At 38.6% G+C, this 556309-nt stretch overlaps 9 protein-coding genes across 26 annotated transcripts; 3 read left to right on the forward strand and 6 right to left on the reverse strand.

Annotated features, from left to right (window-relative positions):
- Positions 1 to 10056: 10056 nt before the first annotated feature.
- soga1 (suppressor of glucose, autophagy associated 1) lies at positions 10057 to 113051 on the reverse strand. The gene is made up of 14 exons (XM_015607622.3): positions 112001 to 113051; positions 106873 to 107097; positions 89758 to 89916; positions 51906 to 51968; positions 44530 to 45795; positions 40987 to 41118; positions 36693 to 36830; positions 34880 to 35110; positions 31160 to 31306; positions 30869 to 31039; positions 22930 to 23184; positions 21257 to 21330; positions 19641 to 21135; positions 10057 to 18630 (listed from the first exon to the last, which is right to left on the reverse strand). The coding sequence occupies exons 1-14, from the start codon at positions 112802 to 112804 to the stop codon at positions 18478 to 18480; spliced, it is 5313 nt and encodes a 1770-aa protein (XP_015463108.3). The 5' UTR covers positions 112805 to 113051; the 3' UTR covers positions 10057 to 18477.
- A 15023-nt stretch (positions 113052 to 128074) lies between these two features.
- Positions 128075 to 165516, forward strand: osbpl2b (oxysterol binding protein-like 2b). Its single transcript, XM_007256333.4, has 14 exons — positions 128075 to 128203; positions 144755 to 144887; positions 149576 to 149699; positions 149993 to 150068; positions 150192 to 150326; positions 151952 to 152049; positions 153771 to 153953; positions 154222 to 154329; positions 155025 to 155114; positions 156414 to 156540; positions 159268 to 159393; positions 160735 to 160858; positions 160995 to 161085; positions 163059 to 165516. Exons 1-14 carry the CDS (start codon positions 128093 to 128095, stop codon positions 163159 to 163161), a joined length of 1629 nt encoding a protein of 542 aa, XP_007256395.2. The 5' UTR covers positions 128075 to 128092; the 3' UTR covers positions 163162 to 165516.
- A 2011-nt stretch (positions 165517 to 167527) lies between these two features.
- On the forward strand, positions 167528 to 177534 carry adrm1 (ADRM1 26S proteasome ubiquitin receptor). 4 transcript variants are annotated; one of them, XM_007256334.4, is made up of 10 exons: positions 167528 to 167683; positions 169852 to 170080; positions 170299 to 170415; positions 171467 to 171590; positions 171817 to 171903; positions 172003 to 172084; positions 172814 to 173073; positions 175123 to 175280; positions 175400 to 175502; positions 177295 to 177534. In XM_007256334.4, the coding sequence occupies exons 2-10, from the start codon at positions 169871 to 169873 to the stop codon at positions 177399 to 177401; spliced, it is 1248 nt and encodes a 415-aa protein (XP_007256396.3). In that variant the 5' UTR covers positions 167528 to 167683; positions 169852 to 169870; the 3' UTR covers positions 177402 to 177534. The 4 variants fall into 4 exon arrangements, with proteins under 4 accessions (XP_007256396.3, XP_007256398.3, XP_007256397.3 ...); XM_007256336.4 differs by having other exon boundaries at positions 172024 to 172084; XM_007256335.4 differs by having other exon boundaries at positions 171820 to 171903.
- Positions 177535 to 177589: 55 nt separating this feature from the next.
- lama5 (laminin, alpha 5) lies at positions 177590 to 313050 on the reverse strand. Of its 3 annotated transcripts, none has more exons than XM_022677607.2 (80): positions 312577 to 313050; positions 307598 to 307750; positions 267433 to 267550; positions 263527 to 263645; positions 262289 to 262459; positions 261990 to 262087; positions 253092 to 253207; positions 247810 to 247928; positions 246876 to 246966; positions 246593 to 246727; positions 246160 to 246219; positions 245872 to 246012; positions 244607 to 244744; positions 244357 to 244491; positions 244082 to 244216; positions 243004 to 243141; positions 242333 to 242385; positions 242093 to 242192; positions 240801 to 240853; positions 240559 to 240664; positions 240356 to 240455; positions 238786 to 238942; positions 236442 to 236580; positions 234292 to 234434; positions 233171 to 233274; positions 230499 to 230652; positions 230163 to 230326; positions 229303 to 229411; positions 228383 to 228480; positions 226629 to 226827; positions 226397 to 226523; positions 224842 to 224981; positions 224621 to 224736; positions 223536 to 223747; positions 221766 to 221967; positions 219681 to 219825; positions 219176 to 219316; positions 218029 to 218190; positions 215719 to 215826; positions 215497 to 215580; positions 214786 to 215016; positions 213507 to 213620; positions 212246 to 212376; positions 212018 to 212098; positions 210558 to 210772; positions 210295 to 210395; positions 210014 to 210197; positions 209726 to 209866; positions 209483 to 209634; positions 209222 to 209332; positions 208635 to 208746; positions 208043 to 208213; positions 206298 to 206494; positions 206070 to 206186; positions 204149 to 204303; positions 203895 to 204036; positions 202633 to 202735; positions 202354 to 202467; positions 201229 to 201414; positions 200846 to 200985; positions 198515 to 198691; positions 197648 to 197784; positions 197387 to 197534; positions 196774 to 196907; positions 194697 to 194859; positions 194374 to 194511; positions 193388 to 193530; positions 191306 to 191438; positions 190940 to 191080; positions 189464 to 189594; positions 189186 to 189353; positions 188278 to 188404; positions 187886 to 188043; positions 186462 to 186651; positions 185471 to 185620; positions 184885 to 185029; positions 183103 to 183233; positions 182892 to 182985; positions 180705 to 180824; positions 177590 to 179200 (listed from the first exon to the last, which is right to left on the reverse strand). In XM_022677607.2, the coding sequence occupies exons 1-80, from the start codon at positions 312847 to 312849 to the stop codon at positions 179052 to 179054; spliced, it is 11031 nt and encodes a 3676-aa protein (XP_022533328.2). In that variant the 5' UTR covers positions 312850 to 313050; the 3' UTR covers positions 177590 to 179051. The 3 variants fall into 3 exon arrangements, with proteins under 3 accessions (XP_022533328.2, XP_022533330.2, XP_022533327.2); XM_022677609.2 differs by lacking the exon at positions 236442 to 236580 and adding an exon at positions 235907 to 236036 and having other exon boundaries at positions 246160 to 246222; XM_022677606.2 differs by having other exon boundaries at positions 246160 to 246222.
- A 30072-nt stretch (positions 313051 to 343122) lies between these two features.
- On the reverse strand, positions 343123 to 356050 carry mapre1b (microtubule-associated protein, RP/EB family, member 1b). 6 transcript variants are annotated; one of them, XM_049463093.1, is made up of 9 exons: positions 355952 to 356050; positions 352996 to 353119; positions 351320 to 351465; positions 349652 to 349850; positions 349440 to 349487; positions 347410 to 347516; positions 347127 to 347279; positions 346038 to 346124; positions 343123 to 344481 (listed from the first exon to the last, which is right to left on the reverse strand). In XM_049463093.1, exons 2-9 carry the CDS (start codon positions 353114 to 353116, stop codon positions 344431 to 344433), a joined length of 912 nt encoding a protein of 303 aa, XP_049319050.1. In that variant the 5' UTR covers positions 353117 to 353119; positions 355952 to 356050; the 3' UTR covers positions 343123 to 344430. The 6 variants fall into 6 exon arrangements, with proteins under 6 accessions (XP_049319050.1, XP_049319051.1, XP_049319052.1 ...); XM_049463094.1 differs by lacking the exon at positions 355952 to 356050 and adding an exon at positions 355907 to 355923; XM_049463095.1 differs by lacking the exon at positions 355952 to 356050 and adding an exon at positions 355841 to 355862.
- A 3429-nt stretch (positions 356051 to 359479) lies between these two features.
- prkcbp1l (protein kinase C binding protein 1, like) lies at positions 359480 to 406901 on the reverse strand. Of its 7 annotated transcripts, none has more exons than XM_022677596.2 (21): positions 404113 to 404177; positions 403641 to 403916; positions 395968 to 396029; positions 394183 to 394343; positions 385847 to 385990; positions 382831 to 382944; positions 377297 to 377389; positions 377119 to 377206; positions 376978 to 377033; positions 376352 to 376429; positions 375841 to 375956; positions 373655 to 374133; positions 371877 to 371984; positions 371476 to 371625; positions 368910 to 369434; positions 365646 to 366155; positions 363010 to 363107; positions 362611 to 362691; positions 362058 to 362136; positions 361708 to 361947; positions 359480 to 360456 (listed from the first exon to the last, which is right to left on the reverse strand). In XM_022677596.2, the coding sequence occupies exons 2-21, from the start codon at positions 403754 to 403756 to the stop codon at positions 360281 to 360283; spliced, it is 3474 nt and encodes a 1157-aa protein (XP_022533317.2). In that variant the 5' UTR covers positions 403757 to 403916; positions 404113 to 404177; the 3' UTR covers positions 359480 to 360280. The 7 variants fall into 7 exon arrangements, with proteins under 7 accessions (XP_022533317.2, XP_022533316.2, XP_022533315.2 ...); XM_022677595.2 differs by having other exon boundaries at positions 365655 to 366155; positions 385847 to 386068; XM_022677594.2 differs by having other exon boundaries at positions 385847 to 386068.
- A 163-nt stretch (positions 406902 to 407064) lies between these two features.
- slc16a7 (solute carrier family 16 member 7) lies at positions 407065 to 420064 on the forward strand. Of its 2 annotated transcripts, none has more exons than XM_022677602.2 (5): positions 407065 to 407180; positions 412124 to 412347; positions 414719 to 414862; positions 416827 to 417693; positions 417970 to 420064. In XM_022677602.2, the coding sequence occupies exons 2-5, from the start codon at positions 412131 to 412133 to the stop codon at positions 418233 to 418235; spliced, it is 1494 nt and encodes a 497-aa protein (XP_022533323.2). In that variant the 5' UTR covers positions 407065 to 407180; positions 412124 to 412130; the 3' UTR covers positions 418236 to 420064. The 2 variants fall into 2 exon arrangements, with proteins under 2 accessions (XP_022533323.2, XP_022533322.2); XM_022677601.2 differs by lacking the exon at positions 407065 to 407180 and adding an exon at positions 410895 to 410997.
- si:ch211-220i18.4 (SRSF protein kinase 3) lies at positions 419931 to 432542 on the reverse strand. The gene is made up of 12 exons (XM_007256338.3): positions 432462 to 432542; positions 427178 to 427281; positions 426921 to 427029; positions 425407 to 425494; positions 425221 to 425308; positions 423976 to 424082; positions 422989 to 423121; positions 422836 to 422882; positions 422605 to 422712; positions 421600 to 421669; positions 421431 to 421523; positions 419931 to 421315 (listed from the first exon to the last, which is right to left on the reverse strand). Exons 1-12 carry the CDS (start codon positions 432479 to 432481, stop codon positions 421131 to 421133), a joined length of 1152 nt encoding a protein of 383 aa, XP_007256400.3. The 5' UTR covers positions 432482 to 432542; the 3' UTR covers positions 419931 to 421130.
- Positions 432543 to 436924: 4382 nt separating this feature from the next.
- On the reverse strand, positions 436925 to 551810 carry plxnb1a (plexin b1a). Its single transcript, XM_049486397.1, has 38 exons — positions 551428 to 551810; positions 491700 to 491768; positions 489356 to 490466; positions 484165 to 484347; positions 479355 to 479483; positions 477733 to 477833; positions 477500 to 477632; positions 476315 to 476471; positions 475769 to 475877; positions 472406 to 472514; positions 469874 to 470554; positions 467481 to 467618; positions 465646 to 465768; positions 464728 to 464821; positions 463177 to 463343; positions 461855 to 462006; positions 461663 to 461768; positions 459860 to 459996; positions 459418 to 459594; positions 458493 to 458721; positions 456762 to 457004; positions 455444 to 455620; positions 454847 to 454995; positions 453778 to 453878; positions 453011 to 453228; positions 452710 to 452888; positions 451119 to 451185; positions 450809 to 450955; positions 449979 to 450144; positions 448204 to 448307; positions 448031 to 448115; positions 447718 to 447890; positions 446270 to 446430; positions 445378 to 445525; positions 444104 to 444168; positions 443936 to 444011; positions 442565 to 442639; positions 436925 to 442472 (listed from the first exon to the last, which is right to left on the reverse strand). Exons 3-38 carry the CDS (start codon positions 490442 to 490444, stop codon positions 442368 to 442370), a joined length of 6453 nt encoding a protein of 2150 aa, XP_049342354.1. The 5' UTR covers positions 490445 to 490466; positions 491700 to 491768; positions 551428 to 551810; the 3' UTR covers positions 436925 to 442367.
- Positions 551811 to 556309: the final 4499 nt, after the last annotated feature.

The following is a 556309-nucleotide window of genomic DNA, read 5'->3' on the forward strand; positions in this document are numbered from 1 at the left end:
CCACTCCCTCTGCAGCTGAAAGTAATCCCCTTTAGTTTTTTGTGTTTAACCCAATGTGCCCAGGGTTTAAAAGTTGTAAAAAGCACTCTAGTCTTTTCTAACTTGCTGCCTATCAATCATTTTCAAATCTTCCCACTTTCTTTTTTTTAACCAATAACTTAAAAACGTAAGTTGAATGAACTTATGCAAATTTGAATAACTCACAGGAAGTTAAGACAGTATGTTATTTTAGTTATTTTTATTTAAAACAAAGGAACTGGAGTTTAATATCCTAAACTTGTCATTGCAATTGGAATTGAAAAGAACTCATGAGTTCACATAAATTAATGTGGCTGTAATGTTTTACAGTGTATAAGTGATGTGAAATATGTTGTTGAAATAGTAATGGGACTTTAATTTGGACTACAGTTTAGAATATTTTGGTCTCTCCCCTTTCAAACAGATAAGAGACTGGTCCTGTCTGAGTGAATATAACTGGCTATCTGTTGTAAAGATGGTCACAGAGTGAACTGACTTAAATAAAAGACCGCAAGACAGCTTTTAACAACACTTCAAAAAATCATCTCTCAGATAATGAACTGTAACATGAGTTTTGTTTGACGCATACTGTCCATTTGCCCCCCTCCCTCCTCCCTCCACTACACAGAATTAAGAGAAGTGTCCATTTTAAATGTGGCTGGTATGAGGTCATATCCTGTCTTCGTCATGTGCTTAGATTCAAATATAAACACGTGTCTCTTAAAAGAACGAAAAAAAAAGAAAAGAATGCAAAGGAAAATTGTCTCATCGGAGAATCCCAGATGTTCCCAGGAAGTGAACCCACAGCCGCACGCTCCTCCACTCCACACACACACACACAAACAGTACAAACACCATACATTCCTTCCAAGGCATAAATACAGAGTCACACACACATAAACACAACCATTTAATTCGTCTAACTGCAGATTCCTCACCCCAGTTAACCCGCGGTGTGATGTCAGTGTGTGAGTGATGTGGAGAAAAAGGAACGCATAGCCTGGAGTCAGACTCTGACCACAACTGGACTGGACACAGTGTCCCTACAAGAGGCTATAGACTAAAGTATTGTTTCCACATCGAAATAGTGACTCAAATAGACCAAAATATAGCATACTGTAGGAGTACTGTAAAGCATGACACATGACATGTGCGCAAGCTTTTAATTTAATAAAACCTGATTAAAATATGGGTTAGGACAGTATTGAAAATTGAAAAAAAAAAATACAATTGTCTTTTCATGTCTTTTGACACTTTCTTTGCAGAGAGCATGAAGTAAATTGTAAATTGAACTACACTGTAAATGAATGCTTAAGTCATCCGGACTATGGAGGAACACATAAGAAATCTTGTTGTAACTTAAAAGTGTTAAACAAACCAAAATACCCTGTGAAGCATTTAGGTGCTCTTACTGGGGTTCAGTTAACTTGCGGTTTCTGAGGCTGGTAACTCTGATAAACTTACCCTGTGCAACAGTGGAAACTCTTGCTCTTACTTTTCTGTGGTGGTTTTGATGAGTGCCAGTTTCATCATAATATTTGATGGTATTTCATTCTGCACTTGAGGATCCTTTCAAAGTTCTTTAAATTCTTAGGCTTGGCTGACCTACATTTTTTTAAGTCTTTTTTTTCTTTACTTATTGTATTTTTCGCACTATAATTTACACTGGATTATAAGGCTCACTTATTAAACGTCTATTTTCTGCTCTGGTTTAATACATAAGGCGCACCAGATTATTAGACTCATTTTTGCGACATTGGTAAGGAACAGGAGTGTAGCCATGTTTTCATTCTAATTCAGCAGGTCTGTTAAGCTAAGCTAAGTTAAGTAAACAAAACTGTTATTCTTAAAAAAACATTTCAGACTAGTCAAACGAGTGCTGGATGTTAACTTACACAGCTTTCTCTCCTGAAAACTTGGGTGAGTAAAGCACTTTCGTTTATTTATAGTAAGCTTAGATTTCCAAATTTCCACTAAAGCAGGAGAATTAGCATGTGCAGCTAACTGCTAGCGCTTAGCGCAGTTAGCGTGAAAAGCTAAAGCTAACTTAGTATGGTTAGTGGCTAATGGAAACTAACCTAAAACTCCTGTATAACCCTGTGATTCAGCGGAGTGAATATAAGGTGCACCAGATTAGAAGGCGTTCTGACGATTTTTGAGAACATTAAAGAATTTTTATTAAAGTGCACCTTATAGTGCAAAAAATACGGTAGTTAAGTAGTTCTTGCTATATAATATGGTTTAGAACATTACTCAAATAGGGCTATTCACTGTATACCAACTCTACCTCTTTACAACTTTACACTGATGCTCATAAACACATTAAGAGGACAAAAAAATTAAAGTAATTAACTCTGTTTTAATTGATAGGTTCAGCATAGCTGTTAACTGAAAGCTAATCATTTCGGGTGATTCCCTACCTTGAAGAATTTAAAATATAAAAACACTTTTTTGTTAACACTAAAATAAATAAATTCCATATATTTTTTCTTCATAGTTTGGATTACATCAGAACATGCAGAACATAAAAAAAATAACTTTTGACTTTTGTTTGCTCAACTTTTTTTCATTTGTTAAAACATCTATTCCAAAAAAGTTAGGACATTTTTTATGGAATATTGCCATTCCTCCTTACAAGGAGGACACAAAACAATTAAATGTTTCAGGTTATATTTGTTCCCATTCTTCCTGCAAACACATATTTAAATGTGTGCACTGCATGCCAGTCCAGTACCCATATACATACCCAGTACCCAGGTTGACCCAGTTTGTGGTCATGATTAACATAAGGCTTTTCCCAAATTCCTTTTCCATGTGGTTTTATAAGCTGTTTTTAAATAACAGTTCTGATAGATGTTCAGCTTAGACTTGCACCCTTGCCTTTAGCACACAAAAAATATTCCTAGTTCCAAGAATGGTTTAAGGTCTTCTGCCAATGTTGATGTAATTTTGCCTTAGAAAGTATAATACCACTAATTTTAATTGACACAAACTTAGCCATTAAAAATGCACAACATGAAAGAAGATGAGCATGCAATAAATGTCAAATTAAAATGTAAATTTTTAAAATCCCATACTGAGCCCCTGAATGGACGTGAGTTTTTTTTTTTTTTACGTAAAAAGTGGTGAGCACCACATACTATGTGGAGAGCGCAACATACTAAGTGGTGAGCACCAGATAGTAAGTGAACTACTAAAAAAAAAAATACACCACGTCCCTTTAGTGGCTTCGTAATCCCAAGAATAAAAATAATTACAAAATCTAAATTTAAGATTATTGTACATTTTTGTATCTTGAACATTACATAGTTTTTGAGTAAAAGTACATTTTAAACTTCGATACACTTCTCACATCCTCAAATCTGGTTCTTTTAGACATTCACCCACTACTTTTGCATGCTGTTTCTTTTCCTTCTGCTCCTTTCTCTTCTTCCAAAGGTCCCCTTTCTCTTGTTTCTCCCACTCTCGTCTTTGTCTGAGTGTATTGCACAGCATTTCATCATGTCTGCCTGCAGCCGGTCAGAGGGGCCACTAGAGTGAGAGTTGAGTCTCAGGAACATACAGAGGAGCAGGAGTAGTAAGTTTGTGTGTTATAAATTAGAATATCATTAAAAAGTTATTTTATTTCAGTAATTTAATTCAAAATATGAAACTCATAATACATAGATGTATTACACGCATTGTATTACATTGTATTGTATTACATTGTTGATGATTATGCCTTACAGCTAATGAAAACCAGTGTCTCAGAAAATTTGAATATTATATAAGACCAATTGATTTTTTTTTTTTACGCATATTTTTTATTATTTTTGAAGATGGTACAACATTCATTCAACATGTTTTTTTTTTTTTTTTCATGTTCTTTTACATCTTTTAAATCTTTTAGTTTTTAAACAACTCCCCTCCCTCCACCCACCCCCAAACATGGAGCCATCAGTTACAAGAAAACAGAAATACAATGATACTTAAATTAAATAAAATTAAATAATATTAAGCATGAAAAAACAGTAAGCACATCCCATCTGGAAAAGTGTAAAAGTAAACATGTAAATAATGAAATAAATTACAACAAATTATAAGGCACAATCTTATTTGGTGTGTGTTAAATTCTAGGAGTTGGTAGATCAGGTCTTGTTTCTAGAAAAATAATAAATGAGTCCCAAATGCTATGAAAAATATGACTTTTTTGTTTAATTGTATACGTAAGTCTTTCAGTCGCTAAGCAGGAAGAGAGTTCGTTAATCCACATGTTCAGAGAGGGACAATTAACACTTTTCCAGTGTCTGGCAATAAGACGTTTCGCATGTAACAAACAAAGGTTGAGCAGATTCCTCTCATGTGTTCTCAGAGCCAATGTTTCTGGTATCAGTCCGAGAATGCAGATTTCTGGACATACAGGGATTTTTTTTGTGGATTATGGTAGAAACTGTGTCCGTTATTTTTTTCCAAAATTCTTGCACATGTTCACACTTCCACATACAGTGAAACAGGGTTCCCTTCTCTGTTCTGCATTTAACACAACTATCAGGGATATTATAATTAAATTTATTAAGTTTTTCAGGAGTTATATATGTTCTCATAAGCCAATTATATTGGATCAGTTTTAATCTACTATTAATAGATAGTGTTTGTGCTTGATAACAAGCTTTTTCCCATTCATCTTCAGTAACTTTACATTGAAGATCCTCTGCCCGTGCCCTTCTTTTATCGTCTGAGGATTCTGAAGATGCCTCTACTAGTTTCTCGTATATTGTTGAAATCTTGCCTTTAGGATAAGGGTCTGATGTTGCTAGCTCTTCAACAGTGCTAAGGGGGGGACATTTATATGAATGTAACCTGGAGTGAATAAAACTCCGTATTTGCAAATACTTAAACATATGAGTAGGAGGGATCCCAAAATTTTCTTTAAGATATTCAAAGGACATTAGAGTATTATCTAGATAAAGATTTGAAATCTTTTGTAGACCCAATTGAGCCCAAAGTCTGAATCCCTGATCAGATTTGCCAGGGAAAAATAATGAATTACCCCAAATAGGTGTAAATGGTGATAGCCCATCCAGCCTTTTAAACATTTCCTGTGATTCCTGCCAGGCTATTATTGTGGTTTTAACAAATGGATTTGCTGTTTTCTGCTTCAGTCTTTTAAGAGAATCAGAATATAGATAAGAATCCAGAGCTAGTCCCTTAGTGTTTCTTTGTTCTATCTGGATCCATGGTAAATTGGAAGGATTAGAAAACCAAAAAAAAGCCGATCTAAGTTGAGCTGCTCGAAAATACCATAAAAGATTTGGTAGTTGAAGCCCCCCTCTTTCATAAGGAAGATATAGTAATGTTAAGCGAAGTCTTGATCGTCTATTGTTCCACAAAAAAATTATGAACACTTTCCTCATATTAGAAAAAAATGTTGGTGGGGGTGTAAGGGGAATCGATTGAAATAAATATAAACATTTGGGGAGAACATTCATTTTAATAACATTGATTCTGCCAATTATAGTAAGAGGGAGGGTCATCCATCTATCTAAATTGGCGTTTACCTGAGCAACAATGGGATCATAATTGTATGGGATCATATTTTTAATTTGCGGTGTAATATTAATTCCTAAATATTTGAACCCATCTCTAGCTACTGTAAATGGATGTTGAATTGTTGGGCTAATTCTTTCTTGTTCATTGAGAAAAAGTATTGACGATTTTGCCTGATTAACCTTGTATCCTGAAAATTTTCCGAATTGATTGATCAAATTAAGCAAGACCGGTATTGTGTTTTTTAGGTCTGAAAGATATAATAATATGTCGTCTGCAAATAAAGAGATCTGATGTTCTATTTCTGAAATATAAATTCCCTTTATCTCTGAGTGATCTCTAATTGCTATTGCCAGGGGTTCTAGGGTCAACACAAACAGCAGAGGGGAGAGAGGGCAGCCCTGACGAGTACCTCTTGACAGACCAAAGGGTTTTGAAGTAAAATTATTCGTAATCACTTCAGCTGATGGTTCACGATAAAGTATACTGATCCATTGACAAAATTTCGGACCGCATCCGAACCGCCGGAGTACATCAAATAAATAAGGCCATTCGACTCTGTCAAATGCCTTTTCTGCATCTTTCTTTTCATAAATGATATTTAATACTTGCCTAATATTATGAAATGCCTGTCTGTTCTTCACAAATCCATTTTGATCGTTATGAACAATAGATGGTAGGTAAGCTTCTAGTCTTAATGCTAGTATTTTTGCCAAAATTTTAGCATCTGTATTAATTAAGGACACCGGTCTATATGATTCACATTTCGTATGTGGTTTATCTGGCTTTGGTATAAGTGTAATAAGTGCTTCTCTTAGTGTTGGGGGAAGAATGCTGGATTCCATAGATTCCTCATACATGTTCATAAGGGGGTGTACTACTTTTCCTTTGAAAGCTTTATATATATCAATAGGGAGGCCATCAGGTCCAGCTGTTTTTCCACTTTTCATTGTAGCTATTGCTTTCAATAATTCTTCTAGAGAAATTGGGGAATCTAGATGTTGTTTAGCTTCTTCTGAAATCTGAGGGATGTGTAGGCCATCTAGAAATATTGTTTGCTCACTGCTAACCCCCATAGAGTCTGCTTTATATAATGAGTTGTAGAACTTGACAAAAGTTTTATTAATTTCCGATGGGTCTGATGTTAAATTCCCTGATGGTGTTAAAATATTATTAATGGCCTTGCTAGATTGTAGTTTTTTAATTTGCCAGGTCAATAGTTTGCCAGATTTTTCTCCCTGTTCATAGAATGTTTGTTTTAAACGAATTAAATTGTTTTCTGCTTTTGCAAGTGATAGTTCATTATATTGTGCTCTTAGGAGAAGTAGCTCCTGCTGGCAGAGTTCTGTGTTTGTTTTATTTTCATACATTTCTTCCTCTAGCTTCCTTATTCTGTCGATGAGAGCTTGTAATCTTAAATTAACCGTGTTAGTAATAGAGCTTGTATAGCTAATCATTTGTCCTCTTAGATAAGCTTTAAAAGCCTCCCATCTAACTGATGCAGTCGTTTCATTGGTATTTGTTTTAAAATATTCATCAATACTGGTGTCAATGAATTTCATGAATTTTCTGTCTTGTAACCATTTTGGATGTAGCCTCCATCTGTAAGGACCTCTAATGGATTTGGATATGTTGTAAATTAATTTAACGGGGCCATGATCTGAAATAACAATAGATTCATAAAGGACATTATGTATCTGTGAGAATAGATTATTTGAAATCAAAAAATAATCTATACGTGAATATGAATTGGTTGATGAGGAAAAACATGAAAATTCTGTTTTATTTGGGTATTTTCTCCGCCATGGATCACACAAATCTAGATCTTGTATAAAATTGTGCAATATTTTCCTACTTTGTGTGTGAGTATTATCTATGCCCTTTAGTCTGTCAAGATTTGTCGCAAGGGTCGTGTTAAAGTCCCCCCCAATCAGGAAATGGCCGGACATTTGGGATAGAAGTAAAAATAGCTCCTCAAAAAATTTAGGATTATCAGAGTTTGGTCCATACAAATTTACAAGATTTATGGTTGCTTCAAAAAGTTTGCCTTGAAGTATTAAATATCTGCCTGCCCTATCAGGTGTAACCTTTAATACTTTAAATGGGACAGATTTGTGAATTAATATCAACACCCCTCTTGCGTTAGAAGCAAATGATGCAGCATAAACCTGACCTGGCCATCTTCTTCGTATTTTCATTAGGTCATTGTTCAGTAGATGGGTTTCTTGAAGAAACACAATAGATGATTTAAGTTGCTTAATTCTATGCATGACCTGTTTTAGTTTCAAAATTTTGCCTAACCCCCTTACATTCCATGAAATTAATATTATCTGTGAATCATTCATGTGCTACCATCAAACATAAGATAATTCCAAACATGCCTTAACAAAAATATATTTTCAAACTGAGACTCCTGGACGCCGTTACCCCGAACTTCACGGCGTACAACCCCCCTACCCCCTAACGTAAAGATTCCAACCATGAGCGCGACTGATCCTACCACTAGGAGCATGTCCTTGCGAGCCTTTCTAACCTAACACCTAACACCGCTCTCCTCATTGCAAAGCCCTTTAGAATAATATTGGAACTAATTTCCTCAATAATCCTTTTCCCATATCACTGCAAAGTATTTAGACCCAAACCTGAACGTATCTGTGAGAACATAAAATAAAATAAACATCACTTTATGCTGTAGGTAAGACACTGTCTTCGTCTTTCTGGCAGCCCCCATTACTCTTTGCCAATCACGAAAGTTCAGAAACTTCATGATCAGCACGCGAGGGTATCTCTGCTCCGCCGCCGGTCTGCCTATTCGGTGCGCACGTTCAATTATCACTGGATTTGGCAGCGCTGTTCCAAATACCTCACGTAGCCACTCTTCCAAAAATGTCACGGCATCTGTCCCTTCTGCTTTTTCAGGGAGGTTGACCAGTCGTAAGTTGTTTCTCCTATGGCGGTTTTCGAGGTCTTCTAGTCTGGCACTGAGCTGTTCTATCTGGCCCTTTTGCATTTGCACTGTTTTCTGCATTGTATCCACGTTGTCTTCTGCTGTGCTTATGCGTTGTTCAGCTTCCGATAGTCTTCCTCCAAAGTCATGAATATCTTTCTTGATGTCTTGGATAGCAGACAAAACTCTGTCGAATTTAGACGAGAAGACATTTTTCATGTCTGAAATCGCTTTCATCACCTCGTCTCCTCCGCCATTAGCACCAGTATCCACCGTATCTACTAGCTGTAGCATGCTAGTTTCTCCAAACTTCTCTCCCCGTCCATCTGGCAATTTTTTCGTCGTCGTCTTTCGGCTAGCCATTTCTTGTTTACTTGTTTGTGCCCTTCTCACTGTCGCTTGGTTTCTGTACATTTTTTGATAAGTTTTGTGTGAAAGTATGAGTAGTAAATAACAGGATCTTGGCTATTGCTGAGAGAGCTCCCTCTAACACGTCCTATCTGCTCGCCGCCATGTTGGATCCCCCGACCAATTGGTATTTTTGGCAGTGTGCAAATAAAATCCGCATCTCCATAAAAGTTGTCAGCAGAGGGAAGAATGAAGTGCTGTAAGATTTTCCAGGAAAACACTGATAGAACACAGTGTATCAAAACCAGCAGATGACATGTCTCTCCAAACCATCACTGATCATCAGTAAATTTTGCATTTCATGTGGAAATCAAGGGACCAGAGTCTGGAGGAAGAGTGGAGAGACACACAGTCCAAGCTGCTTGAGGTTAAGTGTGAAGTTTCCACAATCAGTGATGGTTTAGAGATACATGTCATCTGTGCTAAAAAAAAATGATTTTTGTCCGCTGTAGTAACATGTAAGGGAATTGAGGTCTGTAGATAAATATATTGTTTAAAATGTTGTGGAAATAACCAGATAACAGATTTTGTTTTAAATGTCTGCATTTTTAAAATGTTGTATACAGCTATGGAAAAAAATAAGAGACCAGGAAGATGGATGATCACAAGCCATCAAACCAAGGTGAACTGCTTAAATCTTTTCACCAGGAGTGGCATAAAGTTATCCAAAAGCAGTGTGTAAGACTGGTGGAGGAGAACATGCCAAGATGCATGAAAACTGTGAAAATGTTCATTTTACAGTTTGAAGTGATCTCTATTTTCTTTTCCAGAGCTGTATATGTATAGGTAGTTGTGTTTCTGGTGTATATCTGTTGATAAGACAATGTTAAATTCTATTTATTATGCTGCAAAACCTGTTTCTCTTCCATTTTCAGTCATTTCAGAAGAATGAGCAGTAATACACGGTTGAGACACGTACTCTAACTTTCCCAGAGATTCATCTTTTTCTCAAGCAAATATGTTACTTTTGTATTGCTTATATCTATTAACATGCTATACTTATTTTAATTTTAAATATGTTGTTATTATGATTACTATTATAATGATGATTTTTTAAGAGCCTGATTTTATGGAGCCTTTTGTGGACTCTGATCCATGTGGGCGGAGCCCTGGCATTGAATGGAGTAAAATGTCATGAACACACCAGAGACATAATCTTTTGTCAACAAACATTTATTTGTGAATTATGACAAACAGGAAAGTTATACAGTATTTGAGGCAACAACCATTCCAACCCCCTCCCCACACCCAATAACGATGCGATGAATTATTATTATTACAGCATTTCTATTCCCCAAAATGGAGCTATTTACAAACACGCACACAAATAAAAGAGAAATTCGCAAGTTCTTCTGGGAGGGGAGGAGGTGGGCTACAAGAGGTCAAGCTCAAATTCAGAGAACATTCAAGAGATTTCCTGCAGGAGGATAGAAATAGTATAAATCGTATATTTATGTACAGGATATTTGTTTTCAAGTTACAATATTAAGAGGTGTGTATGTGTGTGTGTGTTTTCACTTTTCATTATCGTCTCATTTAATAAAAGTTTTTTTTTTTATAAAGAAGGAGAAAACAAAATATACAAGCATTCTCAATAACTTAGCAAATGGTATTAAGCTACTAGGTCATTTACATATTGCTAGGCAGTGTGAGTGGATGACGGGACATGATGAGAAGGGAAAAAGGGTTTGAGGACTTTGATGGTTGAACAAAAAAGGGGCTTATCAGACAAATCAGCTCTTTTCATCTTGTGAGCCGAGACCCCGCATGTACGCTGGTTAACCGAGAAGACTGAGACTGTGATTAGTGTAATTGTTTGGAGGTAATTCTTCTGAAATCAGGAGAACTGCTTCATCTGAAAGGTTTGGTTTTGAAGTCCGTCTCACGATAAGGACTTAAAGAACTTGGCTGGAGTTCAGATTTGTCATTTTTGTCTCGGAAACTGATCTCTAAGCATCGGTCCTTCCCCCTTGGCAGTGTGTGTTTTTTTTTTTTTAAAGGGATCATTTGGACCCATACTCAGGAACATACACAATACACAAAACACACTTGAAGGTTTAAGAGCCACTTGAAGAGACAATTACACTAAAGGTCAGGTATGAATTTAGGTTTTTTTTTACAGTGAAAAAAAAAAGCAAAAGTCCCAGAAAGACTTCAAAAAGGCTAGAAATGTCTTACCAAGGTCAGAATTACGACTTCAACGATAATCAAACTAACATGGTATCAGTAGTGGAGTGTACTTTTAGTTGTGCTCCTTTGGTCTCATTTGGATGCTACCACATTTTTGAATTTCCACCATGTGAGAAAAGCCTATTTTGAATCATTTATCTGATGTTTAAGATTTTCAGAATGCATTGCACTTTACAAACAAAGAAGTCCAAAAATTTTATTTCTTCATAAATCAGTAGTTGGAAAAATCTACGACACAAATACACTGGCATGCCAAAAGTTACTGGACAGCAGTATAAACAGAATTATTGGAATTTGTGGTTCCTTAATCCACTGTGTCACATGTGCACCATAAATAAATCATAGAGAGCATTACCACCCACAGTGGACAGCACAGTGGGTGCTAATGATCGAGACTGGCAGCTTCTGGCATGAACTGTCCATGCAGACAGACAACTCACTCCCACATTAAACGTAGGAGGCATCACACACACATCCTGCAAAACAGCATTAAGTGTAGTGTTGTTTTATGAGCTTTTATGGGACATTACAATACCAATTCCTATTTTATGACTTTTGGCATCTCAGTGTGCATATTGTTGCTAATAGTAAAATATTGGTAAATCCAATAAAAAAAGGTTTTGATTGTGAGATATTTTTCTGTATAATTGGAAATGTATATTTTTTGGGGGTAAAAAAATGGTTTTCATAAACAATTCATGCAATATCTGTTTGTGATGTTTCTTAAAGAGACATTTGTCTCTTTGGAGGTTTGCTAGGGATGCACTGAAACTAGGTTTTGGACAAAATTTAAACCAAACAAAATGAAACCAATTTAATAACTTTTTTTTTTTACAATTGCATACATTAAATAACCAACCATCTTGTATTTCATGGAAAATTTTCCATTGTTCAGTATAAAATATTGTGTCCTCATGAAGTGCAAAATAATAAAAATAAAATCTGTTTTGGTAGCACAACACAAAGTACACCCAACTAAAGCTGACAGCATAGATAAAAAACTGGCCTGTGGTCTCCTAGCAGGCAGTTCCTCTAAGACTAAACGAGACATCTTGTTTGATTTCTTCGGAAACAAAGAAAGGCACTCTTGTGACCTTCTGAACGAAAAGAGAGCGAATCAGGAGCAGCGCTGGACTCGGTGCGGAGAGGAGGAGGAGGAGGTAGCAGCAGCGAGAGGTATGGCTGTGGGCTTTCGGCACTCGTACAGGAGGCGCCGGTGGGCGGACGGAATAATGCAGAGTGCGCTGGTGTCCTGGCCGCCTGTCAATGATTGACAATTAGAGCAGACGCCGTGGACAGTTTCGCAGGGGAATGGGGGAATAAATGTGTCTCACCAGTAATGCCCTATTTATAAAAGAGCTGAGTCAGCAAGTGGCTGCGGCGAGAGAGAGAGAGAAAGAGAGACACATACAAAAGAGCCTGACCGCCATTACTTGGCAGCTAGAGAAGCAGTGTGTATGTGTGTGTGTGTCTATGAGAGCAATAGAGAGCACCTGAGAGGCAGCAGGAGAGAGGGAAAGAGTGTGTGGGTGTGAAAAGCAGTGCGAACCCAGTGATAGCAGCTGTATTTGAGTGTGTGTGTGTGTGTGTTTAAGTGCCATCATGATTTTCTTGCCTTTACAGTTCACAGATTACTGCTGACTGATAGGGCTGCCACATCTACACTGAAAACCATGATGCACTGAATTAATTTTAATTTAATTTAAAGTAGGGTTGCAAACAGGTTTATACTGTAAGATCAATTTTTAAGAAAATTTCACAGTATCATAACTAGGATTTAATTTCTGGAAACAAGTTGTTTTCTGAGCTGGATTTCTCATTTATATTTGAGGGCAAACTGTTTTTTTGACCCTGCATTAATTTTGCCGGGTATCCAGAGTAATCTCACACTGCTGATTATAATATTATTTTTAGAGGAATGGTCAAATCAGCTTTTCTTTGTCTTTTTCTTCGCTGTGTTTGTTTGTGTCAACAGTTACTAAAGCCCAATCCGGATGGGATTAGGATTAGTTTCTCAGGGGGACATCTGTGAATTTTTTTTCACACTTCTACTCAGTGACTGCAGTTGAGAAAACAGGAGGACCAGTGAGTTTTCAGGCTTTCTCTGTAACATGACATCGCGTTCAGTAGCTCCTCCATTTCCACTTGCTGTTGTGTTTACGTCGATCTCCGTGGAAACGCTTGCCCATAGTGTAATTACGGTGCATGGCAGATAGCAATTTTATAAAAAGCGAGGTGATGAAACTCAGAGATCAGAGTTCAGCAAAAACCTCAGGACCCCCTGAGAAACTAATCCTGTCTGGATAGGGCTTAAGACTGCAGGGTGGTTAAAATCATGTTTTACCAATAATGGTAACCAGCAAACATCAGTGTATGATAACCATAACCATTTTCATACCATGGTGTACCATAACACCAGTTACCGCTGCAACCCTAATTTAAACCTATGCATCATTTCCACATGAATAAAACACTATATGCTACATCAACAAAAACCGTGCCAACATTAATCAAAATAGTGTTGATGTTGCCTATTTTAATCACATAGAAATGATACAAATCCAAGGCATCACTATTCCCAGTGTTCTACAGTCACTGTGATGAATTACCCGCTCCCCTCATCATTCTATAGAGGTTCAGCTAAAAAAGACAGTCATGACCTGTCCGTCTCCAGCTGCATAAAAGCACTTAAATCAGGAGAAAGCTTTTCAGTATTACAGCACCATTCCATCCCAAACAGCTAGAAGCACACATAGCTTAAGGTGGAAAAAGGTCCAGCTATCCAGCACTCACTATCCAAAACTCTGATTTGAGAGCAGTGTCTCTGATTTAAAGGCAAGCAGAAATGACAGTAACTGCATAGCTACTTTCTTATCTAACTCTTTCCATGGCTTACATCTCAGAATTCACTCCAAAACAAGATCATTCTGGAATGAAAATCACTATGTTCACAAAATTCATCATTAAATCCATTCAACTCTATTAACTCTCACAGACTCAAGCGATGGAGGGAATGTGTTTTTGCATCCTAAATCTTGAGATAAAATGAAACTAATGATTAGTTGGCCTGTGTGTAATCTATATCACCTTTGTCACACAAAAACCTTGTATCTCCAAAATGGCATTTTTTACAAGAGAAGGAAGAAACCTTTTTATGACTCAATTTTTAAGTCAATGCCAAAGAACAGAAGTAGTCAAACTATCATAATCATATCAGCAAATAGTAATATATATATTTGAATTATATTATACTATATAGTATTAAATTATCAAAAAGTGAAAATTTAATTGTCGCTGTCATGGGGTGAAAAATGGTAACTTTACATACTGCAAAAAGTCTATTTGAAATTTAATTGAGAGGTATATGCTTATATTAAAAGCTTATATTAAACATTAATCTGCCAATGGGATAAGCAAATTTTAAATAGTAAGATTTCTTAAAATAAGCATATCAACGTCTCAAAATAAGTTTAAAAATAAGTAAAACTTAAATCAAGCAAATCAAGAACTTTTTGTGCTAATTTTGAGTTAAAATGACCTAAAATAAGGTGGAAAATCTAACTGAGACTGCTTAAGATCAATTATTCCTACTCACAATGCTTACTAAGACAAATAAATTTTAGAAAAAATATGATTTATTGCCTTGAAATTAGATCATTAATTCATTTGGAAAAAATAAATTTTTTAAAACATCTGCCAGATTCAAATAAGGTTCAAAAGTAAAAGACAACAAAAAAGTTAGATACAATGTTTTTGAGTGACAAAGACAATATGGAGGATGTGACTAGCTTTAATTGGTTAAGACCATGCCTCTGTTTCAGTACTGTTTATGCACTTTTATGCCCTCTGCTAGAATCACCTCACAACTATGGAATCATAAACATAACTTAAGTACTGGACTCAGTTACAGCGGTTGTAAAATAAAGCAAAAACATACAACTTTTTAGCCTGTCTAAACTCATGTAGTTAAGTAAACAAAGCAGTGTCAGCTTCAGAGAGCAAGCTAGCTAAGCTAGCTAGTTAGCAAACTTTGAGATGCTAACTCTTTTTGAGCAGCCTTAAAAAAAGGCTTCTAAGTAGTTTAGAGTTTGTTACAATAATTTTACACTCTTCAGTTAAGCTTTAGTTCTGAAACAAGTAACTTATGGTACTTAATCACCTGTTTTTATTTTGCTGTTGTTGTTAGCTGCATAACCTGTAGCTTACAAACTAACAAGCTAGCGGAGTAGAGAGAGAACTGTGCCCTGCCTATTCAGCTCTGCACTTTTACACAGTTACACATTTTCTAAACAGGAAAGTTAACATTTAGAGATGGCATCCTGTTTACTAGTCATTTAATGCCAAGTGAGAACATGAAACAAAGCTGGAATGTTATATACAGGAGGTATATGCCTCTAAATACTAAAAAAAACTTTGGGTGTGAATGGGACTGCTTAGCAGTTGTAACAGAAGTACTAGCCCATTCAGGATAAATAATCCAATGTTATTGGTTTGAAATATGACCTATTTAATGACCATATTTTTTGGACTATAAAGTGCACCGTATTATAAGGTGCACTATCAATGATTTGTCTTTTTCTGGTCTATTTTCATACATAAGGCGCACCAGATTATAAGGCGTATTTTAGGTGAAAGTAGTAAGAAACAAGGGTGTCGCACAGTAATCTACATCTTCTCTTGAAAACTGTATATTTGGGTGAGTGAAGCTCTTCTGTTTATTTACAGTAAGCTTAGATTTCCAATATTTTCAACAGCAGGGGTTAGCAGCAGCACTAGCCACGGTTAGCAGCTCTTAGCACTAGTAAATGCTGCCCGACAGCATTTAGGGACCCTGAATGTTTTGTTAAGTCAGGGCTCTTTCAGCTTGCGGTTCGTTTCACATAACATGATAAACAAGCAGACTCTGAATGGCGAAAAAGCTAGCGCTGTGGTTAGCAGCTAATGCTAATACTTCTCCAACCTCTGCGCTGGAGAAATGTCACTGAAACTCCTTTATAACGCTGCATTTCAGAGTGGCTTTACTGTTCCTAGTACTGTAACCTTAGTACTAACTGCTATCCCTGGTAACGTTAGCTAGCTCGCTTTAGCTAGCTAAAGTTAGCATGTTAGCTAGCTTGCCACTAAAGTTAATATGTTAGCTAACTCACCACTAATGTTAGCTGGCTCTCTGCTACCCTTAGTTCTCTCCTCGGATTAGATGTTTATGATGGGCCACTGTGATTTCCCATTGGCATTAAATGCACCATTTGAAAATGTAATACATACAGCAAATTAACAGTAAATTTAAGACAATTTAAGACCTTAATTACCCAGATTTTAATTTAAGACATTTTAAGAGTTTTTAGGGACCTGCGGGAACCCTGCGAAAAATACAGTATTCTTTCTTAGACTTATTATCCTGGTCTTTTTTCAGATTGCAGATATTTTCTGATATTTTCAGGGCAAATTCTGCTTCCAAAAGTCTATATTTATGTCGGTTCATTTCCTACAAGCATTCAGCTAACTTAATTTGAGCTAACGCAATAATGGTGTGGGCTCTAAGAATTCATCAGGGATTCCCATGAGAGGAACTAGCAAGGGCAAGTTGACAAGGGCATTAAACAGTATTGAAATGAAGAGGAAACGAGGCAGGATAGAGGGAGCTGGTTCATGTTGTTACACTCTCGCTTTAGTTTCTTTCTAAATTGCAGAGAACAGCCTCTACACCAGGTGTGCTCTGCATACATATGATGGATTAAGAGAGGCAGAATGTGCGGGGAGAGGCTTTTAAAAAAATTACCTTATGCTATGACATTCTGAGGTGCACATAATGAGGAGATTATGCATGCACACACACACAGCTTTCCACTGGTTCCACTGGATCAAGGAGGCAATTCCATTTGTATTTTTTTTCTTTTCTTCCAAAAGTCATTTAGAAAATCTTCTATAGAAATAGGCAAAGTTTTTTAGTGCTCTCTCTAATGATCTCACGCATACAGTACAATCTTAAAAAGATCCTATACTACAGCCAACATGCTCATGTGGGTTTTAGGGCAGCCTAAGTGGGTTCTGAGTGGGTTTATTACATTGTATTGTTTCTAGGACCCAGTTGGCTCCAGTTCCAAATGGGCTCCATTGTATCACATATGGGGCATTACATGGGCCATACCTAGGCTCTATATCTGTGTTATATACAACCCAGATGGGGATCATGTTTTTCCCCATAGTGTACCCTATACTACCCACATGGGCATGCTATCTGGGACACTACAGCTACCAACATGTGCTTTCAGCTGACATCTTCAGTCTATCAAACACATCATCATCATTATCATCATCATTATCATTTTTATCTTGCAGCAACACAGCAGTAATAGGAATATTCAGGTATTCAAAGTCAAAATCAAGGTTTAAATCCGCCACAAGATAACAGGACTATACATCTCATTCTGCAAACTCTAGAAAAGTGGGCATGGACAGTTTAGGCAGTTCGTTTCAAGCAGAAGATCATCATTGGACTTTTGATTTTAAGATGACAAGTGGTCCCAAAAATCTGCTCTTTTTGTAGACTGGTCATGGTAAGCAAATTTAAAAGTTGTAGGCATGTTTAGGAGATCACGACTGGGAGGTCCAACTGGGTTTCATGCAGATAGATCCACAGACAATGCTTGATCTTAGGAGGAATCTAGACATGGTTTTGTTTCTAGTGGGCAATGCTGACTGCACAATGCACTGCAATGAAGCGCACTGTGGATCACGTTGTATCCTCTGATTACTGGTTACTGTGAGGGTGTGAATACAGCAACAGATATTACCAGTAGTTTTTCTTCAGTCAGATTAACCAAGAAGTTGCATTGAGTTTTTCCTTTTTTAATTTTCTTTAAACTGCACCTGGATTTTTTATGTAAAGCTGTGTATGCTTAGGACCATAAAAGCCAAAAATCCCTCACCACTCATCCTCTGAGACGGCTGATTCCCCTGAACTCAGTAGGTCCTAGTGACATCTTGTGTATATTGAGTTGTTTGGCTGTCCACAGTCCAGTTGAGTTGTTTAAGACGGCAGAGCTGAGCTGTCCTGCTGGCTGGATAAGGAATAGTGACCTTATAAGGAAGGTCTTGCTGGTAGGGTGGTGTTGATGATGCTGCTGGAACGGAGGAGATAAAGAGGAAGACTGTCTGCTTCCTCTTCCCTTGGCATTACAAATGTGCTGGTTATGATGATCTCTGGGTCTTGAACTTTCTAGATAGGACTTCCATCGTGCCTTGTGTGATTCCAGATATAACGTGTAGTTCTGTGTGTTTGTGTATATGCACGAGTGTGTGTGTGGCAGTGCATTTGTGGCAGTGTGTCTGTCTGTCTGTGAGTGCGTGCTGTTATGTACTGAGAGGAAACCACACTCCATCCCCTATCATTCATTACTGGCATCCAGTTTCTCCTCAGATGTCGGGGCTGATTCCTGTAGGCGGTGCCTGCACTGGCTGTGGGTATGGCGAACGGTGGAGCGGGAGGAGCGAGCAAAGCAGGTAGTGAGGGACTGTGAGGTGCAGTCACAGGATGAGTCCTAGGAGAAAAACAACATATAAAAGAATGTTTAGCTTCAAAATGCTAACTACATAAAATAGTTACCCTATGATGTGTTTTGCAATGCACTTCTGTACTCATTTCCTTTGGCATTTAATGATCTCTTAGAATGTATGGGAAGCCACTAGTTAGGCATGTCATGATAACTGCGTAATAAAAAATAAAAAGAAATAAAAAAAAGTAATAATAATACAAAAAAATATTTTATATATGAAGAACTTTAACACTACTAACCGAATAACCCTATCTATAGTTCATTGCTGTGCCCATACAGTGAGTAGCTATTAGCACAGCAATACATCAAGGCCAACAAACACCAGTTTTCACAAAAACACACAAAAAAAAAAAAAAACAACAACAACAAATAGTTTGAAACCCAATTTAACTACATTTAAAATAATATAGTATTTAGTGCTGGATAAGCAGACCTTTTTGCTTGTGTTTTCAGTACATGAATACAGAGTAAATAACAGAAGCCCTGCACAGTTACAATATGTATTACCAAGTTTGCCTGGAAAAGGTAAATTAGCATCTATCCCTGCCCTCTGTCAGTATCTGTGATTGGCTCTGACTGGCCCATCTCTAATAATTGATTTTATTGTTATTTTAAGCCACGTATATGATAATTATATCATTGTTTCTTAATACATATCCATGCTCATTTGGCCTAAAGCCAAAATAGTCCTTGACCACAGCTGTAAAATAAAAAAGTTTGAAATATTGGTGACTTTTTTCATTTGTACGTAAAAAAACTTACAAGTAAAATATAAGTCCAAATATTGTACATTTAATCCATAAACATGACAGACCTAGAATTGTATGGTAATGTCTACTAAATGAAACAGCAACTAAAGTCAGTGTTTCAGTTCCCCTACATACCATTCTCCCTCACAAAACTATATGTCTCTATATGTAGTGACAATTACATTTATTTAAATATACGTACAAAATGAAATATGCATACAAATGCATGTGTATAGTTATCCTCACCTCCAGGCTACTGGTACTGGTGTTAACAGTGCTGGAGTCCTTTCCACTGCTGACCACTATATCGTCCCGTTGCGTCTGTCTCATAAATCTCTTGTTTACAATCTTCGTGACGCTATCAGTGCCGATCAGAGCACCCGACAGACACTCAGGCTTTGGCTCGTCTATGGTTCCATTCCTCTCTCCAGGCCCTGCTGGTCCTGTCCTCCCGCATACATTGCGTAGGAACTCCTGGACGATTCCATATTTCTGCGCTCCAGTGTCACCGATGCTGATGCCAACACTAGGGCAGGAGGGCTTACCTGCCGCTTGCTTTCCTGGGCATGTGTCACCCTTCCACAAGGATTCCATACTTGAAGAGTGCTCCACCACACTAAAGAGGCTCGACAGGCCATCGTTCAGGCCGCTGAGTACTGGGCTGTCACGAGTGGTGGTGGATCGAGCCCATGCTGAACCATTCTGTGACCCACTACGGTTGGGCAAGTTCCAAACGCTTCGGTCCCTGGATGACGTAGAGGAGGTCTCTAGTTTGGAGGATGATGTGGAGACCCTTCGCGTGAGCTTGGGCGACCCGTATTTCGGAGAGCAGCACGGCCGGTCGATGCGACTGTGCACCTTCTCCAGTGACGAAGAGATCTGCCGTGACCTCGCTGAGGCAAGAGAAGAGGAGGGGCGAGGAGACCACACCTTCCCGTGAAGTCCCGCTCCTCTCGTGGTTGAAGAGGTAGGGCCGTCTGTCTGCAGCCCCACGCTAACAAACTGGGCTGTTTGCGTTCCTGTGCTGGTGACTCCCACCGTCTGGCTTCCAGCGTCCTTGCTGCACTTCCGCTCCAGAGAGCTGGAACGGATGGCCTGTCGTACACAGTTGGTCATCTCCTTCATGTCATCGCTGAGGTTGCCGGAAATCTCCAGGCCATGGAATGGCGCAGACACACCTGCCCTGCCCTCCAGCAGGTCTCTGTGTTGCTGGGAGAGTGAGCTCAGCCACTGCTCATATGAAGACGATGAGGGCGAAGAGGAAGCTGAAGATGCCACTGCCGAAGACATCAAAGTCGGATCGCAGACACCAGCTCCCCGAGACGTAAGCCCTGACTTGGCGTCCTCTGGATTGTGTTCTTTGGCTCTCCTTTCCATCCTCCTCACAGCGGGGGGACTGTAGTAGATCCGGATCCCTGTTTTGTCTGGAGCAGTGTAACTCCTCTGCACATGCTCCACACTCAGCTCCAGCTCTGGGAAGCTGGTGCTAGAGCTAGTGCTAGGACAGTCCCAGGTCTTGAAGGGTTCAGCTGTTTCTAGACAGGCCCACTCATTATTCAGGTACTTCCAGTTCTTCTGGTTGAGATCGGTAAGGTCTGTGCCGGTAAGAAGGACGGTGTGGTCACCAAAATGGTGTTTCCCCGCTTTTCCTCCTGCAAGTCCATTGACCTCATGACCCGGAAGGAAAGGAGTGGCGTCTAGCAGACTCTCAAGCTCTGACAAGGAGGAAATTGATTTGGTCCTGCAAAACAGGAGATCGGTAAAGTCATTTAAAGTCACTCCCTAAAAATTAGCTGAAGTATTATGGAGCAATGAAAAAGAATGGTACATTATAGACATAGCACCACTGTAAATGAATTTACCTCTGCAAGGCTGTTCCGTTTGTTCCATTTGTCGTTGCTTCTGTGGAAACTTCCTTCTCTTTGTCGTTCAGAGACTGAAAAAGAGAAAATTGCAGAGTTTTAGCATACTTTTTTAAACAGTATTAACATCCAATAGTAGGCAGATAAAGCTTTAATCATGTCTCAAACAAGAGAAACTCTGAAGTGCTGACTCAATATTTCCACAGGACCAGTTCATTTCCTAGTTCTATGGAACAAGGGGGGAATGAGTGTACTATGTTTATCATGTGAAACAACTTGTTTTTGCCTAACTCATATTGACAGCTCAGAGGATGCGAGCCCATGAAACCAGAGTGACTCCACAGAGCTTAGGCCAGACAAAAATAGACTAAATGTTGGAATTTAAAAAAAGTTGAATGAATGAATAAAACGCCAGATTTAGTGTTTATTTCTTTTTTTCTTTTCTTTTGGGCAGACTCACTGACCACAGTATGTAAGGCAGTATTTCTGTCTGACCACTAGCTGGGAGACAGCCCTCATACTCATAGATAATTGATGCAGCAGCACAGCAGTCTGTGTGTAATCTTTGGAAGAGCTGAAGGGTAATGTCATATCCGTCCATTCTGAGGCCGGGAAACCGAGCCAAGAGAGGAAATGTGTGAACAAAGAAGGGCAAGAGATGCAGCCAACACAGCATGAGACACCATAACAAATAACAAACCAAAACAAAAACTGTAACACCTTTCAAACCCTTTTAAACACCCTTTAACAGCCTTTAAAAAGACTCAACCATATTATACATTTTACTTTTAATCTGTAGCTCATTAAACAAGCTTTGTGGTTTGATTAGACACTGGGTCGTGCCACAAGGCAATGTAATGTTCTTTTCCTTCCGGCCTTTAAAAAGGGTCTCAGGGACTACTTTGGGTAGTCTACCTCTTGATGAAAGATCGATGACTGCTAGATATGCCTTTAAAACACATCAAAGACGTTTTGCTCAGTTAAAAGACTTTGAGAGGGAGCATATTAATGGACTGAGAGAAATAGAATAGTCATTTAGACAAATTGCTTGCCATCAAGGCCAGCCACCGTCACCTTCGATTGCAATTATATCACAAAAGAAAAACCTAGACTGGTATGAACTGGAACCCTATAATCTTTAACAATGAATGCATTTCCTTGGCCAGCTAGGCCATAGGTTTGGCAACCTATGAGTTTGCAGAATCTACAGGCCCAGCTGTAACATATGTGGGTAAATGTGCTGCAGAACGCAATACAGAACATGTATACCTCCAATTCCAACAGTATACAGGCTAGAGGTATCCCAACAATGTATTAGAGCCTCCTTTCAATTTCATAGTTTTCCTGATAACCGTATCATTTTGCTTCAATATTGTAATGGCTTACATATATCATCATTAAATTCACACATGAAGTTTCATTAAAATCCAACCAAACTCCACCTTGATGTGTTATTTTTTGGTCAGTAAATGCAGTTATGTAATTACATTTGAATCATTCTGCAAAGTTGAATTAATAACTTGACTTCTAAGAGTTACATGAAATAAAACAGGACTGAGGAATGAGGACAAGTCGACTTTGATCATTAGTGAGATCCTAATGAGACTATATTGCTTATAACTTATATGGTCACTGGCTTGTCTACTGAGCCACATGTCACAGACTCCACTGACCTGTGTGCCCTTGCTCTGGACATCACGGAGCCGCAGTTCCCACTGGTTCCTCTCCTGGTTGAAGCGCTCCAGGAGCTCCAGCTTCTCACGGCCCCAGTTTCGCTCACTAATCTGCAGCTGCTTGGTCAGGTCCATCACCGCAGCGTACGAATCTGCAAGCAAGTGCTGATGCTCTTCACGCTCCCTCTTCAGCGCTCCTTTCAGGTCTGGATGGTCTTTTTCAGCCACAGAGACCTTGGTTGCCTTCCCCTCCAGCTGGAAAAAAAGACAAAGATGGAATCATTTGTACTGTCATATTGGTTATACAAGTGTATGGGTAATTACAGGGATTAGGAGGGTACAAATAATTGTTGAAAATGCTAACTAGCCTTTTTCTTTATTTGCTGACAGAATGATTATACACTGAATCCATGGACAACCTTCTTTTTTTAAACATTTTAGTAGCAGCTGTACCAAAAGGATACTCACGATTAATCATAATTAATTTTACATAATCATATATTCAGATAACGGTTAATGATCTGTACATAAAAGCTTTTGCACATCTGTTCATTATAAGCACAACCTCATGTGAGCTGGATACAAAATTAAGCATATCCTTCAGTGGTTGTAAATGATATTCCCTTTACTGACACCCCCATATTAACAAGTGCAAACACCACCAGGGTCTATTAAGGTATTGGGGTTGTCTCAGAGCACTTCTGTGATGGCAGCATTAATGCAGAAATATACATTGAAATCTTAAAGCAACATGTTCTCTGGATTCAAGCAGACAACATCTTTTCCAGGGACAGACATTCATGCAAAGACATGGCTGAGTAAGAAGAGGGCATGAGTACTAGTCTGGCCTGCCTGCAGTCTCCAATACCAAATACTGTACCACAGATGTCTCAAGTCTCCCGTAAGTCGAGGGAGTTTACTGCATATCAATAACGGCTCCCTGATGCCCGCAGATCAAATAAAATCTTGGGTCCAAGTACAGGTCTTGGTGTACCTCCCTGAAATTTATTTTTGCTACTTGGGTGGTCTGGTACCATGACCCCATACCATTACACACCTTAAGACACAGGGTGTTCCAGGGTGTCACCTGAAACACCTGGTATCTTGATGCCTTGATGTTTTAATTGTTAGGAGAAGAAATGGCAAGAGTTTGTTTGTAATTTGTTTTAGGGCTGGAATAAAGGAATACATGTGTATTAATAATTTAAATGAAGTTGACAAGATAAAAGGTGGAATATCTTGGGTTTAATAAAAGAAAAGAAAAAGAAAAATCCTGTTTCACCCATTGGCCCTACCACTTAGCCATACCCCTCTTTTTGCAAGTTCACGTCTAGATGTAGGATTCTTGTTAGGATGGAGGGGGATGTGTTAGGGCACTGAGATTTTTCAGAGGCACACTTCGCCAGATGGAGTGCTGTGAGAATCACTAGCAAGATGGTGGCACAAGCAACCAAAAAATCCCAAACATTTTTTTTTTTACTTTTTATTTCCAATTTTTATCTTATTTTCTCCCCAATATACATAACCAATTACCCAACCTACTCATTAGGACTAGTAATGCCCCAACATCAGGAATGTAAAGACTAGCACATGCCTCCTCCGACACATGTGAAGTCCGCCACCGCCTCTTTTTATACTGCTGCTGATGTATCATTGCTGAGTAGCATTACAGTGCACTTGGAGGAAAGCACAGTGACTCACTTCTGATACATCAGCTCACAGATGCCTTGTGGTGAGCGACATTAACCTTTGGAGTGATTTGGGGAGAGAATGCCATCTACCCACCCAGAGAGAGCAAGATCAATTGTGCTTGAAGGGTTGTTCCAATTCTGAGGGTGAGGGTTACACAAAAACACATAAGAGAAATAGAGATTGGGCCACAGTAATTGTAAGGAATACTGTAATTTTTTAAATTGCAGTTTTTTTCATACTGTCCCACAGTTTTCCGATTTGGGGTTGTATGAAAATGCAGCATTTTTTTAAAGCAACAGATGATTAGAAAGTCTAATACTTTCTCATTTTCTCCTTTCTCAAAGTTTCTCCATTAAAACGCATCAAGCCACTTTCAAAGCAACAGCAGTTACTCAGGATTTTATGAGCCTATGCGGGTAATGTTGTTAAATCTGCGGGCTTTCTGGGAGGCCCATCAGTCACATGCATGCACCAGCATGTCTCCACCATATAAGGCTCTAATAGAACAATCTGGCAACCCATCAGATGATCGTGTGATTAGACTCTGTCGGTATTTGTGTGTTTGGCATTTAACCCCCCCCTTTTTTCATTTCACAGAATGACAAACGAAGCCTAATGAGCAATATTGTGGACGGCGTGATGAGGTTAATAGCGTTCTGTGGAGAAGGAGAATCTCGACCCCTCCCCTCTGAAACCTGCATTTCACTAAGGACACGAAAATACCAGACACTAAGCAGAGCAACAGAGCAGCTGGTGATGTGATGCCACGTTGCCAGTGCACCCTGCTGAGGTGCTTGGCACTGCCTCATGTAGTGCAGCTCGTCACAAAAAATGCCAGATGTGCCAGGCAGACCTCGGCAGAGTAATGCTGGAACCGTGCTTAAGGATTTGGAGGTGTGTGGAAGATGGGTTGGTGGCAAGTCAGACGTGTCCTTTTTGACATATTCATTACTTAGAGGCCAGGCTTCTGTCAGAGGTGATGAATTGCTTCTTATTTGTAATGTCAGGTGGCACTTTACAATAAGGAGACATTAATTAACAGTATCTACAACAGAATGTCTCAACTAACTATTAACTGACGCTAGTTAAGAAGTTATTAGTCATTACAAATTATTTAACTAATGTGTCAGTACATTATTATTTACATTTACATTATTAATAATATCTGTACTAGTGTTAATTACTGTATTTTTCGCACTATAAGGCACACCGGATTATAAGGCACACTATCAGTAAATGTCTATTTTTATAAGCCGCATTTTATGCGACACTAGTAACTAATAGTAGTAGTTACTAGTTTTTCTTCTTATTCAGCAGGTCTTGCTAAGCTAAGCTAAGTAAACCAAAGTGTAATTCTTAAAAAAATGCTAGTAGTCTGTCACAGTAGCTAGGTAGCTAGCTAACTTTTCCATTCCACCCTAAATTGTGCAACAGATAGCAGAAGCTGCAGCATTTAGGGTGCAATAGAAATGAAATAAAAATGTATAAAAGCCCTATAAAGCCCTAAATTTAACTAGTTAACCAGCAGCTAGGTTGCTGAACTTTAGTGCTCCACTGTTATAGCTATATCTGTATCGGGTGCTTGAAGGGTTGTTCCAATTCTGAGGGTGAGGTTGCACTCAAAAACATTATAAGGCACACTATCAGTAAACATCTATTTTTATAAGCCGCATTTTATGCGAAACTAGTAACTAATAGTAGTAGTTACTAGTTTTTCTTCTTATTCAGCAGGTCTTGCTAAGCTAAGCTAAGTAAACCAAAGTGTAATTCTTTAAAAAAAAAACATTTCAGCTGAGTTAAACAAGTCAAACGAGACCTGGATGTAAATCTACACAGACTACAGTCTAATAATACTCTTCTCTGAACAGCAAAAGAGCTAGCGCTGTGGTTAGCAGCTAACGCTAATGCAGCTTCAGCGGTGCTAGCTGGGTATAGCATCAGGCTACAGGCCAATACTCACCTCTGGATGGCCAAAGAGATAGTGATTCGCGTAGTTAGCAGGTAATGCTAATACTGCTGGAGGACTAAACTGAAACTGCTCCTTACAACATTAAATGTAAAGGATTTTTACTAGGAATTAACCAAATATTTGGCAACCAAAAATATTTTGTGAAAATGACAAAACACAGTGAACAAGTAAAGAAAAATTAAGGTAAAAAAAATACATTATAAGTGATACTGCACTGTTTCCTCAAGGATTTCTTTCAGCAGCCAAAACTGCACAAAACTGATCCAAACTGAAAAGATCAGGGGCTCTATCGCACACACTGTAGAAGGCACATTACGGTGCTTATTGCTATTTTACACCCTGCAAACAGTCTATTTTCACGCATTACTAATTTGCCAAAGTCAGAGTGAACCTGGCTCTTAAACGGAAAGGTAAGTGACAACCTGGTTTATTGCACTTTATGCTCAAAGATAATTAGTACATGTCTTTTCCACGTTTAAAAGGGATACTTTTCCTGTCGTTATGACAGCAAGGACACACAGACATACCCTAAATCAAGCTGTGCCATGTGTGGTTGATGGCTCTTCTATACATTGCTAAAATAAGGCCCAGGGACCCTGTCACCAACTCAGTCAGTAATCTAGCTCCCCAAAAAAGTTAGCATTGTTAACTAGCATTGCAGCTAAACTGCTCCAGTTAGCATTAGCATACACTGTGTCAGTTAGCACTGCGTTTGACCTGGCAGTTAGTAATCACGGCTAAACCGCTCCAGCCTAGCTGAATAAAACTGCTGTGTCTGTTCATTACTGCATCACGGTTAATCTGACTGTTAGCAATTGTGGCTAAACTGCTCCAGCTCATGTCTGCATCCCTTGATTCAAATTAAAAGTCCTTTGCAGGGTTTGTAACTGCAATTTCATACATCGCGTTTTATACCATTTTAAAGCAGCTGCATTAATAATAATAAAATATGTAGTAGAAACACTACATTGTGCTTTGTTGGTTTGTATAATTACTCCTTATAATGAAAAACAGCTGATTTAATGCTTTTTAGCATTAGATGTGCAAAAAAAAGTGTTAGAAAATATTTATGTTCACATGTTCATTATTTTGTATTTAGATGTTATATTTTGTTCAGTTTCAGTCAAGAATTCTTATTTCAGTGCATCTGCATTACTTAATATTACAGCAATGAATGTATTTTAATTTCTTTTCCTTTTCCTAACTCTGCAGTATCGCTGCTGCAGAGCATCATGAGTTGCCTTTGCTGGACAATTTAGAGCCGTAAAGTCAGACTGAAGGCTTATCTTGTCATCTGTATTGTCTGGATTGGTTGTAAACACACCACCGCTTTGAAATAACAGAACAAAAGGACAAAAGAAGTGTGCTGAGTAAAAAGTTTAAATTAACCCCAGAGCTCGCTTAAATCAGGAATTATTTATGGACTGAAGAAAAGGCCTGAGGAGTGAGAAGGCCTATCTAAACCTTGCTGCTACATCGCTTTAAATTTAATGGCTTATGTAAGATAAAACAAATGACATTTCAGTTTCACTGAATTACGTTTATTATGAACCCAACCAGTTGTTTGTAACCTTTAAAAATCTTTTTTTTTAAAGTCTTTCTTTGCTGTAATTTCTTCTTTCCGCGCTCTGTAGCATTTTCTTTTGTTCCTCCTCACTAGCTCTCGCCCCACACCCCGGATTCTTCTGTGTGCCTCATAAAGCATGCGGCTGCCTCTCCCCTCTCCGTCTCCTCCGGCTCGTTAATTAAGTCATTAAGGAGGCTGCAGTTACCAAAGCGTCTCGAAGCTCGGATATATAAAACTCATATCTCAACATCACACCTAGAACCAAGCTCATAAGCACCCTAACACGTTTACACACTGACACTTACACACACACACACACACACACATGCTACGCTAAGCTAGGCTGCTGGAGACAGACAGAAGATCAATCGCGTGACAGAAAATAAATCAAACCACTGCAGACTTCCAGAGCTCCCGCCCGGACAAACGCTGCAATACTAAATGAACAATATCAGGAGATTAAATTCCATCTGACATTCAACAGCAACCTTCCCAGTCTTGAGGGAGAGCACTTCACATGTGAAAATTGATCTGACTTGAGAGTTTAAGTGGTCCGTCGTGAGCACCTCACATGCTGAGTAGGGGTTACTTTAATATTACGACGCACAATCAATCAGCGGCTGGAGAAGATGGAGAAGAACGTTCTGTACCTCCTCAGTTCCTTCCCCAGATCGAGGTTGAAGTACTCTTCTTTTGTTTGCAGTGAGAGGCAAAGATAAAAAGGTCTGCAGATTTCAAGAAATATCACATTTCCCCTCCATGATTTAAGTCTTACTGCATGAACTCCAGGTAGTGGAGCTAGCAGGTGTTTTCCCAATTATGTTAAATGGGTCAGTTATTTTAATTCTAAGAAACTTAGGGACCGGGATAGCACTACAATCCCCAAGAAATCTCAGTGCAGTATTGCACCTTTTATAATGCCACTACCTTCATGAAATTCACAGGAAAATAATTATTACTTATCTAATAACACCTGAAAAAATGAAACACACTGCTGACATATATGTAAAATTTCCCAGTCAGGAATTACCGTATTTTTCGGACTATAAGGCGCACTTAAAAACTTTTATTTTTCACAAAAATTGACAGTGCGTCTTATAATACGGTGCGCCTTTTGTATGGATTTTACTCGTCAGGTTGTAAGGAGCAGTAAACACACACTCCGTGCATGATGCTAACCGCTAAGCTAGCTAGCTTATTCACTGAGATCAGTATTATCTAAATTTTACTCGTCAGGTTGTAAGGAGCAGTAAACACACACTCCGTGCAGCGTTATACAGAGTTTCAGTGCTATACAGAGTCCAGAGCCGTGCAGCTCCGAGGCTGGAGCAGCAAATAGCATTAGCTAGCTTATTCACTGTTCAGAGATCAGTATTATCTAAATTTTACCCGTCGGGTGTAAGGAGCAGTAAACACACACTCCGTGCAGAGCCGTGCCGCTCCGAGGCTGGAGCAGCAATAGCATTAGCTAGATGCTAACCGCTTAGCTAGCTAGCTTTTTCACTGTTCAGAGATCAGTATTTTCTAAATTTAGCACTTTTAATACTGCTGGAGCAGTATTATTAGAGTTAGATGCTAATCGCTAAGCGTTCACCGTTCAGAGGTGAGTTATCGGCCTGTAAGTCTGTGCTGCTTTGCCTGGCTAGCATTAGCTAGATGCTAAGCGCTAACTCTCTCAGAGGTGAGTTTTATCAGCCTGTAATCTGCTTGTTTACCGTGTTAAAACAAGCTACGGGGGACGAATCGCTAGCTAATATCTCACTGTCTTACCAGAACACGCAGGATTACTCAGTGTAACGCTGTCGTTTAAGTTTGGGTTAACTTTACTAGTTTAGGTGACTAGCTAGCGTGCTAGCGGATAGCTATGCTAACGCTGGTGCAGCAAGCCTTAGTGGACATCTGGAAATCTAAGCTTACTGTAAATAAACTGAAGCACGTTACTCACCCAAATAAACAGTTTTCAGGAGAGGAATCTGTGTAGATTAATATCCAGCACTCGTTTGATAGGCACCCTTTCTAGTGTCACTTAACGCGCCTTATAATGCGATGCGCCCTATGTATGGAAAAATAGCAGAAAATAGGCGTTCTTTGATAGTGCGTCTTATAATACGGTGCGCCTTATAGTCCGAAAAATACGGTAATCTCTTGGATTATATTTTCCTTTCAGTGGAAAATCTCCATTCAAAATGCTCTGCCACTATGATCGAGAGATTACTGGTTCGACTCCCAGTCATACACCTTGGTCTTGCCATCAGAGCCTTGAGAGAGCACTTGAGAGAGCACAATTGTCCTTGCTCTCTCTCTCTTTGGGTGGGTAGATGGTGCTCTTTCCCATCATCACTCTTAGGGTGATGCTGATCAGCACAGGGCATCTGTGAGCTGATGTATCAGAATCGAGTCGCTGCGCTTTCCTCCGAGCACACTGTTTTTAAATGCTGAATTGTAGTTAGAAAGGTCAGTTTTAATGCTCTACTTACTAAAATTTGTTTAGTTTAAATCATGCACTGGTTTTCTATTTAAAATTCTATTTCTATTAAAATTCTATTTCTATTTAAAAAAGACTTAAAATAAAACTGCATTAGAGCTATTCCCTAGCTTAACACACTACTGATGTTCTACCACCCAGTGTTTCACTAAGCAAAGCCACAAACCACAAATGTGGACTCTTTGAGACAGGACATTTATCTAAATGAGAGAGAGGTGCATCTCACCTGAGTGATGAGGCTTTTGAGCTCAGTCCGCTCCACCTCCCAGGAGGCCTTGGCTCGGGCAAACTGCTGCGTGAGCTCCTGGGAGCTTTGCCTCTCTTCTCGTAGTTCAGCGTTCAGGTCCTGCAGGGCCACCTTTAGGTCCGACAAAGTGCTGCTCAAACCACTGGACTGCTGGTGGGGTCAAAGAGTGAGGTTTGATTAGTGTAAAATTGTGTTTCTAGTGATTAAGACATATTTTATCACGTTTCGCCTGTGATGACTAGAAACTCAAAGCTGCCCAGATTAGTTTACCTGGAAGTGGATCTTCTCTGGAAGGCCGTGTTCTTTGGTTGTAGGGCTTGTCGGTTGTTCCTCAGCTGCTGCCATCTTGTTGTCTCCATGGTGAGGGGAGAGGCCCTCATCCTCCAGAAGCAGATGGAGGTCCTTAACACTGTTAATCTGAAATAGTAACATACGTTTGTTGCATTTATTGTATTATGAATTTCATTTGTCCATTTTAATATTTAGCAGTATGTTTTACATGGTCAGAAATCAAAAATAATTCAAATTTCAAAAATATTTACCTACTTATTTATTTTGAGATAATTTACCAACTTACAAATACTTTTGGGCTGTACAGTGATAAATATATATATGTAAGCTACATTAGCCACACAGAGTTGTGCTTGGAAGTTTGTGAACCCACAAATTCTTCTGAATTTCTGCATATAGTTGACTAAACGCTGTTATAATCCTCTTTACAAAACAACTTAAATTATGTTATGTTGATGTGATTCCTCCTATACACTGCTTATGAAATTTATAATGGAGTAAATATAGGAATTAATTATTCTTCTTTAACATTTCTTTTGTAGAATGACTTTTATGCTAAGGGTCATTGTCTTTCTGCATGACCCAAGTTCTCTTAGGAATGAGCTCAGGGACAGTTCTCCTTGCAGCTCTGCCATGCACTTCATTGGTGTTCAGTGTTTTCCTGATTGTGGACTCATGAACATTAACATGAGCCAATGTGGGAAATGCTTTTAGTTGCTTAGAAGTTACTTCATGTGGTTTAGAAGTATGGCTGGCCCGAATAGCGTTTTTTGAGCTCCGGATATTCGGCACTGATTCGAAGCGAATATTCGAATATTCGTTTTTAAAAAAAGAGGTAAAAAAAAAAATAATAAAAAAAAAGCAAATCACGGCCCCTTTAATCCACTGAACAATGTTCACCCCGGAGTTTTGGTGTTTTTATCCCGGATTTTTGTGTTTTCACCCCATATTTTTTCTGTGTTTTTAGCCCAGATTTCTTTGTGTTTTCATCCCGGAATTTCTGCCAGCCCAGTAAATTGCTGTTTGTGTTTTCACACTTAGGCTATTTGCTTAAAAAAAAAACAAAAAAAAAAAACGTTTGTTCAGGAAGTATTTTATATTCTTAAACATTGTTAATTATATTAGAGGACAGTCATTGTAAACTGTACTTGGTCTATTTCGGTTAAAGGATTGTGCAGGGCATATTACTGATTTTGTATTTTTGCACTTGGGCTATAAGCTCAATATTAAATATTTCGTTTGTTTAGAAATTATTTTTTATTTTTAAACCATGTTAAATTATATTAGAGTAGAGGAAAGTCATTGTTAATGACGTTATTGTACTTGGTCTATTTCGGTTTAAGCATTGTGCAGGGCATAGCCGTATTACTGATTTTGTATTTTTGCACTTGGGCTATAAGCTCAATATTAAATATTTCGTTTGCTTAGAAATTATTTTATATTTTTAAACCATTTAAAATTATATTAGAGTAGAGGAAATTCGTTCAGACATCATTTTTGTAGGCCAGGCTTTTGTAACCGATTTAGCCCCTACTGTTGCCACATTACCCCTTACGTTTTATTATATAAATCAGTTTCGAAGAGCCTGCATTTTTTTATCATGTATAATAGAGGTCTGCGCGAGACTGATTTTTAAACCCACTCTTCCACGCTCCCGCGTTTCTGTCTCGTTACCGCTCCGCAAAAAAATTGCTTCTTTTAATCCCGCGCCCGCCCGCCACATACACATTTCTGCCGCTCCCGCCCCACGTTCCTAATATAAATTCAATAAACTACATTTAATGCTTCAAATTTACTTATATATTTATTAAAACAGCAGCGCTGAATAGTGCGGTCCCGTTCCTTACCCCAGTCCAAACACCATCGGTGTGTGCGTGTGTGTGTCGGTCCATCCTGCGCGTTGAGAGTTTTCTTTAGGTTTTTTTTTTTTACAATTATTACAGTTTTCTTAACTATTTATTAATTTGCTCCCGCATCGTCTGGATTAAACTCCCGCTCCAACCAATAACAGTTCAGTTCTGTCCCGCGCGCAAGATATTCTGACGGGACCCGCGAGAACAGAAGTGGTTAGAGTGAGGTGGAACTCTGGAAAGGAGAAAAAAAACGAATATCCGAATACCAAAATTAAAAACCGAATACCTACTCAACGAACGAATATCCGAATACCTGAATATTCGGGTCCAGCCCTATTTAGAAGTAACCTTAGGTTCTTTGTGACCTTACACACTATTTACACTATTTCTTGGGCTTGGCTTTACTTTACTTGGGCATGATCCTTACTGGTCAACCACTCCTGGGGAGGGTAATACTGGTCTTAAATTTCCTGTTGAGAAATATCCTTTGCTTGTGCCATTATACAGCTCTGGAAAAAAATAAGAGACCACTAGTTTCTGAATCAGTTTCTCTGACTTTGCTATTTATAGGTACAGGGGTTGGAATTTGAAACTGAAACACCTGGTTTTAGACCACAATAATTTATTGTCCCAACGGACAGTTCTGGTGGAAACAGGAGAGTTGAGGTGCACATTGTTTCACATGTCTTTTGGATACAATCCGGGTTAGCACCCGAACATCCCTTTCAGACAGCTTCCACTTGCGTCCACAGTTAATCCTGTTGGATGTGGTTGGTCCTTCTTGGTGGTATGCTGACATTACCCTGCATACCATGGCTCTTAATACATCACAAAGACTTGCTGTCTTGGTCACAGATGTGCCAGCAAGATGTGAACCAACAATTTGTTCTCTTTTGAACTGGTATGTTACCCATAATGTTGTGTGTATTGCAATATTTTGAGCAAAACTGTGCTCTTACTCTGCTAATTGAACCTTCACACTCTGCTCTTACTGGTGCAATAATGTGCAATTAATGAAGATTGGCCACCATGTTGGTTCAATTTAGCCATGAAACCTAAAATGACAGGTGTTTCAGTTTCATTGTCCAACCCTGTATATATTTGAGTAAAAAAGGGCATTGTTGTTTTATTCTATAATATACAGAATATATTTATCTACAAACAGACGAATATATTTATCTACAAACAGACAAATAAAGTTATTGTCATTTAGAGCATTTATTTGCAGAAAATGAGAAACAGCTGAAATAACAAATAATGCAAAGAAAACAAGTTCATATCTTGGCATGTTCTCCTCCACCAGTCTTACACACTGCTTTTGGATAACTTTATTCCACTCCTGCTGCAAATTTAAGCAGTTCAACTTGGTTGGATGGCTTGTGATCATCCATCTTCCTCTTGATTGTATTCCAGAGATTTTCAATTTGGTAAAATCAAAGAAACTTATCATTTTTAAGAGGTTTCTTATTTATTTTCAGAGCTGTACATAAATACTGTTATATACCCAAATATTTATCTTAAATAAATAAATGACCCAGTCTCATATTTTTGTTTCATTTGGTTCACCTATCTACTTTTAGTACTGAAATCTGGACTTTTAGGTCAAATTTCTGCTGAAATACCACTTTAGCTCAAAATTGTAAAAGCAAACTCTTTGGCAAAATGTTTTGGCTGACTGCCAAATATAACAGTTTTATGGTAATATGTGTAAATACAGTCAGAATGTTTTCCAAACTATCACTTAAAGCTGGAATGCCGGCTTAGAGACTCAACAACTTTGCTATGGACTTTCCACATGTTGCCTCCCTCCCTCAGTCCTACAACATCAATTATTATGTCCTTATACCTCCAGGACGTCCTTGCCCTCCGTGTCCAGCTTCTTGCCGAGCCTCCACTGTTTGAGAAGCCAGCGCAGCTTGAGGCTGACCAGCAGCAGGCTCTGCTTCAGCTGTTGTGACTCCTGCACCAGCAGGTTCCTCTCCTGGCTCCAGAACTTCTGCTGCAGTCGCGTCTGCAGACTCACACTCTGCAGTTGGAAGTCCCGCCGCACCAGTGCCTTCTGGTGCTCCTCCTGCAGCTGACGAGACACAAGGAGGAGAAAAGGAGGAAGTTGAGTAAAAAAGGAAAAGAAAAGGGAGTCAAAGAAGGAAAAGATGAGTTAATATACCTGTTAAATCTGCTGGGCTAGCAAGCCCCATGAGGATGAAAATGATGATGTTAGATCTTCTGCTAAGAGGACGTGTTGTGTAAAATGTGATGGGTCTGCATTTTTTATTATGTTATAATATACATACTGTGCAGTGAGCATTTTTGGGGCTGGCTGTATGAACCTTTGGAACAGCTGTTATTTTCCCTACGTATGCTCATTTTTTAACAACATGCTAAAAGCTAACAGCAGTCATGTTTTCGTAATGGGTGCACCTGCTCTGTTATGTAATCATTTGTTTAGAGGGTGATATTAGTGGCTTTTGATTAACAAAGCAGGAAAAAGTACTGCACAAAATTTAAGCTTGGGAATGACTGCTACTAATGAGTCTTATTTCCGATATCATCTTCTAAGAACTTTCGTTTTTAGGTTGCAGAATTGTTCACACCTCTGCTCTTACTACAGAGTACCCTTTTTTATTTGTAAATTGACCAAATCCCAGATAAGAAATAATTGGTGAACGTCAGAATTGTAATAAGTACTGCACACAGTATTTCTTGGATATGTACTCTACAAAAAGAACACCAAAGTCTTCATGTTCTTCTGTAAAAACTGCACAATAAGTCCAGTCTAACCAATTATATGTGTTTTTACCTTTTATTAAGCAATTAGATACCATTGTACCATATGTGTTAGCATTTTGTCATTCGCAACGCAGAAAAAATTGACTGTTGGCAGTGTGCAAGATAGGGACCATGCTGTACATATGTGTGTATTTGTGTAAAGAAAATGTAGCTAATAAAAAAGTGTAACATGTACAATATAAAATATTAATTATCTAAAGTATTATTATGAAAAAAAACTGCAATATAACCTTCATGTTTTATATATAAAATCTAATGTTTTTTACACTTTCTGTTTATAAAATAATTCCACATGTTCATGTATAGTTTTAATGTCTTCAAAAAGTAAATTTACAAAGTAAACAAATCATAAAAAGAGAAAGAGATATTGGCATTGACCTATTTTAGTGCAGTGCAGCTTGATTTAGTGCGTGTCAGTGTGTCTTTGCTATCGTAACGACAGGAAAAGTATGCCAAGTGCGGTTTGAAACATGCAAAAGGCATAAACTAATTCTATTTTAATTCTCTTCTAAGCTGTTTAAACAGTGCAGGCACAAGGCATGAAAGCAGACTGTTCACAGGGTGTAAGATAGCAATGCCCATGGCAATGCATCTTATGTAGGGTGTGTGCAAACTTTTGACTAGTACTGTATGTTGCTATTCTACTACATAAATGTATTAAATAACATAGTGTGGCCCAATCAGTGCAATCAGCTCTCCTTCCTACCCTGCCTCTAAACCCATACATCACTCAGTGCCCATCAAACACTACCCCTCCCATTTATTTTTTTTTTTTTTTAGCATTTTTCAAATTTAACCTGAGTGTGAAGTCAGTCTGTGCTGAGCAAAGTGCAACTTTGACTTTGTTCCAAACTATTTCCACAACATACCTGAGAGAGTTTCTGTGAGCAGCTGTGGGTGTGGTCACGGAAAGCCTGTCTCTCCAGCAGAAGCTCCTCCTGTGCTTTCTCAGCCTTCTCCTTCATCACACCCAGCTGCTCCTGCAGCTCCCAGACCTGCTTCAGCAGCTGCAGAGGGACACAGAATAGAGTTAGCGTCACAGTCATTTAGCCTTTTAGCATACATGAGCTATACTGATGCAATTAACTGATTCTCATATGTGTTGCGCTATCAAAGCAAACAGCTCATAATAATGAAGACAGCACTGAGCCCGCCACCATAACACACTACAAACCACACCACCCGAGACACGGCTGGCTGCGTTCAATCTGCTGGAGACGAGCTTCAGCCTTTTCCATTTCCTCCTCTAATGACCCTCAGGCCTCAGACACTGCAGACTGCACTCAGCCTTCATGTAATTCAGAGCACAAGTCTAGCGATTACGACCCCAAGACTATAATTATCTCTACAAACTAAAAAAAAAAAAATGTTATTTGCCAGCCAATTAAACGGTGGCCGTGAAATCGAGTGGGATGGTGATTGAGATGTGTGTGGACCGGAGGGACGAGTGTGTCTTTGAATTCGCTGGAATGCTCACTTTTTAGTCTATTTGGCTTCAAGCGTTTTAAAAAAAAACTGAGCAAAAATGAGCCCAGCTAATTTTCTTATGGTGAAAAGACTGAAACTTTGACTGAGAACTGCTGTAAAGTGCTGCAGTGATGTTTAGGTGAGTCCCAGTGAGCTCCCACTAAACTTTGTATCAGACTCCCACTGAGACGCTGCATCTATTACTGATGATTAATCTTCAAGACATACAGTAGAACACTATGCTCCCTATTTCTCAATCCTCCCCCCGCATGTCTCAAGACTCACATTGTGGTATCGCAATATTCAGAATATTTTGCTATATACTGTATTTACCTGCAAATTTTCTAAAAAAGGGGATACAATAATACAAATCATACTACAGTTAGTTCCAACCCTGCAATGTGATTGGCTGAGAAGTGTTTTATGAGTGCCATTATCAGCCAGTAATGCACCGTAACCCAAGTTATGTATGTACAGGTATGTACATATGTACATACAGGTAACCTAGCAACCTAGCAAGCCAAACAGCGCAGCTACAAACAGAGCAGCAATGGAACTATTTTAACCAAACAGATCATATCTTCTTGTCCTTTTTTTACTCTTTAACTTTGAATAAACAGTGATAATGGAACTGTGGAATAATCGCAATAATACGCTCAAGGTTTGTGCTTTATCATGTAATATTACAAGTTATAGCACTCCCACTTGTGTATTATTGCTGAAATAAATACCAGGATTGATTTATTGGTGTCAGTTTCACATAATTTGACAACTAAACATTCTTCACTACAGGTTTACTCTATTAATTGAATTATTGCCACCATGTGAATTAATAAAGCAGTAACTTTAGTATTTCAACTTAAGGGCCAGTATTATAAAGTAAAAAAAAAAAAAGATATTTTCCGCCATATATCAATTAAGTATCGCAAACGAAAACCATATATCAAAATATTGATATTTTGTACCGCACCTATTAGGATTATTACATATATTAATAAATGAGGTATATATAATATTACTGTATTTTTGGCATCATAAGGCGCACTTAAAATCCTTTAATTTTCCCAAAAATGGTCAGTTAGCCTTATGTATGAATTTTACCAGTCAGGTTGTAAGAAGCAGTAAAGCCTCTCTGCTGAAGTACAGCTTTATACAGGAGTTTCAGTTTAGTTATTCAGCACAGAGACCCAAAGCTGGAGCAGCATTAGCATTAGCTGCTAACCACACCAACTGTGCTAACCGCTGGCTCTTTTGCTGCTCAGAGCTGAGTATTATCGACCTGTAGCCTGCTGCTAGCCCCGGCTAGCACTGCTGGAGAAGCTTTAGCATTAGCATTACCCGCTAATCGCACTAGCTCTTTCGCCATTCAGAGGTGAGTATATCGGCTGTAGTTTGCACGTTTACCGTGTTAAAACAAGCTACGTGGGACGAATCGCTATCTTATATCACTTTGGCTTACTGACATACTCAGGGTTCCTCAGTGTAGTGCTGTCGGGCAGCATTAGTCGCTAACTGTGGCTAACCTTAGTGGAAATCTAAGCTTACTGTAAATAAACAAAAGAGCTTTACTCACCCAAATAAACAGTATTCAGGAGAGAAATCTGTGTAAATTAACATCCAGTGCTTGTTAATTTTTTCCCCTAAGAATTCCAGTTGAATTACAGACCTGCTGAATTTAAAAGACGCTTTTGACGCTATATTCAGCTTCAACCAGAGAAGTACAGCTTCTCCATCTGAAACTTGGTTCCTCTGAAGGTTTCTTGCCACTGTTGCCACTGGTTTTCTCACTTAAGCCTCGGACACAGATCTCTGCACAGATGCTGTTGTGACATGCGTCTAACCCTGCAGCCTCACATTTCCACTCAGAACGTGGGAAGATTTATAGAGCAGAGATCAGAGAATATTGAGAATATGTGAGATTTCCTGCGTTTTTTGTCAAAAAATGCATACTGATTACACTGAGGCATTTTAACAGGATATTTCCATTTTTTTTGTTTACAGTATAAAGGTTTGCCCTTTTATATAGTGCTTCTTGCTCCCTACACTCAGTCATCTCTCTTTCTCTCTTTCTCTTAAACACACACACACACCATGTATCAAAAGCAAATGAGAGCTGGAGACCCTTCTTATACAATTTAAGGAGGTCATGTCATTTAAAAGGGTACTGTGATTCATGCAGCATGGCAAGCAAGCAAAACCACATCTAGGCCTGTTTATCTGTGTGTGTTTTTTTTCCAGCATTTGAGCTTCTATACTCCACTGATCTTTCTCCAGAGTTGAAAAATATGTAACTGTCAGTATGACTTATAATTACATCAATAAACACTTGTTTAAGAGCATTAAGGTCATTGTTTATTTTCAATTATTCCATCCCCACAACCCACTGATCAATAAAGGCAGTCTGTTTAAAACAGCAAGTGGCAAAACGATTGTCTTTTGTTAATTGTATATAAAATACATATGATGAGTGCTTTAATCATGTAATGTTTATTGATCCTCACTGACATGCCACATTTCATGGGACAGGAACTATGCCCCATTAGAGAACACTGCATTAACATGTGGGACCTCATGAATTTAGTGTACATTTGATTGCTGACAGTAACTTGTCTGTTCACATGGACAACTCTAGCCAGATGCAGCCGATCACAATCACTACCACCCACTCCCCTCATGTCCCTTCCATCTGCCACTCACCACCAGTCCTTCAATTATTCAAGCTACCTTGCCATCAGCAAGGTGAAAAGTGTGAAAACTGTATGAAAAGTGTCTACTCAGTTTTTGTTGGAGTAACTGACACTATCCAATGAATGAAGTAATATACTAGTAATATATATGTAGGCACAGTGAGCTACACTAGTAAGGACGCCTACAAAGAAGTCAGTGTCGCCATGTTTCCCTTCTAATGGGGAATCGCCTAAGTAAATGAAACTGTAATTCTTAAAAAAACTGCTGGATGTAAATCTACACAGATTTTGGGTGAGTAAAGTGCTTCTGTTTATTTACAGTAAGCTTAGATTCCAATATTTTGTGTAAGGGTGAGTTTTCAGTGAAGTTTCTCCAGCACTGAAGAAGGCTGGGTGCTGCAGCCTTAGCATTAGCCGCTAATGGCGCCTGATATTGCTAGACTCAGAAACCCTGAGTGTTCCGGTAAGCCAGGGCACTATCAATTAGCGGTTTGTCCTACGTGGCTTGATTTAACATGGCAAACATGCAGACTACAGTCTGATATACTCGCCTCTGAACGGAGAAAGAGTTAGCGCTGTGGTTAATGGCTAATGCTAATGCTTATAACATCGTACTGCTCCTTAATACCTGACTGGTAGAATTCATACATGAAGTGCACAGTCGATTTTTGGGACAATTAAAGCATTTTAAAGGATTTTAATTTTTCCTACTAAATTTTGGAGCATTGATGTAAGAATTTGATTGCATTCAGTGACAAGAGCGAGCCTTATACCACTCCAGCTCATGCCATTCTTTTTATTGGCAGTAAGTACTTACATACATGGTAGTGTACAGTATGTCATTGTAAACTCTATTTGGTGCTGAGCATAGTTAGTTTTTAAGCCGTTAATTAATGGTAACTTTTATGAAGCATCATTTCTCTTTTATTTATATGTGCTTACATTTCCAAATGTATTAAACTGTCCTAAAACACAATACATGTGTGTAGGTGTGTTTCTGAGCACCCACCAGTGCAGGGTTGGTCTCTGTCAGGTCCGTCGTCTGCTCCTTGTTGCTGTCTTTATGGCTGTTGCTCTCCTCCTCGGCTTTGCACAGGTACGCTCCGGCACTTTTGACGTCCAGTTGCTCCCTAATGTGGGGCTGTTGCATGCATGCATGGGCAAGTTAATGAAGGAAACAAAAGCAACCGAAACCAAACAATAAAGGAGGTAATGGAACACAGGAAGAAGTCAGGGGGTGAACGATTAGGTCGTAGGGACAGGAACAGGGTAAGTAGTGGAATGTGAATGGTCAAACAGAGGACAGGAAGACAGACAGAACAAGACGAGGGACGAAGAAGGATAGCGAAAAAAGCAAAACGCCAGAAATCACCAAACGGAACATAACCAAACCAAAACGTAGACTCCATAGAAAAAAAATGCTCCCAAGACACATTTGAGACGAAAACAGAAAAAAACCCTCACAAGACGATGAAAAGAATGTAAAGGAAAAACAGCTTGGTCATTGTGGTGGAAGACAGAGTGGCGAACAGAACCAAAATGGCCATGAGGAGAGCCAACACCGGCTGTGGTGGACAGGAGCATGATGAAGACGGAAACCAGTAAATCCAAAAAAAGAAAAAAAAAGAGAGAAAGAAAGAGAGGAGAGAAAGAGAAAAAAGGAAGATATGGAGAGCATAGACCACAGGTCATGGTGCCCATGCAGGGAGAATGGAGGAGAGAGGGAGGGAGGAGAGAGCGGTCTGGATTGGGATTTTAAGTTTTGGACCTCTAATGGAGTCTATTCTTAAACACAGTGCTACCTAATGAAACCTGTGACCTGTTTCAGTTTACAGAGGAATGTTCCTTCAAATACCTTTAATATACAGTCCACTGTCCATCTTACCAGCTCCACTGACCATATACAGCTCTGGCAACCATTTTTAAGACCACTTAAAAATGATTAGTTTCTTTGATTTTACCAAATTGAAAACCTCTGGAATATAATCAAGAGGAAGACGGATGATCACAAGCCATCAAACCAAGCTAAACTGCTTACATTTTTGCACCAGGAGTTGTATAAAGCAGTGTGTAAGACTGGTGGAGGAGAACATGCCAAGGTGCATGAAAACTGTGATCAAAAAACAGGGTTATTCCACCAAATATTGATTTCTGAACTCTTAAAACTTAAATGAATAAAATGAATATGAACTTGTTTTCTTTGCATTATTTGAGATCTGAAAGCTCTGCATCTTTTTTGTATTTTAGCCATTTCTCATTTTCTGCAAATAAATGCTCTATATTACAATATTTTAATTTGGAATTTGGAAGAAATGTTGTTCTTAATTTATAGATTTATAGAATAAATCAACAATGTACATTTTACTCAAACATTTACCTATAAATAGGAAAATCAGAGAAACTGATTCAGACACAGCGGTGCTGCTTAAGTTCTTAAACAGTGTTTACTCGCTGTCCATTCTATTAGATGCCTATATTAACTGACAGCAGTTGGTCCTTCTTGTAGATGTAAAGCCAGAGAAAGAAGCTCATCTGTTGCTGACCAATCATCAGTGGAGCCCATGCTTGTATATTGCAGGTTGGTGGACTATTCCCAGAACAGATGTGAGACTGAGGTGTTCAAAAACTCCAGCAGCACTGCTGTGTCTGATACACTCGTACCAGCACAACACACAGTGCTGAAAATGACCAGCCACCCAAATAATACCTTTGCTCTATGGTGGTCCTTTGGTGTCCTAACTATAAATATAAAATAATAAAATATGCAGAGAAGCAGAAGAACTCCTAGTGCTCCTATATGGTCAGTGGAGCTGATAAGATGGACAATGAGCGTAGAAACAAATACATGATCATAATATGATTATATAATGTGACTTTATTGTGTATTTGTTTATTGAGTTCTACACAGGCGACAAAGCTAATGAAATGAAAGCTAACATGCAATGCTCAGCCATCGTCTTATCTTTACAGTATGATTATAGAGGGCACTGGGTCAAACACGTTTGAAGTAATGGAGAATCAGTCAGAGAATGCAACTTCAGTTGCACACGGGTCATCTTCAGACAAATCCAACACACTGGTGGATTTAAGGGTAATCATTTTACTAGTACTCAAGTGCAGTAAATACTATAATGCTGTACAAAAGTCTGAGGCCACCTTTCATTAATTTCATTTCAGGTAGAAATTCAGTACCATATTTTTCGCACTATAAGGCACACTTAAAATTCTTTAATTTCTCAAAAATCTACAGTGAGCTTTGGTGAAGTTTCTCTAGAACCAAAACTGAAGCAGTATTAGCATTAGCCGCAAACCGCGCTAAACACTAGCTCTTTCGCCGTTCAGAAGTATATATATCGGACTGTAGTGATAAAATATAAATTTAAACCCTTTTTCAAGCCCTTTTCTGACTTTTGATGAAAAACACTTATCTCTATTTTTGTGGATTTTTAGTTTACTACATAAATTGAACACACAAAAAGTCCTTTACACTGTGCCAAAATTTCTTGATGAACGGACCAATAGAAACTCTTCAAAATTACCTTAAATAAACTCTTTTTACATACAAAGTTTACAAGGTTTTTCTCTCTCCTGTAAAGATGCTGTTTTGGACATAAGTGTTTTGTATTGGACAGCAATGATATATTATATTAACATTACATACACTGTTATTGTGCTATTAAATAATGATAACAGAAAAATAAAAATAAGTCTGAGGTTAATTCTTTATGTAAACTCTAAAATGTACTTTTAATAATCGTAGGTTCTGTGTTCCTTACATAAATACTTTGGAAATGTAATCTCTAATGGAATTTTCATCAATCTGGCCGCTTATACAGGTGTGGGCATTCCCAAACGTCCCCACTTAATAATAACACTTAATAATCACATAAACACTTACATAATGCTATCCCATGACTTTTGGCATATCTGTGTATAGAGATATCTATATAATTATAGATATATATAATCACCTCATACAGTATATAACTGAAACTTAATGTACCTAATGTCCATACAGACTGAACATTCCATAAATGAATGGTGGGCTCTAGCTTTTTGCACTGTATCATAAAACACAGATTTCTCTTCAGTTCTACTATTTCATGATTTGCATTTCATTTATGTTTAGACTGAACTTCATAATTGAGTCTAAACATATGATGACACATTAATTGGCAGGGTCATCCAGCCCCATTTGTATCTAGCCGTGTGTTAGCCGTGGCTAATTAGCAAGTACAATCCTTCAAACACTTCAAACAGATATTTGACCCAAGACTGGTGGTGTTACACTAATGACGACTAAGATACTCCATTAGAGGCCAAAGTTCTATCCTCTAAAAGGTCTTCAAATGTAATAAAAGCATGCATATTAGTTGGCAAGTTGGCAAGCTTTATTAAACCAATGTGTTAGTAAAAAACTCAGCAATGACTTAAAAGCAAAGCAAACAAGGAATAAGCTTGCTGCCAAAGTAATGCAAATGAGATAAAAGAAACGAAAAACAAATAAAAGAGATAAAAGGAGGGACTGAAACTGCAGTAGATAAGTTCTCACCTTAAGATGAGCCGTGATCTGGTTGACCTGAGTGTCTGCGGTGTCTGCAGTTTGAGCCAGTAAGGGTATAGGAGACGCCTCCTTGTCCGGGGATTCCTCTAAAGCATCGAGTCGCTGACTGAGCATCTGCAGCTGGGTTTGCAGGGCCTGAAGTCTGGTCTGAAGGGCCTCCATCAGTGGCAGATTTGAGCCCTGCACCTGGTTCTTCTCCATGAGTCCCGCATCAGCAGGTTCTCCACCCGCTATTTTGCGGTAGATTGAGTCCGAGTCGGCTGACGTGAGGAGCTGGATGGCTGAGGTAACAAGCTGGGCCTGGTCACGGATGGCCAGGAGGTCTTTTATGCTGAGGCACTGTGAGACGTTGGCATGGATGCTTCCTGACACCTTTTCCACACCTTTTTCTTCCAGAGGGTGGCTTCCCTCACCTCCCACCGGACCCTCGCGGTGTTCCGGGCTGGGTACGCACTCGGCCGAATCGCCGGCCTCCGCGTCTGTCTCCATGGCAGGCCGGCCACCGATGTTAGTGGAGGCCAGATCGCAGCGCTGGAGGTTGGAAAGCAAGACGCGGTTCTCGTACTGGAGCTTCTTTACCTTTCCGCTCAGATCGCCGATTTGCAGCCTGGCTGCCAGCAACTCCTCCTGAGACGCCTCGTTGAGCGGCACTTCTTCGGAAGGCATTTCTGAGGGAATGATGACGGGAGGAAGGATGGTGGTGGGCGACATCTCGATCTCGGCGTCAGGAGGAAATTCCGACTTGTAGCGGTTAAGCTCGTTCATCAGGAGCTTGTTCTGCTCCTCCATCTCCATCAGTGACCTCCTTAGCAAGTCCGCCTCCTCCTCCACAAACTGCAGGTGCCTCTGAAGCTCCATCACGTTCTCAGCCGAGGCCGAAAGTAGCAGCTGTCCAGTGCTCCCGGTCACCGCCAAGCCTCCAGGCGTCTCCTGGATCTTCATGTCATCCATTTCTGCCCGGAGACCGCGGTTCTCCACCTCCAGTTCCACAATCCTGCGGCTCAGGAGGTTAGCCTCCTCCTCCACCAGCTTCAAGTGGACCCTTACTTCGGCCTCACGGGTATGAGGCGAGTCGGCCACGTCCTCCACGGTCAGGGAGGCGTCCACATCACCGTAGAGCGAGCGGTACTTGGCCAGCTCCTCCTTCATGGTCTCATTGTCCTTCACCATCTTGGTCAGCTTCTTGCACATCAGCGCTGACTCCTCCTTGGCAAAGTGGAGCTGACACTTCAGGTCCGAGCTGTCCTCTGGAGGCTGGAGGTAGGAGCAGACAGATAGAGACAGATACATTACAAAGACTTGCACTCACAAACTGCATTAGAGGTGTGAGTGAAAGATACACAGCAGTAGGTCTAACAGAATGATAAATATCTTTTGAATACACACTTCTATTTTTTTCTTATAAAAAGTGCATATTTTAAGCCACCCTGGATGTGAAGCCCAACAATGCACATGCAGGAATCTAAATCAAGTCATAGGCCCCTTTCTTACACCCTGGGCAAGGTGTGTCACAATGCTCATTGCTATCTTACACCCTGCCAACAGTTTATTGTCACACCTTGTGCCTGTGATGATTACATAGCAGTGGTGCTTGTAAATATATATACTAGGGCTGCAACTAATGATTGTTTTGGTAGTCGACTAAGTTGATGATTATTTTTTTGATTAGTCGATTAGTAAACAATTATTTCTGCCATGGCCTCATCTCTAAAAATGATAGAAACAGCTGAACATGAGATTTAAAAGGCAATTAATGTCTAAATGTTGTTTAAACATGGAAATACTAAAATTTAGTGAGTAAATATGTAATCTGAGACACAGACTAAGCTGAGTGTAAACTGTGAGTGAGTGGTCCATTTAAACATCTCCCATTGCACTTTCTCCCTCCAGCACTTTGTGTAATGCAATACTGTTACAAATTAACGATTAGTCGACAATGAAATCGACTAATCGTTGTAACCCTAATATATACGCAAATGGACACGATGGTCTCGAAAGGAGGTGTGTTCAGGTAAATTTCTGGTGTACTGCTATCTTGGCAATGGAAAACACAGGCGCGCCAATGACTAAATACAACCTAGACAGCCCACAGATCCCCAAAATAGGGCTCATAGAGTCAGCAAACAGCGAATGAGTCAGTCTGATTCAGAGAAAAGACAACTATGGATGTCTGGATCTGAATTAAAGCAGCTTTCTCAACATCAAGTCAAGTTTAAACTAGCCATTGATTTGTGCGAAGCATTCAGTCCCCGCCCTTCTTGTGAACCCTAGGGACTATCTGAGGACCTATATACTAGGGGTGTGCCTTATTGTATAGTATGCAATAATACTGCAGAAAATAATAATGTTATATTGTGATATTCCTGAAAGCAGCCTATTTTTGTTTGTTTTGCTATTTACTACACTTAATTTTAATTGTTCATTTGCAAATTATATGCTTGCACTAAATATGCTGCATTTTAATTTTGTTTACATTACTTTATTTTACACTAAATCAAGGTCTTGGTAAGTTACTGTTTAGTAGACATATATTTATACTGAACGTATACAACTGTTATATTTATACCAAATAAAAATTCCATGTTTTTCATATGGGTAAGACACAAACATCTCTTGGTGACACAGGTTTTCTTTAAAAGTACTCTTTCCTGCTTCACACATTTAATACAATACATTTAATAATCTTATCTGACACATATATTCTGTGTTCATTGCAGAAACCTGATTATGAAGATAAAGGTTTAAAATTACAATTTAATCATACAGCCCACCATGAAGACCATACGAATATGTGCCAAATATCCTAAATCATTAATTCCAAATCCAATTAACAGGGAGCTCAAAGACCATCCACATTACGCATTCCAGCACTGCAGTACCAGATGCTCAGTTTTTGAATGGACCTTGTGGGGCTCCCTGTTGACAGGGCTGGGAAACACTGGCCTAGATTGCCTTGTACTGCATGGCAATTTCATGGCATTTCAGCTTTTGATAAATATAATCGTATACAACATACACTTTATTATTAATATTATTATTTTTTATTTGTGGTTAGTTTTTTTATTTCAGCACATGAGTAGCTCAAACATTGATATAGACGTGTATTAAAAAGAAAAAAAAACAGTAATTATTTGTCATAAACAAACAAACACTAAGTAAATAAATATATTCCATCATTGGTTTTACCTTAATGAAGACATTGAAGGGTTAAGGGTTGAGTTAAATCTTTGGTAGAATCAACAAGGAGGTCACTCAATTGTGCTTTAAAGGGGCACTAAACTCTCTGATCTGATTTAGCTTATTCCACCCTCAGTTCAAATTTAAAAAAGGCCCCATAATAGGATGGGAACTGGGTGATGTATGGGTTTAGAGGAAGGGCAGGAGGGAGAACTGATTAACTGATCTGCATCATGCCTATAGCATATATGCCTATAGTTGAACCAGAAAGGGCACTGCAGAGGCAGTAATTACCACAGTTAAAGCGTTTTTAAAGGTTTATTAAAAAATTTAAGCAGAACTGGTATGTTGCATTACTTCAAAGGAACACATTTTTAACTATTAAAGGGAAAAAAAATTATGGATTTAATAGGGTTTAGTGGCTCTTTAATTTGGCACTGTAGGACTGGAGCAAGACACTATGCCTGAACATTTCCATGAAAATCGACTGCAATGTTCATTATTAGTAATGCTGTAATCTAGATGTGCATTTATTTGTGTCCAAGAAATCGTCACACCATCTGAACATAACATCTCCTGTATTTTAACCTAAAAACATCTCCTATACTGAAAGCTTCTGCCTTCCACCTTCTTCAGCCGTCTCTCCTCAGACAAACAACCCACAGACAGCAGATTCACTACACCCACAACAGATTTAACGCAGCCATCAAAGAGCGAGGACAAATCGATGTGCAATGCTTAACTGTAAACGCCTACAGTGCTTAAACTCTGCAATGAATTGAATCAATAACAACACTAAAATGCCTTCTCACAATTAAATATCCAGGAACATGAGGATGCAAAGCCATCTGTCAGTTTTTTTTCCCCCATAATGTATTTATTATTGCTTACTGAGGTTTTTACAGGCTACATACAGTTCACTAATCATTATATTCAGCATGCCATTATGACCACCTCCTTGTTTCTACATGTTTCATATATTTTGTTCAGTACTTAATAGCTTTAGAATTACAGACCGTAGTCCTATATAGAGTTGTCACGATACCAAAATTTTGACTTCGATACCGATACCAACTGTAGTATCACGATTCTCGATACCAAAACTATACTTGGAAGAAAAAAAAAAAACAATAAAAATATCTAAACATAAAATGTTTATTTTTGACTGAACTGGATTGAACACTGAACAATCGGTGCAAACGTTTTTATTCTAAAATGAAACATTTGAACAAAAAAACAAGTTTCGTTATTATAACCTTAACTATAACATAATTATCTACTTCCTAAAAACTAAAACTAAAACCAGAGGTAATGGTAGCCTGACTATGTGAACCTGACGGGCGGGCAGAAGTTAAGTTCTGAATAAGGAAAATAAAGAGACAGAAGAACATTACAATGTTATGTTCATTTTAACACTCACTGCTCCGTTTTATTAATCAACCGTTTACCGTTTTTAATAAGCCCATGTTCAGTAACGATCAAGCAGGCTACGTGCCTGACCACAGATTTGCGATGGAAACGCGAAAACGTGAACATCTTGAGTTCATGTTTCACAGCCAATGGGATAATGGAGAAATAGAGAAAACCACGGTTCCAAAACAAAACTCCTGCACACTCCTCTCCGTGTTAACGTGATTTACTAGCAGTCGCTAGTAAATCTTAGTAAAGCTACAGACAGAGTGTATCTTGACTAACTCCACTAACCTGTCGACTTCTCAGCTCTTTGTAGAGATCAGGGTGCTTGTCTGCTAAATGAATGAGCGAAATATGATCAGAATTATGTTAAATAACACTGAAACATAGAAGCATAGAACTATTATTTAATTAAAATGATTTTTAAGAACAGCTAAACACAGTGCTGCAGGTCAAACGCGGAGGCGTTCACGTGCGAGAGAGACAGAGAGAGAGACAGAGAGAGACAGAGAGAGAGAGAGAGAGAGAGAGAGAGACAGACAGAGAAAGAGACACAGCGAGAGTGAGAGAGAGAGATTTGCGTGTTCTGATGTGAGCTACTCACAGGTAAAGGTTCTCTTTTATCTCCTCGTGCTCATATTCTAGTCCCACACATAAGTCTGCAGCTCCCTCAGTGTTTTCTGTCGTATTTTGCGGCTAGCGCGAGCGCTTACAACTAACACCGCGGAGCGCGAGGTGCTGCCGCGCTTGTGCCGAATCCGCTACTGAATCCGACTCCCGCTTCGCGGACAGAATCGGCACAACACCCCCCGCTGTACAACTGCGGGAGTGAAAACAGCGCTAATAAATAAAGTAGTTTAGTTTCACTTTCAGTTTTCGTTATTTTCGTTATTTTATTTAAAAATAAAAATATAAATAAAAAACAGATGCCTACATCTCAGACTATTTTCCCACACTTCACTCCTCGCGCCCGTTTTGTCCACAAGTCGCGGACGAGAGACATCTGTTATTTTAGCCGTCGCCATTCTACACTCGCTGCTGCTCTGCTGGCTTGCGCGTGAATCGATTCATTTGTTCAGAACACTAAGTTTATCTGAATCCTGCCACACCGACTGCTGCGGTGTGAATCAGTTTTCTTATGAACTGAATCAAATCGCGCCTACTAATTTGACTCATTTGAAGCTAGTGACTGGGCTATACAGTATCGAAAGCATCGAACGCTAAAGAACCGAATCGTTTGTGATGACGTAGTATCGAAAAAGAATCGAACCTTCGGTACACCGTGCAACTCTAGTCCTATATTTGTTTCTCTGCGTACTTTATTATTATCCTGCTTTTACCCTGTTCTTTAATGGTCAGGACCCCACAGGATAGACCACCACAGAGCAGCTTTATTATTTGAATATTATGGTGGATCATTCTCAGCACTACAGTGACCCTGAGCACATGGTGGTGGTGTGTTAGGGCATTTTTTCACACCAGCACTATTTGGTTTGTTTTTACTCTTGGTGCAGTTATTTTTAGCAGGTTTAAAATCAGTAATAAGTAAATTAGTTTATAATCATAATGTTATGCTTGATTGGTGTATGTTCCAAGCCCACTTCACTAATAATCAGGAATTATATTATATAAGAAGCACTGGATTATAAGGTGCATTATTAATAAACATCTATTTTCTGATCTATTTTCATACATTAGGGACACCGGATTTCAAGGCACATTTTAAACAACACTAGATAGAAACAGAGGCATCGCCATGTTTTCCTTCTAATTCAGCAGTTCTCACTGCTGGGAGGAGAGACCTGTAAAGCTAAGCTAAATTACGTAAACAAAACTAATCATATATGAAACAAAAAAAAATCTTTTAAAGTCAAACGAGCGCTGGATGTTAATCTACACAGATGTTTCTTCTGAAAACGGTTTATTTGGGTGAGTAAAGCTCTTCTGTTTATTTACAGTAAACTCATATTTCCACTGAGGCTAGCCACAGTTAGCGCTAGTAAATACCGCCGGCAGAGCTACACTTAGGAACCCTGAGTGTAACCCAAGGTAAGCCAGGGTGATATTAGCTAGCGGTTTGTCCCACTTAGCTAGTTTTAACACGGTAAACACGCAGAATACATTCTGAAATACTTGCCTTTGAGCAGCAAAAGAGCTAACAAGCGCTTAGCGTGGTTAGCGGGTAATGCTAATGCTGCTCGAGCAGTGCCAGGCAAGGTTAGCAGCAGACTACAGGCCGATAACACTCACCTCTGAACAGTGAAAGGAGCTAGAGCTTAGCACAGTTAGCAGATAATGCTAATACTGCTTCAGTCTCGAGTCTCGGTGCTAAAAAACTAAACTGAAACTCCTGTAAACGCTGTACTTCAGCGTTGAGTGGCTTTACTGCTCCTTATAACCTGGTAAAATTCATACATAAGGCATACCGGATTAAAAGGCATACTGATAATTTTTGGGAAAATTAAATGATTTAAAGTGCACTTTATAGTGCAAGAAATACGGTACCCTGTAGGGAAGTGGCCTCTATTTCCGGCCATTTCAGTCAAAATATTAGAAATCTAAGCTTACTGTAAACAAATAAGAGCACCTTACCTACCCAAATAAAAAGAAGTTTTTAAGACCGTCCAAACATCCAGTGCTTGTTTGATTGAAAATGTTTTTAATTTTTTTTTTTTTATTAAGAGTTTTGTTTAATATGGGGCAGTCGAAAATAGGGGACCACACGTTAATTGCGATATCAGATGTGATTGTGATTGTGTGTGTGTGTACTCTACCTGAGGTGACGCCTTCTTGTCGGGTTTGTTGTTTGGCCGAGCTCCTCGTTTCTTTAGGGAGTTCTACAGAAAGGACACACAAAAGCAGGGGAAATTAATTAAAAGCTGTTAAAAACGTGCAATATAAAAACTGCTAAAAGCCCCCCGCCCCCTCCTCCGTCCACACCACCCCGAGCACTTGTCACCACAGCGCCGGTGATAGTGGAGCAGATGTACAGTTGGCCGAGCTTAAGAAATGTAAACAAAGAGACGGAGAGAGGAAGGGGTGTGAATTATGGGTGAAAGAAAATTGCCCTAGGAGCGCCAAAAACATGTTTTAAACAAAATCAGCCTGCAATTATCCTTTAATTTCTCTTCAGCGCTTTCAGAATTACAGTAATTCAGTGCATTCAGTGATTTGAAAAGCATAAAGGGCACATATTCACAAATATGTATTTTATTTAGATACTGCTGCACACTCTAATACACTTTATTTAACATTTTTTTCTTAGTTTTTAATATGTTTTCTAAGCTTGTAAGCTTTGTGTTACAGATTAATTATTATTTTTTTTATTTTGGAGTTGTAGTAGTACTGTAATGCATTTGTATTATAAATGCATATAACCACGCTCCCTCAAAAAAAAAAAAAAACTTCTCTGTGTTTTATATTTTTTTATTAATTTTTTTATACATAATGTGCATCTGGCAGATGATTTTATTTATTAAGAGTCAGTATTTGAATTTTATGATACATGTTCACAGTCATTTTTACACACTCTTATTTATTTGTTGTTTTCTTTTCATCCCTCATTATTTAAATTTTCTCCCATTCACATCTTCACCCATGGTACACTAAAGGGTTAAGGATTTATAAAAAATTATGTAAAATAATAATTTTACAATGCTTTTGCTTTCTGTCCCTCATTGTGTGCATTGTGATGATATCCAAATCATATTTGGGATGAGAGTCACACTTGAGCTTACTGCAGTGTAAAGGCTAGGTCTGCAGTTTCCATAGAAACTAAGCCTGCTACACTGCAGAAAGACAGACAGAGAGAGAGAGAGAGAGAGAGAGGGAGGGAGGGAGAGAAAGAGGGAGATATAGTACACACTGTTGTTGTATTACAACTCAGTCCAGACAAAAACAAATAAGATTTTCTGGCCACTGTGGTATCGCTAACAGCTAACGCTAACCGGTTGGACTTCCTTTACTCTGCTGTTCATTATCTTTAATGTAAAGGACAAACCGAGTGAAATATCTGGGTGGGATTTGAATTGGATTTGAAGCGGTGGGCTCAGAGGCTGAACTGAAGCATCAAATCCAATTCCCACCCCAATTTCTATTTCCTGACAGTGTAGATAGAGTTTAGCTGCTAGCAAAGCGAGTGTAAACGGCTCTTAACCATTCTTGGTGCTGTGGGTGTGTAGCATCTGCAGAGTATATGGTAAAGAGGCTTAGGGCTAACAAGATTACAGGGCCAAATATTAAATACAGAACACAGTTTTTCGCAGGTACATAGATGTACCTTGTCATTGCGATTTGAATCATACCTGTACAGTAGTAGTGCTGTTCTAATCATAGATGTATCACATAAAAGCTATTTTAATCATAGATGTACCTTTGTAGTGCTATTCCAATCATAGATTTATCTCAGTAAAGCTTTTCTAATCATAAATGTACCTCGGTAGTGCTATTCTAAATCATAGATCTACCTCAGTAATGCTCTTCTAATCATAAATGTACCTCAGTAGTGCTATTTTAATCATAGGTGTACCTCAGTAATGCCATTCTAATCATACATGAACCTCAGTAGTGCTATTCTAATCTCAATGTGCCTCAGTAATTTGAGTCTAATCAAAGATGTACCTCGTCATTGCGATTTTAATCTCTATGTACCTCAGTAATGTGAGTCTAATTAAAGACGTACCTTGTCATTGCCATTTTAATCATACATGTACAGTAGTAGTGCTGTTCTAATCATAAGTGTACCTCAGTAGTGCTATTCTCATCATAAACGTACCTCCGAAATGCTATTCTAATTATACATGTACTGGGATTTGAATTGGATACAAAGCAGTGGGCTCAGAGGATGAACTGAAGCATCAAATCCAATTCCCACCCCAATTTCTGTTTGCTGACAGTGTGGATAGAGTTGAGCTGCTAGCAAAGCGAGTGTAAACGGCTGTAAACCTCACTATTAAAATCAATAGGGCTTCACATGACAGTAACAGCAGTATCGACCTGGCGGGCTGTGTATCTTCGTGCTGTGGGTGTGTAGCGTCTGCAGAGTATCTACGGTAAAGAGGCTTGGGGCTAATGAGATTACAGGCGGCTAACGTCATTAGCCACACCGCTAAACTCCCATAGGCCTCTTATACGCACATGTTGCACGAGGAAAAGAGCTTGCAAATGCTGCACTCATCCACTTTTTCACTTTCACTCTCTCTCCCGCTTGTGTTTCCCCGCTCCATTAGCCTTAAGATTTAATGCCATGCCTTCTGCCACTGGCTACTGGCTAGTTCTAGAACCCCCTGCACCAGGTCACGTACACACACTCACACACTTACAAGAGAGTTATTCACACATAATAGCTGTTTGTGTCAGCACACACAGTAATTGGGAGTTACTTGTCCATTACCAACAACACGTACTAATGACGGAATCGACCAGTGTACTGAGCTGAGCCTCTGTTGAATGGGGAGCCCCATTAGCTACAATAATTAAAGCTGAAGTTCAGCCTTTAAAATAAATGTACACATTTTTGGTCACTTGAAAATTTATATCAAATGCAGTCAATTAAACAAAGAATGCCTGTTTTTTATATCTATGAGGACTATAACAAATATACTGATAAACTATCCATATTATCTACTTCTTCTATTCATTTTTCTGCAAGATTTCCCACAGATCTCATATTTTTTGAGATATCAATGCCATTTTTGATTAGATTGGTTTATATTGTTTGTTCCAATTTGTTCCATATAAACCTGGCTAAATTTAGTCTTTTATTTACATGAACAATGAATGGGGAGCTAGGGGTGTGCCATATATTGTACACAAAAGTATCGCCAACATTTTTGAATATCGAGAACAATATTATACCCTGAAATATCGTGTGCCATATCACCCACCCCTAATTATCACATCAGGGTAGTACTGTTTTGTTGGTTTTAGCAAAAGAAAAATTCACACTGTTCTTATTTCCCATTTTATATCTACTAAAGACAGATTATATCTGTCCAGTATCATTTATTTTACTTCAATCTTGGATATATGGAGATATTTAAAGAGCATAATTAGTATCATGACATTCTGGATCATTGACTTCTGTTACAAATCTGATAAAACATTTGTATCTTATTTATCATATCGTATGCAATAATACAATTAAATTCTCATTTTGCTGCAGTAGTGTATTCTTGAAATATATATATATATATATATATATATTTTTATTCAGTGTTTTGTCATATCAGCAGGAGTATTGTTATCGCAAAAATACCATGAAATATTGTGAAACTATTTTAGTTCCATATCTCCTTATAAAAGTGCACTACTATCTATTGTACTCTGCAAAGAGAACACATTCACCTAAATTCTTCGCGAACTCAAACTTTTTTATTTGTTATTTTCTATTCATCCCTCATTTTTTTATGTTCTCCCATTCGTCTTTACTCATATAGACTCCAAACTGCAGCTTTTTGTTATTTTGTGGGCAAGTCATCAACGTCTAATTCACAGCAATCTATTTGTAATTTTTTCATCCCTCGTTTCTCACACAAAAACACACTTCTGGCTTCAAGTGTAAAAAAACACTATGTGCTGAACACTGCTATATATTATTCAAATTACTGTAGGCACACATACAGCATTTGTTTGTGTTGTATACTCACTACATAAATCAAGCTTGACCTTGCTTTGTTCCTATACCCTCGTGTTGGTCCCTGTCGCAGCCTATGCATTTTGCTTTGTCATCCGATTCCCACACTGCTGCCCATCCTCTGTCCGGGTTTCATCACCATGAAATTTAATGAGTGTGCCGAAACCTGAGACAATCGGCGCACACACTGAGAGGAACATGAGTGGGAGCGCACACTGGCATCTATTTGTTTGGCTCTACCCTGTGCTTGCACTTGCATCAATGGGCTGATGAAATGAGGCTGTCTATGCTGGAAAGAGGCGTTTGAAATCATCAGAAATAAAGGGCTTATATAGAACAAATCATATTTTTGAGATTTCCAAAATCTCAAAAATGCTATTCTAAATCATAAAAGTACCTCTGTAATGCTATTCTAATCATAAATGTACCTCAGAAGTGCTATTCTAATTCATGTCCTTCAGTATTGCAGATTTTATCATACGTGAATCTCAGTAGTAGATCCTAAATCTCAATACTGCTTCTCTAATCAGAAATGTACATCAGTAGTGCTTTTCCAGTTACAAATGTGCCTCCTAATGCTATTCTAACCATAAATGTACTTTGTTGTGCTACTGTGATCATAACTGTAGTTCAGTAGTGCCATTCCAGTCATATAAATACCTCAGTAGTGCTATTCGAATCATAAATGTGCCCTAGCAGTGCTATTGTAATCTCAAGTGTGACATCCGAAACAAAAGGGCTTATATAGAACAAATTATATTCTGCTCCAAAATACAGCACTGAAGAAGTATAGCCAGCTCTACCATTAGTCAGGAAAACTGGATGTGTTACGCTGTCTTTCATTCTGTCGCAGCTTCTCCTCCTCGCTCTAGTCCTGTTACCTGATCATTTGAATGAATTATGAAATAACCAAGTTGACAGCGTGTGTGTGTGTTTGTGTGTGTGTGTGTGTGTGGGTGAGAGAGAGAGAGTGAGCATGAGAGGCAGCGTTTTTGCCTCATGCTCCAATGAACACACTCAGTCACAAAGAACAAAAGGAATGAGTGCAGTAATGATCCATGGCTGTTGCATAAGCAGGGCTTGGCCAGCACAATAGACACCGCATGTCCATTCTGGTTCTTCTTCAGAACAGCACAGTTGCACTGACAGGCCGTGTTATCAGAACGCGCATACAAACCCAGCACAAGGAATGAGTAAGCTTGGTTGTGCAACGCTTACTCCGTCTAAACGCTCTTTGGAGCTAACTAGCACTTCAGATTTTGACTTCTGAGAGTTTCATTTCAGTCACGTTTCAGTAAAAATAAAAAATATAGCTATTAGAGATGAACAATTTCTTAGAGAAGGTCAAATATTTAATACAGAATCCATTTTTGTGGGTTTTTTGTAACTTTGCTATTAGTCTCAATGCATTTTTGTGCTATTCTAATCATACATTTACAGCAGTAAGCAGTGCTATACCTCATACCTCAGCAGTGCTATACCTCATAGATGTATCTCGGCATTGCGATTTTAATCATACACGTACAGTAGTTAGTGCTGTTCAAATCAAACCTGTAGTGCTATTCTTATCATTAAATGTACCTCAGTTTTGCGATTTTAATCATATATGTACCCCACTAGTGCTATTCTAATTATGAATGTACCTCAGCAGTACTAATCTAATCATACATGTGCCTTAGTATTACAATTTTAATCATAAATGTACTTAAGTATTCTGATTTTAATCACACATGTATCTCAATGGTGCGATTCTAATCTCAATTTCATAAACCTCAATAATGCTATTCTAATCATAAATGTACCTCAGTAGTGCTATTTTAATTCAAAATGTACTGCAGTATTGCGATTTTAATCATACATGTATCTCAGTAGTGATTCTAATTCTAGAATAGCTATTCTAATCCTAAATCTCAATACAGCTATTCTAATCATATATGTACCCCACTAGTGTTATTTTAATGATAAATGTAAATGTTCTAATCATGGATGTGCCTCAGTATTACAATTTTAATCATACATGTACTTCAGTATTCTGATTATTCTGACACATAATAGTGCAATTCTAATCTCAACGCCATAAATCTCAATAATACTATTCTAATCATAAAAGTACCTCTGTAATGCTATTCTAATCACACATGTACCTCAGTAGTGCTATTCTAATTCAAAATGAACTGCAGTATTGCGATTTTAATCATACATGTATCTCAGTAGTGATTCTAATTCTAGAATCACTAGAATAGCTATTCTAATCCTAAATCTCAATACTGCTATTCTAATCAGAAATGTACCTCAGTAGTGCTATTCCAGTTATAAATGTGCCTCATTAATGCTATTCTCACCATAAATGTACTTTGTTGTGCTGCTATAATCATAACATTAGCTCAATGGTGCTATAGTGCTATGCACCTCAGTAGTACTACTGTAATCATAAATGTAGCTCACCAGTGCTTTTCCAATCATAAATGTACCTCAGTGGTGCTTTTTTTGCCATTTTCTGCAGGATCATTTTGGTTGCAAGGCATCTGGTGCATCCCTAGGAGCTATCCATCAATTACCCCTGCGGTGTAATCTGCAGTAGTCCAGGAGCTACTCTAATAGAGTTCTGGCATTATCTGGCATTATTGGGTATAAGAATGAACTAAACTCATGAGAATAATATACAAAGTAGCTAAGATTTTTAGGTTTGACCATTTTTCCTGATTTTAAGACATCAACTACAAGAACTGACTGTTCACTTGCTGCAGTAATAAATGTTTTATTGTAGCAGCCAATGTTGTGCCGACCAAAATTTCAGGTTTATCTGATGTGTGCCATCATCTGCCCAGTTATATGAAGCTTTCCAGACTCTGCGCTGTAATAAATACAGAAGTCAGAACTAAAGATAGGAACTACTCTCTTTTGCAGTATGATGAGCAGATATTTCAGTCTTTCCCCACAGAAACTAATAAAAACAATGTCTCTTTGTCTGATTTTGTTTACAGGGCGGAACAATGGCTGCAGTTCTCGCAGATACAGTGTGTTCATCTCACATGCTGCTGCTTCTCGTCTGGCTGACAGCAGCAGGGAGAGGCAGAGGAGGACTAGCATGCTTATTAGACTAGCCTGTCTGTTTACGTTCGAGTGTGTGTGTGTGTGTGTGTGAGGGTTTCCTAAGAAAAAGAGACAGCGGGTAAAGGGAGGCGTGCGAGCCAAAATAAACAACAACATTCATTCTGTTTGCATTAATTAATTTATAAGACACTAATAAAAGCAGGTAGTGGAGTGTGAAAACTGTTTGTGAGTATACAGGAAGTGTGTGTATGATTTTGTACATTTCCAGGCTTCAGTCTCTTGAGAAAAAATAGATGCACGTGCTCCAAAGGGTTTAGCAGGCTAAGCGCTGTCACTATGATTATTAGATCACTGGTTCGAATCCAGTTCATGTGGCTTGCCATCAGCTGCCGGAGCCCCGAGCGAGCACAATTGATCTTGCTCTCTCTGGGTAGGTAGATGTTGCTCTTTCCCCTCATCACTCCAAAGAGTGATGTCGATCAGCACAAGGTGTCCTTGAACTGATGTATTACAACATTCAGGTAATTTTACACTATTTTAACTTTTCAACATTTTCAAAAACAGACTTTAGAGTTTACCCCCCAACTGCTTTCAATAAAAAACTAAAAAAAAGCTGCACCTTTCAATAAAATACAATACAAGCCCTATAGGATTGGACAATCAACCCATAGCATGACATAATAAACTGTCTAATATACAGCGCTGCAAAAAATGAAGAGACCACTTTAGTTTCTGAATTAGTTTCTCTGATTGTACTATTTATAGGTATATATTTGAGTAAAATGAACACTGTTGTTTTATTAAACTACGGACAATATTTCTTCCAAATTACTTTCTTTATTATTGTCATTTAGATCATTTTTTTGGTGGATTAACCCTGGTTTTTAATCACAGTTTTCATGCATCTTGGCATGTTCTCCTCCACCAGTCTTACACAGCTTTTGGATAACTTTATGCCACTCCTGGTGCAAAAATTCAGGCAGTTCAGCTTGGTTTGATGGCTTGTGATCATCCATATTTCTATTAATTATATTCCAGAGGTTTTCAATTTGATAAAATCAAGGAAAAACATCTCTATTTAGTGGTCTCTTATTTCTTATTTCCACAGCTGTATGTGTGTATGGTCTTTTTTAGCCACCACCGCGATTTGTATGGATTTTTGCGAAGGTTTTTAGCTGCCCATGCCAGATCTGTAGATATGACATCCTTAGGCAGACCCCTCTTTCTCTCCTTCTCTTTCCCTCTCTCTTTCTCTCGGTCTATCTTTCTCTCTGTGTTGGCAGTAGCATTGTAATCTCACCCTCTCAGTGAGTGAAGAGCGAGCCTGCAGAGTCACAGCCCGAGAAAGACCTGAGGCCGCCCTGACAGTTCGAGGCCAATCTACCGGCTTTAGTGGGAGCAGGATCTGCAGCCGGGGAAAAGAACTGGGAGCAAAGTGTTTTTTCACACAATGGCAAACCGAACAAAGCTCAGCAGACGGGCTGCAGGCGAGGAACCATTTTTTTTGAAGCTGTGTGAATTTTTGATTTCTCACACTCGACACGGACATGAGCGAGCGCGACAGACCATAATAAGTTCCCATGGCGACGGCACAAGCACCCGGCCATCCGGTAGAGGCAGACGGAACAAATTGATGAATGACGAGGGTGGGCTGAGGGGAAAACAACAGGAAATGGCAACCCTTGAAATCCTCTTGACGCGAGGCAGTTCTTCTAGCAGCGAACGAACGGACAAATCTGCTATAGACAATTGCCTCTCTCATTTATACACACGACTTTTAATCATTTGCATACAGGCACTATAAAGTACACCAGTCAAGCACAACATTGTTGTTTCATTAACTCACTATGCATTTTTTCTCAGCTTCACTGATCATATACAGTGGCTTTAAAAAGTTTTTTACATTTGTCACCTTATAACCACAAACCAGCTTTCCTGTCCCTGCTAAAGAAAAGCATCCCCACAGCATGATGCTGCCACCACCATGTTTCACAGTAAGGATGGTGTATTCAGGGTGATGAGCAGAGTTACTTTTTCACCACACATACCACTTTGCATTTAGGCCAGATTTGTAGAGTGCACAACTTATAATTCTCCCACCTGAACAGTAGATTTCTGCAGCTCCTCCAGAGTGACCATGGGCCTCTTGGCTGCTTCTCTGATTAGTGCTCTCCACTTGTACCAGCACAATATGCACTATCATTGTGCCAGTATCACTGCAGTGATGAGAATTACCCACCACCCAAAAAATACCTGCCCTGGGGTCCTGTGGAGTCCTGACCATTGAAGAATAGGGTAATTTTTTGCACCAGGAGTGGAGGCATAAAGTTATCCAAAAGCAGCGTGTAAGACTGGTGGAGGAGAACATGCCAAGATGCATAAAAACTGTGATTAAAAACCAGGGTTGTTCCACCAAATATTGATTTCTAAACTCTTGTTATTTCAGCCATTTCACATTTTCTGCAAATATATGCTCTAAAGGACAATATTTTTATTTGTATTTTGGGAGAAGTTTTGTCCACAGTTTATAGAATAAAACAACAATGTTCAATTTATTTAAACATATATCTATAAATAGCAAAATCAGAGAAACAGATTCAGTAACTGAATAAGTCTCTATAATTTTTTAAAGAGCTATATATATATATCATTAGAAGTTATAGTGACAGGCCTATTTGCATATCTTTTTCCGGACCCATTTGAATACTGACTGCAAAAGGAAGCTGCAGGTGCGGCGTTTTAAAGCCAGCTAAAGTGGTGTTTGGACAGAGTGGCCAACCACTGAAATAGGGAACTACAAAAGCGGAAAGTGATTTATAGATATTTTGTACACAAACTGTTAATAGCCTGTATGCTTTCTTCCCTACAGCTTACATTTCCATTGTATGTGGTGTATGAGATGCTTACTGGTCAGCTTGACTGTTTGTCTGGATTTGCTAACAGCTTATTGGCCAGATAGCAGCTTATCTGCTCCTTTATCCCTCCCCTCCCCCTCCTTCATAAGCCATATGATGACACCTGAGATGGAGCCCTAGGGAGGGCCCATATGCTGACAATAAAACACATGCACACACACATTATCCACACACATTATCCACACACACACACACACACAGAATTTCGCACTCTGTCCCTGGCACCAGTTTCCATACTCTGCTCAAACCATCTGCAAAACACTGTGTAGTAGCAGAAATTATGCCCATTAACACACACGCATACACAGACCAGCCCAAACCATGCTACTCTTCTCGCCAACAGCGTCACGTGCTTGTGTCCACTCGTGAATGTGACCGCTCTTTCACAAGGTTACTGGACCTCACTCTTAATTAGAGCTGTGAAAAGCAAAGCTCTCTAATTGCAGCTAAGCCCCTCCCTACAGGCCCGGAGAGGCACACTCTGAGGTGCACGTGAGGTTTACACACACGCGGAGCAGGTGAGGACTGACGAGGATGAAGTGAGGAGAGTGAAAAGCAATTAGAAAGATACAGAGAAATCCTGCTTTGTGCACGAGTTACACACGAGAGGTAGACTCGTTAAATAAAGCTAATCTCTGTGTGCAGCATTTGTAGCACCCAGTCTGTGATTACCAGTGACGGCACTAGAGATTTAAATCACACTTTAAAAAGCCACAAGACTGTCCTAAAACAGGTTGTTTCGTTAGTAATAAGAAAATGAAAGCAGCTGATCTGAGATCAGAATGTTTTGTCCCTAAATGTTTCTAAATGAGAGTTAAAAAATCTAATTTCTGTTCTTAGAAATGAGATCAGAATTTTGTGGAAAAAATGACACACGGCAACACTGACACACTTTAAAAGAGATGCAAAGCATTGTAACTGTTTAAAAAAATGTATTCTTAAAAATAATGTTATCATTAATTGCGTATTTTATAATTTTATTTTGCTCATAATTTGTTTGTGATCCTTTGTAACTTAAGTAAAGTGCCTGAATGCCCAGCAGATGTCACTGTGGTGGGAGATGATTCAAACGTCTCACAAGATTTAATAATTCCCAAATCAATTGGTTAATTTGATGTAATCTCCCATATTAGCGGTTAGCCTTCTAGCTGTTAACCTTCTTGCGCTCAGCCTGTTAATGCTTAGCCTGTTAGCCTTCTAAACTTTAACCTTCTATCGTTTAGCCTTTTAACTCTTAGCTTGTTATCGGTTAACATGTTAGTGGATAGCCTTCTAGCAGTTAGCCTTCCTGTGGTTAGCATGTTAAGAATTTAGCCTTCTAGTTGTTAGCCTTTTAGTGCTTAGCTTGTTCACGGTTAGCCTTCCTGTGGTTAGCATGTTAAGAGGTTAGGCTTCTAGTTGTTAGCCTGTTAGCTAATGTTTACAAACTAGGACTCCAATCTCTTACAAAACAATTTTTTATCCTCAGAACTCAGGTCAGTTAGTCAAAAACAGCTGTACTGAGCTGTCTGTGTATCTTTACTGGAGGTTAGCTTAGCAAGTGAGCTTCTGTGTTCTGTCTGTACAGTCACTCTATCATTCTTATCTAAACATTTATAAGTGGAGTTTCGGTGTCTGACGTTCAGTTAGTCTGTAAATAAACTAAATGTTGTATTTGATTATGTTTCAGTTTAAACTCAGATTGTGATGCTGTTGTAGCCACATAAACACAGGACTTGGGCAGTTTACCCAAATCCCAGCTGCCAGCAATGCTGTATACCACGGTAATGTTTTGACACATCATGGCGGTATAAAAAAATGGATACGACTTTTAGATGCTACAATAACAAAGCATTAAATTGTACTGAATAACATCAGAGTGCATTATATTGCATGTCCACATACTGCATACATGTATTATATTATAAACCACATGATGTAAGCATGTTATGATAAAAGCATGTTAGTTTGTTGCTACTGTAAGGGTTTGTATAGGGCTTCTTTACAATTTCACAGAATATGTTTTTAAAAATGGATTTCTCTGGAAGTATTAGCACAGAGAAGACTTCTGAAGATGGAGAAACATGAGATGGAAAATGGGCTGTTTTGTCATTGAAACCTATGAGGGATGGAAGGAACTACATACTGTATCATGCTGACTTTGCACTCTGCATGTTTTCTGCGGCCATTGGTTTGTTTGTACTAAAGCTATGTTATGAGCCATCATGCTGTCTCTTCTTTTCTATGTAGGCTATGTCCAAAAATCCTGTAAATATACTGTACATGCTCATTAGACTGAGAAACGTTTGAGTGTTGCTTTAAGATGCAGCAGATCCATGAGGTGTAACTTAAGCCTCTGGCATTTTCACCATTCAATCAACCTCCACCAGTAACCCTCCTGGGAAGAACACAGAGGTCGACTAAAGGTCGCACTGAGAACAGTGGGTGAGTGAGGGAGTGAGTGGTGGGTGGGTGGGTTTGATGTCCTTTTCCCCTTTCATGCCGTCCCTCCATTGCTGCACCTCGCCTCCCTCACATGTGTGATGAATGTAGACGTGGTTGGTGAAAAGCACTGCACTGTGTCTCGTTGCTCATTATAAGCTGGGACAATAGGCTGGCAATAAGGGTTAATCCGTGTGCATCTGCTACATGGTCAGTGTGTGTGGGTTCAAAAATTACACAGCTGAGGACACCTCCCGCTTTCATCTGTCCATCTGATGCACCATAGAATGCAGCCTATACGCCGTCACCTCAGCATCCGTGTAAATGTCAAGGACTGACATTCGTGTGACGGGATGAAACATTCATTACAAGCAAGGTATTCAGTTAGTAGAGCTGACACGCTGCAGCCTTTTCACTGTAATCCTCCAATCACATTTCTCAGACAGCGCATTGTTTGACTGAGGCTAACCTTTGATTGGGATTGCCTTTGTAGGAAAAAGGAGAAAAAGGAAAAAGCTGCATCTGAATGTATATTCATTATTATAGTTTCTAGAGTCATTTTGAATAATGATTAGATCCACAATTGCATCCACATTTACAGTAAATTAACACCCATCAATCAGCCGTACCATTAAAACCATCAGCTTATACTTTGTAGGTCCCCTATCACGCTGCAACAACTTTTCTAATCCCTCAAGACATTAACTCCACAAGGCAAGACATAACCAGCATTAGCATTTTTAGCAGTAAAACATCAAGCTAGAGGATGAGGTACCCAAGCAGGGTTTCCCGCAGTGCTAGGGCGGCCCGCCTTGACAACAAATCCCTTTAGCCTTGACAATTTCCCCCCTTGCATGATGAGGCTGAATAGCGAGCGGCATCTGTTGTCTAAATATGTTACTTCTCCACCTGGAAGCAGCTAATTATCTGGCAAATCTTTTAAAATTAGACACTAGTGATGGAAAGAGAGATCAGATGAGAAAAAAAGATGGAAAACGGGCTGTTTTTTCATTAAAACAAAACAGTCTTCAGTCTGTCATCAACTCAGCAAATAATCCAGCTCAGAAAAACAGTTAGCTAGCATAACATCTAAACCCAGCCAAGGCATGCAGCATTACAAACTGCTGTGTGTTGCATTCTGTGTTTTAAATTATACTATACATAGTATAAACACAGCCCTCTACTTGTCCGCTAGGATGTTCAAAATGTTATAGTAGTTTTGTATGTACTCACATATTCTTTTGAGCTCACACACAGTGATATTGTGGAGTGTTTTACAGCCAATGCTCCAGCACTTGTGGAGCAGTAAGAGTTAAGGGACTTGTTCCAGGGCCCAGCAGTGGCAGCTTAAGGAACCTGAGTTTCGAACCCACAACCAGGTCATTAATAATCTGATACTCTAATTACTGAGCCAACACTGCCCAAACAGATCACTCCCAATTTGGGGACATGAACCCACGACCCTCACATTAAGCATTTAATTCCCTACCAATGGCTATGAAGCCTATACATAGTATATAAATAGCTGAATGTTTTAAGTGAGTCCAGAGTCTCAAGAGCCAAGGTAGGAATAATGTCAATTTTATCTTGGCATGTCAATATAAAATATCCGTAACACAAATTCTGCTCTGTATAATAGAACTCTGTTTGGTTTTCCTATTATTTCAATCAGGGCAAGATTGATTGTTGGATCTTTCCAAACTCAGCAACACAGAAATTACGTATCCAGGCATCAGGGACACCAGCAGCGACGACATGCTAATAGCTCACAGGTGTTGCCCAATCAAATCTAATATCAGCAGCATGTTCCTCATTAACCTCACCAAGCACAGGCAATCAAAAGCAGTAGTGGCTCCAGGCCCCTAAGCACAGGGAATTGTAGTGCTTCATTGTCCGTACATAAACAGAGGAAAGGATGTGTGTCAAAACTGATTCGTCCAGGGTTTCCCAAAAGCTCTGAGGCAAGAACAAACCGGCGCAATGCAGTGAGGCCTAAAATTAAGACAATGAACTCCAAATCACCTGTCTGCTTTAGTATAATTATATTTTTGCCAACAAAAGTAATTACCAGAGCTGGAATCAGGTGCATTCCCCAATCTGCTCTACACTAATCCTTTCACATAAGCCTCAATCCTCCAGGGCGGTTTCTAAGTCTCTGTGCTCTTAATGGGCAGCATTTAGCGCACTGCTAGCAGTTGCACAGACAGAGTTGTTATCAGAACAAGAACAGTTCTCCTACCCAATCACAACAAGTGCAGTAATTAATTATTGGAGGGAAAAGGGAGAAAACTGAACATCTAAATCTTTGGCGTAATTCCATCCAATGTTTTGCATATGTCTTGGACTATTACGAAATTTAGACAGAAAAAATGCTTAATAAGTCACGATTGTTGTTTCCATCCACTACACTTCAGATGGCATTAGCTTCTGTAATTAGGAGCAGCATCCAAGACAAGGCCAAGACAGAGGGTTAACTATGCCTGTGCATTTAGCAGAATCATCTTTACATCCAGGACAAATAGCATAGCACATAATTAATCCATAACAATCCACCATACTGTATATCTTGGAGTACAAATACACATTAGACGGTTCAGACATAGCAAAGACATGCAAACCCATATGATTCAATGAGCCGTTTGGATAGCGGTGTATAGAACCACCCTGACACCACTTCCACTCTCACTAGATCAGTTGAAGAAACACCATTTTGGTCATTTTGGTTGAGATCCTAAAACAGTACACAGCAGAATTAGCCAACAGACTTCTGAAGGAGGCATCTGTACCTACTAAACCTAAGTTTTGTGTTTCTATCGAAAAGTTAAGCATGAACTAGCTTGTTCTTGTTTCGCGACATAGCACAAGCTACACTAACATGTGGTAATCACAGGTTCTGCATAAAAGGGACAGCCCTTAAACGGCTCATTTTGAAAGGGACTAAAACTGGGGAGAATGGAGCTAATGAGATTGCTTAATGTGATAGTGATTTTGTGCAAAGAAGCAAAGAGCTTGAAAAATAAACATGTTTTTTTTTTTGTATAGCAGATAGACCTATTCTTACTTGTGTAAAAAGAGGTATAATATGTCCCTTTTAAAGTTTTTTTCTGTTATAAATGTTGCTTTATTTCTTATATTTCTTTTTTTGCACAAATAAATCTCTGTGTAACAGAGAATCCGGGTGTGGCGACACATCTATAACCAAGAGTTTCTTTGCACTTTATTGTCATATTTTTTTGTTTACTAAGAACTAGAGGTGCGCAATATGGAGAAAAAGGCATTGCCATCAGCAGCTGGAGTCCGAGAGAAAGCAGAAATTGCTTTAATTTGCCAATTGGCTATTTAGCTAGGTGATGCTCTCTCCCCACATCAATCCTAGGCTTCTGTTAGCTGATGTTTTAGAGCTGGGTTGCTGCACTTTCCTCTATGCATTTTGGCTACCTAGTAATACTGCACTTGCAGCAATTTAATAAGAAGTCGGCTGTTAATTATCTGATATCAGAGAAAGCATTTGCTAGACTTCACCCATTCCGGTGTAAGGGACATTGGTAGTGATAGAAGGGAGTTCATGTGAACAGCGTTCAGGTAATTGGCCTTTCAAACTGTGTAGAAAATGGGGTAAAAACAGTGTAAGGCCTGTATTTTGCTAAATGTCATTTCCAGTACTAGTGGAGATCCATCTGCCCCAGTTTTCTTTCTAGGAGGATTCTTCTAATTTCTCAGAAGGAAGCCCCCTCTCCTCCACTTACACTTGGCCTACTTATGTTGTGTACTCTTGCCCATGACACAGGCACCTCCCCAGCTTTATAGGCCATAAGACTCTGTGGATTCTGACAGGAATGGAGTATATAGGAGAGATTCTAAAGGCAGTGAAGCTCCCCGCTGCTCAATAAAGCTGCTTTTGTGTCTTTCCCCTCCTCTTTTCAGGAAAATTCAATCAGCGAAGGCATGCGCCGCTTACGACGACGACAAGCACTTGATGCTTATTAAGGTGTTGGGCTGCAGGCTCTGACAGAATTCCTCTCATGCTTTTTCCTCAGCCATTCATTCATATTAATAACAAAAAACACTGGGATTCAGCTAAAGAGAGCTGGACGTGGAATCTGGACAGGTCTGGAAGAGGTCCAATAGAAAAGAATGAGCAGTAGGAATGGAAGTAGGTCAAATTCCTTGATGCGAACCCAAATACCTCACAAAAGATAATACGATGCAAGATCGCAGACTGTCTGGATTAAAAAGACACAACAAGCACCGTCTCCACCCTGACCAGAAATCCTGCAGAGGTATTCAGCTTGGTAAATCTGATACACACACTCCTATAATCTAATTTTCTTCACTTTTATCCAGCTGAAGGAGCCAGAAAAAGCTATCATGTCTTGGGAGACGAGACAGAGGATGAGAGAGAGAGAGATGAGAAAGACCAGTTATGTACGCTGCAGTGCCCCTATCATATCTGAGGAGATGGGAGTGTTATTATTCTATGTTTCTATAGCCATCCTCCCTCATGTGGGGGAATGTGTGTGTGTGTGTGTGTGTGCGTGTGTGTGTGTGTAAAAGTGTGTGTGTGTGTGTGTGAGTGTGTGACAGGCCTTCGCTAACTTCTCACTCCATCACCAAGCGAGAGCAGAGCACTGAGGCAGAAACCTCACTTACCATCAGCACATCGCACACAAGGAGAGAAAGAAAGAGGAATAGACAGAGAAAGACAGAGAGGGAGGCAGCCATATATGATAAGAGTTCATGTAGTCTCAGACTCTGCATACAAAAAAAATATATAAAAATAATCTTACAGAATGACTAGAAATGGAACAAAATAAAGATTTTTGGCCAAAACATTTAGTATTTCCAAAATGGTGCTATTTTAGTTATACATACAACAGGGCTACTTTAATCATAAATTTACCTCAACAGTACTATTTTAGTCATGAATTTACCTCAGCGGGACTGTTTTAGTCATACATTTACCTCAGCAGTACAATTTTAATTAAATATTTACATCAACAGTGCTGTTTTAGTCATACAACTACCTAAATAGTGCTATTGTATTGCTATTTTATTTATAAATGTACCTCAACAGTGCTATTTTAGTTATGAATTCACATCAGCAGTACTGTTTTAGTCATACATTAACCTCAACAGTGCTGTTTTGGTCATTCATTTACCTCAACAGTACTATGTTAGTCATGAATTTACCTCAGCGGTACTGTTTTAGTCATACATTTACCTCAGCAGCACAATTTTAATTAAATATTAAAATCAACAGGGCTATTTTAGTCATAAATTTACCTCAACAGTTCTATTTTAGTCATACATTTACCTCAACATTGCGATTTTATCCATAAATGTACCTCAACATTGCTATTTTGCTCATGAATTTACACCAGCAGTACTGTTTTAGTCATACATTAACCTCAACAGTGCTATTTTAGTCATACATCTACCTCAACAGTGCTATTTTAGTCATGAATTTACCTCAGCAGTACTGCTTTAGTCATACATTAACCTCAACAGTGCTACTTTAGTCATAAATGTACCTAAACAGGGCTATTTTAGTCATAAGTAAACCTCAACAGTACTGTTTTAGTCATACATTTACCTCAACAGTGCATTTTAATCATACATTTACCTCAGCAGTGTCATTTTACTTAAATATTTTAATCAACAGCGCTGTTTTAGTTATACTACTACCTTAACAGTGCCATTTTAGTCATATATTTACCTCAGCAGTGCAGTTTAGTCACACATTTACCTCAACAGTGCAATTGTAATCAAGTATTTACATCAAGAGTGCTGTTTTAGTCATACAATTACCTCAACTGTACTATTTTAGTCACAGATTTTGCTATTTTAGTCATGAATTCACTTCAACAGTACTATTTTAGTCATGAAATTACCTCAACAGTGCTAGTCGCGTGAGTGAAATTTACACAGAAAAAGGCACAGTTTTAGGTAAACTAACAAATGCTTAGGCTAAGTAGGCCAGCTAACTACCTCAGCTAGCTAAAATACTATTCTATCCACGTACAGCTCATATGTTTTAGAAGACAAACAGTATGTTTATAAAGATGTAGGGAGCTGATACCCCCCTGCCCTGGCATGACCTGTGCAGTAGGCTTTAGAAACTATTTTACATCCTCATCTTTAAAGCTCTATCTATACAGCAGTGTGTACAGATCTGAAGCTTCTGATTAGGACATTGTCAGTGGCATTTAGAGCTGTAGATCTAAACCCCTGGGGTAGGCGTAAAACTCCCGTTTAGGTCTGACCATCAGTGGTTTCATTCGATTCGCAGGGCCTGCTGGCATTTTAATGGCTTGTTAATCAATCCCTTTTATCTATTAATGAACACATCAGTGTCCTGCCAGCTTTAAGCCCCATGAAGGGCCGATTTATCACAGCGCAGGACGTCTGGAATGATCGGGTAAACGCTGGGTTAGATGGGGATTTACTTGACTCGAGTGACTGGTAAATTGCTTTTACAACAGTGGAAGTGCTACTTCAACAAGGTGTGAAATTCATTTGCTGATGCTTTAAAGGAAGAACATTTGACCCATCGGAGCAGAACCTGATAATCTCACTGTACCAGGGTTCTTGCGCCACTTCAAAAGTCAAATGTAATAAATTTCAATTTAACCTTTTTAAGACCTCAATAAATATAATTTAAGACCTAAAAAAGGTGGTCATAACACTCATCCCCGCTAACGTTAGTTAACTTGCTGCTAAAGTTAGCATGTTAGCAAGCTCACCACTAATGTAAGCTATCTCTCTGCTAACCTTAGTTCTTTCACCGGTAACCTTAGCTAACTCGCCGCTAAAATTAGCATGTTAGCTAGCTCTCCGCTAACCTTAGTTCTTTCCCCGGTAATGTAAGTTAACTCATACATTTACTTCAGCAGTGCTATTTTAGTCATACATCTACCTCAACAGTACCGGTTTAGTCATGCTATTACCTCAACAGTACCATTTTAGTCATACATTTACATCACTGTTTTAGTCATACATTTACCTCAGCAGTGCAATTTTAGTCATTAATTTACCTTAGCAGTGCTACTTTAGTCATACATTTCCTTCAGCAGTGCTATTTTAGTCATATAACTACCTCAACAGTACCGTTTTAGTCATACATTAACCTCAACAGTGCTATTTTATTTATACATTTACCTCAGAAGTATAATTGTAACTAAATATTTACATCAACAGCGCTGTTTTAGTCATACAACTACCTCCCATGTGTTTTAACATGTCAGTAAATAGACGTTGGAGTGAATTAAGCATTTTGGCACTTTAAAATTTATTAACCCTCACTTTTTAAAATAGTGAATATTTCTTTATTAATTAGTTTTATATGTTCTTAAAATATATATATTTTTTTTAAAAAAAAGGTCCTTAAATATCAGCCATGTTTTTATTTTTTTATTTTTTTTTGTTAAACAGAAAAATACTTTAGAAGTCTATCAGTACAGAATCTAAACTCACTGTAACTTAAGACATCAAGAGCTTGGTTTCATGTGTTTAAAAATTTAAGCTCTGGAAGCTCTGGAGTTCCAGTAGCCTCTCCAGTATAGACCACTGTATCAGCAGTTGTTTTATCTCTTTCTTTCTCTCGCTCCCTCTCTCCCTCAGAGGGCTGAAAGGTAATTCTTATCTGATTGAGTGATCAGTCTCACTCTGTTCAACACTGACTTCTATTATCCAGTACAGTAGCTCTCAAATGCGTTCATCTTTCAGAGGCTATCTATGATCAAAGACCCATCCGAAGGCCATCCTGCTCATCTCTAAACGCTTCACTGTCCAGCTTTCAGTCTGTATTTCACTGAAAGAGCACAAAGCTCAGAAGAGTTCAGTCCTGAAATGCTAATGCAGTGCTTTTCACAGTGCAAATCGCTTCATAACGATTAGGTTCAATTACATTCTCAGGGAAATGAGTCTCGACTCGTAAATTACAGCATGACTGAATTCAATAAAACCAATAAAACTCAATAAAACCAATATATTTCATTCGTAATGCACAAAATGAGTGTTTTATAAATCTATGTTCCATTCTAGGAGTTTTTTTAAGGTGGTGCAGCAGACCATGAATAAGTGATATTAAATCATGTTTATTTATATGTGCAGAGTCTATAAATAGATACATAATTTTTTTAACATACAAAATATACAACAACTAGTGGGAGATACTAGTTTTAACACAATAAACTATAATTTTTACCTAACTTGTGAATCATAAATAATAATTTATTTGCAATATTCTGACACGTCTAAAACATATTAATGCATTGTCACTTTATTATATAAAATATGAGTAGTATGTGACACATAAAAATCACATATAAAAACACACACACACTAACCAATTTTGAATATGAAATATTAAATTTTGAATTATGAAATATATGAGATTTCCAAAAAAACTAATGTAAAAGCATATGTAATACCGTAATAAGGTTTTTTATGGTTTAAATATGCCAGTATTTTACTGTAAACTGTACAGGTATGTTCTTACAAAATTCTTACAAAATCACAACTACAAAAAAAGTACAACAGTTACAAAAAAAAAACTATGTCCAGCTGACTAAGGTGCTGCCACTATGATCAGGAAATTGCAGGTTCGAATCCCAGTCATGCAGCTTGCCATCAGCTGCCGGAGCCCAGAGAAAGCACAATTGGCCTTGCCCAGTATATAAAACGATAACAAAAAGTTATTGTGACACGCCTAATGGAAGTTATAATTAATGAATAAAGGCTTTATTAATTGATAAATAATTCATTTTGGCCCCACAAACTGTAACTGAAACCAAGCATTCAATATCTACAATCTGTATTTACAGAATTACATTATACACTGTATATGAGTTAGAAAAACTAAAACATGTGCACACACATTTTTACGTGCTGTGTGTTTGTGTGTGTGTGTGTGTGTGCATCAAAGTGATGGAGCTGCTAGTTGAGACAGATCAGGTCTAGGACAAGCGGAGCAGGATGAAATCTTCAGAGGCTTAATGAATGAAGACAGATCTTACATAAGCTTACAAAACAGATAAAGACCTGATTACTGAGAGAAAGGGAGTGAAATAGAGACAGAGGGAGAGAGAGAGAGAGAGAGTAAAAGAGAGAGAGAGAGACTATGGGCAAGTTTTGACAGTGGGAGAACTGGAGCGTACTCTTCACCCCATTTGTCTAATCTGTGTAGGACAGTTAAATACATTGACACTGAAATTGTGTAAGTGTGTACATGTGACTTTCAGTAAAAGTGGCCTATATATGTGTGTGTGTGTCAGCCATTAGAGAGCTGGATCAATGCTGGTCATGCTAGTGGAACATAATTCCTGCCACTTGGCTCAGTGGTACTGAAAATGAACAGGCCCAGATGAATTGAGCCCCTGTCTGGAAATGCCAGCCAATAGCCAATAGAGGCGAACTAATGAAGAAAGCTTCAAACTGGATCAATACAAACTCCCAGAGTGCACCACCAGACCCTGGCCCAAACCAAGCCACCTCAGACTTCATTACGCACTGCATTCTAAAAGCAACTAAAGTGAAGTACACTATGTGTCCAAATGTTTGTCCCCATTGCTGACACAGCAGTGCAAATTTACACACACACACACACACATATATATATACACACAGCTTGTGTACTCTGAAACAGAGAAACATGAACCTTGGAACCTTGGCAAAATGCTTTTTGAGAGCTTTCCCGTTCGGTTTGGTTTGTTTTCACACAATCAAAAACTTAAACGCAGCAAAATGCGTCCCAACAAGTCATGTGAACACATTTTCTCCTCTGATTGGTCAGAGCTGTTTGGCGTGGGAGCAAGAAAGTATATATAGGTAGAGGGTCTTGTGTTCCAGACCAGAGTGTATATTTCTTCAGTGTGTGTCACGTCTGGTGCTGTTAGCTCCTCTGTCCCTTCCACACCCAGCTCTAACGGAGGTTCTCAGGTCAACAACTACATTACCCAGAATGCACCACCCGCTGACATCACGCACTCACCTGATCACGTGACACCTCACCTGCTTCCTCCAGGAAGTCCTGAATACTGATTACTGGCACTATAAAAGAGCACTCCACACAAACACCCACGCCGCGTATTGTAGGTTCTCCTCTTTACAAAGCGTTACTTTATCTCTTGTCTTAGTTTATCTTGTGTATGACCTTGCTTTTGTTTTCTCGATGCCGATTATTGCCTTTGCCTCTGATATTGGATTGCTTGTGTATTACCTGGACTGTGTTTTCACTACTGCCTCTTGGATTACCTCTGACATTGGATATCTCGTGTATGAACTCTGGACTGTCTCTCGTTTATGGTATGGTTTTGTCTACATTGCTCTGGTTTCTGGTGATTACCCATTTTCTGTATCAACCACGTCTTACATCTGTTTATTTTTATAATAAACACATTGTTTTATCAGTATCTGCACGTGTCTGCAATTCTGTGCTCACCATGACAGTGTGAAGCTGCTTTTACACTGCAGATAGCAACAGAGATGGCATTAGTTCATGGATGTAGTAATAATGTGGGTAATAAATCAGGTTTAACTGCAGCTGAAAAGCCTCTTAAACCAGACAACACTCTGAATCAGTCTGAAGTTCGTTTGGGACCGAGCTGAGACAACCATATGGAGTGAATTTTGTAACAAAAGTTTTACACAAAAAATATAATCTGTACTTAATATTTTGAGAATCAAAAATAAATATTGTATGTTGCAAATTCAAAAGAGAAAAAATATATAGCAAATATATATTTTTAAATATACTTTGTTACTTTATTATACTTTGCAGTTGTTTAAAAATTATTACTAAATTATTATTATTAATAATATACATTTTGCCAGTCTTTGCTTTTATTTTTGTGTTTTTTGTGAATTGTCTGTGGATTTTTTTGGATTTTTCTGTTAGACTTTTCCTTCTGGAATCCCTTGTTCGCTTCTGCTTCAGTTTTTTGCTTCTGAGTTTTGGCACAGTTTTTTATGGGTGGGCAGGGCTTAGAAGAAGGCGTTCTCCTTGAATCACCATTGGTCAGCTGGTTTTGGACTGACGGGTTCCCTGAACCCTCGTCTGAGACTGACCACGCCCACCTCGCCAGTAGCGTTCTTCCAAACTCAGAAACAAACAGCTTCCAGTGCACAACAGCAGCAGCAGATACTTTTTCCCAATTGATTTTCACACAAATGTTACGTTTAATGTTATATTTATTCTCTAAGCAAGTATAAAAGTAACCAATTGTTTTGGTCCACTCCCAAGTGCAATTGCTGTTTTTTCACTTGCCGACACAAACTGCACCAAGGGTACGAACAATCCAGAGAGTGTTTTAACCAGATTAAACAGTGCTTAAATTTACCAAAGTCAATAATCTTTGGTCTAAAAAAATGACACAGATTAAGCTTAGACCTCGTTTCAAGATTGGTTACGGGTAGGTTTGTCTTTGTATCACACTTGATAACAGGTTATCATACTCATAACACTTATAATACTGCAGCACTACTGTATTATATTATGTCAGTATTGTGCTGTTCACCACTACAGCTGTTTAATCACAAGGAAAGCTTTAAGTGGTGGTCTTGTGACGTCAATCAGTCACTCTTCTCTGCAGAGCCATTCGGCCGGATCAGTTTCCATGGCCCCAGTCGTCTCAGAGGCAGCGGCATGCTGTTGATTTCACACACTGTATCTTAGAGACGGGCCAATTACAGCAACATTCAGGCCAGGAATAGAGCAGGCAGATGCCCTGAATGAGGTGCCACATGTGGGAGAGCCTATGTGCATTAGGGATGTGTGTGTGTGTGTGTGTGCGTGTGTTTTACAAATGACCTTTGAGGGTGACATTATTGTCACTAGCAAATCTAATAATCTCTGGCATCAGTGTCACACAGACTCTGAGCTCATGTTAGTGTATTGCCTTGTACTGTACAACACACACAACGTGGACAAAAGTGTTGGGACACCTGCTCATTCATTGTTTCTCCTAAATACCAGGCTGTTAAAGCGGCAGTCTATGTTATTGTGTTTCTAAACTAAAAGCAGAAGCATTTCTGAGTGGAGAAGAGACAAAATATTGTGTTTAATGGTACCAGTGTGCTGAAATATATTCATTCAAAAAACTGGGGTGTCGGGTCGCTTTTCACAGGAGTGCTTCTGGTCACGTCACGTGTCTTTATGTACTTATGTCACATGTACAGCCTCTAAAAGAGGATCCGGCTCAGTTTTACTGAACGCGAGCGGCTGGTGGAGCAATGGAGACTTCAGAAGGGGAAACGAAGGAGTGAAGTTTCTGACTGAGCATGCACTCTCTCTCTCTCTCTGACTGAACATAACCTGGATTCAGATTCATCCGCTCTGAAAGGTGACTGCATCAAACCCGCCAAGTTTAAAATGATTTTTCCGCATGCTCTGTGCAATTACACATTCTCACCAGAGAGGGCCCTAAATCCCAAAACTTACGGACATCAGTTTAAAGTTTATTCTGGTGGAGGTTGAGCGAGTTTCTGTCTCTACTATCCAAGAAAGATGCACTGCTAGATTGTGGAGCATTGCTGTGAGGATTTGATTGAATTCAGCAACAAGAGACTTACAGTATGTGTCTACTAGCTCTTTTCTTCAATGCATTTCATCTTGCCAGGATCTCTCGGCTTGAAGTGTGGGCATGTCTGTGATGTTTTTTTATTAGAAGCAAATGAAGCAACACAAGTAGGAAATCATACATTCAAGATGTTCCAAGATTTTAATCAACCTCATTGTAATCTATAGTTCTATAAATTTCATATTCTGCCATTTTCAGCTTCTTATAAAGCTCTGGGAAAAAATAAGAGAAAACTTATTTTCAACCAAATTGAAAACCTCTGGAATATAATCAAGAGGAAGATGGATGATCACAAGTCATCAAACCAAGCTGAACTGCTTGAATTTTTGCACCAGGAGTGGCATAAAGTTATCCAAAAGCAGTGTGTAAGACTGGTGGAGGAGAACATGCCAAGATGTATGAAAACTGTGATTAAACACAAGGGTTACTCAACGAAATATTAATTCAGAACTTTTCTTTAAACATTATGAATATGAACTTGTTTTCTTTGCATTATTTGAGGTCTAAAAGCTCTGCATCGTTTTTGTTATATTAGCTATTTCTCATTTTCTGCAAATAAATGCTGTAAATGATGATATTTTTATTTGGAATTCGGGAGAAACGTTGTCCGTATAGAATAAAACAATGTTAATTTTACTCAAACATATACCTAAAAATAGCAAAATCAGAGAAACTGATTCAGAAACTGAAGTGGTTTGTTTTACATGTTCTACATCACAATTGTTCATAAATCTGTAATGATTGACAGAACAAAAACTCGTCATTTCAGCCTGAAGTGTTTTGCCTTAAGACAAGAATACGAACGTGTGTATACGCCTGTTTCTCCTGAAACATGTGGGCAAGGCACCATCAATCACACACAGACAGCCCAGACAGTTCTGGCCTTTCTTATCACATCAGAAGGCCTGAAGGCTTCCATCAGGTCTACGAAGAAAAAGAACAGGGCTGTGGGGGGTTCGCTCATTCAGAATCACCCACCGTCTGGTGGCACACTGAACCATTTATCCCAGAGTGCTGTGGAGCTACAGCTGACATGTGCATGTATAATTAATCTGTAATGGTCATATGTATGTCTCTCTCTCTCTTTTTCTCTCTGTTGTGCTCTGTCTCTCTTTATTTACTCAAAAACACCATTTTTGGCAACCAAAAAAAAGTGAAAAGAAGAAGAACCCATCAGAACAGGGATTGACGAAGAAAGCTGGCAGCCAGAACAATAACCAAACGGCCAATTTAAGTTTATTTTTAGGGTTTACTTACATAAATTAAACAAAATATTATGTTCAGCATCATTAGTATAAGTATTTACTACCTCTATACTTTTCTAGCTGAAAGAGCTAGCTAGCTAAGGTAACTTAGCTTTAGCATTTGTTTGTTCAGTGTAGTTTTTACTGAAAAGAAATTTGAGTGGCACTACTGAGGTATTGTTTCGATTAAAACTGCATTGCTTTAGTAAATTTATTAGCATTTTAGAACAGCACTACTGAGGTAAATCTATGACTAAAATTGGAGCGCTGAGGTAGCTAGTAAGCTAGCTTGCTGAAAGTGTGACTAGGGTAGCACTACGTTTACAGTACGTTTACAGTACGACCACAAGATTTATGACTAAAATAGCACTGCTGAGGCAGCTAGCTCTGAAGGTACAGTAAATGTGCCTTGAAAAGCACTGCTGAAATAAATTAATGATTAGAATAGCCCTGCTGATGGAAATGCATTGTTGAGCATTGTTGGTATGTCTGCTGGGATACTAAAAAGCGTTAAATAAATATATAACCTAATATATCACTATACAATATACACACAAATACAAAAAAAATGGACAGAGAAGGAGTCGTTGATAAGTAGGTGTGGATCCACACTACTAAACACTCATCTCTTAAGTACACACACACACACTCCCCCCTCCTTCCCTTGAAGCACTCAACTCTGCAACCCCAGACAACAATGGCTCCCAACAGACTCCAGAAGCCTGTCCGAGTGAATGTAACCCCTGGTCCTTTTAGAAACCCTCTCACCCGCACCGCTGCATCCCACTGGATCTGGCAACCCGACACTTCAAAAACACCACTCATCCAGTCAGTGCCTCTCTGCAGGGAGGGGTGGGGAAACAAAGAAGGAGTAATAAAAACAGCCAGGGGTGTGTGTGTGTGTGTTTGAAGGTGGGCACTGAGGAGCTACACACACAGACAGACAGACAGACAGACAGATAGACAGAGAGACTAAGAGATTAAAAGGAAGATTTTCTTCTTCTCTGACGTTTTCAAACTTGTCAATGCTCCAGGGCTCAGTGCCTGCAGTGTAAAAATCTAAATAATAAAACAATTAAAGGTGAAAGAAATTACTTTTATGTGTTTAGTAACACATTGGATATTTCTATTTCTAAATGCTCTTTTAGCCATTCTTTTGGTGTAACAGAAACGAGGACTCAACACACCATCAATCCATACACTGTTCTTTCTAGAGCGGGGCGATATGAGATGTAAGAAAGTCACATCTCTATTGTTGCAACTCTGGGCTCGGAATGCTGTTAACTGCACTATTTCAGCTTTAATTACCCTGCTTAAAAGAACTGTGTAACACTGCAAAACTCTATTCATGAAACTGTATTACTACCACATCCTCCCATATGCTTCTTTTACTTTCAGCGATGGCTTTGTGTCGCTCAGCTTGTCCAGAAATGCATGTGTAAAACCTGTTCTTTAGGAGTGACTCAAAACATAAATTCCACTTCCTGATTTCCTGACTCTTTGGGGGTCTCTTTTTTTTCTAACCACATTAGCCTTCTAGCTAGGGATGTGCCATATTATATCATATACAATTATAAAATTAAATTTTGTTGCAGTAGTGTTTTCTTGAATTATTTTTTTTGTGTTTTATCATATATAGAGTATCGTTATCGTGAAAATACCCTGAAATATCGTGATATTATTTTAGGGCCATATCACCAACCCCTACCTCTAGCTTAAGTGAAAAACTACGTTTTACTGTCATTTTAAGGATATTCTCCTTTTCCAGTGGTGTAATTTCAGGTCTAGGCATTTTTGTGAACTGTGCAGTTTGCCATTAAGCCTCATGCCCTGTTCACATATTTTATGTGTACTTTACTGGAGCATGAAATTACTTTTTGTGCTAAAGAAGATCATATCTGTATCTGTATGTGTTCATATCTCTACCTGAGGCATTGATTATTTGATGGGCCATGCTGTTTTACAGCGAGATAAACTGGTGTGAATGGAAAAGGCTGTCTCGAATGGGTTAATTTTGAAGGGGATTGGAAAATAGATGGAGTAACCCTGACCTACCTTTGTGTGAGTGTCTCCATCCCTCTCTCTCTCTCTCTCTCTCTATCTATCTCTCATTTCTTCGGCCTCTACAGTAAATACTGCTGCTCTCAGAACCTCAGATTAATTAATCAAACTGACCCACAAAAACATAACACAATAGATCCTCTGCTACTCAGTGGACGGCTTTGAGCAAGAATGGAGGTTTGGCACTAGAACCTAAAAAAACAACAGAATAGAATAGGCTTGTGTAACCGTATTGTAAATAGGACAGAGTGCAGTGGCTAATTAGAGGGCTTAACCCAGAGTGTTTTCGGTGTACAGCCCACTTCTGTGTAGGTTTAGTAGAAAATACTGTGACTTGTTTTTGTAATGTAGGTCTCAGTGGGCCCGGACTGTGGATTTGGACTTAACTGCAATGGGGGAAACAGTGATTCAGCATTTATGAGATTAATCTCGAGCCAGGAAAAAGCAGTAGGTGTGTATGCAGCCTTCAAACTCACTTTGAAACAAAATTTTTTCAGACTTTTCTGAGAGGCTTTTGGTTATCTGGTCTTCTTTTGTTTTGGTCCAAAACTAGGGTGGATTTCTACTTGCAGAGGACTCAGCTAGATATGAAGGATTATGCTGTACCTTTGAGTGAACATTTGCAGTACAGTTTGTACTTCGGTGAAAAAAAATGTACCTATATATATAGTACCTTTTACAGACAGTGTAGGTGACTTTTAAAACTTGCTTAATAAAATACCTGAAATTCAGATCTACAAAAATGCTTACATACTGCAGATCTGCAAATTTAGTAGAACAGCTTTAAAGCTATGTTTTTTAGATCAGATCCTGGAGGCCAAGTATCTGGAACAGTTTTGTGATTTCTCAACTCAAGCAATCTTCTAAAACAGGTAATTATGTACGATATTGGAAAAAAATTACATTGCAATGTTTTTTTACGACAACAGGTTAGACAATGAAACTGGTTTTAGACCACAATAATTTATTGTCCCGACGGACAGTTCTGGTGTAAAAAGGAGAGTTAATGTGCACATTGAATTCTGACGTGATTTGGGCAGCCGTGGTTTTATGTTTTTTGGATACAATCCAAGTTAGCACCTGAACATCCCTTTCAGACAGCTTTCTCTTACAGTGTCCACAGTTAATCCTGTTGGATGTTGTTTGTCCTTCTTGGTGGTATGCTGACATTACCCTGGATACCGTGGCTCTTGATGCATCACAATGACTCTTTTGAACTCTGGTATGTCACCCATAATGTTGTGTGCATTGCAATATTTTGAGCAAAACTGTGCTCTTACCCTGCTAATTGAACCTTCACACTCTGCTCTTACTGGTGCAATAATGTGCAATTAATAAAGATTTGCCACCAGGCTGCTCCAATTTAGCCATGAAACCTCCCACACTAAAATGACAGGTGTTTCAAATTCATTGTCAAACCCCTGTATATTGCAATGTTAAACAATGCTGGACCCGTGACGCCACCAGTCCTGCCCCCACTCATCAGAGATCCTGACGAACCGTGAGGTGAAACAGCAAAACATTAATAATGAGGGCTTTAAATGGCCTTTTAAATAGTAAATTAAGTGTGTTTTTCTGTGATTAAAAGCGTGATTTCTGCTGTAACTGGAAATAATTGCGCAAAACTGTGCCGGACTGAGGTGCACAGCATTCGACAGACAGTCAGCGCTGTGTTTACAAGCATGTGCCCTCTAACATCATCCCACTGTACAGATTAACTCCACTGCACAGACAACTGTGTGGATAGTCAAATATACAGGAGCTCATAGGCCCCTAAACATTGTGGCCAGCTTAAGTTAATACATGTACAGCTCTGGAGAAAATAAATAAACTACTCTAGTTTCAATTTTCTGAATCAGTTTCTCTGGTTTTGCTATTTATATGTATATGTTTGAGTAAAATGAACTTTGTGGTTTTATACTAAAAACTACACAAAAACTAAACATTTCTACCAAATTTCAAATCAAAATATGTTATTTAGAGCATTTAATTGCAGAAAATGAGAAATGTCTGAAATAACAAAAAAAAACATGCAGAGCTTTCAGACCTCAAATAATGCAAAGAAAACAAGTTCATATTCATAACGTTTTAAAAGTTCAGAAACCAATATTTGGTGGAATAACCCTGGTTTTTAATCACAGTTTTTATGCATCTTGGCATCTTTCATGTTCTCCTCCTCCAGTCCTACACACTGCTTTTGGATAACTCTATGCAACTCCAGAGGTTTTCAATTTGGTAAAATTGGTCAAAAAAAATCATCATTTTAAGTGGTCTCTTTTTTTCCAGAGCTGTATGTGGGTAGATTGTCTATGGCTGAGACTGGGTGTGGCCTGACAGCTGAATCCCAGGTTAAGCTCCTAAATATACTGTATACCTGGTTAATATTTACTTTGGTGGATGAGTGTGTGGATGTGTGTTATAGAGTTTGGAATGCAGGTACTCATTCTGTGTCATCTCCCAGGCTTTTGTCTGAACTGGTCATTTTGGCCAGTGTTTCCTACAAAGCTATGCTTTAAAAAACTGCAATCCAGCAGTCAGAGTGTGACCAGTTCAGTCTGGTTCTTTCCTGGACTTCATTTCTGGAAGTTCCCAACAAACTTTGCAATTCCTGTTACTTCACTGTTGTTACTAATCACAAGAAAAAAAATCCCTGGAAAATCTCTGTTCATCTCCAACACGGCCATAACTCAATACAGCCATTCGTTCCAGATGTTTGACCATCCGACTGCTGATCACTGTCCATCAACCCCACTGACCCTGGCCTCCTTCTCGGACAGTGGGTCAGCGGGCTTCCCCTGGCGACTACACGCATAAACAAAAGACTGCAGTTTCCTGGAGGTTATAAATAAAGATGGCGTCAGCGTGAGAGCAGTTTCCTCTCGCAGAGCTGATTAAATGTGTGAAGTGTGCAGCCGAGAGGGAGGGGGAGGGGTGTGCAGAGCCGTTTCACATGGTTAAAAGTCCAACGTAAACAAACATTCCCCTGAAATCCCAGCAAATTATTAATGATTATTCGGTTGGTAAGAGCACATTAACACGCCAGTGCTTGGGTGTACATAGGGATATTAATTACCATATATTAATCAAGGATTCTAGCGATTATTTGCACAAATATTAATGTAATCCAAATGAAGCTTTGTCTCCAAAGGGAGGTGCAACTAAGGGAGAATTTGTTTGCTATAAAGCATTGGTACACAAAGCCTGCTATGTGTTTTAAAATTAGTGAATTAGTATATTCTAGGAATATCCTGATGAATTTTTTCACACAACCTGATCCAAGTATTGTAATGCTAAATGCAGTCTCATACCAGTCAGCTATAATCTTTGTGTTTCTATAATGAATAGAAAATGTACGAAAAATTTAAGTGCACCAAAACCACCTGACAATGTCCTCTCTTATTGGTCTGAGCAGTCTATGACAGAGCAAGAAAGTAAATACAGAAAGAAGGATCTGCATTCAAACTACTGTATTTTCTGCACTATAAGTTGCAATTAAAATTCTTTAATTTTCCCAAAAATGATCAATGTGTCTTCTAATCCACTGCTGGAGCAGCATTAGCATTAGCCGCTAATTGCATTAAGAGCTGTCTCTTTCGCCATTCAGAGGTGAGTATTATTGGCCTGTAGACTGCTGCTAACCTTGGCTATCACTGTTGGAGCAGCATTAGCATTAGCCGCTAACTGTGCTAAGCGCTAGCTCTTTCGCTGCTCAGAGGTGAGAATATATCGGACTGTAGTCTGAGTGTTTTATCATGTTAAAACAAGCTACATGGGACGAACCGCTAGCTAATATCGCCCTGGCTTACTGGAACACTCAGGGTTCCTCAGTGTAGCGCTGTCCATGTGGCACTAGCTAATGCTAATGTTTAGCTAAGCTTACTGTCCATAAACCAAAGCAAAGCAAGAAAACTGTGTAGGTTAACCCCCCATATGAAGTATAGCTGAATACCCAAGAGAAAGTAGCCCTGGTATGTAAAAGTTAGAGGTGGGAAGACACAATTTATGCAAATAAATGATGTCAGGGGCGGATAGGAAAGATGTATGGTGTAAAAAAATTGTGTAACATACTAAGAAATGTTAGCTATTTTAGTCGGTCTTAGCTAAAATTTAGCAAAATTTACTCAAAGTAAGGGGTAAACTTTACCCAAACAAAGTGAGAGCAGACACATTGTTGCTTTAAATGTACTGAGTACATTCTATATGTTACATTTTACATTATTTAATTGGGTAAAATGTAGGAAGCTTCTGCATGTGGTAGATTTGATGTGTTTTGCCTGGTGTTTAGTTTCACAACAAAGCAGTAAATTCCTGGAAAAAAAAAACCTAAATATAACCACGTTTTTCCATTAAATGTTACTGCTAGCTACCCAGGAGCATTGTCTTCCACAGTTTTAAACAGTGATTTAATGTATAAATTTACTGTCAAAAATACAGGAATTTGTTACAGTGAATATACTGTGCATCCCTAGTAAACAATAATCATTTTTTAAATCAAACAATTAAGGTTATTGTTGCATGTCTAAATTGATGTGTCTTCAACTGACAGATAGGGGGAAATGGGGGGCGGGTCAGACAGGCACAATGAACAGCACATTAACCTTGTTTTTTTGACTGAAGTGTTCCACATTAACAGTTCATTCTTCTCCCCCTCACACCTCTAAACAGCCAGCCCCCGAGATAGACCCACCACAGAGCCATAGATACCAGTCTCAGAACATCTCACACACACACACACACACACACTTACACACCTAGCACATCCCCCCACCCTGCTACCAGTCTCTGCCTAATCACCCCTGAAGCTCCGCAACAGCTGGAAGATCGATGTGTATGAAATGAAGAAGGGAGGGAAAAAGGAGGGAGGAAAAAGAGAAGGACCCAAGGGAGGGGAGAAACAAGAGTGTGAGGATGGGGGTTTAAGGATGGGGCTCTTATATGCATGCCTGTACAGATAGATGTCTGTGAGTGTCTGTGTGTGTATGTGGGTTAAGAGAGACAGAAAGAGTGACAGAGAGAAAGAGAGAGAGATAGATAGAGAGAAAGAGAGAAAATGGATTGATATGACAAAATGTGATTCTAGTTGGCCATGTTTGATGAAAGACAGAGAAAAAGAGAGAGAGAGAGAGAGAAAAAGAGAGAGACAGAGAGAGAGGGGAAGTCAATCAGTTGTCACTTCGCTAATGGAAAAAGCGACTCCGGGTGGATTACTGGGTGTCAGCATAATGAAAACTCACAGGCCAGTTTCTAGCCTCCATCCTCCACATCCACTCTGTGGCACTGCATAAAAATCTGGCAACTTTTGCCACAATAAAGCCAAGTATCAAAACTAACCAGGGTCTATAGGCTAGACAAAACATGTTCATGAAGTTCTTTGAACAAAATCAAACTCACATAAAGAAATCTTACCAGCTCTATTCTTCCCAGTTTCAGTCCCTTTCAGAATGAGCCGTTTAAGGGCTCTGTCACTTTTATGCAAAGGATTTAGTGTTGACTTGTACTTAAAGGCAAAACACAAACACAAACAAGTTCAAAAAAGCAGAAAAAGAAGCACTTCAAAAAAGAAGCACAAAACAATTCCAGGTACAGATCCCTACTTCAGACAAAGTCTACTGTCTAATCCTGCTGTACTGTCTGAATTTCTCAACCAAAAATGGCGTTTCTTTAACTGATCTAGTGGGTGGTTCCCTTTAACACATATGTCTCTTAAAACACAAGCATATGGGTAAAATAATCCCCAAATAGTGTTTAAATTGTTATATAACTAAATTCATATTAAATAATTTACTGTATAAATAATTATACTGTATAAAAGCTTGTCTAAGTTCTACGATTAGACTCCATGGTACGTCATGCCAACTGGCATTTTCAGCAGGATAATGTTTACCCACACACAGCAAGCTTTTTCCCCGGAATGTGTCAACCATATGCATTCACCAGACCTTTTTGTGAATGTTTTTGGGGTAGTCTTAATATTTAGACCAATTGACCATGGACCAAATGACTGATAACCCTGCAAAATATATTGTTTTACTATTGTCATTGCAATATATACAATCAAAATAATCACGTTGTGGGATACGCAATGTTTTGTACAATGTTAAATTACATTTTCAAAACTTTTTTGCTGCTTGATATTTTACATGACTATATATACCTATTTACAGATGTTTTATACCCAATATAATTTTAATTACTCCAATCACTGATGCACAGATTGCATTTTTAATATCATGATTGTCTGTATTATCACAGGGCAACAAACCCAGTATTGTGACAGAGAAGTTGTGGTTGTGATTATTAATGTCTGTAACTCACCTCTCAGTCATGCATTACTCTGTGTAAGTGTGTGTATGTGTGACTGATGGTCACAATATTTACAAGGAAAAACAGGAAGTCTTCTGGCTAGCTGCTTGTACTAATATACAGGATTAACTAAACATCATCACCATGTGATATTCCACACCTCCTGTGGTGTTGTATTACTGTTGCTTAATATTTCATCACATTCTGATTGTCAGAGCCAGGCAGGAATGAGACAATAAAAACGGATACAGTAAAAGGGCTTTGTTAAATAAGGTTAACGCAAAATTATAGTAAAAAACAGGCAAGGTCAAAACCACAAAACAATAAAAAAAAATACATGGGAAGACAAGACTCACAGTATAAGGCAAGAGTTTCAGTTTAGTGTCTCCAGCAATATTAGCATATTAGCCGCTGGTAGTGCTAGTTCTTTTGCCATTCAGGGATGACTATTATGGGCCTGTAGCTGGCTGCTAACCCCAGCTAGCACTGCTGGAGCAGTTTTATCTATAGTTGCTAACCACACTAAGCGCTAACTCTTTCAATGTTCAGAGGTGAATATTATCAGACTGTAGTCTGCATGTTTATCGTCTTAACAACAAGCTACTTGGGTCGAACTGCTAGCTAATATCACCCTGGCTTACCAGAACACTCAGGGTTCCTTAGGGTTTAGCGCTGTCGGATGGCTAGTGCTAGCGGTTAGCTGTTAATGTTAATGCAGCCTTAGTGCAAATCTGTAAATCTAAGCTTACTGTAAATAAACGGAAGCTCTTTACTCACCCAAATAAACAGTTTTCAGGAGAGAAATCTGTGTAGATTTAGCTTTACTTTTGCTTTTACTTTGCTTTTAGCTGAACTGAAGAAAAACATGACGACACCCCTGTTTCTAACTAATGTTGCACAATGCACCTTATAATCCAAAAAATATGGTAAATACTGTAAATGCAAACATTCAAATATAGACCATAAAAGACCATAGGTACACACACACAGGTCCTGTACCATGACATATCAGCTATCACAACAGTTCCATCCTCATCAACAAACAGTAGCAAAAGCTCTGCCAAGGGCATTCAGCCAATCACAGCCTTCTCCAAGTCTGCGTGCCAACCCACACCAAGCTCTATAGCCAACCAGCAGCTGACTGTGCAGTACAAAGCAAAACAGACACAGAAATGCCTTTTCAAACCGGGAACTATGTCCACACAGCAATACACAACAGCCCACTTTATCCAGAGTACAAACGCCTCCTTCTACAACAGACAGTGCTGAAAGATTCATAATACATATATACATATATAATACAGCCATTAGTGCAACTAAGTATATTCAGCCATACACTACTCCATCACAATCATCTGCGTATATACTCTATAGAGAAACACACACACACACAAATATGGCTGTTAAAAAAATATATCACAGTAACCGCTGGGCAGTATCACCAAAAATGTATTTCATAGTATTTTTCATGATTATGGCGGTTTCACAGTGTATTAAGGTTTTTTATTATTTTATTTTATATTATATATATGTATATTATTTAGCTTGACAGGGCTGTAATATAGACTTGTAACTTGGAGTACATATAATATAAAACAAAAAGGCTCTAAATAAATGCTTTGATTACTATATATATATATGAACAATATATGAAAAAATCAGACTTTATTATCAGAAAACCAGCTGAAGAATGTAAACAACAGACCTTAAAAAAGATACGCTTAACAACTTCCTTTACAAAACTAGATATTTTAAATAGTTCCATAAACACTATAAATGAACCTAAAATACTCAAAATATAAGCATTCAAAAAGATATTTCTCAAAAACTATATTGCACAAGTAAGACACAAGTTTAATATCAATTCACAGTATGTTATTATTGAAGCCATTAGAGGCATTACAGTATTAAAATCAGCCACAACATTCTTTTTTTCTCCACTTAACAAATAAATTCAGTTCCGTATGCATTAAAATGATCCTTTAAGCTACAGTAATAACATATTTAATCAGGGGTATAGTTACTGCTCTTTAAGTTTTTTTGCACCTCGTATCCAGAGTTTTAGGGTTTTATCACATGTGCTAAATTAATGATTCTGTACCCAAGGCTGATTCTGGGCTCATCTGGGAGACGAGAGGAACTTTTCTCTGAGCTTGATTGATTGTGCAATTCTATTAATCTCTTTTTTTAAGTAAATAATTAATGTTTACTGTTGGTTTTCTATTTTGCTCAGATAAAAACACTCATACAGTGAGAAACAGCAGCAGCAGCTCCTCAGATAAAATGCTGTTCTCATTTGTGACTAGCTTGTTATGCTAACTGGTTGCTAGTGTCAGCTAGTGAGCTGTATCTGCTTCTCTGGCTGCTCTGTTCTACACGGTGCTCCGCGGCGCCTCTAGTGGTGTGTGAAAAACGTCCTGTGCCATAAAAAATCACTTATCACACCATTACCAAACAGATCCAGACAGAAAGAATCATTACACCCTCATCTATCACATTCCTTAATGTCTCACAGGAGCAAAATGAACCATTAAAGTCAATTTATGTGTCTACCATTACAGCCATTTAATGTGTTTTTCCTCTCGTGACATTTACACTGGAAAAGTCAACAGTCAGGAACACACTGCAGGCAGAATAAGCCGTAAACGAGCCCCCCGCTCCAGCCAAGCTAAACCCACCACACAGAGAGCTCAGCTCCACAAAGAATGTAAAAATGGACCTTAAATCTTAAATCTCTATTGAAACACATATACTTAACGTCAACACGGAGGTTCAGTCACCAGCCGTGGCTGACCGAGTAAAAGCTAAAAATTCACAGCAATTTCCTTTTATGGACTGTTTCAACCTGACCGCTTCCAGTATAATGCTTATTATGGGCTGTAAAATCATCAGCTGTGTGCTTCACTCCATTCCACCTGAAATCAGTAGTATATTTCGGACTATAAGGCGCACTTAAAATCCTTTTTTTTGTCGCAAAAATCTGATGCTCCTTTTGTATAAATTCTGTCTCACGACACTCACCCTACTGTCCCGCGGAGTTTTTTAACTGTCTTGCAGAGTTTATCTACTGTCCTGCGGAGCTTGTTAACAGTTAAAGAGCTCCGCAGGACAGTAGCTGAGCTCCGCGGTACAGTTAAAAACTCCGCGGTACAGTCAAAAAGCTCCGCGGTACAGTTAAAAAGCTCCGCGAGACAGTTAAAACCTTGGCTCGACAGTAGATGAGCTCCGCGGTACAGTTAAAAAGCTCCGCAAGACAGTTAAAAAGACACTAGCTGCACCCGCAAAAAAAAAAGATTTTTTGAAAATGAGAATTAATTCTGAATCGTTCAATGTTAGAAACTCGATTCGGGCTCGAATCGATTTTTTCCTGCACCACTAGTATAAACAGCTTGTGAAGTTTTTTAACTTCCCCCTACCTCTCTACTCTTCTCCAGCTCGGCCTGCAGGACCTGCTTGGCCACCTCCAGGTCCTGAAGCTTCACCTGCATCTCTTCGTTCTCCTGCTCCAGGCGGCTCCTCTTCTTCTCCACCGTCTCCAGCTCACTGTGCAGACGAATGGACACGTCCTTGGCCACCTGGAAACAGAAAGACGATGAGTAGGGTAAACGGGAAAAGAGCTAACTAGATCTTTCTAGATCTTTAAACTTAAGCACGGGTCAATTTGACCCGTAACATAATAGCAGGGTTAAAATTACAATAATATAGTCTATTGCGATCAATTCTGAAACAAATATCGTACACAAAAAACTGGTATTGTGACAGGTCTAGTGCCAACCATCACAGACTCAGCCAGACCGATAATCAGGACTAAAATCAGAGATAAGACAGCAGCCATATTGTAATACAAGTATTTGCTAATCACAGTGCAGGGAAGCAAGAAGTACATAATTTTTCACTAAATTAGCAGCCCTGCCTCAACTTAACCACTAACTAATTGCCAAGCACCTCATACATCAGTCAGAACAGGGGAAGAAAATACACTAATATGCAGAGCCTGTAGTCCTGAGGACTGGAATTGGGAACCACCATTGTAATTACTTCATTCTGTGTCAATTTAAATAGTCATTATCTTGACCAAGTAGTGCAGACTGAGGTTAAATGAAGCATTGCAGAACAATTTGCTGAGCTGGCTCTGTCCCCACAGTTTTAGTAAACTGTAAACAGAATAACATTAGTTTTTTTAGAAGCAACAGGCACAATGCAATAGCTTCCAAACCCTCAGTTTATATATTCCACTGAAATGGAAACTGTCTGCGTTTCACATTATATAACCATGCAATTAATTTTGTGGTTAAGTATACATTACTATCCCTATAGGGATGCACTGAATATGCAGAAACACTCAATAATTTATACTGAACAATTGCTAATTTATTTCTTCTAAGATTAGTATAGAAAGTTTTTAGAAAGCATTGAGCCTCTTTTATCATGATTTGTATCCGTTTACTAGCACTTAACAAACCGGCAGCTTTCCAACTGGCAGATATGAGCTGTACAGGGCTAGAATAGTAACGTTAGCTGAGCTGACTTAACCTTAGCATTTGTTTGTTTATCAAAAAGACAATTACTGCCTTTCGCTATGTAAATTTTACTCATGTATCATATTTTTCGCACTATATGGTACACTGCATCAATAAACAACTATTTTCTGGTCTATTTTCATCCATAAGGCTCACCGGATTATAAGGCACACTATGCTAAACTAAGTCGAACGAGTGCTGGATGTTAATTTACATAGGTTTCTCTTTGGCAAACAGTTTATTTGAGTAAAGAGCTTCCGTTTATTGACAGTAATCTTAGATTTCCAGATTTGCACTGACATCCGACATCGCTACACTAAAGAGACCCTGAGTGTTCCTGTAAGCCAGGGCAATATTAGCTAGCGGTTCATCCCATGTAGCTTGTTTTAACATGGTAAACGTGCAGGCTACATTCCGATATACTTGCTTTTAAATGGCGAAAGAGCTAGCGCTTAGCGCGGTTAGAGACTAATGCTAATGCTGCATCCAGTAGTGCTAGCCAGGGTTAACAGCAGGCTACAGGCTGATAAAACTCACCTCTGAATGGTGAAAGAGCTAAAACTTAGCACAGTTAGCACCTAATGCTAGTACTGCTCCAGCCTCGGTGCTGGAGAACTAAACTGAAACTCCTGTATAATGCTGTGATTATTTAGTGGAGTGGCTTTACTGCTTTTTACACAACAGATTAAAAGGCAAAATGTAAATTTTTGGGATAATTTTTGTGTGCCTTATATTTATTACTAAAACTGAACCACTGAGGCAAGTTAATGGTTAGAGTAGCACTGCTGAAGTAAATGAATAATTCGAATAGCAATACTAGTGGTAAATGTGTTGTGCTCTGTCGGTATGTCTGGAGTGTTTGGAAAAGCAAGATTAAAAATAGGCTATGTGAAATTTGCTGCATTAACGAAAACCTGGAAAAAAAATTGTGCCTGGTATTCAGCCTTAGGTCAATGTTTCATTTTTCATCCCATCCAATAGATAAGAGTCTACTTCTAGAGTCCATTTCTACTGAATTGGAATTGGAAACAGCTAAAAAATTAGATTGTGGTTGTAAGAATTAAAGAAAGAATCTTTTTTAAAATGCATGAAATGACTAGCAATTCTAGGATCATTTTATCGTATCATTTCCACTGTGCTTGGTTGAGGAGTGCAGCAGTAGAAGGTTAAGACGTGCTGAAGAAGGGCAGTTTATGAGTTTTACAATTCACACCTCAGGGTGCACTGAGCTCATTAAAAACCTTTCATCATTAAGTCATTAATAAAATGTTAAGAGGGCTGTTACTGATATTAGTCAAACAGAGATACCAAGGTGAACACACCTGCCTCTCCCTCTCTCACACTAACACACACATGCACACATAATACACACAGAGCAAAGCTCAAATCATATGTGATCTACAGAGAATTGTAAACACTAACCAGGCCCTGGTGTCCTTAAATATGTTTTAATGCAGTGCAAAGTGGCACCAAGTGTGATGCTAATGTATATAACATATTTCAAACATATCTGTCAGTTAACATGACATTAGTGCTGAGCAGTATACCAATTCGCAGTGTAGAACAGCACCGCCAAAGAAGTTTGGTGGAATGGAATCTATTAGACAGCTGATGAGAGGTGATCTTAGATCAGCATGTTTCCTCCGAGATGCTTGAGATAAATGAGGCATCTGAGCTCATGCTGTGATTTCCAGTACAAAATAATGCCTGTTTTAAATGCAGTGAGAGCAGCCTGAGGGCCTGAAGATCACCAACATCCAGTATCGACCATCTGCCTTGTCTAACTGGCCACTGGTCAGTGCATATATGTGTTTCAGAGTTGGGCTACACTAGGCCTGGACAATAATTCGGTATCGGTATTTATCGCGATAAGAAATGTTTCAATAACGGTGATATCATTTTTGTGGTATATCGATATGTATTATTTACACGGACAGACATTTTTTACTATTGTAAGCTCGCCCCAGAGCTGAACACAATCAACCTCCGTAGCTGGGCTATGTCTGTGCGTGATGGCGTAATCACACAGGCACGTAGCCAGATAGGCTAGGCTAGCCTAGTTTAGATTTGGCTAGGCTAGGCTAGGCTCGGTTCCGCACCGTATCGACCGAAATTATATCGTATCGACCGAAATTAAGGATTATATCGTGATATAAATTTTGACGACAGCTGGTGAATGTAAGAGACCTTACGCTACTCCACCTTTCGTTTGAGGATGCCCCACAGATGCTCAATAGGGTTTAGGTCTGGAGACATGCTTTTATTTCCAGCAGTTTAGACACAGAATCAAAGTGCCATTTCTTTAGTGTTGTCCCATGAAAATATTTGTGAGATACTGTATTTTGGTGCAGTCATATTTCAGATAATGGTAACATTGTTTTAATACTTATCCCAATACAGTTGTTTATTAAATAAATGAATCAGTGATCATTGGTCATTACCAGTCACAGTGATGGCACTGTGATGGTGATGGACTGAGAGCTGTGTAAAGCAGGAGCACAGTGATCATTTGTGAGTGTAACTACACAGACCATTCTCTCCTTTCTCTCTTATCCACCCTTTACCACTCTCTCTTTCTCCTTCTCTTTTTCTTTCTCTCTGATTCAGTGCCAGGGGGCAGCTGAGTACCCACAATACCCCTCTGTATCCATACCACGCTCTAATTCATATCAGATCCCTCCTTCTATCCCTGCTTCCCTCTCTCTCTCTCTCTCTTTCTCACTCTCTCCCTTTATATTTCCATTCCATCCCTCATTTCATCAGAATAAACCATCTCTCTGTTCATTCTACTCTCACTCCATTCCATCTGTTCAGTTCTCTCCCTCCCTCAGCATCTCTCTCTCTCTCTCTCATTCTCTATTATACAGTCGGGTAAAGTATGTTCCTAACCCATGTGCTGGAGCTCAACAGTGACTGGGTTCCTGCAACCCCAAAACAAGTGCCGTTTATTAATGGGCCTCTGTGAGTGGCTGTTCAGGCTTGACTCATTTGCATTCTTTTCTCCGCCTTCCTGTCTTCTGAAGCCACCTGCTTCTGTCTGTCAGAGTAATTTAAAGTGGTAGTAACAAAGGGTGCTACCTCAATTATTGATAATGTTAAAAATCTAATTATATAATTTCGGTTTTAAAGTTCTGAAGAGTCTGGTAGTCTTAGGAAATGTACTTTTCTATTTATTGTTTTTTTTTTTTGCTGTCAGTTTTTTGTATTATTCAATTGCTGTACTGTCAGATAAACAAAAAAAAAATAAAAAATGTAATTTTGTCTCTTAAATCAACATTACTATCTATAAAACACAAATCAGGGACCAGTGGATAAGGGACCATAAAATTTAAGGTTTCATTCCATCGTTTTTTGAATTTATTTTAAAATGTCTAGTTGTGGTCCCAGGTATAAATGAATGTGAGCTGTTTTTTGTGAAAAAAAAGTGCTTGGGTGATCAGTTATACCACTGCTTTAGTCCGGTGGAGGAGTGGAGGGAGAAATGACAGGACTTCGGTTCTTGCTCATGAATCTTCACACATGCAAACATATCGCCTCTGATTGGCTAACAGCAGTGCGACACCAGGGAGATGGACAACAGTTTTAGAAACGTTTTAAAATAAAGACATTTTTACACTGGCTGAGCTGCAGCAGAACCGCCCAAGGCAGTGGGAACAAAACCTCTAGGTGGATTATTACTTTTAACTGGTGTAAACAGAACTGTTTTAAAAATACACCTACCTATCTCAATTGTGCTTCGTTGGTGGCATTCCATAAACAAATTCTAACCATTTGTTTCTTAGCTCTGATTTACTGGGCAAAGCATATAACACTAATATGTTATTTACACAAATAACAAAGGAACGAACAGCCATGCTCCTGTTCCTAGCACTGTTAGCTCCTGTCTGACGAGACAGTGTCCCTGCTTGGCTTAGCTCTGCCTGTAAATGGTCGCGAGCCAAGGTGGGCTTCAACCCAGAACCTAAATCTAACCTATACCCTCGTCTTAAACCTACATCTGACCCTAATCATAACTATAAACCTGGTCTTTAAACCTTTACCCAGACCTTAAACTTAACCCTTACACCGGTTCTACATCTAGCCCTGACACAGCTCAACTAATTGTCATGTGTTTACAATGTCTGTTAGCAATCAGAACATCTGCAGGTAATCTTTAGGGGCTGTAAGTGTTTACAGTGTAGATAAGCTCTAGATAAACTCAGACCATCTGCTTACTGTCATCAGTCAGGAAAGGAGAAATAAAACACAGGAAAAATGAAGGATATGGGCCTTTTAACAACTCAACACAGTGATGTAATGACATGCGCACAGATTGAATGATGCTAATTGCTAAGCTATAAAATTTCATGACTTGTTAGTTACATTTGTCTCGTAGCTCCAGGGTAAAATTTAAGATGAAAACGTTGCAGACGTATGTCTTGTTTTTTGAGTAAGTCTTGGCTGAAGGAGAAAAAACATGTAAATGTCATTTTTCACTGAGTCAAACTCTGGCAGAACCAATCAGAATAATCCTTATACTCAGCAAATATTTTAACTAGGATGTAAAACTAATGTTACACTTATTCACTTGGTCACAGTTTGTGTTCCACATTGTGTGGAAATTAATAAATGTCAAGATCTAATGTTCCCAGCGCTGGCACTAAGTTTAACCTTCTATGAATGCAAAATGCTACAATACTTTCATGATATCATATCAGTTGATATTTATTTCATTAACAGTATGGAAAGGGTTGTTCAAGGATTTAAAACTGTCATTATATAACAGTTTGATTTACTGGTCTGATAGGACTTGAAAATCTGGTTTATGCAAAACTGAATAATCATTTTTCCTCGGTTTGACTTCCCTTTAACTCAAAGTGATACAGTAATAGCACTTTTATGAGTGATAGTATAAAAGGTGTTCCTCATGGATTTAATGGTGTCATTTGATAATCGTTTGATTTGCTGATTTTATAGGACTTTAAATTCTGGTTTATGCAAATTATTTCCAAAGTTTGACTTCCAATTAATCCAAATTGCTACACTAACATCACTTGAAACATATACCTGTACACACGGCTACCATAAAACACAGCTTTTTCTCAAGCAAACATGTTTCTTTTGTATTGTTTATGTCTATTAACATGCTTTACATATTTTTATTTTAAATATGTTGTTATGATTACTACTATTTAGTGCTGGACGATATGGCCAAAATTCATATCACGATATATTCCTTAATTTCGGTCGATACGATATAATTCCGATATCGATATAAATACTTAGAAGGCCTCAGAAAACTGCTAAGAATCCCTGCAATGGAAATACGTACCTACTAGGGGTGGGCGATATGGCCCTAAAATAATATCACAATATTTCATGGTATTATCGCGATAACGATACTCTTGGCGATATGACAAAAAAACAAAAAACTTTTTTATTATTGTATACGATATGATATTGCACACCTTTAAGATATTAAAAAAAAAACAATAATTTTAGCAGATTTATAACAGAAGTCAATAATTGAGAATTACATGATACTAATAATAATAATGCACTCCAAATATCTCCATATATCCAGTATTAAAGTAAAATAAATGACACTTTACAGATATAATCTGTCTCTAGTAGATATTTAATAGGAAATTAGAAATGTGTGAGTTTTTCTTTTGCTTAAAACAGCAAAAAAATTAGTACCCAGATGTGATAATTAGGGGTGAGTGATGTGGCACGATATTTCAGAGTATAATATCGTGATATATGATATGGCACACCCCTAGTACCTACTACTGTCTACTTAATTTAAGTCTTTGAAACCTCCTTTCACGAAAACATTATAATACTTAAGAAATAAACAATAGTCAAGATAAATCAATGCTCAATTTTATTTGCATATAGCAAAATAAAAACATGACATCCCTGTCAAACATAAGCCAATATAACTATTACCAATAAAAAATAACTTAAAATTAGGATAGAAGCAGAGCTTCTTAGTCTTTTGTAAACAAATTTAACAGATCAAAACAAAAGTGTTCCAACTAGGATAAAGAACACAAGAAGCCTTTATACACATAAAAGCAACAAGATTTTCCCGTCAAATAAACAAACCTATAGGCTTTATCAACTATAAATAACTTAGTTACAATATAAGCTACAAAAGTGCTTCAGCCAAAATACAACTCTTTAACATACAACATAAAAGGAACATGATATCCCCGTCAAATAAACAAACCTAAAGGATTCATAAACTTTAAATAACTTAAATAACTTACAACATAAGCTATAAAAGTGATTCAGCCAGCATAAGGAAAACATTGTATGTAGTGGAACTGATTGAGGTGGTGGAACAGATTAGATGTTTTAACGTTACCGCTGCTGGTCGGCTCCACTCTCCGGCACAATTAGCAGCAAACTGAAGTTTAGCAGACCTTCGAGAGTTGAACCAAATCCTCACCACTGAATTAGACCTCCATACTTCAATTAATCACTTGTGGAAGCGGCAGGGGCATTCATTTTGCATCAAAAATGTCCCGCGCTGGGAGCCAAGAGGACCCGCTGATGACAAAGAGGACCCGCAACTGACCGCTGACCGAGCGGACCCGTGGGCGGACCGAGCGAACCAGAGGCGGACCGAGCGGACCCGTGGGCGGACCCGAGGCTAGGCTAGGCTCGGTTCCGTTCCGTTCCACTCCAGCGCGGAACATTTCAGATGCAAACCGAGCCTACCTTAACCTTGGATCCGCTCGTGCCGGCTCCGTTTGGCTCCAGCGCGAGGCATTTTAGATGCGTAGCGGACCCGAGCCTAGCCTAGCCAAATCTAGCCTAGCCTAGCCTATCTGGCTACGTGCCTATGTGATTACGTCATCACGCACAGAGATAGTCCAGCTACGGAAGCTGATTGTGTTCAGCTGTGCGGCGAGCTGACGCCAGTAAAACGCATGTCCGTGACAGATTCTGTAAATAATACATATCGATATACCACAAAAATGATATCACCGTTATATCGCGATAAATACCGATATCGAATTATTGTCCAGGCCTACTACTATTATGATGATTTTTCACTAGCCTGATTTTTTATTTTTTTGTGCCCACCCTGGTACTTACTACCCTACATGCAGTGCATGATACGATGGAGTGCCAGCACCAAATGTTCTGCAGGGATGTTAGCTAGCACAGTTAGATCACTGTTAGTGTTTTTCCAGCAAAAGAACTCTGGTTCTTGAATCAATTCTGTCTGTTTCCACCAGATTTAATGACATCATATGTCATCAACAGAGGGCGTTGCACAGCAGCGGTAAACAGCTGCGAACGAACATTCCTTGTTACGAAACCTAAGTTTGTTGGTTTAAAATTAGATTCGCAAACCAGCATGTTGTCAGTTCCACGTTAGTGATAAAGCGCTGTGTGTGAATCATTCTTTGTCACTAAGTCACTGTTGCACTAGCAGCACACGTTATAGATCTCTCGCTGCACTTGCACTAAGTTCACAATGTTCACAATATTCAAGGAATATTCTGATTGGTTCTGCCAGAATTTGACTCAGTGTAAAATGACATTAAGCACACTTTAGTCAAAATCAAATTTTGCTATTGATACTTTTTTCAAAAAAATAGCACACAGTGTCCAGCAGCTCCCTCCACCTCTATTCTAAATGGTGTAAAACCTCTGATAGACGGTTTAAGAGGAAGATACCTGAAGGCTGGGAGGAACAGAGGAGACTAGAGATGTATGCTTTTGGTGTAGAAGTGAGAACATCATGGTTCTGTTGTTTTAAGGTGTTTAAAGGTGTTTAGAGTCGTCTGGAGTCCTGCTGTTCCCGCTCAACCACCACCTCTGCTGCAGACGACACAACTACCCAACCCCCTCTACTGCAGTCAGGCCTAATCTGTTGTGTCTGTATGCCATATCAACGACAACGGGAATCAAAGGAGGACAATTAGCCATCAAAGTAGCCCTTTTATGTGTTTGTGTGTGTGTGTGTGTGTGTGTGTGTGTGTGTATGTGTGTGTTTGCATCTGCCGCACCGCCTTGATCCTGCTTGTCAGCATCGGCCCAGCTGCCCACTCACCAAACAGTCGTTTCTAACGACTTCCCCACTGATCCTATCTATACAGGTCTGTTTGAGGACAGCCCTCACTCTCTCTCTTTCTCTCTCTTTCTTTCTCTCTCTGTCTCTCTCTCTATCTTTCTTTCACTCTCTTACTAAACGCAACCCAAACCAGCTTAGCAAAGCTCGGCTGCCCTTCGGTTAACCCCAGCTTATTCCACTTAGCCGCATAATACAGACGATTCAAGAGCGCTAAAAAGAAGTATTCACAGTATTTAATTGCCCTACATTTTCCCTAAAGCAATGTCTGGATACTGAGCCCTTAGTTTGGGCCAAAGTATTGGGACACTGGCTCGTTCAGAGTGTATCCTGCTTTTGTTTAAGTAAATGTCTCGCTGTCCAGGGAAAGCTTTCTACTAAAGTTTTGTAGAGTGCTGTGAAAACCTGATTGCTTTCAACAACAAAAACAGCAGCAGCAATAAGGTCAGGATGTTGGATGAATGATCACCACCCCAACTTATTGCAACTCCCCAAGCAAAAGTATCCAAAAGTACTGGATAGAACATCCATCCATCATTCCAGAGAACACAGTTTTACTGTTTCAAAGCTCAATGATAAGGGGATTTATACCCCTCTAGACCCTGCCTGACAGTAAGCCTTTAGGTTCATGCTTGTTTGTAAGAGACCCCTAAAAACGATGAGTTTCTTAGATTTGACCAAATTCAAAACCTCTGGACTATAATCAAGAGGAAGACGGACGATCACAAGCCATCAAACCAAGCTGAACTGCTTAAACGTTTGTGCCAGGAGTGGCATAAAGTTATCCAAAAGCAGTGTGTAAGAGGAGGTGGAGTCTGGTGGAGGAGAACATGCCAAGATGCGTGAAAACTGTGATTAAAAACGAGGGTTATTCCACCAAATATTAATTTTTGAAATTTTAATAACTTGTTTTTTTCATTTTCTGCAAATAAATGCTCGAAATTATTAATTATTAGGAATTTGGGAGAAATGTTATCTGTAGTTCATATAATAAAAGAACAATGTCCATTTTACTCAAACGTATACCTATAAATAGCAAAAGTAGAGAAACTGATTTAGAATCTGAAGTGCTCTCTTTATTTTTCCAGAGCTGTATGTCTGCTCTGTTTTACAAAGATTAGACAAGCTGGGTGTGTGCATTTGCATACATTTGTCAGCAATGAACAACCCGTAAAAACACTGCAAGACCTAGTAAAACTGGCCAAAGGTTTGAAATAACAAAAAGATGCAGAGCTTTCAGACCTTAAATAATGCAAAGAAAAGTAAAGTTTTAAGAGTTCAGAAATCAATATTTAGTGTAAAAACACAGGTTTTTAATCACAGTTTTCATGCATCTTGGCATGTTCTCCTCCACCAGTCTTTCACACTGCTTTTGGATATCTTTAAGCCACTCCTGGTGCAAAAAATTAAGCAGTTCAGCTTGGTTTGATGGCTTGTGATCATCCATCTTCCTCTTGATTATATTCCAGAGTTTTTTAATTTGGTAGAATCAAAGAAACCCATTGTTTTTAAGTGGTCTCTTATTTTTTTCCAGAGCTGTTTTTTACATATTTCTTTAACCTGGAAGATGCTAATTATCCATCAACAAAGGCACCACCTTGACTAACTGATTTTCTGAGGAAAATCAGAGTTCTTCAATACACAGGGTTTTTTTATTATGTAAACCCATATAGTGAGATTTACTTCAGAATCAGCGGCTTTGTTAGAATCCTCAGAACCCTTGCTTGGTTGTAGCATTTTTGATTCAGCACATATCTTCTTCATATCACTATTTCAAAGAATACACATTAAAATCTATACTGCAAATGCTTGCTGCACTTCTACAAAGAATTCTTGTACAAAATTTGCTTTCGTCTGCTAATCTCAGCCTGTGTTGGATTTCAGGCGACTGAGACACATGGGGTGTGTTGTTTAGTGTGCCGGGGGCCTCTTGTCACCCATCACTTGGGGCAGGTTGTGGGCCTAAAGCAGGGCTTTGTCCTGCCAGCCTGCTGGATGTTTTGGACCTGTGTGACATGTGAATGTAGCACATGGGCGATTATGCATGCGACCCTCATCGCCGTGTGTGGAATTTTGAAGGGAAAAGGGGGAGGGAGGTGCTTTTCCTGGAATTGTTTGAGGCTGAGGTGTAAGGAAGGTAGCCCTGTTACATTTCTCCTCTCTGTTTTCTCTCTCTCGCTCTCTCTCTGCATTTCGTTCTCTGGGCTCCCCTCACACTCGCCATGCCTTTATCTCCAGGATGCTGCAGCTTAAGCTGTTATCTGTGTAAACACAGAGGCAACACTGACCAAACAACATGCCTTCTCCTTTATCAAGCCCTCGCTTTATTATTCCCTCTGTTTGTGTGCATCAGGTCTGCTCCTCAGCTGTTGCTATGCAGGGACACATGGTGCCGACTGCAGATGGCTAATGAGACCTAAGATATGCAGGCGGTAGAGCTGTGCAATATGTATGAAATTAGGGTTGTCACAGTTACTTAAATTGGCTGCAATACTTCATCAAGAAACTGTCCATAGGGGCATATTCTGATGGGATCAGACTCTGATGAAGGTTTTGCCAGAAGGTGTTGTTGTATGGCAATTTTTTCTGGATACTGTTTCTCTACTGTACTGTTCAGTTACCGAATTTTTCCCACTATAAACCTTTCATTTTTCCAAAAATCATTTTTGATATTAAGGAGCAGTAAAGCCACTCCACTGAAGTACAGTGTTATGGTTTAGTTATGTAGTTTAGTTCTCCAGCACAGAGACTCGAGCAGTATTAGCATTGGCTGCTAACCATGCTAAGCGCTAGTTAGCTCTTTCACCACTCAGAGGCGATCATATCGGACTGTAGCTTGCTGCTAACCCCGGCTAGCACTACCAGAGCAGGATTAGCATTACCCGCTAACTGCACTAAGCGCAAGTTAGCTCTTTCGTTGTTCAGAGGCGAGTATATCGGACTGTAGCTTGCTGCTAACCCCTGGCAAGCACTGCTGGAGCAGCATTAGCATTACCTGCTAACAGTGCTAAGCGCTAGTCAGCTCTTTCGCCGTTCAGAGGTGAGTATATCAGAATGTAGTCTTCTGTTTATTGTGTTAAAACAAGCTATGTGAGACGAATCGCTAGCTAATACCGCCCTGGTTCACCAGAACACTCAGAGTTCCTCAGTGTAGCGCTGTCTAGCTAGCCTTAGTGGAAATCTGGAAATCTAAGCTTACTGTAAATAAATGAAAGCACTTTACTCACCCAAATAAACAGCTTTTAGGAGAAAAAACTGTGTAGAATAACATTCATCGCTCGTTTGACTTGAAAGTAATGTGCTTTATAATCCGGTGCACCATATAGTGCGCGAAATATGGTATAAATGACAGTGAAGGCACAGAATACATTTCTTTACTTTACAGTGACCATTAAGTGAACATATAATCAAGCTAGGGATGGCAAAAATGCCACAATTCAGCCAAAAAAAAGCAAATAACTGGCTGAACAAATGTATAACAATGTCTAGTGACATGCTTTTATATCTCAGTGGGTAATCCAGCTCAGGAAACAGTTAGCATTACAGGTAACCTGCTCACATGTTGTTAATTCTGTCTGTTAGCATCACGACCAACCCACTCATATACCAGTGAGACTGACTGCTGTGTCTGTTAGCATCATAGCTCCAACTCAGGCAAGCCTGTTTTCTTAGCATCTCTGCAAACCTGCTACGTTAGGCTTCCTAATTCAGGTTCAACCCTATCTAACCAGTGCAGTGCTCTTTAAGGATCGGCGATTAATCCAGCTCAGAAAAATGGCTAAAATCCACTTGTTTTATAATGAAAGTAAGTAAAAAAAATAATAATAATCAGCTTTCGACCAAATGTTTAATTTTGTTCAATTTCGGCCCTTAAGATCATGCTACATATGTAACATGAGGTCCAACTGGTTGAAGAAACGCTGGCACTTACGTTAGTTTAGGCTAAGATTAGATTTAATCTATTTTTTTTGCTATTTAAAATATGTTTCTTAGTCTTTAGCCTATCCTCAGTTAATCCCTTCAACCAGGATAAAATGATGCAATATCTTTTTTCACATCTTTTCTCACAAGTCACTCCCTGTTTCTCCCACAGTCGCACCTCCCAAAACAGCACCGAGCCCAGCTGTTCCTCTCGTCAGTGTGAGAAATAGGTCGGGGTCGGAGCATCTGAGAGCAGGAAACGGTGCTGGGCTCTTACTAACGTCCGACTCTCTCATCAGCTCTCTCAGCCCCCACTGTCCCCTTTCACTCATGACCAAGATACTGTATCATGATATCATCTGCTACTCCTCCATGGCGGAGGAGGGCGTGGGAACCGCTGTGAAACGTTGAGTTAAAAGTAAATAAAACATTAGTGTTACACTGACCCAGAGCAAGACCATGACTGGGCCATGAATGGGGTCCATTCATTTGGAGCGTACCAAATGACCACAGCTGGAGGGGTGATATTCGGTTAAGCTTTCAAGGCTACAAATGCGCTACAAATAATGACATTTGCACCCTGCATGTTACGATATTTACAAATCTAACCTCACTTAATGATTTAGCTCTGGATACACATGTTTTTTAAGTTCAAATCAAAAGATTAAAAACTTCTCAGTCCAAAACCACAGTAGCATTTTGTTAAATGCTAAATGTAAAGACTTTAGATCTATTTTCCCTTGAAGCACTTCTGGCACAAGACACAGAATGAGTGTTTTTTCTTTTTTTTCTGATGGCAGCGGCAGTCACGCTACAGCATCCAAACAAAGCTTAAAGAGCGAGTTCTCCACAGGCCGGTGTAATTTGACCTAGCAGTGGCTGGTAGCACCATCACACAATCAGCCCAGTGTTAGGACACTCCTGCTAGCGGTTAAAGAATTCAACAGACACAGTGAGTGAGTGTGAGTGTTTTCCTTCAAATCTTTTTTTTCTTTAACTCCTCTTTCCTGTGTTTAGTCTGCTCTGATAGGCCTTTCCAACTCACAAGCCCTGCCAGCTGTTCCCCGATTGGCCGAGCTGGATTTAAAATAAATGCGTGGTTAAGATCTCTTGTTTAGAAAAGACTTGGGTCCAATCCCATTTCTCATTTGTGCCCTTACTTCTTGTTTCACACTTCCTTTTCGAACTTAGAAGGAGTTGCAAGGGGAATAAGCTGAAAGTATCCACCCAACAAATGGGATTCCCCCTTAAAGAGCCACTAAACCTTAAACCATATTTCCATTTTTTCCATTATTAGCTGAAATGTGTTCATTTGAAGTAATAAAACATGCCAGTGCTGCTTAAAATTTTTATAAACATTTCCTTTTAAAAAACGCTGTTATTGTGGTAAATTCTCCCTATGGAGCGCCATGTGCTACATGTGTGGATGATGTATCACAATATGCAGATCAGTCAATCAATAATACCGCCCCCCCTTTATGTATGTGTGACCGTACACATATACATATATGCTAATTTAAACAAAATAGGGAATAGGTAAACTGTATTTTTGTGACTGTATTATTTAGTATTTTTCTAGTACAAATATTTGGGGGAAAAAAGTAGGGCAGTAATTTTTTTCAAGGTGCTAAAATGTGTAATACTGGCACTGCTTACACTTTATAGCATGAACCTCGAGTGTATTATTGCGATTATACCACAGTTCCATTATCGCTGTTTTTTAAAAGATTTCAAGTTAAATCCGATCTGTTTGGTTATAAATACTTCGCGAGTTAAAAACGTTCCATTGCTGCTCTGTTTGTAGCTGAACTGTTTGGCTGGTAAGCGCTGCATTGTTGCTAGGTTACCTGTATATGGTGGAGTAATACATGGAGAGCTTTGGTTTTAGTGCATTACCGGCTGATAATTGCACTCGTATAGCGTCTCTCAGCCAATTACACTGCAGGGTCGGAACTAACAGTGGTATAATCCACCTCTAATTCCTCAGTGATAGAGGGCTAAAATTAGCCATTTGCTAGCAAACAGCTAGCTTCTGCTCCCTTTTACAGAGAAATTATGTTTATTTGAAATGATACAATGCACTAAATGTAACTAAAATACAGTAGCATATACTAAGATATTATTTTAGGGCCATATCACCCCTAGTAGCAAGTTAAGCATTACTAAGCATTACTGCTCCTCTGCTATCAGTGCTAACAGACCAGCAGGGTTTCCTATAGAGCACTGCTAGCAGTTTGGTAAAGAATCAGTGTTCTTTATTTATTTATTTTCACGACATCTCAGGTTCTTGAAGGGCTGTCCCAATTCTTAAGGGAGCATTTATATCTTATTACTTCCCCTTTTAACTTGGTTTCAAGGGTAAATGTGACACTTGAAAACAAATGGTAGGGGTACAAATGAGAAATGGGATTTGGCCCTGCTCTCAACGAGACTTGGAAGTCACCCAGTATTAGCTTTGCAGACGAAAGGACGTATCTTCTGCCACTCGTCGGTGTAACTCTACACAACTTGGCCACATCGAATGAGGAACAGCAGCAGAAGGACTCGGCTTAAAAGGATGACATCACCGGCTAAGTTTTCCTTGCTGTCTCGAGAAAGGAAGCATTGTGTTCCTCTCGGCCACGAGACAGTAGCCTAAATATCTCGACTTGCAAAGAGGAGCACTACAATGCAGGCTCTTAAAAAGCTTTGGCAGGAATTCTGCTTCTGGCTGGATGCAGAATGTCAATCGCAGGTCATTTCACAGAATGAAACACAAGTTAAACGGCCTGAGGTGCTTTCTGTTTAAGAAAGTAAACAATTAAGTCATAGTTTCATTCAAAGGAGTGAACACACGGGGTGTCTGGTGGAAGTTTGTCACCATCAGAGAAGAATAAAGGCACATGATAATCATTCAGACTGAGGGATAGATAATACAGTCTCAGCTCTCAGCTGTGCTACTCAAATCACATGAGAAAGTAATTTACACAGAGAGAAAGGCAGCTAGACCATTGGTAAACAAACAAATGCTAAAGCTAAGTTAGCTCATCTAATGCTACTATACAGGCCCTGTAAAGCTTCTGCCTTTCAGACAATCAGACATTGTTTTCTGACCCACTAATACTCAGCAACTAATAATAATATTAATAAAAACTAATAAGACTGAGGGGTAATACCTAAAACACGGAAAATGGAATTTATTTGATAGTTAATTTTGCCTGTATAAGGAGATGAGAGCCCCTCCTAATCAGAAAATCTCAGAAAGAAAAAGAGAAAATATGTCAGTGACATAATCATAGCACAGCCTCTATGCACGCTCCCATTTGGAATCAAGAAAACAACCAAATCATTGTTTCGTTTTTTTGCTTCACTCCAAGAGAAAATGGAAAATAAGGCATTTAAAAGCTGGAAGACATTGAAATATCTAAATCTGCTTATATTTTGTGATTTATTACGTGATTTGCGTGGTGTTTGGACGCTCTGAGGAACCTAAGGAACGATAGGTTGTGTATAGAGTTGACTCATTGAGTGAATCGGTTCACGAATCAAGTTCAAATTTGAATCAATGATTCAAAATATTGTTAAAACATTGTTTGCACAGCCTCGGGGAAACTCGCTCTCACACAGGATTATACTTTAAACACAAAACGTGTGTTTTTGACAAAAAAATAAGAAACACAGCAGTTAACAAGTCACAGAAAGTTATTTTGAAATAAATTTTGAAAGAGAGCTTTTTATTGAATGTTTTCCACAATGGATTAATCCCGGATCCTCACCGGGGAGCGATAAAGCTAAAATCTTTACAAAGAGTAGGATTTATTTCTAGCTCTTCATAGTCTTATATGTTTTGGTTTATGTTTATGCTGATGTGCTAAGGCATTCTTGAGTTATTAAGATGAGAATATTACATGGTGCAAATTTTCAGTCAATTTTAGCGCATGGTGCCAAATAATAAATGGTGTATTGTATCTTTTTAATGACAAAGTATTGAGATTTTTTTCTAGTATTTGTATTCAGTGCAACACTTCCCGCTATCTCACCTTAACGTCCTGCTCCAGTGTGCGGATGAGCTCCCCGTCCACTTGACCTGTCTGGGCGACACGCAGGCTGCGTCTCTCCGCTTTGCGGAGGCGGTACTGCAGGATGCGGCAGGTCTTGTTGGCCTGGTCCAGCTGCTGTCGGAGCTCCTGCAGCTGGTACACGTCCTCCTCCATGTACATGTCCCTCATCTCCAGCATCTCGGAGCGCAGCTCATCCATCTCATCCTAAAACACAGATAGAGACAAACAGAGTGAGATTCTGACCAGAACAGACATCTATAATTTGTGATAGTTCCAAGCTCCTATGACGCTAGATGCTAAAAAATTACGCTACATGTTTTGTTCTGTGTTGCATTAATTGTGGGGGAAAACACTGCAAAGCATCTCTTAGTATAACTTAGTGTTCCTGTAAACTCCTACACCAGACCTCTAACAATATCATTCTTAACCCTGCAACTCCTAAATGCTATAACTGCATGGTTGATCATTAAATTTAACCTGAAAATGACAATATGACAATATAAACAACAGTTGCCAAAATATGTTTCCTATATGTTATATGAATAAAACTGTGTTACTTTTTATGATTTTTGAGTAATAGAACAATAAATAAATGTTGTAAACTGTTTTGAAACCAGATGCGCTCCATTATGAATAAGAGGGATATATATTTTGCTCTGGAAAAAAAATAATAGACTTCCATCCAACTTCCATGAAGCAGTGTGTGAGACTGGTGGAGGAGAACATGCCAAGATGCATAAAAACTGTGATTAGAAACCAAGGTTATTCCACCAAATATTGATTTCTGAACTCTTAAAACTTTATTAATATGAACTTGTTTTCTTTGCATTATTTGAATTCTGAAATCTTTTTTGTTTTTCTTATTTTTTGCAAATAAATGCTCTAAATTACAATATTTATATTTAGAATTTGGGGGAAATGTTGTCCGCAGTTTATAGAATAAAACAACAATGTTCATTTTACTCAAACATATAACAATAAATACCAAAATCAGAGGAACTGATTCAGAAACTGAAGTGGTCTCTTATTTTTTTCCAGAGCTGTAGATACAGTATCTCAGAAAAGTGTCACTATTATGAGTGGCCACCATTATTTTTCAGCACTGCCTTAACTCTCTTGGGCATGGAGTTCACTATAGCTTCACAGGATGCCACTGGAGTCCTCTACCACTCCTCCATGACAACATCATTAAGCTGGTGAATGTTAGAGACCTTGCGCTCTTCAACCTTATGGTTGAGGATGCCCCACAGATGCTCAATAGGGTTTAGACCAGGAGACATGCTTGGCCAGTCCTTTTCCCTTTTAGTTTCTTTATCAAGATAGGGATTGTCTTGGAAGATCGTGTGGGGTTGTTATCATGTTGGATCATGCCATGCTTTAGTATGTCACAGTGCATGTTGATCATTGACATAAACTTCAAGCTGTTATACTGTAGCTGTACATTGACTATTTTACATTGTGTCGGAGTGCCATAAAGGGGTTGGACAATGAAACTGAAACACCTGGTTTTAGACCACAATAATTTATTGTCCTGAAGGTCAGTTCTGGTGGAAACAGGAGAGTTGAGGTGCACATTGAATTCTGCCGTGATTTGGGCAGCCGTGGTTTTAAGTTTTTTTAATACAATCCGGGTTAGCACCCGAACATCCCTTTCAGACAGCTTCCTCTTGCGTCCACAGTTAATCCAGTTGGATGTGGTTCGTCCTTCTTTGTGGTATGCTGACATTACCCTGGATACCGTGGCCCTTGATATATCACAAAGACTTGCTGTCTTGGTCACAGATGCGCCAGCAAGACGTGCACCAACAATTTGTCCTCTTTTGAACTCTGGTATGTCACCCATAATGTTGTGTGCATTGCAATATTTTGAGCAAAACTGTGCTCTTACCCTGCTACCTGAACCTTCACACTCTGCTCTTACTGGTGCAATGTGCAATTAATGAAGATTGGCCACCAGGCTGCTCCAATTTAGCCATGAAACCTCCCACACTAAAATGACAGGTGTTTCAGTTTCATTGTCCAACACCTGTATATTCAGTGTTGACACATGAAGAGTTATAATAAAATATTTACAAAAAAAGTTCATTGGTAAGATGGATTACTATGACACTGAATCTGTTCTTGAGTCATGGGTGTGCAATTGTATAAAGATTTCTTCAAGTAAGGCCCAGTAAACAACTTAGGACATCCAAGTTGTGCCATAGGCTGGGCCCTTGCGAAGTTCACTGGTGAGCTGCACTAAGAAATCAGATCTATTAGTTACTCATGAGAGCCCAATTGTGCCACGAGCCTCAGTGTAATTGTGAATTGTTAAACGACTGGTCCCATCTCAATAAGGAAAAGACAGAACTTGTAGTCTAGGCGTCACATCTAGTACCTCTAGTATTCCTACTCTATATCTATACTCCTGTACTCCTTTACACTCATCCTTACGTAATAAAGCAACGTTGGAATAGCATCCCTTTCAAATCCGGCTAATCCCCTGAACCCAGCCGTTGTAATAAGGCAGCTAAAGTATTTATAAGAGTGAGTAGTGTAGTAAACAGGAGGCTGTTAATTGGCTGCTGCCGAGATGCTGTGGGCACAGGATGCCGTTCATTGGTTCCCGAGATGCGGTGGGACGCAGCGTGCGGTCACACAAGTTCTTCACTATGTAGGTCACTCACTGCAGCGAGAGTCACGTGCTGCAAGCGCGCATAAACACTGGAGTGAAAGAAAGGTGGGTGCGAGTGAACTGCAGCAGCAGCTGTATCAGCTGCAGCAGATGTGCAGCATTTGAGACACCTCACAGCTGTACAGTAAAAGAGTGTGGTAAAATAAATAAATAAATACATATAAAATACCACAGCGAAGGGTGGAAAACTAATGTCAATCAATGTATCACCTTGTTTAAGTATTTTTTATTGAGCAATATGGATTAATCAGCCAATAAGCTATCAATTACTCACAACAAGAGATCTCATCCTAATTAAGAATTAAACCCACCCAAAAATGCGCTCCCCTGATGTGCCAGTTCTGTTGGTCAATACCTGGACAGGACCACCAGCCCACCTGGATTCAGCAAAATATTAAATATGATTGTAATCTAGCTGCTCGAAGACTGTACCAGTTCTAATGATAAAGGTCTGTTTACTGCCCGCCATCAGAGCATGCTAAAAGGGCAGCTCATATATAATGCAGCGAATGCACACCTCTCTTATGATCAAATAGATCAAAATCAGTGAAGTGTTAAAGCTTCTAAATCTTGGCAATATATTAACCATCACTTGTGCAAATGCTAAATGTTCTTCAGACAGACTAAACATAGCAATAAATCTGTAATAAACCATAATAAGCACTAAAATGTTGACAGATGGTGGCAGTTGCCTGCTGAAAACACAGCTTAAGCTGGTTTCAGAAGATCTGGGCTGGTCTTTGATGGTCAAGGTGGTTGAAAAGCAGGTCATTCAAAAATACCCTCAAATAATGCAAAAAAAAATATTCATACAGTTTTAAGAGTCACAGTTGTGTAAGTAATCACAGTTTTCATGCATCTTGGCATATTTTCCTCCATCAGTCTTTCACACTGCTTTTGGATAACTTTATGCCACTCCTGGTGCAAAAAAATCAAGCAGTTCAGCTTGGTTTGATGGTTTGATCATTCATCTTCCTCTTGATTCAATTTGATAAAATTAAATAAACTCATCATTTTAAGGGGTATTCTATTTTTTTTCCAGAGCTGTATATGATGCATTTGATGTTGTTCATGCTTAACCATGCTTGGCGACCATAGTTGTTTTGCTGGCCATTTTGATTGACCTGCTCTGCTTAAAAAAGGTTCAGCTGGTCATCCAGAGAAAACATACCTTACAACCCAGCATAGGGTATTTTTTCTCCAGTTGACCAGGTGGTCTTGAGCTGAATTTCTTAGCAGGGTGGTCATTTGGCTTGGTTATGCTGGTCAGACTAATCAACCAGCTTGGCCTAACTGGTTATGCTTGTTAAACTAGGCCACGTTTGAAGGTTGATCATGCTTGTAGACCAGATAAAACATCAAACTCAAATGAAAACATACACTATACTGGTCAAAATATAAGCTGGTCACCTTCACTGGCCTGACCAACTGGCCATGCTGTTTTTATGAGCAAATTATATGGCTATGGTAGTAAAACAAAAGTGGCTAGGTTGTTAAATAAAAAGACTAGCAGGCTACTAGGCATCCACACATCAATAACAATAACAGCAGGTTAACGTTTAAATTTCAGTTGTAATATATAACAGTGAGCTAATAATGATACAAATAGGCTACTATTTAGTGTAACATTTTTTAATAAGTATAAAAGTGAGTTTCCATTTATCCTATTTTTTAAACTACCTATATCGCTCACATTTGACTTGTTTTTATCTCTTTAGCAATACTGTATGTTTGCATTTGTCTTATTTTTATATGTTTACCATAATTCTGCCTTCAAATGCAGCTTGTTTTTTGGTTTAATTAGCAAAAAGTTGAGTTTCCATTTAACCCCTTTTTATCTATTTAGCATAATATCGTGTAATTAGCATAATATCGTGTAATGGTGCCTTCACATGTAAACATATTTTTTATCTTTTTATCAGAACTATGTGTTTAATTAACCTATTGTTGTATCTATTTAGCATAAAGGTCATTTTCCATTTAACCTATATTTATCTATTCCGCAAAACTGTAACGTTTGTTAACTACGTTCGCATTTAGCGTATTTATAGCGTGTTTATGACATAATGCTGCATTCAAATGCAGTTTATTTTGTTTACTCTATTTAGGTTAGCATAAATGTGAGTTTCCATTTAACCCATTGTATCTATTTAGCATAACTACGTTTGCATTTAGCTTATGTTTTCTGTTTAACATAACGTAGCCATTTTTTTATCTATTTAACATAAAGGTGAGCTTACATTTTACCCATTTTTGTCTATTTAGCATAACCGTAGGTTTGTATTTAGCTTATTTATAGCGTGTTTAACATAATGGTGCGTTCACATGTAGCATATTTTTATCTATTTAACATAACTATGTGTTTTGATAAGCAGGTAACCTATGTTTATCAAGGTGTTTAGTTAGCAGGAAGGTGCTGAACTTTCTCCTGACCTTCAGATAGTCGTTTTCTGAGCGCAGCTCCTCGATTTCTCTCAGATACTCCTCATGAACCCCGTCTGTGAGCTCCTCGGTCAGGTCAGAGAAGGCGAGCGAGGTGCTGGCAGCCACGCGGCTCTCCAGGGAGGCGAGTGAGCGCTCGTCCGCGGGCGACACGCTCTCCTCTCCGGCTTCCACGCCCGAGGAGAGCCGCTCCCCTCCGTCGCTCCTGAGTCGCCGCTCTCCGGCCGCTCCTCCGCGGCTGCTGGTCTCCGTGTCGCTGCTCAGAGCGTCTGCGCTGACCCGGTGCTCCTCGGAGGCGCAGTCCGACAACTCCGAGCTGCTGTCCGTGGCCGACAGTTTGCCCGGCGCGCAGCCGGAGTCTTTGCTGAGCTCGTCGGATGCGGCGCTGGCGTCCGACGTCTTCCTCCGGTTCAGCTTGGCGCTGCTTCTCGCCGCCGCTACCGAGGAGGGCTGCCCGCCTCTTCCCGCCGCCTTCCCCTTCTCCCCCTTGGGCTCCCTGCCCGCGCCGGGGCTGCGGCGAGACACGCGGGAGCCGATGTGGATGGCGCCCGGCTTCACGCTGAGCGCCGGAGCGCCGATGCCCCCGCGGATCTTGGTCAGCGACCAGCCGGGCACGTCCCGCGGTCTGGCGGGAGACGGGGCGCGGTGCAGCTTCTTCTTCTCGCCGGCGGGAGGCTGAGCGCCGCCTTCACCGCCTCCGCTGCGGGTCCCGCTTTCCATGGTGCTGCTCCTCTTTCCCTGGGGCGAGGAGGCGCAGTGGGTGGGAGAACCGGGGTCAGCCTTTGTCTTGGTCATTCATTCCGCTTTGGAGCTACGGTTCAAAGAGAAATCAGACCCCCACAAGAAGTTTAACACGAAGTTATCTAAAGAAACAGCGAGATGAATCGGTTCCAAATCCGTGTTGTTGTCCAAAACTGATTAAAAACCGGTTTAAATCCAAAGCGAGCTTTGTTTCTCCAGTTCTTTCAGTTCCTCAGCTCACCCGTCCACACAACCCACCCTCTCTCCGCTTCTCTACAATACTGAGTGAGCGGAGACTGAGCTGGAGGGAGATGTTTCTTCTCCCCGCCCAGATAGAATAGCGGCTCTGAGGAGGAGGAGGAGGACTCCCAAAACCCAGCTCCATCCACAGCTCGCTGCTGCCACCACCGGCTTCAGGAGAGCAGCAAAGCTAGCAGGAGTCTGGAATTCAGACTCAGTAGACTCACTAGATAATTTCACTGTGATTTATGTGCCTAAATGAATGGTTATGTGAAAATATAATTAGTTCACACAGATTTTATTTATGCTGCAAAATGTGGTGTGAATTTTTTATGCTATGCTAAGTTATGAGGCTAAATTTTGTTAGCAAGCTAAAAACACTACCCTGCTAAAACAGTATCACTTTAGGGTGGTCAAGCTGATTAAGATTGTTGACCTGTTTATCTTTTGAACAGCATAGGGTATGTTTTTGTTGCACTTGATGGTTTAGATCCCTAGAACCTTATCGTGCTTGTCATGTCGGTATTGGTTGATTTGAATTTGTTTTATGATTAAAAATTACATTATGTACAATAAACAACAGGCATTACACAAACCAGTCACTAAGCACTAAGGCTTATTTCCATTGTGCTACTCTAAGTATATGATGGTTGTCCAGATTGGTCTTGCTGGCCATGGCTGGTTGGCTAGCATGGTATTTTTTGGTCTAATGCTGGATTGCCATGGTCAAGCTTGGTCATATTAGCTGTTTACCTTAGTTGTTTAGATTAGCTCAACTAATCTATAGTTGTCAACCAGTTTAACCATCTTGAGCTGACAAAACTGTTGTTTTTCTGTTGTCTTGGCCAGCAAAGCAAAGCTGATTGACCAACATGACAAAAAATAAGAATGACCAAGCATGACAACTAGAATGACCAAGCATGACCAAATCAAATGCAACCAATGCTATACTAGTCAATTGCTGGTTAACCAGCTTGTTTAACAGTGTAGCTTTTTTTTTAACCACCTCACCCACTAAAATCCAAAACCCAGATCACTATATAGAGAAATATTATTAGAGACAAAAATGAAACGACAATTCAGCCTCTATGAAGAAAAAGGGTGTAAGCAATATTATCTTTGATTAATACACTGCTTGGCCAAAAACAAAAAGTTGCCATTTGTATTTAACTAAGCATAAGATCTGGGGTTGCTGCAATTAGTCAGGTCTAGGTTCAGCAACAGTATGTGCTCAAAGAATGAGGTCAGCTGACTGCCTCAATATACTGAATATAGACCAGGTTATTCCATCAATGTTTTTTTTCCTTCCTGATGGCACGCACATATTGATGGCAAAATGACAATGCCAGATTTCATGGGACTGGAATTGTGAAAGAGTGGTTTACGGAGCATGAGATCATCATTTTGACACATGGATTGTTCACCAGAAAGTCCAGACCTCAACCCCATGTGCTGGAGAAGGCTTTGTGCAGCAGTCAGACTCTACCATCATCAATGCAAGATCTTGCTGAAACATTAATGCAAAGCTAAATTGAAATAAATCTTATGACATTGCAGAAGCTTATCAAAACAATAACACAGTGAATGTGTGCTGCAATCAAAGCTAAAGGCGGAAATATTAGAGTGTGTGACCTTTTTTTGGTCAGGCACTGTATGTAAGCCTTACTCTTATTATTTATGCAAGGCATTATTTTAGTTGTGTGCATGGACTGACAGATCAGTGGCCTTGCATGCTTTCCAAGCTCACAATGGTTGGGCTATTTCTCTAAACATGCTGCATTCTTTCTTCTGCCATCTCTACAGTAGGCTACATATCCTTGCAAAAACCTTGAGTTGGCATCTGTTCCACATCAGGATCAATATGCATTCATAAGGCAGTCTATGCAGTAAATGTTTAGAAGCTTGTTGCGGCAGGGAAACATTTAGAAAGTAGGCCAAAAAAAGGCATCCCACGACTTTATCATTTTCCCAGGCTCCGTAATTAGCTTTTAATGGCTGCTTAATTCAAAAGCTTAGGCTCATACTTAAGCCCTGGCAGTGCTACTGTGCAGCTCTGCAGGGATCCTCATGCAGGAAGAGCCCTAGAGCGTAACTAAAGCATATCGGTAATGAGATCATACACCATAACAGCTCAATTCATTGCAGGAACAATGACTGCTGTCTCGGTTTGAGCTATTCTGTGTTTCATGTTTTACTGTCTGAAGGTTTTTTTGTACAGTTCTTTAGGAGCTTTGGACAAGAAAATAATTAAAAGATAGCCTATTTTATCCATCAACCAATCCAGGTATCCAACCATCTACACATTTACCCAATTATCTATCTACCTGCGAAGGCAATCTGGGTATCTCTGGGTATCTGACGGGGATGTCGAGTCTGTTTCTCAGTATATTCTTATTCATTTACTAGGTGTTTCTTCAGGTTTTTGATGGCTTTATGCTATTGAACACTGTGGACACTGCCTATTATTAGTGAAATGGGAGCAAGCCTAGCCCCTTAAATTATAATAAAGCGTGTGCTTGTGGGAATAATTTAGTATTAAGTATTATTTTAAAGATAGAAGATCCTATGTATTGTACATGAACATACAATACTGTGCAAAAATCAGAGAATGCTTGTTTATTTATGTTAGTATGTCTACTTTATCTTGTTTTAAAAATCAACATCCTTCGGTTCTTCTAGGCAGCTACTTAACACTCAGCATTAAAAGGCGCCATGTCAGACTGCCATTGGCTGCATAGAATCATCATATCTTAGACTATTTGCAATGATAACAGCATAGCATTTAGCCTGCTGCTAATGGTGCAGAAGTGATGCTGGACAAGGCCAGAGGTCAGCACACTGATAATGTTCCTGTTGTTATAGATTTTCACATATATCAAGGAATAAGCTAGCGTAAAGGGTGCCATAACTATGGAAGCACATTCCCACTACCTAAAATAAAACATTAAACGCAGAATATATTTTTCCTCTTTATTAAGTGAATAGTTTTCTCATATTTTGAAATATTCTCTCATTATTTTGAGATATTATCTAATTATTATGAGATGCTATCATTATTTTGAGATACTACATCATTATTTTGAGATTTTATCTCATTATTTTGAGATTCCATCTCATTATTATCAGATGCTATAATTATTTTGAGATACTAAGGCATTACTTTGAGATACTATCTCACTATTTTGGGACACTAAGTAATTATTTTGAAATGCTATCTCATTATTTTGAGGAACTAAGTAATTATTTTGAAATACTACTTCATTATTCTGAGATACTATGTCATTATTTTGACATACTCTCTTATTATTTTGAGATACTTTGTCATTATTTTGAGATGCTATCTCGTTATTTTGAGATACTACATCATTATTTTAAGATGCTATCTCATTATTTTGAGATGCTATCTTATTATTTTGAGATGCTCTGTCAATTATTTTGAGATATAATGTCATTATTTTGAGCTATTATCTTATGATTTTGAGATACTATGTCATTATTTTGAGAAAGTAAGGCATTATTTTGAGATACTATGTAATTATTTTGAGATATAACATCACTATTTTGAGATGCCATCTTATTATTTTGAGATACTATGTAATTATTTTGAGTTATTATCTCATTATTCTGAGATACTATGTAATTAGTTTGAGCTATTATATCTTTATTTTGAGATGCTATGTCATTATTTTGAGATACTAAGTGGTTATTTAAAGATGTTTTTTGCTAATCTGCTAGTATCTCAAAACAGTAACATTGTATCTCAAAATAATAATACTAATGCAATATACTTAATAATAAGAAAATTATTTTAGGAATGGGTTTCCATACATAACTGCCAGGCCATTTGAAATTGCCTCTTCTGGGCCATAACTGATGCCCAGAAATCAGGAGACGGACATAGGAACTGGAGACCTGAGCTCTTTCCTCAGGCTATAATCTAATAAAGATATGACACTGAACAGAAATGAAGGTCAAGTCGAAGAGTACATTCTCATTGGATTCCTAGAAAGGCATTCCTAAGGAGCAATTTGACTGCATATGACCTTCAGGAAAATTGCAATAAGAAATATTTTAAAGTGGTTTACAAAATGGGGTTACAAATCTCACTTTTTTTCTTTTATCAGAAGGTATCTGCAATGAGTCCACCTGCTCTCCAAAAACATTTAGGCTACGTATACATTACCAGGCTAAAGTGACTCAAATCAGATTTTTTGCTCAGTGTGGCTCAGATCAGATTTTTTTCATGGTGTGAACGTGCTAAATCTTCTTTAAATCAGATATGAGTCACTTTCTTATGTGGTCCTAAATCGGATACACAACCGATTCATGGACATGTGACATGAATGTGAACGGCCAAATCGGAATTCATGTGTTTTTACGGATGCGCTACATGCTTCTCTCTCGTACCCACACATCTCTTGGTGCAGCTGTTTAGCTATAGCTGTGAAAACAGCAAAAGCAAACCACCTGGCATTTTTTCTCCTCCTCGACCTGAGCATGTACTTCAGACCAGCTGTTTACTCTCCACTCCAGCAAAAGATGCTCCACATATGAGCTGCTAACGCATCAATTTCCCTTTATGAAGCTACGAGTCGTCTCTCAAATATGTTTCAGGGACATATTTATTCACATTACACACAGATATAGGTAACTTACATATGTGAATGTGAGCCGTCAAGATAGCCAAATCTGATCTGAGCAAAAAAAACGAATTTAAGCTATGTGGCTTGTAATCTGAACGTAGCCTTAGTCACAAAAGTGGAATCGTAACATAACTATACATTCAAAACAGGTTATTTTTAAAGATTAGGGTGTTTTCATCAATATTGTTAATTAGGTCTAGTTTAAATCAGTAAAAGCATTTGTAAATTTAGAGAATTTACTTTTTGGTTTGGTTTGTTTTCACACAGTCATGCACAGTCATGATGGCTGCCCACTGCTCTGGGCATGTGTGCTCACTGTAAGTTTGTGCTTACTGTTTGTATGTGTGTGCTTACTGCACAGATGGAATAAAGGCAGAGGTCAAATGATATATGAGCTTCCAGTTACATAGACATAGTTAATATATGTCTTATATTGTTCTGTAATGTGTGATAACACTTCAAATCAACCTATATTGTACCCACATTACATCAGTTATCCAACAGAGAACTAAAGGACATAATTCTGTAGTTATGTAACTAGATGTTGAGGGAAGGTTATTTTCTAATATGGAGTAAGCTAGGACATGGGTATGGGTTTTACTGTATGTAGTAGCACAAGTTCAAGCAGAATAGGCTTTCGTCCTTTTCTTTATTCCCACAGCAGACAGGAACATTTTTCAGGAACATTTTACTGCAGGGTACCATTCAAAAAGTGTCAGATTCAATAAAGGCTGCTTTTGTCAAAGGCAATGTCAAGTTGACACTAAACATTTTCAACAAGTGACACAGATTTCCTCTGACAATAGACTGTCATGAAATGATGCAGCCCGTTATGACAATACGATTTGTAGCTCATTTTGTTCCTGGTATGTAAGTGAAATAACTGATTATGTGACAATTTTTCAAACGAGGCTGCAAAATGAAACAACCTAAGCATTAATAACGTGTCAACTCTGTGGTATATCACGATCACTATAACCGTTATTGCTCTTTAATGATAGATATATTTACAGTATATTTTCCCTAGCCTAGCCATAATGTTCGCAGGTCAGGTTCACTCATGTTTAGCCATGTTTTACCTACACAAATATAGTTAACCGCTTAATATCTGCTTAGTATCTCACAAAAGGGAGTTCACCCCTCACATTTTTGTAAATATTGTATTATATATTTCATGGGACAAAACTGAAGGCATGACACTTTGATGCAATGTAAAGTAGTCAGTGTACAGCTACAGTATAACAATGTAAATTTGCGTGGCTCTGAGTGGTCCAGCGGGCTAAGCGCTGCCACTATGATCAGGAGATTGCCTGTTTAAATCCTGTTCATGTAGCTTGCCATTGGCTACTGGAGCCCTAAGAGAGCACAATTGGCCTTGCTTTCTCTTTGGGTGAGTAGATGGTGCTCTTTCCCCTCATCAATCCAAAGGGTGATGTCTGCAGCACAAGGCGTCTGTGAGCTGATGTATCAGAACCGAGTGGCTGCGCTTTCCTCCGAGCACACTGGCTACAAAAACCCTGAGCAGTTCAAAAACCCTATCACTAGTGATAGGTGGAGTCGTAAATTGTAAATTGGGGAGAAAATGGCAAAAAAATTCTAAATTTGTTGTGCCCTCAAAATAACTCCAAATAAAAAAGAAAGATACACGACTAAATCAAAATCTCTCGTCTCAGATGTGAAGGGGGAACAGGGCTGTTACATTGGTGTTTTGGGTTTATTTATTCTCTCATACTAGCCACTTCCCTACTAGCCCACCGCGCTCGGCAAAACCAGCGAGCTGTTTGGCGGTTTCACCTGAAAGGCAGAACTTTATCCATGAACTGGCTCTGTGATTGGCGTTAGGAGATTTTCCATTCACACACGGCCAGTGGCCTGTCTCCTTATTAATAATAATATAGCTGAGCTGAGCGAAACGATTCGGTGCTGGTGGAAAATTATTCGGGGCTAAAGCCCCGGAAGCCCAGGCCAGGCGACGCCCCTGGTAATTGGCCATGTAAATAAAAAGAAACTGGAATAAAAATTAGAAATATATATATTTTTTAAATATTCAATCAATCAATCAACCTTTATTTTACTCGAAAGTACATTGAGGGGAAACCCTCATTTTCAATGCAGTCGAGCTTTTACAAATACAGGGATTGACATGACAGAACATAATGACTACATTTGAACATTTTAATGGAACAGTCAATAAAAGATAAAAATAGATTTAAAAAAATAAAAAATAAATAAATAAAATAAAATAATAATAATAATAAAAAAGTTGGTTTAATTGATAAGAAAATCGAATCAAAAGAAGATAAGGTTAATGCAACAAAAAAGAAAACTACATTTTACATAGTACAATAAAAATAATAATAATAAAATAATAATAATAGTAATTTATGAAAGTAATCAAAATAGGTTGAAAGCAATAATACACAAATATAAAAAAAAATAATGAAAGACGTAAAAAGGAAATATAGAACTAAGAGACAAACTAAAATAAAAAAATAAAAGTAAGCTAAAAGCAGATTTTCCCAGTTCACTAAAAACTCTTGGAACCTGACAGCTGATCCAATCACTACAAATAGTCTGATAATAACACTTCGGGCACAATTATGCTATTTTCACGTAGGTCTGTACCATAGATATCTTATACGTACATGTATGTATATGATGTCTATGGGTCTGTACTCACTTTTGTTGCCAGCAGTTTAGACATTAATGGCTGCGCGTTAAAATTGCAGAAATTGCAAAAACTAGTGTTTTTGATAAAGCACTTTCCCTCCACCTAGTGGCTGTTTGAGGAAAGTACACACTTCACAGCTAAATTCCCACACAGGCATCAACTACAGTTCAGAGGTGGCTAGAGCTGCATTATGATGATAGTTAGTCGTCCTTAACTAAAATGTATTTTTTTTTTTTATAGCCATCAATGAATGCTACACCACTGCTGAGATTTAAAAGTATCTTCTGTTTTTGGTCAGAATTACAGACTAAGCCAGGGTTTCCTGTGAGGCAGTGTGTGAGTGTCAGTAGGGAAAGGGCAGAGCGGGATCTTGCCTGTGAAGAGGGACAAAGCCATGCTGTGGAGAGGCAGTGGGTGTAATTGGCGTGTTTAATGCCGGATGAAAGACTCTCTTCTCTTTGCCCTGTGTTCCTCAAGCTCCGGCTCTTTCCACGGCCATAAACTTCTGGAGCGCTGCCTCGCTGACCACAGCGATTATTAATTATGAACTAATGGCGTGCTGAATAGCAGGAGAGTTTTGTGAGTTTTTTTTTCTCTCTGTAAATAATGTACCACTGGACTTGTAATCAGACCATTCTGTTCTGAAGAACTGATTAGAGACTCTGTATTGTAGTGTCACTGGGGCAGAGTATCGAAGCATTCCCTTGTGAAAAGGAAGTATACTTAAAAGCATTAAAAGTATGTTCAGATTAGGTAAAGAATACTAAAAGTAAAAAAGTGTCATTTTAATATACATATACTTATGATAGCACACATTAAATGTACTTTCTCTGTATATTTCCTTTTTTTTTATATAATTTTATTTCAAATTTTTCCCATTTTCTACCCAATTTACATGGCCAATTACCCAACCCACTCATTAGGACCCCCCCCCCCCCCCCCCCCCCCCCCAATCACTAGTAATGCCCCAACACACCAGGAGGGTGAAGACTAACACATGCTTCCTCCGATACATGTGAAGTCAGACACCGCTTCTGTTCGAGCTGCTGCTGATGCAGCATTGCTGAGCAGCATCACAGTGCACATGGAGGAAAGCGCGGCGACTCGGTTCTGGTACATCAGCTCACAGACGCCCTGTGCTGTGGACATCACCCTAGGAGTGATGTGGGGAGAGAGCGCCATCTACCCACCCAGAGGGAGCAGGGCCAATTTTGCTCCCTCTGAGCGCCAGCAGCTTGATTGCAAAGCTGCATGAGCGGGGGTTCGAACCTGCGACCTCCTGCTCATAGTGGAAGCGCTATAGACTGCTGGACCACTCGGTGTTCTCTGTATATTTCTTTATTTCCATAAAAGGTACTTTTAAGAAATATACATTTTTTTCACATATTTTTGTGTTGTTCCAATAAAAACCAAGGAAATAAACAAGTGTATAAAATAATGTGTAATTGCAATAATTTTCTGGGAGAAAGAAGAATTTCAGAGGTGACAACACTTTCAGCCATAACTGTACTTTGCATAAAAGCACATTTTTGCAAGTTTAATAGTGAAATAAAACATATGGTAACATATAAAATCAGACTTTCAGTTTAGAGTACTTCGTAGAGTACTTTTTTCCATTCAAACAGATAGGCGGCTGGTCTTTTCTGAGTGAGTGGATAAAACTGCACAGTTTCCAACTGGCTTTGCAAAGATGGCTGCCGAGTGAACTGACTTGCCTATAAACTTGACTTTGGAGCAACTTGTCACATGTCAGTGTGAACGCAGGGTTAGAGCAGTGGTCTAATGTATAAAATTAAGTTTATATAAATTGTATGCTATCGATTTAAGATGCGAGAATGCTCTAGCCAATTTTCCCAATCTTTGGACGAAGAATTGCAGAACTTTGATCCCAGATCTCAGAACCCCATTTCATTCCTACCCTTGTAAAAAGGAAATTTACTTAAGAGCATTAAAGTATGTTTAAATTAGATAAAGAATACTAAAATACACATTAAATATACTGTTTCTGTATTTCCATAAAATGTATTTTTAAAGCAATATGCTTTAAATTATGTATAAATATGTATGTAAATATATATAGTGGCGTTAAATACTGCTAAAAGTGCACTTTAGTGTATTTTTTCCCAGTGTAATTAAGGTGTACACAATATGTGCATCAATACGCAAAGTAGAACATTTACAATATACAGGGGTTGGACAATGAAACTGAAACACCTGGTTTTAGACCACAATAATTTATTGTCTCAATGGACAGTTCTGTTGGAAACAGGAGAGTTGAGGTGCACATTGAATTCTGCCGTGATTTGGGAGCCGTGGTTTTATGTTTTTTGGATACAATCCGGGTTAGCACCCGGACATCCCTTTTCAGACAGCTTCCTCTTACGTCCACAGTTAATCCTGTTGGATGTGGTTGGTCCTTCTTGGTGGTATGCTGACATTACCCTGGATACCGTGGCTCTTGATACATCACAAAGACTTGCTGTCTTGGTCACAGATGCGCCAGCAAGACGCGCACCAACAATTTGTCCTCTTTTGAACTCTGGTGTGTCACCCATAATGTTGTGTGCATTGCAATATTTTGAGCATATTTTGTGCTCTTACCCTGCTAATTGAACCTTCACACTCTGCTATTACTGGTGCAATAATGTGCAATTAATAAAGATTGGCCACCAGGCTGCTCCAATTTAGCCAAGAAACCTCCCACACTAAAATGACAGGTGTTTCAGTTTCATTGTCGAACACCTGTACAATATACTTAAAGTGTATTAAAAAGGTGTTTAAAAACACATACTTAAACCTACTTCAAAAGTTCACAAAAAACACCCCAATCTAATGCTTTTCTGTTATGTTTAAATATAGTTTAATTACAACTGAAATATTATAGAAGTTGCAATAAATTGTTCCAAAATAGTACATTTAGTATGTATTTAAGTACATATTTTAATTTGGAAAAGTATGTAACTTTTATGAGTAAAATATACTGTTAAAAATGTACTTAATATACTCTTTTTACAAGCTTAGTCACAACAATGTGGTTCTAAACATGGAACTGAGGCTCAGAATCTCAAAATTCTTCTTTTCTTGTCTTGTAAGATGCATTTGTACAAATGTAAAGTGATGTACTGGCAAAAAATTAAGGGCGGAAATAAGCAGATACCAGATAGCCAATACAGGCCCATATGCATCATCTCAAGCTGCTTCGATCAGAAGCCAACAAAAGCCAACTTGGGGCGACGGGAGAGACCTACCGCCTGCCAGCGTGAACTCAGGGTAACCCAGCACCAACAGAGTGAATAATAGTCCACCAGTGGAACCACCACAGCTACTGAACATCCTATTTCAGACGTTGTTGACCTCTTACATCACTTATCTCTCTCTCTCTCTCTCTCTCTCTCTCTCTCTCTCTCGCGCTCTCTCTTACTTTCCCCCTCTCTCATTTTCTGGCCCGAACACTCATGCATGTCTTCCTATTAGCCCTGAGGTCAGCAGAGTACACTGCGGCCATGCTGGCGTTGGAGTTGCTCTGAGAACAGAGGGTGCTATCAGTGACGCCTGCCTCCATTATTGATGAGGGATCGTACACACAGGACAAACGTATCTGCCATTAATAATTCAACACAAATTCATTACTTTCAACCAGTTTGATGTTTCTTTTATAAAGTTCAAACGACTGAAATGAGACATCATATTCTTCTGAAAGTCGGACGACTGCAAACGTAGGCCTGGCAGGAGCTTGCAGTGAAGCGTTACCCCTTACATGCTTTTGTTCAGGCCTCTGACATGCACATAATGAGGGATCGATCACTGAAATGATTCAGAAAACAAAGCACATTCATTTAGCCCTTCAGAACTCAGACAAAACTCTCTGAAACTCTGAGGGACGTCATGGACCAAAGGCACGTTATCTGCAAGGTGGAAACAAGGATTGTCTGATTGTGGAATCCAGCTGTGCCATATGTTGCCAGGGGATGGGGGTCTGAAAGGCCTTTTCTGGTTGCCAGGTGTGTGCTGCTCTTTATTCATCCTTAATCATGGCTCTACTGTAAGTACAGGGGTTGGACAATAAACCTGAAACACCTGGTGTTCACTTAATTTATAAGTCCTGTTCGGACAGTTCTGGTGGAAACAGGAGAGTTGGATACAATCCGGGTTAGCACCCGAACATCCCTTTTAGACAGCTTCCTCTTACAGCATCCACAGTTAATCCTGTTGGATGTGGTTCGTCCTTCTTGGTGGTATGCTGACATTACCCTGGATACCATGGCTCTTGATACATCATAAAGACTTGCTGTCTTGGTCACAGATCCACCAGCAAGACGTGCACCAACAATTTGTCCTCTTTTGAACTCTGGTATGTCACCCATAATGCAATATTTTGAGAAAAACTGTGCTCTTACTCTGCTAATTGAAACTTCACACTCTGCTCTTACTGCTGCAATGTGCAATTAATGAATATTGGCCACCAGGCTGCTCCAATTTAGCCATGACACCTCCCACACTAAAATGACAGGTGTTTCAGTTTCATTGTCCAACCCCCGTAGATGATACTGGAAGTAGATGTCTAGCTGACCTGATCCCTTGCTGTCCATGTTGTCTCAAAAGGCAGGATAGTGATGAAGGTCTCTACTGCTGAATCACAAAGGGAACAATACAGTATGTTCTATAGTAGCCAAGGTATCAACAGTTCATTGCTAGTTTTGATGGCTAGAAAGTCCGGACCAGAATCTGCAATAAGCTTCATGTTTTTGTTACCTTCTTCTTTACATTATACATTTCACATTGTAGATAAGTAGCAAAAGCGCACTATAGAATTTTGCTACATCCTTTCAACTTCACCCACAAAGCTTCATCTCTGTTCTTCACACTGACTGGTTTGTAGAATGTTCAGTAAGTTCAGCAACTTGTCTTTTCAGGTGTCATACCGAATTCTGCCTTCTGGCAGAATTTATCTCACCTTGGTGGGCTCAAACACTTTTAATTCTATTTAGAAATAAGGGTTAATCTACAGTCACAGTAGATACAGGAGTCACAGGTGTTCAGTTAGTGTTTGCATCCATACTACTGCGGCACCCACAAGCACATAAGTCATACAGCTCTGGAAAAAAGAGACCACTTAAAAATGACAAATTTCTTTATTTTACCAAATTGAAAACCTTTGGAATATAATGAAGAGGAAGATGGATGATCACAAGCCATGAGACCAAGCTGAACTGCTTAAATGTTGCACCAGGAGTGACATAAAGTTATCCAAAATCAGTGTGTAAGACTGGTGGAGGAGAACATGCCAAAATGCACAAAAACTGGAATTAAAAAACAGGTTTAATCTATCAACTATTGATTTCTGAACTCTTAACTTTATGAATATGAACTTGTTTTCTTTGCATTATTTGAGGTCTGAAAGCTCTGCATCTTTTTTGTTATTTCAGCCATTTCTCATTTTCTGCAAATAAATGCTCTAAATGACAATATTTTTATTTGAAATTTGGGAGAAATGTTGTCCGTAGTTTACAGAATAAAAAACAATGTTCAAACATATACCTATAAATGGCAAAATCAGAAAAACTGATTCAGAAACTGAAGTGGTCTCTTATTTTAAATGGTGATGATATCCTGTCAGAGATTCCTGTAATTGATCCAAAAATTCTGAACCACCCATGTGCTTTCACACTGCAGATGAACTACCCATGGCAATTTTCAGTTGATCCGGACTGAGAACATCTCTTTTGATCTTACCAATTTGGTCCTTCAAATAGGACTGCAAGGTCCAGACCAAACATTGTACTGTAGGTGTGAAAGCAACCTAAACTTTGATTGAGACATGTTGGGTCACATTTTATTTTCCAGCAGGACTTTGCTAAAAGTACCAATTGGTCTTATACAGTATTCTTATTATCCAAGACACTGATTTGGGTGTTTTTATTGGCTGGAAGCCATAATCGACAACAATAAAATAAATAAATGCTTAAAATAGATCACTCTGTGTGTAATACATCTATATAATATGAGTTTCACATTTTGACCTGAATTACTAAAATAAAGTAACTTTTCAAAAATATTCAATTTTTTAGATGTACTAGTACATACATAGATAGATTGATGTGTTGTTTTGTTGCACATAACATTATTTAAGAGGGCTGTTGTCCATCAGAATAGACCATGAACCAACTAATGAACAAGTTTCTAAAACAATGAAACTAACAGATTTAGAACATTTTTAATCATGTTTTTTTACTGTTTAGTTGTGGTTTATGAAATAAAAAGGTCAATATGAAATATAGAATATTTTATTTACTCATAGGCTTTCAATACAATATATATATAAAAAAAAGATTAAATATTTTAGTTAAAGCTGATGTCCGTAAGTTTTGGGATTTCTGGTGAGAATGGGTAATTGCCAGAGGTGGAAAAAGTACTGAAAAATGGTAATTAAGTAAAAGTACCTTTACTTTGCTAAAATTCTACTCAAGTAAAAGTAAAAGTACCCATCTAAAAATCTACATAAAACATTTTCAAGAACAAGTAGAATAGGTTTCTATGATAATTTTTTTTCTTTACTGTTAAAAAGTTAAAAAGTTATGGCCATATATGTGACTATAAACCATGTTTTTATAGTTTTACAGTTCATTATTATTTTTTAACTTGCCATTGCTATGCTTTAACTGCTATTTACATGTTTTTTTAACATCCAAGCAGATGTTCCTAATAAAAACTTAAGGACTTATCATTACAAACATGAAAACATACAAAAAATGTTGGTCTGCGCAGGCGCAGTGCCGTAAAGAAGCACATATCGATGGGTAGCATAACTCGACAGAACACCGGTTCCCCCGAGCTGTGCGCACAGACTCCAGGATGCACAGCTGATTTACACAGCGTCTCTCCCGCTAACCGTAATAAACAATGCTGGGAAAAGTTCAGCTGCGCTGCCATGGAGAACAAAACTCTTTTTTTTTTTTTAGACAATTTGGTCTTTTTTCCCCAGCATTTTATTTTTTACTTAGTAATGGGGAATTTTCCAATGTAGCGAAGTAAATTACTTGTGTCAAAATGTGAGTAAATGTAATTAGTTACTTTCCACCTCTGGTAATTGCACCGAGAACCGATTAATCCGATTCCAGGTTATGTTCAATCAGAGAGAGAGAGAGAGAGAGAGAGCGTGCTCAGTCAGAAACTTCAAAAGTCAAAAGACACGTAAACTACCGCGAAAAGCGACCCGACCCCAGTTTTTAGAATGAATATATTAGACTTAGACTTAGTCGTTTCAGCACATTGGTAACATTAAACACAATATTTTGTCACTTCTCCACTCAGAAATTATTCTGCTTTCAGTTTGGAAACAAATTTGTATTGAATTTGAATTGATTTAGTGTATTGATTTTATAGTAGCATATTAGAGTCTTCTTTTCTGTGCATTACAGACAGAAAACAGCATTCTTACTTTTTTTTCCATCACTGGAGATAATTCCGTTCTGAAAGGGTTAAGGCAACACTATTTGTTAAAATACAATAAAAGAACACACAGTAAATACAGATGATATACATAGAGTATAAATACTTTGGCAGCAGATGGTGCAATCTAACAGTAAACAATCCACAGAGGAAAACTGTAAGACTCTAAATAACAGAGGAGATAAGATAAAAAGAGTGAATTGATCTAGATCGGCTTCGTGTTAGAGAGTTAGAACCCGGGTTCTCACTTCATTCCGATGCAAATTGTTTCGCCGACGTCCTCTGAAATGATGTCAGGCGACGGGATCCCGCCGAGCCGATTGGTCGAGGCGCCCGTTCATGAATCCGCCCCCGTCCGGCTCTTCCGCCGCTGTGTCAGCTCCGCTCCCCTGCGTCCCGTCAGCCGAGTCAGTCGTCAGAGTGCGGGACTCGCTGCAGCGCTACGGGCAGGTAAGGAGCTGTGTGAACCGCGGGAACTCGGGTTAGCTTTAGCGCGCTGTTGTTTACCCTGCGGGTCTGTTAGTGAGCGCTGTGGTTGTGTTGTTAGGTTAGCTGATGTGCTAAAGAGCCGCTAAACTGAACGGGAACATCATTAGCGTCCACAGAGATGCGGGTGTTGTGTCGAGTTATGCTACCCATCTATATGTGCTTTTTTACGACACTGCGCATGCGCCAAACAACTTCTTTTTTTGGGGGTAATGTTTTCTTGTTTTTCGTGATAATTCCTTGAGTTTTCATTGGGAACATTAAACAACCTGCTTGGATGTTAAATAAAATGTAAATGGCAGTTAAAAAACAATGGCAGGTTAAAATAAAAATAATAAATTATAATAAAAAAATACGCTTTCTAGTTAACGTTAATAATGTATATGATTTATAACCTTTTTTAAACTTTACACTGATACAGTGATTTCGTCTATTCACATATCCTGCTTAGGCCTCTGCTGGGAGTATTTTTTTAATATGGTGCTTTTTTTAGCTTTTAAAAATAAATAAATGCTACTAGGGTAGCACGGTTTGACAAGGTAGCACAATTCGACAGAACGCGGGCAAAAGCATCACCCAGAGGAGGACTGAGCTGCTCCTCAGCAGCCAGTACTGTGTTTTTAACTGTGTTTTGCTGTGCTTGGGTAACAGTTAGGGGTGTAAATACGTAAATGAATGTGTTTTAAGGAAATGAAACGTTTACATTTGCTTATAATAGGCACAGGTTTGTTTACTGGCTGGAGGGGACTCGGCCGCGGTGCTCAGTTAGCGTTAACTAGCGGTTAGCTAACTGGTTAGCACGGTAGCTGCTGGCTGAATAACTAGTTAACGTTAACTGTTAAAACTACGCTGCCCTCTTGTTAGCTAAGATATCTATTTAACTAAGTTGCCTACAGGATTAGGAACAAGTAGTTAAGGCCAGCCTATATTATGCTAACATGTTCTAAAGGTGAATGTTTGGTTAGCTAGTTACCTGGCTATCAGTGCTGGCAAATCCAGGTCCAGAATGCAAAATCTGCTCCAGGGTTTTGCTCCAGCTGCGCGGGTGACCGCTTGTACTTCCCGGCTGCAGCAGAGCCACCCATGCAGGTAAAGCAAAATCCTGGGGTGGATTTTTTTGTGTTCTGGATGAGGATTCGCTTCTTTTGGTTGTAGTTGTCAGGGGCGATTCTAGGATCACAGTTCAGAGGAGAAAAAAATACTTTCATTCTAAACATCTTTTTTTTTTAACAGATAAGGAGATTTTATTTAAATGTAATTTAAATTGCTAAAACAAAAAAACTAATAACAACTCAGTGTACTAGTTCATATAAAAATAAAAATAAATTACAAATGTGAAACTCATATGATATAAATGTATTACACACAGAGTGATCTATTTTAAGCGTTTATTTCTTTTATTGTTGATGATTATCACAGACAATGAAAACCCAAAAATCAGTGCCTCAGGAAACTAGAATATTATATTCTAAGACCAATTGGTACCTTTGGCAGTGTGCCAAGTCCTGCTGGAAAATGAAATCTGCATCTCCATAAAAGTTGTCAGCAGAGGGAAGCATAAAGTGCTGTAAGATTTTCCAGAAAAAAAAACTGAACTGACTTTGGACTTGATTTAACACAGTGGGCAAACACCAGCAGATGACATGACTCTCCAAACAATCACTGATCATCAGTTCATTTTGTAAAAAAAAAAAAATAATTAAGAGATCAGAGTCTGATAGAGTGTAGATACACAGCTTCCAAGCTGCTTGATGTTTCTACAATCAGTGATGGTTTGGAGAGACATGTCATCTGCTGGTGTTGATCCACTGTGTTCTATCTAGTCAAAAGTCTAAATTTTCCCAGAAAATCTTACAGCACTTCATGCTTCCCTCTGCTGACAACTTTTATGGAGAAGCGGATTTCATTTCATTTTCCAGCAGGACTTGGCACACTACCCACACTGCTAGACAGCACTAGTTTGGCCCCGCAATATATACACACAAACTGACTAACAGCACCACTGTGAGCCTCCCTATCTCCAATTTAATCAGCATCTGATTATCAGCCTGCATCATTAGCTTAATTAATGAAAAATGCGTCAAGCCACAACATCATAAAGAGTTCTGTTTAATTTTGCATGCCTGTGTGCATGCATGCACCCAGTGCTAGGCAGCATGGAGAGATAGAGAGAGAGAGGGAGCTGCATTTTCCTTCTTAAAGTTTTATTAATGATCTACTTTCTTAAATTTTAACATTTTTTAACTTATCAGAGAAACAATTCCGCCAAATGAAATAGTAACAAGTAACTAGGCTATTTTTTAATGTCTGTTTTTTATTTTACAGATAATTGTGTGAAAATGTAAGAAGTAAAAGTAAAAAGTCGTACTTAGTTACTTGCCACCTCTGGTAATGTCAGTTTGTCAGGGTTTATTGATCCCTTTATAACCCATGTTTTATAATTTAAAAAAATGCTATGTTTTTGTATAAAGTCTTTAAGCAGAGAAATTGAGAATTTCATTTCTTATCCAAACCCACATGTGAAGTAGTCATGTGTTTCTTAGTTGTGTTTGTAATGTAGACTACAGTAAAATGATAGCAAAGTTTTCTGTTGTGTCTTTCAACACCCAAGCAAGTCTTTCAAGAAAGTTATATAACGTGCCTTGTATGATCTAGTTAACCATACTGTGACATTTCACATCATAGCATGTGAATGTTGTGCATGCACACATTGCAGTTTCAGTTATAAAAATATATATTGTGCAACACTAATTTCACACCAAACCGCTTACGATTACTTTTAGATCTTCTTAATAATTTAATTGTAAAGTAGAGTTGCCCATCTTTCAAAACATATATTAATAAACGTTTAATTAGAGATAGGCCAGTCAGTATTTTGGGTTCAATACAAATCTTTTAGAACAAATTGGGTTATCAGCAATACTGATAAAGGACTGATCAAGGGCTTGACGGCGCATTTACCTTTTCAGGCAAACTTGGTAATGCATCATCATGCAGGGATTCTGTAACATTCTAGATAGATAGTGTTTCAATATGAACAGGGTTCCCACAGGGTCTTAAAAGACTTAAAATATTTATTAAAGTTTTTAAAAGGCTTAAACAAGGCTACTAGTGGTGGTACTTTGGTGGTTAAACTATAAATCCCATGATATCCCCAGGCAGGAAACTGCCCTGTTTGCCCACTACCTGCACACCAAATACACCTGTGGAGATCTACTGCCTCAACCACCAAAGTACTGTCTCTGGAGGTAATTCAGCTGCTTGTTGTTGAAGTTATGGGTAATGTTTTTTCCAATAAGACTGCTTAAAAACTGAGATTTTTCGCAGTTTATTGCAAGTGGTCCCTAGTAATTGATATATATCTCACTGCAAACTCTCAAGAAGTCCATGCAGTTAGGAACCTTGAGTTTGAAGGAGCTAGAGTCTCGTGCCAAAGCAGAGTCAGTGGATTCTTGTGCAGAACTCCACTGTGGACTTTAGACTGCAGTTAGCTGTGTAAGCTCTGATACTTGCTGTACTACGCTAAGTAACACACTTTTAAGAGGGGTATCTGGTTAGTGGCATTAACTCTTTACTCTGCATCCTTTACAAGTTGCATTAGTTCTACACATATGATAGAGTTTGAGTAGATATGTTAAAAACATTTAGCAGTAAAGCCAACTTCTGAATGGGATTAAATGAGGTTCTGCCACCGTCTGTGTGAAGTTTATATTACAGGTGCTGGTCAACGAATTAGAATAATTTGAAATAGTGCAATCATGAAATTCTTTGAATGCATTTTTTGTGCAGAAAGCAAATCAGGTGTTCACCGCACCTGTCCTACTCGTTAGACTAATCACAGAACTCGTTACCTGGAAAAAAATTTGCTCAGCTGAGCTGTCCAAAAGGCCCATTTAGGCCATTTAACTGTGACACTTGTTTTATTGAATTAGAATAATGGAGAAACCGTTTCATTGAATTAGAATAAATGCTCGAATTTTTGTTTTCTGTGAAGAGTGTTCACTGTGCAGTATAAAGTCAGGGTTGAGTAGAATTTCTAAGTTGTAAAATCAATCATGGGTAAGCAGCGCGACCTCTCAACCGGAATAGTGGCTCAAATTCAAGCCATTCGCCAACAAGGCTTGACCCAAACTAAAATTGCTGAGCAGCTCGGCATCAGCCAGTCTTCCGTCTGCAAAGCTCTCAAGAAAAACTGCAGCAAGCGCACCAACTGTTCCGGCGTCCGAAAAACTTCTGCTCGCCACAACAAGCAGCTGAGAAAGATTGCAGTCAGCAACCGGTTCAAGTCCACTTCCGGGCTCACCGACTTGTGGAACAAGCAGACCGGCGCTGACGTCTCCAGATCAACCACTTACCGTCGTCTGCGCGAACTCTGCTTCAAATCTCGCGTTCCAGCAGTAAAACCGATGCTGAACAAGAAACAAATGGAGAAACGGCTGAAGTGGGCCAAAGAACACGGCGAGTGGACTGCTGAAGACTGGCAGAAAGTGGTCTTCAGTGACGAATCACGCTTCTGCATCTCCTTCGGTGACCAAGGTCCTCGTGTCTGGCGTTGTGGTGGCGAAACCTACAACCACGAGTGCGTGAAAAGATCTGTCAAGTTTCCCCAGAGCGTTATGGTCTGGGGATGCATGTCCGCTCGGGGTGTAGGGAAACTCTGCTTCCTCAAGAAGACTGTCAATGCTGCCGTATATCAAGATGTTCTGGAAACGTTCCTGATTCCGACTGTTGAGGAACAGTTCGGCGAAGAAGACTTCATATTTCAACAGGATCTTGCACCGGCTCATGCGGCAAAGTCGACCAAAGATTGGTTTCACTAAAAAACAGCTTGAAGTTTTGGCATGGCCGGCCAACTCGCCTGACCTCAATGTCATTGAAAACCTTTGGGCCATCGTCAAGCGGAAAATTCGCGACAGAAAGCCTACTACGCTGGACCAACTGAAGCAGAACATCGCCACTGCCTGGGAAGCTGTGAGTGCGGAAACTTGCGACAAGCTGGTCAAATCGATGCCGCGGAGACTTCAGGCAGCCACAAAATACTGAGAAAGTGATGATTGTAATTATAATAAAAATTATTCTAATTCAATGATACGGTTTCTCCATTATTCTAATTCAATAAAACAACAGTGTCACAGTTAAATGGCCTAAATGGGCCTTTTGGAAAGCTCAGCTGAGCAAATTTTTTTCCAGGTAACGAGTTCTGTGATTAGTCTAACGAGTAGGACAGGTGCGGTGAACACCTGATTTGCTTTCTGCACAAAAAATGCATTCAAAGAATTTCATGATTGCACTATTTCAAATTATTCTAATTCGTTGACCAGCACCTGTATATCCTATTATATTTGAACACGGAACTGCAGGGTCCTGTGGTCTTGTGCAACACTGCAGCCACTGGTGAAATATAGATCATATGACCTCAGCATATCCGCTAAACAACTGGCTGTTCGTGTATTAAGGCTAAAGTGCTAAACTTACTATACTGGTAAGGATTTATAGACACTAGATTTTTCAATCTCTATTTTTATTTTTTAATGATGGAATTTCCATTTAATATAACGGTCATCCCTAATGGCTAAAAAAACGATTTGTGTAGAAGCCCAGATTTTTTAAGCTCCTGATATTGTTGCATCATTGGAATGTCTGTCTATTTATTGCTCCTGATCTTTGATTTGACACGTATGCTCATCAGTTGGCAACATAATGTTTTAGAGTGATGGGAATTAACTGTTCTGTAGTATTGAGCAAGTGTTTTTTTTCTTTCATCAACTTTAATTGCAGCTCTTGTTAAAGGTCTAATTCCATTGTTTTTTTCATTAATAAAAAAAAAATGTCTAGTTGTGGTCTCTAGTATGAATAAATGCTCTGGGAGCTGTTTTTTGTGAAAAAAGTGGTTCGGTGATCCGGTAAAAGGCAGCTTTAGTCTGGTGGAGGAATGGGAGGGGAGAAATTATAGGATTTTGGCTCTTGCTCATGAATATTCATACATGTAAACATAGACGGTGAATAGTTAGTTAACGTTTTAAAAATAAAGCCATTTTTACACTAATAAGTCTTTGAAATGTTTGTGTTACTTTACAACATGTGTGATGCCCTGCTAAGTGCAGTTCAGCCACTGACCTACTCTTAGAATCTTTGTAAAGCACGAAATCCACCTAGGAGATCCTATGTAAACCTATAGTTACTTACACAGAGGGTGGATTTTTTTTTTACTTTTAACTAGTGTAAACAGAACTGTTCTAAACATGCACCATGCACAAATTTTAGCCATTTGTTACTAAGCTTTGAGTTACTAGGCAAAGCATATAATACTGATGTGCTACTGCACACAAGGGTTGAGGTTGAGGAAGAGTTTATATGCAGCATGCGAATTCAACTTGGAGAGACCTATAGTATTTTACCAAGAACAAGAAAAAGTAGATTTTAGCGGAAGGGTACCTTTTAAACGTGCAAACCCGAGGAACTGTTTTGTTTAGATTAGGCCTGTCACAATAACTGCATTATTGACTTGTCGTTCAATTAATGTACACGACCTCAATCATTTTTATAATTGTGATTTCACCCTTTGTGTTTCACTTACAAAATGGTGACTGCAGTAACTAGGTAGTGCGGAAGCAGAGTTACAAAGACGCAGGGAGTGAATTAACTCAAAACGTACCTTTGTTAGGAACAATGCCCTCTACCAACACCCAAAACAATCTTAAAGAAACATAGTAACGGCCCAGTGCGGCTGTAGTTGCTTAACTTTAGTGTCTCTTGGGTTTGTGTTGCCTCAGGCTGAGGCAGGGGCTTTATGCTGGTTCAACGTGCACCAGCTGGGACAGACCGGGGCTGCAAGTCATGGTGTGGGGCAAACCCACAGTTCCTCTGCATCCACATTTTGCAGTGTGTCACACTGGAGAACCTATTATAACCTACTTTGGTTCAAGCTGGAACTTTTCAGGTTCCAAAATTAGATGCATAAAAATGTATTGTTTTCAAAGAGTTAATTCCTTTGTTACGATACTATATTATCAATTTTTTAGTGCCAAATTAGTGGTCTAATAAATAAATGGCAACAATATAGTTTATCGCAGTAATTCTGGGACAAAATATTGTTTGCAAATTTTTGGCCTAGTTGAGATGGAAGCAGCTTTAGGGAGGCAAGTATCGACACACATTCCTAAGAGGAGTAATGGTGTGTCACTCGCACGCGTACATATACGCCCTCATCTACACTACTGTGGTGCGCTCACATTTTTGTCGATGCTTTGACATCTTAAGCCCTAATATGGTCAATTGCTGATTCACGCTGTACGCCTCGTCAGGTGTGCACACCTTCCTTAAGCTTGATGTACGCAGCGTCACACTTTTGTGTGTGTGTGTGTGTGTGTGTGTGTGTGTGTGTGTGTGTGTGTGTGTGAGATCTTCTCTAAGAGTTAGTATCAGTGTATTGATGAAGTGTGTATTTATCTGTGTGAGATCTGTAGTGAACATTTGACCCTTGTTCCTATGCCGGCGTCTCTATTGTGACCTGTTGCCTACTTGCTTGACTTACTGTACATGGTTCAAGCACACACTCCAGCAGCCAGAAGCCTTTCTTTATGTTATTAATTGCCTGGAATGTGTGCTCTGTAAGGCAGCTGACATTTAAAACGTGGGCCTAGACACATTTGAGTCTTTGGGTTTGTTTTAAAGGCACTAAAACAAGTTGGACTGTCACTCACATTTTGCCTCACCGTGTTGATTTGTTTGAATGTCATCAAGTAAGGTAAAAGCAAGCAAAAAGCACTGTATAGTCACTGATCACAAGTGCTTTCTTTGTTATACTATGTCCTTGAAAAGTTACTTTATTTCAGTAATTCAGTTCAAAATGTAAAACTCATATTATATAGATGTATTACAAACAAACAGGAAGATCTATTTTAAGCGTTTATTTATTTTATTATGGCTTACATCCAATGAAAACCCAAAAATCTGTGTATAAGACCAATTGGTACTCTTGGCAGTGTGGGCAGTGTATTAAGTCCTGCTGGAAAATGAAATCCACATCTCCATTAAAAGTTGTCAGGGCAGAGGGAAGCATGAAGTGCTGTAAGATTTTGTGGGAAAACACTGCACTGACTTTAGACTTGATGTAACACAGTGGATCAACACCAGCAGATGACATGTCTCTCCAAACCATCACTGATTGTAGAAACTTCACACTAGACCTCAAGCAGCTTAGACTGTGTGTCTCTCCACTCTTCCTCCAGACTCTGCTCCCTTGATTTTCAAATAAAAAGCAAAATTAACTGAGGCCGAATGAAGTGTTGTAAAAAGTTATTTATGTATATTTGTTGCACCACAGCAGTCCAGTTTTCAGAAAGTGGACATTTAACACGTTTTTTCATTTTCTTCAACTATATTAAAGAATACAGTATACTTTAAACTGCTGGTTTGAGCCAGGCCTTGCACATGGAATTTACTGCCAGTCAGAGCTGGGTTTCCATAAAGCATCTTGGAGCATCATGAAGGTGATTTATAAATGGATGAGCAAGCATCTCACTGAACACTACATTACCTAAACAGTGCTATTCTAATTTGAAACTTACCTCAGTAGTTCCATGTTTATTATATTTGTTTGTTGGTCGAGGTCAAGTTAGCTTAACTAATGTTACTATTCTAGCTCTTTCAGCTGAACAGCCAGTTTGTGAAGAGTTAGAAAATTACCTTGTATATAGCATTTGTCACCTGTTAACCAGCTCCTTGCTGCTATTGTGTACAGGTGAAAGTGTGGGCTTGCTGCAACTGCTAAAAGAAATCCTAATGTTGTAGGAAATGTATTGACAACCAAGATATTTCAGCCATATTTTATGCCCAAAAAATTTTTTTAGTGTTTGGGTGAATAATTCCATCCATCAAATATATGTTGCATCGCTAATAGTATTAATATTATTATTAGCTTTGTGTCTAAAAGTCCATTAATAGAAGCCATTTAAGAGCAGTTGATATCAGGGCTACATTGCGGCTGTGCGTTTTGGTGCGTGTCTGATTATCCGTATCTAATCCATTGTCATTGTGCGTGGTTCATCACTCGAAGCCACCTGTCCTGCCAAGCAAGCCCCTATTCAGCACGATGCTGCCTGCTGCTTGTTTAGAGACCCCACAGACAATACAGCACCTGCGCACTGCTGCAGCCGGGTTTATTTACCAGTCTGGATCCAGTGTGCACGGCTGTCATTTTCCAAAGTGTTTAGACTCGCTCGGTCATCTCTGACTGAGCTCTGCTTGACCACAACAAGCTTGAACTGCTGTCAGTAGTTCATATGGTTATAACTCTGTATAATGAGGGATTCTCTGAATGTAGAACAACCAACACTAAAAAAAAAAAAAAGAATATTTATACAGACCAGGTTAGGGGTGGGCGATATGGCTCTAAAATAATATCACGATATTTCAGGGTATTTTTGCGATAACAATATACTTGGCGATATAGGAAAACGGAAAAATTATTAATTCATGTCAGGACTGTAGTATAGTAGTATAACAGTATAATCATAATGTGGCAAAATAAATAATATAGCATAAAATAATATAATGAAGCAAAAAATATTGCAGAATATTTTCATGCATATAAACTGCAAATTAAAACAATTATACAATAAATACACCTAAAGCTTCACAGTAAATAATAGACTACTTTTAAGACAGAACAGCCCTATTATCACAATATGGATTTTAAATATCATGATATTTCTGTGTCACGATATATTGTATACGATATAATATTGCCCACCCCTAGACCAGATACATTTTCTTTAAAATGACAAATATACTTATATACAGCTCTTGAAAAAAAAAATAAGAGGCCACTTAAAAATTATGAGTTTCCTTCATTTTACCAAATTGAAAACCTCTGGAATATAATCAAGAGGAAGATGGATGATCACAAGCCATCAGACCAAGCTGAACTGCTTGAATATTTGTACCAGGAGCAGCATAAAGTTATCCAAAAGCAGTGTGTAAGACTGGTGGAGGAGAACATGCCAAGATGCATGAAAACTGATTAAAAACCAGTGGTCTCTTTAATTTTTTTATCCTTACAACCTGACTGTATTTAGTTTTACCAGTCAGGTTGTAAGGAGCAGTAAATTCACTCCGCTGAAGTACAGTGTTAGACAGGAGTTTCAGTTTAGTTCTCCAGCACCGGAGCCAGAGAATTATTAGCATTAGCCGCTAACCACAGCACTAGCTCTTTCACCATTTAGAGGTGAGTATATCGTTATGTTGTGTGTGCGTTTACTATGTAAAAACAAGCTACATGGAATGAACCACTAGCTGATAGCACCCTGGCTTACTGGAATACTTAGGGTTCCTCATTGTAATGCTATCGTCCAGCATTTACTAGTGCTAAGCACTGCTAACCATGGCTAACGCAGCTGCTAGCCACGCTAAAATACTGGAAATCTAAGCTTACTGTAAATAAACGGAAGCACTTTACGCACCCAAACAGTTTTCAGGAGAGAAATCAGTGTATATTAACATCCAGCGCTCGTGGCACTCCTTACACTCATCACTCTAAAGGGTGATGTCGTCCAGCACAAGGCATCTGTGAGCTCTGAGTGCACTGTGATGCTACTCGGAAATGCTACATCAGCAGCAGTTGGAAAATGGGTGGTGGCTGACTCCACATGTATTGAAGGAGGCATGTGCTAGTCTTCACCCTTCTGGTGTTGGGGCATCACTAATAATAGGGGGAGTTCTAATAAATGGGTTGGGTAATTGGCAGTGTAAATTAAGAAGATGGGTAAAAATGTGAAATAAAATTATTGTGTATAATCAACATATTTCTTTTTAGATACTTTAGAATAAAATAGGAGTAACCTAGTCCTTTCTCCTGTCCGGAAACTGAGCTGTGTTACGTGTTTAGTGAAAGTTCACTTTCAGTAATGTATCGGAGCGGAGAAGGTCAAGCTTCACAGGGCTATCTTCTTCCCCTGTGGTCAGACTCAGGCTCTGTTGTCATTGTATCCTCTTTCGTGTGTGTTGAAGATAACGCGCTGACCTGTGTTCAGCTTGCCAGTAAGTGACACAACCAAGCAGTGCAAGCAGCAGCACTAGCAGTGTGGAACAGACTGCAGGAACGGCTCTTCTGTGGGGCAACTTCCTGTAGAGCAGCGGCTATAGTGATTTATCTGTGTGGGTTGAGCGCGTGACCCTGCAGTTTCCCCTTTAGACCTGTAAATTAGGAAGACCTACAGTAGAAACATCACATGATCAGACTAATCAGAAGCCAGTTAGGCTGTGTGGAGTCTGTAGGGTCAGTGAGGTTGCATGGGTTAAAGTATGGGTCTCATGAATGAATGACCTCATGTTTTTAATGTGCTTTAACCCACCCACGGCTTTCTTACTTAGCTAAAGTTAATGTGCAGCGTTGTGCTTTAATTGCTTGTTTAACAGCCTAGGCTTTGATCTTGTGATGCTGACTGTAATGAATATGCTGTTGTCCCTTTGGGCTACTATCGAGACCCTTTCACATTTTTAGCTTTTTTTTTTTTTAAAATATAATTTAATTAAAAGTTTTTCCACCATTTCCCCCCCCCCCAATTTACACAACCAATTATCCAACCCACTCATTAGGACTCCCCCTATCGCTAAGACTAACACATGCCTCCTCCGATACATGTGAAGTCATCCACCGCCTCTTTTCAAACTGCTGCTGATGCAGTATTGCTGAGTAGCATCACAGCGCACTCGGAGGAAAGCACAGCAACTCTGTTCCAATACATCAGCTCACAGATGCCTTGTGCTGCAAACATCACCCTTTAGTGATGTAAGTGGAGACAGCGCTATCTACCCACCCAGAGAGAGAGCAAGGCGAATTGTGCTCCTGCAGGGCTTGAACAGGATTCAAACCGGCAATCTCCTGATCATAGTGGCAGCGCTTAGCCTGCTGGACCACTCTGATCCCACATTTCAGCATATTTATTGTCTTTTTTTTTTACTGCACAATCAATTTTTTTGGATAGATTACATGGGAACTTTTAAGTTTTGGCTCACAACAAAGGCCCAGTGTAACATTCTGTCTAGGGGCATTCTAATCAAGGTCTGGTTGGTTTTGGTTTTGCTCTGCAGTTTATGAAGCGAACAAAATCATTTTTCAGACTTCCTTTAGTCTTTACCTTTGTAGGCTGCGTCTTTGTATTTATGACACTGATTGATTGGTTTGTAGATTACTGTTTTTTTGTGCATAAGCGTAACCCTCTGATTCTTTTTTGGTTCTCTTTATAAATAGTTTAATCTACAGGTACAGTAGAGATAGGAATCTTAAGTAATCCGTTGCACCCATACTGCTACATGAGGTGTGCCTCTGTTTCTTTTTTAGTTGTTTAATGGGTACGAGTAGCCTGCCCTATTTTAGCATAAATATTAAATATTTTAGGTGAGCCATCAACTGTGCAGCTTGATTTAAGGCGTGTCAGTGTGTCTTTACTATCGTCACTTGTGAGCCAGTTGTGCTTTGATGGTGGATTTTGGTGGATTGGTATTTTAACCAAGTGCTTCTTCGACAGTTAAGCTGGACAGCTAGCTTACATGTTTAAAAAAAAAAAAAAACTTGGTATTAATAAGGTTCTTATTACCACCAGACCAGAAAAATGAGCAAAAATGAGATTACAACAAAGTTCTGTTGGAATGTCCACTTCTCTGGCAGGCTGTGAAATCCTGCTTTGTGAATATCTGATACAGTTAGTTAGCTAATGATCAGAACTTCATAAGTTAAAGTAGGTGTGTAGGCCAGCGGAAAACCTACCCTAGGTGCAGCTGTTGGGATTTTGCCAGTTCCAATTTTCCATTTTCGTTTGTGATCTATAAAGCTGAAAAATATATCAATATTTTATTGTATTGTGATAAATTTTCATATATTGAAAAGTAAGGGTTTTAAAAGGATGATGTTCAGCAAAAAGTAAAAAGGAATCACTGTAGTATTTTTACCATATTGCCTGGCTCTATCATCCGTGCTTGATTATGTACACCGAGGGTGTTGGCTGTTCATATCTATATTAAAATTGTATCATACTGAACAAAATATGTTCAGTGTTTTGCCGTATTGTTCAGCACTAGATTGATACATGCCATCAAGTATTAATATTTTTGTTGGAGTCTAGCTGCCCACACAGCCTTGTATATTAATCAGTAATAGTTAGGGGTGTCACGATTCTCTAAATCCTCGATTCGATTTTATTTCTGATTTTAGGGTCACGATTCGATTTGAGAGGCCTATGCCAGTTTAAATTAGTCTATGGTCAGTCATTAGTTTAATTTATCCAATTTACAATATCTTATTTCAAAAGGTGGACTTGATATAAGTGATGCAAAGTGATACAAGTGATCTGTAATACACCACATTAGGCACTAATGGTCAAATTCTAAATAATTTAATTAAGATATACATGTAAAGCCATCTAGTGGCTTTTTTGGTAGCAGCAGTGTGCACTATTAAAACAGCAATGTGCAACATAACAAAATAAATAATAAAAAAATACATGTACAAAATAATAGAACAATTAGAGCCTTAACAAACTGAACTCTATCCTACTTTAACAGTTAAACATGAAAAATAAGACTCTGTCCCTGAGAATGACAAGTTTTATTCTTTAATAAAGATATATTATTAACTTTATCTGAGAGAAAGATGCTCCTTAAGGTACCAAAACTATTAATATATTTGAGGCAAGACAAAACAACTGTTATTTATATATTTTCAAGTTTTTCTTAAAGAAGATGAGAATGTCCACATTCTTTGGAGAAAGGGCTGCTGTTTGAGCTACAGTGTGCTGCACCATTTGCGGGAGGGATCGTCGATCCTCTTTTGACTTCGATGCTCGAGACCATGACATAATTTCGATCGATTTCAATTAAATATCAAAATCGTGACACCCCTAGTAATAGTACTGTGCGTTTTTTTTTTTTTTTTTTTAAATGATTAATTTGGTTAATTCAAATTAGTTTTAATGTAATTTTCAAAATGGAGTTACCACAATTTTACATTTTTACATACAGACATTTTATCTTTTTACTCTTAAATATCCAAAATCCAAAAAAATACTCATTGCATTAAGTGTTCATCTGTCTTACCTTGGTCACCTGTGTATTCTCTAAACACTCCTTTGAGGACTTGGCTTGTCCCGAAAAAAATATATATTTAGCCCGAAATAAATCCTACCTTTTTTAATAACTGCAGCGTCATTGCTCTTCATTGAGGATCCGTAATTATTTTTTTTCACAAACTCGTGTTCTGCAGGTTTTTTTTATTTATTTTTTTTTTTTTTTTTTATACAGGTAAACCTAGTTTTGAACCATTTCTTTATCTGTAGTTTGACTTTTATTAGGGGGGAGATCGATTAAAATTGAATCGAAGATTTGTTTATTTTTTTAGCAATATATGAATAGAATATGGTAAAGATCTTACTCAGAGCGACAGAAGACTCTTATGTTTTACTCTATATCCAACCTAATACTACATACTGTATTTCCCCTTTGGTTTTTAAATGCTTCATTGCTCTTTCATTGTAAACAAGGCATATAAATGTGACCTTGGTCTCAGTTGACTTGCCTGTTGTATAAATACATCAGTGAATTTTGATTTTTTTAATGACCATGCCAAACAATTCTGTTCTATTTTTAGTGCTTTGTTAATATTAGCTAACCAATAAGAATGAATAATCTAATATGTGCTAAATGAACCGTGTCCCCCCGGTAGCTTGTTTGCGTGAGCAGCAGCCCTGCAGGCTGTGATTACAGGGAGTCTGGCCTGTGTGCTGCTGGCTGGCTTCTCTGCTCATGTTAACTTATCTCTCCATCAGCTGCAGACACACTGGCTGTTCAGTACTGGGCGGTAATAGAGTCCGAAGTCCATTTCTGTATTGAACGTGTTCTTGCATATCTGTCTGAGGGAGGAGACTAATGCAGGCTTCTGTGTTCTCTGTGTTCACCATTTACTAAATAAAGGTGGTGAATTGCCTCAGTACTGATGGCAGGGAGGTTTAAACCCCATGAACTGTGCAAGCCTAAGGGAATAGGCCTTCATCCATTTCCATGTCGCTACTGGGATACTGTTGTCAAAATTTACAAAGTGTGAAGGTTCAGTGATGTTTACTGATGTTTAAGGAAGTTGAAGCGGACTTATAATTTTGTATGTCTTTAAATGTCTTTATTTTAAATTTCTTAAGTGTCCTTTTTTAAATTTCAGACAGTATGAACTCTGTTCATATTATTTTCATTTTTTAATAAACATCGATTTCTCCATTTCAGACCTGCAGCACATTTTAAAACAGTTGGACAGGGGACAGTTTAGTTGGTAGTATGATGTAATGATGATATATGATGTAATATTAAATATTAAACAATCTTCTCACAAGTTGATTCGAGGTTTTGGATATACAATTCAATTTTCTCCCAATATTTGATAAAAATAAGGAGACTTTTATTCTTCTTTTTATTTCTTAAGTGTATAAACAATGACATGCACCTTGCACATGATAAATTCAGGCAATCTAGTGTGAAAGTATTATTTTCTAAGCAGACAGTAACAAAGTAATTATTCATTACTCTATTTAAATAGGTTTTTGTGTGTCTTTCCTAAAGTATTTTCATTTATATGTATGTATATATATATATATATATATATATATATATATATATATGTTTTACTTTAATTGGGTGCATTTAAAATTCAAACATCTTACTTTTCACTTCACTACATTATTGGAAATCTGTTCCTGTTTGCTTGTGAGGGTCATAAGAGGCATTACAGTATTAAAATCAGCCATAAATCCCTTCTTTTTTTAGTTAAATAAATTCAGTTCAGTGTGCATTAAAATCATCCTTCAAGCTACAATATTTAATTGAAATATTTTGTTTAAAATATTTAAAAGGGCTATAGTTACTGCTCTTGAAGTTTATTTGTACCTCATATCCAGAGTTTTAGGGAGTTTTATCTCTTGTGCTGAATAAATGATTCTGTACGCAGAACCGATTCTGGTCTCATCTTGGGGATGAGAGGAATATTTATAAGAGCTGTGGATTGATTGCACAATTCCATTCGTCCCTTTTCAGAGTGAATAATTGCTGTTTGCTGTTGTTTTTCTATTTTACTCAGATGAAAACTCTCCTACAGTAAGGAACAGCAGCAGGAGCTCCTCTGATAAAGTGCTGTTGTAATTTTTCTCCAGGCAGGATGGAGAGGTGGACTCCACAGAGCTGAGCTACCATTACTCCAGTGTATTAGCTTGTTATATTAACTGGGTAGCGAGCTGTATCTGCTTCTTTGGTAGTGCTGTTCTAAATGGTGCTCCGCAGAGTCTCTAGTGGTATGCACACCATTTTTAATTTCCTCTTTAGTATACCGGTTCATCCAGCACTATTTCATACTGTCTGTAATTGAATAAAAGCAAATATGTGTGTATATATAAGAAACTAAGCTTTTTCCTGATTTGTATTAGTACCTGTATTTCTATAAATTTACATGTCTCCTATTTGTGTTATTTGTGTGTTCAGGTGCATCTGCAGTTGGATCAGTGCCGTCGTAACTGTCAGTCAAGATTTGTGAGGGACCATGTTCTAGTGGCTCATGCTGGCTGCCCACGCTCTACAATGAACAATGAGGATGAGTTCTATGATGCCGTCACAGGTGAGCAAAAGACAGGCGGAGACTCCTGGTCCTGGTGCGTGATCCCCAATCCCCAATCATGGGTGATTAAAGGCGGGGACTGGGGATAAAGGTGCTGATTGACGTCATGTTTTTATTACAGCTGATAAAAAGCTTAATGATGAGAAAGTTAAGGCATTGATATACAGCTCTGGAAAAAATTAAGAGATCAGTTCAGTTTTCTGAAACAGTTTCTCTGATTTTGCTATTTATAGGTATATGTTTGAGTAAAATAAACATTTTTGTTTTATTCTATAAACTACGGACAACATTTCTCCCAAATTCCAAAAAAGAATATTGCCATTTAGAGCATTTATTTGCAGAAATTAGAAATGGCTAAAATAACAAAAAAAGATGCAGAGCTTTCAGACCTCAAATAATGCAAATAGAACAATTTCATATTCATAAAGTTCATAAGGTTGGTGGAATAATCCTGGTTTTTAATCACAGATTTCATGCATCTTGGCATGTTCTTCTCCACCAGTCTTACACACTGCTTTTGGAAAACTTTTGCCACTCCAGCTGCAAAAATTCAAGCAGTTCAGCTTGGTTTGATGGCTTGAGATCATCCACCTTCCTCCTGATTATATTCCAGAGGTTTTCAATTTGGTGAAATCGAAGAAACGTATTATTGTTAAGTGGTATCTTATTTGTGTACCATAAATGGTTTAGTTAGGTTTAGTCATGGATGTTACTCCTCCTTCAAGGACGTTGCTTGTAATTGCATGGATGGTGTGTTTCTACCTACTACGCAGGTGGAATTAGACCTTTTTAGCTTTGGTTTAATCAGTAACTGAGGCATTAGTAGGTACAACAGTATAATCCCAGAGATTTTCCTGGAAAAAATCCCCAAAATTATTACTGCCACTCAAGCAAGATGAGCTAAAAAAAAACCTAGGAAAAAACACATTAGACAAATTGCTGCTGGCCACAAACACCACTTCTAACAATGCCAAAGGTGGATTGCCTCATTTGTCGCCCAACACCAGCGCTGTTGTTCATTTTGACTCGACCCATCAGGCGCTCTTTTTGTTGCGGCAGGCTACCGGAGGACAATGGCCGGGGCCGCTCTGTATCATCTTACCCTTCCTCTGCCCACGGCTTCAATAATGCAGCGGCAGCAACCAGACCGGCCGAAAGCTCCTGTCAATGCTGTATACACTGCGAGGAAGCCAGATGAAAAGATGATGGATGGATGAATAAATAAAAGGGCGGATCAGGCGGCCGAGGCCGAGCCTTAGAAAGCTGACGAGCTTTTATTGTGGCTGTAAAGTGATGCTTGATTGCAAAAGACTGGCAAAAGTTTGCGTTGACCTCACAAATATTACCCTGCTTGGAGTCACCCCCTCTGCCACAAAGCTTGTCTGCGTGGAGGTTCCAGCGTAGTGGCTATTGATTTGAAAAAGAAGAAGAAGAAGAAAAGATAGAGAGATTTAAGCTGGAGGTTTTGGAGGCTGAAGTTGGGTTGCTGAGATACGCGTGACGCTAGCAGGTGCCAATTAGGGCATTCTTCCTTTAGAAGCAAGGAGAGGGGAGGGGCTTGACTTGAGGTCTATGACTATGATGTTTTAAAAGGGCTTGTCGTTATTGATGGGTTTCCTATGGGAACTCCTTCAGATGACAAGAGTGGACACCTTGGTGTTGTGAGAATAGGCTAGGAATAGGTATTTTGGCCTGTCCGTATTTTTTTGTACTAATTTTTGAAAACAGAAATAACTGATGAACAATATATTGTAATTTTAAGACACTTGTCATTTAAGCCACTGATATAATGATTAGACTCCAGTAAGGAGTTGTGGGAGTTGAATGAAACTCTATACACCCCAATTAAAAAGTTTGGTGGTTGGTGATGTAACAGTTATTTTAGGGTCTTTCTTTACAGCATATCAAGCATCTTGTAGGTAAGGACTGTTCTAAGATTATCTCTCATCAGCTGTCTAATAATACAATTCAGCTAATTTTAACTGATCCTGGATAAAAATGTTTAGTTTGTCATAGAGCTGGGCGATTAATCGATTTAATCGATTAATTCGAATTTACAGTTAAGGACGATGTGTTTTTATGAAAATCATTTTTCTCTGAGTTTTAATTTTCACCACCGACGCTCCCCTGTGGGCTCCTGTACTTCAGAGTGAGTTTTTTGGGCCATATTGCCCAGCTCTAGTTTGTCATCAACAACAGTTTTTTTCCCCCATAGTCTATCTGTTCTACATCTGTTACTTAGTACGCCAGTGGCGACTTTCTTCTTCAGGACATTTCAAACCGTGTGAAATGTCCCCTACTGGCTAGGGGTTTTGAATATCGTAAACGATATTATACCCTGAAATAGGGGTGCCATCTCACCCACCCCCAATTATCACATCAATTATCACATGTTTTTAACAAAAGAAAAATTCACACTGTTTTCATTTCACATTGTATATCTACTAGAGACAGATTATATCTGTTTAGTGTCATTTATTTTAATCCTGGATATATGGAGATATTTGAAGGTAGTAACATGACATTCTGTTACAAATCTGATAAAAATTCTTGTATTTTTTTTATTTCTCAGTTAGAGGTGTGCCTAATCATATCATATGCAATAAAACATTTTTATTTTTTATTTTGTTGCAGTAGTTAATTCTTTTTTTTTTATTCAGTGAATTGTCACATCGCCAAGAGTATCGCTATCGCAAAAATACTATGAATTATCGTGATATTATTTTAGAGCAATATCACCCAGTCCTAGTACTGACTATGGCCAACATTTGTGCAAAGGCTCGGATTGATTTTTCATCTTCTCTCATGTTCACAATCAGGCAAATTGGGGATCACTCAGCGCTTGAAATGTTGTGAAATGCTGAGAGACGTTCAACGAGCTGTCACTGACTGATCTCCGACCGGTTGGAGACACCCGGCAAATATTTGGCATGCTTAATATCTGACCCAGTCAGCGACTGGGAGTCAGGAGCAGCAGCTACATACAGCCAATGGTATAACAGAAAGAGAGAACCACTGTCCGAACAGCTGTTTATGGAGAATCAAACCACTTTCTGTTTCTCTGTTATATCAGTAAATTACTGTTAAATGCTAAAGGGAGTTCTCGAGTGAGTCCTCTATGAATGGGGTGAATATAACTAAAAGCTAAAAATAGTAATAAAAAATAGTGACTAAATACTATTGAGTATTTCTTTCTAGTTTTCTAATCACTTAGTTTAAAAAGCTTACAAAGTTTAAAAACTTAAAAAAATTATGTCTGTGCTGCTGAAACATTTGATATAGTTCTGTGTTGGAGACACAAGTACATAGTTCAGTATAAAAAGAGTCAGACAAAAAAAAACTTGCTTCATATGAACCCATTCTCTTCAAGTGCGTATTCACCTCTATAGAGATTCTCTGGCATGGCATCACTCACTAGTTTTCGTGTGCATTTAGTTCTGTTTAGGTTTCTTGTTTACGATACCACTGCAAACAAGGGCAAGAGTGGCTAGCTGACAGACAACTTTGATTGTTGGCAAAACACAAAAAACACACTGTTTCCTCGGTAGGTTATGTTTGTATGTTGTATAATAAGGTGGTAATGTAATTATCATAACAGGTGTATTGGTACTTAGCTGTGCACAGCAATATTCATGGTATTACATGTTTATGTTCCTATTCAGTGAAGGTGCCTGTCCTTTGGAAGCATGCATGTCTGATTTATCTGTGTAATCGATAGTGACTGACATGCGGTATTAACTATGTGCATTTTTGCTAGGAATGCCTGTCTCTCTATCTGTGTTATGATCTGTCCTTGATGTTTTTTTTTGTTGTTTTTTTAACATGTGGTTCAGTGTTTATGTACCATATTTTTCACAATATAAGGCGCACTATCAATAAACGCCTATTTTCTGGCGTTTTTTTTTTTTCTTCTCAAACATAAGGCGCATTTTTAAGCAGCACTTGTTAGGGACAGGATTCAGCAGGTTTCACCGCTGTAAAACTAAGTAAAGTAAACAAAACTGTAATTCTGAAAAATTAGTCAAACGAGTCAAATGAGTGCTGCATGTTAATCTACACAGATTTCTCTCCTTAAAACTGTTTATTTGGGTGAGTAAAGCGCTTCCATTTATTTGCAGTAAGTATTAGCATTAGCAGCTAACCGCAAATGCTGTCTAACTGCTGCCCTACAGCACTATATTACTGAGGAACCCTGAGTGTTCTGGTAAAACAGGGTAATATTAGCTAGCGGTCTTTCCCACGTAGCTTGTTTTAACACGACAAACATGCAGACTACAGCCCAATATATATACTTACCTCTAAACGGCCAAATGCTAATACTGCTTCAGTAGTGCTAGCTGAGGTTAGCAGCAGGTTACAGGCTGATAATACTCACCTCTGAATGGCCAAATGGCTAGAGCGTAGTGGGTAATGCTAATACTGCTGGAAAACTAAACTGAAACTCATGTAGGAGTGGCTTTACTACTCCTCACAAGCTGACTGGTAAAATTCATACGGAAGGTGCACCAAATTAAAAGGCGCAATGACTATTTTTGGGAAAATTACAGTATTTTAAGTGCGCCTTATAGTGCGAAAAATACGGTATATGAGGTAATTAATCTCGTGTATCTCATGAGAGCATTTATGTCAATATGAAAAATTATACTAAAGCCAATATTTGTGTGTCTGTGTGTGTGTGTTTGAGACAGGCTTGGATTCAGATGAGTCGTGTGAGGGCACTTCAGAGGCCAGTTTTAAAGATGCTATAGTGGATCACGGTGCTGAGAAGAACAATGGCACCATTCCACAGGAGAACGGAATCAAGAAACGCAGGTACAGTGAGATTCCTAGTCTGGAGTGGCCTTTCTCTTTATCTCTCTCTCTCTCTCTCCCTCTCTCTTCCTCTCTCTTCATTTCTACCTCTCACACCCCTCCTCAAGCTCTACGTTTTAAAAAGCAAAACAGGGGACACATTTTTTGGCTATCAAATTGTACTATCAGTGTGAAAGATGCTGGGTGTTAGTGACAGAAACTGTACTCTGGGTTATCTGCAGTACAAGTGTGTGTGTGTGTGTGTGTGGGGGTGGGTGTGTGTGAGCTAACTAAGGTGTGTCTCTGCCTCTCAGGTCAGGCCTTCCTGCCCCCATGTTCTCACGTAATAACTTCAGTGTATGGAGCATCCTCAAGAAATGTATTGGACTGGTAAGAACTCTGTAAATATAACTTTGGAGTGAAATGGGTTTTGGTCTGGTGTGTTTTGTTCACGCTGCTGTTGGTTGTGACCCAGTCTGTTCTGTTCTATTGTGTTCTGTCCTTGTGGAACAGGAACTGTCCAAGATCACCATGCCCATCGTCTTCAACGAGCCTCTCAGCTTCTTGCAGAGGATCACGGAGTATATGGAGCACACATACCTCATCCACAAAGCCTGCACACTGTCAGACTCCATAGACAGGATGCAGGTGGGTAAAGTATACACACATACACACACCTCAGACACAACTCCAACATCGTTTTATAGCAGATTAATTCATGTTTAGTATATGTATATGTATTAATATTAGAGATCCAGGCTTGAATAAAAGTACAAGTGCTCCAACATGAAAGTGCTCCCTGCTATACATCTGACCAGAGATGTATAGTATTGAAGTAGAACTACTTTACTACTGTACTTGGGTACTAAGGAGGTTCAGTTTAATTCTCCAGCATCGAGACTGGAGTAGTATTAGCATTAGCAGTTCATATTTAGCCATTCAGAGGTATTATAGGGCTGCAACGATTAGTCAATATAATCGACAATGTTGATTATTTAAATTTGTCAACTAAAAATTTCATTGTCGACTAATCATTAATTTGTAACAGTACCACATTACAAAAAGTGCTGGGTACAGAAGTGCAGTGGGAGAGTGGGGGGTAAATGGCTCAGTCACACAGTTTATGTCTCAACTTAGTGTCTCCAAAAGTACCCAAACTCAACAGACTACACATTTACTCACTAAATATCCGTAATATCCATGTTTCAACAACATCCAGACATTTAAATGTCTTTTTAACTGTATATTCAGCTGTTTCTATCGTTTTTAAAGATGGAGGACATGACAGAAATAATCGTTGACTAATCGAATAATCATCAGATTAGTCGACTACCAAAATAATCATTAGCAGCCCTAGAGTATTATCAGACTGTAGTCTGCTCCTTACCCCGGCTAGCACTGCTGGAGCAGCATTAGCATTAGCTGCTAACCATGCTAAGCGCTAACTCTTTTACCATTCAGAGGTGAGTATATCGGCTGGATATACTGGCTTACTGGAACACTCATGGTTTCTCAGAGTAGTACTGCTGGGCGGCATTACCCGCTAATGCTAATGCTCCAGCCTTAGTGCTGGAGAAATTTGGGAATGCAAACTTACTGTAAATAAATGGAAGTGCTTACTATCCCAAATAAACAGTTTTCAGGAGAGAAATCTGTGTAAATTGACATCCAGCGCTCGTTTGACTTTTTTTTTTTTTTACAGTTTTGTTTATGTAGCTTAGCTTTACTTGCCTTAGTTAGCTACCCTCCACTACCACCACCCAGCGGTGGGACCTTCTAAATTAGAAGTTCCTTATATTGTCTCCTAAAGGCACCTTATAATAGTGTGAAAAATGCGGTATAATTTTACTTTGAGTACTTGAGTAGAAAATTATTTTGTACTTAAGTGTGTTGCTTGGAGAATACTTTAACGTCTACTCGAATCATTTTTTGAAGGAGCACTTGAAATTTTTACTCAAGTCCGGGTCTCATTATTAAAGTCCGGGTTTAATTATTAAAAAGTTAAAAACTGGATGCTGGATAATTTTGCTATTTTAGTTTTAGGGATTAGATTCAGTGCAGTTTGTTACTTTCACTGCTGTATTTGAACAAAATGGCTACAGCTGTGGATCTTGGGTAAAAATGAGTGGTGTTATTAATGTGTGGGGTTTCATATATACATATATAATAATTAACAGCATTTCTCTGCCGACGCCATAGCTAGTCACACCTTGGGTGTTAGTTTGACGCAGCTTTTTCTTTCCTTTTCTTCCTCCCCTGACCCCACCCCTCAGGCAGTAGCTGCTTTTGCTGTGTCCGCTGTGGCCTCTCAGTGGGACAGAACTGGAAAGCCGTTCAACCCTCTTTTAGGAGAGACCTATGAGCTCACACGGTAAACACTGAACACAGTACCCGGCAGATTTGTTTAAAACAAACTAATACGCCCACAGATGGGCGAGTTCCCTCCCAGTAGTTCTGTATGGATATACGTTTTAATGCACTTTTATTGTTTTCACTGAATCTGGTCTGTGAGTGAAATGAAGTGGCCTCAACACTGTAGTCTCCTGAGTTCTGAAAGGCTCTTGCTTTCTTTTAGGGATGCCACAAATTGAAAATAATTGGCCAAAACTGAAGAAAATGAAACATTTGTTTGTATATTTGTCAAACAGAAAGCAATTGCAAAAGTACAATAAAATAAATATTAAGTGTATTTACCAACAAATCACAATATTTACCGTAGCAGTGCTATTGTATTCATGATTTACTTTAGCAGAGCTACTCTGGTCACACTTTTACCTCAGCGGTGCCCTTTTCAATCAAGTCAAGAGAACATAACAATAAATGCAGTAACTACAGCAGACATTAGACTGTTTAACTGGCAGGACAGTGATTTACCAAAACAGTAGAGTTAAGTGTGTACAGTGAGGATAAGGTGCGGAGTTATCTAACTCGCTATAACATATAGGTGTATGGGATGTTAAAATTAAATACATATTTTAAAATGGTACTGTTGAGGTAAATTTACAACTTAGTCATAAATTCACTTTAGCTGGGCTATTGTAATCATGAGTTTATTTTAGCAGTGCTATTCTAATCATGAAGTAACTTCAACTCTGATATTTTAATCACACGTTTATTTCAGCAGTGCTATTCTACTCATTTAATTAACTTTTGCTCTGCTATTCTAATTATAAATTTACCTCAGCTCTGATATTCTAATCGTGCATGTATTTTAGCAGTGGTATTCTAATCATAAATTTACCTCTGCTCTGCTATTCTAATCATGAATTTATGTCAGCAGCGCTATTATAATCCTGAATTAACTTCAGCTCTGCTATTGTAATTGTGAGTTTTTCAGCAGTTCTATTCTAATCATGAATTTACCTCAGCTCTGCTGTTTTAATCATGAATTTGCTTTAGCTCTGCTATTCTAATCATAAGTTTACCTCAGCTCTGCTATTCTAATAATTAATCTACCTCAGCTCTGCTATACTAATTGTCAGTGTATTTCAGCAGTGCTATTCTAATCATAAATTTACCTCAGTTATGCAATTTTTGTCATAGTTTTTACCTCCGCCCTGCTTTTTGAATCATGTATTCACCTCAGCAGTGCAAGTATAATCATAAATTTAACTCTGTACTACTTTTTAATCATATATTTGCCCCAGCAGTGCTATTCTAATCATTGATTCATTTCAGCACATTTAGCTAATAAGCTTTAGTCATAAATCTGATGGGTGTTAAACCAAGGGCTAGGTAAGGAGTGGGGTGGAGGGTTGCCCTGCTGACACTGATTCTAACATTTAAAGAAATCACTACACTATGACTTGAAATAAATTTGGTATGAATTATATATTTTTGTTTTTCCCCACTTGTACGTCTGAGCACAATTTTCAACTAAATGTATTCGGTTGCCAAATATTTGGTGCATCCCTACTTCCTTTTAATTTAGACCACGTTCCTGTAGCACGTGTTTATTCCGTGTGTTCTTTAGAGGTTTTGAGGCCTAGTTGCTGCTGGTTTAGATGACTGTTAGTTTGTGATGCTGATGCAACGTCTTTTCCTTCCCTTTTCTTGTTTTTGTTCTCTTTCTGTCTCTCGCTTCTTTCTCAGAGAGGATCAAGGCTTTAGGTTGATTTCAGAACAAGTTAGTCACCACCCACCAATCAGTGCGTTCCATGCAGAGGGTCTGTCCCAGGACTTCCTTTTTCACGGCTCTATATACCCCAAACTCAAGTTCTGGGGCAAGAGTGTGGAGGCGGAGCCTAAAGGAACCATTACGTTAGAACTCCTCAAGTGAGTAACACTGTGTGTGACTTATAGTTATTAGTTGTAGTAGTTTTTTTCTACCATAACTAATGTTTAATGTCTAACTACACTAGACTAGAATGAAATAGAATAGACTAGATTAGTGTGAGATTTTTTTATGTATATTTCCTGAGTGGGTATTTTCCTGGATGAGGCAGGAAACCAAACTTTCAGACCAAAGAGCTCTGGGGTTGCTGGGTAACTGGCTGGTCACATGCTGACGTGTGAATTGTGTGTGTGTGTTTGTTCCTTACAGGCATAAAGAGGCATACACATGGTCAAACCCTTTCTGCTGTGTACACAATGTGATTGTGGGCAAACTGTGGATTGAGCAATATGGCACTGTAGAGATTGTCAACCACAGGTAAGTCATGGGTTCTTATTAGTTCATCAAATGAATTTGCTAATTTAAAGGAAGCATATGTGCTAAAAGGCAATATACATATGCAGTATAATACATCGGAAAGAATCTGCCCCTCTTGCTAGACGTAAAGCTCACATGGGTTGCCAGGTTGTGAACACTGAACTTACATGATGAGTTTAAGACTATTCTCAAATGCTTGTTGAATGCAGACCACTAAATACAAATGTGTAAAAAAAAGATGTTGTAAATGCCCACCCTTTATAGTGGTTATGATAAAATACCCAAGCTAAACTAACCGTAGCTGAAGCTCAGTTTTTACCCATTTAGGAGACAATTACTCAGCTCTGCATCCATCTTGTAGTCCTTCTGGGCTCTAAACTGTCTACATGCATCAAACAAATTGCCAATTTTTCTGTGGTCATGGACGGAGAATGGTCAGTGGGTGGGATCAGATTTCCAAAGACATTTTGAAAGAACATACTGTCCAAAGCCCTGCTGTCAAGAGTTGCCAATGCTTAAACTTAGCATTTTACTTTCATTTTATGAGTTAGTACAGGGAATAAAATAAATGTTGATCTGATCATTTTATTATGGTAAATGTAGTAATTGCATGGAAAAATCCGAAAACCAATAATAAGTGAGAGGTCTGTACTGTAATGTAAATCTTCTATTTTTGTATTGTTTCATTTGGGCAGTACTGGAGACAAGTGTGTGCTCAACTTCAAGCCCTGTGGGATGTTCGGCAAAGAGCTGCACAGAGTGGAAGGCTACATCCAGGACAAAAGGTGAGATCAGCCACACAGGCGTGATTGTAGGATCAGAGTTTTAGGGGTGCTGAACACCCAAATGAACACCCCCCCCCCCCCCCCCCCCCCCCAATTATCTCCATACAATTTAGTTTAATGATAAGATGGGTTTTATAACAAATACATATATGATAATGTTTGATATTCTATCACATATGTGGCTAATGACTACAGCAGATCTGAATATAACAGCCTAACTAAAAGAATAGAGCCTGAAGGTAACATAGACACGGAGGCACTCTGAAACTACACAATCAGCCACATTTAACCCAAACATGAAGACCTAACACCTAACATTTAGTATAGTTTATTACTTTCTCTGTAAAAACAGTTTATCACAGTTCTGTGCTCTTATCAAACTACAATCTTGGGTTTGATGACTGAACATCCTGTACATCCTGTACATTTCATACGTTTGTCATGGTGCCAAAGAGGGGACTTGCACACAGTGCTGCTTGCTAGTAGAGCTGGGCGATATGGCCCAAAAAAAAAAATCTTCGAAGTTGCTAATGACGTCATCGCCTAATTTGCATAATACATGTTTTTGAAGCTGTAAAGAATTAACATTGTGAGAAAGAAAAAAGTGAGTAAACACTCTAAATATGTTAAAAATGGTACAAATAAACTCCAACAAATGAACAACTTCTGTTGCTTTTTAAATAGGCAGTCACGTCTCAAAATAACTTTATTTTTACGTAAATTACATAAATCAGTTTTTTTGCTGTGTTGTTAAATGTTATTATTAGAGCAGGGTTTTTTATTTATTTTTTTTATTTTATAATTTTTTTTTTTTTTTAGCTTTCTTAAGTTTTCTTTATTTTTAAACCTATTATAGACAAATTGTTGAATAGCTTTTTACAAAGAGGGAGGCACTGTGGAGGAGGTGAGTGACAGGCTGCGTGGTGAATGAGGCGAGTGACTGACTGAGACTGTGTGAGTTAAATTCAGTGAGTTTTTTTTTTTTGTGTCACACTGAAGACTATATTTATATTTCTGCTCTGTAAATAGGAGGCGGGATCAGTCAGCGGTGGCTTTGGGTGCGCGCAGGAGAGAGGGGCGGGGCTAAGCTCAGGGGTGCGCCGGTGTTGAAAATTAAAACTCAGAGAAAATTGATTTTCATAAAAATACATCGTCCTCAACTGTAAATTCGAATTAATCGATAAAATCGATTAATCGCCCAGCTCTAATTACTAGCCACAAATTGTGTGTATTGAGTGTTTATTTTTTTGCCTTTTGTCTCACAATAATCTTTTGTCTGTGTCTTCATCTGTTGTACAGTAAGAAGAAGCGTTGTGTAATCTACGGGAAGTGGACAGAATGCATGTGGAGTGTGGACCCGCAGGTGTACGAGTCCCATCGCAAAAACGATAAGAAAGGGACAACAGACACCAAGAAACAGAAACCTGTGAGTAAATTCAGCAAGAACCCCAAATAAATATGAATGTAACTCTGTTCGTGGAAAACAAGTCAAAAAGTGCAGCTCTAACTGCCTTAAAGGAGAACTCTGGTGTGAAATTGACTTTGGGTGTAGTAAAACACGGTAAAGAGTACTAACTTTTGTTGAATAGCCCACCTCAGTTCTTCCTCAGCTTTCCGAGATCCAGCAATTTTGTGCAGTTTGTCCAAACAGGCTAGAAAGGGTTTTAATGGGGCATATTTTGCCCCTGCAGATAAATCACTTTTTACATTGTTATTCAGGCTCAAAGTAGCTTTACACCTCATTGATAGAATCCAGAGAGCCCTGACATTTAAAACGAGGCATTAAGAATTTTAAAACTGCACAAGAAACTGTTTACAACCCGTAGCTGCCATCTTAAAGTAAAGTCATGATCAGTACAGTCACAGGCATGTAATGTTAATGGAAGTACACGCTGTATACATGAAAAAGGCGTGGCTTGAATGTGTGCTGTTTTTTGACTGCAGCTTCAGCCAGCAAAGGGAAAAGAAGACAGAATGGTTTGCGTTTGAGCCTTTCCAGGCTGCAACATTATGTGCTCATCACTCTACTGATCATGACTTTACTTCAGGGTGGTGGTATTCGGAGATTAGGCTATGCTATGGGTTGTAAACAGTGCATTTTTTTAAGAAGCTTCTTGTGCACTTTTAAAGTTCTTAATGCCTCCTTTTAAATGTTAGGGCTCTCCGGATTTTACCAATGAGGAATGGAGCTGCTTTGAGCCTGGATAACAGTGCAAAAAGCAAATTATCTACAGGGGCAAAATATGCCCTATTAGAACCCATTCTAGCCTGTTTGGATGAACAGAATAATATTGCTGGATCTCAGAAAGCTGAGGGAGAACACAGTTGTGCTATTCAACAAAGGTTAGTACTGTATCATGTTTTACTACACCAAAAGTAAATTTTACACCAGAGTTCTCCTTTAAAGGGATATGTTGCATTTATAATGTCAGCAACACATACTGCACAGCTCTAGGTTGTTCCTAAGCCTCAGCTTCACTGAGCATATAGGAACATCTTGTAGTTTTATAATTGCAGATTGTAGTTTCTTTGCATTAAAAAGCTTTTAACCCTGTTCTTCAATGGTTAGAACCCTACTTGATAGGCCACCACAAAGCAAGTATTATTTGGGTGGTGGATCATTCTCAGCACTGCAGTGTAGTGACACTGAAAACATGATGGTGGGGTGTATCAGATCAGACACAGCAGTGCTGCTGGAGGTTTTAAACACTGTGTTCACTCACTGTGCCTACTATTTGACACCCCTACCTAGCTGCTTCACATTGCTGATGTAAAGTCAGAGACAATAGCTCTGATTCTGTTGCTGCACAATTTTTGTTGGTCAGTTTTTTTTATCAGTGCTCACAGAATGCTGTTGCCTAGATATTGCTGTTTTCAGTCCAGCAGTGTTTAAAAACTCCAGCAGCACTGCTGGGTGTGATCCCCTCATCCCTTCACAACATATACTTACATTGCCACCGTATCAGGGTGTCAGAATGGTCCACCACTCAAACATTACCTGCTCTGTGGTGATCCTAAAAAATGCATTTTAATAAAACATAGAAATGGCTTACTAATAACTTTTCATACACGGATATTCAGTAGATGGGTACATATTGCATAGATATTTTCTTTATTAAAAACTTTTTCTAAAATAATATTAAAACTTACAATCAGTTTAAAAGTCCATCACCTCCTATGGTTCACTGAAAATGTCTTCTACCAACAGTGATTAAGGAAAAAAAGGCAGTCTTTGAGTCAGTGACTGTTTAAGTAGTGAGTAATGTTAGAGGTACTCAGGGTGTTAAAAGGTCAGTGACCTGTAAATGGAAACTGGTCATACCAGGGTAGAATAGCAGGGGCATGTGTCACTGAGCCTGTGTAAACAGGAGTGGCTTTGATGGTGTGTGTGCATAAGAAAGCTACATGGTCATTTTTTGTTCTTGTGTTCACACGTTTCTGTTTTGTGTTAGCATTTAGATGTTTTTGTTTAGCGTGGCTTCTGCTTTCAGTTATTGCATGTGACATGATGTTCCTCAACACTCCCTGAAACACTTAAATGCCACAGGTTTATATATATATATTTTATATATATATATATATATATATATATAATATATTTGATTTGATTTAGGTCATTATCACAACACAACAAAATGATTATATATATATATATAGACAGAGAGAGAAAAGAAACACAATAATATTAAAAATATTATTAATTTTATGTATCTAGAAAAAACAAGATTGGAAGAAAACTTGTTCCATGCACATAGGTTGATAAATAGCAAACAAATATTAAATAAGTTGAGATATTGCACAAAGTGGTGTGACTATAAAGAGTCTGTTAATATAGAAGTTTTGAATCTGCTGTTTAAAAAAATACTTTCCTTTAGATTCGTTTTTTTTTTCTTTATATTTACAAGTCTGCATTGACTGTTATTTTTTTTAATTAATTTGTCTGAATGAAGTTTGCTGTAAGATGTGTGTAAGATGTGTGTGAGATGTGTGTGAGATGTGTGTGAGATGTGTGTGAGATGTGTGTGAGATGTGTGTGAGATGTGTGTGAGATGTGTGTGAGATGTGTGTGAGATGTGTGTGAGATGTGTGTGAGATGTGTGTGAGATGTAAGATATGACTGTCTTTATATTAAATGTATTGAATGTGTGTTTAGGAGGAGGCAGAAGTGGCTGAAAACGAGGATGCAGATGACATGCCCGAGGTTCAGGAGACTGTAGCTGTGATTCCTGGTAGCACTTTGCTGTGGAGAGTATCACCTAGACCACCTAATTCAGCAGAGGTACACACACACACATAGCCAAAGACATGAACTGCTGAATTATTTGCATATTTTCAACCAACCCCCTCCCTTAAACATATTTCTAAAAGCCATAATGACCATGTTGTATTAAAATGTTAATGTTGGAAAAACAGGCTTCCTTTTTTAGTTGCATATATGCACATTGAAAATGAATGCATTTTACTACAATGCAAATATATTAGTATATAAGTTATCATCTACATACTATGCTACATGTGTCTGATATGCCCTTGCTGAAGTTTGTCATGACATGCAGGTGCAATGGATTGCGTATAAACCAATAGGGTTTATGTGTGGTATGTTTATATTGTATTTTTTGCACTATAAGGCATACTAATTTAATTTTCCCAGTAATCGTCAGTGCGCCTTTTAATCCGGCGCCTTATGTAGGAATTCTACCAGTCATAGTGTAAGGAGCAGTAAAGCAACTCTGCTGAAGTACAGCGTCATACAGAAGTTTCAGTAAAGTTTCTCCAGCACCAAGGCTGGAGCAGTATTAGCATTAGCTGCTAACCACAGCGCTAGCTCTTTCACTGTACAGAGGCGAGTATATTGGACTGTGGTCTGCATTTTACCATGTTAAAACAAGCTACGTGGGATTAACCGCTAGCTAATATCGGCCTGGGTTACCGGAACACTTAGGATTTCTCATTGTAGCGCGGTTCTGCGGCGTTTACTAGCAGTAAGCTTAGCTGCTAACTGCGCTAAATTATTGGAATTCTAAGCTTATTGTAAATAAACAGAAGCGCTTTACTCGCCAAAATAAACAGTTTTTAGGAGAGAAACCTGTGTAGATTAACATCCAGCACTCGTTTGACTTTAAAAGAATTTTACGTTTTTTGGTTTACTTAGGCACCACCTTTGTTCCTTACTTTTGTCGCTTAAAATGCGCTTTAAAATCTGGTGCACCTTACGTATGAAAAATAGACCAGAATAATGGAGTTCATTGATGGTGCGCCTTGTATTATGGTGCACCTTTATAGTTCTTAAAAATACCATACTTCTCATCCAACCACAATCAAATTTACTCCAGCCGTATGGAGAGATTTATCTGAATAGGGTTTTTTTTTATGATGATAAACTGAAAAGAAATAGAAGTACTGAGGCTATTTTTAAAATGTAAGAAGTAGAATGTACAGATAATTGTGTAAAAATGTGAGGAGTAAAAGTAAAATTAAATAAATGAAATTTAAATAACCGAATTTCCACCTATATAATGTAAAAAAAGTCATTTTGCTTAATAATTTGCACCTCTTGTCAGAGAATTAATCCCATTCCTTTTTAACTTTGTTAAACGTATACGTCTGTGTCGCTGTGCAGATGTACAACTTCACTAACTTCACCATCACATTGAATGAGTTGGAGCCGGGCATGGAGGGAGTTTTGGCCCCGACAGACTGCCGCCTACGGCCTGACATCAGAGCCATGGAGAACGGTGACATGGGTAATGAAACCTTTGTTTTGCTCAGTATCATTTATGAGTGATAGTACAGCGCCCTCTGGTGTTCTCTACTCAAAATGCAGCTCCTGAACTGTTGAATTCTGTTTATGGTAATGTGTGTAAATATATTTGTTTCTAGATGAAGCCAGCAGAGAGAAGGAGAGGCTGGAGGAGAAGCAGAGAGCAGCTCGTAAAGAGAGGGCCAAGGACAGTGAGGAGTGGTCCACCAGGTAAGCCATGTAGCCTATTTCTGTTTGTGCATTTATTTTCTTCTTAGTCTAAATGGCTTAGTTTGATCAAAATCCTAGTCCATTACCATCTTACAAATCCAGGTGAATTTCTTCAGCTATTAGGAAGAAATACAGGGAAAATTACTATTTGGATGTTTAACTTGAATAATTAAAATTGATCATTCTCAGGCAGTCTTTAAGCTTGTCCAGCAGATTTATTTATAGGATTATATAGGATGGTTGCAACTCCAATGTAACACTGATGATACATTTTCTTATTTAACTGGCAGAAACATGATAACGAATTTCAAATAAGCCACCTCCATTCATCCCCAGCATTCTAAAATATAGTGCTTCTTTTTTATTGTTATTTTTATTTGTTTATTTTTTAATTATTTATTTTTTCTACAGCCGATGCTCCCAACAGACTTACAGCGCTAGCGATTGGGTCATAGCATTTCCCATGCACAGAAATCACTATTCCTGCACCAGTAAGAAGCTGAAATTATCTCCACACTTCATTGGTAGAATTCTGAAAACCCTCAGATTTAAAATGAGGTATTAAGAGCTTTGAAATTTGTATTTAAAACACTATATATGTATATATATGTATCCACACAGTACCTTCAGATAGTCCCGATTGCAAAATTAGTCCTGTAGAAATGCATAAATATTATAGAGATATTTTCAGCAACAGCTGGAGTTCATGCATTTCCTCATTTGCACAAGTTCTTAGTGCCTCATTTTAAATGTCAGGAACCTCTGAATTCTACCAATGAACTGTGGAGCTAGCCTTGTAAGCCTGTTGGGAGAATCAGCTTAAAGTGCTGTATTTCAGAATGATGGGGTGAATGGATATGGGCCATGTTTCACTACAGCCCAAGTCCATTTTTCACTAGATTTCCCATTTAATGAGCTTCTACAGTTGTGAATGAGGCCTGTATTGCCATATAGTGTTAGAATGAGAAGTTAGTGTTAGAATGAGAAGCAATGCTACAGAGACTCTCAAAATATTAATTATATAATTTGACTATCTAAGGATTGGCTAAATTATCAAGCCAATGACATATTTGGAATAAAACTTGTCTAATACTCAGATTTACAGCCCTGGAAAAGAAATAAGAGACCAAATAAAAAAAATATGTTTTTCCTTGATTTTACCTAATTAACAACCTCTGGAATATAATCAAGAGGAAGCTGGATGATCACAAGCCATCAAACCAAACTGATCTGCTTGAATCTGAAATTGCACCAGGAGAGGCATAAAGTTATCCAAAAGCAGTGTGTAAGACTGGTGGAGGAGAACACGCCAATATGCGTGATGATTATGAACTTGTTTTCTTTGCACTATTTGAGGTCTGAAAGCTCTACATCTTTTTTTTTTTTGTTAATTCATCCATTTCTCATTTTCTGTATATAAATATAATATGAATATAATGTGAGTGTAAAACATTTATATCTTGATACATCTTCACATTACACTCTATTTTTTTTATAAGCTTTGCTTCTATAGATCAAAGATCAGCATCCAGTGGGCAACATTCTATGACTATTGATGAAAGACTAGAGCATGGCCAACACAAACTGTGCAGCAACTGATGAGCCTCTGTCTCTGACTAAAGAAGCCTCTAACAGAATGGGGAGTAAATTGACCATGTATAAAAACTCCAGCAGCACTGCTGTGTCTGATCCACTTGGTTAAGAGAATAAATCACCACTGAAATAATACTTGCTCTGTGGTGGCCCTTTAAATAACAGGGTGAAAAGAGGATATTGATAAAGTGAGCAGAGAAACAGAGAAAGTACAGGACTACAGACTGCAATTCTAGAACTAAAATGTGAAACACTGGACATTGAGTGTAGAAACCAGGGGGTGGTCATAATATTCTGGATATAACTGGAGTGTGTAATAATGATTGTTACTTATTATGGATTTTTTATTAATATATTTGACCCGCTTGTTGCTCCTGCAGATGGTTCGAGTTAGCCACGAACCCGTACACGGGATCACAGGACTGGCTTTACACTGGAGGTTACTTCGATAGGAAATACACAGACTGTCCTGATATCTACTGACGAGGGACCTGCCTTCTGGAGCGCACTCATTCTTCATTCTTCACTCTTCCCGCCCTGCCTCACACCACAGCATCCCTCTAACCAAGCATCATACTGTTCATCTGGAACTGATGTAGCAACGCTAGCTGTTCCTTAATTACTGTTCACTTCATCATGCACTTCAATCACACAAACATCTGTTGCTCCCAGCACTTAGTGAAACATCCTTTAGTAATTTGGTCCATAGCTACTGAAGAAATCAGGGATTTGAGTCCTCAATCCAGTAATAAATCCTGTATATTTTTGCTGTTGGTGGGAAAACCGACAGGAGAGGATCACAACACAACTTCATTTAGGAGTTCAAACCAGAGGATTCGTGTCGTTCACGACACAAGGAGGAAAGTACAGAAGAAGAGGAGAGACTGAGTCTCAGAGAATTGCATTTTTTCTCTGCCTTCGAACTCTTTAGATCCACGTTTTACTAAATATAACAAATCTCTTTAATTCTCTCTCTGCCTAATTTCAGTTCCTCTGACTAGACATGTAGCTCTCAGATACTGTCTCAGTGTTCAGCAGCATCCTCAGATAACGAACTGAAACGAGTCCACAAACGTCTTCAACCAATTTACAGATCTTTTAATCCCACAATGAATAACACTGAGCTGCTTCTTCAAACATGACTGCTCAATGTTGGGTAGACCAGAGTCAAAAAAAATCTATGTTGGTAAATAATAGTAATAATAATAATAATAATAATAGTAATAATATAATGTATCGTACTGGTGAACTTATTAGCTGAATTATGATCTGAATTGAGCTTTAGAGCTTTACAATTCACATATTAGAAAATTCAAACTTGGAAGAAAAAAAACGAGTAGCTTGTTAATTGATCAATTGCATTTTTTTTTCCTGTTCTGCACACAGCTCTCACAGTTTACTTCACGATTTCTATTCACACAGTATGGTCAGTTTATCACACTTACACTTAGGTGTGATTCTTGTTCATCCCCTGCCCTCGCATTTTTTTAATTCAGAATGGCTCACAACTCACTCTAGCTATTCATTGATTTATTGATTAATTCTTGTAATAGTTCACTATTCACAATACCTTCACGTTACATTCATTCTACCCATATTTTCAACGACACACACACTGTGCACTTGTTAAAACAGTCAGAACTATGCAAACCCTGTTAAAAAATAGCTTAAATCCAAGCATATATTAACCCATACCCGTGTAATAAGTAGGCAGTCTGAATATACAGTGGATGTGAAATAATATAGTTTAGTCATAATGAAGAATGAGAATCCAGTGTTTATTAGAAAGGCAGTTGATGTGACTCTAAAGCTCCAGCAATCTCCCATCTAGCTAATATCATTCCTCTTCAGTGCCCACATTGATTGATCTGTATTTATAATAATGTTGATAGGTCCCTTATGTGTAAATGTATTGTGCTTTAATTTAGGCCACAGGAGAAAAAAACGTAAAAGCATATGTTGTGATTTGTCTTAATCACATGGTTCTATCTAGCTATGATTTGTGCAACGGATAGTTGTCGAAATTGTCCAATACGCAGTGATGCTAGATTCTTTAATTTCCTTTTTTTTTTTTTTTTTTTTTTTTTTTAAGATTCCAGTCGTTTTTCTTTTCCCTCAGTGCCTGAATTAAAATGTGTAACAAAAAGTCACTAATATTTGACCATTTTATTCAGTTAGTCTTTCACTTTCACTCAGTCATGTCAATGTTTGTTTAAAATCAGTTTCTGTCATGTCAGCTAACCAAATTTCACTTCCGCCTTTTTTTTTTTGTAATAATTTGAGAGGACAATAATGTCGACGTCAGCAAGAATGTCAGCACATTTTCACAAGCTGTTTGATGTACACATGCACACTTCATTACACTACTTGATTGCATACATTTAATATAGTTGCTCATTCATTTAAATGTACATTTGATTATTTGAAGACTAGCCATATAAAACTAATATACAACATTAAAATCTAGATTTTATTTGGCTTTGTGTGGATTTATTTTGTAAGTTCAGTGTTTTTAATCACTCACACTTCACTGTACATCTGTCTGTATGTTCCTGTGTACAAAAACAAATGCCTCTTTTTGTTGTTGTTCTCAGATGTTGCACATGTTTAGTAATCACAAACACATAGCTTATTATTTTGAGCAATGGTTTATTTTTATAGTATTTAAATACTTTTTTTTGGTGAGAAATAACATTTTTATTTTTCATTTGGGGATTAATTTTTGGACTTAATTTCCATTAAAAGTTGAACGGATGCCATTCTGGTGTGATTGAATGCTACTAATAGATATTATACTTTAAATTTGTTTCTTTTGAAATAAAATGTACGTTGAGGAGATCCCGTCCCTGAGTCGTTTACAAAAATTGTTAGCCAGAGTTCTTTCACTGTTTGTGTATTTGCTTCATCTTTAAGACTAACTAATGGTTAATGGTAAGTATGAATATTAATGTACACACAGTTTTCTGTTCATACTATCTGTTTATTTAATTCATATTTGTGCATTAGGGGTGTCGAAATTATGTCATGGTCTCGTGCCTCGAAGTCAAAAACAGCGCGGTACGCTGTGGACATTCTCATCTTCTTAAAGAAAAAACTTGAAAATATATAAATAACAGTTGTTTTGTCAAGCCTCAAATATGTTAATAGTTTTGGTACCTTAAGGAGCATCTTTCTCTCAGATAAAGTTAATAATATATCTTTGTTAAAGAGCAAAACTTGTCATTCTCAGGGACTGAAAAAAGTCTTAATCTTATTTGTTATGTTTAACTGTTGGATAGTAGGATAGAGTTCAGTTTGATAAGGCTCTAATTGTTCTATTATTCTGTACACATTTATTATTTATTTATTTTATGTTGCACATTGCTGTTTTAATAGTGCACACTGCTGCTACCAAAAAAATCCAATAGATGGCATTACATATATATCTTAATTACATTATATAAATTTGACCATTAGTGCCTAATGTGGTGTATTACAGATCACTTGTATCGCTTTATATCACTTATATCAAGCCCACCTTTTGAAATCAGATACTGTAAATTTGATGAATCAATCAAACCAATGACTGACCATAGACTAATCTAAAACTGGCATAGGCCTCTCTGCTGTGAAAAAAAAGAAAATTGAGAATCGAGTCGTGACCCTAAAATCGGAAATAAAATCGAATCAATGATTTAGAGAATCGTGACACCCCTAATGTGCATATTCTCTGAAAACAAAATGGAGCAGTTTTATTGAAACTATGGGGCAGCGTAGCCAATAGATGAACTGAAACACTATGGCTACATTCACATTACAAGCCACTTTGCTCAAATCAGATTTTTTTGCTCAGATCGGGTTTAGATATCTTGGCAGTTCACATTTACAAATGTAAGTGTTCTGTATCTGTGTGTAATGTGAACGTATCAGTCCCTAAACGCCTTGATACACATTGATACGTGTATAAATGTCTCCTTCTTCACCAACAACAACAAAAACTTCATATTTGAGAGGCGACTCGTAGCTTTATAAAGGGAAATGGATGTGTTAGCAGCTCATATGTGGAGCATCTTTTGCTGGAGTGGAGAAACAGTAAACAGCTGGTCTGACGTACATGCTCAGGTCGAGGAGGTAAAAAAAATTCAGGCGGTTTGCTTTTGCTGTTTTTGCAGCTATAGCTGCACAGCTGCACTAAGAGATGTGTGGGTAGGAGAGAGAAGCACATAACGCATGCATAAAAACAAAAAGACATGAATTTAGATTTGACCGTTTACATTTGTATGTCCGTGGAACGGATATGTATCTGATTTAAGAACACATGTAAATGACTCAATTCTGGTTTGTAAAAAAAATCAGATTTGGCTCGTTCACACAGTCATGGAAAAAAACTGATTTTAGTTACTTCAGCCAGGTAATATGAATATAGCATAAGTGGCAGAAAATGTTTTTAAAATAGTGTTTTAGCTAGTATGGGAGGTAAACCCTGCCAAAAATAAAACTGAAATTAAATTAATTTTTTTTTACAATTAGCTTTTTCAATTTAGATCTGACTGTAAAATATCCGTATAGTAATAAAAATAAAATAGCAAAAATCATTTTTTATTTTATTTATTTTTGTTACATATAACCTGTGCTCAAGTGAAAAATTAAATTGCAAATGAAGTGATTTTATTTTGTTATTAATTTTGTCATAATATTTTCACACGTTTGGCAAAAGAAAGCGCAAAACGGCATTTGCCTTTTTTATTGCAGTGTTTTCATTTCAGTTTCAAATAATAATATATCTAATAAACAAGAAATTCAGATTCAGAAAAGTGTTAACCCCGCTCACCGTCCCGTCGCTCTTTTGGCCAGTATTTTGATGGACAGGTTGTTAGCCAGTCACAGGGAGCTCAGAGAACACCAGCAAGCCAATCAGAATGGGACAGAATTTTTTTTTCTTGTAGCGAACTGAACTGTGTCAGACTGACCGGTTTTAGCTGAGCATCTCCGGACTTCTGAAACCCGAACAGCAGCAGAACTGAAGGTATGAGCGTTTATCTACAGCCGACTGAGGATGAATTATCCTCTCTGCTCTCCTCACAGACGCTCTGAGTTAACTAACAAAGCTAAAATAAATAAAATAAATAGTTTTAAACCGCTCGCGCTGCTCGTTAGCGGCGGAGTAAGTGCTAGCAGTTGTTTAGCTTTAGCTGCGGTTAATTTATACAGCTGGGGTTGTTTGTTAGTTATAATTTAACAACTGGAGCTGTTGGCGGGGCTCTCTGTGCCTTTAAATATTTTTTCTAAGCATATTTAGTCTCCATGCGCTTTAATGTTAGCTAGCATATTTCCCTTTTTAGCCAGCTAACGTTAGCTAAAGCTATCATAGCTGCTTCTAAATCTTGCTGAGTAACCCTAGGCTAGGCTAGGCTAGGCTAGTTAGCGATAGCATTAGCTTTAGCTGCTGTTTCACACTGCGTGGCCTCAGACTGCTGCTGTCTTCACCTCTCTGCATTTGTTTTTCAGCCTCTAACCACAGTAACCCACTTACCCTGCTCTAACTACGCCGTTTACCTCCTTTAAAATGCTATCAATAAGGTGTATCTCCTTTTTCCACCGTTTTACACTATTTGGACAAATGTATGTGGACTTCCTTAGATTATGTCACTGGATTTAAGTGTTTGGTTCAGTCTCATGGCCACAGGTGTATGAAATTAAGCACCTAGCCATGTAGGTTACCTTGTCCGTTTTTTTTACAAACATTTGTAAAAGAGTATTAATACAAAAAAAAACAGAATTTTCATTAATATAGTTCACTTGTAAGTGGCAGCTAATTTTTAAAAAGTTAAGGAGTTTAGGAACTAGATTAACTACATGGCTTTAACTCAAAAGTATTTCAGCCACAATGACACCAGTAATGACACTAATACATGTTCTAACTCTGATACAAATTTAAATCACCAGTATAAAAAAGGAGTGTAGGAAAAATGTTGATATTGCCTAAGTTATACACTGCCTGGTCAAAAAAAGTGGCAACCTGGATTTAACAAAGCAAATGATGTGGGGTTGCTGCAGTTGGTCAGGTCTAGGTTCAGCAACAGCATCATCAATGCAAGATCTTGAGGAAAAATAAATGCAACACTGGATTAAAATAAATATTGCAGAAGCTTATTGAACAATGCCAGAGTGAATGCGTGCTGTGATCAAAGCTAAAGGTGGTTCAACGAAATATTACAGTGTGCGACCTCTTTTATCACCAAGCACAATGACTAGTATCAGATGGAGTGTAAACTACACTGCCACTTGAAAATGGAGCAGTGTCCTGAATAGGGGTGGGCTTTATGGCCCTAAAATAATATCACAATATTTCACAGTATTTTTGCGATAACAATACTCTTGGCGATATGACAAAACATTGGATTTAAAGAAACATTTTAAGAGTACACTACTGCAACAAAATGAAAATATTTTTTTTATATTACATATTATATATATGGCACATCCCTAATTGAGATATTAAAAAAATACAAGAATTTTATAAGGTTTGTAACAGAAGTCAATGTTCCAGAATGTCATGACGCTAATAATGCACTTTAAATATATCCAGGATTAAAGTAAAATAAATGATACTGGACAGATATAATCTCTCTCAAGTAGATTTATAATGGGCAATAAGAACAGTGTGAATTTTTCTTTGCTAAAAACAGCAAAAACCCTTATGTGATAATTAGGGGTGGGTGATATGGCACGAAATTTCAGGGTGTAATATATTGTTGACGATATTCAAAATGTTGCTGATATTTTTGTATACATATGGCACACCCCTAGTCCTGAACCATGTTCTCTGGAGTTTCCTGGTTTTGGTGGAGGAGGGATAATGGTATGAGGTTGCGTGTTATAATAAGTTGGTTCCAGCGAAAGGAAATCTTAATGCTTAAGCACAAGAGGATATTTTTGGACAGCTGTTTTCTTCCAACTTAGTCTAAGAGTTTTAGGAAGACTGTTTTTTTTTTAATCCAGTCTGCAGCAAGGTCAAATTAGGCACAAGTTAAACCTGATAGAACGCCTTTGGGATAAATTACAACAAAGGTTGAAACTCAGTTTGACCTTACAAATGCACATCTGGATAATTGGTCAAAAATTCCAACTGAAAAATAAGTTGTCACTTGTTTTTATTGATTTCAGTGCATTTTCCCTTGTTTTGTTTTTCAGGTGTCTGTAGGACAGCAGAATGTCATCAGGAGCACTCTTTCCCAGTCTGGTGTCGGGCTCACGTAGCTCGTCCAGCAAGTACTTGGTGGAGTTTCGTGCTGGTAAAATGACGCTGAAGGGCAGTACTGTTACACCAGACAAGCGCAAAGGCACTGTCTACATCCAGCAGACCGACGACTCTCTCATCCATTTCTGCTGGAAGGACAGAACCACTGCAAATGTGGACGATGTAGGTTTCTTTTTCTAAACTAGAAAATGAATACATTAATAAAACATATGTTAAATCTTGACATTGTTGCACAGTTATGAGCATTTCTCGAATTTAATTGTTTCATCAAGAAAAATTGTGCAGTACTCTAAAACTTTGGAGCCAGGTTTACTTACTCTAGGACTTAATTGTTTTATAATTACTTGTTTTTAATTATATATTGCTGCTTTTGTTTTCAGGATCTTATTATTTTCCCTGATGACTGTGAGTTTAAGAGAGTGAACCAGTGCACCACTGGACGTGTTTATGTGCTAAAGTTCAAGGCAGGCTCCAAAAGGCTGTTCTTCTGGATGCAGGTGAGCCAAAAACAATTTTTTTTCCATTGAACATTCTTGCATGAGCATGCTAGCCATGTATAAGGGGTTATAGTCCCTCATAAAGACAGACCTCAATGTCAATATCACAAAGCTTGGGGGAAAAAAAGCGGTTAATCCCTAATTACACTACTTTCTACTTTGTAGTGTAAGTCACAAAATGACGGATTCTAAATCTAAACAGAGCGATATCTATTTGCAGTGGCAATCTAGGATTTTTGCCAGTAATGGCCCACCAAGGGGCCACGGTATTCATGGAGGAACCAAATTATTTTACCAGTCACACTTAAATTATACTTATAAAAGCTTACACTGTAAAAAGTGGTACACCAAAAAAAAGAAATCTTCAAAGATTTTTTGGAAAGATGTTGGAAAATTCAAAACTGAAAAATTATGTATATTTTGAATACACTTTGGAAATGTATTGTTTCTTGCAGTTATTTAACAATTATTTCTGTTTGGGTGTTGCCAGTCTTTGCTTTCATTTTTATGTTTTTGTAGAGTTTGTGGTTTTATTTGTTTGCTATTTTTTGCTTTTGTATCCATATTATATAATCTACAGATTTTGATAGCAGTTTCTTTGTGCAAAATTAAAATTGCCTTAGCAAGTTCACATGCATTTTATCAGCAAGTAGACAAAATACTCTGTCACACAGCATGTGAAAATCCAACTTTTATTTATATATTTTAATAACCCTTTTACTTTTTCACAAATACTGGCAGTTCAAACATCTCTCCTACATAATCTTTAATTAAGCTGCGCATTCCCATTTGGCTCATTAGCACCACTACTGTTTAGACATGGAATTGCATCTACTTGTAATTTGATCATTGCTCTCTTGGGAAAACACCAGTGTGTAATTGTTATTAAATATTAAATATTTTTCTGTTTTTAATTCAATAATCTCTACCATGGTAAGCATTTACAAATGGCTCTATTTACATTAGACAACAACTCCATTTTTGGCTGAATGGGAGATCAAGAATAGGCCTAACATCAATTACATAAACTCTGCTCTGCCCTTTGTTTTAGGAGCCTAAGACCGACAAGGATGAAGAGTATTGTCGTAAAGTGAATGAGTATCTGAATAACCCGCCCATGCCGGGAGCTCTGGGCAGTGGAGGAAGTGGTGGGCATGAACTGTCTGCTCTAGGAGGTGAGAGATCTGTTCTTTATAAGACTTGTAAAAAGCCAATTATGATCATTATGATAAAGTGACAGCATTTTGCTATATTTATTAATTAAAAAGTCTTTTTAGTAATGTAATTTTATTTATATTGTGGGAAAGCTAATGGAGAAACACTGATTTAGTGTACAGTATTAAAAAAAAAAAAAAAAAAAAAATCTCGCTCTGGGATTTAGACTTTTGTTTTTTTGCCTAGGAGAAGGTGGTCTGCAAAACCTTTTGGGGAACATAAGCCATAATCAACTCCTGCAGCTGATTGGCCCAACAGGACTTGGTGGGCTTGGTGAGTGAAATGGGACTGTTTACAGCCAGCAAAACAACACCCTATATGTATAAATACGTTTCTGTGACATGGATGGTTTGATATGTATGTGGGTTACAGGTGGACTTGGTGCTCTTGCAGGTCCAGGACTGGCCAGTCTGTTGGGGAGTGGTGGTCCAGCAAGTAGCAGTTCAACTTCTAGGTTTGTATATCCAACTAACACTTGATAGTAATTGTCTGTATCATGAGACCTGATGGTGTGAGGTTTGGGTTAAAGATGGTTAAAGATGATAGTTTGACTCTGCTTCCTAATCACAAAGATCAATTAATCACACTTGTTCTTAAGACACAAGTTTTTATAGTGGATACTGAAATGTAAAGTAGGACTTTTAAAAAGGTTGTGTATTTTTTTAAATGCAATAAAACACCAATTTCCCAGAATTATTTTCTTGCACCATTTTTGCACCATTTATCTGTCAGTTTCCTGTTTGGTGCGACCAACGGAATGAGTGTAGGCACGATTGCTATTTTATTAGTAATAAATAAGTAAGTTTGGGTCGAACTTGGTGGCGTAATTAATTTTGCTAAAAAAATAATGCTTTACTGTTTCTAAATTAACCACATAAAGCGCTAATGTTTTAATATTGACAGCCCTATTTATTTTTATTTTTTTGCATTTGTAGATAATATTTAATCTAAAACACCCAATAACTTCAAAATGCTTTTCTTGACAGAGCTACCTGTACAGAATAGAAATAAAAACAAACTCCTAGTGCACAGTGGTGATGCTGTTTTATCACCATTATACATTTATTTCATCAATATTGCTGAAATCTTGCTGAAACTGCAAAAAAAACAATAGCACAGTATACCGGTGTACACAGTGTGCATCACGACCACTTAACAATAATTTCTATCTTGTCTTCTGAAGCTCCCGCAGTCAGTCGGCAGCTGCCACGCCTTCCTCAGGATCTGCCGCTCGTTTAAGCTCCACCCAGGCCCCCACTACCCCGGTGACGCCTGCTGCAACCTCCACGGGGTCTCCAACCATGACCCCCACAACCCCAGCAGCCCAGACCCCGTCCCTGGCTGCCGGAGTGGGAAGCCCCACACAGCCCATTCAGCTGAGTGACCTCCAGAGCATCCTCGCCACCATGAACGTTCCTGCCATGGCTGCAGAGGGCCAGGGAGGTGAGAGCCACACACACACAGAGACACACACACACATACTCTTGCTTTACACACTTGTATTCGTACAGCACAGACCAAAAGTTTGGACACTCCTTCTCTTTTTCAATGCGTTTTCTTTATTTTCATGACTATTTATATTGTAGATTCTCACTGAAAGCATCAAAACTATGAAAGAACATAGGTAGAGTTTTGTACTTAACAAAAAAAAACTAAAAACAAAACAAAAAAAAAACAGCCACCCTTTGCTCTGATTACTGCTTTGCACACTCTTGGCATTCTCTTAATGAGCTTCAACAGTGTTGAAGGAGTTCCCAGAGGTGTTTAGCACTTGTTGCCCCTTTGCCTTCACTCTGTGGTCCAGCTCACCCCAAACCGTCTGGATTGGGTTTAGGTCCGGAGACTTTGGAGGCCAGGTCATTTTTTGTTAAGTACATAAAACTCCACATGTGTTCATTCATAGTTTTGATGCCTTCAGTGAGAATCTACAATTTAAATAGTCATGAAAATAAAGAAAATGCATTGACTGAGAAGGTGTGTCCAAACTTTTGGCCTGTACTGTAAGTCCTGTGCATCTATAGGTTGAAAGCTGGATCTGCCTGTGAGCAAGTCGGGGCAGAAACATTCCTGCTGCTGAAATTCCTTGTGGTTGTTTTGATCGTTCTGTGAATTCCTGATTCCTGCGCATGATGTCACGCTGTGGTATTCTGTTTACTCACGTTGTACCTTACGGAAGTATAGTGCACATTTCTGAAGACCTGCACTACAGCATTCAGCATTCCCTTGCTTATGCCTCTGTCCTAGCTGTGTTTTATGTTTTAGCTTTAGAATCATTGTGTTGTTACACTGACTTCTAATAGAGAAAACTGCACCTTTATTGTTGCTACGCCAGGCTCGGCATGCTGGGAACATCATTATTTAACTCTCTAGTGAACTTTAAAATGACTCAAAACTAACGTTCTACAAATCAAATAATGTTAAGTATAGAGAGGCGCAGCCCATGTAGCTGATAACTGAAGTGTGTTATAAACTAACCGGACCAGATATACACAATGTAACATGGAGCGTTTTCACACCACCACTATCTGGTCCGGTCAAAATGGACTCTGGTTTGTTTGTACCCTTTTAGTGCGGTTCAATTTAGCAGGTGTAAAAATGGGCAGCCTTTTTAATTAAGCTAAAGTGCTGATGAGGCACAGTTAAATCTAATATATTAGCCAAATAACACTGATTACCACCTGTATGAACACACACTGTCTCTGTTTCATGCACGCATGGTCTGTGCTATGTTCAAAACCTTCAGCCATGCGACTAAGTTTACTGCATCTGTGCTGCACGTCCCATTAAAAACAGTGTTTGAAATCTCTGTGTTAAAGCAGCTTCACACTGCACAGATATACATGCTGGAACACAAGAACCTTCTTGCTATATTTACTTATATTTTTTCTGTGCTAGAATGATGTGACCAATTAGAGGAGATGGCGTGCTTGCGTGGTTTATTGGTGCGCATTTTGGTGCGTTTAGGTTTGTGCCTGTGTGAAACCAAACCAAACAGAGGGAGAATAATGATGTTAAACATTATTAACAATAATGTGAAAACTGCGTCCTTGAGTTCTTGCATTAAAGATATGTGAGAATTTACCTAGATTTATATTTGAGCACAAAGTTGGGTGAAGTCTCTGCACATTTATTAATGTGCTAAAATAATTAGTGTAGTATTTATTTAACTAACTTTTTTATTGCCTTTTTTCAGCTAAAACTTGTTTGTTGTATTTTTCATACTTCATACTAGAAATCATAGGGTCTAAGACAATTACATGTAATCTATTTAGGTGTGAAATACAACTGCATACTAATACATAAATACAAAAAACAAGGCTAGTTTTTATAAATAACTTTCTGGTTATAAATAAGGAGTTGGATTTTGATAGGAACCAAATACATTACAGGGTTGAACTGTACTTGAATAAGATGAAGTTTGAGATGTAGAACCTGTATAATTTAGTGTTTTAAAGCACTAATGCACTCTGTATTTTCTGTCTGTCTCTGTAGTGGATTTGGCGAGTGTGCTGACTCCGGAAATAATGGCTCCAATTCTGGCTAATCCTGAGGTGCAGCAGAGGCTACTGCCTTACCTCCCCTCCGGAGAATCCTTACCACAAAGCGCCGAGGAGATCCAGAACACACTCACCTCCCCACAGTTTCAGCAGGTAACACACACACACACACACACACACACAGAGCAACCACAGCTTACCACAATTTAATCAAACATCACCTATAGCCTTCCACGTAAATAAACCGTATGTGTGTGTTTGTGTGCGCACAGGCGATGAGCATGTTCAGCAGTGCTCTGGCATCAGGGCAGCTTGGTCCGCTCATGAACCAGTTTGGCCTCCCTTCTGAAGCAGTGGACGCCGCTAACAAAGGAGGTAACACTCACTCGACCTCATGACAAGTGCCAAATGCTAAAATGCTTCTTTGACTTGTAAGAGTGGTGCCGTTTTGTATGCTGCCCTTTTTTGTGAAAACGCGTTGATGCACAGAACTGAAATTTTTAACCTCTCGAGAGCCTGGTCCTCATATGAAATTTACATTTCTGCTTCTGTGCACCATAATACTAACATCACACCACAATGTAATACTTAATCACACCTTTTTTTTGTTGTTGTTTTTTTTTTAGCAAAAATACATCTGTGTCTCAGAAGGTTAAGGCTGCAAATTTCTAATGTAATTCTAATTTAATTAAGAAAAAACAAGTTGGCTGATAGATTCAGCTGACTTCAACAGGCTCTGATAAATATATCAATCAGAAATAATTTTTCTATGGTAGTTATTATGGAATAAGATATGTTTGTCTACACAAAAAATGGGAAAAGTTTTGCAGAACAGATTTCTAGCAGATTCAGATTTAGCTTTAAAGTGCCAGATATTTCTGGCATTAAGTGTAAAATGGAAGTTTAATATGTAATCCATGTTTTACAAATCAAAGATTTCTTATGTTTAATTAACTGGTAAATTAACACAAATTACATTTTTAAAGGGTAACTAAACCCCCTGATTTTAGCTGACTCCACCCTCAGATCAAATTTGAAAAATGCTAAAAAAAAAAAAAAAAATGGGAGGGGTAGTTTGGGAGGAGAACTGGGTGATGTATGGGTTTAGGGGTGTGGGCAGGAGGGAGAGCTGATTGGCCTGAGCAGTGTGCTTCTGATAGTGTTGAGAGGCAGATAGTTGACTGATTTGCACCTAAGTACATGAAAACATCCTCACCTATAGCACAGTTGAACCTGAAAGGGTGGAAATAAAAACATTTTTTAAAAGTTAGGAAGTTTATAAATGTTTTGTTTCATTACTTCAAATAAACACATTTTGGCTTTTAATAAATAAATATGGTTTAGGGTTTAGTGGCTCTTTAATTCCATTTGCAGAGGAGCTTCCTGCATTTTAAAGATCTGTAGAGCAGCCAGCAGGGGGCATTGTGGTGTCTATAAAATGTTTGAACCACTGACTATTAAAGACTGAACAGCACGACCTCTCTCAAAAAAGAAGCCACCACATGTCTTATCACTTCTGCTGGCTTGCAGGTTGCTGTATGATGTTTAGCTCCGCCCATCGTCATATGATTAAATTATAAATCCAACAGTACTGACTGACCTCCACCATGAGACTGAAGCTCATTCAGCTTTTTTTGTGTTTTTATTATTTTAATATTCGCAAATATTTTAATAAAGATTTTTTTTAATTTTATTCTGCTTTGTCATAGAAAGGCAGATTTACACTTAAAGGGCTCATAAATTTTTTTTTTATTAATTAATAAAAAAAAAATTCTAGTTGTCTAGTATGAATGTAAGCACTGCAGCAGAGAACGCATGTATGTACAACTCGGAGAGACCCCATAGTATTTCACAAAGATCAAGAAAAAGTGGATTTTAGCAGAAGGAGACCTATAAGACTTAAATGATTGACAGCCTGCCTTTGCTTCTGTGCCCTGAGCTTAATAGAGGTGGTCTAAAAAAACAAAAACACTGAATCGAGGGGAAAGGAGCAGGTCCACCAATTTCATTTGAACTGTAGGCAATGAAACCACAGCATCAATGTCTTTTTACAACTGCTAGAACCATGTAAGAGTTTATTAACTTTAATAAAGTGTCTGTATGGCAGTGTTTTTTTTTTGTTTTTTTTTTTTACTGAAGTCTAATATGGTTTTTGTTTTGTTTACAGATGTGGAAGCGTTTGCCAAGGCTATGGAGGGCAGCAATGGAAAGACGGAGGATTCTGGAGACGCCAAAGACAAGAAGGATGATGACGAGGACATGAGCTTGGATTAGTAACGTGTTTCCTGTATCAGCTTCTCGATCCAGACAGCGCTCTATATTGTTAGTGATCAGTGTCGCTCTATAAAACTTGCCTGTATGTTTTGTAAGGCTGATGTTATGAAATTAAACTCTTGACTCCCTCTGATATCATGGTGTAATCATGTGTCTGCATGTTTAATTAAAGACAGAAGAAGCTTCAGTTTGTATCAAAGAATTTTATTACCTCCAATAAAAATACAGCTATACTATATAGGGAATTTGGTGTGCGAGTGAGTTTTAAACTCCAGTGAATCACTCAAAATAATACAGAAAGAGGCCCAGTTTTTACAAAAAGAAGTGAGATCTGGGCAACTCTTTCAGCTTTCTGACCAACATTTTGAATTTACATCAGTTAAACATTAGAAAAGCAGACCCAAAATAGAGCTTTTAGAAATGAATGGTCCCATAATGTTCCAGTGAGGATTACTGAGTTACAGGAATAACGGTGAGTGTGCTTACAAGCAATTTTTAAATCCCAAGTACAGAAGAACATCAGAGTTTTCTTAGAAATCTGGTTAATGTATTTATGTGAACTTGGTTAATAAGATCATTAGAAAACGTAAGTGTTTAGATTAGCCAGGCAGAAATTGGATATTTGCTTTGCAACCAGCCAATAAATTCACAGAAAAAAACAAACGTTTTTTTATACATTTCAGAAATTAGAATACAGCTCTGTAAAAAAATATTAAGAGACCACTTCAGTTTCTGAATCAGTTTCTCTGATTTTGCTATTTATAGGAAGATGTTTGAGTAAAATGAACACTGTTGTTTTATTCTATAAACTACACACTACATTTCTCCCAAATTCCAATAAAAATATCGTCATTTAGAGCATTTATTTGCAGAAAATAAGAAATGGCTGAAATAACAAAAAAGCAGAGCTTTCAGACATCAAATAATGCAAGAAAACAAGTTCATATTCATAAAGTTTTAAGAGTTCAGAAATCAATATTTGATGGAATAACCCTGGTTTTTAATCACAGTTTTCATGCATCTTGACATGTTCTCCTCCACTAGTCTTACATACTGCTTTTGGATAACTTAATGCCACTCCTGGTGCAAAGATTCAAGCAGTTCAGCTTGATTTCCTCTTGATTATATTCCAGAGGTTTTCAATTTGGTAAAATCATAAACTCAGAAGAAACTCATAATTTTTAAGTGCTCTCTTATTTTTTTTCCAGAGCTGTTTGCTTTTTTTTCGTGACTCAGTAATTCAATAACCAACATAAACATGTAAACACCCTCACCGACTCTCTAGTACCAATATTGTATTGCGTTCCTGAACCCAATAAACAGAGTGACTGACCACTCAACTTATTCCATGAACTCAGTAATCCTGTCTCAGTTTGAACCTGCGCTTGTGGACAGAGCTTACAGTGCTGGTACACTTTCAATAACGCTCCTTTAACAGTGGCTTTACACTCAGTGCCTTTACAACAAATACAACTCCACACTGACGCCTTAAAAAATATACACTTTCTTATTTTAACCAAACTATAAATATCTGTTTAATTTAGCTATGATATAGAGAATCCCACCACCTGCTGATTTGATCATACTGGTGTGCTGGATGTGTAGGGCGGGGGTAAAGGGGTACGCTGGGTAGTGTAGTGGATAACCGGACTACGCAGCGGGGCATCCCTGAGTGCCCACGGCTCCGGAGACCGAGAACGGTTTGGACAGCATGGCCGACCTTCCGTTCAGCACCGCCTTCCGCACACATCCGTGAAAAGCAGGGAGAGACGCCGGGAGACCAGGAACCTCCACTGTATCTAAAAACACAAACACACATCCTGTTTATTCCTGCACGCTATTTCACATCATAGCTTTTATTCTTTTAACAGTTTAGCCATTAATTAAATCTACCATTAAGTTTAAAATAAGCTGATCATTGGGATTTTACTCAACCCATAAGAGCCCAGACCCATTTCTGAATGATAAAATGAAAAATTTGAATAAATTCAGTAAGTAACTCATTCATGTTTTTGTCTGATTGTGAGCATATAACTATAAATAAATATTTTAAGATAAAAATTCTGATGTAACAAATAACTATTTCTGTTATTTTAACGTCATACTCTAGAAATCAGGTCATGTAAAAATGTAAAGCATTCAGATTGTTTAAATGGTTGGAACAGAGCTGCAGAATCTAAAAATACAATTTTAAAAGGAGCTAGTTTAGTTTTTATCTCCAGCATTAACCTCTGAACTCCTCTACATTCTGTAAACAAGATGAGATGAATGAACACATATTCACACTGTCCAGTGATCCTCTCAGGATGTTCAGTATGTGTCACTTAGAGGCATGATGATAAGTTTTCCGAGGCGGCCACAACCAACGCTCGTGAGAACTGCGACCTGCTTTCCGACCTTTAGTTCTAACAGTTCTACAAACACTACTGGTTCATTCTTTACAAACTTACATACAGACACTGGAAAGAGACCAAATATGTCTGTGAAAGCCAGAAAACGAGAAAGAGAAACTAATCCGGCTGAAACATTTATTACACTCTACAACTGTAGGGGGGGCCCACAAGCACAAAATCTCAATCCTACCTAGTGGAGCTTTAAAGCATAAAAAGCTTCAAACAGCCTAAAGAAATGAATTTACAGTTCAATTAGTAACAGTAGAGGTACCAAATATCAAGATACATGTGTACAGATTATTTCATTTTTTGGCAGTGTGGGCAGTGTGCCAAGTCCTGCTGGAAAATGAAATCTCCATAAAGGTTGTCAGCAGAGCACGAAGCATGAAGTGCTGTAAGATTTTGTTCTTGATATAAAACACAGTGGATCAACACCAGCAGATGACATGTCTCTCCAAACCATCACTGATTGTGGAAACTTCACACTAGACCTCAAGCAGCTTAGAACTGTGAGTCTCACCACTCTTCCTCTCCAGACTCTGATTTCTTGATTTACTAATAAAATGTAAAATTTACTGATGATCAGTGATGGTTTGGAGAGACATGTCATCTGCTGGTGTTGATCCACTGTGTTACATCAGGTTTCCCGCAAAATCTTAAGCACTTCATGCTTTCCTCTGCTCACAACTTTTATAGAGATGCAGATTTCATTTTCCAGCAGGACTTGGCACACTGCCAAAAGTACCAATTGGGTTTTTGTAATATTCAAATTTACTGAGACACTGAATTTTGGGTTTTCATTGTCTGTTAGCCCAATTCATTAGAGAATTAAAGAACATAAAGTAACTTTTCAATGTTTATATTTAATTATTTGAGGTGAACCTGTACAGTAGAACAGAAAGCTCCTCACCTGGTTTGTTGCCGAGATGGACGCTCTCTCCGGCTCCGTTAGATCTGCTCTGTTTGGGGCCCACGCCGTGTTCACTCGCTGCATCCACACGCAGCTGAATCACATTATTCTTCCTCTCAACTGCAAACACACACAGCGCAGTATTTAATCATCTACGGCTTTTACTTTATACATCATATAAACACTCTATACTGCCACAAGCATCCGCTCGCCAGCCTGCAACGCGTTTGGTGATGGTGGGCTTGGATGGAGCTGCTTAGACATAAAAAACCTCTCTATTCCATGAAGCTCTCTAGACTCTACTGTTCTTGATCTGATCTGAAGACCACATGAAGTTTGGAGGTCTGAGAAAGTAAGGCCCAATCCCATTTCACCTCTTGGCCCTACCACTAACCCCTACCCCTTGTTTTTGAGTGTAACTTCTCCCCTTGGAACATAGTTGGAACAAAGGGAAGGGGTGAAATCTTTCCACTAAGAATTGGAACAACCCTTCAAGCACCCGATACGTCACCAGGAGCATGATAACTAGTTAACTTTAGGGCTTTATTATATGTCTTCCAAAAGAGGGGAGATGGTGTAGAAATAATTATTATTGTCCATTCCTTAATGTGTTAGGAGCTAAAATTAGCTTTGATTGATGCTGCAGCCCCTGCCGTCTGTTGCACCATTGCCACAGAAGGGGAAAGGAAGGGGAAGGGGAAAGTTAGCTAGTTTCCTAGCTACTAAAAACAAACTACTAGCAATCTTTTTTTCTTACGCTTGTTATGAAGAATTGGGTCATAAAACATTGAAACTCCACATGAAAATATGATAATGTAGTGCTAATTGTCACTTTTAACAAGAAAAAAAAAACTTCTGCTTCTTCATTTGTGGGTTTATTTTGATCTTACCAGTGATACTCATACCCCTCAGTTTGAAGTTTATAGCTGAAAAATCTTCCTATTCCTTTATTCTACTCCTCCAACCAAACAAGAATTGGGACACCCCCACCCCTTGGTGCACATGCAAAACAGAGGGGTAGGGGGTAAGGGGTAGGGCCAAGGACTGAAATGGGATTGGGCCTTAGTGCTTGACACTGCAGACGTTGACAGAGTGAGTTGCTTTTGTTTCCAGTTGCTTCCACTTTGTTATAATATCACTGACAGTTGGCTGTGGAATGTTTAGTAGAGAGTAGTGAAATTTCACGCCTAGACTTGTTGCACAGGGGCTGCATCCTATCACAGTATAACTGGAACCAGAGTTCAATGATTTGCATGAGTGAATATTTTTGGCAATAAAATTTATCTCAACACAATCATCAGAAAAGTTAATATATATATATATATATATATATATATTTAGGCCCAATCCCATTTCACACCCTTCTCTTTAAACTTAGTCCTAATTCCCCAGATTCAAGTTTAATCAGAGGCACACACTAAACTTAGAGCTATCAGAAATCACTTTCAAGATGACCAAACAAATAATCAAATAAATGTATTTTCTTTACAAAAAAAATATAGAATTGCAGGTTACCGTATTTTAATGTGTAGTATTAGTGCATTATGTTTACATTCCACCTTAAGTATGCATCAGCAGCTAGATTCTGACACCTGTGTTGCTGCATAATTTAAGGTGGAATGTAAACATTTTAAAAAGATGTTAGCGGATAGCTAACTTTATCTCCCTATTACAGCGGAATTAGGGGGGGGGAAATTAAAAGCACGTTTTTTTGCTTTAAGTATGCAAATTACTACTAGTCGACTACTTTTTTTAAGAACTAGTAGACTAGTAAAAAACACTAGTCATGCAACCCCTACTGTGGTTAGCGGCTATTGCTAATACTGCACCAGCCTCAGTGCTGGAGAAACTTCACTGAAACTCCTGTAGTATAAAGCTGTACTTTAGCAGAGTGTCTTTACTGCTCCTTACAACCTGACTGATAAAATTCATACAGAAGATGCACTGGATTAAAAGGTGCACTGTTATTTTTTGGGGGAAAATTAAAGAATTTTAGGGGTGCCTTATAGTATGAAAAATGAAGCAATGAAGCAGCGTTCTTTTAGTTATTTATAAAAAGAACCGCTAAAGGAACAAATGAGAAAAAAGTAAACAGGATTGGGCCGGAGTTATATACAGTCATGCACAGTTCAAACCCCCACAATAAAGGCAGCACAAGAGTGTATGTGTGATGGATGCATGACTTACTGAAGATGCTGTGCCAGTGTCCGTCACACAGTGAGTCCTCTGGTGTGAGAGAGACTGAGAACTCTCCGCTGCCGCTGTTCACTAACACAGTGACCTGCACACAGAACCAAGCCGCGTTACATTCAGTTAATTTAGCCCAGCATCTGAGATACCACAACTCAAACAACCACACACAGAAGCTCCTTCAGAACAGCACTGCTCTCAGTCTCACCTCTCCCTGGTTGAGGTAGACACTGAGCTGCTGGCTCTTCTTGGTTCCTGCGTGGAGCAGAAGTCCAGAATCCGACACGGGCCGGACCTCCAGCTCCAGCTCCAGATCCCGACCCAACACCAGAGACTCATCTGCCACAGCAAACACACAGACAAGATATTAATGCATATGATAGTTTAGTTAATGATTAAATGTAGTGCTGGGCGGTATGACCAAAAATATATATACATAGGTATTTTTCTAAATTCTGACTGTTTCACTGTATATCAAGTTTTTTTGTTAATATTTAATTTTATTTTGTTTTACTTTTTTGCCAGGCTGGGCTTTAATATAGGTCTGTGAGTTACTGTACTGTTAAGAGTACATATAATAAAAAGGCTTTAAATTAAGGCTTTGATTATTACTGAGTTCACTTTGTCCCACAAAAACAAATACACAATATATAAAAAAAGACATAAGATTTTAGTAGCAGAAAAAATAGCTGAAGAATGTAAACAATAGACCATAAACTTAAACATAGTTTCCTTTAATAACTAAATATTTAAGTAGTTCCATAAACACTATAAATGGACCTTAAATACTCAATATTTAGAGATATTTAGAGATATTTCTCAAAAGCTCTATTGGACAAGTAAGATACATGTTTAATATCAATTCACAGTATGTTATTATTGAAGACATTATTATTAGAGACATTACAGTTCTAAAATCAGCCACTATTCCCTTCTTTCTTCAACTAACAAATTCATTTAGATCAGTGTGCAAAAAAAGTATTCTTCAAGCTACAGTATTAATATATTTAAACAGGTCTATAGTTACTGATCTTGAAGTTTTTTTGCACCTCGTATCCAGAGTTTTACGGAGTTTTATCATGTGCTAAATTAATGATTCTGTACCCAAGGCTGATTTTGGGCATGTTTGGAAGATGAGAAGAACTTTTCTTCAAGCTGTGGATTTATTGCGCAATTCTATTTGTCTCTTTTCTGAGTGAATAATTACTGTTTGCTGTTGTTTTTCTATTTTACTCAGATAAAAACACTCATACAGTGAGGAACAGCAGCAGGAGCTCCTTAGATAAAGTGCTGTTCTTATTTTTCTTCAGGCAGGATGGAACATTTGACTCCACAGAGATGAGCTACCGTCACTTCAGTGTGTTAGTTTGTTATGTTAACTGGCTAGTGCTAGCTAGCGAGCTGTATCTGCTTCATTGGTGGTGCTGTTCTACCCAATGCTCCACAGTGCCTCTAGCAGTATGGCGGTATGTAGATGCATATACATTTTAATATTGGATATGAACCGGTATACTGCCCAGCAATATTTTAATGAAAGTTTATCACAGGATTCCATAGGAAATAAGACAAACACTAAACATGGCAGAGCTGCTTTCAGCTACTGTCCTTTACTTAGACAGAGAGAACAAAAGAAGAGCCCTGACACTATTATTATTATTTTTAGAACATGTTTGACAGACTGCTGAGAGGCTACCCTGTACCATTTACTAACTCTGCTAAATTAATCTGACGAACCCAGTATTGAAAATGTTTTAAATAATAAAAATATAAGCTACTGTTGTTCAGTGTTCTCTTGATGTTGGACTCAAGAACATTAACATTGGCCATTAACATTAACATTAACAGAGGCCTTCAGTTGCTTAGAAGTTACCCTATCCTTTGGGACCTCACTGAATATTACACTCTGGGTAAATTAATGCTAATACTCTCATCACTGAATGCAATAAAAAAGGTGTCGAAAGTTTTGTAAGTAAGAAGGGGTGAAGCTTACCGACAGAGATGTGTCCTCCACTAGCGGAGAAGTAAACGCCAGGATGGAGGGGCTGCTGGTAACAGGGCACCACTCCCACACTGTGAGACAAGACCAGCGGCTCCTCATTCAGCTTCACGTCCCTGATACAACCCACAAAACCTGGCTGTAGAGAGAGAGAGAGACAGAGAGAGAGAGAGACAAAGGGATACAGACAGAGATAGAGAGAGAGAGAGTGAGAGAGAGAGAGAAACATAGAAAGAGAAAGATAGAGACAGATTGACAGAGAGAGGCATGGAAAGAGAAAGAGAGAGAGAGATGTTAGCATACATGTGGTCTGTTATTCTTTAATTCTCTGGACTACAGATAATGACTGAGATGATGATGGTGATGATGAAGATGATGATGATGATGATGATGAAGATGATGATGATGATGATAAGGAAGATGATGAAAATGATGATAATGATAATGAAGATGATGAAAATGATGATGGTGATGATAATAATGATGATACTAATGATGATGATACTAATGATAATGATGATAATGATAATAATGATAATGATGATGAAGATGATGAAGATGATGAAAATGGTGTATTTACCTCTGCTGATTTGTGGTCAGAGGGAAGGCCGCCGATGTAAACAGGGCCACTCAATGCATTTTTCCCTCCAGAGAAGGAAAACTTCTTGTTCAGAACATTGATTCCGTCCATCGTGAGAGTAGCCTTGTCTCTTTCTATCCTCACAAACACCTGAGAAAGAAACAGACCCATCAGAAAGACTTCAGTACCGCTGACCCCCAGTGTTTCATACAGGCTGAGGATACACCAACTGTTTTACAGGAGCTGCTGAGATCTTATTTACTGCTTTTTTAACTTTTTCTTCACCTTTTGTTTGATACCAAATTGCATGTGTGTTCCTTCATAGTTTTTAAGTCTTCAATATTAATCTAAAATGTAGTAAATAATGCAAATCAAGAACAAATATTCATAAGATTGTGTGACTAAACATCTGACGGTAATATACATTCTTCTATTACTACAGATAATGGTTGTCTTTCTCTGAACATTTACTTTTTTGGTTTTTAGTTTCTTTTTAGAGGAAACAGGAAAAGAAAGGGAGAAATGTAAGAAGGAGGAAGATGGGGAGGAGGTGGGTGCGAGGTTGTTCAACACGCAGGTAGAGAGGAAGTGACGATTTATATAGGGAGGAGAGTGGGAGGAGTAAGGGTGTGGATCAATCTCCCAAAACTAAGTTATATACATAACTCCACTTACGGTGCGTGGCAGTGGACAAATAGCTATTTTATTAAACACTAGATGATGAAACTCTAAAATTTACTAAAATTACCGGAGGGCCACAGAGTTAAAACAGTGGGTAATTTAGCCTATAATTTTCTCAGAGGACGTTTGAGAAAAACACTTACATGGTCGTTCTGGACAGGAATAAAATCACAGAGAACCCCCATTAATAAGAAAATTTAGAACCCCCTGAGAAACTACTCCCGTCCAGATAGGGCTTATTACTCCTAGACAGCCTCTAAAGTATGACAACTTCAGACACCCAGACTCGAACAGTGTAACACACACTCACCGTGTGCCAGAGGCCATCATCATATTTCCCCTTGGTCATGACGCTTGTCTTTCTCCTCCCTCCGTTCACCAGCAGAATCAGGCGTCCCTCAGACACAGAAAGCGTCATGGTGGTCTTGCTCCTCTCTGCTGCTGCGTAGAAGATCAGGCCGCTGGACGAGTTCACGCGCACTTCCATCGCCACATGTGGCCTGAAAGATCCACAGAAAGAAATGTCACACTTTAAGCAGAGGTCTCATACACTGAGTTTCTTTAATACAAGGTCAGACCACCATGATGACTAATTTTATCCCATTTTCTTCTCAGTTTGGAAGGCCAATTATAACTAGTAATGTTCTTAACACTAGGAAGATGAAGAAAAGCACAGGCCGCTACCTATATGAGTGAATTTCAAGTCCAATTGCAGCTGATGTAGCATTACTGGGTAGCCAGCACATTCGGAGGAAAGCTCAGCGACTCGGCTCTGATACATCAGCTAACAGAAGCCTGTGCTGATCTACTGTATTTTTCGTACTATAAGGTGCACTTAAAATCCCTTTAATTTTCCCAAAAATCAACAGTTTGACTTATAATCAAGTGTGCCTTATGTATGAATTTTACCAGTCAGGTTGTAAGGAAGCAGTAAAGCCACTCTGCTGAATTACAGCTTTATACAGGAGTTTCAGTATAGAGCTTAGTTCTCCAGCACAGAGACTCGAGACTGGAGCAGTATCAGCATTAGCTGCTAACTATGCTAAGTGCAAGCCCTTTCGCCGTTCAGAGGTAAGTATTATCAGCCTGCAGTCTGCTGCTAACTCTGGCTAGCACTGCTGGAGCAGAATTAGCATTACCTACTAACAGCGCTAAACCCTAGCTCTTTGACTGTTCAGAGGAGAGTATATCGGACTTTACTCTGCGTGGTTACCATGTTAATACAAGCTACATGGGACGAACCACAAGCTAATATCACCCTGGCTTACTGGAATATTCAGGGTTCCTCAGTGTAGCGCTGCCGGGTTGCATTATTAAACATAAACGAAAGCTCTTTACTCAGACAAATAAACAGTTTTCAGGAAAAAAATCTGGGTACTTAACTTAGCTCTTAACTTAAATTTCCAGTTCTATATTAGAAGGAAAACATGGCGAAACCCCTGTTCCTTACTAATGTCGCTTAATGCGCCTTATAATTCGTGTGTATAAAAAATAGATCAGAAATTAGATGTTCATTGATAGTGAACCTTATAATCCGGTGTGCCTTATAGTCTGAAAAATATGGTACATCATCCTGAGAACGATTTACCCACGCAGAGAGAGAATTGTGCTCTCTCAGACTCCGGCTGCTGATGCTAAAGAAGCATGATCCGAGATTTTAATTTGTTTGTACCAATGGTACAGAGATGGTTAAACTAAGATAATGTAAGATGTGAGCATGATTAAAATACGCACGTTTTACTGAAAGCTGGTGGAACTGAATCGAAGCGCATGTGGCTGTGGGAGGAGCCACTGAAGTAGAAGGCGTTGGGCTCTTGGATGGACTGCTCCGCCTGGCAGGACTCACGGGCAGGGTGGTTTACGGGTGCGCTGGGAAGTTTCCTAAGCTTTCCCTAAACACGCAAACATGCAAGAACATGGTTAGAATAAATACACAGACAGACTGAAGAACATTACTCCAGCTGAAGACCATAAAAAAATTATTATTTTTCATATTTCATCCGGTATAGATGGGTACAGATTTTTGCAAAACAAAGAAAAACAGACAAACAGAGAATACAGATATTCACAGTCTAACTCAGAAGATCCTGCCTTTATTCACACATATCCGTTTGCTCTTACTGTACCTTGGGGCTCTTTGGGCGAGGGGGTGAGGCCAGGATCTGCTGTGGTGTCTTAGCAGCAGGACACTCCAGAGGAACACGGACAATTTTACTGGCAGACAGCATATCCACCACTCCCTCAAATGAAGGCCTGGAAAGAGAAATGATTTTGTAGATTTTAAATACTTATTTGTCATAATATTTTTATCAGTCATTTTGTATCAAATGGTTTTTGGTTTTTGAATTATTTAAAGTGAATGAAGTTTGAAGAAATTTGTCGCTGAAGACGCTGGTGATAAAGTTATTAGATGGTTAAATTTACCACCTTTATTGCTGAAACTGTCTACTTCTATAGGGGGTGCCAACATCAAATATTTATATATAGCTCTGGAAAAAAAATGAAATTATGAGTTTCTTTGATTTTATAAAATTGAAAACCTCTGGAATATAATCAAGAGGAAGACGGATGATCACAAGCCATCAAACCAAACTAAACTGCTTGATGTTTTGCACCAGGAGTGACACAAAGTTATCCAAAAGCAGTGTGTAAGACTGGTGGAGGAGAACATGCCGAGATGCATGAAAACTGTGATTAAAAACCAGGGTTATTCCACCAAATATTGATTTATGAACTCTTAATGAAAACTTTATGAATATGAACTTGTTTTCTTTGCATTATTTGAGGTCTGAAAGCTCTGCATCTTTTTTGTTATGTCATCCATTTCTCATTTTCTGTAAATGCTCTAAATGACAATATTTTATTTGGAATTTGGGAGAAATGTTTTCTGTAGTTTATTGAATAAAACAACAATGTTAATTTTACTTAAACATCTACCTATAAATAGCAAAATCAGAGAAACTGATTCAGAAACTGAAATGGTCTCCTGATTTTACAGAGCTGTATATATAACACACAAACACACAAATCTCACCTGTTGATGAATAGGTTACTAAGGCAGCCAGTGAGGTTGGAGACTCCGTTAGTTTGAGGTAAACCACCGAGGTAAACCTCCATGTCTTTCAGATCCGCAATGGAGCCGCTCTCTCCCACATCAGTGTTAGCACTGGTCTCCAGAACATCATCCACATACACACGCAGTCTAAACACACACACAATAAAGTGTTACTCACTGTACAAGCATACACTACCGTACCCTGTGAGTTTACTTCTCTTTAAAATGGTATATACTGTGCTAATCGTGCTGTTTACCCTTTATCATTGCTATAGAAGGACACATAGTGACTGTTGTCATCGTTGTAGGTCTTCTGAGATCGAACCTCTTTATTTCCGGCTCTCACCACCACATTTCCTTTGTCCAGAGACACCTGACACACACCAGACTGAAGAGAGAGAAAAACACCAGCACACACACTGATTAACACACACCTTTACATTGTACTGACCATTGACAAAACTAGTAACTTACAAAAAGTTTTTCTTACTTGTTGCTAAGTGATTGCTAAGGTGTGCTATGGTGTCCGTGGTGGTTGCTATGGTGTTGCTAAGTAGTTGCTAGGTGGTTGCTAAAGCATGGCTATGGTGTCGGTGGTTGTTGCTATGTAGTTTCTAAGTGGTTGATAGGTGGCTGCTCAGTGGTTGCTGAGGTGAGGCCCAGTAGTTGCTAAGGTGGAATAGTGTTGCTAAGTGGTTGCTAGGTGGTTGCTAAGGCATTGCTATGGTGTCGATGGTTGTTGCTAAGGTGTTGCTAAGCGGTAGCTAGGTGGTTGCTAGGCAGTTGCTAAGGTGTTGCTATGGTGTCGATGGGTTTGCTAGGCGGTTGCTAAGGTATGTGGTGGCTGCTATGGTGTTGCTAAGTGGTTGCTAGGTGGTTGCTATGGTATCCGTGTTGGTTGCAATATAGTTTCTAAGTGGTTGCTAGGTGGTTGCTAAAGTGTTGCTAGGTGGTTGCTAAGGTGTTACTATGGTATCCGTGTTGGTTGTTGTGGTGTTGCTAAATGATTGCTAGGTGGTTGCTATGAGATCTGTGTACTTTAAGTGGTTGCTAAGGTGTTGCTATGGTATTTGTGATGGTTGCTTTGTGGTTTCTAAGTGGGCGATAGGTGGTTGCTAAGGTGTTGCTATGGTATCTATGGTGGTTGCTATTTTGTTGCTAGGTGGTTGTTAAGGTGTTGCTATGGTCTCCATGATGGTTGCAATGGTGTTGCTAGGTGGTTGCTTAGGAGCTGCTATGGTATCCATGGTGGCTGCTCTGTTGTTGAGAGGGTGTTGCTAGGTGGTTGCTGAGGTGTTGCTACGGTATCCATGGTGGTTGCAATGGTGTTGCTAGGTGGTTGCTTAGGAGCTGCTATGGTATCCATGGTGGCTGCTCTGTTGTTGAGAGGGTGTTGCTAGGTGGTTGCTAAGGTGTTGCTATGGTATCCATGGTGGCTGCTATGTTGTTGCTAGGGTGTTGCTAGGTGGTTGCTAAGATGTTGCTATGGTATCCATGGCGGCTGCTATGTTGTTGCTAAGGTGTTGCTATGGTGTCTGTGGTGGTAGCTATGTTATTGCTAGGGTGTTGCTAAGGTGCTGCTATGGTATCCATGGTGGCTGCTATGTTGTTGCTAGGGTGTTGCTAAGGTGTTGCTATGGTATCGTTGGTAGGAAGTGAAGAGGCTTGTCAACATAATTTTTTATAAATGAAAAACTCAGGTAAGGGGAGTCAGGCTGAAAGGAAAGGGATACCTGGACTTGGTGGTGGAGTAAGAGTCCGTTCTCCTGATCCGTCCTGAAGCCAAGTCCCGCGTAGAAGTTAGTGATGTTTGGCAGGATCCCAAGATTAAAGTCTAGATAACTCTGTCCTGTAAAATGGGCTTCACGAGCCACCTGGTAGTTTCAAGACAAAGGAGACGGGACAGTGAGATACAAAATACCACAGTAAATTACTTTACTTTCTTACATGCAGTATAGACAGAAATTCCTGTGTTTATATCAAATCTGTTTTTGATGTTGGGGGCGTTAACATGAAGATGTTTGATAGTATCAGTGTGTGTTAGTAGTTGTATATGTGTATTGGCTGCTGATGTGTGGTGTGCTCGTGGAGAAACCCACCAGGAGGTCACCGGGGCAGCCGAAGCTGACCCCTGAGGTCTTCATGTTTTTCATATCAACATGGCTGCCCATGGCTTTCAGGTTCCTGAAGCATGCCTTTACAGAGCCCTGTTTAGGGAATAATGGCTTCAACCTGCAAACACACACACACAAAATATATATTTAAATATAGTGCGACTAAAGAAATATAATCCAATATTCAATTTAATTTAAATGACATGTTTAGTTGATAAGTCAAAATATTTAAACACAGCAGAACAAAGGTATGAAAGTTATAGAATGTTATACATATAACGTATTTTTTCAGATTATAAGGTGCATTTTAAGCGACACTATAAGGAACATTATACAACAGTTTGTTCCAACCTCACAATCTGATTGGTTGAGAAGTGTTCTAGCCGTGATGATAACATCACGACCTTCTCACACTAAACTTGTATCACTCCGCCGACGCGTTGCCGAGTAACGGCGTATATACACAGTACAGTTTTGAATCATCGCCTCCACCGGCACCAGCAGCAGCGTTAGCTTAGCACAGGCTAGTGCTCAGCCGCGGCACACTTGCCCGCAGCCCACAGCGCTGACTCGTGGAAAAAAGGCAAGGGAAACCGCTCGGCTAATGCCGTCTGACCGCCAGAACGATAACTTAACCAGCCAGGCTAGGCTAATGCTGAGCTTAAGCAAGCTACGCTGACTGGGAATTTCCGAAAAGCGGATATCTTGACTCCGCTCACCTACCCACAGTCCAGCCACACCGGCAAGCTAACCAACACCACCCAGCAAAACAAACAGAAATGCTCAAAAAATGTGCAGCGTTCACCTGAAGACGACTCCACAGAGCAGGAGAGGAGAGTATTAGCGTTATTTCACTCTTCTAACGTTACCATCTTCGCTTATTCCCAATTTTGCTTTCAAGCTAACTTTCGTGGTGTTAGTCTGTATGAACCATACACTGTATGTAGTTAAGTTGTGGTGGAACTACTTTTTGGCAGAAGGCACAGTCCATATTAAAGCATATTCAAACTGAATTTCTTAAAGTTCTTTTATTTATTTTCTTTATTCATTTTGTAAAAATAAACTGTTGTATAAAAGCAATAGAACACTCGAGGTTGTGTGTTATCACGAATAACATCACGGGTGTGATCCGTTCGCAGGCACGAGCTGAAGGCAAATGATGTTATTTGTGATAACACACTCCCTCTCATGTTCTATTGCTTAAATAAGGAACAGACAAGGGTGTCGCCATGTTTTCCTTCTAATTCAGCAGGTCTCGCCGCTGAGTGGTGGTGGTGGAACAAAACTGTAATAAAATCTGCTTTTTAAAGTCAAACAAGCTCTGTTTATTTGGGTAAGTAAAGCGTTTCTGTTTATTTACAGTAAGCCTTGGCTCTCAAATTTCTCCAGCGCTAAGGCTGGAGCTTTAGCATTAGCAGCTAACCACTAGCACAGGGGTGTCCAAACTTCGGCCCGCGGGCCATTTGCCCGCTGTTCAGCAGGTTTTTAATAATGTGAGATTCAAAGTTTGAACGCTAGGTGTCAGAAACGGGTCAAAGAGTCTAAAAGCGGAGAGAGAAAAGTTCTAGCACAGAAAAATGGGTCAAAGAGTCTAAAAGCGGAGAGAGAAAAGTTCTAGAGAGAGTGCGCATTTCTAGTGCAAAAAAAATAGTTTTTTTTTTTGCTCAATCAATCTGGAGCGTTAGATTGCTGTTGATCTTAGGCGGCTGATGTTGGGATACACATTCCTGCGATATTGATATATATAAATATAAAAATTATGGTGTCTTACAAATTATTACACATAACTTATATCTCTCCTGAAAAGCGTTTATTTAGGTCAGTAACACTTTTCTGTTTATTTATTATCCGCTTAAATTACCAGTGTTTGCTTAGGCGTGGATGTAATTAGGGGAATCTGTACCAGGCTTGTCTGGCACCTGTGTGGCATTAATGTGGCATTTGGCCCCGCCCAAGATCAGTATCGGCGATCGGTCGATCGAGATGAAAGACGATCTGCGATCGAAATCGGCCCCAAATACACTGATCGGTCCATCTCTAGTAAGCTGTGTTTGTGTCTGTGTTCACCTCTCAGGCATTTGGTCCTCAGGAACTCCACCCATGAAGAACGTCCCGGTGAAACAGGGCAGGTCCGGAGCCATAACACTGAACAAAATTAATCTGTCTATTCTCACCAGGAACTCAGTCTTGGAGCGGAAAACCACGCTCACCTTTACAAAGAGAGAGAACACAAGCCCTTGAATATGTCGTTAAGTGATTTAAAATAACAGTTTAAAAGAATAAAAAAATAATAAAAGTTTGAGAACATGTTCCTTAAACTACTTTTCTACATTAAACACAATGATGCACAGATGATGATAACAATATCATTTAGAACTTTTGATTTCACCAAGTTCAAAAAAGGTTTTGCAGCATAAAGTTATACAAAAGCAGTGTGCAAGACTGGTGGAGGAGAACATGCCAAGATGGATGAAAGCTGTTATTAAAAAACAGGGTTATTCCACCAAATATTGATTTCTGAACTCTTAAAACTTTCCTTTGCATTATTTGAGGTCTGAAAGCTCTGTATCTATTTTATTATTGTAAATAAATGCTTTAAATGACAATAGTTTTATTTGGAATTTTGTTGTTGTTGTCTGTAGTTTATAGAATAAAACAACAATGTTCATTTTACTCAAACATAAACCTATAAAAAGCAAAATCAGAGAAACTAAGTCAGAAACTGAATTGGCCTCTTTATTTTTTCCAGAGCTCTATAAGTCGCTTTTTAAACAATCGCATCTGCCAAACGTAATGTAATGCTGTCCTGTACAGTTCATATCTTTCGGCTGGATTACAGCAGAATCAATGCTTGTTTGACTTTTGCTGTTTGTGGGGGTTGGAGGGGTTAATTTTGGGCCTGTCACCACTGCTGATAAACCACTGGACTGGACTGGTAATGTACAACCAATTTACATAAAACACAAGGACTGTATGAAAATATACTGTATTGTCCAATATATAAATAAAGAGTGTTCGCACAAAATAATAATAATAATATGAGCTGGTCTCACCTCTTTGGAAACGGCATCAGCAAGGCGTAACTTTTCCTCGTTCACGCCTGCTTGCACCGCAGGCTCCACAAACTGCCCTTTTAGGTCATAGAAAACCTTAATTTTGCCTTCGACCGCAGTAACAGCAATGTACTCGCTCTGCGGAGGAGAGAGGATTGGTCACATGTTGCTTTCACTGTCCAGCTTTCGTGACATCTGATGGTTTTGCTGGGCAAGATTTTATTTTGTGATAATTAATTATAAAAGAAAAAGATTAAATAATAGTTTTGTACATAATAATGTAGCTGCTGCTAATTAATTAATAATACATGCTGCTGTCTGACCTGGTTTTGGAGCAAGAGAAAAATTCCATCCTGAGAGACGAGTCTGATGTCCAGATCAAAGCGCATTTTGGCACATAAGTCCTTAGGGACGATTTCAGAATAGCCTGTACCGTCAAAATATGCTGCATCACCCACCCACTGCAGAGATGGGTCTGGCTTTGCCCTGCATAAACACAACACACACACACACACACACACACACACACACACACAATTAGAAAAGTTACAAAACTCACTCCTAAAAAAAATCTACTAATGCCTATAACACAGAATTACACTTACACTCATCTACTACTCATAAACTGAGACATAAACTCTATTACACATGCAGACAGAGTAGAGACGCTATTATTACCGTATTTTTCGCAATATAAAGTGCACTGGATTATAAGCCGCATTTTAAGAAACACTATAAAAAACTTTAGAAGGTCTCGCTGCTTAGTGGTGGTGGTGGTGGTTAAGTAAAGCTAAGCTAAGGAAACAAAACTGTAATAAAAATAAAAAAAGTCTTTCTTGTAAATTTAAAGGAGTGCCGGATGTTAATCTATACAGATATCTCTCCTGAAAACTGTTTATTTGGGTGAGAAAAGCACTTCCATTTATTTACAGTAAGCTTAGATTATCAAACTTCTCCAGCACTAAAGCTGGAGCATTAGCATTAGCGGCTAACTGCTAGCGGTTAGCGGCTAATGCCACCAAACAGTGCTACACTGACAAACCCTTACCTTGCGCTCACACTGGAAAGCTACAAAGCGACAGGCTTTGTTGCCGCAACTCGCGAGAGCCGACAAGCGACACAGAGTTTAAATTCTCAAATTTAACCCGATTGGCTTCTAGCTTTTCTTTGGAACTATCACATACAAGGCAGCCCGAGGTCCTCCAGCTTCTGCTCTCTGAACTTTTGGTTCCTTTCGCATTTCCTTCCTACCAAGAGTCTTTAAAGCTCGGGAGTCATAGCTTATTAAAATAAATTTATTTTTAACCATTTTAGTGATCTTAAATTAACTTAAAAAAAAACATATTTAATACAAACACATATTTATTAAATTTTTTTTTTAGGGCCGTTGAAGCAATACAGTTTTTTTGTGCAATATGAGCCGAGCAGAACTCTCAGATCATCAGGAACTCGTCAGTTAGTGCCGCCTAAAGTAAAAACTAAACACAGAGACGAGACGTTAAGCTACTATGCTGCTCTTAAATGGAACCAATTGACTGAAGCATTAGAAGAGCACCAACACTAAACACGTTTAAATCCAGACTGAAAACCTATATGTTTGATCAGACCTTCAGCTTAGTTTAAAACACTGCAGCTCCACACACTTTTATTTTAATTAATTCTGTTAATTTTATTTTAAATATATCTTTTAAATATATATATATATATATTCAATCATGTTATTCTCATTCTTATTTTATTTTTATTTCCAATTCATTGTTGTTCTTTTAAATTTAAATTTGACTTCTCTTTGTTTTAATCATGTTCGAATCATTCATGCTTTTTTCTAATTTTTATATTTATTTCCATTTTATTGTTATTCTTTTAAATTTGTAATTTGCTATTTGACTTCTTTTTTGTATTTTCTTATTTGTAAAGCACTTTGAATGACCGTTGTGTATGAACAGTGCTATATCAATAAACTTGCCTTGAATGACGAAAGAGCTAGCACGGTTAGCGGCTAATGCTAATGCTGCTCCAGCTGTGCTAGCCAGGGGTTAGCAGCAGGCTACAGGCTGATAATACTCACCATTGAACAGGGAATTAGCGCATAGCAGCTAATGCTAATGCTACTCCAGTCCGGTGCTGGAGAACTACACAGAAACTCTTTTATTACGCTGTTCTTCAGCCGAGTGTCTTGCTCCTTTACAACCTGACTGGTAAAATTTATACTGAAGGTACACTGGATTAAAAGGCACACTGATGATTTTTGGAAAAATGAAAGGATTTTAGGTGTGCCTTATAGTGCGAAAAATACAGTACACATAAGACAGTAGACAGAATAGAGACTATTGTTACATGTATAGACAGAATAGCGACTCTATTACTACTAAAGGAATTAAGACTCTATGCTAATCTTACCGTGAGCAGGGCATATCTGTGGTGGTATTAACATCGAAGGTCTGCTCGAAGTTATAAAGACTGATCACCTCCTCATTCAGACTCTCCAACTCGATGCAGCCCACAAAGTTGGGCAGCTGCATAGCAGAAGGAGGCTGTGGAAAGAGTGAGGTGTTATACATTAAACAGCAAAAGCAAGAAAAGGTCGTTATTAGTAATAAAACACTTTTTTTATCATTTTGTTTCAATTTTCCCATTTTCTCCCCAATTTACACAGCCAATTACCCAACCCACTCAATAGGATTCCCCCTATCACTAGTAATGCCCCAACACACCAGGAGGGTGAAGACTAACACATTCTTCCTCCGATACATGTGAAGTCAGCCACCGCCTCTTTTCGAGCTCCTGCTGATGCAGCATTGCCGAGCAGCCAGCGTGCTTGGAGGAAAGCACAGCGACTCAAATTCAAAATCTAAAAGTTCAAATACATCAGCACACAGATGCCCTGTGCTGCAGACATCACCGTAGGAGTGATGTGGGGAGAGAGCGCCATCTACCCTCACAGAGGAAGCAGGGCCAATTGTGCTCCCTCTGAGTGGCGTTACTAATTTGGATACAAATATCAAACACTTACCGTGAAGCTTTCGGGGTAGCCACCGACATAAAAGACTGTATCCTCTGTGGCGAGGTTCAGGAGGCCGCTGTCACCTTCTCCATTCACGTTCTTCTTATATAAGGTCTTTTCGTCTGAGCTCATCGTCATCTGACCATTCTGCAGAATCCTACACACACAAAAAAAAACACACACACATACAAACAGTAATGATGCAGCCGCTTATAATAATTGTGGTGGTGATGAACATGATGATGGTGATGATGATAATGACTGTCTGACCTCTCCAGGAAGAAGCTGCTGAAGGTGGTGTCAGAGATGTCCTGCGTCATGGTGCCCTGAGCAGTCTGATCACCAACATTAAAGAGCCAGCGGAGTCGCTTACCATCCAGAACCATGCCCATGAACTCTTTACTGGACTGCAACACACACACACACACAAACAAACCAATTTATATGTGCCGCACAGTGATTTCATGTTCAGCAATCCAAACAAAAGTGAAAAAGTGAAAAAAAGTGTTTGCCCCTTCATGATTTCTTATTTTTTGCATGTTTGTCTATCCAAAAAGTTTCAGATCATCAAACAAATTTAAATCTTAGTCGAAGACAACACAAGTAAACACAAAATACAGTTTTAAATGAAGGTTTTTATTATCAAGGGCTAAAATAAATTAAAACCTACATGGCCCTGTGTGAAAAAGAGTTTTTAAAACATACAGGGGTTGGACAATTAAACTGAAACCCCTGATTTTAGTTCTGGTGGAAACAGGAGAGTTGAGGTGCACAGCTAACCAGATGACTGGGGCGCTGAATTCGGCCACAGCATCGCACCAGTGCAACCCTGGCTCTCTGACTCCGTCCACATCAGCCAATAGTGATGTGACTTTTTGACGGTTCCACTATAACTGGTGGAAACGTGGGCCGGTTCGCTGAAAAGCACCACGGTTCTTATAAGTCCGAACGGAACTTTTGGTTCTTTTGGTGGAAAAGCACTAACAGTGAGCAGCGCAGTGGATGGTAATAATCGTGACCGGTGGTGTCTAGCTAGATTTATCCAAGTGAACAGACAAGTAACGTCGCGTCCATATGGAATGCAATTGTCCCATGACTTTTGGCATGTCAGGGTTCTTCACAAAAAAGCTGACTTACGTTCTTGTTTCCCAGGTACAAGACGAACTGCTGGTTGTCGGCTTGCCTGCGTCTGCGGGCGGGGCGGGGAAGTCTGATGTGGAACTTGAGGGTGGTGTAAGCAGCCAGGTCAGCCAGGTTACTGGGAGTCCTCACCTGCACTCCGGACGTGCCGTTAAACTTCACTGATACTCTTACCTGAGAAACAGACAGAGACGAAAGAGAGAGATATAGACTTTATATTGAAAGAAAATGTACGCTTTTTTTTTCATAACAATATACAACAATACACATAGTTCTCAAGGCACTGTTCGGCCTGAACTTGTATAATTTCGTACAGAATAAAGTATGAATCATTAAAAAAAATATATATGTATATATATATATATATATATATATATATATATATACTATGACCGATTTCCTAAAATTCTATATCAATCGCAATATATCAGATAGTTTCAGTTTTCAGTTTTGCAGTGTATTGACATCAGTGATGGGAATAACAGCGTTGAAATACTTTTTTCAGTAACAAGTAATCTAACTAATTACTCTGACTCTCACGCTGTTACCATTTCCGACACCCCGTTACTGCATGTAACTTTAGCTGCTCAATTAACTTTTTTTTTTTTTCCCAACTTCGCACATACAGACAAAGGCGCAAGTATGTGTGTGTGTGCATTGTGTGTGTGAGTCACAAGGGAGGGGAGGATGAGAGATAACCGCCTGAGCAATGATTGGCTGAGGTATAGTAAGATTTCGTCTTCAGCCAATCAGAGAAAATAGGTGGGTGGGTGTTTAGAGTGCATGCATAGGGACGGGTGTTTACAGCGCATAGCCAACACTATTTTAAACTCACTGAGGTCAAAGGTAAAAATGCGCTCGTCGAGTGCACATTATGTCCCCGAACTAAAAATTTGTCATGAACAAACCCTCTATACAGGTACTTGTCTTTGCTGTCGTGCACTCTATTCATCTGGCTTATAAAACACTCTCTGAGAAGGTGGGGGTCGGAGGGTGGGGGTTACGGGGGCGAGTAAAAGTAATGCAATAGTTACTTTTATAGTGGAGTAACTCAGTTAGTAACTCAGTTACTTTTTTGGAGAAGTAACTAGTTACTATAACTAATTACTTTTTTCAAATTAATGATCCCAACACTGATTGACATACAAATTAAAAGAGAGCACTTCAGTTTCTGAATCAGTTTCTCTGATTTTGCTATTTATAGGTATATGACTGAGTAAAATGAGCATTGTTGTTTTATTCTATAAACTACAGACAACATTTCTTCAAAATTCCAAATAAAAATATTGTTATTTAGGGTGCTTTCACACCTGCCTCGTTTGGTCCGGACTTTCGGACTTTTCAGTTTGGTTTGAACCAAAGTAGCAGGTGTGAAAGGGGCCGGGAACCACGGTCTGGACCAAAGGACCAGATTTTGGTCCGACCAAGAGAGTTGGTCTGGTTCTTCTGAACTATGGTCCGGTTCGCCTGCAGTGTGAAAGCGCTTTTCTGGATGTTCCGAACTTTCGGACCAATTGCAGGAAGCTGAACAGGCTTTCCTCAACAACGGCAGCAGAAGAAGAAAAATAACCATCTACTACTGACTGCAGCCTGCGGGAAGGCAGAGTTGGACGTCCAGCGCGTCCAGTCCCACCCACTTTGTCTCAGGTTTGTAGTGTATACACAGTATTTAAGCCGGACGATGCGGCACATTATATTTAAAGTCTGCTAACTGCCCTGTACATTGTTTACTTCCGTTCAGAGGCGGATGCTGACAAAGTAGGTGGGACTGGACGGCATGATGCTAACAAAGTGGGCGGAGCTTGACAGTCAGTACCCTCTCAAAAGTACCCTCTCAAAATAACCTGAAAAGCAGGACAAATGAGCCGTGGATACAGCAGCTTCAGGACGAGCACGTTCGTTTGGCGAATTTGAACTAACCTAGAGTACTGCGCCTGAAGTTACTGCTGCTGCTGCTGGTATAAAAACCACAATAGCAGCACTACTATGGAGACGAAATGAATCTGTTAATTCATTTTATCCTGATCCTGGAAAGGCTTTTCACCGAATGAACCACCCGCTGAATTGTCAACACGCCAAAGTCAGACGCATTTCCTTCTAAAACCAATCAGCTTAAAGTTAAGGAAAACGCATGGATACGTAAGTGATGATGAAAGGATGTAGGAGTATCACACAAAGGTCTTTGGTGCGCTCCCTAAACTGCAGTGTGAAAACAAAAATAAGTGGACCAAATATATACAATGTAGCAAACACATGAACCTTGGTTCAGACCACAGTCCGGACTTTCAGGTGTGAAAGCACCCTTAGAGCAAAATGAAGTTAAGTTACCCGGCTGGCTGCCTTTCGCGCCTCAGCAATGAGCTCCCGGATTCTCAGGATGCTCTCCGAGATGTTGTTCGTCGGGACTGAGGTACTCAACTTGTTCAACTTCACCATCAACGTACGGATTTTGTCATCGATGGCACCCACTTTGGAAAACACAGACACACACACAGTGAGGAGAGATTTGTCAAAAACATGTAGTGATATGGTAATGCTTTCATAGACTCTTTGATATGCTTTAAATGCTTTCTAGCTTCCTGATCTAATCACTGCAGGCACACTGTTTTAGCTAGATGGTTGCAATGTTGTTGCAGGTGTAGATTTTAAGGCAGGAAAAAAAACCCATTGCATTAAAGGATTAAAAATACACTGAAAACTCTCACACTGACCTGACTTGTTGGCCTCACTGAGCGCTTTATTGATCTCGTCGTTTGTCATGTTGGAGGATCCGTACTGTTCCTGCCACTCATCCAGCTTCTTCTTCATTGGGTCCAGCGTATCCAGCACATCTGCTGCAGTGCTATTAGCCTTCTCCGCTGCACTCTTAGCTGCCTGGATCTCACCGGATGTGTTTCCTTTACACAGATACACAAACACACACACATTAGATTGTACCTGGCTCAGAATTTTGTGACACAGTTCAGATCATTTGTTTCTGTCTCCCCCTCCCAAAAAATACAGAGAAATGCAGATCATCTAAAGAAATTAGAATATCATTGGAAACTCATATATAGGTGTATTGATGATTAAGCCTACAGCCAATGAAAACCCAAAAATCAGTCTCACAAGATCAATTGGTACTTTTGAGCAGTGTGCACAGTGTGCCAAGTCCTGCTGGAAAATGAAATCTGCTTCTCCATAAAATGTATCAGCAAAGGGAAGCATAAAATGCTGTAAGATTTTGTGGGAAAACAAAACTGCACTCAAGACTTTGGTCTTGATAAAACACAGTGGATCAACACCAGCAGATGACATGTCTCTCCAAACCTTCACTGATCATCAGTAAATTTTACATTTCATTTAGAAAAAATCAAGGGACCAGATCCAAGCTGATGGAGGTCTAGTGTGAAGTTTCCACAATCAGTGATGGTTTGGAGAGACATGTCATCTGCTGGTGTTGATCCACTGTGTTATATCAAGTCTAAACTCAGTGCAGTTTTGTTTTCCCACAAAATCTTACAGCACTTCCTGCTTCCCTCTGCTGACTTAACTTTTATAGAGATGCGGATTTCATTTTCCAGCAGGACTTATCACCCTGCCCACACTGCAAAATCTTACATTCAATGTTTTATTTTCATACAAATATCCACAGTTACATGGTTAAGTTTTAAGTACAGAAAAGTCTGATGTTGTGATAAAATGTTTTTTTTTATCGATTGACATGGACTTTATTTCAGTTAATGTTCTCAGGAATGCATCTACCAATGTTATATGTCTCGACACCAATCACCAAACTACCTGTACTCCAAGGCAAAGTAAAAGGCTACAAAAGTAAAGCCCTTAAAAATCCTCACCTTGACTTGTGTTGAGGTAATTCTGCACCTTCTGCAGATCCATCATCAGGTCGCTCTTTTTGGTCGTAGCATTTTGCAGCCGATTCTTGATGTCCTGCAGCTGAGGCTTCAGTTCTGTCCAATTCAAGACACATTTAGGCTCATTTTAATTTCATGTTCAACAAAGTAAGTGCATATAGTTTAAAATCTGGACACTCAAAGGTTTACTTTTCTTAAGGTTTAAAATTTATCCTACTTTAAATGTAAATATAATCATTAATTTGATCATTTTAAATGTACCTTTATCAAGTTCCTCCTGTAGAGCTTTCGCTTTATTCTCGAGGTCAGCACTCTGGTTCCTCAGAGCGTTGACCTGCTGCGGGAGGTCCTGGCCCTTCACCTTCTGTACCCAAAGCAAAGAAATCCTAATTTAGTGCATTATCTGATTACAGCAGAATTCCATAGTTTGTCTGATAGTAATCCGGTTAACATGTTTAAAGAAACTTGGGTCAGCAGATTTTTCCTTTGCAATGAGCCAATAAACTCATATAATAAGACTTCATGGCACAGTTTTTTTTATTTAAACACATTAACACAAGCAACTATTTTAATATGCGTCACTGGTAGACCATGTATGTAAGTTAGCTTACACTTCAGATCTTTACAGTTTCATAGGCCCTACAATTGAACCCTGCAGCACTCCATGATTCACAATAGTGGATAGCTTCAGCAGGTGGTACGTTTTCAATGTTTTGGTTTGGTCACAGGTGGTACATTGCTTTAAACGTTTAGGAAACCTCTGAGCTAGAAGACAAAGGGCCCTATAGTACTCCCAGGTTAGCAGACACGGTCAGCTGCAGTTAGCAGCCGCAGTTAGCAGAGCTTAGCGCTAGTAAATGCTGCTCAAAACACTACACTAAGGAACTCTGAGTGTTCTGGTAAGCCCAGATATCTGTTTGTCCCACATAGCTGGTTTTAACACGATAAACAGGCAGACTAATGCTAATACTGGTATTACTGCTCCAGCCTTAGTGCTGGAGAAACTTCACTGAAACTCCTGTATAACTCTGTACTTCAGTGGAGTGGCTTTACTGCTCCTCACAACCTGACTGGTAAAATTCATATATAGGGCACACTCTCTTAGGGGCACTGACTATTTTTGGTCAAATTAATTCATTTTAAAATACGGTGCACAGTTGTTGCTTTACAACAACGAATTGAAAAACTGTTCTGTTTTCATAGGAAGCAAAACATGAAATTTTCAATGCTTTGGCCCAGATGGAAATGGTGCTTTTTCTGTATTCTATTAGCTTTAACTTGCACCGAATGTCAAGCTGTGTTCACAAACAGGTTTTTCTGACCCCATGCAGTGATTCCCATTACAGAATTATGCTTTTTTATGTTTTTAATGGAGTGAAAGCCATCTGAGGGCCTAAAGGTCACCAGCATTAAATATATACCTTACATTATATACTGTACATGGTGGAATATCTAAAGTCTTCGCAATTTTAAATTGAGAATTTTTTTTTTAATTGTTCCCCAATTCTAGATTTTATTTTTACCTCCAGGGCCTCCGTAGCTGATTTATTAGCTTCCTTAGCTAAGTTATCAGCCTCATTCACACTGTTGATGATGTTGTTGTAAGCCCGGGAAGCGTTCAGTGCTCTCTGGATGAAGCCGTCTTGGTTAGTGTCGGAAATGACACTGTTCAGACACAGGGTAACAGGATACAATGGTGAAGACAAAGAAATTTAATGTGTATTATTGTTTCATTAAGCTACTGATATTTCAAAAACTAAATAAAAGGAATAAGCACCTGGAGAGGTTCTTGGCGAGCTGATCGAGAAGCTCGGCGTGTTTCTCAGCTTCCTCCACCAGGGGGCTTTTAGCACCAGAGGTAGAAAAGTTCTGCACCTTCTCAGCAAGAGGCTGCCGAGCTCCATCCAGCTGAGCAGCCAGACGCTCATATTCCTACAGAGAAAGAGAGATATAATATTTTACTGTTCAGTTTACGAATAAAAAAAATTACTATAAATTATAAGGTGCATTAAGCGACATCAGTAAGAATGCCTACATCAAAGTGAACAAGGGTGTCGCCATGTTTCCATTCAAATTCAAAAGGTTTCAAAGTAAACAAAACCTGAAACGAGTGCTGGATATTAATCTACACAGGTTTCTCTCCTGAAAACCGTTCCTTTGGATGAGTAAAGCCCTTCTGTTTATTTACAGTAAACTTAGAATTCCACTTTTTAGTTTTTTACTGTGTGCTAACTATAGTGCTAAGTGTGGTTAGCGGGTAATGCTAATGCTCCTCCTAGCTGGGGCTAGCAGCAAGCTACAGTTAGATAATAGTCACCTCTGAGTGGTGAAAGAGCAACACTAGAGCCTAGCACGATTAGTGGCTAATGCTAACGCTGCTCCAGGAGTGCTAGCCAGGGTTAGCAGCAAGCTATAGGTTAAAAAATACTTACCTCTTACCGGCAAAAGAGCTAGCGCTTAGCGAGGTTAGCAGCTAATGCTAATACTGCTCCAGTCTCAGTGCTGGACAACTTAACTATATAACTGAACTATTATGCTGTACTTCAGTGGAGTAGTTATACTGCACCCTACAACCTGACTTATAGAGTTCATACATAAGGCGCACTGTCGATTTTTGGTAAAATTAAAGAATTTTAAATGCGCCTATTAGTCTGAAAAAAAAATGGCACTTGGAAAAGGTCAAAATAAGGCAACAAAACAGTAGCATCACATGTAGAAAACCATTAAACACTGGGTCCACTGACGTCTAAAATTTTACCATTGAACAAAATGAACAGTTTAAAAAAGGACAGGAGGAAAAGTGGTAATGCTTTACTTGAAGTGTACCAACAGGGCATTTATAACACATTCATACGCAATAATTATTGTATTTATAATGTAATACCTGAATATTTATGAATAAAAATGACAGCTAGCCCTTTTCAGTTCTGTTCAGAGGTGAGTATATCAGACTGTAGTCTGCGTGTGTTTTTTTTTTTTTTTTCATGTTAAACCAAGCTACGTGGGACGAACAGCTAGCCAATATCTCCCTGGCTTACCAGAACACTCAGGGATCAAGGTTCCAGTTAGCAGGTAATGCTAATTCTGCTGCACCCTGTTTTAGTGAAATCTGGAAATCTTAGCTTACTGTAAATAAACATAAGCGCTTTACTCACCCAAATAAACAGTTTTAGGAGAGAAATCTGTTTGACTTTAAAAGAAAATTGTTTTTTTTTTAAAGAATTATAGTTTTGTTTACTTAGCTCAGCTTAGCTTTACTGCTGAATTAGAAGTTAAACATGGTAACGCCTCTGTTCCTTACTTGTGTCGCTTCAAATACGCTTTACCAGAAAATAAATGTTCATTGATAGTGTGGCTTATAATCCAGTGCGCCTTATAGTGCGATAAATGTAATATGTATTTTGATTGTATACCTTAAAGCAATAAATAAAACAATAAAAAAAGAAAGGACAGGAGGAAAAGTTGTAATGCTTTACTTAAAAGGTAGCAACATAAGGCCTTTATTACAACACATTGAAAAGCGTTGATTATTGTATTTATAATGTAATACCTCAATATATATATATATATATATATATATATATATATATATATATATATATATATATATATATATATATATATATATATATATATATCAGGTGATTGTTGAAGTATATCAGGTGGTTGCTGAGGTGTTTGCTAAAGTGGATTCTGACCTCTTTGGAATCCTGTAGCATAGCCAGCATGTCGTTGACTTGAGCAACATCGTCTTCAGCCATCTGCATCGTATCCGTCACCTCTTTCTGCTTTTTCTTCAGATCATTCACTTTTTGCTAAAAAACAAATATGTAAAGATTAGGGTGATATTCTGTGAGAATGAAATAATGTTTAATATTGTATAATATTCAGCTAGCATAGTGTGTTTTGGGGGGTGGTAGGTTTACCTGGTTCTCGTCCAGCTGTTTCTGGTTGGCGTTGTTCTTCTCCGAAGCGAGGGCGGTGTTGTTGGCGGCTTCGTTCAGGGCGTCTCTTAGGCTTGTGAGCTCCTGGTGGAACTTGTTGAGTTTGTTTTTGATCTCCTCTACAGTAGCCTCATTAGCAGCCGTGCGGTCAGCCATCTCACTCTTCACACGATCCAACACTACAGAAGATACTATTACGTTATAATTCAGCTCATTTCACACAAAGCTACTGCAAGACTTACAAATGATGATTGAACATTACTACTGCTAAAGTGTGAAAGTGTTACTAAGGGGATGCCATGTGGTTTCTATGGTGTTCCAAAAAGTAATTTTTAATGGATGCTTTAGTCAACCAAAAGGTAGCTTTGTATGGTTTGCTAGAGTATGTGGTTGCATGTGGTTGCTGAGGTGTTCCAGGTGGCAGCTATGGAAGCTACAAAGGAATAGCAAAGATAGTTTGCTAGAGTGGTACTACACCGTTCCTAGGTGGTTGATAGGGTGTTGCAAGGTGCTTGCTACAATGGTGGTTGCTAGAGTGTTGCTAGGGTGAATTCAAGTGGTTGCTACAGTATTCCAGGTGGTATCTTTGGCAGTTACAAAGGTGTTCCAGGAGGTTACTATAAGTCTGCTAGGTGGGTGCGGTAAAGTTTTGCTACAGAGTTACTTGGTCGTTGCTAGAGTGTTGCTATGGTGCTGCTAAGGATAGTTTTGAATGTTGCTAGGTGTTTGCTAGTTTGCAAGAGTGTTGTTATGGTGTTGCTAATGTAGTTGCTATAGTGTTGTTAGGTGGTTGCTATGGAGTTGCTTGATGGTTGCCATGGTGTTGATAAGTAGTTGCTAGCTAAAGAACTAACAACAAACCAAAAAACAAATAGAAAAACTAAATAAATAAAGGTTTTTAGCGAAAAGCAGAAAAGCATTAACATTATCATAAACGTTAAAGGAAACCTGATTCATAAAAAATATTACTATCAATAAAGTAGCAACAAGTGTTGTAACAAGTAAAGTTGAGTTTTTCTGTTAACATTTTTTACAATTCAGAATATTGTTATGGTATTTTATTTAATAATGGTAATTGTATAATTTTTGTAAATACTTATTTATATAAAGCACCTATTTTTAATCTCCATATACAGAGTTTAATAATAATCCACATAACAATTTCCAATCAAAAGCAAGATGGAAGAGTGTGATGGCAAAAAGCGTTTACTTCATCAGGGCCATGGTACACCCTTGCAACCACCCGTTACCAAAACTGAACCCTGAGTATGAGAATAACCTTGTAAAATAATAATAATAATAATGTTTTTTTTTATTATTATTCCCAACTATCCCATTATCTCTATTCAGCTGTTAGACAGCTGTATATGATAGATAGATAGATAGATAGATAGATAGATAGATAGATAGATAGATACTTTATTGATCCCGAAGGAAATTTAGCAATATATATCTCCCCCTATCACTAATGATGCCTTAACACCAGGAGGGTGAAGACTAGCACATGCCTCATCCGACTCGGTTCCGATACATAAGCTAACAGACACCTCGCGCTGCTTGACATCACGCTTTGGAGTGATGAGGGAAAGCACCAATTCGAACCAGCAATCTCCCAATCATAGTGGCAGCACTTTAGACCTCTTGATCACTCTGCGCACTTGTATTAAAATGTTAAATTCTGACAGCTCCCTTATGTTTCGATTATAATCAAATCTCCTTTCACTTACGTTGGTTAGCCTGACTGAGCTCATAGTCTGCTTGCTTCCCCTGAGGTGTGGTGCTTCTGAAACGCATGTCTCTCAACATGGCCGCCACCTCCGCCAGCTTCCGCTTCAGCTCCTCCTCATCCATCGTCTGAGAGCCGTTTTGTGCTGCTTTCTTCATCTGATCCAAAAGAGCTGCCACACACAGACCATATGATATAATATGAAGAAATATTACTGATATAAAATGAAAGAAGTAACTATAGCGAGTACATTATTAATATTATTATTATTATCATTATTAGAATATATGATTGTGCACTCATGCAAAAAAAAAAAAAAATAAGGATTTAAAATGCACCTTATAGTACAAACAATATGGTATCCTGTAACCCACTATCAGACCTTGCTCAAAAAAAAAAAAAAAAAAAAACGAAGCACCTCACAACTCCCAAGCAATTTCATGATAAACAAACCATTAGAAAGGCTCCAAAATAACAACTTTTATTCAAAGTTAAAAGTTTTTTTCTTTCTCCTGTAAATACAGGACGTTTTTGTGCACAACAGTGATGGTGTTAATAATGGCATCATGCTATTAATATTATGAGACTCTAACCTTCTATGTCTTTCATGTAGTTCTTAACAGTGTCCAGAAGGTTCTGAGCTCTCTCCTTGGTGGCGATGGTGTTGTTTTCCAGTGTCTCTCCCTTTCTTGATGACAGTGATGCCTGAAAGATGAAGATACATACAGAAAATCACAACAGTCATAAAGATAATTATCAACATTATGCTAATGCTGCTCCAGAAGTGCCAGCCGGGGTTAGTATCAGGGCTAGAGCTTTGCTCAGTTACCAGCTAATGCTAATACTGCTGGAGAACTAAACTGAAACTCCTATATACCACTATATTTCAGTGGAGTGGCTTTACAACCTGGCTTATAAAATTCATACTTAAGACACAATGGATTATAAGGTGCACTGATGATTTTTGAGAATATTAAAGGATTTTAAGTGCGCCTTATAGTGCAAAAAATACAGTAAGTATATCGTAATTTTATATATAAATATGGCAAAGCAAACGGAAGGGAAATTCAATGTATTTTAATGGATATGAAATTCTGTATACCCTATTTCATGCGTTTTTATACATTTATTGATGCATTAAAAAAAACATGGAAGTGTAAATAAGTGTATTTCTCCATACCTTTTCCTGAAGCTCAAACAGGTCTGAGTCGATGGTCTGCAGCTCCTTCTCCAGCGTGTTGGCCTTGTCTCTGCTGCCATCCAGACTGCTGTTGTAGTTGTTTATGGATTTCTGGGAAACAGAAAGTAAGTTCTGGGTTCAGGTCGTTATTGTCATTTAAACACTGCAGAACACAACATCTGCCTTATTATGAGGGTATTTCAGCTGGTTTCAACTGTTATTTTTATGTGATTTTTTTTTCTGTGTGTCTAACAGACTTACAGACACGTTCTCTATAGACTTGTTAAGGTTGTGGAATTGAGCCCAGGCGAAGGCAGTGGTGCTGATGTTCTTCAGCTGATGCTCCGCAGAAAGGTACGTGCCGTTCACCTTGTCCAAATCCCGCAGAAGCTCCACCACACAGCTGTCACATCCTAAACGACATACACAAACAAAAAGCACTGAAACACATCTCCACAGTGTATGGATGTGCAATATATTGGCTGGTAATTTGACATTTTTTACGTTCACAGTGGACGTCCGCTCCTCTAGTGACCGGTACACTGTATTTCTCAGCACAGCGATCACACTGCTTTCCAGTCAGGCCTGCTGGACAGTGACACTCTCCAGTACGAGGATCACAGCGACCGCCCTTACAGTCACACTCTGCACAGCATAAGAAAGAAACAGATACACATAAATATATATAAATGTGATAAAAGCTATACACACTATACAGTTCTAGGAAAAAAATGAGAGACCACTTGAGGTTAGTGCTATAACGTAAAAGAGACAGAGAGAAAGAGGACTCACTCTTGCAGCCAGTAGGGCTGTAGTCCCAGTATCCAGGAGCACACTGGCGGCAGTTCGGACCATTCACTCCTGGCTGACACTTGCACGACCCGGTGACGGGGTCACATGACTTCTCTAGAGCGGCTGCTGCTGTACATTCACAGTGGTGACAACCACTGCAGGAATTGAACCCGAACATCCCGTTCTAAACAGACAAACGATAAACAACATTACAGCAATAAGAACCAGTTTATACACTGAATATAAGCAGCCTATTAGAAAAAAGAGGAGAGAAGCCGTACCTCACAGTGATCACAGTGAACACCAGAAACACCAGGTTTACACTGACACTGACCAGTGTGTGGGTCACAGGACGCTGTGCCACATGGAGAACAGTTGCATCCTGGAAAATTACAGTACATTATTTATCATTTAATAGGTTATAAGTGACTTTATGTTGAATTTAAATGCCATGTGTAGTTTCTTTTTATTTCTAGTTTTTTTGTGCAACAGTGACAGCTGATTCCTGTGCATTGGCAGTATATCTCCTGTCAGAGTCACTTACTGGTGCAGTTCTTGGCAGTGATGGCGTCTCCATAGTAACCCGGGGCGCAGAGTTCACAGTGGGGTCCAGCAGTGTCGAACATGCAGCTCTGGCACTCGCCGGTGATTGGATGGCAGTCGCTGAACAGCATGTTGGGGTCGGAGTTGTCGTTGCAGTTGCACGGCTGGCACGTGCTGCCAATCACCATGGGGTTGCCATAAAATCCTGGGGCACACCTGTAGCAGAGAGGGAATGCTTGGAATTAAGTTACCAACAATTATTATCTACTCTTAATTAAAAAAAAAACTGGACATTGTGTAAAATGTACATAAATGTAAATACAAATCTTATAGAACCACGATTTAGCAATTAATTAACGAAAACATATGAACTAATGTAGAGCTTGATTGGATAAGAAATATGGCATTTTAAAATGCTCTCTAAATCATTATTTTATACACACTATTAGAGCCGGAAAATATACCGATATTTTATCGTATCGTAATAAATTTTCTTATCATATGGACAACACGCATATCAAGCATATCCTCACTGCATTTTGAGACGTTGTGTACATGTAGCAATTTACTTTTAAATATTTAATTTAATTTAAACTACGCAGAGTCCGGAATTGGATAGTTATCATTTTTAAATTACGTTCCTTATCCAATTTCAAAGGCTTTCGAAGGCAATTACATCATATCAACCAAAATAAAGAAATATAATAACATGCTGGGCAGTATGACCGAAAATGTATAGAACAAAATTTTTTCAAGATTCTGATGCTTTTATTAATTAATTTATTGAATTTTGCATGACTGCTTAGGGAGTTTTATCACTTGTGCTGAATAAATGATTCTGTTCCCAGTACTGATTATGGGCTCGTCTAGGGGATGAGAGGAACTTTTCTCCGAGCTGAGGATCGATTGCACAATTCCTTTTGTCTCTTTTCTGAGTGAATAATTGCTGTTTGCTGTTGTATTTTTGTATTTTACTTGGATGAAACAGTCATACAGTGAGGAACAGCAGCAGGAGCTCCTCAAATAAAGTGCTGATCTTAGTATTCTTCAGGCAAGCGAGCGGAGCGAGACAAGCATTTGCCTCCATAGAGCTGAGCTACTATTATTCCAAGTGTATTTATTAGCTTGTTATGCTAACTGGCTAGCATTAGCTAGCAAGCTGCATCTGCTTCTTTGATGGTGATGTTCTGCATGGAGCTCTGCTGCAGATAAACCATTATACCGCCTAGCACTAACTGGTACAACTGACATTTTCAGCCTTTTGCTGCCCTGTTATAACTAGTACCCTAATTTTTTGAACTACTCTGCTACTCAGTCTCACTAATAAACTAATCAGTAACTTTAGCCTGGTGGAGATGCCCCTGAATGACTTATTATAGTAAATAGTTGATATTTTTAAATGGCCACTATAGGAATGTTCAATAAATCTTCAATATTTAATGAAGTAGCTTAAGATCTTACCTCTCACACTTGGGTCCAGCGTAGCCGGGCATGCAGAGACACTGCATTTGGTTGGGTTTCTCTACACAGCGAATGGCAAAACTGAAAAAACAAAAAAGACAAAGCTCAGTGAGTCTGCAAGCTGCTGAATTTAGTATATAGACAATTGCTATTATAATAAAAAAAATAATTTAATCAAACAAAAGTATATTTGGTAGTAAAGAGGGAAGTGTGTGTAAGGGCACCGACTTGTTAGAGGCCACCTGCATCGGGCAGGGACAGCTGGTGCAGGACACGGCATGGCCATCCACCGAGTTGTTGCCACGGAAACCACCCTGACACTTTTCGCAGTGGTCTCCAGCTGTGTTGTGCCGACAGTCCTGCAAGCGATTGCCCAAAGTACTGATTAACATCATGCATTTATACAGCTCTGGAGCAAATAAGAGAGCACTTAAAAATTATAAGTTTCTTTGATTTTACCAAACTGAAAAACCTCTGGAATATAATCAAGAGGAAGATGGATGATCACAAGCCATCAAACCAAACTGAACTGCTTTAATTTTTGCACCAGAAGGCGCATAAAGTTATCCAAAAGCAGTGTGTAAGACTGGTGGAGGAGAACATTTCAAGATGCATGAAAACTGTGAATTTATATTTTGTGAAATCTTACAGGGTTCTATTTGAGGGTCCACTTGTGCTGATTATGAGAATACATACACTAAAGGTCAAAAGTTTTGGAACAACGCTATTTTTGAGCTGTCGAGTAGCAGTGCCAAGCTGAACTTAGCAGTCAGTGACTTTATCACTGCACTTTACCTGTCAGATATCTAATTCATATCTTCATCGCTAAAACTGAGACTTAGTTAATGTTAAACTGAGCTAAAGGCTAAATCTGTTGCCATGTGGGTCATCCTGTACCAGTTTCCAAGAGTTTTTTGAAGGTGTAGGAAACAGTACTCACTGCACTCTGACTTCATCTGTAATTTCTTTAAAGAAAAGACCTCTACTTTTAATAGATACAGAGATTTCTGTGTTATGTGTTAAATTTTTAGTTATTATAATGAAAGTGTGAATGTGCTGTGTGTAAGTGTGTAAATGCTGCTGTAAAGAGTAACAGCAGTAACACAATCTGTTCCAGCACTGCTTTACTACAGACTATAAAGGCTTTGTAAATTCTCATTTTTTAAAAACCACTTCCAAAGCTCAGTTTATTTCCACTGCTAATTACCAGCTGTTAGCTGTTAACCAATTAATTGTTTTATTATCCTGATCATAGTGGCAGCGCTTAGCCCGCTGGACCACTCGGAGCCCTACTGTTTGCTTTTTTTACAATACAAACATTTTTTTAGTTTAGTTTTTTTTTTAGTTCATTTGTTTTCCTGAAAGGTTCTGGCAGTTTACAGCATTTTTTTTTAAATAAAACTTTTGACCAATAGTGCATAAAAGCAATTGTGGGAGTAAAGAAGTAAAGGGTGGGTTATATGTACAAGGTTTAGTGGAAAGGACTCACCACACACACGCCAGTTCCATCCAGACACTGATCAGAATGGCCATTACAGTTGCAGGGGACACACTTGCCCAGGAACAGACCCTTAGTGTCTCTGTAGTAGCCTGGAGCGCATTGCTAATTACAAAGAGAGAGAGAGAGACAGAAACGGAGAGTTGAGGTAATCAGTGTTCCAGCAAAAAAGAACTAAGTATGGATCAGGGTTCATACACTTTTTAACCAATACATTTCCATGATTTATTCATAACTTTTCCATGCCTTCAAAGGACATTTTTATGACCTTTCATGATTCTTAAAATATCAGTGCAGACATGAACATTAAAACCAAATATCAATTAAACTACAATCAAAATGTATTATAGGAGGCTTAAAATGTTAAAATGATAAAATGTTGACACACAATCTCTCAAATTGAATAATAAAATGTGTGTCAGATCCTGAGAGCTCCATTGTGTTGGGCTAAATTACTGAATTGATATATTGCAGATGTATTTCTTAGCTCAAAATAGATTTTCTCCGTCGGTAAACGGAATCAGAAAGATTTGTAGACCAAATTTCCATGAGTCTCAAATGAGCTTCACAACTTCTTTCTGGGTACTTCATGAATTACTGTGGATTTGGGACTTAATATACAGGGGTTGGACAATGAAACTGAAACACCTGGTTTTAGACCACAATAATTTATTTTCCCGATGGACAGTTCTGGTGGAAACAGGAGAGTTGAGGTGCACATTGAATTCTGCCGTGATTTGAGCAGCCGTGGTTTTAGGATTTTTGGATACAATCCGGGTTTGCGTCCACAGTTAATCCTGTTGGATGTGGTTGGTCCTTCTTAGTGGTATGCTGACATTACCCTGGATACCGTGGCTCTTGATACATCACAAAGACTTGCTGTCTGGGTCACAGATGCGCCAGCAAGACGGGCACCAACAATTTGTCCTCTTTTGAACTCTGGTATGTCACCCATAATGTTGTGTGCATTGCAATATTTTGAGCCAAACTGTGCTCCTACTCTGCTAATTGAACCTTCACACTCTGCTCTTACTGGTGCAATAATGTGCAATTAATGAAGATTGGCCAACAGGCTGCTCCAATTTAGCCATGAAACCTCCCACACTAAAACGACAGGTGTTTCAGTTTCATTGTCCAACCCCTGTATATCATTGGGTATTGAGAGATGAAGTTGCCTGATCAGCACGATACCAATACCAGTATCGATATTCATGCATTTCTAAAACAGTGGAATCTGAAAGTCATGATTAAGCTGTGTCAGCAGGGTTACCTGGCAGGAGTCTCCCTGGTAGCTGGCAGGACAGAGGCAGATCTCCACGTTGTTGGCGTGGCGTCCAGTGGGCAGGTGCTCGGCGCCCTCCAGCACTGCCGCCTGCAGGGAGACGGCCTGAGCGGACTGGGCGTGTAGAGCACGAATCTGCAGAGACTCCAGAGCCACCAACACCATCATCAGCTCCTCCCGAGATACTACATTACCCGTTTGAGCGTGACGGAAACTCCCCTAAAAAAGAGGAAGAGACAAAAGTCTTGGGAACGCATTCTATGGAGATCTCTACTGACCACATGAAGTTTGGAGGGCTGTAGTGACTGACTCTGCAGAAAGGTGGTGAACTCTTTACACTATGCACTTTAGAATCCCCTAGACCCCAGACCTCAAGAAAACAGAAAAGCTGTGGAGTGAGCTGAAGGGGAGAGTTCATAGGAGAAGACCCCGGCTCTGGATGATAGGAGAAGACCCCGGCTCTGAATGATTTAGAGAGGTTGCGCAAAAAGGAATGGTCTAAGATCCCTCTTTCTGTATCCACCCATCTTGGAAAGAGTTATAGGATAAAATAAAGTGCTGGTTTTTTAGGTCTTGTTGGCAAAAGGAGTGCCAGTAATTGTGATACACATGATTCCATTTAAAATATTTATTTCTTAATGTGTGATCCCCCCCCCCCCCCCCAACAAATAAAGTGCTCTGTTATGCTGCTCCTCTTACCTCCACTAGATGGACTACTCCTTCATGAGGCTGCTCAGGAGAAGAATACTCTCTCTCCATGTAGACCAGCGTCATCTGGTTACCCTACAAACAAGAAAACAAAAACGTTCAGTAAGAATACAGTAAATGAAGTGCATAAATCAATCAGCTTCTGATTCACAGTTGTAAATCTTGCTGTAGTCACCTACACTGTTACGGTTTTAAGATTAAATGTAAATGCACCTTGAGAATGACGTCAGGACGAGAGACTTCAGAAGGCAAATAGAGAGCGTCTCCCCGCATCGTCTGTGTGCGTAACTGATAGCGTAGATAGCCACTGTATGATGACACCTAAAGAGACAGAGAGAGATACAGAACAAAGAAAAGACAATTCCTTTAGGATGATTTATTGGCAACCAAAGTGAAATAAGTGAAAACAAACTTCAACCCCTCCTCCTCAGCATTGTGTTTTAGAGCACCGCTATTAACAATGCTAATGGCAGATTCAAGTTCAATTGTCCGCTTTACTCACAAAATTGAGTGAAATAAAGTGTTCCACTTTACTTACTGAACCTGGTCTCAAATGTGATTGAGTAGCACTCCTAATACAATTTATGGTTAGAACAGCGCTACTGAGGTAAATTCCTAATTAGAATAGCTCTACTAAGAAACTTTAATGATTACAATAGCAGTGATGAGATAAAATTTTGACCAGAATTACACAGTACATTTATGATTAAAATAGCTTTACTGAGGACCTTTAATGATTAAAATTGCAGTGTTGAGGTAAAAACATATGACCAAAATTACACTGCATAGGTACATTTATGATTAGAATAGTGCTACTGAGGAAAAATCTTGATTAGAGTAGCTCCACTGAGGGAATTTAATGTTTAGAATAGCAGTGCTGAGGTGAAATTATGACCAAAATTACACTGCACACTGGTACATTTACGATTAAAATAGTGCTACTGAGGTAAATTCTTGATTAGAGTAGCTCCACTGAGAAAATTTAACATTTCGAATAGCAGTGCGAAGGTAAAATTAAAACCAAAATTACACTATTACGGAACTTTGATGATTAGAATAACAGTACTGAGATAAATTCTTGATTAGAATAGCTCTACTGAGGAACTTCAATGATTACAATAGCAGTTCTGAAGTAAAATTATGACCAAAACTACACTGCTTAGGTACATTTACAATTAGAATAGCACTACTGAGGAATATTCTTCATTAGAGTAGCTCCACTTAGGATATTTAATGATTAGAACATATACACTGCTGAGGTGCATTCATGAATAGAATAGCACAACTGAGGCAAAGTCGTGATTAGAATAGCTCTACTAATGAAATTTTAATTATCAGAATAGCAGTGCGGAGGTACATTTATGACTGGAATAGCATTGCTGAAGTACATGTATGACTGTAATAACACTACTGAGGTAAATTCTTGATTAGAATAGCTCTACTGAGGAACTCCAATGATTACAATAGCACTGCTAAAGTAAAAATATGACCAAAATTTCATTTATGAATAGAATAGCACAACTGAGGGAAATTCTTGATTGGAATAGCTCTACTGAGGTACTTTTAATAATTAGAATAGCAGTGCTGAGGTACATTTATGACTGGAATTGCAGTGCTGAGGTAAGATTATGACCCAAACTACACTGCTGAGGTAGATTCATGATTAGAATAGCACTTCTGAGAAACTTGAATGAATAGAATAGAACTGCTGAGATAAAATTATGACCAAAATTACACTGCTGAGGTATATTTATGATTAGAATAGCACTACGGAGGTGAAATGTGACTAGAATACAGTCATAATAAAGAGAATTCAACAGTAGAATACAAAATGTGGCTTTCTAATCTATTCAATGGTTGGAAAATTAATAGACCTGTGATTTTTTATTTTATTTTGGATGCATTCCTCTCTCAGTCACTATTCCCTTTCGCAGTATTTGTAATTTTTTACACGCTGGTCTACAGACTCAATAATGCCAAACTCGCCTTATCTAATATGTACATTCTTCTTACTCTTTCAAGCTCCAGCTGTGACCTTAACAAACTTTAATGCACTAATCTGATTGAGTCTACAGACTAATCTGGCACCTTCCTGTCTGAAACAGAGTAAAATCCAGCGCTGTTCTTTTAGATGGCAGATAAGGAACAAAGTTGTGAAATATAATGTTGAATGACCTCTGAAGAACAGAGAACACATGAAGAAACAAGGCCTTGAGATGAGATCTTGCTCTTTTTATAATCATACAAAAAGTTTGTAATTAGTTTAATAATAATAATAATAATAATAATAATAAAACCCTCATAAAAATTGTTAAGAAAGCTAAGAAATTATATATTTCTACTGTCTCTGATATTGACTGAAGCACACCTATTCCTACTCCTCCATGCAGAATTCTTTCAGCTGTGTGACAAAGAACAAATAAATCAAAACATGCAGTAAATAAATCAATAACATGTTACTGAATCAATACAGGAAACGTTTACCAGGTATCTTTGCTCCTAGTTTTCTGGACATGATCTCACCTTATCTCCCAGGTATGTTTGAGGAGCATGCCAGTGTAAATCCTGGTAAACATCAGGCACATCACTCAGATCCGCCTCCACCAGGTCCTGATCCAGATACACAGACACGGGCACCTCCTGTCTGTCCCCTCTCAAAAGCACCCAGCCCTCCATGTTTATGATCTATGTAGAATAAAGATTGTATTAGTTTAATTAATTAATACACTATCATCTGACATCTATCATCTTCTCACAGATTACACCAGATTAGCTCCAAATCTCAGAAATTTTCATTGTAGCATTATACGTTGGTGTAATCTAAGAAACTATCCAAGATTCAGGGTCCTATTTTGGCGATCTATAGGCAAGCCTTTAACTGCACTCCGCTGAGGTAGATTTAGGGTGTGTCTGTATGTCTTTGCTATCGTAACGACGGGAAAAGTAAGCCTCGCCAAGCTGGAAACAAGCAAAAGACATGTACTAATTCTATTATTACTACACTATCATCTGATTATCCCAGATTAGCTCAAAGTCTCAGAAATATACATTGTAGTATGATACATTGGTGTAATCTAAGAAACTATCCAAGATTCAGGACCCTATTTTAGCGTTCTATAGGCAAGCCTTTAAGCACACACCGCTGAGGTAGATTTAGGGCGTTATGTCTTTGCTATCGTAACGACAGGAAAAGTAAGCCTTGCACAGCTCAAAACATAAAAAAGGCTTGTACTTATTCTATTAATTAATCATGAGTGTGTTTTGGACATGAAGTTAATTAACTAACCCTGGGTAACACTGCTGGAGCATTAGCATTACCAGCTAACCGCACTAAGCGCTAGCTCTTTTGCCGATCAGAGGTGAGTATTATAAGCCTGTAGCCTACTGCTAACCCCAGCTAGCACTGCTGGAACAGCATTAGCATTAGCCGCTAATCAATGCTAAGCGCTAGCTCTTTTGTCGTTCAGAGGTGAGTATCATCAGCCTGTTTCTGATGCTAGTGCTGCACAATGCACCTTATAATCGGGTGTGCCTTACAGTGACAACGTTTTTGAGTAACACAATGCATTGACAAATATGTATAAATATGTAATTGGCACTATGAACAAGTGGCTTACATAACTGTATCAGTAATCATATACATTGATTAAAATCTGTGTGTTGTCAGTACCTCATTCCTGCGCTTGTCTGATTTGCGGCAGCGGTCAGTCGCCCCAAAGCAGAAGCACTTGGTGCAGCCTTTAGGATTAGTGGGGTCCAGATGGAATGTACCCAGACTGCACTGGTCACAGCGTGGGCCCTCCACATTTTCCTATACAAACAAACACAATTTAAAAACCATATGAGACTTATTCCTCATTTGTCCTAATCCCACTTCCAGCTTCATTGGGAAGAGTTGTAGAGTCTGATGGCTCTTGGGACAAAGAATCTCCTGAGTCTGTGAACCAGTCCAAACACTTATTCTGTACTTCTGTTAACGTCTTGTAGCTATGCTTATTCATTGCAGTGTATTTATTATTACTTTCATGGTTCTTTTTTACTCTTAGTTCAACATTCTATGCACTTCTGGGTATTATGCTGCTGTTTGTTAAGTGTTGCACCATGATACGAGCATCAGAAAATTGAAGTGAGGAGAGAAAAAAAAATGAGAGAAAAAGAAAGAGAGAATCGTTTACCTTGCAGAGGCACTGTCCTGTGACTGAGTCGCACACATTCTTCTCAGTTCCTGCTTCATTGCAGTTACAGGGTCTGCAGTTGGGGTATCCGTAGAAGCCCGGAGCGCACCGGTCACACTGCCGACCAATGACGTTCGTCTTACACCTGACATAAAGATTAAATATTTATATATATATATATATATATATATATATATATATATATATATATATATATATACACATCGCATACAAATACATATCATTGCTGTTACAACACATCCATATCTCCAAAATAGGAATTTTACATACATAATATATTTTTAGAATATAACATTTTATATATTTAAACACTAAAATAAAAAACTTAAAGTAAAATACATTTATTTTAAATATTTTTAATGTTCCACTCATCAGAAAATCCATCAGAAAGGACCTTTTTTTTAACAGTGGTGTTATTTGATTTAACCCTTGTGTGGTGTTCTGGTCTGTGGGACCCGTTTTCATTTTTCATCAAATGATACTAAAAATTTTTTTTTCTAAATCAAACTCATTGGCATTGGCTCATTTTTTGTGAAAAACATATATCAAAACACACAGTGTCATATATCGATAAACACACAGTGTACACCCCCCCACCCCCCCTTCATATTTATATTACATACAGTGTGTTTGGCCAAGGGCTAATAAACATTGCTTCATTTGTAAATTTGAAACTAAACAAATTTTCTACTCATATCTTGAGTTAAATTAATTTTCTTTTACATTTTATTAAAAAACTAATAAAAAAAGAGTAGCACTTTTTGAAAGAAATGTATCATAAGAAAGGTAAAGGGCAAATAACAAAAATAACAAAAATATGAACAACACACAAGGGTTAACAAAAATCCTATCCAATTAATCATAACAATATTTAGTGATTAACTGCGTGTGATTAATCACACTTGTTCGTTTTTTGAGAGGATATTTAAACCTAAATGAAAGAATGAAGGTGTCAAATGTCACATATCTTGTCAGCACTGCTTTTGCTTCTGTAAACTGATTTGTGTGCGTGTGTGTGTCTGCTCCTATAAAAAAAACTCCAGGCGTCGGTGCCTGCAGCGATGTTCCAGGTTCGAGTTCTTGTGCGGACAGAGGCAGCAGTTTCCCCCGAGAGCAGAGGAAGAGCAGGGGAGCGTCACAGTGGTATGTAGCAGGTTACTGTGGTATTTTGTGGGCTTGGGTCAGGCAGGAAGACGTACGGCAGAGAACACATTGCCATGGGGCTCGTTTCTTTAAACACAGGCTTTTTTCTAAGCCTCTACTCTGAGTAAATTCTGGGGTCTAGAGACGAGCGTCTGGGTCTTTGTTGGATCACGTAGCAAGAAGGTGTAGGTCAAAAAGGTCACAGCTTTTATACAGTATTAGCTATGTAGTCTTTCTTTTTCTTTACAGGTTTCACACACAGAGTGTGTGCACACATTCCAGTCCCACTGTGGGGTGGATTAGGTAGAGTTTGTAAAGTGTTAAACGAAGGACACTAATAGCCATGTGTTTAAAAAAAAAAAAAGGGGAGAGAAAGAAAGAGAGAGAGAATCGTGAGAAATACCCCCCTAGTTCAGCTCTATAGTTGCTTTGTATTATGTAGCTTTCTAGCTCTGTACAAAGCGTTGTTTCTTATCTCTGATTATCTGTTTCATGACCCTTTTCTGCCTACCTCTTGTTCTGTTTGTTTTCTTGTTACTGACTTCTTTTATATCATTTATTATTGCTGCCCTTCTGGTTTTGATATTGCCTGTCCCTGACCACCTCTGTTTCCTTAACCCTGTTAATAAACCTGTGTTTTCTGATCAGCGTTTGTCTCCCCGGCTCCTGGTAATCGTTACATTAGTAAGCAATTACTATTCTTTAAGAAACGCAGACTAGTAGAATATAAGACTTTTATAAACACACTTTGTGAATAAACACTATGTTTTATACCGTTTTAATAATAATGAAAAATGTATAAAAACCTTAAGGGACAACTTCTACTTTAGTATCGGCTCGGGACTACACAAATTCAAATGGTGCGATTGGGACATCCCTACTAAAAACACAGCCATAAGCTAACTCTACTAGTTAACTCACCTGCACTGGCCGCTGTTGGTGTCACAGTTGATGTCCTGAGAAGTGACTCCAGGCGGGGAGCAGTTACACATCTCACAGCCCACCAGAGGATGGCAGCCGAACGTCTGCGGCTGACACTGCACGCACTCCGGCAGCAGCGTGCGCGGAGGACAGATACACTCTCCCGTCACCGGTTCACACAAGCGAGTGCCACAGTTGCAGGCTGGAAAAATACATATAAAATACACATGTGATCTAAGTCCAGTATATAGTTTGGATGATGCTAAATGAAGCCATTTACTACTTTCATCCACGCCTCATTTTCCTCCAAACTGTCGACACAGCATAACAATGTTATGTACACCCATATGCTTCAATTAATTGTTGAGCTTTCTATTCCCATTGAAAAATAGAGCGACATAAGCTACCGATATCATCTGGACATTACTATTTTTGAGGAATTTCCACGTACAATACTTTTCGGACTATAAGGTGCACTTAAAATTCTTTAATTTTCTTAATCGTCTTATATATGAATTTTACCAGTCAGGTATTAAGGAGCAGTAAAGCCACTCCACTGTAGTACAGCGTTATACGGGTAAGTTTCCAGTGAACTTTCTCCGGCCCTAAGGCTGGGTGCAGCAGCATTAGCATTAGCCGCTAACCACAGTGCTAACTATTTCGCTGTTCAGACTGTAGGACTGTAGCTGATAGCGTCCTGGATTACTGTAACACTCAGGATTCCTCAGTCTAGCACTGTTGGGCGGCATTTACGTCCTGCTAGCAGTGTTATCTGTAGTTAGCGGCTAATGCTAATGCTGCTGCACCCAGCCTTAGTGCTGGAGAAACTTCACTACCCTTACTCACCCTTAACACAAAATATTGGAAATCTAAGCTTACTGTAACTACGGAAGTGCTTTACTCACCCAAATAAACAGTTTTCAGACAAGAAATCTGTGTAGATTAATATCCAGCACTCATTTAACTTTTAAAAGAGAATCCATTAGAAGGGAAACATGCGACACCCTTACTCACTTTGATGTAGGCATCCTTACTAGTGTAGCTTAATGTGCCTTATAATCAGAAAAATACAGTATTTTTCAACAAGACAATGCAAAACCACATGTTGAAGAGGGTGCATGTACTGGACTGGCCTGCCTGCAGTCTTTAGCTGTACCTAATTGAAGAGAATAGAATAGAATGTGTGGAGATTTTCTTAATTTTGTACATATTAAAGAGTGTTTACAGGTAGACAAAATAACACCTGAAACACTACTTCAGTGTTTTAGTACTTTGTATCCTTTTTAAGAATGTATTAAGTCTGAAATTCAAAATTCAGGAAAGGATGTATATAAATAAATGAAATGAAGTTGTTTGTGAGGGGTTTTGAGTGCATGTTTATGTGTTTATATGCTTGTTTAGATAAGTGAGATTTAGTTGTGGTTTCACTGGTGTTATTTATTGAGTGCTATTCACCCTCTTTGTGTTGGGTTGCAAGCTGGATAAGGGTCTCCACCAGAGAGTTGGTGTATTATGAGAGAATCGCTGCTTGATTGGCAATTTTTTCTTGTTCTCTCCTGTTATAAATAAAGCTTGCTCAGGATAAATTTGTAATTTATTTGCTATATCTAGGATTTAATAATCTTATTTAGATTTTCTGGTGTAATTTTTTGGGAAAGTAACAGGATATAAGATAACAAAAGACCAACGTACTTCTAAACAATTTTGGGTTGTATTTTTTCCCCAAAATGTTCCTTAAATAAAACCAAAGTTAGTGTGGAGAATACTCACGCCTGCAGTTGGGGAAGCCATAGTAACCAGTGGCGCACTCTGAGCAGTCTCGACCAATCACGTTGGGTTTACAGTGGCACTGGCCTCCAAAAGGCTGACACATGTCACTCTCAGCTCCAGCCTCATGGCAGCCGCAAGGTAGCGCTCCGTTATTGAAGAAAGCAGATAGAGACGTGGCCGAGTTCCGGCAGAACGGAGATGCTGTCTGTGGGCTGAAAAGAAAAGAGAGGTAACAGGTCATTCATTTATTACTGTATTTTTCATACTGTAAGGCGCACCAGATTATAAGTGTCACACTGTCAATAAACGTCTGTTTTCTGCATACATTATGTATTTCCATACATAAGGTGCACTGGATTATAAGGCACATTATGCGACACTAGTAAGGAACATGGGTTTCGCCATGTTTCCCTTCTAATTCAGCAGTAAAGCTAAGTTAAGTAAATAAAACTCTAATTCTTAAAAAAAATTAAACACTTTTGAAAACTTTTGAAACTGTTTTATTAGGTGGGTAAAGCACTTCCAGTAAGCTTAGATTTCCAGATTTCCACTAAGGCTGGGTGCATCAGCGTTAGCATTAGAAGCTAACCGCTAGTGCTAGTAAATGCTGGCTGACAGTGCAACACTGAGGAACCCTGTGTTCTTGTAAGCCAGGGTGATGTTAGCTATTTTAACACAATAAATATGCAGACCACAGTTCGATATATACTAATCTCTGAACGAAGAGCTAGCAAAGAGTTAGCGCTTAGCGTGGTTAGCGGTTAATGCTAATGCTATTGCTGCTCCAGCAGTGCTAGCCAAGGTTAGCAGCAGGCCACAGGCCAATAATACTCACCTCTGAACAGCATAAGAGCTAGCGCTCAGCGCTCTTAGCTGCTAATGCTAATACTGCTCCAGTCTCGATGCTGGAGAACTAAACTAAAGTTTAGAATTCATACATAAAATGCACCAGATTATAAGGTGCACTGTCGATTTTTGGGAAAATTGAAGGATTTTAATTTCACCTTATACTGCGAAAAATCTGTCAGCATTTAGAGCAGATTGAACCAATCAGTTTAACTCTTCAGTTATTCAGTGCTTCCTACTTGATATAGAAGCTGTTCTGTCCACAGTTGCTGATGAAGTCGTAGGATTTGTCCAGTGGCTCTTCTGACAGGTAGGTGGAGCTGTAGCTGTTCTCTGGCACCACCAGCACATAATCCTAATACACACATATATAAACACAAATAAAAGATCAGACTGAATCTTTCTAATTTACTTTGAAAAAAACTGTTTTGAGACCAGATCCTGGTTTTACAGAACTCACCAGCCACAGTGTTTTGTCGTCTGGAACTCTCACGGTCACGATGACCTCCTGGTCCGTCACGTCCAGAATGATCTGGTTCTCTGAGATCAGAACGCTACGACAACCGTAGCCGTGAGGACAGAAGGTGGCGTTGGCGCGGCCTGGCATGGGGAAGAAGAGAAGAGAAGAACAGAGGAGATATATGACTGCTATCTCACCTGATGGAGACTGATGGAGCCCCACAAAAAAGCCAGATTTGGGTTCACACTGTTTTGTTGATGTCTTAAGATGTGTTAAGAGTTACAGAGTTTAGAGATTAAGGGGCCAGGTTTCAAACTAATTAGTAGTACCAATAGCAGATAAGGATTAAGCTTGTGGGTTCAGGTCAATACAGTTACAGATAAAAATGGCACAATATTCAGGTCAGGTGTTAAATGAGTCTCAGGGGCCTTGTGCTCAAACACACACACACACACACACACACATTTCTACCTTTGCGTTTTAAACTGCAGAGGCAACACATTGAGATTCGGTCATAGGTTGCCAGGCCTGTATTAAACCCCCAATTCCAGGTTTGGGTGACTATGCTGTGCTACAAGAATTTAAGGCAGACAGGCAACGACAGCATTCAAAGCGCACTTTAAAAAAGTCTTAGCTCTACATTGCAACTCTGTTTGCAACTTGTACCTCGTGTTACAACAAATTTGGGCGTCTTTGTTAAAGAGCATATGTCTGTCTTGTTTAAAGAGCATAATACGAAGTATTTCATAATGAAAGCAGGTATTTATAATGTGTTACATCATCCTGTATCATTACAGTGTGACAATCGGGTAAAAATTGGTAAAGTTGTGATTATTATAGGTGTATTAAACGCCTTCCTCAGTGTAAATAAATGCACTGGGTGCCGGCTGCTACACCAGCAGGCAGGCTATGTGGAGTCTATGTATATGTATGTCTATGACATTATCAGTACAAAGATGGCGGCGCTTGGAGCTGAAGCTCACTTTATGGGTTGTAAACAGTGGTTTTTAATAAGCCTTTTGTGCACTTTTAAAGTTATTAATGCCTCGTTTTAAATGTCAGAGCTTTCCGGATTCTAGCAAGGAGGTGTGGAGCTACTTTGAGGCTGGATAACGGTGTAAAAATCAATTTATCAGGGCAATTTTTTATGCCCTGAAGTGGCTATACAAAAAGTACAAAAAATTCTGGATCTCGGAAAGCTGGGGGAGAATGGTGGTGGGCTATTCAACAAAAAATTCATTTAAACCATTGGCTGATGCACAAAATGACAGACAGGTACTTCACATTTTTGACTGGCCAATGCAAGAAATGATTGACAGTTGATCTCTGTTGTACTACTGGCTGATGCATAAAATAATTGACAGTGACCCTGCCTATTCGCCACGCCCATTGGTTCTCCAGCCTGCAGTTACATGAACTACAGGAGGGCACTGATTGATCACTGTGATTAAAAACTCCAGCAGCACTGCTGTCTGTGTCTGATCCACTCTTCCCAGCACAAAATACAACCCTAACACACCACCACCACAGTCTGATTCAGGGCTGACTTTCTCACCCTGCCAGATGCGTCCTCCATTGATGTAGACTTGCATAGGGAAGGTCGGGTGCATGGGCTGATGGTAATGCAGGATAAACACGTAACGGCCTAGGGCATGAACACGTGTGGAGTACACCACTGCATTCTGGGAAAACAACAAATTGACATCACGTCACATGAATGGAAAAAACACAGGCAGAAAACTGAATCCTAAGGTCTGGCTGTGAGATCGTGAGAGTGTGGAGTCTACCTGAGAGGAGTCCAGACGGATATGGTCACCGTTGTCCACAGCAGACGGAGGCGTGTCTAAGATGAGCCAGCGTGAAGTATCAGCCAGTGATTGGTCGGGAGGTGAAGCCAGAACTTGCTCTGGCACTGATGAAGCCTGACCGTCCTTCAGAACCAGAGACTGAGACGGAGTCTGGAACCGAGAGGGCACACAGGAAGCGCTGGAGAACAAGGAGAAAGTGGGGGTGAATGTGTACTGTGTCTTGTACTTAGGCCTGTCACAATAATTGCAATATCGATTTATCGTACAATAAATGAACATGACCTCAATAATATTTGATAATCGTGATATCTTCTATTGTGTTTATTTGTGTGTTTGTTAACAAACATATCAGTAAACAGTATTTTATCCGGGCATGCTTCAATAACTGTTGAAAAAATACGTATATAATTTCCAAACTAATTATAATAAATGAGTAAATCAAATTTTGTTGTCTTTAAAATGTGTATAATTGCTTTTTTAAGCTATTCTGTTATCATTATGTCAGTGGCATTTATTAGTCCTAAAATGACAAAAATATCGTTTATCGCAATAATTTCTGGGACAATATATCGGCCACAAAAAAATCTTATTGTGACAGGCCTACTTGTACTTGGACCTAATTGTAAAAGTAATATATGTAATAAAATAAACAAAAAACCCTACTTATTACACTAAAAAACAAAGCATCTGTTACCTGTGCCTACTCTCTAAATATAAACTTTACCCTGAAATATAATTATTAAATTACATCCTTCAGAGGTGTATTTTTTTTGCATGGTTGTGTGATTCCAATCCCATGAATGCTTTATAAAAAATATATATTTTTCATAATAAATCCATAATATTTCAGTTAAAAAGCACATTTTAGTTGTGTTCCTGGCTGTTACTCAGTCCTGTTACCATAAAACATTACCCCATCTGAAAAAAACCTGGACATTCTACAAATTACTTCTACAACAGGAAGTTCTTCTATATCAGCTGGTTCTTCTGAAGATCATGGGAAGACCAAAAATAAGTTCCCCTTATTTGTATTTCTGTATATTTGATCTGTATATTTGAGGTCAATCTCAACACTCATTCTTGTTACCTGATTAATTTGTAAAAGTTATTTGTTTTTGTTATTTTTAAAATACACATTTTTGGAAAATCACTAGAATGTGCTCAGTGTCCTTGTGCTATTAGCATAGCCTCCATTTAGCTATTTTTAATGTTTTTGATAATTCTATGCTAAAAACTCATTCCTCTTACTTTAAATCCTGTTACTTAAAACATAAAAAGTAACAGAAGTGAGTTCCAGTAACAGGATTGAGTCCCAGAACCAGAAATGTTTTTTTTTTTTTTTGTTTGAACATGAAGTCGACCATTTCTTTAAAATAAAAGCTTTCTTGAGAGAAAACCAAATGAATGAATGGACTTGCTTTTAAACATGTGTTTTATGTTTAATGTTACATGAGTTTCTAAACCAGTTTTGGATTAGAAACCTAGTAAAAAAAACAAGTTTTTAATTGTTAAATATGTGTTATTTGATCAGTACATGTTTTGAATAGTTAAATATATGTGTTATTAAATTTAGAGTTAAATAAAGATAAAAATTAGGTTCAATTTGGAAGAGTTACCACAAGAAAATGACCACCATTCGGTGGAATGACCCAAATATAACTATAAATATAAATATAAACAGATACACAGAATAAAACATATTCAGCTTCATATTGTTCAGAATGCAGTGTTACCTGTCTGGGGCGAAGTGTCCGTGAGTGCTGATGCAGTGCACTCTGGGGCTCAGATACTCCATAGTGAACTGAGCGTGAGGGATGAGGAACACTTTGTGCTGGAGGAGGAAAGATGACATACACACACATATTTAATACACATACAGTGGTTAGAAAAAATATTTATTCCTCTACAGATTTCTTTGTTTACTTTGTTTTACTTACATTTTTCAGATTATCAAACTAACTTTAATATAAAACAAATATAACTTGAGTAAATATAAAAGCACTTTTTAAGTGCTGATTTAATTTATTAAGGGTTAGAAAAAATTATCCAAACCAATCTAGACCTGTGTGAAATAATAAATTAACTGTGATTAATCACACTTTCTGTAAAGCCGAATTCAATTTCACTACTAACCACAACCAGGCCTGTTAACTGCCAGACCTGCAAAATCACGAAATCACTTAAATAGAACCTGTCTGACAACATGAGGCAGCTAAAAGATCTCAAAAATCAACATATTATGCCCCTATCTGAAGAAATTCATAAACAGATAAGATAAAAAAGTTATTGATCAACTAACAGTCTGGAAAAGGTTAAAAATCATTTCTAAAGCTTTAAACCTCCAGCGAACCACAGTGAGAGCTATTATTCACAAATGGAGAAAACATTGAACACTGGTGAACTTTTCCAGGTGTGGCCGGCCTGAAATTATTCCAAAAGGTCATGGACAACTCATCCAGGAAGTCACAAAAGAACCCAGAACAACATTTAAAGAACTGCAGGTCCCACTAGCTTCACTTAAGGTCAGTGTTAATGATTCAATAACAAGAAAGAAACGGGTGAAAAATGGTTCAAAGGAAAAACATGCGTTTGTCTATATAATGTACAATTCAAACTGCTTAATCAGGCAAACATCAGGCAAATGTTCTCTCACCAGGAAAAAGCTGCTTCTGTCTGCAACAAGCTGAACATCAGCATCCGAGGAAAGAGTGAAGACTGCTACACGCTTCAGTTCATCCACTGCCACTGCCCGACACAGGAAACTGTAAAAACAAACACACAAACAAAACATACAATAAAATACAATCATTCAAATCTAATAAAGGATATACATCTCTAGGAAAATTAAGAGACCACTTAAAAATGATGAGTTTCTTTGATTTGACCAAATTGAAAACCTCTGGAATGTAATCAAGAGGAAGATGGATGATCACAAGACATCAAACCAAGCTGAACTTCTTGTATTTTTGCACCAGGACAAAAGGCATAAAGTTATCTAAAAGCAGTGTGTAAGACTGGTGGAGGAGAACATGCCAAGATGCATGAAAGCTGTGATTAAACACCAGGGTTATTCCAGCAAATATTAAAACTTTATAAATATGAACTGGTTTTCTTCACATTATTTGAGGTCTGAAAGCTCTGCATCGTTTTTGTTATTTTCTGCAAATAAATGCTCTAAATGACGATATTTTTATTTGAAATTTGGGAGAAATGTTGTCTGTAGTTTATAGAATAAAACAACAATATTTATTTTATTCAAACATATATCTAAAAATAGCAAAATCAGAGAAACTGATTCAGAAACTGAAGTGGTCTCTTAAATTTTTCCAGAGTTGTATAATCCTTTTAAACTCCGGGATGTTTGTTTTTTAGACTTCAGAATTATAAAACCGTGAGGTGTCAGGCCACACACATATCTTTAGGACTCAAGAGAAGAATTTAGAAGGATGTGGCCAGAGCAGAAAATCAATAAGAAGACAATAAAAGGATCTCCCCACACACAGTCTCACACACCTGTATTTGCAGTGCAGCAGAGTAATGCGCTCCTGGTGGTTGCGTCCTCCAGCTGCGTTGATGGACACGGTGAGAGTCTGAGGAGCTTCGTCTTCACTGGCGTACTCCACTACCAACACATACTCGCCTGGTGCAGGAACACGAGCACGCAGCTGCACGTTCATCTGCACACACACATATAATCACACACAAGCATTAACACACAAAGTGTATACTCCAAACTCAAGCATCAAAAGCTTTTGAGACATTAATACCACCCCCCCAATAGTGGAATCATTAAACTTAAATTTTATGGTTAAATTTAATTTAAACACACACACACAAACACACACTCACATCGTTGCCGCTGCAGATGGCCATGCTGGGATGTCGGGGGGTGATTTTCTCAGTATGGCAGGGTCTGGGAAGGTGGTTATCTGCTCTGCAGCTCGCTTCAGTACCAGACATAGACGTGAACTGATCCAGGGACAGGTACTTATATTGCAAACAGCTACGAAACAAAACACGACATGCTATAAGGTATATATGGTAACATTTGGTGCCAGTCAAAAGTTTGGGCACACCATCTCATTGATTGTTTGTTTGTTTTTTTCCTACATTGTAAATGTATACTGAAGTCATCCAGACAATGAAATAACATAAGGAATCATGTAGTGAAAACACTCTGGGGTGATGTTAACTTGTGGTTTCTGAGGCAACTGAGGAAACTCTGATAAACTTATCCTGTGCAATAGAGGTAACCCTTGCTCTTTCTTTCCTGGGGTGGTCCTGATGAGAGCCAGTTTCATCATCATTTATTTTTTAATGGTCCTTACGACTGCACTTACGGATTCTTTCAAAGTTCTTGAAATGTTTCGGATTGACAGACATTGACTGAGCATTTTTTAATTTTATTTACTTGAGTAGTTCTTTTCAATGGGGCTGTGTACCAACTCTTCCTCTTCACAACACAACTGATGCTCTGAAACACGTGAAGTAACTTGACAAAACATCCAAGTAATTAACTCTTGACGAGTTCAGCACAGCTGTTAACCTAAAGCTGATCGTTCCAGGTGACTACCTCACAGTGTTGCATAGTAACGAAGTAAAACTACTTCACTACTGTTCTTAAGTATATTTTGGAATACTTTGTACTTTCCTCGAGTTAAATTTTTTTTTGGACAACTTTCACTTTTACTTCACTATATTTCTGAATTGAATTGCATACTTTTACTCCGATCCATTTTCAATGATCGGTTTAGTTACTCGTTACAAAAAGAGAGAGATAGAAAACGCAATGTTAGAACATAAGTCGCTTTTTTCCTCTGGTGTGATGTACACCTCATTTCAGCACTGCCTTTTTCAGGTTTAGGTTTTACAAAAGTCTTCCTCTTCAGATGCCAGAAGCTGCAGTTCCCTCCTAATTCCGGTTGAGTGTGCACCTCTATAGCTTGTGAAGTACAGTAATCAGTACAATAACAGTTTTTTTCTTGGTGATTTTGGCAGCATTTTTTGTGCAGAGTTATTTTATTTATTTATTTATCTATTTATCCCTCTTCAGTTGTCTTCTATATTTCTTTTTTTTTCTTTTTTTTGTTTATAATGATTGCAATAACAGTAGCAGGCAGCCTTTTTTGGTTCATTTGTCATGCACTTGATTTGTGTGTACATTTTAAGTAGATAGCACTGACCTTATTTGAAGAAACACTGAAGGCTTAGAAAATGCTTATTTTTTTGTCAATTTTGCCTGCACTCGATTGTACATTTTAACTGTGTTTTGACCAAAGTTTACCAAAATATCAAAAATGTCATTCAAACTGCATTTGCCTTGTGTACTTTTTACTTAATACTTTTTTTTTAAATTACATAACTTGAGTATCTATTTTTACAGTACTTCTCATACTTAAGTACAAGATGTTTCAGATTCTTTAAGACTTTAACTCAAGTAACATTTGAGTCAGTGACTTGGACTTTTACCAAAGTCATATTTTGGAGGGGTACCTATACTTTTACTTGAGTGTGAGATTTCAGTACTTTATACCAGTGTTTCTCAACCAGGGTGCCGCGGCACCCTGGGGTGCCGTCTGGCTTCATCGGGGGTGCCGTCAAAATATTGCGCATCACGTGCATATTTCCTTTCCAGAGTCAGCGCGTGTCGGTGTGTGTCCCAATTCACAGGCAGCATACTCTGGAGGATGCGACCCACAGAGATAGGCGGTGTATTACTGCGCAGCTGTGACGCAATCTGTCTTCGAATACAGCCTCCGAAGGATGCAGCCCCTAAATTGGGACACACTGTAAAGTTTTTCCCCCACGCGATGCACTGCGAGAGTAGTGTGAAGCGCTCAAGCTCGCATGGAACGTTTTTTTTTAAAGAAGACTGCAGGTTCAGATAACTCTGAATTGGAGCCATTAACTTCTTCATCCAGTGGTAGTTCAGCAGTGAGTGTAGCAGAGTATTTCACTCGTTTGAAAAGTCTGCAGGTTTCGCGCTAATTGTAAATAACCCCCCCACCCCCCCTTCTCACCTGAAATAAAATATTCCGCCAGCAACTCTCCTCGTTCTCCCCCCCCCCATTTGTAAACTGGGGTGCCTTGAGATTTTGCATACTTTTAAAGGGTGTCGTGATAGAAAAAAGGTTGAGAAACGCTGCTTTATACAACACTGCTACCTCATAAAGCTGACTGAGAAAAATAACAGCCAAGATACAGTGCAAAACTGTCATCTAAGCAAAAGGTGCTACTTTGAAGAATCTAAAATATAAAACATATTCTGGTGTATTTAAGATTTTTTTGTTTACTAAATAATTTAATATGTTCTTCTCCATAGTTTGGATGACTTAAGTATTGAGCTACAAGACAGGAAACGTTAAATTAATGAAAAAGGTGTTTCCAAACTTTTAAGTGGTACTCTATATATCAAGAAGAAACTACAACAGCTACGACACAGACTAAAGACTGAAAGAGAATTAAATAACTCATTCATAATGCAGTTATGTGCTCTCTCTCCTCTGTAGCAATATACTAACTTCTGGCTGGGGTCCGGGGTGTGGCTGTATGTACAGGGCTCAGTCACTTCAAACTGCAGAAGAGGAGCCTCGTAGTACGCGCTGGGCAACAGCACAAGATAATCCTATGAAAGAGAGAGAAAGAGTTATTTCAGAAATACACATTACCACCACAAACACAGGGGAACTAAGAAAAGACATTGGCTGTGATTTTATTTTTCTCTAGTTATGTCTTAGTCCACTGCTGAGTATGTCTGCTTTTTGTCTCTAAGAATCTGAATCATAAAATACAAGAGAAGCGACATTGGGAACACATAAGGCCCCAACTTTGTTTGATATTTTATAGCAAATTCCGGTTTAAATTAGTCTGTTTTCGGGTTTTATCATCACTAAACTGAAACCTGGTATAAAGCTGTACTTCAGCAGAGTGGCTTTACTGCTTCTTACAACCTGACTGGTAAAATTCATGAATAAGGTGCACCGGATTATAAGGCAAACTGATTTTGGGTGCACCTCATAGGATGAAAAATATAGGTGTGTAAAAAAGAATAACCTGTAATAATCATGGAAAAAAAGCTGTGAAAAATCCGTGTAAAACACAGCATGTCATGTTTTATTACATTAACCCTTGTGTGGTGTTCATATTTTTGTTACTCGTTTACTTTGTTACTTGTATTTAATTCAGCCAAATTAAGCAATTTTACATTTAAATGCTTTACACATGCTTGCTTCACCTAAATTGCAAGCAATATAAACAGCTTACATGGTTAATATTTGCCCTTTACCTTTAACCCTTTACATTTCTTTCAAAAAGTGCTACTCTTTTTTTTATTCGTTTTTTAATAAAATGTAAAAGAAAATGAATTAAACTCAAGATATGAGTAGAAGATTTGTTTAGTTTCAAATTTACAAATGAAGCAATGTTTATTAGCCCTTGGCCAAACATACTGTATGTAATATAAATGGTTTGGGGGGTGTACAGTGTGTGTTTATCGAAAATGTGTTTTGATATATGTTTTTCACAAAAAATGAGCCAATGCCAATGAGTTTGAGTTAGAAAAAATATTTTTTTAGTATCATTTGATGAAAAATGAAAACGGGTCCCACAGACCCGAACACCACACAAGGGTTAATAAACGTACCAACAGGATTCCTTCAGCCTCGATCACCACAGTCCAGGTTCCAGGGTTCAGTACAAACGGCTCCACAAAGCTGTTCTGGGGCACATTCGCAAACGTGGGCTCTGAGCTGGGGGCAAAAACTATCTGCTTGGCCTGTTCTGAGCCTGAGGAAAAAGTGAGAGAATGAGAGAAGAGAGAGAAAAAGTGCGAGAAAGAGAGACATCAGAATATATTAGAACACTCCTGTGCTATTACCATATTTTTCGCACTATAAGGCGCACTTAAAATTTACTCAAAAATCGTCAGTGCACCTCATAAAACGGTGCTTCTTATGTATAAATGGTACCAGTCAGTTATGAAGAAGCAGTAAAGCCACTCTGCTGAAGTACAGCTTTATACAGGAGTTTCAGTTTAGTTCTCTAGCACCGAGACTGGAGTAGCATTAGCATGAGCCACTAACCATTATTTCCCTGTACAGAGGTGAGTATTATCAGCCAGTAGCCTACTGCTAACCCCAGTTACCATTGCTGAAGCAGCATTAGCTTTACCCACTAACAACGCTAAGCACAAGCTCTTTAGTCGTTCAGAGGTGAGTATTATCACCCAGTGGCCTGCTGCTAAACACAGGTAGCACTGCTGTAGCAGTATTAGCATTACCTGCTAACTGTGCTAAGCCATGCAGAATTGAGTATTATCAGCCTGCGGCCTGCTGCTAACCCGGCTAGCACTGCTGTAGCATTATTAGCATTACCCGCTGACTGAGCTAAGCGCTAGCTCTTTAGACATTCAGAGGAGAGTGTCATGCTAATGCTCCAGCCTTAGTGCTGGAGAAATTTGGGAATCTAAGCTTACTGTAAGTGCTTTACTCACCCAAATAAACAGTTTTCAGGAGAGAAAGAAAGGTTAACATTCTGTACTTGTTTGACTTTAAAGAAAGCCTTTTTTATTAGTTTTGTTTACTTAGCTTAGCTTTACTTCAATCAATCAATCATTATTGATTATTATTATGATTATTATTTTCACTCGTGAAGAAACATTGAGGGTGACCCTCATTTACAATGTTGCCGAGCATTTACAACATCAAAGGGTTTGAACACATTTAATGATAATTTAGAAATAATAAGAAATAAAATAGTAAAATAATAAAATAAATAAAAGTACGCATTTTAAAATCAACATTTAATAAAAATATATTTGTAAAACAGAAAATTATAAAATACCATAAAAAAACTAATTTGACATAAAAATAAAAAAAATTATAAAATATAAAATAAGTAAATAAATAATAGAAGTAAAATATTACAAATGATTAAATTTAAATGAGTAAAATACAAAACGTTAAAATGAAAAAAAGAAAAAAAAAATTACTTAACTTTACTTAACTTAGTTAGCTACCCCCCGCCCCCCAAACACCACCCAGTGGTGAGACCTGCTGAATTAGAAGTTTCTTATAGTATCTCTGAAATGCGCCTTATGAAAATGGACCAGAAAATAGACGTTTATTGATAGTGAGCCTTACAATCCGGTGCGCCTTACAGTGCGGAAAATACGGTAAACAGTGTTTTTAAAATGTTACAGTATGGTGTAAATGGGAAAATGCAGGTACAGTAATGAGGACTGCTCCGGTCAGACATACCTCTCCTGCTGTTCTGATAGACTTTTATTTTGCCACGGGAGATGGCAGCCTCAGTGTTTACATATCTGAGGATGAAGCGCGTGAGGTACATGTCCGCCTCACCCACGTACACCGTCAATTTAACAGCATTCTGAGACAGATAGAGGAGGGTGGGGGGGAAGCAGGAGAAAGAGAGAGAGAGAGAGAGAGAGAGAGAGAGAGAGAAGGGTGGGAAAGGAGGGATAGAGGGAGGGAAGGGAGAGTACATAGCAGAGGTCTATGTTAAAGACCTGCCTGGTGGTTATGAGGTTAGTCTAGCTGAGTTCTGTAGGTTCTATCAGGGGAGTAGTATGGGTTCGCCATTGGTTTGGATGGGAGAAGGTTCCACTGCAGCCGAGCCGGTCTAAAGAAAGTAGCAGCTAGCTTTGGGTTTTGTGGAGAACAGAAGGATTGGAAAGCGAGGGCAAGAAAGAGGGGAAAGCTGGAAAGCTGAGGTAAAACAGAGAGGTGAAGCAGAAAGGAGAGATCTGCAGAAGGGAGAAGAGGAAGGACTTACAGTTTTCACACAGGACGTGACTAGCGTCCTCCACCACAGTGACCCGCCCCTGGACGTTCACACCCCCGCGGTTCACGTAGCGCAACACCACGTGGAACAGATCTGGAGAACCGACCACCACCTCAACCAGTACCTGCGACTACAGGTGGAGAGAATGCAGCCAGGCAGAGAAAAAGAGAGACAGAAAGAGAGAGCACAAAAGCAGAGCTGTTCCTTAAAGCGATGAAGCTCAGCCAAATAAACATTACACAGTTTTCTACAGCTCCTCCAGCTGCAGCCAATCAGCCAAGACAAGTTTAGTGTCTGATGTATCTTTTTATTTGTTTTGTCCCGGAACTACAAAGCTAATGCAACTACAAAGATCACAAGCAGCCAATTAGGTTCCCTCAGGTCACCAGTATGTAAGTTTGTAAATATGCAGGGCAATGCAAAACCATTTAATAGTAAATTAATAGTGTAAAGAATTTCTATTGGTGCGTCCATAACGAAATTCTGGCACAAAATGTAAAGAGCAAATTTTGTGTGTATATATTCTGTCAAAAATACTGTTTAAATTTGTTATGATATTAAAGGACAGTATTTTCTTATTTGAACTTTACAGTACATCACAGAAATCTGTGTGGCATACAAACAGTAGGCTCCAGCCATGGAAACGGGTCAGCAAGTTGGCTATTTTTCTGCTGAACAGGTAATAACTGAGCTTCAGTACACACTAAGAAAAGTAAGTACAGATTTGTACCTAAAAGAGTACAAAGCTTGTCGCTGGGGCTGTACCTTATATTGAGGTACAAAAAAGTACCTTTCAGTGAAAGTCCTTTTTTGTACCCATGTTTTTTATGCCAGTATAGATTATAAAGATTATAAACATTATCATCAACTAAATATGTGTCAAGAATTTCATGATGCAAAATTGTCTGGCTTTCAAATAAAAAAATGTGCAAATAAAATATATATTGTTTATTAGTACAGTGGTACAGAATACTGAATGTACCTTTTGGCTGGTGAAATGGTACAAATCTGTACTTATTTCTGTTAGGAATGACTTTGTACTTCAGAGGGAACAAATCTGACCCTGTAAAGACCAATATTGTACCTTTGAGGGTACAATTATGAAGAGTGTACCTTTGAGTACAAAAAAGTACTCGTTTCGTACCTCTGTTTTTTAGAGTGTAAGGTTGCAAACCATAGCTGGGTATTTTTGTTAGTCTGCCTGCTCTGGACTCTGGAGGACACAGAGACTCCATTTCCCAGCATTCTCACACTCAGTACTACAATGACTCCTCGGATCCAGTGACACTACAGCGTTCCGGTTCGCCTAGCTATTAATTGCTAGCACCTGGATACCCCTTTGCTTTTCAAGTTGCTGAGTATTAAATATAGGTTCCCTAGCTCGTCTATGACGCTACTGGCTTTTTGTGTTTTTACCCGTTTCTGACCAGACAACACCTGATGACATGTGACGCCATGCACATGATTCTCATTACCTACGAGATTTATATGCCAACATGGAGGTGCACAAGCTTGCTGCAGTCGTTGATTGTGCTTCTATTTGTTTTCAGTTATCAGAAGAGAAATCTGTGTAGATTAACATCCAGCACTTGTTTGAGTTTGCTGAATTAGATGGGAAACATGGCGATACCCTTGTTCCTTACTAGTGTTGCTTAAAATGCGCCTTATAATCCAGTGCGCTTTATTGTTCACAAGTGGTAACTGTGAGCTTGCTCTACTTGTGAGCTACATTAGCCTTGTAGATCCTGAACACATACAGTTTTTGGCTGATTGGCCACATCTGAGGTTGGGAGGAAAACATAACATTTGTGCAAATGTCATTTTTGGCCAAAGCATCACTTTAATACCACCACCAGCAGCAGCAATACAGCACCCAGCCAATCACTGCGCCCAAAACAGATAAAGCAAAACACCAAGTACTGCAAAACACACTTTACTGTATAAAGCTAGCTCCCCAGATGCAAAGCCACAAGCAAACCCCAGCTACCTTAACTAACGACATCAGTAATGTCCAGCAAAGATTACAGGTAACTCATAGCAAGAAAAACATGCACTAATAAATATGATATAAATAATAATTAGTAAAATAATGCAAAACTACTGTACATTTTAAAATAACATACACAATACAGGTACATCAATAAGCATCCATCAATATTCTGCAATGATATACATCATATATCAATTATTATTACTTGTATTCTGTAGTATATCAGATATAACACATACAGTATACAGAATGTGGTTGACGAAAGACTCAAACATTTTTAATATATTGTAAATGTATTAAATATCAGCATTAAATCTGTCTAAGTAGAGAGTGCTGGACTCTTACCTGAATGGGGGACATCTGAGCGTAACCCCTCCAGCTGAAACCCTCAAACTCCAGTGGGTTATAGCCGAATCGCACCGCCCGCCCATCCAGCATAGTGCCATCCTCCACCTCAAACTTCATGTGGTGCAGGTCTGGGAAATAGTGATCCGGGCGTGGCCTTGAAAAAAAACAAACCAGAATGAGCCCCAATCCCATTTCTCTTTTGTACCCTTTTTCCCTTTTTCGGAATGTTTACTACAAGAGAAAGGAGTAAAATCCTCCCCCTAAGAATTGGAACAACCCTTCAAGTACGCGATACAGATATAGCATTATAGCAGTGGAGCGCTAAAGTTCAGCAACCTAGCTGCTGCTGGTTAACTAGTAAAATTTAAGGTTTTATTGTGTGTCTTCAGAAAGGGGGCAGGTGGTGCAGTAATTAATTAACATCAACCATTCCTTAATTCCTCTGTGATGGTGAGCTTTTATTAGCTTTCATTAGCTTTTAGGTAAGGCCAAGGGGTTAAATAAGATTGGGCTAAGTTTTTCTACCGGAAAATATACTGGAAAATACAGAACACTAATCATATATTTTGGTATCTGGTACTGAGCCAAGTTCTTGCCTTACATTATTGTACTACTTGGTGCCATGTGTTCCACAGAATGTGACACAAACAGACCATGGCATCTTCTTAATTTTGCTCTGAGATCCAGTTCTGATGCTCACGTTTCGATGGCGAACATGGGTCAGCGTGGGCAACCTGGCCATTCTAGCGGCGCCAGAATAATTTTTTAATATGGCTGTCAATATTAAAATCGTTAAGGCACACGATTCATTTGGAATCAGTAACGTAATCAAATTTGACCCCAACTTTCACCAAAATCTGCCCCTTTTTTCTGGCACAGTGCACTTGTGGTGGGATCGTAATCTGGTCTCGGTCTGAGATAACACACTGCTATAAACAAACTGTGTCTCATGCAGTATGTGCAGCATTCACTGCTCGCAGCTGCAACACTCCATTTAATACGCGGACGTCTGTACTGCACGCAAATTTTCAGCAGTCTGTGTTAAAACAGCGTCACGCTGCACAGATATAAACGCTGGAACACAGAATATTCTCACTCTATTTACTTTCTTGCTCATGCGGCAGACAGCTCTGACCAATCAGAGAAGACAAGGTGCCTCTATTCCTCTATTCAATTAATCATGCATTCTTTATTCCAGTGCCCCACATTGGCTTCATCTCCCCTCAAGCATATATATATAAGTATATACTAGTATTTTAATTGACATCACTAATAGAAATAGTCATATAAACTTGCATTTTACATTTCTTACATTCATTCTTGTATTTACTTTTAAATATCCACTATAAAAACTTGCATTTTAAGAAGAACAAGTGTGATTAATCGCACTTAATTGCAATAAATGCTGATTGATTGATCAATTAACTGATCAAATTGGCTGACTGACTAATTGATTGATTAACATCACACAGTCATGCTGTGGTCATGATGTTATTTCTGATGAGTCTATATGGCTCAAATGTATTTTACACGTGATTTTTCAGCAGGAGTTTAAGGTTGGACTCACTGGTTGCATTTGGGTCCTTCTACGTTAGGTCGGCACCTACACCTGCCGTTCCTCTCACCACACGAGAGACCAGCAGAACCTCCAATATCACACTGACAACCTGCACACATGGTCACATGATCAGAGTTACAGAATTACCGATATTAGCTGATATATTAAGGGAATATTGATAAAATAGCACCAGAATGTAGGACATGTCTTACCCTGGCACCCAAAGTAGTTGTTTTTCTGCAGGTTGAAGTATCCGTCCTTACACACTGCACACGTTCCACTGCACACATTGGGTTTACAGTAGCACTGGCCATTACCCTGATAACACACACACACACACACACACACACACACACACACACACAACATCCTTAAAATCCCACTGTGTACTTTACCATGCTGCTGCAAGATTACTGTTTTCAAAAGTGAGGAAGTAAGGAAAAGCATCACTTACCTGAGCACACTCTGCTACCTCACTCAACGTTCCTCCAGTGTTACACTCACAATCTACACAACACACAGCAAACAACACACACACACTGTTAAAATTCACTAAATTGTAAATATAGTTCTATATAATTCTGCAATGAGGTTCTTTGACATCTTGTTTTCTTTAAAAACCCATTAAACCGTAAAGCATATTTTTTCTATTAAGAGCTGAATTATGTTACTTTAAAGTAGTAAAACATACCAGTTCTGCTTAAAATGTGTAGAAACATTTACTAACCATCACAAAAACGCCTTTTTTGTGGTAATATGTCAATCAGCTCTCCCTTCTGCCCTGCCTCTAAACCCATACATCACCCAATGCCCCTCCCAATTTTTAGCCTTTTTAAAATTTGAGCTGAGGATGGTGTCAGCAGAAATCAGGAGGTTTAGTGCCCCTTTAACCCTTTATACTGTTTATTTAAGCCCATAACTCACTGCTTTGCTCTCATTACTACATTTAACAACAGTTCCAAATGCCCTACATTGGAACCCTGTGGGACTACACAAGAATAGCTAAACCAAAAGGTAACCAAATATTTCACAATATTTATTATAATATATATATTCATTTCTGCAATAGGATTAAATACTAAAAAAAAAACTTGCACCATTTTAAAAGTCACATTTAATGCTTTTTAAGACCTTTTTTAGACCGCAATAAATATAATTTAATTATTTTTCAGCATTCTTTCTTTGGTAGAAAATAATTTGTAAATTTGACACAGCTAACTCGCCACTAACATTACTATGTTATCTAGCTTGCTGCTATTGTTAGTTAGCTTTCCGCTAACCTTAGTTCTCTCCCAAGTAATGTAGCTAACTTGCTGCTAACGTTATTTTGTTAGCTAGCTCTCTGCAAACATTAGTTCTCTCCATGGTAACGTAGCTGACTCGTCGCTAATGTCATGTAAGCCAGCTTACCGCTAATTTTACTATGTTAAAATTTAATACCTACAGCAAATTTAAGGTAAATTTAAGACTTTTTAACACTTTAATTAACCGGATTTTAATTTAAGACATTTTAAAACTTTTTAAGGGCCTGCAGTAACCCTGTAGATAAGAAAAATAATATTTGTTGGGCTTTGTCATGATTCTTTATTAAACTTTACATAATGGTTACATATTTGTTTTCAGTATAAAAGTCTCAATAATTCCTAACAAACTGTGCAAGAGCTACCTAAAGTCCAAAATTACAACCAAGTAAGAGCTCAGCCAATAGAAACACAGTATGGTCATGATCAGAGTAGCATTTCTTACTTGAGCATCCATACAGAGTATCAGGGGAGAGGTTCCAGTAGAGGGGCTTGCATTTGTTACAGGCCACGCCCTCTACATAAGGCTTGCACTCACAGGAGCCCTGGGAAATGAGTAAAAGCACACAGTGACCAATCAAAACAGCTCTCAAGGTAGCGATGATGGATAATAATGATAGAAAATGAATTTCTATTATTTTTACAGTGGTCAATCTTACAGAAAGGGAGCATGTTTAATACTCACCACAGTGGGAAGGATCTGGTTTTGGACAGAGCCAGCAGGATCACAAGAATCAGCTAAATATATAATAAAAAGAGAGAAAACAGTGGTGAAGAGAGAGTTTAAAATATTAAAAGTTGGAAAATGCATCTACTGCAGGCGTGGGCAATAGGCGGCCCACGGGCCAGAGATGTGAGGTTGTTTAAACTATAATGAACAATAATGAAAAAACAAACAAAAAAAAAAAAACAATAAAATGCTTCTCTGCCGAGCTTTTGTTTACATTTCTATTCTGTCTCTCTTTCACGCTCTGCGTGACTTTAGTTTTCGCTCGTTCTCGTTTTTCCACCCGTTCTCAGGCTCCCCATCTCCTTATAAGGGTGTTTTTTCCCAGCCGTGCTTCAATTCACTAGCCGGAGCAGTGGAGATGTATTGGACCACGACCCTGATGACACAGGTTTGATCGTGGGTTTACGTGCTTTGAGATCAACTGTTCTGCGATTGGGTTCAACAACCCTCTGGGCTGGAGAGCTACTAGTCTGTATCACTCTATCCCATTACTCTGCATTTTTTGAGGTCTGCCACATAAAAAAAATCTGAAAAAAAAAATCTGGCCCGCTGCCAAATTTAATTGCCGACCTCTGATCTAGAGAGTTCTGTGCTGAACTAGATATACGATATATGAGCAAGTTCACCTTGGCAGAGGGGGAAGCTGTAGGATCCAGGGCTGCAGGTGTCACAGTGCTGACCAACAACATTGCGAAGACAAACACACTGTCCAGTGACTCGGTCACACTCGGTGAAGCGAGAGCCCTTCAACGAGCACTGACACGCTGAGAGAGAGAGAGAAAGAGAGAAAGAGAGAGAGAGGGAGAGAGAGAGGAGGAGAGAGTGAGAGAAAGAGAGAGAGAGAGTTTGGGTACCTCTGTTCAGAATGTCTGTCACTATGAGGCGCAATGTGAAACTTCAAATGTATCTGCTTCAAACATTTTCTAAGCATATGTTTTGCCATATACCGTATTTTTCAGACTATAAGGTGCACTGGATTATGAGGCACATTAAGCAACACTTTTAAGGATGCCTACATCTAAGTGAGCAAGGGTGTGGCCATGTTTCCCTTCTAATGGTTAAGCTGAGGGAAGCACCTAAGTAAACAAAACTATAATTCTTAAAAAATATATATATTTCAATGTCAAACAAGCGCTAAATGTAATCCACACAGATTTCTCTCCTGAAAACTCCTGTTTATCTGAGTGAGTAAAGCACTTCTATTTATTTACAGTAAGCTTGATAGAGGGTGAGTTTTCAGTGAAGTTTCTCCAGCACTAAGGCTGGGTGCAGCAGCATTAGCATTAGCATTAGCCGCTAACCCAGGTATTCCAGGTTTATCCCACATAGCTTGTTTTAACATGGTTAACGTGCAGACTACAGTCCGATATACGGTACTTGCCTCTAAACGGCAAAAGAGTTAGCGCTGTGGTTAGCGGCTAATGCTAATGCTGCTGCACCCAGCCTTAGTGCTGGAGAAACCTCACTACAACCTCACGCTTACTATGCTGTACTACAGCAAAGTGGCTTTACTGCTCCTTAAACCTGACTGGAAGAATTCATACATAAGGCGCACCGACGAGTTTTAGAAAAATTAAAGGAATTTAAGTGTGCCTTATAGTCTGAAAAATATGGTTATCATTTTGTGATCTGCTACAGTGTTACTTCTCTTAGTGATGTACGTGTGTGTGTGTGTGTGTGTGTGTGTGTGTGTAAGAGACTCACGTGAGCAGCTGGGGAAGCCGTAGAAGCCTGGAGCACACTGATCACACTTGGAACCACTGTAATTGGGTCGGCAGTGGCAGTGCCCCGCCACACTACAGCTAGAGTTCACCGAAGTCCGTGGATCACAGGTGCACTCTGGGAAATGAAGTCAGAAAAGTCAGCAGACGGGAAAGACACACACACTGACACAGGCAAACTAACGGAAGTTCCAAGAGTGTGAGATTCCAGTGGGAAAACGTAAACGTGTTTATGTGTGTGTGTGTGTGTTTTCTCACCCTCGCAGTTGGGATAGGAGTGGAGGCCAGAGCTGCACTGCTCACAGCGAGGACCTGTAAACTCTGGCCGGCACACACACCGACCTGTTGGATCACAACCACCAGGAACAGTCCCCAAACTATTGCAATCACACACTGCAGAGAGAGAGAGAGAGAGAGAAGATGAGAGAAGGTGAACAGGCTTAGTTGTGTGTGTGTCTGTGTGTGTGTAGTTTAGTGGCATTAGTGTAGTGCGACACTACACACTCACGCTGGCACAGGGGGTAGTTGAAGTATCCGGGGGCGCACTGATCACACGAATAGCCCTGAAAGCCGCTCCTGCACACACACTGACCCGTCAGCCCGTCACATGACCCGTCCAGACACCCCGGACCTGAGCACTCACAGCCTGTAGCAGAGACAGAGAGTGAGACACAGAGTGTGAGAAGGTGTGTGTGTGTGTGTGTGTGTGTGTGTGTGTAAAAAGACAACAGATGCAACAAAACAAACAGGCTTTGTATGTGGGTGGTTTACAGTCACACAAATGCTGCAAAAACACAAAGGAGAGAGGAAACATTTTACACACACACACACACACACACACACACACACACACACATGAAATAATGTGTATGCATGTGTTTGCACGTGTTTGCTTAGTTGTCGGCTGCTACAGCATCCTAAAGTAAAGAGACATAAACCGCCTAATAAGACCTAGCCTGCCTGTTTACAGTTAGTTTACAGTTCTCATACATACTTTCATTCGCACATACACACACACACACACACACACAGAAGAAAACAATACTCAACCAAAAGCAGTGTGAAAGACTGGTGAAGAGCATGCCAAGACACATTAAGGCTGTAATTAAAATATTGATTTCTGATCTGAAAACATTACTTTTGTTGTTTCTAAATAAATATAAACTTGTTTTCTTTGCATTATTTGAGGTCTGAAAGCTCTGTGTCTTATTTATTATTTTGATCATTTCTAATTTTCTGCAAATAAAAGCTCTAAATGACATTATTTATATTTGTAATTTGAGATAAACGTTGTCCATAGTTTATAGAATAAAACAACAAATTTAATTTTACTCAAATATATACCTATAAATAGTAAATTTCTCGCAAATTCTAAATAAAAATATTGTCATTTAGAGCATTTGTCATTTATAGAAATGGCTTAAATAACAAAAAAGATGCAGAGCTTTCAGACCTCAAACAATGCAAAGAAAACAAGTTTTATTATTTATTAGAATTCAGAAATCATTATTTGGTGGAATAACCCTGTTTTTTAATCACAGTGTTCATGCATCTTGGCATGTTCTCCTCCACCAGTCTTACACACTGCTTTTGGATAACTTTATGTCACTCCTGGTGCAAAAATACAAGCAGTTCAGTTTGGTTTGATGGCTTGTGATCATCCATCTTCACACAGACAGACAGACAGGCCAGTTCCAATCATGAATTAAGGTCTCTTTATTGTATTAATGGACTGTGGAATTGTTCTAAATACTGTGTGTGTGTTGCTCTTACGTAAGCAATTGAGAGTGTAGTGTCCCGGAGCGCAGACGTCACAATGTTCTCCTGTGAATCCTGGTTTACACACACACGTCCGGGTCTGGGGGTCCGGCCTACACGAGTTCCCCTCTGTGCCGGCTGCATTACATTCACAGTCTACACACACACACACACACACACACAGGTGGGACAAGAGATTTAAAGAGTGATATAATTTGAATGATAATAATATAATAATACAGGAGAGAGAGAGAGAGACAGAGATAGAGAGAGAGAGATAGAGAGGTAGAAGAAGAATCGTACTGATGATCTCTCCTGCAGGTCTGGCCTCTCCGTTCTGGTTAGTGGGGTAGGTGGGAATCGCTGCTGATGAACACAAACACAAACAAGCAGAGATTCAATATTAGAACCCTCTTTTTTACATCCTGAATCTATTCTAGTCCTAAATAAAAACATAATAACTGTCATTGTTATTTTTAAACACTTTACATGGACAAAACCATAAACATTGATCAAATTCAAAATTCTGAATAACATTTTTTTATGAAAAACAAATTATGAATACATTTCCAATCTTCCACAGTAATCAGATTATTAAATGCATGTTAACAGACTCAGAGATAGACTGTGTGTCTAAAAAAAGCATTGTGAAAGTGAGAGTGCACACTATAGAGATATAAAGAGAGAGTGAGAAAGACAGACTGCTGAAAATGTACTAAAACATGAGGACTCTTACGGTAGCAGGAGGGGAAGTTCTCATAGCCCTCAGCGCACGAGTCACAGTGTTCACCAGTGTAGTTGGGTTTACAGTAACAGCGGCCTGTGTGATCCTCGCACGTCCCGTCAGTGAACTCAGACTCACACTGACACTCTGCAGAGAGAGAGAGAGAAAAAGAAAAGAGAGATTTGACACTGGTATTTAATAATTCATGTGACAATAAAGTGAAATACAATAATATATTTTCTCTCCTCCACAGGTTTTGCTTCTGTCTGTGAAGCTTGTACGGTCAGTCACTCACTTGAGCAGGCCTGTGGTGATTCCAGAGGATGGTCAGGTGACCTGTAGTAGCCTGGGATGCAGCGCTCACAGTTGATGCCTGTGGTGTGGTGCTACACAGACAATCACACACACATCATAAACATCATGAACATATATTCTACATAGGTTTTAATAGACATTATATTGTTCCATGATTTATTCAATAAATCAGGTGCTCTTTAACCGGGGGTCATGACCTCCCCAAGGGGTCATGACATACTTCCAGGGGGGTTGAGTTTTCTCAGCTAAATTTACAATTAATCAGATTTGGGCGTCAAAATTTGTTTTTCTTTACTAAATCAAACAGACTACAAGGGAGCCTACAAGTATGCACATTGTCCCGATGTGAGATTAATTAAGTATAATATTAAAGGCAAAATACTGTTAGTTTACCACTCAGTCAAAAAGGGATCTCCTCATAAACTCATAAAAAGTGTTGTGCCGATAGAGCTGTGTGATCCATTAAATCAGAACAGGGACGTTCTGGTTCTGGCTAAGACCCTTGAAGCTCTGGTTGTGTTGGAGTCCGATAAGATAAATAGCTGACTGATTAACTGACTGACTTTTTTAGCAGAATTCACTGTTCAAAATGGTGGAAGTGAAGAACAGTTGCTATTTCCAGGGCTTTACACTGGAACGCAAAAGCAGTTTAAACAGAAGTCAAAGATAAAATGGTGTGAAAGACTACAGCAGCAGTAAAACTATAGTGCATATATATATATTTATGTGTGTGTATATGTGTGGAGCCTGGATAAGTCGATAACGTACAGTAACTATCTCAGTCTAATGCTACTCTACAATATATGTGGATTAATGATCACAGCAGCATAGCACTGTATCAATACTAATTCTACATTTGAGTTTGTCAGTATGAGTGACTGTATGTGTGTGTGTGTGTGTGTGTGTGTGCATACCTGACACTCCATACACACTCCTCCACCCCTGAACTCGCCCTCTATGTCCAGACTGGCTCTCCTCTGGTCCACTTCAGGGTCATAGTAGCAGTCAAATGCATGGCCGTGGCAGTTACACGCTGCAGATCCAAACATACGATTATTTACTCACAGTTTACTCAAATTACTTCTAGAGCACATAAACAAAACTATTGGGACACCTGCTGATTTATTTATATTCAGAAAACAAGGTTATTAAAAAAAACATTTAACAATGTTGATCCTGTTTTTGTTGGAGTAACTGTCTCTATTGTCCAAGGAAAGCTTTCTACTAGATCCTGGAGCATTGCTGTGATGATCTGACGCTTAGACAGTTGCACCACCCTGGAGCCTCAAATTCTGACTGTTTTTAATAATAATATTTTAGCACTAGATGTAAACTAAAACCTTTATATCAATCAATTATAGTCAATCAGGGCCAGGACAGCCAAACTGTTTGGCCATAAACACTGGATTAAGATAATAGATTACAGATTAAAAGAGAGGACAAAATAAAGGAGACTGGATATGGTATGTACCACATACATGAACACACACACAAATGCAAAAAAAATGGAATTTTAATCTGGGATTTGAGAAACTCCCATATAGTAGTACATACAGTAGTAACGTAAGGTCCATATAGTGCAGCCTAAGTGACCCAAGGACAAATAAAACCGCTCTTCTGGAAGAGATGTTTCCGTTGGCTTGCTTCAACTCTATCAAACCCTATTTTAGCAGATGTGCTAAAAGTCCAGAGTGTCATAAAGTAGTGTGTGTATGAGAGGGGGTCTTTATACTGAATACGGAAAGTGAGAATGGTGGGCTATCAGGCTCTGGCCCAATCCCATTTCCCGATTCTTGTTAGGTTGGAGGGGTAGGTTAGGGGAAGGTATACGGCTTGTTAGCCCTTTAAATTTAGATTTTTCAGATGTTAACTTCAAACCGAGGGGTATGAGAATCACTGATAAGATGGCGGGACAAGCCATCAAAGAAAGTCACAAATGTAGAAGGTATTTTCCTTGGTAAAAGTGATGATTAGCACTGTATTACCATATTTGAATGTGTAGTTTTAGTGTTTTATGGCCGAAGTCTTCATAACAAGCATAAAAAGATAGCTAGTAGTTTGTCTCAGTAGCTAGCAAGCTAACTATCTTTCATGTTCCACCTTAAGTGGTGCAACAGACAGCAGATGCTGCAGCATTCAGGGCAGAACGGAAAAATTACATAAAATAAAAACTAATCAAAGCTAATTTCATCTCTCCATCACAGATGAAGTAAGGAATGGCAATAATATTTCATTTCTGCACAACCTGACCCCTTTCTGAAGAAATATAATAAAGCCCTAAAGTTAACTAGTTAACCAGCAGCAGCTAGGTTGCTGAACTTTAGGGCTCTGGATGACATATCGGGCCCTTGAAGGTTTGTTCCAATTCTTAGAGAGATTTCACCCCTACCCCTTGGAACAGAGTTACACTCGAATACAAGGAGTAAAGGTAAGTGGTAGGGCCAAGGGGTGAAATGTGATTGGGCCGCTATCTCACTCATTTAGCAGGCTTCTTTAAAAGCATTCCCAGCACTACAGTGACAGAGAGCTCAGTTTCACTAACCACATCCAGGCCTGATTACTGCAAGACCTGGAAACAGTTTAAAGACCTCAAAAAGCAACACATTATGCCCCAATCTAAAGAAATTCAAAAACTGATGAGAAAAAGTCATTGAAATCTATCAGTCTGAAAAAGATAACCAAGTCATTTCTAAGGCTTTGGGACTCACAGCGAACGACTGTGAAAGCTATTATTCACAAATGGAGAAAACCTGTAACACTGGTGAACTTTCCCAGGAGTGGTCGGCCTACCAAAACTACCCTAAAAGGGCATGGAAAACTCATCCAGGAGGTTGCAAAAAGACCCAGAACAACATTTAAAAAACTCTCACTTGCCTCAATTAAGGTCAGTGTTAATGATTCAATAATGTCTGCAGCATAAGGCGTCTGTGAGCTGATGTATCAGAACCGAGTCGCTGCACTTTCCTCCGAACGCTCTGTGATCCTACTCAGCAATGCTGCATCAGCAGCAGTTTGAAAAGAGGTGGTGGCTAACTTCACATGTATTGGAGGAGGCATGCACTAGTCTTCACCCTCCTAGTGTTAGGGAGGAAATGGGATTGCAATAAAATTATTTTAAAAAATAAATAAATAAATGAAAGCATCTCAGCACCGCAGTGACAGACAGGTGTTTAAAAACTCCAGCAGCACTGCTGTGTCGGATGAACTCACACAAACACACACCACAAACTTCACGCTTCAGGTACAACAATGTACAAACACACACACACACACACACACACACACAAACACACACACACACACACAAGCGTCAGCACACAGGACTGAAAAAGCTCCGTTCAGAGCAGTGTGGTCCTATTTTTACAGTGTGTGAGAGAAGCCAGAAGGGATTACGGCCGCTGAGCTCTTAGCACGCAGCTCGATTCTGCACCTCCTGCCAGCTCCTCTTATCCAGCATCTGATGACTTACTCTGACCTCTGAGCAGCTTCCACACACTCCACACACACACTGCACGCCCTGCACATCCACACAACAGCTAATAACTCACTGATCTCACATCAGCCTGAAATCAGAACCTGTGCCAGTTCCTGAAGCGAATAGTGCTGTCTGCTGTGTTTACTCTGCCTACACTGCCTCTCAGCTCTACAGCAGCTTCCACTCCGTTACACGTTCCCTGGGTTTCAGACAAGAAGTATTTATGGTCTGGAGAGCTCAGGCCAAAAGCTGTATAAACTCTGTATGACCCATATAATATTTTATTCAGGAGATAACAGAGATTAATATGTTTATTAACATCTAATCTTAAAAGCAGACTCCTAATTAATTAGGACCTATCACAGACTAAGGGTGATCCCAAATCAAATGATGTACTGATTAGTTTCAGATTGAATTGAATCGAATTGAATTGAATCGCCTTTATTGTCATTATAATTTGCATTACAATGAAATTGGATTTGCTTCTCCAAAATGCCTTTGTTGTATAAATTAAACAGAAAAATAATTTAAGTTAAAAGCAACAAATTTAAAATAGACAGAAATTAAATGTAATAAAAACAAGATATACACTGTACAATCTATCCACAAAATATTGCACTTCAAATATATTGCACACGTTATATTACTCCTGGGGTTTAAAATTGTACGTTTTTGTTTGCCATTGTTTTTTTATTGTTCAGTGCAGTGATGGCTCTTGGGAAAAAACTGTCCCTGAGCCTACTTGTCCGAATTTTATGTGACCTGTACCGCCGGCCTGAGGGTAGCAGGTCAAACAAATAGTTGCTGGGGTGGGATGTATCCTTGGTGATACTGTCAGCTCTGCTAATGTAACGAGAGGTAGCAATATCCTCAAGGCTGGGCAGGGAACAGCCAGTGATCCTTTGGGCCGTGCTGATCACCCTCTGCAGCGCCCTTTTGTCTGCTGCTGAGCACCCCCCGTACCATGCCGTGATGCCGTACGCAAGGATGCTCTCAATGGTAGCTCTATAGAACAGCACCAGCAGCTTCTCCTCCAGCTTGTTCCGATAAAGAACAAATATAAAGATAAAGAACATCAGGAGAACTAGTTAGCATTAGCTATCTTGTGTAAGTAAATATAGGTTTAAATCGGATCTCCGGTTGATTATGTGTTTACAGAGAAATATGCACCAGGGAAGCACGGTTTGTCAGGGTAGCTCAACTCGACAGAAGTTATTAGCCAAATAATATTCCGCTATGAACATGCTATGCTGTTTCTGCTGCTCCATGCTGTTTACACATCCAGTAATGTGCAGCGTTCACTGCTCACATCCGTGCTGTATGTCCCATTAAAAAAACTGTGTTTTTAAATCACAGCGGCACATTTTCAGCGTTCTGGGCTAAAGCAGATTCACACTGCACACAATGTACTGATGTCACTATATTTACTTTCTTGCTCCCTGACGAGAAAATGTGCTTGCATGGTTCATTGGTGTGCATTTAGGTTTATGAATAAAGAGCTTTTTGGTTACACTGCGAGCAAAGGAACTCCCTCTTAATGTGGTGATATGCGCAAGTGCAGTTACCAGAACAAACTGAAAAATTGCATTTTTTTGTGCATTATTGTGCCATATGCTATAAACTATTCCTGAGGTTTTTGACTAAATCTGACCTTTGGTTTCAAGTATTTGTCAAAGGATGCATTTATTAAAATCAATCACAGTCAGGAGTATAATAATAATTTGAACAAATTACATAATAAGTCTTCTTCTTTTTTTAGTTTTTAGTCTGTGTTATTTTGTTTCTAAACTGAAAGCAAAAGCATTTCTGAGTGGAGCAAGGATAAAATATTGGGTTTAATGGTACCAGTGTGCTGGAACGACCATCCCTGCTAAGCATGCTAATATAGTCATTCTAAAAACTGGGGTCTCTGGTAGTTTTTCGCAGGAGTTCCTCTGGCCACGTCACACGTCTTTACGTACTTACGTCACATGTACGGCCTCTAAAAGAGGATCCGGCTCAGTTTTATGAAATGCGATTGGCTCATTTACTCATAGTACAAACAAAGAAACAAAGGAGTCAAGTTTTTGACTGTGCTCTCTCTCTCTACCTGACTGAACATAACCTGGAATCGGATTCATCCACTCTTAAAGGAGGCCGCATCACACCCGCCCAGTTTAAAATGATGCTTCGGCACGCTCTGTGCAATTACCCATTCTTTCCAGAGAGGGCTCTAAATCCCAAAATTTACGGACATCAGCTTTAAGTTATTTTACAAGTCAAAAAACAGTTTGTATGGATTAACTCAATAAAAAAAAAACATAGCTAAATTGAATTATCCGTGTTTTTCAGTCTTATCTCCATTAGCTGCATCTCAGCATGTTTAAAATGATCATTTTAGCATGTACAGTGTTTTGTATTCAAACAAACACAGACCCCAGACTGATGAACAAAAGAACCCATGACAGGGTTTAATGAACACGCTATAAAGACCACACCGGGAGTTTCACGCTACCTGTAGAACCTCTCGCTCAGTCACACACACAGCGTAAAGCAGGACCAGACAGATAAGCAGAAGCATGATTCACAGCCACAGAAGCATGACCAGCACCTCTGGCACGTCTCCTGGAAAGAAAAGCTTTTCTTGGCACCGCGTTCGTAGGGTAGAGAGGGGTGCCGAGGGGGTCGAGAAGGTTTCATCCTTTTTTTTTCTCTTCCAATAGAAAGAAAGGATAAACTCACGTTCACACTCGTTGGCGCTGTAAGTGGTTGCAGGTTTCCAAGGTAACTGGTTGAATCCGGGACAACAGTGGTCACATGACGGGCCACAAGTGTTGTGCTGGCAGTCGCACTGAAGCCTGTATCAGAGAGGGAGAAACACAATGACACACATGAGTAAACAAACAACACAAAACAATACAGTATCTTATAATAAAGTTTCTTTTAATAATAACAATAAACAATAAAGTTTATCAATGAACATCAGCAAGTGCTTCTGTTAGAATAACCGACTCCGAGAAGCCGAGAAATTATTTACTGCATAGAACAGCAGAGAAAAGGTTAAAGTTTATCTTTATACATTATTCATATCAAATCAAATGAAATAAAGTGTTCAGCTTTACTCATCACACCTAGTATCAGTTTGTCTGTTTTCAGGTTGTTGCATTTGTTTGTTGTTGAGCTGCTCTTCTGAGGTACATTTACGACAAACTGCTCTGCTGAGGTAAATCCATGACTAAAATTGCACTGCTATTGTAAGGTATGAATTACTGTAGTCTTCTAACTTATTCGGCAATATATCGAAAGTGTTTTTTCTTTTTCTTTTTTGAAGGATGACAGACCAGGCTTACGGATGGATGGATGCTTTTGGATGCATGTATGAAGGAGTGGTAGATCAGATAGGGTTGGCTTGATGGATATATGGAGGTGTAGATTGATTGGTGGATGGACAGGTGATGGAATGAGTAGATAAATTGTTGGATAGATGGATGGATGGATTTAAAAATTAATGGAGGGGTAAATGAAGGGATATTAAATCCCTACAGCAGTAGAAACATAACATTGTTATTATGCAAGTAACTTGTTTTAAAATGGCAAATTTACAGTAGTATGAAACAGACTTCTTAGCTTTCAAAGAAAGTCAACATAGAAAGACTTTGATTCTATTGGTCCTCTCATCATAACATTTTTTGAGACAATGTAAAGAACACAATACTAATTCACAATTAATATCAATATATCAAATAGCATTCAAAAAAGTATAGAAAAGAGTATAAAAAAACATTCATATACATAATTATAAATAGTGGTGAGCGATATGGTCCTAAAATAATATCACAATATTTCAGTTTTTTTTTTTTATATTCTATAACAATATTCTTGGCAATATATAAAAAAAAACACGCTAAAATATATATATTTTTATCGTTTCAAATAAAATGTCGAAAGAGAATTGAGTACTTTAAAGAGATGGTTTGATATCAATAAGCTATCGTTGAATTTAGGTAAAACAAAGTTTATAATATTTGGTAACAGAAAAATCAGAAATGAAGCTAAACTTAGGATAGATGATGTTGAAATTGAAAGAGTATATGAAAATAAATTTCTGGGTGTGATAATTGATCATAAATTATGTTGGAAACCACATATTAATAATGTAAAAACTAAAATCTCTAAAACCATTGCAATACTGTATAAAACCAAACATATTTTGAATCAAAAATCATTATTTATACTGTACTGATCTTTCATAGTTCCATACATGACCTATTGTGTGGAAGTATGGGGAAATGTATATAAAACTAACACGCATCAAATTTTCATGCTACAGAAAAAAGCAATACGAATTATTAACCAAGCAGACTTCTATGAATCAACAAACAAATTATTTATTAATTTATGGGCTCTAAAATTCACTGATCTAGTTGACTTACACATTGCACAGATAATGTATAGAGTGCAAAACAATTCGCTTCCTGACTGTATTCAGAAGCTATTTGAATTGAGAGAGAATAAGTATGAGCTGAGAGCAACAAGTATGTTTAAAAAAATAAGAGCAAGAACAAATATAAAAAATAGATGTGTATCAGTCAGGGGGGTCACTTTGTGGAATGGTTTTAACAATGAATTGAAAATGTGTAGTTCACTCAGCAAATTTAAAAAAACTTACAAGAGAAAAGTAGTAAACTCCTATAAACATGAACAGTGATTAAATATGGAATGTGTGGCTTTTTTTTTTTTTTTTTTTTTTTTTTTTTGACTCATTTTGTGTTTTTGATTTGCAAAATAATGGAATATAGAATGTGAGATAATGTAAAAAGGATAGGCAAAAATAAGCCAAAGCTTCAGCCTATACCTTTTCGGTTCATATTTGTGTTGTTGATATGCTTATTAACAGAAAACATTTCTGTTTATGTGTATGTATATGTGTTTTCAACCGAAATAAACATGACTAAACTAAAAATGATAAATTTTTGTCATGCCCGCAACAGACTCCCGTCTCTGAGAAAACCCTGGCCTCAGAACTACAATCCGCAGCATGCCTCTGTCAGTGTCACTTGTCCGGACTCAACCAATCCTGTCTCACTTTAATGTTTTCGCCATCACCGGAATTCTAGATTGTGTTCAGGTGTTTGTAATTTACTCATGTATATAAACCCGTCTGTTCGTCTAGAAATTCATTAAAATTCATTAAAAATCATTAAAATTAAATAAAAATAAATATATTATAATAAAGTAACAGAATATTTAGTCCATACATTTAAACTGCAAATATTAACAATTATACAAAAATCCCCCGAAAGCTTCACACAAAATAATAGACTGCTTTCAAAAGAGAATACAGCTATTTTTTCAATATGAATTTTTTTTTTTATCACTATATTACTTTGTCATGATATCTTGTGTACAAAACAATATGATTCACTCCTATTTATAAATAACTTAAATTTTGAGTTAAGTGTATTATAGTTAAATGTATCTATAATGCAATATGGTGTTTGCAAGCAATTTTGATTCACTCTATGCTATGCACTATATATGCAATTATAAAAACAATAACTGATAACAGACACATTAATGCAGTGTGTTGTTATTGTCACTAAGTGTGTAGCAGCAGTTACATAATGCAGACATAAAATATCCGGTCTATGACCCTTTAGCTCAGGCTACTGTGGTGATTTGGGCAGATTTTATAGATATTTGTGCAGACTGATCGCTCAAATCCTCTCTAATTACATTACAGATCCTCCCCCTGTAAAACAAATCCCACTCCAACACTGCCTAAATCTACTGCCTGTTTAAAAAGCAATCTGACACTCAGTAAAGAATGTGAGGATTGTTCCTGAGTGTAAACTGTTCTCTCACTGCTGATATCCCACATACACACACACACACACACATTCCTGCACACCTTACTGATATGCCACCACTGACGTACATTGCAGAGAAATATTTTAAATAGTTCCATAAACACTGCAAAATAATCAAAATGTAAGTGTTTAAAGAGATATTTCTCAAAAGCTTTATTGCACAAGTAAGACACAATTTACAATATATTTATCTTAAAGCTATTAGACTCGTTACAGTATTAAAATCAGCCACAATTCCCTCTACAATTCTCCAGTAAACAAATAAAATCAGTTCATTGTGCCTTAAAATCATCCTTTAATTACAGTATTAATATATTTAAAAGTGTCTCTTTTCTTTTTTGAGTGAATAATAGCTGTTTGCTGTTGTTTTTCTATTTTACTCAGATAAAAACACTCATACAGCGAGGAACAGCAGCAGGAGCTCCTCAGATAAAGTGCTCTGTAAAAAAGTTCTCTGTAACTTTAATCACTCGCTGTACAACATGTCCATATGCAGTCCGGGACTCTATTGACACTCTATTAACAATTGACACTCCTAGACACTATATACACTTAACTTAAATACAATACTTGCACAGGATTATATTCAATATTGCCGTATCTGCTGATACCTGCTTTCTCGTTTACCTTATTTATTCTGTATTGCTGCACTACCTCCTATCTAAAATTAGATTACTTTCATATTTTGTAGTTTAGTTTTGTTTGTATTTATATATTCTTGCATATATTCTTTTACTGCTGTAGTAGGTGAAACACTTGAGGTTACAGTATTTTATATTTTTATTTATTAGGAATAGTTCATTTTTCAAGCCTTCGTTATCATCTTCTATAGTTTTGTGTGTCTTACTGTGCCACTCCTGTTGTAGTTTGTGCTACTTGTGTTCTATCTATCTATCTATCTACAGTGCCTTGCAAAAGTATTCAGCCCCCTGGAACTTTTCAAACTTTTGCCACATTTCAGGCTTCAAACATAAAGATATGAAATTTTAATTTTTTGTGAAGAATCAACAAGTAGGACAAAATCGTGAGGTGGAACATAATTTATTGGATATTTTAAACTTTTTTAGTTTATCTAAATCAGAATTCACTGCTAAAAAGCCGATACAGCTCCAGTTCAAAGCAGTCTAAGTATCACATTTTCAATACCACTGCAAACAAGGGCAAACAAGGACAAAGACAAACAGCCTAGATTGATAGCAATTAATCAAAATGACCATCCTGCTTCCCTCTATCCAATAATGCCCCCCTCTCAAAGTCTGTCAACTGGGCTAAATTTCTGAGCGTTTCATTGAGACATGTCTAACAGTCATTAATCTCTCACCAGGAGGTACACTACCTAAAAGTCAAAACAGCCTAAAACAGCCAAAACAGCCTTTTTAAAGAGTAAAGGGTTCGAACTTCAATGCCTTCTTTTGGCATGACCCCTTTTTTACATCTTGTGCTCACACCATTTAAATAGCATGGGAGTTTAGGAATAAATCTACACTGATGGGTGTGGTGGTCTGGAAGTGAGGTGTGTTCATGTAAATTTTCGGCATGTTGCTAATTTGGCAGAAGAAAACACAGATGCGCCACTGACTGAAGTGAACCTAGACAACAGTCAATCGTCAGAGTCCATTTCTATAGGTGCGCCCAGCATGCTGCAGAGCGCAAACTTGACTTTTAACCCAACAATAAACAGAATAAAGAATAAAATAACTTTGCTGTTCGCTTAAATGAGCTGCTGGCGTAGCTTCACAGCGTGAACGCACAGGTCATTATTCTCTGCCGAGACGCACAAAGTTCAGCGCTGTTAAGATACGAACGTGCCAAAGTCAGAGCTCACCTGGCTCTTAAAGTGAATAGAGGATGACACACTGAGTTATGGTTTAATTCACATTTCACCTAAAACACACCCTTGATTAATTAAGAGGATTGGTACATGACTTTTGTGCTTTTTGAGCAGCACAAGACGTACCAAAGACACACCGACACCGACAGTACCAAAGACACACCGACACGCCCCTAAATCCAGCTGTGCCATCCGCAATTGACTGGTGCAGCACTATAGATCCCTAAAATAAGGCCCCCAGTTTCTATTCAGACCACACCTGTAATCATTTACATATCTGCCTGACTGCATGTAGAGTTTTGTAGAAATCTGGAAATCTGGCGATATTTTTCTGTCTGTCTGAAAAGTTCAATTTCAATAACAGTCCAATCTCTCTACAGATAAAAGCATGGACACAAAAAAACACACACATACGCACTCACATGTGCACATGCAAACAGTCAGAATGAGTATTTCCAGAATCTTATTTCAAATGACCCAAACTAACCCCGTCATCTGGAACCTATTAACCTTTAAAACCTCCATTCTAGCTTCTCTAAGACGTTAAAAAGGGAGTAAAATACACACACCACCCTGCCACGCTGCTGAGGATCAGTTTAAATCAGAGATAAGCTCTGACCCTGGATCTGCTAATTACCTCATACATCACTTCAGCACTGGCCAGTGCGGCAGGAACCTGCGAGGCAAACAGGTGGGAAATACAGAGCTTGTTTTTTTTTTCCTCGATCACTCAGTCATCTCCTGAACTTTCATTCACGTATTCAAAGAACATGTTTACATTTGAACTTTTTTGGTTTTCTAGACCCTGTTCTATTTGCTCTGATATTTTAGGATGTTTGGTTGGGTATGAAAAAGCTGTTTTCAGTCCCAACGTTTATCCAGAGTACTGATCTCTTGTGCTTACAAAAACAGAGATCACGGAGTTTCTTAACAAAAAATGGGATGGTGCACAACTTGTGTAAAAGCTATTTGTTCCCAAACTACTATTAACGTGCCAAAGTAAGGGCCCTAAATTTATTAGCGGAATCAATCTGTTAAAAAATAATAATATTGTCATGCCGGGCGCTGAAAGCGCTCCTATATCCCCCACACTCAGCTCTGCCTGCGATCTGCTGCTTCCAGACTACAGTACCCAGAATGCACCAGACTGAAATCCCACCCAATCCCGATTACATGACACAGCACATGACGCAATTTCAGGAAGCAGGTCACCTGAGTACTAGCCTGACCTTGCTTTTTGCCTGCCCTCTGATATTGCCTTGATTGTTTATAAACTCTGGTATGTTATCTCTTTGTTACTGCTGATTACCAGTATTAACCTTGCTTAGTTTGACCATCCCTTTGGCTTGACCCTGAGAAATACCATATTTGTCGCACTATAAGGCTCACTTAAAATTCTTTCATTTTCCCCAAAATCATAATTTTACCAGTCAGGTTGTAAGGAGCAGTAAAGACACTCTGCTTACGTATTATAATTCAGTGCACCTTCTGTATGAAAATATAGCAAAAAATAGACATTTATTGACAGTGCGCCTCCAGTATTTGAATAAATAGACTAAATTCATGAGCTTCATAAGGTTTCCATTTATAAACATACGGCAGGTGGCATCTATCACCTTATTAAGATGTATAGGTTTTAAATGCCTACTTTATTAGCTGTACAAAGTATATAAAAGGTTCAATATGAATATACACTAGGGGTGTGCCATATCGTATCGTACACGATAATATCGTCAACATTTTTAAATATCGTGAACGATATTATACGCTAAAATATCGTGCCATATCACCCATCCCATTTCCTATTATATATCTACTAGAAACAGATTATATCTGTCCAGTGTCATTTATTTTACTTTAATCCTGGATCTATGGAGATATTTGGAGTGTGTTATCATTATTATTGTCATGACATTCTGGATCATTGACTTCTGTTACAAATCTGATAAAATTCTTGTATTTTTTAATATCTCACTTAGGGGTGTGCAGTATTATATTGTATGTAATAATATTTTTTTTCTTCTTGCAGTGTTTAGTGTATTTTTTAACTAATTTTTTTTTTTAAGTGTTTTGTCATATCGCCAAGAGTATCGTTACCGCAAAAATACCATGAAATATTGTGATATTATTTTAGGGCCATATCGCCCAACCCCTAATATACACTGCAATTATCTATAAACCAGCTTCATGTTCTCTCAACAGCTCTTCAGATATTCACTCAAAGAACATGCAGGAAGGCACTGGAACATCTGCGTCAGGTCATCCTAATCTGCTCTAGCCCTCTGGGTTTTAATAAATCAATAAATGGAGTGAGGAGGTGAAGTGCTTCCTCGCTGACGGCTCTGACACTTTTCCCCTCGGTCCGACTCGCACATCCTCTCACCTAAAGCAGCAGGAATGCCTGGAATGACCAGACACAGCAACAAACCATTCATCAGCACGCCGATGTGATAGGCACAGCGTTAAAGCCCCTTTCTCAATCCCAGCAGCGCTTTACACACACATCCCCAGAGCCAGGAAAATCTCCACAAATTCCTGCAACCTTAAACAAACCACCTGTCAGCTCACAGGCTCAGCCTGCCTGCCTAACGTCCACATGATGTCTGAGCTTAAAGACAGACACGTACAGATGCCATCACCACACAGGTATTGTGCAGGGAGGTTACAGTTCATCGTACAAGTCTCAGCACGCTGAATTCACCGACCCTGCTACAAAACGAGGGTTAAAAATTGGCCTTGCTCTCTTTCTGGGTGGGTAGATGGCGCTCCCTCCTCACATCACTCCAAAGGGTGATGTCGATCAGCACAAGGCGTCTGTGAGCTGATGTATCGGAACCGAGTTGCTGTGCTTTCCTCCGAGCACATTGTGATGCTACTCGGAAATGCTGCACCAACTGCATTTTAAAAAGAGGCGGTGGCTGACTTTACATGTATCGGAGGAGGCATGTGCTAGTCTTTACTCCTCCCCCTGGTGTTGGGGAATCACCAGTGATAGGAGGAGGCCTAATGAGTGGGTTGGGTGATTGGCTGTGTAAATTGGAGTGAAAATGGAACCAAAATTGAAAAGTGGAAAAAAAACAAGCTAAACTCACAGAAATTAAATGAATGAATGAGTAATGAAAATAGAGCTCAAATGAGATACATTCATTAACATTGTCATAAAAGTAAAGGTCAAACAAGCTACAGTCGCCAGAATAGTTATAAAAAAAAAGTAGGGCAAGTAGACACAATAGTATTGTTATGAATACTACTAGGGTTCTTACAAACTAAATCCCCCAAATTTTGAAGATAATGGGGTTCAATAAGCAAATAAGCAGTTTAGTTTTTCTCCAGAATCGAGGCTGGAGCAAACAGCACTAGCATTAGCTGCTAAGTGCAGTGCTAGCTCTTTCACCATTCAGAGGTGAGTATACTAGAGAAGAGCAGGATATGAACATTTATCTATCTATTATCTCTTCAGCACACACACAAACAGAGCCAGTGTGTTTCAAAACCATATAATTTTCAAGAGTACATAATCCTGTCTAACACCCTCCAGGCTAAATACCTCACACATACACACGCATGTAATTTTGGAGTGCTCCTCTATGAATCTGTAGCTGTGAATCGCAGAAACCTGTGTGCTGTTTGCATGCTGGCAGACTGAGGTGATAAATGCTGATACTCTGGCAACAGGTCAGAGTCTTGTGTTTTCTAAGTCAAATATTCTACCTGCAGGAGATCTTCTTCAACCACAGAGCTCATCTGTACTCATCTTATATGCAAATATAGTCATCTGTCATCCCTGCTTTCATTTTACAATACAGTAAATGGTCATATACTACTCATTTTCATTTAATAAGACCATAGAGTAAGAAACTATTGTAATAATGGTAATGAATATGTCATCAGTGTTGTGCAAAATTGTGCTGAAGTGCCTGAAGCTGATGGTGCTCTTACTTGTAGGGGTCGTTGGGGTCTTTAGCGTTGCAGGCTTCAGCATGGCCATTGCACACACACCTGCCTCCAATGCTGATGTCTTTGATGCTGTAGTAATACTGTAGGAGAAAAGGCAGAACACACACGGATCATGCTAACTGGCTGTATTTGCTTCTTTAGCTTCATAGCGCCTGATATGTTTAAAATTACTTGATAATTACCATGTTTTTTTTTTTTTTTATCTGACTGTTATGTGTGGAAATACACATCTACACAAAGACATGAGCGTGTGTGGATGAGCTGCGGGGTGAGTGTTTTACCCGCCGGGTGACGGTGGGGTCTCTCAGGGCTTTGCCCATCAGGTGGCCCAGCAGTGTGTTGGTGCGGAGGAAGCGCAGGCGGATGTTGGTGGCTTTGGTGAATTCTCTCAGTACAGGAGAGTAAGAGAAGTTCATAGCTCCAGGACGTCCATTTACCAGAGACACCACAATCTGTGGATTAATAAATAAACATGCTTACACACTATAAACATGATAAAAAAAAACATTGAAAAATAATTATGCTTTTTTTATGCGTCTGCTGAGCTCCCCATCCTTCTTTATTTGATTGTTGATCATTTCGCTCTTTTTTCTAAATTGTTATCCTGGCATTTTTCAGCTTGCCAGATCTTTAAGTCTTTATTAAAGCTCTAACCAGGGATGCCCCACATATTTGCCAGTCGAAAATAGTAATAAGCAAGAATAAGTGTTTCTTCCAACATTAACAAAAAGTTTTCAGCATCACTTGGTATCTCAGCTATCTCAACTTATCTTCAGCTTTGCTGCCTCTTTACCAACTGCCTGTTTTATAGCTGAATGATGTGAGCTGTACAGGACTAGGATAGTAAAGTTAACTTTAGCTAAATTAGCTTTAGCATTCGTTTGTACAGCAAAACACTGAGTGACTTTCTCTGTGTAAACTTTAAATCACATGTGAATTGAGCAGCAGTGCTGAGGAACATTTATGACTAAAATTGCTCTGCTTAAGTTTATATTAATATACATGATTAGAGGACTTTAACTTTAGACAAAATTTTATTTTTATAAAGCTTCTAATGCATCTTAATTCAGTGATCCGTTTTTATATCCGTATCAGAAAAAAAAAAGTATTTCTTACATTTCTTTATTTCCACTTTATTTCTCTGCAGACAGTATCAACCCAAGATATTTCATGTTTTATCTGCTCAACTTTATTACATTCATGCATTCCAGGCTTGCTACATGTTCAAGTAAACTTGGACATGGGCAATTAAAGTACTAGTAATATTTAGAGTGTTTAAAAACAATGCTAAGATTGGATTAGTATATTTTTCTCTACAGTTTATTCTATCATTAAATCATTTAATGAATCATTTAATGAGGAATTCCAGTGCATTAAGAGCAACAACGTAAATCGAATCCTTAGTTAGAAGCCATTGTTGCCTCCTGTATCCATATCTATATTCATATCTGCATTACTCTATGACTCAGTGACTGCTTGGTATGAAGAGACACTAATAACATTAGAATCGGGTCATTACCTCTCCATTCTCTAGAGGCACTATGCGAGAGTACTCTGTGGTGCAGATGACGTCGTTGTCACGGTAGATGCGCTCGATGGTCCTCTGGCCAAACTGCTCAATGCAGTCCCTCTTAGATGCTGAAAATCAAAGCACAGTAAACACACAGTATATAACTCAGTAGCTGGTCTATATTAATCTGTAGAAACTATAAAATTAGTAAATTATCAAGTTATGAAAGTGTATAGAAGAAACATGGTTAAACACAGGCCTTTATATAGAGTTTAGACTTGATCGAGTTCAATTCATTTCACTAAGAATGTATATATATATATTTTTTTGTTTGTTTTTATACCTTTTTATGTACCTACCTTTGTTCCTATCTACCTTCCTATTACAATCCTATCTACCTATCGATCTCCAGAATTTCCCCCCGGGGATCAATAAAGTGTCTGTCTGTCTGTCTGTCTGTCTGTCTGTCTATCTATCTATCTATCTATCTATCTATCTATCTATCTATCTATCTATCTATCTATCTATCTATCTATCTATCTATCTATCTATCTATCTACCTATCAACATACACACCTATCTAACTACCTTTTAGGGCTGCAAGATATTGGAAAAAAAAAAAAGATTGCAAATGTTATTTTTGGTCACCAGCCCCGCCCCCACCCGCGCACTGTCTCGCATCCGGACCAATCAAGAGCTGAGTCAGCGCCGAGCACTCAAAACCAGAGGAAAACAACAAAACAACAGTAATTGGCCCTTTAATCGGGCATTTAAGTTGCTTTTTGAAAAGGTAAATAGGAGCGTTTTTCTGGTATTAAAAGCATGAATTCAGCTGTTACTTGCTTCTTGCGCAGGCAGCAGTAGCCTGTCACTTACACAGACACAGAGACAACGCTGTGTATCTACTTTTTGTGTCAAGAATCAACAGATTTAATTTAATTTAATTGCCTTAAGTGACATTGCACGTCCTGCGATGTGACTACTGCGCATGTGCACATCGCAATGACGATGCTTAAATGATATATTGCCTACTACTTTTGTTCCTATCTACAAATCTACCTTCCTTTCTACCTACTTAAGTACACATCTAGCTACTTTTGTTCCTATCTACACATCTACCTACCTACCTACCTTCCTATCTACCTACCTACCATCCCTCCTATCTACCCATCTATGTATCTACAAATCTACCTACCTACCTACCTACCTACCATCCTTCCTATCAACTAATCTACGTATCTACAAATCTACCTACCTACCTTCTTATCTACCTACCTACCTTTGTTCCTATCTACAAATCTACCTACCTACCTTCTTATCTACCTACCTACCTTTGTTCCTATCTACAAATCTACCTACCTACCATCCTTCCTATCTACTAATCTATGTATCTACAGATCTACCTACCTACCTTCTTATCTACCTACCTACCTTTATTCCTATCTACAAATCTACCTACCTACCATCCTTCCTATCTACCAATCTACGTATCTACAAATCTACCTATTTACCTTCTTATCTACCTACCTACCTTTGTTCCTATCTTCAAATCTACCTACCTATCTACCATCCTTCCTATCTACCAATCTATGTATCTACAAATCTACCTACCTACTTTATTATATACCTACGTACCTTTGTTCCTATCTACAAATCTATCTACCTACCATCCTTCCTATCAACCAATCTACGTTTCTACAAATCTGCCTAACCACCTTCTTATCTACCTACCTACCTTTATTCCTATCTACTAATATACCTACTTACCATCCCTCCTATCTACCAATCTATGTATCTACAAATCTACCTACCTACATTCTTATCTACCTACCTACCATCCCTCTTATCTACCGATCTACGTATCTAAATACCTACCTATCTAACTACCTACCTTCGTATCTACCTACCTACCTACCTATCTCCCTACCCATCTACCCTCTATCAACAAATCTCTCTGTTATTTCTGTGACTCTGTCTCTCCTGTGTAGAGATATTTTCTGTATTCTGAGTCATCGTGGTGGGCCAGTGGAATGTGAGTTCAGTCCAGCAGCACAATATTATGTTTCAGAGTGGTGATAATGTCACAGCTCTAAATGCCAGCCAGGGCTCGGCGTCTGTATTGTTGCTGAGTCTTTTACTGTCCTCATCTAGACCAGGGTCAGGACTGTGTTGACACCTACAGTTATGACAGCAGACAGGGACAGCCTCAAACAACAGGGTCACTGTATGTGTGTGTGTGTGTGTGTCTTTGTAGATTTTGGTTAAGGCTAGTGCAGAACTATAATGGGAACAAATGCCCAATCATACCCAAACACTATGAAACACCCATAAAACTGGCACAGCAACAACCCAACCCTGTATTCTGAACAGAGGCAAGTCAGTGTGTGTGTGTGTGTGTGTGTGTTTATGTCTCACAGAGTTAACTAGAGCTAGCTAGAACCAGATGGAATTTATACCTGTCTTGTGTTTCTTTTCCTTATTTCCTTACTGGCAGGTCTGGCACTGCTAATTTCCCATGAGAGGCCAACATGTTACACCAGCATTCCCCTTTAACCTCTGACCTGCTAACAAAGCTGCCCAGTGGGTCCACTAATACAAACCACATGATGGTCTGACTGGGTCAGGTCTGCTTTACCATTACTACTGTCATGTAGGTGATGATGACGTAGTAAAAATGTAGTAAAACCAAAGCAAACCAGACCAAATGGATACAATAACACACAAGACTTGGTTTTACCTTCATTCTAGACTTTCAGGGAATTTTCAGTTTTGCTATCTGTCTACCTACCGGCCTGTCTACATACCTACCTATCCACCTATGTATCTATCCATCTACATATATATCTACCTACCTACCTGCCTTTTTAAATACCTATCTACCTACTAACCTACCTACCTGCCTTTTTACCTACCTATCTACCTACCTATCTATCTACCCATCTATCTACCTACCTATTTACCTATCTACCTGCTCATCTACTTACCTATCTATCTACCCATCTATCTACCCACCTACCTATCTACCAACCTATGTACCTACCCATTTAGCTACCTACCTATCTACCCATCTATCCATCTACCTATCTTTACCTACCTATCTATCTACCTACCTACCTACCTATTTACCTACCCACCTACCTACCCATCTACCTACCTATGTTTTACCTACTCATCTATCTACCTACCCACCTACCTATGTTTTACCTACCTATATATCTACCTACATACTTATCTACCTACTAATCTATCTACCTACCTACCCATCTATTTACCTACCCACCTATCTATCTATCTACCTGCCTACTTATCTACCCTTCTACCTACCTACCTACCTACCGTTTCATCTATCTACCTACCTATCTACCCATCTACATACCTACCGTTTTATCTATCTACCTACCTACCTACCCATCTACCTACCTACCGTTTTATCTATCTACCTGCCTATCTACCTAGATTTCTACCCATCTACCTACCTACATTTTACCTACCTATCTCCTTAACTATTTACCCTTCTACCAACCTATCTACCCATCTACCCACCTATCTACCTACTTATCTATCTTACTAGCTTTTTACCTAACTATTTTGACCCAACCATACTTTTGCCTCTCTATGTGTTTTACTGATGGCTTTTGTTATAATCGCGACTAAAACAAAAGGCAGAGTTCCAGTCCAGTCTTTAAGTTTTTGGTATTGACAAACATACAGTGAATTCTGGAGGTACTGCTTATTTGCATTTGGATCAGTTTGGATCAGGTGGGGTGAGATGTAACAAGCTTGGATCCAGAGTCTGCAGGACTATAGGAGGACTACAGGAGCAGGGTTGGAGACCACTGGTCTACGGCATCAATCCAAAAGCTTTGTGAAAGAGTGTGCAAAGAAAGTGCACTGTAGATGTAGCTGTATACTCACAAGCAAAGAACTGCCACGGCTGGTAGGTCTTCCCGAAGTCGACCGAGCGCTCCAGCACCCAGAGGTCAGGCCTGGGGGAGTTAGCGAACTTGACGAGGACGTACGCCACATGGAAGAGCTGCGGGAGACAAGAGGAAATACCCGTCTTTGAGAAACATGAGTAAGTAGCCTTAATGCACAGAACACAGGAAGACATCCGTACATCCATACAATAGGTCATGCCCTGGCGCTAAAAGCTAACTGTCAATCAACGTACAGTCTGTTAACATTAATGTACACTGGAGAAAACTGACCCTCCCTACAGCATCAGGTGCAGCTTCATGCAGAACAAAAGCACATTCCTCTTCCACACAGCGCTACACAGACACAAACGGCAGGGAGTGACGTTAGGGATCGGGTTTCATTTAGCATCACTTAGCATGACACGCCGACTAACTCCACTGAAAAGCAGCCAGAGCTAATAATCCCACCGAGACCCCCGTAATCACTTTCATATACTCGGCCCGACTGGACGGTGAGCTCATGCGGTCCGAGGGGGTAACAGATGTTCTCCCAAGATGAACAAATCAAAGTGAATAATAAAAAAAATATAGAACTCATGCAGCGTGGGGTGTCCACCTTTGTCCAATCAGTCTTCATTAGCTTTACCGCATCGTCAGACAGCCCTACTCTACTGTCTGTAGCCAGAAATGTAATATGACAGCAGTATGAACTGGGTCTCTGGGAGTTGTTTAACACGCAACCACTGAAACCCTGTAGCCTCACTGCGATTTCCAGACTTTCCAGACTTTTCCCTTTACTCTTGTTTTCTCAGGAGGAGCATGAGAATTCCTCCATTCTCACACTTTGATACAGACACTGACTGCTGCTTTGCTGTGTCCTGATTGGTCTGTTTCCCATACTTTAGAAGAAGCACCTGACGCAGGCATCCCTAACTGCATTCTTTATCCTTTCTATCCTATTTTAAAGTGATACCCTTTTACCTGTATTGATAGTTCTGTATCTCTCAACTTGTCCAGAAATGCATGTGTAAAGCATCTGGGAAAGTGATAGGAATTCCACTTCGTGACTGTAGGGGGAGCCCAGAACCGAAAAACACTCATTTTCACATGATATAACTTTAAAGTACTTTATATTATCATGACAAACCTTGCAAAAACATTCCACGAACTTCACCAAAGGTCTTCAGGTTTCTCTTATCGGACCAATGGTACATTATAATGATATATAGTAGGGATGCATCCAATATTTGGCAACCAAATACATCAATCTGAAAATGGCAAAATAAGCTCTTTTAGTGCTTGTAAGTGATGTAAGTCACATTGCAGCCTTAGGCTTGGGATTAAACAGCCTCCCTTCCCCTTCTTCCCCTCCTCCCCCAGAGTAGACAAACGGCAAGTTTAAGTTCATTTTTACACTCATGCTTAGTATGAGTTTACATTTTTTTCTCAAACTGTCCTGTTTTCCAGCTGACAAACACAAGATGAGCTAACTTCAGCAAGTTTCACTCACATGTGACTTGAGTAGCACTGCTGAGGTAAATTTATGATCAGAAATGCACTAGAGAGGTGGCTTCCTACAGTACACACAGCACTGAATGAGAAAAAGAGCAAATAAATACATTTCTAAAGACAATAAATACAGACTGAGTATATTTATACAGGTTATTGCCGTAATATCTGTATCATATGATCCTCTAGAAAAGCTAAAAGGAAGCATTACATCAGACATCTCAAGAATTCCCAGTCTGATCCCTCCCAAAACCATCTTCCTGCACAGAGCTTAAGTCTTAATGCAGCAGCATCCACCTACTTCCTCTCTCTGACTTCCTATATCAGCAGTGCTGACAGCATTAAAATCCACTTAACCCGCTTTACCCCCACCAGTATCCCCAAAACACCCTCTATTCCCCCTTAAACACCGGCGCAGCGTCTGACCCCAGCAGAGACTGTCATTTCCATTACAGTCTCTCCACCAGAACATGAAACAAAAGCACATCTGCAGACCACACTCTGGTCCTGACTTTAGCTCTGAAGAATAAACACTCAACTTCAAAGTGGCAATCTGAAGTCCCACCAGACCTTCCTTTAGACAGGTGGGCCAGGAAATGGTGACTTTTCATCTGGATTGCACTGAAAAACTGCATTCTTTTCACATTTTACATATATTTAGTCTTGTTACTGGGTGATAAGGGTTACAGTTCTGGCTCACACCATCACATTCCTTACTTACACAGTAAGAAGAAAGAAACCTGCTTAGCATACAAGGTCATTCGTTTTTCTTCCTTTATGCAGCTGTCTCAAAATGTCTCATATAAAGCTATGAGAAAGTCTTAGATAAATCAATCAAAACATTGAGTATTTTCTTTCCAATCTAAACTAATAAAGCCAAAATATGGTGCACCATATTGTCAAATTTGGCAGAGCAAGACACCTACTCATTTAGTAGACACGCCTCCTTCTTTCAGACCTACCAACCATGTCTCAGACTGCCTTCATTGAGTTTTCTTCTCAGAAGTAAGTGTTAGTGCAATACTGTAAATTTTCACACCAGCGACCGGCCTGACCCACATGGCAACTGCAGCCTTAGGCCAGCAGATACCAACTTTTGACCAACTTTTGCCAACATCACTACCGGTCTAATCAAGCAACGCTACATTTATGGCTTTAGCATACTAGCTACTAGCCTCATTACCTCAATCTTTACCAGCCACAGCCAAGATCACTACCTCAAAGCCATATGCAGTCTACCAGCCTACCACAGCATTTGCAAATAGCAACATTAGCCAACTAGGCCAATTGTTCCAACCATTCAGCTGCTACTCAGCTTTATTTCCCCCATCCCTAGTGATGCCCCAACACCAGGAGGTTGAAGACTAGCTCACGCCTCCTCCGATACATATAAAGTCAGCCACCGCCTTTTTTCTAACTGCTGCTGATGCAGCATTGCAGAGTAGCACCACAGCGCACTCGGAGGAAAGCGCAGCGACTCAGTTCTGATACATCAGCTCACAGATGCCTTGTGCTGACTGACCTGATTAACCATGGAGTGATGAGGGGAGAGAGCGCCATCTACTCACCCAGACAGAGTGCAAGGCCAGTTGTGCTCTCTCAGGGCTCTGGCAGCTGATGGCAAGCTGCATGACCAGGATTCAAACCATCAATCTCCCAATCAAAGTGGCAGCGCCTTAGTTCACTGAACCACTCGAAGCCAATCATGTTCCATTTATGTACTATATCAAAATCTGTCTTTTACATACAGATTCAATCATCAAAGTGTTTCTTTGGGAAAACAGAGACATTTGTGAACGCCAACTTTGCTTTGCATCTTGAACCAAAGAGATTGCCCAATCCATTCCTCAACTTCATGACTTCATGCTCAAATGAAGAGTGACTGGAGTGAGAAAAGGAACGGGAATGTGATCCATCATTCACTCAAAGAGGAGATTCAAAAGAGCTTCAAAGCCAAGACTGAGCCAGCCAGGGGAGCAACCACCAACCCCCTCAAACCCCCGACCCCCCTGCTTCTGCACAACACAGCCCAGACCAGCAGGTGGGATTTGTGAGTGTATATATGTGTGTGCATTGTGAATGTATGCTTCTTTAGCTGTGTGCTTCTGGAATTTCCCCTAATGCATTTCAGTCCTTAACTGGGGGTGAAATGTCTTGCCCTCTCTTGGCATTTATCAGCATAACTGATTAAACATGCTGTCTGTGCACAGTGTTCTTACAGATAGGACCATGAATTGAATGCAGATTACAAGCTTTCACAACCTGATTTCCAATAGGAATACTAACAGTTATCATCACATGTTTTAGAAAATGTTCACATAGAGAGAGGTATTCATCTACTCTTAAAAATGTTCTGGAACTAAAAATAACACAAGTTTTCTGTTTCTGAAAACTTCTTTGGAACAAATTGAAGAGTCTGATGCCGCTGTGAGCATTTACACTAGTGCATATTGCATCTACATCTGTAAAACACGAGTTAGCGATTGAGTTTTTAAGTGACTAAGTTGACTGGGTTACTTTTACTGAAATATCTGGGGATGTACGATTATAGGGCTGTAGGAATTTTTGTAATTTTATCATCATCACCCACATTCAGCAACAGAGGAAGCTCTTCACACTGCAGACTGGTTTTCAAGAAGCTCAAGACCAGTTTTTGCTCAATCTAATCAAAGGTAGGTTGAGTGTTTTATGATCAATAAGTTGCACCGTATTTTAAGGAACACTATCAATGAACAAAACTGTAATTCTTAAAAAAGTTTGGGTGAGTAAAGTGCTTCCATTCATTTACAGTAAGCTTGGATTTCCAATATTTTACTACAGTTAGCAGCAGCAATAGCCGAGGTTAGCAGCGCCTAGCAGCATTTAGCGCTAGTTAATTCCACCCGACAGCGCTACACTAAGGAACCATGAGTGTTCCGGTAACCCAGAGGCCAGGAACCCAGGGTTTGTCCCACGTAGCTTGTTTTAACACGATAAACACTACAATCTGATATACTTACCTCTGAATGGCAAAAGAGCTAGGGTTGCGGTTAGAAGCTGATGCTAATACTGCTCCAGCCTTGGTGCTGGAGAAACTTCACTGAAAGTCCTGTATAATACTGTACTTCACTGGAGTGGCTTTACTGCTCCTTAATACCTAACTGGTAAAATTCAAACATAAGGAGCACTGCATTAAACGGCGTACTGACGATTTTTGGGAAAATGAAAGAATTTTAAGTGTGCCTTATACTGCGAAAAATACGGTAGGTTGTTACATTGGACCAATAAACTCCTTTAGAACTGGTTTGAGCAACAATTGCACCTCAAACATCCATAAAAGTAAGTTTGAATTGACTTGAACTTGGAACATCACTTTACTACAGAACTTCCGTAACTCCTGTTCAGTACAGCCTGAGGTAAGAAAGCACTTTGACAGTGGCATCCAATAAAAGTCCCGTCTAGCTGCTCTCCCCTGGGCTTAATGATTGCACAAATTCCTACACTGGCTTTATGCATTCCTGAGGTTACCATAGCAATAGGCATGGACAAGCAGCACAGCCCTGCAGACATGGATTTGGGAATGCAGCCAATGGCACCTGAGCAACCATCACAAGAGGGCAAAAGGACAGCGGGTGAAAAAGAGACACAGCAGGACTGATCTGAGGAGAAATACTCTCTCTCTCTCACACACACACACGATAAGGATAACGAGAGCTGATAACTTTACTAGACTGCCTTAAACAGTATATTTTTCTTGAGCAGGTTGCCAATGTAAAAAGAGATACTATTCTTAAGGCCTTATCAACCTATCAAACAATATACCGTATTTTTTGCATTTTTTAATGTATGAATTTTACCAGTCAGTTTGTAAGGAGCAGTAAAGCCACCATGCTGAAGTACAGTGTGATAAAGGAGTCTTAATGAAGTTTCTCTAGTACTAACAAACATAAGCATTAGCATTAGCCGCTAACAACAACACTAGCTCTTTTAGAGGCGAGTATATTGGACTGTAATCTGAGTGCTTGTCGAGCACTATCTCAGTCTAGCACTATCAGGCAGCATTTAAGTCCCGCTAGCACTGCTAATGCTGCTGCACCCAGCCTTAGTGCTGGAGAAACTTCACTGAAAACTCACCCTAAAGCCCTATCCAGACAGGCTAAGCTTATCAGGGGGTTCTGGGGTCATTTTCTCTTTTAGGGGGGTCCTCTGTGATTTTACTCCCGTCTGGAACGACCATGTATGTGTTTTTCTCAGACGTCCTTCGAGAAAATTACAGGCTGAATTACCTGCTGTTTTTCGCTGAACTCCGGTAATTTTATACCTGTCCGGACGCACATTTCTGAGTTTCGTCTCCTCGTGTTTAATAAAATAGCTTTGGGTGCACAATTCCACAGAGATCAGCGAGTGGAAATGGAGGAGCTACTGAACGCAATGATGTCATGTGACCTAGAAAGCCCAAAAAACTCTCTGGTTCTCCTGTTTTTTTTCAATTGCAGTCCGGATGCAAAAGATTTATCACTGAGTAGAAGTGAAAAATATAGTACAGACAGACCTCTATCATTTTTGATATTGCTCATTGTGTTTACTTGGCAAAAATAGCATGTTAACATTTAAGAGATAACAGATTAGCTTCTGTCTCTGATTGACGTCTACAGTGTGGAGAAGTGTTTAAAAACACAGCGTTTAAGAACTCCAGCAGCACTGCTGTGTCTGATCCATTCATTCTAGCACAACACACACTACTAACACACCACCACCACGTGCTTAGTGTCACTGCAGCACTTAAAAATAGTGACCCTCTGTGTTGGTCTATCCTGTGGGGTTCTAAACATTGAAGAACAGGATGAAAGAAGGATAATAATAAAGACGTATGAAGAGAAACGGATCCAGAACTACAATCTGTAATTATAATAGAACTACAAACTGCTCCTCCATGCTCAGATGAGCTGCTAAGATGGACAGCGAGCGTAGAAACGGTTAGTATTTTGAAATTTGACTGTTGATCAATGTATTTTAGTAATGTGGAAATGATGTGTACATTAGTACTGAATAAGTTCCTAAGCGTTCTTCTATTTCTGCACGAACCTGCCAGTATTCAGCACACAGCAAACACACAGCGCCCTGCCTGAACACAGCGCACGCTGATACAGATGACAGATGTTTTCTGAAGGCAAAACAACCCCCATCTTCACTTTTATCTCTTCTTCTGTGACCATCTTCTTTTCTTTCTTTACCCAAGTGCATATGTGTGTGAGAGTGTGTGTGTGTGTGGGGAGGTGGACTTTGGGGACTGAAAGGAATGCTGGGAGTGCATCCTCAGCAGACGCTCAGACGCTTCAGTGCTCTGACACACGCCGTGCGCAGGAATAATGGGCTGCCTGTGAGAGAAAGGCGGGATTTCCACAGAAACGGGAGGCAGTGGCAGCTGCCCACATCAGTTCACACCGCAAAAAAAAAAAAAAAAAAAAAATCACAGCCAGACAAGAAAATATAGTTTGTGGACACACGTTGTATTAAAGCATATAGCTTTACTTTAACTTTACTGTTCAAATCCCGTTCATGTAGCTTCCCATCAGCTGCCAGAGCCCTGAGAGAGCACAATTGGGTGGGTAGAGGCTCTCTCCCCTCATCACTTCAAAGAGTGATGTCAATCAGCACAAGGCGTCTGTGAGCTAATGTATCGGAATCGAGTCGCTGCACTTTCCTCCGAGCGCACTGTAAATCCATATATTTTCAGATTTAAATAATTGTAATCCATAAACTGTCAAATAAAAAAATCTGATCCAGATTAAAATCATTTTGTTCCATAAAGTGTCAGATTAAAAAATCTGATCCATAAATTGTCAAATAAAAAAAAAGCCAATCCATACATTTTCTGATTAAAAAAATCTAATCCATAAATTATCAAATTAATCATCCTGATCCATACCTTTTTAGATTAAATCAAATCTCATTGATAACAGATTAGGTAAATATATTTGAATTATTTTAATGATTGATGTATCTGAAAATGTATTCATCTGATTTTTTAATCAGTAAATTTGTGGATATGATATTTTTTAAATCTTACAATTAGTTGTTTCAGCATGCAGCAAATTTCACCATGTCAAAATCACGTTAAAATTCAAATGCATGAATTTTGGCATAAATTATTTAATGCATATAAAATGTCAGGATTAATGAATTCAAATAGACAAAATGCAAATTCTAAAACGTATGTCAGCTTTTAACCTCCATAAACATACAATCATCTGAAATCATCACAGCAAGTAAAAACTGAACATTTCCCAGAAAGCCTTTCTTGCAATGAATGAGCAGGCGTCCCATTACTTTTGTCCATATAGAGTACTTGTGCTGCTGATTTATTAAATAAGACACTTTGAGACTTTTTTAATGTGGATTTTGATGTGTGGAGTCTGTGGAGGCAGCAGCATCATTGCAGGGTGGTGGTAGGATGCGGGGGGTTTATGATGTTAAGAAGATCGCATGGCTGAGAAGCAGCTGTTGCCCCCTGCTGAGAGAGCCTCGTCTGGGGTAGCAAATCCATCTCACCCCTGGTCTCAGGAGGAAGGGAGTCAGGAGACCTATCCTCCACATTCCAGATAAAGAAGATTCACCACACTTTACTCTTTGATCTAGAGCAGTCTGCTCGATAAGAGATTAGAACATACAGTCTCATGCAGACTAAATCCAGAACCTCCACCCCCACCACCTTCACTTATCTGCTCCTTCCTCTCCGCTCGCCCTTTTCTCCTTTCTCTCACTCCTTATCAGTCTCTTTCACATCCTGTGGGTGACTTTTACAAAAAACTATTAATGAAGGAAAACAGAGTTCAACGCCCAACGCGGGCTCTAGGGCTTCTGAACGTTACAATTAGCGTTCTCAGAACAATAAACATGCCAAGTTTTCTTTTTTTTGTGCTGTCAATCAATAAAAAAATAATCAACAACAATATTCTGTGATTAACTGAGATTAATCATACTTGTTCTTCTTAAGACACAAGATTTTATATTGGATATTTGTACACGTAAAGAGATTTCCAATATTTTCCACAGCCCGGTTAGCAGCAGCGCTAGCAGCGGTTATCAGGAGCATTTAGCACTAGTAAACAACACCCGATAGCACTACACTGAGGAACCCTAAGTGTTCTCATATCCCAGGGTGATATCAGCTAGCGGTTCGTAACACGTATCTTGTTTTAACTGTGTAAACACGCAGACTACAGTCAGATTTACTCACCTTAAAATGGCCTTTGAAAGTGTTAGCGCTGCGGTTTTTTTAGCTAATGCTAATACTGCTCCAGCCTTAGTGCTGGAGAAACTTTACTAAAACGTCTTTATAATGCTGTACTTCAGTGGAGTGGCTTTACAGCTCCGTACAACCTGACTGGTAAAATTCATACATAAGGTGCACCAGGTTATAAGGCGCACTGTCGATTTTTGGGAAAATTAAAGGATTATAAGTGCGCCTTATAGTGCGAAATTTACTTAAAATACTAGTATATACTTGTAATGTATGTTTAAGGGGAGATAAAGCCAACATGGAGCGCTGGAATAAAGAAAATAAACTTTTTTTACTTTATTGTAAATATCTCAGCTTAGTCGTAAGGATTTTTAAATTAGCATAAAAGGGATTTTTTACACCTGTAGTTGGTTTCTATGGTTTGGATCAGTTGATGAGTTCCCACTTTTCTGCCTCTGTTTGGTTTGGTTTCACACAGGCATAAAATAAACCTAAACGCACGAAAATGCATACGTGAGCACGTTGTCTCCTCTGATTGGTCAGATTTTTCTGGCACAGGGGCAAGAAAGTAAATATAGCGAGAAGATTCTGTGCTCCAGTGTGTATATCTGTGCAGTGTGAAGCTGCTTTAACACAGAACAGAGCTGTGCTTTTAAACACAGTGTTTTTAATGGGACGTGCAGCACAGATGTGAGCAGTGAACGCTGCACATACTGCGCTCAGTGTGTAAACAGCATGGAGCAGCAGAGACAGCGTTTGTTCATAGCAGTATGTTATCTGGCTAATATATCAGATTAAACTGCGCCTTATTAGCAGTTTAGCTCAATTAAAAAGAAGTATTAAGTATTGTTTGATAGCTGGATCAAAATCGAGATCACATTATCACCACAAGTGCTCCAGAAAATAAACTTGTGCTTTGGGCTGTGGTGGGCAGATTTCACCGCAAATTGGGGTCAAAATTGGTGGCATAATTAAATGCTTTAACATTGACAGCACTACAAAAACCCTAATTTTAATAGGCTTGATTTTAGAATTAAAAAGGAATAAACAGGTGTACCAACACTTTTGTCCATACAATGTAATTTACACACTATGCCATTAATAATGCCATAAAACACAAACTTGGATCCATTTCAGTCACAGCCAGTGTGTGTTATTCTGGCTGGTGTATTCAGTATCTGCTAATATATGGAAAATGATGTCAGTAAGCTTATCTTTGGGCATGATGCTGATTTATGTCTTATTAACCTGCAGCTATTTCTGTTCTGGATCCAGTCTCCTAAACCTAACCTCAAGGTATTTCCCTCCTATTATTTCTCCCGCAGCTGGAGCTAGAATGACTGAACTACAATGCAAAGTCTACACCACAACATCTAATTATCCCCCGGCAGAGAAAAGAAAAAAATCTCCCAGGCAGAGCAGCATGATTACAGCCTACCACAATACCATGAGTGGAAGACCCCCGAACAAGCTGGGTCTTGAATGTAGGCCCACAAGTACGAATAATAAAATAACTAAAGACAACTAAAGACAAATGTGAAAAAAAAAATCAAATGAAATCAGTTTCAGATTTGGGTTTTTTTATCTGTGCAGACTGTGCATTTACAGTTAGAGGAGTAACCAACATAAAAACCAGAGAAATGTCTAGGGGTGAAAAACAAGCAATTGTGAAGCTGAAAGAAGATGGAAAATCAATCAGAACCATTAGAGAACAAATATTCTCCATAGCCAGAACAGCTGTTTGGAATGTCCTGAAGAAGAAAGTCGTCACTGGTGTACTAAATAACAGATGATAAACAGATAGACCAAGGAAAACCACAGCGATTGATGACACAAACATTGTGAGTACTTTAAAGAAAGACCCTAAAACAACTGTTTTGTGACATCAGCAACAACCTCCAGAGGGTACTGTATCACAATCTTCTGTTTAAAGATAACTTCATGGACAAAAGTACCGTGGCTTTACCAGAAGATGAAAACCATTAATTAGCAATAAGAATAGGAAGGCCAGACTGGAATTTGCAAAGAAATACAGAGACAAACGCCTCAAAAATGAACTATTTTTCAATGGTATAGAAAGACTAAATTTTGGAAAAAGTAAGGATCTGCTCATGTTCTCAAATATACCAGTTTATCTGTGAAACACGGTGGAGGTAGTGTCATGGCTTAATTTTGCGTGCCTTTTTCTGGGATGTGCTCATTCAATCTTTATTGATTTAAATACGTGAACTCAAAAGTTTACATAAAAGAAAATCTCTGAATTTAAAGACAGATGAAACTAAACTGATTGGGAGATCCTTCATCATGCAGCAAGATAATGACCCAAACCCCACTGTCAGGAAAAGCATCACAGAAGAAGAATGTAGAAGTTTAGTGATGTCAGTGGGTTACAAACATGAAGCAGGATATAGAAGCTGAAATGTTAATCTTTTGTCTCAAATTCATCTTTTAATGTCAAACCCAAATGTTTTCAGTCTACAGCAGACATAAAAGGATCGGCCTCACTGTTCCAATATTTTGGAAGCGACTCTATGTGTGTGTGTGTGTGTGTGTGAGACTATTCATGTCTGCAGGTTGTATTCATCACAGCATTAGTCACAGTCCAGCTCCAGCTACTGTAGATACCATCCATGTCTACCTACAGACCTATAGCTCCACCTGAGCACTAACCCTAAATCTCACCCTGTGCAAACAGCAGCTACCAGCTACCAGACTAATCCTCACACACATCCACAGAGCATGAAAGCATAACATGGGGGGCCGCACTACAAAAGAGTCTGAACGGGGTGGTGGGTGGGTGGGGAAGGAGATGCCACACACATTCTAGCACAGTGTTCTGTCTTTAAAGATTACTTCACAAAAACTGTGCCATTATATCAGATCTTATGGAATCAGCAGCTCTGTGAGACACTCAGACACAACCTTGTTACACCACCTCTGTTTCTTTCTTTCTCGTTTTATGTATTTTACACATATAGACTACAGTAATAAAAGATTCATCTAATCTATTTATTGTTCATCTTACTGTTTGGCACATGTAGAGAAAAGTGCAATCTATGTATTAAAAATCAATAGATTCTGTTTTTGAGAATCAATGCAACATTGCGAACACTTTAATTCTTACAACCCTAATGCACTTACTGTATATTATCGTATTTCTTGCACTATAAGACGCATCAGATTATAAGTCACATTATTAGACACTAGTAAGGAACAGGGGTGTCGCCATGTTTTCCTTTTAATTTAGCAGCCAGCAACGAGACCTGTAAAGCTAAGCTAAGTTAAGTCAACAAAACAAAAGTTCTTAAAAAAATGTATTTTCTTTTAAAGCCAAACGAGCACTGGATGTTAATCTACACAGATTTCTCTCCTGAAAATTATTTATTTGGGTGAGTAAAGCCCTTCTGTTTATTTACAGTAAACTTAGACTTAGATTTCCACTTAGGCTAGCTGCGGTTAGCGGCTAATGCTAATGCTGCTCCAGCAGAGCTAGCAGCAGGCTACAGGCAGATAATACTCAACTCTGAACGGCAAAAGAGCTAGTGTTGAGGTCAGCTGACTATCTGAATATACTGAATATAGATCAGGTTATTCCATCAATTCATTTTTTCTTTCCTGATGGCACGGCCATATTCCAAGATCACAATGTCAGGATTCATGGGGCTGTTGTGAAAGAGTTCAGGTTTCAGGGAGCATGAGATCATCATTTTCATACATGGATTGTTCACCACAGATTCTAGATATTAACCTCATTGAGAATCTTTGGGATGTGCTGGATGGAGAAGACTTTGTGCAGTGGTCAGACTCTACCATCATCAATGCTGCTGCAAGATCTTGGTAAAAAATTAATGCAACACTGGATTGAAATAAATCTTGTGACATTGCAGAAGCTTATCGAAACAATGCCACAGTGAATGCGTGCAGTAATCAAAGCTGCAATTAAATATTAGTCCAATGAAATATTAGATTGTAAAAAAATTTTTTGGCCTGGCAGTTGGGGTGGGCGATATGGCCCTAAAATAACATGGCCCTAAAATCTCGATATTTCATAGTATTTTCGCGATAACGATACTCTTAGCTATATAATTTTTTTTTTTTTTTCAAGAATACACTACTGCAACAAAATGAAAATGTTCTTTTATTATTGCATACGATTTATGTCACACCCCTACCTGAGATATTAAAAATAAAAGAATTTTATCAGATTTGTAATAGACGCCAATAATCCAGAATGTCATGATACTTTTAATGCACTTCAAATATCTCCCTATATCCAGGATTAAAGTAAAATAAATGATACTGGACAGATATAATCTGTATTTAGTAGATATATAATGGAAAATGAGAACAGTGTGAATTTTTGCTTTTTCTAAAAACAGTAAAAAAAAAATAGGATCCTGATGTGATAATTAGGAGTGTGTGATATGGCACGATATTTTTAGGGTATAATATAATTCACGATATTTAAAAAAGTTGGTGATATTGTCGCGTAAGATACGATATGGCACAACCCTACCTGGCAGTGTATTTTTACAGTATACCAATATTTTATAAAATTACTTTTTCTTTTCAGTTTTTAGTTCATGTGTTACCCTTTAAGGTCCTGGAGGTTACTTCAAAATTTTGCACATTTGATTTTGCACCATTTCAAGTTATTGACTGGACCTGAAGAGCTTACATGGCAGAAATAAAAAAAATAAAAAAATGGGGGTGTTCTGAAACTTTTCACCAATAGTGTCGGTGCCACCTAAACAAACATTCCTAAATAGAACCGAGTAACAGGCAAACGAGGATATTTAGAAGGTAAACAACAAACACACACATCCACAAACAGGTGTGCCATCGTTTCCAGAGTCCTGCCTTTTCCAGGCTTTAGACACCGGCTCTTTTAGGACCCGGCAGCACACTTTCAGGCATGCCTGCACTCCTGCTGACCTGAAGAGAGAAGAAAAGGCTTGTGTGTTTCAGTGGTTACTTAATGATTGGGGTATGGAAAAAAGGGTCTATCAGTCCTCAGGTATGGGGGGCTGTCACTGCTGACATGTGTGATCATGCTCCATTTCCTTACAGAGAGCTGGAAGCTGCACTTACGAGGAACTGGCAGCTCAGGTATGTGAGTGTGTGTGTGTGTGTGTGTAGGCCTGAGGGGTGTGGGTGGGTCATCTGTTCACACCTGCTCTGGTTGTCTATCCCTCCTTCTCTTCCCCTTCTATTACCCCCTTCTGTTCTTCTTCAAAGAACTCCTGCTGAAGACCCAGACCCCCGGAGTCCTCAGTCTGACTGACTGAATCAACTGATAATAATGTTCAACACTTTATCAATATTTTATTAATATCATCATAAATTCACTCCCTAACACTCTCACACCAACTACTTAAAATGATTGGCAAGAAAACTATTGCACAACATCATAAAAAAAACCTCAATATACCTTTCTAAAATCTATTTAATAGTGCAGTTAGTAATGTAAGGGTGTAAGAAATAATCAATATATCAAAGTATCGCAATATAATGGGTAAAGAATAATATCTGCATCTAATTCTCTGCACATTTTACAGAGAAATCATAATTAAATGCGTTATCATCATCCTCAAGACCCACCAGGGACTAATCCTTGGAAGTGTCACAAACCCCAGGTTAAGAACCCCTGCTTTAATCTATACTCCAAAGAAAAAAAAAAGAACTGTATTTTTCCTACTATAAGGCGCACCAGATTATAAGGCACATTTTTAATAAATGTCTTTTTTCTGGGAACAGAGTTTTTCCCTTCTAATTCAGCAGTAAAGCTAAGTTATGCTAAGCTAAGCTACGTTAAGTAAATTCTAAGTAATTAAAATATAAAATCATTTTAGACGAGTCTGACAAGGCAAACGAGCGGATGTTTATCTACACAGATGTCTCTGCTTAAAACTGTTTATTTGTGTGAGTAAAGTGCTTCTGTGTATTTACAGTAAGCTTAGATTTCCAGATTTCCACTAAAGCTGGAGCATTAGCATTAGTGGCTAACTGCGGGTAACTAGTGGATAATGCTAATGCTGCTCCAGCAGTGCTAGCTGGGGTTAGCAGGCTACAGGCTGATAATGCTCACCTCTGAATGGCCAAAGAGCTAGCGTTTAGCGCGGTTAGCGGCTAATGCTAATACTGATAAAGGTATTCATAAATAAGGCGTACTGGAATATAAAGCGCACTGACAATATTTGGGGAAAATAGTTTTGGCAGTGTTGTACTGACAGTGTTGTCAGATCCCAGATTTTCTGATTGAAATAAAAAGGTTCTAGCCAATTTAGAGCTCTAGTTATAAGTTATTATAACACTTTCCAATACTTTCCAGTACTTTCCAGTGCTTTATATTAATACAAAAATATTGACTGTCACCAATAATCACTACAAAAATGACAAATGTTGTAAGACCTCATTCACTCAATTTAACAATTGAGTGAATGACACTCAATTCACTCACAATTTGAACTGCAATCGCAATATTCTGTGGAAAAATCGTAGTTCGATATTTTGCCCAAATTGTGCGGACCTTCGCTGCGTGAAAACCCAGTAACATGATTTCGGTCTACGTTATCAGCTACTGGAACCTTTAGCTTCTTAAAATGGGTACCAGGGTCAGACCTAATTGGGGCAAGGCTGATTAGATGAGATGGAGCCTCAGCAGAGAGACTGCACTTATCTGAGAATCGTGGATAACCGTGCTGCTGGTGTGGGTCTGGGGGTCCAAGTAGGGGGATTTGTGATTTCCAGGCAGAATTAGCACCATGTCTAAAACGTCCCCATCACTTAAACTGGAAGCCCTGATAATCTCCGAACTCTGATAGTCTATTAGATTCTAGAGCACTGCTATGAGGATTTGATTGCATTTAGCCACAACAGCATCAGTGAGGCCACCTCTTCTCATCTTCCACAACTTCCCAACTCATCTTGCTAAAAATTGGATATATATTGAATAGAAGAGAATCAGCTCAGTGCTGGATGCTTTATACTCATGTAGACCATACCTGATATTAGGCATGGTGTGCATTTGCACATCTGTGTCAGCAACAGGTGCAACTTAAAGTTGATGGTCAGCAGCAATGGACTGGATCTGCTCTGCGTCTCTGGCTGTTTTCTAAATTCCTCATGCTGTCCAGACTCCGCTAATTAGATACCTCTTCCTGAGTGTCTTATCTCTGTCTCTTCCATCTGCTTTCTAACTGACACACATACACACTCCTGTCTGTTTGTGTGTGTGTGTGTGTGTGTGTGTGTGTGTGTGTGGAGGTGGTTCCCACCACTCCTGTGGCCTTGAGTCACTAGAAACATTGATGCCAAAAAAACTAAACACACCAAGGAAACTCTGAACACACACACACACACACAAACACACACACACATACACACACAGTTCACCAGCCAGAGATAAAACAAATGAGAAAAAGAAGGAAAAGGAGGAGAGGAAGGAGACGTGATGAGAGAACAGGAGGAGAAGCAGAAAGAGTGGGAGAGACCCACAGATAAAGAGAGAGAGAGGAAACTGACCTCAGACTCTAAACACTAGGGCTGGGGCGACGCGTCGACATAATCGACGTCATCGATTACGAAAATACATCGATTTGCATAACGTGCGTCGGCGCGTCGTAAACATGGCGGCGCCTGTGGAGAGCATTAGAGGTTAGATCGGGCCCAAAAATTCCAACTGGCTGTTTTCGGGCTGTTTTAATGAGCGAAATATGATCAGAATTATGTTAAATTACACTGTAACATAGAGGCATAGAACTATTATTTAATTAAAATGATTTTTAAGAACAGCTAAACACAGTTCTGCAAGTCAAACGCGGAGGAGTTCACGTGCGAGAGACAGAGAGAGAGAGAGAGAGAGAGAGACACAGAGAGAGAGAGAGAGAGAGAGAGAGAGAGATTTGCGTGTTCTGGTGAGAACTACTCACAGGTGAAGGTTCTCTTTGATCTCCTCGTGCTCCTATTCTAGTCCCATTCATAATTCTGCAGCTCCCTCAGTGTTTTCTGCCGTATTTTGCGGCTAGCGCGAGCGCTTACAACTGACACCGCGGACCGCGAGGTGCCGCCGCGTTTGTGCCGAATCCGACTCTCTGCTGAATCTGACTCCCGCTTAGCGGACAGAATCGGCACAACACCCCCGCTGTAGAACTGCGGTAGTGAAAACAGCGCTTATAAATAAATTAGTTTAGTTTCACTTTCAGTTTTCGTTATTTTCGTTATTTTTTTTTTAAATAAAAATATAATTAAAAAACAGACGCCTACATCTCGGACTATTTTCTGGAGCCCGGGTCGGATTTACGGGCGGGCCTCGGGTCATGTCGGGTTTGGGCAGAGAATCTAAGCTCTAGAGAGCTTGGACTCCGGAGAGCAATCTCCAGCTACAAAAAAACGCCAGCGGGCATCTAAAGTTTGGGAGCATTTCACGCAAAAGGGCAACAATGTGGTCCTCTGCCATATGTGCAAAAGGAGCACTTGAAGCGCAAACATCCAGGAGCACTATGTCAAAAGGGTGACACAGTAAGTTACCGTTTACATCAGGGTCTCCGCGGGTGTCCTTAAAAAGACTTAAGACTGTCTACCAAAGGTTTTAAACCTGCCACAGGCAGAAATTATACATTTTTGGTTTATATTTATATATATAGTTTCCAGAAACAGTAGCATTATTCATAAGTTCAGGTGTTTAGCTAAGCTAGCTGCCTTAAGTTATTTTAGCTAGCGCCGTCGGCGCTGCGGTGTCACACCGTATTCTGTCACCGTCGGAATTTTGTGACCAGTGCTCACGGTTATGAGCGTTCATTGGCAAAACGGAAGCTTTCTATACCTACACCTTACCCTCAGCCCTAAACTGAACCGTTTTGGCCAGTCGGGGTAAACATTAGAAACGAACACGTTTCGAATCGGCCAGTGCACCGGTCTGCTGAGAACTACTTGCCAGTGGTCACAAAATCTAGCGGTCACAGAAAACAACACACGGAGGTGGTGTATGGGAGCTTATCCATTTTTAGCGTTATAGATCTAAACAACGTGCTGTACATGTAAGTGATTATAAGTGTGGGGTTTGGTTTAGTAGGCTTGTGTTGTTGTTGTTGTTGTTGTTATTATATATAAATATAGTAATTTATCGTTTGCTTTAAAACGTAAAATAATAATTATTTAAATATGTTTCTCAATGAATAGATTAGTCGACTAATCGAAAAAAATAATCGTTAGAATAATCGTTTAAAAAATAATCGTTAGGGACAGCCCTACTAAACACACACATCACCTCTTACTTACTCACTGAGAGACAGAATTGTAGGATGAAAGAGAGATAAATAAAGAAAAATAAAAGTGAGAATGAGAACAAACTGCAACATTAACAGTGCAAAATAAAGAATAAAGAAAGAGAAAGAAAGTGAGAGAATAAGAGAGCATAGGAGGAATAATTAAAGAGAGAATTAAAGTACAAGAGTAGCAAAAAAAGAAAATGCAACTAAAAGGAAACACTGCAACAAGGCTGAATGAAGAATGGTGTGAGAGAGAGAGAGCAACAGAGGGGGAAAGAAATGAAATAAGAGAGACGGTAAGGTAGGAAGAAATAAGATGGAGGGTATGGGAGGGTGAATGCAAGAGAACTAAGAGAAAAAAGTAGGGAAAGAAAGAAAGAAAGAAAGAAAGAAAGAAAATAAAAAAAAATAATAATAATAATAATAAATGGATGAACAATCGGGTGTGTTTAAGAAAGGTTGGAGAAAGAGAGATGAAGGGAAAGATGAATACAAGAAAAGGGGGGAAAAATGTAAAGGAAGAAAAGACAAAAAACAAGAATATAGAAATAATAAAATGATAAATGACAGAGAAAAGAAACGTGTGGGATAGAGAGAGAAACAGTTTACAGTAGAGAAGATAAGGGAAAAAGGGAGGAAGAGTGAGAGAAAGGCAAGACAACAGAGAGAACAGAAGAAACAGAAGGAAAATGTATAACTACAGAATGAAGAATAGAGCAAGAGAGAACTGAAAGAGATACAGAGAGAAAATAAATTAAAAAAGAGAAAGAGAGAAAGAAGGGAGGGAAAAAGGAAGAAAAATGAACACTGCAACAGGAAGTGTGCAGAATGAAGTAGAAAGAGAAGGAGAAAGTGAAAGTAAATAAGGATAAATTATAGAGAAATTGAGTAAAACTGTGAAGAGAGAGAAAAGGAACAACAATGAGAAACACTGTGGTGAGGACAGAAGGATAAAAAAGAGAGAAAAAGGGAGGAAAAAAAGAACAGTGCAACAGTGAAAGTGCAGAATTAAGAACAGAACATGGAAAAGTTAGAATGAGAGAGAGTATATGAGGATAAAGAAAAGAAAGAATAAAGAGAGCAAAAGAGAGAACGAAAAAGGACAGAAGAAAGGAGATAAAAGGAAAGCCATGAAAATGGAGCAGTGCCAAAACACCTAACTAGCAGTCAGAGCCAGCTGTCACTTTCTGGTTCTAATTCACACACACACACACACACTGACTGTAACACAGACAGCAGAGCAGACTGTCCAGCAGCTGGAACAGCTCCATATAGCTCCACAGCCTCTAATCACACTCCCTCCCAACCTGATCTTTTAAATACAGATATTACACTTTCTCTCAGCTTTTACAGTCCTCACACAGATGTTACAACAACGTGATTTAGGCAGCCGTGGTGTTATGTTTTTTTGGACACAATCCGGGCTAGCACCCGAACATCCCTTTCAGACAGCTTCCTCTTGCGTCCACAGTTAATCCTGTTGGATGTGGTTGGTCCTTCTTGGTGTAATGCTGACATTACCCTGGATACCGTGGCTCTTGATGCATCACACAGACTTAATGTCTGGGTCACAGATGCGCCAGCAAGACGTGCACCAACAATTTTATCCTCTTTTGAACTCTGGTATGTCACCCATAATGTTGTGTGCAGGCTGCTCCAATTTAGCCATGAAACCTCCCACACTAAAATGACAGGTGTTTCAGTTTCATTGTCCAACCCATGTATGTAGTATGTGGATGTGTAAAGAGTGTAAAGAACCAATGAAAAGACTAAAAAACATAAATAAAGGTTATATAATGGTTCGTCTCTCTCTCTCTTAAACATAAACACACCTCTTTTACCAACCCGGTTCTTCTTCTATACCATCATTCAAAGAACCACATGAAATGGCCTGTCTATCAGAAAGAACTTACAGTCTTAATTGAATATCTTAAGCTTTAAAAAAAATCATTTTGGATACACAGGAGTTCATCCATGCAGGATTCCTGACTCTACACATCCCAAACATTCTATAACTTCTCCCTCCTGGCATAGACAACATTTTTCCCCAAACATGACAAAACTTGTTGGGTTTAATTAAGTTTTTCTGTAGTCAGAGGGGCCATCCTACAGCTTCAGCAGTGTGTATCAGCTCTGTGAGGTCCAACATTCTGAACAATCTAGAAAACAATCTTAATCTGTTGGTAAAAAATAATCATAGACCAGGTTTACACCTGTTTAATTCATGTGACTTGAATCTGGATTGTATCTTGATTTATTTTTAGCTGCATATACCATCCTTGAGTCTTCTAGAGAGGAGGACAAGAAAGCACCTATAAGGTATGCAATTAGTAACAGAATGAAAGGAATTCAAACAGTCAATTCAGATGAACTGGAAATGAAAGTGTAAGCCAATAAGGATCAAGTTTCTTCAGGCATCTTAGAGATAGATGCCTTCTCCATCTACCCCTAGAGCTGAGATCAATAAAACGAGGGCCTTCGGGTGGGAGGTAATCCACTGAATACAGCTCAGGGGCGAAGGGAGGGGGCAACGGTATTTATGCCTCTCAAACGGCACCCCCTAAGCAAAGAGGACCCCTCCTCAATACCTTGTTCCCCCTGCCCTCCCCTCTCACGCCCTTCCCAATGGGCTATTGAGAGGATGAAGGGCCAGAAGAAAGAGACGGAAAACAGTTAGTGTTGACCAGGCGAAAACAAACATTTACTCTCTCATTAACCCGCCGGCTCTTTGTTGGCAGCCTCTTCAGTCCTTTTCACCTCTTTCACAACCCTCCCCCTCCCCAATTCCTCCCCCCCAAACCCCCTAATCTCGTAAAGCTTTAAAACAATGAGGACACGGCAATCTAACATCAGGGTGGGAGAGATACAGTGAGAGCAAACCAGAGGAGAAAGACATAAATCAGAGGGTCAGGATAGACAGACATCAATAAGACAGTCCTCAACTAATACACAACAGTAGTGGAAGCTCTATCTATCTGTCTTAGAAAAGAGCTAAGCAAAGAAAAAAGGGATAAAAAAGAAAAACAGAAGAATGTGGGTCAGTAGGGCTTTGGATTAGAGTTCAGTTACCTGTCCTGATGGAGTTTGAGAAGTTTGGTGACTCTCGGCAACACAACTGTATGGCTTGTGTGTTTTACAATGAATAGAAGTGAATAGGAGAAAATGGAGGGATGAAAAACAACAAATAGATGAGTACAGGTCAGAATGATTGTGAATTACAGCACATGCAACGTGATGGTTGTCGGGGGGAAAAGTGGAGGCAACGATTTGGTAGGGGCGAAAATGAATGAGAGTAAATGGGGATGAACAATATAAGACAAGTAGATAAATAAACAAGTTTGGGTCTAAATGACTGTAAATTTCTTCTCAGGGGACTGTCCTGAGATAGTATGCCAAAAATGGTGTGTATCATTCGTGCAGAAGTACAGTAGCTGGATGTAATCTTTTTTTTTCGTTTTTACGAAAACTTGCATCTGATCCAAAAGCTGTATACAAGCCTGTATCACATAAGAAGACTGAATAACCTGGAGTTGGAATCAATGCACAATGCTCAACCATGACTATATAGATATGATGGATTGCTTACACACATGGCTGCAATGGGATTTTAATAATGATTTTAATAATTACTGAAGTAGATTTTAGCTGTTGCTCTGAGCTGGATTACTCTCTGATATTTACTAACAGACTACAGGATAATTTATACTTCAGTGTCAAACCTACGCCATAGCCTACACGTACCCAGCGAGAGTCCACTATGCAGTGGAGTACATTTATACTTTTGCATACACTTACCAGTGATGGTATGGTACAAGGCAACATGTAGGCTTCGGCGTAGGTTCGATGCAGAAGTATAAATTGTTCTTAAGGCCTCTGCACTTATTCTAAAGAGAGTCCTGCCATTACTGTTGACATGAATATTGTTTCTGTACTTCTGTACTATTCCAAACCTATGTTATAAAGCCTAGAATAGCAGTTTAGCAAAGATGCCAACAGCCAGACTCAGCCATGGTAAAGCCATGAAGCTAACAGACAGAGCAGCTGACCTCTGCAGTGTTGGAGCAGTTTCGCCACAATGCTAACCGTCAGCCGACAGAGGCTAGAGCATGTTAGACACAATGTAAACAATTTTTCTGAGCTGAATTACTTTCTTATAGTTGATGACAGTGTCAGTTTTGCTTCTCTAGGCTAGTAATACAGACAATAAGCAAAGCCCTTCACTGTATGATGCCTACACATTTACATCCCATGGTATAGTTTGAAACTGCTGTAAAGATAAATTCACAAGGCCTAATAATCATACTCTCATATATGAAAAAAAAATGAGACATCAATTCCCAAAAACCCAGATTGTGTTCCAAACCAGAGTTTTAAATGAAGCTGTTGTCTCCCTGCGGAATACATTAGCATTCTACTCAAAGCCTGACTTTATTATAATGCCTTTCCACTCAAAGAGCAGGATTATGGAACTGACCTACTGCATTTAGTCACAGAGGGTGAATAACCACCAGTCAATGGCATCTACTGGACAATTCATTCTGATACAATCTTGCCAGACCCGTCACCATCACTTTAAAATGGAGATGTGTGTGTGGATTTGCGGCCAAGCTCAAGACCATCTGAAAGAGCATCTTCTAAACGCTCCCAAAAGCACTGGGTGTAGTCTAGCCGTCATTGTTTTTCACTGATGGCAATCGCAAAGAGACTTCAAATGTCTCTCTTAGTCAAAATACCCTCACTGCTCCCCTCAGGATGTGGGAACTATCTTGTCCCTGTGTACTGGTCTATTGTACATTTAAGAGTTTGGTTCACTGAGTTGACTTCCTATCATCAGTTCAGTGATTCTAAATGTGCATGAGATTCTGAAGTCACTCTTTCTTATATAGATGCTCATCTGTGGCATATACGTCAATATATGAGTAGTGTACCTCTTGGTGAGAAAACATTGACTGCTAAACATGCCGATACAGTGCACTTAAACCCATTTTGCCCAGTTGACAGACTTTGAGATGGGGTATTGTATTATTGAACTAGATGGTTATTTTAATTAGTCGTGGTGGCATGAAGAAGAAACCTGGACTGCTTCAGCCTGGAACTCTATCGTCTTCAGCAAAAAAGTACTGGTTCTATTGCGGACCAAATAAATGAGGAGGACTTCCCCAGCTACCCTATGAAAAGGCACTTTCATTTCATGCCGTGATTTGAGCAGCGTGGTTTTATGTTTTTTGGATACAATCCGGGTTAGCACCCAAACATCCCTTTCAGACAGCTTCCTATTGTGTCCACAGTTAATCCTGTTGGATGTGGTTGGTCCTTCTTGGTGGTATGCTGACTTTACCCTGGATATCGTGGTTCTTGATACATCATAAAGACTTGCTGTCTTGGTCACAGATGCACCAGCAAGATGCGCACCAACAATATGTCCTCTTTTGAACTCTGATATGTCACCCATAATGTTGTGTGTATTGCAATATTTTGAGCAAAACTGTGCTCTTACCCTGCTAATTGAACCTTCACACTCTGCTCTAACTGGTGCAATAATGTGCAATTAATGAAGATTGGCCACCAGGCTGCTCCAATTCAGCCATGAAACCTCCCACACTAAAATGACAGGTGTAATTGTAATCCCTGTAATTGTAAGCGCCTTTTGGTGCCTAGAAAGGCAAAAATGCATTATATTATTTAGCAGGTAAACAAGTAAGTGATTTATAAGTGCTAGATAATCAGCAGGTCTGCAGGGCAGAGACAGGTTTCTGAGTGTAATGTGTGAGTCGGTCAGTCGCCTTGCTGAGAATGCTATCTCTCTGCTGGTGCCCTGATAAGGCAGGTCACACTGCAGGGGCTGTGTACACAGCCATTGAAAAGCCATGGGGCTGCTCTTTGTTTTAGAGCCTGTGCACACACACACACACATAGACACACACACACATACGCAGGGTGGTGAGAGAGGGGCCAGGGGGAGGTGGAGGTGAACAGGTTTAGATGTAGGTTTGTTTCTGTTTTACTGTGCTGGAGGATTTTACAGGCAGCAAGGTGCAGGTCTCAACATGCACCAGAATCTGCATTCAGGAGTTCAGAGAGCCGGCTGAACCCCCTCCTCAATCACACACACACACACACACAATTACACATTGAGATATTTACACACAGATTACTCATTTACTAGCTCTGTGTTAGCTCTGTATTAGTGTAAGTGGATGGACTTCTTGGGCAATCTTTCATATCTAGACGAATGTCTTGTAAGGCAAAATATAGAAATATAGAACAGACCACTTCAGTTTCTGAATCAGTTTCTCTGATTTTGCTATTTATAGGTATATGTTTGAGTAAAATGAACATTGTTGTTTTATTCTACAAACTACAGACAACATTTCTCCCAAATTCCAAATCAAAATATTGTCATTTAGAGCATTTATTTGCAGAAAATGAGAAATGGCTGAAATAACAAAAAAGACGCAGAACTTTCAGACATCAAATAATGCAAAGAAAACAAGTTCATATTATTAAAGTTTTTTGAGATCAATCAAATCAATATTTGGTGGAATAACCCTGGTTTTTTCATGCATCTTGGCATGTTCTCCTCCACCAGTCTTACACACTGCTTTTGGATAACTTTTTTTTAAAACAAAAATTCAAGTAGGTCAGTTTGGTTTGATGGCTTGTGATCATGCATCTTCCTCTTGATTATATTCTAGAGGTTTTTTAATTTGGTCAAATCAAAGAAACTCAACATTTTTAAGTGGTCTCTTATTTTTTCAGAGCTGTAATTACCAACAACCATTAGTAACGGTCTCTACTCTCCATGGAAGGCTTTGTACTAGATTTTGGAGCATTGCTGTGAGAATTTGATTGCATTCAGTAACAAAAGTGTTCGTGAGGTCAGGATGTTGGGTGCTGATCACCACCCTACCTCATCTACAACTCCCCAACTCATCCCAAATGTACTGGATGGAGCACCATTTATAATTTTAGAGAACACCAACAGAAATCACTTACACTGTCAGTAACGACTAGAGGTGGAAAGTAATGAATTACATTTACTCACGTTACTGTAATTGAGTAGATTTTATGAGTAATTTGTCATTTTTGAAGTAGTTCTTAAAATAGGTAATTTTACTTTTACTCAAGTACACTTTTGACACAAGTAATCTACTTCACTACATTGGAAAACTACCCGTTACTGAGTAAAAAATACAATCCTGGGGAAAAAACAATTGTCTGAATTACCTATATGACCATAAACTTTTAACAGTAAAGAAAAAAAAAGGATCATAGAAACCTATGCCACTTTTGTTTTATGGGGTGGTCTGAACAAATACTGCCTGAAAGGTCCAAATTATTATGTGTAATAATAAGGTATGATATATGATTTGTTGTACTTTTTTATATAAAATAATTAAAAGTAACTATGTAACCTTTACTCAAAGTATATTTTAAATTGAGTACTTTTTTACTTTTACTCGAGTAGATTTTTAGATGGGTACTTTTACTTGAGTAGAATTTTAGCAAAGTAAAGGTACTTTTACTTAATTACAATTTTTCAGTAATTTTTCCACCTTTGGTAACGACTAACCTAACGCGATACTATTTCCAATCCGGTAATCAGATTAAAGTTACATTACTATCCAAATCACTGTGTGCTACTTTTCATTAGTAAAATATACAGTACTGTGCAAACGTTTTAGGCACCAAAGCAAATTACACTAATCCATTTATCTCATCAATACGAGTGTTTTTACCTGAAAAAGCACCACATATGATTTAAACAGATGCAAATAAACATACATACAGTAAAAAATAACAAGGAATTCTCATTTTTAACTAAGTATGTTTTATCCTTTGAGCCAAGCTGAAGAACAAAGTGTAGAGATTCCGGATTTCTCCTGGATGCTCCTCAGCCAGCAATATGTTCAGTTCCGTCAGCAGCTCACCTGATTTACCACATTTACCAATTTACAAACCAGGTGTTGATATGATGAGAACTAGAAATAACTCTGGTGTTTTACTGAGCTAATACACACTTACTTCACAGATAAGAAGCTTTTTCTTTACTTAAAATTCCCACAGGTGCCTCAAACATTTGCACAATACTGTATATTTTTGCTTTCTTCTTGCATCTCGGCCTACTCGACAATTAAGCCCCTTTTTTAGTATGAGGACAACTCACGTGTAATACCATGCAACGGCTTAATATTAATTGAGTGTTTTGGAGTTTTAGCTGTTTTGTACCATTAATAGTTTATAGTCAATAGCTTAAAACATAATCAGTCAACTAGACAAAACTCCACAAAAAGGTTTAGACGTAGACTTCCTTATTTGGTCATGTTACCGACCACCAAACGAAGCATTGGTAATAAAGGATGTATTCTTCATTCGCTTGTTTATTGTTTTCCCAAATTTGGCCGTGCACTGACTTTAACTCCTCTTTATTAATTCCTCTCCTACTGTCTCTTCTCACACTCCCTTCACATATCTGCTCACATCAGCTCCCTCCAGCTCCCTCCCTCTCCTTGAACTTCCAAAGCTTCATCCAGTTCAGCTGCTTCTCTGCAGAGGCCCGCAGAACATTCTTCATCTTCATAAAGAGCAATGTGACTGATGGCTCGCTCTGATATATAGAGTATGTATGAGAGGGAGGGAAGGTAATTCTGAAACGCTGGACAGCTCAGCTCCAGCCATGAACGAGATGAAACCAGACTGTTAAAGAACAAGTAACGAATGTGATGTGAACACAGTGAGAATCTAGAGTGTTACTGGTGGATAATGGTGGGTTTGTAGAAAATTGGAGGGTTTCAGGGCACATAGAGTATACATTGGGTCATGTGTGGGTATACAGTGCGCCAAGTCCTGCTGGAAAATGAAATCCGCATCTCCATAAAAGTTGTCAGCAAAGGGAAGCATGAAGTGCTGTAAGATTTAATGGGAAAACACTGCACTGACTTTGGGCTTAATATTACACAGTGAACCAACACTGCCAATTTTCTGAGATACTGATTTTAGGGTTTTTATTGGCTGTAAGCCATAATCATCAACAATAAAACAAATAAATGCTTAAAATTGATCACTCTGTGTGTAATACATCTATATAATTAGGCCTGTCACAATAATTTGCAATACTGATTTATCGTACAATAAATAACCAGGCCTTAATAATTTTTGATAATCGTGATATCGTCTATTGTGTTTATTCATATGTTTGTTCACACGTATAACAGTGAACAGTATTTTAGCCAGTCATGCTTCAATAACTGTGCTTCAATACACACAGTGTGGACTAAAGTATATAATTCCCAAACTAAATATAATGAATGATTATTTAAATGTTTGCTGTTTTTAAAAAAAAAAAGTTTATAATGACTTTTTTATGTTATTCTGTTATCCTTATGTCAGTGGCATTTAATAGTCTTAAAATAAAATAAAAAATCGTGTATTGCAATAATTTCTGGGACAATATATCGTTCACAAAATATTCTTATCGTGACAGCCCTATATATGATATATGAGTTTCACGGTTTAAACTGAAATGATATTACATTTTTTTTATGCCATGCACAAGTAAATGATTTCTGTGCAGTCTGAAGTTTTATAAGCATGATAAACTCTTACAATAAATACTCGTTTTTGGTTCAGAAAGGCACAGTATCCTGATCATGACCCAGACGCATCTATACACATAGTCTGAACACACCCACCAGGAATATGTGAGAAAGTAAGAGATGAAGAGAAAAGGTCAGTGTGAAACTCTGGTCAATTTTTTTCAGAGAAGTAAGCTGAAGGAATGCAGTCAGAGCTGGAGTTCATTCTTCAATCTGTTTAAACAGAGAGACAATGAACACACATCACCTACTCAGTTACAGCTGAGTTACAGCCTATATGCCTTTCTTTACTTTCTATTACTTATCCACATATACTTTCTTTAGATAGAATACAGGCTAATCCTAAATGAATATGAGCTGAAAATACTGACACAGAGGCTGCGTTCACATTGCTCGGCTGAAGTGACTTATTAATAAATCAATTCAGATTTTTTTGTTGAGATTGGATTTGGTTATTGTAAAGGTCCATATTCATAATCATTTCTATCTGTAATGTTAACTAGTGTAAAATATCTGATATAATCATGCTGACATTTTTTAGGTTTTATATTTATCTTGTATAAGTTTTTAATAATTATATGAATACATGAATATTCATGCATGTCAGCTCTTTTGTTTTTTGAACCAAATATAAAAGTGACAAATCTAAGGCTACGTTCACATTCACATTACCAGATTAAAGTGACTCGAATCAGATATTTTGCTCTATGTGGCTCAGATCTGATTTATTCATGGCTGTGTAAAAGTGCCAATTTTTTCAGATTTGAGTCACTTTCATATGTGGCCCTAATTTGGATACATATCCGATCCATTCTCTCTCCTACCCACACATCTCTTGGTGCCTTTTTTCACCTCCTTAACCTGAAGATGTACTTCAGACGAGCAAAAGATGCTCCACATATGAGCTGCTAACGCCCTCAATTTTACCTTTATAAAGCTACGAGTCGTCTCTTAAATATGACGTGTTTTGTTGTTGGTGAAGAAAGCGATGTTTATACAGGTATTAATGGGCTATATTTGCTGACATATTTACTGCATACTGGAAAATGACTGATAATGTAATTATTGTGACATGACTACATAAATGTATACATTTTATTTAATCTGAACAACGTTTTTTCACACGTAAAAAAACATGAAAAAAGAACTAGGCTTCTAAGCAGCAGTGCTGTTGAATTCAGTTATTAACAGCTGCCGATCTTAAACCAGTAACAGGGTTGAAACACTCAGGGTTTTTTCTTCAGCTACTGGAAGCTGGAGCTGGATAAAGTCCAGTTCAGCATGTGACTTCTTGGCCTGTGATCTGCTGTTTTGGAACGAAGTGCTTAGGTGCACTGCTCGCATCACTGCAACTGTATACAGCTGCTGTCTGACAGCCTGGTACAGCCCATGCCCGTACATCAACCGGTACATTCCAAACACCAGAATGCTGGGGGGATTATTAATAGCAAATAGTGACTATACCTTTTCAGTAGGGCTGCAACGTTTAGTTGATATAATGGATAATGTTGATTATTTAAATTTGTGGGCTACAAATTTCATTGTCTACTAATCGTTAATTTGTAACAGTACAGCATTACACAAAGTGCTCTCCGCGTTTAAACAACATCTGGAAATTTAAATGCCTTTTAAATCTCCTGTTTAGCTGTTTTTCTGGGGTTTTTTTAGAGATGGAGGACATGGCAGAAAAAATCATTGACTAATAGACTAATCGAAAAAATGATAAACAGGTTAGTCGACAACCAAAGCTTAAAATATGTAAATGTCCCTAGTTTTTACTATTTTTCTACTTGCCACACAGGTGGTTTATCAGTATAGAAGAAAGATCTATGCTTAAGGTTTCATTGGGTTTGTTGGCTACCTACGAAGGGTTTGGGTGGTATAAGGGTAATACGTAATTTGTTTTTCTAAACAAATTATTGACAGCAGCACGTGCTGCAGTCATTAAAAAAAACAGGTAAGTTGGCTATTTTTCTGCTGAACAGGTAATCACTGACCTTCAGTAAGGTTGCTAACCATAGCTGAGTACTATGAGTAGAGTAGCGTAGTAAAGATGCGCATTTTGGACATGGGAAACTAATATATACATTAGTGCTGGGCGATATAGGAAAAATCATATATCACGATAGGAAATCTTTTATATCACGATAATGATATATATCGTGATATACCCCATTTAAGTATGTTTTCAGTTATTCTTCGAAAAGTATGACAAAATAATATCATTGCTTACTTTTTTCCAACTTTATTTCAAAGTGGCATTAAACTCAAGTTTCACAAATGAGAATTACTACCTTTTAGTGCAGCAATATATATGTATCAAATGAAAACAGATGAGGTAGATGCAGTAGCTAATTTTTTCAAAAGAACAATGCGTCTCCATTGTTCAGCTCTCATGAGTTTAATAACGTAAAGCATGTCGCAAACCGGCGTGTATAAATAAATATAAATAACGTAAAGCAGCGTCATGTCGCAAAACCACATTATGAAGCTTTTTTGCGAAGATTACTTTATTATCACTTATATAACCCGAGTTTATGCAAAGTGACCACGCCAATACATTTCATCGTAGCCTACTTTATATATATGCATGAATAATTGATGAAATTACTGTAGAAACGATAGGGAGGATAGAAGGTAAGTAGCACGATAGACACTTTTCTATCATCCTCACGATATTTATCATCATATCGCACTAATTTACTGATCAGCTACTGAGTACGACTCATCATCACTTGCCACTCTGTGTCAATCTGGCAACCCGCTTTAGTTTCGCATCTAGGAAGGGTGGAGCAGAAAACTTTATCCAGTTTTTGGAATGAGAGTGTTACTTTAAATCAGAGTTAATAATATAAAAAGAGGAAAGCCTCATTCAGTAGCAAAATGATCGTCAGTTTCACTGTGAGGCCCAGAAATCGTGGGGCCGATGGCTCTGACTTAGACATAAATAATGTTTAAAATTCCACAGAGACACACACTGTCATTCAGAAACTCTCAGACAGACAGACAGACAGACAGATGAACAGTGGGGTCCCTGTTCCACGTATACAAAAACTGAGAGCACCTCAAAGAAACGTGAATTCCTTTCTGTTGAGCTGGATGACTGACTTCAAACTGGCAGAAAGCTGGGTGACAGGCTGCTCTCCTGAGCCATGAGGCTCCTCTACTCTCTCTTATTAAGGTCAGCAAGTTCTTTACCATCTCTCTCTCTCTTTCTTTTTCTGTCTCTCTCGTATTCACTCTATACTGCTAACAGGACCCTATTTTCCTGTTCAGTAAACACCATTAAGAGAAGAGAAGAACAGTCAGGAGTGAAATATGTGGAGAGTGAGACACACAGAGTCATGACAGTTTCAGTTTAAACAGAAGAAAAGGAGGAGTGGAAGAACTGACTCATAAAAGGGCAAGAAGATAGAGAGATAACTGGCGCTTGTATTTTGGACAGTACACAGAAGTTGTGGTTACCACTGGAGATAAAAGCACATTTAAGAGTGATGTAAAGTCGGAGACAGAAGCTCATCTGTTGCTCCACAGCTGTGTTGGTCATCATCTAGTTCTTCATCATCATTGGTTGAGGGATGCTACCTCCCACAGGACACTGTTGGCCTGAGTACTGTATGACTGGTTGGTGGTGTATTCTCAGTGCAGCAGTGAAACTGAGGTGTTTAAAAACTCCAGCAGCACTGCTGAGTCTGATCTGATATACTTGTAGCCACTGCAATGTTGAGAATGATCCACCACCCAAATAACTATAAACCTGATCTGTGGTGGTTTATCCTGTGGGAGCCTAACTATTGAGGATTAGGGTGAAAGAAGGATTATAATAAAGTATGCAGAGAAACAGATAGAGGACTAGAGTTTGTAATTACAGAAATACAAAATGCCCGATTTTAACGAACTATAGGGCATTAGTGTGTTACTTGCTATGTCCTTTAAAAGCCATGTGAGTTCTGACTTTGGCACGTTCGTATTTTAACAGCGCGGTTCTTTGTGCGTCTCAGTAGAGGAAACTGACTTCCATGTTCACGCTGTGAAGGTACGCCAGCAGCTCAATTAAGGGAACAGCAATGTTATTGTATTCTTTATTCTGTTTATTGTTGAGATAAAAGTCAAGTTTGCACTTGGCAGTGCTCGTCCTTGTGTGTGTTTAACAAGCGGGGGTGTATATGCCTATAGGCATGGACTATTGGACGACTGACTGTTGTCTAGGTTCATTTCAGTCAGTGGTGCACCTGTGTTTTCCACCGCCAAAATAGCAACAGACAAGTTTACGTAGACACACCTCACTTCCAGACCACCACGTCCATTAGTGCAGTGTTTTGAGTCGATTGCGAATCAAAATAACCAGACAGAGACCAGACAGAGATTTGAGCTAAACTGCTGTTAAGGCGCAGTTTAATCTGATATATTAGCCAGATAAGACGATTACCACTATAAACAAACACTGTTTCCATACAAGTGCGGTAAGCACAGATATATGTGCTGGAACACAGAATCTTCTCGCTATACTTACTTTTTTCGTATATGTATATTTACTCCCACGCCAGACAGCTCTGACCAATCAGAGGAAACAACGTGCTCGCGCAGTTTATTGGTGCGCATTTTACATTTATGTCTGTGTGAAACCAAACCAAACAGAGGGAGAAAACGCTTCAAGTAAACAAACTCATCAACTGATTCGGACCAGAGAAAAGAACTACAGGTGTGAAAATGCCCTAAATCTCACAATCAGCTGTTTTGAAGTGACAGACAAAGCTAGAAACAGGAGCCATAGCAAGAAGATGGAGGGCATGGCAGAAATTGTCAGATTAATTGACTAATCTGAAAAATAACAGTCAGATTAATAGTCAGTTACCAAAATAATCATTAGTTGCAGCTCTATAATTCATTAGACAGTAAATTATCTAGATTCTATGAAATGCTATCCCACTATTATGGTACTCCCTCTTCAATGTTAAGCCTTTAAAAAAGCACTACTACTGTTCTACCTGTACAGATCATATATAAACTATATCAATATTAGTAGACCACTGATATTAGGCTTGCTAATAAAAGCCACAATCAAAATTAGCACTGAGTAATGCTATTAAAATAGAGAAACAAAGCAGTGGCAGTCACCCAACCTACTTTATTTTTTCCCATCAGTCAGAGAAAGAGAAAGAACGAGAGAGAGAGAGAGAGAGAGAGAGAGAGGGCACACTCTGAATAGCACCAAATTTCCCTCAATGGCAGGAAGCCGTAGGTTCCTTACAGTTCTCATGGTTGGCATCAAGCCTGCCTGTGCACATGGCACACAATGGGGCACTTCAGTTAGGAGAACAGTGAGAAACTGCACACACACACACACATACACACAGTGGCACCCTTAATACCAACACTGCTATTTAATCCAACTGCATCACACACACACACTCTCACACACACAGGAAAAAGGAACCAAAAAAGAATTCAGGAAAAAAGACTGAAAAGTATCTTTTTGGGATATCTGACATTTCACTGAACACATGCTGTCTTTGAATGTGGTACGAAATATGTCTGTGGGACAGAAAAGAGAACGAGATGGTAACAGAGGACATTTCTTTCAGCACTGATTTGTATCTTGTGTAGTACTGTGTGATCCACAGGTAAAAGATTATATTTCTAGCATTGGTAGCATTAGCTCCTTTAGAGAATGTGCTGAGGTACTGTTTATAAGTCTAGTAATCAGGCTAGTGCTAATTATTGTTTATTTTAAGAATGAATGAGGTAAATACAACTTACATACAACTGTTTGCTGTATTTTACGGACTATAAGGTGCACCGTATTAAAAGGCGCACAATCATTGAACATCTATTTTCATAGGCGAACGGCGAAAGAGCGAGCGCTGCGATTAGCGGCTAATGCTAATATTGCTGCAGCAGTGCTGGAGAAACCTCACTAACTGCTTGATAATGCTGTACTTCAGTGGAGTGGCTTTACTAATCCTTTATAGCCTACCTGACTCGTATAATTCATACATAAGACACACGTGTATATATATATATATATATGTATATATATATATATATATATACATATATATATATATATTAGTGGTGTCAATCGATTAAAAAAAATATCCGATTAATCACAACAAAATTCTGTGATTAACTGCGATTAATCGCATTAGTTTTTCTTCAGATGTAAATTATTATAGTGAATATTTAAATGTAAATAAAAGAATGAATGTAAGAAATGTAAAATGCAATTATAAGTATATTAGTCGTGTCAATTAAAATACTAGTATATACTTGTATGTTTGAGGGGAAATAAAATCAACGCAGGGTGCTGGAATAAAGAATGCATGAAAAATAGTAACGCGTTACTGATTCTATACTGATATATATATATATATATATAATGTGCATTTATATAGCATGTGCATATGCTTCCTTCGAGGTGTTCCTTCGCTGAAGTGTAAAGTACTGCTTATACAATACAACCACTTGACAGCTGAACACGCTTAGACGAGAACACTAACTGCCAATGTGTCACTTTGGTTTGTATTGCATGGCTTGTATTGGGGGAGGATGAGGGTCATTCTACCCACCCAGAGAGTGGGAGCAACAGTTGTGTGTCACTAGGTCATCAAATAAACTCGAAATATAAGAAAAAATGCTGTAACTGCCTATAAACTGACAATTAAATACATAGCATATCATAGCAGTCATTTGGGATACCACAACAACCACATACTGTCTGCGCTATATTGTGTGAGTGAGTGAGTGTGTGTGCTGTCGTTTAAACAGCAGGTGAGCATTTGGCAGAAAGCTTTTGAAAGGGGGCAATGGAAATGGATGGAAGGTGTTTGGGGTCATTTCAGCAGAAGAAAAGGGGGAGAGAAAGAGCGCAAAAGAAAGAGAGAGAGAGAAAAAGAGAGAGCGGGAAAAAATGCAAGGAAAAGTGCAGGTAGTGTGGAGGTGAGGGGGTAATTTTGGCAGAGTCTCAAAGCAGGTTGAGGCAGAGATCAGATTAACGAGCTTTCTGACATTCCAATCTCTTTCTCCTGCTCCGAGGGTCAAGAGGACCCCAGCTACCACCACTCCACACACACACACACACACACACACACTTTACTAGCTCACACACAGAAGTGAGTGCCTACACACAAGGCTTACCCACCCTGGGATGGGCAATATATGTAAATATATATATTAATAAAGAGAAAAAAAATAAGACACCATTAAAAAATGATGAGTTTCTTTGATTTTACCAAATTGAAAGCCTCTGGAATATAATCAAGAGGAAGGTTGATTATCACAAGCCATCAACCCAAGCTGAACTGGAGAGGCATAAAGTTATTCAAAAGCAGTGTGTAAGACTGGTGGAGGAGAACATGCCAAGATGCATGAAAACTGTGATTAAAAACCAGGGTTATTCCACCAAATATTGATTTCCGAATTTTTAAAACTTTATGAATATAAACTTGTTTTCATTGCATTATTAAAGGTCTGAACGCTCTGCACCTTTTTGTTATTTCAGCCATTTCTCATTTTCTGCAAATAAATGCTCTAAATGACAAATTTTTATTTGGAATTTGGGAGAAATGTTGTCTGTAGTTTATAGAATAAAACAACAATGTTCACTTGACTCAAACATATACCTATAAAAAGCAAATTCAGAGAAACTGATTCAGAAACTAGAAACTTCAGGTCTCTAAATTTTTAACAGAGCTGTATATATATATATATATATATATATATATATATATATATAAATTGTAACTGTATTGTATAACCGGGCTGCAGCAACAGAGGAAGCTCCTCACACTGCAAACTGAGATCATGTGACCTAATAAGGCTGGAGGCAGAGTGAGGTAGAGCTCTAAGGTAAACGCTCACTACAAACTACTTCTTAGCCTGAGGAAAATTAGTGCAGCAAAGCCAAGTGCAAGAAACCTTAAAGAGAACCTTAAACTAATTTAGGGTCGTCATTTATCGTGTTTCACATCGATATAGAGATATCCAACAGCGTTATGTTCAACCCTAATTTTCATCATATTTTATTGTACATCACCATTTCTCTAAAACATTTTGAGAATTTTTTTTTTTTTATTTTTGTAATTTTGCCCAGACCTAGGACCACTCCACTCTTCCATCAGAAAGTGAACCTAAACTTCTCTTATAGAGAAGTGGAGGAAGTAGTGAATTATAAAGGATGTGCCCATCCTTCTCTCTCTCTCTATCTCTCTCTCTCTCTATCTCTCACTATCTCTCACTCCCTCTGTCCGCTTTGCTCAATCAGCCATGTATGATGGCCCTTGTATTGCTTTTTAACAAGCTGGTTTAACTGACACTGAAAAAACACCTCCCACATAAAAGAGCACCTCACAAAGGCGGTCACAGCCCCCTGCGTCCATTCAGAGATAGAGCCAGAGAGGGAGAGAGAGAGAGAGAGAGAGAGAGAGAGAGAGAAAGAGAGAGAAAGAGAGAGAGAGAGAGACACCATAGCTGGCCCTCTGAGCGAAGCTGGGCAACACAAATCGAGAGTGCCTGATCATTACTGTACTGTGAGTTAAAAGTGAAAGTCCAGACCCAGTTAGCATGACTACACACTCACTCACTGACTCATCCTACACAAGAACAATTCTTTTACAAAGCAAAACCATAGCAACCACCTGATATACCATATTATAACCCCTTATAAACACAACATCAGCAGCCATCTTGGATATATTGCACCAACCACTCACAAACACCGTAAAAAAATACAATACCATAGAAATTACATACATAGCAACACAATCAAAGCCACAAAAAACACAATAGCAATCATCTACCAACTGCAAAAAACAACCACAGAAACCACCTAACAACACAATAGCAACCAGCTAGAAACACTATAGACACAACCAGCAAAACCACATCAATCACATACTGTAGCTACACCATAGCAGCCAACTAACAACACCATTAAAAACACCTGCAAGACAACAGCAATTGCAAAAAACCTAACACCTAACAACGCAATTGCAAAAAAAATCGGCATTAACAACAGCGTAGCAACAAGCTATCAACACCATATACACCACCTGGGAGTCTAAAGCAACCAACTAACAAGAGCCTAGCAACATTCTATCAACACCACCTGGGATACTACAGCAACCACCTTGCAACACAACATCAACAAGGTAGCAACACCATAAACACCACCTGGAGTACCCTATCATTCACATAGCTAGCTAACAGCACAATAAAAGCCACCTGCAATAAAACTGCATTGCAATTGCATTGCAACACCACAGCAACCACCTAGCAAGACCATAGAAACCATGTGTAATAACATAACAAGCAACCATACAGCAACAGACTGTGTGTTTGCTTAAGGAAATGCAACTTTTTGGTTTAAGAAAAAAGTGTGTGGGGCTCTGACTGGTCCAGCAGACTAAGGCACCACCACTACAGTCGGGAGATCACAGGTTCAAATCCCAATTATGCAGCTTGCCATCAGCTACCAGAGCCCTGAGTGAGCACAATTGGACTTGCTCTCTCTGGGTGGGTAGATAGCGTTCTTTCCCCACATCACTAAATAGGGTGATGTTGATCAACACAAGGCATCTGTGAGCCGATGTATGGGAACCGAGTCGTTGCGCTTTCCTCCGATTTGGCCTTATAAAAAAAGGGAAAAATTTTGTGTGTTTGTTAGTGTGTGTGAGAGTGTGTGTTTATGTGTGACACGCTCATGCTCACTTACTCACTCACCCTAAAGCCTCCTTTTTTCCAGCGCTCTAGATGAGCTCATCCTTCAAAGAGACGACAAAAAACATTCCCTACAACTTTATTCAGCATATATAATGATCCAAGTGCCCTTTAATAAGACCACTCAGACCTCGAAGGGTTAATTCTACAGTCAAACAGTATCAATGGAGTGGAGGACCATTCAGCTCTTTAGCAGAAAATGTGAAACGCAGCTATTTAATAGCTTCCCTGAGGCCAAATATCACGGACCGCCACAAACCACGCTTGCACCCTTCGTCCATATAAAATCTGCAGCCCGTTTGAAGCTCAGAGTCAAAGGGAACTGGTCTTTTGTTCAAGAGCGTTTGCACAACGTCAAACAAAACAGCTCTTCAATGCCCTCTCGCTCCCTGTCCACTGCCGGGCCTCTGCAATCCTATATGCTGTGAAGTGTTTTGGCAAAGGCCACAGGGAGTGAGTGATGCAGGAATGTGGAAAATTAATAGGTGTGGGAGAACAAGGGTTAAAAACGCGTGACTCTACTGGTCAAACTGTTCGGAAGAAGATTCACGTTCATAACTTGGTCTCGTAAAGTTAAGTTGACACCAGTAACAGAGCTCTTCTAGGAGTGGAGTATGTAAAGTAAACTGTTCCAGTAGCTGCTGATACGCATGACTCCCTGGATCAGGAGCTCAAGTTCAGATCCACCCCCTGACATACTAAACTCACTGCAATCCAAACAAGTTGCTGGATCTGACCACGGTATCAGGTAGCATCAGTTTCATTATGATCACAACACAATGAGAGAGACACAGAGACAGAGGGAGTGTGCCTATGAATGGAGGGAGGGAGAGAGAGAGGGAGAGAGTATGGACATTGAAGGGTGGAAAGGAACACGGTAAGGAAAGCAAAGAAAAAAGAAATGAAGAGAGATAGAAAGACAGAAAGAGAGAAAAAAACAGAGAAAGAAACATTAAAAATAAAAAAGAGACAGAGAGGATCAGTGTGGGAGGTAGAATGAGACTGACAGATGAAGCAACATAGATAAGATAAAGATACTGTAGTAAATGGATGGATGGATAGCTAGACAGACAAACAAACAGACAGACAGACAGGCAGACAGATGGATGGATAGATAGGAGTCTTGCCCAAGGACTCTAATTGGTGTAACACAGAGCAGTCACCCCAGAACTGAACCCCAGTCTAGATGGATGGATGGATAGATAGATAGATGGACAGATAGAGAGTCTTTCCCAAAGCCTCTAATTGGTGTAGCACAGCATAGTCACGCAGATCTGGAATTGAACCCATTCTCCCACATGATGTTGTGGCAGGTAGCAGGTAGTGGTGTCATCAAATGCACCACACCAACCACGTACAGCCACATACGATAGATAAGGTACTGTGGATGGATGGTTGGATAGGTAGACAGACAGGAGTCTTGCCCAAGGACTCTAATTGGTGAAGCACAGCATAGTCACCCAGATCGGGAATTGAACCCCAGTCTAGATGGATGGATGGATGGATGGATTAATGGATGCATACATAGTAGGGGTGGCCAATATTATATCGTATACAATATATCGTGACACAGAAATATCATGATATTAAACATCCATATCATGATAATAGGGCTGTTCTGTCTTAAAAGTAATTGTTTTATTTTGCAGTTTATATGCATGCACTAAATATTCTGCAATATTTTTTGCTGCATTATATTATTTTATGCTATATTATTTATTTTGCCCCATTATGATTATACTGTTATACTATTATACTATATTCCTGAAATGAATGAATTATTTTAGTTTTCCTATATTACCAAGTTTATCGTTATCGCAAAAATACCCTTAAATATCGTGATATTATTTTAAAGCCATATCGCCCACCCCTACTACAGAGTATAGAAAAAGTATAGTCACCCAGATTAGGAATTGAACCCCAGTCTCCCACATAATGTTGTTACTCACTGGCAGGTAGTGGTGTTATCCACTGCACCACAACAACCACGTACAAGCACATATGATAGATAAAGTACTGTGGATGGATAGATAGGTGGATGGATAGATAGGTGGATGGATAGATAGATGGATGGATGGATAGGAGTCTTGCCCGAGTACTCTAATTGGTGAAGCACAACATAGTCACCCAGATTGGGAACTGAACTCCAGTCTGGATGGATGGATAGGAGTCTTGCCAAAGGACTCTAACTGGTGTAGCACAGCATAGTCACCCAGATCGGGAATTGAACCCCACTCTCCCACATGATGTTGTAGCTCGCAGGTAGTGGTGTTTTCCACTGTGCCACACCAACCACATACAAACACATACAAATGCATCACTTGGAATCATTAGTGTTTCATTTCAATTATGCCACAGTTAGTTCCGACCCTGCAACGTGATTGGCTGAGAGGCTTTCTATGAGTGCCATTATCAGCCGGTAACACACTGTAACCGAATCTCCCCATGTATTACTCTAAGATATACAGGTAACCTTACAGCGATGCAGCTCTTTAAAGCCAAACAGCGCAGCCACAAACAGAGCAGTAATGGAACTATTTTAACTTGAGAAATTTTTATAACCAAACTGATTGCATTTTCTCATCCTTTTTAACTCTAAATCTTGCAATAAACAGCAATAATGGAACTGTGGTTTAATCGCAATTATACACTCAAGGTTTGTGCCTATGACCGCAGCACAGCATTGCCAATATTACACATTATAGCATTCCCTCTTGTGTATTTTTGCTTAAATCTACACAGGAGGCAAAATAAAATTACCACTGAGAAATTGTTACTGTACTCATGGATGGATGGATGAGAGACAAACAGACCGAGAGAAAGAGAGAGAGAGGGAGGAGCAGTACATACCTGTCCCAGGTCCAGGGTGACGTTGACCTGGTTGTACTCGGTGCTGCGGGAAAGCGGAGGACTCTGCCACCATCGCTCTGTTCCGTCTATAGCGTTAGTGATGGGATGAGCTCTGTTACTGTCTGCTGAGTCACACGTGTCACAGTATTGTCCCTAAAACACACAAATACAGACACACAATTATGTTACTCTTAGTTCACTGGGTTCCATTCTTACTTTATTGGTTTAAATGAGGCAAGAAAAACATAATTTCTGGTTTGAACTCAATTACCAGACAATCCACAGCTTTAACCTAGGTGAAAAACTTGCCATTATAATATTTAAATTACTAATACACTTTATGTTTTGATGTATTTTCCTAGCTTAACTGTAAAAGAGGAAGAGGAACACTATGTTAAAATAATGGGGGACTCAGGCTACCACTCTCGGTTCTTCAGGTTCTCTTGTGTTTATGTTAACTCTGATCTATGTACTAAAGAGCAAAGGTAGAGTGGTAGTCTGGCGGTATGTGTCTCTGAGGAGTATTAAAGTCTAGCGTATAGGAATTTCACTTACTCCCCTATGAACACTCCCCTAACTGCTGTTAATTAACCAGAGCACACCTACACACCTACACAAAACAAATAGATCCGCCACAGAGCATAGTAAATACAACTAAGGGAGTAGGGGATTTGAAAATCCCTGTTTTCGGATACATTTTTAATGCCCCATTTAGATTTGTAAAAGTTTTCTATATCATTTTTATCTTATGTCTAAAAATCAGATTTTTAAATTCTTCGTTCCATCCATGTTTTCTTGCCTTGCGTTTTGTACAAATACCCCATTTTCAGTGCAGAAAAAAAGCACAATATACAGTTATGGAAAAAAATTAAAAACTAGTTCAGTTTCTGAATCAGTTTCTTTAATTTACTATTTATAGGTATGTTTTAGTAAAATGAACATTGTTGTTTTATTCTATAAACTACAAAAAACACTTATTAGCAGAAAATGAGAAATGACTGAAAAAAAAATCCAGAACTTTCAGACCTCAAATAACGCAAAGAAAACATTTTCGTAAATCAATATTTTAAGAGTAAGTTTTAAGAGTTCAGAAATCAATATTTGGTGGAATAAGCCTGCTTTTTAATCACAGTTTTCATGCATCTTGGCATGTTCTCCACCAGTCTTACACACTGCTTTTAGATACTTAACTTCTTTATGTCACTCATGGTGCAAAACTTCAAGCAGTTCAGCTTGGTTTGATGGCTTGTGATCATCCATCTTCTTCTTGATTGTATTCCAGACGTTTTCAATTTGGTAAAATTCAATTTGGTAAAATAATTTTAAGCGGTCTCTTATTTTTTTCCAGAGCTGTATTTATGCTTTGATTAGACATCCTGAAACCACCAAATGGCCGGTGGTTTAATTATCTTTGCAGCAGAATCGATCACACTGCTCAAGCTATTTCTTAATATACTAAGGCTTACAAGTCTCTGGACAGTGACATTTTCTGTAATGTTGCCTAAGTCTGACCACCACCTCAATTGATCTTTCAATTAACCAATCAATATGTAGTTTAAGTGTGAAATGCATCTATTTTTACATAACATTTTTCCTCTGTTTTTTTAGAGGCTCAAAAGCAATTTGACGAAATAGACAAGTCTGCCTTTAGTGTAAAACCCATGGGCTTCATCAAATCCTGTATTTCCTCTCTTGAGATGCTTTGCAGGCAGATTTACTGGAGCATGCTCTACTGGGCTCAGATCAGGAGACTGACTAAGCCATTTAAGCACATTCCATTTCTTCTCCTTTTGTTTTGGGTTGGATTCCAGACTCCATTCTGGTGCTTTTATCAGAAATCACATCATCAATTTAACACCCATACATGCCCATACGTGCCCATTCAATAACACCGCTACCTCCCCCATGTTTAACAGATGTAGTTATGCTTTGGACCATAATTTCTTTCATTCATTATTTTTAAAATGTGTAACTGCATTATTATGCTATTATATTGTCACCACATTCATAAATTAACATATATTGCAATTATTTAAGACAATATACCCTAATATATATCATGACAGGCCTACAGCTGATTTTGCCACCCATAAAGTTGGTGCTATCTCTCTGATAACAGACAGCACATACAGCTCTGGAAAATTATGAGTTTCTTTGATTTTATCAAATTGAAAACCTCTGGAATATAATCAAGAGGAAGACGGATGAACGCAAGCCATCAAACCCAGCTAAACTGCTTGAATTTTTTTGCGAGGAGTGACATAAAGTTATCCAAAAGCAGTGTGTAAGACTGGTGGAGGAGAACATGCCAAGATGCATGAAAACTGTGAATAAAAACCAGGGTTATTCCACAAAATATTGATTTCTGTCTGATCTCAGCTTGCAACTCCCGGACTGTTTGAAATCTCTCGAATGCAGTGAGCGAGGGGGGGAGCAGGGGGCAACTCCCAGTAGAGCTTGGCACAGTTGGGGGATTTCCCTGCTCGGATTCACCAGCTCCATCTGGCAAATAACTGGCGCTCTGGATCAGGTGTATCCCAGAAGGCAAATCACCAAACTGTGCTGGACTGGAGCCCTCTGGGAGCGAAGGTGCCCCCCTGCACAGGCAGAATGCCAGAAATTCCTTGACCTGAGGGAAGGGAGTCTCTGCAGTAACGCTGCACGAGGCTCTTAGTTTACAGTTTACACAGTTTGCACAATCTCACTGACTGGCAAACAGCTAAACTCCACCCACACCAATTCACACATAGATACACATCACACACGCACACACACTAGTGTTACAGCGGCCTCTTAACACTATAAAGACACTGGCTATAGGTCTCACATGTAACAGGTGCTAGCTTAAGCTACACACAGATGCACCTAGCATAACAAGGTGTTTCCAGTTAATATAGGAGGTATAATGATGTGATATGAAATTCTCGTACTAATCTTAATAGGCCCACTTGAAGATATATCATAAAAATGATGAAAACACTTGACATTGTCTACATTTACAGAAAACAGAATTTAATAGTTTAACATACATAAGAATATGAAATATTATCTACATGTGCCATACCTGTTTTTCAAATTAATTTACAATCAACGTAAATATTAAATTTATTATTAGTATTTACAATGTATATGTTGTTGCTGTCCCATGAAAAACAAGCATCAAACAAGTATATTTTTAGCTTACTACATACTTATATACTTATACTCTCTTATACTAAGTCAAAATTTCTTGATGGAAGGAGCAATAGAAAATTTACCTGAAAAAAAAACTCTTTTTTACATTGACTTCCATTAAAAAAAAATTATGTTTTAACGCTTTCCTGTAAAGTTGGTGTTGCTTGCTCATTGGACAGCAACGATATCCTGATACTTACTTTGTTACAAATTTCTTCCTTTGTGTCACTTTTGTGTAACACTTTAAATTTCCCAAAATGGAGACATAAAAAAAATATATATGATCGCTTTAATTATAAAGAAGAAACTGCTTTTCTTCAACTTAAATAAATGCTTTCAATAAAACCCAAGAAATGCTAAAAGCTGATTGGTTCATTACTGCAATTAGTTAGAATTAGTTAGGAATGAGTTAGAAAATCAGAACTTGTTCAGACTTTATTTAAAACTTAAAACTTTTTTGTGTTTCTCAGTAATTGAACATTAATAAGCTGCAATATTCCACTTAATTAGTTACATTTTCAAAATTATCCTAAACTTAAATGGACAGTAATTCAATATCAACATATACTTTGGCGAATGCTTCAATAACTGGAATTATTTTTTGGTAATTTTTTAACATATTTAATTTCCCATATTTAATTATTTATTATTTAGTATCTGGCACTGACCCTGGCACACTTAAGTTTCATTGTGCCCACTGGGGACATCTATTTTAGCCATTTTGGCAGTTGTTCTTATATTGTCTCATATTGTTTATATCGATATCTGATCTAAATATATTGTATCAAAATGTATTTAAATGTATTGTTTATTGTATGAACTTTCAATAACGTCCTGAGATCACATGCATATGTGGTAGCCTTGTATCTGGAAGCCAGAATGTTTTGCTAATAGGTTTAATGTTGGCACTATATATGGATGTCCACCAATTTAAGCCACCATTTGTCTACTTATTTCACATATTGGCCCCCACATTTTATGGATGTCAGTGATGAACCCCATCAGGGTCAGCGATTGAAAGAGTAGAGGTTCAACATGGGCCTCATATGGGGTGTACAAAGGGCACCTATGTAGGATTGATTGTAGAATATAATGATGGGAGCCAATGGGATGGGAAAGCTAATAACAATAGATGATATTAACTAACAACAAACTTATAGAGCCCATGCCCACCTGCAACACACCAACAGCTCTGGATAAAAATTTAGAGACCACTTCAGTTTCTGAATCAGTTTCTCTGATTTTGCAATTTATAGGTATACATTTGAGTAAAATGAACATTGTTGTTTTATTCTGTAAACTACAGACAACATTTCTCCCAAATTAGAAATAACAATATTGTCATTTAAAGCATTTATTTGCAGAAAAATGAGAAATGGCTGAAATAACAAAAGTCATGCAGAGCTTTCAGAAAACAAGTTCATTTTCATAAAGTTTTAAGAGTTCAGAAATCAATATTTGGTGGAATAACCCTGGTTTTTAATCACAGTTTTCATGCATCTTGGCACGTTCTCCTCCACCAGTCTCACACACTGCTTTTGGATAAATTCATGCAAACTTTATTCACTCTTGGTTTGATGGATGGTGATCATCCATCTTCCTCTTGATTATATTTGAGAGGTTTTCAATTTGGTAAAATCAAGGAAAAACATAATTTTTGTGTTGGAGCAGCTCTGCAGCCTGATTTAACTAACTCAAACAAGCTTTTGTTTGTTTGTTTATTTTTTTATTTAGGACATTCTGGGCTCCAACAGCAACCCATGTAAACTAGGGGTAAACCAACTCCAGCTCCCCGGAAATCTCACCTGAATGGTCTGGCTGGGATCTCCGGAGACCGGCCCCCCCACCAGTTTGCAGTACAGGTCTTGGATGGCTCGGCCGGGCTCGTCCTCTCCGCAGGTGGCGGTGGCGGTGATTTTGGTGCCCTCGGCCAGGTTGAAGTAAGGCGGGTGGAGGCTAAATCCGTTCACGCCGTTGGTCGGCAGTTCCTGCGCCTGTAAACACGGAGCGTACAGCGCTAATACCAGCAGCAGCGCTGCCCGGGTCAGAGCGCTCCCCCCGGCCGCAGCTCTCAACATCTTCACCTGCGCGCAGAGCTTCAGTCCAGCGGAGCGGAGGAGCGGTAAAACCACACGGAGAGGTGCGGGGAGGAGGGTCAGCACAGAGCGGGCATGAGGGGCAGAGAGTCCGGCGGAGCGGTGCGGTGCTGCGGGTATCACCCGGAGTCAGACAGACAGTTAAAGTTAGAGTTAACTAACTCTCTCCCTCTCTCTCTCTCTCTCTCTCTCTCTCTCTCTGTTTCTCTCGCGCTCTCTCTGTGCTAAACGAGGACCAATGAGCTCTGTCTTGCGCCCCTCATGGGGTCTCTGATTGGTCTCTGAGTTCGGAGTCGTGGAGCTCTGATTGGTTAATTTACTAGTGCGTCTCAAAAAAATTAATATAATTTAAAAGTTACTTTATTTCAGTAATTCAGTTTAAAATGTGAAACTCATATATTATATATGAGTGATCTATTTTAAGTGTTTATTTGTATTGTGGGTTTTTTTTGTATTGTTGATGATTATGGCTTACAGAATATTATATAGTACTTTTGGCAGTGTGGACAGTGTGCCAAGACCTGCTGGACAATGAAATCCGCATCACAGTGGATAGTTTGATGATCGATTAATCCTAACTATCTATCTATCTATCTATCTATCTATCTATCTATCTATCTATCTATCTATCTATCTATATATATATATATATATATATATATATATATATATATATTTATATATATTATGATTTTTATCCCATTTTCTCCCCAATTTACAAGGCCAATTACCCAACTCCCCCTATCACTAGTGATGCCCCAACGCCAGGAGGGTTAAGACTAGCACATGCCTCCTCTGATACATGTGAAGTCAACCACCGCCTCTTTGCCGATGCAGCATTGGCGAGTATCCAGCGTGCTTGGAGGAAAGCGCAGCGACTCGGTTACGATACATCAGCTCACAGACACCTTGTGCTGAGCGACATCACTCTTTGGAGTGATGTGGGGAGAGAGCGCCATCTACCCACCCAGAGAGAGCAAGATCAATTGTGCTCCCTCAGGGTGCCGGAGGCCGATGGCAAGCTACACGAACCAGCGATCTCCTGATATCCTGATCTGATATGAAATACTTTAAAGAGTTAATTTTGTAATTATATAAGGAATACACAACGTACTAGTATTAAATATATTATTGATTATTGTATATGTATATTGCAGCTACAGAGAATCTATAACTAATGCCCAAAGGTTTAATATAATAATATAATAGCAGGTTTAATTCCCTGGCAGGAAGAGGTGGTGGGAACATGTTTTCTCCTCCCTCAAGATTAAAACCTGAGATATCTTTGAGTATAAGCCACCTAACCCACAACCCACGATTGCGCCATCAGTAGGAACACATCATACTGTATGAGTCAACATGTGTGTTCTCTGCTACATATGGGTTAAATTCCATTGTACTGCTGTACAACAGTGAATTCCAATGTACTGCTGCTGCATTTACCCATGCAAGGAAAACTGAACAATCCCTGCCTTTAATAAAGAACATTAAGAAGTTTATTTCTGTTTCTTTCATCAAGTCCTTATTAAAAAGAAGAAAGACTGTTTTATTTTTCTTGTTTAATTCCTCTCGGCCTTCCTCTGGATCAAGTAAAACTTTGACTTGGAGTTTACACTTTGGCCCTAAATGGACTCAGGTCTAGTTATGAGTCAATGTGCTTTCCTAAAAAAAAATAACTCAGCTTTTCCAGCACATAAACACCAGGCAGAATAACAAAAACATCTCAAAATTATATTCCTTTAGATGCCAATATAGCAGATGACATTGGCTAACAATAACGCAGGAATGATTGGTGTTTATTTTCTTTTCAGTGCTCTGAAACTACAGAACTGTGCCAGTCGCTGTTAGTGGAAACATGCCTGAAAGAGAATAAAGCAAAAACAACTGTAATACTGTCTGATGTGATCTCGGTATGCAGTGATGTCATATTTTAATTCAGTTCCATCCAAATATACAGGGGTTGAACAAAACAACAGAAATATTTATTTACTGCTGCTGATTCTGTTGTCTTACTGTTCTTCAGCTCGTCTCGACCTCCACTGCATCCCTCAATGGACATCAACCACCATACACCTTCACCACTGACCAGATATGGACCAATTTTAGCACAGCAGTGACTTTAGCTGAATTCAAAAGCCTAGGCTGCTGTCAAGGCTAAAGGAGAACTTCGATCTGAAATTGACTTTTGGTTTAGTAAAACATGATACAGAGTACTGACCTTTATTGAATAGCCAACCTCTGTTCTCCCGCAGCTTTCCAAGATCCAGCAATTTTATTTCGTTTGTCCAAACAAGCTAGAATGGGTTTTAATGGGGCATATTTTTCCCCTGCAGATGAACTGCTTTTTACTCCGTTATCCAGGCTCAAAGGAGCTCAACACCTCATTTGTAGAATCCGATGAGCCCTGACATTCAAAACAAGACATTAATAACTTTAAAAGTGCACAAGAAGTTTATTAAAAACACTGTTTACATCCCATAGCATAGGTAAATCTCTGGGCGCCACCATCTTAAATTTAAGACAACGATATTTACAACCTGTACTGCTGATTACTGCATGTGCCAGCACCCTAGCTGCAGAGTATAATACGACAATTGACTTGTGTCGTTTGTACCAACACCTAGGTTGCAGAATATAATACACAAAATGGCTCAAGTCGTTTGTGCCAACAATTTGGTTTGTATAATATTTAGAGTATAATATGGCAATTGGCTTGAGTCACTTGTACCAACACCTCGGTTGCTAAGTATAACATGCCAATTGGCTCAAGTTGCTTGTGCCAACACCGTGGTTGCTAAGTATTAAATGGAACTAGGCTTGACATAATTTTGCCAACTTTCTGGTTTCTGGGTGTAATATGGTAATTGACCCAAGCTGCTTGTGGCAACATCCCGGTTGCAGAGAATGTTACGGGAATCAGCCCGCACCACTTTTGCCATTTCTTAAGTTACCAAGTATGAACCACAGTTGACCCTGTTAGTAAAGGCAGGCAAGGTAGGTTAGGGACAAGCATGAATTTACCAATAGAGCTCAGATTGATAGATAGATCCATATAGAGCCAATAAATCCACCTCCAGATCATCTTTCACGCACATAGTATAGAGCTGATGTTCACATTTCTTTCACCAACCGCGGTGTTGGCACATATGGCTTGAGCCAATTGGCGTTTTATACTCTGCAGCTAGGGTGCTGGCACATGCAGTACTCTGCCAAGGTGTAAGCTCAGCATTTGGGCCATAATTGAAACTAGATTCAAACTGGAGCTGGCCAGTGCAACTCAGGCTTGGCGTGTGGTAGTTGGCCCATTAATGACCTGAGTGATTTTTGCTATCTGGGGGAGATCAAAATGCTGAAAACTGAACGTTAAATTACCTGTTCAAAATATTTTCTGATTTTTTAATAACTGGTCAAATCTGACCTAAAAAGACCTAATGAAAAGCAGATAGAGTTTGACTCAATAATGCACGAAATCATTTTTTTTTCGTCTTGTTATGGCAACTGCACTTGTGCAGATCTCCTTAGTTACCGTTACAGTTTTCCCCTAGACAGTTAGTTTAGTTAGCCGGCTAATAGATAAGTCAGGTCAATAAGTAGAACGAGCTGGCTTTGGGTTTTGGTAGGTCGTGACAGCCCAATGCGCTCTTTGCACAACTACTTCCGCATTCTCATCAGTGCTGCTCGAGCGTTTCCTGTTTGGATTTTCTAATACACTCGCTATGGCAGTATTTTCAGCTGGTGTTTACAAGAGCTTCTAAAAATTAACCTCAACGTCGAGGAGACCAGTAAAGCCTACCACTAGAAAGCTAGAGAAAGGCTTTAAACTATATGCATCTTCATACCTACACAACTACGAAGATTTTTTTCTTATATTTTACGTTAGCCCACACAGCTCAGCATTAGCTAGTATAGCTAACTAGCTTGCTAGGTGCATTACTGATAGTTGTTAGTTTCTTCTGTTATCAAATGGAAGTCTAATAAAATGCTAGTAATAATAATAATTCTAACTATAATGATCATTATAAAAATAATTATACAAATGCTAGCTATAATAATAATAATAATAATAATAATAATATCAGCTATAATAATAATAATAATAATAATAATAATAATAGTAAAAATAATAATATCTAGCAATAATAATAATAGTAAAAATAATATCTAGCTATAATAATAATAATAATAATAATAGTAAAAATAATAATATCTAGCAATAATAATAATAGTAAAAATAATATCTAGCTATAATAATAATAATAATAATAATAATAATAATAATAATAATAATGCTAGCTATAATAATAGTAAAAAATAAGAATACAAATGCTAGCTATAATAATAATAATAATAATAATAATAATGCTAGCTATAATAATAATAATGATAATAGTATCTAGCTATAATAATAATAAAAATGCCAGCTATAATAATAATAATAATAATAATAATAATAATAATAATAATAATATCTAGCTATAATTATAATAATAAAAATGCCAGCTATAATAATAATATCTAGCTATAATAATAATAATAATAATGCTAGGTATAATAATAAAAATGCTAGCTATAATAATAATAATGCTAGCTATAATAATGATAATAATAATATCTAGCTATAATAATAATACTAATGCCAGCTATAATAATAATAATAATAATAATATCTAACTATAATAAAAATGCTAGGTGGTGGATCATTCAGGCAAGTACCTTTAGCTGATCTCCTATCCCAAACACGTGGAGCCTGGGTGCTGTCACGTTAATTATTCCATATTCCAATTATTCCAAGCAGTGGCACTGCATGCTTTGCCAGTCGTCTCCAAGCTTCTGACGTTTTTGGTTTAACCAGGTAGTCTGGTATTAAATGTTTGCTACAGACCTTTCATACAGCGAAATGGTAAAGTGGTGCCGACTGATGTTCATTAGCCGCTGTTTATTAAATCACTCTGAGCAGGGAAGCTATGAAAGCCTAAAGCTTCCATAAAACTTAGTCGACGCCGTGCAAAAAGGAACACAGCAGTGCTTAAAACGGCTTGAAAACTTCACGCTGGATACTCATTTTGACCTCTCGCTAGTAAAAAATGTACGTTTTGCCTATACAGGCGAATGTAAACAATACAACCGGAAACGTCCGAGCCGTATTATTTGAAAACGGAAATGCGTCAGAGCCGTGAGTGCAAGGAGCCCATTCCACATGGCCGATGCTCTAAACATCGGCTGAGCTCATTCCAATTCTTCATGATATGGCTGGAGATATCTGCCCACCAACCTTGCAGTAACACACCAGTATAAACTGCAGATTCATATAAACACTACCTTCATACTGGCAGTATAATGCAGGTATTAAACTTTTACTGCTGCTGTTTGAGTCATTGCTGCCTGTACTCTAACATAAACCAGACATTTAGAAGAAAAAAGCTTCTCCACTCTAAGTTTGGCCTCATTCCCGCAGTTACGATCCAGCCACATACATTCTTCTACACGTTACAGAGCTCCACAGACCTTCATTTTCCAGACCACAGCACCTGAAGTTTAATTAAATGGCAGAGCGGTCTGGTGAACAAAGTGATGGGTGTGAGAGAGAGGGAGAGAGAGAGAGATGGAGGGAGAGATATAGGAAGATAGGGAGAGAGAGGGAGGGACAGTGGGAGTGAGGAAAAGAAAAAAAAGAAAGAGAGGCGCACAGGTGTTTTGCTTTCATTCTGTCTGGCCACCTGGAGCAGGCGTCTCTTTGACTACCTGAGCTTATGAAACACACGCACACACACACACACACACACAAACCTAACCTACAGATACACCCCCATCTCACTAATATGACCAATAGCTCCAATCACTTCTGTGCCTTCTCTGATCCACTTGTACCAGTGAGCGCGTTCACACTGCCAGTCCAAATTGGATTTTTTTTTGCATAGTATCTATATTATAATCAAATTGGTTTTAACAGTCTGGACAGACAAAACCTACACAAAGTCAAGATTTAAACAATAGCTGTGGTCCACTCTAAGTGTAGCTGCTTAGAGAGTCATTGACTTCAAAGGCAGCTCTCTCATTGGGCAACATTTTAACCAATAAGTAACTTTACGACCAACACGCTTTGGAGTCAGCATACATCATCAAGTCTAGCGTGTTGTGCTTGTGGGCTCTGATTACAAATTCAAATTATAAACCACTTAACTCAGGATAAATCTCAAAGATCAAAGATCATCAAACTAAGCTACGTTTCTCACAGTAGTACATACACATTCACCTAATCTATTTTTACATTTTAGCTGCATAAAACCAAAAAAAATAACATGCTTTATAAACTTCTTATTTATTTGTGAATAAAAGTGTGAAATTTACCCATACCCACTAGTTCAGATGTGCTACTACAATAAGCATAGTGACAATAAAAAGACAAGTAAAATGAATGATGTTAAGAGAGAAAACTTTAAAAGAAAATGTAAAAGAAAAACTCATAAACTAATGATGATGAACTCATAAAAGGAGATAACTCTCTCCAGAGATCATCTCCACCTCTTCCCCAGCCTGGGAATCGTATTCATCCCCCATTAGGTCCTCATCTCAGTGCGATTACTGTATTGACACTTGCCCAAACGAATCGCATCAAATTTAAAGCTAAAAAAACTAACCAAAGAGTGATTTAATTGTACTATAAAATAAGACAACAGTGCCCTAACACCATATTGATTTTAGCTTAGTGCTACATATTGTATTTACCATATTTTTCGCACTATAAGGCGCATTGGTCTAGTTCCGGGTCTATTTACATACGTAAGGTGCACCTGATTATAAGGCACATTTTATAGACACTAGTAACTAGTAGTAGGAACAGGGATGTCGCAATGTTTTTCCTTCTGTTTTCACACCAAATGGCGAGACATAAAGCTAAGCTAAGTAAACAAACCTGTAATTCTTAAAAAAAAAAAACATTTCAGATGATTCAGACAAATCAAATGAGTGCTGGATGTTAATCTACACAGATTTCTCTCTAGAAAACGTTTTATTTGGGTTTTATTGAGTAAAGCGCTTCTGTTTATTCAGAGTAAGCTTAGATTTATAGATTTTCACTAAAGCTGGAGCATTAGTATTAAAGGCTAACCACTAGCGGTTAGAGCTACACCAAGGAACCCCTGAGTGTTCCTGTAAGCCAGAGTGATATTAGCTAGTAGTTCATCCCATGTAGCTTGTTTTAACATGGTAAATGTGCAGACTATATATAGAGGCTAATGCTAACGCTGCTTCAGCAGTGCTAGCCGGGGATAGCAGAAGACTACAGGCAGATAATACTCACCTCTGAACGGCCGAGTGGCTAGCACTTAGATGCTCATGCTAATACTATTCCAGCAGTGCTAGCCGGGGTTAGCAGAAGACCACAGGCTGATAATACTCACCTCTGAGCGGCCAAAGAGCTAGCGCTTAGCACAGTTAGCAGCTAATGCTACTACTGCTCCAGACTAGAGTCTCTGTGCTGGAGAACTACAACTGAAACTCCTGTATAACGCTTTACTTTAGTGAAGTGGTTTTACTGCTTTTTGCAACCTGACTGGTAAAATTTATACATAAGACACACTGGGTTAAAAGGTGCACTGATGATTTTTGGGAAAATTAAAGGATTTTAAAAAGACTCGTATTAAGGTTGTCTGCATCTCCATCTGCTCGACACGTGTTGACCTCTGACCTCCATCCTCCTGCGCATTCAGTGGAAGTGGACAGGGGTCAGCTGACTGTTTAGCTTCAGAATTCTGGAGTTGGTCTGTTAACTTCACCAAACTCTCATTCACTTCTAAGCGACAAAACATTCCTCATGGCAGAAAAAGGAGAGAAGAAGGAGAAAAACGAGGAAGCGGCGGAGAGTCGCCACATTTTTACTTGAAAGGAAAGTGAGTGAAGTGTCAAAGAGAGAGAGAGAGAGAGAGAGAGAGAGAGAGAGACGTTCACTTTTCTTTCTCTGGAGTGCTCACATCAGTTCATTAGTCTACTTCACTGAGCTTCGGGCCAAAGTGACTTCCTGGTCACCAAGGAGCTCTTTTAGGGCTGAGAATAGGGCACCGGTTGTCCTGGAAACGCCCAACTAATTACGCTCAGCTCAAGCTCTTCTAGTAAATCTCATTGTTGGGTCTTGTGTGGCTGTGGGGCGTCCAAGAGCTTCAAACACACACACACACTTACACGGGCCGCTTTTCCACCGCAGGACCAATGGACCAATGGAGGATAACTGGTATTCCCGTGTCTGTTCCAAACAGAACCCCTCTCAGCCTGGGTAGCTAGCTGTATTTGGGGGCCACAGAACCTTTCTTTATAGGAGGGCTTAATGGCACAGGGAGCTGGCATGCTAACACAGTTGTAGCAATGTTGGACACAGGCGTTAGTGGTGTGGGATGAGTCTGGTAGCCAGCATGATTATGATGTGGTAGCGTTGTGGGATGAGGCTGGCATACTACAACTAAAGCCCTATCCGGACGGGATTACTTTCTCAGGGGGACGTCTGTGAAAAATATTTCACATTTCTACTCAGTGATTTTTTTATTTTATTTTTTCAACTGTATAAGATGTATTGCCAAAAAGCATCGATACAACAAGGAAATAATAAAAAATCTACCCAAAACACAAATTTCCTTAGTGAATCTGAATCAAATTGATTCAAAGAGTCCAGTAGAAAGATGAACGAGTCAGTTTGAATCTATGAAAGAAGAACTCAAAAGTTTAAATTCATCAATAGAGTCTCTAAATAAAAGTCCAGCTAATTGATATTATTCATTTCTTCTTCCTGAACTCCTTCCTCCCTCCTTTGTGGGCGAAGGTCCTGACGCAGTGTATTTTGTCCAGTTGGGTCTGGATGGTGTCCCCGATGTCCATGTGATCGGGGATGTGGACATAGCGGACGTTTTTCCCGGTGCCCATCTCCGAGACCCGCCCCCTCCTGTGTCATTACAGGACATTTCTACTCAGTGGTGAAACTCTTGCATCCCGACAGCAGTTGAAAAACAGGAGGACCAGGGAGTTTTTTTGGCTTTCTTTTTCATGACATTGTGTTCAGTAGATCCATATTATGGCAAAATCTATTCAACTAAATAAAGAAAAAAACACTTTAATAAAATGAAGGTCAGTCAATCTGAAAATTTCTAGAACTTTTAAAGTATCCTCAAGTGCAGTCACAAATACCATCTAAACCATTATGATGAAACTGGCACTCATCAGGACTGCCTAAGGAAAGGAAGATCTGTGAAAAATTTACCACAAGTTAACAGCACCCCAGATAAGCCATCTAAATGCAAATGCACAGAGTATTTTGGGTTTGTTTAACACTTTTAACCCTCCTACTATCCTCAAATTCAGCAACACCCCTTATTCTTTAGATCAATATGATCCCAGCCATTTAAACCTCCAGAAAATTATTAGAATTCCATTTAAATAAATATCTTAGCAATGTTTATTTGCCAGTTACTTTATGCTTATTTAATGAATTATCAGTGGTTCTGACATTATTATGATGTTACCTCAGTATTATATAATTATTATAAGCATTATGATGTTAGGTCAGGGCCTAAAATGAAGTTACATTTAGAGAAAGATTATAAAACCAAATGTCACACTGACCTCAGCATTATTACCACACAAATATGTGTAAATCACATTTTTTATACCAATTAAAACATTTAAAACATTTTATTTTTTACATATTGTCTACATCAAATTAAGAAAAGACAATAAATATGAATCACAAAACTAATGTCAACCATTTTTTCTGAGACTTTAAACATTGAATGGGGTCAAAATGACCCCAAAAATAATAGGAGGGTTAAGTTACTACATTTATGATTCTTTATGTGTTCCTTCATATTCTGGATGACCTCAGTATTAATTTAAAATGTAGGAAAAGATATAATAAAAAAATATTGAATGAGAAGGTGTCTTCAAATGTACATATAATATAGTATAAATTGCAGTGAGTTCATATAAAACAATCCATCCAATTAGTGAGGAATTCATGTCTGGAACTACTGACTGTTTCCAAGAGCTGAAGAGGGTTAAGTAGCTCAATTTGTGGCTCTTTTTACAGGCAGACAAAACTTTTATCAGGACCCCAAATTCCCAAATGCTTCACATAGTACATGGAGTTTAACCTGGAGCTGGATGTTTTGTGAACACAGATAGAGCTGTGTGACAGTAAGATGGGTTTATAAAGCTTAACGAAGAGGTTAAACAGTGGTGTTCCGGTGGGGCACAGCCTGCATACATTCACACTAAACACCCGCAGGCCTGGGGGGAGACATGAGCGGGCAGGTCTGAGACACAGGTCAGCAGAGATCCACACACAGAGATAACACACACACACAGAAGATTCCTTTATCTGTCCTGCACCATGCATGTGTGTATATGTGTATGTATAAGCATGCACATTGTGCATATAAGAAAGAACACTGCAATGTGTTAATCCTCTTTACAAAAATAAAATAATTTTCTGGAGTAATGCCAGAGCACTTTTGATTCCCTAAAGTATCAACATAATTAGATACTTACATTAAAATATCAGATATAAGCATACAGCTCTGGAAAAAAATAAGAGACCACGTTAAAAAATGATGAGTTTCTTTGATTTTATCAAATTGAAAACCACTGGAATATAATCAAGAGGAAGATGGATGATCACAAGCCATCAAACCAAACTGAACTGCTTGAATCTTTGCACCAGGAGTGGCATAAAGTTACTCAAAAGCAGTATGTAAAACTGGTGGAGAAGAACAGCCAAGATGCATGAAAACTGTGATTAAAAAACAGGGTTATTCCACCAAATATTGATTTCTGAACTCTTAAAACTTTATGAATATGAACTTGTTTTCTTTGCATCTTTTCGTCATTTCAGCTGCAAATAAATGCTCTAAATGGCAATATTTTTATTTTGAATTTGGGAGAACTGTTGTCTGTAGTTTATATAATAAAACAACAATGTTCATTTTACTGAAACATATACTAATAAATAGCAAAATCAGAGAAACTGATTCAGAAACTGAAGTGGTCTCTTCATTTTTTTTCCAGAGCTGTATATCAGCATATTTCACCACCCATATATTTTCCCATATCAGTTAAGACTCAAAATCTCAACATTATTCTGATTCTTGAGTTGAAATTTCATTAATTCACCCAGAGATGTAATTTGCTTTTGTTAAAGGAGACATATTATACCTTGTTGTACATGAGTTACAGTAGGTCTATGGGCCTCGTTTTAAATGTCAGGGCTCTCCGGATTCTACCAACGAAGTGTGGAGCTACTTTGAGCCTAAATAACGATGGAAAAAGTGATTTATCTGCAGTGCTGATACACAGCAGTGCTGCTGGAGGTTTTAAACACTGTGTCCAGTCATTGTCCACCTTATTAAACACTCCTACTGTGTCTGTCTGCTTTACCTTGTAGATGTAGAGTCAGAGACCGAAGCTCTGAATCGGTTGCTGCATAGTTTGTGTTGCTCATCTTCAAATCTTTTATCAGTGTTTACAGGACACTGTGTTGGGAGGACTAATCACTATCCTGCAGCGACACTGAGGTGTTTAAAAACAGGAAAGAACAGGACAAAAGCAGGATAATAATAATATTAATAATAAAGTATGCAGAGAAACAGATACATGACTACACACAAAGTGTCATAAAATAAATGGACAATGAGTGTAGAAACAAGGAATTGGTGTTAATGTTATGGCTGATGGATGTATTCCTAATCCTAATGATGAATAAATAAATACAATGTATTCAAGTCTCATGAAGGGAGAAAAGCCAAACACAACACCGCCTGAGGTCGAGTCATATCTTCATATGCACTAATGACAGACATGACAGTAAAACCTGAGAATAGAGACAGGGACTGGCTGAAGCGACTGAGAGACTAAACGTGTGAGAGAGATGAATGACAGTAAATCAACATACGACTGGCATGTGTGTTTGTGTGCAGTTACAGCACACGAGAACACCTGCAGCATCTGTCATACACTTCACTCCACACCGAGCTCAGCATGAAGTCATCTCCGGACGCATCTCCACACCTCTTCCTCCACCGGAGTAATGTACAGGCTGTTAAATATACACCAGAGGAAACAATAAAAACCTAATACGGAGCGTTACCTCAGCTGAGGTCGATATATGAAACATAATAACTACATTATTAAAAGTGTTTCAGTCCTTTTCAGAATGAGCTGTTTAAAGGTTAACTGAACCCTCAGATTTTAGCCGACTTCATCCTCAACTGAAATTTGAAAAATGCCAAAAAAATGAAGTAGTAGTTTGGGAGAAGCATTGGGTGATGTATGGGTTTAGGAGCAGGGCAGAAAGGAGGGCAGGTTGAGCTGAGCAGTTGTGCCTCTGATAGCAGTGAGACGCAAGTGGTTGGACGTCACCAGGAAATAGTATTATTGATTGATTAATTTGCATATCGTGAAGTGTCCGCATATTGTGATTATTTTCGCCTATAGCACAGTGTAACCTGTGAGGGCACTGCAGAGTCAGAAATACCGCAATAAAAACGTTTTGTAAAGCTTAGGAAATGTTTATAAAAATTTTCAGCACCACTGGTAGGTTTCATTTCTTTAAAGTAACTAATTTCAGCTATTAATAATATAAATAAAAAAAAAATGGGTCAGGGTTTAATGCCTCCTTTTATACAAATAAACAGTTGCTAGATGCTGTGCGTTTACCACACATTAGTGTTAGCTTGTGCTAAACAGCAAAGCATGAACAAGCTAGTTTATGCTTAGCTATTATTTTAAAGTACTTACATTTCTCTCATCTACTGACTTAGCACAGACGTTAGGTACAGATCCCTCAGTCAGAAGAAGTCTGCTGACTAATCCTGTTGTGTACTGTCTGAGGTTTTCAACCAAAACAACCAAAACGGTGGATCCGGTGGGGATTGACTGCTCAGGGGTGGTGCCAGGGTGGTTCTATACAGGTTTCCTTATTCTCAAAAACAAGTGTCTCAATTTTTGTCGATTTTTAGTTTAATACATAATTTGAACAGACAAACTGTTCCTTACCCTGTGCTTACCCTTGATGAACAGACCAATAGAAATGCTTTAAAATGACCTAAAATATACTCTTTTTACATTGACTTGCATTGAAAGTTTATAAGGTTTTTTCACTCTCCTGTAAAGTTGCTGTTTTGGAGATTCTTGTTTTTCACTGTACAGCCACCATATGTGTTTTTCACATTTTTCATACATAATTTAGTACTTTACATCAATAAAACAATATATCTAAATGTATTCCCATTGGTTTTAATATGATATTTAGGTGGTGCTCCATTTTCAACACGGCATGGGCATGAAACACTGTAGTAAAATGTAAGTGCTGGTGTATATTAGAGTATATTAGAGTAGTACAGTTAGAGGCACGGCAGGATTGAGAGTTGTCAACCAGCCAGAAATCCCACCCAGAGCAGCTCTGCGGTCAGAAACTGACCACAAATGAAACACTAGAGAACGGAGAACACAGAAAGTGCAAAAACAGATGGAGTTCACTTTTTTACCTGCAAAACAACAAGGTGAAACTATAGCACATGTTTCCAATGAATGAGTGTGACTGTGTAGCCATAATAAAATCATTCAATAAAAACTGTGACAGAAAAATAAACTGGACTTTTTTTTCCCTTTACTACAGACTGTCAGCTTTAGTGTTTGGCCAACACACCATCTCTCTCTCTCTCTCTCTCTCTCTCTCTCTCTCTCTCTCTCTCTCTCTCGTTCGCTCTTTTTGTCTCCTAAGGTCAGCATCTTTCCTCTCTCTGTTGTTGTGGTGTGTATGGTCCCTCAGCGAGAGTCCATCAGGGCTTTGCAGAGAGGAAAAAGAGGCCGGAGGGTGTTTTATGCACTGAAGAGCACTTTATACCCCCAACAAAAGACTCCCCACTCCCCCTCTCCAAGACTCAAAAGCCCCGCAAGGCCTGCAACCTGCCTCGCTGCTTTCAACTCTTTTTTTCTTTTTTTTTTTTTTTACATTTTCTCTGTGAGTTTATTTGGTAGCACACAATCCCCCACTTCAGACCAAAGGTGTGGAATAAAGCAGTGATCTTCCAACAGCTTGAGTTTTTGAATGACTTTGGTTTATCAAAAAATAAATTAATAAATATCAAATAGGAACGTAAAAACCTCTTACCAGTGAAACGCATCCATGATTTTGTTTTTAATAGTTAAAAATGCTTGAAGAAGCTTTCAGTATTAAATGAGAGTGAGCTTGTGAAATAGCTACAGCAGTCCAATTTGATGCGAAGCTCATTTGGGTTGCCAAGTTGAGGAGGCTGAATCTCGTTGTTGTCCAATGCAAAACAAGTATCTCTAAAACAGCAACTTTACAGGAGAGAGATAAAACATTCTTAATTTTCAATGTAAAAGGAGTTTATTCATTTAGAAGTGAGTATTATCGGCATGTAGCCTGCTGCTAACCCCACCTAGCAGCACTAGCATTTCCCACTAACCGCGCTAACTCTTCTTCCGTTCACAGGTGAGTATTATCAGCCTGCTGCTAACCCCACCTAGCATTGCTGAAGCAGCATTAGCATTACCCACTAACCGCGCTAACTCTTTAGCCGTTCACAGGTGAGTATTATCAGCCTGTAGCCTGCACAGTTCCCTTGCTAAAACAAGCTACGTGTGATGAACTGCTAGCTAATACGGTCCTGGCTTACTGGAACACTCAGGGTTCCTCAGAGTGTGTGTGTGTGTGTATGTGAGAGAGAAAGATAGAGATAGTAGGAGAGGAGAAAATGATAAAGACAGAGAGACAGAACTGAATAAATAGAGAGAGAGAGAGAGAGAGAGAGAGAGAGAGAGAGAGAGAGAGAGAGAGAATGTAAGAGGGTGGGTGGGCGGATGGTCTTTGAACTGTTGAGTGGTGTAGGGGGAAACACAAAGACCAAACACAACATGCAGGTACCTGCTATACCAACCAGACATCAAAGAGAAGTCTGCACACACACACACACACACAGATTACCTCTTAGCATGAGAGCTTTGGAGTGATAAGGCATGTGGGATATCTGTGCATCCAACAAAGAGCATTATGAACATAATGCAGTACCCTGATTAGTGTTTGTTCTGTGTAGTATGTGTGTTTGTTTGTGTGTGTGTGTGTGTGTGTGTGTGTGTGTGTGTGTGTGTGTGTGCGTGCTACAGAATGATTTAAAAAGTTAGATGGGTGATGTCTGGAAGGGTAATATGCACTTTAAACCACTCCAAAGGGACACACTTTTCTGGACAAGCTGAGTGAAACAGCTGCCTTCTGCTAACCAATGGCTGCTGATTGTTAACCTATTGGTCTTTGATTGTTAACCCATGGCTGCTGATTGATATCTCATTACTGCTAATTGTTACAAAAACATACAAAATGCATTTATTGTTTAAAGTCATAACAAAAAGTTTTATTTTTAATTATGATTTTTTGTTTACTCTTCCTGTATTTATTTTTCCTGTATTAAAGAAAGTGATTTTAATAATTCTCTTGTCTTTTCTTTAACTCCTCTGTCTTTTCTTTCTTGTGAGTGTGTTTTGCTCTATGTTGTTAAAATGCTTCATAAATATAGACTCCCCCTCATTTTCCCACAAGCACACCTGCTTTCAAACGCGTGTGAACCTTTCAGAAACAGCTTTCCAGGCCTGTTGCAGCACACAAGAAAAAATAGCCTGTAATCTCAGTCTCCTGCTTAAACGACAAGCTCTCAGAGAGAGAGAGAGAGAGAGAGAGAGAGAGAGAGAGAGAGAGAGAGAGAGAGAGAGAGAATGTGAGGGAGAGAGGAATGACAACAAGAAAGGATGGGAAGTGAGTGAGGTGGAGAGAAACACAGGGACAGAGAGATATAATCAAGGCTTTAAGTGAAGCTCTGCAGAAAAGTACAAGACTCAAATGTTCATCCAGTTAGGTAATCTGTGGGACAATTTCAGTAGGGGTGTGAGAAAATATTAATAGATTAAAATCTATTCTCATAAACTTATGATATATATATAGAGACATATAAATAATTATTTGCATTAAAAGTTTAGCAGTGTTAGTAAGATGATGTTTTCCAAAAAACATTGTACTGCTTACTTTCTAGAGTGTTTATTATTGTCCTGGTGTAATTTTCTCTTTTATGAGGGGTCCTCTGTGATTTTATTCCTGTCCGGAACGACCATGTGTGTGTTTTTCTCAGACGTCCAGGCTGAATTACTGTTTTTCCCTGAATTTTCACTGTAATTTTAGTCCTTTTTTGATTCACATGTCTGATTTTCGTCACCAAGCATTTAATAAAACAGCTATATGTCCACTGCTACGCACCGTAATTACACTTTGGGTGCGTGTTTCCACGGAGATCCATGTAAACAAAACAGCGAGTTGAAATGGATGAGGTACTGAACGCAATGTTACGTGACTGAGAAAGCCTAAAAAACTCACTGTTCTTCCTGTTTTTTCAGTTGCAGTCTGGATGCAAGAGTTTTATCACTGAGTAGAAGTGTGAAATATTTTTCACAGACACTCCCCTGAGAACGAATTCCTTCCTAATAGGGCTTTAATGTCTTGAGCATGTCCTAGAGGCATGTCTAGCAGTCAGTTGTCTCTCACCAGGAGGTACACTACCAAAAAGTTGCCTTTTTCTATGGCAAAGGAATCTGTGGCTCAAGAGACTCAGGAGAACTCAAGCTCTTAAAATGTCCCAACTAAGCTTCTTTAATTTATTTTTTGCATTGTACAAAATGCATTCATTTTCAATATAGCTGCATGTATGCAGATGAAACAGTCTTGTTACCTAGTGCATTCCAAACCTTTCAAAATTACCATTATATATATATATGTATATATATATATATATATATACATATATATATATATATATACATATATATATATATACTGAATATATATATATATATATATATATACATTACTTCAATTTACAGGACCACTTACCCAACCCTCTCATTAGGACTCCCTCTATCACTAGTGATGCCCCAACACACCAGGATGGTGAACACATGCCTCCTCTGATACATGTGAAGTCAGCCACTGCCTCTTTTCCAACTGCTGCTGAGGCAGCATTGCCATGTAGCATCACAGCGCACTCGGAGGAAAGCACATCTACTCGGTTTTGATACTACAGCTCACAGATGCCTTGTGCTGCAGACATCACCCTTTGGAGTTATGTGGGGAGAGAGCGCCATCTATCCACCCAGAGAGAGCAAGGTGAATTGTGCTCTCTCATGGCTCCGGTAGCTGATGGCAAGCTGCATGAACAGGATTTGAACTTCTGATAATAGTGGCAGTGCTTTAAAGTCATTATGGCTTTTAGAAAAATGACTTTGTGATGTTTTTGGGATGGGGGTTGTGCACTACAGGCTCCTGAAAGCAGTACTTTTACTTCACATTTACTTGAGTAAAAAGCTTGAGTTAATACCTCAACTTCTACAGAGATTATTGAATGATGAGTAATGATACTTCAACCTACAGAGTAATGATTGTGGATACTTCTGACATCTTTGAAAAGCGCTAATAGTAAAGTCCTAATAAACAGTGTACAGTTTTAACTCTGGAATTCAAACTATAGTCTGTGGAACCAGCTTCCACAAACTAAAACCATTGAACTCAGCGGTTGACGTCAGCAGGAACGCGAGAGGAAATAGTCTGCACTTACAGGAGATGAAAAACAGAGAGGATTGAGACTAAACCCAGCTACAGTGTACTGTGATCCAGAAAGCTGCTCTTCCTCTCTGATCACTGTTTATTCTCTCCTCAGCCCTCTCATCTGCCTTAGCGCCCTGCTATTAGCGCTGCCTGAGAACTGATCCTCCATCGCTGGCTGTCTGCCTCTGCTCACACAGATCTCAGATACCTACACTGTGGAGACAACAGCACTGAGACACTCATTCAGCTCATTCAGTGTTTCCTTCACAAGCATCAGCATTTACGTCTTATCAGTATCTCCCATCCAAAGAAGGCCTTCTACTTGTACTGGTTTCAGAAACATTGCGTTGAGGATTTGATTGCACCCAGCAACAAGAGAGAGTGTAAGTAAGGTCAGGCTGTTGGCTGATCATGACCCCACCTCTTCTTCAGTGCTGCAATTTATCCCAAAAGGATATTGGATAAAGCACCATCACTCCAGAGAACACAGTTCCACTGCTCCACACCTCAGTCTTGGGTTAATTGGGCATGCTGCCAATAGATTCTTGTTTTATCTGCTCCAGAAAGTTTTATTATATTGGAAATACTTCTCTACAGGAACTAGACACACTGTGTAGGAGCTCTCCGTTGGAAAACAAGTTATTTTAATTGATCGTTTTAGTTAGCTACATAGTTTGAAAGCCCCTTTCTCTGTTCTAATTTCTTGATGAATAGACCAGTGGAAACAATGACATTATAATTCCATTGTAAATTAGGTTTAAAGTTTTATATCTCTCATGTAAAATTGCTGTTTTGGACAGTGACAATATGCATTAGCATGTCTGTGTTACCAATAGGTTGAACGGTTTAAAGTGCTGCCACTATGATCGGGAGATCGCTGGTTCAAATCCCAGTCATGCAGCTTGCCATCAACTGCCAGAGCCTGGAGAGAGAGCACAATTTGCTCAATTGGCCTTGCTGTCCCTGGGTGGGTAGATGGCATCTGTGAGCTGATGTATCGGAAACCGGGTCGCTGCGCTTTCCTCCGAGTGCGCTGGCTACTCGGCATTGCTGCATCAGCACATGACTTCACATGTGTCAGAGGAAGCGTGTGCTAGTCTTTATCCTCCTAATGTTGTGGCATCACCAGTGATGGGGAATATACGTACAGCTGAGTAGCAGCTGAATGGGTGGGACAATAGGCCAAGCTAAAATTGGGAGAAAAATGTGAAAAAATTATAAATACATTTAAAAAAGCAATCGGTGCAACCCAAAGTAGCTAAATGCATTCATCAGAAGGGGTGTCCACAAATATTTGGACAAATAGTGAACTCCACTCCTTCCTACCTATTATTCTCTTTTCAGCATGCTCTGTTTCAGGATTTGTACATCACCCTGTTTCAAAAGTCTGTACCGCAGGCATCTACTGCCTTCGTGTGGAGAAATTAGGATATTACACATTTGATGTGGAAAAAAATATATGAAAGTGCTTAACCATTTGTTTGTAATCTACGTCTCATTTTTGACAGTATAAATGCATTTTTTGTTTATTTCTTAAACAGGCTGTATTTGTGTCTATAATGCATATTGTCTTTGTCCCTTACACTGTCAACATTTTTTAATGAATAAAAGTTCTCCAAAATTGCATGATTTGTTTTTTTTTACATTGACCATTGAAAGTTAAGATGATCTGATACACCACTAACTGGATTTGAAAGACTCAAAAAGCCAATTCTTATAACTTTAATGTGTAAGATAGATTCATATCAAGTTATATCAAAAGTAGTGTTTTTGTTGTGAAAAAGTATTTGCTTCTTACAGATTTCTTTTGTTTTCGCTTTTTAGTCATACTTACATTACTTACAGATTATCAAACTAACCTTAATGCCAGACAAAGATAACCAGAGTAAATCCAAAAATCAATTTTAAAAAATTTCAATGTCAGTAGCCACACTCATGCCTGTAGCATCAAGAAACTTACTCCAAAAGGGCAGGGACAACTCAACCAGGAGGTCCCCAAAGAACCCAAGACAACATCTAAAGAACCGCAGGGCTCACATGCCTCAGTTAGGGCAGGCATATATTTACGACTTAATCATAAGAAAGAGAGTGCTAAATGTATCTGTAAGCTTTTAGAGAATGTGCACAAATGTAGGGTTAAATAAACAGAGCGTGAACAGAAGACCTCATCCATATCCGCATCCTTATTTAACATAGACACTGAGTATAAATGAACCAATTTAATTTTTTTTCAGACAACTTTTGTAATTGCGCAAAACCTTTGTGAAATGTTTGGATGGAAATCTGCTACTATAAGCAAATAAGGCTCAGTCACTGACGTCATGCGGAGGAATGAATGATTCTGCTCATTGTCTTCTGCTTCAGGGCAGATATAATGGAAAACTTCAGATGTGCCAATGGAAAGAAGTACAACCTGCTCCAGCATTTCCCACCCAGAAGGCATTGAGAAGAATGTGGGTGAGAATTATGTTGTTTCTGGCAATTGTCCTTTTGTTTAATCTGTAAATCAGTGATCATTATTTTTGCTTTAATATAAACTGCAAAAAAAAATCACTAGAACTCAAGTAAGGCTGTCATTAAAAGGTTATAAAATTATTAGCCTCTGTCTGATTTAGGAAGGGAACATGTTTAAAGCCAGTCATTTTCATATAATTAAGTCAATTACCGCAAGAATTCTTTTTTTTTCTGCCTTATTTCCACACACATAATGTACACAGTATATTCACACAGAGTGACTTCTCATTTTCACAGTAAAGCTGTCTATAATTAATAGTATACGATCATCAACAGTATTTTAACAATGGGATTTTCTCATACTTAAATATGAGCTTTATATATAAAAAAAGGTGATGTGATATTTCAAGTTCCATTTCATGTGACTCTGCCTAGTAAAGGACACAACCCTTAAAGGGTAAATATTATACCTCTTTTTACACAAGTTAAAATAGGTCTGTGGGCTGTTATATACAAAACATGCTCATAAAGTTTCCACAAAATTCTCACTCTCACATAAAGAGATATAACCAGCTCTATTCTTTCCAGTTTTAGTCTCTTTCAGAATGCCCTTTCAGATAGATAGCAATAGAAGCATAAAATTTATTACACCTCCCTGATCTACTAACTTGCCACGGACAGTAGGTACAGATCCCACCCTCAGACAAAGTCTCCTGGCTAATCCTGCGGTGTACTTTCTAAGGTTTTTAACTAAAATACACCTTTATATAATATAATAGCCTTTAAAAAAAAAAAAAAAAAACCTGTGCGCGCTTACTCCCTGGGTATGTTTGGTCAAGTGTGAAAGCTGTTATCCAGTCCCAGAGCAGTCCAGAAGTTCTCCTAAGTATGTGTAATGGAGTTAAAAAGACTTATAATTGAAAAGGAACTACATAAAATAATATAATTTTTTACATAAATTTTTACATTTTTTATTATTAACCCTTAGTGAACAAAAGGGCCTCTTGATATGTTTTAAACTCCTGTTGGAGGTTGGTTAATGTGCTGTAAGAGCAAAAAGGTTATTATTTTGGACTACCATTCCCTGCACCAACCGTCAACTGCGTGTTTTTTTTTCTTTAATTATCCCTCTGCGCTTCCCGTAGCTCCAGTCAGCGAGAAGCTTGTATGCAGCGCAGGAGGTAAGCAGAGCTGAGAAGCTCTGTACAAAGTGCTGTTTTAAGCAAATATACGTGTTTTTGAGACAAGATATTAGCAAAACGAGGTTTTATATCAGTTCTAGCCACATTTATCTGTGTTTTTAGCAGGTATTGAAGCATATTTTGCCTAATAATTGGATGGGGTTATTTTTGTGTGTATGTGCAGGTATGTAAGTTGTGGTTCTGTTTATTCAATTAATGTAAATGTTCTGTTTTGTTATAAAAAAAACATGTAACAATATAAGACTAAGCTGCATATTTTAATCAAATTTGTTTTATTTATTTATTTATTTATTTATTTTATGCAGCAATGTGTGTATTCAGTGATTCTGGATGTGTATTCAAGCAGCACAATAAAAAGCACACAGAAAAGTGATGGATGGAATTGTGCAATTGATACATATTTCAGCTAAAGTTATTGTGTATGAAAACAAACCAGTGACAATGAGCTCCTCTCCCAAACAAGTGTGGAATCGGTGTACTCATAGACTGTATATAGCTGGACAGAGCATCGTCTCTTAAAAGTGAAGCCACCACAGGTCGGGCGCCCCCTGCTGTTCGGCTGCAGAAAGCTGTGTAACTCCACCCATCCCCATAGGTTTCAATGGCAAAACAGAAAACTTTCAATCACGTTTTTTTCTAATATACTGTAATTCTACCTGCATTATTTAAATGCAACAGCTAGTGTAACCTCTGCTTACATTGTAAAATTTTTATATCCCCACAGAATTCGGTTTTTAAAACGTTATTCGGCTCTATTCAAAAAAGGTGTGGTTATGGTAAAAGGGCTGCTTATGGGCGGGACCAATAACAGACCGTCAGCTCCGCTCCGCCCCACTCTGCAGTCTGTGACCGCGAGGCAGCCCTCAGGGGCGGGGTTATTTAAATGAGTAGGCGGTCTCTCCACAGTCTTTCTCCCTCCTCTGGTCTCTTCTGCGCAGACTCTGGTCTCTGAATCGCCAAAATGGAGGAAGATTTTGGCTTCATTTTCATTGAATGAATGGGAACGGCGACACGGCGTCCATCTTTATATACAGTCTATGGGTGTACTGGACACGGACTCCTTTATTCAGGTGTAAAAATGCTATTACTGTAGCAGTGATGTTGGACAAGGCCGGTAGTCGATGCTAATGCTGTGGTAGTGATGTCAGACAATCCAAAATACAAAAATAAACTAAATAAACTACATTCACACAATAACAAAAAAAAAACAACTTTTTGTGCATAATTTTGATTAATTGCTCACCCCTAGGCCTAGATAAGCAAAGACTAAGACCCAGGTTTTACGGTACCAATATTGATTCAGAATTGCAGCCAAAAAAAGATTCTGGTGGTTGAAATGCGGTGTGGAAAAATTCCACCCCTAATTTATTTCATCATTCTCTTAATTTAACAATCTGTACCCTTATTTAAATAAATAATTCCTTCAGTTTATTAAAATGTCTATCAATGTACCATCCTGCTTTTAATTTAATAATCAAGACCCTCAATTAAACAATTAATTCCAACAATATAACAGTCGTAACCTCAAATTAAATAATTCCCACTAATTCTTCATTTTAGTTAAACCAAGACAACAGATATTTGACTTGTATGTTTGAAGTATCAAGTAATATAATGTTACTGTCTAGCACTTAACATTACATATTAAATATTACACATATTGTAAATAATTAATTGCAAAGCAATATTATTTTTTTATTTATATAAAGTAATTTATTTCTAACCAATATTGTTTTTTATTTAAAGTGTTTCTAGAGACAAAAATACATTCTGAAAACAGTGAAACTAACACAATGCTGCCACCTGCAGGATCTGAAAATCACTTTTTGGCAGAGTTTGATCAGTTCCACAAATAAATACAAATAAACAAATAAGTTCCACAATTAGTTAATCACAAAAGACAACTAATTTCTAGTGTTGAAAGATCAATTCCTCTTTTTTATAATTATAAAGGACGCTTATGAGCTTTTGATTGATGTGGACTTTGTTATAGACTTGTGATCATTAAGAATGTACTATATATGAGGCACAGATATGGAAATTGTATATTGTGATTTACTGGAAAAAAGGTAAAATAAGCAATTAATTGTTTGTATTCTTACCAGATTTCCTCACACTAAAATTAAAATAATTACGGTAAATTAACTCTTAAATTACACATTCATATGTATTCCATAATTTGATAACCCTGAGAAAAAATCAGGCTTGTTGAGGATGGTCGGGCAGACCATCTGTTATCCAGGTCTGGAGAGAGGACTTCTGGTGGTTCAAGGACAGCTCACACACGCATGATTACGCAGAACAACAGTCATTATGTTTCTGTATTTAACTATAAACTGTACATTTATGATATGAACATCTTTAAAATATTGTATATATTCTTTTATTATTTAAAATAATAAAACACTGTTATTATTTCTGTATTTCCTGAATTAGTAATTTTCCTAAAGAAAGATTAGAGTTCTGTTTGACCTGTTAAATGCCGAGCTGAACCACTAGTAGCTGCAGCTACTGCTCTTTCACACAGCTGCTGCATTTGGAACGCCGGATCCCGTGGGAGGATGTGTTACACATAATGATTTACTGAAAGAACAGCTGTCTGCATATTAAAGAACAGACGAGGACAGCCCATCTCCACATGTACAGTATATACAGAAGCATATCTTCACTGTGGGACAAAAACTGTATCTTCTTTATTTATATGTTTCAGTTTTTGAATCAGTTTCTCTGATTTTGCTATAGGTATATGTTTAAATAACGTTGTTGTTTTACAACATTTCTAAACATTTCAGGACATTATTAGTAAGCGAGAACGTGCCTGCAGTTTGGCACTTAAAGGGAAAATCAGTTTCCTGCCCCACCATCTGCTCCCCCCAAATGCAAAACTCACACAGGTTGCCAGATACTCACACAATGGCAAGCAAGCAAAGGTGGGTCTTATTCTGCAGCTGATTGGTGACTGTACTAGTGCATCTCAAAAAATTAGAATATCATTGAAAAGTTACTTTTATTTCAGTAATTCAGTTTAGAATGTGAAGCTCATATATTATATAGACGTATTACACAGCGTGATCTATTTTAAGCATTTTTTTTTATTGTTGATTATTGTGGCTTACAGACAATGAAAACCCAAAAATCTGTCTCTCAGAAAATGTAAATATTATATAAGGCCAATTAAGACTTTTGGCAGCGTAGGCAGTGTGCCAAGTCCTGCTGAAAAATGAAATCCGCATCTCCATAAAAGTTGTCAGCAGAGAGGACCATAAAGAGCTGTAAGATTTTCCAGAAAAACACTGCACTGACTTTGGACTTGATATAACACTGTGAGTGGACCAGCACCAGCAGATGACATGAAATAAACTCTTAAAATAGATCAGTCTGTGTGTAATACTTCTATATAATATATGAGTTTCACATTTTAAACTGAATTACTGAAATAAAAGAATGTTTCAATGATATTCTAATTTTTTGAGATGCACTTGTTAAGATATATTACAGCATTAGTGGTTAGTGAATTTAACTGAGACTCACTGATTAGCCAACATATTTTATTTAATTGTATCAATGTCCACGATCATTCCCTGCAATGTGTAATATATTTATTCTAAAAACAGTGTGATCTGGTAGGTTTGTTGTGTATATTTCATCAATTAAAAAATTAACATCATTTTCTCAGTTTCACACAGCAAAATGTATTTACAATAACCTGCATTAAACATTCTCTTCCAAATGATCTGTGCAGTTACACATTCTCACCAGAGAGGTCACTAAATCCCCAAAACTTATAGGGGCACTAAACCCCCTGATTTTTGTAGACTCGATCCCCAGCTCCAATTTGAAAAAGGCAAAAAAAAATTTAAAAAGTTTGGAACGGGTACTGGGTGCTGTATGGGTTTAGAGGCAGGGCAAGATATAGAGCTGATTGGCTGAGCTGCTGCAGCAGCTGTGTTGATTGATAGACTGATCTGCATATTGTGAGTCCTCGTCTATAGCACAGTTGAACCTGAGAGGGCGCTGAAGAGGTGAAACTTATCACAATAAAAGCTTTTTTACATGTTTAGGAAATGTTTATAAAAATGTTAAGCATGACTGGTATGTTTTATTATTTCAAAGAAACCCATTTCAGCCATTAATGGGGAAAAATATGGTTTAGGGTTTAGTGGCTCTTTAAACACAGGCATTAATAATGCGCCTTATATTGCGAAAACTTCAGTAACAGCCTATATAGTATTAGGGGTGAATCTGTGGCCACATCTGCTCAGGTCAAATGAGTTTAAATTGCTGAGGAAGTGTGAATTTAATGGCGAGACTGCAGTGCAGTACACAACTGTTTCATTGTATGTGGAGCTATTTGTTCCATCTATGACGCACACAGAGGGCAGAAGAAGACAAGAGGGGATCATATGCTTGGCCTTCTTCAAGTTCCTCTGTTTCTCCATGCAGTCCACTATCAGCCACAGGCCTTCCGTCCTCCACAGCCCAGGCCTCAGGCGTTTCTCCTCATGCTGAAGCTCTCCTCAGTCAATGCCTTCTCTCAGCTCCATCAGAATGCCCTGGGTGTTGGTGTGGTTTTAGCATAGCTTGGCAAATGTATCACAGGCTGGTGGCAGCTGTGCATTTGACTCAGCCCAGCCCTTGGTGGGGGGTGTGGATGCATTTGGTGCATGCTTCTAAAAGGTTAAACAAAAAAATTCAGATCCCCTAAATTACAAAAGTGAACTGACCAGAATATTAGTAGTGCTATTTCTGTCCTAATTCTAAAGATTTAGCAGAGTAAAATGATAGATAGAATGTAAACCCAATTAGTTTAAAATCAAATACAGTAAATTAAGTCTGTTTTATGTAAAAAGAATTCTCAGCTACTTCAAGTTGAATATTTGTGGCCACATCTTTTAGTCGCATCAACTTCTACTAATTGAGTTTTGCTGCTTTTCCATTGGCCACTGGCACCATCTGTTTGCATACTGAGTGTGTCCCCCAGTTTCTGACACTCACTGTCTTGTATAGTAATTTCCCCCAGGCTATCTTATCTAAACTTGAAGATCAGATATTTTTTAACTATCTGGCCACCATGTTAAAGACTGTGAAACCAAACACCGATTTCTGAAATATATATATTTCTCAAATATAACTTAAAACATAAAGTGAATCTTTGTTGTGAAACTTAGTAAGACTTAATATTTAATGTTTTTATACATTAAAAATTAATTATCTGAACTAATTTTCTTTAACAATGTTTGAGTTTAACTCAAAACTAAAATGTAGTGCAGTTAGTTGCTTTGAAATGTTGAGTTTTCTCATTTTATTCATTTTAAGTGCAGCACGGACTACAAAATAACGACACAAACTCTGTGGTCTACTATTAGTAACTCCAAGCTGATGCACTACACATGCATTTTACATTCATTTACCAATAGGCCTGTCAGAATAACTATTTGGTGTAGGAAGTTTTAGAGAATCGTCATCTGCTGGTGTTGGTACACTGTGTTATATCAAGCCCATTTCAGGGCAGTGTTTTCCAGTGCAGTGTTGCCGACAACTTTTATGGAGATGTGGATTTCATTTTCCAGCAGGACTTGGCACTCTGCCAACACTGCCGAAAGTAAGAATTGTTCTAATATAATATTTAAATGTTCTGAGACACGGATTTTATGGGGGTTTTTCATTGGTTAGAAGCCATAAATAATTTTTTGAGATGCACTCGGATATTATGGTGTCAATGAATGTGGGATTAGGAGCTCCCAGCATGCTCTGTGGCTCCCCTTTTCTTTGTTGGGATAATTTAGGGGAATTTATGTTGGTGATGGTTTGGCTGGCCGGTGGAGGTGCCAACACTAGAATGAAGGAACCCTACTTTTAAAGAAAGAACAGAGAAACAGATGTGGAAAAAACAGACTATTATTAGCAATAAACACATGTAATACTGTTTTATTTGTAAGAAACTGACCCTGGCAAATACAATTAAAAAAGGAGAAAACCACACACCCTGCAAGTACAAAAATCAGGACATCGTTTGTGACAGAGAAAAGTAGCTAAACAAGAAAATAAAATGAAGAGAGAGAGAGAGATGGAAAGAAAATATAATTGGCACTGGGCCCACAGTGTAAAATCCATCTCTAGATTGTTCTGGAAGGCCACTGGGGAACAAACAGATAAAAGATCGGGAAAGGAGCACCACTGCATATTGTATTGACCTTTCCTGTTCTTAAACTAAAGCTCGTCCAGCAGTGCAGCTTTTACCATCGTCAGAAAGAGCAGTTCACTACAGGAGAGGGAGGAAACCAGGCCGAGGCAAAATCAGCATCAGATCAGTGATGTGTAATATTCAACTTTTTTTATTTGCATTAGATTGCTACTTCCAATAGTTTACACTCAGCTTTGTGCAAAGAGTGCAATGAACGAAGCACCTTAACAGCAACGATAGGAAACCAGGTCCAGGTTTGTGACACGTCAGAGATAACGTCAAGATAATTTTATGCTTGACTATCTCTTCGCTATCTTGTCACAAGCCACTGCATTTTTATGAAGACCTTGAGCTAATGCAGCTAATGTTAGACATGGATTTTTTTTAAAGCAACAATTAAGGCTTCAGTCATTGTTTCAGTTTTTGCACACAAACACCTGCAAAAACTCAAGGCTTTCAATACACTGGACCCAAACTCCCCAGCAATAAAGAAGAAATTCAACATAATGTGGAGATTGTTATTAGAATAACCAGCTAATCAAAACAGATGTGCTATATTCATGATACGATATTGCTGCTACATGAAATAATGGAACAGATGAGGGGAGGAGGGGGACCCACAGTTGGCACAGTGACCCAAAACCACCCAGACAATCTCTTAACTCCTAAATCACATTCTCACACACAAATGAGTTAATGTAGAATTTTCATTCATTACTAAACATCTAAACAAGGCAACGGGACAGTTCATTTATATATATACAGCTCTGGAAAGAAAAATAAAGGACCACTTACAAATGATGAGTTTCTTGATTTTACTAAATTGAAAACCTCTGGAATATAATCAAGAGGAAGATGGATGATCTCAAGCCAACAAACCAAGCTGAACTGCTTGAATTTTGATGATAAAGTTATCCAAAAGCAGTGTTTAAGACTGGTGGAGGAGAACATGCCAAGATGCATGAAAACTTTGATTTCTTGATTTCTGAAATCTTAAAACTTTATGAATATGAACTTGTTTTCTTTGCATTATTTGAGGTCTGAAAGCTCGGCATCTTTTTTGTTATTTCAGCCATTTCTCCTTGTCTGCTAATAAATGCTCTAAATGACTATATTTTTATTTGGAATTTGGTAGAAATGTTGTTCATAGTTTTTAGAATAAAACAAAGTTCATTTTATTTAAAACTATTTCAGAAACTGAAGTGGTCTCTTAATTTTTTTACCAGAACTGTATGAAAATGGAAAGTACCATGAAAAAAGGACCCTGTTTACACCTGGTCACAAATTCATGCATCGTAAGTATCAGGATTAAATCTGGATAAGTCAAAGCCACACAAAAATGCAAGTGCAAACCCAACAAGATGCAGATCTGATTACTAAAAGAGGCACTAAACCCTAAACCAATTTAATTTTTAATTAATAGCTAAAATGTGTGCCTTTAAAGTAATAAAACATACCAGTTTCCTAACCATTAAAAATCGTTTCTATTGTGGTCATTTCCGCCTCTGCAGCGCCCTCACAGGTTTAACTGTGCTATAGGCACAGTTAATGTTTCTGTGTACTTTGGTATTCGGACACTCACAATATAAAAATCAATCAATAATACCGCCCCCCTGATGAGGTCCAACTGTGTCTTACCACTATCAGATGCACACTACTTCGCCCCTAAACCCATACATCACCCAGTGACCCTCCCAAACTACTTCTGCCATTTTTTGCTTGTATTTTTCAAATTTGAGCTAAGGGTGGAGTCAGATAAAATCATGGGGTTTAGAGCCCCTTTAAGCCAATTTAAGAGGTGATCTATCAGAGTAAATGCATCCATCTCTCCAAGACCCATTCAACAACCAAAACACCAATAATAACTACTGTGCAATACAAGAATTTGCCTATTTCACATCACCCAGCAATCAAATTTCCGTCCAGCTCAGGCCCTTCTCATATATTTGAGCTTGAACTCCCCAGTTATCAGTTACACTTAGACAAAAACCCTTCATTGAACATGCTAGCCCTGTATGGGTTGGATTCAATCTCAAACTACACACTACTCTCTAAGTAGTGTACTACAAAAATCATAAAATTACAGATTCCAAACCCACATAAAGCATTATATATATAGTTTTGCTGAAATTTGTAAGAATCCTGATATTTGGTGCCATCAGTGTGTAGACTTTAGTAGTAGTTTCGTAGATAGAGAACAATTTTATGCCTTCTTTTGATCACTATAAAAAAAGTAAGGTAAGGTAAGTCACAACATGGATTGTAACGGTTTTATAAAGCTTTGATTTCTCTGTTCACACCACCAATTAGAACAGTTTTCAAATACTGGATTTTGCTTTAGAGAGCGTTTTCAGCAATATCAAAAAAATAATAATAATAATAATAATAAGTTTGTGAGAACACGATCAGGAAACAATCCAGATACTAGTCACATGAGGTGATCAGGTGTAAACAGAGTCACAACGGCAAAAACGGAGAAAATAATTAACAAATACATTTTTAAATTTTGATTTCAAAACTGGCACACTATGCCTTATGCAGGTTTACCATTCGCCACTACTAAGTACTAAGCTATTTTAATATCTTCATTTGGCTCAAGGTGAATAAGACTAAAGGTGCTTTCAACAGCATTAAACACCCACGGCTCCTGAACAAGCTTTCAGCAGAGTTTCAACCGAAGTAAGGTCTACACCTACAACAGCTTCAGTCGGCTTCTTAACAAAGACTAATTCTAAGAATAAAAGCATTAGAAGGGGGGGGGAAGAAAAAAAAAAGTTTCAAAACATCTTTTATTTGAATTTATCCAACACAACGCAGAACAAAAATAGTTTCTATCAAAGAAGAAAATGAATAGTTATGAAAGGGTTTATTAAAATAAACAAAAAAAAAAAAAAAAAAGGAAGAGAAAAAGATGCATTAAATATAAGGCAGTAAAAAATGAAGACATCAATCTTTGCACTGAAAGTGCAGAAACTGGCAGTTTTTCTCCTGACTAATTATATTTTGGCCTTCAGAATTCACCACCACCACCACAGTGGGCAATGTATCATGGTCGTTTTTTTCTTTATAAAAGGATTTTTAAAAAAAGCTTAATAAAAAGGGTCATTTCTTTGAGGATGCTTCTGCAGCTGTGCGTTTAATTCTTCAGCATCAGCAACATCCCAAGAGACTGTCCATAAGACCGGTCAGAAAAGTCAAGACTCATTATTTATTACAATCACTGCAATTTGTGGCAGGTCTGAAACATTATATAGTTGAATGAATTAACTGACTTTTTTTTTTTACTGCACAACTGACTTACTGGACCACAAGCAAGGTTTTCTACATCCATGAGACAGACAGACAGACAGACAGACAGACAAGGATAAATGACCTCCTTCCACTCAGTCTGTAAGGCACAGTCACAGGTTGAAAGTTGGGGTAAAGGTGACTGCTACTTAGCCTTTCATTAAAATGATTACTAAGGTATAAAAAAAAAGCAGAGGAGCAGAGGAGAGGAGGGGATTATGGGTGATGCTTATTTTGCAGAATTGGTTTAAAGGACATTGATGTTTGCAGAATCAGATCAAACTAAAGATTTTGTAACTATAAAAATATTAAATGGGCAAAACTCGAGCATAGCATTAGTGTGAAGCACATGCCACATTTCTTATGCAGGAAGAGAGGAGAAACCCCTCCGTTCCAACAGTGGCAAACGACAAAAAACAAACAGTGTCAAAAACAAGTCAACATGTAACTTGACCGATAAATCTGCAGGTTCCTCTGAAGTTGCAGGAACAACAGAAGAGAACATTTAGCACAATGCTGAATCTAAGAGGTGAAAAGCTCTCGCTCTCTTCTAAGCCGAGCCGAGTCGACTCGGCAGCGATCTTGCTCATCTCAGAGGCTGAAAGGTTCGCCAGAGGTGCTTCTTCAAACTTTACTTTTACACTGCTCTGTATGCAGTAAGGGTTCCCCCCCCACATACAGGTTTCTTTCGGAGTCCAAATGCATAACATGATCTGGGAGGCGTTTCAGAGCGTGAGGAAGTGAATGTGTAGAGGGAGTGATGAGGAAGGAGACGACTGAGGATTGGGGCATTAAAACTCCTCCTGGTCCTCTGATTCCGCATCGGGTATGACAAAGCCCTCCTAAAAATGAGAGAAAGAGACAAAGTAAACAGCAGGTTCTTCATTTAGGCTCATTTTTAGGTCTCATTTCACCCCTTTCACTTGCCAGCAATTCCTGCAACACATCTTCCATGGCCCTCCCAAACAGAATTTTAGGGCTGAATACAAGCTGTGTAACAGTACAAAAAAAATAAAATAAAATAATGAAATCGGTTAACACCTTGGTATAAACCCCACGGGTCGTTACGTTTTTTGGTGCAGTTGGTGGAAAAAAATAAAGAGTCTGGGCATTTTGTATAGCCTCACCTTCATTAACTTTATTATAATCATGTTTTCTTTTATGGGACAGAATGTTGTACTTTGAGCTCTTTTATTAAATGCTTGAAACCAGGGTTCTCTCCTGCTGTAATCATGAGAGAATCCGTCTTTTGGATCTTATGAGCTTGATTGTGGGGCTTTATTAAGTTGTGAGTTCTTTTTAAGAAATAGCAGCATTATGTTGTTAAAATTAAATTATATCAAATGGTGTCAATACCTTAAAATAATGATTATTTAAAAAAAATGTAATAGGGATTTTGTTCTTCAATATTATTGTGAGGAGAGAATAATAATAGTGTAGTATGGTTTAGGTCTGGCAGACTAGATCATTTTGTGCTGTACTATAATACCTCAGACAGACTGAGATAAACTTCCCAGGGCAGGCTCTGGGCTAAGTCAGTAGCAAGTTGCTATTAGCAACAGTGCTATGGCTACACTTTCCGGATGCAACACTTAGTTCCGCATTACGTTCATTGGTTCCACAAATCTCTTGCAGACTGCCTGTATAGCGTATTCTGGGTGCGTTTGTGCGAACCGAACTGTGGCCATTCATAAATAATTCATGTACCATTACACACCTACAGAATACACATCAGATCATGTACCAAAAGGTAATTACCCATAACTAACAGTAAAATGAGGCTTCTTGTAAGTTAGACTGAGCACTGGTCAGTTTAAGCAGAGCCAGATGTATCAGCATTGTTTTATAGAAGGCATTACCAATCACAGTGGGAAGTAGAGTGTGTGGCAATCATTGTGACTGGTAGAGTCTTGCTAGAATTGTTTATATTTATTTACTGTCTACTATAAACATGTTAGAGGTTCCAGCAGAAATTACATTTACAAACAATGCAGGAGGTTCCACATGCATGTCAGTGCAGCATTCTTTAGCTTCCATGACTACCACACACACACACTACCATAATAGATCTGGTCGGGTGACTTATGACATCATAAATGACAGCATAAATGTTTCACACCCTATAAAATCAATACATTAACAAGGTCTAGTTCATTTAATATGGTGTACAAAACAATAACTTTATAAAAAAAAAAAAAAAAAAAAAAAACATTAAATGTGCAACACAGTAAAGTATTTCTGAACAGAAGTGACTTGCTCTGTTGTACCCTTTCCTAATCACCATTCTTGAAGACTCGTGAACGACTAAACTCTTCAGTCCTAGAACACTTGTAATGCTAGGAATGACAAGGCATGTCAAAGTGAACAATGCAGTCATCTGTCAAAAAGCTGTACTCACCAACAATTCAGCAAACTTATGTACATGGACTAGAGAGCTGCACAAATTCCATGCAAAACCCATCCCTACTGCACACCCATTTTGTCGCTGTCAATGAAAAACATGTTTAGTTCACTCTATAACTTGAACAGAAACTGTCCCGTACACTGTGTTAACATTTCTTGATAAATGGACCAATAGAAATTCTCTAAATGACCTGTTGGAAAGTGCTGGGAAGCTTCTCTCCTGTAAATTTGATGTTTAAGATACTTGTTTTTCATTGGTCAGCAACAATATGCTTCATCCCCATGTTCATGTATGCATCACTGTCCCACATACATTTGTTGCCTTACCTACCACCCAACCCAAACACAAAGCCAGCAACTGAATAGAATACTAAAGATTTTATTAACCTAGCAGAATGTTCTCATTAACAAAAACTCAAATATCAGCCTTACATAACAAATCTGAACCTTTCATACAATCTTACCAATAATAAAAAAATAAATGTAGCAGAAAAAAACTTATGTATTCCCTTAGTTCTCCATTTAAAAAAAAAATAAATAAAATAAAATTGAGAAAAAAAAAAAAAGCTGCACTTTACCTCTTTTCCAGGATGTGCATGTAGTGTAGTCATGCACTCATGGTTTTACTGAAAACACCACAACACACTGTTAGCTAAAATATGAGCATGTGGGTTCCAGCATTGCATTCATGCCTCATTTAGCACCTTCCATGTAAAAGCATAAAGCATCCAACACCAGCCTGCTCATTTCTTCTTTAATAAAGACAAAAACATGACTTTGATCCAGAACAAACCTCCAAAAATATCACATTTTGTTAGGCAAGGAAAGAAACAGCACGCAGACTCAAGTGTTTTTCTGAACCTGATTTGATCATATTCTGGCATTTGCAGATTTGTTTTGATATGCAGAGCTTTTACACATGATCAAAAGATGAAGTCATTTTGAAAAGCTAAGCTGAGACCTACTTTAAAAAAAAAAAGGTATAAAATATTTTCCAAAATCACTTTTGGATAGATTATCTGACCCCAGTGAATCATAAATTTTGTAATTCAAGTCATAAAAGATAAACTAAAATTTAACTTACATCTGTGGCATAAAGTATATCCACAATCCTCTGTAAAGTGGGGTCTCCTTCACCTTCCTTCTCTTGACAGATCAACTCAATGTTCCTTAGCTTGCCAAAGTAGAAGTCTCGCTCCTTCTCCATGTCCTGGATTGTGGACTTCAGCATATTAACCTGAAGAAAGAATGAGAATCTGTTTTTTCATCCTCTCCTCTACTGAGGTAAAAAGCAATTAGGAAGCAGATCTAAGAAAAACTACAAGTATGTAAAAAAAAAATAATAATAATAAATAAAAAATAATCACCTCCTGAATAAGCTCAGCCCTCTCATCATCTCCACTGGCACCTGGCCTCCTTGCAGAGCCGGGTGCCACCTTCGGTGTTACTTTAGCAACAGCTGTTCTCTGTGGTGCTGAATGGGTAGGAGAGAAAGACAATAAATGGAGATAAATGACAGCAATTTAAGTGTTTTAAGTAGCAGAAATAAACATCATTTTAAACTATGGGTACCTGAAATATATCTGCCTCTAACCTCTATATATGAAAGGAATCCCATTTCGCTCAACTGTTGCTTACACTGCCTTATTATACATGCATTCCTCATCAACAATAAACTTTATTACTTTGTAAAACTCTTGATAGAGCCTGCTGTTTTGGTTTGAATATTATTAAAGTCAGACAAAAACATTTTATGTCCAAGTTAGCATTTTTATGGAGAATGAAAAACCTAAACTTTTCCATGGTCAAAGTAGTCAAAGTAAAGTGTTTAATTCAGAATTTTAGAAAATGTTTAATTGATCTATTGAGCAAATATATAGATAAAAGATTTGTCAAACAGTGACTACATGCTTGTTGAAGAGCAGTTTGTGCATACTATTCTGTTAGCTTCCACTAAAAGTAATTTGCTCTTGTTTGAGCACCTTAACTGGCAGTAAATGAGGGCCAGTGTTACTGATGACCACAGAAGTTGTTGAGAGAAGAGAGAACAGGTGTTGAGAAAAAGTTGAGTGAGAGAGACAAAGTGAATAAACAAACAAGAGGGAGTGAGCAATTGTGATTACCTAACAAACAAGACTTTTGCCTTCCCTTTTTCTATGCAATAGCCTTGCATAATCTTAACCACAAAACACCACCAACAACCATGTGACCAGGAACTCACATTATACAAATGCTCCTTTAGATTTCCCACCAAGTGCAAAACTTGTGCACACCTTAAAGTAGAACTCCTGTGTAAAATGGACTTTGGATGTATTAAAGCGTGATGAAAAGTACTTACCTTGAATAGCCCTCCTCCGTTCTTCCACAGCTTTCTGAAATACTGTATTTCGTGCACTTTGCCCAAACAGGCTTTAGAATGGGCGATAAGGTGGCATATTTTGCCCCTGCGTAGAAATCACTTTTTTTTAAGTTCAAAGTAGCTCCACGCTTCAAACTTTAGACCTTTAAAACTGTACAAGAAGTTTATTAAAAGCCACTGCTTACATCCCATAGCATGGGTAAATCTCTGGGCGCCGCCATCTTAAAAATGAGTTGACCGCCAAGCCCGAAGAGTAAAAATTTTGAGCAATGTTTATGTAATTTGTGGTTGGTTCTTTGCATTCTAATATTGACAGTAACCAGATATTTTCAGCAACAGCTAGGATTCACACATTTCCAATGAATTCATTTTGCAATCTGCTCAACTGTCCTACCTGTTCGTTTGTGCTCGACAGTTGATTTATTGTGACTTAAATTTAAGATGGCAGCACCCAGAGATTTACCTACGTGACGGGATGTAAACAGTGGCCTTTAATAAACTTCTTGTTTAGTTTTAAAGTTCTAAATGCCTCGTTTTAAATGTTAGGGCTCTCCGGATTCTACCAATAAGATGTGGAGCTATTTTGAGCCTGGATAATAGTGGAAAAAGCGAATTAAATGCAGGGGCAAAATATGCCCCAACTCACTCATTCTAAAGCCTGTTTGGGCAAAGTGCACAAAATACTGGAAAGCTGCAGGAGAGCGGAGGTGGGCTATTCAACAAACTTACGTTTTTTTTAATTATTTTTTTTAATAACGTTTTAATACACCCAAAGTCCATTTCACACCGGAGTTCTCCTTTAATAGCTTGTAGCAATATTCAGTTTCAAACATTTGTTACATCCACAAATTTACAAAAAGATCAAATGAAAAGCTCTCTTTGTACAATATCAACAGTAGTTTCAGTGACCCTATTAAAGAAATAACTGAGGGAAATTCTAAATTCTAAATCTCAGAAAATAAAAAAAAAAATATATATAAAAATCTATCATGTTGAAAACCTGATATTGCTCAAGCCCAGCAATGTTAGAAATCATACCAATTACAGCAGCTGGCTTTGTTATATTTTCAGGAGAGGAGACATTCTCTGTGAAATAAGTTCAGGTTTAGTCATACTGCAGCAATCATGACTTTGAACTCTAACAGAACATAAAAATCTTTATAAAAGGAAATAGCGCTGTGCAAATGCTGGTACATTTTTTAAAGTTTAACAGGCACAGAGCAATACTGCACACATCCAAAGTAACCAACCTGTGTTGATGATCTTCTTGGGCTTGTTGAGGACAGGCATGGGGGGATTGGGGACAGCCATGGTGTCCTGGCCCTGCCGTGCCTCCACTGGGTCATACTCTTTTCCATCGTAGTTTGCATCAAAAAACTTCTTGAACCACTGAACAAACTCAAAGTTGTCCTGGAACTTGCCTTTTATCAACTTGTCGACAGGGATGATCTAGAAGGAGAAATCAAATTAATAAAATCCAAACAAGTGTCCAATTATACATTTTAGAAACAAGACAACTTAAAAAAATAAGTAACATTTTTTCCACACAACCCAAGCTACCACCATCCATGCTTATGTGTATTAGGAGGAGAATAAGGCTGTACAATGCATTACCTATAAAAATGTGTCAACCTCTTTTTAATTTGAAACAGCATTGCACTGACACACGCAGTAGTGAATAATTAAGGACTGCTCATACACTCAGCTTGGTTATCAAAAGTGACCGCATAGTCCATATTTTCTCACTAAATACAATGACATTTCAAACTTGGCATTTAAAGCACATTCAGCCATTTTAAATAGATAGAGAAAGCTATCAATGCTATCGAAGGGCATGGTAGAAAAAAAAATGTTGACTAACCAAAAAAAAAAGTTACATTAGTAGCAGCTAGCGGTGTGCTTTAATGAATAGTACACGATATCACCAAAATATTTGCCACAGTTAAAAACAAAATAAATCCATTTAAATTATATTAATTGCTTATTTGCCATTTACATGTAAGCTTTAAATATGCTGCACTTTAGATCTGTGGTAGATGTTTGTTTTTGCATTACTTTGTTAAATTATTTTCATTTTGTTACACTACAATAGTTTTATCCTAAATAATGGTACTCTACTGTTTGAGAAAAAGAAACTAATAGATTTGTGTTTGCTGCTTGTATAAAACTTTTATACTAAATCAAACATTTATATTTATTATGTTTCAGTAGTATACTCTTAATTTATTTAAAACGATTAAATGTTTTGTCATATCGCCCAGAAAATTGCAGGAATACCATGAAATATCGCAATATTAGCCCTAGTAGCAGCCCTGCTCAATGGTTACATTGCAGGATATAACATCTCACAAGCAAAATTCAGGTGTTACTTGCTGCTTGATACAAGTAGAAATTACCACTTCAACTTTATGGCATATCAACCAAAAGCAAATAAAATGTCTAACAGTTTATTTTACTTCCATCTTGGATACACAGTACAATATTAATATCTTGACATTTCTAGTTAAATTTGCTGAACATTTTTGCATAATCAATGCTGCAAGTTATAGAACAGAATGTTTTTCCTAATACTACGCAGCTCTAGAAGAGAGTCACCACTCAAAAACACTCCTTCACTCTGATGAACCGGTGATCAAAGACAGCTCTGTTTAGTGTGAATGTGGCCTGTGAGTCCTGGCTGGTCTCCAGCTTGACTGCCAAATATTTGTACCTAATTTAAAAGCTATTTGGCTTGCAATTAGGCAGACTTTAGTTTTAAACTCAATTTGTGACGGTGGTCCCTGTATTTTGCCTGTGTGTGTACTGAAGCCACAGAGTAATAAACATGCCTTGAAAGTTCTTACATTCTGTTGCTCAATCAATAATTACATTTGCATTTGAAATAAATAAGATTAAGAGGACAGGTCAAAACAACTCACTTTGTCAACGCCCATTCTCTTGAAGCCAGCTTGCAATAACTTAAAGTTGTGGATGTATTCATGCTCTAACTTGGCTGAAAATTTTACTTTCTTCAAAGGCACACAGCCTGGGAAGAGCATGTCCATGAATTGGCAGTAGGCTGCACCTGTGAGGCAAATAATACACAACTCAACACAAAGGGTACAGTATTAAAGATAACCTTAACCTTCACTTTTTTTAGAAAATATATATTTGTCATAAAAATGTTAAAGCAAAGCACTTCAAATGTTCCGGAAAGAAACACAGTGGGAGAGGGGTAATGTGGGCTCAGTTTACACTTACTTACAGCTTAGTCTGTCTCTCCAAAAGTGCCCAAAGAACAGATTATAAAGCCTGCACAGTGATCTCGGAATTATATCAGTATCAGACAACACCCCGTCATGAAAAAAACTTTTGAATAACAAACACTGCAGCAGATGTCAGTTGGATTTAATTGGAGACTATGTCCATACGTTTTGTAAAGACTATAGTTACAGGTCACACAAATCATGTCTGGTTATCTGTGTGTTAATATATCTTTGTCCCAGCTTTGCTTTAGTTACTTAATTTAAATATAATCCTGAGTGTACAACCAAGAAGAAAAGAAAAAAAAAAAAGTTATGAGGGCCGCAACAGCAGCAGCCAAGAAATCAATCTTGAGAAAATGGTTTGAACCAACTCTATCATCATTATTACCCCTATGGTTCAGATCTTGGAGCAGGGAACAAGCTACATTGGCAGATTGCTATAATGCCAAGACAACAATTAATTTTTGGACAGATGCCATTAACTACATAAAAGCCTTGTAAAGGTAATCTTTTTTTTTATTAGCCTTTGCCTATATGGCCAATATTGTTAATCAATCAATCTTTATTTCCACTCGCTAATACATTAAGGGTAACCCTTATTTTTAATGCAGCTGAGCATTTTGAGCTTAAAGGGACTGTACAATAAATTTTAATTAAACTCAAGCATGTAATCAGGTGAGCTAAAATAAAAAAAACTTTACAGTTTAGTGGTAAAAACGTTACAAAAACAAGCAAACAATATAAGATTCATTTAAGATGACAAAATTATTCATAATAAAATAATTAGTGGACAGACTAAAATGTAAAGCAATAAAATTGAGTTAAATAATTAAAATAATAAAAAAATCAAAATAAAATAGATAAAACGGATAAAATAAAATAAAGGCCAAAAGTAAAACAAGGGAAACTATAGATAAAATGAATTAAATAAATGGCTAAATTGATAAAAGGTTAACGTTACAGGCTGTCTGACGGTTGTTGGAAACAAAGTTTCAAATAATTTAATGACACCAGTGAGCAAGTATCAAACAATACTTGCTGACATTTATTATATGGCAAAAAAGGACCAAGCAACATTGGCTACACAAATTAATTGATCTAAGCTCATTTTTAGCACTTGTGTATCAGCATTGGCAGATATACAAGTGCATCCTTGGATTACTACATATTTTCCTCACTAAATATTAGTACTTGCCACATTTAACATCTTCTAGAGATTTAAATCCTACCTTCAGCTGTTTTTCATTTTGACTATTTTAATTTCATTGACAACCAGCACTAAACCTTTACTGAGAGTCTGAAAAATACATACAATTACAGAAACATCACACACAGCTCCCTTCACCTACCTGAACATAAGAGCTCAATTTTAGTGAGGTTCATCTGTAAAGACTCGTTGATCCATGCCAGCATATCATGGCGACTCAGGTTGTCGCTGGTCACTGAGGTGGAGTATACATTTACAGCCATGTCCTAAAAACCACACAGGAAAGACAGGAGAGCATACTTTAATAAACACAAACATTTACCATACGTTCAGTCACAGCAGCGGAGATACTCTGAAACATGACAAAATAGGGACAAAACTAATACTAAAGATGAAGTGGAGGTGCAGGACAACGTCCGAGTACACTGAGACAAACACCATGTATGACAAGCTGAACGCCTTAGCTTCAACAGTCGCAGGTTTTCACTGGATTTTATAATAGACAATTAATATAAACGAGTTAATGATTTTTTACCAGGTAAAGCTAGTTAGTCCTGAAGCTAAAACCTCGAGTTTTTGCAGATCCGGTTCGCTGGTTAGCCACAGTTAGCCAAGATAGCTATAAAGCCAGGCCTTTCAGCGCTGCTCAGAGACTAGGCATAAACCGGGGTGTTCTGTCGAGTTGTGCTGCCCTGTCAAACAGTGCTTCCCTAAGGTAAAAATACCAGTCGAAAGTGCAACATATGAAAAGGCTTCCTGCTGAAGAGCTGGGTAAGATATTTGGAAAGCCTAAATTAATATATTAGGGTACAGCTGAGGGAAATTGGGGTGATTGGACCCAGTTTTTGTATTTAGATCATCTTATTATAAATTTTACCTATAAGCTCTCATTTATGCATTTTAATCAGTCAGACAAATCATGCCAAGGAGCCTTAGGTTGTTTAATGCACCCAAGTAAAACAGAATGACCATAAAAACACGAAGAACTTAAAAAAAATGTGCCTTTAGGAAGCACGTATCAATGGGTAGCAGAACTCGACAGAACACCGGCTCTTGTTCAGCTGATACGATGCGTGTCAAGTTAAATATCTGTCTGTATAATGAACTAACAAGCAACTAAGTAAGCTAACTTGTTAGCCACTTTATTTTAAATACTGTGGCACTGTTTATTATGATCTAATTGAATAGAATACGCTTACTGTGGTTTTATATCAGAAACACGCCACTAATGCGCATCATAGAAAGCTTAGCGCTAACTAGCTAACCTAAGCTATCTAAGCTAGGCTACGTGAGGCGACTACAAATAAACGAGTAAATTCTAGGTAGCCAGACTCCACGAGTGTATGAACACAGTGGGTGGGACATCTGTTTAACAACAGTAAAGCTTCTGTAAATTGTTTAGTTAGCTAACTAGCTTACAGATGGAGTGTCAGTTCTATCTAAATCCACCCTGCTCAGGCAATGGCATCAAATCCAGGTCCAGAAAAGCTATAAAAATCCGCCACAGGATTTCGTTATAGCTAAGCTAAGCTAACGAAGCTAACTAACCGGGCGGCTCTGCCGCAGCACGAGTCAGTAGCTAAAAAGAGAGACGCCCAGGCAGATTGAACACGATGGACTGTCTGAAATACAATAAATGCTTCTTGCCTAAACTTGCACTCTCTCTCATTCAGAAGGCAGTGTAGACATGTCATGTATCCTGATTACAACAGAACAATACAGTCGGACAGTTCATAGATAGATATAGATATAGATATATAGAGATACAACTTAAGGGTTTAGCTTTGTCGTCATTAGCTATTAACACATTAACTTATAGTACAATAAAACAGAAGACTACAATTATTTAAACTATGATTAAAGGATGACTGGGTGCCAATTTCCTGCCTGGGTAGAGTATTTCGTTTCAGATGCATAACGGAAGTGTAGAAGGTCGTTAACGTTAGGCTCCATAAACCAAGGCTATTATTGTTAACGAAAACGCACGAAATAACGAAAACTTGAAGGGAACACACACTAAAACTAATAAAAACAGTAATTATCAGAAAAAAAGGAAAAGAAATTAAAACGAACTGAAAACGTTTTCTTCATTATTTTTGTTGAGTTTTTAATTAGACAAAACCTCTTTGAATCCTGCATCCCACAGGTAACCCAATATACGAAAAAAAATGAAACTAATACTAAAACTAAGCATTAAACTGAACTACAATGAAATAATTGAATGTATTATAAATTTGCTATAACCCAGGACTGGGTGAAACCAGCTAGCTAAACCCTGGAGCGGATTTTTACTTTTAGGACCTGGATTCAGATGCCCCGACAAATATAACTAACAGAACGCAGCTAAACGGGGAATTTTTACATGTTCAACATGAATTTGACAGTATTATAAAGCTACAATCATGGGAAAAGAGGTTTAGTCGACTAAAACCTGGATTCGCAGCCAACTATGCAAGCAATTGTTAAAGCTAGATATAATACTAGTCAGCTAATGTTAGATATTAACTAGAAAAGGGAAGAATTATGACTAGCCCACCAGCCAGTGCTCGCGCTAGCTAGTTAAGATAGCTTTTGGCTACGCCTTCCCGGTAGATAACGGGGAGCTAGCCGGTTAGCTAGCATTAGCTAATCTAGTTTAGCTAGCGTGTAGGATTAGCACTCAGCACAGCCCGTCCTCTCGGGCAGCTCGTAATCCAGCTAACTGGCTAAGATAAATTAGCTAGTTAAGATAACTAAAGTGAACAGGATCTGACCGGCTTATACTCATACTACGCGCCCAGCCATGAAAGTTTCCAGTTCTCCAGAAACATGTAACAGCTAACACTAGAGCCGCCCGACGCTTTGTCTCCACCCCGCAGCGGCCAACCGGCCAGCTAGTAGCGCTAGCGCCCCCGACTACAGGCAGCTAAAGCTAGCATTAGCGCCTGGCTAACTACCACCCACAGCTTCCCTCGCCTTCTTCCGCTTCCCCCTACAATTTTACACACATTAAACCCCACCACGCAGCGCTCCGCGCCCCTTTACAGTCCGTACACCGAGTTAAATATACGTGCCGCACGCAGAAGCAGGTTTGTGAAGTGGAGTTTGGTGTCCGTTACCTCCCGTTCACCGGCGCTCCCTTTTCTCTGATTCGGCGTCGGTTTGTTCAGACAGATGGTGACGTCACGGCGGAGGGTGAGCCGGGAGGATTATGGGTAAGTGTGTGTGTGTGTGTGTGTGTGTGTGTGTGTGTGTGTGTGTGTGTGAGCAGTGTGTGAGTGACGCTGCCTTTATGTTGCTGCTGTCTTTAGGGAAATGTTGTAACTTATTTGCAAGATGGGAAGATGAGTAAATATACAGTACCAGTCAATCTTATTCTATGTTCTTATTCTTTTTTTTTTACAAGCAAATTTTTATTCAACATTCTTAAGCTGTAAACAATGTCTCAAAGTAGTGTTTAGCATGAATTCATAGAATTAGGCATTAAAATAACTGCAGTGAATATACAAACAGGAACTGAAAATGTATTACAAAAATGAAAAATTATTGAAAACCAAAGACCAAACTCAACATAAAGTTATATGCTCCTGCTAAAATCAACAGACATCTGTAGGCCTAAGTGTCCCCAAACTCATGCTTCCCGTCCAGGTTTGTCATTTCCAGTATAATTCCCTCAATGGAAGCTGGACCTGATGTCATCCACAAAAGGTGTCCCATCCCATGTTGGCCCTGGCATCATCTTTAAGATGTTTTCCACTCTCGCTCTACTTGCTTTGTCCTGGTGGGATAAAGATCAGAGCAAGTGTCCATTCTTGGACTGGAATGTCTCCTCAGGTGCCTGTTCTTCAGGTGCCTCACCCTCTCCATCTGGTCAAAATCTGTGTTGTCTTCCACTTCCTCCTCTAACTCTGGTTCAATTTCAGTGCTCTCTTCATCATGTCCTAAAACCTGGACCAGAACCTCTTCAGCAGATAAGCGCTTGGTCAGTTGCCTACTCACTGTACTCAGAGTAAAAGGAGGCAAACATCAAACATCAAGCTGTATATCGTCGCTGTCCCATGAAAAAGATTTTTAGTTTAGTTCATAATTTGAAGACAAACTGTCCCTTACACTGTGTCAAAATTTCTAAAATAAAACGGACTAATAGATATACTTAAAAAATACCTAAAATATTATATATAAGTTTTTTTCTCTCTCCTGTAAAGCTGCTGTTTTGGAGTTACTTGTTTTTCATTGAACAGCGACGATATGGGGTCTGTGTGAAGATCTGATACACTGCTTAATCTGAAAAGTGTAGTTCACATGGAAGGATCAGCACATAAGCCCGGAAAAGAGATTTGTACCTGCAAAAGACATTGCTCATTCTGAAACGTGTGTGAGTGAGTGAGTTGAGGTGGTGTGTATGGGGATGTTTTCTGTCTGATGGATGAATATAGTCTGGATACCTTTTGACTGGGAACAACACAGGTATAACAATGTTGATTAAAACACTCAAATTCAATGAAAGAGGTGATCATCACTTTTATATGTTCAAGTGCATAGTGTGGAAGATATCATAAGGCCTTCAGGTAGTGCGTGATATTACAGTAAATAAAATAACATAAATTAGCAAGATCAATTTGTAATCCACTGAATTAAGGAGGATGACAGTGTGGTGCCTATATGGTGTAAGCAGGGGTCCCAGACACTATAGAAACTGTCTACAGAAGAATTGTACATGGAAGTTATTTATTGTGGATAAACTCCATAATAAAATTATACCATAATTTAAAAGATGGACATTTCTTAGTCATTTTTTCTTCTTTACTTAGTTGAGTAGTTCTTGCCTTAATATAAATTAGAATATTACTTAGATAGGGCTTTTCACTGTATATCAACTCTACCTCCTTACAACTTTACAACTGATGCTCTCAAACACATTGAGAGGACAAGAAATTCAAATAATAAACTCTTGAAGAATTCAGCACAGCTGTTAACTGAAAGCTGATCATCCTGGTGACTTTACCTCATTAAGCTGACTCAGAAAATTCAGCCAAGATGCACAAAGCTGTCGTATAAGCAATAAGCACCTACTTTGAACAATTTAAAATATAAAATATATTCTGTTTTGTTGAACACTTTTTTGTTTAGTAAATAATAAAAAACTCTGAATTTAAGGTGTGTCCTACCTTTTGACTGGCACTGTATGAACGTTTCTTTTTAGAGCCATTGGTGGACCAAGTATCCAAATCATGTAACCTACTTAAGTTAAAGTAGAAATACCTAATGTAAAAAATACTGCAGCAAAGGTACACACGCATTTGTACACTCAACTGCCTCATATTAGCAGATATCAGAGTAAAGGGAGTCTACAGGACACTTTGCGTCTGTATCTAAAAAGACCACTAGAGGCCGCTGTAACATCATTAAACGCAAACAACATGCAAAAAGACAACTGCATTTTCTACAGTCCGGTGACAAAAAAAGAGGAAACAGAGCAAATAAAACATAGAAACATTATAAGCGCAATAAGGTTATCATCGTTAACGAAAACGAACAAAATATCGGAAACTGGAACTAATAAAAATATATATTTAGAAGCGTTTTTGAGTTGAAAATTTTGGTGAAAATAAGTAAAACCTGTAGAGTTTATTGGGTTTCTGAGTGTTTGTTTTTCTCTGTGGTGTGATGTGTGTTTTAGTATATTGGCTATTTTAGGCAGCAGTATTACATATATTTTGTGCATAAGGCTGCTGCTATCCTGTGGAGTTTTGTGGACAGTTGGTTGTTTATAGTAACTGAATATTTTTTAATGGTTTCTTTTGTTGATTTTTTATTACAAAATACTTTTTTGAATCCTGCATCTCACAAATAAATCAAAGTATGAAAAAAGAAACTGAAACTAATACTAAAACTAATGAGAACTCAACTAAAACTTAGCACTAATAAAAAAAAACATTTAAAACAAGACACTGAGAGGTTAATTCTCTGGGTGCCGCCATCTTTAAATTAATTTACGACTGATGAGCATGAACCAATAGATAGGATAAGGGAACAGATTGATGGTGGGGTGCTGGCGCAGTACTTCAGGTGAGAACGGGGGGTGTTGCTGGCGGAATATGAAATAAAATAGCGCGTCACAATTAGCGCGATTAGTGCTGCCTGTGATTTGGGACACACCCCGACACGAGCTGACTCTGGAAAGGAAATATGCACGTGAGGCGCAATATTTTGACGGCACCCCCGATGAAGCCAGACGGCACCCCAGGGTTGAGAAACACTGATCTAGAGTATACTTTTATGATGCTTTGCTGCAAATGTCTTCAGTTGTTGCTGGTTTGGTCTACCTTTAGTCTATAGTTTTGTTTTAAGCAAGCGACTTAATGCTGCTTTATCAGGTTTAGACCTGGTGATTGACTCTGCCACTGCAGAATATTCCACTTCTTTACCTTAAAAAACCCCGGGTTGCTTTGCAGTATGTTTTGGGTCATTATCCATCTGTCCAATCAACCTTTCTGTGTTTGGTTCAATCTGAGCAGATATACAGTAAATCTCTTTACACTTCAGAATTCATCCTTTTGCCACATCATTAATATACTAAAGTGACCCAGTATACTTTCCATAGTCTGTAATTCATCTGTAGGTAATGAAAACCTTTATGAAATGAAGACGACTCAAATGTTTTTTTTTTTTTTCTTACAGATAGTTGTCTCCTTTAATTCTTTTGCTATTTACAATATGTAAACAAGGGATGCCAGGAGCTAAAAGTTGAAATGAAATGCTCAGTAACTCAGTCAAGTTTTTCCCAACTTTAAATGAACCATTCTTTTGTCAGGATGAAGAAGATTATGAAACCGGCTACACAGAGTGTTGCAGGGTCCTCCTGGAAAAGGGGATGTAGTGGAAATCCATGAGAATCAACAATCGTTCCTTAACAGGTTGCGAATTCGTAAAATCACAGCATGTTCACAAGATCCAAAGCCTCAAAGATTAAAAGTATGCTCCACCCATCCGGAGGCACCCGAGTGCGGCAGCCACATTAAAAAAACAGTTACAGAGCAGAAGAATCCATTCGCTTTTGCACTATACAAAAACCAAACTGCATGTAAAACAACCAGAACAGTATTATATTTGCATATCTTTTTATGAAAGTTTGTTTTAACATTTGTACAAAAACAATCTTGTGTAGATTAAAAAAACAACATTAAATGACGGTCAGTAATATACATGAAAAGAAGTCAAGCACCATCTTATGCCCGTGGGTGTAGTGAGCTGGGCAGGAGAGGAGTGTACGTTTCCAAAGTCCTTGTGATCAGAGCTTTGAGAAGAGGAGGAGAAATAGAAGAATCACCAGCAGACTCCAATCCAGAACGAGCCCAGAACGGTCCCTCAGCCTTTAAAAAGTTCAGACTCATCTATAGAGGAGCTCTATAGTCGAAATGTACAGTATAACGTCTGTAGTTGTCTGCTTAGGACACTGCGGCAGCAGTGCTCCCCCTAGTGTTCTCTGCTGTGGGTGGGGAGCTTTTTTGTGGGGGTGAGGGTTTGTTGGCCGGGGGTGAGATCTGGGCTTTAGGTGATTGTCCTGAAGGCTTTGCAGCTGGAGCTGTAGAGGAATCCTCCTCTTCTTGCTGAGATGCTGTAGCTAGGCAACAAGACAGGATTTTTTTGCATTATTTTAACATATCACATTGCGATGTGAAGCATATGTAAATAATGGGTTAAATTAAAGCACTTTTGGCAAACAAACAAATGTTAATGCCAAGTTATCTAAATTAAAATGACAATCCTAGCCCTGTACAGCTCATACACAGTGGTATAAAAATGTTTGGTCACCCCTGATAATTTCCATGATTTTCCTTTAGAAATAAGCAATTTCAGTTAAATATTTCATAGCAGATTTTATCTGTCAGTTTCCACTGTGAGGAACATAGTGAGGAAATGGAAGAGCACAGGCACAGTTCTAGATAAGGCCCGAAGTGGCAGAACAAGAAAAATCTCAGATAATCAGAGAATAAGGATGGTGAAAACAGTCAGCTCCAAACACCTACATCAGATGGAGATGGATTCACTGTGCATCGTTCAACTGTTCAAAAGGCTGTATGGGAGAGTAAGTAATGCAGAAAAAAGTATTTTCTGCGCGCCACAAACAGAGTCGATTGAGGTATGCTAAAGCACATTTGTACAAGCCAGCTTCATTTTGGAATAAGGTGCTGTGGACTGATGAATCTAAAATTAAGTTATTTGATGGAGGAAAAAAACACAGCATTCCAAGACAAACACTTTACTGCTCCCCACAGTAAAATTTGGTGGTGGTTTCATCATGCTGTGGGGCTGTGTGATCAGTGCAGGTACTGGGAATCTTGTTAAAGTTGAGAGTCACGTGTATTTCAGTCAATATCAGCAGATTCTTGATGTTCAATGAATGAACAATGTTCAAGAATCAGTAAGAAAATTTTTGTAAAGAAGAAATGTATTCAGGAGTGACCAAACTTTTTCATACCACAGTACCTTTTAGTTTGAAAAACAGCCAGTTTGTGAAGATGTGGTAAACTGAGTAAACTTATACTAAGTGGGATAAGTGATTTCTTTCAATTTATGTGAGCAGAGTGTAAAAATGAACTTAAACCTGCCGTAACTTTCCCTGTCAGCTAGGGGGCGAATGTGGACCTGTTGCCCCTGCTGAAAACATATGTAGAGGAAACTCATATAGAGTTTTACTGCAATTGAATTATGATAGACATTAATGAACGTACACCACTGCAAAACATTCTGAATCTTGAAAAAGTATAGAAGTACACCTGACCTGACTGTGTTTTGTGTGTGTGTGTGTGTGTGTGTGTGTGTGTGTGTGTGTGTGTGTGTGTGTGTGTGTGTGTGTGTGAGAGATGCATACCTGACTGCGTGCAAGACTTCATGTGTTCAGGCCAGTGAGCTTGCTGGCAGGGGTAATCACAGTAGCTAGTGTTCCAGCAGCAGTAGAAAATGGCCTCCTTCTTACAGTTGGCACACCACTGCTTCTTCTTAGTCTCATCCACAGCCTGCTGTTTCTCCAGCTCCATCTGCTTCTTCACCTCCGACACCAGCCTCTCCCGCTCCTGCTCCAGACTCTGCCTCATCTCCGCCATCGTTAACTCTACACAGAAACAAACAGCACAAAACCACACTTCTGTTAATCCATGAACACAAGCAGAGTTCAACATGTTTACACACATAAAACATACACATACAACACACACGCTTTACCTAAATTATGTTTCATCTCTGAAAGTTCTTGCTGATGCAGCCACTGGAGTTTTTCAATCTCTATCCTCAGCCTTCGGATCTGTTTCACAGAAATACAGAAGATTATTAGAGTAAATCAAACTGTTATACACATCTAATATCTAAAAACGGATCTAAAATGTTCTACAAACCATTTTGGGTGGTTTAAAGAACCATATTTGAAATAGTGTAAAAAATGTATACATTTGTAAAGTCAAGTTTACACAGATTACTCTTTATACCTTTAAAAGGTAGCTCAGATACAGCAGAAACATGGTTCTTTATGAAGCCCCAAGTGATTCTACTATAGCATTACTTTAAGAACCATTTTTTAAGAGTGTACAGAACACTGGAATAGCATTCAACTGTGAACATTTCAACACATATTTTAGGAAACTGCAAAAACGAAAGAAAACACAAACTAGAACAATGTATTTCCTATAAATATATATTTATTTTAAGTTTTATTAACCAGATCATGTTACGTTTAATTAAATTATAAACTGCTAAACATGAAAACAAAGAAGAGTCAAACCTCAGCAATAGTGTTTCCTGTGGTGCTTTTAGAAAGGTCGTTGTAGATCTCAGTCATTGTTCCTTTAATTGCATCCATCATCTACAAAAAAGAAAAAGCAGAATAAGATAAGGAAAAAAAGAGCTCACAATTCTAAAACACGAGCTGATAACACTTTACAGTAAGGGTCACAAATAACAGTACTTTATGGAAGTAATAATGAACATTGTCAAATCTTACTTATTATAAATTGGCACTAGTTGTAGACATGTTTTAGGTAGGAGGTAGCAAATGCAGGTCCAGAAAGTGTTTTTTTTTTTTTTTTATATAATTCTGGACATCCTGGCATTTGCCTACACTGGTTAATGTGAGCGTAAATCAGTAAAAATAGCTGTTTAGGGGAAATATATGTTGACTTACTTTGGACGTGTATTTGGCGATATCAGCAGCCACGTCAGCAGAGGGAAGAAAATCTCCAGACAGTGCAGAATTAGAGGAGCTGTCCTTCTGTTGAACAGCTAGAAAAGACAAAAATCACACTGTGAACAACTAGAACAATAATATATTTGCAGTCACTCAGTTGGGACATATTTGGTTTCTAAAGTTTCTTCTGCTCAGGAGTTATAAGGTCAACAAAAATGTCATGCTTTTTACAGTTTACAACTGGAGATGCTAGGCTAATGTTAATGCTAATGCTAATAAACACTAGAAATGGCCTGTCATATAGATAGATAGATAGATTTAGGCATCCAGCAGCAACAACACAATACAATAAGAAACATATTCAAACATAAATTAAAACACAGAAGAGTAGAAAATATATAAGGCTATAAGAAACTTACTATACAAGGTACAGATATATCTGTAAAGGAGCAGTGCAGTAGATGTCGCTAATGGTCATTAAATAATTAAATAATTAACGGAGCAAAGTGCAATGTGCAATGACATTGATTATGAAAGTGACTGATGTGACATAGAAATATAATATAAATATGCATCTGTAACAAATACAGCTCTAAAAAGAGAATGTGAATATGTGAATATCCAATCATGAGTAAAGTGTGATAGGGGAAGTGTTAGTGTAAATAATTAAGTGGTTGTATATATATATATATATATATATATATATATATATATATATATATATATATATATATATATATATATATATATATATATAAAATTTACTTGATTCAAATAATGACTGAAAAGCCATAGATAAAATTTTACATTGAATCGTTTAAGCTACTACTGGAACTATATTAGCTACAGGGATGTAACAGTACACTATCTAAAGCCCTGTTTACACAAAGTTTTTTGTTTCTTACTAGTTTCTGGTAAAACTAATAGTAATAACCTCTAAACGGCCGAGTGGCTAGTCCTTAGCGGCTAATGCTAATGCTGCTCCAGCAGTGCTAGCTGGGATTAGAAGCAGGCTACAGGCTGATAATACCCACCTCTGAACGGCCAAAAAAATTGTACTTAGCGGGTAATGCTAATACTGCTCCAGCAGTGCTAGCTAGGGTTAGCAGCAGACTACAGGGCGATAATACTCACCTCTAAACATCCGAATGGTTAGCGCTTAGCGGCTAATGCTTATACTGCTGTATAATGCTGTACTTCAGCGAAGTCGTTTTACTACTCCTTACAACCTGACTAGTAAAATTCATTACTGTAGCTTGTGCTACAGCATAACACAAACGTATGAAGTGGAAATAGCATAGGATCTTGGTTTTAATGTCAATCACATATATGTTTATATATGAGTCATTGTCTTGAATCTCCTTCCCAGTCTCAAGTCTTTTGCCCCTTCCACCAGGTTTTCTTACAGGATTGCCCTGTATTTATCTCCATTCATCTTTCCATTAACTCTGACCAACTTCCCTGTCCCTGCTGAAGATAAGCAGCCCCACAGCATGATGCTGCCACCACCATGTTTCACTTTGGGGATGGTGTGTTTAGGATAATGAGCAGTGTTACTTTACTGCCACACAAAGCACTTTGTATTTAGGCCAAAACTTTGGTCTCTGACCACAGCACCTTCTTGCACATGTTTGCTGTACAAACAGCATTGCTTATGCCTTTCTTTCAACAGTGGTTTCTTCTCAACACTCTTTCATAAAGGCCAGATTTGTGGAGTGCACGACTTATAGTTCTCCTGTCAACAGATTCTCCCACCTGAGCTGTGGATTTCTGCAGCTCCTCCAGAGTGACCATGGGCCTTGTGGCTGCTTCTCTGAACAGTGCTCTTCTTGCTCAATCTGTCAGTTTGGGTGGACAGCCTTGTCTTGGTAGGTTTGCAGATGTAGAATACTTTTTCTATTTTTGTATAATAAATTGTACAGGGCTCCTGGGGATGCTCAAAGCTTGGGATGTGTTTTTTATAACCTAACCCTGCTTTAAACTTCTCCACAACTTATGAGTGTCTTGGTCTTCATGATGCTGTTTGTTCACTAGTGTTCTCTAACAAACCACTTAGGCCCTCACAGAACAGCTGTATTTATACTGAGGCTAAATCACACACAGCTGGAGTTTATTAACTAATAAGTGGCTTCTGAAGGCAATTGACTGCACTGGATTTTATTTAGGGGGTTCAGAGTAAAGGGAGATGAATACTTTTGCACACACTTTTCAGATTTTTATTGAAAAAAAAAAAACAAACTGAAAATAATATATAATTTTCATTTCACTTCACAATTATGTGCTACTTTGTGTTTGTTTATCACTTAAAATCTCTATAAAATAAATTTTGTATAAAGTTTGTGGTTTTAAAGTGAAAAATGTGAATAAGTTTAGATATGTGCTGACTGGTCTTAATCTTGATTGTGAGGCCGAAAATCTGAAATCACACAATAAATCAAATCTCTATACAACTGACAACTCAGACTGATGAAAAAGCTGTAGACTAGCGTCAGTTAGCCCAGACTAAGCCAGACTGGGAATCAGGGCTAAAATCAGGGGAAAAATCATGTAGTGTATTCCTATAGTATATTTAGAACACATCATCTTTATTATATAAGATTTGTTTGCAGGTGGGACCAACAGACAATTCGCACCTGCATTACCTTTTACAGATTGCCTGGTCTGGTAGCGGGTGCTGGCACTTGCGCTGGCACTGGCGCTGGCGCTGCTAGTGGCTGCTGGACTCGGTGGCTGGGCCTGTGGGGCTGGTTGTGAGGCTGGTTGTGCACCTTGTTGCTGTTGCTGTTGTTGTTGTTGTCGCTGGACCTTCTGCATGTGCCATTTCTGAGAGGACGTCTGTAACTTATTCCCAGCCTGGTTCCAAACCACAGCCGACTGGCCGGCCTGGGCTGCCTCCTTGGGCAGCAGAGGGCGCTGTTTCTTCACCGCGGTGGAGCTGGAGTTGGCTGCTGAGGGAACAGCCGGTACACCTGGCTGTGAAGCTGAGGGCGTCGTGTTGCTGGAGGTGGAGGTGGGTTGCTGGGTGGAGATGCTTGGAGGCTTGGCAGCTGGTTGAGCCGAGTCTTTTGTACTGGGGGTTGAGGGTGATGCACTGGTGGCTGTGGATGGAGAGCCTGATGATGGAGCTGCTGTTTGTGTTTTTCCTGAGAAAAGACATTAAGAGAGGACGAAGCAGAGACATGTTAATTTTTTTTACCTGCATAATCAGACACACACCCTCTTTAAAATATACCAAATATATGTAGCAGAAGATATAGACTACAGTATTGCAACATATCAGTACCATATTTTTTGGACTATATGCTGCACTTAAAATCCTTTCATTTTCCCAAAAATCATTAGTGCGCCTTTAATCTGGTGTACCTTGTGTATGAATTCTACCAGTCAGGTTGTAAAAAGCAGTAAAACCAATCTGCTAAAGTACAGCATTATACAGTAGATTTAGTTTAGTTCTCCAGCTGTATTAGCATTACCCGCTAAGCGCTAACCATTCGGACGTTCAGAGGTGAGTATTATTGGCCTGTGTTCTGCTTCTAACCCTGGCTAGCACTGCTAGAGCAGCATTAGCATTACCCACTAAGAGCTAGCCATTCGGACGTTCTGAGGTGAGTTTTATCGGCCTGTAGTCTGCTGCTAACCCCAGCTAGCACTGCTGGAGCAGCATTAGCATTACCCGCTAACCGTGCTAGCCATCTAAGCTTACTGTAAGTAAACGGAAGTGCTTTACTCACCCAAATAAACAGTTTCCAGGAGGGAAATCTGTGTAGATTAATATCCAGTGCTGGTTTGACTTGTCTGACTCATCTGAACATGTTTTGTTTTTTTTTAGAATTAGAGTTTTTTTTTGTTTACTTAACTTAGCTTAGTTTTACAGCTAAATTAGAAGGGAAACATGGCCACACCCCTGTTCCTTCCTTACACTTAAAATGCGCCTTATAATCCGATGCGCCTTGTGTATGAAAATAGGCCAGAAAATAGACGTTTATTGATAGTGTGCCTTATAGTGCAAAAAATACGGTACATTGAATCCTGACCCCTGTATCACTATATGTATCATACAGCCAGGTTCTTGCTAATACACAGTCCTAACACTAACACATCTTTTCAAACTGCCTGTAATGCAACATGATTGCACAGCTCAACACGCTTGAAGGAGAATACTAACTGCCAATTCCGTTACATCCGTTAACAGATGCCACCAGCTCCAGCTAACACTGCCCCAACTTATCTGAGTAAAATCGCTGATCTGGTATCAGTTAAGGTTTATTCAGTTCTGTTAGACAGATGTTAAGAGGTGCTTTTAGATCACACTTTTAGTCCAAAGGGGCATGATAAATGAGGCCCATTGTGCTTAGTAAAGAGGGAGAGGGAGGGCCCTTCTAACCATTCAAGAGAGTGCAAACAATGCTCTATTAGACTGCTGGTTGAGAAAGGCTGCAGCATCACTGAGGATCATACTTGTGGTTTCTCAATGATAGAGCTAACGATTGAGCCGCTAAGGAGCCTAGAAGCTTTAATTTGTTCTAAATTACTGAACTGTCAGGTCCTGGTAACATGAGTGAATTATACTAAAGCATGTATGTAGGAACATTAAAAAATTATAAGTTTCTTTAAATTTTACCAAATTTAAAACCTCTGGAATATAATCAAGAAGAAGATGGATGATCACAAGCCATCAAACCAAGTTGAACTGCTTGAATCTTTGCACCAGGAGTGCAGGCATAGTTATCCAAAAGCAGTGTGAAAGACTGGTGGAGGAGAACATGCCAAGATTTATGAAAACTGTGATTAAAAACCAGGGTTTTTCTGAACTTTTAAAATTGTATAAATATGAACTTGTTTTCTTCGCATTATTTGAGGTCTGAAAGCTCTGCATCTTTTTTGTTATTCCAGCCAGTTCTTATTTTCTGCAAATAAATGCTCTAAACGACAATATTTTTATTTGGAATTTGGGAGAAAGGTTATCCATAGTTTATAGAATAAAACAACAACAATGTTTATTTTACTTAAACATATACCTATAAATAGCAAAATCAGAGAAACTGATTCAGAAACTGGTCTCTTACTTTTTCCAGAGCTCTATTTTGTCAGCTCGCATGAAGAGGTACAATACATTTTGGAAAAACTGGTCTTGATGTGGAGAAATTGGCTTAAAGACTTCTCAAACTAGAGCTGGGCAATATGGCCTAAAAAAAACTCTTCCATTTTTTTTTACAAAAAAAAAAAAAAAAAAAAATCAGATTTTAAACGTTTTTTTCCCCACTACTAAAAATGGATCCATAAAGAACCACGTTTTTTAACAGAGATGAGTGAGTATGAAATAGAAAAAGGCTATTAAATCAAAAAGCTTACGCAAATCTTTTACAGGTTTTTCACACTCCCATATCTCTACTACAAAATGTGTTTGTTTCCTGGACTGGGATTAATCCTAGTCGTAGACTATATTTTGTTTTCAGTGGAAAAAACTCTTGTAAAATGCTGTCGTCTCAGACTAGGCTTAACCCCTGTCTGGGAAACTTCCCCAATGTGTTTCTTTTTTGGCATCATTCAAAGAACACTTTTAAATTTTAGTAGTGTATATTATATATATATATATATATATATATATATATATATATATATATATATATATATATATATATATATATATATTTCACAAGTGCTAATAATGCATATCCACAGACTGATTTGTTGAGTTGAGTCAATGTAGTGTTAGGAGTCTTGCCCAAGGACTCTTGTTGGTGTAAAGCACAGCCTAGTTAGCTAGACTTGGAATTGAACCCCAGTCTGCCACATGGCAGCTCACTGGCAGGCAGTGGTGTTATCCACTGCATCATACCAACCACTAATAAAAAACAGATTCAGAAAAGCCTGTGGATTAAAAGAAGAGGTCCCACCTTCAGGTTTGACGGCTGCTGTGTCTTTGGTCGCTAAGCTGGGAGCTGACGGTGTTTCTCTCTTTGGCCTTTTCCGCTCTCGTCCTCCATGCTCATCACCGAGGTCGATCACTAGCTCTCTTTCAGAGTCCGAGTCCGGGTCCCGCTCCCTGGCCGTCTTCCCTGATTGACCAGCTGAAGGCTTCTCTTTCTGCGCCGGCTGCTGTTGAGTGGTCTTGGGCTTCTCCTGAGGCTCCTTCAGTTCCTTCTCCACAACAGCACTGGCTTTCTTTTTGGCGGGTGGCTCAGGAGTCGCCTTTTCTGCCGGGGGTGGAGGATGTGCAGCCTTGTTGTCCTGTGGCTGAGAGGTGGGAGTTCTGGGTCTCTTTTTAGAGTCTTTATGGGCACCATTGTCTTGATTGCTCTCCTTTGGTCCGTGCTCCTCTTCGCTTGCATATTCGCTGTCGCTGGAGTCTGACTTGTCGGAATCATCCGAGTCGCTGTGATCCACGCCCCGGTACACGTCGTCTGAGATTTCTTGAATGCCTGTACACAGATTGAGCGACAAACAGTCAGGAATGAAAGCATCACAAGTTACAGGAAGTGTGTAAGGGTGGCTTTATTAATCGTTTTATGTGTTTTAAGTGTTTTTATCGGGTTATTGGTTAACAAACATGAAAATGAAACACAAAAGGGGACTAACGAATCAGTATTTGGTGGAACCGTGGTCAGGACAAAGATGAACGGTTTGCTATCATGCATCACTTATCCAGAAGGTCTGGTGTCCTCATGTACGATAACAGATCATATTGGGTCTTCATACACTTTTTACAAGGTAAATTTCAAGCACTTTTCAAGCAGTTTCAAGGCCCATTTTCAAGTTTTTCCAGCACCTTTCAGCTGTGGTAAATTAATGATAACGGTGATAACTCAAAACTGTGATTCAGCAATAATCAATATACCGCAAAACTATTCTCCACACTTCACAGCGACTATGCTACTAAGAAAAAAAAAATTCTAAGTAAGTAAATAGCAGGAATTATGGGTTTATTGGTGTCAGTTTCACACAATTTGAATACCAATGTTCTTTACCGGGCCTTTATACAGATACTCAAAATTACTGATTTGTCAAATCAGCCAAATAAACAATTTTCAGAAAGGAAATGTGTGTAAATTAACATCCAGAACTCGTTTGACTGTAACTTTATTTTAAGAATTTTGTTTACTTAACTTAGCTTAGCTTTACAGGCCTCACTAGCCAGCAGCGAGACCTGCTGAATTACAAGAAAAACATGGTGACACCCCTGTTTCTTACTAGTGTTGCATAATGCGCTTCATAATCCAGTGCCGGCGAAATCAAATTCAAAACCCTGACGCTGGCCTACAAAGCCAAAAACGGACCAGCTCCTTCTTACTTTATGTCAATGGTCAAAGCCAGATCTGTACCAAGAGCTCTTAGAGCTTCCAGACGACCATCCTTCAAACCCACTATCCCTCAAAGCCCACAGAAAACAATTATCGCGACTCTTCTCTGTGCTAGGAACGAACTTGCACTGGGGGTCAGAACAGCAGAGTCACTCGCGGTCTTCAAACGCCGACTGAAAACTCATCTTTTCAAGGAGTTTTTAAACGAATCTTAAAAAAATCAATAAAAAATGGGGGCGCCGAGTGGTCCAGCGGTCTAAAGCGCTGCCACTATGAGCGGGAGGTCGCAAGTTCGAACCCCTGCTCATGCAGCTTTGCCATCAAGCTGCTGGCGCTCAGAGGGAGCACAATTGGCCCTGCTCCCTCTGGGTGGGTAGATGGCGCTCTCTCCCCACATCACTAAAGGGTAATGTCTGCAGCACAGGGCGTCTGTGAGCTGATGTACCGAGGCCGAGTCACTGTGCTTTCCTCCAAGCACACTGTGATGCTGCTCAGCAATGCTGCATCAGCAGCAGTTCGAAAAGAAGTGGTGGCTGACTTCACATGTATCGGAGGAAGCATGTGTTAGTCTTCACCCTCCTGGTGTGTTGGGGCATTGCTAGTGATAGGGGAGTCCTAGTGAGTGGTTCGGGTATTTGGCAGTGTAAATTGGGGAGTAAAAGGGAAAAATTCTCCTAGGGTTCTAAACATTATCAAAGCTTGGTATTTCTCTTAATCCTATTCTCTACATACTAGCTATGGATATTTTGAAGTAAACAATGAAGCGCTGTTGTAAGTCGCTCTGGAAAAGGGTGTCTGCCAAATGCCTTAAATGTAAATGTAAATGCAATATTACGCAGGTGATAAAATGCAGATTTAGAGACTAGCTTAACATGACAGTCAAAGGTGGCAGCCAAGGTTCTTAAGAGAAAAGGCTGGCTTAATATTAACACTCTACAGCAACAGTGAAATTTGCTACATGAGACAAGTGATGTCTTTGTTTCAACCAATAAAACTTTACTTTTGTCTGCATTCAGTTTTAAGAACTGGTGTTTAACTCCATAATGCATGTACTCTGGTGACAGTCTTATTAATTGATATTTCATACTACATCAGAGAGCAGTGTCAGTGAGTGTTTGCATGTGTGTGTGTGTGTGTGTGTGTGTGTGTGTACTCAGCTTACCTAACTGGGCCTTGCAGCTCTCTATAGTCTTGTCGAGGCTCCTGGTGGGTTTCTTTGGGGAGGTAAGGACTACAGAAGCCCCCTGCTGCTGTTGCTGTTGCTGTACAGATTCGCTCAGCTCTTTTAGGTCCATCTCTGCTTTAATGCGGTCTAAGAACAAACATCAGGAGTCCAAACATCAGCACAGTATAACACGCGATGGTCTGAAGGTTTTGCGTAACTCCTATTCAGTTCAGTTTTACTTGTGCAGCACTTTTAACAAAAGACTCACCCGCCACAAAGAGGCTTTAATAAAACGTTCAGGTAATAAAAGTTTCAGATCCCAGAGAGCGACAGTGATAAGTTAAAACTTCCTGATACAGTAGACGCCTGCAGAACAGGCAGCCGGCTTTGAGACTCACCAAGATTGAGGTTGAGAATGCTTCCTGTGGTCTGGGTTCTTTCCTGTTTGAGAGGTGCTGGCAGGACAGGTTTGGGGCTTCCTGTGGTTTTCTGAGATGCCGGTGATGCTGAAGCCGAGACAAAAATGATACTGCACATTAGTACTGCACTCAGAGAGCTGCAATTATAACTGCATATAACAGCATGACTAAAGAAGGGCCCCCATGGTATTTGTTTTATTTTACTTTTCCAAATTCTGCTTCATTTTGTCCTTATTTTAATTTTTTCCTTATTCCCCATTTTGATTTTTAGATCTGTTCTAACAATTTAACCATTTAGGCGCTTAAATATTGTTTTACGTGTCATATAACTAGTTCTGGCCTGATTTTTAGTACAAAATGTTAAAATATAAAAGTTATTAAATTATGTTGTGTCATTTGGATTTTAACAATAATGTGACCACACTAAATTTCTGATTCAATTTTGAATTTGGGTCAAAAATGGGTCTGGGCTCTTATGGGTTAAGACAAAACTGAAGCAGCAAAATCCACAAAGATCCACAGAAAAAACACAAGTCTGGCCAAACTGAAATAGTTTTTAAATAACTGCAAACAATAATAAAGTAACCAAGTATATTTAAATACATACAGCTCTGGAAAAAATTAAGAGACTACGTCAGTTTCTGAATGAATTTCTCTGATTTTGCCATTTATAGGTTTGAGTAAAATGAACATTGTTGTTTTGTTCTATAAACTTCAGAAAACATTTCTACCAAATTCTAAATAGAAATGTTATTTAAAGCATTTACTTGCAGAAAATGAGAAATATGTAAATATGTAAAACTTTCAGATCTCAAATAATGCAAAGAAAACAAGTTCATATTCATTAAGACTTTAGAAATCAATATTTGGTGGAACAACCCTGGTTTTAATCACAGTTTTCGTGCATCTTGGCATGTTCTCCTCCACCAGTCTTACACACTGCTTTTGGATAACTTTATGCCACTCATGGTGCAACAATTCCATTCAGGCTTGGCTTGTGATCATCCAGATGTTTTCAATTTGGTAAATTCAAAGAAACCTATAATTTTAAATGGTCACTTATTTTTTCCAGAGCTGTACATTTGCTATATTTTGTTTTCCTTTTGAATTTGCAACATACCGGTACACTTTTTGCTATTGATTCTTGAAATTTTAATTGCGGATTTTATTTTTTTGCATGAAACTTTTGATGCCAAATTCACTTAATAACAAGAACTATAAACCTAACACCTTTCAAAAATCATAAACTCAAATCAGAAAAAGTAAGTAAGTAAGAAAGCAAAATAAAAAAAAAACAATATCTGACGCCACATAACAAAAATGTATTGCAAATACAATATATCACTATACCAATATTTTGTCCCACCCCTAGTGCACAAAGACAGAAACATGTCAGACTCTGGGGCTGATATAGGTAGGCATACTCTGCTGCAGTGCTGTTAGCCAATCAGAGGCAATATTTGCATGTATGAATATTTATTAGCAAGAGCAAAAACAAATTTTTTTTCAGAGACCTCTAATTCAGTGAAATAAAGCAGGGCTAAATAGAAATACATAAGCCCTTTTTTTACATGGCATTCATTTATATCCGAGACCACAACTAGACATTTTTAAATGAATAAAAATATCAATGGAATATGACCTTTAAGTATTAATTTCATGATTACATCCACGTTTTCCACATCTCAGAAGTAACAGCTCCCTACTAAAGGTTAACTGAAGATGCACAATACACTACAATAACACAGTGCATGTACCTGTGCAGTCCATGGAGTCCTCTCCTGCGCTGCAGTGACTGGACTGTAGTTTTGTTCCTCGTTCTGACGCGTCCTGCTCCAGGTCTGACCCCGTGTGGACGGAGGAGTTGGTGCTCATTGGAGACCGGGGCATGTCCGTCATGGAGATCCGACGCCCCGCCCCTGCCGGCATCATACTCTTGCTCATGAGCATTTTGGGAGATGCGGTCATGTCGAAGTTGAACTTGACTTTGTCCTGCTTCTCCCCCATGACCGTGCCTTTCTTGGGGTTGCTGGGGTCCTGCAGCATCTGGAACTGGTTGTTGGGGGTGTAGGGTGTTCGGAACGGCGCGTAGTTGAAGACGCCGTACTTCTTGCGAACGTTTTCCACATAGACCTCCATCTCCTGCATGGCACTGTTAAAAATGCTCTTGGTCTTTTTCACGGAGAAGGGAATCTCTTTTGACATGAGGTAGCAGTTGTTGATGGGCACCCACGCTCTGAAAAAAAAAAAAAAATAATAATAATTAATAAAATTCAGTCGTATCTTATATATATAAGGGATTAATAGAAATTACAGATAACTCGACTGAATTCATCAAACAAAAATGGAAGAAAAGAAAGTGGTCAATCTATTTCAAACGAGAGATGGCATAAAATATGGGAACAACAATGGAAATGTATTAGTGCATATAATTGAAGGGAATTCGGGTGGAAATGTCTAACTCGAGACCTGGAGAGATCCGGGAATGCTGGCGCCTATGTGGTCAGGAAGATGGACATTGCCATATATTTTGGGGATGCTCAAAATTAAGGGCTTATTGCTCAGATTTGCACAATACACTACAAAAAATACTGGACTTATTAATTAACCAGACATTTTATATTTTATTTTTAGGAGAGATCAGTCTTTAAGCAATAGGTTCAAATAGATATCTGTGGAATATTCTTTCGACTGCAAGTAAAAAAGCCATAACAAGGAAATGGCGTATACCTGATCCCTCAGTAATGGAAGAATGGATGAATATAGTCAATGAAATATATGTGATGGATCAGGCTGCACTGCAGATGTTAAAATCTGCACAACTATGGTCAAAATGGACAATTTACATGAAGAATGAAAGAACAGATTTCATTGAAACAGAATAAACTACTACCCAGAAAACATATATTTTATTTCTTCCGTATTGGTTTTATTACATTTTAATAGAACAATAATTGAAGGCGTCATCCGTGTTAATAGTTCCTTGTTCTGTATACATTTTTGTAGGTTAAAGACATAAACAATGTGATAGTTATGAAATCAGAAGTGATAACAAAAGAAAAAATGTACATTGTGAATGTCAATTCTTGAAAAAATTAAGAATTGGCAAAAAAAAAAATCAGTCATATGGTTAAGGATTTAGAACTACATGGACCCTGCTTCAGTATATGAACATGACCTTAATCACCTAATTATTGCCAAATGTATTTTATTTATTACAAATATTTTTTTTCCCATTCCGAGTCGAGTGGCTACTCCCTTTATGCTCTATAACTGGAATAATTTCAATTTTATAATATTATATTATAATAATACCAGTAGAATAAAATTGTCTTAAAATGTCAATCATACTGTTTACTGAGATTACACTTTGATTTAGAGCGTCTTAGTGTGTCTTTGCTGTCGTAACAACGGGAAAAGTATGTTTGATTTAAAACACGCGAAAGGCATGTGCTAATTCTCTTAATTAAATCATGGGTATGTTTTGGGCATAATGTGCAATAAACCAATCAGCGTTTCACCTGCCATTCCCTTTAAGAGCCAGGTATGCTCTAACTTTGGCAGATTGCTATTTCACTGGCGCAGCTACCGGGACGCATAACATGCGGGGTGTACACACATGTTGGGAATGCGCCCGTGTTGACAATTCAATGCCAAGATAGCAATGATCGTCTGACTGCTGATGTCGGTTTATGTATTTTTCAGTCAGTGGCACACCTGTGTTTTCTGTTGCCAAGGTAGCAATACAGAAAACCAGAAATGTAGCTAAACACACACCTCATTTCAAGACCACCATACCCATCGTCGTAGATATGTTCACAAGCACCGCTGCTATTTAAACGGCGCAGGTGAAAGATGTAACATATGGCTCTACATCTCGTCCAGGTAAAAATAGTTAACAAACCAAGTTGAGATGTCATGTATTCAAACTAGCAGGACTCACCTGTCATGCTGACCAAAGAATCGAGCGTCAACTTGACCGTCCTTATCCCTCAGAGCTTTAGCCGGCCAGAAGGGAAAGCCTTTCAGTTTAGCCCAGACCAGAGGATGGGGCTGAGACTAGATGTATTTTTTTTAAAAAGGGATTGAAAACAGTAGATAAGAAATTAGAAATAGAATAAAAGAATAATAAATGAAAGTAAATTAATTAAATAACTAAAGATTTTAAACACATACATTTAATATAGATGGACTTATATACATACATGTAATAGGAAAATCTAAATAAAATGATCATTAACAAATTTACACAAGAAGTAAAGAATTTATAAAATATAAAATAAAGAAAAGTATAGTAAAAGTAAATGATAAAATGATATCAAATTCTGAAATAAATAATTATGAACTAAAATAATCAGAATAAAAAAAACTAATAAAAATAAATAAATAAATAAATAAATAGCAAAAACAATAAACGTTTAAATAATAAGAGGAAGGATAAACTGTGTACTTACACAAGGTTCACAAAACCAGTTGTCTCTCTTTTGGCAAGCTGACAAGTAGCACTCTGGACAAACTTCAATTTCATTCATCTGGAGACGAAAAATCAGACAAAGAATCTAATAAACTGCAAATACAGCTCTGGAAAAAAAAAATAATAGACCACTTAAAAATGATGAGTTTCTTTGATTTTACCAAATTGAAAACCTCAACTGAACTGCTTGAAATTTTTGCACCAGGAGTGGCATAAAGTTTCCAAAAGCAGTGTGTAAGACTGGTGGAGGAGAACATGCCAAAATACATGAAAACTGTCATTAAAACCAGGGTTATTCCACCAAATATTGATTTCTGAACTCTTAAAACTTTATGAATATTTTTTTTTTGGTTTCTTTGCATTACTTGAGGTCTGAAAGCTCTGCATCTTTTTTGTTATTCCAGCCTTTTCTCATTTTCTGCAACTAAATGCTCTAAATGACAATAATTTTATTTGGAATTTGGGAGAAATGTTGTCTGTAGTTTATGTAACTGATTCAGAAACCGAAGTGGTCTCATTTTTTTCCAGAGCTGTATAACGGACTTTACTACAAAAGATATTTTCAAGAAGTTTACAGTATACAGTGTATATATAGTATGTACTCACTTCATGCTCACAGATCTTCACGATAACCTTTGCTGTTGCAGTCAGTTTATGATTCCCTGCACATCACAAAAACAGTTATAAATTTAACCCTCATCATTCCAACACAAAAACTAGACTGAGATGGTTGAGGTCAGAACTAACCTCCATTATAAATGATACAGTTGTGCAGGATCCATTTCACATCTGCCAGGAAAGCTTCTGTGCAGCCGTACATCTTCTTCTTGATATTCTGTGAACGCGACACAGCGCTATGTTAGTTAGCACTATTTAGAACTGATACTCTTTCAGATACACATGAGGAGCCAGTGGTAGTAGTTACCTTCTCTAAGGTGCACACGTCCATGGGGTGGAAGATGTACTCAGCGTAGTCTGGATGTTGTTCCAGAGACACAGGCTTATGAAACGGCTCCGTCTGCAAACCCAAGAAAGAGGAAATACATTCATTACTCTAAACTGTTCCAGTGTTGAGTATTTTTATTCATCACAGAGATTCAGCTCTGACAACAGGTTTTACTAACACTCCCACTTCATTAACAACTTATTTTATTTTAGTAATTCAATTTAAAATGTGAAACATTATATTATATAGATGTATTACACACAGAGTGACCTATTTTAAGCGTTTATTTATTTTATTGTTGATGATTATGGCTTACAGCCAACTAGAAACCCAAAAATCAACGTCTCAGAAAATGTAAATATTATATAATTAAGACCAATTGGTACATTTAGCAGAGTGTCCTGCTGGAAAATGAAATCCGCATCTGAATAAAAGTTGTCAGCAGAGGAAAGCATGAAGTGCTGTAATATTTTCTGGGAAAAAAAACTGCACTTTTGACTTCTCCAAACCATCACTGATCATCAGTAAATTTAGCATTTCATTTGTAAATCAAGGGAGCAGAGTCTGGAGGAAGAGTGGAGAGACACACAGTCCAAACTGCTTGAGGTCTAGTCTGAAGGTCTAGTCATCTGCTGGTGTTGATCCACTGTGTTTTATTATCAAGTCTAAAGCACTTCATGCTTCCTTCTGCTGACATTTCCAGAGATGCAGATTTCATTTTCCAGCAGGACTTGGCACACTGCCCACACTGCCAAAAATACCAATTAGTCTTATAAAATATTATATCATCTATCATCTATAATATCCCAGATATTAGATGATCGGGCTGCTTGTGCATATTTATGCACTCATTCCCTTTACCAGCCTTAAGCTATATAGCATATTTGCACTACCGTTATATACTATTTATACTGTCATTCCATCTCAATCACTATTGTCTTCCGTCTTATGTATGTTTATTGTGTCTTGTTGTATTGTACATATAGTGTCTCCCACTCTTTTATATTATATATCTGTTTCTTTTTTTTTTTCTTTTTTTTTACTTTTATTTATAAATCTATTTCTCCCCCACACTACTGCACCTTGTTTGTCTCATGTATGTCTATTTGTGTCCCTGCTGTATTGTACCCATAGTGTCTCCCATTCTCCTTTATTATATCTATTATCTGTACCTGCTGTAAAATTGGGAAGGAGAGTAACGTAATTACAATTCTCTGTATGTCCTGTACATATGCAGTATTGACAATAAAACTACTTGACTTTACTTGACTTGTTGGGTGCAAATTTTCAAAGTCAAGTTTTTAAGAGAAGATTTAATGTAGTTTGAACATTAACCATCTTTTAATTAAATAAGAGCGGGCACACTACGAGAGCAAACAGGAACTGAAGCTACACCAGACTGCGCTTTTTACTCCATTTTAACTGCAGCTACGCTGTAAGAGCAACAGCAAACGCGCTTTTCAGCGCGCTTTTTCGGACAAGGCTGAGCGATTCTCACTTGAGCGGGGCGTGGCAAACCCCCTCATTCACACAATCTCTGTCTACACACCTCAGGGGCGTTACTCACGCTTTAAAAGACAGTCTGGTGGAGCCGATTTCCTATATCGCCCGCACCTGCGCGCAAATTCAGACTCCTATGTCGTCACTCACACTCGCCGAGGCGTCAGCCGAAGGCGTCAGCTGTTGTGTGAAGACCCTCTCGTGTGAAGACCTAACTCGGGTAAAGACCTGCGAGTCTACCTGCACGAGTCCACCGAGCAAGGCCACTGACAAGGCAGCCCATCCTACTGCCTCACAAAATGTGCTCCCATCACATTCCTGTCATCTCCGGTACGCACAGAAGGCGTAAAAACACTGCTACTCCGGCGGCACTTTCAAATAATTATTCCTTTACCCATACTTCTCGTCTCTCAGGACGAGGAGGGGGAACTGGCCTATTGCTCGCGAATGGCTTAAAATACACTCCACTATTACCTGCAAACTCATACAACTCGTTCGAGTATCATGCCACACTGGTTAATACTCCATCAAAACTTACTGTCGTTGTCATCTACCGTCCTCCTGGACAAATGGGCGAGTTCACACATGAACTTGACATGCTACTGTCTTCTATCCCCGAGCAAGATTGCCCCATGCTCATTCTAGGGGATATGAACATCCATCATGACAGTAACAGCTTCACAGACTTCTCATCCCTCATGCAGTCTTTCGATCTGGAGCAGGTCCCCAGCCCCCCAACACATAAAGCTGGCAAACATCTAGACCTGATCTTCACTCGTAACTGTGACACCGACTCTTTAACTGTCACTCCTCTACACTTCTCAGACCACTTCTTCATGCAACTCAACGTTCGCATTTCGAAAAAACCCACAGCTACTCCTACTATGGTCTCGTTCCGCCGAAATCTTCGAGATCTCCCAGCAGACCAGTACTCCTCGCTGGTGACTGACAATATGCCTCCATTAGGCTCATTTTCATCACTCAATGTTAATGATGCCACTGATACTCTTTGCTCCACATTAAGCTCCTGTTTGGACGACCTCTGTCCTCAAACATCTCGAGCCATTAAACCAAGCAAACCGCAGCCATGGCTCAAAAATGACACGCTCAGGGAACTACGCTCCAAAATCAGAGCTGCTGAAAGAAAATGGCAAAAACTAAAAAACTACCAACTGCTCCTGGCTCCCTCACAGACTCCCGGAAACTATTTGCTACATTCAAAACACTACTCAACCCTCCACCTCCTCCTCAGGCTACCTGCCTTACGGCTGAAGCTCTTGCCTCATTCTTTACTGGGAAAGTGGCAGCTATCAGCAGACAGTTTACTGATGCGACATGTAGCAGTCCTACATCATGCTCTGCTGCCCGGTATCCCTCTACCGAAGGCGTCGCTTTCTCCTCGTTCGCTCCTCTCACTGAGAACGAGACACTGGCTCTCCTAACGCGTAGCCGTCCTACTACGTGTCCACTTGACCCGATCCCTTCAGACCTTCTGCAAACCATTGCACCTGCAATCATTCCGGCTATTACTCACACGATCAATGCCTCTTTAACATCTGGTGTGTTCCCGACTGCTTTTAAACAAGCACAGGTCACACCACTGCTTAAAAAGCCTTCTCTCAACCCCGCCCAGGTTGATAACTACAGACCGGTCTCACTACTGCCTTTTCTTTCTAAAACATTAGAAAGAGCAGCTCTCAATCAAGTCTCTGGCTTCCTCACCCAAAATGACCTCCTGGACCAGAACCAATCTGGTTTCAAGAAAGGGCACTCTACTGAGACGGCTCTGTTGTCTGTGACAGAAGCGTTAAAAACTGCTAGAGCTGCAGGACAGTCCTCAGTGCTCATTCTGCTGGACCTCTCAGCTGCTTTCGACACAGTCAACCATGACTTCCTCCTAACTATACTCTCGAACATGGGGATCTCAGACAATGCGCTGTCATGGTTCAGATCGTACCTCACTGGGCACTCGTTCAGGGTGTCATGGCAAGGACGGCTGTCCCCAGCCCACTCGTTACCCACTGGGGTTCCCTAGGGTTCAGTACTGGGACCTCTTCTCTTCTCAATATACACCACCTCTCTAGGTCGGGTCATCCGCTCACATGGTTTTTCCTACCACTGCTTTGCTGACGACACTCAGCTATACCTGTCATTCTCACCAGATGATCACTCAATCTCTGCACGAATATCACAGTGTCTCTCAGACATATCCGCATGGATGAAGGAACATCACCTCCAACTAAACCTCTCAAAGACTGAACTTCTGGTCATACCAGCAAAACCTTCTATTCAACACAACTTTGCCATAACCATCGACTCTCTCTCTCTCTCACCGACAAAGGTTGCTAGGAACCTGGGTGTTATGGTTGATGACCAGCTTCTCTTCACGCACCATGTGGCCTCAGTTGCTCGATCCTGCCGCTTTGCGCTTTACAACATCGGAAAAATTCGACCGTTTCTGACGCAACAGGCCACCCAACTCCTGGTACAAGCTGTGGTAATCTCATGCCTCGACTACTGCAATGCCGTACTAACTGGCCTCCCGGCCTGTGTAGTAAAACCACTCCAGATGATCCAGAATGCAGCAGCACGTTTGGTCTTCAACCAACCAAAACAGGCACATGTCACCCCGCTGCTCATTGAGCTCCACTGGCTACCGGTTGCTGCTCGCATCAAATACAGGCGTAGGCGATTGTAATAGTGCTTACAATCGCCTACAAGGTGATGACAGTACAGGCTCCTTCCTACCTGCACTCGCTCCTGAAGGCTTACTCTACCTCCCGGCCGCTGCGCTCCTCCAATGAACGTCGCCTCGCTTTGCCAAACACTCACACAAAGCAATCCAGACTGTTCTCATACAGAGTTCCCCAATCGTGGAACAAACTACCTTCCACTACCAGATCAGGAGAATCTCTCGCTATCTTTAATAAACTCCTGAAGACAGAGCTCTTCAAAGAGCACCTACTCTCCTAACACCTCTAACTAACTACCTTCTACTACCAGATCAGGAGAATCTCTCGCTATCTTTAAGAAACTCCTGAAGACAGAGCTCTTCAAAGAGCACTTACTCTCCTAACACCTCTAACAAACTAACTACTTCTAACCCCATTTCCTTCTTCCTCTTCTCTACTCCTCTATCCCATTATTTCCCTCTGACCTCCTTTAGGCCCTATCTATAGATGCTTTATTTTTAACTTCTATTATTTTTGTACTTAACCTCTTCTATTATTTGCACTTCAATATTGTAAGTCGCTTTGGACAAAAGCGTCTGCCAAATGTAATGTAATGTAAATATTTTTATCAAAGACAGCTCATTTTAGGTGTAGAATTAAAACAAACAATAATATTGGTAATTGGGTATCATCAATCCAAGTATATATATGTAAAAAAAAGTTGTTGATATCAGTATTAGTATTGAAAAAGCATTAAATGTGCTTCAAAAGACGAAGAGCTGCACCATAAGGAAATCTGAAACTGTTAAAAATACCATGTGAAAACCGAAAAACAGGATTCATACATTTTTTAACCAATACATTTCCAGGATCTTTTCATGACTTTTTCCATGCATTTAAGCCAAATTTTCATGACTATACGTTTTTAAAACATCAGTGGAGACATGGACAATAAATCCAAAAAGCGACTAGAACTATAATCCAAATAGATTATAATAGGCCTAAAATGAATCTTATAAAAGTGCTGACACACAATCTTTAATAATAAAATGTGTGTCAGATCCTGAGAGCGCCATTGTGTAGCTAAAAATAGATTTTCCATCAATAAACAAAAAAACACAAAGATTTTCATGACTTTTCCAAAACTTGTTGGGTATTTTGATTTTTCCAAAACTTATTCAGGTCTGGAAACTGCTATTTTTAAATTCCATTACTTTTTCAGGGTTTTCATGTAAAACCCTGTAAAACCCTGCAAACATGCTCACATGGATTCATATTTGTAAGTCACAAAGTAATGTAACTGTCAAACTTTAAACTACATCAGAATATAAAAAAGCTTACTCCAGGCTGCTTCATTTTCTGCAGGGCAAACTTCAACAGGTAGGACAGCTGCTCCAGATTCAGCATGGTCATGGCTTTGCTCTGAGTCTCGATACATTCTGCTACTGTTATTTTCTGAAATAAAGAGTTAAAATATTATAAAACAGCAACTTTCTCATCTGTATTAAAAGCCTTAATATGTCTAGCACAAGACATGCAGTGGGTAACACTCATGTTCTCCTCAAAGACAATCAACTCAACTCAAGAGTTCACTGATCGAAATCATACAGTATCTACAAGGATAAGAGTCGTAATGTTTAGCTGTAGATTACCAATATCTCAATATAGGGGGACAAGGAAAATCATGGGAAATATGATTAGTTTCTGTCTCATTATCTTGTGGCATGTCAGTGTAGCCTATACAGTTGATTATGGGAATGGTGGGAATTTTAATTATACAATATTCTAGTCCCAATGTTGCTCACAGATGCTGGAATTCAATAGTCAACCAAAATTTGTACCATAAATATACAGCTAAGCCTGTCGCAATAATTACGCAATTTATGTAATCAATACAGTCTATGTACATGATCTCAATTATTTTTGCTAACCTTGATATATTTTAGCCACGAACAGTGCTTCAAACAGCCATTAATTTGTTTATAGTGTAAAATCACTATTATACTACTTATCTTTCATGAGAACAGTAGCATTAAATGACGACAACCTTAAAATAACAATAATACTGTTTATTTCTAAGATAATATATTGTCCAACAAAAAATAGTTATAAATATAAATAGTGACAGGCCTATATGCAGCTCTTTAATTTAATGCCTGAAATATATATAGATAAGATTTTTGGTAACTTCTGATTTATAGTATTTGTCTGCAACATAAGCCTTGTAGCTACAATGCATAACTAAAAGAATTGTGCAAAACTTTGAACATCATGCAAGTCTTCATTTAGATTAATCTTGATCAACAACTTGTACATTATTATTTTTTTGCAGTTCTTTCCATGCTTTTAGATTCACAACTAACCCAGATGTCTGCAGGTTCAGTATAAATGCATGCTTGCACTCCTAATGCTGTGTTCCATTTGAAGTCGGATGTCGAAATTTTAACTGAAATCTTCCTACAGGAATGAAATTATATATTTATATGAGTGGTATCAATTACTTTAATCACTTTTTTTTTGTATTTTAAATGTTTGTATTTTCTTGTTTTGTTGGAAGAGGGACAGTGATAATAGTGTAGTATGGTGTAGGTCTGGCAAACTAGAGCTTTTTTTTACTGTATTATAACATCTCAGGAGAGAGAGAGAGAGAGATGGACAGCGTGAGTGAGTGAGACTGAGGGAGCAACAAAGAGAGTCAGAGAGAGAAAGACAGTAAGAATGTATGAGTGAGTAGGAGAGAGGATGAGAGAAAGGGAGAGAGACAGAACAAGTGAGAGAGAGAGAGAGAGAGAGAGAGAGAGAGAGACAGAGCGAGTAAGTGAGCGAGAGACAGAGCGAGGTAATGGGAGAGAGCACGAGAGAACAAACGAGTGAGAGAGACAGAGCTAGTGAGTGAGAGAGAGATATCGCGAGAGACAGAACAAGCAAGTGAGAGAGAGACAGATTGAGTGGATGAGAGAAAGGGAGAGAGACAGAACAAGCGAGAGAGAGAGAGAGACAGACAGAGCGAGTAAATGAGCGAGAGACAGAGCGAGGTAATGGGAGAGAGCACGAGAGAACAAACAAGTGAGAGAGAAAGAGCTAGTGGGAGGCAGAACAAGCGAGTGAGAGAGAGACAGATTGAGTGGATGAGAGAAAGGGAGAGAGACAGAACAAGTGAGAGAGAGAGAGAGAGAGAGAGAGAGAGAGTGACAGAGCGAGTAAGTAAGCGAGAGACAGAGCGAGGTAATGGGAGAGAGCACGAGAGAACAAACGAGTGAGAGAGACCGAGCTAGTGAGTGAGAGAGATATCGCGAGAGACAGAACAAGCGAGTGAGAGAGAGACAGATTGAGTGGATGAGAGAAAGGGAGAGAGACAGAATAAGCGAGAGGGGGAGAGAGAGAGAGACAGAGCGAGTAAATGAGCGAGAGACAGAGCGAGGTAATGGGAGAGAGCACGAGAGAACAAACGAGTGAGAGAGAGTGAGCTAATGAGTGAGAGAGAGATATCGCGAGAGACAGAACAAGCGAGTGAGAGAGAAACAGATTGAGTGGATGAAAGAAAGGGAGAGAGACAGAACAAGCGAGAGGGAGAGAGAGAGAGAGCGAGTAAGTGAGCGAGAGACAGAGCGAGGTAATGGGAGAGAGCACGAGAGAACAAACGAGTGAGAGAGAGAGAGATATCGCGAGAGATAGAACAAGCGAGTGAGAGAGAGACAGATTGAGTGGATGAGAGAAAGGGAGAGAGACAGAACAAGCAAGAGAGAGAGAGAGAGAGAGAGAGAGAGAGAGAGAGAGAGAGAGAGAGAGAGAGAGAGAGAGACAGAGCGAGGTAATGGGAGAGAGCGCGAGAGAACGAACGAGTGAGAGAGACAGAGCTAATGAGTGAGAGAGAGATATTGCGAGAGACAGAACAAGCAAATGAGAGAGAGAGAGAGACACACGCATAAAGGGCAAGTGAGAGATGGCGCGAGAGACAGAACAAGTGAGTGAGAGACAGAGCATGTGAGAGAGTGAGTGAGTGAGTGAGTGAGTGAAAGAGAAACAATCTGAAGGAAAATCAATTGTGGACGAATCCTTCAAAGTAGACTCAGACTTTAGATCACTTCCGCATGTTAACCTCACTGTGCACGCCCTCTGTTTGTTTGTTCCAGGGCATCATTGCTGTATTTTACCTTGTTTTACCTTGCTATCGAAAATAAGCAACGGATATGTTTCTATGGTGTTTTAATGCCCAAAATCCTGTATAATGCATTGTTATCAACTAGTATCTCTGACAATGATGGCTGATATCTGAATTTTTAACTAGAACCCAGTCGACATCCGAGGTAAATGGAACTCAGCACAGCCCCTACGCTCTCCCGTTTCTACTGGGTACCTCACACTCGGGACAGAACCAGTCGCCCTCAGGCTCGGCGGCCAGTTTGAGGCACTTGGCGTGGTAGACGCGCGGGCAGAGCTCACAGCAGAGCACCTGGCCCTCGCGGTGGCACACCCAGCAGTAGAAGTCGTTCCTCCCGTCCTGCGGCACAACATCAACAGGGTCTGTGGTGAGTGCTGGCTGCTTGACATAGTAAAAGGGACCATGTCTTAGCTCACACTGAAACGCAGGCAAGAGAGACAGGGGCAGGGGTCAAAACACACGCCACAACACTGCAGGGGAGAGAAGAAGCACTGCAGGCTCTGCAACAAGTCAAAGCAAATACACACACATACGAGCAGTTTCTATAGATGCTGGACCAAAAAGGGGGCAGGGGAAGAAACCATCATGCTGGAGAGATTCACAGAGCAATACTTTTAATTAAATAAGCTCCCAAACACGTCTCTCTCCAGGAGGAGGGTTCACTGCTCCTTCATTAAGCCACAGCTACCAAACACAGATGCAGGTTAACAAACACTAACAGGGTCAAGATAAGATCAGTGTTCTTATCAGTCTCTCCAAACCATCACTGCTTGTAGAAACTTCACACTAGTCTCAAGCAGCTTGGGCTGTGTGTCTCTCCACTCTTCCTCCAGACTCTGCTTCCTTGATTTCCAAATAAAATGTAAAATTTACTGATGGTCAGTGACGGTTTGGAGAGACAAGTCATCTGCTGGTGTTGATCCACTGTGTTGTATCAAGTCTAAAGTCAGTGCAGTGTTTTCCCAGAAAATCTTACAGCGCTACATGCTTCCCTCTGCTGACAACTTTTATAGAGATGCAGATTTTATTTTCCAGCAGGACTTGGCACACTGCCCACACTACCAAATGGTTTTATTTATAATATTCAAATTCTCTGAGACTGTGATTTTTGGGTTTTCATTGGCTATAAGCCTAAATCATCAACAATAAAAACAAAAAATAATACATCTATATAATATATTAGGGCGTTTTCACACCTGTAGCACAAACCTAGCACATTGTCTCCTCTGATTAGTAAATATAGCGAGAAAATAAATCCAGTGTTCCAGCTTGTTTATCTGTGCAGTGTGAAGCTGCTTTAAAAGACAGAACGCTGAAACACTGCGTTTTCAAACACAGTGTTTTAAATGAGACGCGCAGTGCAGATGAACACGTAGTAATCAGAGTCGCACGGCTGTGAATAGTAAACGCAGCACACGCAGCGTTCAGTGTAAAACTGCTTCGCATGGAACGTTTGTTCATAGCTGTGGTAATTAGCGTTATCTGGCTAATATATCAGATTAAACTGCGCCTTATCAGCAGTTTAGCTCAAATAAAAGGAGGTTTATTTGATAGCTGGGTCGGATCGAGACCGGATCACGTTCTCACTAGGGCTGTGACGATAATTTTATTACCGCAATACCGCGGTTATGGGACGTCACCGCGGTGATGAGCTCATTACCGTCATTACCGCATTTTTTTTATGGCTGTCAAATCTGATTGACTGCGTTTTGAGCGGTAGTAAAATGCTCCATATAAGCACAACTGTGGTGAATTCAGTATTAATATGTCAAGTGTAAGTCCTACACTATAGGGCTGTGCAATATATCAAATATATTTTGATCGCGATAGATATTGGTGTCAAACGATCTCAAAATTCATAATATCGAATATAAATTTTTTTTGTCATTTATCTGTGCTGCCGCTGCACTGGCGCGGCAGCGAATGGGTTAAGCAAAACGCGGTGCGTGGTACTCATTGAGGTCCTGCTCACTTCGTCTCCATTGAGGCTGCTGAAGAGAGTGAAGATTAGCAGCACTAATATTGGCTCGGAAATGGAAGCTACAGGGCAGGCTCAGTAAGTTGAGAAAAAAGGAAGAAAAAGACTCAGAACAGAAGAGAATCATCTGCAAGATTTGCCGGAAAGTGGTGTCTGCACCTCTCGCCAACACATCAAACTAATTCACCCACCTCAAGGTAAACCATAGAGCCATGTAAGGTGTTCCGTGGTCACATTTTGAGAAAGTAAAATATATTAATTCATTGTCTGGCTGCTGGCTGTTCTGCGTGAGCACCGCGGAGAACGCGCGGCATTGCGCCTCAGTCTTGGTAAAAATAGTAAGGTTGGTTGAAGTGTAGTTCAAACAGCAAAGCAATGATATAAAACTATAACCACCATCTTTACTGAAATGTTGTTATCTGACCAAGTCTGAGGTAAAATGCGCTGCGCCTTGTCTCTTTCACAGCACGCGGAACTGAGTTCAGAACCGCTACAAATATAACCATATGAAACTCAGTTCAGATAAATAAACTTCAGATGAGTAAGGACACGTAAAGTGAAACAAAAATTGTCAAACATAAAGGACAGGTTTCTATTATTTTAAAATGGAACTAATGTCTTTTTTTTGGTCGGTTGTCTCTTGCGAGCCGATTTCTTAACGTCACGACATTTTAATCAACATATTATATGACGCGGGTCCCGTCAGGATATCTTGCGGCACAGACAGAACTGAATTGTTATTGGCGGGAACAGGAGTTTAATCAATCCAGAGGATGTGGGAGCACATTAATAAATAGTTAAGAAAATTGTAATAATCACGCAGTGATTCTCATGCACGCAACAAAAAAAACCCTAAGCACAAAAAAGGAGCGGAGAATGGACCGACACGCGCACACACACACCGATTTTTTTTTTGTAATGTGGTAAGAAACGTGACCGCGCGCGGTTTTAATAAATATTTTTTTTAATTTTAAGCACTAAATGTAATTTATTAAATTTATTTAGGACCGCGGGGCAGGTGCGGCAAAACTGTGTATGTGGCGGGCTGATGCGGGATTAAAAGAAGGATTTTTTTTGCGGAACGGTAACGGGACAAAAAAGAAATGATGTCTGAATTAATTTCCTCCAATCGAATATAATTTAACATGGTTTAAGAATATAAAATAATTTATAAACAAACGAAATATTTAATATTGAGCTAATAGCCCAAGTGCAAAAATACAAAATCTGTAATACTCTGCACTGCACAATTCAAACGAAATAGCCATAACGCAGCTGCGCTCCTGCCCTGCGATGCAGCCGAAGCCTGGGCAGCAGCAGAAATTCTGGGGTGAAAACTACATAACTACACAACATAAGGATACATAATGCACTCCAAATATTCAGGAGGGAAGTGAAATAAATGATACTGTACAGATATAATCTGTATCTAGTAGATATTTAATGAGAAATAAGAAGAGTGTGAATAAAAAAAAAAACAGACGCCTATCACAGACTTCTTGGGCCGGGGGTCAGTGGAAAATTTTGCTGTGGATTAATTCGTCTTTTTTTTTAAACGAATATTAGAATATTCGCTACCAATTACTGCCGAATATCCTGAGCTCAAAACCGCTATTCGGGCCAGCCCTAAAATAGATCTATGGATGGAGAAGGGGGAGGCGGACAAGCTCTACAATGACGAATTATACAGGCAGCATATGTTCACTTGTTATGCTGTATTTATGGTTTATGTAGAAGTTGTATGTAGGCTGTATGGTTTGAAGAATAAAGATTTGTTACCAATAAATTTGCGGTGTTTTTTTTTTTTTGGGGGGGGGGGGGGGGGGGGGGGGTTGGGGTCTCGCGGTTAACCGCAATATCGCGGTGATGCGTTAGTTTTTTACCGCGGTTATAAAAAATCAATACCGCCCCAGCCCTAGTTCTCACCACAAGTGAACCGCTCCAGAGTTCGTCTGGGGATAGACTGAGGGCGTTTTCACACCAGCTCTATTTGGTCCGGTTAAAACGAACTCTGGTCCGTTTGTAATTTTAGTGCGGTTCGATTGAGCAGGTGTGAAAACAGTAATCGCACTCGGGTGCGGATCAAAAGAACCGGACCGAGACCAGCTAGAGGAGGTGGTCCGGTACCTAATGAACTCTGGAGCGGTTCGCTTTGGTGAGAACGTGATCCGGTCTCGATCCAACCCAGCTATTAAATATGAGCCATTTATTTGAGCTAAACTGCTGATAAAGCAAGCCCAGTTTAAACTGATATATTAGCAAGATAACGCTAATTACCACAGCTGTGAACAAACACTGTGCCCATGCACGCGCTGCATTCACTGCTCACAGCCGCGTGACTCTGTTTATTATGTATAAATCTGCGCTGCACTAAGAAACACTGTGTTTGAAAGTGCAGCGTTTCAGCGTTCAGTGTTAAAGCACAGATATTTGCGCAGGAACACAAAATCTTCTCGCTGTCTTTACTTTTTCGTATATTTATATTTAATGTACTCCCGTGTCAGACAGCTCTGACCAATCACAGGACACAGTCTGCTCGCGTGGTTTATTGATGCGCATTTTGGCGCGTTTACATTTATGCCTATGTGAAACCAGACTGAACAGAGCGAGAAAACGCTCCAAGTAAACAAACTCATTAACTGATTCGGACCAGAGAAACGAACTACAGGTGTGAAAACGCCCTCGACCACCTCCACTAGCTGTCTCGTCCCGGTTGTTTTGAACCGCACCCGAGTGCGATTACTGTTTTAACACCTGCTCAATCAAACCACACTAACCCTGCGTTCACACCGGAACGTGTCGCTTGTGTCGCCCCGCGTTTGGTTTGTCGGCTTGTGGGCGTGTTAAGCTCAACGCGCGCATGTATCATGGTCCAGCCTCCGACAAGAAAAAAGGCACAAAAAAAAAAAATTATTGCTTCAACGGAACGAAAAAATATTTATTAAATGTGCTTTCTGTATTAAATATGTATTTGTTAACTAAATTAAGATCACTAAAATGATTAAAAATTAATAGTTTTCAATAAGACTTGGTGAATTAATATATATATATATATATATATATATATATATATATATATATATATATATATATATATGTAAGCTATACCCTCCAGGCAATTTTATTTCCGCTTGAAAAATATACACTTTGGAGGTAAAATACGGTATAAATATGAGGAATCTCTTGGTCACTTTATTCTACAGCTATAACTCCTGAGCTTGCTAGACTCTTAGCCGTTTCTGTGATTTACCTGCGCTGGAAACACAGCCGTTCCCACAGAACCACGTGGGTCCACCCCATTCAACAGAATGAACAGCGAAAGAAACCAAAAGTTCAGAGAGCAGAACCCTGAGGACCTCGGACCGAGAAGGGTAATGCTGCAGACCGGAGCCCCAGTGGGCGTGGCTAAAGGGCGGAGCAGGTGTCAATCATTTTCGACTGCAGCCAATCAGATACTACACTTACGTTGTCAATCACTTTTTATTAAGCCAATCCTCAGACAGACCGAGCTGTGCATCATTTTTTACTGCAGCCAATCACCTTAACAGATCTGTCAAAAGAAGGCGGAAACTGCGGTGCTACCGGTTAAACGTAGCGCGATTTAAGCTTCTGAACAGCGGTGAAGCTGAATGTGTATAAGTATTTTACAAAATACTATATTAACAGTTTAAACACATTGATGTGCTATTGTAGTTAATCCTGCCTATATGCAGCTCTTAAACAGAAGTAACTTAATGAAAACGTTAGAAAAGCTCAAAAAGTGCCATTCCAGAAAAACAAGTATTTTAATCTTTGATTTAAAAATATCTAAAGTTGAGAAAATGTCAAATCTGTGTCACTTGTTACTTTAACCTATTTGTTGTTACTTTTTTTTTTTTTTTTTTTAGAAAGGTCTGTTTAATATTTAGTCATATATTTAGTTTTCTTAGAACCAACAGAGTCCAGGGGTGGTTGTACTTTTAACTGTTATAGTTATTTAGTATATTAAAATATTTTTTATATTGGAACCCCAATGTCTGCTCTTAATAATAAAAAGTTAGTTTTTACTGTAAAATGGTGTAATAAATGTTATAATAAATGGTGTAATACATAATAAATGGTGGCACATTGTCTTAAAGCTCCTTTGGGGGCTCAAAAGCAGGAAAAAAGCGTTTTAAATATTATCATTATCGCAATAATTTCTGGGACAGTATATCGTCCTAAAAATCGTTATCGTGACAGGCCTAGTTTGAAGAGACATGTCATCTGCTAGTGTTGGTCCACTGTGTTATATAAAGATTAAAGTCAGTGCAGTGTTTTCCCAGCAAATCTTACAGCACTTCATGCTTCCCTCTGCTGACAACTTTTTTAGAGATGCGGATTTCATTTTCCAGCAGGACTTGGCACACTGCCAAAAGCACCAATTGGTCTTATATAATTTTCAAATTTTCGGAGACACTGATTTTTGGGTTTTATTGGCTGTAAGCCATAATAATCAACAATAAAAGAAATAAACGCTTAAAAAAGACCACTTTAATACCTAATACATCTATATAATTAATTAGGCCGTTTTTACACCTGTAGTTGGTTTCTATGGTCTGAATCAGTTGATGAGTTTGTTCATTTGGAGAGTTTTCTCTCTTCGTTTGGTTTGGTTTCAAACAGGCACAAACGTAAACGCGCCAAATTGCGCACCAATGAACCACGCGAGCACATTGCCTTCTCTGATTACACGTAGTAAACAGAGTCGCACGGCTGTGAATAGTGAACGCAGCACATGTAGAGTTCAGTGTGAAACTGCTTAGCATGGAACGTTTGTTCATAGCTGTGGAAATTAGCGTTATCTGGCTAATATATCAGATTCAACTGCGCCCTATAAGCAGTTTAGCTTAAATAAAAGGAGTATATTTGATAACTGGGTCGGATTACGTTCTCACCACAACAGTTCGTCTGGGGCTAGACTGAGACCACCTCCACTAGCTGGTCTCCGGTCCGGTTGTTTTGATCCGCACCCGAGTGCGATTAGTGTTTTAACACCTGCTCAATCAAACCACACTAAGGGTACAAATGAACCTGAGTGCGTTTTAACTGGATCAAATAGTGCTGGTGTGAAAAACGCCCTTAGTTTCACATTTTGAACTGAATTACTGAAATAAAGAAACTTTGCAATGATATGCAAATATTCTGAGATGCAATAGTATGACCCCTACACTCAATATGCATGATGTAACCAGGTATTAACAGTGAGAGGTTTGTCGGTGGCATTTACTGATCAAGTTCAGTTAAAGTCAACCTGCAGTTCTGTGTTTGGTAACAAACTGCACACCCACATAGCACAAACGCTGCAGTACAAAGCATTCAATCAAGCCCAGTAACGCTGACAGATGCCGTTAGGATCTTCTGCAGAGATGAAGAAATGGCTGAGTTCCACTTCAACTCTTCAAGAATTGTTTGTGGATTCAAGAACAGAGCTACAACACAAGCCATGATCAAGCCATGATACAATATAATAATAAAAAAAAAAATGTAAAGGTGGTTTATAAGGAATTGGAATCTCAAAAGCAAATGAAATTTCTGGGTGAAGAAATGCTTCTTCTCATTATGTTAGGTGTAGGAATACTGATACCGATACTGATACTGAAACCTTGAGTATCTGCCAAAACCGATACTAATATAAATAAAAAAAAGGTGTTGCACTTGTACACTAGCAAATTATCATGGCACAATAAAACATGGTCATATTTTTTCCCAGATCTAGTCTGACTGCTAATTACATACATCTAAATAACACTGTAAAACACAGAAAAAAATATTCTGGCATGCAGAATTGAACACATATTCTTAGGTTCTAGGCTCAATCATTTAGAGCTCTGGAAAAAATTAAGAGAGCACTTCAGTTTCTGAATCAGTTTCTCTGATTTTGCTATTTATAGTTATATGTTTGAGTAAAATGAACATCGTTGTTTTATTTTATAAACTACGGACAACATTTATCCCAAATTCCAAATAAAAATATTGTCTTTTAGAGCATTTAAGAGCTTACAGACCTCAAATAACGCAAAGAAAAGTTCATATTCATAACGTTTTAAGAGTTCAGAAATCAATATTTGGTGGAATAACCCTGGTTTTTAATGACAGTTTTCATGCATCTTGGCATGTTCTCCTCCACCAGTCTTGCACACTGCTTTTGGATAACTTTATGCCACTCCTGGTGCAAAAATTCAAGCAGTTCAGTTTGGTTTGATGGCTTGTGATCAACCATCTTTCTCTTGATTATATTCCAGAGGCTCTCAATTTGCTAAAATCAAAGAAACTCATCATTTCTAAGTGATCTCCTATTTGTTTCTGTATGTGTCAGTGTAGGCTAATAGATAATACTGAATTATAGTTTTTTTTTTCTTCTTCTAATATTCAGTCCAGTAATTTTGTCCCGTATCAGAACGATACCAATAATAAGTACTGAATCGATGCACCCCTACTATCAAGCAACTTGAGAATGAATAAATCACACTTCCTCTATTGAATGAGAGAACAGAGAGGCTGACACTTTAAGAAAAATAATAGGGATCTGTACCTGATCTTTATTGTTGCCGCCGACTAATCCAGGCTTCTTTTTCTTCTTGGCGGCACTGGGTGATGTGTCAGAAGGTGAATGTCCATTAGACGAGTGAGGCGGACTGGGTGCTTTCCGTTTCTGAGCGGCCAGCGCCGCCTCTGCTGACCCTAGATCAGGAACTGGGCGAGAAAAGGAAAGAAAATCAGCCCTAATTTCTTTTTTTTCCTGCTAATTTTTATAACATTCATTAATACTGATTAGGGCTGGGTGACATAGTACAAAACAATCAAGATATTTAAAGACATTTTTACAACATCTGATTAAACGAGAATGACTACATTCTTGGTAATAAAATATTCATTGTGTTTGAGGGGTACAGATATCCACAGTATGCATAGAAAAGCATACTGCACATCATGATAATGAAAATTTCACTATGTCACAATAACAATTTTTTTGATGTTACACTAACAGCGATAAGTGGTATTATTGTGATTTTACACCAATGATAGATAAACAGAATCAGTCAAACGTTTGTACACACCTTCTCATTTAATGTTTTTTTTTTTCCCTACATTATAAATGAATACAGAAGTATCCAGATTATGAAGGAACACATAAGCAATCATGTAGTAACTTAAAAGTGTTAAACACACCAAAATACTCTGTGAAGCATTGAGGTGCTCTTATCTGCAAAAAGCTGTCATCTAAGCAAGAGGTGCCTACTTCTAAAATCTAAAACACATTATGGTTTGTTTAACATATTTTTGTTTATTCAATATTCCCATATGTTTTTCTTTATAGTTTGGATGATTTTAGTATTAATCTACAATGCTGATTTTTTTTCTTAATAATCATAAAACACTGAATTTGACTGGTAGTGTAACAAAGCTTTAATTGTATATTTATGAGTTCTAAAGAGCAAGAAGCTTTTTAACGTGCAAGAATACATATTCAGATATTGGAATTGGAATATAACATTTAATGTTTAAATGTCCTAAATATATAAAACACAATATCATCTACATATATTGTAAGATAAGTTAATAACCTATCTATTGTGACAGGCCTAAAAGGGATGCACTGAGGGAGGCAAAAAAAAACAAACATCTAATGGTGTTTGGCAGAATAAGAAAAAAAAATATTCTAAACAATGACTCAATATTTTTTAAATCATATTGTGCTTTGTTGGGATGTCTGCTGGGGTTTTATTTATTTGTGAAGGCACTTTAAATAAAACAAAATAAAATAAATAAAAAATATTGTAATACTATTTACAATAGTAAAGAAAATAACAGATATGTCCTATCAAAAATGTGGTTGTTTATTGTGGTTGTTTATTGGTTGGAAGGGCTCATATAATTCAAGCAATGGTGAAATTGTGGAAAAAATAGATGTAACACTGCAAAAAACATGCTTATTTAACATTTATTATTTGTTCTGTTTACATCAAAAATGTTAAATTCACATTTTGCTCAATATATTACAACAATAGTGTCATATTGCCCAGCTCTACTACTGATTCACTATTTCTTGATGCATATAAATCAGATATTCTACAAACACAACGGAAACATCACACAGCCAATCTGTGCAGGTCTGTGCAGAACAAATGACCTTTAAAGATTCAGATCTGACTCATAATTCAGTGGAGCAAAATATACCTTTCCACTTTCTTTATGAGAAAACAACCCTAAACATATTTTCCTTTAAGCAGCCTTATAATGCAACAACTAGATAAGAAAACTGTCCAAATATTCAACTAAAACTCTCAAAAAACCAAAGAACTGTGCAGATTCTTACCCTTAGGCGCCTCCATCCCTTCAACCGCATCAGACTCTGTCTTGATCTCCTCCTCAGCCAAACTAAAGTAAGACAAGACAGCGAGAGAAAGAGAAAAGGAACACAAGAGAGAGAAAAAAAAAATGTGAGAAAGACAGTGGGGGGTCTCATAAGGTTTGCTTCGGAGATGAAACCAGAGGTGATGCAACCGAATCTCAAGAGTTTAGCTCTTGTTTACTGAAGCAACTCACCATTCCTGCTCATAATTACTATAACAATGTGATATTGATGGTGCTCCTCGAATCAAGTCTTAAAATATGACTCGCTCTGATCAATGTAATGTGAACGAACTTCTTCATAGTGCCTTGATTTGCTAAAGAACACACACAGATCCCATCCTACCACACAGAAGCTCCAGACAGCAAACACAATACAAGCATTTCCCTGGTGAGCGGTGATGGTGTCTTCTGGGCCAGGCGTTTTCATGAGGATTACCCCTTTGAGCAAGGCCAGTCACAAGAGAGGAGACGTCTCCAAGTCAACTGGGCGAGCACCGCCAACTGCTCAACAGGTTAGTCCCATTAGATACGCAGCTACTGAGAGGATTGTAATAGTGCTAATTGAGGCCTAAATTCAGGCAGAATAAAGGCTCAATACAAACATCAGCCACTGTCAAGCTCTTTCTGTAGGATACTACCCAAGTAGTGCATCTCAAAACATTTGAATATCATTAAAAAGTTACTTTATTTCAGTAATTCAGTTTAAAATGTTATTATTGTTTATAATTATGGCTTCCAGCCAACGAAAACACAAATATCAGTCTCTCAGAATATTATAATATTATCTAAAACCAAGTCCTGCTGGAAAATGAATTCTGCATCTCCATAAAAGACCTCAAGCAGCTTGGATTATGTGTCTCTCCACTCCACACATAATTTCCATATGAAATATACAATTTACTGATGATCAGTGATGGTTTGGAGAGACATGTCATCTGCTGGTGTTGATCCACGGTGTTCTATCAAGTCTAAAGTCAGTGCAGTTTTGTTTTCCCAGGAAAATCTTACAGCACTTCATGCTTCCCTCTGCTGACCAATTTTATGCAAATGTGGATTTCATTGTCCAGCAGGACTTACTTTGTTGCCAGCAGTTTAGACTTTAATGGTTCCGTGTTGAGTTATTTTGAGAGCACAGCAAATATATACTGTTATACTGTTGCTGTACACTGATTACTTTACATTATAGCAAAGTGTCACATCATCAGTGTCATCCCAGGAAAATTAAAAATAAATATTTACAACAACGAGAGGGGCGTACTTACTTTAAGATATACTGTATACACACACAAATACTATATGCCAACCTATGCCAATACTATATGCAAACATATCTATAACATATCTATAAACATATATATAAGGTAAAAACAAACAGCGTGCACTTGTGGCTGCTGTATCTACTGTAACTGTAGATTAACCCATATTCCTAAACAGGAATAACATGAATCTGAGTAATTTGATCCTTTCCTTCATTCTGCTGTGTGACACACATACACAAGGGAGTCAAATTCTGTCAGGAGGGCAGAATTTAGCACAACACCCAGAAAAGGAAACTTGCTAAGCTTGCTAAAACACTACACAACTTCGCTGAAATCTCGAGTCCTTCTGTTGTTGAGACTTTTACACTACATGACTTATCGTGATACAGGGTGATTAATTACAAGATTTTTCTAAGTGGGAAGTTGCAGACTCACCTGGCTGCTCTCCAAAATCATGTTTCGTCATGAGAACTAGCCAGAACTATTCACACAAAAACTAGCGATGCCATGCCAGAGAATCTTTATAGAGGAGAATACGCACTTGCAGTGAGCCCAACATGAAAAAGTGCATATGGAGCAACTGAGTAAAATCAGAGTTGGCAGTAGGTAGCCACTGCTCCTGACTCCCAGTCGCTGACTGGGTCAGATATTTAGCATGCACAAATATTTGCTGCGTGCTTTCGACTGGCTGGAGATCAGTCAGCGACAGCCTGGTAAGTGTCTTTCAGTAGTTCACACTGAGTGATCCCCAATTTGCTTCTAAACTGTTTTTTTGTCGGCGATCAACAGAAAACTGGGCAAAAATCGTGTAGTGTGAACCTGCCATTAGTCTGCTCAATCCACTGCAGTATGAAACTAATGGAAATTATCTTGACCAGGAATACAATGTAAAAAAACGTAGCATAAACCTTGGTTAGGACTCTGGTCTGGACTATTTACATGTAAATATATAAAAGCTAGTAAATGGGTTCTTTGGAGTGATGCCACATAAGAAGCATTCTTGTATCTTAAATCTGTGGTTTTTAAAGCAGTCCTCAGCCCTCCCCCAACCCAGATGGTCCACACAGGCCTCTTCTGCACTGCAGAGCCAAAAGGCTCTTTGCAAGAAGGGTAACCATTCCAGTGACCTTCCCACAAGGACATGGAGCTGTTTTTTTTCTAGCCCGGTTAGCTAACCATATTTTGGAGTCGTACAATTCTTGTTGTGAGGGCTTAATGACAGTGGGCAGTGGTTCACAAACATTTCAGATCACATACCACCTACAAGCAAATATACCACACACACACACATACGTACACTCTATGCTAGATGTAGCCTCCACACACTCACCATACATACATACATATCTTTTTTTGCCAATATTTCTGAACCAATTGTGTGGAATTGGCTTGCAAGATAACTATTCAGCTGTAATTAATTAATTATTAATTCTGACACAGATGCACCTATTGTGAATGACCTTCTAAGTGGTTGGTTTAACATATCTTTGGAGTTCCACATGGTTCTACCATAGGTCATTTTAAACTGAAGGCAATAATTATAGTACTGCAGTTATGCATGTGGTACTAAGGACTAAACACCAAATAAGATGTCATGAAATGAATAATAATTCTAATACTTTTTTTTTATTCCATTTACTCCCCAAACAGGAGGACCAATTACCGGACCCACCCTATATGAAGGCTAGGAAATGTCTCCTCCGATACTTTCAGAAATAAACCACTGTCTCTTTTTAAGCTGCCGCTGATGTAGCAATACTGGGTAGCCAGCACATTTGGAGGAAAGCGCAGCGAACCAACTCCAATACATCAGCTAACAGATGCCTGTGCTTAGCGACAGACACCACACTGAGAGTGAAGTGAGGAGAGAGAGTTCAATCTTCCTACTCAGAGAAAGCAAGGCCAATGGTGCTTGATCTCTCTGACTCCGGCTGCTGATGGCAAGCAGCATCACCCAGGATTTGAACTGGTGATCCTAGGATTGTAGTGCGCTGGATATATCAGATCAATTTTTTTTATATGCAACAGATTTTCTGACGTCATCTGGTCTACCACCTTGAATGCATCGCAAATGCAAATCACAGTTTCAGAATTAGAATGACAGAGGGTCCAGTGATAGGCTTCACATTTGAGTCACCTTTGTGCTGCAAGACCCAGTGACTTTACATTTCCTGCAGAGAAAATGGTGGAGAGTGCATCTTGGTCTGAGGAAAACACAGTAGTTCTTTTTGCTGCAGAGTATAGTCTATGCTGCTTTGCAAAAAATAAAAAATCATAGTTCCCCATTCACACGTACTCAGCGTGTTAACATGTTAATTCTTTGAAATCAGGGTGGGACATAGGACTGGACACATCTAACAGCAGCAACCATCACACAACTAGAACACGATTATTCAACTTTCTGGTCCTGATTTAGCAACACCGCAAATGGAAAAAGAAACCAGAACCAGTCACACACCGATCTTAAAAAAAAAAAAAACAGTGCAGCCTTAGTAACAATTAGGCCAGAAAAAAATGTACCATATGGGGCGTAAAAAAACAAACCTTGTGGCAAGACAACCATATTTACCATACATGTATTGGACAAACAAATAGAAGGTGGTTTCCACCTTTAACCCATCTGTGCCAGGAACACACATGCATACTCTGGTAAGCACAAACACACACAGAGGTATACAGCTCTGGTTTTGCTATTCCTCCCAAATTCCAAACAAAATTATTGTCATTTAAAGCATTTATTTGCAGAAAATGACAAGTGGCTGAATAACAATAAAGATGCAGAGCTTTCAGATCTTAAATAATGCCAATCAAATAAATTCATATCACAGTATAGAAAATAAATATTTGGTGGAATAACCCTGTTTTTTAATCACAGTTTTCATGCATCTTGGCCTGTTCTCCTCCACCACTCTTACACACTGCTTTTGGATAACTTTATGCCACTCCTGGTGCAAAGATTCAAGGAGTTAGCTTGGTTTGATGGCTTATGATCATCCACCTTCCTCAGAGAAACATTTTCAGGTGATCTCTTACTTTCATCCAGAGCTGTATATATTCTGAGCACTGAATGATTGGCAGTCATTGCTGCAGCACCCGGGAAGTTTTTAAGGCCAAATTTATACTTCAGCATTAAATGGAAGACTTATGGATAGCTTATGGATAATCTCTGCAGGTAGCCTGGTGTTCACCTCCCCAGAAACGTAACTACACCTAGCAGAGCCGCAGTCCATATGACTACAGAGCAATGGGGACAAACCAAACAACAATTATAAATGCTCACAACAGGTCGGGCCAGTTGCAAAAGCTATGCTGTAAACTCTGTGCCAACCAATTCAGAAACATAACTCGGCCTTGAGGTTTGTGAGGCTTGATTAACAGGCCCAACAGCGGCAGTTCACCAAACCCAGGTATCACACCCACAATCCTGTCAGCCATAGCTCTGTGCTCTAACCACTGAGCCACCACTGCCTATGTGCTTAAACAGCTTTTCAAATGATCATGTTACAACATTATAAAGTTCTAGAAACCTTTTTAGAAACAGTTCCCTGCCTAATTGAACATGCACATTTCCCTAAAGATACCTTCAAACACCCAACATTTAGCTGATCTTTAGCTGATCAACTGCTGTGAAAAATGTATATACCGTGGAAAATGTACATTCCCTCTAGACAACATAAAGCTTCTGCAAGAGATATAGTGTTATGCTAGATTTTACTGCTACAGGAAATGTGCTAGCAAACACCTTAGGCATTTTTTTATATGTAGGAGTGCAATTTGCTCAAAAGCAAGTGTTTCAGCTCTTTCATTGAAAGGGGGAGTAAAAAGGGGGTGGTGTTGCGGAGGCTGATGCTGCTCTTTGAGATGTCGGATCTCTCTCGTCTTGTCAGACCACAATAGAAACATGACTCGCAGCTTAGGCCTTATTCAGCCACCAGCAGTGAAGCCTACTGAGGTCAGAAGAAAAATGCCAGATTAACCACTAAAGGAGGGGGAGGGCAGAAAAGATCAAGGAGATCAAGGAATGACCAAGAATGTATGTGAGAACTCAGATAATGGATCCTAGTAAAGATAAAGGCCTAGAGTTATTGCTCAAAGCAGTGCTATAAAGTACCAGTCAAAAGTTCGGACACACCACTTCTAATTTAATGTGTTTTCTTTTCTATTCTATTTTTTCTTACATTGTGAATTTATTGAAGACGTAGCAGAGCATGTTTTATACTTTAGATTCTTCTAAGCACCACATTTAGCTTTGAGGTGTCTTCATGAGGTTGAGTCAACTGGAATAGTTTTCTCAGCATCTTGAAGGAGTTCCTGGAGGTGCTGAACAATCAATCAACAATCAATTTCCTTCATGCTGTGAAGCTCCAGCTCATTCCAAATCACCTCAAATCACCATCTCAGTTGATCAGGTCTAGGTCAGGGGAGAGTGGAAGCCAATCACTTCATTATTTTGTTTACTGTATAATTCCATGTGTCCATTAAAGACATGACATTTAATATCAATCTACAATGCAGAAGAAAAATCTAAATATGAAAAACAAAGAAAAACATTGAAGGTGTGCCCAAACTTTTGACTGGTACTGTCCATCCACCTCATGTGCTTACCAGTAGATCAGCAACTGACACTGGACATGGAATGTGAATAAAGTAAGTGAATAAAGTCTCCATGAATACTTGAAATTTAATGTTTTGCACTGCTTTTGCAGTAGGGTTTAGACAACATTATATGTTTAAGTATTTTTATATTTTTGTTATGTAACACTGAGTTGATTGGTAATTATTAGTTTATTAAATGTACTGTAAAAAGAACTGGGGCAATCAGTGACTGATTTTGTGTTTGAATGGTTGTGAATGGATAATAAGTAGAGTTTTACTAAGATTTTATTTAAAAACAATTGCAATATAGTCACCTTAAAGCTTACAGCATCATAATATATATCGCAATATACTGATTATATCGGTACCCCTGTATCATGATACGTACCGTATCGCCAAGTTCCAGCCAATACATAACCCTGTATTGGAGTGAAGATCTGCGAGATGTAGATATATATGAGCATGATTGAAGATACGGCAAGATGGAGGATGGAGGTGGATGGATGGAACATTGTAACATTAGAGTAATCCTGCCCATAAAGGGCCTGGAAGGCTTTTTAGCACCTTAACCTTTGTTCATGCAGGTTCAGCAGACAATGGAGAAGACCAATGGAGAAGGTTGCTCATGTTGGTGAGGCAAATCAGGCTTAAAAAGGCACAGAAGGTTGCCAAAGCAGATCAGGCTAAACAAAATGGAAAAAAAAAAAGAAAAAGAAAAAAAAGGCCACAACACATTAATCGACGCCGAGGAGTACAACTCACCTGATCACAAGTAGGCCTCAACAGTCCGGCTCTTGTGCTAAGTGCTCTGCCTGGTGCAATGGCTACCACCAACAAGGCGCGATTCTGTCGGTGTAGTGAGTGATTGCCATTAACTGTGTTGCTGAAGTGCTGGATGTTAAAAAAACAATAATCATGCCTTGGCAGGCCTTTCCCTGCTGGCCTATAATGAGGCTGGTAGGAGTGCCATCAGGATTTCACATGTGGGCCATGGCTTGTGAACCTCCTCCGTTCACCAGGATTTCACTCCTTGCGTGAGAAAGGTGAAAGGTGTGGTGTGGTCACGGAAAGGTCCGAGCTGTCAGCTTTGGGTAGATGTCGTTATGACGATAATCGGTCAACCAGGAACCAAGAAATAAATAAAAAATACAAAAATAGGACAGAACAGTCAAACTGGATTCGACTGGAATTGATCCACAGGCTGCTTAAGGACGGCACAATTGAGCTCCACCAAATGGAAGCCGCAAAACCAGAAAACAGAAAGCGGCAACAGAAAAAAAAAAAGGGAAAGATCTTCTGCTAGATTGTTCTAAAGAAGCCAGTCGCCTGCCCTCCTCACTGCCAACAAAAGGCCATCCAATCTGAGGGCCTGTTTGCAATGAAATGAAGAAATGGAGAGAATGGCGGCTGTGAATGTGGAGATAACTGGACAGAGAGAGAGAGAGAGTGTGTGAGTGAGTGAGCAGAGGTCTCTCTTTTTTCCCCTCTCTCTCTCGCTCTCGCTTGCTTTCTCTCTCTCTCTCTCCTCACAGGAAATGAGAATGGCTGCTGCTTCCCCTCCCCCACTGCTCTGCTGAACGTCCCCTCCCCCCTCCCTCTAGGCCTGATCTGGCACGTCCACGCCACAGGAGCTTTACAGTAAACAGGGAGAGCAAGTGAGCGAACGAGAAGAAGTCAATATAGGTCAGTCTCAGGAGCAACGGCACACGTAAACAAACGCGATGCAGGCAAGGACGAAATGTTAAAGCGTGAAGAAGTGTGGGGAAAGCGTAACAGTCACCTCTCTAAAGAGCTCTCTCGCAGGGTCCGCAGTAGAGCAGTCCTTGAACTGAGAAACAATAGAGACAACAAGATTCTGGTGAAACACAGCTTTTCCAACAGTACACAACAGGTCATCCGGATCTGAACAGACGTCTTTAAACAGTTTCTTTCGTTTGCTGCTCTGGAATTCCACCTGTGGTGGTTTCTCCCGAAGGCAAATCACTGAAAAACCCCTCAGATTCAGTTTCCTCCTGAGAGAGGCCTGACTTGCAACACCTGTTCGTCCCACGAAGCACTAAGAAGAAAAGAGAAAATCTCAAGCTACCTTGCGTATAAATATATGTATTTAGAAATATATAAGTGATATAAAATAGTTATATAGATATTTTTGGCCAATCTTTATAAGGACAAAACACATAGATATATAGATATGTTGTAAAACAATGCATCCATCTATTATATACAATATAACCAGAAACATTCGATCATACCTTTCCTTAATGAATGAACAAAGCTGATGCAGTCTCCATTTGACGACCTACACAATCTGAATCAGAGACTGGTTGTGTAATTTTCCAGAACAGGCCCTTCTTTTTCCCTGGTCAGGCTGTGACTGGCTCTCCCATTGGCTGAGAAGCTTGCCTAAGAGGCGGCTGATTGGCCGGCTGCTCGGTGCCACATTTTCCCTGCTTTGCCGCTCACTCTCTCTCACATTAAGAACAGCAGAACAAAAATGCACCGGATCTGTGTGGAATCTAAAGACCACCATGTCCAATAGTGATTTAGTTTTAGTTTCCTTTTCTTCTTCACACACATTCTGCCATGTAACCACAGGGCTATTTATATACATCTACCTACCTAGTGAAGGATTCATCTGGTTTAAACGCAGCTTGCTTCCTGTACGTTGAGATTTCTGTAGTGTTCAGCGTGTGGATGTCTGAACCATATGAACGAAGAACAAAGGAGTACTGAGAAATGTGTAGCATCAGTGTGGGGTTTGGTGGGTTTTGTGGTTGGGATTCCTTTGTCTTGACGCAGCAGCTTTGAGACGATCTGCTCAGCTGCTTTGTTATCATTTAGGATCAGCGCGAATCTCTGAGCCCCTTTTTAAAACATGGTGGGGTGGGAGTAAAACAGTAAAACGAACCTAGGAATGCGTGGTCAGATACTACAAAGAAATAGCTGTAAAAATAATGGCTTCCATATTAAGGATGGTATTAGTGCGCTCAAGGCTGTATCTGATGTGCGATACAGAACATGAGGAGACAGATATGTGGTGGTGTGCTCGGCTTGACAGCTTAAAAGGGACGGCAACGTCGACATACGGCTGTATGTTGGGGTGAAAATAGAGAGGGTGGTGATCGCTGGGTGCCCTGGGAGATGGCCTAGGGACAAGCACTTTGGGTTAGAGGTCAAACAAAACAAATGGAAATGGAAAACATATTGCTCGTTCCAGGAAGTAGGGGAACATTCACCATTCGTACTCCTCAGTAATATACCTCAAAACATTTTATCACCATTTATGAGCCAGTTGTACACAACACATGCATGTATCGATAATATAATTATATATTACAGATACATAGATAGATAGATGAATAAATAGGTAGAGTATGTATGCGTGTGTGAGATAGAGAGAGAGAGAGATATCAGTGCTTTCAGATGTGTTACGAGAATACAGTACATACCAAACTGAAGTACAGCAGATTCACTCTAAACAGGCCACTCCCTCGTCAAACACAACAACCAGAAGGTTCTGTAATCGTCGCCTATGAATAAGTCATGCCGTACTGTTCATTACTGTGATCACATGTCTGTAAATGAATAAAAATGTATGTGTGTATTCAGTACTGTCCCTTCCCATGTGCACTATTGCACAACCACTTCACCTTCCGTGTGCCACCATTTTCCATTTTCTCTGTCAAGCTCAGTTGTGACACACAAACAGACAATGGGCCAGGCGGTCCGCTCACAAAGGAGGGACACCATCCAGACACCCCTCCCCCATCCCGCAATCCTACCATCCTCTTCTTTCCCTACTTGCCCTACAAGGAATGGGGTTCAATAGGGCAGCAGAAAGAAGGCCTTGCTTGCCCCCCACCCACTTTACTTCACTTCAGCACAGCCCAGCCAGGTTACTGAGAGAAGGAAGAGGGCAAACTATTGAGATTATTGAGATTATCAATATCTACAGCTCTGGAAAAAAATAAGAGACCACTTCAGTTTCTGAATCAGTTTCTCTGATTTTGCTATTTATAAGTATATGTTTGAATAAAATTACCATTGTTGTTTTATCCTATAAAATACAGACATTTCTCCCAAATTCCAATTAAAAATATTGTCATTTAGAGCATTTATTTGCAGAAAATTAGAAATGGCTGAAATAACAAAAAAGATGCAGAGCTTTTAGACCTCAAATAATGCAAAGAAAACAATATTCATAAAGTTTTAAGAATTCAGAAATCAATATTTGGTGGAATAATTTTGTCTTTTTTTCTTGGCATGTTCTTCTCCACCAGTCTTGCACACTGCTTTTGGATTAACTTTACGCCACTCCTGGTGCTAAAACCGTTTTTATTTTTATTTAGTCTCTTATTTTTTTCCAGAGATCCAGATATCTGTTGACCAGTACAGCAGTAAGTAATGCCTGACTGAGTTTGCTTTGCAATCCAGTCATGTGACATGCTGCTGCTAGTGCTCAGGCCAAAGCTCAGGAGAGTAAGAGAAGAGAGAAAGAGTAGGGAGAAAAAGAGAGAGAAAGAACAGCCTACTGAGAAAAGCCTTGCTTCCCCTTCCATAGGCCTCCTCCTCCTCCTTCTCCTTCTCCTTCTTCTTCTCCTCCTCTCCTCCTCCACCCCCTCCCTCTCTCCCCCCCTCCCCCTGTTTTTCTGCATGGAGAGACAGAGGCCTTCTGTTAGGCCTTCACTGTAGACTCACACACACAGAACAAAAACACAGAAACTGTGAACAGAATCAATGGTGTCAGCACTGCTCATGAGTGAATAAGTGAAAAGGACAAAGAGGCAGAGAGGAGAATAAAACAGAGAGCTTACCTCTGCGGATGCATGGCTGAGAAAGTGTCAGTACTTAGGAAAACATGGAGGACAGGCTCTCAGCCTTTAGACAAGACAGGGCTAGCCTCTGCACACTCGCTGCTCTGGGCCCTGCGCGTGTGGGATCAGAGACGCGCCGTGATTGGCTGCTCTCCCACTGGCGGCATGCGAAGCCGCCGCTGATTGGCTGAAGCGCTTCCTCTGTAAATTATCTTTGTTCGACGGGCAGAAGCGGAGCGGAGAAAGAGAGACCGGCAGAGCTCAGATAGGCCTCGTTCGGTCGAAAATACACCTTATAACGAGCTGTTTTCACAGAAAACCTGTTCCAGAAGTGTTTATAACACTCTAGAAATGTAGAATCCACCGTTTTACACGAGAAAAGTCCGGTATTTGTGTTATTTCTGTCGTGAAAACTGCTGAGCAGCTACAGGCTTCATTAAATCCCGCCCCCTGCTACAGCCAGCCATCTGAGAGAAACAGGAGAAAAAGACAACATGGCACACCAGGTGACTCTGCAGTTCACCAGAGAGACAGCTAGCTAGCTAGAGGAGAGTGGAGAAAGCGAGGCCTATAGAGCTAGCTAAGCTATATAGGCCTTGTTCAGTCAAAAAATATACCTTATAATGAGCTATTTTCGTTTAAAACAGGTCATAGAAATGTTTAAAACATTTAAGAAAAGTGAAATCGACCATTCTAAACAACAAAATTCTTGTATTTGTGTTATTTCTGTTGTGAAAACTGCCAAACAGGTAAAGGCTTCACTAAATCCAGCCATCTGTGTATACAGAAGCTTAAGTTGAGTAGCTTTAGTTGTGTGCAGGTATAGCTAGTGTATATAGCTATCTAGCATTTTCACACCAACAGAAACATGGTCTTAAAAGATAGATAATGTAATTTTATATGTAATACAACAAAAAAACAGAATTAGAACTAGGTCCAAGTGCTTTAAAGAAGATAAAAAACTAGGTGCTAGGTCACCAGATAGAATTAGATATGTAAGCCCCCATTTTTAAAGATAAAAAACAATAAGCCTAGTCTTTATATATATATATATATATATTTTTAGAATTACTGTGAAAATATCTGTTTTGCTCCTCCCAGAAAAGAAATATATATTAGACTAAAGGTCTCCTCTTAGTCTTATTTTCGCTCTTAGATATGGTTAAGTCTTGTTTGAGACCAGTGTGAGATTTAGGCAAATCTCTCCTGCTTATAAAATTCAGTTCTTTTGATTTTTTATACCTTGATCAAAATATTTGAATTTGTCATTTTTTTCAGTCATACAGATCTTACCTTAGTCTAAGCCGAATAGGATATGTAGAACATGTACAACGGGTACATTTTGTCTAAGTTTAGGAATATTTTAGTAGGCTTATCAGTACAGAAGGAGACATCATGCTTTTCTTATTTGTGTCCAAAAACCCCACAGTTTCTCTTAAAGGGAGTTTAGGAGACACTTCAGGAAATCACTGAAACAAATTTGAGATTTGCGTTATTCCTCATTATTTTGGAGGTTCAGGATATAAAACACTGAGCATAATACCATTGATGTTCTAAATGTATATGTAAACGTATTTGTAAATTAGAAACTCTTTAGATAGAGTTTGATCCCCTTTCAGTCTACACATGGGAATCAAGCTGTTAAAAACATGCCTTGTGTTTTTGTGACATTGTTAAAATGAACATATTTATATGTATTTGCCTATTCTGTATGCACACTCATAACAATGTTGTAAGTGGTGTTTTTTCAAGTGGTGTAGTCAAACTAGATAACACATATCAGCCTCAGTCTTAGGCACAGTAAAAAAAAAAGCAATATTTTAATTTAAGAACAAGAAGATGTTAAAAATCCTAGTGTAAAATTAATTAGAGTAGGTTTGTTGTACGCAAAATCACAAATGTCGTAAACAAATATATGAAAAAATTTCAAAAATCTCTAGCAATTTCCACCAACTTGGCTCTAAAGCTTAGTAACCCCGTAACATAATTTTGGCCATTTTAAATCCATGTCATCATCTGTTAGCTCAGTTACTGTGAGGATGACATGATGGCTTATATGTTGCATATGTTGTTTATGGGTTAAGTTGAAAGGAAGAGGAAACTCTTCTCAGCACTTGTGCTGATAGATTATGTGGTCTAATAGGTTCAGTGACAGGGCAGTGGTGGTATCAGTAACCGGTGAATACTACCCCTCTCCTACATTATTTACAACTTTCAGAGGGTAGTGTCAAGCTTAAGGCACATGGATTGGCCATAGCACAAACAGGTCAAACTGGGTCTCCACCACAGACTAGTTATTAATAGGGTACAGTAGGCCTCAATGGAAAAGGTCTAAAACAGAAATCTCCCTTGAGCCTAAGCTGCATTACCCTGACCCCTAGTGGAGGATAACAGTATGGCTATCCATATATTTCTGTGAATATATCACAGTGCATGTAATGTGCTTGTTTCATGTCTAGAGCAGTATGATACGTTTCTTAAAAGAAATGTTGAGTTTCTCAGTCTAGTAGACCAGCAGAGGTAGCCAGCCTTGGTCATTAGAGTCTGGCTGCAGTGACTCACCTCCACTGTTGGGACAGCACTAATGCGTGAGCTTTTGCTGGATGCGAAAAACATGCACACTGTGCTCTAATATGTTTGAAAATGCAATTAATTCAGTTAAATAAATATATTTTACTATCTAAGAATAACCAATCTAAAGTGTTTTATGTAAAAACAGTATTGTTTAATGCGCTATCAGTTAGCATAAGCATGAATAGCTTTTGTGATCACTCCACTGATCACGTGACGCTACAGTGTTCCTGCTCTTCGAGCTACTGACTGTTTCCACCTGTTCTCCCCTGTATATATACCCCTCAATTTGTCTTATTCATTGCTGAGTAATGAATTTCATTTTCCTAGCTCTTCTACAACATCTGTACATAGTCCTTTTGAAAATTTAAGGTTCTGCATTCCGAACAGTTTAAAATACAGATCTTAAAATAGTTTATATTTCATACAACAGCACTGATTCCAGGAAAGTCCAGAAAATTAAGGCATATGGAAAAAAAATAACACCTTACAAAATTAAGTAGAATGTGTGAGATTCTGCATCAATTTTCATAAAATTACCCTTTTAGAAGCTTTTTATTACCAAGGGTTGATGTATCAAGAGCAAACTTTATTTTATTTTAAATTTTATACATGCTACATGCTATGGTTTCATTTACTTAAAAGTTACACATGCATCAAGATGTGAATAATCACAATGTGTAATTAACTGTCAAGACAGAAAAGGATAAAAGGATACGTTATTTAAACAATAAAATGTGAACTGTTTACAAAAAAAAGTATTAAAATTTATTATAAACATTAAACTAATAAATCAGTAATCACAAACAGCATACTTGCATCCACTAATCCTTTCACTAAAAAAGCGATCCATATGACGTGCACATTATGTTTATTTGAGGTCAGTCCCAGACTGCTGCTAGCCTCTCAGTGGTGGTCTGCAGTCAGACTGTCCTTAGTAGACTTTTGGGTACACAAATAAAAAAAATAACAGCCTAAAATGTTAACAGGAATTTGAAAATAACGTAGCATACGCTTTACTTAGCTTGGTTAGCTACTTAATAAACCAACAAGCTCATGTACTACAATAAATGAATCTGATGATCAAGCTATTTAATTAAGCTGAATGAAAGTATGTGGAAATGAAATACATTAAAAAAAAAAAAAAACTTCTCTTGTAGTGCTGTTTTTTTTCTTCATATTGAAAGTACTCACAGAACTGTGGCTAACTGAGGTCTTAAAGGGGCTTCCCTCTGCTGCATCCTAGGGTTTTCTTGTCTTCCAGATCTTATCTTGACTTCCACAGTTCCCCTGAATTGCCATTTATTGAGTTATTCTTGGATAATGTTTGAAAATTAAAAATTTGAAATCTTTGGACAGTTCAGTTCAGCTCACATGTCCTAATTACAGGCCTAGTTATTTTTTGATCAAGGTCTGAGATGTTGAAACACTGAGGGTGTGCAAAGTTATACAAAGGGCACATAGATGATATAAATTAAATTTTTTCCGAAAAGACTGTATTTTGTTTCCCGATGCAAATGAGGCTGTAACATCTTTTAATTCTTATTGAGTAATACATGAATTGAAGTACAAATCACTGAACTCATTGAATGGCACTAAATGAGATAAAACCCAGAGGTGGACAAGTGGGGGTGGGTGGGGGTTACTGATAAGGACTGCCAGTGGCTGTTAAAAGCAAAAGTGCACATGCGATAAGAAAAAGACGAACATGCGGATATCCACACCTGTCTTTCATCATCTCCACACATAGAGGTAAGTCTATAACAATCTACAGATTTAATGAAATATTTTACATGACAAAATTCATATTGACAAAAAAAGAATTTCTGAGACATTTGGAGGATTTATAAATGACTGAAAAATCGCAGGACGAATAGCAGTGTAGTTACTAATACTAATAGGGGTTGATACTAAGAGCTAAAAGTGCTTTAAATGTACTTTATTACAGTGTTTTAAGCAAGGTCACTCATTTTCATGCAGCCTGGCATTCAACCCAACAAGCTTAAGATCCATATTACTGAATGTATGTAGAATGTTTTTATAGGGTTAACAGACATATTAAGCTAATGTGCCCTTAAACCATTTTTTGAGCTCAAGTTATGCAAAGAAAAGAGTGTATTATCTTAACTGATATTGTAAACATATACTGTACATTAGGGGTGGGTGATATGTCTCTAATATAATATCACAATATTTCAGGGTATTTTTGCGATAACAATATACTTGGCGATATAGGAAAACTAAAATAATTCATTCATTTCTGGAATATAGTATAATAGTTTAACAGTATAATCATAATGTGGCAAAATAAATAATATAGCATAAAATAATATAATGCAGCAAAAAATATTGCAGAATATTTTCATGCATATAAACTGCAAACTAAAATAATTATACAATAAATACACCTAAAGCTTCACAGTAAATAATAGACTACTTTTAAGACAGAACAGCCCTATTATCACAATATGGATTTTTAATATCATGATATTTCTGTCACGATATATTGTATACGATATAATATTGCCCACCCCTACTGTACGTTAGTTCAGCTACATGTTCTGATACGGCTTCCCATGCAGGTGGTTGTTTTGAAAGTTGTCTCATTTTTTAAAACTTATAATAAACTTATAATTCAGAAAAGTGTTATTACTTTTAGCATACATAGGAGTTTAATGTTAAAAACAGTGAATAGTATGACATGGTGACTTGATGTGGAAAAAAAAGAGTTATAAAGACTATTAAAAAGACAGCATAGCTGCTACAGTACAGAGTTTGCATGCTAGTCATATGAGGTGTTGTGTGCTATGCTTACACATTAAATCACAGATCTTAAAACCTTTTTTTTCTCTTTTATTGTTTTTGAATGTATGTAAAGGACCACAATGCCCCCTGCGACTACTACTAACCTGGGCTACACTCCTCCTGATGGAGGCTGGGGGTGGGCAGTGGTGTTTGGATCCTTCATCTCCATCGGCTTTTCCTACGCCTTCCCCAAATCCCTCACCATCTACTTCAAGGAGATCCAGGAGTACTTCTCCATCTCCTACAGTGAGATCGCATGGGTTTCCTCCATCATGCTCGCCACCATGTATGCAGGAGGTGGGAAGCTTTTACAGATTGTTTATTGATTTTTTTCTCTATATACTAGTTTACAAACACAAAGCTGTCAACAATGTACCGTGCAGCTTGATTTAGGGTGTCAATGTGTCTTTGCTATCGTAACAATGGGAAAAGCATGCAAAGTAAAGGCATTTACTCATCAGCGTTAACCATGTCCAGAAGCGATATCTACTTATGGGCTCTGAGGCATCTGGCATAGACCATCACACAATGGAAACATGTATTGGGGTCAGAATGTTTTTTGAAAGAAATGAACACAGCGACCTCCAGATCAAAGACAACAGGACTATTTAGACTTTGCCCTGTCCACCAATGTGCAACAGGACCTATACTGGTTATGCACTTAACTTTGAATTTTACTGCTCATTTAAAAAAAAAAAAAAAAAAAAAGATTTTTCCTAGTTGGAACCAAAGAATCTGTAGGTTTTGCTGTATAATTTGTATCGACATCTGTAAATGTGTCTATTTGTATAGATGCAAGTTGCAAGAGAATCTCTAGAGATGAAAAAACTTCAGAATCTCTTCTGAGTTACTTGGCCCACCAGAGGACACTCCTGAGTGAGTCCATATAGAGCAATTGAGCAAAATCATAGATTATAAATGTTTATTAATTGTTGTACTGACAAATGTACTTATTTGTCACTTATACTGTAGTTATATCTTAACAGAACAACATCATATACATCAGCTTTTAAAATCCATATATAAGCATTACAAATGTACTCTGGCTGTAAATCCAGCATAAGCTCCTCAACCAATTAGCTCACACTAGCTGTATGCTAATGTACATTTATTGTCCAAATCTTGTTTGTTGTAGCTTAATACTTTATTCTACTTTACATAATTAAAGAATATCCTAGCCTAGTGAACAGTTAGTATAGTTAGAGTATAGTTATAGTTTTAATCCATTTAGCTCAATTCACCCCCATTCATTGAGGACTTACTTGTGGGCTCCCTCTAGTGGTTTGCAGTCATTGTCTGAAACAACGAGATAAAATAAATTATGCCGTATTTGTGATATATCCTCAGTTGCACTTTTACTGGTGCAAGTGCCAGCCAGTTTACTGAAAACACCATGGTTCTAACGAGCCTGAAAGGAGCCAGTTTAAGAACCGGAGTTATTTTGGTTGAAAAGTGCCGAAGAACTGTGGTTTAAGGAAAAATATTTACGTGCTGCCTTTAAAGGAGAAATCCAGTGTGAAATTGGGGTGACTTGGGATGTAGTAAAAAACGATAAAGAGTATGAACCTTTGTTGAATTACCCCCCCTCCATTCACCCCCAGTATTCTGAAATAAAACGCTTTTTGCTGATGCTCCCAACAGGCTTACAATGCTAGAGATAGGGGCATAACATTGCCCATGCAAAGAAATCACTATTTTGGAAATGCCTGAATTTCAGCTCCTGTTTCACTAAATTAATTTTGCAATCTGTTCCCCCATCATACCTATTCATTCATGCTCATCAGTAACTTTGTTGTGGCTTAATTTCAAGATGGTGGTACCCAGAGAACTACCTGAAGGTACTGTGTGTATAAACAGTGTTTTTAATAAACTATCTGTGCACTTTTAAAGTTTGCAGTGCCTCATTTTAAATATCAGGTCCCCCATAATTCTAAAAATGAAGTGTGGAGCTAATTTGAGCTTGTTAATGGTTTAAAAATAGCCATTTCTTTGCATGGATAACACTATACCCCTATCACTAGCATTGTCAGCCTGGAGCACCGGCTAAAAGCACTGTATTTGGGAATGCTGGGGGTGAACATTTCACACCGGAGTTCTCCTTTTAGGTTACATCTTTTCCAGACACGTCCATGCTTTTCAACAAGACAATGCAAAAAAAAAAAAAAAAAAAAAAAACACATGCAGAAGAAGAGGGTACAGGCACTGGACGGGCCTGCCTGCAGTCCTGACCCGTCCCTAATAGATAATGTGTGAAGAATTTTGAAAGGACAACCCTTTACCGAAATAACATCCGAAACACTTTATCTCTTGCTATCATTTGGTGCCAAAACAGAAATTTAACACTTAATAAAAAATTACACGTACATGTCTTAATTTCTTCTAATTTGAGGCTGTATGTAGAACTTGAGTTTTTAAGTCCCACAACTGTTTTGTTAACCCCGACTTGTTCAACCAAAATGACCAAACACAGAGAAGTGGCCCTTAAGCAAAGATTCCCCACATGACCTCACAGTTGCGTAACTGTTTATCCCGCGTTGCAGTCACGTGCAACCAAAGGTTATATACCCCAGTGAAATTCTCAGTAATAGCCCTGAGCATAGGAGTCATGCTTTGCGTCCTCTTGACCTCTTTTTTTCTCACCTCTTTTCATGTCCCTCTCTTTCTGCAGGACCTGTAAGCAGTATCCTGGTTAATCGCTATGGCAGTCGGCCAGTGGTCATGGTTGGTGGGCTCCTGGTTGGAGTCGGTATGGTGGCTGCTTCTTTCGGCACCACCATAATGCACCTGTACATATGTGTGGGAGTGATTGGAGGTACATGTATGATTATTGTTATGATGTAATTCATAGTAGTCACAGTTTGTGTAAACTATAAGGGAATGATCTGGGCAGGCGTAGGGACAGGGTGTAAGAACACATTGGTCAGTAAGGCCCTGATTCGCCAGGCTCACTGGACTTAGGAGCCTCCCCTGGGTGTGTTGTGTGTGTATATGGTTAATGATATCTAAGGGTCAAATACACAGTCAGGCACTGTTTCCATGGTCAGTTTGAGAGTATGTAGTGGTTACTTTCTCAATGTGCTAGAATGTGGTGTAGTATTGTTATAGGTGATAGTTTAGCTAAATATTATAAAGCAGTACTTAATTTTGTAACATATTTAACAATGAATAATAAACAATATTTCGTTTTTTTTTTCTGTATTTTTCACTGAACATTTCAAACATAGCCCTGCAATAAATCCAGTTAAAGCTAATCTAATAGACAGGGTTCATACAGTCATGAAAAACCTGGAAAAGTCATGGAATTGGAAAATAGCAATTTCCAGGCCTGGATAAGTATTGGAACAATAAAAATTCCAAGAACGTTTTTTGAAAAGTCATGGAAATTTGGTCTACAAAAGTTTCTGTTTCTGTGTATCGATGGAGAAAATCTATTTCGATTTTTCATTGGAGCTCTCAGGATCTGACGCACATTATTATTATAATTAATGTATTATTATTATTCATTTTAGGCCTACTATACTCAATTTTGATTATAGTTGTTTTTATTGTCCATGTCTGCACTGTTTTAAAAACGGTATGGTCATGAAAATTCATGAAAGTTTCATGAAAGGTAAAATCATGGAAATTTATTGGTTTAAACGTGTATGAACCCTGAATAGAAATTACAACAATTTTGTCACTGATGATGTAATTGATGTTCAAAAGTCAGTTATTCCTTTTTCATTTTAAGAGATTTTTGAAGGGTATCTCAATACCCTTGGATAAAGAAAGGGAATGGCAAAGGATTTTCCAAAACTTGAGCTAAAAATTTTAACTTCTAACAACCATGCAAGTCCTGGTAGACCATCAAAACTTTGAAGCTGCTGGTTTTCTTAAAACAACAGCCTGATCAGTCTGGACCACACTGTCTGATATCAGATTTAGCATGGACAGCACATCATGGACAGTGAAGCTACCACACATATAGCACCTCTGCTGTCTGGTTGCAGGATGATGTGTAGCTCTGCTAATATATATCTACATATGTTTCAGTGACAAAACAGTCCCAATTCCCATCTCCTCTAAACTGCCATTCCATCTCCAAGTGTCTAATTCCAATAGTTTGTTTCCCAGTGCAGATATTGACACATTCTTTACCTTTCCTCACAAATCTCAGTTCAGCCTGATGTTGATGTAAAATCGCCAGTTAGCTGTTAGCTCTTGATCTGGACCGATTTCAAAAACAGTTAAAACATTTGGTTTCTTCTATAATCTTCTTACTAGTGTGTGTTGATATAGCAGATTAAGGGATCACAACTCTGATCATTTCAATTGATCATCCTGATCTGAAAACCAAACCGTTAAACATAGTCAATGTCTATGCTATAAACTCGATGAAGGCAGACTGAGAGCTTGGCCTGGGATAAGGGGCTGAGCCCACCAAAAAAGTAGGTGAGTCTGGTTCTGCCTTTGGCCTCTATTGTGGAGACTCTGGTTGCAAATTTGACAACATGGAGGATAAGTTTTGGCTTAATTTCAATTAAACAGAAGGGAATGTAACTCCATGCTTTTGTACTAACATTGGCTTTGCATTATGCTATACATACTGGTAAATACTGTATTTTCTACCTATGTAATAATATCTCTTGTGTTATTGGAGGACTAGCAAAGTTAGAATTTCATTGTAACGTGTAACTGCCTGTTTACTGTGAACATGTCAGTAAAACTCTTGATTTTTTAATGAAATTAATCCACATGATAAGAAAATTAAAGCCTCTGTGTCTTTTCTTTTCTCAGGTATTGGTCTTGCTTTCAACCTTCAGCCAGCCCTGACTATCATTGGGAAATACTTCCATGTGAAGAGACCTATTGCAAATGGTTTGGCTATGGCTGGAAGTCCTGTATTTTTGTCCACTCTGGCTCCACTTAACCAGTTCTTGTTTGACACCTTTGGCTGGCAAGGGAGCTTCTTTATCCTGGGAGCGATAGTGCTGAACTGCTGTGTGGCTGGAGCGTTGATGAGACCCATTAATGTTAAAGCAAAGCCAGCTGTGAGCCAGAGTTCTGGAGGTGATAGATCAGCTGGTGAAGTGGGTGAAGGAGAGGGGGATGTGGACCCTCAGGCAGTTGGCCTGGTCAGTGAGAAGCAGCAGCCTAAGCAGGGAGGATGTGCTGCACGAGTTAATCAGTTCATCGACTTGTCTCTGTTCAAACACCGAGGCTACCTCATCTATCTGGTGGCGAATGTGGGGATGTTTTTTGGCTTCTTCGCACCGGTCGTCTTCCTGGCCCCTTATGCCAAGCACCAGGGTATTGACGAGTACTCTGCAGCCTTCCTGCTCTCCATCTTTGCCCTGGTGGACATGGTGGCTCGACCAGGGACCGGCCTGGTGGCCAACACCAAATGGATTCGGCCCAGGATACAGTACTTCTTCAGCTTCTCTGTAATGTACAATGGGGTGTGTCACCTAATGTTACCCATGCTGCCTGGGTACACAGGTCTGGTGGTGTATGCCGTGGTCTTCGGGCTGGCATTTGGAATGGTGTGTGCTCTCCTATTCGAGGTTCTGATGGATTTAGTGGGAGCCCAGAGGTTCTCCAGTGCAGTCGGCCTCGCCACCATCATAGAATGCTGCCCTGTTCTACTGGGGCCTCCAATTTCTGGTAAGTTTGAAATCAGCATGGGAACAACAATTTTGGTTGATGATTATAGTAATATAATCAACTTAGACACATAATTTCATTGTCAAGGAAATAGTTGATTAAAGGTTAGACTGATATGGGCAATCCTTGCTCATATTTATTATGCTACACTTACAGAAGTGACAGAACATTCTAGAATTCTTGCATGGAGGTTCCTAATGGTGTCCTACAAAAGTGTCCTTGTACGAGCCCGTGCACATTCTGATGGTTACATGCTTTTGACTTTTCGCTCTTTAGGTGCACTGGTGGACGTCTTCATGGACTACAAGTACATGTACTACGCGTGTGGCGTTATGATGCTGGTCCCTGGAATCTTTCTCTTCATCATGAACTACTTTAACTACAGATGGCAGGAGCAGGAAGAGCGGCAGAAGAAGCAGGAAGAGGCGCAGATGGGCTCAGCCAGAGAACTCACTGCTATGGAGGAGGCCACTGCTGCTCAGCCTGGCGTTAAACTCAGTCAGGCGGAGGAGTTTAGAGACTCAGAGAGCAAAGAGGATTAATATGCTTACTTGTTTAGAATGATGCTTCATTTAGACTGGATGTATTACATTATACAAACTATAAAATCCTTTATTTTACCAAAAATCGACAGTGTGCGTTAAAATTCAGTGTGTTTTATGTATGAATTTTACTAGTCAGGTTGTAAGCGTTATATAGGAGATTCAGTGAAGTTTCTCCAGCACTAAGGAGCATTAGCATTAGCATTAGCCGCTAACCTCACGCTAGCTCTTTTGTCATTCAGAAGCCTGTAAATCAGACTGTAGTCCGTGTGTTTACCATGTTAAAACAAGCTACGTGGGATAAAAAGCTAGCTCATTGTTGCCTGGCTTTCCAGAACACTTAGGGTTCCTCATTGTAGCACTGTCGCCAGCTAGTGCTGCGCCAGCTAGTGCTAATGGCCAGTGTTATGTTACTGTAAATAAACGGAAGAGCTTTACTCACCCAAATAAACAGAGTTCAGGAAAGAAATCTGTATAGATTAACAGCATGGCACACTGTTGTCGCTTAAAATGTGCCTTTTAATCCGGTGCACCTTGTGTATGAAAATAGACCAGAAAATAGACGTTTATTGAAAGTGCGCCTTATAATACAGGTTGCCCTGTAGTCCGTAAAATACAGTATTTTAATGTAAATCTATTGTAGAATGCATCAATATAGTGTCACTGTTGTGCAAAAATTTGTATCTCCATTTTTGTGTTTTTTTTCTTGTCTTGAGTCCTAGTGGACAATATTGGGAGGTTGAGTCTCAACCCTCCCACCCTAAAGCATTAAAAATCATTTGGCATTTACTGACTAGCAGCCGCCACAAAATTTTGGCAGCTGTTGTAACGTGAGTAAAGTTTTGTAAAATGTTGATACTACTAAGTTATCAATAAAGATTTTTGACTTTTACTTTCAACATCAGAATTTTTAGACAGCAGTAACTTCAAGTAACAATCCACAAAATGCTACAAGCATATTTAAGGTATGGTCTCTGTCTAGTTTACATTATGATGGTAGGTGCTCAAAATAACTAAAAAGCACAACACTAACGCTGCAAAAAAAAAACTTGCTTAACAAACCTACAGTCCTTACTTATTAGCCAAAATGAAATATCAAGGAAACCCCAAAGTATCAAGGGAGCACTCTTGTGTCACAGTAGGGGTGATTAGTTAACGTAAGTAAAGTTAAGCTAAGTAAACAAAACTGTAACAAAATAAGACTTTCTTTTAAATTCAAACAAGTGCTGGATGTTAATCCACGCGAAAACTGTTTATTTGGGTGAGTAAAGCGCTTCCGTTTATTTACAGTAAGCTTAGATTCTTAAATTTCTCCAGCACTAAGGCTGGAGTATTAGCATTAGCAGCTAACTTCACCAGCAGTGCTAACCGGGGTTAGCAGCAGGCTACATGCCAATAATACTTCCCTCTGAATGGGGAAATAGCGAGTGGGGTTAGTGGCTAATGCTAATGGTACCTCGGTGCTGGAGAACTTAACTGAAACTCCTGTATAAAGCCAAACTTCAGTGGAGTAGCTTTACTGCTTCTTACAACCTGACTGGTAAAAACTTCATACATGAGACGCACCTGATCATAAGGTGAACTGACTATTTTTGGAAAAATTAAAGAATTTTACGTGCACCTTATAGTGAGAAAAATATGGTAAAAAAGAGATCCGAGTTAACCACACAATGCAAAGACAGAAAACTTTCAACATTTATTATGAATAAATATTTATTAATATTTATTTGACACCTTATTTGGCAACGCTCTCAAAGTAAGCCTGTCTTGTTTAGCAAGTGGAATGTACATTGCTCTCTACAAGCAATAAATTAAATTTTTTTTGTTGATGTTTTAGTTCTGTACTACTGAACACTATAATATAGTACTATAAATGAACAAATGGTTAAGTTACTTCCTGGCTTATTGCGAGTCATGTTCATTTGTAAAAACGCCAACAGGAGTGTCTGAAGATGGTGTAACAAAAACAAAGAGCACAAAAATGTTGTGGCAGTAAGTGGGTAAGAGGAGACACTACATTTATATTAAGGAACTCAAGCAGACGTCTTTACTAAAGGCTCATCTTTACAGTTTATAGACACCAGATGATGGCTGAAATCTGTGTGCCACCCCAATACTGTCCATCTGGTAGCATCTGGTGAAGCATCTGGTGATATTTTTATACAACCAGAAGCAGTGTTGACATGGACAAAAAGGACCATCCAGATTGTTATCAGCAATAAGTCAGAAGGGTATAGTATGCAACATATAGACAGCAGCATTAATGCAGAAAAGTACATTGAGATCATGGAGCAAGGCGATGTTTTTTTTCAGAGACATCCATGCATTTTTTAACAAGACAATGCAAAACATCAAATAAATCATGTTTCGCTCCGCTAGCAGACCTATTTACTTTTAGTAGCTCATCTTTACAGCTGCTTGCAGCCTTTTTTTTCAGTAAAACATTGGACAAGACAATCAGTGCCCATCTAATGAGGACTGAAATATCTGTATCATCCTGACTATGTGTATCATCATCATCATCTGGGAGCGTCTAGTGAAGTATCCGTTGATATTTTATACAATATAAGAATCTGAAACTACATTCTAAATGTTAACATGTTACATAAAATACAATTAAAACATACTATTTTATGCACAAATCAACAGTCATTCAAGCTTTAAACAGACATAAGCATTAAACTGAAATATAATCAAGGAATTTCAGGGGAGTCGTTCATTTAGACACAAACAGCACCTATGCTATTCTCTATATAGGCCTATTCAAGTTTTTAGTACATTTATTCATTTTTTATGTATTCAAGTTTTCCCAGCCAATACAAATAAGCTACTACTGTATGTTTTTTCCACAGTGAGTCAGTTTACACAGAATGCTACGTCAGGGGGAATGTGAGGTCACAGTTTCAGCCACGGGTGTTTGAGACACTGAGCTGCAGTCGCTCGTCTCTCCGGCAGGAAATCCAGCATCCGGTTCAGGAAGTCGGAGAAGAGAACGGCCTCCTGAAGAAGAAAGTGATATTTCTCTACCAGAACTTCATACAGTCCCCATGGCCGAAGGACAGAAATCCTCTGGAGCTCTCCTGTGTTAACATACACAAGCATGAGTCAATTTAATTAATTGTTTGGTTTGTTCTTTACATTAAATGTAATGATGTTTAACTAGTTATATCAATTAAGATGTTCTTTTCTGCTTACCTTTGCGGTTGAAGTACTCAGACGAATATTTACCAGACAGAGCTATGGATGGAGGGATCTTCCCCAGAAGCTCGATGATGTGTGCAAGATGGTCTGAAAGGTACAAAGTGGTTAATAGAAATGCTTGTAAAATCATCCACATTTTTTAAAGAATGAGCATGGGGCATACCTTCCTCCAAAGTAAAATTCTTTCCAGCTTTGGGTTCAAACAAAGAGTCACCAGTGGCGAGTTCAAATGCCTTAGGAAAAGAAAAAATATTGTCTTTAGAAGAGCATCCCACCCTGCAAAAACTACCCCAAAAAACATGCAACGTTACATGCGGCCATATAATAATGTATTATTTCAATATCTTTATTCAGCAGCTTTCCCTGTACTTACTTAATATACTGCTGTTACCTAAAAAAATATACCCCTACGGTTGTGTATTCTTAATAATTTTTTTTGTATAGCGTACAGTATATATTTGTATTTTATATGTTTTATGTTACACTTTTGGTTATTTTTGCTATTTTGTGAACATATTAAGAAATGAGACTTTAAAATATGTACTTACATAATTGTAAACTGCATTTTAAACTCACTGATGGGTCTAATCACAAGAAGAGACCAATCAGGATGCCCTCTCTGTGTCACACACTCAATCAGTCTAACATAATTGTTTAATTGTTGCTGATTTCTCGGATATTGTAGGGCACCAATGTGCTGCTATCAAAAATCATGGACCTTGCAACTGCTACTCAGCTGTATGTCCCCATCACTAGTGATGCCACAACAGGTCAGCCACTGCCTCTTTTTGAATTGCTGCTGATGCAGCATTAACGAATAGCATCATAGCGCACTCAGAGGAAAGTGCAGCGACTCGGTTCCGATATATCAGCTCACAGATGTATTGTGCTGATTTACATCACACTTTGGAGTGATGAAGGAAAGAGCGCCATCTACCCACCCAGAGAGAGCAAGGCCAATTGTGCTCTCTCAGGGCTCCAACAGCTGATGGCAAGCTGCATTAAGGTCCATGTTTCTCTCCCTGTCTTCCTTATTTCTCTCTTCATCAAATTTAAAGCCCTCTGTAGAGTTTTGTAATTTCAATTTCGTGACATTTCTTAAAATTCTAAAGCCGTAGTCAAAATAACTGTAGTAAAATCACTCCAAACTATTTTTGGAAGAGCTTACCATGCAGGCCACACTCCAGATATCAGCAGGTGGACCATAATCAGAGCCCAGCAGAACTTCTAACGAGCGATACTGCCGGGTCTGGATCTCCTCACAGAAGTGTTTGTACTGGAACACAGGTATTCGTAAAATTTGTTAAATTGTGAGTTGTCCATGCATTCAGTAACTGTAAACAAGAGACAGCAATACTATAAACATATATAAAATGATAAAAAAAAGCCTTGGACTCACCACCCAGCAGGAGCTGCCTAGGTCTGCAATTTTCACTGAAATGTTTTCTAGATTTGTTAAAAGACCAGGAAACACAACAGATCACAGTTTACTAATTAAACCGATTCAAGGCTTGCACTGAATTTGTGTTCTTCTGTGACCTACCAGACCTACCAGCATTTGAATGTGATTTAGGATTGAGGGCTCCTAGAGGCTGCTGACCAAGGCAGACCAGAATGTTCTCAGGCTTGATGTCGGTGTGAATGATCTTACAGTGGCTGTGCAGATAGTCAAGACCCTCGAGCACCTGGAAAAGAAAAAAGTAATGTGCGTCAGTGCTCAAAATAAAATCACGGTTATGCTCACTGTATATGAAGCTATTTGTTGTTTGATGTAACTAAAAACAAATTTACACCTGGTAGTCAACTGTGTCTCCAGTTAGACTGAGATCTGATTGCTATGTTAAACCTAATATGCAAATTTGCTCAATGCACAGCCATTATCACTGGTGTACTGATTGTACTGGGCGGAGTTTCGGGTACTGGACAGGTCTTGGAGAGATAAATGCACTGGAATATGCATGATAAATTGGATAGAGGATTTGTTTTACTTTACTGTAAACATCTCAGCTTGGTTGTAGGGATTTCTGAATTAGAGCTTAATTTGGTTTTTGGTTAGTATGTTTCTATGGTCCAGATCAGTTGATAAGTTGGTTTACTTGGAGCGTTTCTCCCTCTGTTTCGTTTGGTTTCACACAGGCATAAACTTCTCTGATTGGCCAGAGCTGTCTGGAGTGGAAGCAAAAAAGGAAATCTACACACTGTTTTCAGTGGGATGTGCAATGTAGAGTTACATGGTGTGTAAACAGCATGGAGCAGCAGAGACAGCGTTTCTTCATAGCAGTATATTATTTGGCTAATATATCAGATTAAACTGCACCTTATCAGCACTTTAGCTCAATTAAAAATAAGTATATTTGATAGCTGGGTCGGATTGAGACCAGATCACGTTCTCACCAAAACCCAACCGCTCCAGAAAAAGATTTGAACATTGGGTGGGGGTGGGCAGATTACGATGTAAGTTGGGGTCAAACTCGGTGGCATAATTAATTGTTTAAAAAATAATAATAGCGCGTTACTGATTCCAAAGTGCAGAACTCACCTGAGAGATTACTCGTCTGACAGAGCTGAGTGGTAGCCCAGGTTTCCCAAAACACACCTGCCAACCGTGCAGGTCAGGTCCTAGCAGCTCCAGCACCAGACAGATATCTGTTTTAGTTAAGCCTCAACATACTCTTCTAAAATAATGCACTCTATAGGTTTATACACAGATGTGTCAAAAGTCATGGGATAGCAGTGTGTAAATTGATTATGTAGTGGTACCTCAGGGGATGGATTGGAAATGCCCATACCTGTACAATTCTTTGTGGTGTTATCTTGTTAATGAGCTTGAACAGTGGTCAGCGTGCTCATGGCAAGGCAACTTTTTGAATTATCGTAGCAAGGCCTTATGATGAGTGCCAGTTAAATAAGTCTTTCAAGCATTTAACTTTTCTTGATCCACAGTGTTACGTGTGTACCAGGAAGGAATATGTCAGAAGGCATTACCAACTCCAGTGGACAGCACAGGGGGTGGTAATGATTGTGTAAATGTCTGCACATTTAATGCAGGAGGCCTCACACGCTTATCCTGCAGGTCTGTGCAATATTCTTTAGCTTTCTTGGAACGTGGCATAAGTCATGGGCTAATTCAAGTTCAGTGATAATAAGTAGTGATGGGCATATCTAAAATGTTTCAGTTTCTATTACACCAGGCTGTCAAATCTAATGTTTTTCATTTAGGACAGTAATTTGTCATCAATTTTAAAGAAAGTGGAGTACTTTTAATGAAAGTGAGCTAGTCTGTAATCCTTTTTGGTCTTTGTGTTTTCTGCTAAAGTTTAACATGTTTCTCAGAAACTGTTTCTCGAGGGCATTAACAAGAGTCTGCTGCTGGAACCCTCACATACTGATTAAACAGTTTATTTTCTTTGTATTTTATGTGTGGTGACATTATTCACACTTATTCATGCTTTTGGCATTTTCAGACTACAATATCTCCAAACAAACATTTTACTCAATTCAGTGTTCATTTTACTAGCTTTCTTAGTAACAAACCTTCGTTACCAAGAATAATCCTCTGGTACTCTCTCACAATGGCATGTCAGTGTAAGTCTCCAGCATTGATTTGTTCCATTTTACAGTTTTCTACAATTTCTCAATTAAATGCTTCTTTGTATGTGGTGTCTAATTTAGTTTGTGAAGAGGTTGTCCTTTCAGACGATTGATTGGGGGGGATAGTAACAAAGCCAGCTTTTAAGATTCTATTAAAGACTATGATGAAGTATAAATGCTACAAAAAGGATACGGATTCCGTTAACGCCTGCTATTTTAAACTCGTCCAACAACTGGACAATGCGTCCTTTCAGGGGGTGGCGGGCGGAAGGACCACTGGCCTGTGGGATCAAAAGAGAAGGAGTAAGAGGGTTAACAGATGGATTATAAGAGAGATAGTAAGATGGATAGACAGTGATAGATGGAGAGAGACTCTCACACAGCGCAGTAGAGTTAGCTCATCTTGACCAGCCTGAGTGAAGCCAGATCCACTTTTCAGAATCTTCACTGCAACATGCCTGCCCGATCTAAAACAAAAACAAACACAAGCACACACACACATATTAATGAAACAGTATGCAATTTTTTAAAAATCAGCACTGTTTTTTTTTTTGTTTGTTTGTTTAATGCAAGTCCAGCTGCTATATTCTGGTGCTGCCAGTAGATGGCAGTGGAGCACTGGATATGCTGTGACTGACTGTGAGTAGCTTTAGTAGCCTTGAATTTCCTCATGCATTTAAACCTGTTTTTCAGTGAGTACTGAGCTAAAAATGCACCAAAATCCTTACAAAACCAGTTAAGAACTAGTTTAAAACTAGTCATTATTAGAAACTAGTTAACCTTAGAATCCGGTGCACCTTATGTATTAATTTTACCATGTAAGAAGCAGTAGAGCCACTCTGCTGAAGTACAGCGTTTTCAGGAGTTTCAGTGAGGTTTTGTCAGCAGTATTAGCATTAGCCGCTAAATGCTAGCTCCTTTGCCGCTCAGAGGTGAGTATAGGCTGCGTGTTTACTGTGGTATAAAAACAAACTACGCGGGTCGAACTGCTAGCTAATATTGTCCTGGCTTACCGGAACACTTAGGGCTCCTCAGAGTAGCGCCGTCGGGCGGCATTAGTCACTAACTCAGGCTAGTGCTAGTAGTTAGCTGCTAATGCCTTGGTGGAAAGTAAACGAAAGCGCTTTGCTCACCCAAATAAACAGTTTTTAGGAGAGAAAATGTGTATAAATTAATATCCAGTGCTCGTTTGACTTTTTTTAATTACAGTTTTGTTTGCTTAGCTTAGCTTAGCTTTACAGGTCTCGTCACCCAGCAGTGAGACCTGCTGAATTAGAAGAAAAACATGGCGACACCCCTGTTTGCATAATGTGCCTTGTAATCCAGTGTGCCTTATGTATAAAAAATAGACCAGAATGTAGACATTTATTGATAGTGCTCCTTATAATCTGGAGCCCCTTATAGTGTGAAAAAAAGCAACCAAAAAAGGGAGTAGGTAAAAGAGATTTCTTTGTGGTAAAAAAAAAATATATATATTAAACTGTAAACCAGAAAGGCATTCGTGAAAGCAAGTCATGGTTTCTGTCTCATGTTTTAAACCTGTTTTTCAGAATATTATCTGTTTATGGGTCTCAAACCTGGGACCTGTAACACCAAGAATACAAGAATATTGTTATCGCAAAAATACCCTAAAGTATTGTGATATAATTTTAGGGCCATGTAGCCCTGTCTCTGTGAATACGTTCATACAGCATTGTTGAAAACGATGGCTTCCAAACCCTCATTAATGTCCTGGAACGGTGTCGCAATTAACTAAACTACATTAAATTGTATTAAAAAAGAATGTTACTGTTGTTTTAAGTCTATATAATATAATATAATATTTTAATAATGGAAGTTTGAGTGTTCCTTGTATAATTACAACATTTCATATTCAAACTGATTCATACGTACCTCATGTCCACACAAAGCCACACAGTGGCGAAGTAGCCCCAACCCAGTTTGGACAGAACCTTGTATCTCTTGTTGAATATATCTCCTACATGTACAGGATGGTACCCTCCTACAGAGAGAGCACACACACACACACACACACAAGGTCAAGCAGCTGCACTGCCTCCCAATATTTAACACAAGCAAGCAACTCCACAATTAGCTAGTAGTAAGTTAGTGAATGAGAAAGACTGGAGAGTAATAATAGAGCAGCTGACCATAGCAGTATTCTCTCGGGTCCTCCTGCTCCTCTGATTGATCCGGCTCCAGGCGTTCATAACAAGTCAGCTGATTATATTTAGAAACCGTCTTAAAGTGAGGCCTGATGGACAAACATACGAACATAAACCACACTAGAGATAATAAATACAATATATACATAAGAATATAATGTAACTGGCCACTTTATTAGAAGCACATTTTTTCAATATAATGTGAGATATTGGCACTGGTGTACTGTAGTAGTCATAGGCTGTTGGACAGACCGAGTGGGGAAGATCAGCACACCAGTGATGCTATCTAATTGTGATTCCACCAGTATTCTGTTGTCACTGTTTATTGGTAGATTTTAAGATAACGATAATAAAAAATATATACAGCTCTGGAAAAAAATAAGACACCACTTAAAAATGATGAGTTTCTTTGTTTTTACCAAATTGACAATCTCTGGAATATAATCAAAAGGAAGAAGATGGATGATCACAAGCCATCAAACCAAGCTGAACTGCTTGAACTTTTGCACCAGGAGTGGCATAAAGTTATCCAAAAGCAGTGTGTAAGACTGGTGGAGGAGAACATGCCAAGATGCATGAAAACTGTGATTAAAAAACATGGTTAATCCAGCAAATATTGATTTCTGAACTCTCAAAACTTGATAAATATGAACTTGTTTTCTTTGCATTGTTTGAGGTCTGAAAGCTCTGCATCATTTTTGTTATTTCAGTTATTTCTCAACAATATTTTTATTTGGAATTTGGGAGATATGTTGTCCGTAGTTTATAGAATAAAACAACAATGTTAATTTTACTCTAACATATACCTATAAATAGCAAAATCAGATCAACTGATTCAGAAACTGAAGTGTTGTCTTATTTTTTTATTTCAGAGCTGTATATTTCTATGACATTCTATGATATTCAGCAAGGTAAAATACAATACAGTTCAATTCAATCAGACACCCCACTACTAAAACATCATGGACTCAGGCCATCAATCCCAAGGAGTCAAGGAACCGTTTTTCATTTTCTTATCACCCGAGTTACAAACATCCTTCAAAACAGTAGTTGATATTACAAGTGATATTGCTCTCATGTTTCACAAACACTTTACAAGTAACAAGTAACTGTCGCTCCTTAGTGTTTCTAGACTAAAATATCTCCAAACAAGTCAAGCAACAGTTATTTATTTGCTCACTGAGACTGAAGCTGATGTATGTTTATGTTAAACTGTGGAACTGGAATCTGGATTGGTGATGTGTCTTGCTTACATTACCATATCTGGATGGATTAGTGTATTGGGCTTGTTCATCTGATACATTAACAGTGTCAATATACTGATAACGATATTGAATCAGATCAGTCCCTTTACCACAAACAACAGTGTGGAATATTCTCTAAATCTTCATCACTGGTCAGATTCTGACCACAGAACCACTGTCGGCTTTTTGGATATTTTATTTTAATTAAATTAACTCCAGAAACAGCAGCACACAAACCACCACACCACTGTCATGTCAGCAGCACTGTGGGAATGGGTCCCAAGAGTGGTCCATTGGTCAGAAACTGACCAATGATGAATAAGACAGGCTATATACAGTATATAGCATCAATAATAACTCACTGTACATAAAAATATAAATAAACACATGCTGACGTAACGGAACAAATACAGCAGCATAAATCAGCAGAACACATGTATTATTAGACACTGGTAAAAACTCCAGTAAGGGTGGATACAGTGACCTCTCCAGTCTGCTGGTGTTCAGTTACCAGGTCCAGACACAGTTACTACTAATAGACTGACACTTATAAACATCCTTTTCCGCTTACCCAACAAACCTCAATAAATACCCATTCAAGAATAGGAAGTAATCCTAGTCTTAAAAATCTCCCACTTACATGCCTCTCTGCACACTATGCCAGTATAAGAGGTGCTAAACTACATATGAGTCTCATACAGGGATTTAACAAGACCGTGTTAACCCTGAAACCCAAATTAACTGGATATACTGTACGCACTTTTAAATTTTAGTCTTTGTTTACACCTGGTCACTTTGTGTGTCTTTGAGTATCCGGAATATATCTGGATCAAACTCCAAGCCACATAATAAAAATGTGTGAACACAACCATGAAGCATTTAAAACAGATACATACAGTATCTGATCACTCAAACCATTTCAGGAGATCTCAAAGATGCATTTAACGACAAAAACTCTTCCCAGAACAATCGAAACACCAATAATAATTATCACATAACAAACTTACATTTGCTTTGCTAGTAATTACATTTCAGTCTGTCCAGTAAAAAGCATGCAAAATGCATGCAGTTGCTTTGCTAGCAATTAGATTTCGCTCTGTCCAATAAAAAATAAAATGCAAATTTGCTTGCATTTGCTTTGCTAGCAATTAGATTCAGTCTGTCCAAATAAAGAATGCAACTTTGCTTACATTTGTTTTGCTAGCAACTGCATATCCGTTCCTCCAATAAAAACAACAAAAATGCAAAATTGGTTTTCTTTGCTTTGCTAACAATTCTGTTTTCTCATCTCATCTCATTGTCAACCTCTTAATCCGACGAGGGGGGCTGGAGCCTATCCCAGCAGGCATTGGGCAGAAGGCAGGATACACCCTGGACAGGCCGCCAATCCATCGCAGGGCAGACGGACACAGATAGACAAACAGACACATTCACTCACATACTCACACCTAAGGAGCAATTTCAATCAAGTTCCAATTAGCCTGAACGTGCCGTCTTTGGACTGTGGGAGGAAACCGGAGGAACCCGGAGGAAACCCACGCAGACACCGGGAGAACGTGCAAACTCCACACAGAAAGACCCGGGTTGCCCCAGCCGGGAATCGAACCCAGGCCGTCTTGCTGTGAGGCGGAAGTGCTACCCACTGCGCCACTGTGCCGCCCACAATTCTGTTTTATTCTGTCTAAAGCGAATTTGCTCGCATTTGCTTTACTAAGATATGTATTTCAGTCTGTCCAATGAAAATAAAATGCAAATCTGCTTGCATTTGTCTTGCTAGCAATTCGATTTTACAGTGACCAATGAAAAACATGCACATTTGCTTGCATTTGTTTTGCAAGAACTTAGATTTCACTCTTACCAATTAAAGACATGCAAACATGCTTTGCTAGCAAATGCATTTTAGTCTGTCTAATGTAAAACATGCAAATTTGCTTACATTTGCTTTGCTACTAATTACATTCCAGTCAGTCCAATTAAAACATGCTGATTTGCTTGTTATGTAGCAATTATTACTGGTGTTTTGGTTGGACTTAACAACAAAAATCTCCAAAACTACAACTTTACAGGAGAGAGAAATAACCTTCTTAGCTTTCAGTGGAAATCATTGCCAAAATAGTTCATTTCAGGTCATTTTAGAGATGTTCCATTCATCAACACATTTTTACACAGTGTAAGGGACAGTTTGTGTTCAAATTATAGAGTAAACTAACAAGCAGCTTCTGGTGATGTTCTTATCTACCATTATAATAGAGATTACATAAATGTGGCATGGTGACTAAGAATTTCTAAAACTGCTAACCCCCTGGAACTTTCAGCACTCTTCCAGAGTTTACTCAGATTTTGGTTTCAGTCCAAATATTAATCTCTAGTTACTTAGATAGCTATTCTGTAAAACTGTTTACAATCCAGGCAGATGGAGGTGGTGTAATGGTGTGAGGCATGTTTTCATGGCGAATTTAGTGTCTATTAATACTAGTCAATCATTGCTTCAATGCCACAGCCTATTTCTGTATTGTTGCTGACCATGTGTGACCATTCACTACCAATCTTTCGCCATTTGCTTAATCCTGCATGATGATGCACCATGTCACAATGCAAAACTTGTGTCTAAATGGTTTCATGAACATGACAATTGAGTGCTTGAGTACTCTTCTTAGTCGACAACTTTTGGGATGTAGTGGAATGGGACATTTGCAGCATGAAACTGTAGGTTAAACATCTGTGGAAAATGTGGAGGCCTTTTTGTATGTCCATCAACTGTTTTTATGTGTTTAATATTAATCTACAATTAATAAACATTGAATGAGAAGATGTCTAAACTTTTGATAAAGTAGAAAAAAAACTCAATTGCGTCAACATAGACCAGAATCTCAAAGAAATATTTCCAAGATCTTGTGGAAAATCCATAATCCATAAAGATTGGATACCATTTTAAGAGAAGAAATTAAATTAGAACATCCGCGTCTTTGCCTGCGCCGCCTATTGGAGACATGGTATTTCTGCAGTGTCTATGGGATCCAGCGGCTTCCAGTGGTGGATAATGACATTGCATTTGGTTTGTATTTGGCTTGTATACGCTACATTGTTGCTAGGTTACCTGTATGTGGTGGAGTTGTGGTGCATTATCGGCTAATAATGTCACTCATAAAACGCCTCTTAGCCAATCACATTGCAGGGTCGGAACTAACTGTGATATAATGACCGTTATCTTGCTATCTTTCGCCAAAGTTACACAGCACATTTTTAAGCCTGGTGGCATGGAGTGGTTCATTCATTGTTGCTTTTTAAATTAAAGAGTATATTCGGCTTTTGTTAGAGTAAGTAGTATCCAGTATATCCTATATAGTCAGTATATCATCAACTCATCCCCAACTCCTCAACTCATCCTGCTTCACACAGTGCCTTGAATTAAATTACTGCAAAATTGCTAAATTAATTCTGAGGAAATGCATGAATTCCAGCTGGTGCTAAAAAAAAATAGTCATGCATATTTGCTTGGAGAACTACCTGAAGGTACTGTGTGTATAAATAAACTATGTGTTTTTAATAAACTAGCTGTGTACTTCCAAAGTTCTCAGTGCCCTGTTTTAAATGTCAGGGCCCTCAGAATTCTACCAATGAATTCTGAAGATACTTTGAGCCTGTTAATGATGTAAAAATAGTCATTTCTTTGCATAGGAAGTGCTATGCCCCCATCACTTGCATTGTCAGTCTGTTGGGAGCATTGGGCTAAAAGCACTGTATTTCGGGAACGCTTTGTGAGAATGGAAGAGGGCTATTTGCTAAAAGTTTGTGCTCATTATCCTGTTGTATTACACCCCAAGTCCATTTCACACCAGACTTCTCCTTTAATAAATTATATTACAATGAACTGTAATCAATTCCTATTTTCTAATGCCTTTTTTTTACACTGACTGTACATTTTTTGACCCTAATAAAAAACACTGACCTGAAGCAACTCATGCATTACATACAATACAATATGCCCAGTATTAATGATGAAATTCAGCACCAAGATTACTCACATTTTAGTGCAGGTCAGCATGCTGGTCAGCTCTGGCTGCAGTCTGACTGATCCTACAGCAGACCCACTGTGGATTTGTGCAGGGGAAGCCCCTCTCTAACCCCCACCCACATTTTCCATCACCCCCCCCCCCACACACACACCCCCCACCACCACTCTCTCTCTCACACACTCACACAGCTGGGGGATATTCTGAGCAGAGGAAGGGTGAGACAGGTGGTTGGGGCAGCTCTCTTCAGGATCTTCAGTTTAGCTCTGGAAAGCCTCTGCAGAACAAAACAAGCTAAAAGATTTATCATACAGAAAGCATAGCAGCCCTGAAATCAGAGCAGCAGTGTTAATCCCAGCCTGGCACAGAGCTCAGACTGTGATTCACACCAGCCTGTTAACACCCACTACTTACACACTGCTCTGAGACCTGGACACAGCAGCAGCAGCTGAACAGTAGTAGAAAGCACTATTGGAGACATGGCGTTTCTGCACTGTGTCTATGGGATCCATAAATCCCCCAGTGGTGTATAATGACATTGCTCTTGGTTTGTATTTGGTTTGTAAGCGCTGCATCATTACTAGGTTAACTGTATGTGTCGGAGTAATAAACGGAGAGCTTCGGTTGCAGTGCATTACCGGCTAATAATGTCACTTATAAAATTCCTCTCAGCCAATCACATTGCAGGGTCGGAACTAACTGTGGTGTAATTATGATGATATTTTTGATACTTTATTATGATACTTTATTTTTTTTTATTGTACTAAAAACATGTTCGGGGTATGTTTTTGTTTCCTTAAAATAATTGTGTGAATTGTGTTGTACTTTATTGTTATTATGTTGACTTTTATGACCTCTTCTATTCTATTTCTAATTCATCCTGTCAGTCTGAATATCATCTAAAGATAAGACTTCATCTCTAGGCTTTGAACAATGACCTACATGTGAAGCCACTGGCCTGTTGTTTTCCTGTGTTCTGCAGCTCTGCCGGCTGTTGCTGGGTACACTGCTGTTTATGTTTTATAGAATTTCTTATTGGAAATTCCTGTCAGCATGGAATTCACTGAGCAGACTCCACATTATAACTGGTGACAGACGCTGGAATGGGTCGTGTACTGTCATCCCTAAACCATTTGGACTGGTAAATACTGTGCATCAGTAGCTAAAGCTGAAAGGCCCAGTGGGACCCCAGTTGGGCTTCCTGGAGTCCTGGAGATCTGACCCTCAGTCTGAAAACGACATTGTTACCATAAATAGTCTCTCACGTCACGTGCATCAACTGCAAACTTCTAGGCCATCTAATTTAGGTTAGTGGTGCTTGAATGCACTACATGTAGTCAACAGTTAAGTGAGGTAAGCATCTTCCTCATTGTTCTGACCACTTAAATACAGTAACAGCATCATTACTTTAATGGACATTTGAAAACATAATGGTTTGTATGTTGTTTTTTTTAGATAGAGATTTAATCTCTATTTAGAATAGTCTGTAATGGATTCTCAAAGAACAAGAACAATAAACGAAGCACAATACCTGTTAAAAAATGACCTACATTCCACCGAATTCTTCAGTTGACTCACTTTAGTTGTTCTGGATTATAAAAAATAGCTATTTGTTGTACAATGTTCTGGAATTAGCTATAATTGTCTAGAATGTCTGGAAAGCAGCCATGGTAAAATGCTTGCTGTAGAAAAACAACTTATAGAAGCTGTTAAGTAAAATTAAAGCAACAGTTTGCACTCAATTTATTTAATTTGCAATGCTTCAGTCAGCAAGAGGTCAAACTTTGCAGTAGAAAAATATGGTAACTTGCTTTTATGACCCACAACACTGTGGCCTGCCCAGGTCACAGGGGTGATAGTGTGTGCGTGTCGGGGGTGGGGGTGTGGGGGGGTGTTGTTGGCAGCTGCTGTGAAAGTAACTAATAAAGTAACTTTTAAGTAACTTGGTTACCTTTATTTACTTTATTTACTATTTTTTATTATTATTATATAATCTCTATTTAGAATAGTCTGCAATGGATTCTTAAAAAACATGTCACACTCGGTGATGAAGTTGTTACTGTCTCTCCCACACTTTACCTTTACGCTCTACCTGTGGTCCAATGGACTACGATACCCAGAACGCACCACACACTGACATCCCTCCGATCATGATCACATGACACTTAACACAGCACTACCAGGAAGCTCATCGCCTGAATATTGAACACACCTGTTTCACCTCCTATAAATATAAACTTCACAAATCCTTTGCTGAGTATTGATGGTTCTCCACAAAGTTTTTCTTGCCTGTGTTAGCTCTTTTGTTTTTGACCATGCTTTTTTATTTTCAGACCCTGGTTTTTGCCTGCCCTCCATGGACTGTTTATCTTGTATGGTATGTTTACTTGCTGCTGTTTACCGGTGTTGACCCTGCTCGTTTTAAATACTCTCTGTGCCCAACCCTTCCTCAATAAAGTTTTTAAACTGCATCTGCATGTGTCTGCAAGGGTCCTGTCCAGACACTCCATGTTGTGGGTAATTATATGTTCGATAAAATTGAACATGAATCATTCCATTATATGGGAAATCTATTAGCACACAGTTGCATCATTGCATTGCATTGTTCTCAGTATAAAGTCAAACTTTGCAGTAAAGAATATGGTATGTGAAAAATGTAACTTAACTCACCCAAGTGAAGGTAGACGTTTTGCAAATACATGACACCAGGAGCCAATATGTTTTTTAGAAATAAAATAATATTAGTATATTGTAAAAAAATGTCTCTGTAGTGCAGCATTTACACATTTACACACAGCACATTTAGACTTTCATCATTAAAGTAGAAAAGACATAGAAACTCAAAAAACTCAATTTAAAGTATAAATATTTTCTTAAAAGAAATTACAGATGAAACCAGAGAACTGTAAATACTGTTTCTTACACATTCTAAAAGCTCTTGGAAACTGGAGAAAACTGCTACAGGAAGAGTCAGGTCCGGCTGACCTACATGGCAACAGCACCTTAACTAAGGAAGCTGTGTTTACAGTTAAGTTCTGTATTTGACTGAAACAGCACTTTACTGTTTGTTACAGTGTGGTGTGGTGTGTGGATGTGTGAAGGTGTGAGACGTTTGACAGGCCATTAAAATGGGTGAATGGGGGTTGTTGGTGGTGGGTGTGCGCAGTTCTTCTTCAGTTGTTCAACGGGGGGGGGTGCGCGCAGTTCTTCAGTTGTTCACCGACGTGTGTTTCAGAACTTTCGAATCAGACAGTTCTTAGCGCCTGACACTCTGGCTGAAACTCCACCCTCTTTGACTAGGTCTGCCTAACAACAGAGCGATCTATATTCTGATTGGCTCAACGAGAGTACATTATAATATACAGCCGATGGATTGGCAAGCGTGAGAAATACCATGTGTGGCGTGTGAGCGTGTGAACTCGCTGAGGTGCGTGAGACTTGAGAACACTGGTTGACTACAATGGGAAGTCTTAAAATCCTCCCCCTAAGAATTGGAATAACCCTTAAAGCACCCGATACAGATATAGCTATAGCAGTGGAGCACTAAAGTTCAGCAACCTAGCTGCTGCTTAACTAGTTACCATATTTTTTAGACTATACGGCACAACTAAAATCCTTTAATTTTCCAAAAATGGTCAGTGCGCCTTTTAATCCAGTGGGCCTTATGTATGAATTCTACTCGTCAGGAAGCATTAAAGGTTGTCTGATTACAGAGTTTAAGGGAAATAGTGGGGCTGGGTAGTGCTGCTAACCGGGGCTGGGAATTGTTTTAACCGGGGCTAGCACTGCTAACCGGGGCTAGCACTGCTAACCGCAGCTGGCTATGCTGCTAACCAGGGCTAGTGCTCACCATTGGACAAAATATTGGAAATCTAAGCTTACTGTAAATAAACATTCATTGATAGTGCACCTTATAATCCGACGCATCTAATATTCCTAAAAATACAGTAACTTTAGAGATTTGTCATAAGTCTTCAGAAAGGGGGCAGGGGGTGCAGAAATTAACTATTATTTATTTCTTAATACTTCTTTGACATTTTATTCCACTTATCTGTTTCCCCTTAAAATGCTGCATGTGGAACAGGAAATGTAGCTAGTTAGCTACTGAGATGAATTACTAGCCATTTTCTTATGCTTGTTATAAAGAAAATGGCCATAAAACACACAAAAAAACTCATTAAACTATGGTAATATAGTGTTTTTCATATTTTAAATCTGTGGAAAATTTGTGGGTTTCTTTGATCGCAGTGATTCTCAATCCTCTGTCTTGAGTGTGCCTCTGAAAAATCTCAGTTTAAAGAGTCATTTAGCGCTAACACTTCATCCTCCCCCTCCAGCCTAACAAGAATCAGGACACCCTACCCGTAGATGTGCACATGCAAAACATAGGGGTAGGGGTAAGTGGGGTGAAATGAGATTGGGTTTAAGTGTAACACCTTAGACCCTGGAATAAAACAGCAACACAACAGGTAAGCTCAAGTTTCTGACAACTTTATTACAAGACAGCTTTTGACAAATGCACCGTCGCTTCATTCCAACAGCTCGGGATGCACACCGGTGATTACATCGCCTTTATTTACAGTAACAAAGCGCAGCTCTAAATGACAAAGTTAACGTGATGAACATGATGAACGCTCGAAAAGAGCTCAAAATGACCAGCATATCTCCAAAAGCATGATTTACAAAATACTGTAACACTCACCACCACACAAGAGTAGCCAGAAAAATATTACAAAAATAAAACAAATCAGAAATAAGGACACTGAAAGTAAGACTGAAAAGTATTTTGTCCGTAAATCGCGTAAACCAGTAAGGAGTTAAATTTCTGCGGGAAATCAGAGCCATTAGAAGAAGCGGGGTCCAAAATGATTCATGGGAATTTGGTCTTCACTTAAATCAACTGTTAGCAGCCAATCGGACACAAAATAAATAAATAAATAAGTAAATAAAACTCGGCAACACGCAAAAGGAAACATACGAGGCGGCGCAGACGACTGGTTGGCTTGCGGTGGCTTGCATTATTGCTCATTATTAATAATGCGTCTGATAAGTAAGGTGTTTGCCACAGAGCACATACTGTATATATAAAGCGTAATAAGACCACACACTACGTTAATAACGCATGCTGAAATGCTTCCAGTGGAGTTGATCCTGAGGAACGTGTCCTCCGGCATGCTGAACGCTTTCATGGCTATTTGGGCATTTACAATTTGGTGAGCAATTTTCACGTGACCTTTTCCTTTCTATCTAAACACAGCACACATTACACAATGCTCGAAACAGCCTCGCCTTTTCTGATTATTGAGGAAATAAGAGGGAAAAACATGGGGTTTGGTAGTAATTTCAGACAGAAGTGGCAAATCCAAGTCCACAAAGAAAAAAAAATCCACCTCAGGATTTTGTTCTAACTGCAGCTGAGTTTAAAACGTTACCGTGCAAAACAGAAGCCTTATATTAACTGTGTTCAGAAGTGGCGTAGACTTCTTTGGGATCGAACTATTTCTAATTATTTCCCATTTTCTCCCCAAATTGTAAAGTCAATTACCCAACCTCCGACATGTGTGAAGCCAGCCACCGCCTCTTTTTGAACTGCTACTGATGTTGCATTACTGGGTAGCCAGCTCAATCGGAGGAAAGTGCAGCGACCCAGCTCTAATGCATCAGCTCACAGATGCCTGTGCTGGCCATTAATCAACTTGGTGGAGATGAGGGGAAAGAGCGCCATCTACCCACCCAGAGAGAGCAAGGCCGATTGTGCTCTCTCAGACACCGGCTGCAGATGGCAAGCCATCTACCCAGCCAGAGAAAGCAAAGTCAATTTTGATCTTGTGGACTCCAGCTGCTTCTGATGGCAAGACATCTACCCACCCAGAGTGAGTCTGACCAATTTGGGCTCTCTCGGACTCCAGCTGCTGATGGCAAGCCATCTGCCGAGCCAAAATAAGCAGGGCCAATTGTGCTGTCTCAGACTCCGGCTGCTAAAGGCAAGCCATTTACCCAGCCAAAGGGAGCATGGCCAGTTGTGCCCTCTTGAACTCCAGCTGCTATTGATGGCAAGCCATCTACCCAACCAGAGTGAGCATGGCCAATTGTGCTCTCTCAGACTCCGGCTGCTGATGGCAAGCCATCTTCCCACCCAGAAAAAGCAAAGTCAACCCAGCTAAAGAAAGAATGGCCAATTGTGTTCTCTCTGACTCCGGCTGCTGCTGATGGCAAGCCATGTACCCAGCTAAGAAAGAATGGCCAATTGTGCTCTCTCGGACTCCGGCTGCTAAAGGCAAGCCTTTTAACCCACCCAGAGAGAGACAAGCCAATTTTGCTCTCTCTGACTCCGGCTGCTGCTGATGGCAAGCCGTCCACCCACCCAGAGAGCAAGGCCAATTATGCTCTCTCGGACTTCGGCGGCTAATGGCAAACTATCTAGCCACAAGCAGGGAGCATAGTCAATTGTGCTCTCTCGGACTCTGGCTGCTGATGGTCAAATGTGCTAGCACAATTCAGCAAGCTGTCAATTGTGCATGATCAGGGATTCAAACATAGTGGCAGCACCTTCATCTGCTGGCCAATTTTTCTTTTTAGAAGAAATGGATGCAAGACTGATTTTTTTTTCTGGGCCTGGATTTGCCACTTTTGATCATAGCCCCACCCAAAGCGTAAGAGCCTACATGTTAAAATTACATGGGTTTAAACTCAAACTTAGGCTAGGTGTTAAACAATCTGTCAGTACTCGCAGTGCTTTGCTATTACAAACGTCATCATTGCACAAAAAAGTTAGAACTTTACAACAATGGCAGCAGAACCCATTCATTATTTAACAAATAAATTATAATAATAAGTAATACAAAATAAGCTGATAAGACTTGGTACCATGGTACACTTGTTCCGCTGATTGAACCGCTGCTGTATTTTGCTATGTTTGTTATGTGGTCTATACATACAGTACCGTGTTATTGCAGGCGACAGCAGCCTCGTAAAGTGATGTAAGAGAGTAAGAGCAGCGTAAGTACAGCACTAATCAAGCACAGGTTAGTCTTCAATGCTTCTGGACAAATTAAACAACAGAACAACAAGTCAACAAGTGAACAGCTTCCACGAGCTACATTATGCTTTCATTCTAAAGGTGTTAATCTAGCCGTGAGTTATCAGTTATTCAGATATCTGCAAAACAGTGTCAGTCAGTAGAACAGGGTCACATTTCTAAATCTGAAGGCAGGAGCATCCATGCATGTTTATTATCTGATTATTAAAAGCTAAAGTAAATGTATACACTTTTAATTGTTTAAAAGTTTGGAAGCACTTGTCATAGCATAATTATGGTAACTTATGTTAATACTGGATATTAACTTGTACAATGTTAATTTAAATGTTATAAAAAGTTAAATTTTATTCTATGAAAAAACTATATTTTGGAATTTGAATATGGTATGTAGTATTTTTATATTTTTTCCCCCCAGAATTATCTACAGTACCATCTCTTCTCATTTAATGTGTTTTTATTCTGTTCATGATTTTTTTCATTACACCGTAAATGTAATATTGCATACTATATTAAAAATATATAGGAACACTTGGATATTTTTTATTTATTTATCTGGTTCTGGTTAATTTAACTTGGTTCTGAAACATCAGCTCACAGGCGCCTTGTGCTGATTGACATCACCCTTTGGAGTGATGAGGGGAAAGGGCGCCATCCACTCACCCAGAGAGAGCAAGACCAATTGTGCTCTCTCGGGGCTTTGGCTCTAGCTGATGGTGAGCTGCATGACCAGGATTCGAACCAGCGATTGTTGTCCTATTTAGCGAACGCAAATACCAACACTCCCTAAATGCACAAGCCCACTGTACAAAAATTAAAAAATGTTTCTTTTAAATTAAGAAATATGAATATGTGACACACTATTGAAACAGACTATACACAAAGTATGAATACAGTCTGGATAGTTTGAAGCATCTGCACTTGCATCCTTATATGGAGTACATTTTCCAGTTTGTGTCTTTGCTTGAAGTGATAAATGGAACAAACTTTAACTTTGAACCACTGTCTGTTCAAATAAAATAAAAGTATTCGATCTAAACTGAACTGTGACTTTTTGTACTGTTACACCACTTTATGTGGAAATGTAATCCTACTATTAGTATCCTACTATTTAATAATAAAAAAAACTGTCATGATGCACAGGAATCTTTTTGTAACATTGACCGTATCTACAAATAAATAGGAGTTATTTTATATTATAAAGTGATTCCAAACTTTTAAACAATAGCATAGTTCCCTTTAACCAGTGCAATTTAAAATCAACTGCTTCAGACAATAAAAAAAGAATCTCAAAATATGTTTACACTCGAAATTTGTCACATCTAAAAAATGCTGAAAATCATTATGGATTTTATGCCGTGCCCAGATCTATGAGTCTGTGAGTGAGCAGTACATAAAAAAAACACCTGTGAGAGAGCAGTTTCTCATGCTGCTAAAAGAAATGTACAGTATCAAATGTGCACTTTCTGATGCATGAGTTACTGATATTGTGGTGAAGCTCTAACGAGCTAGCACAGATCTGTCTCAAACACTTGCAGTCTAAGCTCCATGCAGTCTAAGGTGTATTGCATTAGAAAGCATGTATTGCTTGTATTTTAGGTATCTGATACTACAGTATTTTTAAAATACCGTATTTGTCGCACAATAAGGCGCATCTAGAATGCTTTACTTTTCCCAAAAATTGTCAGTGCACCTTTTAATCTGGTGCGTTTTATGTATGAATTTACCAGTCAGGATGTAAGGAGCAGTAAAGCCACTCCACTGAAGTACAGCGTTATAAAGGAGTCAGTTTCAGTTTAGTTCTCCAGCACCGGGCCTGGAGCAGCATTAGCATTAGCCGCTAACCGCTACTTTTCCACTCAGAGGTGAGTATATCAGCCTGTAACCTGCATTTACTGTCTTTAAACAAGCTATATGGGAAGAATTGCTAGCTAATATCTCCCTGGCTTACTGGAACACTCAGGTTCACTCAGTGTAGCGCTATCGGGTGGCATAAACCGCTAACTGATAGCGGTTAGCCGCTAATGCTATTGCTCCAGCCTTAGGGCAAGAAAAAATTGGGACTCTAAGCTTGCAAAAAACAGTTTTCAGGACAGAAATCTGTGTAGATTAACATCCAGCACTCGTTTGAATTTAAAAGAAAGTCTTTTTTACTACAGTTTTGTTTACTTAGCTTAGCTTTACTTAACTTAGTTAGCTACCCCCCACCAGCACCCAGTGGTGAGACCTGCTGAATTAGAAGTTCCTTATAGTGTCTCTTAAAATGCGCCTTATAATCCAGTGTGACTTATGTATGAAAATAGACCAGAAAATAGACGTTCACTGATAGTGAGCCTTAGAATCCGGTGCGCTTTATAGTGCGAAATATACGGTAATATCTGACTCTGTGAACGAATCAGATTAAGCCAGATTAAGCTAAGGAACAGGACTCTCAAACACACCCCAAGATGTTTCAGAGTCTTTCAAAATCATCCAAACAGAAGCTACTGTATTTTGTCTGCCGTTCAGAAGATGAGCAGATTAGCAGATAAAATCTGCATCCCTTTAGTTAGCTTTTAACAGTCAGTGTTCTGACCATCTGCCAAGCCCAACGGTGATCCAGACAATCCAGACTATAATCATCCTGCAGAGGCACCCACCATGATGAGTTCTGTTTTTTTTTTTTGGAGCACAGATGATCCAGGAACGACCCACTTGAAATTTCAGGTGCTCTTGTCCACATATACGTACGTTCTCTCTTCTGGGCACTTCTGAGTAAATCCAAAGTCTCGCTCAGTTTGAAGGAACTTGCTTTAGAAGTCTGTGTACCGTTTCTGTCCTCAGCCCTTGTTTTCCTTTCAGTCTCAGTTTTTTTTAAATGTTCACCTGAGTCTGCAGGTCAGTTAAAGGTCAGTGACCTTGTTCTCCACGGCTGCTGCAATCTGCTGAAGCCTGTAGCCCAGCTGCATCTTCTGAGCAGTGGCGTCTTCTTCAAGAGCCGAGATGATCTGGTAGAGAAAGGTACAGTAATACAGTAAGATGGGATGTAAAAAAGGATATAGATACTGTATACACAAGCTGGACTGCAGCATTTCCTTACCTGATCGTAATATTTGTTGATGTACTTGTATAATTCATGCAAGGCCACTAGGTGATTCACCTCACTGGAGTAATTCTGAAATGAAGATAAAAAGAGAAATAAATTAGGATGAGTTTCCTGATGTGGGTGAAAATGAAAATTATAAGACTTATTACGCACTGGGCTCCTAAATACTTAAAGAACCTACCCAGAGAGAGCAAGGCCAATTGTGCTCTCTCAGGGCTCCGGCAGCTGATGGCCAACTGCATAACTGGGATTCGAACCAGCGATCATTAAATTATTTTGTTGACAGAAATATGTTTTATACTTTAGATTATTCTAAGTAGCCACATTTAGCTTTGATGACAGTAGGCAGTTGTAACAATAGTTGCACCCAAAAGTGTGTCATGATGCATTTAATAAGGTAACACAAGCACTCATTAGGAAAAGTTTCCTGATGTGGGTGACAATGAATGAAAATTATGAGACTTATTATGCACTGGGCTCCTAAATACTTAAAGGAGCAACTACCGCCATTAACTAAAGCATTGTGGGTTGTGGGTTTGCTAAAAGGCATCTGTGGACCATAGAGCAAGACACTTAAGCCCTATTTAAGCAATTTACACTGTGCTCCATATTATTATGCAAGTGATATTTTCCTCAGATATTACTAAATGATCAATGCAAATGACTTTTTTTAAGTAATGACCCATTAACTATAAAATAATTTTTAATGAACAAACCTTCCAATGATAATAGTAATTAAAAAAAAACTCAAAATGCACAGTTCCACATTAGTAAGCAGGCCACAGGTTTCAAGCAATATGGGAAAGAAAAATGAAAATGTGAACTAGTGCTGTGCCTTGAACAAGGTATGAAAACATTAGATATTTCACAAAAATTGAAGCCTGATCATCCTACTTTTAAGAGAGAACGAAGTGTTAAGGCAAGCGGTCAACTGCTGTCAAACTGCACAGTTTGATTTAGGGTGTGTAAGTGTGTCTTTGCTAACATGAGGAAGAAATATGCTGTGCCCAGAATCTATTGTGGCTGTGTAGTCCCTACATGACTGAAACTACTTGTTGCTTGTGTAATATGGTTTCTAGTTTCTACTGCAATAATTTATCCGAACTGGTTATTTTGGTTATTTAATGGTTATTGTTTCATTGTAATAAGACAAGTGATGTAGATACGATTTAAAACATTCAGACAGAGCAAGTAAGCAAAATCAGTGTTCAGTGAACTCATTAAATGTTCATCTGTCGAGCTAGACACTGTGAATGTTGAGTCAGTACCAAAGATTTCGCTATTTGCAAATGTTTTAACTGCATGCTGTCCTATAGGGACAATTATTCCTAAATGTCCTGCTGAAAAAGACAAAGGGTCACTCACCCTGGACAGCTCAGCCAGAGCAGAGTTCATCTCTTGGTCACTGGCTGATATAGTTTGTCTGATATCTGAATAATATCTGTATGAACAAAAGTATGGCAAGAAATTACACACAATCTTCTTATTCTTTTTTAATCAGTTCAAAACATCAAAAGTTGGAGGAAAACTCACCTTTCCACCATCTGTTTGTAGCGTGGGATGTCTCGAGCATACAGAAGCTTATTGATAGGAGAATCCTGTATTAAGAAAAGAAGAAAATCATTTTTTTGGACATTAGCACTACCAACTTAATATTGAGAAAATCCCCCCTTGTTACACTACAACAAATCTGACCATTTAAGGAATGGACTCCACAAAACCTCTGAATGTGTACTGTGGTATCTGGCACATAAACAGCGGATCCCTTAAGCTAATCCTTTTGTAGTTGTAAATGTGGGACCTCCATGACCATCAGTGATATTTAGGTATAAATTAGACTCTGGTTTGTTTGTACCCTTAGTGTGGTTCAGCTGAGCAGGTGTGAAAACAGTAATTGCACTCTGGCAGGTCTCGGTACGGTCCCAAACGTACTCTGGTGCGGTTCGCTTGTGGTGAGAATGTGATCTGGCCTCAATTCGACCCAGTTATCAAATATACTCCTTTTTAATTGAGCTAAACTGCTGATAAGGCGCAGTTTAATCTGATATATTAGCCAGACAACGCTAATTTTCACAGCTATGACAAAACGCTGTCTCTGCTCCATGCTGTTTACACACAAAGTGTGTGCTCGCAGCTGAGCAACTTTGTTTACTACATGTACATCTGCACTGCATGTCCCATTGAAAACACTGTGTTTGAAAGCCCAGCGACAAAATACAGCGTTCTGTGTTAAAGCAGCTTCAAATTGCACAGAATCTTTTCACTATAATTACTTTCTTGCTCCTGCACCAGCTCTGACCAATCAGAGGAGACTCGCAAGGTTTATTGGTGCACAATTTGGTGTGTTTAGGTTTGTGCCTGTGTGAAACCAAACCAAACAGAGGGAGAAACGCTCCAAATAAACAAACTTATCAACTGATTTAGACCATAGAAACAAACTACAGGTGTGAAAATGCCCTTAGTTTCCCATAGGTTGTCCTTTCTTTGACCACTTTTGGTAGGTAGTAACCACTACATACCAAAAAATACCCCACCAGAAAATCCTGCCTGATTTTTTTGAGATACTTTGACCCAGTCATCTAGCCATCACAACTCTGCTCTTGAAAAAGTGTTTTAGATTCTCATTCTCACGGTTACTTTTTACACATCGCCTTCAAGAGCTGGTTATTCATTTGCTAATTGCTAATATGTTAATCCCACTCCCCAAAATATGTCACTATGGATAAAGATAATTGTTTTTCAGTGAGTGCTAATGTTATGGCTGACTGGCACTGCTGACTGTAAATAAAACGATCTTCTTATCTTACCCTGCCCAGTTTGTGCTCAGCAATGGTGCATGAGTCCATGAAGGTCTGAGCAATAACAGACAGCACGGCATCCACGTTGTCCGATGCTTGAACATCAAAGATAAACTGTGGGTTCTTCAGAATGTTGATCCAGAACCTCAGGGGCAGGCTGAAGAACACAGAACACAGGCATGCAAAGAGTTGTTTAGTATCAGACTGTGAAAGACTATGGGCTCTGTTTTTGCATTCTGTAAGTGAGCTGTCAAGCCCAGAGCACTGCACAGTGTAATTTAGGGCTATGTGTTTATCTGTGTGTCTTTGCTATCATAACGACAGGAAAAGTATACCTTGTGCAGCTCGAAAAATGTGGAAAAGGCAGGTACTAATCTTTTAAATAATCATGGGCGTAACACGCAATTTACTTTAGGAGTCAGGTGCGCTCTGACTTTGGCTGATTGCATTTTCAGGGGTGCAGCTACCTGGATGTGTCCAACATGCTTGTTTATCCTGTTTAATGTTAATGTAAAAGTGTGCATAGCTGCAAATAGGTACGCACTATGGGTTTGTGTGCTGCTGCGTGTTCATGTGTAAGTGCCAAGATAGGAATGAACATCTGATGCACGTCAGTCAGTGGCACATCTGTTGCCAAGATAGCAATACACCAGAAATGTACCTGTACACACCTTAGTTCCAGACCACCATGCCCATTGGCAAAGATATATTTACAAGCACCATTGCTATTTAAACAACACAGGCGGAAGGCGTAAAAATAGACACATGTTGTCAAGGTGTAAGATAGCAATGAGCATCGCAACACACCTTGTACAGAGTGCAAGATAGGGCCCTTTATCTGTGAGGCTTCTATTACCAATTACTAATGATACAATATGAAGTTACTGGAACCATTACCTACCTGTTTGTCTTCCAGATGTGGATGGTTTCAGGGTCTGTGATATTGTGCTGTGCAGCCTGATCATCCAACAGATCGAAGAAATACTTCACAGCCAGAGGAACCGGCCGGCTGGTGCTGAGGATAACTGTGAACAGGTCATCCACAAACTTCTGCAGCGTACCCTGTAACAGAACATTTGCATTTACCAGATTGCATTTCCGCACTGTAAGGTGCACTTAAAATCCTTTAATTTTCCCAAAAATCGACAGTGCGCTTTATAATCCAGTGCTTCTTATGTATAAATTTTACCAGTCAGGTTGTAAGAAGCAGTAAAACCACTTTGCTGAGGTGCAGCATTATACAGGAGTTTCAGTGAAGTTTCTCCAGTACAGAGGCTGGAGCAGTATTAGCATTAGCTGCTAAGCGCTAGCTCTTTCGCCGTTCAGCGGCAAGTATTATCAGTCTTGTAGCCTGCTGCTAACCCCGGCTAGTACTGCTGGAGCAGCATTAGCATTAGCTGTTAACCATGCTAAGTGCTAGCTCTTTCGCCGTTCAGAGGCGAGTATATTAGATTGTAGCCTGTGTGTTTACCATGTTAAAACAAGCTACGCGGAACAAACCGCTAGCTAATATCACATTTACATTTACTCTAATCGTGGATAGTGGTTAGCCGCTAATGCTTATGCTGCTGCACCCAGCCTTAGTGTAAATCTGGAAATCTAAGCTTGCTGTAAATAAATGGAAGCACTTTATTCACCCAAATAAACAGTTTTCAGGAGAGAAATCTGTGTAGATTAACATCCAGTGATTGGTTTTTTTACATTTACAGTTTTGTTTACTTAGCTTAGCTTTACTCAGCGTTTTTACACTTTTAAACCATTACATTTCCATGATTTATTCATGACTTTTCAATGGCGAATTTTCATGACCATGCAGCTTTTAAAACATTAGTGCAGACGATATAAAAATGTATATAAATAATAAAATGTGTGTTAGATCCTGAGAGCTCCATTGTGTAGGGCTAAATTACTGAATTAACTCTGTGCTGATGTATTTGTTAGCTCAAAATAGATTTTCTCCATCGATAAACAGAATCACAATCTTTTGAAGACTAAATTCCATTACTTTTCTAAAAACTTCTGGTTATTCTTATTTTTCCAAAACTTATCCAGGCCTGGAAATTGCTATTGACAAATTCCATGACTTTTCCAGGTTTTTCTTGAACGTACAAATCCTGTTTTCTTTTGTTACCCTCCCACCACCCAGTGGTGAGACCTGCTGAATTAGAAGAAAAACATGGCGACATCCCTGTTCCTTACTAGTGTCGCACAATGTGCCTTATAATCCGGTAATATATTTCCTGGACGCCTAGGTTTTAATTAGCATTCTACACACTGAGATTTGCACTACATATTACACAAAGTGTGTGGTTGCTTTGATGTGTGTGTGTGTGTGTACATGCATGCTACCTTCATAGACAGCAGACGTGTGAGGTAGATCTCTGGTATGGCCTTGGCTCTCTCCCGCTCTCTCTCTCTAAGACTGCCTCTCCTGTGTTTGGACAACTCTGGCTCCTCATTGGCCTTCACCAGGTGCCAGAGTCTCATCCCACCTTCATCTCCATCCTCCAACATAGGAGTCTCTATCAGAGGGAAATAGAAGAGACAGAGAAAAATAGAAAATATGTAGAATAACAGACAAAAAGAGAATGTGTATTGGTTATGCAGTCATGACCATACAATAAAACAGTTAATTATTTATTCATTATGCAGTATTACTCACTTTCTCCTGGTATATAGTCGTGACTGTCATGGTGGACTTGTTTGGACTGTCGTGACACCAGTGTAACTGTGGCTCCATCTGGAACCTGCATTAACCAGATAAGAGTCAGTATAAGAAAAAATAACATCAACTCAAAACCTACATAGACACAGATACATTTTTACAGTTCTGACCTTATAGTGCTGTAAAGTGTTGAGGCGTTTCCATGTCCCCTGTACCACAGAGGTCAGGTCCTCGTCAGACAGAATCAGGTGTCCTGCCATGCCAGCCCTCCATTCTACATTAGCAATGAAAGAGAAGGCAAAACAGAGATTAACCAAGCAACTAAAAACACCATCAGGCAACAGAGGCTTTATCAGCAGGCAATCCATAACTATACCTATTTGACCAGTCTAAATACTGATTCACTGCAAGGCACAGTTTCCACCACTAGCATGCATTAATTGTCAGCTAACTTCTTTACAAATAATAAGCCTTATCTTACACCCTGCATAAGGCATGTCGTGATGCTCATTGCTATCTTACAACCCACCAAAAGTCTATTATTCACATCTTGTGCCTGCACCGTTTAAATAGCAAAGGTGCTTGTGAATATATCTACACTGATAGGCATGGTCGTCTGGAAGTAAGGTGTGTTCAGGTAAATTTCTGGCGTATTGCTATCTTGGCAACGTAAAACACAGGTGCACCTCTGACTGATTTAGACCCTGACAACAGTCAACAGTCAGACGTCCATTGCTAATTTGGCAATGCAGATGTGCTATGTTCTCTCAGCACACTCAGGACAGGCTGCAATGTACAAACCTAACTTTTATATCAACAGTACACAGAATACAAAATAAAATAACATTGCTGTTCCCGTGGCCTGCTCACGCACCTTCACAACATGAACCAGCAGGAGAGTTTACTCTGCTGAGAAGCATTGCACCGTTAAAATAGCAATATGCCAAAGTCAGAGGCTCTTAAAGGGAATAGCCTGAGACACCCTGATCGCTTTATTGCACGTTATGCCCAAAACACACCTATGATTAATTAAGAGAGTTATTAAATGCCTTTTGCACATTTCGAGCCGCACAAAGTGCATTTTTCCCATCTTTACGACGAAAGTCACTCTAACACGCCCTAAATCAAGCTGCGCAGTGAGCACAGATATAAAAATAGGTCTATAGATATTTAGCCATGCTAAAATAGGGCCCAATGTGTTTTGAATGTACCCATTTTTTATCTTAGTATAGTTACATATTGAGACTTTGCTAAAAAGAAATGACATGCAGTGAAACTTAATTAGTGTTATCTCTTCACTGAAATGAAAATCTGGCCTAACAAAAACAAAAATGTAAAACGGGCTGATTCTAAAACCTTAAACTTCTAATTCTGCTTCAATATTTATGTACACCCTTACACTTGAGAAGACCCTTCATGGCTAAGAGAAGCAGCTACTTCAGACTAATATGAAGGTAAGATTAAAAAGGTCAAAAGGTAATGCTAGTTGACTGGGGAGAGAGAAAGGCTGGCAGTAAACAAATGGAAGCCAAAAGAGTGCCTCAGTGATTGTAAGTAAGGTAAACTGAATTGAGGGGCAGCTGGTGGATCATCTAAAAAGGAAAAAGGATAAAAGCCAGTGCCAGGCTGTCTGGACAAAGAAAAAGGGCAGACTAAAGCTGAGGTGGGGGTGTTGCATTCCATGTTTCTAGGCTAAAAGCTAACCTAACTGACTGGCAACATTTTTTTCATGTGGAGACAACAGGATAGCAATGCTATATGGTTAAGCTAAGCTACGCTATAATATAAAAGCCAAGCACAATCCCTCCAGAATATGAGAAATCAGTGTGTTAATTTTTTAAAACTGAATTTACTCTCTATTTATTTAATATACATCAAATAATAACTAAAAATTCTAACTAAACACACCTTTTAAAAGTTTACTTTGTTGTAGCTTATTTCTTACCTAAGTGCACTGAATCTGTGGAGGGTCTCTGAGAGTATGATGTGCCCTTCCATGTCTGCTCCAGAATCTTCTCCTTCACCTGTGTAATGGTGTCACAGTCCAGCACTTTTGTAGGAACAGTCTGTGACTCACTAGCACCACTACTGGTTACCAAGACATTAAGTGTCTGTAGAAGAAATAAAAGAAAAGGTACGTAAATACATGCATATTTACTGTTTGACCTTCAGTTCTAACAGTGTTTTCAGAAGGAAGATACACATGGAAACAGAGACTAAATTTGTTACCAGAGCAATATATATATATACACATATATACACACATATATATATATATATATATATATATATATATATATATAAGAGACAACTTCAAATTATGAGTTTCTTTGATTTTACCAAATTGAAAACCTCTGAAAAATAATCAAGAGGAAGATGGATGAAGTCATCAAACCAAGCTGAACTGCTCAAATGTTTGAACCAGGAGTGGCAAAAAGTTATCCAAAAGCAGTGTGTAAAACTGGTGGAGAAGAATATGCCAAGATGCATGACAACTGTGATTAAAACCAGGGTTATTCAAACAAATATTGATTTCTGAACTCTTAAAACTTCATGAATATAAACTTATTTGCATTATTTGAGGTCTGAAAGCTCTGCATCTTTTTTGCTATTTCAGCCATTTCTCATTTTTCGCAAATAAGTGCGCAAAATGACAATATTTTTATTTGGAATTTGGAAGAAATGTTGTTTATAGTTTATAGAATGTTCATTTTACTCAAACATATACATTTAAATAGCTATATATTTATATATCATAGTGGGTGTATCTCTCACCAGGGTACGATATTCCACGTCTTCACGTAGGAGCCGGTTATCGTTGAGTGTGTATTTGGCCTTGCCCGTCACAGCGTCTACAGGACCCTTGTCCACTTGGTGTTTTATGGCACGAAATAACATATAAAAAGATTCACCAGCTGAGTCCTGCAGTACAGAAGAGGCAAAGACACACACTTTAACTAAACTGAAGTTTAAATTTCTACAGATCTCAATAATAATTCTATAAAAACACAAACAAAAATGGTTAGCTCTGAACTGCAGATTTATTAAGGAGACAGTAGAAAACTGTGAAATGCGCTAAACTCACTCTTAAAAAAGTGTAAAGGCAGATGGACATCCAGTTGGTCAGCAACTTCTCAACCACAGATTCCGTTCTGCAACAGCACAGAAGACAATCATATTAAAGATGGTCTGCTTAAGATTTCTGAATGTTACTGAGGATGTTATGTGCTAACTGAAACAGTATAATCAAAAGCACTGGCATAATAACTAGATCGTTATTAGTCATTATGAGAAAAATTCTAAAGCTACATTAAGCTATAAAACTTTTATTTTAAAGGAGAAACACTGCCAGCAAATGAGATTCCATGTGATGTTATGTCTGATAAAATTATAACTGATGAGACTGATCATTCATTAAAATATAAGTGAGAGTTTTAGTAATACTGTCACACCTTAGCCTGTGTCTGACTGTATTTTTTGTTTTGTATTTTTTCCTTTTTTGGTTCCATATGCTTCTGCCCCCTGTTTTCCTGTATTGTGTTCCCAGCGGTGTGCTCTTTTAGGCACATGGCCTTGTTTTGTTATTGTCCTGTCTCTGCCCTAACCCCACCCTAGTCATTAGTGTTGTCACCTTGTGTCTTGTTTGTAACCCCGCCCCCTCGTTACCAGTCCCAGGTGTTCCTCACCCTCCTCATGTATTTAAGGCCTGTTTGTTTCAGTGTTTCGTGTGGAGTCTTTTGAATGATTCAAATGCTGAGTATTGTTTTTAGTTCCTCTGTCGGGTTTTAGTGCTGTTTGTTTTTCTTTGTTCTTTTTTGTTTTTTTTAGTAAAGTTTAATCTGTTTTATCTTCTAAGTTTTGTTTTCTTTATCTAATTTTCTTTGTTTGCTTTTCCTTGTTTTTTTGTAGTTAGTTTACTTTATCTTGTTTATTAGTTTTTATATTTTGCTACCTGAGTTTGCTTTCAGTTTTGCTTTTATTTATCTTGTTTGTTTAATACATTTGATACCTGCAATTACATCCATCTTCGCACCCTTTCCTGTGTGACAAATATGTAACATGGCATCTATCTACACAGCCACAACAAAATAAGCCAATCATATTTCTGGCTAAGCAGTGAGTAGAGGAAGGCGAATAGCAATTATGGGGAAACTCTGCTTTGCTGAGACGGAGATCTGCGCAAGCATAGCAGCCAAACATCCTATTTATTTTGTCTGTGTTTTGATCACATTCTACACACCAATCACAACATTTTTAAAAAAGTGTTTCTAAAACAGTATTATGACCTTTGGTTTTGAGAATTTTGACCCTAAACCTTCATTAAGATCAGAACCTGGTCTTGCATGACTGAAAATAAGTGCCTGTTAACGTTGCAAGGATGGCTGACAAGCGAAGAGGCTGTCCTATAAAAAATGCTTACTGTTTATTGTAACTACAATTGTGTACTGCATTTGCTACAGTGGGGTACCTACAGTACGGAAGCTCTAGTGGGCTTTGACACACTGTTTAGACACATTAAACTTTTTTTGTAATATAAACTTCTATTACTTGATAAATACACTAGTCTTCTAGGTCCTGAGCAAAATAATGAATCTTATTTTGTCTTAGCAACTACATTTAGGTGAATCATAACTGCATAACTGCCACATAGAACAGTGTGTTGGTTAAGAACTGACCTGCGCAGCATCAGTTTGGGGTTCTTGTTGGTGTACTGCTCCACCAGGTGACTCAGAAGGGTTTTAAGGATATCTGTAAAATACTCAAGCTTCCCATGCAGCGCCACAGTAAGAAGAGATGCCACATTTGCACGGTCCCGTGGAGAGAACGTCCTCTGCCCCTCCAGAGTGTGAATAAACTGCAGTTTTGGGTAGAAAAATGAATAAACACAACTTTAAAAATGATAAAATGCTCATATAATCAGCTATCAAAGCTTCTAGAGCTTGTAGATCTATGTTTTCTGTGGGTAGAAAAGGGTACCTTGGTGAGGAACAACTTGCTGTTGAGTAAGTTGGAGAGCTGAACCAGACCCTGCTCCACTGTAGCCCTCCGACAGGCTGGCACATCCAGGTCTCGTCTCAGTGGCGACTCCCGGTGGCCAGGGAAGAAAATCCTCTCAGCATAGGTACGGTAGTCCAGAAATGGGATCCCTGAGCCCACCAAGTCACTGGACATGTCCATCATCTCGGTCATCAGATCTTAAAAAAAAAAGATAAAAGATAAAACAAATGCTGGATTTGCCACATGGTCTTTGCTAGCATTTGGTACCTAAAGGAGAACTCACTGAACTGAAAATAACATAGAAATATATATATATATATATATATATATATATATATATATATATATATATGTCTCTGTTCTTATCAGTACACAGTGATGGTGGCGCTCGGAGCTGAAGCTAGCATTATGGGATGCGAACAGTGGATTTTAATAATCTTCTTGTGCACAGTTATTATTGCCTCGTTTTAAATATCAGGGCTCTCCGGATTCTATCAAGGAGGTGTGGAGCTACTTTGAGCCTGAACAACGGTGGAAAAAGCGATTTATCAGGGGCAAATTATGTCCTGTGTCACCCAGTCTGAAGCGTGTTTGGACAAACTGTTATAATTTCTAGATCTCAGAATGCTAGGTGTGCTATTCATCAAAGGTAAGTACTTTTTATTATGTTTTACTACAGCAAACGTCCATTTTACACCGGAATTCTCCTTTAAGTGAGTTATTGTGATGTACACAATCTGCTATACCTGTGAACTCCTTTTTGCAGCAGTCTCTCACACTGGTCTCCAGGTTCTCAAGCTGAATCTGAACCTTTTTGTAGTCCCTCAGAGCCTGTTTACTCTTCCTCCTGGAGAACAAGCATAAAACTGTACTGTGAGTAACTTTTACACAAAAAAACTTGACATGAACTACACATAAAGAAAAGATCTCAGCAAGCTTGAGTGAATATCGTATTTAAGGCACAATATCGTATTTATAGACTTTTAAGGCACACTTCCCAAAAATTGCCAGAGCTTCTTATAATCCAGTCAGGTTGTAAGGAGCAGTAAAGCCGCTCCCCTGAAATACAGCTTTATACAGGAGTTTCAGTTTAGCTCTCCAGCAGTATTAGCACTGCTGGCTAAGCGCTAGCCATTTGGCTGTTCAAGGCTTAATGTCTGTGTATTTACCGTGTTAAAACAAGCTATGTGGTACAAACCGCTAGCTAATATTGCCCTGACTTACCAGAACACTCAGGGTTCCTCAGTGTAGCTCTGTCGGGCAGCAGTTAGGTAGCATTACCAACTAGCCACTAATGCAAATGTTCCAGCTTAGTGGAATCTGAAAATCTAAGTATACTATAAATAAACTAAAGTGCTTTACTCACCCAAATAAAGAGATTTCAGTTTTCAGGAGAGAAATCTGTGCAACAGTTAGATAAATATCCAGCGCTAATTTGACTTGTCTGACAATGTTTTTGTAAGGTGTATAACTCTTAGCTTGGGCGAGATCTGCGGAAATAACAAGTGCCCCTTAAAATGTGCCTTATAATCCAGTGTGATATAGACCAGAAAATAGACGTTTATTAATGGTGCGCCTTATAATCCGGCGCACCATATAGTGCGAAAAATACAGATAAAGCTGAAAGAGCTGATAGAGCTGAAATAGAGATTCTGATATTTCTGATGATCATATATTGGACCAGTTCTAGCCAATGGGCTGTAAGCTTGACACCCCTATTTTATACCCTCTTTGGCACATTCTTGATATCCCAGTCAATTTTCTTAAGTATATAAACAGAAAGACAACAGCCTGCTGTTTGAAAGCCTGTAGTACCTGTATATGAGCACGATGACCAGCACGATGAAAGCCACGATGAATGCTCCCACCCCCACCCCAACCTGAGCCTCCAGAGGAAACATGGCATGGCCCGGAGAGTCATACTGCACTCTTCCCAGGGAGAAGTTCAGATTCCCCATTCGTACCTACACACACACACAAACACACACAGCACAAGATTCTCTTTAAACAAGAACAAAAACACAGAACACATCCAAATTACACCAATCTGAACAGCTAGAAGATATTAACACAGAAACAGTAGTACTCCTTTTTAATCATAATGCACATAGCTTATAATTTTTCTTGTTTTTCTTTTGCCTTTATCTTCTAGTTTTCTATTCGTGTAATTTATTATACTAGTAATAATTTTTTATTGTGTCACAGTTTTACATTATCTTTCTATATGCTAAACAAATTCTGTGCTGCTGTAACAAATGAATTTCCCTGATGTGTGATCAATAAAGTTAAATGAACCAATCAATCAGTGAGTCATCTGAGTCTATTAAATATTAAATAGATGAGTTCAACATTTAAGTGTACGTACATTCCAGAGAAACAAAAGTAAAACAGCTGATGATTCTGATGACTCACTGTGAACTCCGGCAGAGTGTCCGTGCCCTCTCGTTTCTTGTTGGCGGACATGGAGGGCTGCTGGGTGGGAGGCTCACAGTAGAGATGGTTCCTGGTGAGGGTCTTCACAGCACACACTCCATCTCCCATCAGAGCCACCACCTCTTCTTTAAAAATGGCCAAGTCCAGATTCTCCCCCTACAACAAACAGCAAAACACACATTTAACTAATGCTGCAACAACTAATCAATTTAATCGATTACATTCAGAGTAAAATAATAAAATAAATAAAAAATTAATCAATTTAAAGCCTTTTTCAAGGTCTTTTCAGACTTTGTGTAACTTTGTGTAAAAGGGTTTGAGAATCACAGCCAAGTGTATATTTACATTACATTTTAATAATAAAAGTAGTTAATGTAATCTCGGGTTAATTCTTGATGTAAACACTAATATTTGTAATAATGGTAGGTTGTGTGTTCCTAATAAAATAAAATTTTACGATAACATTAGTTCTCTAAAATCTTTTATATCTGAACAGTATTTATTAAAATATAGTACATATATATGAAAAAATATATATTTAAATATATATTTCCTTTTATCTGATTAATAACCAATTAATAAAAATAAATAATCAGATTAACTGACTATCAAAATATTCGGTAGTTGCAGCCATACATTTAACGCTGAGGTATGGAGACAATATTTATGGCTTGAAAACATTTACATACTGACCAAAAAAATGAAAGTATTGCGTCATTTGTGAGGTTTAAAGAGTTTAGAGTGTTTTTTACACATAAATATGAAAGACACATGCCCTGACACATTATAATGCATTGCATTATACAGCTCTGGAACAAATTAAAAGTTCACCTCAGTTTTTGAAACAGTTTCTCTGATTTTGCTATTTATAGGTATATGTTTGAGTAAAATTAACCTTGTTGTTTTATTCTATAAACTACGGACAGCATTTATTTGCAGAAAATGAGAAATGGCTTTCAGACCTCAAATATTTCAAAGAAAACAAGTATATATTCATAAAGTTTTAATAGTTCAGAAATCAATATTTGGTGGAATAACCCTGGTTTTTAATCAGACATGTTCTCCTCCACCAGTCTTACACACTGCTTTTGGATAACTTTATGCCACTCCTGGTGCAACAAATCAAGCAGTTCAGTTTGGTTTGATGGCTTGTGATCATCCATCTTGCTCTTGATTATATTCCAGAGGTTTTCAATTTGGTAAAATCTAAGAAGCTCATCATTTTTAAGTGGTCTCTTATTTTTTGTTTACAGAGCTATATTAAGCAGAATAAGCTAGGGGTGAAATGGTGCTGTACCTCCACAGAGATGATGCTTCCGGGTTTGTGTCGGTAGGGCTTGCTGGGGTCGCCTCGGTTGAGTGGGTGGAGGATGGGGTTCAGTTCGTAGCTGAAGGGGCTGCCGCTGACCGTCTTGAAGTCAAAGCTGACATTATCCAGCAGAAACTGGACTCTGACGGCAGCGTGGCGAGCCTCAGGACCCAGCTCCGGTGTTTGGCACAGGAGCAGAGTGGAGCTGTTGACTGTACAGCGCTCCTCAATCTATACACACAAAGATATTTTACTGTCATATACACAATCAGCTACATTTTATAATCAAACTCTTATCCTAATCCTTCAGTAACACACAAACTATTAAGATAACATAGAATGCTGTGAAAAATATTTGCCCCCTACAGATTTCTCTAGTTTTTGTCTTTTTTATCATTCTTACATCATGATTTTCAGATTACAACAGATTTTATTAGCAGACAAATATAACCTGAGTAAACATAAAAAGCAGTTTTTAAATGACAATTTCATTTATTTTAAGAAAAAAAAAAATCTATTTGCTCCCTGAACCTAAACTTGGTTTAGATCACTAATTGATGGCGGGAATTCCTGGTTACATCAATTACAGCAAGCTGTGCAGGCCCTAAAGCGGCAAAGTAGCTCTAGACCATCATACTACACCACTTTCAGTATAATGTTCTTTTTCTGAAAGTATGTGTTAGTTTTACACGAAATGTAATGGGACACACACCTTCCACAGAATTTTTTGTCTAGTCAGCACATAGAATATTTCAAATCAAATGTGAGATGGGCTGTTGTGTTTTTTTTTAGCAGTGATTTTTGTCCTTGAACTCTCCCATGCAGACCACTTTTGACCAGCCTCTATCTTATTATTTAATTATTAACACTGACTTTAACTGAGGCAAGTGAAACCTGCAGTTCTTTAAATGTTGTTCTTGGTTCTTTTTGACCTCCTGGATGAGTTGCTCATGCCCTTCAGGAGTGATTTAGTAGGCCAATAACTTCTGGGGAAGGTGGGAAGGTTCACCAGTGTTTCATGTTTTCTCAATTTATAAATAATAGCTCACACTGTAGTTTGCCGGAGGCCCAAAGCTTTAGAAATGGCTTTTTGATCTTTTCCAGACTGATAGAGGATCAATGACTTTGTTTCTCATCTGTTTTTGAATTTCATTAGTTGGAACTAATGTGTTGCTTTTTGAGATTTTTTTTTCTTTTATCTGCTTCTTGTTGTCAGACAGGTTATATTTATGTGATTTCTTGATTCTACCAATGTGGCAGTAATCAGGCCTGGTTGTGGTTAGTAGTGAAATGGAACTCAGCTTTCCAAAAACTGTGATTAATAGTTAATGTATGAGGGCAAATACTTTTTCACAAAGGGCTGGATTAGGTTGGATTGCTCTTTTCCCCTTAATAAACGAAATCATCATTTAAAAACTGCTTGTATTTACTTTTTGTCTGGTATTAAAGTTTGTTTGATAATCTAAAAAAATATAAGTATGAAAAAAAGGAACAAAAACAAAAGAAATCTGTAAATACTTTTTTCACGGCACTGTATGTTACAACTAGACAACATACATTAAACATACAAACATACAAATCACTGCTGTCATCAGAAATCCACGAATCTCCAAAATGGTTATTTCTATAAATAATTTACTTTAACCCTACATCTGTTAACGTCTGTTAATTTTTGTTTTTAACAGATCAGTTCTGTCCAGTTGTCCATTTAAAGCGTACCTGCTTGATATCACAGAGGCTGCCTTCAGGACAGCCAGGTTCTGGAACTATCCGTCTTTGTCGTATGAGAGGCCAGGGCCTGTCTTCTGTCCTTGAACTTCCATCACTCTTCCTCTTTCTTCTTTTCCGTCCCAAAAATGTGGTCTCCAGTGGACTCAAGGTCACACAGATGCGAGGCTCCTGAACCACATCCAAGTTCTGACCAGAAACCTTAATCACACGACCCCCACTGGAGCGGGAGAAAAAAAAAACAATTTAATTTTTAATTTACATACAGAAAAATAGAAGCATACAGTGTACTGTTCTCATCTTTAATTCAGTTTATAATGAGGTTTTATTTGTTACATTTGTACCTACATTTTTCATATTCTGTTTGTTACAATGCTTTACATGTATATATATAAATAAAAAATAAGAGAGCACTTAAAATGATAAGTTTCTTTGATTTGACCAAATTAAAAACCTCTGAAATATAATCATGAGGAAGATGGATGATCACAAGCCATCGAACCAAGCTGAACTGCTTAAATTTTTCACCAGGAGTGGCATAAAGTTATCCAAAAGCAGTGTGTAAGACTGCTGGAGGTGAACATGCCAAGATGCATAAAAACTGTGATTAAAAACCAGGGTTATTCCACCAAATATTGAACTCTTAAAAATGTATGAATATGAATTTGTTTTCTTTGCATTATTTGAGGTCTGGAAGCTCTGCATCTTTTTTATTATTTCAGCCATTTCTCATTTTCTGCAAATAACGTTGTCCGTAGTCTATAGAATAAAACAACAATGTTAATTTTACTCAAACATATACCTATAAATTGCTAAATCAGAGAAACAGCTGTATAGACTAAAGTCTATCTGGGTTCTAATCTCTAAATCAGGTCAGCATTAATTTGTTTATTAGAAATGTTAAATTTAAACATACCTAAGGAAGCTTTTTGAAGGAGCAGCACTGGTGATGTTGGGATCTGGGGTGTAATGATAGGATGCTGTCGACAGATGGCGCTCTGCTCTACCAAACCGTACCGTCACTCCATGCTCTCCCGTTCTGTTACTGCCGCCCGTCACACATTCAATCTGCTCATCCTCCAGCTCCACAGTACTGTAAAACAAGTTTTTTCAAACAGTGATTATCCAGCATCATGTTGTACAGGATGTACATGTACATAGCAGCACACAAGCAAAACTAAAAATAATTTAATATATGATCAATTGTATTTATTATTTATCAATTTGTATTATTCCTTATTCAATTAATAGCTAATAATTTTCAAATTGTACAAAAATATATATGTCTGTCTGTTATTGTTCATTATTTATTGTGTCTGCTTTTTTTAATTCAGCGATCTGACAACGTTGTGACTCACATGAGACACGGCACTCCACCAATCAGAACACTGATCTCACTCAACTGGCCTGTACGTAGGCCACGCCCAGTAACGGTGAGCGATGTGCCCCCAGACATTGGGCCTTTTAACGGGTACACTCCCAGTAATATTGGGTCCTGAAGAGATTTAGAAACACATGTAACACATACAAATAAAAAAGCACTCCTAAATACTGGAAAGAGCTGAATTAAAAGATAATTATGACTGATACAAGTCTATAAATAAATATAAATAATGTCAAATTCTAAATCTAAAATTACCACTTACAAATACTGCTAAAAAGTATTTTACGGTTATATTTTGTGGTTAAATTGTACATTTTGAGAAAAAAAAAAAAAATATATATATATATATATTTTATATATATTTTATAACATTGCCCAAAGACAACAAACGAAAAACACTGTTTTAGAAAGTTTACAACAAGAACATACAGTAGTGGAAAAAAGCACCTTTGTGATTTCTTTTTTTTTGCATTGGGGATCATCTTGAGGATCATCAAGGTGTTTTCTGGCAAATTTGAGACAAGTCTTTTTGCTCATCAGTGGTTTTTATATTTGCACTCTGCCATGCAGAGTCATGAACTCTGATCTTAACTGAGGCAAATGAGCCCTGTAGTTCTTTGGATGTTGTTGTGAGGTCATTTGTGACCTCTTGGATGAGTCATCGCTGCTCTCTTGGGGTAATTTTGGTTGGCTGGCGACTCCTGGATAGGTTCACCATTGTTCCAGGTTTTTGCCATTTGTTGATAATGGCTCTCAGTGTGGTTCGCTGGAGTCCCAAAACTTAAGAAATTACCTTTTTCAGACTGATAGATCTAAATTATTTTCTTTCTCATTTGTTCCTAAATTTCATTGGATTTTTGTTTTGTCATGATGTCTAGCTTTTGAGTATCTTTTGGCCTACTTCACTTTGTCAGGCTGGTTCTATTTAAGTGATTTCTTGATTGAGAACAGGTGAGGCAGTAATCAAACCCTGGGTGTTGTTAGAGAAATTGAGCCCAGGTGTGATAAACCTCAGATATGTTATGTTTTAACAATTTTAACAACAATTTTTATCCCATTTTCTCTCCAGTTTACAAGGCCAATTACCCAATTAACTCATTAGGACTCCACCATCACCAGCGATGCCCTACACCAGGAGGGTGAAGACTAGCACTGCCTCCTCTGACACATGTGAAGTCAGCCACACCCTCTTTTCAAACTGATGCTGACTCATTGCCGAGTAGCATCACAGAGCACTTGGAGGAAAGCGCAGCGACTCGGTTCCGATGCATCAGCTCAGAGATACTTTGTGCTGCGAACATTACTCTTTGGAGTGATGTGGGGAGAGAGAGCAAGGCTAATTGTGCTCTCTCGGGGCTCCGGTAGCCGATGGCAAGATACATGAACAGGATTCGAACTGGCGATCATAAAAGCCTTTATTTAAAAACTGCATTTTGTGTTTACTTCTGTTGTCTTTGACTAATATTTAAATTAGTTTGATGATCTGAAACATTTAACAGTGACAAGCATGCAAAAAAATAAAAAATCATGAAGGGGACAAACACTTTTTCTCACAGCTGTAATAAGAATATAAACAGTCAAATTCTTGCACATTTACATAATTTTATTCATGCCGCATACATCTCATTGTAATGTTGTAGATGTAGCTTAAAACTTGATATATATATATATAAAATATAAATACCTAAAAAAAGGTGCAGTATGGGACAAGTAAGGGAAACACTATGCTATAGAAGTTTAAAGAAATGTTGAAATATTTTCTACTTCAAGTGTTTACCTGATAGCGAAAGTGCTGAACAGACTGTCCAGTCCCCCCACCTTTCACCTCCACAGAGACATGTCCTCTCCTCTCCCCTCCACTCGCTGAAGTCTCACATACAATACTGAACACACACATACATTAATGGCTTTACTACACTGGTGTATCGGTCAGATTTTGTAAAACGTGTGTATATGAATTGTTATTTACCTGGAAGAGACCTCGTATCTGCTGGGCAGAACTGTGCAGGAAACTCCAGCCACGATCACAGAGTGCTTTATATCCTCAGCTCTCTGACCCAGGTTAGATCCAGAGATCGTAATCACAGTGCCACCTTCTACTGGACCAGACAGAGGCTCTATCTACCACACAATGCACAACATTATTAGACAGACTGTCTGGAAAACAGAACAACAGGGTTTTGATATAATAGATTTTGTGCTATTTTGTGTTTTCATTAATATAATTGCCACTTTTGATCAAATTTAAAGGCCTCACTCACATAGTGTTTATTATAGGTATTAAAAACAAACCTGTTCTGTCTGAATAAATCATTGTTTTTGTTGCAGAAAAATTAAATCAAGACAAGAGTCAAGAGGCTTGGGGTTCATTTGGAGTCTGTCTCTGTGAGTTGAGGAGTCTAATTGCCTAGTGGAAAAAGCTGTTGCAGAGTCTGGTGCTGGTGTCTCAGATGCTCCGGTTCACATTACAAGCCTAGTTTATTAATCAATTTAATTCAGATTTTTTCCTAAGATCAGATTTAGTTTCATCTTGATGGTTTACATAAATGTAAGCTACCTGTACCCGTCTCTGATGTGAATTAATCTGCCCCTGAATTGCCATGCCTGCAAACATTGCACACTGCCAGCACTAAGCACAAACAAAAAGGCCCATACAATCTGTTTTGACCATTCACATTCATATTGTATGCCCACAAATTGGATTTACATCCAATCTAGGACCACACATCATCGCTGTCCAATAAAAAAAAAAATAGTATCTTCTTTTTTGACAATTTATTTTTTACTACATAATTTGAATACACAAACCGTCCCTTACACTGTGTCTTGATGGACCAATAGATTTTGACCTCCATTGAAAGTTAAGGTTATATCTCTCTCTAAAGCTGCTGTTTTGAAGATATTTTTTTTTAAAGGACAGCGACTTCTAAAGAAAGCTAAACAAATAAAAACATATATTATCCTGGAGAATCTTCTGATAATAACAAACCCTTTCTCTCGTTCTTTTTGCTTAAGGATGCCCCACATGTGCTCAATTGGGTTTAGGTCTGGAGACATACTTCCCCAGCCCATCCCCTTTACTGTATTTTGTTAGTATACTTGTCATTGACATTCACAGGGCTAAATACAGATGGATATGTTTGGTTTGCTTAGTAGGCTATTCTTATTGAGGTGTGTAAAATTGGTAGGAAAGCAGCTGTGCTTGATATCTATGCTCTATTAACATATTTCATGTCGGCGAAAGCAACATAGCCATACTTCTCAAAACACTGAATTTCACCAAGAACGCACCAGATGTATGTAGGGTGCAGGGCAGGTGGGCTGAATGCTGTCAGTACACGAGTTGCGGAAGACACAGCTGGAGCGGGTCCCCTCACACCACACACAGCCGTACTCCGGCTCTGCTGTGTGGCATTGGCTGCAGTCTGAGCGGCCCACCGAGCAGTTGTACAACCTCACTGTGAATCAAACACATCAACACAGAAACTCAGTTTCGTCCAAAGATATGGGAAAAGATTTCTGCATCAACACCTAAGCTACACTATGGCCCAATCCCATTTCACCCCTTAGCCCTACCACTTAGACCTACCCCTCTGTATCTTGATTCTGGTGGCTGGAGGGGTAGAGGAACACTCAACACAGAGGGCTGTAACAATCACTGGCAAGAAGGTGAGGCACAAGCAACCAAAGAATACCCCAAAATTTAAGCATTTTCCTTATCACATTTTCTTCATAACAAGCTAACTTTCCTGTTTCACCTTATATTTGGCAAAAGATGGCAGAGGCTACAGCATTTAAGGTGGAACGGAAAGATGAAAGCTAATAAAAGATCATTTCAGCTCCCCATTACAGAGAAATTAAGGAATGGAAAATAATAATTCATTTCTGCACCACCTGCCCCCTTTCTGAAGTATTTTTCGCACTATAAGGCACACTTAAAATCCTTTATTTTGCCCAAAAAATCGGCAGTGCACCTTATAATCTGGTGCGACTTATGTATGAATTTTATCAGTCAGGTATTAAGCAGCAGTAAAGCCACACTGCTGAAGTGCAGAGATATAAGGGTACGTTTTCAATGAAGTTTCTCCAGCACTAAGACTGGGTGCAGCAGCATTAGCATTAGCTGTTAACTGCAGCGCTAGCTCTTTCGCCGTTCAGAGGCGAGTGTATTGTCGTGTTAAAACAAGCTGCGGGAGACGAACCGCTAACTAATAGAGCCCTGGCTTACCCCAATACTCAATGTTTCTCAGTCTTGCTCTATCTGGCGACATTTATATCCCGCTAATGCTATGGTTAGCGACTTATGCTAAAAACTCACCCTTAGACAAAATACTGGAATTCTAAGCTTACTGTAAATACGATTTTCAGACAAGAAATCTGTGTAGATTAAAATCCAGCACTCGTTTGACTTTAAAATATATATTTTTAAGAATTACAGTTTTGTTTATTTAGGCACTCCAGCCAGCTTCCCCATTAGAAGGGAAACATGGCGACACACTTGCTCACTTCGATGTAGGCATCCTTACCATTGTCGCCTAATACGCCTTATAATCTTTGGGCTTTATAGTCCAACAAATATGATTAAGCAGCAGCTAAATTGCTGAACTTTAGTGCTCCACTGCTATAAAGCTATATCTGTATTGAGTGCTTGGAGAGTTGTCCTAATTCTTAGGAGGAGGATTTTACCCATTCCCTTTGTAGGTAACTCAGTTCCAAAGGGAATGGTTACACTCTAAAACAAGGGCTAGGGATATAAAAGTGAAATGGGATTGGGCCGATGTATGAGATAATATGTAATATATGTAACATACAATTTATGTTAATTAAACTAAACTCTCTTACCATTCAGGCCCTGAGGTCTGTCCATCTCAAAGGAGCCTCGTCTCCTCACTGCGATCGTAGCATTATATTCTTCTAGAGCAGCAGAGTAGGAGTACTGAAACATACACACAAACAATTCCAGCTTCTTTAGTTTCTATAGAGATCCTGAACAATCTTTATCAATAGGACTGGCTATACTAAACTGAGTAAATTACTGGGAATTTTTATTAAACACAGCTTAAGTATCTCACAAAAGTGAGTACAGCCCTCACATTGTTGCAAATATATTATTAAATTTTTAGTTTGACAACATTGATGATATGACTCTTTTGTATATATATTTGTATAAAGTTGTACATTGGGCTTGTGCTCCAACCCCTCACTCCCCATTAGTGTGTACTCATTCTCCACAGGCTGCTGTCTTCTCTTGGGATTTATATATAGAATATATAATAGTAACAGCCTGACCTCAGTGTTGAAGGCTATAAGAGCAATTTGCTATGTTTTGTATGACAATATACTGGTTGGATCAAGCTGGTCACATCTGCATTACCAAAAGCTTATGTGACCAACAAAACAATTCCCAGTTTCTTAGTTAAATGTAACGTAAAAGTTTGAGTTGACCTCAAAACGTGAGTGCAGTAAGTTGCCTTGAAATTTTGAATTTTCTCTCTCTTTTTTTTTTTTTTTTTACAGTGCATCATTGAGCTACGAAGCCCCTAAAAGGACATAGCGTCTAGAATCTAACGGAAACCCTTTTTTGGACAATAGACACTTTTACCCCAACAAGAAATAATGAATAAGCCAGTTTCCCAATACTTTTGTCCATATAGTGAACATAGTCCTTGGTCAACTCAGTGAATATGTATTAAAATTTAAAAATTGTATTTAATAAATGTCATATGTTATGATTGTGAGAGTAAGAGCTGTAGTAAAGACCTGGTGTAGCTGGCAGGTGATGTAGAACACAGAGGACTGCGAGTCATCCATCTCCACAAACGCAGCTACTATTACAGATCTGCCTTCAATAGCCAGCACACACTCATAATCCAGCTCCTCATCCTGAAAAAACACAAACACACACAAATCAAACATTTACACTGTGACCAAGAACCATCTTCTGAGACGACCTACAGATCAGATTTACTATGGTAAAATGATTTTGGCATTTAGATTAGATACTGTGTTATAAGCTGTGTATAAACCTGAATTAAACCTCCTGACCTATAGTCTATAGTCATGCCCATATTAGGAAATATGGGTCAAAGCTGAAGCCTGTTTGTTGTCTTCCCCATGTGATCATTAAGCACATGATTCTGTTTTGTTGTTGTCCTGTCTCCGCCCTATCATCAGTGTTAACACCTGTTTCTAGTTTGTTACCCAGCCCCCTCGTTATCTTCCCCAGGTGTTCTTTGTTTCCCAAGCTCCATATATACCCCATGCTTTACTTTGTTGTGTGTTGTGCTTTGCTTTTCATGTGTCTGGTATGGCTTGTTATCTGTAATCTGTTTAAATGACTTAAGTTTTTGTTAGTATGTAGTTTTGTCTATCTAGTCTTAGTTTTAGGGCCAGGTTTTATTAATCTATAGGTGAGCCGTCAACTGTGCACCATGCAGCTTCATTTAAGGCGTGTCAAAAAATATATGCCTTGCGTGTCTCGAAACACGTGAAAGGCATGTACTAATTCTTTTAATTGATCACGAGTGTCTTTTGGGTGTAGCGTGAAACAAAAAAACAATCAGCATGTCACTTGTCATTCCCCTCACAAGCCAGGTGCCCTCTGGCAGATTGGTATTTTAACAGCACGCTTATGAGCTTCTCAGCAGAGGAAACTGAACTGCTCGTTCACACTGTGGCACACCTGTGTTTTCCGTTGCCAAGATAGCAATCCACCATAATTTTGCTTTACTATTTATAGGTATATGGTTGATTATCGTTTTATTCTATAAACTACTGACAACGTTTTGTCAGTAGTTCACCACATGTTCACCACAAAGCTGAAGTGCAAAGATGGGCACCCAAAAGCAGTGTGTAAGACTGGTGGTGGAGGGACACATGCCAAGACACATGAAAGCTGTGATTATACCACCAAATATTGGTTTCTGAAATCTTCATGAGATAAAACATTATTTTTGTTGTTGTTTCTAAATGACCATGAACACATTTTCTAAAATAAATGCTTTAAATGACAATATTTTTTTATTTAAATTTGGGAGAAACATTGTCAGTGGGATATAAAATAAAACAACACTGTTCATTTTACTTAAACATATATAATCTATAAATAGCAAAACTAGAGAAACTGATCATTTTGAATCTCTTAATTTTTTCCTGTATTTGTAAACTATTTACATTTATCTACTGTAGCTATATAAACAACACAGGCAAAAGGAGTAAGGAGTTGGCAGGGTATAAGATAGCAATGATCATTGCGACACATCTTGCGCAAGGTGTAAGATAGGGCCCTTAGTGTTATTTGTTGCTGTGTTTAATATGGCTACAAAAAAAAAAACGACTTGCACTGGGGGGGGGGGGGGGGGGGGGGTGGGGCTGGGTAAACAAAGAACACCTGGGGAAGATAACAAGGAGGCTGGGTAACAAACTAAACACAGGTGTACATAGAAATCGGGAAGAAAACAGAACAGGCTAGGCGAAAAAGACAGAAATTTAGAGAAACACTCTGTTAAACAAACAAACAACAAAACTTTTCTTGTTAATTTGAGCAAACTCAATCATGATTATCTGCACAAAATCAGATTCGAGCCTCATGTTACCTGATACAGATGCAGGTTGCGTCCCATCAGAGTGATTTTCTTCTCAATGTTAACAGGCAGGAGAGAGGAACCCTGAACACTCTCAACACACGGACAGGCATAGGAACCCCCGCTGACCAGCGAGTCCTCATCACCCTGCTTCACACACACACACATACAGATAGATAGCATGCGACACATCCATGTCTCACACATTCAAAGCACTCTTGCACTGTACAAAATCCAACTTACAAAAGTCTAATTGAGCAAAACTCTGTATATATTTATAATGTGGACATCAGTGTATAATGTTAAATGTTTTATATCAGATATATAAATATGACTGACTGCACAAAGCTGCAACTAACACAAAGACAAAACCTAAAGAACTAAAGACATAAAGATAAATAATCTGCTGCTCAAAAAGTAGCTGTTCAGTGTTTGCCAAAACAGCTATTTTTTGTCAAATTTGAAGGGGAATTCTATATGAGGAGACAAGGACATGGGAAGAATGGAGAAAAACAAAAATACAAAATATAAAAAAACAGCTTATTCTTGAACTTTGGTACAGAAATATGCTGATGAATTTGTAATAGATCACCAAATTACTTTAATTACTTGGTCAGCTTTAAAAGTCTTGAGTAATACTGTTTATTAAATTGCTGTTTGATGGAGCTGGCAATCATTGATCAGCAGCTTAATTTGGAAATGCTTAAAGCCTTTGCTTGCTCTGGAATTTAGGAATCTAACTCAGCAGTCTTCACCTTAAAAGAATAGGGTATTTTTAATGGTTCTTTGATGCCATAGAAGAAACATTTTTGGTTGATCTCTTTTAAAAACATAAAAAAGTAGTTCTTCTACAGCATTACTTGGCATCACTATTTTTAAGAGTGTAAAACTCAGTAATAGCTCATATTTGTTAGCTGGTTAGTTAAACAAGGTGTGTTAAGAGCATGAAAAACAATGTACAGGGAAGTTGGTCCTCTAGCAGAAGCCCATTCTTAATAGAAATGTAATACATAATCTGTAAAACGTTTTTTAAAGGTCTCATTCCATCGTTTTTTAATTCATTTTAATATGTCTAGGTGTGGTCTCTAGTATGAATAAATGCAATGTGAGACATTTTTCTTGCTCATGAATATTCAAACATGCAAACATATCGCCTCTGATTGGCTAACAGCACTGCAGCAGAGAACGCTACTAGCTCTTCCCCCCAGAGGTCAATTTTACAGCTCTAAAACTCAAAGGACAAAATGTTTTCAGAGATACAACCTTAACTAAAGATATAGCAGTGCTAGGTAAAGTTAACCTTAAACTTCACTTAACAACAGACTCTCAGTGTCGCTTGGCTGTGGGGGATGGGGGGGTGCGTGGGGGTGGATTGGGGTGGTGTAGTAGCAGCTCGACAGCGGCTCTAAGTGGCCGAGCGGTGCCGCTCTCCCCGCGACATTGATAACATTTCTTTCAGCTAAACTAATGCTACTAAACTCTTACCTCAGACTTGGTGATTCGGGAGAGTGATTCTTGGGCAGTTTCACCACGTCGAAGCCCCAGAGTCCACTCTATATCATAAAATACTTTGCGAACAGTGTCAGCTTTGACTGGTGTTCTGTCGAGTTGGGCTACCTTGTCAAACCGTGCTACCCTAGTGTATATTTTACGGTCTTTGTAAAACGCGGAATCAACCGGAGATCCGATTTAAACCTATAGTTACTTACACAAGATAGCTATCTAAGTTAACTAGCTGCTGTAAACAGAGCTGTAAGCTCTTTAGCTCTGCCTGTGGGTGGTCCTGAGTTGAGGTGGGCGAGGTCATTAATACTAATTCACGAGTTGACGTAGACATGGGTGCTTTTCGTGATCGACTTGTTTTTTGAGGCTTTTCTTTTACTAGCTACTGCAGACAATAGGGGTTGAGGAACAGTTTCATATGCAGCATCAACTCAGAGAGACCTATTGTATTTCACAAAGAACAAAAAAAGTGGATTTTAGCGGAATGAGACCTTTACATTTTTCAATAATTTTCTAACAGATTACTTTGAAAAACTTTACATCTGTGCTTTTGTTCCAAATCATAATTACAAACACCTGCTGACCTTAAAATCACTTATTTAAACTTTTTTTTTTATGTGTTACAGGCCTGAATTTCTGGAATGTATTTACAGTTTATTAATTGCTTTTTCCACACTGTTCATGCTTTTCTGATTTTGGGTTGCATTATGTTCTTCTTTTTTTTGCTTTGCATGCAGTTCATGCTCAATTTTTAATCTTGGAGGTTTGGCTATTTGTAGTTCTCACTGTATTTGGGGTGTAGTCCCAGTAGCAAGGATATGGTAAAATCCATGGAATGGGACAACACCTCAATACCAACTGGTATTGACGTCTATACCAGCACACCTCCCACTCTTACTCACCGGGAGGAAAAAGTCGGCTGGGTCGGAGTGGTAGTCCACGTCCGGAGCAGGAGGGAAATCAGCTGAGACTGGACCTTCCTCGCCGTCTCCAGACGGAGCGGAGGCCGAGGACACTGGAGGCCCGGTCTCAAGAGACGCCTCCCCATCGTCAGTCGCCTCTGACCAAAGGGTCACCATAACAGTAGAGGAGGCGGGCACTGATTCAGATTCACCTACTGCTCCCATTACTGGCAAATCCCCAGAAGGGGGCGTGGGGGCAGGAACTGTAACCGGGTCTACTGACCCCGATTCTTTATTGGACACATCAGGCGTGTCTTCACCGTGGCCACCAGGAGCTGGTGTTGACAGTAAACCCACATGTGCCTCCTTCCCACCTGCTACGCTGTCTTTAAGCTGAGTGCGAGCCTCTGCCGCTGTGGTCGGAGGCTGTTGGGTCGAGGAAGGCATGGTATGCTGCTGGAATGTGGTGGGCAGGTTGCTGAAGGGGGCTTTAGTTCCCATGGCTGTGGAGGGGGTTGCAGCTGGCTCTGGGGTGGTAGGAGGGGTCACTGGAGGAGGAGGAGGAGGCATGGCTATAGATGTTCTTGGTATGTATGGCGCTGTGGTGGGATGTATGGGCATAGCTGACGTGAATTTAGTAAACTCGTTTACCGTTGTGGGAGAAGAAGCTGGTAGTTTGAACTTGAGGCCGAACATTTAGAGTGAAAAGGAGGAAAGGGAGGGGACAAATGAAGAGATAGATGGCAGGGTATTAATGAGGAATATGGCAAACAAATGGATAAAAACAAATTCAGACAGAAAGGGATGGGCAAAATATTGACAAAGACACAACAGTGAAGGACTACACACACATATATAAGCATTAAGCCTGACGCTAATTAGTAAGCCAAGTTCGCCAACACAAATGACTACATACACTGATCAGCCATTACATTAAAAGTATAAAATTGTGCAAATTATTATCTATTATCAGATTCTGACATTTTCAGCTTCTCTTCCATGTTTGAAACATGACTTTTTGTTTTGTGTGTGAGGCAGCTAACTCTTCCCTGATTGGCTGGACCCAGTGCAATGTCCATATTCATTTGCATAAGCTCTACAAATGAGCTTTGTCACTTTTCCCATTAAATGTCTCATTCCATTGTTTTTTCATTCATTTAAAAAATACTATTGTGGTCTCTAGTATGAATGAATGCCATGTGAACTGGTTTTTGTGTAAAAAAAAAAAAAAAAACGATAGGATTTCGGCTCTTGTTCATAAATATCTAAGCAATTCATGCAAGCATATCGCATATCTGATTGGCTAACAGCACTGCGAGGCAGCGAGATTGACAACAGTTTTAAAATAAAGACATTTTGAAATGTTTATATGTTACTTTACAGCATGTGTAATGCCCTGCTAAGTGCAGTTCAGCCTCTGACCTAGCCTAAGAGTCTCTGTAAAACACCAAATCCACCAGAGATCCTATGTAAACCTATACTTACACACAGAGGTGGGTAGTCCAGGTCCAGAAATTAAAAATCCGCCCTAGTGTAAACAGAACTGTTTAAAACATACACCTACCTATCTCAATTGTACTTTGCTGGTGGTGTTTCATAGACAAATTCTAACCATTTGTTTCTTAGCTCTGAATTACTGGGCAAAGCATATAACACTGATGTGATATTTGCATTAATAACACAGGGATGAACTGCCATGTTGTTCCTAGCACTGTTAACCCCTGTCTGAGGAGACGTGTTGGCTTCAGCTCTCAACCTACTGCCTGTGGGCGGCCATGAGCCAAGGTGGGCGAGGTCACGAATACTAATTCACTGGTTGACAAAAACACAGGTGCTTTTCCTTATCTGAACATTTTCTTTTACTAGCTACTGGAGACAAGGTTGAGGAAGAGTTTCATATGCAGTATCATAAACAACTCAGATCTATAGTATTTCACAAAGAAAACGAAACAGTTGATTTTAGCGGAAGGACATCTTCAAAATGAATAGGATGCGTCAAGCTAAAGTGCTAGTGGACACGTACCAATAATCTAACGTCCTATAAATATAATCTCTACCCTGTTCACATTTTCGAGCGTCCAACAACCTCTTCTCCCCTCTTTTAACTCTATTTTCTCTACTTCCTGACTCCACTTATCAGAGAGAGTGGACTGGCCTCCTACTGCAAACAGATGCAGCCTGAACTCCAGCCTAAAGTTCTCAACCCTCTCTTCAGTCTCTTCCTGAAAAAATCCCATACTGATGGAATGTTCTGAATTCACAAATGAACCAATATTAAGGTCAGAAAAAATTATTGACATCATGTCCATTTATTGTAATATAAGCTGATTACGTTGCTATCGTGGTAGGCCTACCTTCCTACCTTATATCCCAACCCCCTGACAAAACCACTGTAATGAGTTAATAATCAATATCATGGCTGATCAGTGTATGTTCAGTGTCTCTGACTGAGCTTTTTCTATTCCCAAAGCAGACTATGTAGAGTTTAATGAAAAAAGCACAGAAATCTGTTTACCACTCAGTTACACTTACATGTTGGTTATATATCATCACCCCTTTCTCACATGTGATCTGGTGTGTGCACACATGCTGATGGATGCACCAGTTACACCTCCAGCGACTGCTCACACACCCAATACATCTGAAATGAGAAAAGAAGGGAAGACAAAAGAAAGAGAAAAGAGGAGAATTAACCAATTACAGCTGAGGAAAATCTTTATATAACCACTTATACTCTAGTTTTTAATATAGTTAGTGAAATTAAGTACATATTATGTATTGATTACTATATATAACTAATTTCTGCACATTTTAATTAATTACTGTTTATTTGCCTAATTTAACAGAACATTTATAAGAAAAAAAAAGCTGTGGTAAATTTTATACGTTATGTTAAACATTTCATAGAAAACTTTGTAAAAAAGTAAACTTTTTTTTATCGAACATTTTAAATAGTACAGTCTCTCTGATGGACAAAAAACATGAATTAGATACAGTACATTTAACATAAACTTTAAAATTAAATTTATTGAATGTTCAGCAGTGTGGCCCACCTATTCAACTGAAGATATAACAAGGTTTTCATTTTTTTAGCAATACAGAAGCGCCAATCAGCTCAAAGCCCATTTACATCTCTGTAAAAGGCAATTTTTGTACAGTCATTATGGCTTTTAGAAAAATGTCTGGGGGGGTGGGGGGTGGGGGTGGGGGGTGGCTGCAGTGGCAATTTTTACATAACTTTAACTTTTACGTAACTTTTAAACTTTAAGTAGAAACCAGTACTTTTACACTTTTACTTGAGTAAAAAGCTTGAGTTGATACTTCAGCCTCTACAGAAGTATTTTAAACCCTAGTATCTATACATCTATCTAGGTAATGAATGTAAATACTTTTTTTACACCTTTGCTTTTTATTAAGAGTCGATCTTGGTTAAGGATTAACCAATAATTAATTAATAAATAAAATTTATTTTTATTTAATAAAAATTAATAAATTAAAAATTAATAAAAATTAATAGGCAAATAAGCTTTTTACTCAAGTAAAAGTGTAAAAGTACTGGTTTCTACTTAAAGTTTAAAAGTCATGTAAAAGTTAAAGTTATGTAAAAATTGCCACTGCACCCCCCCCCCACACACAGACATTTTTCTAAAAGCCATAATGACTATAATGTTATATTAAAATGTTAATGTTGATACATTTGTGAAGCACTAGTCTCCCTGTTTCAGCTGTATATATGCTCATTGAAAATGAATTTATTTTAGTACAATGTAAATATATTAAAGAAGCTTAGTTGGGACATTTTAAGAGCTCTAGTGCTTTTGAGTGTCTTGAGCCACAGAGCATCTTCATACTAGACTACATACGTCTGCTGTGTTCTTGCTGGTGTGTAATGTTACACTGTGAGAAGTGCAGGTGTGATGGATCGTGTATAAACTAATAGAGTGTTGGAACAATATATACAGGGGTTGAACAATAAAACTGAAACAACTGGTTTTAGACCACAATAATTTATTGTCCCGACGGACAGTTTTGGTGGAAACAGGAGAGTTGAGGTGCACATTGAATTCTGCCGTGATTTGGGCAGCCCTGGTTTTATGTTTTTTGGATACAATCCGGGTTAGCAACCGAACATCCCTTTCAGACAGCTTTCTCTTGCGTCCACAGTTAATCCTGTTGGATGTGGTTTGTCCTTCTTGGTGGTATGCTGTCATTACCCTGGATACTGTGGCTCTTCTTGATACATCACAAAGACTTGCTGTCTTGGTCACAGATGCGCCAGCAAGACGTGCACCAACAATTTGTCCTCTTTTGAACTCTGGTATGTCACCCATAATGTTGTGTGGATTGCAATATTTTGAGCAAAACTGTGCTCTTACCCTGATAACTGAACCTTCACACTCTGCTCTTACTGGTGCAATCATGTGCAATTAGTGCAGATTGGCCACCAGGCTGCTCCAATGTAGCCATGAAACCTCACACACTAAAATGACAGGGGTTTCAGTATCATTGTCCAAACCCGTATATATATTTATACTTTACATCCAAACACTGATTCATAATAGAGAGATTTATCTGGATAGCGGTTTATATTTTTGAATGATGAGAAGCCGGAATGAAAACGAGCTGAAATGATTAAGAGTAACAAGGCTATTTTTAAAATGCAAGGAGTAAGAAGTTTTAATATTTGTGTAAAAATGTAAGTAGTACAAGTAAAAATAATCCAAATAACCAACCATTCTACTTCTGCTTCCCAAATAAATAAAAACTAAATATCTTTTGAAATCACTGCCTTTATACTGTCACGAAAACCATGAATTTACAGTACATTTAACTCATTAATTGATTGTACAGCAGTACTATAGTACTATGAAAGAAGCATAATACAAAAGCGCCATTCAGCACAGAGCTCATTTACATAACTTTGAAAGGCAAATTTTGTACATTTTAATCCTTTCCAAATGTCAGCCACTAATAAAAAGCAATATGAGAGGAATCTAAAGCTTTGTTGTGTGCATACCGGGAGCTACTACTGTCAGGAAGTGAGGGCAGGTGAGAGATATGAAGGTTCATGGGGAGGAATGTAAGAGGCAGCTGCTACATCATCAGAAAGACATCTGTCACTGAGATGAGACAGAGCCAGATAGTCTGTGACTCTCTTTACTAACACTCCAAAATGCTAAGGCTGCACTTCCATAAGCACAAAGCCAGGATTACACAGGCTCAAATGAGGCAAATGATAACTTTAATCACGCTAGCTAGCAGATTGCAAATACTCAATATCAATATCTATGAAAAGGTTTGAGATGAGAGTGAAAGGAATGAAAAAAAGTATAGAACTGTATAGACTTTTTTTTCTAATGATTTATTTCACTTTTTCCCCATTTTTCTCCTTATGTAGCTAAGCTAAACCCTTTTAGTTGCTACTCAGCTGTATATCCACCATCACAAGTGATGCCACAACACAAAGAGGGTGAAGACTAGCACATGCCTCCTCCGATACATGTGAAGCGCTCGGAGGAAAGCGCAGCAACTCGAAGTACATGAATTAAACTAATAAATAAATAAAAAATAATAATAATCTGTTTAGGGGCTAATGAAGAGTAATCGTTACGTTTCAAACTAACAAAAATATTACAAATAGCCTAAAGAAAATGTTTGATCACCCTCTTCGTCAGTGTGTGTGTCCCTTTGCCATGTCCCACAGCTTTTGAACGATTTTTGCAGCCAGTTAAGATTTCTTTAATTCTTGACAAGGCCAAGAGGCCTTCGATGAGCGCTGGTTATGAATATAAATATTATGTATTTATTATGGAATTAAACAATTTTTGTGGTGTTATGTGAATTCTGTTTATTTGCAAGAATCTGGACCATAATGTATTAGTGTGAGATACTTACGGCCTGGTCTCTGATAGCCGTTGCACAAGAGAACAATCATAAAAGGTGAAGTTCTGAACCGCCACGGTCACATTCGTGAAGCGTAGAGACAGACTAACTGACACAGAATCTGCCAGAAAAGACAAACAAACAGTCTGATGAACCTTTTGGCCATTAAAAACTCTTCACTCTACACAGAACCCGGCCATGGGAAATAATTTACTGTGGTATTACATAACCAGATCTTTCTGCTGACCAGGCGGTCCCACAAGAAACATTATTTAACCCTGATCTAACATTATTAACAAATTCCAGTCTCTGTGGAATACTGCTCTGGGAAATTAACAGGGGAAAAAACCCAAAGATAGATTAATTTAGTTTCATTTCCTTTTAAATTGCCTGGACATGCAGTAAGTACACTGCCAAAAGTATTCATACCCCTTGAATAGTTTCAACTTTTGCCACCACAATCTTAAATGTATTTTATTAAGATTTTAAATGATAGGCTAGCACAAACTTTGGGACGCAGGAGTTACTGCCAAACAAAGTCCAGATAACATGTCCTACCTTGCCCATGAGGTACAGGAGGCACCCTATTGGCTGGAGGAGTAGAGCAAGTGACAGTGGTGCCCTGAACAACAGCAGCACTCTGAGTCTCTTCAAAGTAGCATGAGTATGTCTCCTCTTCAGAGAGGCTGGGCAGGCCCGGCACTTCCAGATCCACCTGCAAGACAAAAAGAATGTTTTCCTTTTAATTTAATATACAGCTAAAAAAATAAGAGACCACTTAAAAATTATGAGTTTCTTTGATTTTACCAAATTATAAAAACCTCTGGAATTGAAGCAAGAGGAAGATGGATGATCATAAGCCATCAAACCAAGCTGAACTGCTTGAATTTTTGCACCAGGAGTGGCATAAAGTTATCCAAAAGCAGTGTGTAAGACTGGTGGAGGAGAACATGCCAAGATGCACGAAAACTGTGGTTAAAAACCAGGGTTATTCCACCAAATATTGATTTCTGAACTCTTAAAACTTTATGAATAGGAACTTGTTTTCTTTGCATTATTTGAGGTCTGAAAGCTCTGCATCTTTTTTGCTATTTCAGTCATTTCTCATTTTCTGCAAATAAATGCTCTAAATGACTATATTTTTGTTTAAAAATTAGGAGAAATGGTAAACAACAATGTTCATTTTACTCAAACATATATATATATAAATAGCAAAATCAGAGAAACTGATTTAGAAGATTCCCTGTTCCTGCTAAGGAAAGGAATCCCTACAGCACGATGCTGCCACCACCATGTTTCACAGTAGCGATGGTGTGTTCCTGTATGTCAGATTTGGCCAGGCTGCAAGGTTGCAACACGACAAGCATACCAATCAAATGCCTAGGGCCCAGACAATGACTGGTTATGAATTGAACACAACGACAAACTGTGTGAGCAGTGTGGGCCCCTCCCACCTTTTGCTGGCAGTAGCCAGTCAGCCAGGTTTGTGATTCCTGCAGCTGGCAAAATATGAAACTTCAGGAGGCCAAACAATTTTGCTTGGGCCCCCAAATGCCTTGAAACGGCCCTGGGTATATGTCAGTATATTTTTGTCTGTTGTTTCCAGACCTAATCATTAAACATTTTATCAGACAATCACTGAATCATTCAAAACTAGTCTATAAAATCTACAAAAGCTGCTCGCCTAATGACTGGGTGCATTTATTTAAAGCTATTGGCTATTAGAAATGTACATCTTCATACATTTGCCTGTTCTCCAATGCTGATGTTGTACTGGCTCAGTGACTCCACCCTCAAACATTTCTGCTTCTCATCGAAACTCCACAGCCAGTGGCCTTCTCCCGAGCCCCGCCCACAGTCAGAACGCACCCCACACCTGTAAAACACAAATAAGGGCGCAGAAGATGAGTTTGGTTGATTAGATAATGAAAGAATCTACAGTATGTTTTTGTTGTGTGGAATAGGGTGATACTCACCTGCCCTCAAGGACACACCAGCCACAGTAAGGGTCACGAGCTGCAAGACAGGACTGACAGTCTGTGTGTCTCTCACACTCTGCAACAGGCCTTTTCTCTACCTATAGACATTATCACACACGAGATGTGGTGCATTTAGGAATTATAGGTCTGGCAGTAGCATTATGCATTACAGTACACCGTATTTTACAGACTATACAGTGTATTGAATCATAAGACACTCTATCAACTTTATAATTCGTGCAGCATCGTAATATTTATGGTCCTTCGAAAATTTGAGAATTATGGAGAAATTTTGAGACAGTTACTGCAAATTTATTAGCCGAAACAAATAGGGGGCGCTGCAGAGTCCGCTAACTACACGTAAACTGTTTCGAGGTCTTATTGAATCTGCTAATGTTTAAGAGTTTTTAAGCATTCCCGGAATGTCAAATATTGAGATGAGTGAGTTTTGATGAGTTTTCATCCATTGTAACCTCCTCAAAAACCTAGCAACACCAAGATGTATACTTCCTGTTTTAATGTGGCATCTTAAGCAATTCAACTGTCCGCCATTTATGAATAACCGTTTATTTTCTGGTCTATTTTCATACATAAGGCACATCAGCCTATAAGGAGCATTAGGCAACACTAGTAAGGATGCCTAAATTGAAGTGAGCAAGGGTGTCGCCATGTTTCCCTCCTAATAGGGAAGTTGGGGAAGCGCCTAAGTAAACAAAACTGTAATTCTTAAAAAAAACAAAACAAGGTAAAGTCAAATGAACACTGGATTCACAGAATTCTCTCCTGAGAACTGTTTATTTAGGTGAGTAAAGCACGTCTGTTTATTTACAGTAAGCTTAAAATTTTAGTATTGAGTTATTATAGTAATTATTATAGTATAGGGTGAGTGCAAGCCATGGTTAGCAGCATAGCTAGGCGCTGTTAGCAGTGCTAGGCAGCCCCGGTTAGCAGCGCTAGCCAGCCACAGTTAGCAGTGTTAACCAGCCCTGGTTAGCAATGCTATGCTGCCAGCCCTGAAAAGCAGCATAGCCAGTCCTGGTTAGCATAGTCAGCCATGGTTAGCAGCACAAGGCACAAGGCTGCAGTTAGCAGCATAGGCAGCCATGGTTAGTAGCGCTAGCCAGCCCCAGTTAGCAGAGATTCCCAGCCCAGGTTAGCAGTGCTACCCAGCCACGATTAGCAGCGCTAACTCCCTTATCCCTTATCCCTTATCCAGAGTGGCTTTACTGCTCCTTACAACTTGACTGGTACAATTTATACAAAGACGCACTCAATTATAAAGCACACTAATTATTTTTGGGAAAAATTTTGGTGTGCTTTATAGTCCAAAAAATACAGTACATTATAATACATTTCTAACGTTATAATATGTAGTGGAGTGTTTATTTTTTACATTAACGAATTAAAGGAAAATAAATATTTAAATAATTTATAATATCAGGCACATAAACAATGTTCTGTAAATATTATTGTCAGTCATCACATTTCTTATTTTCTAACAGCCTAAAATCTTAAAACAATTAAAATATATTTCACACAAAAATAACTTTAGAAGTAAATGGAACTGCCTGTTAGTATTACATTTACATTCATAGTCATTTCACTAATCAAAAACTCACTGTATTGGAGGTCATTATGTACAAGTGTTTCTGGGCGGAGTCCAAAAGCAGGTCTCGGTTAATAGGTGAACCCGGCCGGATGGACAGGGTGGAATATTTCTGCACTTCTCCGGATTCCCCCAGGAACACCTACAACATGACACACACAGCGGCACAGTCAGTATATGGCAGTACAGTGTCTTGGAAAATACCGTAGTGTTCCATAGTCTGAATTCCTGAATTTGTCCAACAATGTAACACTAATTTATGTACGCAACTTTGATTTCTGTGTTTTAAAAAGATGATAAAAGCTTTGCCATCATCTGTGCACTTCAGATCCTTGTACAATACTTTTGGGATTTTTTTGTACTTTTAAGCAATTGTAAAGAGGACTTCTGTACGTGTTTTTGGGTCATTGTCATGTTACATGATGCAATTGTACTTCAGCTTTAGCTTCAGGACAGATGATCCAACACGTCTCAGAATTCATATTTTACATGACAAGATCCTGATTTAGCTAAGTATCCTTAAATTAGTACTCTACCATTCACCACCTTGCTTTACATTTTGTAATGAATTGGTTATTACTTAAAAAAAACGGGTTAGCGCCCCATGCCAACCAAAAAAATTAATTTTAGATTCAACTGTACACAAAATAAGGTCAGAATCTAATGAAATTTTAAAAAGCTGCATTTTTGTGCCAGATTTTATTCATAATTTTCTATAAAATACACTGTCAGGGCAAATGCACAGAGATGCATACTCATGGTTTCTTATGATATCAAGGCTTTTGAAAAAGATTTTATTTTGTTTTTGATGTAGCAACAGTCTCTATTGTCCAGGAAATGTTTTTTTATTAGACTTTGGGGCGTTGGTGTGAGGATTTATCCCCCTACTCCCTAATTAATAACAAAACATTTTTTCAGAGAATATAGTTCCACTGCTACACAGCTCAATGCTGGGCTGATGATATGTTTATGTCATATCATGTTTTAGTCCTAGTCTTCTCTACAAGAAATAGAAAAGCTGTGTGTCGGCATTTACACATCTGTATCGGCAATGCCTGCAACTTAATGTAGGTGAATGCATTCCACAACATTTATAGTGTTCATACGCAAATTCAGACAAGCATTCAGTTAATTTACATTTCACAGCACTGTAGGTCTGAACAATAAAAGCATTGAAAGCACTTACAGAGCCAAGCAAGTCCATAATATGTAATCTAATCCTGAACCCAAAAATTCAAAGCATATAAAAAAGAAAAAAAATCATAGCTCCTCAACAGTCTGCTAAGTACACACAAGTGCATCATGAAAAGTGTTTTGTGGGCTTGTAGACGTTATAGAGTCGGCAGAGAAGACTGTAAGGGCTCGAGTCTGTAGAAAATGTGAGCAACTGAATACATCCGTGAAAGGTACTTAATGCCTCTCCAATCATATCACGGGAGGAGTAGATTTCAGTAAATCTGATTACAGGCTGGAGAAGCCCATCAGCAAAGCAGGTGACACGGCTAAGAGTGTCAGACACCTCAGCCTAAGAGCTGCACAGGCCAGCGCACACTCAGGTTAGGCCGTGTTAAGCGGATTACCATCGATTAACTGCCAGCTACTGTAGCCTAGCAGCAGAAATCATACACACTTCCAGTGAAGATGTGCGAGGTTCACTTCTGAATAGGTGTGTCTGTGTAGAGAGTGAAGGATTGAGAGAGTATATTGTATGTCGGTGTTGCTGGATAAAAAAAAATGTCTCTCAAATTAGCCAACTCTACAGGAGCGGGAAAACTATTCTTTACTTTTTCACTGAATGGAGGTCAATAAAAAAAAATATTCTACGTCGTTTTAGAGCATTTCTATTTTGACGCAATGATACATTGATACAATGTAAAGAAGAAATGCCCAAAATTGATTAACATATTTTACAGACTATAAAGAGCACCATATTTTAAAGAGCACTATAAATAAACGTCTATTGTCTGGTTTATTTTCTTACCTAAGGCACACCGGATTTTAAGGTACATTTTAAGTGACAATAGTAAGGAACAAAGGTGTCTCCATTTTCCCTTCTAATGGGGAAGCAACTAAATAAACACAACTTTAATTCTTTTTCTCACAAATATCTTTATTACAACTTTAATTCTTAAAAAAAAAAAAAAAAAAACGAGCGCTGGATGTTAATCTATACAAATTTCTCTGCTGAAAACTGTTTATTTGAGTGAGTAAAGCACTTTTGTTTACTCACAGTAAGCTTAGATTTCCAATATTTTCAACTGTGCGGTTAGCAGCAGTGCTATCCACGGTTAGCAGAGCTTAGCGCTAGTAAATGCCGCCCGACAGCACTACACTGAGGAACCCTGGTTGTTCCGGTAAGCCAGGATGCTATCAGCTAGTGGTTCGTCCCATGTATCTTGTTTTAACATAATAAACACGCAGACTACAGTCCGGTATTCTCACCTCTGTACAGTAAAAGAACTAGCGCTGAGGCTGAGCTTTCAGACCTCAAATAATGCAAAGAAAACAAGTTGATATTCATAAACTTCAGAAAACAATATTTGGTGGAATAACTATTTTTTAATCACAGTTTTCATCCATCTTGGCATTTTCTCCTCCACTAGTCTTGCACACTGCTTTTGGATAACTTTATGCCACTCCTGGTGCAAAAATTCAAGCAGTTCAGCTTGGTTTGATGGCTTGTGATCATCCATCTTCCTCTTGATTATATTCCAGAGCTTTTCAATTTGGTAAAATCAAAGAAACTAATAATTTTTAAGTGGTCTCTTATTTATAATTATACATCTTGGTCTTGGTCTTGACTCAGACTGGACTCTAGCAGTCTCTAGCACTGGCCGGTAGAGCATATAGGTATGTGAAAGAGGCTGCGCCTGTTGGCTGTGGAATTTGTCCTGCTGTGAAGACTTAAGCTGGGTATAAAAGGCCATTTCTGCTAAACTGCACACAGAGCTTTGATCCAAGACTGAGCCAGGGCTTAGGAAAGAATGAAGTGCACGGTTAACACCTCACATTGACACAAGGCTGTCTGGTCAGACTACCTGCGGTTAGGTTTATTACCCAAGTCTGATCTTCTGCAAGAACGTACAGCCTGGATGCAGAGGTTGCCGTATTAATCCGGAAGTTTAGAAACCCACAGGTTGTAAGTCTGAGGCACCAAACACAGCAGTCCCCAAATTGGATTATGAAACCGTGGGATTAAATCGGAATCATGAAGGCACGTTCATGTGAGGATTAATGATTCACAATTTTCACAATACTTTATTCCAAATTTTAACATGGAATGAAGTTGCTTTAAAAAGGCTTAATTTATTTGCACACTCTGTCCAGCTACTCAGCCATCCAGTCACAACAAAGACAGAGAGGGAAGGAACAGGGCTGGGTTTCCATTTTTTGAGCGTTTTTATATGCAAAGTAAAAGATAGAGTAAGCATTTCATTTCTGAAAAGAGTAAGTAAATTTAGATTTTTATAAGTGGTGTCAATTGTTTAAAAAATTCAGATCAAAATCAGATTAATCACAACAATATTCTGTTTAGCCAAAATGCTCATATATTCTTGTCCATGCTACACATTGCAAACTGATTGGAGTAAACTTTGGTTTTATTATATCATTATATTTTCGACTATTTCAAGTTACAATGTCTTAATGTGCCGAGTAAAGGTTACAGGGGGAGCTTTAATATCTAACACAACAAAGCTCAAGCACAGAAGCCTAAATAGAGAACAGGAACAGAGAGCGAGAAAAGCAGAAGAGATAGAACAGGATGGAGGGAGTAAAAAGAGGGAGTGAAAGTTAGTTATGAGATTTAATCCATATTTTAAAACAAATTAAAACTAAGAACAGTTGATGACCATTCTCTAATGTCCTTATTTGTTTGGGAGTCATATGATTTTAAACATGCTGGTATGGTCTAAGCTGATTACTAAGAACTAAATTAGACAGCATGATTAATAATAGGATTAAGATGACATCACCCATATAATAAAGCCCCCAGCATTCAGCTGTGGAGGAGTAAAACTGTGTGCTCTGGAATGATGATGCTCCATCCATTACTTTTGGAATGAACTGTGAAGTGGGGGATGAGGTAAGGTGGTGATCATCCAACATCCTGACCTCAAAAATGCTCTTTCCAGAATTATAGCTGTCATGTTAAAACCTTGTATCTGCATTTAAGCCTTTATTTATTAATTTTTTTTTCAAATAACGTGAATCTGGCAGTTGTTGTTTATGTACTATCCAAATTTCATGATGGAGGGATCAATAAAAATTTACAATGAATTCAATCTCTGCAATATCTAGTAGAAAGCCTTTCCTGGACTGTTGAAACAGTTACTCCAATAAAAGCAGGTTAAACTCTTTTTAACTCCCTTGACCCAGCCTTACATTGGTGGAACATGGTAGTACATGCCTTCATTACATCCAAGCTTGACTACTGTAATGCACTACTGCAATCAAGATGTTCCAGCAGAAACTCACAGTTTTCATGCATCTTGGCATGTTCTCCTCCACCAGTCTTACACACTGATTTTGGATAACTTTATGCCACTCCTGGTGCAAAAATGCAAGCAGTTCAGCTTGATTTGATGGAAACTTATCATTTTTAAGTGGTTTCTTATTTTTCTCCAGAGCTGTAAGTACAATGTACAACCCAGAAGGAGCCTAGGTTTAACCCCCCTTCTTTTCCCTTTACTGACCCTGATGGGGTCCACCACTGACATTCATACATGGGCAATTTTTATTTTTCTGGTACCCAGTTTGGTTACCCATACAGAGCCCATAGGCATGTTATCTTGGGATTTTAAAAGAAACACTACACCAAATACCTTGTGCAAATTTCCTTTGGAGTCTCCCAGAAAAGCGATGGAGTGCCCCTCCCTCACGCTGACAGCCACGGCACTCAGACGAGCAGACGGGCTGTCCAACACCGCCTCGGCTTCCACCGGCTCCCGACTGGCCATCGGACTAGGGGTGTGGTCTGATCCGCAGGGGTAGGCGTTCAGCGTGTTCTGCAAAAGAGAGATAGGCAAGCTTTCCTTTCAGTGTCTGTTTTTTTTTTTTTCATTTATTTAATTTATTGTTCTTCTATCCACATAAGCCACCTCATACTGAGCTGTTTTATCTCTTGCCCTTTCTGTGTGTTTTCATTTTTTTTTCTTTACTGTAAAGCTTGAGCCTATTGTCTCTGAATCCTTGAAATCCTCTTATCCCCGAATAAGCAGATTTAGTCTAGATTAGATTAATCTGATACTACGTCTGCAAGGTGGCTCCTTTCATTGAGACTAACACCATAAAATCCGCCAACTGTACCCTGATAGGGTTAGATATAATTAAATAAATAAATAACAAGACTAGACAGTATGACATAATTGTGCATGGTGAAATTGGCTGTATCTACACAGTAAAATCCACAGTGTTAAAATCACAGTGTAAACATGTTTTAACTCTCTGGGAGTTTTTCTAACAACCCTCAGTGATAAACAATCCATAAAGTTGGAGTTATTATTCAACTCTAACAGGCTACACCTCTTGATTCTGCTGTATGTGAGTGTGTGTGTGGTTTAGCTTAGTTGTGGTGGTTCCCCAGATGGAGCGTTAGTCACCCTCTTGGTGTTGTTGGGTTGGATGGTGAATAAGGGTCTCCATCCAAGAGTTATTGTGTTATGGGAAAACCACTGCTTTTTTTGGCAGTTTTTGATGGTATCTCTTGTTCTAAATAAAGCTTAGATAGTATGAAAAGGTATTTTTTTTCTGTGGTATAGCTCACATTTTATAATGTTTTATAGATACTCTGGTATATAGTTTTTTGGGTGAAAGTAAAAAAAAATACACAAGAATTTTTTTAAACCAATCAACAATTGTAGTTTTACCCTGTTTTACAACCATACAGTGTTGAATTAATTCTAAAATATTAACACTCATGAGAGTTACATAGGGTTAATAAATGATTCCATACAGTGTTGAATTTACTCTAAAATATGAACACTGATGAGAGTTACATAGGGTTAATATCTGATTCCCTACAGTGTTGAATTAACTCTAAAATATGAACACTGATGAGTTACATAGGGTTAACATATGATTTCATACAGTGTTGAATTAACTCTAATATATGAACACTGATGAGAGTTACATAGGGTTAATATATGATTCCCTACAGTGTTGAATTAACTCTAAAATATTAACACTGATGAGTTACACAGGGTTAATATTTGATTCCCTACGGTGTTGAAATAACTCTTGATTATTTTTTAACTCTTGTGTTAGAGTTCTTTTAACGCTATAGTGGGACCATATGTTATCTAGGACAGTGTTAAATTAAACTCTTACAGAGTTAATTTGACATTGGTTTTGCTGTGTATACACAGCATGGAATGGAATCTAAGGGGTTATTCAGGGAGTGGGACGTTTTTTTTGTTTTGGTGCATTCTTGCCTATTCTGAGTCTATTGCATATTAGGGTTTTCCCATCGATGATGTCAGACTGCTAAATAGACATTCCTCTGTTTTTGCTTTCAATTCCTGTCTTTGGAAATCTTAATTCCTTAAACACTCTCGACAGGAGGCTTCATTAGAGTGGCTTGGTTGAGTGGGCTTTATTGATCCTTAACAACCCCTGGTAAAGGAACTGCAGGCCGAAGCCCGGCTGGACAGCAGGCAGCAATGTGGGGGTCAGTCGACGGTCAGATGCCTACGAGCCTCCTCCTTACCGAACGTCTGCTATTCATCCTGTAGCCTCGTTAAGGCTAATTCAGAACTCTGGAGTGGGCTTGTTCTACAATTGTCAAGCAGCATGGAAATCACTCATTTAATGGTCATGGGAAGAGACAAATAAGCTAAACTAATATGCCTGTGGTTTAACAAGGGCTCTTGGATTGAAAGTAGGGCTGGACCCGAATATTCGGGTATTCGGATATTCGTTCGTTGAGTAGGTATTCGGTTTTTAATTTTGGTATTCGGATATTCGTTTTTTTTCTCCTTTCCAGAGTTCCACCTCACTCTAACCACTTCTGTTTTCGCGGGTCCCGTCAGAATATCTTGCGCGCGGGACAGAACTGAACTGTTATTGGCTGGAGCGGGAGTTTAATCCAGACGATGCGGGAGCAAATTAATAAATAGTTAAGAAAACTGTAATAATTGTAAAAAAAAAAAACTAAAGAAAACTCTCAACGCGCAGGATGGACCGACACACACACGCACACACCGATGGTGTTTGGACTGGGGTAAGGAACGGGACCGCACTATGTGGCGGGCGGGCGCGGGATTAAAAGAAGCAATTTTTTTGCGGAGCGGTAACGAGACAGAAACGCGGGAGCGTGGAAGAGTGGGTTTAAAAATCAGTCTCGCGCAGACCTCTATTATACATGATAAAAAAAATGCAGGCTCTTCGAAACTGATTTATATAATAAAACGTAAGGGGTAATGTGGCAACAGTAGGGGCTAAATCGGTTACAAAAGCCTGGCCTACAAAAATGATGTCTGAACGAATTTCCTCTTATCTAATATAATTTAAAATGGTTTAAAAATATAAAATAATTTCTAAGCAAACGAAATATTTAATATTGAGCTTATAGCCCAAGTGCAAAAATACAAAATCAGTAATACGGCTATGCCCTGCACAATCCTTAAACCGAAATAGACCAAGTACAATAACGTCATTAACAATGACTTTCCTCTACTCTAATATAATTTAACATGGTTTAAAAATATAAAATAATTTCTAAACAAACGAAATATTTAATATTGAGCTCATAGCCCAAGTGCAAAAATACAAAATCAGTAATATGCCCTGCACAATCCTTTAACCGAAATAGACCAAGTACAGTTTACAATGACTGTCCTCTAATATAATTAACAATGTTTAAGAATATAAAATACTTCCTGAACAAACGTTTTTTTTTTGTTTGTTTTTTTAAGCAAATAGCCTAAGTGTGAAAACACAAACAGCAATTTACTGGGCTGGCTTGCGCAGCGGAGAAACCGTGCAGCAGCAGCCTCCTAGCCTGCTTACGCAGCGGATAAGCCGCGTGTGGGGCAGCAGAAATTCCGGGATGAAAACACAAAGAAATCTGAGCTAAAAACACAGAAAAAATATGGGGGATAAAAACACCAAAAATCCGGGGTGAATATGTCTCGTCGGTCAGAGCAAATTGAACATTTTTCAGTGGATTAAAGGGGCCGTGATTTGCTTTTTTTTATTTATTTTTTTACCTCTTTTTTTAAAAACGAATATTCGAATATTCGCTTCGAATCAGTGCCGAATATCCGGAGCTCAAAAAACGCTATTCGGGCCAGCCCTAATTGAAAGCAAAAAAAAAAAAAAAAAATGGATCTTAATATCAAAAATATTGCCACATGGCAACAAGACAAACAGAAGATTTGTGGTTAGAATCCATCAGAATATGTTTTCTATGGCGTCACATCAATGTCAAAATGTTGGGGGCGCAAAAAAAATTTAACCAGCATGTTTTAACCTTTTGCGTGTGTAAATTAACTTCCCGCGCAAAAGTGAAACTCACGAGCAAAAAAAAAATGGAATTGTGTGCGCGCTGAACTAAATATAACTCTCAAGCTTCATTTTTCTTCTCTGGGGTGTTTTTTTTCCCTCGAATTCACAGTTCTCTCTCTCTGCTGTTTTTGCTCGAGTGAGTTTTTGCACTCGAGTTTTGAAAGAGGTGGTTTTGACAGTTTGGGGGCGGAGTCAGATTCACCTCCCTCAGCGAAGGCTATTGGCTGATATCTCCAGGGTGGAGGGCGGAGAAAATCCGACGGCAGGAGAGTTAGCTAGCTAGCTATGCTAACATCCAAACAACCCGCTCTCCTGTGCTCTCTGCCCGGTTTCAGTGCCTGGAGCGACCGGCCCTAATTATGCTCAAATTGTTTGAGTTTTTAAACTTAAATGATTTAAGGCAATCGGTTTCCTCAATCGTTTGAGTATATGTAACTTGTCAAGTTTTGCAGTGTGTATGGAATGAATGTATATTAACAAAGTGAAATAATTTAAGCAGACAAAACATAATATGAAATATCTTGTGTTCATATATCGTCTCCAATGATATAAAACTCAAAGTAAAAGTAACAAATACTTTATTTATTTATTTATTTATTTTACTATCCCAAGTTTTCTGATTTGGGGTTGTAAACAATTCACTACATTAGAGCTATTAATATTTTAGCCTATTAAATGATTTCATGATATTTTATTGTATCATACTACACTTTCTTATTGTATTGACTATATGACTCAGCTGTATATTTTATTACAAAAGTGTGAAAAATTCAGCTTTTTTGTACGATGTGCAGCAAAATTGAAGTTAAAATCACTGTGTAAAGCACAAAACATTATTTATATAACAGTGTCTAAATGTCATAATATGGTAAAAATATGGTATGGTAAAATTATTATATCAAACAATGTTTGACTATTCTGTTCATATCGATATTGGAATTTTATTGTATCGACTGAAATAATGATAAACAGCTCTAAAAAAAAATTGAGACCACTTAAGTTTCTATTTATGGGTAATTTTTTTAGTAAAACGAACATTGTTGTTTTATTCTATAAACTACAGACCCATTTTTTTTATTCTAAATAAAAATATTGCCATTTAGAGCATTTACTTGCAAAAAATATAAAAAGCCGAAATAACAAAAAAGGTGCAGAGCTTTCAGACCTCAAATAATGCAAAGAAAACAAGTTCATATTTACAAAGTTTTAGAAATCAAAATTGGAATAACCCTGGTTTTAAGTTACAGTTTTCATGTATTTTGGTATGTTCTCCTCCACCAGTCTTACACACTGCTTTTGGATAACTTAATGCCTGCACTCCTGGTGCAATAATTCAAGCAGTTCAGCTTGGTATGATGGCTTGTGATCATCCATCAAAGAAATTATTATTTTTAAGTGGTCTCTTATTGTTTTCCAGAGCTGTATATTGTGATTCAAATTTTGGCCATATTGTCTAGCCCTAAACTACAGTACTTACAAACTGAATTAATTTAACAGTCATGTTCTTACCCTGGGCAGGTTGGCACAGCTGGATTTGACCTCATATTCGATATATGCCACCTTGCTGCCCTGCTTCTGGCCATCCTGTGTGTAGCATAGATCTCGTGTGGCATCGATATGGTGGTCCAGTTCGTCCAGAGTATAAACGCAAAGCGCAGATTCCTCGCTCGGCCGACTGGCTGAACTCAGTGCCGTGGAAAAGACCGCCATCAGAACCTGAGCATCGTCTGAGGATTCTGCTCCACCCACTTGCGCCCCCTGGAGGAGATTGTAGTTCTTTCCAGTCGAGCTGGAGCGGCACGCTAGCGGAACTTCAACGTAGGAATAGTATGCCTGATCGTCTAGACACACTCGAGCGAGGTACGTCTTGTATTCCCGGGAGGCAGCTTTGAGGTCACGTCTGTAGAATAGGAAGTAGACGTGGTTGCGGTGTGTGAAGCTGGCTACAAAATTGTGGTCGTACTCCGAGAGACGTCCGGCTACAGCTAGTTTAGCCGTCTCCTCATAAGAAAAAACAGGTTCGGCTGAAAGCTGGCGTGTGGAGATTGGCGGGTGGCTGCTTGTGTAGCCCCGCCCCACGTAGAGGAGGGACGGCGCTCCATCTCGGGGTCTTACCACAAGTCCGACGGTTGAGACGGTCGGGTCGTTTGCAGCCACATACTGAGTGTCCACAGGTCTCTCAGCAGAAAATAGAACACTGCTAACGTTAGCAAGGCTACGTTTCTGACAGGTGCCTTGGTGGGCGCTGCCGCAGGTGATGAGCTGAAGAGAGTAGGAGTCCACCAGCAGCAGCTTGTTGTGGTTACTGACCGGTCGGGCCTGGGGGCAGTTATCCAAGGTTACAGGGGGGAGGCACTCCTTACTGTCCCTCACTGGACCCGTCTTTTCTTCCACCTCCAGACGCAACCGGTCCAGGCCGGCCAGCTGATAGAGGTGGTCCCGAGCTCCCACATAGACTGTGCCCACTGTAGGGTCAGGATGCAAGGCCAGGTGTTGGAACACAGTGTTGTTGGCGTTGAAGTGGGGGTAGTGGCTGCAGACCAGAGGGGTTCCCAGAACGCCCAGGAGCAGAGGAAGAAGCAGGGCCATGAGAGCCATCCCACGACTCACTGCAAATGCACTAAAGATAAGAAAAGAAAATGTTATTATGTATATTATACACTTTTATTCAGCATGTTCAGTAAACATTCACAGTGCAGGCAAGAAAAAGTAAGTGAACATTTCCATTCCATTTAATTAAAATAATAATAAAAAAAGTCAGTACTCTGATTTGGTCACTGTTTGTTTTAACATGTGTGCTTTGGGTCATTGTCTTGTTGCATCACCCAATGGGTCTTAAGCTTAAGGTCATGAGATGTTCATGTAAGTTAACATTTCCATTTAATTACCTGTACATTACCTACTAGTAGAAATCACACACTTGTAAAGTCATTATTTGTTTTAACATGTGCGCTTTGGGTCATTGTCTTGCTGCATTACCCAATGGGTCTTGAGCTTCAAGGTCATGAGACAGGCAGCAATGCTTAGTTTAGTGGGGTTTTTTTAAGTTAACCAAGATTTGCGTAGTAGATTTTTCCCTGTTTTTGTAACTGCAATATACGTAAGTTATTCAACAAAGAATGATCATGAATAAATCAGACACAATGCCTATTCCTTCTGGAATATACATTGGAAGCCTGGATATGTTGAATTTACTTAAATTATTTAAGGAAACTGGTTGCCTTTATTTTAAGTAATATTTACGGGAAACTGCAGTTAATTAGACTAACAACTTTTAGTTATTTTGCCTAGATTGTAAGCTATTTTATATTTTTGCTATATCAATTGCTTTGCATATTTAATTCTATGTTTAATGACATGGTAAGGTGAATAAAATAGATTTGTTTTTAGCCTTCTCTTTGATTTCATTTAAGTAAAATACGGATTTGAAATACTCATAGAAAATTAGATAAAGAAATAAAATGCTACAGAGAGTACAGAGCGATGCAGAGTTTTCAGACCTCAAATAATTCATAGAAAACAAGCTTATAGTCACAGTTTTCATGCATATTGGCATGTTCTCCTTACACACTGCTTTTGGATAATTTTATGCCACTCCTGGTGCAATTTTACATAAAACAGACTTAATTTGTTTGAGTTTAAAGTAATTGTGGCTTTACAGTGTGAGGTCTTCTAAACGTTGAGACGTGGTTCACACTAACCAATCAAACAGGAGAAGAACAGAAGCTTTGTGTGAGCTGTGTGTCTGGGTGGTCTGCCCTTTGATATCTATCGGGTGGGGAAGACACTATCTGTGCAACACTAATTAATTAAGCTGTCACTGAGCAGGTCTGCTATTGAATAAGATCCCTACCATCAATAACTTGGGGAGGCTTCTGTCCTCTTGGTCATCATGTAGCATAGCACACAGTCCGTGCAGCCGCTGTAAAAAAAACAAGTGGTGTAATCAATGTTATTGATCTGTGACAAAATATCAAGTAACACAGTTGTAGAGATTACATTTCTCTTTTAAATACAGTCAAAATAATTAATGCACATTGATTATCCATACGGCATTCACTTATATAATTACAGACACTTATGGACACTATGAATAGGCTCATTTTAAATCCTTAATAGAGGAAGTAATTGCATTTAATGGTGATTTAGTGTAGTTAATGTAGCTGAATTAGCTTTGCGTGGTTGCAATATCATTATAGTTTGCATATAATTTGGAATCACTTTACAGAATTAGGGCTATCATAGGAAACAGGACACTATCTATATATCACTATCAAACCGTGAAAGCTGTACTGTGCACTTATACAATGCTCACTGGCAGCCCTCCCACACCAGACGGAGGCAGTCTGCAGTTGTTTTATTGCTTTACATCAATTAAACCCAATGAATGACAGGATAATAATGTAGAGTGCCCAAGAGGAACTGTCCGATCTATTAATAAACACAGCCCAACAGATGTTCAGTTTATCAGTCTTTTCCTTTTACTTTTAAAAGCATTTTCACTTTCACTCGTAAACGTGACATCTGATTTTTTCCTTTGTGAAATTTAGACACAGACTCTCTTCACAGCTACACACATACACACACACACAGAGACTATGAGAGAGGCTCTCATTGTAAGGCATGTCATTGACCAATGGACGTGGGCAGAAAAGGGAAAGTGGGGTCACTGCTGTTCTCAGCTCGCTAAAATATTAGCATTACCATCAAGCTGTTGCTTTGTATCCAGATCGTTTTCCCACATACAGTATTCAGACGTGTCCTTTATTATCAAAGTGCAAGATCATTTTATGCTCAACATTAAATATGGATACAGATATAGATAAGGATATAGATGCAGCCTTCTGTCCATATGCTGTGTTCATCTTGTCCATATTTGAGCATGTTCCCTTGCAGCCTGTAGGCTTACAGATGCAGACAGAACAGAGCAGTACCACTGGAAATCATAGAAGCAGTGTAGCCAATAGTTTGAAAAAAAAAAAAATATATTCATTTACTGCCTTTGGACAAAAGGACGAAGAAACTCAATAAAGAAACCAATGATGGAACTCTAGTGGATGTATTGCTGAACATGCCTTAAAGGATGCATAGAAGTATGTGGGAAATGACGGTTGCAACATCTAAAACAGGCATGTTCATTGTTGTATGTAATGGGAATATACATTTTTAATTTTAAATGTTCTGGTTTGTAGATTAATACTAAAGTCATCCAAACTATGAAAAAAAAAAAACATATGAAATTATTTATTAAACCAAAAAAGTGTTCAACAAACCTGAATATGTTTTATATTTTAGATTCTTCAGAGCAGACACCTCTTAATTAGATGAAAGTTTTGCACACCTGTGCTGAATTTTCTCAGTCAGCTTTATGAGGTAGAGTCACCTGGAATGATCAGCGTTCAGTTAACAGCTGTGCTGAACTCGTCAAGAGTTAATTACTTGAATCTCTTGCTCTCTTAATGTGTTTGAGAGCATCAGTTGTAAAGTTGTAAAGAGGTAGTTGTTATATATTAAATAGCCCTATTTGAGTAATGTTCTAATCCATATTATGGCAAGAACTAACTACTTAAATAAAAGGAAATAAAGGAAAAAATACATTAGGAAATGGAGGTGATTCAATTGAAATCATTTCAAGAACTTTGAAAGTATCAAGTTCAGTTGCAAAGACCATCAAAAACGTTATGATGAAACTGGCTCTCATCAGGACTGCCCCAGGAAAGGAAGACAAAGAGTTTCCTCTGTTGCACAGGATACGTTTATGAGAGTTACCAGCCTCAGAAACCACAAATGAACAACACCCCAAATAAGAGCACCAAAATGCTTTACAGAGTATTTTGGTTTGTTTAACATTTTTAAGTTACTACATGATTCATTGTGTGTTCCTTTATAGCCTGAATGACTTTAATATTCATTTACAATGTAGGAAAAAAAATAAAAATTATAAAACATAGATGAAGGTGTTTCCAAGCTTTTTACTGGTACTGTATTTACATTGAATCAAATGTTTATGGCCTGTTCCAGCTGCTTCCCTCAGGATTACGATTTATTTTGACTTCCACACTTTCAGGTTCTCACTCAGGTTTTGCTCCATCAAGTCCAGTGACTACAACCGTAACTGTCACACTATCTGCCTCCAACAATTCTAAACTATATTTTTCTGTTCCTCCTCACCTGAATACTAATCACACACCCCTGTTTCTCATCAGACTGTCTGTATAAATACCTATTCGGTCTGCTCGTCACTTTGCAAAGTATTACCAACTATTGATGTTTCACTTGTACACCTCATGTATGATCTCTGCTTTGTTTGTTGAATTCTTTTTTTGTTTAAGGTTCTCCTTTGTTTAGGTTTTGTTCTTGCCTGGAGTCTGGTTGTTTGCCTGTTTTTCCCATGGCTTCTTTGGTTGCAATTGTGTCTGTGCTTCATTTTTTCATCTTTTTACACCATGCATTGTTAACCCTCATGCAATTCTTTATATTAAACCAACCTTGCTGTTTTACATTCAGGAACATGATTCAGGTTCATTCACCCAATGTTACATTGACATTGTTAACATGATATAATGCATTCCAACCAGACATAAATTTGATAAGACATAAAATACACACCAGATTAAACTGATAAAAACAACAAAACTATCAGTGAAGTTTGCGTGCCCTCATTTTAGACAGAGTTAGTTAGAATTTTGCCTGAATGCAACCTTGATGAATGAGGGCCAGTATGTGAATGAAGCGAAATCAGTCACTGACACAGTCAACAAAGAAAAGGCTGCATAGTCTGCCTTCTTTTTTTCGATTCGTTTCAAAGGAATGCTCCCAGATTCCTCTGTATATGTTTTGAAGAACAGCTTCTCCAACAAAAATAGGCGTTGAAAAATGGTCCTCAAAAGTGCTCAAGTTCCCAAGATCCGATACAATCCAGTGCTAGTTCCTCTTAGAGCAGAAAAGCAGCAAAACAGATGAGCCTGATGACATTTCCTTGTTGGATTTCGCACTACTGGAACATGCCGGGTGCTGCTAAATCTGATAAATCATCACAAATATGCATATTAAAATGTTTTGCAGAAGATTTAACACTTCAGACAGTGAAGCAGATTCCACAATCGTAAGTCAAACACACGAACACTGAGACGAAGCAAAAGATCCCCCAGACTCTTCTGCCGACAAAGAATGACAAGTACTTCAAGTCTCGTTGAAGCACAGTTGCCGACTGAAAGGCTTTGGCCTGAAAGACGCGTATTGTTTGGGTGTATTCCCAAAGGCATGGACGTCGTAGACTGGCAGGCCGACGCTAGGCCCGCGAGGCCTTCTCCCGCAGTCGGCCAGGAGAGGAGACTGACCCCACTGTCTCTCGCCGAGGCGTTGGCACTGACCCCACATTTTTACGGCCTTCAACAGAATGTCTCGCTGTTATGCCTCATTGGGCATGACAATGAACATGAGAAGTTGCCACTCCGAGTGATTAAGAAACCTATTTATCCATCCCGGGGGACAATGTGGCCATTCACCGCGCAGCAAGAGTGTGGAAACCGGGTTCACGCTCCAGAAAAAAACGGCTTTTCAGATATCAAATTGACGTCGTTAGGAGCTGGAGCCGGAGCTGGTCTGTCTTGCGAGCTCTGCCTAATGCAGACGGACATTTGCAACAACAATGCTAATAGTTTATAATGCAATCATCATTTGGCTAGCGCTTAGCGCCGGCAATTATGGAAAGATTTACTGAAAGGAAGAGGGAGCTGACAGAAAGACAGACGACGGAGAGAGAGAGAACCAGATAGAGATAGAGAGCAGGAGAGGGGTGGAGGGAGGAGGTGGTGGAGACGAAGGAAAAGACAGTGGGAGAAAGTGAAGAAGAGAGGACGGGTTATTTATAGGGCCTTTGGACAGGCGCTGCAGTTAGACGAGTATTAGCGCATACTCTTCATTCCACACACTACAAATGACCTTCCTTCCAAAGCAGGCTTTCCAAGTACATTCTCCACAGAGACACTTTCATTCGTCATTCATCGTGTCATTAAGCTACTATTGCAATAATGGTAGGATTAACACTGTAGAAGCTTGAGAAGCAAGGATAGATTAGATTAGTTCACGAGGACTGTAAGTGTGTCTACTTTAGAGCGAATTAGAGTCAACAGCAGTGCACAAACCCAACTTTTATACCAGCAATAAACAGAAAACAGAATGAAAGACCATTGCTGTTCCTGTAAATGACCTGCTTGCGCAAAATATCAATCCACCAACGCACTTGGCTCTTAAAGGGAATGGCAAGTGACACACTGATTGGTTTATTGCATGTTAAGCCCCCAAAACACACTCATGATTAATTAAGAGTACATTAGTACATGCCTTTTTCATGTTTCTAGCCGTGCGTGAGTCCTTGTCTCGTCATTACGATAGCAAAAGACACAATGAAACGCCTTAAATCAAGCTGCCTAAAATTACTAAAATAGGTCCTTAAGTGTCTAAAATATGTGATTTTAAACAATTCGCTTAAAACTTTTGCACAGTACCATAGAATGTATAGAGCTGAGAACGCTTTCATAAACATAGCTTCGACATTTTCCGACATCAATTACCTGACTAAAGCTGTTACTTAACTGAAATTTATGTTAAAAAAGGTGCCTTTCTTTATGTATCAGAAATGATTTGTTTAAAGTGGTTCGTGTACCTCAAAAACCTTATTTATCTCAACTAGCTACGTTAAACTAAAAATACATCTAAATCTGTTCTCATAGACTGCCTTAAAAAGATCTTACATGATATGCACAGATACCAATAAGACACTTTATTTATAGAAGTATCAATACAAAGAGTAGTCAGAACAAGCAGGGTCAACAAAAGTACAAGTGAACAGCAGCAAGAGGGACACAGTCTGAGGATCATACACAGGCAAGGATATATTAGAGGGCAGGAAGGAATCAGGTTTGAAAAAAAAAACAACAATACAAGATCGGAATTGAGAGAGTAAACTAGGCAAGGGATAGACGTGTTTGTAGAGTGGCAAACCTTCAAACCTGTACACAGGTGTAATTAATAATCTGGTGATCGGCTTCCTGGAGGTGCAGTGTGCAGTAACTTGATCATGAGAGGGAGTGACGTCACTGTGTGGTGCGTTCTGGGTATCGTAGTCCAGAGACTGGAGATCGCAGGTAGAACTGAGTGTACTCTTAAGGGATCTTTAGGTTTAATTATCAAGTAATAATTGTTAAATCTTTTACTAATGATGTGTAATTTTAAATATTAAAATAATAAATCGTGCAGTTACAGTTACTTACAATCAGTGTGGATCTACAACAAATCTAATAGTATTCTCATGCTCATCAAAATCCTATATGAGTTTAGAATGTGGTTTTACAAATTGTTCACAGGATGCATGTGTCAGGATGCATGTCTTATTTAGAATTAAATATGACTAAAAATACTCCTTTCAGTAGGAGTGAAATGTAGTGCTGGGCGATTTTCACAATTAATTTGGTTTATTCGAATTACAGTTTTAATGCGATGTACAAAATGAAGTAATCATGATTTTACATACAGACATTTTCTCTTTTTAACCTAATATATCTGAAAACGCTACCCATTTCTGAAGTGTTTATCCATCTTATCATGATTACCGATGCCTCCTACAGACCAATGCGTGCATATTTTCTAAACATTCTAAGGACTGAGCTTGTACCGAAAAAAGTTTCAGTACTTGTAACAAAAACACCTGGTGGGATAAAGCATATAACGCTATTTATTATTTTTCTTACAGGTAAACCTATTTTTAAACCATTTCTTTGTTATCTGTAGTTGCAGATGGAATAAGGCCATAATCGCCCAGCACTAGTGGAGGGAATTGTTTAGATATATAATATAAATGTTACTGAAAATGGAAGTGAATAGTAATCAATTAGCATTATTCAAGCTATTCAACCATCAGTCATTAGCAACATTAGCATGTATGGTTCTAATCTTTCTATTGGTGAAAAGTTGAGGGTCTGACATGTCAGATCTGATCACCCGGGGTCGTCCCAGGGCTCTCTAAAGCAAGGCGATCCGAGGCTTTCTAAACGAGTGTCCCACTCTCCATACCCAGAGGAAGTTCCCATGACAGCTAGACCCCCAGCACTATAAATAGGCCCGCCCCTCACCGCTGAGGTCAGACGGTCAGACATGGGGTGGAGACACATGTTAAGGGTGTGCTCTTTTTCTCTTTGTCTCTTTTTCTCAGAGGCAATTCCAAACCAATGCATTATAAATCAGTATACAATTAAATCCAATATATACACATACATATATATATATATCAGCACAGCACTGTTACATTTGTACTCTATCTGACCATTAAAATGTTTCCACCCCTATTTTTTACTATAAATATACAGTAAAAGGCCATATATTGTGTGATAATATTACTGTCACACTCAATACTGTATTGCTAGTCTTCTTCTGCTCATTTTCAAAGCACCACAAAGCCAGACATGGCAGGACTGTGTGGAATCTTGGCAAAGGTAACAAAGCCCTAAGAGTATTTGTTATATTGTGCTTCAGGCCAGTTGACTCATGGACCACCACTGAGAACTGGCAGCTTTTCAAAAGGATTAAAATGATACAAAAAAAGCCAAAATTAAATTAAATAAACATGTATAATGAAAGTGAAGTGAAATAACCCTGCAATGACATGCTTAAAATGGTCTGGGTGAGCAGGGCTTATATACAGTATTGTATAAGCCCTGTTGTCTTATTTTTTTGCATGTTTATCACTCATAAATGTTTCAGATCATCAAACATTGAAATAGAAATATTAGTCAAAATCCCTATCTGGTTATGATTAGTTTCTCAGGGGGTCGTCTGTGAAAAATATTTCACACTTCTACTCAGTGAAAAAACTCTTGCATCCGGACTACAATTGAAAAAAGAGCAGGAAGACCACTGAGTTTTTTGGCTTTCTGGGTCACATGAAATCGCGTTCAGTAGCTCCTCCATTTCCACTCGCTGTTGTGTTTACATGGATCTCCGTGGAAACGCGTGCCCAAAGTGTAATTACGGTGCGTAGTACGGAGTACAGCGAAAAACAGTAGGTAATTCTGCCTGTAATTTTCTCAGAGGACGTGTGAGAAAAACAAGTACATGTCGTTCAGAATGGGAATAAAATCACAGACCCCCATAAAAGGGAAAATTACCCCGGAACTCCTTGAGAAACGAATCCCGTCCGGATAGAGCGTAAGACAACACAAGTAAACACAAAGTAGTTTTTAGATAAAATTCACACCTAGATGGCCCTGTGTGAAGAAATATTTGCCCCCTTAAACCGAATAACTGGTTGGGCCGCACTTAGCAGCAACAACTAAACCACAATCAAGGTTTCGCGATAACTTGAGTCAATGAGTCTTTCACAGCACTGTGGAGGAATATTTTGCTCCACTCATCTTTAAGAATTGTTGTAATTTCGCCACACTGGAGGATTTTCCATCATGAACCGCTTTTTTAAAGTCATGCCACAGCATCTCAATAGGATACAGGTCAGTAATTTGACTAGGCCACTCTAAAGTATTTTTCTTCAGACATTCAGAGGTGGACTTGCTGGTGTGTTTTGGATTGTTGTCCTGCTCCAGAACTCAAGTTCATTTCAGCTGGAGGTTACAAACAGATGGCCGAAAATAAGTGAAGCAAGTGAGACCTGCAGTTTTTTCAATGTTGGTTCTTTTGTGACCTTCTGGATGAGTTGTCCATGCCCTTTTGGAATAATTAAATTACTGAGAAAATCCTCCGGTGTTCCACGTTTTCTCCATTTGTGAATAATAGCCCTCACCGTGGTCCAATGAATGTGCTAACCTCTAAGCCTCTGTGCTCTAAGGATGGTTTGCGGAATTCCTCACTCCTTATTGAATTCTCTGTCTCTCTTTTTCTCTTGCTCATGCCATCTGTTGTTCTGTGGATCTGGGACTGAATATTTATATATATAGTTTCTGAATCAGTTTCTCTGATTTTGCTATTTATAGGTATATGTTTGAGTAAAAAAAATGTTGTTTCATTCTGTAAACTACCATCATTTCTCCCAAATTCCAAATAAAAATATTGTCATTTAGAGCATTTATTTGCAGAAAATGAGAAATGGCTGAAATAACAAAAAAGATGCAGAGCTTTCAGACCTCAAATAATGCAAAGAAAAGAGTTCTAAGAGTTCAGAAATCAATATTTGGTGAAATTACCCTGGTTTTTAATCACAGTTTTTATGCATTTTGGCATGTTCTCCTCCACCAGTCTTACACAGTGTTTTGGATAACTTTATTCCTTTACTCCTGGTGCAGAAATTCAAGCAGTTCAGCTTGGTTTGTTGGCTTGCGATCATCCATCTTCCTCTTGATTCTGTTCCAGAGGTTTTCAATTTGGTGAAATACAAAGAAATAAACTCATAATTTGTAAGTGGACTCCATTTTATTAGATGTATTAGATGTTGCAGGGATAGTCGTGATATCATTAATTTGAATATTTTGTCCCCTCCCAAGGAATACTATGATTTTCAATTATTTATTTTCAATATATATATATATATATATATATATATATATATATATATATATATATATATATATATATATATATATATATATATATATTTACATGCTGCTGCTTTAAGATACAGTGTTTAAAGTGTGTCTTGCTTAAAATATGTTTAAAAATCTGATTACTGGTCGAAATTCACCAAATGAATTTGATGACCAAAAGAAGATGGCCCACTCACTCCTACATTCTTCACTCTTTATTACCTGCAGCTTATTTTTAACAGTAAAAGCTTTTTTAAGCATCAGTCGTCCCAAAGTACTCCACTTTGTTTGAGCCGTCCTGAAACCGCCCCCCTGCAGTCTCTAAATATTACTTTGGGTCATGAATTTTTCATAGCCTTTATTGCTAAAACGCACCACAGTTGGCTGATGCTCGTCTCCCTCAAAGAATTGAGGCTTTCTTCTGATTGACTGACCACTAAAAGATTCTCTCTCTTTCTCTCTCTCTGGCACGGCATAATCATATTCGCCATCAAATAGCCTCTCGGTGGAGGAGCTGCACACCTGCCTATGAAGCTTGGTGGCTATATGGCTCCTCCTCATTGGCTCCACGCTCAGCCGACAGCCCGTAGCCACAGCCCGGAGTGTGTCCAGACATCCAAGGGAGTGCTGGAGAAGGCCTGGGCTTTGGGGCTTTTCAATAATTCAGCATGCTCTCAGGCTGTATGGTGTATTCCAGCCAGTCACTGTCATGCCGCTCACTGAAGTGTTAAGTAAGGGATGAATGACCCCAGATGTAGACATGGGTTTATTAGCCTGTCTGACTAAAACTGAGTTACAGAACAGAAGATTTACAGCCTGGAGTTCCTTTACACTTCAAAACAAAGATGGATGGAATTGTCTGTATCATAATCATTTCTAACTTGTAGCTTATTGAAGCCTATATCTGATCAGAAACATATTTTATAAATGTGTTAAAAAAATAAAAAGGTGTTCTATATAGTGCTGCTAAGTGGTTGCTTGGAGATTCTAAGGTATCCCAGATGATTGCTATGTTGTGAGTAAGGAGATATTAAGGTATTCCAGGTGACTGCTATGCAGGGCCGCTGCTAAGGTTTTGGAGGCCCTAAGCATAACTGGTCAGGGAGGCCCCCTATTTGTTTATTTTATTTTAAGTTTTTAACTTACACAAATATTGCACTGGACAAGTTTTTGTATAGAATGGCCACATACACTTTAAAAATGGTTAAACATGCGCAAGATTTAGCGCCTCCATGCATTTTTTGATTATTTATTTGACTGGAAAATGTCACATCTGGCAACAACCAACAGAGCAAACCGAGCCGTGCCATTTCAGGCAATAGGGGTGGGGGCATTATATTATGCACAAAAATAATAACGTGCCGCTTTTAAGTAGTGGAGTAGGTGCCCCATGCAATGTTTAAAGACAAAAAAGATGAGCGTATCATAAATAATTCACATTGGGTTTTAAATTTAATAATGTCATAATTTCAACACATTTCATTCTCAGTCAATTTGGCTCCCTGCAACTGCAAAATGGTTGAGGCCTAACGCTGGCTGCGTTGTCTGCGTATGCAGAGCGGCGGCCCTGCTGCTATGGTGTGAGTAAGTGGTTACTAGCTAGTTACTATGGATTTTTCCAGGTACTTTCTATGATGTGATCGGTAGTCACAATGGTTTTTCAGTTAGTAAGTGGTTCCAAGTTGGTTGCTATGGCATTTCAGGTGGTTGCTACAGCATTATTAATTTGTTGCCAGCTGACTACTAGTGTATTCATTGGTGGTTGCAATGGTGCTGCTGAGTGGTTGGTACCGGGTTGCTCTAATGTTGCTATGTGGTTGCTATGGCTTTCCAGGTGATTGCCTAGGTGTTGCTAAACGGTTGCTGTGGTCTCCCTATGGCCAGTGTGTTTATTCCTAAACAGTATAAATTGGAAAAAGCTTTCTTTTCCTGGGGAAGCCCTGATTAGAGCCCGTTTCATCATAACATTTTGATGATCTTTGTGACTGCACAAAGACTGGGTGGGCGATATGGCCCTAAAATAATATCACGATATTTCATGGTATTTTTGCGATAACGATACTCTTGGCGATATGACAAAACACTGAATTAAAAAAAAAAAAATCAACATCAAAAAAATGAAAATGAAATTTCATTATTGCATATATTGATATAATATGACACACCCCTAACTGAGATATAATATAACCATTTTAGCAGATTGTAACAGAAGTCAATGATCCAGAATGTCATGATACTAATAATAATAATAATAATAATAATAATAATGCACTCCAAATATCTCCATATATTCAGGATTAAAGTAAAATAAATGATACTGGACAGATATAATCTGTCTCTAGTAGATATATAATGAGAAATGAGAACAGTGTGAATTTTTCTTTTGCTAAAAACAGGTACGATATTTCAGGGTATAATATCGTTCACGATATAAAAAAAATAATTATATACATTTTTTTCCATTTAGTTTGGATGACTTTAATATTAATCTACAATGCAGAACATTTTAAAATAATGGAAAACCACTGAATTTAAGGAGTGTCCTTTGACTGGTACTGTATATAACATAACATTCTATACACACAAACTTCAAAAACAGACTGCAAATAACTTGTAATTCCTTACATAAGAAATTATAAATCACGTCTGTATGCATAGTTTTATATAGCGTAATATATCTTTCGTCTGATGTTCTTCCTGGCAGTACACCAACAAACATGATGAATAAGGTGTCACTTGTGGAGGCACCTGCATGAAATATATATTAGTATTTATATTTATATATAGCCTTAGTGTAATGAAGCCTCATAAAAAGCATACGCTGTTCAGTGCCCCACTGTCAGCAGCACTGAAACACGCTGCTCACCGGATGCACACAGGTTCTACTGAGAGAATATTCCGAGTGATTGATGACGGCAGCTGCGCAGAGACAAACAACCGGTAGGCGTGTAGCTCTCAACATTAACAAAGATCAAGGCCAGATCATATTTCATTCAGTTCCAGAGGTTTCCGCGATGGCTCAGGTATGTTGACAGCTGGGAGAAAAAAACTGACTGTCTGAGTTCAAAGTGCTTTATTTTATTTTTAGTATTTAAAAGTACTTTTATCAAAGATTATGTATAACAGCTACTAAAAAAACAAATAACCGAAGAATTGATGATGTAATTATTATATATGTTATATTATATTGTATATATATATAAGGTGGATTAAATTCTAGACAAACAGAAGAATATATTTTGTTTAGTAATCTAAATTCACTTTTGTTTCTAAATTGAAACTTTATGGAATTTTGCCAGAAATATATTTGAATAAATTATGTAATTGTCAGCATGCTTATTGTTGTATTGTTTTGAGGCATGTCTGTCTATCACACAAAAATTGTGGTCTGACGTTAGTCGTTTTACATGACAGTCAAATTTCTCCTGCCTGTAAAATTTTACTATGATTCTTCCTGTGACACAACATACAGTGATGTGAAAAAGTATTTGCCCCTTACAGACTTCTTTTGGTTTTGCATTTTTGTCCATCATATTTTCAATTTTCAGATTACCAAGCAAACTTTAATATCAGACAAATATAATCTGAGTAAATATAAAACACTTTTTAAAATAATGATTCCATTTATTAAGGGCAAATAATGATTCAAACCAATATAGCCATGTGTGAAAAAATTGTTTGCTCCCCTCATAAATGAACTGTGATTAATCACACTTTTTGGAAAGCTGAGTTTAATTTAAATACTAACCACAACCAGGCCTGATTACTGCCAGACCGGTAAAATCAAGAAATCACTTAAATAGAACCTGTCTGACAACATGAAGCAGCTAAAAGATCTCAAAAATCAACACATTAAGCCCCAACCTGAAAAACACTCAAAAACAGATGACAAAACAAAGCCATTGGTCATCTATCAGCATAGGCGTAGGAACCGGGGGGGGATGGGTGGGACATGTCCCACCCATTATTAGAAATAGGTGGATTTGTCCCCCCCAAAAATGAAATCAGTTCGCTCACATCAGCCGTAATATTAATGAGGAGACAGACCGGACCAATCGGAGGAGGAGTTTGCTGTTGGGGAAGCCCCGCCCCCTCGCTGTGAGATTTAGCAGCGGGATCGGGCTGCAGCCGCTTCAGCTGATTTTAAAACAGATCTGGATATACAGAGATTTTTCTAACAGAAAGGTAACGATAGGCTAACCACTTCAACTGTGATGATATGTTTCTGATAGCTGGTTAAAAATACACGTCTCTGAATCAAAACACACAGTTTAAACCCACTGTGATTAATAAACTGCAGCTGTGTTAGTGAGTTAGTTTAACTTAAATTAATTAGATAGGGAGTCAGGGTTAAAGAAAAAAAAATATATATGTAATGTTCAACTTGACCTGTACCTGATCAGCTAATCACTATTTCATTTTCTCACTATTTCAACTGTTTCTTAATTTAGGATTGCAGGACTTAGTGTGAGCTATAATGAACGAAAATGAATTTAACTAACTAGTTAACTAGAAGCTGCATGTAGTGGATAGCCAGGATTTAGTACAGTACTTTATGTTTGTAGTTTAAAGCAGTTACTTAACCCTGATCACTGCCCTAAACTAGTGTTTTCCACCTGATCAGCTAATAAACAGTCATTTACTGAGTTTACCTGTTAAAATCCTTTAGCCCCCTATGGAGCCTAAATTAATCATGTAAATCCAGCAGTGTATTAGACACATCATACCACCACTTTATTAAATGCCTTTAAAGCAGAGGAAGCTCAAGAACATGCAGAACAGTGTTAATATGCAGTAGAATATGTAAGAACAGGGTTGAGAAATACTGCTGTAACGTGACTTCTGTTCATTTGTAGTTCACAGTAAGACCACATGTCCTGACGTTTATAAAAATCTCTATGCAACGTAAAGTTTTCATTCTTTTACATAAAAGGACACCATCTAAAGAAGAGCTCTCAGTAGAAAAAGAAATAAAAGCGCAGGAGAAAATGTAAATATATGACAGAATTGACATGCCAATACATAATAATAATAATAATAATAATAATAATAACCAAATCTGTTATTTTAAATATTAGGTGATAACTGATAATTTTTGTTATATGTATATAATTCAGACATTGCATGCATATTTTTTTCTAACAACAGTAACTGTAACGTGGAGTAACCTGTTTAGGTTGTAAAATCACCTTATAATAATAATTTACTTTTAATTTAAAGTAATTTCCACAAATGTTGTTCTAGGGTGGGCTTGGGTTCATATTGGCAAATGTGTCCACCCCAATATCAAGCCCGCTCCTACGCCCTTGTCTATCAGTCTGGAAAAGGTTATAAAGACTTTTTTTTTGTATATAATTTTATTAAAATTTTTCCCATTTCTCCCCAATGTAGCACAGCTAATTACCCAACCCACTCACTAGGAGTCCCCCTATCACTAGCGGTGCCCCAACACACCAGGAGGGTGAAGACTAACACATGCTTCCTCCGATACATGTGATGAAGTCAGCCACCGCATCTTTTCGAGCTGCTTGGGAGAAAACGCAGCGACTCGGTTCCAATACATCAGCTCACAGACGCCCTGTGCTGCTGGCATCACCCTAGGAGTGATGTGGGGAGAGAGTGCCATCTACCCACCCGAAGGAAGCGAGGCCAATTTTGCTCCCTCTGAGCGCCAGCATCTAGATGGCAAAGCTGCATGAGCTGGGGTTCGAACCTGTGACCTCCCGCTTATAGTGGCAGCGCTTTAGAAAGTCATTTCTAAAGCTTTTGAAACTCCTGTGAACCACAGAGACAGGTAGTATTCACAACTGGAGAAAACATGGAACACTGGTGAACCTTCCCACAAAAATGTGTGTGTGTGTGTCTTCCATTTTCTGACACTCACCATAAATATGTAGTGATTTCCCTGTGTCTACCTTAGGTAAACTTGTAGATCTAATATTATGAGTAACTGTCTGGTCTCTGTGTTGTTGGCTGTAAGAACAAGAATCATTTTCTGAGCTGCAGTAACTGTGTTGGCTGTGCTCTCAATACTGTTCACTCTATAGCTCAGCTTGCCTCAAATACTTCGAGTACAATTACCTTTTGAGGGTTTACAGTGTATATAGTAAGGGTGTGTGTCATTAAAATCAATAAAAAAATAAAATAGTTTTTTTAAAGGTGTCTAGTGCTTGGTCTTCATTTTTTAAATATTATAATTGGGGTCATTTTAATATTATTTAATACATATATTTAAGCATATTAGTCTCCAGAGGTTTTAAAAAAGTTACTTAGTTTAGTAAAATGTTTCTCTAATCTAGGACTAAAAAACCTTTACAGCAGTCACAGACAGAAGCAGTTCACTAGGTTAGCCTTGGTTTTTGGGTTGGACTTTAGATCAATGCCAAACTGCTGAACCAGGGGCTTACACTGCTTACACTGTTTTCCTGCTTGACTTAAGGCTATTTAGCACTCCTACAGTGATTCATGGAGCAAACCGCACCCACCTCACTACTGCCAACTTGAAATTAACATAAATTTACATGTGGCACACTTTGAAAAAACGGAAAATCCAAACGCCTTTTTCCTGCCTCTTTCCATTTGCTTGTACAATACAGCACATATGACGAGAAGTACATAGAACATGCTCCTCCCTAATCTCAGCTCTTCTTCATGTTTATCCAGTTTCTATTTCTTTTTACACTAAGTGTTAATGCTTTTAACTTTTTCCCTTTAAAAAATCTATATACAAAACCATTGATATGCAGTAACTTTGGGGATCTAGTTAAGTTTTTCACAAACTCTCATTCTGCGTCATTTGTTCTTATTTCTTCTGTGAAAATGTAAAAACATTGCTGTTGTTTCTGTTTTAAACTACAGTCACATTAAAAGCCTCATTAATTAATTCCGATTTTTTTTTTATTTAGACTGGATTTGATGATTCACATTAGGGTTGTATGATCTGGACAAAAAAAAACGTGATGAATATCCCGATATTGCTGTAAAACACAATAAAATCACATTAATTTAAGATTCTCAAAGGTTTTTCGCACTTGCAACTTGGCTTGGATCCTGCATATTTTCCTAGGCTATGTTGTAATTTACTTAAGTAGTACATAAGTAGTATGAACACTACTACGCTCACAATACCTGCTGTTTCAATACCTGTTATGACATTTTTCTTCAACTAATTTAAACTAAAAAGATTAGTCATATCTAAAAAGTAATACAGTTCTTTCATAATGACATGTTTGTGAGACATGACATCTTAACTGAGATAGGTGATTTGCGATGATCTGGAGCACAGCGTAAAGAAGAAGATGCAACTATTGTTCAGCAACTACTTGGCAACACCTTTGCAATGACTTAGCAACACATCATCACTCAATAACTATGCCACAGTAATATATTTACAGCTGCCAAGCCACACTTTTGCAACTGACATCTATACCAAAGGAATACCTTAACGACCAACAGCTATACCATAGAAACACCTTAACAACCGACATCTATACCATAGAAACACCGTAACAACCGACATCTATACCATAATATTATAACCATTATATGTTGATTACACTAATTAAGGCAATCAGAACAAGTTTCATACTTTCATACTTAAACTATTTTTCCAAGATCTTCAAACTTTAAAACGAGTCAAATTGACCCGGAACACAACAAAAAAAAAAACCCATTGAATTAGAAGAGGTGTGTCTAAATTTTGACTGGTACTGTACAACTAATGCTAGGGCATTGTTCAGTTGTTTGTTGTGAAGAAAATGTAACAGTTATTCAAATCCCGGTCATGCAGCTTGCCATCGGCAGTCAGAGTCTGAGAGAGCACAAGTTAACAGAAACAAATGAAATCATGTTCAAAAGCCAGGGTCTGTCATGGCCTGGGGTGTGTCAGTACACTCCTGTGATACAGCATTGATGCAGAAAATACATTCTGCAACACATTAAAGCAACATATACTGCCTTGAGGACCTCAGGACCTTGTATTTTTCAACAAGACAATGCTAAACAACATGCCGCAGCAAAATAACACCATATTACTTGGTATCCCATGAGCTAAAACTTTTGTTTAAGTGTTGTCAGAAGGAATGGCAACATTACAAACAGGTAAATATTTAATTCCCCCAACTTATTTTAAATATGTTGCAGGCCTGTAATTCAGTGGTAAATGTACAGCTCTGGAAAAAAAAAAGAGATCAGTTTCTTTGATTTTTACCATATTGAAAACTTCTGGAATATAATCAAGAGGAAGATAGATAATCACAAGCCGTCAAACCAAGCTGAACTGCTTGAATTTCTGCACCAGGAGTGACATAAAGTTATCCAAAAGCAGTGTGTAAGACTGGTGGAGAACATGCCAAGATGCATGAAAACTGTGATTAAAAACCAGGGTTATTCCACCAAATATTGATTTCTGAACTCTTAAAACTGTATGAATATGAACTTGATTTCTTTGTATTACTTGAGGCCTGAAAGTGCCTTTTTTGAGAGCATCTTTTTTGTTATTTTAGCCATTTCTCATTTACTGCAAATAAATGCTCTAAATGACAGTATTTTTATTTGGAGTTTGAGAGAAATGTTGTCTGTAGTTCATAGAATAAAACAACAACGTCTATTTTACTCAAACATATACCTATAAATAGCAAAATCAGAGAAACTGATTCAGAAACTGAAGTAATTTCTTAATTTTTTCCAGAGCTGTGTATTAAAAAATGAAAATGACCAAAGCTGACCAAATAAATTATACTGCTTTCAGTGAAATAAACAAAGCCAAAAACACAGAAGGACTTAGGACTCTACATCAAATAGTTATGTTTTTTGTATTTGGATTGTATCATGTTGGAAAGTGAACTTGATTTTCAATATGGCCATGATGATCCACTAGGAAGTGGTCATCCCTCTAACGGTCTCCATCTCTCTTTTTTTAAGGTAGCGACGTTCGGACAAAGTGAATCTTTGTGCTCGGCTCATAAGCAGAATGTGCTATGAAACAGAGCTAAGCTCACACACTTATTCATCCATTCTGTTTGCACACTAAATGCATACATTACCTCCCACCCACAGCTCCACTGCCCGGCACAAAAGCCCCTCTCTCTCGTGCCTCTGAATGGGACTGAGAAGGCTCTTTGTGGCCTGTGGTTGTCTTGACGACACTCCGTGGTCTACGGATGAGAGGGACTTCATGGGTGCATGCTCCCGCTTAGGAAAGGCGATTAGATCACCCCCCGCCAAACGACCAAAACTGCACCATAACCCCACTATGACCAGCTAGAGAGCCAAACCCCCCTCAGTAAGCAGCTAACTCCTTACCTTCATCAGCCTCAAAAGTGTGGAACACCGACCGCTGCTTTCAATATACCAACACAGTGATAACCGCTAACCCACAGAGAGAGGAGAATAAAGGGGAAACAGAACTTCAGAGTGAGATAATACATGTCTACTCAACAATAGTAAGCTTTAGAAAACAATATATCTGGCTTAACAGAACTTAAAACTTCAAAAAACTAAGTAAACGTCAACTTAACTCTTTGTCTACAGATCTGATAATACATACTGCCATTTATTCTAAATTGGAAGGACAAAAAAAAACTAAAATTAACTTTAAAATTACCGTGTTTTTCACATCTATATTAATTTTCCCAAAAATCTACAATGTGCCTTATAAAGATTTATACATAATCGTATGTATGAAGTTTTCCTGTCAGGTTGTAAGAAGCAGTAAAGCCACTCTGCTGAAGTGCAACGTTATAGTTTAGTTCTCCAGCCTCACCCAGACTGGAGCAGTATTAACATTAGCTGCTAACCATGCTAAAAGCTAGCTGTTTTCCTATTCAGAGGTGGGTATTATTGGACTGTAGCCTGCTGATAACCCCGGCTAACACTACTGGAGCAGCATTAGCATTAGCTGCTAACCAAGCTAAGCGCTATTTAGCACTTTCGCCACTCAGTGGCGAGTGTGTTAGACTGTAGCCTGCTGCTAACCCCGGCTAGCACTGCTGGAGCAGTATTAGCATTATCTGCTAACTGTGCTAAGCTCTGCTTAGATCTTTCGCCATTCAGAGGCAAGTATATTGGCCTGTAACCAATACAGTAACACCTTTACAGCTACCAAGACACACACATCAACCAACACCTATACAATCATCAGCAACCAGCATTATACCACAGCAACAACTGAGCAACTGCGCAACGACTCAGCAACCAACACTTTTACCATAGCTAAACCTTTACAACTGCCTAGCAACACCTAAGCAACAGCCAAGCAACACCTCAGAAACCAGCACTCATAGCACAGCAACACCTTAACAACGACAAAGCAAAATTTTAGACACTGCTAAAAAAACACCTCAGCAACCAGCATTTCTACCACAGCAACACCTGAGCAACTGCCAAGCAACATCTACTCAACCAACATCTATACCATTGCAACACCTTACAAACCTTTACAACTGCCTAGCAACACCTCAGCAACCAGGATTTATTCCACAGCAACACCTCAGCAACTGCCAAGCAACAGAAGTTGAGCAACTATCTTCGCAACAGCACCAATACCATAGCAACTACTTAGCAACCAACAATTATCTCATATCTCAGGTAAACTTTTACAACTGCCTAGCAACACCTGAGCAACTACCAAGCAATATCCACGCAACAACACTTATACCATAGCAACCGCCTAGAAACAGATATTAGATAGCAATGACACTTATGCCATAGCAAAACCTTTACAACTGCCATGAAACATCATAGCAATCAACACCTATACAATGGCAACACCTTAGCAACAGCTATAAGATAGCAACAACGTAGCAACCAACACTTACACAGCCAAACCTTTACACTTGCCTAGTGACACCTAGCCACTGCCAAGCAACACCTCAGCAATCAGCATTTATTCCACAGCAACACCTGAGCAACTGCCAAGCAACATCTTCGCAACAGCAACTATACCATAACAACTACTAAGCAAACAACAATTATCTCATAGCTAAACTTTTACAACAGCCTAGCAACATCCACGCAACAACACCTATACCATAGCAACCACCTAGAAACAGCTATAAGATAGCAATGACATTTATGCCATAGCAAAACCTTTACAACTGCCAAGCAACATCTAAGCCACTGCCATGAAATAGCATAGCAACCAACACCTATACCATAGCAACACCTTAGCAACTGCCACACAACACCTTAAAAACTCATTCATATACCATGGGAACATTTATCAACCACAGACCAATACCTTAGCTTCCAAATCAAATACAACATCAAAACTCTTGAGCTTCAATCATACTTATTTATTTTATTTTTTTTAGGAAAATCTTTTCTATTTATTTATAATAATCATTAAAAAGTAAAGTATTCTATTAATTCTACATGGAAATAAAGGAGTTCTTGCAAATATTAAGAGCATGTGTTAGCTAAATTGGTTTGAATTCAAGATACAAAAATTCTGTTTATTCTGCTGACGTCCATTAAAACGTTCCACCTTTCCCCAAAATGGCCTGTTTATTTTAGTCTCCTGAAGCTTTTCGCAGCTGCTGAGTGGCGCTCCTGAGCTGAAGGGCGAGTGTTGAGCTGGTGGTAACGTCAACCTCTGGCCAGCTTTGGCAGGTTTACAGTGAGAGCCTTGTGAAGAACCTCTCACACACAGAGTAGCTTCTTTTTACACTGGGTGTACAGGCGCGAGGCTCCTGTCAGAGCTAATATTAGCCCGCTAGCGTGGAGCGTTCTGTTAGCATGGGTGTGTGATGACTGGCTAATGGAGATGACTGGAGGAGGCTAGTTGTCAGCAGGCAGTTAGTAACAGTATGGAGAAAGAATACAGTGCTGTTGTAATAGACGCTGCTTCATTCACAGTTCTATGAGGCTGCATTCTTTCAAATTTAGTTTGGCAACAGCACAAGTATACGAAATACCCTTCTCTCCCCCAACAGCCAAAAAAAGCTCTGTCTCCAATCCTTTGTTTACACTGGCAAGCGGCAAGTTGCTTGTTACCTTTGGGTTTGTCTCTTGTTGGTTTGTACTGGCACGGCTGGTTAGCATTTTGGCTAATCTAGCGAATAATATTATGCTAATTCTTTAAAATGTCCCTGTTTTTGTGCAAAAATACATCATATAAAGCAGAAAAAAAATCAAATATGAGTCTCTCTTCCATGTCCAGAAACACACTAGTGGTGTTCCTTCACAAGTGTTCCTTCACATAAATACATTGCAAACTATTTTAAAACATTTAAAAAGAACCCTACACAAGTCATTTTTCCCACCCAATTTTTTAGTGCTGTTTTTCTTTTTTCCCCTCATTTTGGATGGGCAAGAGCCATGAAGGATACATCAGTTGTGGCCTTCAAATCACTTGTCACAATCGTATTCATATTGGTGTGGTCAGTTAGCATGCTGGCTAATCTAGCAAAGCTACCTATGGAACTCCCAACCCAGCAAAGACACCAATAATATTCACTACTTTCTTTAACAGTTTTTCATTTTGCTTCAAATTGTCCCTGTTTATGTGGAAAGATACATCATATAAAGCAGAAAAAGAAGAAATAGCAAATATGAGACTCTCTTCCATGTTCAGAAACATAATAGCGGTGTTTCTTCACATAAAATACAAACTATTTAAAAAAAAAACAAAAAAAAACTATTTTTGTTAAGCTGTTTTTTCCCCTAATGTTGGACGTGCAAGAGCTGCGAAGGATACATTAGTTGTGCCCTTTAAATCACTCGTCACAAATGTCGTCTTTACTTTGTCTCCTATGGGTGTGTATTCTTATGATTCTTCACATTAATAAATTATAAATAATCTTAACATATGTCTGCGTGCCACAATAATCACATTATTTATTTATCATACAATATTTAATCATTTTAGCTGACTTCAGTATTATGACCATGATGTTCTTAACGAGAGGATCCCATTAATGTGAACGAGCAGAACCTTTTATTTATTGAGTATTTAAAGTTGTATATATTCCAATTACAATGTTTGAGTATTCATAATAAATAAATGTTTGTTAAGTCCCATTAAATATAGCAAACTTTTTGATTTTTGATAAGAAGCAGGCCAAGCGTATGTGCGTTGGGACACAGCCCCACTAAACTAAAGCATCAGACAAAAGAAGTTAAAGCACAGCGAATTAAGATGTTAAGATGCCTTTGGTTCTTATTGTGTGAAGTCTGAAGGCCCTATTTTAGTGATCTATAATGCAGCTGGATTTAGGGTGTGTCGGTGTGTTATAAGTATTTTAAAATGCACAAAAAGGCATGTACTACTAATTCTCTTAATTAATCATGGGTGTCTTTTGGGCGAAGTGTGAAATCAACTAATCAGTGTGTCACTTGTTATTCCTTTTAAGAGCCAGGTGAGTTCTGACTTTGGCACGTTGGTATCTTAACATCAAGGCTTTGTGTGTCTCAGTAGAGGATCCTGACTTGTGCGTTCACACTGTGAAAGTACAGCAGCAGCTCATTTAAGGGAACAGCAATGTTATTTTATTCTTTATTCTGTGTATTGTTGAGTACAAAGTCAGGTTTGCGTGTATAATGTGTGTGTGTGTGTGTGTTTAATGAGCGGGGGTGGGCAGACCTATAGATGACCTATACATGAAAATAGACTGTTGACGGGGTGTAAGGTAGCAATGAGCATCGTGACATCGTGTTTTGGTGTGCACCAGAGTGTGAAACCAGTGTTGAACCAGTGAAACCACACTTACACTAAACCGCTAACTGCTAGCAGAGCAATCGCACCCGGGTTCATTTTAATCAAACCAAAGCTAACAAGTAGAGAATCATTTTTAGTTCATTACAGTGTTTATGAGACAGATCCACATACTTTCTATAATGATTCCACACTTCAGCTAAATCAAATCTCACTTGGCCGGGTTACAGCGACAGTTCCAATCTGACGGTGGTGAAGCAAAAAGCCCTGTCTCTCGCTTTTTCTGCGCTGTTTTATCTGCTGCCAGAGAATCCATGCAGAAGTAATGGCTTCCAGTGGCTCGTGGACAGCCGTGAAGCACACCAGAGCCGCTGATTTATTTACCGCTTCTCCTGACAAACTGCAAATGGATTTGAAGGAAGTGTCAGCAAATCGAACTCTGGTATTTACTCCACGGACAAAACAGAACAAGACGAGAAAAGGACCTTCCTTTTAGCAGCCACTGTCATAAAATATTCACGTTTCTGAGTTTTCCTTGGCAGGCAGCCAAATAAACAGGGAATGGGACAGATAGCATATGCATCAGTGTTCATAATTTCCACACAAAGGGCCACCAGACGCTGGTCACCAGGGCTGGGTTATATAGGCAATATACCATATTGCTAAATATTGAGATTACAACATGGCTTGCAATACACTGTTTATGTAAGTAATTAAACACTGGCCTGTGTAATTTTAAACCAAGATGATTTACCGTACAGTTGCTGAAACATTAATGACTTGATTAATCAAATCCCCTTAAGAAATATTAAGAGACTGCTTAAGATGCTCACAGCACTTAATAAAATATTCAGTAATTGCTTACAGGCTCTGTCTGTCTATTGTAGTCTTAACTGAATTTAAATCAGTTTAATCCCCAAGTACATATGTTACACATATGGAGAATTTTTGTGGGTGCCTAAATGATGCAACACAGTAAACAGACAAGTATAAAACTACAGTACTGAGGAAAACATTATATAAAATCCACTGTAATAATAACAGCTAAAAAAAAAAAACATACCAGAGCTCCAGACTTACAGGGTCTGTAAATATCACATGGGATTAAAGCTCTTTCAGAATGGGTTCAGGATGGAGAAATTGTGTGTGGTAAAAGCAGTCATTAGCAGGTTTTGAGAAGGATGCCTGCTGGTTAAAATATAAAAAAAATATATTTTCTATTGCTTAACATATAATGTTTTGGATATAGTCCCGCCCTTCAACATAGAGCCAATCAGCTTGCTGGTAATGCCGCAAGAGGTGGAGGATCAATGAATCAGAGGGGAATGCCCCTAATCAAAATACTTGTGATTGGTGGAAGGCTATGTCAGTCAACTGTGGAGCTTCAAAAGTGGCAAAAGTAATCAGAGTAACATGCTAAACACATACAGTTCCCTTACTGCAGAATTCTAAAGTATCAGTACTTGTCATAACATAGTCATTGCGGTTCATAAGACACATTTTGTTTCATTTCGATTTTCAGAGAAGAGAAAATGGGTGAAATGGATGACAGCAGTGATAAAGAGTTTTTTAGTGATGGATAGCAAAGTTTTGTGGCGATGTGTTTTTGTAGCAGTAATATATCCTTACTAGTTGTGTGTATCAATTAAAAAAATTAATCACATTATTTACAACAATAACCACACTTGTTCTTCTGAAGACGCACATTTTTAAAGTGGATTTAAATGTAGTTTAAAAAAATGGAAGAAAGGTAAAATGCAAATAATTGTTTATTAGTAGTGTCAATTAAAATACTAGTATAGATTTGTATGTTTGAGGGGAGATAAAACTAACATGGAGCGCTGGAATAAAGAATGCATGGAAAATTAGATAGAGAACTAATAAATACTTAAGCACAGTTGGGGTCAAACTTTGTGGCTAACTAATTGCATAAAAAGAAATGCATAACTGATTCCAAATTAATTGCGTGCATTAGCTCTTAAACACTGACAGCCCTAATCATAACCCATAATCATAATAATACTAAAAAAATATCATAACCAATCATCTAATTACGTATGTTTTCCAGTACAGTATACAATGCAACACATTAAACTTGGTTTAAACTCTTGAAGAATTTCATGTATGAAAACACCCTTCAATTGCTTGGAATGTTGAGAAAAAAACGTTCAGACAAATTATTATATTATATATATATTTTTAAATACAATTATTTTATCAGAAAGGGAAAAACACTGTATCTGATTAACATTAACATCAGATGCTTAAGGTTGTGGTATAGGTAATAGACATAAAAAAGAGGTATTGTGCCACATCTACTTCTATTTTAGCAGACTTGAAAACTAAAACTTCTCCTATTACTCTTTGCTCATAGCTGCTGGAGGAAGCCTTGGGGAAAGTGTGTGAACCAGAAACAATTAAGCAGCTGCCGCCACATATGGACGCGCATTAACCTGGGACTTTCAAAGTGCTGATGACAGATGAATCGTAATCGATACTACTACGCTCATCGTTTTATGAAACGGTCTCCAGATGAGTTCATAATAATGGATGCTCGTTTAGCAGAAATGGATATTGAAAGAGATATTGGGATATTGAAAGGTTGTGTAGAGCTGTGTCTGTTGATTAATGACTTTGACTCCTGGGTGACTGCGATACAAGATGAGGTCAGCGGAGAGCGCTGTGAATTTTGGACCGCCGTTACAATTGTCCGAACCTGCGTCAACAAAGAGGTTCCGCCCACGGAGGAGAGTGTTTTTTTTTTGAGGCACTGGCAGAAGAGAGCTTTCCCGGCCTTCTGTTCCACTTTTGGAAGAGCGACAGCTTCATTTGAAAGACAATGGCCTACTGTGGGACACGTGCATTGTCTTGACCAGCAGACGAACAGCAAATGAACAGGGGCAGGAATATAAGCTGTGGCTTTACGAGTGGGAGGTCTTCGATTGTCAGAACACTTTATAAACCCTTTCTTTCTTTCTTAGTGGACATGCAAACACCCACACAAACGTGCACGTGAATGTGCATATGCACTCACACCCATATGCACACACAAACGTCTGTAATTGTAGAGAATTGTCAGGGCATGGGGTCATATATATATTTGAAGATTCAACCCATAACCCTTAGCAAATAAAAAGGAAAATCAACATGGTTTAATTAAAAAAGAAGCCCTAAACCCACACAAACACACACTTATGCAGGAAAACAGACAAGTGCAAGTAATCAATCTTCATGCCTTTCAGTTGCCACTGACAGGAAATCGTTGGCGATCGATGCTTGCCAAGTTGAAAAGCCTCTGTGCCGCTGACAGTGGGCATGAACGTGAGCCCGGCGCAGGCCGGAGGAGGAGCAGCCCTAATGGGTAGGTGGAGCTCTGCAGGTGGTCCAAAATAAGACATCTGTCTGTTTGTTTCCTCTCGCCGAGCGATGGCAGTCGGATAAAAGCTGCCGGGAATGTGAAGAGGTGACGAGTTCCGCTCAGGCTGAAAGAGCCGTGGAGACGGGAGACGCGAGCGAAAGGGGGTGTTATTTCATTTATTTATTTATTTATTTTTTTGAAAGGATGAGCAGATGCCTCCTCTCTCCGAGAGGGCTCTCTGCAGGGCTGTCCACCGAGCTGCCAGCATCTGCCCACGGCAGCGCAGACAAAGGGGCACGCCCGAGCATCTGCATCTCTGTGACAGGCGAACACAGCCGATCTGCACCTCGATCTGAAAAACTACAGCCGATCAATATTGGTTGATTAGACACTTTCTCGCTTTCTCTCCTTCTGCTCTTTTTGTTCTGCTCTTTCTGCGCTTTTTTGCTTTTATTCTCTCTATCTTTGCTCTTTTTTATGGACTACACATCAGGGGTTGCCAATATGAATCCAATATTTTACAGGATTGTGATACACAATATATTCTTTTGAGCTTCTGAAAACTTTGTACAAACAGTGTAAATTATTAAAAATGAAAAAAACTTTTTTAATTACTTTGAATAAACATGAGGGGAATGACTAGAGAGATTTGTTACTGTTTAATAATCTGCCACTATTGCCACAATAGGTCTGAATACTGTTAAAATATTAGGACAAATACTGTGTATTGTGGAAATTATATTTTACATATTTGCAATATTATTATATTCTAATTTCCACTCAGTGAAGCACTTTACTTTAAAGTCGCAGCCATTTCCGCGGAGATCCACGTAAACACAACAGCGAGAGGAAACGGAGGAGCTACTGAACACGATGTCATGTGACTGAGAAGCCTAAAAACTCACTGGTTCTCCTGTTTTTTCAATTGTAGTCCAGATGCATCTGAGTTTCATCAATGAGTAAAAGTGTAAAATATTTTTTACAGATGTCTCCCTGAGAAACTAATCCCATCCAGATAGGGCTAAAGATGAAGATTTTGGAAAACTCCACTGCCAGTGGAGCCTTGTGGATGGGGTAAACGGGGTAAATGAAAGCACTGACATCACACAGTAAGTCTGTGTATGTCTGCTTTTGTTTACATTACCTTGGCTTGTTCAGAAGGAGCCTGAAACATGGAACAGTGCCTTGATTGTTTCTGCTGTCTCTGAGATTAGCGGATTAATAACATGTTTACAGCTTTTTATTTTACTTTCACATTACATAACACAGTGAGGAAGCCAAAATGCACTGCATTCAGTTTTCAACTTGGTTTAAATTTAACTGCAAGGTAAGCGCTATTGCAGCAGAAAACGAAAACTCACTTGACCAAGGAAAACTTTTAGTCTAAACGACAAAAAAAACAGTGAGCAACTAATATTAATAACCCTGATTTGTACAACACTTCCCTACATTCATATAAGATAACAGGAGGAGGAGCAGATTCAGAGCTTTTTTCTTACATTAAGAGATAGATGCAGTGGTTGGACAATGAAACTGAAACACCTGGTTTTAGACCACAATCATTTATTGTGGTGACGGATAGTTTTAGTGGAAATGGGAGAGTTGAGGTGCACATTGATTTCTGCCATGATTTGGGCAGCCGTGGTTTTATGTTTTTTGAATACAATCCGGGTTAGCACCAGAAAACATCCCTTTCAGACAGCTTCCTCCTGCGTCCACAGTTAATCCTGTTGGATGTGGTTTGTCCTTCTTGGTGGTATGCTGACATTACCCTGGATACTGTGGCTCTTGATACATCACAAAGACTTGCTGTCTTGGTCACAGATGCGCCAGCAAGACGTGCACCAACAATTTGTTCTCTTTTGAACTCTGCTATGTCACCCATAATATTGTGTGCATTGCAATATTTTGAGCAGAACTGTCCTCTTACCCTGCTAATTAAACCTTCACACTCTGCTCTTACTGGTGCAATAATGTGCAATTAATGAAGATTGGCCACCAGGCTGCTCCAATTTAGCCATGAAACCTCCCTCACTAAAATGACAGGTGTTTCGGTTTCATTGTCCAACCCCTGTACATACAGTATCTACTTACTCCCCTCTGAGAGTCATAAATTCTCTTCCATTACTAGGAGTAGACATTGAAAATAAGGTCTGGACTTAAAGAAAATAAAAAAATAAATTTAAAATCTTTACTTAAGTACACTGATAATATAGAAGGCCATAATGTGCAAATAAGCCCCTTTAATCAATCACCAATTCTTTCCTTATATTTTTATCATTTATCTTTAATCATGTCATATTATCTCAAATGTGCTTCTACTATATCAGTGACAAATTAAAATCGTGATAAAGAGTAATGCAGACTAATTGTAATACAGTACTGTACAGTTCTAGTTGACACGTTTGATCTTGCACAGAGCTGCAATGTGCACATTTGTCATTTTAATGTTGCACGGGTGAGAGAAAGAGAAGGTGGTAGAGAGAGAGAGAGAAAGACAGAGAGAGAGAGAGAGAGAGAGAGAGAAAGAAAGAGAGAGAGAGAAAAAAATCAAGGCTTCCAAAAATATGGCTAATGGCTTAAGGAACCCTGCCGTCTACTTAATTGAAGCAATCTTTCCAAAATCAGGGATGGAGAGCGAGCACACGTGGTCTTAACTCCTCAGCCGGCTCGAGTGGCCTCGGGAGATTAGAGGAAGAAGAAGGGGAGGGAGGGGTGAAGAAGAGGAAAAGCAGCCAGGCTCTCCCCTGTGGTCAATGCCAGGCGGTTAACAGCTCTGACACCTGGGAACCACATTAATGATTAATATGAGTGGAGTCACTCTCAGGACGAGCCCCAGTGGGCCGCGGGCACAGAGACGCACTGTTCAGCCTCCGGAGTCTATCTGCTTCCCCCAGACCGCCTGATAAAGAATACATCACAGAGTACACTCACAGCAGCCTCCTCGGAGACCCCGCCAAATCAATGCTCTTATCAGTAGGAGCTTTGATTGGGGCTGATCTTTCAACCCAGACATTCAGAGGAATATTGAAGGCCATCTTCAAAATAAAATGTCTTAAAGGAATGTCTCGATGGGAAATCTGATTTACAGCGTTTCCCCCTCACCCCAGTTGTAGCTGAGGATCAGCCAACACATGCTTAATGTCTAAAGTCTGCTTTGCTAGTTTGGCACTGGAGCTACAAGAGTACTGTACATAATAAATGTAGAACCAAAACAAAGTACTCTACAAACGGCACGAGTAAATAATCACACACTTCTGGCCTGAAATCATGTTGATGAGTTGTTTAGCTAGTTCAAAGAGACTACAGTACCATATTTTTCTCACTTAAAATGATTAAGGCGCACTCAAAATCCTTTAATTTTCCCCCCAAAAATCAACAGGGTGGCTTATAATCTTGTACACATTATGTATGAATTTTAGTAAGGTAAAGTAAGGAACAGTCAAGCCATTCTGCAAAAGTACAGCATTATAAAGAATGAATTTTCTTTAGCACCGAGGCTGGAGCAGTATTATTAGCATTAGCCGCTAACCGCGCTAAGCGCTAGCTCTGTCTTCGTTCAGAGAGGAGTACATCGGACTGTAGTCTTTGTGTTTACTGCATTAAAACAAGCTACGTTGGACGAACCACTAGCTGAGTGAGATGAGTGCTGCTAACCGCTGCTGCTAACGGTTAGCAGCAGTGCTAGCCAGAGTTAGGTAACCACACTAAAATACTGGAAATCTAAGTTCACTGAAAGTAAATCTGCTGAAATAGAAGGAAATATGGCGATACCTGTGTTCCTTACAATTGTTGCTTAAAATGGGCTTTATAAACCAGTGTGCCTTATTTATTCAAATAAACCAGAAAATAGACGTTCCTTGATAGTGCACCTTATAATATGGTGCACCTTATAGTCCATAAAATACGATATGTTGCTTCTAACATCCAATACTCATTTAGAACTTGATGGCAGAAATGCATTTCAAAAAAGCTAGGACAGGGGCAACAAACGGCTAGAAAAGTAAGTGATACTAATAAAAAACTCACATGACTAGAAGTAAAAAAAGCCTTTAAGAGAGACAGAGTCTCTCAGAATCAAATATGGCCAAATGTTCATCAATCTTCAAAAACCTGTCTACAAATTGTGGTACAGTTTTAAAAAATTAAATGTTCCCCAATGTAAGTTTGTGAAGACTCACACATAACATCATTAAAAGATTTAGAGAATCTTGAGAAATCCCAATGCGCAAACAGTAAAAGCCCAATGGTCAATATTGGATGCTTGTGATCTTTGGGCCCTCAGGCGGCTCTCGCTGCATTAAGATGAATCAAAATGCATCTCAAGTGTTATTGGTTTGCACTAGTGCCTATCGATTGGACAGTTCACACGCTAAAAAAGACACTATCAATACTGAACAGTGTGTAGACGTTTTAGACAACATATGGTCTTGTCCAGACAACTCTTTTTTTATGAAAGCAAGACAATGCTAAATCACATACTGCATTCCTAACAACGTTCCCCTCCCAAAACTACAGCAGCTTTTCTCGTCACGTCCCAGATGTTAGCAGGACTGTGTCCTATAACTTTTGCACCATGGCATTTTTTTCTCCAGCATAAATTGGGTATTTTCGGACTATAAGGCGCATTGGATTATAAGGCGCACTATCAATGAACGTCTATTTTGTGCTCTATTTTCATACATAAGGTGCACTGCATTATAAGGCCCATTAAGCATCAATAGTAGGGAAAAGAGGTGTCACCATGTTTCTCTTCAAATTCAGCAGGTCTCATCGTGTGGGGGGGGTGCCTAAGTAAACAAAACTGAAATTCTTAAAAAAAAAAAAAACATTTTATTAAAAAAAAAAAAGAATGTTAAAAAAGATGTTAATCTACACAGATTTCTCTCCTGAAAACTGATTATTTGGGTGAGTAAAGCACTTCCGTTTATTTACAGTAAGCTTAGAATTTTAGTATTTTTGTCCAAGGGTAAGCGATAGCTGTGATCAGCAAGCGCTTAGCCATCCCTGTTTAGCAGTGCTAGCCAGCCCCATTTATCAGCTAGCGGTTTGTCTCATGTAGCTAGTTTTAACATGGTAGACACACAGACTACTTATTTGAGTAAGTAAAGCGCTTTCATTTATTTATAGTAAGCTTAGAATTTCAGTATTTATGTCCAAGGGCGAGCGCTAGCTGTGGTTAGCAAGCGCTAACATGCCCCAGTTAGCAGCTCTAGTCAGTCGTGGTTAGCAGCCCTAGCTAACTACAATTAGCCCTACTAAATGCTGCCCAATATCTTTAGACTGAGGAACCCTGAGGGTGCTATCAGCTAGTGGTTTGTACCATGTAGCTTGTTTTAACAGGAAACACACAGGTTGCAGTTTGAAAATTCTTACCTCTGAATGGCGAGAGAGCTAACTCTGTGGTTAGTGGCTAATGCTAATGCCACTCTGGAAACTTCACTGAAACTCCTGTATAATGCTGTACTTCAGCAGAGTGCCCTTTACAGCTACTTACAACCTGGTAAAATTCCTTCATAAGGCGCACTGCTGATTTTGGGGAAAATTAAAGGATTTTAAGTGCGCCTTTTAGTCCTAAAAATATAGTGTTTGGATCAGGTCATTAGGTTCATACAGTAATATGGTTTAAGGCAAGAAAGTTATGATTAGTTTCTAAAACTAAGCATCTGTTGTTTCAACAGCATTAAGTGGAAAAGTTGAGTCAGTGAACACCGCCTCCATTCCATCATTTGAACACAGAAGCACTAATTGCTTTTTAAATGACCAAATTTTCCAAATTTCCTCAAACTAATGTGGACTTAAGCCATCAGGATAATGTAGCATGCAGTTTTAGCATTCTGACGGAGCGCTCAGTGAGTTTGGGAGATGAAGAGCGGATGCTCCCACACTCGTTAGCTGCTGCCGCTGGTCATCCCTCCATCGCCTCCTCCTTTTCCCATTCCCCCCCTCCCCTCTCCCCTCAAGTCCCCTCCAGTGAAAAGAGGAGAGGAAGTAGACTCGGGGATGTGTGCTGCATTTGAACGACCGGCTGCTCTAACGAGGCAGGCAGCCTTGAAGGCCTCTGTCTAAGCCCTTACTGCTCTTCAGCTTCCTGACCCAGTTAGCTTAGCTTAATCAAGCACTGTCATGCCATCAAATGCAGTAGTTCCATATGAGTTATAGAAAATGCATTTAACTATTTACAGCTGAATGATTGTGGGTCAAACAGATTATAGTATAAAATATGAAATATTAAACATAAAATAAACTGCACATTTTTACAAATTAGACTACTAAACTAAATAAACCTTTCTCTATTGGCACATTCCTACTCCCAATACACTAAAATCTCTCAGAGCACGCAAAATGTATCATTATACTTGAACAAAGTGTTTTATCTGTGTGGCAGTGTGAATAGAACTTTTCTGATAATTATTTTTTAGCTCACTCCGATCGGATTTATCTCCATGACTTAGTCATAACAGAACTTGTACGTTTTTTACACCAATCCAACGCAATTCAGCTCACCTCAAACATTAAGTTTTGAATACAGATATTCCTGTCCAGACCTTATTTGCCACCCACAACAGTGAGTGTAAACACAAGAGTTTAAACACCATATATTAGGGACTATATGGTACACCGTATTCTAATGCGCACTATTAATGAACGTCTATTTTCTGGTCTATTTTCATACATAAGGCGCACTGGATTATAAGGTGCATTTTAAGCAACAAACTGGTTAGTAGCAGTGCTAGCCACGGTTAGCAGCACTTAGCGCTAGTACAGTAAATTCTGCCCGATAGGGGTAGACTGAGGATCCCTCAGTGTTCTTGTAACCCAGGGAGCTATCAGCTAGCGGTTCCCCCCATGTAGTTTGTTTTAACACGATAAATATGCAGGCTACAGTCCGATATACTCATCTCTGAACGGTGTAAGAGCTAGCGCTGGGGTTAGCGACTAATGCTTATTCTGCTCCAGCCTCAGTGCTCAGTGCTCACTCCTTTATAATACTGCTCTTCAAGGGAGTGGCTTTACTGCTGTCACATGTTCATGGATCGGATACGTATCCGATTTAGGACCACATATGAAAAAAACATCACGTTTGGCACATTCACACAGAAAAAATCAAATCTGAGCCACATTGACGAAAAAATCTGATTTGAGTCACTTCAGCCTGATAATGTGAACATAGCCTATGTTAAAAATCAGATCCACCTTTTCCATCCAAAACAATTGTACTCTGAGTGAAAAAGCCTTTTTACTAACAACCATGTTATTCTGAGGACCTAGTGGCAACTGGGTTTAAACATACACAAGATGAATATTATGATAAACATTATGATAAACATTTACGACAGTGTAAGATAGGGGTGATAAAAAAAAAACAAATCCAACTTATTTTTTTATACAGAGAAAGTGAAAGGTCCACAAAAGTGCAAAAAAAATAAATTATTAATAGGAGTTCAGCACCTTTTCCACATTCCTTCCCTTTACTAATAAGCTTCTTCTTTAGACACAATCAGTCTGGTTTCATTAGTTTAGTCAGAACACTTTGAATAATCAAACTTTGTTAATGTTTTTGAGACAAGCGTTTCTTTAGGTCATTACTTTGATGAATGTTCTGGAACGCACTGGTAAATGAAACAAGCGGAAGTCTAATCTAGACGTGCTGTCTAGGACTGTTTACTTTAACTGCATTAATACCTCACACTGAGTATTATTCCATATTAAAGGGATAGACAGAAAAAGAACAGATCACATTTTATACACACTACAATTGAGAGCTGATCAAAGCCTTCTGGTGAAATATGGCGGCTTTCTTCACTGTTATTTGGACTCTGTCACAACTGCAACCGCTAGCATGCTGAGAAAAATACCTCCCTAAATCTCCAGCACGTGATGCTGGGGAGGCAAAATAAAGGACAAGGCACAGCTGGCAAAACAGAGGAGCTGCAACAGGAGCCAAGAGCGGCAGCAACATCAGCTGAGAGGTCCAGCTTAGTAGCAGACACCCACAGAGCCAAGTCAATGGTGTAGAACTGTGGATTGAAACGATCTGGGATGCTTTTTGTGAGGAAATGTGAACATGGTAATGAGAAAGATCTGTGTTGGAACAGTTATGAAGTTATTCTACAAGCACAGTTCCTGTTCTACAGTTATCCTCCTTCTGGACAGTGTTTCTCTATACACTGCAAGCATGCAGGCCTAGTCTAAATATCTATGGCACCGCATCAAGGACCATCATTCAACATTAGCAGATGGAACCATCTAAAAAAAAAAAAAAGTCAAGCACTACAGTACAGAGTTTACCATGTACAGAGGTGGCGTTGATCTCTCTGGGCTCGGAGGCATCTGGGATGGACCATGTGTAACACTACAGACCTTAGTCAGATGCTCGCAGTAAAAAAACAAAATGAGGCTTTAATAAAAAGAGCAAGTGTAGGTCAAAACCACAAAGAAATTGACAAAAAAAATCAGTGCCAAATTGCAAACCAAACAAAAAACCATTAGCCAAAAGCAGTGTTCAGCAAACCAGAAAATCACAAAGACAAACAGAGCAGACAGAAATGTAGGCAAAAACATAGTCAAAAGAACAAAAGACGGGTGATGAACAGTAAACACAAACACAAAGTAAACGCTCGGTATATTGCTGAAAACGGGAAAAATACTTCGCAAAATTTGTAACAAACAGACAAGTTTATATACAAGAGATGATGAGTATCAGCTAAAAAAACAATTTAGAATTTTAAGAGTGAGAAAGGATTGGTTGAGTCTTGACACATGACACTGGTGGATGCATGCTGGGTATTGTAGTTCCAAATAGGCAAATTACAGGCTGAACTCCATGGTCCTTTGGTAATTTTATTCCTGTCCAGGCGCAGATCTTGTACGTTGGGTGTGCGTTTCCACGGAGATCCATGTAAACACGTGACAATGCGATGTCATTTGATAGAGAAAGCCAAAAAACTCACTGGTCCTCCTGTTTTTTGAGAAGCTAATGAGAAACGAATACTGTCCGGATAGGGCGTAAGAAATTAAGGTCAGTCAATCCAATCCAAACTTTGAAAGTATCCTCAAGTGTAGTCACAGTGACCATCAAATCCATAATGAAATGATGAAACTGGCCCTCATCAGGACCGCCTCAAGAAAGAAAGACCAAGATTTACCTCTGCTGCACAGGATAACTTCATCAGAGTTATCAGCTAACATAACATAACATAAGTTAACATCACCCAAGACAAAAGCCACCTAAAAGCTAAATGTAACACTTTTTGTCATAGATCTGCTTCTTTTACAGTACAGAAATACATTATAAGCCAAAGAGCTTCTCATGCTTCCTCTAGAATGCATACGTTTTTTTATCTATGTCACTGACTTTGCTGAATAATCTCTGCAGACTTCTTAGAACATAATGATACAGCTCTGGAAAGGGCGGTACGGGAAAGCAATATGTTTTTAACAAAGCTGTGTGTTTGGTATAGCATTGTGGTGTAAGGTTGTTGCTAAATTACACGGCTGACATGGCTTCCTTCCAGAGATTTCCAGCGACAGCTCATGAAAGATTCTCAACATGAGAAGTTTGACCTCATATACTCTTATATTTATTCTCTTTTATAGACCAGCTGGCGTCGTATAATCTAAAATTTGAACGCTAAAGAAAAGACAGAAGCCTGAAGATAAGTTACACTGAATGCTTAGATCACTCTGACATTTGCACCACATTGGGATTTTGGGTAAGAAACAGTAATGACAGGATGCAAGTATAAGTGAACTGTTCATGCAAAAAGAGGGGAGGAAACGGGACTAAAAATAAATAAATGCAGTCCCAAACAGCTTTCCAACAGCACTCTGTCTCCGGCCGGTCGGCCTCTACTTCATGTGTAATGTTTAACAAGCTCCTGCTAGAACATTGTGCTCTTTCTTCCATCACAGCCTACGGACCGGAGGACAAATAAGCATTTTCATGGTTTTCAGGTCGTTCATGGCTTATATCATTAGCATAGTTGCGCCAGGGCAAAGTAGACGAGTCTTACTGAGGTGAAACTGCCAAATATTAATCCAAATATATCTCCAGAGTTCATCTAACAATAATACAGCCATGTCTGGAAGTGCTAGCACACAGTCATCCTCAAATTATGAAAAAAAGTACTAAAAAGTTCTTTGTTTGGATAGAGAGATGAGCTCTACGCAGGAGGTTGATGACCACAGGATAAAGACCCTAAGACAGGATCTTGATGTTCCACATGTGTTTCAGCCCACGCAGTGTTCCTGTTACATAAAGCAGTCGGCACTGCTTCAGAATTCTATAAAACATCATGAAATCACAATTACAAAACTCTGCAGAGGGTTTTTGAATTGAAACTCTGGAAGTTTCTGAATCAGTTTCTCCGATTTTTCTTTTTACAGGTATATGTTTGAGTAAAATGAAGATTGTTGTTTTATTCTAAAACAAAAAAGATGCAGAGCTTCCAGACCTCAAATAATGCAAAGAAACAAGTTCATATTCAAGTTTTAAGAGTTCAGAAAACAATATTTGGTGGTATAACCCTGGTGTTTAATCAGTTTTCATGCATTTTGGCATGTTCTCCTCCACCAGTCTTACACACTGCTTTTGGATAACATTATGCCACTCCTAGTGCAAAAATTCAAGCAGTTCAGCTTGGTTTGATGGCTTGTGATCATCCATCTTCCTCTTGATTATATTCCAGAGGTTTTTAATTTGGTAAAATCAAAGAAACCCATCATTTATATGTGGTCTCTTATTTTTTCCAGAGCTGTACATGTGATGACACCCAACCATTAATTTCTATAGGGAATAAACATGCAATTATTTTACGAAAACCATGAGTCAGCTCGGTTCATAAAGCATACAAATGGAAATATGCAATTAGTTGTATGACTGCCACATTTGGTGTTTGTGGCATGAAAATTGTTACCTGTAGAAGAGTTAAAATTTTATGGACACATTCCAATGCATTCCTGTGGGAGTGTTTTGTCTTGGCCTCAACATATTTTGTCAGAGGCTTATTGTACAAGTACTGTTGTACTTATTCAAAAGTGCAAGTTTATACAAGCACACTATTCCCGGTTCAGGACGGAGTCAGTGGAATGGTGTCTCTATTTTAAAAACTGTAGGAGTAGTGCGTTCACTGTAATTAATCACACTTGTTCTTCTTAAGACACAAGATTTTATAGGGGATTTTATAAAAGTAAATAGAAGAATGAATGTATGGATTTCTGAATTAGAATTAATTTGCTGAATATAGAAATCTCAGGAAGTGTTTGGTATTGCACACATGCTCACAATGTGGGGGTTGACCATTTAAATGGCCTGGGCGAAATAAGAAATGGACACAATTCAGTAATATGTACACTGTCCCTTTAAGAGCTTCTTAAGGTAAGTGCGCCGGCACGTGTGTAGCTACGCTGAGAGCGCTTTTCTACGAAAACAATAAGAACTACTGCTCCCTAATATCTGACTGGTAAAATCCATAAATAAGGTGCACCAGATTATAGGCGCACTAATGTTTTTTTGGAAAATTAAAAGATTTTAAGTGTGCCTTATAGTGTGCAGAAAATATGGTGATTTAATTTATGTGAGCAGAGTGTAATAATTAGCTTGGACCTCTTGCTGTGGGCATTCTGTCCCAGGGGGCTGGAAGGGAATTCAGGAGGGGGTCTTTGGGAGGAGTGTGGGCCAACTAATGCTGCAGAAAAAAAAATGTTTCCTAGTGAAAAAAAATATCACATATTTTTGACTGAAAAAAAAGGATCCAGATAAATATGCAGTAGAAGTAATATTGAGAGTAACTGGTTGCTGGTAGATGCTATCAGTACTCGTTTTTTTTCTCATTTTCTTTCTTTTCTACCCTTTACTGCCGAACTAGGCCACGGTCCAGCTGGTCCTGCGGACGACGGCTGACATTAGGCATTTCTTATTTGGCTTAAGAACGGAGAGCAGCCAGTAAACACAGTAATTTAAAGCCACTTTTCAAGTTCAATACAACCCTCTAGATTGCTGAGGAGGCCTCTCCTCAGCCAGCTCCATCTGCGGCTGAGTAAAACGACCTTCCGGACTGATCCTAGAGCACACTATCACATAATGACATTCGGCTTCCCAAAGTGAGGCTCTCAGTGCAATCCAATTAATTGTGGTTGAAGCACCCTGGGCAAGATCAGCAGCAGTACAGTAAACAGCATGTGAAGCCAACTGCAAAGAGCTGCAGATTTGCTTGGTTACACTGCAAACTGCTCTCCACTGCAAAACAAGAATTTTTCAAATTTAAGAGACACAAAGAAGACTAAAAAGAAGATCCCTGAGGTTTTGTCAACTTAAACACAGCATTTAATTGAGATTTATGCACAATTTACACATGCTGTGTAGCTTTCAAACACAGACCATGACTAGAAATATATTATATAGCTCTGGGAAAAAAAATAAGACAGCACTTAAAAATGATAAGTTTCTTTGATTTTACCAAATTGAAAACCTTTAAAATATAATCAAGAGGAAGATGGATGATCACAAGCCATCAAACCAAACTGCACTGCTTGAATTTTTGCACCAGGAGTGGCATAAAGTTATCCAAAAGCAGTGTGTAAGACTGGTGGAGGAGAACATGCCAAGATGCATAAAAAACCTGTGATTACAAATCAGGGTTATTCCACCAAATATTGATTTCTAAACTCTTAAAACGTTATGAATATAAACTTGTCTTCTTTGCATTATTTAAGGTCTGAAAGCTTTTGTTATTTCAGCCATTTCTCATTTTCTGCAAATAAATGCTCTAAATGACAATGTTTTTATTTGGAATTAAACAATAATGTTTATTTTACTCAAATATATACCTATAAATAGCAAAATCAGAGAAACTGAAGTGGTCTCTTCATTTTGTCCAGAGCTGTTTATTGTTGTCAGTGTAAGGCAAAATCTACAGGATAAACAACTGTAAAGTTCAATAGAAGTCAATATTACACTTTTTGTAGCATTTCAATTCTATGTCTATTTTTGAGCCAATGGCAACTGTCAGATTCACATTACCGTATTAATGGATTATAAGGCACACTATTAATGAATATCTATTTTCTGGTCTATTTTCATATATAAAGTGCAGGATTATAAGCCGTGTTTTAAGGGAGTATGTGTGAGTAAACAAAACTGTATTTCTTAAAAAAAAAAGAAATCCAAAGTCAAACAAGTGCTGGATGTTAATCTACAGAGATTTCTCTCCTGAAAACTGTTTATTTGGGTCTGTAAAGAGCTTCCGTTTATATATGTTATTTATGTATGCAAGTTAACACCTCCCAAGATAAAAGCCACCTAAATGCTTCACAGTGTATTTTGGTTTGTTTAACATTTTTCAATGTAATACATGATTTCTTATGTTTTCCTTCATAGCCTGGATGACTTCAGTATTTATTTACAATTTAGGAAAAAAAATAGAAACATTAAATGAGAAGGTGTGTTCAAATTTTTTGACTTGCACTGTACGTAAACTGCTTGAAAATTGCTTAACTGCAATGTCCTAATATAATATAATTCTTCTGCTTTTAGAGTCTACAAAGAAACCTGGCACAGTGCCTTGATTCTGACATGCACCAAAAACATAAATTGCTATGGGTTACAAGCTTTTCATTTTTTCTCACCCTCGGGACATAAGCCATAAAATGAGATAATTTCTTAAATAGGCAGTTTGTTTAACTTAATTGATTTAAGGAAATCTAATTGCGTTTCCACTTCTCCATATGGGACAGAGTTGCTCTAGTGGGATAAATGGGCCCTGGAGTCTTTGGGCTAGCCAAAAACTGAATAAACACTGAAAAACAAACACAGCATAGATAACATCTTCCTGCACTTGATGGAGTTCATCTGTTACCTTCTTTTGGCTTATTTGCTTGTATACTTACTTATTTGTGAAATAAGTATATAGTCATAGAATATGTGTACAGTTAATTCTATGGGTGGGAATCTCTAGGCACCTTGTTCTCTTATTTGATTCAATTACGAGGTCTGCGATGCGATTACAAAGCGATTTTTTAATGCATCTTGATGCATCTTTTTTGTCTTTACAGCATTTCTTTTTTCTTATTCCATCACTACCTGGTATTTTAAAAGTAAATTATCTGTAATAATCATTAGTAAATTATGCTATTCAATAAGCCCTCTGACACTTTTTGTTTTTTGTTTTTGCTTTTTAAGCGACAAGAGTAAGGAACAAGGCTGTCGGCATGTCAAATTCAGCAGGTCTCACCGCTGGAGGGGTTTCAACACTGCAGTTAGCAGCAGTGCTAGCTGTTGTTAGCAGCGCTTAGCACCATTTAGCACAGATAGCACTTCACTGAGGAACCCTGAGGGTACTGTTAACCCAGGGCGCTATCGGATAGTGATTCGTCTCACGTAGCTTGTTTTATCACAGTAAACACAAAGGCTGTCCGATATACTCGCCTCTAAACGGCTAGAGAGCTAGCGCTGCAGTTAGCAGATAATGCTAATACTGCTCCAGCTTCAGTGCTGGAGAAACTTCGCTGAAACTCCTGTATAACGCTGCACTTCAGCGGAGTAGCTTTACTGCTCCTTACAACCTGACTGGCAGAATTTATACAAAAGGTGCACCGGATTATAAGACACACTGTCTATTTTTGAGGAAAATAAAGGATTTTAATTTTTGAAAAATACAGTAATTAAATGATTAATGTAAAAATCTAGGATTAATGTTTAACTGGGAGCTTTAATGATGCACTAGAAGGTCAAAATGCATGACTGTTACACAAAATATCCAAATCTAGATGCATCTAAGAATCAAACTTCCTACTTTCTTCACTAAAAGGCAGAAGATCAACAGGTCAGTTTTAAATAAAAGGCAAAATGAAGAACAGTGAGGAACATACGTAGATTTTAAAGCAACATTATGTAGCTATTATTTGTACGACAGCTCAAACCTGTGTGAATACTAGGGCTGGCCCGAATAGCGTTTTTTGAGCTCCGGATATTCGGCACTGATTCGAAGCGAATATTCGAATATTCGTTTTTAAAAAAAGAGGTAAAAAAAATAAATAAAAAAAAGCAAATCACGGCCCCTTTAATCCACTGAAAAATGTTCAATTTGCTCTGACCGACGAGACATATTCACCCCGGATTTTTGGTGTTTTTATCCCCCATATTTTTTCTGTGTTTTTAGCTCAGATTTCTTTGTGTTTTCATCCCGGAATTTCTGCTGCCGCACACCGCGGCTTATCCGCTGCGTAAGCAGGCTAGGAGGCTGCTGCACGGTTTCTCCGCTGCGCAAGCCAGCCCAGTAAATTGCTGTTTGTGTTTTCACACTTAGGCTATTTGCTTAAAAAAACAAACAAAAAAAACGTTTGTTCAGGAAGTATTTTATATTCTTAAACATTGGTAATTATATTAGAGGACAGTCATTGTAAACTGTACTTGGTCTATTTCGGTTAAAGGATTGTGCAGGGCATATTACTGATTTTGTATTTTTGCACTTGGGCTATAAGCTCAATATTAAATATTTCGTTTGTTTAGAAATTATTTTATATCTTTAAACCATGTTAAATTATATTAGAGTAGAGGAAAGTCATTGTTAATGACGTTATTGTACTTGGTCTATTTCGGTTTAAGCATTGTGCAGGGCATAGCCGTATTACTGATTTTGTATTTTTGCACTTGGGCTATAAGCTCAATATTAAATATTTCGTTTGCTTAGAAATTATTTTATATTTTTAAACCATTTTAAATTATATTAGATAAGAGGAAATTCGTTCAGACATCATTTTTGTAGGCCAGGCTTTTGTAACCGATTTAGCCCCTACTGTTGCCACATTACCCCTTACGTTTTATTATATAAATCAGTTTCGAAGAGCCTGCATTTTTTTTATCATGTATAATAGAGGTCTGCGCGAGACTGATTTTTAAACCCACTCTTCCACGCTCCCGCGTTTCTGTCTCGTTACCGCTCCGCAAAAAAATTGCTTCTTTTAATCCCGCGCCCGCCCGCCACATAGTGCGGTCCCGTTCCTTACCCCAGTCCAAACACCATCGGTGTGTGCGTGTGTGTGTCGGTCCATCCTGCGCGTTGAGAGTTTTCTTTAGGTTTTTTTTTTTTTTTACAATTATTACAGTTTTCTTAACTATTTATTAATTTGCTCCCGCATCGTCTGGATTAAACTCCCGCTCCAGCCAATAACAGTTCAGTTCTGTCCCGCGCGCAAGATATTCTGACGGGACCCGCGAAAACAGAAGTGGTTAGAGTGAGGTGGAACTCTGGAAAGGAGAAAAAAAACGAATATCCGAATACCAAAATTAAAAACCGAATACCTACTCAACGAACGAATATCCGAATACCCGAATATTCGGGTCCAGCCCTAGTGAATACAGAGATCCAAGTCAGTAAAACTGTGTGACTTTCTATTACTTAAGAATGACACTGCGCTTTGCAGGCCTGAAGATGCTGAGCGTCGATGACTGTTTATGGAAAATCCATTATTGGCAAGCGTGGAGTGTATAATGTGACGTTTCACAGTGATAATGGCCCTGCAATGTAGTTAGCTTGCACTCTGCAGTTTCACACAGACACCACATGCTAATTTGAACGGTCTGAGCTAACCTTATTTGGTGAGAGGGTTGAAAGACCTCTATAAGATGAGTAAAATCAATGCAGATAATACCACAGCGTGGAGGAGGACCTCGGTGAAATGTGCTGCACTGTGCTGCATCTGCCCTTCCCTTCATTCCCTACTGCTAGAGAGAAAGGGGGATTACACTTCGCTATGAATGTTCACCTCTTTCTCACCCTGAGAAATAGAGGGAGAGAGAGAGAGAGAGAGAGAAGAGGGTGAGAAACTGGGCTGACTCTGCATTCCCCATTCTCTAGTTATGTGTGATGTATAATCTCTTAATCCTATTGATTGAGGGATTAAACCTGTTTGATCAATTGATCAATTTTAACTGCCACTTGGCTCACATTGTATTTGTAAGACAGCGCATAATACACTTGCATGCTTAAAACTAGCATTTTACTTTTAACACCACAAATAATCTTTATTTGTGCCGGCACATAAACCTTTATTGCTATCCCTATTCCCAGTGGATTCGTGGACCATGTGTGTGTGTCCACTGTTGAGGCCAATGCATTGTATAGCAAAGTACCCATGACCACAGGTCAGACCTCCTCCAGTGACTCGTAACATGTTGGTTAATGGATTAGAGCCGATGAGAACAGATGCAGCTGTCTGGAGTCAGGCTGAGGATCCGTGGCACACACCCTGCTCCCTTCTGTACGAGGAGCCATATTTCAAATGGCTGGCATAGCCCAGCCGGCCCATGGGACAAGTGGCACAGTGGCAAAGTGTCAAATCCCACCTCGTCCGCCGGGCCAGGAGTCATCCGAGCGCAGAGAATGAAGAAGAGATACAAAGAATAACTGTCATTACAGCCAAAGCAAACAAATGGACATTCATGAATGGGCATTCTTCAAATTGCTGCAGTCTGTGTTTATACTGTGGGGAGAATGTTTGGGTTTGTGTAGGTAATATCAAGCTGATCGTATTTACTGCAATGAAACGAGTAAAGCATTAAATCTGCTCCAGATTATTAACTGACATACTGTATGTTTGGCAGCAACATTTGAATGATATTCAGTGTGGATAAATTGAGTGATGCAAACTATTTTAAACAATGCTTTAGACTCCAGTTTTTTTCATACTGTTTTGTCAATTTTTTTTTAATTATTGCTGCTGTTGCCTCAGAAATGTATGAAATTTTTCCCAAAGCTTGTTTCCCTAAGTTTGTTTTCTTAAGTTTGTAAGATTTTTTTTCTAGCAAGATGTTGTCCATCCACATCTGTTCATCTTAAAAGCAATGAGCCAGCCAGTGCCAAGGTTTGCCTGCTTACTATTGCCACTTTTGAAGTTCCCCAGTTGACTGACATGGCGATCCACCAACCACACTTATTTTTTGGGGGGCTTTTCCATACTTTTTTGACCTCTCTCCTCTTACAGCATTACAGCAAGCTGATCAAGTGAAGTCAAGTCATGAGGCTTTTATTGTCATGTAATGACAATTGACTTGACTTGACTTGATTGGCTTTATGTTGAAAGACATAAACAGACTGCGTGCTAAGCATAGGGTGTCTCCTCATAAACTGCATATTACCGCATGCAAACTCTCTATCTCAGAACTTTAATTTCATCCCGTGTGCAAATTTTACTATTCCTGGGACAGTGTGGGGGTGTTACACTTTTATGAACTCAAAAGATGCACAAGTCATGTTACACAGCCAGCCAATCAGCACTTGATCGCTAGATCTGCCTCACCAGACTTCTAATTCAGTTTAGCTATGAAACCATGTATAAAAACCTGTCTGTTTGTTAAGCTGGCTGTGAAGTACTTCCTAGGGCTCCAATTAATGATTATATTGCTAGTCAACTAATCTAATCTATTTTTTTCAATTAGTCAAATAGTCAACGATTATTTCTGCCATGTCCTCCATCTCTAATAACGATAGAATCAGCTGAACATGAGATTTAAAAAACATTTAAATGTCTAGATGTTGTTTAAATGTGGAAAGTACTGATATTTAGTGATTAAGTATGTAATTCGTTGTGTTTGGGGACTTTAGGAATTTAGCATAAACTGTGTAAGTGAGCCATTTACCCAGGTCTCATTGCGCTTCTGTCCCCAGCACTTTGTGTAATGCAGTTCTGTTACAAATTAACGATTGCTCAACAATGAAATTTGTAGTTGACAAATTTAAACAATTGACAAACAATTTATAGGTCAAACTCATGTTTAACCTACTTTTGCAACCCCTATGTTTTGTCTCCTGTTCTTTCCTTTTAGACTGTGACTAAATATGTTTATATTTATACACTGTGACAATGGTTCATTTAGTGTTGTGTTTAAACCCCTTCCACTAGATAGCAGGGTTGGACATTTTTTATTATATCCTTTTTAGAATATCCCATATCCCACAGGTTCTTCCAAATAACAAAGCATTGCAACCACCACAGCCATCACCTTTTAACAGCATATCAACCCCATTAAAAACACCACAGCAATTGCCTAGAAACACCATAGCAACTAGAGGTGTGCCAAAAAATCGATTCACATAAGAATCTTGATTCTCATTTACTACGATTCAGAATCGATTTAAAATGTCCCAAAATCGATTCTGAGGGGCGGGTTTTAGACTGATTTTGGGCTGGGTATTTTTGTTGGACCTGGCAACCCTGGGGATAGCGCTTGTCCTTTCAAACGGAGATCTTCCAGACACACACAGAGCGTAGGTGTTTGAGAATCACCGGTAAGATGGCAGAACAAGCACTATATTACATTAGATTAACGTGTAGTTTCAATGTTTTATGGCAGAATGCTTCATAACAAGCATAAAAAAGATCGCTAGTAGTTAGTTTCAGTAACTGTTAGCTAGCTAACTAGCTAACTTTCCAGTTCCACCTTAAATAACGCTACAGGTGGCAGCGGGCTGCAGCATTTAAGGCGGAACGGAAAAATACAATAAGCTAATCAGAGCTAATTTCAGCTCCTCATCACAGAGGAATTAAGGAATGGACCATATGAATTAATTTCTCCACCTCCTGCTCCCTTTCTGAAGAAATACAACGACCTTAAATTAACTAGTTAATCAGCAGCTGCTCCTGAACTTTAGCGCTCCACTGCTATCATCACATCAGCCCAGCAGCGTCACCTACACACCACCGCTAGTAGCCTGGTAATAAAGCAGTGTTATTTATTATTTATTTATTGTTCATTAACGTCATTGTGATATCCCAGTGATTCCTCTGTCACTGAGGACCCACATTCCTGCACATTTTATTGTTTTTGTAACACATTACCTGCTCCAGGACCAGTGTATATTATGGAGGGTTTTTTTTCAATAAGATTCATAAGCCAGAAGCAGAAATTTTTATAATTCAAATCGTTTTGAATCAAAAATCGATTTTGAATCGAATCGTGGCCCCCAAAATCGGAATCGAATCGAATCGTGAGATAGTAAACGATTCCCACCCCTAATAGCAACCACATGGGATACCAGAGCAACCCCCCAGCAATCATTCAGCAACACCATAACAACACAATGGAAATCACCTGTACTAATACTTGTGTAACTATTACTGCCAACACAAGTCTTACTAGATAGTGCTGCTATCTGTTCAGTTAGCTGGAATCTGCTAGGCTATAATTAGCTTTTAGCCTAGCCTGGATACCTGCACCACCTTTTCTGATCTGAGGCTTTTTTGTGTGTTTTTAATGCACTTTATAAAAATAAATGCTGCAGGAACTACAAGACTACAAAAGTACCAAAAGCACCATATTCATAGCAGGTACCCACTGGCTGTGGTTTTTAAAACTGTGGTTTTGCAGTGTTTCACTTCTACACGAGAACTGCGCCATTGAACCATTGTTCGGTATTTATAGAAGTGCAACTGTGTCCATGTGGTGTGACATACAATCAGGAAAATAAAAAGGTGGCCATATAACCTACATAAGCAGGTGTGTAAGTGTTTAGCATATGTGTGTGTAACATACATGCCTTACTTTACTTACACAATCATAAGCATCTGTTCTAAAAAAGTAAAGAATGAATAACAAAAACACCTGTTAATAGCAATGATACCCCAAAAACAACAAAAACTGGAAGAGGGTCGAGTATGAAAACAATCTAACAAAATATAACATTACATAAATAAGACAGTATCATGATTATAAGTATGTGTATCACATTAATTTCTTTAGAACAGAACAAATAACAATACAGCAGTGCTGAATTAGGAAATAGCTTTTTTTGCAGGGTTTCTTAACTAAGCTCTTGAGAAAATTGCTAATTAAAAGTCTTAAAAAGTGTTAGATTTGTGTGTTTAATTAGCAGAATTATATTGCCCCAATAAACTAAGCAAACTATGAGCAAGAAAAAACTGCAAAATGTCAGAAAACTGAAAACTGTGCAAATAAATGTAAGAATATTCTTCCTAAGAACAGTATGTGAATGAGGCCTCATGTAGGGGTGGGTAATATTGCCCTAAAATAATATTAAATAATATTTTATATTTTGATATACTTTATATTTTATATTATATGGTACTTTTACATTAAGGATATTTTTGATAAAGCAAAACTGAAAAATATTTGTATTAATTTCCAAAAATATAGTACTGCAACAAAATTAATGTTTAAAAAGTTTTATCTCATGTAAGTAAAATAGTTTTAAACCTTCATCAAAAGTAAAAAAAAAAAAATGTAAAGTTTTATATAAAATGATAAATATAACATACAAAATAATATTTCTGCAAAAAAGTGCTGAATATTTGGTGCACAGACAATTATACAAAAAAACACTTATAAATTCACAGTAAAAAAAAACAAAAATGCAAAATCGACTGCTTTTATGTCAAAAGACTTGAAAAAGCTATTATTAATGATTTTTTTATCATTTAAAATATATGATATCATTATTTAAAATATGATGGAGAACACCCCCACAAAAATTTAGCTGGAGCAAAAAAATAAAAAATTAAAACCAGCAGTGCCGCATTAGAAAACAACTATAAGCACATTGATTTATTATTGAACAGGCCACATTCTTTATTCTCATATATATATATATATATATATATATATATATATATATATATATATATATATATTTTTTTTTTTTTTTTTTTTTTTCAAATTTGTTCTTAAGAAAAAAAAAACGAACAAAAAGTCCCTGTTAGATTCATGTACCTGCGGTGCAGAATGGACGTTTAAGGGTTAAAAGTAAAAGCCGTGCTTAGTCTAAGGGCCCTTATTATTTCTGCAAACACAAGGCCCCAGTAAAATAAATAAAGGGGAACATAAGACTGACCACGCCTACCTTTAAACCGACATCCACCAATACGTTTAAATACGTTTAAAAGCCTGCGATGGAGAGGAATCAAGGCCTGTGCTGATAATCTAGTCCATTAAACAGCGACTAACGGCAGCAGAAGGCCTTGACTCCTGCCCAGGTCCATATTAAACTGGCGGGACGGGCATTAGGGAGAGGCTCTTCCCAACAAAGTAAACACTTCAGCTCAGCCCTAATGAAATGGGTTATTTATGGAGAAGACCCAGAGGACAAGCATTAGCATGGAAATGTGGCATCTGCAGATTTAGCCGCAAGAGCACTGGGTGCTAGAAGTGCTTAAGCTAAGTGAAAAGAGGGGTCTGGCTAAGCTGTTGCATGCTTGAACTATTACAAAATATAACAGAGCAAAGAAAATCTAATATATAATATTAATATATAAGAGAGGATTAGGGACCAGCTGAATGCTGAAACCGAAGGTCTATCAGCAAAGCTTGGGTGGTGGTGGTGGTGTTGCAGGTGGTGGTAGTGGCTGGGAGGGTTTGGGGGAGGGGGGGTTGGTGGTGCTGGTGGGGGAGTTCACTTGAGTGACCCTCTCCCCTTATGGAATAAAGGAGAAGTATGCAAGGCCTTCACACATGTGACCATAGCTAATGGGAAGTAAGTCCTGGCTGGGACTTCTTTTCATACGCACCTCCGGAGGAACACAGACAAGATCTCACACCACAGAGCACCCACACTGCACAGCACCATGAGGAATCTTTATACAATTATGCTGCAGTAATTTAGATTAGGCTTCACAATATATCGCTTTTAATCTTTTATATAATCCTAAAGTGATTTTGTGTTTTAGTCAGAAGGACTAATATTATCATGTTGAGTGAATTTACCTGCCAGAACAACTCAATAAAATGAATTTAGAAAACATCAACTTGAAAACTGTTGAGTCAATTAAAAATGGGACCCAACATTTACTATACTTGACGTCTCAATGCTCTTTCCACAGTGTTGGTTCATACAGCTTTCCCATAATGCTCCTGGCACCATATATTTGCATACTGGGTGTGTCCACTCCTTTACTTACCATCTTTGTGCTGTCTGTTGCCCAAAACTACCTTATATTAGGCATACATTAGCAGAATATGTGAATTGTTTGCCAGATCTCAGTATTGTAGGCTGTAAGAGCAAGTTACCTACATTTTGTGTTCCTAGTGATCACAGTATGTTGGTTTGGAGCTACCATGTTCATTTTTGGGCTGTTGTAACGCTGTATAATATACTGTCAGTGTTGCCAGAGCTTTAAAAACATGTCGAGAATACAAATTGTATACTGATATGAAGAATATAAAAGCCAAAATTAGACAACTTAATTTTTATTTAGTAGTAATAATCAGTGTCAGCTGTAAGATTTTTTTTGTAAACAAAGTTTCAGAAAATATGACTATTGATGAATCATTTTACATGAATATATATATATATATATATATATATATATATATATATATATTGATTTATTGTCCCACCTTGTCCACTATTTTCCTTTTTTATTCTTTTTATTTCCTGTTCACATTATTTATTTATTCTTTTATTTAGATAAATATGCTGGTCAACTTAAATGTATTTATTAGTGATGCACAATGATATCAAAATTATATCAGTATCGTAGTGTTGCTATACTTAAAAATCTATTGATTAAAGCTAGTTTTTTTATTTTCATTAGTTTCAATAAATCTATATTTTTATTTAAATGATAATTTCAAAAAAAGATAGTTTAAAGTTGTGAACAGTCTATGTCATAACCAGTTAAGAACCTTAAATTTCTAAGTAGACACCTTTCATCTTATTGTTGGCATACAGATGGTTAAAAGCAAAACATTTGTTACATTTGTTTCTAAAGTTTTACTAGGGTGTCTAGACTGTCTGTAAGGCATGAATGTGTATATTGGTATCAGCACTTGCAGAATTATACATGTATAATATCAGATATTGACATTGGCCCAGAATTCCCACATTGGCGCATTTACTAAAAGTACAGTTCATTTTAATGATATCTTCACCAAAAGCTGTCTGCTTCACCAAAAATCTTAAAAAAGGCCACACATTAAAATGCACTTAAATTAATAATATATATCATGTGATAAACATGCATATTAATGAGTGTGCCCACCAGGCTTTGTTTCCTACTGTTTTCCACTGAATAATATTTTTTTAAGTGAATAATCCGGTTTAATCAAGCATTTTCAGCAGCCCTAGTGCATTATTAAAAGCAGATGACAGAAACAGTTACTGATTAGAGATTCTGCATGCTGTGACCATATTGACCAACCTCCAGCGCTGCCAAATTATGATCCTGGGGGTTCTGGAGTGTTTGAATAATCGAGGTGTTAATGTGATCTAATAAGTCTAAGTCAGTTTGAGCATTATAATGTAATTAGTGTAATAACGTCACTTATTTAACCATATTAACCACAAGTGTTCAGTATAACATACAGTAACATACATAACATACAGTCAGAACAATGTAATAACTTGTAACCACTTCTGTGATTGTAAACTTACTGTCCATTTCTTTTAGCTTCAGTACTATAATTACAGATTGTATTAATCCTGGTGTGTTATTAGTGTGTGATGTTCTGGTATGAGTGGGTCAGACACAGCAGTGCTGCTGGAGTTTTTAAACACCTCAGTGTCACTACTGGACTGAGAATTGCATGGCATGCTATGTCATGTCATCTCTCAACCAATCACCCACTGTAAAAAAAAACAAAAAAAAAAAAACAACTTAAAATTGTTCTCCTTAAGGGGACTATTAAGTCAGCTAAACAAGAAATATTAAATTAAAACTATAATTGCCTCAACTAACATTATTTAGTTTGTTGTTAAAAGTTGGCACAACTAAATTGTTTGGTTTAGTAAAACGTACAAATTGTATTTGAACTCTAGTTGAGGCCAAGTCAACTACTCTGCACTACTGCACATGCTCAGTTTTACTCTTTAGTTAAACAAGGGCTGCATCCAGAAACCCCAAAAGTGTTTCCTTTTTCCTACCGATCCTCCTCCTCTCCTCCGTGACCCGGAAACTGATTTTCGCCATCTTGCCGCCTGTCCGAATACCGTAGGAGACGAAAGAAGCCGCTTAAAATCCACCTGTAGTAGGCTTCCAACGGAGGTTACATCGGAGGCTGCGTCCAGAGACTTTTGCTACTCCTCCATTCCTACTCCTCCTCTCCTACCCCGGAAGAAGGCGGAGGAATCGAGGAGAGGAGAGGAGGAGGAAGAATGGAGGGAAGGAGCTGTAATTGGGGAAATGGGACAGCTGATCCCTTTTAGTTAGGATGTTGACTACCTATGAACTGAGCCAATCACAACGCTCACTTTCAGCACATGCCGGATACTGCCCAGCCAATCACAGCTTCTGGATAGAGCTCCACATACAACAATAAAAACGAGAGAGATCAAGCTTCAAAGTGCAGCCTGATTAGCCAGTGATGAAGGTTGCATGTAAATATTAAATTATTTTAATAGTTAAATATGATTTCATTGAATGTAATAAAATAAAAAACAAATATTAATAAATAATAAATGTAATAATAAATATTATATTTTGCAGACATGTTGAAGTGAAAAAATATTAGATTAAACAGCATCAATGGAACATTACTATCACACAGCTAAATATTCAAATATTCCAATAAAATCCTGCTTACTCCCAGGCATTTTGGACGCATTTCTCTGGCCAGAGATATATATATCTCATGTTACAAATATGGGATCATTTTTATTGATCATACAGCTTATCTAAACTAAAAATTATATTACAGCTTTACTGGCTGTTTAGATAGATAAGGAACCTAGTTAATTAATATGCTTATGACGTATATTTGTGCGTTCCCTTCTCCATTCCCATGTGCTTTGTGGGCGTGGATGCAGTGATGTCATTCAAAATTCCGGAGTAGGAAGCTTTTATGTTCCCTTCGTTGGAAGCCTCCTACAGGAGAATTTTAAGCGGCTTCTTTCGTCTCCTACGGTATTCGGACAGGCGGTAAGATGGCGTCACAAAATCAGTTTCCGGGTCACGGAGGAGAGGAGGAGGATCGGTAGGAAAAAGGAGACACTTTTGGGGTTTCTGGACGCAGCCACTGTATCCTACTCCGGAAGACTTTTAAGGATTTTCCAATGACATCACTGCATCCACGCCCACAGAGCACGCGAAAATGGGGAAGGCAACGCCCAAATATACGTCATAAACATATTAATTAACTAGGGTCCTTATCTATTTAAACAGCCAGTAAAGCAGTAATATAATTTATAGTTTAGATAAACTGTATGCTCAGTAAAACTACATTTATGACCCTATATCATGTTATACATATAAAAACATATTATTTATAATACATATATATATATATATATATATATATATATATATATATATAATTTTAATTAATTCATTTATTTACTTATTTGTTTTAACTTAGGGACTGATGAGGAAACTGAATCCCTCATACGGCTGAGGTCAGACATGGCTGCCAGAGTCACTGGTCAGAGATGCGGCCTAAAATGCGGCTGGGAGTAAACAGGATTTTATTTGAATATCTGAATTTTTAGCTGTGTGTGATAGTAATGTTCTGAAACGTGCTGAAAGTGAGCGTTGTGATTGGCTCAGTTCAACGGTAGTCAACATCCTAACTAAAAGGGATCAGCTGTCCCATTTCCCCAATTACAGCTCCTTCCCTCCATTCCTCCTCCTCCTCTCCTCTCCTCGATTCCTCCACCTTCTTCCGGGGTAGGAGAGGAGGAGTAGGAAAGGAGGAGTAGGAGAGGAGGAGTAGCAAAAGTTTCTGGACGCAGCCAGGGTCAACTGAGTAATAAGGGAGGGGTTTTCAGCTGATGTTGATCATGCTATTTGCATATTGGGTGTGTCCTCCCATTTCTCACTCACCATCAGTGTGTATTCATTCCACACAGACTGCCTTCTCTTGGGATACATATATGAGTAATGTAATAGTAATTGCTTGGTTTTAGTGGTAAAGGCTGGGTCTAGTTGGTCATGTTTGCATTACTGCAATACGTATATGACTGATAATAAGACAGATATGTAATAGTTGTAAATTCTCAGTTGTTAAGTTATATTAACATGAAATATCGTGTTTTCCTAATTATGTGAGTTTGATTTATGTAAAACATGGAGCCAGCAGAACTTAGAACCTAAATGAGTCCAACTAACAACACAAAGTCTCTTTGCCAAATACTTTGATTTATTTATTTTTAAATTCTAATATCTTTGTAAAATATTATTGAGATTAAATATCTTTTCTGCACTCTTGTCTCTGGAGTGGCTTTGATAAAATCATAGAACTATGAAGTGCTCCTACACTGAAAAAAAATATTCATTGGCTTAACTTAACTTTGACTCAGTTAAGTTGTAATTATACCACAGTTAGCTCAGTAACATCATTAGCCAGTAATGCACTGTAACCGAAGTGCTCCATGTATTACCCCGGCACTTACAGGTAACCTAGCAATGATGCAGTGCTTACAAGCCAAACAGTGCAGCTACAAACAGAGCAGTAATGGAACTATTTTAACTCGCAGAGTTTTTATAACCAAACGGATCATATTTTCTCGCCTTCTTCAACTCAATATCTTTCAATAAACAGCGATAATGTAACTGGGGTACAATCGCAATAAGAAGCTAAATGAAACTTGCTAGGTAGGTTATAACTTAACTGAGTTTTGTTAACACAACAATAATCTTATAAACTTTTTTTTTTTTTTTTTTTGCATTGTAGACTTAAAAAAACCCGTTTGTTTGTGTTTGTATGTATATGTATGTAGTTTTGGGCAACAGACAACATAAAGATGGTAAGTAAGGGAAAGGCCACACCTTATATGCAAATATATGGTGCCAGGAGCTGTTTGAACCAACACTGTAGAAAGCGCTTTGGCACATGTAGTTTACTAAAAGTTGGGTAGAATCACATTTTTCATTTGGCTCAACAAACTTTTTTTGAGTTTTCAGGTTGAAGTTCTCTGAACTCATTTTATTGAGTTGTAGTGGCTGGTAAGTTTACTCAACTTGATAATATTTGTTCATCTGACTAAAAAACAATCATTTTTTAAAGTGTAATATCTCCGTAAAATATTTAGATGAAATATATCTTCCAAACTCTTGTCTCTGGAGTCGCTTTGAAAGAATTATATAACTATGAAGTGCTCCTTTATGATCAGTGGAGCTGATAAGATGGAGAAACAAGCAATAAAAAACTGAAGTACAGCTGAAATAGACTAAGACTGGGTAGACACTTCCCTGCTCAGGGAGGCGTGGGTAATTTAATTTCCCTTTGCAGGTTTTCATCTGTCTGCCAAATGTTGAAGCCGTGAGACCCTGCACCGTGCTCATGGTGACTGACTGCGTGTGAAGGCCTTTCACCAGGAAAAACCTCAGAGACCTTGGGGAAGTTGGATTCTCTGAGCAGCGAAAGCCTGGCATCAGTCACTGCGCCATGCTAGTGATTTCCTGTGGCTTTTTCATGCCTCATTATTCACTAGAGAGCAAGGGAGTGGACTCTCGCTAAGGTTTAATGGGCACCGCAGGGCCGACCGCGAGAGAAGAGTTCAGATACGCTAGCAAAAGTAAATACAATAAATATGAAGCTAGAACAGAGTCAAATCAACACATGAGGGATTCTTATATTGTTTATATGGCCCTGGTCTTGTGATACACTTCCAGGTATTGCTATCTGTCTCTGTCTTATTTTTGCTTTCTCTCTCCCTCTCTCTCTCTCACACACACACACACACACACACACACACACACACACACACACACAGCAAAAGAAGAATGCACTATGAAACAATATGCAGTGAGCAGGATTTCCAGAAGAGACTAAAATCAGCTCCTGCATGGTTTGGACACAGTCAACATTCTAGGTACAAGCTGGAGCCTGTATGATCTAAATTGATAAAAGCTAGCAACAGCAGAAGACTTTTCATGCATAAATCTACTCCAAAAAGACATGCAAAACTTTTATAATTTCTATATTAAACTAGCCTCACTTCAGATTTATGGATATATACAACTGGTCATACTCTGGCATACCCCATATAAGCTACAGGTTTATCTAAGGTAGCACAGGGGAATCACTACACACTGATGGTGAGCGACAGAAACTGGGACACACACACCCACAGTTTACAAATAGTTTGTAACTGAAGCCAATGGAAAAGAAGCTGCCAATGACAACAGACTAAACTCAGTTATTATTATAAGTTGCTTTAACTCAAAGATCTCTTTTTAAACATACACTAAAAAGTGTAACAACCATGTCATTGATTTAAAGTGTTTTTTTAATGTTTTTTTTTATGTCAGTTTGCCTAAAAGCAAATACATTTCCTATTAAAACTATTAAAAATGAACTCAAACAATAGATTTTTTACTTCATTTCACAGGTTATGACATCACATCAGATCACTCCTCTTGGAGTTTTTCTGTCAGTCAGTCTCACGCTCTTCCCATTGGTTCCTGTCACCACTATTTACATACTGAGCTCCCTCAGCATCATTGTAAAGTTGTTTTTCCTCAGGGTATCTTCTCTTTGCTACTGAAGGACGTTTTATATGGTGGTTAGATGCTTGCATGCAGTGTTGTAGGCTTTAAGAGCAAGTTACTGTTTTCTTTGTTGTTGAATGTTGTAGTGTTCACAGTTACTGTATTACTGCCTAGTTATACTGCCTGTGTCTGGTTACTTAAAAAATATAAGTCTGATTAGGAAGTTTGAGCATTTTTTCAGTTTCAGTTGTTACTTATTATTAGAATATTGAGGCTGTTTGAGTTATTGTAACATACTTTAATAGGTTTTACATTTGTGACGAGAGCTGCAATGATTAGTCGATATAATCAACAATTATTAAAATTTTCCGACTACAGATTTTATTGTTAACTAATCGTTAATTTGTTATGGCATTGCATTACACAATGTGCTGGGGACAGAAGCGCAAAGGGAGATGGGTAAATGATTACACATTTACTCACTATATATCAGTATTCTCCATATTGAAACAACATCCAACTATTTAAACGCCATTTAAAACTCATGTTCAGCTGTTTCTACCATTTTTAGAGATGGAAGACATGGCAGAAATAATCATTGACTAATCGACTAATCAAAAAAATAATCATCAGATTAGTCAACTACCAAAACAATCATTAGTTGCAGCCCTACTTGTGACTAAAACATATCTAGAAAATATCTGAACAAATAATGCTTTTTGGCTAAAAAGGAAATTACAGATATTTTATAAAATAAACTAATAGAATTAAAATTATTTCATTTGTTTATTCATGGGTAAAACTATACATGGCTGTAATAGAAAATAATATTTTTTTTCCAGATTAAAAACAATGTGTAAAAAAAAGTGCAGTTTATTAGTAGGCTATTCATTAAAAATCATCATTTTCCTTTGTTATAAAGAGAAATAAATAAATTAATTAAAACCTTATATGATAAGGTGTGTCCAACCTTTTGACTGGTACTGTACATTCTGCTGTCCCATGACTTTGGCCATGCCATTGTAACTCCATATAGGAGCAATGTATCACCACAGTCCTGGTTATGTATATGTTAGATTTAGTGAACATTTTTTACCACATCTATTTCTATGAATTAATTAATTAATAGTTCATTCACAGTCGTGAAGAACCCAACACCCAATAAGCGATCTAATAAAAGGTCTATGAAATAAACTATATCACTGAGACATACTAAGTCCTATCCAGAAGTGTCTATCTAAAGGGCCACCAGTTTGGATCAGTTTTCTCCGGCCACCTGTTAACCCTGCCTGGACCCCCATCGTCACACTCCAACCCCAGCCGGCCCGGATAGCCGATCAGTGCTGAGAGGTGACAAGCTTAATCTGATCTCACAACCACGAACCGCAGACAACAGATGGCCCTCCATCTGAGTTCACAAAGGAGGAGAAAAGCGAGAAAGAATGCAGGAGAGGCATATTTCAAATTCAGCAAAAACCTGCTAACAGGCACACAGCATAAGCATAGCATAAACGAGCTGAGATACTGACTAACCTTAGCCTACAATAATGCTCTGAGATGTGTACTAATTATTCCTAGTGGTCAATCCAGGCGTAAAACAGGGAAAGTTCTTTAAGAGGAAGAAAATCTTTCGAGATTTTTTGAGTGAGACTCTTCTAACACATTGGAGTATCAGAATAACCACTTAGCTGCTCCATTGCAACCACCTCTGCATATAATTGGTAACCATTTAGGCTTCACAGTCATTCTGCCTTTTAGGAACCACACTTTTTTAATTGTTCCTGTTGGGTTTAAACTTGAATTTTATTGTGTGGTTATGTTGTCAAGTGTCTTTAGTAATACAGTTTGGAAACAAACTTTTTTGTTTGGTAAACGCTAAAAAAAACGTTTTAAAGACTTCTTTTTTGGCTACACTTTGACTTAAAGTAGTGTTTGATCAACAGCACAATATGTTTAAGTCAGAAAAAGAGAAAAAAATTACAAATATTTTTATGAGCTCTACTCTGCTCTAGACTACATCAACAGGAAATAGCAATGAGAAGTTCAAAAATTTTAACTTTCACAAGAAGATTCATGAGAATTAGAAATTATCTTTGCATTATCTATGCACCCTATTCTATAGTAAGTAAGTTAAGTTTATGAGCAATAAAGGCAAAAGAAAAATCCAAATGATCTGCTAAAATTAGTTTTTCAATTCAAACAAATTATGTCTGTTTTATGTAAAATTGGACATTTCTGAACATTACACAACTTTTATAGGTTAGCTGAACATTTGTGAGCACATTTACATTCAAACAGAGATCTTTGAGTTGAACCAACTTAAAGTTGCCATTGGCAGCTTCTTTTTCATTGGCTTCTGGCACAATCTATATTTGCATACTGGGTGTGTCCCAGTTTCTGACACTCCCCATCAGTGTGTAGGGATTCCTCCCGGGCTACCTTAGGTAAACTTATAGCTCCTTTATTGTGATAAACTGTCTGGTTTATATGTTGTAGGCTGTAAGAGCAAGCATCATTTTTTTTAAAGCTGCTAATTTTGTATTGATTGTGTTCTCAACACTGTTCTTTTGTGTTTAGATACTTCAAATCTGTAATTTGTAATTTAGCACTACTAGTAATAATACAGGTAGTAGGTAGGAAAGCAAGAACTCCAAAAAAAAAATCCAAGTATTTTTCTCACACAAAAAAAAACACATAATTCAGCTTTGGTAGAAGTATCATACTGCAACACGTCCACAGTCTAAACCAAACGGCACATTCAAGTCCTTCTCATTCACTCGGTTCCTCTCTGTATGCACTCTCTGTATAAATCTGGTCAGACACTGATTTGAGGGAGTGTCTGTCTGAGGGAGCTTCCTCTGTAAATCCAGCCTGTAGTCAGGCGAGCAAATGGCACCAGCCACACACTGACAGTGACAACCAGTGCAGCTGAACACAGATATCCATTTCAGTTCAAAGTGATGGGTGTGAGCTCTCATTACCCAGTTTCATTACCTAATGTGAAAATAGGCTATTTTGACAGCAAAGTGGTGAAAACAGGCCCTGGTTGTATTTAAATAAGCTGTTATAGCTAACTCAGTCTTACACATAATTAGCTGTTAAACAAGAAGTTTAAATAGGTTAATTTATTTGAATCTTTATTCAAGGCTTGGCATGGAACATAGCCATTTTCTGGCCTTGATACTCATGAGTCTGGCTGATCTGAGATAACCTGAACTGGCCATGATCAACTCATAACAGCTCAGACTAACTTTCTGTTTGTGCTGGAGCTGACTGTGTCTGAATAAAGGAGCAGCAGTAGCTGGATTGAGATTCAACATTCAATAACCATCTATATTCAAGCCTTTATTTAAATCTTTATTTGAGTCTTTAGTAGAGTCTTTTTTTGAGTTTTTATTAACATTTTTATTCAAATCTTTATTTAAGTCTTTATTCCTGTTTTTAATAAAATCATTATTTAAGTCTTTATTTAAATCTTCATATTTATTTGAGTATTTAATTTAAAGTCTTTATTCAAATCTTTATTCAAGTCTTTATTCAATCTCTTATTCGAGTCTTTATTCAAGCCTTTATCTAAATCTTTTTTCAAGTTTTTATTCAAGTCTTTATGCGAGTCTTTATTGGAATATTTAATCGAGTTTTCATTTGAGTCTTTATTCGAATCTTCATTAAAATCTTTATTCGAGTCTTTATTCAAACCTTTATTTAAGTCTTTTTTCTAGTCTTTATTAGAGTCTTTACTGGAATCTTTATTGCAGTCTTTAATCAAATACTTTTTGAGTCTTTATTTAAGTCTTTATTCAAATCTTTATTCGAGTCTTTAATCAAAGTCTTATTATATAATGTCTTTATTTGAGTCATTATTCGATTCTTTATTGGAGTCTTTATTTAAGCGTTTATTCGAATCTTTAATCAAATCTTTATTGAAGTCTTTATTTAAGTGTTTATTCGAATCTTTAATCAAATCTTTTTCGATTCTTTATTGGAGTCTTTATTTGAGTCTTTATTTAAGTCTTTTTTCGAGGCTGTATTCATTATACAGTCATTATTAACCCATAAGAGCCCGGATCCATTTCTAAATATTGATGCCAAAATTAAAATTGAATCAGATCAATTTAACGAGCAGCTCTCGTATGTTTTTAATTGTGGGCACACGACTGTAAATACTTTAAGATTAAATCCTGATAAATGTAATGTAGACATCTATTTTACAACTTTTTAACATTTTATTCTAGAAATCAGGTCAGAGCTAGTTATATGGAACCAAACACATTTCATTAGTTAAACGCTTGAACGGTTAACTAGTTGGAACAGACCTGTAGAAGCAAATAATCTCTTTAAAAAGAGCTAGTTTTATCTCCAGCACTTACCCAGCACTTCTCTACATTCTGTAAATAAGGTGAGACACACTGTAACGTTACTGTAGTGAATAAAGACTCGACGGTTAATAAATGTCGAGTCTCCATCCTCACGCTGCTGCTGCTTCATTCAGACACGTTCAGCTCCAGCACTCTCAGAAAGTTAGTCAGGGCTGGTCTGGGCGTTGTTTTCGTGGGTTTACACAGATTAAGCGGCACCGTGTGACTTTTATTGTAATTTTTAGTTTATAAAACACAAAACAAACAAACAAACAAACGCCCCAAACAAAAACATCACTCACCTGAACCCAACCCTCCTTCAGTCCTCCTCCAGCACAGCTGAACGCAGGTCCTCCTTCAGCCGCCCTCACCCCGACAGCTATTCCAGTAAATCCGAGCTGCTGTCAGACCGACCGCGGGTCCACCGTTCACACACACCGACCACCGGGCACTCCCGGGGCTCGCGCTCAGCTTCCCCTCACACACCGAGGAGCACGTGCGCTCACTCTCCTCCTCGCCCTCAGTCCCTCAGAACTCCCAGATACAGGACTGCTGCAGGACCCGGCCTGAGAAGACTCACTCACACAACTAACCCAGCCTAGATAACTGACAGCCAGCCTGTCTGTGTTACACAGAGTAACAACACACACTCCACAGAGAACCGCTGCCCTGTCCCGAATAACGGACTCACACACACACACACACACACACACACACACACACACCCCACACTCACACACACTCTGCGCAGCTACTGTCCACTAGCGACACCCTGCGACCAGAGGAGGAACACCTTACTAGAAGTGAAGTGCTTAATGCTGTCCATATAACGATATTTTATGGTATTTTTGTGACGCTACTGCAACAAAATAAAAATGTAATTGTATTATTGCATATAATATAATATGGCACACCCCTAATTGATTTATTAAAAAAAATAATAATAAGATTTGTAACAGAAGTCAATGATACAGAATGTCATGATAATAATAATAATGCACTCCACAAATCTCCATAAATCCAGGATTAAAGTAAAATAAATGATACTGAACAGATATAATGTGCCTCTATTAGATGTATAATAGGAAATAAGAACAGTGTGAATTGATATATGATATACATATGTACATAGTATCATAATAGTATGGTGTTTTTTGGCAGGAATGCCCTCTCTCTCTCCATCCATTTATTGCAACAAGTGGGAACTAACACCAACACATTTTCTCAACTTCTTTGCTAAATTATTATGACTAATCACAGACACAGCAGTCTGAGGTCCCCAGCTTCTGCTTTTGGTTTCTACCACAGTTTGTTTCAATAGAAGTGCGGTTATGAACGTGACAGAGAGGCTCGAAACCAGTGTTTCTATTTTGATACATATTTTTCAATATAATTTACAACACATACTTGTAAAAATTTTTTTTGCAATATAAGGAGCACTGGATTATAAGGTGCACTATCAATAAACATCTATTTTCTGGTCTATTTTCATACATAAGGTGCACCAGCCTATAAGTGCATTATGTGACGCTAACAAACATCTCATGTTGCTAAAAAAAAATCTGTAGGTTTGACTGTTTACCCATTACACAGACAAAATAATCAAACACGAAGTCATACTCAGCAGTAAAGAAAATGGTAAATTGTTCTTGTGTCCAGGGAGTCAACCATTACTCAAAACATAAATGATTTCCCCAAGAGTAGGTACCAATGGTGGACAAGACTTCACACTCAAGGTGAGTGAGGACAAGACTTCACACTCAAGGTGAGTGAGGGGTTGTGTGGACACACCAACTATGCAAATAACTGATGTGACCCAATAGGAAAACTTGACTTTTTGTATAATGTACTAAGAAATGGTAAGTAAAGTTTACCTCACTTTTTTGTGTGTCTCAGCTGTTCAGTGCAGGTCGTATTAAATGTCAGGGTCCTCAGAATTCTTTCAATGAAGCGTGGAGCTGTTTTAAGTCTGTTAATAGTGTAAAACAGTGATTTCTTTGCATGGGCAAAGCTATGCTCCTATCGCTAACATTTTAAGCCCTTTGGTAGCATTGGTTAAAAGTGCTGTGTTTCAGATTGCTGGGGATAAATGAAGGTTGGCTATCTGACATTTTACTTGTTATCATGTTTCATTACATCCCAACTCCATTTTACACCACATTTCTCCTTTAACCCACCGTAAAGCGTTACTGCACCTTTAGCATGTTCCGTTACAAGAACTGAGATTAATTAAACCCTGCTTCAGCCTTTTGTATGTATTTTTGGTCGAAAATAAAATAAGACTTCTTCTCAAAGTCAGAAGTGTGACCAAACAGAAAGCAGAACAAAAAATGCAGAATCAAACATTGGCTTTAAAAAAAAGTACCTAAAATGTAGTGTTTGACGTATTAAAGTAAAAAAAAATTAACTTCAAGCAAAAGAACTGCGTTATGGGTGATTCTTCATTTGAATCAGCATCAGAAATGAAACTAATCCCTAAAATATAAATTAGGAAATGTTGGTTTCTTTCTATCATAAGATTCCTGAATATAAATAAAACTATACTCAGAATTTAGCTATTAGCATATTACAGGGAAAAAAAGAAAGTACATCACTGACATTCAGTTTCCTCTTTTATATAAGAATGCTACATTTGAATTGTGTTACACAGATGGCAGGCTGTAAGGTTAGAAATCTTGCTTCAATTCAGTAAAAAGCATTACCAACTAAGTTTTTCACTTACCTGTACACCTGTACTTATGTCATATGACAATAAATATGTGTTGATTTTATTTTTAAAGACACCTTTTTTGTAGAAAAACCTTAACTAACAAGTCAAAACCAAAACTAATGAATAAATTAAATGTGATTATTCTTGAGCGATAGCTTAACTTTCTTAATTGGGGAGAGATTTGAAGAAGATCCAGAATGCCTACAACTAATTATATACTAAATACACTCATCGTCAATAAAGAGTTGCACCCAGTAGGAAGTGTTGGTTTGCAGTACTTTTCAAAAGAAAGATACATGTTACCAGAATTGATAAACAATTGAAAATCTAGAATGATATTGGTAATATTTATTGAGCTACACATACAGTAGTGTTTCTCATCATAGGGTTGGGTCACCACCATGTTTGCTAACAACATACCAGACATCTTGGGTTGGAGTTGTAGAGGTTCCTAATGGTGTCCCGCGATAATCCAATCATCCCATGCAGCTTGATTATTTATGCAGTTCCTGATGATTTTGTGGTAGGGTTAGGTTGCTAAACACCTGGATCATATTTTCTTGTCATTTTTTACTCAAAATCTTTTAATAAAAAGTAATAATGGAACTGTGGTATAATCGCAATAATACACTCAAGGTTTGTGCATAACGTTTAATAATGGCACTGCTGTGCTGATCTGCGGCACACTCCTGTGCACGTTATACACATTATAGCACTCCCTCTTTTGTATTATTGCTTAAGTAATGTTTACTAAAAACTTTGGTTAAATAGAATAAAACACTGTAGTAGTTATGCCTAATTTGAAAGTAGATTTTAGTGTTTCTTATTCTTTGTTAAATTGCTTTGCATATTAATTTTTCTTCGAAAGTTATGATCAAACAAGGAAAACGACACAGCAAACAACCAACACAGAGTTAGCAGCACAGAAAAGAATGCTTGATCTTACAGCCTACAACACAGAGACCTAGCAACTAATCTTTTACATTGGCTACAAGTTTACCTAAGGTATCCCAGAGGGAATCACTACACACTGATGGTGAGTGTCACGAAATTGGAGGACACACCCAGCATGCAAATAGACTGTGCCAGAAGCCAATGGAAAAGATACTGCCAATGGCAACAGACTAAACTCAGTTGTTATAAGTTTATTCAATTCAAAGATCCCCGTGAGAATGTGTATGTGCCCACAAATGTCATGTATTATGATCTAATATAATTGTTTTATTACAATAATAGTAATGCGTCTTTGATTTACCATAGTGTAATTCATAACAAAAAAAATATGGAAATAGAGAGATTTAAAAAGAATAACGCATGTATTTTTGAATATGTAAATCTCAATCCTACACATGATTTATATCGTTAAAATCATTATAAAATCATTATAGGGACTAAACCCATCAAGATCATCCATTTTCTAACGCATTGTAGGTTTTATACTGAACATAGCATCACATTTATTGTAAAAAGTAACACAATATAGACATATTTTGGACATAAACAACACATAACACATGCACCACAGTCAGAACACAGTGAAATCACAGTGATATCACAGTGAGATCACAGTTACAGGGGTGAGGACGGGTTAAGGATGAGCACAGATGAGTGTTTTGATTAGTCAGATTTATTTTGGGGTCACTGTGTAGGGCTGGCTTTGTTTTGAGGATAAACAGTACAGGACTGGGTTTCCCAAAATCATGACAGAACAAAGGTGGGTGAGCGAGCATCACACTGAGCACTCTCTCTCTCTGCCAGTTACGATGATCTTAACATTGAGATGCTTTTAAGAAACAGGCAGCACAGAGCTGTCTAAAGAAGATACAGCTGAGGCTCCCAAAGGGCTCAGCTGAAGGCTACTGCATATGAAACAGAGAGAGAGAGAGAGGGTGGGGGGAGTTCAGGATCACACTGTCAGGAGCTCTGGGAAGTGTGTGTGTCCGTTTGAGTGTGTGTGTGTTTGGATGAACACACTTTCCACAGAAGCATCCAGGACCAGCCTTACAGCCAATCCCCCCACAGCATATCATAATAAAAACACAGCCACTCCCTCTGGTCTACTACCTAGTCTATTCCACACCCACAGAGTAAACCAACTCAACTGAGTGTGTTACCCTTCACCACTCCCTCACCATCAGTGTGCAGTCTTGCCAAAAATAACTACCTTCCTTTGAGTTTTTAATAAACATATCTACAAACTCCAGAATTGTGCACACTTTCCAGAAAAAGACACCTAAGTTTGCTTATACACACACAAAAAATTATTAAACCAGTAATAAAAAAATTAAGAATTAAAAGAAATAATTGTATGTTGCAAATTTAAAAGAGAAAAAATATATAGCAAATTTATATTTCTAAATATACTTGGTTACGTTATTATCCTTTGCAGTTATTTGAAAATTATTTTAGTTTGGATTTTTCCGTCATCAGTAGTTTGTTTTTGTGGATTTTCTGTGGATTGTTTTGTGTTAAAG

This window comes from Astyanax mexicanus, chromosome 13 (assembly GCF_023375975.1).
Source record: "Astyanax mexicanus isolate ESR-SI-001 chromosome 13, AstMex3_surface, whole genome shotgun sequence".
Classification (NCBI taxonomy): Eukaryota; Metazoa; Chordata; class Actinopteri; order Characiformes; family Acestrorhamphidae; genus Astyanax; species Astyanax mexicanus.

What these genes read in the sequence shown, in the direction of transcription:
- soga1 (XM_015607622.3), bottom strand. Translation starts at nt 112,804, where the DNA reads ATGACCAAGACAAAGGCTGACCCCGGTTCTCCCACCCACTGCGCCTCC. An exon ending in AGATCACGGCTCATCTTAAG is followed by an intron (nt 41,119 to 44,529) that starts GTGAGAACTTAT and finishes TGCATGCAACAG; the next exon opens with CCCCACATTAGGGAGCAACT. An exon ending in AACGGAACAGCCTTGCAGAG is followed by an intron (nt 21,136 to 21,256) that starts GTAAATTCATTT and finishes CCTGTTTTGCAG; the next exon opens with GACCAAATCAATTTCCTCCT.
- osbpl2b (XM_007256333.4), top strand. Translation starts at nt 128,093, where the DNA reads ATGAATCCGCCCCCGTCCGGCTCTTCCGCCGCTGTGTCAGCTCCGCTC. An exon ending in GGCTACATCCAGGACAAAAG is followed by an intron (nt 155,115 to 156,413) that starts GTGAGATCAGCC and finishes TCTGTTGTACAG; the next exon opens with TAAGAAGAAGCGTTGTGTAA. An exon ending in CATGGAGAACGGTGACATGG is followed by an intron (nt 160,859 to 160,994) that starts GTAATGAAACCT and finishes ATTTGTTTCTAG; the next exon opens with ATGAAGCCAGCAGAGAGAAG.
- adrm1 (XM_007256334.4), top strand. Translation starts at nt 169,871, where the DNA reads ATGTCATCAGGAGCACTCTTTCCCAGTCTGGTGTCGGGCTCACGTAGC. An exon ending in TGAACTGTCTGCTCTAGGAG is followed by an intron (nt 171,591 to 171,816) that starts GTGAGAGATCTG and finishes TTTTTTGCCTAG; the next exon opens with GAGAAGGTGGTCTGCAAAAC. An exon ending in GGACGCCGCTAACAAAGGAG is followed by an intron (nt 175,503 to 177,294) that starts GTAACACTCACT and finishes TTTTGTTTACAG; the next exon opens with ATGTGGAAGCGTTTGCCAAG.
- lama5 (XM_022677606.2), bottom strand. Translation starts at nt 312,849, where the DNA reads ATGTTGAGAGCTGCGGCCGGGGGGAGCGCTCTGACCCGGGCAGCGCTG. An exon ending in AACAGCTGGACGAGAACCAG is followed by an intron (nt 206,187 to 206,297) that starts GTAAACCTACCA and finishes TTTGTTTTTTAG; the next exon opens with CAAAAAGTGAATGATCTGAA. An exon ending in GCTACCCCGAAAGCTTCACG is followed by an intron (nt 196,908 to 197,386) that starts GTAAGTGTTTGA and finishes CTCTTTCCACAG; the next exon opens with CCTCCTTCTGCTATGCAGCT.
- mapre1b (XM_049463093.1), bottom strand. Translation starts at nt 353,116, where the DNA reads ATGGCTGTAAATGTATACTCCACCTCAGTGACCAGCGACAACCTGAGT. An exon ending in ATATACTTTATGCCACAGAT is followed by an intron (nt 346,125 to 347,126) that starts GTAAGTTAAATT and finishes TTTCATTGACAG; the next exon opens with CGACAAAATGGGTGTGCAGT. An exon ending in ATAAGTTTGCTGAATTGTTG is followed by an intron (nt 344,482 to 346,037) that starts GTGAGTACAGCT and finishes TCTCATTTTTAG; the next exon opens with GAGGGCTTTGTCATACCCGA.
- prkcbp1l (XM_022677594.2), bottom strand. Translation starts at nt 403,756, where the DNA reads ATGACCTGTTGTGTACTGTTGGAAAAGCTGTGTTTCACCAGAATCTTG. An exon ending in GGTTCTGTCCCGAGTGTGAG is followed by an intron (nt 382,945 to 385,846) that starts GTACCCAGTAGA and finishes TCTTTATTTCAG; the next exon opens with AAAATAACAGTAGCAGAATG. An exon ending in GAAGTCTTGCACGCAGTCAG is followed by an intron (nt 360,457 to 361,707) that starts GTATGCATCTCT and finishes CTTGTTGCCTAG; the next exon opens with CTACAGCATCTCAGCAAGAA.
- slc16a7 (XM_022677602.2), top strand. Translation starts at nt 412,131, where the DNA reads ATGCCCCCTGCGACTACTACTAACCTGGGCTACACTCCTCCTGATGGA. An exon ending in ATGTGTGGGAGTGATTGGAG is followed by an intron (nt 414,863 to 416,826) that starts GTACATGTATGA and finishes TTCTTTTCTCAG; the next exon opens with GTATTGGTCTTGCTTTCAAC. An exon ending in ACTGGGGCCTCCAATTTCTG is followed by an intron (nt 417,694 to 417,969) that starts GTAAGTTTGAAA and finishes TTCGCTCTTTAG; the next exon opens with GTGCACTGGTGGACGTCTTC.
- si:ch211-220i18.4 (XM_007256338.3), bottom strand. Translation starts at nt 432,481, where the DNA reads ATGCTGACCTGCACTAAAAT. An exon ending in ATGCTGACCTGCACTAAAAT is followed by an intron (nt 427,282 to 432,461) that starts GTGAGTAATCTT and finishes TTTGTCCATCAG; the next exon opens with GCCTCACTTTAAGACGGTTT. An exon ending in AGCAGGCGTTAACGGAATCC is followed by an intron (nt 424,083 to 425,220) that starts GTATCCTTTTTG and finishes TAACTAAAACAG; the next exon opens with ATATCTGTCTGGTGCTGGAG.
- plxnb1a (XM_049486397.1), bottom strand. Translation starts at nt 490,444, where the DNA reads ATGGCTCTCATGGCCCTGCTTCTTCCTCTGCTCCTGGGCGTTCTGGGA. An exon ending in CAGACCTCAGGGCCTGAATG is followed by an intron (nt 463,344 to 464,727) that starts GTAAGAGAGTTT and finishes TTTGATTCACAG; the next exon opens with TGAGGTTGTACAACTGCTCG. An exon ending in CCTTCAAAAAGCTTCCTTAG is followed by an intron (nt 458,722 to 459,417) that starts GTATGTTTAAAT and finishes CTCCCGCTCCAG; the next exon opens with TGGGGGTCGTGTGATTAAGG.